The sequence below is a fragment of the Phocoena sinus genome, chromosome 17 (assembly GCF_008692025.1).
Source record: "Phocoena sinus isolate mPhoSin1 chromosome 17, mPhoSin1.pri, whole genome shotgun sequence".
NCBI lineage: Eukaryota > Metazoa > Chordata > Mammalia > Artiodactyla > Phocoenidae > Phocoena > Phocoena sinus.
In genome coordinates, this window is record NC_045779.1 from 1406087 (window position 1) to 1982802 (window position 576716).

Below are 576716 nucleotides of genomic sequence, written 5' to 3' on the forward strand. Positions count from 1 at the left end.
TTTTGAAAGGTGGCTCTTAAAAAGTTTAAGATGATCTACGTGGCTCGCGTCACATTCCTGTGGGCGAGTGGTCGAGGGCTTCTGTGTTGCGGGAAATGTGGGAACGGGAGATGTGTTACACATCACCCCTGGGGTTCAGGGAGCTGCGTCCACAAGGTGGAAAGTGTAGGACAAAGGGCCACCCTTTTTCAACAAATAGAAGAAGAAGTATAGGTAAAAGCGTTTATGAAAGATAGCAGGCAGATGCAGGGTTGACTTCGTCAGGCCTTGAGTTCCCGTTTCTCTTTAGGGCTGTTCAGGTCTGTGACCGCACTGTGTTCTCTCTACCCCCTTCTTGTACGACCTTCCCCTCAACTTCTGGGATCCTCGGTTTGTGAGACGTTTTTTACTCCTTCTGGATCCACAAACTGGGAATTCTGGGACAGTCTGACTGCCGCTCTACCTCTTTTTCACATCCTGTCAGTAATCAGTCTTAGACTCTGCACGTACTTATCTTTGAATCTGCTTCTCCCCTCCGAGGGTGTACGAGTAGTCTCCTAATTGGTCCCGTGACTCCTTCCAAGTCCACGCCACTCTCAGGTTCATTTTCTAAACCAGAAATCCCAGTCTTGCCACACCCTTGCCTACTGACTTCACTGGCCGCACACAGCTGACAGGGTGACTCCTCGGCCTGATTTGCAAACCTGTTCACAAGCTGTTGCCATCTGTCTCTGTAATCTCACGTGTGCCCATTCCCCAGGATACGATCCAAAGCAGCAGGATGAACACAGCGTGTGCTCGCCACTTCGCAGGCCGCTGCTGATGACTCTGTGTAGGAATCCTAGAAGGTAGACGACAGTTGTCACCTCCATTTTATAGATGAAGAAACAGGATGCGTGTTTATTAGATTGGATACGCAGGATGGAAACAGTGGCTCCATAGTCACGGTTCAAATGAAAGGCTGCACTGCCCTGCCAGGGCCTGACGTCTAGGGTGCTTCGTCCCTCTCTCCTCCAGCCCACCCTCACCTTTCTTCCCTTTCTTCCATTATTTTCTTGGACTTCCGGATAGGAGTCTAATTAATTATACTACTTACTATCAGTCAGTGACTCAGCAGGAAACTTTGATCACTGACAGTACGTAATTAGAAGGGAGTTTAATAAATGGGTTATTTACAAAGTGTGGGCAGGATATGGGGAAACAGGATGTGGGAGCACAGACCATCCTACTGGAGGAGCCTCAAGGGGCAAAGGACGGGGGCTGGCAGGCCTCACCTGATCCCAGAGAGCTGCGTGCCAGGACCTGTGTTCTCCTTAAATGGCACTTTGCCACCCCGAGGACTTGACGGTCCGGGGGCTTGAGAACAACACCCAAGCCCTCTTCCCCAGCCTTCCTGTTCCCTGCTGGTGCCTCTCACCCAAGGCTTGATCCAAGCAGAAGCCAGCGGAAGAAAGATGTAGTCTGACAGGTCAGTCTCCTGTGTCCAGAGGTGAGTGAAGAATGCAGATGAAAGAGGCTTTATTCATGGAAATATCCTTATAAAATAGGTGGCATTTTGTGTGTGTCTTACATTTATACAGATTATATTGTGCTATAACCTTGTTCTGTTTATCGCTTTTTTCCTCCGGTGTTTTTGAAGATACCGCTCTTTTGCTCATGTTCCTATAGTTCAATGCTCCTAAGTAAGTGCTGCATGGTATTCCTACTAGTGAACTACATTATACCCACCCGTCTCCTCGAGGTGGCCCCCAGATTGCTTCCAATGACCAGATACCGTGGTTAGTAGTGGAGCAAAGCCCTTGCATACGTCTCCCGTTGACTCATGGGCTTGCTGGATCAGAAGGTTTTCACATTTTTAATTTCGTTAAGTACCGCCAGACTATTTTTGTTTGAATATTTACTCTCCATTAGTAAATATTCTAATGGAGTATTATTAGAATACTAATAATACTACTAATAAAATGCTTTTGATTTTTTACTAAAAATAGTTTTGCTATTATGTTGGGTGAAAATTAATAAGTTGGTGTTTGAATTTGTATTTCTATTATTACTAGTAAATTCTAGAATCTCTTCCATTTTCTTCGACCATTAGGATCCCATCTGTAAACTGTTTATAGTCAGATGCCAATAAATGGTTTTTTTGAATGAAAATTACCATAACGTGGTCTTTTCACAGCGTTTTAAAAACCCTTGCCATTGACCACTTAGTAGAAACACAATAAATTCTCATTTAATAAAAACAATGGACCACACTTTAGTTTTTGTACATGTAATTTCTGCCATGTGTCTTTTGAGATGGCTCAGTAACTATAGGTAACAAGTCACGAAATGACTCTTTTAAGCTGTCAGTCAATAGACTTTTAAAATAACCAGACTGACAATTTGTTCTCTAGCTGTTTCCTATGTCCCATCCACCCCCAGTTCTCCTACTCTCCCAAGGAGCACTGGGTTTCAGAAGAAATTCTAAACACAGGGCTTGTTTGAGAAGACAGCAGCTGCTGTACTGAGAAGGTCTGGCATCCGGAAGGCTGAGAGCATCTCCCCTCTGCCTCTTATAAGAAAAAGAGCAACAACTATACATATATATATATTGAGGCTCTTTAAATGCCCAGTGTAATTGTGCTGGTGACAGAGGACACAGAATAGTTGTGGTCCTGCCCTCAGGGAACTTACGATCTGGTGGGGGAGAGAAATATTGGACATAAGATCATGCAAATGAAGTTACCATATAAACATGCTGCATGAGGACCATGCGGGAGAGATGCAGGCTGCTACCCGGTGGGCATCCTGATCTCAGGTGTCCGGAGTGACCATCCCGAGGAAATGACCTTTGAACTGATACTCGAAATATAATGAACTTAAATTGGTAAAACCGAGGGACCTTTGATGGACCAATATTTACTGCACTCTTGGGACCACTCTGGATGTCTAGAGACTAGAACATTAACTAGACAGAATTCAGAGTAAAATGCCCCTTTGCAGGTGTATCTGAGTGGACAACCATCTTTTCAAGACAAACTCTTCACCCCATGTTCCTCTGCATTCCAGCCATCAGAAAGAAAGGTAACTCGCTCTCAGGTAGCTTCACACGACACTTCCCCTTTGACCTTCACCCACCTTTCATCCAAGAGATACCAAAACATGGAAATACTGGCTCCCTGCTTTTTCTTTTGAGGTGACTTGATGTCACCCAGCAGGTCCCAGGACTGTCTTCTGCAGTGACGTCCCCTCCCCACGGAGCACGTGATCCCACAGCTCGGCCACCTCCTGGGAGCTCCTACACGGTCATCCGCCCGTAACCGGTGTTACCTTAACAGTCTGATGTCACTTCTTACCTTAATTCTGACTTCCCCACTGAAACTCATTCAACAGTCGTTGCTTATATTAAAACACTGAGCACATTTTTAATGAAAAGTAGCATTTAAAGTCAGTCATGGAGGTCTTTGCACATCTTCAAAATTGCTGGGGAGCACAGCTGACAGCCCAATTTGGCACCTTTGGGCTTGGGACGCCCAGCCCGGCCAAGTGCCCTGTTCTCTCCGTGAACCTGACAGGTGTTCTCAAGAGGAACCCTCTAGGGACTAACAGCCAATGAGCCACCGCAGACCAGTGGAGACCTCAGACCAGTGAGCGGGGACCTCTGGGTAAATGTCCTGCCCTCAAGCTTCTCCTTCCTCCTGTCTTCCTTGATGCTGCCTATTGGACAAATCACCCAGCAGCTAGAGGTTCAGAGCCTGTTGGTGTAATCTGGAGGGTCAGTGCCCCCGCAAGGGAGGAGGGAAGGGGGTGGTGAGGCATCCAAAGGAGCCACAGGAGCTGCCTGGCACAGAGAGCAGCGTGATTTAAATCAAGCTTACGGAGCTCACACGCTCTTTCCTTACTTACCTTTAATGGTATATAAGTGCAAAGGAAATGTAGAAGATGTCTATGTTGTTATCTCCCCAGGGTACGATGAGAATTAAATTACTTTAGACACTGGAAATCACCTTGAAAAATTTGAAGGCTTACGTAGTGATTAGCATTGTTGTTGCTGAGGCCAGGAGTCCCATTGAGTGAAGGAAAACACAGCTTGTGTCAGAAAAACAAATCTGATTTTGTGGAGGCTCAGTTCACTTACTGGAAAGTTAGGTCCCTGAACAAAAAGAGTATTACAGCACTGTGTAAGAACATTGTGAAATTATTTTAAGTAGTAACTACAACTTGTTACTTTTTTCTCCTCCTTTATTTTTCAGGCATTTCTATTATATTTCTAATAGAAATTTTCTGTGACTAAAAAATAAACTGGTAGAAATGCAAGTATCAGAATGTATTTTTACTCCATTTCTTCAGTGGAGAAAGTTAAGGATTGAAATCATCTGTTATGTTTTCTGTTCCAGTCAAAATATAGGGGTAGAAGATATGGTTAGAAATGTTATGAGAATGGTTTGTGTAGAAATGATGGTAATAATTTAGCATCTATTTCATTTGATTCTCATCTCCCTAATAATTGGTAATAGTTGGGTAATTTTAAAAGAAACCCAACTAGAGAGAGAATTCCAGGTGGCCAGAAAGTCAAGTTAAATGAGTGTAGTAATTAAATTAGCAGAGCATCTTCAGAGAGATGTCAGATGGTGGTTCACACATTTGATTAGTAACTATGTATCAAACAGAAGAATCACTAACACGCTCCTCAGCAAAGATGATTTCAGGCTGCAAAGTCTAGCGAGTATGGTGAGTTAGGCCCAATTTGTAAAGGCTGCTGTTTAGAGGGAGGAAAGGTGACCCAGTTTCTAGCTCCTTAATTCTCTGTTAAATTTTTACAGAGAAATTTGGGGCCAAAAGCAAAACTTGAAATAATTAGAATGTTTATTTTCTCTTTCCTTTCTTTTAATCTTTAATTTATGTTTCTAATAAGGTCTGCTATTTTCTTGAAATTTTACAGGATAGAACTCTTTAGTTAAATCAGTAACTCTCCCCCTTATGAGATATTGAGCCAGAGAATAAATGGCCAACCTTACTTTTATTATTATTATAAGTTCAGAGTATTTCCCAGAAAGACCAACGTGTTTCCACTAATAGTTTTTCCTGTTTCCTTAAAAGAAGACAAAAAGCCTATTGACTTATTAGTATGCAGTATCGTGTTAAGTATATACGTGTTACTGATTGCGTCAAAGAAATCAGAAAACTACAGTATTCTTAGTTCTTCAAGATCCATAGATTGTAAATATTTATCTACCATTTTTTTAAACAGAAATGTTTATTAACTGGCATCTCTGCAATTGGCAATGTCATACGACTCCAAAAATGTGAAAAAATTTTAAGTGTTTGCGTGAACATCGAAAGAATAATTTTTCTGGCATCATTTTAATATTAGGTATCTTCTGTATTCTTGTTTCTTAAAGGTTCTTAATCCACATATGTTATGAGTGAACACTTTCAGGCAGTGTTCAGCATCCTTCTTTCACTGCCTTCCAGATCATGTATTTCAATGTATATTCAGTTACCTAGTAAATCCGTTGTATGTAATGATTGGACAGATTGCCTTTTCTCTTTTAGCTAGTTAAAATACTTTTTAACTGAAGATGACCTCAGTAGAGTGAATTCAGCAGCAGTGAAGTTCTTTCAGAAGCGCCCTCACCCTCTGCTGGACCACGGCTGGCTCAGTGGCTGGCTGGGTTAATGTCCAGCTGATGAGGTGAGGGGAGGCTCCCACCTGCAGGGGCCTGACTGTTTCAGCCACTTTTGTGCGTTCAAGTGCCCAGGCAGGAGGAAAAGCGTTTACGGTTACAGATAACTGGCCGAGACCCACGGCCGCTTGTCGTCACTGACTTATCTTTCGTGGGAGATGGATTAACGTGATGTATCTTTACCATGTACTCAGTATTCCTCTGTTGTGGTGGATTTTCTGCTTTAAGATGTCATTAGCTCCCACTGGCACCACTCTCTGCTGTACAAGACCGAGACGAAGTCTTGAGGCCTTGCACGCACACGGCGGTCCCCACTCGCTCAGTAGGTCTCCACACCTGCATCTCGGTTTCACCGTGGAGATAAATGCCATTTACGGGCTTTTCCCAGGCTGGCCTCCTTGAAGGCGAGCAGGGCTCTGAGAGGTTCTTGGCCAGATTCCTAAGCCCTCGGCAGAATACTTCTAGGACCCATATATGTCATCCCATTTTCAGTACCGTTTTTCATCTGCTTTCTTTGGATTGACATCTGTCTCTTTTGGGTGCCACATTTTCCTTCTATCCAGCTGGATAGATTTTCTCATCAAAGAAATCTCCTGCGGTGTTACATGGATCAGTTGCTATTTATTCCACAAAGAACATACAGACTTAAGATTCTTATCTGGTTTATTTTGCAGGCAGACATTTTACTTATTCTTACGTGGACAGTTATAAAAACATGGCTTTGGAGTTTGAATGAAATGCAATGTACAGCTAGTGGGTGGAAGAACCCCACTGGGCCAGTTTGTGCAGTTGAGACAAAACCTAAAACAAACAACCCGAACTGTGTCCGGTGACTGAATCGTCTGGATTGCAGGACCTGCTCTTTCAAAATAACTGTGTATCTCCCAGTTGGCTTTGCTGCCTTGTAAAGAGGGTCCTAGCATAGCTCACCAACTTGATCTCTTCAAATAACTGTATCTCCCACTTTGCTTTGCTACCTTGTAAGTAGGGTCCCAACATAGCTCAGCAACCTGTATGAAAACAAATGCAGTGTGAAGGCTGGTGCAAAGTGTGATGGTCCACGTACAACCCCAGGCAGTGGGCACCACAGGTTGGCTCCGATGAGACCATTATGCAAGTTTATCTTCAGACACATACATGAAAGTGGGACCTCAGGAAATAAAGTAAATAAGAGCCTAACTTTTTAAAGGCAGCCCCTTCCAAAGCTTTAAAAAAACACAGTGCCGTCAGCTTCACATCCCAGGAGACTCCCCCAGTCGAGACAGCACTTCTGCAGCCCGGTGTGCCAAGAGCAGTCTCCCCTCTGCTGCACCTGGGATGGAACACGGTGGTAGAGAGCGAGGAAGGAGAGAAAAAGGAAAGAAATGTCCTTTCTGTGGTTTATTATTATTAAATGTCAGTGAGAAGTAGGAAATTGTTAACCTGGAACCCCTGATTCTTGCTGCCAGAAGGTGAAGGTTTTAGAGGATATGTGATACCATACATTCCTGGCATCACACTTCCGGATTGTTCTTCTGTGGAGATATCAGCACACATTTTTATAGCAGCTTTATTGAGAGAGAATTCACATATCCTAGTGCACACCTAAAGTGTGCAAGTTTTTGAATTTAGATTATATACAGGGTTGTACAACCATCACCATCATCTGATCTTAGAACATTTCCTCACCCCACACAGAAACCTGGTATCCTTCCCCCAACTCCCAGCCCTAAGCAACTGCTAATCCAAATACTTCCTGTCTCTACAGATTTGCTCGTTCTTGGCATTTCACATAAGTAGAATCATACAATATGTGCTTTTTTTTTTTGCAACTGGCATTTTCACTTAGTATAAAATTTTCAAGGCTCATCCATGTTGTAGCATGTATCAGTAATTCATCGCTTTTGACGGCCAAATATATTCCATTGTATGGGTATTTCACATTTTGTTTATCCATTTAGCAGTTAATGGATATTTTGTTTGTGTCTACTTTTCGGCTATTATGAATAATGCTGCTACGGACATTTGTGCCCTGATTTTGTGTGGAAGCGTGTTAAAATTTACACTTAGTTTCTAAAATACAGATCATAACTTTTCCTGATGTGCAGAGCACACATGCTGACCCATATATAGTACTAAATTCCATAAGGGTATTTTAAGACTAAAGTGGATAAGGATTTCTAGTTTAACCCCTTCACTTTGGGGATAAGAAAACTGGGGCCCATGATCTTAGTAAATTACCCACAACCTTGCAGCTATAAAGTGTCTGAGCTGGAACTCAAAGTCAGTCCAGTCTTCTTCATATTATGCGTTAGAGAACCAAACTGGGTACCCTTGAACTGAACTGGAGTCATGTGAGCTGACCTGGAAAACTCATTTTTTTTTTTTTTTTTTTTTTTTTGCGGTACGCGGGCCTCTCTCTGTTGCGGCCTCTCCCGTTGCGAAGCACAGGCTCCGGACGCGCAGGCTCAGCGGCCATGGCTCACGGGCCCAGCCGCTCTGCGGCATGTGGGATCCTCCCGGACCGGGGCACGAACCCGCGTCCCCTGCATCGGCAGGCGGACTCTCAACCACTGCACCACCAGGGAAGCCCGAAAACTCATTTTTATAAATTTTGCTTTTATACTCTTTTCTTTAGAGAATGTTTTACAGACAGCCCCTATTTATAATTGAACTTTTGTTAAGTACCATATTCGATGCTTCAAAGAGAATGCAGTGTTAACCGTGCATAATCGTATGCACATAACGTTTTAATGATGACATTCTTTACAAGTGTTGTCTAATGAAAAATTCAACTTATGTTGTTTTGAATTTGTTATAAGACACCATTCGTAAAGAATGGCATATACAGATTTTCCTTGACCTACAATGGGGTTACATCCTGATGAACCCTTGGTAAGTTGAAAATATCCTGAGTTGAAATGGCATTTAATAACGTGACCTAGTGAGCACCTTGGTTAGCCTTACCTACCTTAAATGTGCACAGAACACACACGTTAGTCTACGGTTGGGCAAAATCATCTAACGCGAGACCTATTTTATAATCAGACGTTGACTGTCTCATGAAATTTATTGAATACCGTATTGAAAGTGAAAACCAGAAGGGTTATTTGGTGCAGAGTGAGTTGTTGCCCCTCCTGATCACGGGGCCGACCGGGAGCTGCCAGCATCGTGACAGAGGATCAGACTGCCTGTCCCTGCCCAGGAAAAGGGCCAAGTTCAAAATTCAAAGTACGGTTTCTACAGAATTCCACATGGATAATGGGGGGAAATTGCATGTTCTAAGGACAATAACAATAAAATGCAGACTTGACTATTAAAATACAGATTTGATGACACCTTAGATACTAGTTAGAAATAAGATTTTGAAAAAAAAAGTTTACTCCTATGATCCAAGTTACCTTATCTTTGAGTGGATTGGACATGTTGATATCTAGAGCATTTGACAGCCGTCAGATGCGATGGGCGAACGGCACCCTGAGTCATTTCGAGGAGTGCACATGCAGACACACTCAGAGGCATGATGCAGAGAGGCTCACATGTGCTACACGGACGTGAATAGAAGGGATGGAGCTCCAGGGAGCGGGGCCCTATCCCAGCTCTGTTCTGTTGCTGAAGGCTGGTGTGGCTCTCTGGGTCTGTATTTCCCTGGTGTGCCCCCACCCTCTGTGGGATGCACTGAGGTGCTGGCCTTTCTATTCTCAGGTAGAATGGGGAAAGTCCCCCATGAACAGGGAGATGTGGAGGCATCCATGGCCTGGATGGGGCTCGGAGCCTTAACAGGACAGTGTTAGGAGGAGGAGAAGGAAAATCTACTTTATTAAAAGAGCATCATGGAAACTGTTCTTCTGTGTCGTCAGGACTGTCAGTTTCCAGAATGTTAGCTGCTGGCTTGGGTAAGAATAGGACACCTGGAGAAGTAGCTGACCTACCGTCTTAGCTAAAGCTTACCTCTCTGGGGTTGCTTGGGTCCTGTTCTCTGCAGACTCCACTTCAGAAACACAGCTGGCCTTCTTCTCCCCCTTTAGGGCTGTTTCCTTTTCGAAGGAAATTTCTATTCACCGTTGTTTGCTGGGCAAAGCCGTTTACAATACCACCAACAGTAAGTGCTGTATTTAAGACTTTCCAGCGTGACGGACAGTACGAGGAAAAGTCTTCCCCCCAGTAAGAAGTCCATATGCCACGGTCCTCCACAGGCGCAGACTGCCCCTTGGATGGAAAGCTGTGGTTGTGAGGACCATGCTGGTGTTTTCCAAGGGCAGAAACACCAATCGGCGATGGGGCCGCTTGTCATTCCTGCATCCTGACCCACTGTCTTCCTGAAACAGAATTTTCACTACTTTTTTTTTTTTGAGTCTGTGTTTGTTATCCTGGCAAATGAAAAGCCTGGGATAAAGGACACCTATGTCGGTGCTAATGATGTTACTTCAGTGGGTGACTGATTAGTGCGCCCGATCGGCTTGGAAGAGAGCCATCACGGCTCACGTTGATCACACTCGTGTGCTACACGGAGTCGTCACCCTCCCAGGACGTTTGCTGGGGTCGCGTGGCTCACACTTCCCTCCTGAGCCTGGGACGCCCGTCATCGCCTTGGATGGGTGAGGCAGAGACTCAGGAGGATGCAGTGACTTGCTGGAATCAAATACAGTTGAGTAGGACCAAGGTCACCTTGGATTTTCCATCAGGCTCTAGGAGGAAGGACATAGTCTCTGCTGGTTTCACAAAAATCCTTTGTAGTTGGCTTTGAGGGAGTCGGAGGGTGGCAGGCAGGTGCACACCAACCCCAGCTCCGCTTGCCTCCGCGCCCCTCCCTGAGGCTCTGGTCAGCAGGCTCCAGTCCAGGGGACACTCAGAAACAGACGTGAGCCTCTGAGGAGGTGTTGGTGGGGTCTGAGGTGCAGAGGGACAGGGACAGGGTAGGGGTGACACTGGTGACTGAGTCTGACTAGAGGATGTGCGGAGCTGGCCTCCATGGTCAGACGTTGAGCCATAACCCGCAGGTGAGCCGGATGGGGCGTGGGTCCACAAGAGTGAGGGGCACGGGGATGAGTCCCAGGGCTCTCACGTAGCTGGGGGCGCGGTTCCAAGGACAGGTTCGTTGGGCAGGCGGGCAGAGGCACCCCCGGGGCTCCCTGAACCCTGGTGCTCAGGCCAGAAGAGGGCGGCGGTCAAGGGTGCAGGTTCATCACAGCACCTCCCACAGTTGTGGGAGATTGAAGCTAAACAGGTCGGTAGGAAAGGTAGGTGAGTGGATCAGGGACTAAAGTACAGATGGATGAAGAAGTCATCCAGCGCCCGATTAGGAAGCCCTTCCACCTTACCCGTCTGTCCTTCCTCGGCCATCTCTGCCTCAGGAAGCAAAGAGACCCAAGGCAGGTGCCCGCAGCACACGCTGTTTGAATGTCTCTCTGGACTCTCCCAGGAACCAGATAGGAGACTGTAGATGAGTGTTTGAAAGTGCCATTGGCACACTGCCCGTTTTTATCTTGGCAGGTCTGATTTTGTTTCGGTTTGGGCTTGCAGTGTTCATTCATATACTATGATTTTACAATTCTATTATCTTTTTTTTTTTGAGTCATAGTTTGTAGGGACTTATATTACTATTTCAATGCAATTGGGTTTCTTTTTTAGTATTTACTATATTTTCTGAAAAATTAGGCGTCGTTTATCTTGCTTCTTTACCTTGCAGGCAGGCGTTCCTCCTCGCAATTCTGTAAGCCAGGTAGGATTCAGGTCTGGTACGTACAGGCCTGGGTTTCCTTTTCTGTAAACTACTGGTCTTTCTATTGTACTTTTGGTTGACTATTTGAGCTCAGATTCATGAAGCAGTGCTATGAATAGCTCCCAGTTTATTTCAGTGAGTGCTAAAACCTGTTAAAAATAGGACCTTGCTGAGACTTCATTTTCTCCTCTGTTTTTCGTAGCTGATCTGACAAAACATGTCTTTGCAAGTCTTTTCAATTTAGAAAGAATGTTGCATTGCCTCCCCACTAATGTCTGATTTTTAAAATTTATTTCTAAAGCTCAGCATGGGGAAAATGGTATGAGTCAAATCTGTTCAATATTCCTCACTTATTTTCAGCGTAAACAAATTAAATCGAATACGTATTCCACACATCACAGGGCTTATGCACAGCAGGACCTCAGTGTGATTGTTAATTTTGTATGTCGAGACCAAAGTACCCAGGTAATTGGTCAAACGTTATTCTTGATGTTTCTGCAAAGGCGTTTTTAGATGATATTGACATTTAAGTCAGTAGACTTTGAGGAAAGCAGATTGCCCTCCCTACTGTGGGTGTGTCTGACTGGTCAGTGGAAGGTCTTAGTAGAAGACGGGCCTCCCTGGCCTGTGGACTAAAACTGAATCATCATGTCTTCTCTGGGTCTCTGGCCTGCTGGTCTACCCTGCAGTTTGGAGACTTGCCAGCTTCCACAGTCACGTGATCCAATTCCTTAAGATAAATCTCTCTCTCTGTCTCTCTGTGTACACACACACACACACACACACACCATCTGTAGGTTCTGTTCTCTGGAGAACCCAGACTAATCCACTTAGTGACAGTAGCTTTACCCCTTCCTTCTTTCTCACAAGGTTGCAAACCTCTGGTCCAAGTGTGTCCTACTCACCTTTGCAATCTTCCATCCCTGCACAGGGAAGATGCACAGTCATGTTTGTTGAGAAAAACAAATTAGGTTGCTGTTTTTTTCATTTTTATTATATTCCTAGTTTCTTTTCCCTTTTTGACCAGAATTTTATATGTATCCAGCTCAATGACAATCAGTATTCATTAGTGATGTCCTTGATGCAATGACGTTTTAAAGATTATCTCATGAATCTACAAAATAGGTGGAATTATGCTCAGTGTAACTTTGAAGCTGTGTCTGTGGCTTTTCTTCTGTAATTGGTAGTCATCTCTGGTGCGTGAAGTATTGCCCAGCATTTCATGTAAATTAGAGTTTATTTGTAGAGTATTCAGAGAGGCAACCTGAAATTATTAATGGCATACAGAGCAGGAGAGGGCATGGAATTTCTGACCTTTGTTTTCAGTTAGAACAGGAAACGCTAAGCTGGCACTATTTTTGTGAAATGAAGTTCAGGGCCACACACCTGTTCTTGTTGAAGGTGTGTGTTTTTCACTGTCATCCTGGTAAACGAGAGACCTGAGCTGAGAATACCTGTCTCAGGTAAAGAGCACCGACTTCGGCCACTCTGCCTAATGGACTAAAGTGCCGTGAGTTAACTATCCTCGGCATTATTTGCCTGGATGGATGTGTGTTGAGTAAATGGTGACAGGCTGCTCACAGCTCTGAGAGTGCCGTTTTGCACTGCAGAGTGTAACATGTCTGGTCACAGAGAGCAAGACCTTTGATAGGTGACAGTGATGATGGTGGTGGTGGTGAATCCAAGGGCCCTTTTCCTACTCCTTTCTTCATGAGCAGCTGAATATGTGTTTGTATATAGTGAAGCTGAGTGTGTATGAATACGTATGTACATAGTGATGGAGGCCTGAATATATCTGCCAACGTAACTTGCTGTGCAATCAGTTTGTTCCCTTCCCAAAAACATCTTGCTCTGATTGGTTACCTAGATTTCAAATTTCTATAAGTAAATATGACAGACACTTGACTTGTATTTCCTTGAGGTGGATTTTGTCATGAATCTTAGTCAATGCTTCCTCCCTCCACCAGAAGAACGGAATTTTCAGATAACAGAATTTTTAATGAAAACAAAACAAATAGGCACCATTCTGGTTTTTGTAATCTCGAAGATATTTAAAACCAAGAATTGTATTACAGAGTTTTAGTTTATCTCCTCTCCTTTTATCTTTTTTCCCTACGTGTTATTTTCACTAATTCACTGAGTTTTTTTTCTAACTTTGTCCTGAGATCATTCATCTTTTATTTACCCTTTATTAGTTTGCGTGACTATTGAAGTCGTCAGTGTGTTGGTTGTTCTTTCAACTTTTTATGTCGTTTTATCTCATTTCTCCCCATCTACTCACCTAAATGTTGGTGCATTCCTGACCGTGTTTTTTTCTTTTCTTTGCCAGTATCTTCAGCATGTAATATTCATGCCAAAATATGTTTGGTTTCTATTTCTGATTGAATTTTTACTTTTTCAAGTTTCCAGGGTTCTCTCTATTTTTCTGACCTCTATTAGGAAAATGGTGGGGAAAAAATAGACTTTGGAGTCTGAGTATTTGGGTTTGAATCTTTGGTCAAGTTGCTTCTTTAATGCCCTAGTTTTTTGTGGGTCTTAGTGCATAGAGTTATTGTAAATTGTAGGTTTACACTTGACATATAGTCGGTAGTTTAGATGCATTACTTACCATTATTGTTTTTATTGTTTAAAACAGCTGATTGCTTGTTCCAGTTCTTTTTGATAAAACATGGTTTTTGCCTCTGAAAATGATTTAGTTTTATTTCACATTTTTCCAGCGGTAGTTAATTTGTGATAAACAAAGGGTATGATGACTTGTGAAATCATTTTCTTTATTTTATAGTCATATTTGTATGTACTGCTTTATGTATGCCCTGCACATAATTAATGCTCAACACGTTTTTAGGACTCTGTTGCAGTGCTAACAGCTGTATTATATTTTGTGTAAATTTAGCGTCATATCATTAATTTGCCAACAATATTTTTTCAATCTTTCTATAAACAACGTCATCAAGTATTTTTGCGCTCTGTTTATTTGGAGGGCATGATGCTAGACAATTCCGTGAATAATAATAAAAGCCAAGGCTTCCTTAACGCTCAGTACTCGCAAGCGTTGCTCTAAGTGCTTGGGCAGATCAGAGTTCTTATAATAACCTCGCAAAGCTGGACCTGTTCTGATTTGTATTTCGCAGATGAGTAAACTGACCACAGAAAGGTTCCTTGGCTTTGGCAAAAGTCCCATCGATATAGTGACCTAGCAGGGCTTCAAGCAATGCGTCTGGCTTTGGATTCTGTGCCTTTAACAATTATTCTCTATTTCTACCAAAGTGCAGAGGCCCTGTTCTCGGGGAGTTTCCCGTCCATCCTGCTACCGTGTTTTAATCTATTCCAGAATCTACTTTTGTAGAAATGAGCACATGCAGTTTCCTGACTTTTTTTGCTTTCTACTTTGGGACACAAATTTGTTCAGCGCGTATATGGTGATGAAAGTTTTTCATCTGATAAAATCTTCACTGTTCATCATTTTTTTTTGTTTTCAGTTTTTGTTAGTTTAGTATAATGTGTAGACTGTGTTTACATTCTAATGGGTTAATTTGGACAAGTTTTTTTTTTTAAGTTCGGTAAATGTAAGCTTATCCTTTTTCGCTCTACCTTTACTGTGACAGTGCTGGGTCTTCAGCGTTCAGCCCCTTCTCTGAAATATCTCTTTGATTTGTAGTGAGAATTGAGAGGTAATCATCACTGAAAGTGAGATTAAAGCAACAAAAATTCCACGAAGCAGAGTTCATTAGTAGGGTGGCATTTCACAGAAAGTTTTTAAGCAAATACGAAGCTGTCATGAGCATGTATGTCTCAGGATTGACATTTATAGTTCAAGATAATGATGATGAAAATAACCTGTCTTTCCAGCACCTCTGTCTCTGTCCCCTGGAGGTGTGGGTACCTGTCTGTGCAGGTACAGGAGTGAGGGTGTGCTCTCCGCCTCACGGTTCGTCCTGTCCTTATCCTACAGGACAGCAAATAATTACCCTCCTGAATGGAACAAAAGGCAGAGGGAGGGAGAAGTTGCCAAGCTGGGACATCCCACTCATCTCCTCTGCCCTTGGACTGGGAATTTATTTCACCACTGGGTCCCTGGTTCACGAGACTTTGGACTCAGACCGAATTGTGTCATTGGCCTTCCTGGGTCTCCAGTTTGCAGATGACAGATCTTTGGAGTTCTCAGCCTCCGTAATCATGCGAGCTGATTCCTCATAACAAATGTGTATGTCTTCTGATTATCTGGAGAATCCCACGAACACAACAGATTCTTTAACTCTTTCACCTTTGCTTGCTGTGACTTGAGAGGTTATCGTAAAAACACACCCCAAAATCCTTTCCTGCAGCAAGGTGACTCAGTCCCTGACTTTGAGTTCATCTTTTAGTCGCTGAATTTTCACAAGTATCTGAAATGGAAAGGTACTAAAAGGACATAAAACAAATCTGATATGATCCTTGTCTCGGAAGGACTTACAATAAAGTTCCCAGGTTACCGTGAGCAGAAGGTGTCTTCTCATTCAGAGGAGATCATGTAAGGTTGGGGGGTATCAGACGCAGCTTCATGGTGAAGGTGATGCTTAAACTTTGGGGGGCTGGGAGAGCACAGGTTTCCCTGCGTTCGGTCACACTTACTTGTGTACTCTGCTCCAGGTTCTAGAAAACTGGAAGGCAAGGCCATTCAGGATACATCTGGGGATATAATGGAGCATTCCATTGGTTTGGTGTTTACTCAAGGAAAAGCCAGTATCCAGGGGGAAGAGTAAAACCAGGCTGCATCTAAACTTGAGGGGCTTGAATGCCAGTAAAGGGGCCTTGGTAAAGTCTGGAGGAATTGGATGAGCGTGAACATTTCTGAGCTTTGGAAAATTTAAGAATAGTGTGTAAGATGGATTAGAGACAGGATGAGAGAAAAAGTAGGTGACGGCATATCGAGATCCAAGGTAACTAATACCTTGGTGGTTTGTGCAGCCACTGTTTAATTCAATTAAAGTCTTCTGTTCTGATTATTTTTTTTAATGAGGTGGTTGAACTAATTTCTTAGGAGGCTTAATCCACTTTTTAAATTTCCTCCTTTTGATTAATTATGAATTTGTAAGAACTCAGAGAGAGACATTAATACAATGAACCTTGGCTATATTTCACCACAGGGTTCGTAAATCACTTCATGGAGAATTGTAAAATTTAGGAAAATTCTTCGTAGCAAGTTTATTTTAGTTCACCTGATTTTTCAAACTCCATTTGTGACGTATGGCACTTGGTGTTGGGGCATGTTAAAGAAGAGAGACAACTGCATTTATCAAAACAATAATGACACAGTTGTGTAAGTTCCGATTTACAGAACATGAAAAGCTGTGTCTTCCCTCCTCAGCCAATACAGGCTGCTTTTTGATGATGGAATGAAGGACTACTTGTGTTTTTTCATCCTGGTGTACTACTGAATCCTGACAAGAACATCTCTTGCTCTTATTATTTATGTTAATCAAATTGCACGACGCACCCTGATTAAAAGGAACATTTAGACCAATCTTGGGATGATGAGCAGGGGTTGGTTGTAGAATGCAAGTTCTAGGCAGGTTGACATCTGACTATGAAAGGGTTTCAGTGATTTGAAACTTCAGTCATATGTCTGTACCTCACTTTCTCAAAAATATTTCTCTGCTTATGTGGTGAGTAAGAGGCTCTACAAGGATGTCACCAGGCAATTGTCAGCTCCAAGAAACAGTTTCAGTAACTATTTATGGCCCGCAGGTGGTGCTGCAAACAGACATGCACTGAAACATACCGCATTCTTTCTCTAGTGCATGCATGTCCTGTTGCACTGCATTATGTTTCTTCAACATCTGGCCCTTAGTGGCCTTGTCTGATCTGAGCAGTGACTTGCTTCTCAGGACACATGTACTTCTGTTAGGTGATTGTTTCTGTTCTGGAGTTTCCAAGATAATCAATAATAAAGTGTCTATTTCATTAGAGAAATAGGCATTTACTACCCGAATCCAAACTATAGTCAAATATTTTTCATTTTTCTTTTATGGAGAAAGGTATAACTTATGCAATTCTAACCACCGTGCTCTAGAGAAGCATCCTTTTGCTGTCCTAGATCCTATAGCTACTGAGCCCGGTCAACAGCGGTTTTCTCAATGCTGGAGACCCCTTTTCTCCTCGTTCGCAACTGTGGTGAGGGAGTGACCCATGTCTAAGCAAAGCTGACTTGAAGGTGCAGAGGTCGTGGAGGACCAGACTCACTGTGCAAGCGTGGGAGACGCCCTCCAAGATAGAGTCTGTCTGTGTTTCAGATGAGATGAAATTCACTGCTCCAGTTTGGTGAGTTCCAGTTTTCATAAAATATGCACCAAAGTGCTCTAAAAATTAAGAATAATTCAAGCAAGTCTTAAAGATGTGTAAAAAGAAGTATATGCTGGAAGAAAAGAATATTCTTTGAATGTATTTAGTATTCATTCAATATATTTCAGTATCTAGGTCAAATTGATTGGACTTGGGACGTCAGAATCAAATGAGAGATGCAGAGGTTGAGAAAGGAATGTTTGGAGGAAAAAATGATAACAACAATGATAACTCCGATTCTGTTTGGTAACATATATAACATTTCATTTCAAAAAAACAATATTTCTACTATTACTCTAGCCATTGCATTAGGTTCTGTGTTTTAATTCAGATGAAGTAAGAGAGGGTTCTTGGTGTTAAGCACATGACCGTCTTAGGGGAGAGAGAACACCCACGGGAAGTGTTTCTAGAACACTTCACTAGAAATCCCAATTTTCCCGTTGCTAGACTGTGAGGCTGCTTCCTCTTTGAACACATTAAGATCATCCATTAGTTCAAGTTTTTATATTGTTATACTGGGAAGTATGCTGTTTTCCAAAGTGAATGACTATAGCTTCCAAAATTTTAAATCATCCAGTTCTCTTTTTGTTCCTGTCTAGAAGCACTGGCCAGACTCCATTAGCAAAGCATAAAAACTAAACACTGATAATACAAATTACCAAGATCACCGTAGATCTCCAAACGGAGGTCAAGAAAGTAAGACAGCCACCAGAACAATGTTAATTAGTGAGCTTAGATCTCCATGTGCGTAGAGTTCTTTTCTATATTGTTAGCTTATTTGACCTCTCAACAATTCTATGAGATAGGCAGATAAATTAAAACAGCTTTTTTTCTAGAAGGGGAATCTATATTCCCAAGGAAGTCTGGTTAAAAAGTAGTAAAATTAGCCTCAGGCCTTTTGATTTCAGATGTCTTGCTCTTTCAGCCATTTCTCAGGATGAGTCATAAGGGATTTTTTATTTTTTATTTTGGTGCCAGTAGGAGAGCCTCAGCCTGGAATTGGAGAGCACAGCCCTCGCAGGCCAGGTCAGCGACTTCCTAGTGGTGTGGCCCTGTGGCTCCCTTCACCAACTGTAAAAGAGCTTAAACTAGATAATTTTCAGCTGTTAACACTTGGTGATTCTATTCAAAATAATTTAAGAGGTTTCAGAAAAAATTACACCTACAATAATATATTTTATTGATGAAAGTGTCCCAGGATGTATTCTGAAGACGTTAGTTTCACATATGTCAATATATATTAGGTCATAAAAGAGCTTTATGGGTGATTTGGTTTGGGATACGCAGGGTGGAACAAAATTAGACATACTTTTATTTGTGGTAGAATCCACAGTCACTGAAACAGAAGAATGCAGAGGGAGACTGGAAAAGAGCACATGGGACGAACACATGAGCACATCAGGAAGGCATCACGGGCACCTTCTGGGTGAGACGGTCCAGAGGGTGCATCCTGGGAAGACCCATCCCAGCCAGTATCTCCCCGTACCCTGTCTCTTCCAATATGGTTTTGAGGGGGCTAATGGCTAAAGACTGTGCATTTAAAGACATCTTTGGTGGAATAAGAGTTAAAGAAGATTCTTCCCAAATATAACTACAAGCATAAAATTTAGAATGTCTTCATTCATAATCTCCTCAGCTGTTGAGATTATTTTAGTTCTTTATTTATGACAGCGTTGGATGAAAGGATTTCTGACGTTTCCTGGAATTTCATCCTGAGAATCCCTGACTTAATTAGCTTAGCGTGCTTTCTGATGTTGACTTTATGATACAAACCCATTAAATTAAATCTCCCAGGGTAAAGATTTTAGTTAATCACCAGGAATTACACAACCGCCTTTGCCTTCCAGATCACTGGAGCTGTGATGGGTAGTTGCGTTGGTGCACAGTCTCCACAACTCCTGAGGGTGTTTTTCCTTGTTACCATTTTCACCATAAGAAATCTGTGAAGCTGGCCTGAGTGTGTCTGGCATTCCCAGGCCACCTGAGAGAGCTCACCAGTGACTAAGAGAAACGTTCTCCGTGCCCTAAATCACAGGCAGTCCCAGGAAGGGGGCACTTTCCTTCAGTGTGGTGCTGAGGTTAGGGTTATCCTGTTTAAAACGGTATCACTGTGTGTCTGCAATACCTCAGAGACAGATTTACACATGAAAAGCCTCAATTTGTTGATACATAATTTGAAAAAATTTTGTCCTCGTTTCTGACTAATGGAACTTGTCATGTTGCCTTCTTTCAGCATTTTTTCCTCTTTTTTGTATTTCTGTTCCTGTTGGTGGTGGGGTGCATGGCATTGCTTCATTTACTTTTCAATTAACAGCTTCTTTACAAAGTATACTTGCTTCTTGAGTTATTTCTTATTATTATTTCAAAAGTTGGGAAGGAGAGAGAATTGGAAAGATGATCTGGTACCATTTCTGTCAGCTATTATTAATCTCAAGATTCACAGCCCAGTTCACCATAGAGCAATGATTCATCCAGAGGTACCTTGCAATCAGTGCAAATTTAATTGGATTTTACATCTTTTTTAGGGGAAAGTAAGGCCTTCTTTGAAGCTCAGTGTGTGAATACTTATGTGGCACACAGAAAGGAATGGGAAGGGAAGCTCTCTTTTTGTAAAGTGAGGTGTAACATTATTCAGGTGCCTTTGATAAAGACTGGAAGAGTTGCAAGGCAAGCACTCACTTATTCCTATGTTTTTGCATTTTTATATTTATTTCCAAAATCTTACCTGATGTTTTCCAGGCCATGAGGCTGAATAGGGCAGACTGCTTACTATTTTCATGAACCTGACCTCCCAGGGGGTCCAAGAGGGACCGGGAACGTGAAATAAGCAAATGGAAAGATAAAAACATGACACTGATGAACGTGATGCAGAGAATTTTACAATATCAGGAAAAAAGGAAAGCGACAGACTCGTCCAGGAAGGCTTTTCCGGGAAGGGAAGACCTCAACCGAGACGTAACTGCAGAACAAAGCCAGCTCTGTGATGGGGAAGCTTCAGGGGCAGCAGGAGGGGCAGTGGCAACGCCAAGGACGGGGTCCCCACCCGATTCTAAGTACCACCGAAGCCACCAGCAGGGTCTCGGCAAGATTCAGTGGCACAATTCCATTCCTCTTGTCTGGGTCTCGTGGGCAAAGAGAAATGCAGCGACAGGAAGGCAGCTCGGAGTCCGGGATGTGGCTCTGGTCGCTGCCCCACTGGGCACGAGCTCAGGCTTTGCACGAGGATGTGCTGGTAGGAAACGCGAGCCTGACTTAGTCGTGAGGCGAGGTGTGGGGAAGCTCACCCAGGTCAGAGGAGGGGGACCAGAGTGAGAGAGGAGGTGGGCCGGGAGTGGAAGCTTAGGCTCCGGAGGGTGAAGGGAGGGAGGGCCTCGAGTCCTCTGCACCCAGCACTAACCACAGGCCCATGACTGCGAGACCTCTTCACCCCTTGAATGGCACCCGTGCGTGTTTTACACCATTTTCTTCCACCATAATAAATATCAGTCAGATGAAAGGAACAGTAAAGAAGATGCAGGGACTGTACTTTCCTTTGTTCTCACTCTGAATGCAGAACCCTGCAGTGGAGAAAGAGGGGTCCTGAGGCTGTTAATCCCACCCCTCCTCTGGGCCTGTGAGGATGCGCACCCCGGGAGGCTGTGCTGGGTCCTCCTGACGCCCCTGTTCAGTACTAATTGTATCTGTTTTTATACCAAGTTAATAATCTTTATTTATACCAAGTTAAATATCTTTATACCAAGTTAATAATAATCTGTATAGATTATACATCTACATAAGAACACTTACAAAAGAAAACTGAAGTAGGAGAAGACAACACAGGAGTGGCACGTGCCGACAGGCGCTGCTGAGGCCGAGGGGCTGGGAGGCCCTTCTGCTGGGGACCAGGAAGGGCCTGCCTCCGGGAGGAGCCGCCCCCGGGGATTCCAACGGGCCACTGACCTTGCCTGGGAGGGAGACGAACAACACACATGCGTCCTCCCCTCGCCTCTACCGTCTCCCGCGCCGTCAGAGCGCCCGCTGCCGCCCTTTCCTTTCCTGCCTCGACAGGGGCGTCTGATGCTCCAGCACCACCTCACAGAGCACCCCCCCCCCCCGCCCCGGGTGCCGAGGTCGGGCCTGCGTGTGGCCTGTGCGCCCTGCACCCTCGCTCTGTCTCCTGCTGGTGCTGAGGTGCTGGAACGCAGGTGCTGTCTGGATGGAGACCAGGCCCGGAGGAGCCGGTCCCTCTGCACGGACGCCTGGGAGTCTGCGTCCTGATCGCGTCACAGGCAGAAGGCAGAGAGGGAGGAAATCACAGCCAAGGTCAATACAAGAGAAGGTTGGAAAACGCAGTTAGAAGACAGGAAACAGCCGACCTCAGAGGCGGAGACACACCTTGGCCGGGACAGCAAGGGGGTTCAGGAGGCCCTACACGTGCTCCCTAAGAAGCGGCTTGCCGGCTGGGTGCCCCTGGGCAGGTGATCGCTAGTCCCCGCCTCTCTGTAACGGGAGGTGTAACCATCAGGTGACAAAGACGTTCGGAGCGTCGTCTGTGTCAAGAGTGGATGCGGCACACAGAGCAGCTCAGACACTGTGCGGCCCCACGTGGGCTGGTCCGTGGCCTCCACCCCTGGCTGTGGGCACTGCGCTCCTCTCCCTCCAGGGCAGCCTCCCGTGTCGCTGCTCCGGCCGGACCTTTTCTCGTTCCTCTGGCCCCGGACCCTGTCTTCATCTGTCTGCACGCGTAGCTCCTGGGGCCCGCTGTACTCGGGTCCCTGGCCGGGTCTGGCTTGTCCGGGCTCATGGACGGCACCTCACAGACCAAAGGGCGGACTGCCTGTCTCTCTACGTTGCAGGCTTGGTGTGGCAGGGCCTGTTCATCAGCGGCCTGGGCGGGGCTGGGGGGTGGCGAGGGGCCGCTCTGCGTACGGGCTGAACGTCCAGCAAGACAACCGTGCAGCATCCACACTCACAACCAGGCATCTGTCATGTATAGCTGTGGGCGCATGTGTGCATGTGCGTGAATGTGAGTGCATGTAACGCATGTTTGTGTATGTATGCATGCGTGTGTATGTGTGTGCGGACAACCTGGGGTACGTAATGGTTATTTTATATCTGCAGATTCTTTGGGGAAAACTCTATCCTCGTAAAAGACTTGCTGTTAAAAAAAGCACCACTGGGCCCATGTCGAAGGCATGCGATCCCTGAATACTGCTTGACAGACACACTGCTTTCTGTCCGGGCAGGAGGCGGCCGTAAGCCCTTGAAACGCAAGTGAACAGAGCAAGTGAACCAGGGTCCTTCCTGTCCTTTGATTCAGTCCTTTGAACAGATACATTTTGCACCTGCATTTTCTGGATAATCACCCTAAATTTTCACTTGCTTTGCTGTGGAACTCTGACCATCATGTCAGATTATAAATAATGCCTCTTTTAAGAAAAATTTTAACTGTGGTAGAAAACACATAAAAATTCACCACTGTTAGTGCAGCCGTGTCAGGAATAAATTGTTACGCAACCCGTGTCTGTGATCCAGAACTTTTTATCTTGAAAACGTGAGGCTCCTCACGCAGCAAACTCCCACTCCCGACCCGCGCCCGCAGCATCCTGTACTCTTTCTACTTTAATTACGGCCGCCTGACCCTGTGGGGACCCTGAGTACTGGACCAGTGACCATCCCCCTGACAGTCTGTCCCCCTGAGACCCTCTCGGTGGCCAGAGCTCCGAGCAGACGGACCTCTCCGCGTGGGCCATGTGGACCTTCGGGGCCGATGCTCCCACAGGCGCCCCGCCCCGCCCCCTGCCCAGGCCCCGCCCCTGCCACAGCCCCGCCCCCCACCCCGGCTCCACCCCCCGCCCCCGAGCTCCCGCCCGTGGCGCCACCCCGCCTGGCCTCACACCTGGCAGCACGAGCTACCGGACATTTTCCTATAAAAACGTGTTCTAGAATTACACTCGGGGGAGGCTAGAATAAACTTCATTTCAGGCACCGTTTGGTGAGTGGTGCCGGGGGGCGAAAAGTTCCCTGTGCACGTCCTTAAGGAAATGTGTCCCAACACTGAGGAAACACTGACTGACTTCGGCTGGCGCTCAGTCACAGGCTGGACACACTCATGGTTTCCATCATGGCTTTCTTGCTATTGCTTGGGGAAGAAGAGAAAACTTCCGAGAAGAAGGGTACTTCTGATGGAGTGGCTTCCTACCATTCGCCTCGTCTCTCCCCTGCTCTCGAGGCGCGGAGCGGGGCTGGAGGCGCCTCCCTCGGCTGCGGACCCGCGCGCTCCGGCTTCAGGCTCCGGTAGGTGGTCGCGTTCCGTCTCGCGGGTCCGGGCGTCGCGGGCGGCGGCGCCGGCTGTCCCGCCCGCGGAGACGCCCCGTCACTGACAGAAGCGCGCTCGGTGCGTGTGTGCGCGTCTCACGGGTCCTGTGACGTGTCCCTCGTCCTTCCAGCCGCCCGGCTCTCCTCTGCTTCCCGTGAAGAAACTACGTGCGTTTGTACAGAACCAACCCTTGTGCCCTCGGGCTTTGCGGGGATCAGCGTCCCTGAAGTTGTCCGCGGCGGCGCTGACGTCGGGAGACGCGGGGACCCGAGAGGCGGTGGGCCGGGCGGGGCGGGGCCGCGTCGACGGGTCGGGTTCGCGCTGCTGGCGCCGGCGCGGGGCTCCTGCTTCTCCGCAGCTGTGTGTCTGTGAAGGGCAGTAACCGGGAGAATGTCAGTGCTTCTTTAGAAAAGGCTGGTTTCACTAGGGAGGTCCTGGGGCGAGTTCCGGGTCCCAGCGGGTGGGGCCGCGATCCCAGGGCATCCAGTCCCCGGGAAGGGAGCCGCGCGGGAGATGCGAGGGCGGGAAGGACGCGGGGTTACAGCCGCGTAGACGCGCGCACACGCCGCGTGGGTGATACATGTGTACACGTAACGTATAATAACTGGCGTGCGTTTCTAGCCGTGCGGACGCGCGCACACGCTGCGTGGGTGATACGTGTGTACACGTAACGTATAATCAGCGTGCGTTGCTAGCCATGTGGAGGCACGCACGCCGCGTGGGTGATACGTGTGTACACGTATAATAACCAGTGTGCATTTATAACCGTGCGGACGCATGCACCCTGCATGTGATATATATTTATATGTAATATGTAATAAACAGCGTGTGTGTTCATACATATCAAATGACAGGCACGTGACAAAGGGCTAGAATTTTCCCTTCTCTCCTACTGACCTGGAGGAAACAGGTGACTCGGTCTGGTCTACATTATGTCCCGTCTGGTTTTATTTGAGAAACAGCATCAAATGGACGCATATTGGGTCACATTTATGTCCAGTGATTAACACCCCAGGGTCAGGATTAAACCACAAGAGGCAGGAGATGTGGTTCAGTCCGTGTAACTCCATTCAAATAAGTTGGGAAGGTATTAATTTCTAAGTAAAAGGCCCTTAATAGTGTGCTCTCCGCTTTAATGCGGTTTTTCAAAGGCTGAAAAGCTGTTTAGGTAAGACTTGAACCTCCATAAATACTGGCTCTTCTCACGCTTCCCCGAGGAGATGCCTCGGGGAGAGGAGCGTTTATACCCGCGGGTTCGGGGCCGTGAACCGTCCATTTCTCCACACTCCCGCAGTCACTTTGGTGCCTGGCAGCTTGTCCTTGACGGGTAATTATACTTTATGGAAACTTAACCCCAACTGACAAGGGAAAATTTTAACACAGAAGTTTTCTGATTAGTCTCTGTTAAGGAGATAGCTGTGGAAACATCAGGTGTAGAGGTCAGATAATTTGTAATTAAAAGTTCAAATAACCTTTTTGTAAAATCATGCATTTATTTTTTTGTTTTTCTGAAATCGTACATTTAATGTGACTCACGTGTACGGTATTGTTTATTCCTTTTAAAATATTTGTATTCACTGTTTATTTTTAGTGAAGTTTAGTTGATATACAGTGTTGTGTTAGTATCAGGTGTACAGCACAGTGACTCAGTTATACATATACATATATACATATTCTTTTTCAGATCCTTTTCCCTTATACAAGATATTGAGTAGAGTTCCCTGTGCTATACAGTAGGTCCTTGTTGTTTATCTATTTTATATATGTCAATCCCAAATTCCTAATTTATTGTTTATTCTGAGTTCAATAAAAAGACTAAATTCAGACATTTGATACAAGGAATATGCATGTTATATATTTAAGGAATCCTTTATTTTCTTTTTGAATCTCTAAATACTTTAATCTTATTGGCCTTGTATTATTGAGAAATGTATGAGGTACATGAACTTGAATAAGTAGGTGAAGTAGCATGTGTGAGATAAAGGGGGTCACGATGGTGCTAAGTGGCCAGTAACTTACTGTTTGTGCCTTTCTGACACAAACCCATCTGCTGAGGGAGACACAAACCTTCTCATTGTAGAAGAAACCACCGAGGCTCCAGCACAGGTTGTCTGTGTCCTGGTGCTTTTAGAAGGTTTGCAGGAGAGCAGTGTAGCAGGAAACCAGTTATCAGACTTGCAGTCCTTTACCCCCCTCCACAGTGTGCAGAGAACTCTGCTCCACTTGAGACTTGGAACTTTAGTGCAGTTTTTTTTTTAATTAATTAATTTTTATTTTGGGCTGCATTAGGTCTTCGTTGCTGCGCGTGGGCTTTCTCTAGTTGCAGTGAGTGGGGGCTACTCTCTGTTGTGTTGCGCAGCCTTCTTATTGCGGTGGCTTCTCGTTGTGGAGCACGGGCTCTAGGTGCACGAGCTTCAGTAGTTGCAGCACGCGGGCTCAGTAGTTGTGGCTCGCGGGCTGTAGAGCGCAGGCTCAGTAGTTGTGGCTCACGGGCTTCGTTGCTCCGCGGCATGTGGGGTCTTCCTGGACCAGGGCTTGAACCCGTGTCCCCTGCATTGGCAGGCAGATTCCTAACCACTGTGCCACCGGGGAAGTCCTCTACTTCAGTTTTATTCATGAGGAGATTTGACCACAGTGAGTTGAATGGGGTGGGCTGTTGCCCTGAGGCCCTGCTGGGACATGCTTTGGGCTTGTGCAGATTCCCTGTGTCACTGGGAGGGCAGTTCTGTCCTATTCCCTTCCAACCCACTTTTCTCTGACTCCACACCACTGGTTTCCTTTGGGGGCATTTTAGCTTCCAAGCCGTGGATTTTAAAACAAATTGATTTAGAATAAAGCACAGACATTTAAAAATATAACCCATGCTGTGACCAACTTTTGTTTTATTATTTCTAAACAGTGTAGTTTTCTTGGATTGGAGGGAGGTCAAATGTAAATTATTTCCTATAACATTCAATGAACGACTTGAGCAATAAACTTTTCCCTAATGTCTTAAACCTTAATGTGTAACTTATCTTGCTAAATTACTGTGTTTTGTTCCTTTTTTTTTTTTCTTCAAAACTGTCACTAAATTCCAAGGGAAGTAAATTGAAGAGCTGACACTTTGTAATAGGAAAAGGTTACCATGCTAACTGTTGTACAACTTTAAGAATTTCTGTGTAGCTGATTTCATTAATGGAATGGCAAATTTCCCACACAATAAATGCCATTAGAAATTTTGGCTGGGGGACTCTCAGGAAAGGTGAGTTGCTTTGATAATGTTACATTCTTAAGCAGTAAAACTTGGTAAAAGACTGAATGTTTGTAATTGAAGGAAACTGTGTAAACACTTAAACTATGGTATAAGTGGAGAAAATGCTGATGTTTTCCTAAATGACACTCCTCGCCTCCCACTTGTCTGTGAATGTTGTCAGGATCTAGACGTTGAATCAAAGAGGAAACAGTGGTGATTGTTTTGTTCCACTTTTTTTTCAAATGGATCAACCCTGATTTTAATGTTTCATTTATTCCTTCAAAGCATCTTTCCACTCCTGTTCTTGAAAACCTTTCTTCAGTTTCCTTTATCAGATAGAACGGGAATTTAGCTTTACGTGGACTGTAGTTCATTTACCTTTTTTTTCTTTTTAATTTAAAGATAAATCTCTACAAAAAGTACTTTTTGCATCTCTGTTAACTGGCCCAATAGTACAGTATTTTAAAATCTTGTGAAGTCTTGAAGTAGGCAGAGTTAGCTTGTTTCTTAAAACAAACGCAGCACAAAATTATTGTTGAAATATTAAAGAGCATTTCATAAAAGTTGCAGTTTCAACCTGTATAGAGTGATGGGGTCAAGGGTCATACACTGGGAGGCTTATAAACAATGGAAATTTGCTTCTCATAGTTCTGGAGGCTGGAAGTCCAAGACCAGGATGCCAGCATGATCAGAGTCTGGAGAAGACCCTCTTCACAGTTTCAGACAGCTAGCTTCTCACTGTGTCCTCACATGGCAGAATGGGCCAGGGATGTCTCAGGCCCCTTTTATAAGGGCACTAATCCCATTCATGGGGGCTCCTCCCTCATGATCTCATCACATCCTAATGCCATCACACTGGGCAGTAGGATTTCAACATATGAATTTTGAGGGGAAACAGACATTCAGAACATGGCAGATCCCCCCAAAATCTAAGTAAAATTCTGATCCTCGATTAAATCAGCTGTGGTTAAGCTGGATGCATTACATGGAGCAGATCATTGGCACTGTGCATAATTAATGACTTTTAACAATTTTCTGCATAGAAGCTTTCATCAGAACAGGGTTTTGGGTACGGTGTATACTCAAAACAGCCCAAATTAAATGATAAAAACACCTGCACATTAGAAATGGATAAGAAAAGACTTCTATAACACATTGGGGATTAAAATTCAAGGTTAGCCCCAAATTTCTACCTGAAATAATTCCATTTGGCCTTAGTTGATATTGGTAAATAAGGAATGTGGAAATTTTTTCTCCTACTATACCTGTCTAATATACCTCCTACCATGCCCCCTTACAGCATGCAATCCATAGCCGGAACAGGATGTGAACAGCCCTAAAACTTGTACATACAGTACCTGTACTCATGGAGTTACCTAGTATAGATTTCCAAATGTTTAAGGAGGAGAACTTTCTTTTTGTAATTTCTTTTTTTAAAGATTTATTATTTATTTATTTTTGGCTTCACTGGGTCTTAGTTGCAGCCCGTGGGATCTTTCACTGCGATGCACGGGCTTTTCATTGTGGTGCATGGGCTTCTCTCTAGTTGTGGCACACAGGCTCTAGAGCGTGTGGGCTCTGTAGTTGTGGTGCACGGGCTTAGTTGCCCCACAGCATGTGGGATCTTAGTTCCCTGACCAGGGATCATACCCACATCCCCTGCACTGTAAGGCAGATTCTTTACCGCTGGACCACCAGGGAAGTCCCTAAGGAGGAGAACTTTCAAATGCCATTATTGGAATGGTTTTCAAACTATGAATGTAAGAAAATAAGGAATTTTCAGAAATGGTGTCATGTTGTAGTATAGATCAGGGCATGTAGGTGGAAGAGGCAAGCGAGCTGAAAGGAGGAAGGACAACAATGACCCTACACTCAGCATCAGCAAACCCACCACAGCATCTTGACTTTTAGTGATTTTACCTGTTAGGATTTGACATACTCCAATTCTGAAACTAATTGCAGTGTGTTTTTTCCACACCACCAAGCAATTCTCCAGCTCTCAGTGGGCACTGACCGGGTATCCCACGAATTTACTTCAATTCTGACACTGTCTACCTGGAGAGTGACAGATCCCACAGGCAGAGGGCTCAGCTCCACAAGACGCCCCACTTCAGACGCTGATCGCAAGTGCAGGTTGTCACCTGTGCCTCTGACCAACCCCCTCCTTGGATTAAACTAATTTGCTAGAACTGCTCACAGGACTCAGGAAACCGGTTTACATACCAGGTTACCTGTTTATTGTGAAAGGGTGTAACTCAGGAACACCCAGATGGAAGAGATGCACAGGGCAAAGAAGTAGGTTGGGGCACGGAACTTCCATGCTGTCTGGGCATCACACTCTCCCAGAATCACCACCACCGGTTCATTGACCTGGTCCTCTGAACCTTGTCCTTCAGAATGTTTATGGAGGTTTAATTACATAAGCCTGATTGTTAAATAACTGGCCATTGGTGATTGACCTCCCGGGAGGTCAGTGGGGTGGGACTGGAAATTCCAACCATCTAGTCACATGGTCAATTCCCCTGGCAACCAGTCCCATCCTCAGGTGCTGTCCAAAAGTGATCCATTAACATAAACTCCGGTGTGGTTGAGGGGGTTTATTATGAATATCGAGACACCTTTATTGCTCTTATCACTTAAGAATTTACAAGGGTTTTAGGAGCTCTGAGCCAGAAAAGGGGGCAAAGATCAAATATATATTTCTTATTATAAATCATAATATCACAACATATTTTTTGGAGGGAGAGAGTTTTTACTTCAAATATAGCTTGAAAGCCAACATTTTATTACATGGGATTTTTTTTACACAGATTTCCACAATACTAGGTTTGAAGCATGTTAACTTTTAGCATTACTTGAGGTGCCTAATAGTAAAGGAAAACTTGATGGGTAAAAGTCCTAAGTGCACACAGAGAGCCTTAGAAAACTAGTTAACTGGAAACAAACTCCCACATGTTTGCACTGACCAATGGGAAGTGTTGGAAGAAACTTTAAATTGGGTTTCATGATACCGCCTGACATCAGAAGAAAGGTGGAATTCTAAATACTATCAGTCCTGATTAAAACACTTTACTGTCCCTGTAGGGTAAAAGTGGATTTCACCTTTAAATAGACCTCTTGAGAACAATTAGGTTTTATGTATTAACTTAACCATTAATTTACAGATGTAATTCAAAATGTAATGCTAGAAATTTATTCTTAGTAAATAAAAACCCCACAGAAATGCTAAAATCAGCCTTTTGTGAATGCCAGCAGTGGTATTTATGTTGTGATTTTTGCATTCGCTTTCTTGGCTAGACCTTAAATACATATAGACACTGGAAACTCGAAAGCAGAGTAATTTCTACAGGAATATGTTATCCATGTATACATTTTATATGCTCTAAGTCTCTTCCTTTGTGAAGAAAAAACTAGCCATTTTATGTATGCTTACATGTATGTATGTATGCATTTACAATTATTACATCTTTATGGATGAATGTGTGAAGGTCTTTTCATCCTAAGGTGAGGATAACACTTTTCTGTGGGCTCTGTGTTGAAGAAAGGGCGGTGTTGGTTGGCAGATGGGTAAAATGTCAGATGAACCATCATATTCCTATTGAAAACAGCTTTGGTTTCTTACACATGTAAGCGTGCAGGGAGGCTTCTCCTCCCGTACTCTTTTCTGCTCTCTCCCCGTAAAAACACAGGATTCTAGTTCCCCAGGATATTCATCATACCACCTGTAGTTTACTGAATTTTACTACATGCCCTTTTCAGTGCTTTAAATTGTTATGGATGTGTGGATAGAGATATAGAGGTATCTACATATATATGTAAGCATATGCATATACAAATAAAAATTATTTTTTCATGGTATACTGTATTTACATGGTATAAATGAGATGTGAAAAAATAAATTCTTTTCTACTGTCCATCTAATATTAGGTATAATTCTCAAGATCATTTTTCTTACTAAGGAACATTATAAAGAGCTGTGCATTGAATTAAGATAATCTAATGAAATAACATTATTTCAAAGTTGAAAAACTGTTAAAGCTTATCTAATATAATCCCCCCATTTTTTAATAGTAATACCCATTTTTTCCCTCTGAACCTAGAGAACACTTCATTGTAATGAGATGAAAGATGACAGGGTTTATGATAGAAAAGTCAGGAGTGCAAGACATTTGAGTGGGTTAGAGGAGAAGTCAAAGATAGTTTATTAGAGATAATAATGGACACTTCTTGATTTCCTTTAGAATCATCCCAGATCTTAAGAAGCGGTAAAGGATACTTTCTTATCTCAAAGCCTTGTAGATCTTTTAACTAGTAGATGTAAGTGCTGGAAAAAAATGTAGTAATTGCCTAGCAATGTCACCTCACCATTTAAATATGAATATTGAGGTCCAATAGTAAGATGGTTTGTACTTGGTTTTTGTTTTAAGATGAGAGAATCCAGAGATTGAGAAAGGGAGATATGAATGAAATAAGAGCAATGGAAATGATTGATTGATGAGATTTCAAAAATTCCAGAGTAGAAAAATGCAAAGCCTGATGAAGAGTTTGATTTTGAATTAAACAAGGCCACTCAATATAGTGTAAAACAGAAAATTTAAAAAGAAAAGATGGACGCAGCTCCCTACGTATTTGTTGGATTTGGGGTAAATAGTAAGGATATTATTTTTAGATGGCTTTTTTAAAGGAAAATGGGAAGTAAGGTTATTTTCTGAGAATAAATATGGCCACAGGGTTATAACTTTAAGAAGAATGGAGAAATCGGAAGATACCCCTGCTGAGGACTGGAGACAATATTGATGCAGAAGGATTGGTGGGCAGAGTTTGAGAACCCAGCTGAGTTTGGAAACCATAAAACAATGGTGGCGTCAGCGCGCAGCCCTGTGACTTTTCTCCAGTAGCTTTCAACAGTTCAGGGGTTTTGCACATTTATCTGTCCGAGTTTCCCCCTCACCCAACACAGACGCGCTGTCTGGTCAGTATAAAAGAATACTGTAGCAAAAATGTTTGGGATACCGACAAAAGAGATGCCATCGTCTGTGGTCTGTGCTGGATAAGGAACGTCTCTCGAACGGTCTCTGCTGCTGTGTCCTCAAAGCTCGCGGCTGGGCCTGTGGGCTCAGGCCTCACCTACTGCCTCATCCAGCAGCCCATCACTTTCCTCTGCTCCGTGAACGCCGTTATTCAGCGTCTTCGTAGTAGATGGTGAAGGCGCTCCTGCCCTAGAGTTTCAACGCTTTTCTAGACCTGAATGCCCATTCCTTTAAACTTAAACATTGTCTGAGTTCCGCTGAATCTACAAATTCACTCTGACAGTCAGAGTGTATAACTACAGGGAAAATGTGTCAACTCTAAATTTGAAGAGAAAAAAGGCTTTAGAAATTCAAAAGAGTAACCGAACCCTGGAAAAATATATATTATTCAGCTTAATGTTCAAATTTGCATTCTTTTGTTTTGCCAATTTAGAAAACAAGCCACTTAGCCCTTTTCATTTATTTCATCTTATTTCCCCAAATTTACTCATAAGACTAAATAAAATAGAAGGTTGTAGTTACTATTTACAACAGCTGCTTTATTTCCTCCAAGTGATAAGATTTTTCAAGGGAATAGGAACATGCCAAATTACCCGCAGTGTTAAAAATCTTGGAAATGAGGTTTTTGCTGCTCATTATTCTTGTATAAATGTATCAAGGTGAACTGGTAAAGAGAAGCTGTATGTGTTCTTTTCCCTCCCCGCTATTTGCCGAAACATCCTCAAAAGAAAGAGCTTCGTTCTCATGTCCTTGTCCTCTCCTGTTCCTTCTGTTCTAATTTTATCTACGAGCCTCACATTACACGTCGGAGGGAATGATTTTGTTACTCCAAAGCTTGGAAGTAAGGACACACTTAAAATACAGAATACACTTTCTAAAACAATAAAACCCCTATAAATAAATAGAACGCAGTATTTCTTAAAATACTAACCATCCAAAAAATACAATTATTTGAAGAAATGACCTAATGATAATCAAAATGTTTATTAGAATTTGCCCCCGGAAATGATCTTGATCTACTGTCAGTGCTTTCACTACTCAATACTATGAGTACGGGCATAGTTTGAATAACCATCATTTCTCATAACCCTCAAACTTTTAATATCTAGCACCTTGATATTTATAGGGGACTTAGGAAAGTTTCTTTCTTTCTGGTCTAAATTTGAAGATGGAAGTCAGTATTGCATACTTTTTAGACTGGCAATGCTAAAATAGTTTTATTTAATATACTTATTTTATCCACCGTATGTGTAACGAGTGGCACATCTAAAATATAATTAGCCTTTATAATAGTAATATTCTGTGAGCTACTTACTCAGTTTATCACTTGAGAATATAAAATTGAACTTGGATTTACTTGAACCAGGCAAATATGTGAGTCCGTGAAGCTGTTCTCTATATAAGCTAGCACTGTGGAATGAGAACTCTACATGTTTTAAACCTAATTCTATGTATAATATTACATAATGTAACTTATATCATCTCTCTGCCCTATTCAGGGGCATCACCCCAGCAATTCTTCCCTCTGTCCACGGCATCCTCATCTCCATGGTTTATCCTTTATCCCCATGAGCACATAGACAATTTTTTCCACCAAAAATTTTAACTTTCTTGATTTTCTTGAACGACCACTTTATTCCTCTGCTTCCTGTCTCCAATTCTTTCCCACTCCCGTGTCATTATGAACCCACTCGAGTCATGTGTCTCCCTCACCTCGTTACGGAAACATTCCAGTGTCAACACTGAGATTTGTGTTGTCAAAACCATCACCAGTTCTTAGTGCTCATCCTGGTGGGTGTCAGTGAGGCAAGTGTTAGCAGACTTGTTACAGTCGCTCGTATCCTCACCTGGAAATATTCTATCACTCGACTTCCAGAAAAAAGAGGAGTGTAGCTTTCCTCCAGTCTCACTAGTTACTCTTCCTTAGATTTTTGGAGGAGAGGAGTTCCTTCTTTGCTTTTTGATCTTGACATCTTGGAGAGTCCTGGGGGTCAATCCTTGGACATCTCTTATTTCATCCAGTTTCATGTCTTGAAAAACTACACTAACTGTGAAATTTGCATCTTCACTCAAGATATCGGCCCTAAATCCAGCTTCATATAGATACAGCTCAACCTAGCTCTTTGGATGCCCAAAAACCATACTAAAATTAAGATGTCCAAACCTTATTTATTTATTTATTTTTTTGTGGTACGCAGGCCTCTCACTGTTGCGGCCTCTCCCGTTGCAGAGCACAGGCTCCGGACGCGCAGGCTCAGCGGCCATGGCTCACGGGCCCAGCCGCTCCGCGGCATGTAGGATCTTCCCAGACCGGGGCACAAACCCATGTCCCCTGCATCGGCAGGCGGACTCACAACCACTGCGCCACCAGGGAAGCCCCAAACCTTATTCTTAATGGTTCCTTTCAAAACTTCTCTTTTGCATTTAAAAACATTGTGTCCAGCTTTCCACTTGTTGGAGCCAAAATCTTTCTTCTCTTCCATTTTTCATTTACTCCACTGAGAGAGCATCTCTTCTCTCAAAACATATCAGAATCCAACCATGTCACACTACCTCTGCTGTTACTATTTCATCTGCCTGGATTATAATTCTGGCTCCGGACGGGGTTTTTGTCTCTGTCTTTGGCCACCCCTTTCCACTCTGTTCTCAACACAATAACCAGAGTGAACTTATTAAAATAAACTCCAGTCACGGCTGATCAATATCTCTTGGTGACTTTCTACCCAACTCTCCCAATGGCCTGTGATGAGTCTGACTGCTCAGCCTACTGCCTTTGAGCAGAGCTGCAGCCCAGCCCATGACGCCTTCTCCAGAGCCACAGGGGCCTGCTCTTCAAACATGGCCTGTACTGCTGTTCTGTCCACCTGAACACCCTTTCCTCAGATGTTTGCATGGCCCCTCCAGGACTGGCTCCAATGTGCCCTCACAGCCAGGCCTTCCCTGCCTCTTCTCTGAGATGAGCACATGCCCCCAGTACCGTGCCCCTGCTTCCTAGTCCCATTTTCTGCTTTTTCTCCATAGCACTTGTCATCAGCTGGCGTACTACATACACTAAATCATTTTATTTGCCTCTCCCAGTAGGATATATGCTCCAAAAGAACTAGAGTGATTTTTTCCCCTGTTTTGTTCCCTGCTGTATCCCCAGTGCCCAGATTAGTTCCTGCCTTAAATACTGTTGAATTGATCAATTAATTGTAGGTGGTGTTAACATCTAATTATTCTTCACTGCAAGGCAAGTGAAACCGTAGCCTGTTATGGCCGGGAGAAAGTCTCCTCGCGCATTTAAACATATCAGAGTCCATTTACTGCTGGCCATAACCACTAGCACTGTGCCAAGCCGTCCAGACGCCCTGTTTTCACATTTCAAGCTCCGAGGTCTGCGTCTGTTCTTGCCTTTTGCCATTTGTGTTGAAGTGATTGATTGCTTAGACCTGGGCTTTTAATATCTACAGCAAAGAGTTTTCAGCCTTTTTCTCACTGCCATTATTCCCAGTTCAGATGTTAAGCCCAGGTGTCATCAACTATATTCCTAAAGCTCTATCAATTCCAATTCTTCCAAGTTTTTAAACAACAGAAATGCTGAAAGAGTTTGTGCGCGCTTGGAACACGCCTGCTTCTTCCTGTTATCCTGGAATGTTCTTCTGTTTCTCATATTGTGTTTTAGCTCTGCACGTCCTTCTTCATCCCTCCAAATGCCTGCTCATCTGTGACATCACGGGTAGCCTTACATTTTTGTGAAAAGAAAGAAGCTTCGGTGTTGAGCCTGACCTGAGCGATGCGAGCCCACAATGCAAATGTCACAGACTCTGTGCTGCTTCTTGTGAGCAGCATCACACATTCGCCTTGGCTCCAGTAAACCAAGCTTTTGCTCTTTCCTGCCCCTGGTGTCACATAAATGTACGAGAGACCAGAGGCTGTGCTTTATAAACATAGAAATAACTGCATCCTGCTAGTTATTTAATGTACTTCATTCCATTCCTGTTAGTCTGCTGTAGATTTGGAAAAGAGGTTATCCTTCGCGGTGGTGGCATACAAATTTGTTTATTTTAGCTGATCGAAGGAGAACTATTTCACCATGTCCGAACTTTTGGCCCTTTGAAAGCATCAGAGCATAGTTGCCAAGTAATACAGTTGTCAAAGTGGTTTTTTTTTTTTTTCCTTTCATTTTCTTTCCAGACACCTTATCATCTAATTTAGTTGATGCCTCTGGCTCACCATTACTGCTGGCACCAACAGCTCTCAGGCTCTGTGGGCACAAGACAGGCCTCCTTTGGCATGTTCAGAACAGAATGTAAGTGAGAGAGCTGTAAAACCAGGGGAAGGCTCTGGTCTAAATTGTGAACGGATTACAGCTTGTAGAAGGATGGGGACAGCCTCCCTGTCAATGTCGAGAAGCAGCGTCCTGTGCCAAAGCAGGTGGTTTGTTGAAGGTTCAACAGCTGTTTGCAACAGAAGTTACAGTTAACAAAGGCATTTCACAAGTATCAGTTTATTCGATTTATAAACCCCTATGTGAAGAAGGCGAGGACCTGAACCCTGCTGTGTGATAAGAACACTCAGCTCAGAGGGATTAAGTGCCTGCCAAAGGTGACACAGGCAGTGAAGCCACGCTTCAGGCCAAGAACTGAGGTTTGGCGCTCCTTCCAGCTGGCACCTCATTTCTTGTCATGCTTGTCATGTGTTTGGCACCTCCAGCTCTAGACATCTTATTATATTGAAAAATTCTGTTAACTGAATAACACTCTGGAAACTATGAAGAAACAGAGGTGCAAATTGAAGTGATGAGATTAAATCATTTAGAAAAGTGATGCATCAAAAAATAGATATTTTTTAAAAGATTTTTTTTTGATGTGGACCATTTTTAAAGTCTTTATTGAATTTGTTACAATATTGCTTCTGTTTTATGTTTTGGTTTTTTGGCCAAGGGGCATGTGGGATGTTAGCTCCCCAACCAGGGATCGAACCTGCACTCCCTGCATTGGAAGGTGAAGTCTTAACCACTGGACCACCAGCGAAGTCCCCCAAAATAGATATTTTTAAAAAGACCTAACTTCAGATGTTTTTGTCCTCCTCTGAATATAGGAACATAATATCATTACTATTTAGCCCTGAAGACAGTCTACTGCATTTCTTTTTTCCTTTCTTTTTTTCTTTGTATTGTCTCCTCAACTATTGATAAAATGTGACCTTCTGGAAGACATGGATGATATCCCTTATTTGTCTATATTCCTAATGTTTCATACTTGTGTACAGTGTGACTAAAGCTAAGTTATCGGTGAAATTTATTTTTATTTTTAAGGTTTTCTGTACCCCCTGCCACACATACACAGATCTATAAAAGTTTGTTAATTTGAAATATGATTCAGTGCGAAGATTCCTCTGTTGGTGGTTGGAGTAAAAATGGTCAAAATTTTAGTAAATGTGAAAAGAGTACATCCAACTAAAAACTCTTGGAATTGTTAAAGAAATAGAAAAAATGACTGAAAAGTTTAGTATTGACTCTTTCTCACTAAGGTGATTGGAGTATTTTCAACTAAAAACATACAATATTTTATAATATGAACAGTCATTTAAGTTCAATAAAAAATCGTGAACATAATTTTAATATCTTAGTACAATTTTTCCCTTTGTTTTGTAAATAAATGTAAGAGTATTGGGGGAATGGCTCAGTTTGCTGTGAGCCTTGTTCAGGTTTCAATTCTTAAACTTTTTTAAGAGATTATATATAATACCTCCTCCAAATTTGGTAGATTTGAGCATTATTTGTCATAATAACAAAATGAAAGTGATCCTATGACCCAGAAATTCCACAGCCGAGTGTATACCCAAGAGAAATAAAAACATATATTCAGACAAGAACTTGTACAAAACGTTTATAGCAGCATTATTTACAATGACCAAAAGGTGGGAACAAACCAAAAATCCATCAAGAGATTAATGGATAAGCAAACTGTTGATACTCACATAATGGAACACTGAAGAGCCGTAAAGAGGAATGGCGTTCTGATACCTGCTACAACACGACAAACCTGACGTTGTACTACACGGAAGAAGCTGTTACAAAAGATCGCATATTGTATGATTCCATTTGTATGAAATGCCAGGAATAGGCAAACCTAAAAGACAGAATGTAGATTAGTATTTGCCCCGGGTTAGTGGGATGGGGGGGTGGTGAGTGACTGCTTAATATAGGTACAAAGGTTTCTTTTGGGGTGATGATAATGTTCTAAAACTGGATTGTGGTGATGGTTGCACAAGTGTATGAATATACTAAAACCCACTGCATCGTACACTCTTCAAGGGTGAATTTAATGGTATATCAATTATATCAATAAGGCAGTTATATAAAAAGTGTAATTACACTTTATATTTGTTTATATAAAATAAGCAAAGGGCAAGGAAATAATTTTTTCTCATTACATAAAATATAAATGTTAACTACTGAAGTTTAAATATTAATGCTTTTCCCCCCAAATAATTGCAGTGGTCTCATGGGAAAAACAGACGCTTTAGGAAAATCTTCGTGGAATCTAGCAGCAATTACCATTTTTGCATTAAGTACCCGTACTAAACAATTTCTATTTTATCTAATTTAAAATATAAAATTTGAGTTCAAGGATAAAATAATGCATTTCAAAATTTTGATGTAATTACCTTGGAAAGATTTATTTGCTTTCCTTTAATTAAAAAGCAAGATTATTGTGTAAAATTTATTTTTTCCTTTTAAAAGAAAATTCAGTTTAGAAGATGGATGTTTTTATTGCCGAATTGCTTGATATTTTCCTTTTTTTCTGCAAGAGGATCTATCCTTGCATATATTAGAACATTGTGCTCATGCCTCCAGGGGGATAAAAAGGCTTTGGCCATTTTCTTTCTGGAAAATGCCCAAATGAAAATTGCTTGCTCACTGGGCACCATCATTGAGAATTAAGTCATGGGTCCAGGCGTCTCCATCCTATTCCCAGAGCCTGGTCCTGGTCCAGAACAGTCGGGGGAAGTGAATTTCATCGTGGTTGACACAGGGTTATTGCTCCACATACAAGATTTTGCCAAAGATTCAAAATTATTTAGAACTTTTATTCCTGTTTGATTTTCACGTTTGCAGAAGGGTACACATTACGGTAGTGGTTAGCAGCGTATATATTGGGATCATGTAGTCCTAGGGACATTATTTAAAGTCCTTTATCCTGAATTTCTGGTATTTTATTAGAGTAATATGCATCCGCCATTAATGATTTTGATAATCACCCAAAGCTTTAGCATTACAGTGGAAGTGGTTGTAACAGTGATAATACAGCTGCTTAAATTCTATCCTCCCTTCTGTCCCAAGGGTTTATCTCCATTAGATCAACAAACTTCACATGAATTGGGAATTACTAAGCTCCAAAGGATGTTTATTCTGGAATTCTTAGTAAATTTGGAAAACATAGTCACTTTAAATATTTGTAACAAAGGCTGGTGGTTTCCTAAAACTCAGCAGGATGACAATGGCAAGTCACGGTTACTGAGATCAGGTTAAGGTTTTCGTCGGGATGCAGAGGATCTGTACTGAGTGCAGATCTGCCGTGGATCCTGTGCGTTCCCATCTAACACCCCCGCCTCTTCCCCTTCCCTTGTTAAGCTCCCTTACTGCCCCACCCCGACACAGCCCGTTTCCTTTCAGTGAAGTGGACCCCATCTTGACTGTAGAAAGGAACCAGTGTCTCCGTCCCGCCGTCCCATCCACCGGTAGCACTTCCTGTTGTAGTGATTGGCATGTGACTCGACTCCACGTGGTCCAATACTGTCTGTGTAGGGATGTCAGGAGTCTTTAGAGAAACAAATAAAAAGCTTCCTTAGTCTCCTGAAATAACTTCCAAAAGAAATCCTCCATCCTTAGAAGTAGGTGATGTAAAAGCAAGTAGCCCTTTAGCTACTTGGAGCTAAAAGGGGAGCTGGCATTGGAATGAACTTGCTGTTACATGATGCAAAGCAGAGGAAATGAACAAAGACTGGAATCTTTGTGATGTTATTGCTCCACTGAATTAAACCACGCATGAAGACTCCCTGCGCATTTACTTGCTGTTTATTTGAGCTAATAAATCCCCTTTATTGCATGAACCAGATTGAATTATATTTAATTTGTTTGTTTTGTTTCTGGCAACAGAAAATATACTGAAATGCCAGGTAGAGTCATATATGTATTTTCTTTTGTTTCTTTTGGATATGAATAATTCAAAAGATATAGCCTAGTAAGTGTCTAAAATCTATTTTTTCATACTGTTAATCATAATTATTACACTTTAAAACAAAAAAGGAAAGTTTACACTCTCGACTAGGGAACAATGAAAATATAGTGTGTGGCTTACATGTTATCATGAGTGTTAAAGAAATAAAAATAAGTCATTCCAAGGGTGATAACAATTGACAATATTTAGTAAGAGATCATATATTTTGTCATGATAATTTGTATATATATTACTTTTAATTGAGTGTATTTAATTGAGAGTAAATGCTTTATTATCCTCATTGCCTGTTTGTTATGTGCATGCATATGGCCCACAACATCTTCTGCCCGAAGTAAGTCTTTGCATGTGATGGATTCAGGTGGTTGCATGTAAGAGCCACATTTAATGTATTTGTGGAAGAAGGGTAAGTGAAGTTGGCAAAAGATGGATTATTTCCACACACGTGTTAATTCTACCTAAAAAAGTTCTTTTTTTTTAACTTAACAGTTTTTACTGCTTAGACATCTTGAACACACTGGCCTTTTTCTATGGATGTTGCCTGCATGTCATTTTCTGTTTGCCTATCTTCTCGCAGGAAAGTGCTTGTCTTACTGTCTGTCTGTGTTTTAATGGCGTGTGGGAGTTGAGGATGGATTGTTTAATGATCTGTATCGAAATTTGGTCCTGAGGCACACATAAAAAATACTGTCGCTCTTCTGTCCATATCCAGAATCAACACTGGGCAAGGCCTGCAAAAAATGTGTGAACCACAAAAACGCTGGAAAGTGAAGGGTCCTGATAAATATTAATCACTCACATTTGTACAGACGTTAACATTTCAGACAGGTTATGTATCTGTTATTGTCTCATCTTGTTGCAGTGACTCTGAGGTTGGGAAGTCAGGTTATTAAACTTGCTGGGAGGTTAGGCCCTGTTTTACAGTGCAGGTTGTATTATTATTCAGGTATGGGGAGGCTGACAGGTCAGGAGACTATGCCGTGGAGAAGATGGCTTGTAACTCTCCATTCCCAAGAGCGGAGGACACGCCACTCCATGGGGGCCACACGAGGAGGCACCAGGCTCCACCAGGAAACAGCAGGAGAGGGGCAGCAGTGGGCAGGGGTCTCTCTTGGGCTTTCCTGGGAAGGAGGAGGGGAAGCAGGTAAGCAGGCTTAGGACTGGCTGGTTTGAATATTTCAGTGGGCTCTGGGGCAGAAGGGTTGTCCCTAGTTGTCTGGTACCTGGCTCTGGGGTTATTCGGGCAGATGGATGGTGACGTGGAGTGCAAAAGCCACAGAGGAGGTGGTTCGAGTGTGTGCTCAAGATTGGTTTGTTTCAATATGAAAGGTGCACTCACAGGTGAGGGGTGAGGTGTCTACTACATCTGGGACTTGGCTGGCCCTGGGAGGGACAGTCCTTCCAGGATAACAGGGCCCAGATAGCAAAGCATCTGAATAAAAAGACGTGCTTAATACAAGCCCAAGCACTTTGCCCACTAAATATTTTTTAATATTATAATTATAATCATGTATTATATGATTATAATCATATTATAATCTTATGAGCATTTAATCTTGGTGAAGAGAAACAGTACTGTTCTTTTTTTTCTTTTTTTTTTTTTTTGCGGTTCGCGGGCCTCTCACTGTTGTGGCCTCTCCTGTTGCGGAGCACAGGCTCCGGACGCGCAGGCTCAGTGGCCATGGCTCACAGGCCCAGCCACTCCGTGGCACGCGGGATCTTCCCGGACCAGGGCACAAACCCGTGTCCCCTGCATCAGCAGACAGACTCTCAACCACTGCGCCACCAGGGAAGCCCAGTACTGTTCTTTAATGGAGTGATTCACTGAATGTGTAGAAGACTACAAAGATTAAGAAGGCTTTTTTCTCAAAATAGGAACAAGCAAAATAGAACTATGTCATAGATTTCATTTGCTTCCACATTTCTCAAGTCATATTCTTTGTGGAAGGTTTGCCTGTAATCTTTAATTTATTGATTTCTTCTTTACTTTGTAAAATTTCTCTTTATTAAATCTATAACCTTCAGGATGCAGCTGAATATACCCATATTGTATCAGTAGGGCTTTCTGTGAAAGTAATTGTCTGGACAAAAATCAGGTAAAAGTGGTGTTTCTTTTTAATGGCACTTTCATATAATTCTATAAAACTTTAAACATATTTAACGTATCTTCCTGGGGAAGTTACAAAGAGAAAAAATAAACATGGGCCCAGGGTTTTATAGGCACTCATGCTGGGAGAGGTAGACTCGGAACCTGAGAAGTTTACTCTGGGGAACAAATTCCAGAACTGCAGAGTAAGGACCTCAATGAACTCAGTTTTCCTCTAAAGCGACACAAATATGACAAAATGAGGAAAATCAACCATTTCAGAACTTCGGCAGTTAACCAAGGCCACAGAATGAACTGAAGATCTTCTGTCCAAGAGAAAATATTGAACCACAGTATGACAGCAGGCTCTGAGCTGTCTTAACATAAGGCTATTCCCATTCTCCCTTCCACAGCACACACACACAGTAGCTCAGTGACACAGTAGCTGAAAGCCAAACTCATGGCAGACAATGGAGAGATGTGACCATTTGTAGAACTCCATTAAAGCGCTGTCTTCAGATCATAGTTGATATTTTGTCCAAATTTGCAGCTCCCTGGGAAATCTCAGAGTATTTGACTCAGAGCTCATCTTGGGGTGAGGGGCAAAATAAAAAGTCTACCCCTTATTATTACAGAAACAATAGAAAACGTCTGGTAATACTGTAGGTAATTAAGGCTGCAGTTTCTATTGGGGAAACATGATAGGGATCAAAAAAACTCTGACAATTCCTGTTTATCTAAAAGGATGAGTGAATGTGCAGAAAATATCTGAGAAAGGAGAAGGCACCCATCACTGACCTTGGGCTGACCTCAAGGCTCTGCACAAGCATGAAGTGAGAGGTACAGCTCTCTTGTAAACTGGCTAAAGTTGGAAAGTATGTCCTCACACACAGACCCCCTCACCCAGGAATGGAAGATCTATATTGGAAAGGCACTTAAGGAAATCTAACCAATCACTGGCTCACCAGTAAATTATAATGACCAAGGTGTGCCTCCTCGGAAACCAAACTTTAAAATAGTAACGAGAACTTAAAAGACAATGTTAGAAGACAGCTCAGTGGCCACAGACCTCAGGAAATACAAATTCTGTATTTTTTCAAGAGAGTTGTAAAATAACAACAGTGACAAGAGACTTGGTGTGGTGACACTAGAGAAGTTATAATACATAAACTGTCTAATTTTCAACAAAAAATACGAGGCAAAGGAACAGAATATTATGCCGTATGCACAAGGGAAGGAAAGGAGTCAACAAAAATGCCATGAAGGAGCCCAGATTTGAGACTTGGTAGAAAGAGACTTTAAGTCAATCGTAATAAATATGTTCAAAGGACAAGAGGAAATCATGTCTGAAGAATTACAGGAAAGTATAAGACAAGTCTCACTCAAAACTACCACTAAATAAATAGAAATAATTTTAAAAAGAACTGAACTGAAGTTCTGGCATAGCAAAGTAAAATAATTGAAATGCACAATTCACTGGAGGACTTTGACAACAGATTTGAGCAAGCAGAAGAAAGAATCAGGGACCTTAAGGATAGGTCAGTAGAGGTGATGCAGTTTGAGGAACAGAAAGAAAAAGCAATGAATAAAAATGAACAGAGCTTCAGTGATGTGTGGGACCCTGTGAAGCTTATGTGTGTGTGTATATATACACATACATACAGTGTGATCAAACACACACACACAGAAGGAAAAGAGAAAGGGAAAGGAACAGAAAACATATTTGAAGAAAACAATGGCTGATAATTTCCCAAATTGGATAAAAAAAATATTAGCTTCACCCTAAAGATACTCAACAATTTCCAGGTAGAATAAACTCAAATGGATCTACCCCTAGACACTTAAAAAATGACATGTACAAGGGATACCTAAGATTAATGGCTAACTTCTCATCAGGAATCACGGAAGCCAGAAGACATAAGATGACATTTTCAAAGTGCTGGAAGAAAAAGGCTATTGACTGAGAATTCTATATGCAGCTAAACTCATCTTCAATAACAAAGGGAAAATTAAAACATTTGCAGAAAAACCCAAAAATCGAGAGACTAGCAGACATGCCCTATATGAAATATTAAAGTGAACCCTTCAGGCTAAAATGAAAGGACAGTAGGTGATTTCTCAAATGCATACAAAGAAAAAGCACCAGTGCACTGTTGTAACGAAAAGCAGTATAAATGTACTTTTGGTTGTACTCTTCGTCATATCTGCTGTAAATATAACCGCATAAAGCAGTAATTATAAAACAGTTTGATGACCTTTAAAGTATAACAAGGTAATTTGTATGATAATACGAACGAGTGGGGAAGAAACAGAAGTATATTAGAGTGAAGATTTTATATGATATTTAAATTAAATTATTATTAGTGTGAACTACATTGTTTTAAGCTGAAATGTTAATTGTCATCTCCAGGGCACCCAATAATAATACAACTGAAAATAAAATACAGTAAAAGAAACAACAAGGAAATTTAAAATGTATGCCAGAATAGATCTACTTGAAAAGCAGAAAAAGGCAGGAATGGATGAGTAAAGAAAAGAGACAAAAGACATGTATTGATAGAAAGCAAGTAGCAAAATGACTATAAATACTACGTTAGTAATATATTAAATTTGAATGACTAAACAGCTCAATCCAAAGGCAGAGATTAGCAAAATGGATAAAAAATAAATATGATCCAACAATATGCTGTTTGTAGAAGAAACACTTTACATTTAAAGAGACAAGTTGAAAACTAAAAGGTTGGAAAAGTATACAATGCGAAGTTTAACTGATATGGGGCTGGGAGAGCAAGACTAAATCAGACAAAATTGATTTTAAGACAAAGTTGTTACTAGAGACAAAAAACAAACTTGATAATAATAAGGGTGTTAATTAATGAGAAATATATATGGTTATAAACATAGATGCACCTAAAACTAAGTCCTCAAAATAAATGAAGCAAAAATAGAAAGAATTAAAGAGAGAGATAAGTCAACAATTTAGTTGGTGATTCAATACAGATTTTCAGTAGTGGATAAAGCAACTAGACAGAATATGGATGATAAAATAGAAGACGAACAACACTGTAAAACAACTAGGCTTAGAAGACATATATAGGACACAACACTGAACAGAAAAAAAAGATATTTTTCTCATGTGCACATGAGATACTGAAAAAAACAAAAGTTTTTGAAAGAAATTAAAGTATTTTAAAATAAATGGACAACCAGTTTTCATGAATCACAAGACTGAACTTTACTAAGATTGCAGTACTCCCTGCATTAATCTGCAGATTCATTGTTACCTCATAAAAATGCTAGCGAGTTTTTTATAGAAACTGGCATGCTGCTCGTAAAATTCATATGAAAAGGCAATGACTCACAACAGTCAAAATAATTTTAAGAAAGAATATTGTTGGAGGATTCACCCTTCCTGATTTTAAAGCGTACTGCAAAGCTACGGTAATAAAGGTGTTGAAGTATTGGCATAAGGATAGACATGTAGATCGCTGGAATATAATCGAGAGTCCAGAAATAAATCTTCATGTTTATGCTGAATTGATTTATAACAACAGTGTCAAGATCACCCAATGGGGAGAGAAAAGTCTTGTTAATAAATGGTTCTGACACAACTGGATATCCACGTGCAAAGAATGAGTTTGGACCTCTGCCTCTTAACATACTCAAAAATCAACTCAAAATGGACTGTAGCTAAAATATAAGATACTAAAGCAATAAAACTCCCACAAGAAGACATAGGAGTAAACCTCCGTGACTACGGTTCCTTACATATGACATCAGAAGTAAAAACACTGAAAGAAAAAAGGGGGATAAACTGGACATCATCAAAATAAAAAACTTGTATATCTAAGGGCACCATCAAGAAAGTGATACTAATGTGTATGGGGTTTTTTTGGGTGCTGAAAAGTTCTAAAATTAGTTGTGGTGATGGTTGCAGAACCCCGTGAATACACTAAAAAGGCTGGAGTGAATACTGTACGTGAGTAAACTTTATGGCGTGTGAACTACGGCTCAATAAAGCTGGAGGAAACGTTGCCATTGTCTTTCTGATAGATTTGAGGACAGTTACGTAAGTTCTCTTGCTTGATAAGATATCCAGTCTTCAGAGACAGTGCTCGTGGGTCGCAAATGAGTGTGCAGAGGTAAGATGTATTAAGAGGGAGGAAGAACAGTCTCCTTGTTGAGTGACATCCAGAGAACTCTTTTTACACTTTCTACTTATTTTCAGCAAAATCTGTTTCACTCGCTTTCTATATCTGGGAAAGATTTATCTGTGCCGTTCATTCATCCCTTCGTCATCCATGTATGCATCCATTCATTCATCCTTCCATCCATGGGTCCATCCACTACACTTTATGAACTTCTTCGCTCAGAGAAGAGAGTCCTGATAATGTGACTCATACACTTAGTAAGAGCATAAACAAATGAACAAAATAACTCCCCAGATACTCAAGGATGCTTTCAGAGCAGAGAGCAACATCATAGTGAGGAAGTGACTGTAAGCCTGGGAGCTTGGATACAACTGTACAGACAGATACGTGGCTGGCTTTTATCCAGGCTGAGGTCCCACTGTGGGACCCACACAGGGGCGCCACGTATTACAGGAGAGAGAAAGGTGCCTCCAAACATGGATGCTATTTCGCCCCACCTGTCACATTGAGATGTTATGAAAACGATGTAAGTGAGAGAATAAACCAGATGGCAGCGTGGCAGCAGGATCCACTGTCTGCACAAAGGATCAGCAAGCAGTCCAGCCTCGGTGCCAGTGCACCCCTCACTCACGTGGGCTTCCTCGTCTTCTTGGTGTCAAAGAGCCCGAGGATGGTTCTGTCTTCCTGCTCTTGACCAATCTGAAATCCGGAAGGAAATATTTGCTCTGATGGACAGCTATTCTCCTCCTCCTCTGTCTTCTTCTCCTTGTTTTTCATTTCATTAGAAAAGGTGAAGTTCCTGCAATGCAGAGTGAATAGAAACATGTCTCTTTCTTAGGTGGCTTGTGACATATTTACACCAGCTCCTCTTATGCAGAAGCAAGCCTTCCTACACAGCTGCCAGCTTGCTCTTCCTTTCACTTTTAAATCCTCGGGTGGAATGCAAGCAAAGCTGTGTCGAGTTTATTAATTACTTTGGATAATAACTTTACTAAGTACAATGTGATCAACTTTCAAGTATATGCCCTTTGAAATATATTTTTCTGTAAAATATTTTTTCGGTAATTGTCACATTTATTTGGGCACACCGTGAATCTGTGTGGAGGTTTGGTTTTGTTTTTTGATGCACATATCTTCGTTTTTGGCTGTGTTGGGTCTTCGTTGCTGCGTGGGGCTTTCTCTAGTTGCGGTGAGCGGGGGCTACTCTTTGTTGTGGTGCGCGGGCTTCTCATTGCGGTGGCTTCTCTTGTTGCGGAGCACGGGCTCTAGGCACGTGGGCTTTAGTATTTGTGGCTCGTGGGCTCTAGAGCGTAGGCTCAGTAGTTGTGGCACACGGGCTGAGTAGCTCCGTGGCTTGTGAGATCTTCCCGGACCAGGGATTGAACCTGTATCCCTTGCATTGGCAGGCGGATTCTTAACCACTGTGCAACCAGGGAATCTCTGATGCACATATCTTTTTATGAAGGGATTTTTTTATTGGAATGCAGATGGTGAAAACATCTGTATCCCTGTATAGATTGATGATTTGTACTGTGATAAGCTGTGATTGGGAGGGGCTCCAAACTCTCTCCTTTCTCTGATTATAAATGGAATAGTCAAGGCCCTTGGGATTTTGACTTTCTTCTTTATGTAGAGCATGAAGAATTGACTTTTGTAAATTCTAAGAAATATTATGAGGAAAATCTCTATTTGGTAGGGATAAAATATTTTGTGGGGATAAACTCTATTATAAATGGATACAAATCTTAGATACAGCAAAATCCAAAGTTTCTCAAATGTGGCCTAAGTCCTGCTAACTCAGAATCACCCAGAATGCCTTTAGTGATGGATGTGATGAACGGCTACCCTTCCCCATAGAATGTCTCTGGTGGGGATGGAGGCGGCTGCATCTTCACTACAGATCCAGGTATTACCTGTGCCACAAAACCCTGAGAACTACAGAAGCTTGTATGAACCTCCATTAGAGCTAAACCTACTTGAAAAGCTGGCTCTGATAAATCCACATGATTCCAGAGTTGTTTTCCATGGGAAGGACTATAAATTCTGTCTAAAATCTTCCAATCTGATAATGCTTTTCCGACTGACTTCCTTGATTCTGTCTATGTTGCCACCATTTCTCACCACCTGTATTTGAATCCTGTCATCTCTATCCCCTTTTTTTTGCCACTCCTTTCTCAAAACAGGTGCAGTCTACTTATTCTTTCCAGATTCTAGACTTGTCTTAATCTCTTCCACTAATATCATGTATGTGGTCAATGACCCATTTTTTCAAGTCCTTCTTAGATGGGAACGTTTAATTGGATACATTTATTTTTCCCATGGAGTTAATGAAGATAAATGACATTTTATGTAGGTACATTAGTGTCGGGACTCCGGAAACTACACAGGCCTGGAGAGTCAATCCTTAGCCGTGGTGCTGGTGAGCCACATGGCTCCATGACCATCAGTAATCCTCAGCAAGCACCTTCTGTGTGCCGGACACTACATGTGTGCTGGGTTACGAGAAGAATAATAGCAGAGTTACTTTAAAGAAACTCCATTCTAACGAACAAAAGAGTAATGCAGAAATTCACAGGAAATGGCAGGGTGCATCTTACTATAAAGAACACAAGTGGGGTCAGACCAGGGACCAAGCACCATCACTTCCTTGTGTATCATGTTTAACAAGATTCAGAGTCTGTAGGGACTCACTAATGGGGAGTAAACCCAGTGACCGAGATCATAACAACCCCTGAGCTTGCTATGCAGATAGATTACATAACGATGCTGATAACACTAATAGAAATTTGTGGAATGTGCTTGCGTTTCAGGTGGTAAAACACCCAATTATGTCTTGAGTTGTGGTGGAGGAAGGCCCAGGACCAGCTTTCCCAGGACAGCTAGGCTGGAGTCCAGTACTGCCATAGGAAGTCACGCCAACAGTCTTGAAGTGTGGGACAAAGCGATTGTCATCAAATTCTGGGAAGCCACAGGGACTAAAACAAGGCAGATCATTAGACAAACCCATGAGAGCTGCAGGTCCACTCTGACACTGATGGGTCTCCTCTACGGAGGCCTGCAACTTGGCCAGTGTCTTATATATCAAATTAAATTGGATGGAACTGGCTTTAATTAGGTGGAATGGATTACCTCTAGCCTTCTAGCCTTCCTGGACGTGTGAGAGGAGAGGTGTTTTTCACTACTTACTGTCTGTGTGTTTGGGAAGAGCTATGATGCCAGAGAACACATAGAGTTCAGAAACAGTGTCCATGCCAGCCATGTTCCCATGGGGCAAAATCTGAAGTGCACCGTTCCTGGTGAAGTAGAGGGAGATGGTGGAGTGTGGGGGGGGTAGATCTTAACCTTTCAGTCATTCTCACACAACACACATGTTGATCTCCAGGTTAAGATTGTCTTGATGGTAGGTAAGTAGATAATCAATGGGATCAGTGCAGAAAAACAAAGACAAAAACTCAATTACTTAATGTTTTCTGAAAATATATGGTAGGAGTATCTCAACAGCAGTCTAAAAGGCCATTAATGGAAGGATCAATGTGGTTGAAATAGATGGATAGTGAAGCGACAGTCTTTTGTAGGCTTGGGAAGAGTTAAACTTGTTTGCCACCCATCAAGGAGCCTGTGGGGATGGACAGGTGGATGATATGGGACAGGGACAGTGAATCTCAGAGGTGACAGTGGTGGTGTTAACAGTTAGGACTGAGATGAGCCAGCATCCCACGACTTAGACTTCATCGCTCCCTCCAGGAGTCTACTACGGTTAGATGTTCTGAGTTTGGGGAAACATAGCTGTGCGTTAGAACAGGTAAGAGGGAAGGGAAGGAACAGTTTTTAAAATCCTCATCAAGAATAGCAGATTTAAAAATTTCAAAAGGTCAAGCCACACTTAAGATGGCACTGTTTTGCTGATGATCGTTTTCCAAATACGGACACCTTAGGCTACCAGTATGAGGCTCCGAGGGCAAAGAGCACAGTTCATTTTGTGTTTGTCACAAAACGCCATTCACGTGTGCAAATGTGGCTTTCAGAAAATTTGATTCCATGCATGGAATTTTAACGGGCTCTAGAGATCTCCCCAGTATTTTGACCACAGAACTTCTCTGGCAGCTTCCTTTTCAGCATAATGAGCATCTCCCAGCCCTTCCCAGCATCTCCCAGGTCTTTCTCAAAAGATTCCTGGGCCTCAGGGCAAAGGAAATGCAGTGTCACTCATGTCCAGTGTATTCAGTGAATCAGTCTTTCCTAAACTAAAAGAACGAGTGGCAAGAAAAATAGCAGTAGGATCTTTTTAACCATGAATTTCCATGAAACCCAAATAATCACTGAGATTAACAGGGGACTCCAGTGGTATCTAAGCCTGCTCTTTCCTAACCACCTGGGCCGGCCTCGTTTGAGACCACAGGCTCTCAGGCTCCAGGCCTCCTCCAGGCTCAACTAGGACATCTCTGAGTTATATTAAGTACTGGCATGTGTTTATGTGGCTGGCCAGGGAATGTACTTTAATTCTGAGCTGGTTCTATATTTAGGTTGTGTCTTTTGTCAGATTGGATATAGTTTATGCAGTGGATATTCTCGTGTTTTACCCCATATGTTCTCCATGTGTGATGCCTGGACCAACTCCATCAGCACCACCTGGGGACTTGCTAGAAATTCAAATTTTGCCTCCACCCTAGAGCTACTGAATCAGAATCTCTGACAGTACAGCCCAGCGATCTGCCTTTCCATGAACTCTCCAGGTGATTTTGTTGTACAGTAAGGTTTGAGAACTACTGTTCTAGACAAACCGAATCCAGATCTAGGAAAATGAGTATGTGATACCAAAGCAAGACAGCATTAAACACTTCCTAAAGGAGACATGCAGAAGCCTGAATCCTGGATGTCTTTTAGGGACGCTTACTGTTAAACACACAGAAGTAACTTACTCCTTTCAGTCATACTTCACTACCCTCCACCTTGTTTTCCCTCCAGAAGCTGACGCTGCTGTTACTTTAGTAACCCAGCTGTCTCTGTTGAGTGGTAATCTCTTACACATTAGGTCTCTGTAATATTGTTTTACAGCAACTGCTTTGGATGATATGGAAAACTGAGAAAAGACATGTTTTGGATGAGAGTTTTTAAATATAAAAGTACATTCACTCCAGGGCTTTTCTGGTTACAAAGTAGAATACTACTTCAAATTAAAAAAAGGTTTGTTCATTAATTTCAGTCATCTGTATTAGGCTATTTTATCAGTAATCTTAATCCTAATTTATCCAAGAGTCTAATTACTAGGCATCTTTTTTCTGTACTTGTCTTACTGTACATTCAACCGTGTATGTCAAACTATTTTTACAGTGATAAATTTGTCCTTCCAGAAATTAATGGAAGGTGAGATGTTTCATTCTATGAGATGATGTGATATCGAGTATACGAAATGCATTTCCTTTTTAATGATGATACTCTGAGACATATAATAAATCAAAGAGAATAACTGTTAAATGAAAACATTTAAGGAAGGTCGGTGGGAAAAGAGATGGCTGTGGTAACTTTTGCAATCAGAAAAAGCAATGTTGTTATTTTTTTTTTTAACATCTTCATTGGAGTATAATTGCGTTACAATGGTGTGTTAGTTGCTGCTGTATAACAAAGTGAATCAGCGATACATATACATATACCCCCGTGTCTTCTCCCTCTTGCGTCTCCCTCCCACCCTCCCTATCCCACCCCTCTAGGTGGTCACAAGGAACCGAGCTGACCTCCCTGTGCTATGCGGCTGCTTCTCACCAGCTATCTGTTTTACATTTGGTAGTGTATATATGTCCATGCCACTCTCTCACTTCGTCTCAGCTTACCCTTCCCCCTCCCTGTGTCCTCAAGGGTATTTTTTTTTAAAGCCTTTTGACACCACTTCATGATTTCAGACATTGAGGGAAATCCCATATTTCTATAAAAATTTTCGTTTTTGGAAAAATATGTGGAAATCTCATCATGCTGAAAACATTAGAACCACTCTGAACGTATTCTTTCACTTCGCTCTTGCTATAGGAAGTGACTTCCTAATCAGTACGCTGCAGCTCCCCCTTCCATTGTTCCATGTGGTGCAGAGAGCACCCCACTGGCGGCAGTGAGGCACACAACGTCGTCACATGGATAAGATGCTAGACCAGTGGTTAGGTAAATGAGCTTCATCCAGCCAGAAATCCTCCCAGAGCTCTGTATTTAGGTCTCTGGCCCAGATTTCCTCAACCTTTTGGGCTGCTGTATATATAGAGTAGAATATGAATGAGTTTCAGAAGAACATAAATTATCTAAAGTTGTTCCCTACTGCAATAAAAAAAAAGGTCAAATATTTATTTGTAAAAATTTTCTTTCGTCACTGGTATGCTATTTTCCATCTATATGCATTTTGCTTCTGATACAAAAATGGTATTGTATTGTTACCAAGTCCAGTTTTTAGACTATTTTTCAATCCATTTATATCATCAGTAATGATTTTGCTCTATTTGTAAGATTTTTTTAAAGATGTCTTTGGGCATGTACAGAGAGGGTAATGATTCTATATGTATGTTAGGCTTCTTGCTCTGGAAAATCTTGCTGTCTGAATTCTACATTGTCTTGGACTACTTGGTATGTATCTAATGGACTTTTTCTGCTCTAATTGTAATAGGCTTGTCTGGCTAGCTAGTCAGTCAGGTTAAAGGGAGTTGATAACTCCTGTCCTTTGCAGGCTGTAGTGAGAGACGCCACCAGGGTGGTGCCAGTGGAAAGTAAGTATGAACTGGCATGAGTAAGGGTGGGGCCACAGGTGGGTTGGTTGGTTTTTCTCCCTGGGGTGTTTGGCTAGAGTACAGTTGGCAAAGGTCGAAAGGTTTTCTGTCTTCTTAGGCTGCTTCTTGTGTGGTTCTGTGGCTAGAGAGAGCAAGTTTTTCTTGGAGATTTATTTGGTCTATACCCACAAGTAGTTCCAGGTGACGCATTCCTTTGGGACCAGGATTTCAGTTGTTCTCCAGTCTCCAGTAGGTCGACCTCCTTCACTCCAACTTGAAGTGTCTTCTCATGTTTATTTTTTATATAATGTCTAGTTTTCAATTGTGCCTTGCATTCAGGAAGCAGAAGTCGATATTTGATTAATCTTTTAATACTGCATTTTTCATATTATTCATCTGCTAGAAAGCCCAGATACCAACCACTGGTTAAAGGATGTGATCAGAATTTATTTGCCTGGTATTTGAGGCCTAATTTGTTACAGCAGCTTGCAGAACTAAGGAAACATTTTGCTTACTAGATTACTGGTTTATTATAAAAGGATGTAGCTCAGGAACAGCCAAAATGAAGAGGTGCACAGGCCAGGTATTGGGAAGGGGCAGGGAGGTTCCACACCCTCTCCAAGGGTGCCACTCTCCCAGCACTTCCGTGTGTTTCCAACCCCAAATTTCTCTGACCCTCCCATTTTGAGGTTTGTGGAGGCTTCGTTACAGACACACGGTTGCTTAAAGTCATTGGTCATCGGCGATTGAACACACCTTCAGCCCTTCTCCCCTCCCCAGAGGTCAGGGGTTGGGACTAAAAGTTCCCACCCTCTAGTCACTAGGTTGGCTCCTTTGGCATCCAGCCCCCATCCTTAGGTGCTGTCAAAAGTCACCTCATAAACATAACAAAATATATCTTTATCACTCTCAACACTTAGGAAACTCCAAGGGTTTCAGGAGCTTTGTGTCAGAAATGGGAAAGAAGACCAAACATGTATTTCTTAGAATATCACACTCTTGCATCTGCTTAAGTCACGGGTTTGTTTTAGACAACAAAATAAGATGTTTCAGATGAAATTTCTTTGCCAACTGTCTTGCACACTGCTAGGTAAAAGTAATTTATTTTTCTCAATACTCATAGTTGATATACACCCAATCTCCCTCACATTATTTGGAATAGAGAAGGTGCTCTATAATCTCTTGAATTGGTTTGTTAAGCGTCATAAAAGGGAAAGGGTGAACAGTAAGAGAGAAAAACAAACTTTCAGCAATCACTCTTCTGATTATGGTAAAAGATAATTAATTGCATTCTTTGGTGGTAGAAGTCATAGCTCAAGGAAAAAGAGAGTGGCAAGGATGAAAGATTTTCTTCTGACTGTTAAAAAAGCATAATAATCTTAGCAATGAGGCACAAGTTTCCCTAAGGATCTGGATTTTGGAAGAAATTCGAGTGTTTTTCCTTCTCAGTCCAGATAACTGCAGCAACTGGACCATCAAACTTGTTGCCAGAATGCTTACAAAGCTTTAGAAGGAAGCATCAAAACAGGCAACAGGATAAAATAAAACCCACGCTCCCTTGTCCACTTCCTTAGAAGAGGAAGAGATGAAGCAGTGTGGCTGCAGCTTGTCTTAGACTTGCTACCTAGTCTACTTGGAAAACAAATTAGGGTGTCTAAGCTCCTGGAAGTGCTCTTTTACTGTTTGAGAGATCAAGATACAAGGCTAATAATGCCAGCATTTTTAAAGCAAGGGCAACTCCTCTGTTTGAAATTGCTATAACAGGAAAAGCATGGGTTACTTCGATGGGGTAAACTTTGAGCAGAGGAATCTCAGCTCTCATGTGGGGTGAGCCTCCGCCCTCAGCCTGGGGTTTTATTCCACCCTGGAGAGTCTAATGTTTTAGAAATTAGTGTCATCTTCTGAAAGTCACCTTTGTAAGCCTTAGATGACCAAGATGTAGATTGAGATGGGGCTTCCTGGTGTAGAGCCACCTCCACTCCAGGTCTGCCTTCTGGCTCTGTGATGTCCACACAGAGTTGCTACTAGAAGTAATTCTTTTTTTCCCCCTACTTTGCCGATTTGGGATTTCCTCCTGGCCGGCTCCTTTCTTAGCGCTCAGCTCACCAAAAGTCTTACTGGGGCCTCTCTCGGGGAAGCCTTGTTGACCCTCTTAGGGGCACTGGGCTTTCTGCAGAGTTTCGTCTTGGAAATTCAGCTGCTTGAACAGAGTTGATGTTCTTGTTGAATAAATAAGCCAAATTTGCTCTTTCTCTGTCCTCTTGCCAGCCCAGGACCAGTTTTCCACCAACAGTCCTCCCCCATGGCCTCCGTTTATTCTCTTCTCAACCTTCTCTTTGAGATGTCATCTCATTTGTGAGATGAAGCCACTTACCTCTTCACTTTCCTGGTCTTTTCCTATTTTCAGGATATGTAGGTTTGGACCCACATAGTCTAGAGGTGGCACATGCATAAAAATGTGAAAATTTCAGAAAGATACAAGTCAAGTATTTTGGGAGTTGTCAAAATTCTCACCTCCTTGGTATAAAAATCAAAACTGCATCACCAGGAAAAATCCTAGTATGTCCTCTTGTGTTGAGCTCAATTAAACTTTGAGTCATTTGTCGGTTGGGACTACAAAAGTCAGGCAAAGAGGGCTTGGCTTCCCTGGTGGCGCAGTGGTTGAGAGTCCGCCTGCCGATGCAGGGGACACGGGTTCGTGCCCCGGTCTGGGAAGATCCCACATGCCGCGGAGCGGCTGGGCCCGTGAGCCATGGCCGCTGAGCCTGCACATCTGGAGCCTGTGCTCCGCAACGGGAGAGGCCGCAGCAGTGAGAAGCCCATGTAACGCAAAAAAAAAAAAAAAAAATTCAGGAAAAGGAAACCACTTGTGGCTTCCGCCAGTATCACAAGTCTTCATGGATCACTATCCCACATACACAGTCTAAATAGGTTCTAAGTAAACCCATTTAAGGCACAGTGAAATAAAAGGACATTTCTGTACTAGACTAGAAATGCTAACCCGACAGCAAGGAGGGCCACATTGAGCTCCTTAGAAAAAGATCTGGGTGAATCCTTAGGACAGATGTCCAAGCACAGCCTGCACCTGCCATGATCAAACTAAAGGACATGTTGGCAAAGACCAGTTCAGGGTTTATATCATATCTAGTGAGAAAAAGGCACGGGAAGAGGTAGGTCATAAAGAATTAACATCGCAACATTTATAAAATTTGGTCTCTTTGTGCTTACCTTTCTCCTCACAGCAAATCCATTCAGGATGGGGTAATGTGAATGAAAACAGTGTGAAATGTGTAGTGATATGAATTAAAAATAGTTACACTTGCTACATATGAAAGTGCAATAATATGAGTTAAATGTGTCATCTTTCATAGGCATGCTTTCACATAGGTAATCTCAGACATTCAAAAAAGGCTGCAGGGCAGATAAACACCATTGTATTGATGGGAAAAGGAACATTTCGCTTACTCTGTGTAGTTTTGCACAGTCTTTTTGGTTCATTTAGTGTGCTATGCTCAGTGCCGCTCTTGACTCTGGGCACCTTCTTTCCTTGGCTTGAAAAGTCTCCTTCCCACCCTGATTCTCGTTGGGTTCTTGCTTACTCATTCAATAAACTCTGTTCTAGATTGCATTTTCTCCAGGGCTCCTCCATAGTCTTGGATGAGTTATACTCAGAATTATCTCACCTGTCACCACACATACCCCACCAGCGTGTTTCCTCGTCCATCTTCCCACTAGCCTAGGAGTTCCCTTTAAACAAGGGGAACGTCTCCCCGTTAAGGAATCCCAGCTCCCAGAACTGAGCCTAGTCCGTCACCAGGTGATGACACCCGCAGGATGAATGGGTGGCATAGCTGATTATTTATTAAGTGAATTTAACACACTAAAAACCAAGCTCCTTTTCTTCAGTCATAGCAGACATTCTCTATAAGTTTAGAAGAACTTGTTTTCATTTCCTCAAATGTATTATATCATCTTATATTTTGCCTAAAATTGTGTTCTAACAATAGGTATTGTCCGCTAGCAGACGGACTCTTCTGGGACTACACACTTATGAAATATACAAGAAGTTATGTAAGAATAAAAGAGTTAAGATTATATAACCTGGAGTTTGAGAAGTGGATAGCTATGTAAATTTCAGTTATACAAGTTCATCTGTTTGCTGGTACTTACGGCTTCATTTAAACAGTAGACACACAACTGTTTCCTAACCGGCTTTTCAGCATTAGGTGGTCCTGGTTCCTCTTCTAATTAAGACTGTGTGTCGACGGGATTGCACAGCCAGCACATTTATTTTCTAAGTTTAAGAAATCATCGGTGCTGTGTGTATGTCCACATGTTACTCAGATAGTTTTGTTAAACTACAGATAGTTTCAAAGTTACTATTTTAACAAAGCGTGTGTATAAGGCTTTGATAAGTGAATAATAAACTGGTGCTTCCCAAACTTTACTTCCCATGAATCATCCTGGAACTTTGTTAAATGCAGATCCACATTCAGAAGGTCTGAGGCGAGGCCTGAGATCCTGCATTTTTTACCAGCTCTCTGGGATGGCCTGCCTGCCAGCTGCTGGACCAGGATCCTAGGATAGGAGTTCCTGTCTGTTTCCCTCAAGATTCATAACCCTCAGAATGGACTTAATAGTAAGTTTAGTAATGACAGTACAAGAGATGAATAGTTAGAATGTCAGTGCTTCTTATCGTTTCTGTTATTGTGAATTACATTTATTCTGTTGTTCTCAGTACCCACTGTATGTCTTAAAAGAGCCTATGGAGCATGAGTTTTAAAGCCAGATTTCTAGGATTTGTCTTCTGGATCACCCTTTACTGGCTGGTTGTCCTTGAAAAAGTTCTATAATTATTCTATCATGTTACTAATGTTGGGCCACCTGCTAAACCTAAGATCCCTTATCTGGGAGTTGTTTTGATGAGAATGGGTAAATCCACATGAAATGGCAGTAAGCATGGGATATAGTCATTGTGATAGTAATAATCTCCCTTTAGAACTGGTAAAAGAATGATCAGATTTAGGGATGAAAAGGATTCTGTGGTCACCCACCTCAAACCTTCCTCTGACATTTGAACCCCTGTGATATATGGTGCCCATCCCAACCTGACTAGCAGCTGAGAGCCCGCTGCACTTGTCTTTACTGTGACCCGGAACACGGGAGCTTCCCTTCCTGTCCTGAACCCCATCTGCCTCACTCTCTCCTGCGGATTCAGACAGAAGCGACCCCTCATCTTCCCATGTGCTGGACCTTCGGCGTTTGACAGTTCCCACCAGCTGGCCCCCTTACTTTCTCCTCTCCAGGTTGAAAACACAGACCCTCCTTTCCACCCCGTCCTCCTGCGTTTATCTGTAGTCTCTGCGCACCCCGCAAATAGACCATCCAGGGTGAGTGCCTCGCCTCTGGCCTGGAGGAACCCAGGTGTGTGCTGTTCAGGGGGTCCTTCCAAGTCTCCTGTTCTAGGCCAGTACTTGTCTTTGTGCAGCCCAGACTCACATTAGCCCTTGCGGCCACAGCACGGTGAGGACACAGTGAGGATGGCAGCCTGCCACCTCCCACTGACCAGTCTCTCATGTGGGACCCTGTCCCTCCTGCTCCCAGGCCTCCTGGGCTTTAGGGTTTAGGGACCCAGGGACCCACTTACTATTATCCCTAATAATAGGGATAAATGCTTCCCTAATATGTTCGCCTCATGCCAGTTCATGTGGATTTGGGTAATATTTCCATCAATGAATTTTCTGTTCCTCCAATTTTGTATCAAAGGTAAATATATGTATAAATATATATACATCAGCCTGACATCAAAGTCTTCCTCTAAGTCAGAGATAAATCGTACGAGGGAGAGTTCTAAAGACACAAACATAGTGACTGGTATTTCTTTAAGTAATGTCCTCAGATTAATTTTTATAAAGCTATAATTATCAAAAAAAAGGGTTGTGATACATGATTTTATTTATAGCTACTTTTTCCAGACCAGTATTTTAGTTTTACAAGGAAGCATTATTGCATTTTTAATTACTGGGGAATTAGTTGTAGGCTTACCAGTCTCTATTAATTTTTCTCATTTCCATCCTGCAGCCTGATTCTTGGTTATTTAAGCTCTCTTTCTCTCTCTCTTTTTTTTTACCTAAGTTTCTGAAGCAAACAGACACTAAACTTAAGAAAAAATCAGCAGATTTTGTTAGAGATCGAGCAGGAGACTTTGAAGTGACTGCACATTAATTCTAGTTACTTTCTGCGATTGTTTATATATTCCAATATTTATTTCCTTCCATTTCTCCTCCTAACATTTGGCTGTAATAACGAAAAAAATAATTGGCTTAAATGTGTCAACTTTATGAGTGTCCCCTGCAATTTTAATATCGCCTTCTGTTCAGCGTTCCGACGGTGCAGATGGTAGTTTGCTTCCCTTTGGCCGTCAGACTCCATTAAAAACTTTGCTCCTGACTGTCAAGACCTCGCTGCTAAGAAAAAGGCAAGGGTGAGACGGTGGGTGGTGAGGCTAGAATGCAAGTGAGTTTAGGTACAACCCCAGGGACGGGCGATGAGGACGGTACTGATGACTCAGGAGACACCCCGCTACGTCAGCAGATGACACCCCCAGACACTGCTCAGCCAGCACCCAGTTGGCAGGAGTGTCCTTCTGTAGACTCACTTTGGTTACTCAGTGTTTGTCTCCTGCCTGACCAATGGGCTGACCCTGACCCTTGAGCTGCACGGAGCCCTTCACTGTGATGCCCGGTGCTCCAGCAGGACCAGAGGACTCTGGGCTCCCACCTGCATGTCTCATTGCTCCTTGTCATTGGCTAAGCATGGCCACAGGAGTCCCTTGCCTTTATCCAAGTATCCACCTGGATGTGATTATTGCACCTGATAAATACCTCTTGAAATAAGAACTCAGTTTAATTACCAGGCCACGCCTTATCTAAAATGGGTATTAGTGCCGGTGGGGCCCTCAATTTGGGGGTACTCTCTGACACCTTCATCCTGATCTAATCTGAATGAGCACGTCACTATTTCTTTAATCTTTCCCCTGCATTTCTTTAATTAATTACTTACTTCTTTGTCTTTTGAGAACATTCCCTATTATCCATATTAACTCTTGTTATTGCATTCCCCTGAGTGAATGAATAGATGTGACTTCTGTAGTTTCTGTGCTTTTGTTTTATGGCAAATCATCATATTTGTATTATATCTTTTCTGGTATTATGGGTGACATAAATTTAAACCCTGGACCCATAAGTCACGATTCAAAAGACATCAACTTGCTTTTTGTTAACTGAAAGGTAAGTGGCGGGGGTGGAGGTGGCCTTTGCCTTCCGTGGCTTCTTGCAAAGCAAAGCCATCCCTGCGGCCGTGGATAGAGCTACAGTACACGTGAGGGCCAGATGTCCCTGTGTCCCCAAAGAAGACATCTATGGGGCAGCACACACTGAGTTTCTGAAATGAGAACGAAGATGAGTCATTTTGAGTCAAGGACTCATGCAGCCTATAAAACAGAAAAGGAAAGGCAAGTGAAGAGCAGGAGGTGTGCAGGCAGAGCGTGAACCAGCCCCGGGGGCCTGCCAGTGCTCTCCTCAGGTGGCTGGCTGTGGGCACACCTGTCTCAGCCTTACCTGGGACTGAGAGCAAAGGTAGAATAGACTTTTGCGACAAACGTGAAAGCCCACCAAATTTCACTCCACATCTTTGGTTTTGTTAGAATTACATTTGTCACATGTCATTAGAAATAAGGGAAGCAAGGGCTTCCCTGCTGGAGCAGTGGTTAAGAATCCGCCTGCCAATACAGGGGACGCGGGTTTGAGCCTGGTCGGGAAGATCCCACAATGCGTGGAGCAACTAAGCCTGTGCACCACAACTACTGAGCCTGCGCTCTAGAACCCGTGAGCCACAACTACTGAGCCCACGTGCCACAATACTGAGCCCACAAGCCATAAATACTGAAGCCCACTTCCTAGAGCTGTGCACCGCAACAAAGAGTAGTCCCCCCTTGCGGCAACTAGAAGAAGCCCGCGTTGCAGCAGCGAAGACTCAACGCAGCCAAAAATTAAAAAAAAAAAAAAAAAGAAGAAATAAGGGAAGCACACATTATTTTTGCTATGAAACTTTTAAAAATTGGAGTATAGTTCATTTACAATGTCGTGTTTAGCTTCAGGTGTACAGCACAGTGATTCAGTTATACATACGCATATATCTGGTCTTTTTGTCAGATTCTTTCTGTTTGTAGGTTATTACAAAATATTGAGTATAGTTCCCTGTGCTATACAGTACATCCTTGTTGTTTATCTATTTTATGTATAGTAGTGTTAATATGTTAATCCCAAACTCCTAATTTATCCCTCCCCCCCTTCCCCTTTGGTAATCATAAGTTTGTTTTCTATGTCGTGGAGTCTGTTTCTGTTTTATAAATAAGTTCATTTGTATCTTTTTGTAGATTCCACATATAAGTGATATATGATATTTGTCTTTCTCTGTCTGGTTTACTTCACTTAGTATGATAATCTCTAGGTCCATCCATGTTGCTGCAAATGGCTTTATTTCATTCTTTTTAATGGCTGAGTAGTATTCCATTGTATATATATATACCACATCTTCTTTATCCATTCATCTGTTTATGGACATTAAGGTTGCTTCCATGTCTTGGCTATTGTAAAGAGTGCTGTAGTGAACTTTGGGGTGCCTGTATCTTTTCAAATTATAGTTTTCTCAGGATATATACCCAGGAGTGGGATTGAAGGATCATGAAGGATCATATGGTAACTATTTTTAGTTTTTTAAGGAAACTCCATACTGTACTCCACAGTGGCTGTACCAAGTTACATTTCCACCAACAGTGTAGGAGGGTTCCCCTTTTCTCCACACCCTCTCCAGCATTTATTGTTTGTAGACTTTTTGATGCTGGCCATCCCCTTCAGGCTATGCTACTTATTGTACCATTTTTTTCTGTTCTGTTATTGGGCATTCGTTTTCTTATTAAGCATTTATGATTGGCATAGACTGATTACACTAGAGGTCTTAATCTGTTAATGGTCTCTTGGAATCATTTAACTTATACAGTTTTAAATTTATACAGGAAGAGGGGCTTGTGATTAAGCTAATCTAGGGATTAGCAAGCATCTCTAAGGAAGCAATCTGGCAAAATCAGATTGTGGAATAGTCTACAGGTCAAGCAATGGCAATTCTTGGACTGATAAATGGCATGGGAGGAAAAGAGGAAATGGTTACAGATAAAAGAGATTTAAGAGAAAAAGAAAATAAATCCAAATGTGGACCTTGTTTAGACGTTGATTTAAACAAGCAAACAAAAAAGATAAAAATACCTCTAAGACTTTTAGGGAAAACTTCAGGATGAATTGAGTATTAGATGGTATTTAGCAGTTGTTACCAATTTTATTAGGTGTTTTCATGACATTTTTGTTGTTTAAAATTTCCTTTTCTGTTAAGCATGCAGATATTCACAGTTGAAAGAAAGTGGTATCAAAGGATTGCTTTGCTTTAACATTCAGCAAAAAACTAAAGGGGGTGGTGGCTGACAAGACAGGTGGCCAGTTGTTGATGTTGTTGGAAGTGGATGGTGGGTGTGGGCGGGGTCGTTACATTATCCTCTCTAATGGTATACATTTTTGAAAATTTTCGTAATAAAAATACAATAAATTAACAAAAAGAATATTGCTAAAGGATTTAAACATTTTACATTATAAGATTAATGTGAAGCTGTGACCTTCAAAACTCAAGGTTTCTGGTGAAGGTAAATAAATCAGAAACTTGCTGTGAAGCTCAGAGACAAGAGGCAGGAAAGAGACCTGTATTCAGTGTAAAAACTAGACAGCTGGTTGGGTTTAGAGGGATGAGCTCAGGAGAAGCTTTAACGTCAAGATGTATTTTTCCCTTTTAAATCATCATCATTGCATTTTAAAACATTAATACTCCTGTTATAATTTATACCTCTTTTATTCTGGCCTCAGGAAACTTAAGAGGCTGTAGAGCCATATTTGTGTTCTAATTGAAAAGAAATAGCCCCCCATCTTGATTCTTGCCTGTCTGTTATGGAATTCCTTCCTGGATTTAGTATTTGATAATCTTTCTTTTCTGAAATATGCAAGCTGATTTTTCCTCCTAATGAGTTTGGCCAAGTACAAATATCAGTTACCATCCTTCCGTGCAGGAGGGGCTTCTGCTCCTCGAGGGGTGGCTGTCAGCCTCACAGCTGCAGCTGGACCCTGCCTCATCTACTCACACTTCTGAGTATCTCTGCTTTGTTCTGTATTTTCAATCTTTTCTTGTCTTCTGATTCTTTGTCATCAGCATTTATACATGAGATAATACCTCTGATCTTCGATTTTCTTTGCCTTCAGTATACAACAATTAAAGATAAATTTTCCACCTACCTCTCTGGAATCCGTTCCCATCTCTCTGTGCCCAGGTGACCCCTCTAGCACCCATCACAAAATGACAGGTACTAGACACACGCACGTACAGAGAGAGAGCAGCATGGAGACAGAGCGAGAAGGCGGCCACCTGAAGGCCAGTGGGAGGAAACCACCCCTGCCGATGCCTGATCTTGGACTTGTAGCCTCCAGAACCGTGAGACATAAATGTCTGTTGTTTATGTCATGCAGTCTGTGGTTCTTTGTTATGGCAAAGAACCTGGCACACAATACTTATGATCTTCCAAGTTTCGACCAATTACCTTTCCAGCTTCTCTTGCTGCTGTGCTGTCTACCTACTATGCTCCAGTTCGAATCCTGACAACACCTTCAGGCTGCCCTGTTCTTAGTCTCTATGCCTTTGCCCACACCCTTCGAAGTCATTCCCTCCCCTCCGTCACTTTGGTTATCCTTCAGGCTTTTGTTTAGATCACACTTCATCAGGACAGTCGTCCCCATCTCTAGACGAGTTTAGGTCCTTCCGGCTTTTATTACTACGGCCTGTTAAATCCCCTCTTTCATCATATCAGTCACACATTTCATCACATTATATGGTGATTTAATTAGTGGAAGTTTTGACTGGGTTAGATTAAAAGCTCAATGTCAGTTCTTAGATATTTTAGGATTTTAGAACTGAGATGAGTGTTGGAAGATGATATGGAAACACGTTAGTGTTTACCAAAATTACTAGAAGCTATTTGAAGCTTTCTTGGAAAAAAATTCCAAACCTTAATAAATGCTTGAACTAAATAGATGCATTTTATATTTTTAAAGAAAGCAGCAAAAATTCTAGAAGTTGATGATAGTTCTTATCTGAAAGAGGCCCTTTTTGGCATTAGTCTTTGGCTCCTTGTGATAAAATATAATTTCCCTATGTGACATTTTATCACTTAACTGAAGACCCATGTAATTTCAACTAATAACTGGGTTTTATAGAATAAAAATCACATTAAAGCTTCATTATTTATGGAATTGATAGCAATAAATTAAATTCTTAATCATTTTTCTGGGGGTCATGCTTTATATTCTAAAAGAACCAAGTATGTGAATATAGCAGAATTAAGAAATTGGAAAAATGAATTACCTCTGTTATTAGGAATGTGTCCATTTTCATTTCATATCCCAATTACAGCATTTCAGGGGTAAACTAAAATGTTTCATAGAAATGAAATTATGATAATTAATATATGCTTACTTTGAAAAAACAGATTATTGGCTTTTTCATTTATTTTCCTTTTTTTCTTCTCTTCCATTCTATTATTTTCCTCCCTCCTACTCTAAAAGAATGAAGATAGCACAATTTTTTGCACTTTTTCAAATATTAATATGCAAAATAATCATTTAGGAAGAGCTTGTTAAAATCTACATTTTGCATCATCAGCAGATGCTATATTAGCAAGTCTGGAGTAAAGCCAGGAACCTAAATTTTTATAAGCACTGAGAATGATCTTGATAGATAGTGTCCACTCACAGAAACTCCAGAGGCTTCTGAAATTATGGCTTATTTAGCAGGAAGTAAAATTAGATTTAAAGCATAAGTGTGTAATATATATGACACACCAACATGGCTAAGATAAAAATTTTAAAAAGAAATAACTGAAAACTATTCCTGATACCTTACTCACATTGATCGTATAAAAGCAGTCTGACTGATAAAATGATTTGTGCAGGGGATGTCTTTAGACAGAGCTACTGGAGTGAACTATGTGAGTCCTTTTTCCCTCAAGCTCGTGTGTGGTCTCAATAGAACCACTCATAAGCTGACCATGTGTCCTGGCAACTAGAGGAACATAGTGGACAAGTGTCTGACTCTTGCCCAGATAAGCTAGAAGATGAGACACTGGTGGTTCCTCTTTCAACAGTGGAATTAAAGTAGTTTGTGATCAAACTGTACTCTCGGTTTGTCAGGGAATGCTTCTCATAGGCTGATAAGACTGCAACATGGGTAGACACACACACACATACACACCCCCCAAAACAACAGCGTGGGCTGACGGGGCAAGCGGGCATCCTGAGAAAAATGCACCACCCACATCGTACTAAGGCTAGATAGATATTGTCAATGAGGACCCTTGGAGAACCACCAGAAAATTAATAAGCATTAAACATCTCCAGGTCCAGGGAAAAATAAATCATCTTATGATAACACCAGTTACATAAGAACTTCACTATCCTAATATCTGCCTGCGTACTGCTACCCCCATATAACACTGAAAAGGATTTAAAAAAATTATAATTTGCAACATAGGGGCAAGTGAAAGAAGAGAAGGACCTTGTCTCTTTCTGTCCCTACAGAGGCCAGCTCATGATTTAAATCAATTTCATTTAAATCAGTTTCATTGCTTGGGATATAACATGGAGTCAGACTTTTAATCACTAAGTTGAGAATGTGTTATGTGGTTACAAATAAATATTCCAATTGTTCAATGGATTAAATAAGATGATATTTGCAAAGCACTTAGAATAGTGTCTAAAATATAGGAGACACTACATTGATTAATATACACATATGATAGTTACATGGAAAGACAGACTGTAGGAGCAAGTTCATGTGTTGTAATGATCAAATTATTTAAGTAACTTACCTCACAAAGTGACTGTCATATAGTAGGATAAATATTGCGTAATTATCAAACTTCTAAATGCCCTGCAGGCACTAAATCCTATGGGTATGTGATTCTGTTAGGACAAAAGAGATGAACAGAGGACTGGTGCATGGTAGAAAGAGCCCACAGGCAGTCAGGGTATTTGGGCTCTGCTTCTAGTTTTGCTAGGAATAATTTTCAGGACCTTGGACAGGTAACCAAAGTTGTCAAAACTTCCTCTTCATGTAAAGAAAAATTCAGCTGCATCGGGGTTAGCAAACTTGTCTGTGAAGCACCAGAGAGTAAAGAATTCAGCTTTGAGGGACGGACTATGTAGGTCAATTGCAATGACTCATCTCTGTCCTTTCAGCAAGGAAGCAGGTACTGACAGATCACCAACATGTGATCCTGTGCCTGTGATCCAAGAAAACTGTGTTGATACGTTCCAAAATATGAATTTTATGTAATTTTCACTTTTCATAAAATATTATTAATTTTTAATTAAAAATTTCAAATATAACAATTATTCTTAGCTCCTGGACCATAAAAAATAGATGGCAGACTAGATTTGGTGCTGGGGCCAGAGTTTTCTGACCCCAAAATTAGATTATTTCCAAGAGCCATTATATTCTCAAGTTCTTGATTCTGTTAGTATGACTGCTGTTCTCTTTGATCTGCTTTCTTGTTCTCTACCCACATCCCTATTTCCTCCTATCTACCTGGTATTTTCCGAAAATTACCTATAGCTGCAGGCTCATGAGCCTTGAAGGGCAGTTGCAAACAAAGATATTACATTCTTTCTCTGATATTTAACTTCTCTTCATTTATCAGATTCTGAAGTTAATTCACCTCATTTCAATATATTCTTCTGAAATCTATAATCATAGCCAGCATAGTTCTAAAGTGAATGTAAATATTACCAAGACTCGGACCAAGAGTAATCATTCATTAAACTGAATTCAATTACATAAATCAAAAAATAAAACCTTATTCCCACATAGAGGGCAACGGTAAACAATCTCAAGATTTCCTTGATGGTTGTAAATGCTTGTTATTTAAACAAAATAAATGATAGTTCAAATTTTTCACTACTTCAACTTTTCCCACACACCTAATACCATTACACTTTATCTTGCTTCTACTTTTACCTAGTGAAATTTGCTGCTTCTTCATTTTCAAATTATTAGCTTATTATAATGACTTTTAGGATTACTCATCCATATTAATTTTGCTCTAGTCAGACTTTACTGTTCCCCCAAATTTAAAGTGTCATTATGTTATGAGGATAAGTGACTTTCTTTGAATGTCCTAAATTCCGGGTTTTTTACTCACATTCTAGTTCTAAAAATGTTAGATTTTGCTAGAATATATGATAAAAGGCTAAAAGAGACATAATTTTGAGTTCAGAATAGATCCTAAATATTATCATTTATCTATATGCAGCACCACTTTTTTGTGGCAAATTGATTGGAGAAATAATTTTTTTTAATGTATTACCCATTCATGGGTAAGGACATTACAGATGCATTCTTTTACTTATCAGATAGAATAATTTTCCCAAAACAAACAGCTAAGAATCTTCATGCAAATTTTTAACTTCTCTGAATTTTAGATTATTCTCCTCAAAACTGAAAGGTTAAAATAGATCCAAAAGTACTGGGGTTGAGAAAAATTTGAGACCTTGAAGACAATTACACCAAGAGAAAAAAACCCAAAAAGTGAAATCCCAGGATTCAGAGTGAAATAGCTGCAGGTATGATAGAACCCTGACCTCCTGCTCTTTGGTGACTCCTGCTGGCCATGTAGAGAAATGCAGAACAGGAGAAAAATGCAGGATCCTTCTGCGCAGCTTTGCCTGCACCTGCTTTACTTCTAAATATGCTCATTTGTTTTAGTATATTTTGTTTACTTTCTTTTCTCCTTTCCAAATAGTCATTAATTTAAATACTTAAAAATTTTAAGTTTATCCTATTTCTTTTTCAGTACTATATTTATCATAAAGTACAAGGGTGTTGACTCCTAATTTTAAAAGAATGAAAATGATGAAACAGATTTTTCAGTTAATTAATTCGTCCTATTTTTGTAGCATTTGACATATTCTTCAACATTAATTAGGTAAATACCAGCAATATAATAAGCCTGTTATTTTTGTATGTTTGACCTTAATAACTCATTTCTGAGTTAAGATTAGTTTAGCATTGTTATAAATGATGACAGTTGCTAACTAGGTTTTGCTTTAACAGCACTGGCTTGCTTCTTGTCATTTAAGCTTCTTGAAGATAAAAGCACTGTCACATGAATCAGCAGGGCTTCAGTACTTGTTAAGTGAATGAATGCATGAATGTTGCTCCTTAATCTGCGTATGTGTGTGTGTGTGGTGTGTAGATTTATTTTGTGTTTGTAATGTTTTAAATTTCATCGCCCCCAGCTACTTTCTAACTGGAATTTCCATTATTTATTATGTGCCTTATTGCCTCTACAAAAAATATAGTTTTCTTGAGTGTAAGAACTGTTTTCTGATTTATCTTCTTATCCCCCAAATTTGTCAAAGTCTCAAGAATCCTTAATCCTAGTCTTGTTTTTAAAAAAATACAGGAGTTGTAAATTTGGAAGATACACAAAACTATAATTTATTCTCCAGAAGACATTTCAGGGGTGGAAGTATTTTCCAAAGAGTAATCAATGTTAAATAAACATTTATTGCATATCTATTTATTTATTCCATTGTGTATGGCACAGTGAACAAAGAGAAAACAAATCTCTGTTCTCAAGGAATTTACAGTTTAGAGGGAGAAGATAACCCACACAGAAACATATGTAACACAAAATGATTCAGGCCCTGCAAAAGAAGTATTTATGTAACACAGTGGGACACAGAAGATGGAGTGATCATTTTTACCTGTGGATTTTGGGGAAGTTTTCTCAGAGATGTTACACAATTCCTCAGACTGGTAATTTTTGCACCTGTTTAATCTGTACAAGTAGTTAAATACGTAGTTATATGAGAGAGAAAATATATATGTATATCTATAAATAAAAAATATAAATATATATAGATTATATATGTGATTAATGTAAATATAAACAATAATATATGATTTATATCCTATTAAATATTAAATAATGAAATATAGTATAAATATATTAGACTTTTTATCAATTATAATTATGAATATATATAAAATATATAATCTATACATAAATCAAATATAATGATCAAGTTCTGTGCCCTTGACTTTTAAGGAGATCCTGTGTCTCTCCAGTTCTCTCCTTACCCACTCCTACCACCTTCTCATTTCTAGATCAGTGAACCAACTCAGAAGCTGTTTCCCACTTTGTTCCCGTAGAACCGTTTTCCATGCTGTTGCCAGATGTCCGTTCTCATCAGCGCCTTGCTCAGTTTTCCGTTTCTCAGGGAGTGTCCAAGCTTCTTAGCATGGTTCTGGAATAAGCTGCCCCCTGCCCACCTTTCCAGCCTCAGTTCTTTTGCCTCTTCTCAGCTCCCTGCGCCTGAACCACCGTCAGGGTAAGATCTCTCTTAAATTCTTCAAATGGGCTGCGGTCCTCCAGTCGCTCCAAATGCACCTGTGATTCAGACTCTGTCTCTTTCCCACCTTGACGTCAGCTGCCTCCGTGGCCCCGACAGGCTAATATCGACTGAATGGTCAGGAAGTGTAATTTCCCTGACCTCCCTCACCCTGGTGCCAGGTCCCTGCTAAAAATCCCCATTCATACTTTATTTGAGTTATGCGTTCCATCTTCCCCATCCTGTGTACAGTGTTATATCTGGAGAGTGGGAATCACTCCTGTTTCACGACAGCTTGCTTTGAAAAAGTCTCATGCTCAGTAGACCTTTTTGAGTGAATAAATGGAATGCCGTCTGAAAGATAAGCTCCCAGGCTTTCAGTAAATGTTGGAAAGCTTGTCAGTGCGCCTGTTTCTCCGTCCCTCCCCGTCGTGCAGTGGAGAGCCCATGTCAGGAGGCTCTGTCATGCTGGGCAGCATGGGGCCGGGGAGAGTACAGACCTATTTTCCTGTGTGGGTGAACTCGTTAATGCCTCTGAATCCGACGTTCCTTATCTGTAACAGGCACGATCACACCTCAGAGGATGGAGGAGGAAAGGAAGTGTGTGCCTATATCGTGCCAGTTCAGAAGCAGTTCTTCCCTGTCCCATCTTCGCTCAGAATACCTCTCTTCTCCCCAGTCAGTTTCGAGAAAGGACATCTCTGAGGTGCGGCATAATGTATAACCCATCCTTTTTTCTCCCACATAAGAAAATTTGCACTATTTCTAAACAAGAGTTAGAGAGATAAGCACATCGATGCATTTCGTAACGTTTTAAGAATTATATTTTTAAACTACTTGATTGTCCCCGTTTTCCTTAGAAAATATATTTTACCATCTTTTTATTGAAAACAATGGGTAATGTCAGGCAGTTCTATTTGGCCCCATTTTTCTATCCTTTCTGTTCTCAAGGGCTCTGGAAGCAGTTCAAAAGGGAGTGGTAAATGAATCATCACCTTGTACATGCAGTTGGGGTTGTCAAATAGCCTTTGAAAATAGCCTTATATTGTTTCACTTCACAGTAGATAAAGCCTGGACTTCTGTCAGCCGCATGACCTTTCTGGTTCCTCAGGTACTCCTGCTTTAATCTAAATATTCTCTGTCCTTAAGGGCCTTGTTAGAGCACGTCAGTGAAAGACCATGTGTCCTACTATGCTCTGTACGTAAGAAATTGAACTCAACACTGAAGGACAAAACTGAGATCTTAGACCTAGGACTAGCTTTAGGTGCTTTTGCCTGAAAGAGAAGAGCCAGCCCTTTAGTTGAGGCTACATCCACTTCGTCCTCCTATCTCTATGGAAACTTGCCTCTCATTTTGTTTTCAAACTTTCAGGCCACTCATGATGTAGCAGAAAAGCTGTGGAGAATAGTTAAGTCAGGAGGTGGGAACCATCTTTTAAAACAAATAGTCTAGTGGTTAAATGTGCAGGCCCTGGAGCCTCACACCCTGGGTTCAGATCTGCTTGCAAACCATGTAAGGCAGGCTTCTTAACCTCTCTGTGCAAGCAGTCAAAGACGGAAGATAATAACAGTACTTTCTTCCTAGGTTTTTGTGAACTCCTTCAGGACATTGTCTGGCACAAAATCACCATCAATGTTAGCAATTATTATTGGGTTTCACCTTCCAGCAATGCCAGGCAAGACAAGTGAGTGAATGGTCCCATGGAAGCAATAGGGGAGTTACCAAAACAGTAAGGCATTGGATCATGTCTATGTGTTAGGGTCAAGGACAGACATATTTTATTTCAAATAAGCAAGCAAGCAAACAAGCCCTCACTGGGCCTGCAGAGGCTCAAGCTCAAGAGAGGGGCCACGTCAGCTACTGTGCGTTTTGGGGTTTAACCTCATTAATACAATTTGTTATATCAAACCTAAGTGTATTGTCACAAGAGACGAGAAAGGTATATTTCATCATGCATTTCTGTAGTGATTCAGCAAAACATAATTTAGAGGAAAAATTTAGAATTGTGATGTTACCAGGAAATCGATTATGTGGATAGTTTCCCATCCCTTCCTCCCTCTCTTGTTTCCTTCCTCCCTCCCTCCCTCCCTCCCTTCCTTCCTTCCTTCCTTCCTTTCTTCCTTCCCTCCCCTCCCTCCTTCCTTCCTCTCTCCCCCCTCCCTCCCTCTCTTCCATCCGTCCTTCCTTCTTTTCTTTCTTTCCTTTCTTTTTCGGGGGAGGTAGTTGTTTACTTATGATGTGGTGCTCTCCTGGCCAGGGTTGTTTTGTCGTGTGCATTCACCCTTCGTTGTGTCGGTCAGAGAACTGTGCTGAGCACTGAGGTGACTGTCAACAGCAGGTGCAGCTCACAGACCGAAGCCAGGATGCGGGGCAGTGCGACGGGCTTAAGTGACGGCGTCTTGTTGCGACACGTGTCTTGACTGAGCCTGCACATGTTTTTTCCTTTTTACCCCCTTTTGAATTCTTAGTTCTTTTTTTAATCTTTCTAACTTCGTGCGAAATGCCACAGTGCAGCAGAAAGTATGTGGGCTCTAAAATTAGAATGAAGATCAAATGTAAGGTCTGGTACTTATCTGGGCAAATTATATAACCCCCTCAAGCGTCAGTGTCGGCATCTGTAAAGTGGAGAGAATGCCTCCCTGCAGGGTTGCTCTGGGATTAAATGTATACAGGATGCTAATGTCTATGGCATTATGTACACAGGATGAGATGTAAACACAAAGCCCCTCCTCCCTGTCTGCAGACCCTGAGCACCTGAGAGCTGAGGCTGTGCCCATCTGTTTGTGTTGCTCTACAGCTCTTGGCTAAGTCCCTTTCACGGCATGGACGGTACAGAAAAGTCCCATCTCAGGGTTGTGGCTCTTGTGTCATGATCACTTCAACGCAGAGAATAACATACACAGGAAATGTCTGACTGATGTGGATTTGTTTAGCTTTACTTTCAGCTCTACCAATTTGCTTCACGCATTTTGTGGTTCTGTTACTTGATGCATACACATTTAAGATCGTATGTCTTACTGCTGGATTGACACTTTTATCATAATGTTATGTCCCTTTTTTTCTCTAGTAAGTTCCTTTGTTCTGAAATTTATTTTATCTGATACTAATGTTGTGATTCCTCCTTTATTTTATTAATGTTTGCATGTTACACCTTTTTTCCATTCTTTTACTTTCAACCTACCTGTGTCTTTTAATTTGAAGTGAGCCTCTTAGAGTTGACAAACCCTGATTCATCTTAACTAGGATTTGTATTTTCCTGTTCAGTATTAAATTCTGAGAACTTTGAAAGGTGATTTGCCCACAAACACTGGTTTAATGCATAAATTTACATATCACAAATGTGAATGAAGTTTGCACATATTTTATATATTCTATATATTATATTGTTTGCATGTGTAATGTATGTGTATTTATCCCACATTGTATCAAATTGCATGGTGAATTCAATCCAGTGTAAGGGAACTGGAGATTAGATACATGAAAAAATTACTTAACCACAGACAAATTAACAATCTAATGGCTGCAGACTTAGATTTAATTGCCTTACCAAAGTAGGTAAATTTACAAGGTGCTTTAGATATATGCACTGGTATTTAGCCCCATGGTGACCTCAGAGAAAAGATTGTCGGACGGTCTTCAAGGCATCCAGGTGAAGCACCGTTACGGTTGTGCATATGTGTGGGGTCAGTCCCTCAGATGTGTAATCTCAGGTACCCAATTCTATCAGCAAAGTAGGAGTAGATATATTCTATGAAGTTTGTCCTACAATAAACTAATTTGGGAGGTGAATATACTAAAATACAAATGAAAATACTGAGGATTTCCAAAGTATCCCGAATACTCATGTGTGCATGGCCATGTATTTGTGTATGAAAAATAAGAACCTACTGTCATGTGTCTTATATCACCAGACACATAATAACAAGGAGAATTTATGAAGAAAGAAAAGAAAAAGAAACAAGGACCAGACTTAGATAACTGAAGTGTTAAAATGGCATCAGTCTATAAAATAAGAGCAGTGTTGACCATGCAATCCGGATGCTCTGACCATCCTGCCAGTGGCCAGTGAAACCAAAGGCAAGGGCTGTGTCCCTGGGAGAGCACTGCAGGGTTAACTGTCGTCTCCCCCTTTACCCTCCACGTCTATGACCAAACCCCTCCTGGGTGACACGTTCTTGGTATGTAGAAATAGTTTCTGTCAGGTCACATTATGGTTGTATAGCCCCTTACTTCTAGAAATCATTGCTTACCTTTCCTTGGATTTTGAATATTTAATGACTTAATAGTTTAACACTAACAAAGGTAATCTCATTTTTATGTCTTAGGGATGAACTTTATTGTAGATTCAAAATGCTAAAAACATAAGCCAGGGTGGTTAGGGTGCTGTGGCCCCCACACCTGCAGAGCAGGAGTCCGGTTCTCCTCACTCAGCCTGTTCTACAGCACGGGGGTTGGGAACACAGGCTTGAGGCAGACTCCTGGGGTTCACGTTCCATCTATACCAGTTTACTGATTGTACAGCTCTGGGCAGTTTAGGAAGCTTTCCATGGCTCTGTCTTCTCATGTGTAAAATGCGGCTAATGACGGTGACTTATCACAGGGTTATTATGAAGACATAATATGAAAACTTATGTACAGCAATTTAGATGGTGCCTGGCACACACTGAGCATTCAGTAAACGTTCGCTATTTGTAATAACTTCCCAGCATTACCAGTATGCAGGACCAGAGCAGACTGATTGGTTGATTCCCATGTTCATACTTAAAGTTCCTCTTCGTTTCCTGGAAATGGCACCAACCCGGTTTCTTAGGCCCCAAGCTTAGCCGTCGGCGTTGATGTGTCTCCCTCCTTCGCGCCTGCTCCCCTAAGCAGGGTCGGGAAGGCTCTGCCTCTGTGTCTGCAGACAGAAACTAAGCCCCTCAGCCCCTGGCTACTGCGGCACCACCCGCCCCCCCGGCTGTGGCTGCCCCCACTTCCCGCCCCGTCGCTCCTAGGGCATCAGAGTCCATCACCCACGAGCTGGAAAAGTGACTTCAGACCCAGAAGTGTGCTCTCGGCCTCGGCACCTTGTCCCTAGGGGCGAGGAGGCCGTGCCCGAGTGGGACCAGCCCCACCCCCAGCTGCTGCTCCCTGTGCCCGCCGTGGCCATTCACCTGTCGTCTGTGCTCTTCTGTCTGGCCCTTGAGCGCATCTAGCTCACGCCCAGAACTTTGCATGTTGGCTCCTTAGAATCATTCTGATTTCAGTTCCCTTATTACCACCTCAGGGTGCTAATTCTGACCACCACGTCTAAAATATCCCATCCCTGTGGACGTGGAGGGCATTGTGCTCAGTGAAGTACGTCAGACAAAGGCAAATGCTGTGTGATATCACTTATGTGTGGAATCTAAAAACTACAACCAGCTAGTGAAGATAACAAAAAGGAAGCAGACCCACAGATATAGAGAACAAACTCGTGGTCACCGGTGGGGGGCGGGCAGTATAGGGGCAGGGGAGTAAGAGGTACGAACTATGATGTAGAAAAATAAGCCACAAGGATATATTGTACAACATGGGGAATATAGCCAATATTTGGTAATAACTATAAATGGAGTATAACCTTTGAAAGTTGTGAACCACTATATTGTATATATACCTATACTTTTACCATTTCACAGCAACTATATTTCAATTTTTAAAAAAGTGAAGCTGCCTTCAAAAAAATTAAAATAAAATGCTCCATCCCTGGGCAGGCTTGTCCACACCACCATGTTTAGTTGTCTTCACAGCCATCGTAAATCTCATACAGTAGCTTATTATTTATTTCCCTCTTACTGTTGTGTTAGAATATGGTCCTCATTGTGATCTTAAGTGCCTAGGACAGTGCTGAGCACATAGTAATTCTTCAATATATGTTTGTAGAATAGACAAATTCAAGAAGAACTAGAAAGTAATAAACTAGAAAGTGATAAATTTGCAAAAATTCCATAAGCTTTCGGTTTCAGGTTACTAGCCTTCAAATATTTACCAAAATATCCATATTCAATAAGTAATTAACCCTGCATATGGGCAAGTGATTTTCAAGTAAAGGGATTGAACTGTGTTGCATATCTTATAAAATGTCATAAATTAAAATATTTTGAGATATTATATTTTCGATAATAAAAGAAGTCTTCTTCCACTAATCCCAGGAAGAAGTTGGTATTAAACATTGTGCTTTTAATTTTATTATTGTTTTAAACTGTTTTGAGAATAAAAGCAATTATAACTTTACATTAAAAAGAATCTAGAGGCAAACAAATGAACAAATCAGAAGATGAATAAACAAACTGAAGAAATAAAATGGCAATTTGAGTCCAGTTTGCTGAAACTGGTTTGCCAGGCATTTCTCTGGTTATGACGTATTAAAAAGAACAGGTTCTAATTACACACAGCCCTTAAGAAAAATGGGTGACTCAATCATGTTTTTCTTTTAGTGTTTATAGCATATTATAAAATCCCTTTTTGAAAGTTTGTCGTGGGAAATATAGACATATTCAGAATCATTGCAGAAGGTTTGACTGTTGGGTAAATAGACTTGTCCATTTTGTTTTATGTTCCCTTGTAGTTTAATTATACATGAGCTGAAATGCGTAAACACGCTGTTTAACCAATCTGGAAATACTTTCAGATGATGGAGTACATGAGAACAATACACACGCACACACACACACACACACACACACCATGAACCTACTGCCTCCTTAACATGTCCAAGGTGCAGATGTCTGTCCCAGGATACTTTAGCTAGAGGAATAGGTCTATGGAATCCAGTTCGTGCTATTACTTTCTCAGCTTAAAGTAATCCCCACATCATCCTGGCTCTTTATTTTCTTGGATTTTTTTTTTAACTTAGTAAAAGCTTTTTGAGAAGAAAAGGTAATAATAATACTTATAATAACAATATGACGACTTGAAAATCATTAATAGAATTCCTTTCCTTTTCTCCCCGCTGTGTTTTTTGTTTGTTTGTTGTTTATGCTATAGCAATAAAAATGTTTTCATACGCAAATGAGTGCAGACTTGAAGTAAAAATGTGAGTCTGTAATTCTATTTCCTTATGTTCTAAATCTGTAGTGAAGGATAAAGAGAAGTTGCTTTAGCTTCAGTGGTTAACATAATAAAAGATAAAATGGAAGTATTCTAATTGCAGGCCTATCTTGACAGACACTTCCCTTTACATATGGACTTTATACTGTTATACCTACCAAATTACCTAGTCACCAGTGGTCTCTAGCACCTGCTGACAATGTATTAGAAAATCCTTCAATGGAAAAAAACATGGTAAAGAAAATGTAGTACCCTTGTGTAGAAAATACCCTGGAAAAAACAGGACAATTACTTTGATCATAGCAATAAATGCCCACAGTAAATATCATCAACCATTATTTATTCTTTCATCAATTCTTTTTCCTTCTCTTTTTTAAAGACCTATAAAACCATTCCGCTGTCCACCACGTCCAACTTACTTTTGATTGTTTTAAATGTGCTCCCTCCCAAAACACAGCAAAGTTGTGCGTTACTCATGCTTAGTATGTATGGTTGCTTTCTCACTTTCATTAGTTTGTTTGCTATGGTTTGGTGCAAGCAATTTTAATAAAGTTTTACAAAGTAGAAAACATTCTTATTTTGCACATATATGGTTTTTCACCAGTTTATTTCAAAACCCAAACTAATGTCATTACTTTAAAAATTGAGCTATTAAGTTACACACCATTTGACTTCCAATTGCATTCTGAACCTAATTTAACTTTAAATTTACCTTTAAGCCATTAAGAAAATAAGATTAGTCGAAGTGCATTGAAGGCCACATGGCTGTCTCGGGTCTTTCCATTTCTTTCCTTTTTTTTTTTTTTTTTTTTTTTGATTTATTTATTTATTTTTGGCTACGTTGGGTCTTCATCGCTGCATGCGGGCTTTCTCTAGTTGCAATGAGCGGGGGCTACTGTTCGTTGCGGTGTGCGGACTTCTCATTGTGGTGGCTTCTCTTGTTGCAGAGCACAGGCTCTAGGCTCACGGGCTTCAGCAGTTGTGGCACTTGGGCTCAGTAGTTGTGGCTCGCGGGCTCTCGAGCGCAGGCTCAGTAGTTGTGTCGCACGGGCTTAGTTGCTCTGCGACCTGTGTGTGGGATCTTCCTGGACCAGGGCTCGAACCCGTGTCCCCTGCATTGGCAGGCGGATTCTTAACCACTATGCCACCAGGGAAGCCCAGGTCTTTCTATTTCTGATGTGGAATTTCATTTCAAATGGGCTTGTTTACTTAGCTCAGTGTGAAATTACTTTGTTCCTTGAACTGCCTTCCCGCTCTTGAAATTTGTTAAACCATTTTGGTCTTCCCTTTAACAATTTGTAATCGGCTTTCTTTTGACTTTCCAAAATGTATTCCCGTAATCTTAACTTATGTATTATCTTCATTGGATGAAAATGTGCCATTGGCCAATTTTCTCTTTCTGTGCAAGTTTGAGAATTCCCACCATGATTTTGATGTCTTTGGCCTGATGTCTTCAGAAAGCACAGGTGCTCTGCTTGCTTCCAGTCTTTTCCTGGAGACCTTGAACCACGGTATGTGTGTGGCCCGTCCTCTGTGTCCAGTACTTGGGCATTTGGCCTGAGAGGGCTTGTCACGGGGCAGGCTCTAATCAGTGGTCTCTGCATGAATGATTACAGGAGTGTTTTAGACAAATTAGATATTCCCCAAAGATCCCGCTAAGAGTTTCTAATCATCTTACTATGTACCATATCCAAGCACACTCAAACATGTGAGATACAGCAAAAGTCAGACAAAGTACATAGGGAAGCTCGCCAACAAATATGAAGGATCCATATGAAGAAAAGTACAGAACTTTCCTGAAGGGCATAAAAGATCGGAAGGAATGGAGACCATCAATCATGTTCCTTGATAAGCTCTACATAGCAATATTCCCATTCTTGGGAGAAAAAATTTGCAAACGAAAAAACTAACAAAGGATTAATCTCCAAAATATACAAGCAGCTCATGCCACTCAATATCAAAAAACACAAACAATCCAATCCAAAAATGGGCAGAAGACCTAAATAGACATTTCTCCAAAGAAGACATACAGACTGCCAACAAACACATGAAACGATGCTCAGTATCACTAATCATCAGGACAAATTTATGAACCTCTCTTCCTTGTAACGTGTGCCTGGTTATTTCTCTGCTCTGTTTTTCGTTGTTTTATTTTTAAGTCTGGATTACTACTGATAACTGCTCCTTGAATAGGTTAGGTTCATCTTAATCTTGGTAAAAGAGTATACTCAGACCTTTAGCCAGTAAAGTTTCTAGTCCCTGCTGTTGGATCAACTTTTGGCCTGGAGAACGTTTTTAAATCTCAGGCCATCTTAAAGCTTCCTTGCTGTTACTTGTAATGGACTCTTCCATATGCCATCTCTGTACACGCACACAGGCTTCTACCAGGGATGTTTGGATGTCTTAGCACCCCTTAGTTTCTGCTGCACATATGCACTGATTTATAATAGAGGGGCAGTAACACAAGTGGAAACTAGTGCTGACTTTATTACCAGTGTACAAATTCAAGTCTTAAATTTGTGGATTTTATATAAAGCAACATATTCTTTCACTGCCAGAATTCTATTCATCAGAAATAGTGTATGATGCATCTAAGCTACAAGATTATTTAAAAGCAACTACTTGAAGTATTCATTTGATTTGTGTGTTAATATTTCGTTGTTGTCCTAACATAGATATGTATCTATGTCATGATATGGTCTTGTTTCTTGGGAAAAAATTAACTGTCAAAATGATGGAGCTAGGGGGCTTCGCTGGTGGCTCGGTGGTTGAGAATCTGCCTGCCAATGCAGGGGACACGGGTTCGAGCCCTGGTCTGGGAAGATCCCAGATGCCACAGAGCAACTAGGCCAATGAGCCACAACTACTGAGCCTGCGCATCTGGAGCCTGTGCTCCGCAACAAGAGAGGCCGCGACAGTGAGAAGCCCGCGCACCAAGATGAAGAGTGGCCCCCGCTCACCGCAACTAGAGAAAGCCCTCGCACAGAAACGAAGACCCAACGCAGCCAAAAATAAATAAATAAATACATTAAAGAAAAATGATGGAACTATATTTGCCTATGCTTTTCATTTGCTCAATGCATCAGGCTTTCTACTACCCAGTCAGTAATTTTGCAATGTCTCATTATTATTCAAAATTGTGAATTTTTGGTTCTGCAAAAATATCACATGGTTTCTTAATCTAAAATTGCTAGAAAAAAAACGGTATATCACACCAATTTAATGCTTTCTTGACCATTCTCAGTATGTTGATGTAACTTTTATCTAGAACTTCTTTAAACTCGAAGTGTCTCATTCCTATAGCCTTAAACACACGAATTATTTTATGTGAATTCCATTTTAATTGAATATATTCTCATACACCCACCTCTTACAGACATGGTTCTGATACTACATGGTTGTTTTGGAGAAAATACTATGCAAAATAATCTGTAGTGTTACAAAATCTTTAAATGTACTATAATTTTTTTTCCAAATCTAGATGACCAAAATCTGCATAACTTTGGATAAGTCATTTATAGATCTCTACTTTAATTATTTTATGATTCAAGTGAGAGTAAACAATTGTGCTATAATGCTTAAAATGGCTAATTATGGACATATTTGTAATTATAGTTATTGTATGTTTGTAATTATAATTGATTATGAGCATGTTTATAATTTTTATATGTATCAGTAAAAGTACACTCTCAAGTTAGATGATGTAATATCAGGAAGCCATTATACATTTTCATGTATAAAGTAATTATGGAGCAAATTAGATAAAACGTCTTTTAGTCATTTTTTAAAATTACTTTTCTTTCATTATTAAAATTACACATGAAGATTGTAGAATATTAAGAAAATACAGAAAATGTATGCAAGTCAATGCAAATAATCGATAATCCCACAATCTAGAGCAATAATTCTTTAGAGAAAAATTAATTGGGCTGAAAAACTCCTTTATTTCTCAGTAGCTATATCTGCACTCTCTTTAACAATTCGTTGAACTAAGTTACTTCTCTCTTTTTTGTTCTTCTTTTCCTTCCACATTGTATATTGAGCTCCAGAAGGTTCCGAGCACTCCTGTAGGTGCTGGGGGGCTGTGCTGGCTAACTCAAGGACAGTCTTCTTCTTGCTTAGATTATGCTCTTCTGGGGAAGTCAAGGGCTAAAGCGTCCAAAGACCAGAGACACGGCTTTATGCCCAGTGTAATCAGCACCTCCATTACATCATCAAAGCCTCAGGTTCTTTCCATTTTTCTTCTCGACTCCTCTTGGTGTTTACTTCATTAGGTTGGTTTCACTGTCACAGTACAGTCTGTACTGGAGTCTGTACTAAGTATCTCCTATCCACATGCAGCAGGAGACAAAGCAAACCTGACCTCTGAGCCCAGAATAGAAACGATTCCTTTTCATTTGATTAGGCCATTAAGTCATGAATCAAACCGTGGAACAGCAAAAATCTTCGAGGGATTACCTATGTTTATCAACTTATAAAATTGTTCTCATTCATAGCTGTACTTAAAATTTTCGGAAAAGCTTATAAACCCACGGATGCCCAGGTCCCATGCTGGGCCAATTAAATCAGAATCTCTGATGCTGAGGATTTGGCAATTGTACTTTTAAAGGTTGTGCATTTTCAGCCAGACCTGGGAACCGCTGGCTTGAAGTGAGGAGGATTTACTTTTTTGCCTTATGATGGGTGGAAACTCCAATTAAATTGAGGACGTCTAAGAAAGGAGGGATTGATTTGGGGTAGCAACCAACCACGTCCCGACTTTTCACACTTTTCTGGAGGGTTAAGACAGAGGGCAGGTGCTGTGTGGGAGGGGGAGGCAGGGGGCATCCAGCCTGTGAGGGACACGGAAGGCTGACCTGATGTCTGCGCTGGGTCTCGAAGGACAGTGGGAACTCACCAGACAAGTGTCTGACAGAATCAAGTTCACAGGGTTCATTTTCACTCCGATGGCAGTGTGGGGACAGTATTGGGGACAGAGGAGGAAACTGAGGCAGGGACACATTTAGAAGCTATGAGACAAGCCTGGTGAAGACAGAGACTGTGTGGAATTAGGTCAGTGACAGAAGATGTGAAGGCAAGGCCCCAGATGCAAGGGGTGGACAAGGGTGAAGGTGCAGTGGTCAGCCAACGCTGCTGTCCTGAGGCTTGAGGAGAGCACTGTTGTAGGAGGAGCGCCCATTGAAGCAGACTGACCCCTGAGCCTGGAGTAGAAGTGATTCCCTGTGTCTGCATCCCTGGGGGTCCAGGAAAAGCAGGGAGAAGACAGGCTTGGAAGGTGGTGCCTGCGTCGTGTCGGAAGGGCCAGAGTCCCTACAGGGAGCTTTGCCAAGGACACAGGGCAGCAGTCCTGTGGGTCAGTGGAGTGCGGTTGTGAGTAGGGACAGGGATTTCTGGGTTGTTTCCAAAGGTCATTGATTATATGGGCTCGGTGACCACCATTGGAAGGGAAAAAAAGCCTGTTACATATTGTGTGAAGTAGTGAAGGATTAGAATACAAGTTTTAAAAGCAGTAATGGCAACGTTTTAGGTAACTAGCAGTGGAATGGAAACGGCAGTGTTGTAAAATACTCTTTGAAGGTATTTCTGTGGCCTTCCACAATTCTAAGGGAGGACATTGTTCTTTTATTGCCTCCACACAGTAAGGGCTTCAAGGTCTTGTCAGGATTAAGGTTACCTCTGGCTTGTGTTATTACACTGTTATGTTCCCGATAGTTTTTGTGAAATAAGTGAGAGATTGTCAAGTCTGTTTTTTTAACTGTTCTCTGTTATTGAATTTTTGTGAACAAGACATGTTTTAAAAAGTCTCGGGAATGCCTGACTCATTGTTGGGTTCTTCTTTTGTTGATATAATATTGCTCTCAGTTTCTGTGTTCTCCTGGGGATGCTGGCTTCCTCTGAAATGGCCAGATTTGCCTTTGATCATAACAAGACTGTTGTTCAAGTGTCCTGGAGCTCTGATTTCTCAAAAAGAGAGTCTGCACAGTTCTAGAGGGCCTGAGAATATTTGTAATGTAGTTCAGTATTTTACTATGTCATGTAGAAGTGTCTTTCAGGCATCTTTAAGTGATACCAAAATAATATTAAAAAATCCCATCTTGGGACTTTCCTGGTGGCACAGTGGTTAAGAATCTGCCTGCCAATGCAGGGGACACGGGTTCGAGCCCTGGTCCGGGAAGATCCCACATGCCACAGAGCAACTAAACCCATGCACCACAACTACCGAGCCTGTACTCTAGAGCCCGCGAGTCACAACTACTGAGCCCACGTGCCACAACTACTGAATCCCGTGAGCCTAGAGCCTGTGCTGCGCAACAAGGGAAGCCACCACAATGAGAAGCCTGTGCACTGCAACAGAGTAGCCCCCGCTCACCGCAACTAGAGAAAGCCCGTGTGCGTGCAGCGATGAAGACCCAGTGCAGCCAAAAATAAATAAATTAATTTAAAAAAATCGCATCTCTTGCTTACCTATCCCTCCATTTCCTTTTTGATTCTAAAATATTTTAGGTACTTTCATGTGAAATAATATCCTTACATAATCAAACCATACAGTAGTCTATGGATGTATTCTGCTTAGCTCAGTGAGTATTTTTGATCAAAGTATAAACTTGCTAATCTTCCTTATTGCAAAATATATGTGGATAATGTTCATTGTTAAACTTAAATCCAAATTACCCAACAGACAGCCATGGAAGGTCCTATTATACTTAAAAAATGTTTAGAAGGTATTTCAGGAGACAGAAATTCCATAGCATCATATGGATCGTATATCATAGTGTGGCAATGAAGTGTCTTCAGCTAATAAATAGAAGTTAAACACAGCAAACCAGTGCTAAAAACTTGGATAAATAGTGACTAATCCTTTGCCATTCCTCTGCTTCCTCCACATGACTGGTGAATGGTAATTGATAACAAGTCTGGAAATAGCCAGTGCATCACAGAAGGATCTTTAAATCATCACAACCACTCAGGATATCAGTTTCTTCCAACCTGTGAAATAAAAGGGTTGAAACAGTGGGTCATTTTTGCTCTAAATTTAGAACAGTATCTTCCCACATCCTAGAATGCCCTTGTTCACTTTTCTGCCTGATGATATTCTTACTCACACTTTAAAAGCCCATACAGATGCCACCTCCCTTGGGAGGTGTTCTCAGCTTGCCAGAATGTGTCTACTACTTGCCCCGCTGTGCTCCTGACCGGACAGCATAGATGTACCTCTGTTGCGGCACCTTTACCTAGCTTTGCCTGTAGTGTGAAGACTTAACTGTCGTAAGGTCTTGAGTCAGACTTTTACCTCATTCATTTTGTGTATTACTCAAGTGGTTTCAGTTGCAAATGATAAAAATCCAGCCCTAAAATGGCTCACCCAGAAGAGGAATCAATTGGTTCATAACTTATAGCTGAAGACGTAGAGGCAGGGCTGGTTCTAGGCTCACCTTCACTGAGGTCTCAGAAGATAGCACTGGGATCCTGATCCTCTTCACTCCTCACCTCTGCCTCTGGCTTGGTTCCTGTGTGAGACTGGCTCTCCCCTCACAGCAGTCAGGTGGCCTCAGCTTTACAGCTTCACAGCTCAGAGAGCAGTAGATTTGGAGAAGCTCAGTTTCAGAAATTCCTCTACAAAACCTGAGATTCACTCTGAGATCGCCACCTTGGGGGGAGCTCTACCTTTTAATTTGTTAGCAAAGGAGATGAAGCTAATGACCTGCCTGATCCCTGTGCCTCATCTTTGGAACCCACAGGGACTCGTGTCCAGGTTACACAGAATGAGAGTAACAAAGTGGGGTGAGCGCCAAGAAAAATCAAGGGCTCTTGACAAAGAAGGCGAGATGGATACGGGGCAGGTAACAGCTAAGAAGAGCCATTATACCTCTGTACACATTGCACAGAGGTACCGTGTACCCTCGAGTACAGTGACACAGAGTGCAGGAACAAATGAAGTGCACTGAGTGCAGGAAAAACAAATGAACAAGGAGAGCAAGATAGCTCTACCAGAGCCAAGGCCAAATGCAAGGCCCTCTCTAAAATTATGCTTCTCAAGGCTGCATTTTAAAAGGATTAGTGTATTAAAAATCCACAAAGTTAATAAAGAGATGAAAAGTGCTCTTAAGAATGACCATGGACCAAATAATATATTTCTTTCAAAATAAAATTTTAGTTCCTCGTGAGTATGAATGAGAACAGTGACATGGATAATCAAGAAAGTTGTTAATAAGGAATGTTTTCTTTCTTAATTTGAAGTTAGAGAAAAAGTAGATGACATACTTTTTCTTCTTAAGTATGTTTTACTTAAGGTGACATTTTTCTTTTCCTTGAATGTTCTTTGGCTGATGGGATCCGTGTAAAATGGTTGGGGGGAAGCGAAGCTGTAGGTAAACTATTAGGAGGGTAACAAACAGATAACTGGCTCTTCTTTAATTTTAAAATTTATCTCCTATTTAATGGTCTCTGGAAACTTCAGTATAATTTTAATTAAAACATAAAATTCAATTTGAGTAAAATGTATGGTATGGCAAGCGTTCAGCCAAGAGACCAACAGGAATGACAAGACATAAAATCTGTTACATAGGAACTCCCAGTCTAGACATAAAACTCCTCTGTCCTTTTCCTGCTCTAAGAAGAAGAGCACAAAGCGTGTATTCCTTGTTGTGGCAGTTTAACAAAATCATGACTAAGAAACTATTTGCGTAATTTCGTTGTTCATGCTCTTCAGCTTTCTGCTGGCAGAGACCTGTCCACCTGGTAAAGTGCTCTGTCCCTCACTCAAGGACACTTCATGAATAATGAGGAATTACTGTCAAATGAAGAGAAATGCAGACCTAAGCAAGAGGCTTATTGCAATCAGTGAACACGTTGTTAATAATCTAAAGAGTTAAAAAAGTGGTAGGTTTATGGAAAGCACTGTGGCAACAATGAACATGCCTCTCAGATCATGGCCTTTAGGGAGCATGACCGACACAGGGCCACATCTGCCCTGCTCTGAATTCTGCCTCTGTGTTCCCTCCCAAACTGTGTGTCCTGTGGCTGCTCTCAGCTGTCCATTGACCGTGGAGGGACGAGCGTTGGCAGGCCCATTTCTGGAAGACACGGGAATCATCTGATGGCAGACTTGGGCTTGAGGCTCCTAATAGCCTTCCAGACCTTTCTGTAGCCTGTGTGGCCCTTGAGGAAAAATCCACCCAGGCTTCCCTCTTCTTCACTCAGACTCAGCCTTGCATCATGGTTCTTTGAGCCAGACTTCCTGGGCCCCATCTCCTTTTCTTTCACAGATATTTCTTCCAGTGAAATTCTTGTACGTTTGACCCCCTCTTGGCATTCCCTTCTCAGAGGACCTGGACTAAACATAACGTGCTACACGGACGATTCACTTTATCGTTAGACAGCTGTGCGGCGGGTGATGTCCGTGCTAGACCCTAGGGAGGCAAAGGCAAGAAAGACAGCTAGCACTCCAGTGAGACCTTACCATGCTGAGAGAGAGGATGCAGCTCAGTAAGATCGTTCTGATTTATGTTGTACAGATGTGTCACAAAAGGAAAAGGATGTGAGTGGTGGAAATGCACCAGAGAGTACAGTCGTAGAATTCTGAGTATCAGAGAATATGACATTTATCTGTGTGGAGATAATTATGCAAAGCACAGATCCTGGTTGGGGAGCAAACATCCCTGATTATTAGGGCCTCCTGAGCATGGGCAGTTGTTTATCATTCTACCTGAGAGGTTGGAGAATCCCTACCACCCTGGAGGTCTTGTTAAAACTCAGCAGGTCTGGGATAAGGTCTGAGACCATTTAGATTTTCAATAATGGTTTTCCTGAGATACGTTTCCATACCATCCGTTTGCTCTTTGAAGTGTACTGTTTGGTGGTTTTCAGCATGTTCACAGAGTTGTACAGTCGTCGCTACGATATAACAAGTCCATAGTGCAGACCATGGGCCAAATAGCAAAGCGCTAAGAGTCTGGCCAGCTTACCATCCCACTCTTGAATAGTTTCTGTAAGGCCAGCTGAAGTGAAAACTAAACTCCCACATGGATCTGGCTTCATGGCAGGGCTAGTCCTCAGTCCTGCCTAAGGTCCATTCATTACAGTTTTCACTGAGACTTAGGGAAGTCCCATAAAGAGGGTTACATGGGAAGCTCAGGGAAGTTTGCTCAGAGGAGCAAATGGGTTGAGTTTGAAGATGGACACGGTGTCAGTTGGGTTTGATTATTAACCCCTGGAGAAGGCATTATGCACAGAGATGCTACGATGTGAAAGAATGTAGTCTCTTCAAGACCTACAAGATGTCCAGCACGACTGTGATGAGCAGCTGGGAGATGGTAGAATGAGACGACAGTAAACTATGACCAAATACGAAAAAGCCCATGTTCATGTAGGAGTTTGGGTTTTATCTAAAGATGATGAAGAGCCATGAAACAATGTTAAACCACAAAGAAACATGATTAATAGCCATTGTAGAAAGGCCATTCTGGCAAAAGGCTAGAAGATCAATTTGAAAAATTTGAATATGATTGTAAGCATCCCAACCAGACGGATTTACAAGCAACCAGAGCAATACTTGTTAAGGCCCCAATAACTCATTTGCAGTTAGATTGAGGGAAAACCAGGGTAGAAAGATGGCTAGAGCTTTGTGAGGGTGCAAATAAAAGATGTGGTACAAATAGGGAGCCTTGGATCAAACCCAGGACTGTAGCTTCTGCGACTTGAGAGGATGATACGAACATTACCTGAGCTATGATGAAGGAAAAGGAAAGGTTTTTGTTTGTGTATTTGATTTCCATTTATCTGTAGGGGTTTGGAGGTTAGGCAATACGTGGCTTGAAGATAAGGAGTTTTGAGTTTTGTCCAGCTGTTTGCTGAAATCATGGTTGTGTTTGAGATTGCTTGGCTGGGGAGTGGGACAGCATCATTTCAAGAGGGATCAGAGATAGAAAGTCCACTCAAGGAGACAAAAAAGGAAGATTGTAAGCAAGGAAGAAGGTCACGGAGCGCAGCTGTCAATCAGCAAGCTCCCTCACCACAGCGAGAACTCGGCTGTCTGGACCCAGAAAGGAGCCCTCACCAAACCTGACCACACTGGCAACCCGGTCTCAGACCTTCAGACTCCAGAGCTGTGAGAAATTATTTTGTATTAATCAGATGAACAAGTATATTTGAAATATGGTCAACATACATAACTGACCTAAAAACTTCAGTAGAAGGATAAGTTTGAAAACCAGCGAGAAGGCATCTCCACAAAGCAATTTCCCAGGACTGTAAACCGGATGTAACCTAGCCTGACACCATCTTCACTGGCAGAGGCTCAGTAAGCTGGAGCTGCCTGCCCTTCCCCTGCAGCAAGTTTAGTCTGGGGGTTATTTCAATGCAAACTCCACAAGGGAAGGAACTTTGATATTGTTTCCTGTTGCTCTCAATCTAGTTACGAGGCCACCACACCATTTATAGATCTCATACACCCAATTCTATATTTTGGCATGGATATTTCAACAATTTGCATATGTTTTCCAATATTATTTTAGGTAATCAGAGTAACAAGTTACAATGGAATGAATGGGTTTAGAGACAAACACAGCTGACTGACTAATGGAAGCAAAATAAAAGTTTTCTGACCAGCAGGAGGGAGGCGGGCTGGCTTCCTGTAGCCTATTGACAGCACGCACATGGAGCATCAAGGTCAGTCAGCACAATAAAGGACCCCGCGCTACATCAGGACAACTTCAGAGCTTAACTTTACTATCTGTGAAGACAGTGCTACCAGTGTCCATTAAAATAATCTTCCTTAAGTGCCCTTTAATATTTTCATCTTCTAAATATCTTTACCTCTTATGAAAGTCTCTGAAGACTGTCATAACTTGCCCCAAGAAGCAGTAACTTGACCAAACTGGAGGAGGGAAACCTGGACCCCTCCCTCCCTATTATATTAGGGTTCTAAACAGAACATCAGCAACATAGACGATGGATCGATAGATGATAGTTAGACGGATGGATGGAAAGATATTGATAATAGATAGATGATAGATACATAGACTGTAAATGGATGGATGGATGGATAGATGATAGATGGATCAATAGATGATATAGATGGATGGATAGATGGTTTATAGATGATAGGTATATTATAGATGGATGGATAGATAGACGATAGATGGATCAATAGATAATATAGATGGATGGATAGATGGATAGATAGGCTATAGATGATAGGTAGATTATAGATGGATGGATAGATAGATGAGAGATTTGTACACACAGTTGTTATTTAAAGGTCAGTATTTAAATGCAATTTGTTTTTAAATATTTCACCTTTATTAGTTTGTTATTTCTAATAACTCTACAATTAACGTACTCATTTAAGATTTAAGAGTAAATTACCTCAAAGCTTATTTTAAAGGCTAAAGTAACTTAAATGAGGAATCATGGTCTTAACAAGAAAATTTCACTTAGGAGTTGTAAGATTCAAATGAGGCTATGTTTAAAATATTTACTTTTAACATCTCATAAATAATTCCCCTTGATAAATGCTGACTACCTTGCCTTTGCCTTGGATGTTCCCAAAGCCATACTTTAAACGGCGAGTCAATGTCCAGCTCATTGCTCACATCCAAATGGCCTAAGGTGTTACACTAAATACTTGCACCAGACAGGATTCCAGACTCTGGCGAGGTAGCTTCCCATGGGTCACATAGACCCTGCCTTGCAGAGTTTCTTGTCCTCAAATGCTTGGGCCAATGACATGTACTCACTAAATAGAACTCTGTTAAGGTGTACTGAAGCAAAATAGAGCTTTTCTATTTTAAGAAATGTCAGGGCACTGTTATTGATTTGACGTGATATACTGGGTAAAGTCCCACTGCTTTCAGGGAAGTAGAAGGAAGAAATGTCACAAAATATAAGACAGGTGATACTCTGGTATTTCAGAGGACAGGTAAAGCCTGACGTAGTAAGGAGTAACATATTTGTAACACTTGGCAATGATTTTAATATGGAATTGGGATTGATTTGATTTTTTTAAAAAAAAATAGTAGGAAAGAAAGGTGGAAAAAAGGATTTTCAATATTAAAAAGATAACACTGTATATTAAGCAAAATTTATAAAGTTTAAAAAAGTTCTATGAAAGGGGAAGAAGCAAGCTAAGATCTATAAATAAAACAACAAAAATATGATTTGTTAGTATATTTTGTGACTTTTTTGAAGTTAAAGTACTTTATATATGTTTATTGAATCTTTGTTGAAAACCTACTATGTGCCAGGCTTTTTGCTGATTTATTCGTGGGGGATTCTGGCCTTATAGTGACCTGACCAAAACACTGCTCAGGGGAACTCACCACTAAGAGAACTATGGTCCACTTTTGGACTGAAGTAGGAGTCTAGGAGACTTCGGACGTATCGGAGACCTGAGGATTTTTGCACGTGTGAGATGACCTGTCAGCAGGCTTCTCAGCATCAATTCTGTGTATGTGTATGGCCAGAGGAAGGGCGTATAGTGGACTTAAGGGAATCGCAGTAAGAAAGGGAAAGGGACCCTCCTCAGGTTGCTGTGTGCAGCTGTGTGCGAGGTCAGCTGTTTCCATTGACACCAGAGATACTCCTTGCTCCTGGGCATGGGGTGCCCTATATTCCTCTTCTGAAAAGTCAGGGGATTCAACCCATGACACACTGTGGGAATTCAAGGGGAAAAAAAATCTACCCCTTGCGTTTCAACTGTCTTTCATTCCAGAAGACCCAAAAGTCTAACCTGCATGCCTGTTACGGAACCAAACTTTTGTCTGCTCTCCTGTGCGGCAAAGCCAATCGCTGACACCAGGTCGTGGTGAAGGGAAGTGCGGTATTCATTGCAGGGCGCCAGGCAAGGGGTACAGGCACTAATGCACAGAAGACCAGAACCCTGTGATGATTTTCAGGGAAGAGATTTTAAAGCCAATCGCTGACACCAGGTCGTGGTGAAGGGAAGTGCAGTGTTCATTGCAGGGCGCCAGGCAAGGGGCACAGGCACTAATGCACAGAAGACCGAACTCTGTGATGATTTTCAGGGAAGAGATTTTAAAGGTAAGGTGAGGGAGGGGAGTTGCAGAGTGCATGTTCAGCTTGTGTATAATTCTCTGATTGGCTGGTGGTTAGGTAACAGGGTGGTGTCACAGGGATTTACATGATCAATCCTCAGTCTCCAGCCAGTCTGGGGCCATGCAGTTAGCGTCTCCTATCTGATGGGGGTTTTAGTATCTGTAAAACAACTCAAGAATGTGTGCCAGACACTGTTATCTATCTCCTTCAGGGAGGAACTAAAGATCCTGTGACTCTGCTGTATGGCTGATCTATTGTTTAAATTGTTACCAGTTCTCCTGGTCCAACTGCTATCCTTTGTTTCTACATGTCTTCCGGTCATTAACACTTGAGCCAGCCTTCTGTGACTTAGGGAGCCTGGGAGACTAAAGCTTTTCTATGAGCAAGAGGCAGGTGGAGGAAATGGATGTGGTGGGTGCTGTCTGGGGAAGGCCCCACAGAGTCCTGCTCGGTTACATGCCCGCTGATGTCAATAGGCAAAGATTTAATTGTGCAAGCAGACCTGTAATATCAAACGTAATGAGAATTGCCAAGCAGATGCAGCTGACGTTCACATACAAGTTTCTGAAATCATAGATTCTGATGTTCTATAGAACACCACATTGCCATAACTAGCAGCAACTGTCAACAAACGTGAATTCAGGAGTCGAAATCAAGAGCCTCAGTGGAGAGCACAAAACATGGAGAAATGATACTAGGCACTGTTGGCTAATCTACAGTCACTAATTTTCCATTTAGGGCAGGAATTCTCAAATTATGTCTCGCAGTTTTAAAAGAATGTTCGTACGTGTATCAGTTAGGATTGTACTCAGACTTAATAAATAGAAAACCTACCACAACTGCTTAAATAAAGAATGGGGCTGCCGTATTCCACAGGAGTTCCAGGTTCAGGCAGCACCGCAGTCGACAACCGTCAGCAATCTTCCCACTTCGCCATCTCTGGACAGCACGTGCCACTGGTAGCGACACCTCTGACTTCACGCACAGCTGTGGGTGACAGTCCGTGGGAGCTCAGACAAGCTGTTCATCTCTCAGCCTCGTTCCTCTCCAACACCGAGCAGCTGTCGGCAACATCCCCGCCCCACCTCCACGGGCACACAGAGCCTGAAGGGCAGGATGACGAGGAGGGGGTTAAAGCTCGCGGAACCGACCCCTGCTCGTGGGAGACGGGCTGCTGCTTATTTAAACCCTGGGTCTGCAAACTTTCTCGGTTAACAGACGGTAAATATTTGCCGTCTGTGGATCCAGATTTTGCTTTTCCTGGAACTTGGTTTGAGGAATGAGGTTTCCTTGTGCCCGGGCACTTCGGGTGTTACGTAAGGGACTCCGGACGCTGTTTAAACTTGCATTTTAGCTTGTGGTCACCATGCTTGTGTTTAGCACATGAACATGTTTACTCCTAGCTCTACTCCCAATATCAGTTCAGTTTTCCCAGGCTCCACTGCTGTTTGGGTCTGTTTCATGACTGTCTTCCTCTGTGTCTCTGACTCAGTCCCTGCTGGTGTCCGCTGCAGAGGTGGAAGGTGCTTTGGGGGCCCCTGGCTGCTGCCGGGTAACCCTGTGAAGTTGAGGTGCGGCTGGAAGTGACTCGGCCAGGACCTCTCATGCCGCTCGGCCGAGTGCCACTCCCGCCAACAGTAGGTGAGGCATCTGCCGTGCCCATTTGTGGCTGGAGAGTCGGGGCTTCATGGCTGGGGAGCGGACTCCTGACCGTGTCCTGTGCTTCTGTGGTGCCTGTAGATCAGACAACCCGCTGGGCCAGCTGGGGCTTCCCTGCTCTGCCGCCCCAGGCATGCGGCCCTCGCTGGAGCCCCAGTGCTAGTGGGTTGAGGTTCCTACCACGTACGTCTCTCTTGGGCTTCCCTGTCCTGGCCCTTGGTCTTGAGAGGGGAGGCTGTCTCTTGCTTTTGGAAACTCCTACAGGTCTCTTTGACCCCCAGTTCAGCGCATGTGAGAGATAAAGGAAAACCCAGCAAATGCACCACATTCTTGTTCCTCAAGTCCCGAGTCCTCTAGCACAGCCAACTTCTCCCCCCTCCCCAGATTTCAGAGTCCTTTAACCCATTTCTGTTGAATAATTTCCAGGATATTTACTTTTGGTTAGAGAGAAGAAACAACAACAAAAAAAGTGAGCCTACACTATCTTGTTCTGGAATCAGAATGTGTGTAACTTTTGAAATGGCTTATTTCTAAAAAACATATTTATTTAGTATTTTTCAACAATTGAAATTTGCTCACGTACGTAAAATCATTCAGTGCTTGCATCACCGAGGGATTTTAGATGTTAGTGTGTCCGCGCTAGTGCTGAGAGCTGAGGCACTGATGAATGGTCTCGCCTCGTGCCCGGGTTGCCTTACACCTGAGCCGCCTTCCTTGCCACACTGGCTTAATGGGATTCTTTAGAAGTCTAAGCAGTGAGGATGCCAGTGGCCTTGTGCAAAGCCCGCGTTTGACCAGATCATCTTTAAATGTTCTTCACGATGTATTTATGCCATAGTCAATACGAGAAACAATTTAAAAACTCAGATTAACATCAGATGGTGTGAGCACTTGTCCCAACTGTAATAAGGAAGTGTGGCTCTGGGAACATCATCTATCTTCTGGGCTCCAGCTCCCTGTATGCTTCTGAAGCGTTCGGTCTATGATGTAATTGCCTATGGCCAAGTATGTTTGTTGCACAGAGTTCTAGTTCAGAAGGAGACAAGTGTCAATGAGCCTAGCCTAGTTCTGAGGTCATGTAAAAAAAGCCTTGCGCAGCATAAGAAAGGAGCATTAAGTATTTACTAGCTCGTGGCACTATTTTAAGTGTGCTCGTATGTCTTTTTTAAACCTTTATGAGATATGGTCCATTTTTACCCCTATTTTACAGTAAAATAATCTACAATATAGGTAGACATTAGTGACTCCCAGCTGCTACCAAATGCCAAATTTAGGATGCTGGATTCTCAGCCCCATGATCTGAACCCACGAATAACACAGTCTAGCGTTTCACACGTTACAAATGCCTTTTCCCATTTAATCGGTACCATGACTCTGTGAAGGAGGATTCACTCTGATATGCCTGGCTCTGTCTCCTCACCTGCAGATCAAGAAGACGGCACTCAGCGACACCTCCAAACATCAGTTTTACCGTAAAAGTGGGCCCCTCCCTCCTGACTTCTCACTGCTTCTGGCGTTTCCTTCACTCTCCTCTTGGGTCTTTCATTTCTGTGACTCTTAACTTGTCCTTTTGTTTACTTTGCTTGTAATCTTTTTAAGAGTCATTAGATTTGTGTTGGAAGGACTTTATCTGCATGGGATTAAATTCTTACCCACTTCTACATCCCCAGTCATTGCCCACCTCACTCTGAGTTTACAAATGTATAAGAAATTTGAATATACACTCCCTCAGTATGCGTGTGAAGTTTTATGCTCTAAGTGTCTATCCCTCCTGTTGGTTGTGTTAGTTTATTATGCCAAAAATGTTTTATTTTACACTCACTTTCTATGAGCGTTTAACTATGAGGTTTGTGGAGATTGGATTGTTGCCCTTATTTCTTTGCTAAAGCAGAAGTCATATTTCAGTAGCTTCTTGGGTTTTATTCTGTTCATTCTGAAAATTTACACGTGATTCTACTTGATCATGCCATTAGCAGAATAATTTTCAGAACTATGAAAGATAGAATCAGAAAATATTTCAGCACTTTAAGTAGAAAAATTTGTATTTCACTTACAGAAGACCAGAGATTCTGAACACTTAGAATTTTTTTTTTCTAGAACTCATTTTCTCAGTGGCTAGTGAAGTATACAATAGCATGAAAAAATATTATATTTCATCATTTTACTATTAAGGTTAATATTGTAAAACACTTTGTAATACTGGAACCAACATATTCTATTCTTTCTGCCTGACAAATTTCTAATCACTCAGGTGAATGAGAATCACTTTTTGTCATTGCTTCACATATGCATAAAAATATTCAAATACCTCTTAAAACATTATTTCCAGAGTGTGTGCAGATAATTAGGTCATGTTATAACATGAAAACAATTTAAATGAAAAGCAGATACAATTTATTATTACAACTTTAGGCTCACGTTTTATTCCAGCGTATCATAAAATACATAGCCCAAACTTACAGTACATGACCAAAATATGTGTGATTCTTCAGATTTTCAGAACATTTTGGAAAAATAAAGCAGGAAGGATTATTCCTTATCTAAGACTGATTCATAACATCGGTATGTGATATATTTTACCTTCTTTTCCTTACAGAGGACATAAAATGTCAGGTTTGACTCACAATAGTTACAGGGGAGAGTAAGGCACAGTGCCAGCACTCATGCCTCTTATCAAAGCCCTGTTCTGTCTGACTCCTATTTAAAAAATATTTTTTCCAAACACTGTAGCATCACAGGTATAACTCTCATTGCGTTTCAGTGAGCAACCTCAGTTGCACTCTGCAGGTCACTGAGTTTAGTTAATCCCTGTGCTGCCACTAGACTGTGGCAGGAATAGTTCCAATTCCAGGAAGTCTCAGGAAGGAGGAGGAAAGCCACACCCCCCTCAGTCATTTCTAGTTTCTCTGTACCGTCAGGCCTGCAGTCCGGTTACATTGTGGTGTCACCTCCCAGTCGGATAAGTACTGGCTGGGTCTGCAGTTAGGAAACTGTGGCAGGCCACGTGCTGCAGGGCAGGTGGGAGCTGGGAACGTTGCTGGCAGAGAGGGAAAGAGGACGCAGTGCACGTGTTCTTAGGTGGCATTTGCCGCGAGGCTCCTACTTGCCTCTCTGCTTTTCAAGGGTATGGTTTAAAAACAATCCCTTTGAGGATATGGCAAGGGTGCACAACTCCAAGTTGGAAATATGAGTCACTGGCAACTTGGAATTTCCTAGTGTTCAGGCATTTGAGGCTTTGAGTCACTGAGGGCCTATTATCAGTGGGCTCCCACCCAGAGGAGAAGCTGTGCTTCCCCAAGGAGCAACAGTTTACTTCCGCAGTTTTTATTCCATTTATCAGAGTTTCTAATATTTTATTTCAAATAAATACTTAGGAAAATGATAATAACTTGAATTAAGATTTATTAATTGTCAAGGGCTGTTCTCAGGGCTTTCTTTACATGCTTTGCAAATTTAGATTCATGTAATCCTTATAAAACCCCCTTGAGGAGGATACTGTTGTTATCTCTACTTTATGTATAAGAAAAGAGAAGCAAGCAGATTTTACTTATTCACTCAAGGCCACAGAGCAGGTAAATCTCTGAGCCGGATTCGTAAGGAAGCAGAAGAGAGCTCAGTTCACGGGCTCCCAAGGCCTCCAGAGACTCCTGAGAAGTCTGAAAGAAAAACCAAGAGCCTATTGTCTGAAAACAAACAGTTGTTTTCTTTTACTTTCCACTTAGAGTTTATAAAACTGAAATTTATTCTTAAGTTCCATAAAAGCTAGTTTTTCAAATTATTCTAAAGAGATAGATATCATACTATGCTCATTTTGAAGACAAAAGTTGACCTCTTTAATTTTAAAGAATTGGAAGCAGAATAATGAAATCTAGCACCCTGTGTTCTAGTCTTGAATTGAGATGCCCTGGGTTCTGGTTGAGTGAAAACTCTGCCTCTAAATTGCTCAGGAAAATATGGGGGCAGGGTATACGGGCTCAAGAAAACGAATGAAGAGTTAAACCCCCAAAGAGCTGGGCCTCAAACACCTGGAACCAAAAAAAAAAGAAAACCAAAAACTTCTACAAGTCAGTTTCTATTGATTATTCATGATTTTCTCTGTTAAGTTAACCTTTTTTCCGTCTCTTGCTAGCTTTCTCTGTGTGGTAGGAAAACATAGCCAGTGAACATGCCCAATTTCATATGTTATCACTGCAACCACTGGGAGAGGACTGCTTCTCTTCTTCAGTTGCAAATTGAAACATTTGAGGAAAGACTGACACAGCTGTGGCCTCCTCGGGGTAAGCACGTGTCTCAGAGGCATTGCTGGGCTCGCAGGAGCCGTGTGGTGAGACCGGTGCCCTAAATCAGTGCAGGTGAGCAGAGGGGATCCACAGCACAACGTAGGATGGGGTAGCGTCAGGAACACGGACAGAACTGTGAGAGAACACATTTCCGTTGTGTAAGCCACCCAGTCTGCAGTGCTTTGTTACAGTAGCCCTAATACCGTCTCAGTTTGTGAACAGCATCTCTGCTAAAGGAGAGGTATAACAACTAAATATTTAGAAATTTTTTATCAGCTGTGTGAAATAGTACTTGATGCTTCCAAATCATAAATTAAAACTGTATGTCAGTTAAACTGACTAATAAAAATAGACTCTGAAGAGCAGTATGGGCCTCCCACGAATGGAACAGACAAGGAAGCTTTATTTTGAACCATCTACTTATAAATTATTGATAGAGCTTCAAACCATTGGTAAATACTGCAGAAAATGATCCCATTTACATGCCAGCTTGCCTCTGAAGGGCTTGCCCTCCATCCGTCTGTGCCTTGCGGCGATGGAGAAGATACTTGCCAAATTCCTGAAGAAATTGCCCTCCCCATTTAAGCTTATTGCTAAAACTACAGTGTTCAGCTGAAGAAAGTAGGAGGGTGGGGCTTATTCTTAAAGACGGGATTCAATACTTCATAGAATTTTCCAGGTATTTTCTTCATCAAAGAGTTTGTCACTGGATAGCAAATTCTTCTTGCTGGTATGTAGCTGCTTGCCTTGAACACGTGTTATCTTATTTTCATAGTGTACAATCTCATAAATGACACTATGAAATAATTACTTATCTAGTGATCTATCTATAGCCACACCTGAAAGTGCTCAGACTGTCGCTGCCACTGTACATGAGTCCAACTGCTTATTCTTGAAAGGCTTAGAATTCTTAAAGGAGATCATGTGAGTAAGAAGTAACTTGCAGGGATCTTGTTAGCCTGGGAGGCGGATTGCTGAGCACGTGTGCTTTTAATGTCAGGAGCTCAGTAATCAATTTCTTCCTCTAACTGTGAAATTCAATCTCGACTAAGAATCTAAGCCCCCGTTTGAAGCAATTAATGGGAACTTCTAAATATAAGTATCACCATCTCTTGTTTTTCCACCCTCAAAACAGTCTCAGAATGGCTTAATCATTATTAGTAAAAAATGCGCTGAATAACTGAAGGAGAAGGTTAATTTGGTTCAGTATCGTCACCCTTTATTTTCTGTTTCCTTAAATAGGCATCAGGTTTCTTTGTGTATTTATGAATGTGTGTCATACAGCAATCACTCAAGTGTTTAATTAGTGTCTGGGAAATTTAAATATGTAGTACTAGAACATGTGTTTTTCAGTGACAAGCACATAAAATATAAAGGTTTTTTGAATTTTACTAAGGTAACTGTTGTACTCTACTATTGAATTCACTCTCCGTACTAAGTACTGTGCAAGGTCCTGTGGATAAAAGATGTAAACTCGCAGGGCTCATGTTTGGTGTAACAGAAGGATGCCACTGGATGGTGAGCTGTGTCCTTGGTGCCTGCGGGCCTAGGGCCAGGTATGCTAAGTGCCCTCATATGGCACACAAAATGCCCAGCGCACACCAGACCGGGAAGCCTTGTCTCATGTGCTCAGCGGCCACTGTATGGTGCTGAGTGCATCAGGGTGTGCGCTGAGTCAGCAAGCAGGTGCCACGTGACCACGTCAACGCTGAGGGCCGGTAGGAAGGCATGTAAGTGCTCATCGCGCAGCTTGCTCGCTGCCTTCGTGTGGAGTGCCGTGTGGGGTAGAGGCATACTGGTGTTGGGAGAATTAAGGAACGTTTCATAGAGGGAGTAACGTCCTAGCTGCCCCTAAGATGGTGAGCTAAAGGCACAGGCTTTAGAGCCAGACAAGCCCAAGCCGGGTCTCAGTTCTGCCTAGCGAGAGCTCTGATATTGGTCAAATTATTGAGTATCTCTGAATGCCCACTTCCTGCTCTGTGAAATGGGGCTAATACTGTCAAGCTCGTAGAGCTGTGAGAATGAGGTGGGCCACCTCCCATACAGCATTCAAAATCATGGCTCTGACATTAGACCAGGGTTTGGTTTTGAATCCACACCCTTCAGCTCCTAGTTAGTAACCTTGGACAGATTTTGTAAATTCTCAGTGCCCATGAGTGGCCCACATATAAATGGAAGACACCTGGGTTTATAGTAAAGGAACACATTTAAGTAAGTATGCTTAGCGACATTCTTCAGACATGATAGTAAATGTTAAATATTTGTTATTCCTGGTTTATAGTAAATGTTCATGGCTCAGTAATTATCAGCTCTCACCCCTTGGATATCCATCTAGAAGTGTTAGAAAACATGGGAGATTGGCCAAGCAGAGGAACAAAATATGCTAAGGGAAATGCATGTAATATTTTGACTCTGTTTTTAATGGTCATCTTGAGCGTATTAGAGAGGGCATAGGATAGGATTGGGAAATAAATCGAGAGGATAATCATTATCATCATAATGCTATTCAGCAATTATTAGTTTTAATAAGCCATTTTTTTATTACGTCAAGTTAGGAAGGCATGGTGAGTATGTACGGAAGTCATTCTTTAGCAGATACCTTCAATAGCCCAACAATTACCCTCACTCTGACTCAAATGCATGTCTTCCTTACCAACAGAAATCCTATCTGGTTCATGTGTCAATGAGTCTAACCCAGGGAATAAAAAAAGATCACTTCAAACCAAACAGAGTCACAGAATTCCCTATACTATTGATTAATCTGGAAAAGAGCATGTGACTCAATCCTGGCCAGCAAGACCTGTGTTAAAAGGAGAACTGTCTCTGGCTGTCCTGATGACCCTTTGCTGCCACCCTATTAACTCTGTCGTGTGAGTGCCTGATGGCTGGTGCCACAGCAGCCCTCTTGGGCCAATACACCTAAGGACAAATGGTCACGTGCTGGGGAAGGTGCAGGGATGGGCAATAAGAGAGGGCAGGAACCTTCAGGGATGTCATTATCTACACTGCTCAGTAGTAAAAATAGGTGATTTTAACTTCTGAAAGGACCATGTGACTAAATCTCTAAGACTCTCAGACAAAGGCCCTTGGACTCAGAATAACCAAATTAAATTGGCTACATCAGACTAGTTTTGTGAGGAGATTTATAATGATAACAGATAGAGGAGAAGAGATTAGTTTGAATGGGACAAAAATGAGGTTTTTTTTCATAATTGTTCATTAGAATGTACATAAATTTGAGTAAAAGAAGTTAATAATAAATAACTAACCAATAGTGAGAAATTAGATGAGTATATCCTTGCAAAAAGTTGAATATTGATGGAAGAGAAAAGGATGGGTATTAACTTCAGAAGACAGAGGCTTAAGATATGTTGTTTTTCTTTTCCTTGTATTATACAGACCCTAATGTTGATGATTCTCAAGAAGGAAGGAATGGGACTTGACACTGTCAGTGAAGAAACATTTGAAACAGTTGAAAATATTATCCAGGTTAGACAGGAAGGCGGGGAGCAAAATAGAACCCATGAGCTGCGAGGACCAGAAGAGGCCAAGTTAGATGCAAGCTTTGTCCTCAGGAGTGGAAAGTATGAAGGTGGCAAGCTTTTAAAATCATAACCATAGCAAAGAAGTTCAGGGGATTTAGAGCCTGTGCAGGCAGAGATAGAAATCTGGAAGTTCCAGTCGCCTGGTAGATAAGGATGGAGAAATTTGAGGTACCATATCAGAGAGAGCATAGTGTGTCCTGACTCAGTAGGTGATCGATTCTTTACAAGAGAAAGGAAGTAATTCCTGGGAGTCAGTGAAGCAGCGATTCTCTGGGTGCAGACGTGGAAACTGAGGCTGCTGCCCCCTCTTCAGACTGAGATGTGTGGTCTCCATGAGACAGGCGCTTTAGAAAGCAGTTCGCTGTTGCTTTTCGAATAATAAGGTGGCACTGAGGTCGTAATGAACTTACAGGGTCAGTGAGTAAAACTGAAAGTAAAGACCATCAGGCTTCCTCATCTTGAGTGACAGGCAAGGGGTTCAGTCACAACAAGTGGCCACTGCAGGCTGTCCCTTCTGGCCCCTGACGGGGCGTGAGGGTCTCCTCTGGCTGGAATCCTCTTACAGCTGACTGTCCCGGGGTCCGGCAGCTGCCCTGCAGTGTCTGCAGATGCTTCCTGCTCCAGACCCAGCTTTGACCTGATAGAAACATTCAAGATCTACAGTGAGCTTCCTATCACTTTCAGTGCTATTTTGATTAAGTTTTAATCTTCATATCAAAACGCCCAAACCTAATATCTTTATATTTCCAATGTTAACTCAATCTATGAACTCTCTGGCCAAAAAGCAAACCATTAAGACTCGTTCTCTCTAGTCAAGAAAATGATACCCCCATTTATTTTTCTTGGGTTCCCTTTCAGTATGTTTTGTCAGTCCGATTGCTTGGATTATCTGACTGTGATACATCTGTGTGGCCACCAGCCCCTGCATCTGAACACGGCTTCCAGTATCACTTCTGTATTCCTTAGGTGACTTGCAAATTTATGTGCGTCATTATCATGCTAAATTAGTCATTAGATTGGGGAGAAAGCCTAAAGAAATGTCTTTTAGTGCAAACAAATGTGAGGGATCAAATTTTAAATCACTTGAACTGAATAGCACTGCATGTTAAGTTTCTACTGTGGGACTCTAATTACCCTCTAATGAGGAATCACACCTGACAAAACCAACTAATATATTGCAGGGGAAAAAAAGATTTACATAGAGAAACTATTTGCTTATCTCAGTATCAGTACCGATATGTTCATTTTCTCCATCCATCACCCACAGTGAAGGGGAATGAGGTGGACACACACGGAGCACAAAGTGAGTGAATCCACGCCTGTGATTAAGGCATGAGCAAGGAGGTACCTCGTGCATTTGAACGTCTCACTCACAACAAGAGCTTCTGTCTTCAGAGAAGAGGTTGTAGAAATTTAAAAAGAGGTTACCTTACACAATTAAAAATGCTTTCGTAGGACGCATTCATCCAGACCTGTAGCAAAGTTGCTAAAATGTATGGGTCCAAAAGCAGCAATAATAACTATTGACATTCTTTCAAAAGGGCCTGCACAAATGAACATTGACATAAATGAATGAATATTGCTCCCCGTACTTAGGTTCCCAATCCAATACCATGACTGAATAGCGCTATGACATTGGGCAAGTTAGATTTTTCGTTTCTCCTCCTATAACGTGGAGAAAGTAACTGAACTTGCCTTATGCAGTGCTGAAAAGTAAACGAGGTAATGTGCTTATGTTTTTAGTACCATGCTCAGTTCACAGCCAGTGCTCAATTAAAACTACACAGCTTTCAAAGAGAGTTTTCTCCATTCTACCCATACGTTCATCCTATGAGTCACAGAACTCAGTTTTATCTCCGTGGCATTAGGTGGTCATAACTTGCAAATTCATGTTACGTTCACGTCTCAGTTTAGTAACTTGTGACTATACATCAGTTTAACTCTCGTGCATGTTTGTGCCAGGTCAGACAGATAATGAAGTTACTAAAACATCCAACAGCACTAAGAATTCACGTGATTAACGTTGAGTCAGAATAGCATTTCAGGAAGAGCTGAACATGGCAGACAACTATTCTCTGCATGCGCTCGTGTCTTAACTCACACCATTAAGCTTCTGTATTTGTGCAGCAGACACGTACTGAGGGCCGGCTGTGTAGCAGGCACTGCTGGGTGCTATCACGGGGCGGGGAGCATTGTTCTGGGGCCAGGAGTGCTGACTGCGTGGTTCTTGTGTTAAGGGTTTCCAGCAGAGCAGAAGAAAGTCCTGCTTTTCTGTCCATGCGGAAGATGGGGCAAGCGCGATAATCTGCTCAGGTGGCTAACAAAATACCAGAGTCTGGGGCTTAAACAACCGAAATGTATTTTTCTCAGTTCTAAAGATTTTGAAGTCCTAGATCAAGGTGCCACCAAAGTAGGTTTCATTCCATGCATCTTCTCTTGGCTTTAGGCAGCCTCCACCCTGCTCTATGCTCACAGGACCTCCTCTTCCTGCATTTGCAGACAGCAAGCTCTCCGGTATCTATTCTTTAAGGGCACTGATCCCATCATAAGGGCCCTACCTTCATGACCTCCCAGAGGCCTCATCTCAAAATGCCATCACATGGTGGGGGGATGCGTAGGGCTTCAACATATGAACTAGCGGGAGGGTTCAGCAAGGGCCTAAAAAATTTTGAACGGAAGCTTCAGTTTAACTCCAAGATGCTCAAAAATCCAGATGTATAGTACAGAAAAAATATCAGTCTGTCTGCAAAAAAAAAATGTTGAGAACATGGAGTGTGACTGTTGGCCTGGGTCTGAGTGGGGCCCGAGATGTTGCTCGTGGGAGTGTTACTCACACCTGGTCCTCCCAGGACCCTGGGGTTAAATGTACACTGTCCCAGGTGGAGAAATGTTTCAGACTTGAAAGTTCCCGCAGTTGTGTTATGGAAAAACCATGCTCAACTCACACATTACGGGTTTCTCAAGATTAAGAACGAGCAAAGACGATTTCACATTTTCACATAATCACCATTACCAATCACAGCAGAAAACAAACTTCTGTTATTAAGATCAGAAGAAAACCTAAACACAAAGCAGTAGTATTCACCCCACAAAAATTTCACCACACAGCCCCTGGCAACTCTCTGCTTCTGTGAGTTTGAATTTTTAGGTCCCACATGTAAGTGAGATCATAAAATATCTGTCCTTGTCTGGCTTATTTCACTTAGCTAATGTCCTCCAGGTTTACTGTAGTTGTTACAAATGGAAATCAAGATTTTGAACAATAACACAACATGATTTGTTTACACAAATTTGAAAAAGAAACAAATGAATATCTGGAAAAAAAGGTTCCATGTTAAAACTCTGAGGATAATCAGTAAAGTATCACAGCTAAAGGAATACCTAATACCCCATAAAATATAACTAGGTAAATTATTCTGAATATAGACTTGAAAATGGAAATTGAAATTGAGAGGTTAAGAAACAAAGAAGTAAAAATGAGATGCTCTCACATAGAAATTTTTTGCCAGTTTCAGAAAGAGACAATGATAATGAGAGAAACACTATTTGACATGTTTTCGAGTTAAGGAAAGAAAGATCTTCAGCTTTAGAAGCCACAAACATGAAGAAAGATCAATAAAAAGAAATATATAGAGAGAGACTATATTTAACAGTTTATATATGATTGCTCAAGCATCTGAAATTCTTCTTAAATAAACTGTTCTACACATGTATCTTTTCCCCCAGTTTTACTGAGTTATAATTGAATAAAAATTATATATATATATATATATATATATATTTCAAGGGTACAACATGGTGATGATTTTATACATATATGCTATGAAATGTTACCAGAATCAAGCTAATTAACACATTCATCACCAAACATAGTCACCATTTTGTGTGTGTGGTGAGAACAGTTATGATCTACTATTTAGTAAATTTCAAGTATACGATACGGTGTTATTAGCTATAGTCACCATGAGGTACCTTAGATCCATAAAACTTATTCCTCTTACAACTGAAAGTTTGTACCCTTTGACCAACATTTGCTGAATATATGGTCAACTAATCTTTGATAAGGAGACCAAGAATACACATGGGAAAGAATAGTCTTCTGCATAAGTGGTGATAGAAAAACTGGTGAAGAAAACAAGGAAGATCTAAGGTGCTGGACAACAGTATCGTCTAAGGCAGGGAGATTGATGGCTTCAATCAATATTTAAGGTCTTTGTAATGTTTGGGAAGATTATGAAGATATTCATTTGCTTTAAACTTAAATTTTTGCTCTTATTTACAAATTTAATGTAACCCCAGAAAGGTATAAAAGTAGGTCAGATCATTTGGGAACAAATTTAAATAAATCAATGTTTAATAAAAAAAGATGGCCAGAAAAACACATAGAAAAAATGAAACAAAATAAGATAATATAAAGCTTCCAATGGATATATTTAGTGAGTAACTTTAAAAAAATTAGAGCATACACTTCCTAAGCAAATGTCAGATATTTATGATATAGTTCTTAGGTATTCATGTGTGTAGGAAAGAAATCTATGGAAATTAGAAATCAACAAGTTTATGATGGCATTTGCCTCCGGGGTGAAGGCTAGCAATATGATCAGAGAGGCGTCTACGATAAACTCCATCTGTATCGGTGAGCTTTACATTTTGACCTAGAAAGTAAGCACTTTGGCTATTCCACTTTTTTTTTTTTTTTTTGCAGTACGCGGGCCTCTCACTGTTGTGGCCTCTCCCGTTGCGGAGCACAGGCTCCGGACGCGCAGGCTCAGCGGCCATGGCTCACGGGCCCAGCCGCTCCGCGGCATGTGGGATCTTCCCGGACCGGGGCATGAACCCATGTCCCCTGCATCGGCAGGCGGACTCCCAACCACTGCGCCACCAGGGAAGCCCTCCACATATTCTTTTAATCACCCCCATCACCATCATCATCAAAATCCATTCCATCATCCCACATCCTCAAAAGTTGTAACTGTTCCAGCCTTAACCCTAAATCCAAAATCCTATTCAAATGTCATCAACTCAAAAAGCCCCAAATCTTGTCCTCTGAGGCTCAGGGTGTGATTTATCGGGGCAAATCCTGTCCTTCTGGGGGCCTGTGAAACTAGAAAACAAGGTATCCACTTCCAAGGTATCCACTTCCACTTGTGGAAAACAAGGTATTCCCAATGGTGGGATGGGCGGAGGGTAGATATTCCCCTTTCAAAGGGAGAAATTAGAAGGAAAGAGGGAGACATGGGTCCCAGACAAGGCCAAAACCCAGCAGGGCAAATTCCATTAGGTTTCACAAAGTAATTCTCTGTGGCTTGATGCTCCACCCTCTGGGCCTCCTGTGGTAGCAGCTCTGCCCTCAGCCCTAGGTCCTGTGCGGCCAGGCCTCTGAATCTGTGGCTCTGCCCTTGGGGTCACTCTTCCTTCACTTTGTCTCGTTTCTCTCTCTCATCCATGCTGGCAGTGTTTCTACTGGTATAAAACTCTCAGAAACTTTGTTGGCCTTTTGTGCAACTCATGGCGTCCAAGCCATCGGAGGAGAGGGTCCTCCACAGATCACTCCTGTATAATGCGTCTCTACCCTGGCTTCTGTGGAGACGCTCGGTTGTGTCCGTGAGTCATACACCAAATCTCTTTGTCCACAGTCCTCTAGGCACATGCCTGCTGGTCTCTAGAGCACACCGTCTGAGGCTTTTCCAAGTTATCAAGTGCTAGCTCCTTTTTATTAACAATTACCCCCTCAATTTATCTCTTTTCTCTCACCGTTTACTGCAGACACCTAGGAGAAAACAGTATGCACCTTCCATGCTTTGCTTAGAGACCTCAGTGGAACGTCCAAGTTCATTGCTCCTAACCCCACTCCAGAGTAGAATTCAGCCACGTCCCCTGACTCTTGATAACCAGGATTGCCTTACCTCAACGCTCCAATAACACGGTCATCATTTCCTTCTAAAGTCTCAGCAGAAGCACCTTGAATGTCCATATTTCTAACAACAGCTCTTGGAAACTATTCAGGCTTTTTCTCTTAAGCAAAAGTCTCCCAGCCTCTACCCATTACACAGTTCCAAAACCATTTCCACATTTTAAGGTATTTGTTAAAGCAGCACCACACTTTCTAGTACCAACAGCTGTATTAGTTTCCTGGGGTTCCAATTGCAAAGTATCACAAATTGAGTAGCTTAGAACAACAGAAATTTATTCTCTCAAGGTTTTAGAGGCTAGAAGTCCAAGATCAAGATTTCAAGAGGGCCCAGCTCCCTCTGAGACTCTGGGTGTTAGAATCCATCCCTGCCCCTTCCCAGCTTCTGGTGGGAGCTGTGGATGCTTGGCACTGCTTAGCTGAAAGCTGCATCCCTCTGGTTTCTGCCTTCCTTGTCACATGGCCTTCTTCCTGTGAATTTCTTCTCTTCTTTCAAAGATCCCAGTCATGTTGGATTAAGGGCTGTCTCTACTCCAGTATGACTTTATCTTAACTAATGACATCTGCAATGACCCCGTTTCCAAATAAGGTCACAATCTGAGGCGCTGTTGTTAGGATTTGAACATATTTAGTTGGAGGACACAATTCAACCCCTGAAAAGAATCATCAATGTAATAAACAGAGGATGTTATAAGAGCAAAGAAAAGAGACCGCCATTCCGATCTGGGGTGCTTGGGAAGACTGTCCGTGAGGAGGTGGGGCTTAACTAGTCTACATTGTTGAGTAGGAGTTACTTAGGCCAATGTAAAGAAAACAGATGTTTTACCAAGGTTCAATCAGTTGCATAAAATGTGGGAAACGCAACCTGTGCTGATGGTAGTGGATAAATATCAGGACACCTTTCAGAGAAGGCGAGATCCTTGAATTGATGAGAATGCGTGATGTCTTTATGGCAGCTATTATGACACAGGTTATAGTTGAACCAGTGGAGCTGAATAAGTCACCCAGGTTAGTCAGATGTGCAGAGCTAATAAGAGAAGAGGAAGATGTTTCAGTGGAATTTGGGGGAAATGCAATCAGTGAGGGTAGAGAACAGTTTCAAGTATTCTTGCTGTGGTTGGGAAGGAGAGGTAGAATGATAGCCAGGGGGCCTGAGTGGGTGGAGTGCATTCTTTTTTTAATTTTAAAAATTGAGATACAGTACACTGAGGTAGGTGTACTTAAGGAGAAAAAACTGTTGAAAGGTTACATGAAAGATAACAAAGAGAGGGAATCCATGAATAACTTATGGGGTATGGTTTTTGAGAGAGTTGAGATTCAGAGCATAGATGGCAGGACTCACTTTGGACAGGAGACTAGAATTATGCAAAATCACTATAAAAAAAGGTCCAGCTTTGATGATATTCTCTCAGTGGTTGTCAGAGTAATTTCAGGCCTCTTTCATGTTCTTTGCAATGAAAAAAGATCCAAGAAACAGAAGCCATGGCATAGATCTGACCTCGAATTGGTCGTTTCCTGTGATCTCAATGAGAAACACCTCCTTGGGTCAAATTGTGTCAACCCGGGAGCCGGCCTGGAAATGAACTTTTCTCTGACTCTCAGGCTTGCTCCGCTGAGGGATGGGAAAAGCTAATCTCTTGCAAAGCGCAACCCCAGTCAACAAGAAACAGTCTCAAGGTGGCAATCTTATTCACGGTTATTCACTCCCCTTACCAAGACTCTGTTTTAGAGCTTTCTGAAAGAAGTCTGGTTTTATTTTATCCTGTGTGCATTAATAACTGAATTCTATTTTATATTAAAACCCTGGCAGTTCTTAAATAGCATTCTATCATATGGTAATAAATAAATCAAATATTTATTTATTAAATATCACATAAAAGAATACAGCTGAAGAACTCTAGTCTTCCTTGTTTTTTTTTTTGAGGTACGTGGGCCTCTCACTGTTGTGGCCTCTCCCGTTGCGGAGCACAGGCTCAGCGGCCATGGCTCATGGGCCCAGCCGCTCTGCGGCGTGTGGGATCTTCCCGGACCAGGACATGAACCCGTGTCCCCTGCATCGGCATGCGGACTTTCAACCACTGCGCCACCAGGGAAGCCCCTTCCTTGACTTTTATTTTCATTTTTGTAGGCATTTGTCATGATTTGAATTGATGTATTGGTTCTGTTTGTGTGTTTACCAATAGAGAAGTTTGTTCGTAGCTGCCATTATATGAAGCAGATATTCAAAAGATAAATGGGAGGAAAGAACAATTTATTGTTTTTCATGTGTCTGTTCATGCATTTATGATGTTTTCTCATTAGTTATACTTCACATAGTCTTTCAGAATTTTCTTTGGTTTTCTAAAATCACTAATCATCGTTAATTGTGAAAAGCAGTAACTAATTTCCAGATGTTTCAATTATAGGAATAGTTTTTTCTCTTTAAATCATTTGATAAAAAATGAAATCTTAAAATGTAGATGCCACCACTTTGCTCAGTCTTTCCTAAGGTTTTTTTTCGTTTGTTTATCACTACTTGACACCTCCTTCTTTACCTGCTCTTCCAAGCTCAGACTTGGGTTATTTTAACCTCCTTTGTAACCTCCATATTCTGTGAGGACGACTTCATAAACTTCACACAATTTCCACTCATCTCCCTCCGTCCTCTCGAATTTTCCTTCTCTTCTTCCTCATTACTCTCCACATCCACGTTTCCATTTGCTTACTGGAGCATTGGTTTGATATTAGTTAAATATTATTTTAGGTCTGGGCTGAGAGAGGCTCAGAGATGAATGGGATTTATCCCTGTGCTCAAATTGGTTATGATAAACAGCCAATAAACCAATAGACCCACGGTGACCAACAGAAGTGCATCAGGGTTTAGCTTTGGGAGCACAGAGGAAGTGGTGGCAGTGCACCTGAACGAGCAAGAGACCAGGAGCATCCTTAGAACCGACACATTTGAACCGTCTGTTGAATGAGAGCAGGTTTTCACAGAGCATTTAGGGCTTCGGAAAGGGATTTGTGAAGAGCAACCTCAAGTGCAACACGTTTAGGGAAAAAATAACCGCTTCGGAATGACGTCAGCACAGTAGTCAGCACGGAGGACCCTCCTATACAGTCTGAGTGTCCTGGGTTTAAAGTCCTGCCAGGCAGCGTGGAGGAGGAGGGGGTTATGGTGAGGCTGAAGGTGGGGAGATGAATTTGAGGACTGGTGTGTCAGTCAGTATAAGAGACTAGGAGGGGAGCACGGGCTAAGACACTGTTTTCACTCTGCCCGGTCACCTCCATCCCGGTGTAAATGACAAGATCTGCGCCCACCCCCGCCTCACAGCACTGACGTCTCAGCATCACAACCGCTGCCCCGCCCCCCAGTCCTGCCTACAGTGGATTCTCCTCATTCATTCAGCGGATGTTGGAGTTGTGGTTTCTATGTTCCATGCACCAGTGTAGGTGTGGAAACGTGGCAGTGAACAAAACAAAGACTGTCGTAGGGGTTTATCTTCTCGTGGAGAGGACAGTCACTAAGTAAGCAATCGTATACATAAATAGTGCACTAGATTGCAGTCAGCAGTATTGAGAATGAAGACAGCAGGGTGAAGGGTGGAGCTGTTGGTGCCGGTTCACCTGGGAGGATGCACTTGATGGGATGTCGCAGCTGCAGGGGCCTGGAGGAAGTGGCAGGGAGCAAACCATGAGATGCTGTGCGAAGAGGTCCTGGGAGAGGCCCGGCAGGGCCCTGCATCCTGCTTTGGGGCATCATTGACACCGGGAGGGCATTTGACACTCTGAGGCTGGACAGCATCACCTTGGAAGAGACCGTATGGAGAAAAGTGCTCTGAAGTCTGAGGCTCCGTGCCTTCCAAAATGTATGGACTGCAGGAGAAATCAGCTGGAACCAACAGAAGAACCAAAAAGTATCACTGGTGAGGAAAGAGACGAGAGAAGGGAGCGATCTGAAAGGCAGAGGAAGCCGTGTGCCCAGAGAGAGAGGAGATGGTCAGCGTCGTCTTAGTTTCTATTGCAGTCCCGTCTGGGATCACAGGCTCAAGGCGAAGTGCACCTGCTGCTCCCACTGTCCAGTGGTCAGGGATCCGGGCACAGCTTGTCTCAAATACGGTCACCTTGGGGTGGGATATTCCACATGTGAAGTTTGGGAGGACACGATTCAGTCCATAGCAGACATACAACATGGGGAAATTAGGTCATCAGAAAGCTTTTAAAGAGTTTTAAATGGCAACAAAATATTATCCTGAATGTACGTAACACATTTTTTTAACCAATGATTCGTATTTGGACATGTAATCTGTTTTTGTTTTTAATATAGCATTGTCGTACACATTCCTATGCATGGATATCTATTGATATGACTTATTTCCTTAAGCCCTACTTAGGCAAAAGGATGTGAATGATTTAGGCTTTAATACATACTGCTGAATGGCCCTCCCAGAAGGGCTGCAATATATGAAATGTTATTGACCTGGAAAACAGAATGCCTGTGTCATGTCTGCCAACATTTGACTCAGTTAAAATTCCCAAAGATATGCTGCAATTACTGCAAACAATTTTCTTGAGAGTCCATTAGTGAAAACCTAAAAAACAAGAGCAGGTTCATAAGATGTGTCATGATATGGTCTGCTCTTGGAGAGTTCAGCAAGGGAGAAAAGAAAGAGCCCTCTCCATTTATAGGACTGAGGGATGAATTTACTTTACAATGGTACTATTTGAAGAAATGGCTAATTATCTTTCAAGTGCCCACCGTGCACATCCCCCAGATACCTGCCAAGATCGCAAAGCACTAGAGCCAAGAGTGAGTCCCTGGAGTTTAAAGGAGATGAGACAGTTTGCAGGAAGATTCACAGTGATTCTTAGTGATGAGTAAACTCAAATAGTTTAGTAATTTCATTCAGTTGGATCCATATTTCCAAATTCAGTTAATGATGTCTGAAGATTTTCACATGTAACAGAAAACCTTGTGGCTTTGCTGTATATTATAATGAAAGCTATCATTTTTGGCACCAGAGTAAAATGTCACACAATTCGTTATGGCATTAAGGTAATATATTGTTCTATAAGGTCCCCCTTGAGATGGTTAGGGTCATGGGTCAATCAATAAGCATCTATGAGGCAAATCTTTGTTCTGTGCGATGCTAGAAATCAGGAAGTGTGAGAACCCCAACGCTGAAAGAGGCATCAGCTAACTCACTCAGCAGTTGTGGTGGTGGTGAAGAAGAAGGGTATTTGGAGGGGAACGGGACGCTCACATTGGGGATTGCCTGTCCCAGGTGTACCATGGTCACAGTTTCTTCTGAGGGTAAAGAAGTGCTATAGGTGACACACCCTCCATCAGCCAGACTCCCTGTGAGTGTTCATCTTGAGCATGTATGTGTATGTGTGTGTGTGTGTGTGTGTATGTGTGTGTGTGTGTAGATTTCTACCTCCTAAGCCAAAGCAGAATAGAATTTTATTTTATTTGTATTAAAATTCCACAAGACCACTTACGACATCTTTTAATAAGGGTCACTTGCCAACACATTTTTTAAAATTTTGCTGGTATAAAAAAATCTTGCTTGTTTTTGTCCTTGGTAAAAGCTATTTTCTTTCAGTGCTCTGATGGTTTAATTCCCTTTTTATGCCTTCCATACTTTACGTTGGGAATAAAGCTGTGATGTTGGTAATCTGGTTCTTCCCTGTGGCTAATTTAATATTTCTTTTTGTTTATACTATTATAAAGTTTCAATGTGATATTTTAGGGGTGGTTGTCTTCTTAATTATCTCTATTATTTTAATTTTCCTGAATCTGAAGGGTTAGTTATTTCAACAATTTTGGAAAATTATTAACCATTATGTCTTTAAATAGTGTCTCTCCACTGTTACATTTTTGAGATATGATGACCTTGAAACTGACTTAATCTTCCTCGTTGTTCTAGAAAATTTCGTTATTATCCTTTCAGAGATGGCTTCTGGCCAGGCTGTCTATTCTCACCTTTCAGAACTCAGAGTAGATGCATGTTAGTGTCTAACCTCTCATAACCTCCACATCTGGGTTGTTTTTATTCCACTTGCAGGGTATTTGCTTGAGAACTGCCTAATTCACTGGTTTCACTGTTCAACTCTTCATTAATCCTTGGTTATAACGTATACCATTTTTATAAGATCGTCTTTTTCAAAGCTATCTGATAAATTTTGATAGAGTCTATTCTTACAGCTTCTTTTTCTAATTCACCTTTCAGTTGTTTAAATATATTCTACCTAGTCATTTTGTGTTTCCTAGTTGCCAATGACAGTTTCAGTGGTTTACAGTTCTGACTCTGTACGTGTTCCAATGTTATTAGTATCTGCCGATTGCTTTGTTTATGCTAATACTTCTTCACAAATGATGTCCTTTACCATTTGTTTATGCTTTTGACTGTGTTCTCATTTTCCATTTATCTTTGTCTCTGGGATTCTTGGTGTCCGGTTTGGTCATAATTAGAGCTGTTTACTAATATTCCGTGTCTCTCACTTAGCATAATGTCCACAGGGTTCATCCATATTGTCACAAATGTCAGAATTTCCTTATCTTTTACGGTTGAATAATATTTCATTATATGTATATACAACGTTTTCTTTATCCATTTATCTGTCAACAGACTTAGGTTTTTTCCCTGGCTTAGCTGTTGTAAATAATGCTACAGTGAACATGGCAGTGCAGGTATCTCTTTGAGATAATGATTTTATTTCCTTTAGATACACATGCAGAAGTGGGATTGCTGGATCAAATGGTAGTTCTGTTTTTAACTTTTGGATGAAATTTCATACTGTTCTCCATAGTTACTGTACCAATTTACATCCAGCAGTGTGCAAGGGTGAGCACGTATTTATGTGACTGTTGGCCATTTGTATGTCCTCTTTGGAAATATATCTAGACAGGGCCTTTGGCTATTTTAAAATCAGATCATACGATTTTTTTTCTATTGAGTTGTATGAACTCCTTATATATTTTGGATGTTAACCCATTATCAGATAGAAGGTTTGCAAATATTTTCTTTCATTCTATAAGTTGCCATTTCATTTTTTAAATTATTTCTTTCACTGTGCATAAACTTTTTAGTTTGATGTAGCCCTGCTTGTTCACTTGTTTATTTTTGCTTTTGTTACCTGTGCTATTGGTGTCAAAAAATCCAAAAATCATTGCCATGACCAAGTTCAAGGAGCTTTTTTTCCCTGTATTTTCTTGTAGGAGTTTTACCATTTTAGGTCTTATGCTTCTCCAAATTTGTAAAACATTAGCTCGTCTAAGAATGTTTTCTTGGGATCCTACTAAAAGGAAAATACTTTCACCTGCCCCTGGATTCCCAGAGCACTTTGGACTTCCATGTCATTTATTACTTTCTGATGTGCAGCATATATAAGATTCTTCTCTTCTACTTAACTGTAAGCTCATTTCTGTCTGAATTCACTTCAGTGATATTTGTCAAAGTGGTGTCCACAGGACGTTGTGTGTGTGTTGGGGTCGGGGGAGTGAGACCCTCTTAGCAAGGCTGAGAGGTCAAAACTATATTCATGATAACACTAAGTTTTTATATCCCTGTTGGACTGTGTTTACATTTGCACCAGGTGCAAGAGCAATGGCGAGTAAAACTAGTGCCTTAGCATGAACCAAGGCAGTGGAACCAAACCATAGAGTAGTCACAATATTTTTCACTTCCACACACTCAGAGGTTAAAAAAGAACTACAATCACAGTGTCAGCCAGGCTGTGTTATCCTCCTGAGTTTGGGGTCTTTCTCCAAGTGCGTTTGAGTCATTGGCAGAATCCCTTTCCCTGTGTGTAGGACCAGTTTCTCCATTCCCTGTGTGTGTGTCAGCCACTGGTTGCTCTGAGCTTATAGGGGGTGTGGGCATCTCTCAGCCAGGCAGCTCCCTTCTGCAAAGCCGGAAGAAGAGTGTGAATCTCTGACCCTTTGTGAGAGTTCCTACCTGACCAAGACTGGCCGCCTAGGACAATCCTTCTCAGATTGCTTAACTCAAAATTAATTGACTTGGGACATTACAGCTGCAAAATCCCTTCACCTCTGTCATCTAATGGAACCTCATCGCATGAGTAAGATATCAATACATCAGGGCCACGAGCTCAGCCCACAGTCACAGGGAGGACGTCATCCACAGCGTGCACCAGGGCAGGAACTAGGAGCTATTCCAGAATTATTCCCGCCGCAGCCCGTGAGCTTATACTCTAGTGTAGGGTTCCCGACTTGGCCAAGGTTCAGCTTTCTCCGGGAAGTTTACTAGATAGCCATATTTATGGGTTTCTGTTTAAATCTGAATCAGATTCAGAATCTGAATGTATCTCGTGAATCAGATGTGTCTTTGTTGAACTATACCAGCAACTCCTGTGCAGCCAGCTGCATGTCCCTCCCTGGATCTTCCCCTGAGAATCACTGCTCTATTCAGTGCGACATCTCACCTGGCTATCACTTTACTAAAGTATTATTTTCCAAACTACAGTTGGGTTCCTGAGAGGACAGATAACATAAATGGGATCATTAAAAATTAAGAGGCCGAAGCAGCAACCTCATTCTAGCCTTGAGAATCGGCAGTCTGTTGCTGAGGCCTTGATTTATAGAGGCCAGCCCCTCTCCCGCATTATAAAACTGAGTTAATAGCTATGTCTCATCAAAAATAGTAATCACCTCTTGGCATCAAATCAATAGGCTTTTCCTCACAACGAATGCTCTTAAATATTATCAGTGATTTAAACCTGGAATCTAATTCTAAAGGCTGCAACATTGGCAGTTTAGATCTAAATGCCAACTACTGGCAGACACGATTTTGGGCAGATTACCAAATATACTTTTGTGCTTCTTTTATAGCCAATTTCCCTAAAATCTGTTCTACAGAAATTAATCTTATGACATTAGCTATTTGGGATATAGTTACTACCTTATTGCTTCTTTTTTTGGTTTTTGGATTATTTTCATTGACATATAATTGACTTAAAATATTATATTAGTTTCAGATGTACAACATAGTGATTCAGTATTTTTATACATTACCAATTGGCCACCACCATAAGTCTAGTTGTCACCTGTCACCGTACAAAGCCATTACAGTATTACTGACTATATTCCCTACACGGTACATTCATCCCTGTGACTCATTTGGTTTGTAACTGGAAGTTTGCACCTCTTAATCTCCCTCACCTTTTTCACTCATCCTCTAGCCTCTCTCTTCTGGCAATCACCTGTTTGTTCTTTGTATACGTAACTCTGTTTCTGTTTTGTTATCTTTGTTCGCTTGTTTTTTTTTTTTTTTAAGATTCTGCATATAAATGATATACATCATTTGTCTTTCTCTGTCGGACTAATTTCAATCAGCATAATACTGTCTAGGTGCATCCATATTGTAACTGCAAATGGCAAGATTCCAGGCTTTTCTGTGGCTGAGTAGTATTCCATTGTATATCTCTACCACAGCTTCTGTATCCATTCATCCATTGATGGGCACTTCACGTTGCTTTCATATATTGGCCATTATTAATAATGCTTCAGTGAACCTAGGAGTGAATATATCTTTTCTAATTAGTGTTTTTGTTTTCTTTGGAAAAATACCCAGAAGTCAATTTGCTGGATCTTCTGATACCTAGACTGAATATTTTTAATTTTTTGAGGACCCTCCATACTGTTTTCTATAGAGGCTGCACCAATTTACATTCCAACCAGTAGTATACTAGGGTTCCTTTTTTCCCACATCCTCACCAACACTTGTTATTTGTTGTCTTTTTGATTTGTTATTTCTTGTTTCTTTGATTTTTGTTATTTGTTGTCTATTTGTTAGTCATTCTGACAGGTGTGAGGTGACATCTCATTGAGGTTTTGATTTGCATTCCATGGTGATCAGTGTTGCTGAGCACCTTTTCATGTGCCTGTTGGCCATCTGTATGTCTTTGGAAAAATGTCTGTTCAGATTCTTTGCCCATTTTGTACACTGGTTGCTTTTTTACCCATATTAAGTTATATGAGTTCCTTGTATATTTTGGATATAAACCCATTATTGAATATATCGTTTGCAAATATCTTCTCCCATTCAGTAGGCAGCCTTTTTCTTTTGTTGTTAGTTTCTTTCATTGTGCAAAAGCTTTTCAGTCTGATATGGTCTGTTCTGTTTATTTTTGCTTTTATTTCCATTGCCTGAGGACACATATCCAAAAAATATTACCAAGACTAATGTCAGAGTAATGTTTGACTAATGTCAAGACTAATGTTTATAACTAATGTTATGAACATAATGCTTATGTTTTCTTCTGAATTTTTTTGGTTTCAGGTCTTACATTTAAGTTTTTAATCCATTTTGAGTTTACTTGTGTGTATGGAGTGGGAAAGTAGTCCAGTTTGATGCTTTCGCATGTAGCTGTCTGGTTTTCCCTATACCATCTATTGAAGAGGCTGTCTTTTCCCATTGCATATTTTGCCTCCTTTGTTGTATTCTTATCTCTCCTCTTGATGATTCACAAGGCTTTGAGAGAAACTGACAAGAAAATGTCGTAAAATTATATGTTATATATAAGTGTGAATGGGACGCATGTGTTCCTTATGGATAAAGTGAGTAAATTTCAGTGTATAGATTTCACTCTTTCTCTTTTGAATGCTCACAGGCTTTTATTTTTGCTTTCTGCATCTAGACTACCCTCCAGAATGTTGAGATTGCCAGAGAAGTGACCTCCGCAAAAGGAAAATATTACTCCACTGAAATTCAAGTAAGACCGTTACTTTTCAATAAGTCATTGTGAGTAAAGTTATTGCTCTGCCAGAGAATGTTATTTATTACCTACTTAGAATTTCCCAACATCAGGTATTGTATGTGTTCACTTCACATTATGCAAAGCCCATTCTACAGGATCTCAAAGCATCGTACCCTGCAAACCCCGACTGCGCCCATGACATATAAATGACGAGAGGGGCAAAGGCAGTTGTAAAGGGGGTGATGGAACTTCATTTAGGGTGGCTATTCCTAGCCTCGACACACCTGCAATCACAGGAGAGGATAAATGAGGAGGACAAACGGTACACTTGGTCTATAACACACACTCTACCCGCATCGCCTGCTGTCACACGGAGTACTTACAAACCACATGTCTCAGCATGCACTGTTGATGGATTTCTTACAGTCTCTGCCCTGACCTGTAGAATTTCACTTGTGCCTCCCACGTGTTTGTCCACATTTAGAGCTAGACTGGCTTTTCCCATCTGGATGGAAAACAGCCCCACGGACAAGAGCACACTGGGCAGCCGCTGTGTGAGCCGCCCTTGCAGCTGGCTCCCCTGCCCCTGGATGGCGTGTGCTGCCCTGCCCACCAGGCTAAGGAGGGCTCAGCCTTCCCGGGCATTTTCCTTCTAATTGACCAAACAAGGTTATTATAATACAAATACGTAATATCTGAACTGGTAAGTTTGAAGCTATTGCTGCTTTTCTGTGCTGTGAAGATGTTTGAGACCTTTGACCTTGTACTTTGATTCATCTGTCCCTGCTCTGCCCCGTCTTTGTGTTAAATGTCACATCTGCTCACAGGAGGTAGCTTCCGTTGGCCCATTTGCCTCCGGACTTGTTATTCAAATTCCCAGTCCTTTCGGCATATTTGTGATGTTAGAACCACTGGCTTCACTAGTAAAACATCTCTACTTCTAGTTGTGCCGACTGCATTGTCTATCATGGAAAAAATGACACAATTGTCAAATGCAAAGACGCTTAGTCTTGAGTCCAAGACTGACTTCATATTCAAGCAACTTTCTTCATGCTTTCTAACTCTGATCTGCACTCCACCAGCCTTGTTTACAAGGGGATCTGATGACTCTGCAGCCAGGGGGAGGTGTGGCTCCAGCCCTGGTGTCTGGGGACCCTGATCTCTGAGGTGGAAATGAGGAATGCTGACTTCCGTTACGGTTTTCGCTTATTGTTATTTCCATGAGAGTTTGAAGGAAAACACTCTAGTTTCTCTCTGTGACTCCAGCATCTACTATCATGCCAACATGTACAGGGTCCCAATAAATATTTCAGAAAAATTAGTAAGTTGATGACAGTGTTTCTGGAGTTGCATTCTGTGTATTTCAAAGACATCCTCCCATAGATAAAAGTCTGCTATGTTAGGGTAAATTCCTCTGATTACTCTCCTTTCCAGCTCCCAGTCAGTATGGGTGGATTTCTGGACGCTCATGGCATTGCTTTCCTAAATGGACAGATTTTAGTATAAGCTGCTTTAGTCTTGATAATCCCATCTCTCCCTTATCTGGAAAATTCAGTCAAGAGAAAGTTGGATAATTCTGGCTGCTGAAGACCTATTGGCAGCCTCTCAGGGCTTAAAACACAGTTGTTTATGCATCTGTGTCTGGCTGTGAAGAAGATTCACAGGAAAGTCTTAAGGTCACTGTGAGATACCTTTGGTGATAAAGGAAATAACGAAAAGTTCTAAAATAAAGTCTCATACATGTTATCACTTTAAATGCTGAGTGTGGTATCGTAGCTGCAGGACAGAACTGGAGGAACCCTGGAATGTGGCAGCTAAACTGATGAGGCTGTGATGCTCTCCTGTGAGTGTGGACCGAGTTCTCCTACTTCCCACCTCCACTCGGCCCTCCTACTTTCTGCACTGCAGCTGCCTTCCTTGCTTGCAGGCTGGAGTAGTCCTGGGGATGGCCACCCTGTGCCCAGGTGATAAAGCTTCTGCTGCAGTCGGTGCCTTGTCTCCTAACGTCCCTGAGGGCTCCCCTCCGCTGCGTACAAGGGCCCATCGGTAGCATGGCCCCTGCCGTTCCCACAGAGCAGGAGTCATCAAAGTCCAGCTGGTCCAGCCTCGTTGGTTTCCTGAGCAGACTCAGAGATGCTGGTACCAAGCCGAAGTGCAGGGCTCCAAGCTCACTGGGCAAACACTGACCTTGAAACAGGGGCAGGGCTGGCTTCATGGGAGGGGGAACCACCATGCACTCACAGGCACCAACAGCGCAGCCGCCACTGGTTTAATCTGCATTACAGTTCCCTCTGTGCTGCCAGGTTCCACAGGATTTGACAAATGCACCGTGTCAGGAAGTCACCACTATAGTATCAGAGAGAGGACTTTCACCACCTGCAAATACTCCCTGTGCTTCACCTACTCAGCTCTCCTCCTTCTAACCTTCTGGAAACCACTGATTTCTAATCATTTCTGCAGTCTTACCTTTTCCCAAATGTCCAGTGTTTAAGCCTTTTCACCTGGCTTCTTTCACTGAGCAATATGTATTTAAGATTCATCATGTCTTTTTGTGGCTTGATAGGTGATTTTTGTAAGCTGAGTCATATGCCACTCTATAGATGTACGTTTATTCCTTCGTCTGTTTGTTTATTCACTCACCTAAGAAAGAAATCATGAAGAAAGCTATTATAAACATTCAGGTGCAGGTTTAATACATTTTGAACCATTTGGTTGAATACCTGCTAGTGCAACAGCTGCATCCATGGTAAGAATAGAGACAGTTTTGTAAGAAGCTGTAAAGCTGTCGTCCAGTTCCTGCCAACAGTGAGGGGAGTGCCTGACGTTCTGTATCCTCGCCAGCAACTGGTGGCGTCAGCTGTGACATTTTTTGTTTAGTTTTAATATTAAACTTTTATAGTATCTTTGTAAAATTAGGAACCCAAACATTTACAAGACACTTTAAAATATCCTCTCGGAGTAAGTAGAGATGTTTTCTTCCAAAATAAGAGTTTATTAACACTCTCCCAGGCGAATACACATCATGAGCAATACTTGGTAGGGGACAGTGACATTAAAGAGTTAAGAACAGAAGGTTTAAGTGGCTGTAATTTATGCAGGTTCTATGAGGGAGAGTCTAAGAAGCCATGGGAGAAACTGCGTGAGATTTCTTGTTTCTTCTCCTTTTCCACCTGCCCCCTCCTTCCTCTGTCTCTTCACACACACACACACACACACACACACACACACACACACACACACGCTGAGAACCTTAAGGAAATTGTAGGTGGTTGCCTAACATGTAAGTTTTGGAGCTAATAAATTGGAAAATGCAATTTAAAACAAGACAAGTGAATGCACAAATGAACAGATACAGTACGGAGCCTCTTCAAGCCATAGTGTATACTTCGTCAACGTTTATTCCACGTTGTCCTCCGCTTCTCTGCCAAGTGCAGCCACACCACTGGACATTTCTGACTTCTTGAGATTCCAGTTGTTCATAAAGTCTGTAACCACCACTCTTTCTCTCGTTTCACCCATTTTCTGGTGTTTATCTTTATTGCTGCTGTCTGGATCTAGTTTTGTTTCATCCTAAATCTCATCTTTCCTCAATGCTGTGAACTCTGTGTGGTACTAATTATTCAAGGGAATCCTCTTCCCTCTGTTAAAAGCCTTCTTACCGTGCAAGACCCAGACACAAATCCCACCATCTTGCACAAAGTTTTCAGGTGTCCTAATCCTAATTAAGTATATTTTTCTATTCATTTGCATGATAACGCTTTAGATTAGGTTTGTCCGTTTTCCCTACCAGAGTGTGAAATCTTAGAGAGAAAGTCTTGCATTTTGCTTTATTTCTGATAGTCCTTGCTCAGCCCTAGTTATTTGATGTCTGAGCCCTGGGTCTCCAGGCTAACGCTGCTGGCGCTGACCAGCCTGGACCAGGTGTCCAGTGAACTTAACCTGCCTCAGACCTATGTCCCTATACCTTCTCCAGTCTCCACACCCATTTCTTTGCACCTCACAACCCTGAGACATTGCGCCCGGTTCTTTGAACCTGATCCTTGTGTTTGATTTTCCTAATGGACTTTAACATAAATGTGACCCCTGGTCCTTTTAGTTATCTCGATACAATTCTATCATCCGCCTTTGCACAAACTAAAGCTCCAAGAACCACCACCTGGATAGCATTTTCCTGTTCCACCTCCACAGATTGGCAGAGGGCGCTCAGCAGGTGCGTTAAGGCGCTATTTACGCGGTGTGCATGCTTATTATGTGTTTAATTGAATTGCGCTGAACTGGTATTTACATCACAGCTTCAACAAGTCACCATCTTGAGTATTTAAAGAAGAAAATAACGCTAGTACAGTGGACAATGGTTAATAGCTTTCTTATTCCTTTTTTACACTTTGTTTCTTTTTTACTGTGGTTGCTAATATGTGTATAAAAACGTTCAAGGTAAGGAAATGATGCGAAATTTCATCTGTAAGAGCGGCGCTGCACACAGCATCCCTGTCTGTGCCGGGGCTCCAAGCGCTGGCTGGTCTGTCCCATCACGCGGCACTGGTGGAGCAGCCAGCCTGACTGCCTGGAGCCGGTGCTGAGCTGCTCTGCTTCTGAGTCCAACTCAACACTAGCAGTTTTCTCCCCACATTAGGTACATGTTCATTCCAGAACCCAAAGACAGCCCAGCAGAAATAGTACGAGGGGCCAGAAACAGCAACCTGTCCTTTACTGTGAAAGGGACTGTTGACAGTCTCCACCCACCTGGGCCCTAGAAACTTGGGAGGAACATACTGAATCCAACACGGATAAGATGGATTTACGGGTGAAATTAATAGAGTGGAAATACTTGCTCACTGTTAGCCTATGGCTTTATTGTGTTTTCTAAAATACCCTTAGATGTCATAGATCAGTCGGTGTTTCTCAAAATAGAGCACACACTAGAATCACCCGGATGGCTGGTCACAGCTCAGGTTTCTGGGCCCCTGGCCCAGAGTTTCTGATTCAGTAAGTGTGAGCTGGAGCCTGAGAATTCGCATTTCTCAAAGTTCCCGGGTGCTGCTGAAGAAGGGAGCACGCTTTGAGAGCCACTAGAGACTGAGACGGGTGACTCACCTTGCAAAGCAAGGTATAAGTTGACCATGCTGCGATTTGTCAGCTGATACCTGTCTGCTTCTTCCTGAGTTTGTTCTGTGGGTAAGGGGAGCTGACAGCAGTCACACTCCAGGCTACGAGGTGCTCTAAGGCCCTGCCCAAACTCCTGCGTGTGACATTTACACAGCAGAACCGAACGCTCAGTACATTTCAGGAGAGATTCAATTTTAGTATGAATATTGAATATTCTACGCACAAAATATAGTATCTTTACAAAAAAGCATAAAAATAAAAAGAGAAAAGATTTCAAATTGATGTCAGTAGCAGACCTAAGAACTGAGGTTCTTTGACTCTTAATTCTAAATTCTTTCCTGAGATAAGTTCTAATGTAGGCTGATTCTCCTCTAGAGAACATTTGAGTGAGGATTACTTTGTGAACAATGGGCAGCATTTGGTTACGTTATGAGCATTTTCTGTTTTTAAGATTAAATTATCTGTAACAGTTGTTTGACAGCTTTCAAACATCCGTTCATCAACTCAACAAGCGTGTACTGAGTACCCGCTACACACCGTGGATATGGTTAAGATATAAATGTGCCTCTGTGCAGCCCGCAGTCCAGTGATTTGTAACTGGGTCTTTACGGGGGAAGGCCATGCTTTGCTTCTGATTCTTCCTAGAACAGTTTTATATTTCACTGCGTAAGATGGTGTGTGTAGCGCAAAATTCAGCTGTTAACCGTGCTTTATGACTGAGGAGGTCGGTCAGAACAAAACTAGTAAAACTCATGTTTCATGTTTTCTGCTCCTCAAATTACAATTCAGATTGATTTTTATTCAGTGCGTCATATTAAAAAATAAAGGGATATTTTGGATTCTCTCCAAAAGATATATTTCTGTGTCACAAACTCAGACGGCTGCTGAAGCAACCAACCTGCACTACTCAATTAAGGGACAGTTGTTGTGTGCCATGAAAATTAAGTACGTACTCATTTAAGTCGCTGTTGACGACGTTGGTAGCATCAGTCGGAGGGTGCCTGTTCCCAGTCTGTTGGCAATGCATAGCGCCAGTGGAACTGTTTCTCTTGAGGAAAGACATAAAGACTTGGCTATACCTAAGTAATCCGTCATATTTCAAATAGATGTCCTTTTCTGTTTGAAAACCTCAGAAAGGTACGGTCACAGCAGGTTCTCTTCTTATTTTTTCCCTAACATTTGCCAGTGTCTTTATTTTAAAGGTGTATTCATTCAATAAATCTTCTGCACCCTCTTGCAGATGTGTACGCATGTTAACACATCCTAGCGACACAGATGGCAGAGCCTGCCCATGTCACAGATCATCAGGCTGGTCCTCTGGGGCAAGAGCTGTCAGCAGGTCAGCATCCCGGGCCAAGTGAGGGGCTGCCACCTGTTCGCTTCTGCAGTAGAGGAAGCAAGGTGGCCAGAGTGTCTGTAGGAAAAAGGTGGAGTGACAAGATAATGAGAGTGAATTGGGCTGCGGTAGAATAGTGCAGTTACATTACAAATGGCCTTTCGTTGCCCACAAGCCATGCTGGGTTAGAGTACTTTCTAGAGAAGCAGTTTGTTATTTTTTTCTTTTACTGCTCTTTTTCCAGATTTTACCAGTTCAGAAGTTTTCTGTTTTCATCTGTCTTGCCATATGTCATAAATACTCATTCTTTTTTAAAGCTGGCAGGTTTATGGGACTTTTTGTCAAAAACATTAGGCTGTTTTTTTTAATATTAGGCTGTGATTTTCCAAGAAACAAAAGGCTCAGAGAGGTGTCAAACTGCCTGTAGCTGTTTGGTGATGGTAAGAAGGCCAAAATTCTACTCTAAAAATGGTATTTATTCTCAGTTTGTTTCATCAGAATCAACATTGTAAGACAAGGGAGAGCAACGCTTTGCAAATTTTTATTAATCTTGAAACCTCGAGTTCTTGGCCCTGGTTGTTCCCATGCTCCAGGTGAATGGGCCATTATTCAGTTCATTCCCCAGAGTGCAATTTGAAAGAGTTTGGCAAATCACTTACTTTGCTGTCTTTGGTTAATAACTGCAAATTGTTTTGAAAACCCCACGCGTTTAACACAGAACTATGAGGGGAACCCATTCTGGAGATGAGATCAGTGACAACAATTACTGTTAAATGTTTGTCCTCAATAAATTCGTATATAATGACAGGACAGTAAAGGGCGGGGTCTCCACATCCCGCTGCGCTCACTTACCTCCCAGTGCTTACCAGACCCCGCGGAGTCCGAGACCATGGACACGGCTACGTGTGGCCGGATAGCTGAGAGCGGGCGGCCCAGGCCGGCCATGGATGTCCTGGCGAGAGTGCCGGGCTGCTTGGCACTCACTCTGAGCAGAGCAGAAAATGGCAAGGAAAGGTTTGTGTGTCTGATTAGTTTTGTTTGTTTTTTTGAGAACAAAACCGGAAGCAGTTTGTTGTCCTCAGATTCTACTGGCCTGGGAGGTGGGGACCTCTGGCTCAGCTCTCCTGTTCTCTGACTGGGAAATGGACTTCTGTTCTTTAGGCCTCAGTTATTGCACCTGTACAATAAGGAGCTTAGCCCCAATCCACTGTGACATTCTAATCCCACTTTCCCTAAGGATTAAGGTGGCAGCCTGCAGGCATAGGCATAGGATTAGTTTTGAGAATACAAATAAATTTGACAAATACAAAGTTAATCATGCCTTTCTCTTACAGTGTGCTCATTTGCTTTATTTATCGTATTAACAAGAGCTAAATCTCTATGATATTTCAAATACCTATAAACAGGTAAAGTAAGCAATGATTGTAGTATTTGTCTACAGTCTATAGTATTAATTTTAAAGCAAAGCTTCATTTTTAACATTGGAAAAAATATTAAAATGTGATTCTACTTAGAAGACTTTCCTTGTGGCTTAGATTCACCTTTTGTCATTTGAAAGCTTAATTTCTTCTCAGATGCAACCAGGATGCTTACATTATTTTAGGTACCTTGTTAAAGCCTTTGAGTACTCTATCTTCCTATATTAATATAAAGATACAAATTCCTTGGTAGAAACATACATCAGTATAGTTTATTTAAAATAGCTATTCTGATTTCAGTGCTGTTTTCACAAAGGGGTAGTTATCCTCTTTATAAAGTACGTCACAAAACTCTAAGAGTTGAATCCATAAGATAAGGGTTTAGTGTTGTCCTTGGTAACAAGATATATGAATTATTACAATTTAATGAGTATCTTTTATGGAGGCCCTCTACTAATCGCTTTACACCTGATATTCATTTGACGATTTAAAGATGAACAAGGTGGCACGAATGAAAGGCTAAGAAAAGCTTATATGACATTATTGTGAACAGACCCCAGCCCTGCAAATGAACAAGATTTGCTTTCAAATGAAATTTTATGCATTCTTCATTTAATTAAATCTAGAAATGGCTTAAGAGAATTATAAAGCATAACAAAGTATGCTACTTTAGAATAACCACTAGAAACTTCATTTCCAGCCACTGCCCTAATTACGAACGGTTACAAGTATCCACTGTACATCAAGGAGTTAGAAGACATACCTATAGTTTATGTTGAGGTGGAAACATATTTCACTCCGTGAGCCAAAATGTGTTAGAATCTCTCAGCAAAGAAAGGGTACCAGTGACCAACTTGTTGTTTTAAATTCGGACAATATATTTAATTAAAGTCTATTTTTAGAGAATCACCTCATTATGTTCTACTTTCACTCTTGCCCTTAAAATGTTTCATTGCATACCTTTTAATTTTAAATTCGTTGCATGAATTGAAGTAATGAACCAAAAGCTGTGTTGTGACTATTATTTATGTGATTAAAAAGAAAATGTTATTTGTTTTCAACGGTGAAAAACTTGATGCTTTTGACTTTAAAATATTATTTATTTATAAAATGTGCATCAGATTCCAATGTGATAAGTTCTTCAAGATATGAAAGATGGTGTACCAAAGTGGATACATTTTAGTTTAGATTTTAGAAAAAATTGGATTCAGCATGCAAAGACAAAGAAATCTAAGTATATGTGTATCTTTGACTTGAGTTTCTTTATTAATTTATATAACCCTCTTATTAACAGAAAGTTTTGTCTGCTGTCATGGCAGCAAAATTCGTCTATAACTTTATTTTTGGACTTTGTTTTAGTTACCAATTGCCGTGCATTAAATTAGCACAAACTTAACGTCTTACAATAACTTTTATTTATTGTCTCCAGGTGTCTGTGGGTCAGGAATCTGAGCGCAGCCTGCTGGGCCTTCTGCAGGGTGTTCTCGAGGTGTCATCCTAGGTGTTGGCCAGGGCTGGCGTCTCATCTAAAGTTCTCAATGCTGCTTCTGATCCTATTTGTTTGAGTTATTCACTCTGGACCTCTCTCTTTGAGCCAATTAGATAAGAAGGAATCAATTAATTTAAACCACTTAAAACCACATAAGTAAGAAAGATAAAGAGAATTCATTACAGTGCAGGAGTCTGATATAGGAAGTATTCCGAGAGACCCTAGAGGTGCCCCCAGGATTACAGAGAGCTGCAGACACAGCAGCTGTTCAAGGAACATAGCAACATGCAGCAAAGTGTGAGTATAACACAGAGATGTTTATTTGTGGGGGCATCTCTTTCATTGCATAACTTTGAAAATGTTTTCAGCTCTAATAATTTTGGAGCTTAGACCAACAGATTTCAGACTAGTCAGAAGGTAAAGTTATTTTCGGGGTCTTCAGAAAGCACACAGTCTAAAGCCATCACCTAGCCTTGACATTGCCAACCCTCCTGGTCAAACAAGAGGACCCACTCCTAGAAAGTTAAGACTCTTGAAGGGTTTCTAATCATGACAGTCACCATTTTTGATGGTGTTAATGACAGTTCCCTCTACCAGGATCATGGCTGTGATCTCCTCAGCATCTTTGTGGGGGAGCCTGTCTTATCTCTACTTACTGCAGCTACTTATCCTCGGAGCCATTGTGTGTGTGCAGAATCTAAGATGCTTTTGTTGGCTCAGCGTTTTTGCCTTTGTAAATGCATGCCGCTGTAATTTTGAATCCAAGCAGTCCCTCTCTCTTCTCACTCTACCGCATTTAAAAGTAACAAGGGGTAACACTGGAAGCTGGAGGATGGAGAAAATTCAGTAGTGATGGCGAGATACTGAGGAACAATAAACTTAGTTATTTGAAAACAGGAAAAAGGGTTTAGAGTGATGGATGGTGACAGTGCAATACCCTGGTCTCCTATGGTCTGATGAATAATGTCATGGCCACCCAACACATTCACCAGTGCCAGAAGGTAGGGGAAAGTCACCATAGCACCCTGGAGACCCACGTCACACTGCTGGATTAACCTTCGGAATCACACTTGTGCATCCAGAATACATTGAATCTGGGTCAGGTATTTTTTAATCATATTCTTGAAAAATCTAAATTCCATAAGAACTTTATTTCAGAACAGGGTCAGATCCCACCTATTTCAGGGAAATGGTCTAATCATTTTCTAAGAGTATTTACAGATATTTAGTAAAACGTTATCTCCCTCCTAGTGTGTTAACATTGTTTACGATTTTCTTCAGAATTCTGTTTTCTCATTGATCTTTAGCAGCCCACAGTGTCATTTAAATGATTGCAGACAAACATCAAATTTAAGAATGTTTCTGTGTGGTACAAGGTCATGTCCTTGTTCAGATCTAGGATGGGTGTCGTCCAGCACGAAACCTGTAATACTGCGTGTGTGTGTGTGTGTGTGTGTGTGTGTGTGCGCGTGTGTGTCCATGCCAGTGTACTTAGAACTATTTACATGAGATTGAGGACAGGAGCAGGTGAGCTTACTAGTCGCATTGGGGAGTAACTTGGCAACTTCAAGGAGGGATATTCTATTTGCTACTCTGTTGAAAGACGAACCGAGGCATATTAAATATTGTGACAATTTATATGATCCAAAAATTGATTTCGTTCGGGCAGCACCAAACCTGAAGTGGTTAGGAGCCCTCCGCCCACAGGGGCTGGGAAAGAAGCAGCAAGAAGTGGAGTGAGGAAATGATGAGATCAGCTGTATAAGCCGTTGCCTTGCTTGGAAAAGCCTATGGCTGTTTCTGATTGGTTATCCTTAGGTTTTGATTTCTTAACCTTGACGCATTTCGGGCTGAGGTTTCGGTTTGCTTATGTAGGCTGCTAAGGCACTAAAGCCACCTCAGTCTGATGGCTCCCTTGTTGAATTAACTTTTCTCATTTTAGGGCTATAGCTTTTCCTGCTCATAACTCAGTAACTTCAGTGAGAGAGACTGCTGATCATTAATTATTTTGAGCACATTGAGCAGGGCAGACATGAAAAAATGTTTTATATTAAATAAGTGGTTTACTGAAAGGATCTTGAGCATTGGGAAGAGGAAGAAAAAAGAGAAAAGAAATATATAGATTCATACATTAATTATTGTAGAAAGTTTTGCCTTCAAATAAAATCTGTCTTAATGTTTTATGAAAAGGTCATGTTTAGTCATCCTTTTCTTCTATCTTATATTAAATTTTCATTATTATAATATTATTTCTACATCAGGAAGGAGAACAGATATAAAGAAGATAAATAAATAGACTGAGGGCAAAGAAATTAAAATAAATAATATTGTTTTATACAAACTGCAAGTGGGTATGAACTGCTCTAACAATTAACAGTTTAATAAATAGCAGAAGGATATAAATCAGAATTTTAAAAATAAATAAAATAAACTCAAAATGGATTAAAGACCTAAATGTAAGGCCAGACACTATCAAACTCTTAGAGGAAAACATAGGCAGAACACTCTATGACATAAATCACAGCAAGATCCTTTTTGACCCACCTCCTAGAGAAATGGAAATAAAAACAAAAATAAACAAATGGGACCTAATGAAACTTAAAAGCTTTTGCACAGCAAAGGGAAACATAAACAAGACAAAAAGACAACCCTCAGAATGGGAGAAAATATTTGCAAATGAAGCAACTGACAAAGGATTAATCTCCAAAATTTACAAGCAGCTCACGCAGCTCAATATCAAAAAAACAAACAACCCAATCTGAAAATGAGCAGAAGACCTAAATAGACATTTCTCCAAAGAAGATATACAGATTGCCAACAAACACATGAAAGAATGCTCAACATCATTAATCATTAGAGAAATGCAAATCAAAACTACAATGAGATATCATCTCACAGCAGTCAGAATGGCCATCACCAAAAAAATCTACAAACAATAAATGCTGGAGACGGGGTGGAGAAAAGGGAACCCTCTTGCACTGCTGGTGGGAAAGTAAATTGATACAGTTACTGTGGAGAACAGCATGGAGGTTCCTTAAAAAACTAAAAATAGAACTACAGCAATCCCACTACTGGGCATACACCTTGAGAAAACCATAATTCAAAAAGAGTCATGTACCGCAATGTTCACTGCAGCTCTATTTACAATAGCCAGGACATGGAAGCAACCTAAGGGTCCATCGACGGATGGATAAAGATGTGGCACATATATACAATGGAATATTAGCCATAAAAAGAAACAAAATTGAGTCATTTGTAGTGAGGTGGATGGACCGAGAGTCTGTCATACAGAGTGAAGTAAGTCAGAAAGAGAAAAATAAATACCGTATGCTAACATATATATATGGAATCTAAAAAACAAACAAACAAAATGGTCATGAAGAACCTAGGGGCAAGACAGGAATAAACTCGCAGACCTACTAGAGAATGGACTTGAGCAAATGGGGAGGGGGGAGGATAAGCTGGGACGAAGTGAGAGAGTAGCATGGACATATATACACTACCAAACGAAAAACAGATAGCTAGTGGGAAGCAGCCGCATAGCACAGGGAGATCAGCTCAGTGCTTTGTGACCACCTAGAGGGGTGGGATACGTAGGGTGGGAGGGAGGGAGATGCAAGAGGGAAGAGATGTGGGGACATATGTATATGTATAGCTGATTCACTTTGTTATAAAGCAGAAACTAACACACCATTGTAAAGCAATTATACTCCAATAAAGATGTTAAAAATAAATAAATAAATAAATAACTTAGCAGTTAAATGCTTTCTTCACCAGAGAACTTGCTACAATGCTTTTAAATTTCCCTGAGGCACTATGGTATGTTCCTGTATAGACCTTTAACTATTTGAACAAAGATAATAACATCTAGAAGGATCTAAAAATATAATTAAATATTAGATGTCAATTAATACAAATAAATTGCACTATTATTGATATTCTATAAATGCTCTCAGAAATGAGGAGAAAAATCCTCAGAAATGTGTCTGAAGAGGATCTTGGTTATATAAATATATGTGTAGAATTGGAATAATTGCTTCCCTCCAGAAATAATAGCTTTAGGTTCTAGAGAGAATTTAATTGCATATGTAAAAAGGCAATTTTTCCTAAACTCAGTGTCTATTCATGGCTTTGTTTTAAGATAGTGTTAATGTAGTTCTCAGGGAACGGAGACTCTCCAGAGGTTCTTGGTCCATATTTGCATTTGAATAAGCAGAGCCCCCTAAGAGAGAACAGGCACTTACACACCTGTGTTCTCCTTGCTTTAATCACAGCCTCAGTTGCCTGCTATGTAAGTTGCTCTGAGGTGAGGGGAGAAAATGCTTGCATCCTGAGGAGAGCATTATATCTCTTTTGTGTTTCTATCTTGTCTGCTTTTTTTTTTAAGAAAGCTCTGAAGAGTGAAAGATGTCTCAACTTGAATAGGTTTCTCTCTAGAATACCCATCCAGAGCTATCACCTTCGTATGAAGTGACATTTCTACAATTTACTCTTCTGGTTAATTTCTCTTTCTAGTGGAAAAATGTTTTTAATTGACATAACTTTGTGTAAGTTTAAGGTGAATAAGGTGATGATTTGATAGATTTGTATATGATCACCAAGGTAGGGTAAGCTCACATCCATCACGTCACTTAATTATTTCTTTCTTGTGGTGAGAACTTGTAAGATCTGCCCTCTTGCACCTTTGAAGTATATTGTACGGTGCTGCTGGCTGTAAGCACAGTAGTTGCATTAATTCGACCCCAAGAGTTTAGTCATCTTCTAAACTTTGATCAACACGTCCTCGATTCCTACAACCCCCAGCCCCTGGTAACCACCACTCTACTCTCTGTCTCGATGAGTTTGGCTTTTTCAGATTCCATGTATAAGTGAAAACATACAGCATTTCCTTCTCTGACTTACCTCACAGCATAATGACCTCATGGACCATCCATGTTGTTGCAAATGGCGGATTTCCCTATTTCTCGTGGCTTAATAATAGTTCATTGCATATCTAAAAAATCTTCTTTATTCATCCACTTATGGACACTTAGGACGGTTCCCTATCATGGCTATTGTCCATAATGCTTCAATAAATATGGGGTATCCTGTTTACATTTCATTTGGATACACACCTCAAAGTGGGATTGCTGGATCATATCGTAGTTACATTTTTATTTAAAAATTAAAAATTTTAATTTTTACCACTGAACGAATTTACATTCCCACCAACAATCAAGAAGGATTCCCCTGTCTCTGGACTCTCTCACACACTGGTTATCTCTTGTCTTTTTTATAATAGCAATTCCAACAGGTGTGAGGTGATATCTCATTGTGGTTGTGACTTGCATTTATCTGATCATTAGTGATGTAATTACTGTTGTGTAAGGACTTACTAATGCCATTTTATTAATTATTTTCAGAATATTTTGTAGTATAAATTGTTCCTTTTTTTCCTTCTTATGATGCCTCCCTTTGTGAGTTGGTGATTTTCCACAACGTAATTGCAATTAGCTGTAATTAAAAATGCGTTAACATATTGAGTAATAACTAGATGGAGATAGATGGATAGAAAGATAGATACAGAGATAGATAAATAGATATGATACAGAGGTAGATGATAGAGATAGATAAATAGATATAGATGAATAGATAGATAGCAAGAGGTAGATCTTGATATATGTAGAGATAGATAAGGCATATGTATGTATATGGTTATAGGTACATATGTGTTTACATATATGTACATGTGTGTATATATATGGTTGTATATATAGTGTGCATTATATATAGTTATATGTGAATAACAAGCTTTTTGCTAAAGTAGGCTTTCTGTCAATTTCTAATCTCTAAGAAAATAAACTTAGTAGCAAAGCAGAATCTCTGTCTCTGTCTGCCGCTTATATATGCAGCAAGCGTTTTCACATCTACCTGCCAGATATAACACCCCCAAAACGTCTCTCTTTCCTCTTTGTGCTCTTCTACATTGAATAAAAAAGCTGAAGACATTTTCGTCCAAATAATTGAAAACAGATAAATGTTACATTCTTCAGCCAGCCAGACTTGGATAAGGCAGCGAATAGAGACAGCTCAGATAAGAGGAAAAGATAGCTTGAAGGTTGCTTCTAGAAATGTTCTAAATTGGCCCGTTACCAATCATGACACGTTTGTTCTTTAACATCGTGCATTTCAGTTTTTATAAACTGTTCTGTAAAAAACTGTCATTCAGTTTTCATAAGAACCTCATACCCTCCGTAATTCTAGGAACGTTGTATAGATAAACAACTAGATGTCCAACAAATCAAGTTTCTATCCTGGCCTTCTGACTACGATCTCAGTACTTTTTCTTTGACACTTGGTCAAAGACTCTTGCGGATATTGGTCAAGTCAGGTGAGGTGTTCTGAGATTTTACAGAAGTAATTTACTAGTACAATCCCACCAACTACATCCCACCAACTACAGCATCAGAAATAATAAGGACATAAACAAGAGAATTTTTTGTATTGAGCTCATAGAACTCCTGAAATGAACTCCAGTTAATCACCTTCATATATTTTGGTGGATAAAGATCTGTAAGCAAATTACTGATTAATTAAACTTTTATCTCAAGATGTAAGTGAACTACACTTTTCGTTAAAATTGATGTTTTAATAACATGTTTTTTGTTGGTAAATTCTGAGCTTGAAGGAAGAATCTACTCACTTCCTCTACATATGCTTTTGGTTATCATTGGGTTTATTATCTGATTTACGTCTTTTCATTACACCTTTTCTAGTATGGATTTTTGAAATTTAATAATGTGATAATTTAAAATCTGCAGGAAGCATGTGGATGACAACTGTTTATTCAGTGGAACCATGAGAGGCGAATGGGTGACGCAGGGAACATTGTTTTCTAACTGTAATTTAACTTACTGAAATTCTCTTTCGAGGAATGCAAATCATCTTAACTGAATTACTTTTCTGACTCTTCCAATAACCGTGGAAAAAGTATGGAAGACATATAGTATTTAATTTACTTCAAATTGAATGTCAGTGTGTTTTTATCATTTAGAGAAACTTAGATATATACTTTCAATAAATTATACGTATTGTACCTGTAACATAAATCATATTAAGTGAAAAAGAAAAATCCCAGAATTTTTATCCCCTGTATGAGAATATCTTTAGAACTTTTACCTAGGATCCCATTTCCTTTATCCTAAGGTTTGCATATACATAATTAGATTTTGTATTGCCAGATAACTCTCCAGAATGGTGAACCAGACTATTATTGTGGAGAAAAAAAAATTCTACTTCATTATGTCCTATTATCTTTCTTGCTTTTTCTCCCGTATTAAGGTTTTCAGTACCTCTCATTTAAAACTTTGAATATGAAGTTATGTGGGGACACGGTGCTTTTTCCCATAGTTGTAGAACTTTTCCTAATATTATCTGCTCTACAATAAGTTTTTCTGATTGATTTTGGTGGCATCTTGATTTATATATTTAGTTGCAACTCATAAATTGGTCCATCTTAAATCTCCTCATTGCATTCCTTTGGTGTCCGGAGCCGTACCAGCACCGCTGTGTTTGTTTCTTTGGCTTTGCAGCGTTTCTACGCACTTGTTTTCTGTTCAGGTTGAGCCCCGCGTCAGATGGCAGCACAGCCCACACGGCACGGTGGTCAGCTCTCCTGTTTGCTGCCTCTGCACCAGGCAAGTCCTCGTGTCAGTAACTGACTTCAGACTATTAGAAAGAGCATCTCCAGGTTAAACCTGCGGGCTCTGCAGGTGGGGAGGGGAAATCATGCACTCGGGCAGCTTGTCCTAGCAGCAGTTGTCTTTCCGTGTCCTGAGCTGCTACTGATTATTTCTCTGGGAGTGGGATGGCCAGTACAGGACAAGTGGAGCTGAATTAGAGACCTTCTCGGTCCTCCGTGTAATCTTCAGGCAGCTACACAGCCCACTCGGGTTCTGCAAGCCCCTGCATCCTCCTTTGCTTCAGTGTTTCATAAGGTAAATCTGGTGCAGTCCCAGCCCTGCTAGTTTACTTTTGTGACAGACGATAGATATCAAGGAAGTGTTTATAATAGAAAAGGAGACAGAATTATCGCCATCAGCAAAGTATAGTAAAGCATCCATTTCTTCCTTTATGTCATATTTTCTTTTAACTAACAATGTGAAGCTTCCAGAACTTTTTATTGACTAGCTTGAGAAGACAGCCTAAACAGCTATTAATGCTGCAATTCAGAGAATCAAAGTGTTCTTCTATGATCCCTCACTTTCCCCACAGCCCAAGTTATTATGACCTTGGATTTTCTGGTATCATAGTCACGAGGAGGTTCAGATCTGTCAGCAGAAAGTAAACAATATAGTAGAAGAGTGAAGGGATTTCAAAGCTAAACTGCCTGAGTTAATGTCTGTCTCCAACACTCTGTCATTGGGACCCTGGGGGCAAATTATTTTCATTTTTGTTGAAAATTTCACATGAAATGCTTAGTAGAGAATTTGCTTGTAGATTATGGTTAGGGTCATCTTACGTGAGAAGTGACATCCAAGGAGACTTAGTCATGCTTAGGTGTGGAATGCACTTTCTTGGGGAGAGACTTTCTTCCACTCGTTAGGAGTATTTTTTTTTCCTTTGCGTGTTTAAAATTTTTATATTTACTTATTTAGTTAGCCAAAACTGTTGAAACAAAATGGATTAGGATCCAACTTCTAATGTGCTCCCAGAAGAGCAAGTCAACTAAATCAGAGTTAAGCCCACAATTCTGGTTGAGCAACCTTTGGGGGATTTGGGCCCAAGAGGACCAAACCCCATTTGTGGTTGCAGATCCTGAGAAACTACGACAATGATGAATGCAGCTCAGCAGCGGACCAGCTCGTGCATGGTCCTGTCTGGAGCCCGTGGTGAATGTAGAGGCTGGTCTACTCAAAGCGCATCTCACTCCTCTTCCAGGGTACCTGTGACAGTTACAGCAGGGATGCAAAGCTACACAGGGTTCCCGCACTCCTTGTATGGGATTTAAGTTTCATCAGTCACTTGATGACTTTGATCAGATGGGGAACTTTGATTCTGAACTGAATTACCTGGATAAAGAAACACGATTAGGGGAATCTGCTTTTCGGGTGTGGATTTTAGCAAGAGAGATTGGGTGAATAATAAGGTGAGAGACAATTAATTCCACTCTTTATTTTTGGCTTATGACTCCCCCAGTAATACGATCTTGCTTCTCAAGGTCTGAATGACGTAGGTCCCGACCTCACTCATCCATATGGTTGTTTTAGAAGGACAAATGGCAAGTAAGTCGGTATGGACTCCTGGACTTTACTAGACTTGCTGCATGACAGACACTGGACTATAGCACTTTAATACCCTGACTGACTGAGTCCTCAGGCCACCCTGTCAAACAAGTCCCATCAATAGCTCCAGTTTACAGTGAGAAATCCAGTTCACCACAAATGAAAGTAATTTGCCCGGGTCACAGTGACTGAGTGTTGGAAGTGGACATTAGCTCAGGCAGTTTAGCTTTGAAATCCCTTCACTTCTCTACTATATTGTTTACTTTCTGCTGACAGATCTGAACCTCCTCGTGACCATGACACCAGAAAATCCAGGGTCATAATAACCTGGGCTGTGGGGAAAGTGAGAGCTCATAGAAGAACACTTTGGTTCTTTAATTGGCAGCATTAATGCATGAGGCTCAGTCCCTAGACTTGGGCTAAAACTTGGGACATGTAGCAAGCAGAAACTTCCTGAATAGTAAGAGGAACAGTTGTGGTTCTCTGCTCTCTCTTGAAACCTGGCCTGTTGCGTTAGGCACTTTTGACCCATACGCCTCCTAAGCCAGGTGTTCCCTTACTCAAGTGTCAGAGTCCATTCGGAGTTTCAAAAACACGAGAGGCACGGGTATTGAAAGCACTGTGCAAGAAGACCTCAACTGTTGAAAGAGAGTGGCAAGATTGAGAGAAATGAAGACCAGATGGGTCTCTTAGGAAGAAAGAGGACGGATCCCTGAAGTGCTAAATATAGACTTTGTGTAGATGATATTTAAGGCAACTTGGGTGAAGGAAAACAAAACACACACAACCCCCAAATACTAGAGGGTCATCACACTTGTATAAGTAAATATGTCTACTGTGTTCTTCATGGGGCACCACTGTGAACACAGTAGGTAACACATTATCGTTTCCCCTGAAGCAGAGGACGGGTGCACATTTATAAGCAGCTTTCTCATTCATTATCTGTTTGACTTTTCATCTTAAGCCTTAGAACTTTCTCCAACACCATGGGGCTACAATGAGGTATACTGATTAGATACTTCCCGGAGAAAGGTAGCTGGAAACAACATATCAACTCCTTCTCCAGAGAGAAACGAGAGGTTTAAAACAGTTCCATCTATACCTTAAATGCATAAACTCAATGACAATAAATATTGGAGTATGAAGTTTTCTCCTTTCTGTATCATTCCCCAAAATTTATGTGATATTTTGCTATAATTAACTAGCTGAAATTTATCTTTTTCATTTCTTTTATCTTAAAAGAAACTTGAAAATAAATGGATTGTAGTAAATAGAATTTAGAATGATTGGTATGACTCTGAATTTGGGGGAAAGTTAAGTGTCACTCAGGTTATAGTTTTTTCTTTCTTTCTTGTACATTTTCTGATACTCGTATTGTGATTCACTGGGTTGAATGTTTCACTTCATCTTGAAGGGCTCTAAAGAATGGGTACAGTTTAACTGAGTTCATTTCCAACCACGCCCTTACAAAATGGACCACTGTTCACAAGGCAGCAGGAAAGTGGGGAGCTCACAGGGGGATCATCCATGACGTCCATTTATCCCATTTTTAATGTAGTCATGGACTTTTCTTCTTCGCCACACCCTGCGGCTTGCGGGATCTTAGTTTTCCAACCAGAGATCGAACCCGAGTGGATCCGGGTTGGCAATGGAAGTGCCAAGTCCTAACCACTGGACACCCAGGGAATGCCCAGTAAAGGACTTTTAAATAGCCTTTCATATTTAGAAAAGGTTTACATTTACAGAAAAGTTGAGAAGGTAGTACAGAGCTCCCATGTACCCCATATCCAATCTGTTCTTATTGTTAATATCGTATATGAGCATGATGCATGTGTTACAACTAATGTACCAGTAAAAAATACATGGTTTTCACTGAAGCCCCAGGTCCATGCAGATTTCGTTAGCTGTTACCTAGCGTCCTTTTTCTGTCCCAGGATCTCATCGAGTATGCCGTGTTATATTTAGTCCTCATGTCTCCTGAGACTTCTCTGGGCTGTGACTGTCCCAAGTTCCCTTGTTTTTGATGCCTTGGCAGTTTTGAAGAGTACTGGTGGGATATTTTATAGAATGTCTCTCAAATGGGGTTCCTCTGATGTTGTTCTCCTGATTAGACTGGCTTTCTGGAGCAAGATGACAAACGGAAGTGCCATTTTCACTGCATCATGCGAAGGGCATATACTGTCAACCTGCTCTATGCCTTGACCTGACCGTGATCTCCTGGCAGAAGTCGTCACCCCACCTCCACCCCCGCCTCCTTACTGTGCTTTTTGGAAGGAAGTTACTAGGGACAGGGGCAGCCCACAGCTTGGGAGTGGGGACTTACCCTCCTCCCTTTTATGTAGGGCAGAGCAGCTACAAAACTTATTTGGAATCTTTCTGCAAAAAGATGGTCTCTTCTTCTCCGTTTGTTAAGTTATCCGATCATTTCTTTATGTCAGTATGGACTCATGGATTTTTATTTTGTACTTTGGGTTTTAATCCAACACTACTTTATTTATTTGTAGCTCACCTTTTGTTGGTTCACCTTTGGCCCTGGGAGCTCGTTTCAGATAGATGGCTCCTGTGCTTCTGTAACACACCCCCATGATAGTGATCTTTTGATCTGTTTGTTTTGTTTTGGGAGCACATCCACGTTCTAGCTCCATAGAATGCTCCGGGATCAGCTTGTCTGTTTCCTCCCCAAATTCTGGACTCAGCCATTTCTCCAGAAGCCTTGGCTCCCTTTACTGGCAAATGGTACTAGAAACCAAGATCTGGGTGCTCTGTGTCCTCCCTGCTCCTCGGACGACCTTCTGTGTGGGCACACTCAGCCGACAGGCCGAAGAAATGTATGTGTGCACACACTTGCATACACCTATTTCTCATCGTGAATTATGATTAATTTCTCATCTCCTTTGAGTAAATACCAATGAGCACAATTGCTGGTCTTATGATAAGAGTGTGTTTACTTTGTAAGAAACCACCAGATCGTCTTCCAAAGTGGCGGCACCTTTAAAGCATTCCCACCAGCTGCAAATGAAGGCTCCCGTTGCTCCACATTCTCGCCAGCATTTGTAAGGTCAATGTTCTTGGTTTTGGCCAGTCTGATAGGTGTGTAGTAGCATTTCATTATTGTTTCAATTTGCATTCCCCTGATCTACCTCTGTTCATTTTTTAAACTGGAGCATTTAGATCATTCAAATATGCCAATGAAAGACTCCAGTTTTAGATGCAAAGTGATTATTGACATAATGGATTAATATCTACTGTGTGTTAACTGTTTACTACTCATTGACCTGTTCTTTTTTCTTCCCCCTTTTTCTGCTTCCCTGGTTTTCATTAAGCGTACACGTGCATTCTGGACCTGTAGTTTGGTGCATCATAGTTTTGGAAAGTCTTCGCTGTCATGACTTGCGGTACCTCTTCTTCTTCACCTCTCTTTTTCCCAGTATCTGCGCTGCACGTGTCATTGCTCTGGAATTTCCCCCAGGGCTCTGGCATACCGTTCTTCTCCTTGCTGTTGTTTGTTCTTACTATCTTTTTCCTTTGTGTTTCAGTTTGGGAAGTTTCTGTCGACATCATTTCAAGCTCACTTATTCTTTCCTTGGCCATGTCTAGGCTTCTGATGAGCCCGCCCAATGCACTCTTCATTTCTGTTTCAGGGCTTTGGTTCTAGCCTTTCCTCTTGAGTCTTTGTGAGAGTTTGTGTTTCTGTTCTTGCATGCTGCTGACTGTTTCCGGGGTAATCCAGGTGAAGGCTCCAGCAGCCAGCCTCTCCTCCAGGCAAGCCGGTCTGAGCTTTCTCTGTACACACCATCCCTCTAGATATCAGCGTGGCAACTTGTTATGAGACCTCAGTGCTCTGATCATTTGATGAAAGCGGTGCGGGTTCTTTTCTTGCTGCACATGTGGAATGGACAGCTTCTAAGCTCTCTGCTCATCAGAGCTGAAACCAGGAGCCTGTTTTTTAACTAGCAATGTTTAGGCTGTTTAATATATGCTTTGACTCTCTGTGCAGGGAGTCATGCAGTAAAGATTGAAATATATACTTTTGGCTTGGACATTCCTAATGGTTCTTAGGACCAGAGCGAGAGGGTCATTATAGGGTTAATGCAGAATTTCACTGTACGACTTTCTCATGCACTTTGTTGGATTTTAAAAAGCACATGTGTTTGTAATAAAATCTGCTTATATTTGTAGTGAAGAATGATATAATACTTCAAGTTTAAAAAATAAATTATAAAAGGAATATAGAATGACTAAACGTAGGTAGGCAATGCCAATGCAATTCTTGTAGCAAATATATAATATTTAAACCTAATAATTCTGTTCTTATTGATGAGTTCTGTAAAGGGCATCCCTGCCTTAGAGACCTTTCAGTTTTATAAGGTTATGAAAAATACGTAATGATTTTCCCGGAAAAAAATTGTAGTGGATACATTTTTGTACATAGACACAGAATTTAATCTAAACGTAACAATTTACTAATGTATTAGACCGAGAACAGGATGTTTAATTACCTCAAGTTTGGGTGGCTGATAGCCCAGCCATCTATGCTGTGAACCTCAAAGTATATCTGCAAGTAAGGTTTACTTTCTTCAAGTGAAGAGCTTTTAATTTCTTTCTATTTTAAATTATCCCCATTATACCTAGATCTGACTAGACATCTTTTTGTTGTCCAACAAATGTGGCACTGAAATGAATAAAGTCAATCCTGGATTACCTGGGCATAAATTGTGCTCACGGTGGATTATCCTGACAGTGTTTTTCTGCCTTTTCCCTGCCAGCCAGTTTTTTTCCGGCCTAGATATCTTACAAGTAAACTCCAAGTACATCCCTGTAAAGATTACCTTAGGAATGACATAAATGTGAAAATAAATCTGTTGAAAATCAGTCTAACCCGAAAACCAAATAAAAATAAGGTAACGATAGCCCCCTTCGTTGCTAAACAGAGTTGGCCATGATAAAATAAAAGGGTGATTGCCACCATTTGGTCTGTGACACTCAAGGATTTCTTCAGTGAGTCAAAGGAGCATTGTAATAATCCCAACAATTGCTTACAAAGGATTAGTTTCGCGGTACTTTAATTCTTGGAAGCAGCAGGATAAGATTGAGCCAGATTAGAAGCTACAGGCCTACTTGTACTACTCACTAATTAGCGTCCCTCTTAGCCAAGCCGTGGGCCTTTCCAGACGCTATGTGCCGTGTAAAGACCCCTGTGATGACTGAAATCCACGCATTGATGCTGTGTGATTGCTTCTTCCTGAAAGTCTAGTATTTTAGAATCAATGTTGCTTAACAGTGAGTGCGGAAATAGGATATGAAGAAAATCAGACCCCAAACATGAAATGTAATGCCATCAGGACAAAGTACTTTGTCTTAGGCTATGCACAGTGGATTTTTACAAATTATTATGACATGGTGATATTCAGATAAATTTCATATCTAAGGAGGATATAACACCAGGGGGGATATAAGAAACCTATTTGACTCAGTAAGAAAATGTTTAAATAATGCGTTTTTACTCTGTGCCATATGCATACTCCATAATGGTGGGAACTATTACTGCCCATATTTGAACTGATTTTGATAAGACCTTTATTATCCAAGAAATATTATATTTCATCTTCTCCTTTGTGCCATGCCTTGTGCTAACCCTTGATGTGTTTTCTCTTTTCATCCTGACAGCATCACTATGTAGCCAGAGGTCTTGTACTCCATTGCACCAGTTAGGTGACAAAGCCATCAGACTCAGAGCTAGAATTCCAAGCCAAGCAGGATTTTTTTTTTTTTTTGCTATACACGGGCCTCTCACTGTCGTGGCCTCTCCCGTTGCGGAGCACAGGCTCCGGACGCGCAGGCTCAGCGGCCATGGCTCATGGGCCCAGCCGCTCCACGGCATGTGGGATCTTCCCAGACCGGGGCACGAACCCGTGTCCCCTGCATCGGCAGGCGGACTCTCAACCACTGCGCCACCAGGGAAGCCCTGTTTTTGTTTTTTTAAAAAAATATTTAGTTAGGCTGCTCTGGGTCTTAGTTGCGGCATGTACGCTTCTTAGTTGCGGCATGCATGTGGGATCTAGTTCCCTGACCAGGGATTGAACCCGGGCCCCCTGCATTGGGAGTGCAGAGTCTTACCCACTGGACCACCAGGGAAGTCCCCAAGCCAAGCAGTTTGATTTCAGAACTGCTTTGTGTTAATACTTCTCAATTAAGACAATTCTAAGAAAAATGAAATAATTATCAACGAATGAGTGGTGAGATTCCACTTCCAATTCTTTTTAAAAGGGAGATAACAAATATTTTAAAAACAGTGTTTTAGTTTTATACAAAATGCTGCAGTTGCAAATATACAATTATTTTGTTTTAATGGGACAAAAAGATCTACATGCTACATAGTGTCAGACACCCAGTCTCAAAATTTACTTTCCTGTCATTCTGTCTCTTGAATTCCTATAATATGAGTTAACCTCTGTGAACGAGATCAACAAGGCTTCTCTCAAGATGCTCACGTTTCAAAGGGACACACAGAAAATTAACAAATAAAAATAAATGTCAGACTGGATATGTGTACTGTGATAGACTCCTGAATTTCTTCAGGGATTTCGATAATTTTTAATGAATATAAATGGATTATACAATCCAAACAACTATGAAAGAGTCCAGAAATGTTATCTTTCACTTACAAGTGGTAGTTTTTTTTCTCATTCTCTTCATCACCACACTTCTTTATACAAACTCAGTAATTTCTAGAACATTATATCTTTTAACTTCCATTGTGATAATAAAGAAAGCCTTCCAAACAAAGCAGCTCTGTTGCCTGGGCAACACTTCTCTTCCGGTATTCATCCGGTTCCAGATAAGGGACCATTTTAACCATCAGTAAAGGTATGCAGATTATATCCCCTAATGAATGATAGGGATTCTATTCAACCTGAGTAATGAAATTCACTTGTAGGAGAAATACGTCTCTATAGAATGATTAGAACTTAGTGTCGGGCTGCAGGATTACATGGAGGCTGTAACATAATCACTCCATACCTATTGGGCATTCATTGGCAAACATTCTCTGAGCACATAAGTGATGTGTGATATAGAAGTAAATATACATAGCCCTCCTCTCCAAGAATTCATGGGCAAGTGGGAGAGACAAATGAGGACAAAAAGCTAATACTTCATCGTAAGAAAAATGGCAAGTACTTTGTTTTTCCATTACAAGGTGCCACAGTGGTACGAGATGGTTAACTCACATCTCTGACGTGTTGTCACTGCATAGAGTGGCAGAGTAATTCAAATTCTGTTCACGCTGTGGAATGGAGCAGGTCAGGAATTCAAAAGCACCCTTGACTTCCTTTGAGCAGCTGTGTGTGTTTTAAGATCAAGCTGACCAATTTGAATAGAAATTTCAGTCGGAACGTTCTCTGAACTGTTCTGTCAGAGAACATGTCATGCGGCTCCAGCCCAGCCCGGACCAGGCTGCCTGCGCGACGGTGGACAACTTCCCTGTGGTGCCTCCCCCCATCACCGCCATCTGGAAACATCTCTCCTCTAAACTACTTGCAATTTATTGCCTGTGCTGGTTGTGTAGCCCTGCCACACATTCCATCGTGTCTTTGTTGTGTGCACGTGTGCCACCTTCCCTGTCGAGGTGCAGAACCTGAGCATCTTTATGTGTGCAGCGGGACCAAGGGTCTCCTCACGCAAAGGAGGCGCTCAGTAGACGTTTCTGGAAGGGAATAGACCATCCTGCGTGCACATGTGTGTGTGTGAACAGCTTAACAAACGAACAGGGATTTCTCAATGAAGAATTCTGTGTAAGCATTTCTTTCAAACGGGCCTGTTTTACAGAATTATTTTCTTATGATTGAGTATTGAGCAGCAAAACAAACCCAAAGGGAATGGAAGGAGTATGGATGAAATCACTTATAAATTATGTAGGCTATGGCACACCACATACCACTTTTGGGGGGGCATTCCAGGAATGATCTTTGGCATCAGTATAAATATTTATGAGTTGATCTGAAAATAAAGTGTTTTGCCATTGAACTTTTGGAAGAATGAAATATGATTTCATTTTCACTTACAGCATTAGAAAAGCCCAAATTTCGCCTTCTCTTTATTTTTACGTAGACCAGAAAAACTGAGATTGCTTTGTTTGTGTTTTTTTCACAATTTTGTAAAGATCATCATAGGGCACATTATACATTCCTCACGGAAACTACATTATAACTGGAAGTTAACTGAGCACCATGAACATACCATGAAAGCGAAGACGTATTCAATACTATAAAATAGTTCTCTAATTATTTACAAGAAAAATGTATGCAAAAATTGGCATAGGGCTTCCCTGGTGGTGCAGTGGTTGAGAGTCCGCCTGCTGATGCAGGGGACACGGGTTCATGCCCTGGTCCGGGAAGATCCCACGTGCCGCGGAGCGGCTGGGCCCATGAGCCATGGCTGCTGAGCCTGCGCATCCGGAGCCTGTGCTCCACAATGGGAGAGGCCACAACAGTGAGAGGCCCGCGTACCACAAAAAAAAATAAAGAATTGGCATAAATATATCATATATATGATATATACTGATTAAGAGAGGGATTCATGGTACACCCATAAACACATGAATGCACAACTCTACTGTAACTGAGATTGCTTTGAACTGGATTGTTTGGGAGTGGAGGGATGCGTGAGTTTTATATTTTGTAGGGACCAGGAAGATAGGGGTCAAGAGTGCATCTCCTGTGCCGCCTTCTACTGTTGTGTTTTGTGCTTCTGAGGATTTCCTCAGTGTTATTTGTGCAATGAAAGTGGCCTGATCTGATTCAATATTAATCTATATCTCTACTAACAGCTTGATTTGGGGCCAGAAAACCTTTTTCATTTGTCCACCCTAGTCTTTGGCACTTAGAACATAGAATGGGAAGTGCAAAGCAAATGGATAATAGCGACATAAACAAGTCAGGAGTCAGGTGGTTTCCTGACAAAGCTGAGGGACAGTAGGAAAGTGACATCGCAGGAGCGAGGGGAGATCACTGCCCGACTCACAGCTGCCTGTGCGTCTCAGGGAGACCCTGTCCAACTTCACCTGTAGTGCTTCCAGCGGCTGTGATGCTGGAGGGAAAACGGACAAACCAAACCAAACCTGTGTCTGTCTCCCATTCACGGCAGTTAGAGTGCGGTTGTTGGATCTGCTCTGTCTGTGCCCCGACCGCCAGACTTCTCTTTCTGCACCACCTGCTGCGGGGGCCCCTGTCTGGGGGGACCTGTGTTTCAAGGCAGGACCAACCAGGCTTGTCTCAACTAAAACACAACACGTGCACATCAAAAGAGAAAAACAATGAACAATGATCAGCCTAGAATTTTGGAGGATGGTATTCTTCAGGAGATTTGCAGGTATAATTTTTTATATAAAAATTAATATATTGTATTCACTTTTTTGCTTAACAACACTTAAAAATAATGTTAGATACAGAACTTGACAGATACATTGGGCTCTATTTAACTAAATACTTTTTTTATAATCGATCCTTTTATAGATGATCTTATTTGCGAAGCAGAAATAGAGACACAGATGTAGAGAACAAATGTATGGATACCAAGGGGGAAAGGGGTGGGGGAGGAGGGATAGGGAGACTGGGATGGACACATATACACTATTGATACTATGTATAAAATGGACAACTGATGGGAACATGCTGTATAGCGCAGGGAACTAACTCACCTAGTGCTCTGTGGTAACCTAAATGGGAGGGAAGTCCGAAAGGGAGGGGATATCTGTATGTGTATGGCTGATTCATTGTGTTGTGCAGTGGAGGCTAACACAACATTGTAAAGCAACCATACTCCAATAAAAATTAATTAAAAAAAAATAAAACTAAAACTGATACGTTTCTATAGCTCTCAAATATTACCGCATGTTACAGATGAATGGGCATTTTCATGTTTTATTATAATGAACAGGGCCATATTGCAAGATACTTTAATGTTTCTGTGAAAGATGAAGCTATGTTTGTGTGTATTTTACATACGTGTATCAATATAGGAAACATTTTAATATCGGATACCACTGGCTGAAGGATGGACAAGAGGCACAGAGAGAAATAATTTTTTCCTTTTCTCTATATGCTTTAATTTGCCACTATAATTAAATCAAAATAAGCCATATAAGGGGCATTGTATGACATATCACGGTCTGAACAGGGCTCATTATTTCTCATTTTTATCTGCATTGACATTTGAGAGCAAGATAATTAAATGTGTCATGTTATGAAACGGTCAGTAAGAAGAACAAAAACTTATACCTAAAGGTGGCAATTCATTATCATATTATATTATTTAACTAAGGATTAGGGTTGTTATGACTGTATTCCTGCTTGAATGTGTCATCGTCCATAACTGGCAAAGTTTAAGTGTTGACATCCTAAAATTTTATAGTTGATGTTCAAGGTGACAATGATGAGGATCGATGAGATTCATAAAATAGGAGATCAAGGAGAGGTTTGTTTTTAAAACCAATTTGAAAAGTGTTATCAATCCAGATAAAAAATTGTATTCCAAATAACTGATTGAGTCTAAGCCTTCTCATTCAAGAGAGTTGATAGGCAAAGACATATGTTCTTAGACTCAAAATCCAATAATGTTCAAACATTCTGGAGAATTTTTCGGAGGCGATGGTGAGTTTAATTGCATTTTCCTGGGTGGCTGTTCATGTAGTATTTGCCACAGAGTGATGAGAATCAGCACAGAAAAGTTCTCCTGAGTAATATCCAGTTTAGCTGCAAATTATATTAGTCACCATTTTTTCCCCTTTCTTTCTTTATTTTTAACATCTTTATTGGAGTATAATTGCTTTACAATGGTGCGTTAGTTTCTGCTTTATAACAAAGTGAATCAGCGATACCTATACATATATCCCCGTGTCCTCTCCCTCTTGCGTCTCCCTCCCTCCAACCCTCCCTATCCCACCCCTCTAGGTGGTCACAAGGAACCGAGCTGATCTCCCTGTGCTATGTGGCTGCTTCCCACTAGCTATCTATTTTACATGTGGTAGTGTATATATGTCCATGCCACCCTCTCACTTTGTCCCAGCTTACCCTTCCCCCTCCCTGTGTCCTGCAAGTCCATTCTCTACATCTGCGTCTTTATTCCTGTCCTGCCCCTAGGTTCTTCATAACCATTTTTTTTTTTTAGATTCCATATATATGTGTTAGCATACGGTATTTGTTTTTCTCTTTCTGACTTACTTCACTCTGTATGACAGACTCTCGGTCCATCCACCTCACTACAGATGACTCAATTTCATTTCTTTTTATGGCTGAGTAATATTCCATTGTATATATGTACCACATCTTCTTTATCCATTCGTCTGTCAATGGACACTTACGTTGCTTCTCTGTCCTGGCTATTGTAAATAGAGCTGCAGTGAACATTTTGGTACCTGACTCTTTTTGAATTATGGTTTTCTCAGGGTTTATGCCCAGTAGTGGGATCGCTGTAGTTCTATTTGTAGTTTTTTAAGGAATCTCCATACTGTTCTCCATAGTGGCTGTATCAATTTACATTCCCACCAACAGTGCAAGAGGGTTCCCTTTTCTTCACCCCCTCTCCAGCATTTATTGTTTATAGATTTTTTGATGGCTTTTTTTTTTTTTGTGGTACGTGGGCCTTTCACTGTTGTGGCCTCTCCCGTTGCAGAGCACAGGCTTCGGACGCACAGGCTCAGTGGCCATGGCTCACGGACCCAGCCCCTCCACAGCATATGGGTTCTTCCCGGACCGGGGCACGAACCTGCGTCCCCTGCATCGGCAGGCGGACTCTCAACCACTGCGCCACCAGGGAAGCCCTGATGATGGTTTTATATATCATTTTTTTTCAACTGCTTTTCAAATATGGAACTCATTTTTTCCAATAAGACAGTGCCTTACTGAAGGAGAGCTATGTCTTACTCTGTCAGTCATCATATATTAGGTTTTTATGAGAACCTGGTGAAAAGAAAATAAAGAAATTCAATAAATTTACACTTTAAAGAGTGGTGATGGACTTGGAGGAAAGAGATAGTAATCTATGACATGTTTATTGTAAATTACTTAGAAAAATTTGTTTAAGATTTTGTCGGAAATAGTGTATACTAGATGACGTGAATAAAGGAATTTTTTCCAGGCCTAGGATGCAATAATTACAACTTTTTTGGCAGTAAAAAAATGTATATGCATGAATCATATTTGAATGTAGAATGAGAAGATGAAATGCGTAGTGTCTTAGGATTATTTTAATAACTAGAGGAGAGTTGCTACAATTTTGTGTCAACAATTAACTGAAAAAGTAGGTTAGTGAATAATTTTTGAAAAATTAGATGTATTCACCCCAAAATACATGCCAGAATAACATTTTTCAATTTCAATTATTTTATTTATTTATTTTTATTGAAATATAGTTGATTTACACATATTAGTTTCAGGTATAGAACATAGTGATTCAATGTTTTTATAGATTATGCTCCATTGAAAGTTATTAAAAAATAATGGCTATATTTCTCTGTGCTGTGCAATAGATCCTTGATGCATATTTATTTTATATAGTAGCTTATGTCTCTTGATCACGTAACACTGTCTTCCCTCTTCCCCCTCCCCCTCCCCACTGGCAACCACTCGTGTGTTCTCTATATATCTGTGAGTCTGTTTCTGTTTTGTTATATATGTTCATTTCTTTTATTTTTTAGTTTCCACATATAAGTGATAACAGAGTATTTATCTTTCTCTGACCTATTTTACTAAACATAATACTCTCCAGGTCCATTCACATTGCTGCAAATGGCAGAATTTCATTTTTTAGGGCTGAGTAATATTCCATTATATATATATATATATATATATACACACACACACACACACACACACACACACACACACACACACACACACACACACCACATCTTCTCAATCCATTCATCTGTCAATGGGCACTTAGGTTACTTCCATATCTTGACTATTGTAAATAAGGCTGCTATGAATATCAGGGTGCATATATCTTTCCAAATTAGTGTTTTCATTTTCTTCAAATGTATAACTAGCAGTGGAATTGCTGGATCCTATGGTAGTTCTGTTTTTAGTTTTTTTAGGAAACTGCATACTATCTGCCATTGTGGCTTTGAAGGGAGAGCTGGATTTGAGATGAACAGAATTTATGTCTTTCCTCAAGGTGTGCTGGCAGCCATCGCCTTAGTAGGTGGGGCTGGAGAAGGAGGGGCAGGGCCAGAGCCAGGTGTGAGGCGGGGCTTCCCCTCTGCTCAGTTGCTGTCACTGCCCTATTGGACAAGGTGTGGTCCCAAGTTGCTGGAGCAGAAGCCCTGAGGTTCAGGTCCAAGCTGGGTCAGTTCCCTTTAAGTGAGTCCTCTTTCCCTCCCAGTACTGGCAGCCTCAGCCCCAGAGGGGACCTGTGCTGGAGCCAGAGGGGCCGGTGTACATATTCATGAGGGTCAGGGGATGGGGCTTAGTGGTCTGGCTGTCTTCGGAGATCTGCCTCTGATATGCCACCTTGGAACGGTCAGTAATGGCTGCTCCCTCCCAGTTCAGACGCTGCTTAGGGTTTGAGCTGCCACAGCTTCTCACGGCTGAGCTGCTTCTTCAGCTGTGGCCACCTATGCACCAGTGTGTAGCTGCAGCAAACGGCACTGGAGTGTTCACTTGTCTCCGGCCAGGGCATGTCATGGGAGGCGGGGCATTTTCAGGAAACAAGTCCGACACCAGTGTGTTGTCAGTCCACCCTCCCCAGCCAGCTTTGGGAGAAAGCCAGTGCTCATCACTCCTCACCAGCAGAGTCTGGCTTCCCTCAGCCCTCCAACCAGCCACAGGGCTCATCTTCCCTTTGGTGGACCCTACAGTGGGGCGCCCAAGATGTGGCTTGAAGTTCTCACCCCCCAGGGAGGGTGCTGACCTGTGTAATCTCCCTTTTCTTCTGGGCCCCGTGCCAAGAGCACAGGTTCCAACCCAACTGTTTCTTTCCTTCCTAGCCGACACCCTGGGGCAGCCTTGGCTGTGCAGGAGTCTTTCTGCTAGTCTTCAGTTCGTTTTCAGTGAGCGTTGTTGCAGATGTAGCTGTATTTTCTATGTGTTCCTGGTGGGGTGTGTCCCCTGGTGGGGAGCTGTATTTTCTATGTGTTCCTGGTTCCTCAGTCCTCCTCTTTGCCGTCTTGATCTGCAGACCCAGTATAGCATTTGGAATGCCGCTCCTGCAAGGTTTGTTGGGACAGAGGTTGGTCAACACACCAGATGTCTTCCTGTTAGTATTTAATAGAAATATGAGACTTATTTAGTAAGTTTTGGGGAAAAACAGGTCAAGGGTAAACAAATAAAGTATTTTTAAGGCTCGTTAATGTTAATGGAATAAATTTGCCAACACCTTTAATTCAACTTGGCCTAGATATATTAATTTAGTAAAAGCAAAACTTCGTCATGGTGTGAATGTTTACACATTTAAATGTTAACTAAACTAAGTAGTGCTAGTATATCGATACTGTAACTCATTTCATATTGCTGATGTATAATCGTATATAGGAAAGTCTAATAAAAGTCCCATTAGCCTGTGATGAGAGTTGCATTAGTAAAGTAGTAGACCTCCTTTCAGTTACTGGGAAGAGAGCCCAGAGGGCTAAGGAAGTTTACACCTACTGTATGTCAAAATCAGTGTTTAAAGTATTACTCCCCATCTTGGCAGTAAAATCCAGTTGCCCATTTATATTGCTATTCAGCACCTTTGTAAGAGGTGGTGATTATGTAGTAATGTTCTTATCTCATTCCATATAATGAAAAGGGGCCAACAGTAGATTTGATAGAAGCAAGTTGAGTGGAAGCACACAAAGCCAACTCTATTTATGATTTAACTCTAGTATCTAGGAAAGACTTAACGATATTACAACCTATTACATTAAGTATCCTTTTATATTCTACAAAGCATTGTCTTCACATTTAATAAAAATATTCCTATCATGACAACTCTACAAATTCTGAGACTGAGAAGGATTACCTGGCTTCCAAAAGACCCTGACGGTGACAGGGAAGCGATGCACACTTGTTCTGATTTCCAGCTCTGTGCTGTTACCACATCAACAAGCTGAGGGAGAGCAGGTGCATCTGAAGATGAGGAAAAGACTGGAGGCTGAATTCATTCTGGGCCTTGGAAAAAAGAGGGTGCATCAGCTCAGTTTGGGGACTTGGATTCCTTTCCTTAACTTTATTATTATTAATTCTCCTCCAGGAATAAAATCAAACACAACAAACATACCACATCACCTCACACTTTGAGATAGGAGAGCTTCACATGTGTTTCAACTTCTGAGGTATTATTTCATCATGAACTAATGACTTTTGGGTATTTGGATTTTCTCATTTTCTTATAATAAAACTCAGACTCCTAATACAAAAGCTGTTTTATAAAATGAGAACAATGTTTTCTGTTGAACCACGGGAACAGCCTACTTGCTAGCAATCCGTAGGGCATATAAAGAGTTTAAGGAAGGTTGTAGGAAATTACAGGATTAAAGGCATGAAAGAATGTATAGCATTGTTTGCTGTGCTTGGCTTCTAAACACCCTTCAACCAGCCTAAATGTTTAAGAAAAAAAAATGTTTTAAGTTCGCAGAAAAAAGAATTCATTCATATTTGACTGCATTAGATTCCAGTATATAAGAATACTCATTACTAGTTGTTATATATTCATACCTATTTAATGCTCACTACTACCTATGTTGCATATTATTAAGGGGGAAAAAAAGCTATTCACCTTCAGAGGTGTAAGAACATACGAAGTACATTGATTACTTAGTTCTATGCTTTCTTTCTGGTAGAGGGAATCACAGTAAGGTTTCAATTAAACAAATGCCATTGTGCTTAAAATAATACTTTACATCATAATAATGTGTTTTAGTTATGGGAATTTTAAAGATACTGGAGCACAGAGGATAAAATAGAACCACAATCAGAGTTCATATTCCAGCAATGGGGCAAACTAATTACCTAAATAAACTTTGCAATACATCGTATTAAAAAATTAATACAAATACGCTCTCTATGTGCAGGAGTTGAGTTGGCAAGAAAGTGGCAGAAATCCTTAGAGATGGAAACAACAAAATGCGAGCGTAATAAAGCACCAAAGCTGGGCTGCCCTGAGAGCATTCTTGATCCTGCATGACCTGAATCTCTCCATTTTAATGGGGTTCATGAGGAAGGAAGGAGACAGAGCTTCCATCCTGCACAAGGTGGAAAATCATGGGAATCCCTCAGTACAACAGGCTCCAAAAGGTTCTTTTCTCAAGGAAGGGGCTGGTAATGTGAAGCCCTCAAAGGGTATGGCAGAGGGTAGACCTTACTGCTTATGTGGAGGGGCAGCAGCTTTAGCAGGGAGTCTCCAATGACAGTCTGGTCCAGCCTATATTTTACCCCAGAATCAACTCCACTGCTGGGGACCCCCAAAGACATAAGGCTGGAATTTACTTTAAGAAGGTCCCAGTTGGTGACCCTCCCAGGTACCTGACAGAATGAATAATGGGACTCCTCCTTAAATCAGAGCCTCAAAAATCCTGTAGACTAAATGTCATTGATCATAATCTCACAATCCTTAAAATCACATGAAACCTGAGCTTCCAAGGCATAAGGAGCAAGTATAACAGAAGCAACGAACTCCAGGACCAATGTGGCACAGTTTCCAGATAAAATAATCAGAACATGAAAGGCAGGTGATACAAGGGAAGTGTGATTTTATTAACACAAGACAAAATAGAGCTTCTGAACAGAAGCCTTTCTAGAGATCAAACAGGAAATTTGATCCAAGTAGGAAAAATGAACAATTCTAAATTTTTATGAACCTAGTAGGATAAATTAAAAATATGTAAAGCCAAAAGTGAAAGAACTACGAGAAGAAACTGACATATCCACAGATCTTTGGGGAGATTTTAATACACTTGTCTTCAAAATTGATAGTAAGTGTATGAAAGATTTGAACCACACAAATTATAAAGTAAAACCAAACGACATAGAGATATGTCTTTTCTAAAACATTATATACATCTTGAACATCATTTTGTTCTGCAAAAATATGCAGAAAAAACAGCAAGTCTTCTGAGAAAAGGCGAGGTGGGGCGGGGGCAAAACCTATATCGCCTTGTAACAAGAGCAGCAAACAAAAAGGAGTAATTGGGACTCGAGGGAGTCTTTGGACTGCCCGTGCGGATGTATGAGTGTGAACAGATGCTGGCACAGGGGTGACTTAAAATGTGCCAAAACAATAGAACGGAAATGATGGCTCAGCTTTATCTGGACCATGGCTGGTGGGTACAGAGACAAGCCAGATGGAGTCCCTTAACTGTGCTGCTTTATGGACCTGGTTTGAAAGGGGGCTGTTTCCCCCAGTTGCCCAGTGTGCTCGGTCAGAGAGCCCGCGGGAGGTGAGCAGTGCAGCGAGTGCCCAGTGCAGCACGAGCGGGACGGCACCTCTCAGGGATGGAGCCCTGAGGGCTTGTTCCTCGGATGGAGCCTGGTTCCTAGCATCTCAAGGGGGATGCCGCAGTGCTTTTCCTGCCAGAGTAGCAGTAACGTTGGAGACTTCCATTTCCAAACAGAGGTCATAACTCTACCGTCATTCTGCCTACTCTTGCCTGGGATAGATTGTGGATGAACAAATACAATTTTTCTTCTATTCCAACATAATTACTCTATTAATGAATCATTTATGAGTGAATTTGCTTTACAGAAACACATGTTGTGCAGAATAGGTTGTATATAGAACTGGGCTGGGCTTGTGGAGAAAATATATTTCTTCCGAATCAAGTCCATAAAACAAGTATTGGTATTACATAGACTGTATCCTCTGGCTATAGCACAATTAAGTGAGCACAATTAACAATCAGCAATAAAATAAAATCATTAAAACCCCCATGAGTTTTGAAATTAAGACATTTAGAAATTAAAATTGTCTTCTAAGCACTTCATTGTTCAAAGAAGAAAACATAAATGTATACAAATACATACAATATTGTAATGTAGAAATTATTAAGTATAAAAATTTGTAGGACACAGAGAAATGTATAGCCTTTAACGCATTTACTGGGGAAAATGCAAGACTGAGGATTCATTTGAATGCTAAGAAAGATGCAATATAAAGAGAGAAATTATGAAAATGATAGTTAAAGTGGAAACCCAAGGCAATAGAGAGGGTCAACAACACTGAAGTGTTAAAAAGAAAAGATACAAAAACAAAAGATTAATACAAAACCATGAACAGTATGTAATACAAGGCCTTCTACTTCTGCTATTCCTCCCCACGACGTACACACACACACACACACACACACACACACATGGCTGACCAATTATAAGAACATACACTCAGAGGCAGCAAGGGAGAACTAATGATATAGGAAAGATCTGGGGAGGAGAGCAGAGCAGCAATGCATGCTAGGTGCTTGGCCCACTTTTCCTCTGCATTTTCCAGTTTGGGAGGAATTTGACAGCTCTGTGGCACTGTGGGGATAGCAATTTGAAGCTAGGGCTTGCCGAATGTTAGGACCTTGAAAAGCCACACGTTAACAGAATAACCCTGAAGTGGACAGTTCCTCACCAGGGAATGCGCTCGGCCTCAAGCAATCTCCAATGCCAAATTAGTCTGTTCCTGGAGTGCTAGTGTCTTCAGATGCAAACAAAAGCAAATGAGCATCCTCTCTGGAGGCAGATATCATCCTAGACTTTAAATTATTTCTGTAAACACCCTTTTCAAATACAGTGTTTTGCATGCAGTCAACATTGATGGCCAACAGGAGGAGGAGATAAGAAAATGTGAATGAAAATTGCAGAAACAATAAACAGTCAACAGGGGCTTCAGAAATTGTGTTATCAGAAGCAGACACTTAATACCAATAAATTTGAAAATTTATATAAAATTGAAAAAGTCCTAGAAATAATTTTAGGGCCAATTCCAAACAAGACAAAGAAGCTTAATATTAAGGAATTCAAAGAGATATTAATGGGGGTAGGGATGAAGAAGGACTGCTAATGGGTACAGGCTTTGTCTGAAGGGTAACAAATGTTTTCTGGAATCAGACACTGGTGATAGGTACATAAACTTATGACTACACTGAAAACCACTAAATTGTACACTTTAAAGGAAAAGAAACACTAAATGTCTCCCTGTGGCAGAATAGTTTAATTTGTAAGTTTCACTGATTATTCAGGAAACAAATCATTTCAGTCTTTTTTTTTCTAGCTTTATTGAGACATCTTTGAAATGTAATGTTGTGTAAGATTAAGATGTACAACGTGATGATTTTATATATATATATAATGAAATGATTACCACATAGGTTAGTTAATGCTTTCCTAACCTCACATAAGTACTATTGTTTTTTCTTTTCTTTCTTTCTTTCTTTCTTTTTGGCTGCGTTGGGTCTTCGTTTCTGTGCGAGGGCTTTCTCCAGTTGCGGCGAGCGGGGGCCACTCTTCATCGCGGTGCGCGAGCCTCTCACTATTGCGGCCTCTCTTGTGGAGCACAGGCTCCAGACGCGCAGGCTCAGTAGTTGTGGCTCACAGGCCCAGTTGCTCCGCGGCATGTGGGATCTTCCCAGACCAGGGCTCGAACCCGTGTCCCCTGCATTGGCAGGCAGACTCTCAACAACTGCGCCACCAGGGAAGCCCTAAGTACTATTTTTTTTGTAGTGAGAACATTTGCTATTTACCCTCCCAGCAACTCTCATGTACACGATACTGTCTTGCTAAGTATTGTTACCATGCTGTCCTTAAGCTCCCAGAACTCATGTATCTTGTACTGGATGATCGTTACCTCACTGGGTTTATTACAGGGGAGGAAAGTATGTTCAACATTAGAAAATCTATTTTTAATTAGAAAATTTTGAAGATATCAAATATATGCAGATGTAAAGTAGCATAACAACCCCACGTGTTGGTCTCCCGACCGTTTTAGCAGCTGACAAAGCAGGGCCAGTGTCCTTTCTTCTACATCCTCCATCCACTTCCCTCTACTTGCTTTGTCTATTTTGACGCAAATCCTAGACATCATAAAACTTCCTTTTTAAGTAATTTAGTAAGTGTATCTAAAAAATAAAAACACTTTTTCAGAATCACAAGTGCAATACATCATTATCACAAGTAATGCTTTAGTATAAACAAGTATTTAGTGCTTAAATTTTCCCCAGGTGTTTCATAACACTTTGTAATACTTTATTCAAATCAGGAGCCAAATAAAGATCATAAATTAAAGATCATACAGTTAAGACCCTTTAAAAAATTTTTTTCTTGCTATTTTCTCTTGAAATAACCAGGACCTCTATCTGATAGTGTTTCTTAGAGACTGATTGTTTTCAGTTGCATTACTGTGAAGTAATTTAATATATTTATGTTCCTATGCTCCCTATATATTTCCTGAAAAATCTCATCAAATGGGCTTGATGAGATTCAAGATCCATTAATTTGTCAAGAATACTTAATTGGTGATGTTATATACACCGATCAGAAGCTGCATGTTTGATTTTATCTCTTTTTATGAAGCCAGCCATCACCAGTGACCATTGACTAGATCTGTTATTCAATTAGAATTTTGGAAATGATCTTAATTTATTACCTAGAATACATTTGTAATGGAAAACTTCCATTTTTATCAGAGAAGCTTTTACATTGTATGTAAAAGACAATGACAAAGGACAAAGCTACATTACTTTTCTTTACTTACAAGTTTTCGAAATATCAATATTTCCCCCAAAGCATTCTTCAAGGAGACAAAAGGAGAGTTTTAGAGCAACTCTTTAAATTCATATTTTAAACACATTTATTTCATCACTAAATATTCTTATTGTTGCTAAAATCTCGACTTAAATTGTTTTCTGTGTCCGTATAAAGCATCTTCAGCAGTGTTTGATGTTGTTTTGCCTTCTACTATAACAAGATTCCTCAGGTTTATATATTACTTGCCCTGGAATTAGCTAAGCCTTTAAAAAAATATTTAGAGAACAAACTCTGGGCAGTGTGGGTACTCAGTGCTACTCACACACTCAGGCTTTCTAGGCCTCTTAGTAGAAAGATGAGTCACATCAGGGAATCATGCTTCTACTCCTATTAAAATCGTGGAGTTGTGGCTTAAACTATTTGGTTCCGCGTCTGCATCGTCTTGCTCCCACATGGAAAAATCCTGGTTCCGAACAGCACAGGAACTTATTGCTGTTCGTCGGGAAACTCTTCAACTACTTCTTTCTTCATTTCTTCCATGATACTTATTCTTTTTAGTTTCTGCATAGTACTCAATTCTATTACAATAGGATATGTTCTCTTTAGAAAAAAATTCACTCCATCTAGGTTTTAAAATGTATTTATGAAGAGTTTTGTAAAGCAGTGTCTTAGGCTTTTGAATTTTCCTCTCTATAGTTATTCCCCTTTTTAAATTTATTTATTTTATTTATTTTTGGCTGTGTTGTTGGGTCTTCGTCACTGCACGTGGGCTTTCTCTAGTTGCGGCAAGCGGGGGCTACTCTTCCTTGCGGTGCACGGGCTTCTCATTGCGGTGGCTTCTCTTGTTGTGGAGCATGGGCTCTAGGCGTGCGGGCTTCAGTAGTTGCGGCACGTGGGCTCAGTAATTGTGGCTCACGGGATCTAGAGCACAGGCTCAGAAGTTGTGGCGCCCGGGCTTAGTTGCTCCGCAGCACGTGGGATCTTCCCGGAAGAGGGCTTGAACCCGTGTTCCCTGCATTGGCAGGTGGATTCTTAACCACTGCACCATCAGGGAAGCCCTTATTCCCCGTTTCAGTCTCCAGTTTTATTTAGTTGTGCTTTGTCTCTCTCCATCTTTTTAATCCTTTAAGTTGGTTAGGAGTTTTGCTGTTTTATTGATTTCATTAATGAATCAATATTTGCATTTATATATTAGTTCCAATTCTGGAAGTGTTTGTTTTTTAACTCCTTTTTTGATTTATAATTACTAATTCCATTCTTCTGCTCTTTGTTTTCATCTTATTTTACTTGTTTTTAATTCAGTAGAATTTTTAATTCATTTCTTTGTTTTTATTTCCAAGGGCTTCAATTCCTTATGTCATAAATTTCTTTCTTAGAATTCTTTTAGCTGTTTTCCAGAGTCTGAAATGTTATGAAATCATATCACTGTTTTAAAGTAATTCTATCGTTTTCATTTTGAATTTTTATTTAATCTAAAGCTGTCCAGTAAAACTTTTTTTGTTTTGCATTTGTGCTAATTTTATCTAATTTATTGTACCTACATTCAGATTGTGTTGTTACATTCTTTGTATTTTGGGGAAATTATTGAGATGGTTTTTAAGACAAGAAACAGAAAATGTTTGCCAGTTGTTCCATGGCTACTTAAAATGAAGACATAGTCTGTGTCATCAGGGCTGAGTTATGAACCAGAGCTTGTAAAGCCCGTCTTTGGCTGCTGAGCTGCAATTAGCCTGCAAAGCTTTCCCACTGAGTGAGGATGCTAAGCTTTCAGGCGAGGACCACTTGGCAATTCAATTTCTCCTGCTCTCAGAGCCGTCAGAAGAGTTTCTGTTCCTCCGCTCCTGTCCGCCTGCAGAGCTGCTGGCACCACCCAGGACTGCTGCTGTGTGTGGTTAGACTCTCTTGCAACTATCTGGGGTTTGGGGGATACCTTGTCAATATTGTTCTAGATTTTGTCCATACTTTCGTTTTCTGTGTTATTTTTTCTTTTTCTCATTTCCTTGTTTGTCTTACCCGACTTGCTCTGTTCTATTTTATTTCAGGGGTAGGAAAAGGGTTGAAGATTGGGAAATCCATCAATATCTTGACCAGACTTTGATCTCAGTCATTTAATGTGATAGTATTTTGAATAGTTAAAACAGCATCCGGTAAAAACCTCCAATTCCCCCTTCTGATATAAGAACACCCTTTGACTTCCATTACATCTTGAAATGATAAAGTATTAGAATTTGGGAGTAATTATACTATTTTGGCTTCTGCTAATGGATGGAAAGTTGGGGGAATAGTTGGAGGAACAGTTAAAACTGAGAGAGCTGACCAGGGTTAATAGAAAAGCAAACTGAAGGACCTCTTAGGACTGGCAGAGACCATCACACATGTGCCTGGCCGACTTCTGCAGTAGATGGTGCCCAGATGTCCCAATGCTGAAGAAAGCAAGTGAACAACAGTCAGAGGGAATGGCGAATCCATGCTTTTGAAGTATAAACAAGCCTTTGCATATTGCTTATTTTAAGTCTTCCAGAGCATTTTAATTTTATCCTGCTGGTTTTGTGTTTTTATTTTCAGCGGAAGGTGATGACAGCCTGAACTGATTTTTTCAAATACCCAAAGTCACACTTCTCTTTTCAATAAAGTTTGCTGAATAAATGAGGTTTACTTAGTTAAAAGAATTAAAATCCCATTGAGGTTATATTTCATACCAAGAACAGTCTCATCTGTGGGGAGAAGACAAAGCTGGGGACAAGCAGTGCAGGTACTTCTGCTGCTGATGGAACAGAATCAGGTTTAGTATTCAAAGTTGTCTCAGCTGATGGCTGAGCAGTAGAGGTTCTTCTTTAGGTCTTTGATTCATTCCCTTACCCACAAGTAAAATAGTTCATAACACAATTTTAGGCATAAATAATTTTGATTATTTTTACGAATTTTTTCATAAAACTCTTTTTTACTTGTGAGAGATTCATACTCTGAATTCATATTTTTTTATCTCAAGGAAATGATGTGTGTGTATCTTTCTATCTTACTTTTTTTCTAACAATAAGGATAGTAAGCAGAAGCAAGGTCGCTTTAATGGAATTAAGACTTTGTAGAATCAAAAAGTGTCGACTCTAAAAGCCATCCAGAAATTCACGAGGGCATAGGATAAATTCCTCTATTATTGGGAAGTTAGGATAAACAAAAAGACCGTGTCACGTAGGTGTGGATGAGGGCTAGTAGTGGGGTAAAAATGTTACGATAAACTTAATGATTTAAAAGATAAAGTTGTGCATTTGTTCAGGGCTTTTATTTTACAAAATGTTTCGACAGACCTTAGGGATTTTTTTTTTTCTAATTTCTGGTTTTAGATTCATGTGAATCCTTGTGTTATATTAAGACCAAAAATATAGGAAGGAGGGCTGACAGTGTGAGAGGGAACAGCTGGGCACCAGAGTTACGATTTGGGAGACACCAGTTCAGACTGGATGGGGTTCAGTGAGGTGACAGCACGGTTTCAGGTGAATGGAGGAGAAACGATGCTCTTTGTGGGAGACAATTTTCCATGAATTTTAGCCTCTGGCCTACAGCAGTGACCAAGATGAGGCTCCGTGATATTCCTGTAAACATGTAGGGGCTGGAGACGGGACAGGGGATTTAGGTGGGGGGCACTCCCATGTCTGGGTGGGCAGGCACGCTGTGTCTGAGAAGTCCCTTCGTGGCCTTGAGTACTGCTCTGGGGTTAGGAGGACAAAGTTTAGCTCTTGGGAAGAGAAGTGTAAGGCAGTGCCACAACCCTCAAGGAAGTTTGCAGTAACAGCTGCCAAGGAGGACGCTGAGAAACAGGAGCTAATGTCAAAGCTTGCAGACCAGCAGGGGGGGTGGGGCTGGAGGGTGACCAAGACTCTCAATTATGCAACAAGCTTCATTATCAGAATGGAGGTACCGCAGGGTGTATAGCGGGAACTCAGCAAACAGCAGGGAACGCTGACACGGTCTCAAGTCATCTGAGCAAAGATTGTTCCCAGAGGGTCCTGAGGTCCAGGGGCAAATACTATTGAAAAATCTCACTGTGGTGATGGAGACACAGGCTCAGGATCCCACGCCCTTCCAGCATCACACCTGGACTGAGCTGAGACCCGTGTGTCTAAGAGTTGTTGAAAATAAAGGTGAACAGAGGTGGGTGAGCCTAGGTGTGAGGGCGAGGTGAGGGGAGCGTTCTTCTGATCGCTACTAGTTCATTAAACAAGGCGTTTACGATTACCTCAAATTGTATTTAAAAAGTAGCCTTGGAGAAGTTGAGGTGCTTATGCAACGTGAAATGGATGGCAGGTGATAGGGTCAGGCATCTTCTAACATGTTCCTTCTGTTACATCCCAGAGTCATTCTAATTACGCTCATTCATTTTAATGACTGATTTTATTGGTATTACTGCTTAGTATTAATTCTTGATAGTTTTTAAAAAGTGGATTTCTCTCTCTCTCTCTCTCCTTCCAATAAAGTTGTTTATGTCTTCCTGGCTGGATTAGAGCATCCATGACTCCCAAACTACCTAGGAGTGTTCCCAGGGCCTGCAGACCGAGCAGTGAACGGTTTTCATCTCGTGGGTTAACCAGACTGTTTCCCTTTCCCAAACACCCCACAGTAGTGAGGTGAGTTCAGAACCCTGCCTGAGACCTCACACTCCTGAGAGCAGCGATCGGGGTGTTCAGACCATAGACTCTGGTGTCTTTTGAGCTTGATGGTTAAACAAATGAAGGCAGTGTGGCAGCAGGGGTCCTGTAGTCACGGTACCCTTGGGTGCTCTGTGACCCACCTGAGCTCAGGTTCCTCACCTGTCAGAGCATGACCAGAGAGGAGCAGGAGCCTCCTCTCCTGGTTGACATGAAACAGGACAGAACACGTGTGAATGAACAGTGCAAACTGTGACAGATGTTCAAACTACTAAGTATTACATCAGTGGTCCAAGCCACTTATCCTGAAATTGGGAGAAATGTTATGTAATTGTAATCTCAAAAACCAGGGCCAGGGCTTCCCTGGTGGCGCAGTGGTTGAGAGTCCGTCTGCTGATGCAGGGGACGCGGGTTCGTGCCTCGGTCCGGGAAGATCCCACATGCCGCGGAGCGGCTGGGCCCGTGAGCCATGGCCGCTGAGCCTGCGCATCCAGAGCCTGTGCTCTGCAACGGGAGAGGCCACAACAGTGAGAGGCCCATGTACCGCAAAAAAAAAAACAAACAAACAAAAAAAAAAAAAACCAGGGCCAATGTAATAGCCTGCTGAAAGCATTAACAACTAAGTAATTAAAGAAAGACATCAAAAACCATGAACTATGCCTTACTAAAATATATTAAAATGGTTCATGCACAGAAATAATATACACCTGACATTGGGTGCATTAAACATGACGCTGTTAAGATTGGGTTAGTGGAGATTATGTGACCACTGAAGCAGAAAATGACCCCCTTATTCTCCACCCTCTGCGTTCCTTTGCTAGGGCTGCAGTAACAAAGCATCACCGCTGGGGGGCTCCAGGAACAGAAATCCATTGTCTCACAGTCTGGAGGCTAAAAGGGCTAAAAGGGCAAGATTAAGGGGTGGGCAGGGCTGGCCCCTTCTGAGGCTGTGAGGGAGGACCTGTCCAGGCCTCTCCTTGACCTGTAGATGACCTTCTTCTCCCTTTGTCTCCTTACTTCACAGCTTCCTTCTACCTCTTCAAGTCTGCCTCTGTATCCAAATTACGCCTTTTTATGACACCAGTCATGGTGGGTCAGGGCCCATCCTAATGGCCTCATTTAAACTTGACCACCTTTATGAAGACTGTCTCTCTAAAGAAGGTCACATTCTGAGGTACTGGTTTTTAGCACTTCAACATACGAATTTTGGGAGGGGACGTTAAGTCCACCTGTAACACAGTCTCTGCAGCCCTCCTGTAACACAGTCTCTGCAGCCCTCCTGTAACACAGTCTCTGCAGCCCTCCTGTAGCACAGTCTCTGCCTGTAACACAGTCTCTGCAGCCCTCCTGTAACAGTCTCTGCAGCCTTCCTGTAGCACAGTCTCTGCCTATAACACAGTCTCTGCAGCCCTCCTGTAACACAGTCTCTACAGCCCTCCTGTAGCACAGTCTCTGCCTGTAACACAGTCTCTGCAGCCCTCCTGTAACACAGTCTCTGCAGCCCTCCTGTAACACAGTCTCTACAGCCTTCCTGTAGCACAGTCTCTGCCTATAACACAGTCTCTGCAGCCCTCCTGTAACACAGTCTCTACAGCCCTCCTGTAGCACAGTCTCTGCCTATAACAGTCTCTGCAGCCCTCCTGTAGCACAGTCTCTGCAGCCCTCCTGTAACACACTCTCTACAGCCCTCCTGTAACACAGTCTCTGCAGCCCTCCTGTAACACAGTCTCTGCAGCCCTCCTGTAACACAGTCTCTGCAGCCCTCCTGTAACAGTCTCTGCAGCCCTCCTGTAACACAGTCTCTGCAGCCCTCCTGTAACACAGTCTCTGCAGCCCTCCTGTAGCACAGTCTCTGCCTGTAACACAGTCTCTGCAGCCCTCCTGTAACACAGTCTCTACAGCCCTCCTGTAGCACAGTCTCTGCCTGTAACACAGTCTCTGCAGCCCTCCTGTAACACAGTCTCTACAGCCCTCCTGTAGCACAGTCTCTGCCTGTAACACAGTCTCTGCAGCCCTCCTGTAACACAGTCTCTACAGCCCTCCTGTAGCACAGTCTCTGCCTGTAACACAGTCTCTGCAGCCCTCCTGTAACACAGTCTCTGCAGCCCTCCTGTAACACAGTCTCTACAGCCCCTCCTGACTTGCTGTCAGGTAAGACTGATGCGTCTTCCCCCAATGCCTCCGTTAAGAATCAACTTTCGACTTTTCTCCAGTCCCGCCGTCGTAAACCCAACTCCCTCAAGGGCGAATGTGCCCTTATATACCTCTGCATTTCCAAATGTTGATTTCCTTTTCCCCAGAAGCTTTTTCTCTGCGTGACACCTTCATAACTTCCCCCTGGTCCTGCTGGACTCTGTCAGACTGTCAATCCTTCTGTGACGCTTTATCCTAATTCCCACCCCAGCCTTGACAACAGTAAATTCTCCAGAATCTCTCTGGCTCGTCTGCTCCTTGTAATGAGTTTATACTCTCTGAAATGAATAATTTTTCCTATTTATTTAGAGCTAGGTATTTCCACAGCCCGGTGCAAAAATAGGGTACACAAAACACAGCAACCACTCAATTTGGGTTAAAAGAGCAAATAAAGAATAAAAAGGTGAATTTCTGGAAATGAAGATAGATAGTGGTGATGCTGGCATGATATTAGCAGTGGCTCTTTAATTTGGTACTTACCATGTGCCATATATGTGTTCATTGTTTTGCAAAGTCTATTCTTATTTTAAAAATAAAAATATGACACAGTGTAGTTAAATAAGCTGCCTGGGCTTATGAAGTCATTAAAAGTGGGTGCCGGGAGAAACATGACAATGAAACTCAAAGCCTGTATTCACAGCTAACACAAAGCATCTCCTAGCAAAGAAAACACTCCCTGGTAGGGGGCTCCGTGACAGGTGGTGCCGCTTATTTTGCAGAATCACCTTGCCGTAGGTGCCCTTCCTAGAAACTCAGAGATCACTGAAAGTCAAAACTCTTATCCTCAGGATTCCTTCTACAGCTTGGTTTGTAATTAGCACAGAAATCTCCAGGTAATTTCTCACTTATTCTCCAGCTTCAGACCTGGGTTTCCTCTTGGCGATGTCAAGACTAAGAAGAGCTGACTGGGAACGGAAGCCAAGGGCTAACTAACTACGCATTTCTATTCTGCAAGACTTCCACTGCTAGGGGTTGGGGATCTCTTTCATTCTCACTTATTTTGCTCCAAACATTTTTGTCATCTTCTAGTCATTTTCATTCAGTTCACTCCGATCTGCATTGTAGCCATTCTGATGTTATTCATCTGTGAGGCTTTATTTGCTCTAGCGTATTCAATGAACCTTCTGTCCTTTTTAATTGACCTTTTTAGATCTGAGCTCATCATAGAGCAGAGAGCTATCTCTGCATCCACAATTAGTTTTTAGAAATCTGTAGTTTTCTTTCTCATCAGGGTCATTCATAATTATAGTGTCAGACTTATTTTTAGAATGGAGCATAGGCATTTGTTACCTTTAGCTGTGATTATTATTCTTACCACTCAGCTGATTTCCTTACGTCTAAAAGCTTCTCTCTCTCTAATTCATTTTATAAATATGTCACCTTTCTATTGTTTTGAACTAACTTCTGAAGGATATTGTAGCACTTTCTAACCTTCACTGTCATCATGTGTATTGCCTAGGGCTGTCCTAACACGGTACCACAGACTGGGTAGCTTAATAGACATTTATAGTCTCCACAATTGTGAAGACTAGAAGTCCAAAGTCAAGGTGTCGGTAGAGTTGACTGGTTCCTTCTGAGGTCGTGAAGAAAAATCTTTTCCATGCCTCTTTCCTAGCCTCTCTCCTCAGCCAAAACCTACCTTAACATTTAAGACTAGAAATCATACAATGTCTCCTATGAGACCATAATAGAATTAGACTGGTGTCGAAAATGTACTTGATAAAGTCCAACACTCACTTATGAAAACACTCTCAATAATTTAGGAATAAATGGAAACTTAATTGGTAGAGAACATCTACAGAAAGATACAGCAACACTGTGACATAAATAGTAGTTACAGTGATAGAATGAATGCTTCCCCTAACATCATGAGCAAGGCAAGAACGTCCATTTTCATCACTCTTAGTCAACACGTACGAGGAGGTAAATGCCATACATGTTGGAAACGAAGAAATAAAGCTATGCCGATTTTCCAATGACATAATTGACTATGTAGAAAATCACAATAAATCTGCAGAAAACTCCTAGAAATAATATGTCGCCTTAGCAAGGTTACTGGATATAAGACCAATGTGAAAAATTCATATTCATTTTGTTATACTAACAATAAACATGAAAAAAAATTAGAAACACGATACCATTTAAAACCTCCCTGCAAAATGAAATACGTTGGTTAAAAATAAGAAAACATGTATAGGATCCGTATGCTGAAAATCACAAAATGTTGCTGAATGAAATCAAGGAGGATTTAAGTACACGGAGAGACGTACTGTGTTCAAGAAGCCATGGATTCTATGAGTCATGGTATTCTGAGTAACGAGGTCAGTTTTCACCCAGATTTCACCCAGAGGGACCTAGAGATTTAATGTGATATCTGTCAAAATCCCAGCAATTTTTTATTGAAAAGATGAGATCATTTAGAACATCCTGGTGGGCTAGAGTAGCCAAAAATAATCGTGAAAAAAAAGGGAGAATAACATGGGAAGAATCACTCTACCCCAAATCAAGCCTTACTATGTAGCCACAATAATCTAGACAGAGGGTGAGGTACACACACCAGTGGAACACAGTGCAGTATAAAACCCAGGAATAGATACATATGTATGCCCAACTAATTTTGAAAAACGTGTGAAAGCAATTATTTGGAGGTAGGATAAACTTTTCATCAACTAATATTTGAGCAATTAGATACAGATAAGGAAAAATGGGCTAAACCTCACACCTTATACAAAAATTAACTCAAACTCAATCACAGATTTAGACATAAAATATAAAGCTATAAAACTTAAAAGAAAAATAAAAAGAGAGTATCATTGAGATCTAGAACTGGGCCAAGAATTCTTAGTCCAAACAACAAAAGCATGATCCATAAAAGGAAGAATTCATAAAACTTCAAAACATTCAGTGTGCAAAATACCTAAGAGGATGAAAAGACAAACTGTAGGCTGGGGACAAATATCTGAAAAGGATAATGTAACATCTGGAATATATTAAAACTCTTATTAAACTTAACATTTATATGCAAAAAAATCCACATCTAAAATGGGTAAGAGGTTTGAAGAGACGCTTCGCTAGAGAGGATATACAGATGAAAGTAAGCACGTGCAGATATGTCCACTATCATCAGTCAGCAGGGATGCAGTTTAAAACCGCAGTGACATTTTACTACACACCTACCAGAATGGTTAAAATTAAAAAATGGTGACAACATCAAATGCTGGTGAAGATGCAGAAAAGCAGATCATGTATATGTCGATGATGGAGATGGAAATGGTACAGTCATTTGGGAAAACAATTTGTCAGTTTCTCATAAAACTAAATGTACAACTCATACACCCCCCAAATGGCATTTATCCCAGAGAAATGGAGAGTTATAGTCACATTAAAAAACTTAATGATTGTTCATAGCAGCTTTCTTTATTTGTAATAGTCAGATTGGACGCTACCTAGATGTCCTTTAGTGGATGAAGGGTTAAACAAACAAAGGTACTTCCATGCCATGGAGTAAGTTAGCAGTGAGAAGAAAAGAGATACTGAAACACAGTAAACAGGAGAATCCCAAGGGAATTATGCTGAGTGCATAAAGTCCATTTCAAAAGGTTACATACTATATGATTCTTTCTATGTACCATTTCTGAAGTGACAAAATTACAGAAACTGAGAACATCAGTGGCCTCCAGTTGTTATCAAGGAGGCGGAGCTGGGGGTGGGAGGGAAATTGGGGGAATGTGGAAGGGAATTGGGAGGCTCCTCGTGCCCTGGAACTCTTCCCTCTATTCTCTGTGGTTGTGGATACGTGGACCTACACATGAAATAACATTAATAACGATAATAATGCAATGAAATCCAACAGAAACACATTGGTGCATATAGAGCTGAGAAAATTTGAATTAAATTGGTAGATTGTACCAATGGCATAATTCTCGTTGGGATATTGTACTAGTTTTCCAAGGTGCTACCTTTGGGGGAAACTGTATAAAGGGTACACTGGATCTCTCTGAGCTAATTCTTACAACTGCATGCCAATCTAAAATTTACTCGAAATAAAGTTTTTTAAAAAACAAAAAAAATTATGTGCAGAAAAAATTACATTTGAGTATGCTCCATGGTGATCGTACGGTAGAGTAGTTACATTTATGTGCATAGCCCTGTGCTGTGAATCTGTATAATAAGTATGTGCAAACTTTCAGTATTTTACCATGTATAATAGCTTACATAAACATAATTTGAAGCAGGAAAAAGAAAAGAAAAATAACCATACATATATAGTTGTCGCCTTCAAGGATTCCTAAGTTAAGAAATGAGATGCACACAAATGATTTTGGTACAGGGCAGAATGTGTAAGTTTGTAAAAGACATACACATGTTTACTCTGTAAGCAGAAGAGGCTGATGACAGTGCTTTTTGTAAAAGCCCATGGAACACGGGCATTTTGGGGTCATCTTTAAAGACAGGAATATTTTTGTAAACGTAAGTTAGTAATAGGAGTAAATTCAGGGTGACAGAAACAAGATGGCAAAGCCCAATCAGCCCATTTCTTCCAAATCAAGAGTTCTGTGTGAAAACATTGTCAGAAAAAAAGTCAAAGCCAGACTTCAGAAGGGCTGGAATGCCAAGTTAGGAATTTTACATTTGCCCTGTAGCTTGTTGGGGTCAGTAGGTGTCTCAGTGGGGCCACACAGATATAATACACGCAATCTGATGAGAACATATATCGTCAAAGCTCTCAGTCCTATCCTAGACTAAAAATATTAAGAAGGATCAAGAAATATAAAAAGGAAAGTTACTTTAATAAGTAACAGTTACCTTGTGAATTAAACATCAAAAGCCTGTTAAGGTTGGGGTGCAGAGTGGTCCTGTAACTAGGCTGTTAAAAGCCCGAGGAACTGGGATTTGCATGGTCTGTGAAAGAAGTGAGTTGAGATGGATTCAAGAGTCCTCCATCCTGTAAGCTCAGTGAGGGAAGGAATCGCGTCCTCTGTTCTGGGCTTCACGCTCAGTACTTTGCACAGCGTTTGGGGCATGATAACAGGTCAGTGTGCATCTTCACTGAATCTTGAACGCACACATACACGAGCTAGAATCACTAGGCTTAGAGCATGTTGATTCTGCGAGTCAAAGAGAAGGGAGACGTAGAAAGGGAGAGCTGTTATGCCCTGGTGTCTGGTGAGGAGAGATTCTGTAAAGACAGGGAAATCGCAGCCTTGCCCTGTGAGTTATGAGACAATCACTGCTTGGCTGTTTTGCAGTGCCTTTGGGCATACTTGGAATACGGTGAAAGCTACTCTAAATATGCTCTTGCTGCCTCTGTTATTGACACTTAGAAACACTCAGAGTCAGAAAAACAGATGAACCTGCTTATTTTTTCTGTGGGGAAACATGAGACACTATGTACCAAATTCCCATCAATAGTGAGCGCTGGGTTTGGGTGATTAACTGAAATCACATCATCCCTGGCAAACACGATTAGGGGAAGAGATTACACAGGCATGTGAGAAATGGAAAGTATTATTAAAAATATGTCAGCTTTTGGTATTCCATCCCGAATCCTTTCTGAAGATCCGTTATTATGCCAACAAACTGTAAGAAAAATGATAGTGACATTTACCGAAGAACTACAAACAGTATAACTTTCCATTTTAATGTACCGTATTTCTCATGTTTACCCAGAGCTCAGAAAGTTTTTGTGCTTATATGAAATTCACAGTGGCTCTTTTTCCACTTCTTTTTAAAATCACTAACAAATATTTTCTTTCGACATCCACTTAAAATCTCAAAGTCTGAGAGGCTTTCTGATAATGAATAGCAGTGACATCATTTTAATCAGCTCTAAATTTTTGAGCTGTTTTTGTTACTTGATTATAGTTACAAGGGTTTATTTTATACCTACACAGATTGCTTTCCAAGAATTAAATTGCAGGCTAAAAAATGTAAGGTATAATTCAATTTTGTTTCATCAGAATGATTCAACCATGCTTAATCAGGGAGTATATTTGTACAAGAGTTTACTTCCTAAACATTTTGACCCTGAACATTCTATAACCAGGATTCTCTGTGTGAGCAGCTTGGTTTCAGTTAAGGTAGATAATGTGCGTACTTGGTTATAATGTTTTCCATTTGTCAGGGAGCTGCTCGTCGCAGTGTGTCTCTCAAACGTTCTGTGGGTGAGGCAAGGACGCGCTGCACTGCCCAGAACACTCCTTTCTTCGTGTTTCTGCTTGGGGCGTAGGGGCGGCCACAGGAGCCCTCCTGTGGGAGGTTGATGGATAGGGGTGAGGCAACAGCTGTTGTGCGGCTCCTACGTGTGACGGATGAGCTGTAACTGCGTCTTCCCCGGACCCTCCTTCAGCTTGGGTGTACTTAGCTCCATAACAGAGCCCCCGCTTCTGCAAGGCGCTCTTCCCACCAGGCTCACATGCGATAAGAACTGGCACATGTTTCAGTGCTTCCTGTGAGTCCAGCTCATGTGCAGGTGCCACTTGTTCCTGCTTCCTGTCCATCTTTCCATCTGCCCCTCCCACTGCCTACTCTGGGGACTGCAAGTGCCTGCCTCAGACTCCAAGGCAAGAGCCTTGAGGCTTGACTGGTGAAGTGATTATAGATACTACATGCCACTTAGACTATACAACTTGTAATTCTCCATATTTTAAAAATTAAAATGTTTATTCAAATTTTCCGTAATAAAAACTGATAAAGCATCTCAAATTTATCTTGGAATGCCATAGAATTTGCATCAACGTGGAAGATGATTAGCATGATGGAGTTGAGAATAGTTTAGCATGTTTTTAAGGAGTAATTCTTAGGGAGTCATGTTATGTTATAAGGGCTTTGAGGGAAATAAAAGCCACTTTCAGAATATATATTATATAGTTTCACAGTAAGAACCTCATGCAAACACTTAATTCGACATGGTTCAAATGGTTTCTGAAGGACACAAGTTCTGATAGAAGTTCTGCAAAAAACACCTGCCTGGTCAATGCTTCATCCAAGCATTTACATGGTACCTACTGTATGCCAGGCACTGTTCTAAGCGCTGATTCCTTTTTATTTTCATTTTGGTTGGTCTGTCCGTTGCTGAAAGTGGGGTGTTAAAGTCCCCTACTATGACTGTGTTACTGTCGATTTCCCCCTTTTATGGCTGTTAGCATTTGCCTTATGTATTGGGGTATTCCTGTGTTGGGTGCATAAATATTTACAATTGTTATATCTTCTTCTTGGATCGATCCCTTGATCATTACGTAGTGTCCTTCTTTGTCTCTTGTAATAGTCTTTATTTTAAAGTCTGTTTTGTCTGATATGAGAATTGCTACTCCAGCTTTCTTTTGGTTTCTATTTGCATGGAATATCTTTTTCCATCCCCTCACTTTCAGTCTGTATGTGTCCCTAGGTTTGAAGTGGGTCTCTCGTAGACAGCATATATAGGGGTGTTGTTTTTGTATCCATTCAGCCAGTCTGTCTTTTGGTTAGAGCATTTAATGCATTTACATTTAAGGTAATTATCGATATGCATGTTCCTATTACCATTTTCTTAATGCTTTGGGTTTGTTATTGTAGGCCTTTTCCTTCTCTTCTGTTTCCTGCCTAGAGAAGTTCCTTTAGCATTTGTTGTAAAGCTGGTTTGGTGGTGGTGAACTCTCTTAGCTTTTGCTTGTCTGTAAAGATTTTAATTTCTCTGTCTAATCTGAATGAAATCCTTGCTGGGTAGAGTAATCTCGGTTGTAGGTTTTTCCCTTTCATCACTTTAAATATGTCCTGCCACTCCCTTCCGGCCTGCAGCGTTTCTGCCGAAAGATCAGCTCTTAACTTATGGAGATTCCCTTGTATGTTATTTGTTGTTTTTCCCTTGCTGCTTATAATATTTTTTCTTTGTATTTAATTTTTGATAGTTTGATTAATATGTGTCTTGGCATGTTTCTCCTTAGATTTATCCTGTATGGGAGTCTCTGTGCTTCCTGGACGTGATTGACTATTTCCTTTCCCATATCAGGGAAGTTTTCAACTATAATCTCTTCAGATATTTTCTCAGTCCCTTTCTTTTTCTCTTCTTCTTCTGGGACCCATATAATTTGAATGTTGTTGCGTTTAATGTTGTCCCAGAGGTCTCTGAGACTGTCCTCCATTCTTTTCATTCTTTTGTCTTTATTCTGCCCTGCAGTAGTTATTTCCACTATTTTATCTTCCAGGTCACTTATCTGTTCTTCTGCCTCAGTTATTCTGCTATTGATTCCTTCTAGAGAATTTTTAATTTCATATATTGTGTTATCCATCATTGTTTGTTTGCACTTTAGTTGTTCTAGGTCTTCTAGTTCTTCTAGACCTAGGTCTAGGTGTTCTAGATTGTTAAATGTTTCTTGCATTTTCTCAATTCTATTTCCAAGATTTTGGATCATGCTTACTATCATTACTCTGAATTCTTTTTCAGGTAGACTGCCTATTTCCTCTTCATTTCCTTGGTGTGGTGGGTTTTTACCTTGCTCATTCATCTGCTGCATATTTCTCTGTCCTCTCATTTTGCTTAACTTACTGTGTTTGGGGTCTCCTTTTCCCAGGCTGCAGGTTCATAGTTCCCGTTGTTTTTGGTGTCTGCTCCCAGTGGGTAAGGTTGGTTCAGTGGGTTGTGTAGGCTTTCTGGTGGAGGGGACTGGTGCCTGTTTTCTGGTGGATGAGGTCGGATCTTGTCTTTCTGGTGGGCAGTACCTCATCTGGTGGTATGCTTTGGGGTGTCTGTGAACTCATTATGATTTTAGGGAGCCTCTCTGCTAATGGGTGGGGTTGTGTTCCTGTCTTGCTAGTTGTTTGGCATAGGGTGCTCAGCACTGTAGCTTGCTGGTCGTTGAGTGGAGCTGTGTCTTAGCGTTGAGATGGAGATTTCTGGGAGAATCTTTGCTCTTTGATATTACGTGGGGCCAGGAGGCCTCTGGTGGATCAATGTCCTAAACTTGGCTCTCCCACCTAAAAGGCTCAGGCCTGACACCTGACTTGAGCACCAAGATCCTGTCAGCACATGGCTCAGAAGAAAAGGGAGAAAAAGAAAGAAAGAAAGAAAGAAAGAAAATAAAAGTTATTAAAATAAAAAAATTATTAAAAATAAAAAAGTAATAAAAACTAAGAAAGAAAGAAGAGAGCACCCAAACCAATAATCAAATCCATGAATGATAACAAGTACTAAAAACTATACTAAAAAAACCCAAAAAATACCAAAAATTGGACAGAGAGAACCCTAGGACAAAAAGTAAAAGCAAAGGTATACAGAGAAAATCACACAAAGAAGCATACACATGCACACTCACAAAAAGTGAAAAAGGAAAAAAAAAAATATATATATATATATGTATCATTGCTCCCAAAGTCCACCTCCTCAATTTGGGATGATTCGTTGTCTATTCAGGTATTCCACAGATGCAGGTACATCAAGTTGATTGTGGAGATTTAATCCTCTTCTCCTGAGACTGCTGGGAGAGATTTCCCTTTCTCTTCTTTGTTCGCACAGCTCCCGGGGTTCAGCTTTGGGTTTGGACCCACCTCTGCATGTAGGTCGCCTGAGGGTGTATGTTCCCTCCCAGACAGGATGGGGTTAAAGGAGCAGCTGATTCGGGGGCTCTGGCTCACTCAGGCCGGGACGAGGGAGGGGTACGGATGCGCGATGAGCCTGAGGCAGCAGAAGCCAGCGTGACCTTGCAGCAGCCTGAGGGGCGCTGTGCATTCTCTCGGGGAAGTTGTCCCTGGATCACGGGACCCTGGCAGTGGAGGGCTGCACAGGCTCCCCGGAAGGGAGATGTGGAGAGTGACCTGTGCTCGCACACAGGCTTCTTGGTGGCGGCAGCAGAAGCCCTAGCGTCTCATGCCCGTCTCTGGTATCTGCACTGATAGCTGCAGCTCATGCCCGTCTCAGGAGCTCGTTTAGACAGTGCTCTGAATCTCCTCTCCTCGTGCACCCTGAAACAATGGTCTCTTGACTCTTAGGCAGGTCCAGACTCTTTCCCAGACTCCCTCCCGGCTAGTCGTGGTGCACTAGCCCCCTTCAGGCTGTGTTCACGCCGCCAACCTCAGTCCTCTCCCTGGGATCCGACCTCCGAAGCCCGAGCCTCAGCTCCCAGCCCCCACCCATCCCAGCGCGGGAGCAGACAAGCCTCTCGGGCTGGTGAGTGCCGGTCGGCACCAATCCTCCGTGCGGGAACCTCTCCGCTCTGCCCTCCACACCCCTGTGGCCGCGCTCTCCTCTGTGGCTCTGAAGCTCCGCCCCCCCCAACCCCCGTCTCCACCAGTGATGGGGTTTCCTAGTGTGTGGAAATTTTCCTCCTTCACAGCTCCCTCCTGGAGGGGCAGGTCCCGTCCCTATTCTTTTGTCTCTGTTTTTTCTTTTTTCTTTTGCCCTCCCCGGGTACGTGGGGAGTTTCTTGACTTTTGGGAGCTCTGAGGTCTTCTGCCAGCGTTCAGTAGGTGTTCTGTAGGAGTTGATCCATGTGTAGGTGTATTTCTGATGTATCTGTGGGGAAGAGGGTGATCTCCATGTCAAGATGGAAATAGATTATATTAATATAACGAATAAATCTAGTATGGGTTTAACATTCTTTTAACTCCATAAGTTGTTGTGGTTTCATTAGGTTATAGAAACTTTTTCAGACACGTGAGAAGTCATATGTATTTTTGAAAGATAAACCTAAAGGTGAAATGATTCTTTATCTAAAGTAAGGCAGACCCACATGATTTCGATCTATTTGAAATGAAGTTGAAAATGAGACTGACTGATGGATGTTACTAAATGGAGTTTAAAACACTGTTAATATGCTCCTATGTTCATGCAAATAGTCATTTATTTATTTATTTTTGTTAGGAGGTGTATCTATTCTGCAAACTTTTCCCAAGTCCCATTTCAGAATTATATAATTATTGCCTCAAGAAAATACTAACCATTTCTGTGAAACTATCCTGGTTTTAGTCTTATTGACTGTTATGGAAGACCTCATCAGGATCTAGATTAATTAACTTTTCATGAATTAATTTTATTTGTTTTATTATTTATTTTATTTAAAATGTTATCTTTTATTAATTATCCTGTTTTAGTCTTATTGATGCCTATGGAAGACACCTAATTGGGATCTACGTAGCTAACGAAAGTTAACTTTATGAATTATTCTTCGTCCAGAATTTAAAGGAAGATGTGATTTTATGTCATGATTGAGTGAAATATTTCCCAAAGACAAGGAGTCACTTTTCCTGATAACCTAGACAATTCTAGCTCTTCACTTGTGAAATCGCAAAGATTTCTTTTACTGCTTTTTCAGTCTCTTCCCTTGTGTTTGACCTTGCAATGTGCTTTCTGCCTGACCTGAAGTATAATAATAAGCCTGCCTAATTGAAATGGAAATCTCTCAGAATTCCCGGAGATTGAATTTATTGTGAATAATAAAGGTTCTTTAAGATATACAAAACTTTGCATGTAGATTCATAGCTAAATCTTAGGCTTGTTATGAGTTGCTTATTTGTCAAATAAACTCAATTATATAAACCTTCTGGGAAAACATTAATCGAACCTAAATCAATAATCTCAAACCTGAAGTAAAGGAGCCAGTGAGAAAAAATAAGAAAAAGTGAATAGGGAAAGATATAGAACAAATTGAATCAAAATAGTTACAAGTCTGGGAAAACAAAGAGTAAGCACCTCCCCATCAGCTGCAATATGTCAGATGAGGGGGTCATAATAATTATCCTTAGGGAAAAAATCCTTGCCTTTACTTACCTAAATCATTTCTGTTTTTCACCTGCATTCACTCTGATTTTTGCAAGTCCTTCCTATATATTAGATATGAAAGTTTTCAATGTTGTTTATGTTTCTTTTAATAGTATTAATTTGCTTTGTTTTTTGAACCTCAGTGTATTTCTTGAAATTTGCAAATTCTGTTTTCATTTCACTCTTTTTATTATCTCACTTTTGAGCTCTTATTATATTGAATTAAAGTGCTTATTAATGTGATGTGGAATAGTGATGACAGCATAAAATAAGTGTGAGAAACTTCTCTCAATACCTTGAGTTACGTTGTCTTCTCAGTTCACTAGTTTCATCAGTAGCATGTTCTTTATTCTTTTGTTTTTCTCCCTCAATTTTATGTTGGCATAATTGCTGTGTTTTTTAATACCTTGGGCCCTTCTTTTCAGTCCTTTCCTCTGTTCCAATGCAGTGAGACAGATCCACCTGCCCCTTCCTGCTACACACATGGCTTCCCGTCCCTCTACATGGCATGTGCTTTGAAGCCTGTGCTGTTCTCCTTCCTTTCTGCCCATTTTTACAAACGTTGAACAAAGGATTGGGGTGGACGTGGTGGCCTTAGAGACTGAGGAGTCTGAGTGGAAGTGGCCAAGTGAAAACACATTGTATTTGCCAGATCTTTCCTTTCCTCCTGATCTTGTGTTTTTAAGTGTTCTCTAGCAGTGTTTTTTCAAACTATTTGGGACTGTGTCTGTCCAAATGTGACAAAACTCTTGGGTTTTCATTGCTTTCTTTGCTGAACATCAGTCACTCTTGCCATTTCCTGTCCCCAGTTCACCCATCTCTCTCCACCGGTCACTTCCTTTATACTTTCACAAAATAGGAAAATGTAAGGATAACCACGAATTTTCCTCTCTTGAAATTTGAAGTCTTAGGGGAGTTCTCCAAATTGTTACCACGTACCCCTATTTTTTCAAGATTGTGGAGGAAGGGTTAAGACCTGAGCTGGACTGAGCTGTCTGTTTAGTCCCTATTTTTTTTTTCCATCTCTTATTGATGTCTAATATCAATTGTATCGTGTTAATTCTGATGTTTAGGTTAGGTTGGAGAAGTTGTTGCCGTTTGTTAACAATTTTTTCTCAATTTCATAATCAGTAAAAAGAAAGTTTGTAATTCCATTTTCCATTATTTTAATAAGGGAAAAAGCAGTTTATTTTTCAAGTCATACAATTAGGCTTCTGCCCCATGACTCAGCTGAACCTGCCCTGATTGAGGTCATTGATGATTTCCTCATTATGAAAGCCAGTAGCCTGTTTTCAGAACTAGTTTTACCTCATCCCACTCCAGGATTTAACATTATTAATTTATTTTCCTGTCTAAAAATTCTCTTCTCTTTTCTCACCTCTCCTTAACCGTTCTTCGGGTTGTATTTGTGTCTTTCTTGCTCTGACTGCTAACGCAACATCAGTTTCTTCTGTCCTGGTTCTCTTTCTCCTGAGTAATTACTGCCATTTGCATGTTTCCAACACCTACCTTTTTACTTACTGTCTCAAACATTTATCAGGTTAAGGTCTGTCTCTCAAAATCTAGGCCTACAGACCACTTCCAAATGAACGATATCATATCCAAACTTACAGTTCCTGCACTTTTCTCCTAACATTGTTCTTCTCCTGTTTCTCTGTTTTCGTGAATAAAACCACTCAGCCAAATAGTCTGAAAGTTAGCTCATTTCCACCTGCCCTCGGTGTCCCAGCTTCCATGTACAGCTGTGCAGTTGACAGACTGAAAAACAGCAGCGAGGTCAGAGCATTGGCCCAGGTCACTTGTCCTGAGAGAGGTGCCCTAGGGTCTAGCTGGAGCCCATCCCCCCATACAAAATGACCCCAAAATCCTGAACAGTGAGCCTGAGTACAATCCTGTGGTCAGGGGTCCCCTCCTGCCTCCTCAGTCCTACTTTAGAAGCTCTTCACTTTATACCTAACTTGTCTTCCTGCTTCCAGAATCCTCACCGTCTGTACCATCTTCCACACTGAGTGGCCTTTGTGATACATACCCCTGAGCATATTACTTTCCTGCCTAAATACTCAACTCACCTCCTCCCACTGTAACCTGAGTCCAGACCATCAGAGCTTTTAATGCTCCCTCTTCGCCCAGTTCACCCTTTCTATCTCATCTCCTGGTCTAGCCTTCAGAGACGACATTCCACACCAAATTCAAAAAATTATTTCATACTTTTCTTTGTTCTGTTTTATTTTTAAATTAAGGTATAATTGGCATATAGCATTACATTAGTTTCAGGTGTACAACATAGTGATTCTATGTACCCACTGCAAAATGGTCACCCCAGTAAGTCTAGTTGCCATCTGTTACCAGTTATAAAATAAATAAGTCCTCGGGATGTAATGCACAGCATGGGGACTGTAGTTAGTAACACTGTATTGCATATTTGAAAGTTGCTGACAAAGTAGATCTTAAAAGTTCTCATCACAAGAAGAAAATGTAACTATCATACAACTTTTTTTATGTTCACGGAAGTCCTGCTAACTACCATGTTCCTTCCATCCCTCTGTGTCCCCTGGCTTTCCACTTCCTATTTTGCTGGTCTCATTGCAAATGTCATGTCTGTGATGCCTTTTCTGACGCCTTGCCTATTCCCTGCTTTCTCCTTTGCCCCCTACAAATATGGCATTTATATTGTGGACCTTTAAGACCTGTAAACTTCTATAGGAAAAAAACAAGATGTGCCTGTTCATTCATATTTTTATTCGTAGTATCCAGAAGACTGCCATTTATACATTAGGACAGAATGGAATGATATTAATGAATGAAGGTAATGTTGGTTCTGAATAAACAGACTCTTTTTAAAAAAGGGTAACAATTTGGGTCGCTAAGAAGGACTAAGGTAGCGCGCACCTAGGTTTGTCATATTTTCTAAATACAAGCTGCCCTCCCATATTTTGAATTGGTTTAGAAAAAGAGAAAAATAACCTACTCAAGTAGCAAAAAATACCTCCTCCTATATTTCTAAATGGTATGCCATTGATTTACTGGTTTATTGGTTTAATTAGAGAATCAGTGATTCACACTATTTCCCAAAAGCTCAGGACATATTCACTATATTGGAAAACTTTGCTTTTTTTTTTTGTTCGTTTTTTGTTTTTGCGGTACGCGGGCCTCTCACTGTTGCGGCCTCTCCCATTGCGGAGCACAGGTTCCGGACGCGCAGGCTCAGCAGCCATGGCTCACGGGCCCAGCCGCTCTGCGGCATGTGCGATCCTCGCGGACCGGGGCACGAGCCCGCGTCCCCTGCGTCGGCAGGTGGACTCTCAACCACTGCACCACCAGGGAAGCCCCGAAGAACTTTACTTCTTTATACTGCCTTTGAGAGCAGGGAAAGTCCTTGATTATCTTTATTTATTTATTTGTTTTAACTGACAAACCAAACCCTCCCCTTTTGCACGCATTAGATGCACAGTGAGTTGAGCAGCTCATATCATAACAACTCAACCCTCTGGGGACTCAGAAGCTCAAAAACGCTGACGATTTCAAGCGATACGTTTTGTGTGCAGAGTTATAACATGTGCTGTTTAAAGTCGTCTGGAGAATTAAATGTAGGGTAAATAGAGTGATTTCTAGTTACACAATTAAATAACATTGAAACGTAAGGCTATGTTAGTCATTTCAGAAGTTAATGAACTTCACACTCTAGTCTTATTCCTAGTAATTTAACTTTTAATTACCACCCAAGTATTTCATGTTATCTGTTGCTAACATCAATTTATAGTGTCTCTTCTTTTTAAATTAAGCACAGCAATTTTACCCTTTTCTTGTTGAAGGAGCAGGGCTGTGTCCTAAGGTTCAATCTATTTACCGGGAAAATATGACATATAATTCCAAAATGTGACCAATTTGATCAGGAGAATTTGATTCTGGTGCTGTTTGATATTTGCTTCGCAAGGCTTCTGTTTAGAAGAGCAAAATGGTAAAGATCAACCTTTACACTTAAATAATCAGAATACAAGGAACTTAGCTGGATGATTCCTATATAAATATTGCAGCCTTTTGTTCTATGGGATGTGGAAAATAAAGTGACATAAAAGCCACTCACACGCTGTGATGTGTATAGGGATCCAGGTACAGCTGTGTCTTTAACAGGTAAGACGCCAGGTTTGCTGAGTCTTACAGCACCATTTACTGAGTAATCACTGAACAGGATGTGTAGACCTGGACGAAGCTTCAGTGCCTGTAACTCGCCTGCAGAGCAAGAAAGCACAAGAGCCTCAGAGGGGGCGGGCATGCTGTCAGTGTTGTGCTGATGTGTCCCCTCTTGCTGGTACCTCAGGTGTAGTGAGGTATTGTTGTGCCTCGTTAAATACTCCCCATACATCACTGTATCACTGATGTTCTGGAATAGTTAATTATTTGGACTTAAATACCAAACTAAAAAATAAACTATACTGCACAGGGAAGTTTGTCTGTTCTGCTCTTTGCTTTATTCCTGGTGCCTCGAACTGTAGAAGAATGAGTAGCTGTTGAATGAATATTGACTGAAATGAGAAACCAATATGTTTCCGGGGGTTACAATCAGGATTGGTACCAGGACAAACGGTGGAATTGGTTGAGTGTCCACCTTCCTTTGGGATATCCATCTTCTTCCGTTTCAGGAGATACATGATATAGACATCTAGGGAGTCTGGGTTTCCCAGAGTGTACTCACAGAATGCAGATGGCTGTGAACATTGATCCTGTAGAGCCTGTGTGTGAACAGGTGGTGTGATTAAGTTCGCTTCAAACATGTAGGATTTTTCAGTTCTTTCAGTGCTGGCAGGGCCCCTGGGCGCCCTGTACACACTCTGACCTCTCAGAAAGGCAGCTCTCTGACTCATAGAACGCTGAGACCTTTATCTGACACATTTCCTTGGCCTCACACCCTCAAACCTCTCCTATGCCCAGGTTCCTTCAAATCTTGTTTACTCTCCGTATCTGGAATTACTCTAATAAACCATTTGATGTGCCTTGTGAGTTATTACATCGTTTCTACTTTTTTTTTTATCACGACCTATAGGAAGTGCCCTAACTCAGATTTCGGAATGCCATTTGGAATGATACAAAGTCCTCGGAAGAGGACTGTTTCCTTCTTTTTACTCAAAATAATTGAGTAAAAATCCTCACTGCTGTGTTTTCTATACACTATAGCGCCACTGCAGGAAAACATCATTGTTTGGGTTACTGAGCAATAGGAAAGTTATTGGCTAACTGTGCCATCTTTGACACATATCCAAAACCTTTAGGGTTGCAGTTTCCAAAGATACGAAGAATTCTTTCAGTTCTAACATCCTGTGTCCCTAAATATAGACGTTAGTGTTGCACATATGTTACCTTAGAGCCCTTTTTGGTTTACTTGTTTGTCTATTCTTACTCATTCTTCTTGAGAACAGGGTCTAGTCAGTTACAGTGTTAATAATACCAGTCTTCATTCATTCATTCATTCATCTGTTCATTCCTGCACGAGTGCTTGTCATTCAAGTAATAAAATTGAGCATTTGTAATGCAAATCTCCAGACCCTGAGGTTTTTAACAGAGAACAAAAGGGCCAAGTCTGTTTCCTCAGGTGTCTTATATACTAGAGAGAGAGACAGATATATAAACACATAATAAAAGGCCAGGTAATGAGAAGAGCTATGAAGAAAAATAAACTAGAGTGGAGGCATAGAGTGTCAATGGTGCTATCTTTAATTGTACTCAGGGAAGTCCTCTCTGGGGAGTGTGATTTGGGCAGAGGCCTGAATCAAGCAGAGAAGCAAATCATGGCGGTATTCAGGTGGTGGGGAGAAGGCAGAAGGAGAAGCTTGTACGCATGCCGGGAAGGGAAGCCTGCGTGGGGTGTTTGAGGATCTACGGTGCCGCGAATGAGAGAGGGAGCAGTAGGACGCAGCCTTGGAGGAGATGCAGGGCCAGACTGACGACGCCTCCTGGGCCGCACTAAAGACTCGGGATTTTACTGTGTGTGCGTTGGAGAGCTGATGCCTGTTCTGAACACAATGGAATGGCTGTTTCAAAAGTCTTCCGGAGTGGAGATTAGGCTGTAGGAAAATAAGAATGGAATCAGAGAAACCGATTAGGAGAACAACGGAAAAGGCCAGGTGAGAGAGCTTGTGTGCTGGACCATGGCGTTTGGAACTGAGTTAAACAGAAGCTCGGTTAGGCTATGCTGTGAAGACAGAAAAGGTAGGCCTGTTGGTGGGTTTGATCTGAGATGTCAGAGAAAGGGGGGGCTTCACAATGATCCCTAGTGCTTCGGCCTGGCCAAGTGGAGACATTTACTGAAATGGAGAAATGTTCAGGGTAAGGGCCAGAATTGGGAAGTTTTACAGTTTTTGTTTTTTTTTTTTCCTGAATGCTCAGTTTGAAGTGCCTATTACATAACCATGTTTAATGGTGGAACGAATTAGGCAGTAGGCTAGAGTCTGGAGTTTGTGGGAGAGTTTGATCCTAGAGATACAAACACAGGAGCCATCCACATAGGTAGACAGATCTACAAGTGTGCACCTGGGTGACATCATTAACAGAAGACGAGCAGAGGGTCAGGGGAAGAGTGAGGGCAGGTGGTCACCAGGTTAGGAGAGTAGAAGGGAGAGTACCAGGCTGGCATAACACATAACAGTTGGAGCTGGGAGCATGACCCACTTGAAGACGGGACAAACCAGTTTGGGTGAAGCATTAAAGGAAGAGTTGACATAATAGGAAAGAAGAAAGTAGTGCTAAGTTGGGATGGAGCTGGCCAGCCACAGTAAGGGTACCGGGGAATGACTGAAGAACTTTCAACAGTGCCATGACTAACATATTCAGTGGTTTCTGTAAAATCTGTCCAGCTGAAGTGTGAAGACAAGTCCAGAGAGGTAAAGAGACTATTTAGCTATTCAGGTGACTTGCAGGAGTGCAGGTGAGGCTGCATCTTGGGCACAGATGGTGATGATGGAAAGAGAGAAGTGAAAGTATTTGAAAGAAATTAGAAGACTTTGGTCAGATGCCGGTTTGAGAGCTTGGAGGGAGTGTTAATACCAACTGAACCAGAAGCCACTGGTAGATGGAAGAGGCTTCGCGACTTTGATGGGGTCCTTGTCAAATGGGTGCTTGGATATTTGGGAACAGAACCGGGATGTGTATTTGGACCTTCAGTCATCTACAGCCTACTGGTGGCAGTAAAAGCCAAAGTAGTAAATGAGCTTTCTGTGTAAGTGCAGAGGGTGAGGGGGACAAGAACCCCTGGAAGAAAAGGGGGTTCCAGCCTTATTTATGAGGACCAGGGGGCAAAGGAGATGGAGAAGGTGCAGCCAGAGGTCTGAGACAAGCCCAGGGGATTCTGACCATGGAAGCAAAAAATGTTCAGGAGCCCCACCTTCAGGGCAACTCACGTAGGCAGTATCTGTGAGGTCCCAGAACTGTGCTTGTACCCATTTGTTCCTTGGAGTATCCTGTGTGTGCATCTAGTGTGTAGCCTTTAGAACTGAGTGTAGAATTGGGCATCCACGATGTTTTGTCAGTGTGTTAGTTTGTATTGCTGCTCTAAGCAGGTACCACAGATTGAGTGGCTTAAACAAAGGAGTTTATTTTCTCACAATTCTGGAGGCTGGACGTCCAAAATCAAGGTGTCAGCAGGGCTGGTTTCTTCTGGGACCTCTCCCCTTAGCTTCTAGATGGCCTTCTTCTCTCTGTGTTCTCACATGGCCTTCCCTCTGTCCACGTCTGTCCTAGTTTCCTCTTCTTATAAAGATACCAGTCATGTTGGATTAGAGCCCTCCCCAAGGACCTCCTTTTCACGTAAATGTCTCTTTAAAGACCCTGTCTCGAAATACAGTCACATTCTGAGATTCAGGGTTTTAGAGTTTCAACACATGAATTTTGGGAGAACATAATTCATCTTATAATAGACTACATAAGTACTACATTTATAAGAATTATTACTTGGAAAAGAACTTCTACAGAAACTTCAATATGTAGCATCATACAACTTTACTATTTCTAGAGGAAAATAACTTACACTGCCATATTACTGAAGAGAACACCTAATCAAGAAAAAATTATGACCTAACAATAATGACAAATTAACTTAAGATTATCAGGGTCATGTGGAAGACCGGATCAAGGTGTGAGTTGTCCACCCCCTTTTCTATCCGAAAATCTATGAAATAATGGGGAAAAGTAATGAAATGAATCCGTAGCTTAAAAAAGTTAAGAATATCTATCATTATTGTGTTAAAGATTAACTCCTAAAAGTGAAAAAGGTAAAAATGTTAAATTAGATGATTACACCTGTAATAATTACACCTGTAATAACATGTTCAGGATGAGATCGGTACAGAGTTCTAGGTAGCTCTAGTTCAGACTCAACAGATACAAGAAGCAGCAAGGGCTCCAGAACATTCAAACAACCCTCGAGGAGGAGCATTTAGTACAGTATGTTTAGCAACCACAGAAAAACAGAAGCGGTAGTATGTGTATAAACACACAGACAGATGTTTTGAGGAATGGGCTCATGTGATTATGAGGTTGGCAAGTCCGAAGTCTGCAGTTCAAGTCTGAAGGTCATCAGGCTGGAGCCCCAGGAAAGAGCCCAAGCTGAGTTCAAGTCCAAGGGCAGCCTCCTTCTTACTCACATGAGGTCATTATTTTGTTCTTGTCAGGCCTTCATCTGACTGGACAAGGCCCACCCATGTAACTGAGGGCAATATGCTTTACTGAAATATCCACAGACTTAACCGTTAATCTCATCCAAACCACCGTCACAGAGACGTCAAGAATGACGTCTCATCACGTATCTGAGCACCACAGCCAAGTTGACAGACAAAATTCACCATCACAACCATCTATTTCTTCTCCACCTCTGCTTGCCAGCAGCACAGGTAAACCAGGGAGGGGGCTGGGGGGCTGATGCATAGGTCCGTGTCTCAGATGGCCACTGTCTTGCCAGGAGGCCCCACAGCTGGGCCGTGGGCACTAAGCCCCTCCTCCCAGCAGCACCTCAAATCCCTTGTCTCAGGGGCACGTGCTGACTGGCCAAAGCAGCCAGACCAGTACGGTAGTTTTCACAGAAGTCCTTTGTTCCTATCATATGCTTATGGGTATACTAGAGTCAGAGCAAGAAGACACTCTAAGACAGCAGCTAACTCCAAGACGCTTTGAAAATGTAGACAAAAAGCAAAGGCGATCAAATCAAATCTAAGAAGGGAGTGCGTTTATAAGCTACAATTTAAATACTACATAAGAATACACATTTCCCACTAGAAAGAAGTACCAGTAATGTCAATACTGACAGCTGACTGACAGAGAAGACGATTCGTGTGCCAACCTTCATTTCAAGCACGCCTGAGATTCTTATACCTCTGCTTATTCCAAAAAATCCATGTACATTTTAAAGTATATGCATATACATATACTATATGTGTATGTCGTTTTTACAGTTTACCTTAAGAAGTTTTTTCCTCTTTTAATATGTGAATAACTTTTTTGAAATAAGAATTCTGATCTACACCAAACAGTGCGCCATTAACAGTCTTTGCAGTTTTAAGTGAGAAGTGGTTTCCCAGCTGCCGTCACAGATATATTGATCTGAGTCACCTGCATAGGTTCTTCTTTCCTGTGATAGATTAAAAGAAGAGCCATCGCTGCCAATGAGCATTGGTGTAAGCAGATAACTTTTCGGAAGGTTAATTTTTCTCATTGCTGCAGGTGCTCTTTATTTGCCATGTGTTTGCTTGGATATTCAAATGGCAGTTTAAAGAAAATTTAGAAACTGCAGGAATCCCCATATAGCCAACATAGAAAATAAAGCACTAAGGGCATCGGCGTCTTTATACAAATGCTCCCCTGTTGAGTCAGAAACCATTCTAGAGATGTTAATTCTTGATCGTTAATAAAGAAACTCTTGATAGAGAAATTGCATCTAATGCATTAAGGTTCCGTGACGGCATTTGAGCGTGTGTATATCTCAAAGCTCCAGGCTAGGAAAATTGGTTAAATTGGTTAATATTTTAAGATTTGAAATTATATATACAGGATTTAGTTTGTTCTCCGCCAGACCACACACTCTTCCCAAGCACAGAGCTATGCTCTGTATCCTAATTAAAGGGGAAATCTCTCATATGGAAAGGATGGGTTACAGGCTGCAATTAAAATAATCCAACTTCATTCTGTGGCCTTTACGTCATATTTGAGGAAATGAGCAAGCCCGCTTATTAAGCAGTGATCACAAGAAGTACACCCCAAATATGTATCCCGCACACCCCATAGATCCATCTCAAGATCATCAGAGATGATCAGCTTGACTCTGGAGCCCTAAGAGCAGAGGCCACCTCACGCTCCCCTAAGTCACTGGTGCTCAGGGCGGCTCAGCGCACGGGGGTATGCCCCGTACACACTGTGGTCTTCTATTCTGTGCATATATTTTGTTAAATTATCTACAGAGAATTTTTGAATGCCAGCTTTTGAACAACTATAGTGAGTGTGGGAATGGTGTAGTAGCAAGAGGGCAGGGCTAGTTAATAAGCTGGCTTTTTTTTTTTTTTTTTTAACATCTTTATTGGGGTATAATTGTTTTACAATGGTGTGTTAGTTTCTGCTTTATAACAAAGTGAATCAGCTATACATATACATATGTTCCCATATGTCTTCCCTCTTGCGTCTCCCTCCCTCCCACTCTCCCCATCCCACCCTTCCAGGCTGTCACAAAGCACCGAGCTAATATCCCTGTGCCTTGCGGCTGCTTCCCCCCAGCTATCTACCTTACTACGTTTGTTAGTGTGTATATGTCCATGACTCTCTCTCGCCCTGTCAAAACTCACCCTTCCCCCTCCCCATATCCTCAAGTCCGTTCTCCAGTAGGTCTGCGTCTTTATTCCTATCTTACCCCTAGGTTCTTCTAAGCTGGCTTTTTTGACAACAACCATTTAGCCAATAAACAGTGCCATGCCTGTTACGTGAGGACTCTCTTCTCAGCAATGAGAAGACAAATGTAAGTGAAATACTGCCTTTGTCATAGTGGAGCGGAGGTGCAGGACAGGAGAGAGGCCCTTTACCTCATCGTCCTGCTCCAAAACTCCTCTGGCCACCGCCCCGCTGCCCAGCTGCCCAGGCTTCCACCCCCTCGTGAAGGACGCGCCTGACACACTGGCCGTTTTTCAATTGCTTTTCATCTCAAAGTTTTCCCACAACATGGTCTTTCTGCCTCAAATGTCATTCACATCGACCTCTAACCCCTCCTCACAGGACACATCTTCTTCCAGCTTCTTTCCAACTGTTTGCTTCCTTTGTTCAGCCTCACCTAAAAAGCCATTTCCTCAGGGAATTAGATCCTGATTCTAACTGGGAATCAGCAGTTAAACATTGTGTCGCATGCCTCTTGGCCCCGTGTGCCCCTATCTGGTGGCTCTTCCTGAGTCTTACGTATTTGTTCAACCATAAGAAAGCAGAGATCAGCCTGGTCTCCTTACAGCCCTGCTCAACTTCACGTGTGATGCCGTAGAGGTGTTTGTCCACACAAGTGACTAGAGCATGTGATGAGCCGTGTAAAGGTGGGGATGAACAGAGGGGCCGAGGAAAGTCATCCCGTTGAATTAGGAGATCGGGAAAGGCTCTCCAAAAGGACAGGAAGGTTGGGCTGAGACTTGAGGAATTAATAGGTTTTGCCTGCTGAGACAGCAGTTAAAAGTATTGTCTCCAGAGTCAGATTTCCTGGGTTTGCCACTTAACTGGGTACATTTGCAAGTAGTCTTTCTAAGCTTCAGTTTCTCTATCTGTGAAATGGAGATCATAAATATATCTCATGCGTTGTGTTGCTGTACACCATATTTATGTGCAAATACAAATAATGAACTTATCTGAATCCTGGTATATTATAAAAGCTGGATAATAGAGTAGGAGGGTGATTAAGGGAAAGGAATCAGCATGAAACCCAATAACTTACAAGTTGCATGATTTTGGACAAGCTCTAAATGCAGTAATTCAATGAGAAAAGGAAATGTAGAGCCCCTAGAAACAGCTTGCCAGCTTTAACAATGTGAATCGTCTTATTTTTCCCTTGGGTTTTTATGTTTCACTTTGCATGCAGTCACATTCAGCAATAGCTTTTTGGGGATTGTCTAGTTAGTAATTCTCAGGTTGTACAAATATAAAAGTTTGCGTCAGTGTGGGTTTCTGTGGCTGGCAAAGAGTAAACAAAGCTGTGGATGAGGTCAAGAGCTGTTTGAGAGGGCTGTTAGCACTCTTCCTTGCTGAATCCGTCTCGACTGCTCGCCTGAAGTGTTCTAGATCAGAGGCAAATGTCTTACTACTTCAGAGTAAATAATTGGTTAGTTGCCCCCTGCCACATGCTTTAACCCTTATTCCAAGTCATGAGAGGCCAAGGGAATTTTTCCTGCATTCTCTGCTCATGAAGAGGCAGCTGTCCCCCTCCCCTCTCAGAAGAGTCTCCTGGGAAACACATCTGTCCTGAGTCCTACCTCCAGCCCTTTGGAATGTAATCAGGTTACGCCAGGAGTCATATAGCCCTATGTATGCAGATGTTTACAATTTAGAGGTGTTTCCAAATTCCAAGTATCATGTCTCTTTAAAATGTAAATACGTAGGAAGGGACCTTCACTAGTCTTCCTGATATTTGGGGGTGTAACCTAAGAGCTAGTGTGGGCTGTGACCAGTTGTCCATCTCGGGGAGATGAAGGAAGTTGTATCACCCTTTTGGAGCAGAGAAATAAACTTGACAAGTGACTACAGATCTAATCCTCATATCATGCAAACAGTAAAATGTTTTCAGGGGAAGTGAGGCAGATGTCTCCCAGTTTTACGTTGTATATATTTTCAGGTCTCCAAAGACTGAGGCTTCTTGCAGGAGCTCTGAGAACTCCAGGGAAGATTTATTTCCCCACAAAGCCTTTTGTCAACTTTAATAATGAAACAGCTGGTTATCTCACCAGCAAAATGAGCTTATTCTGGAAGAGTCAGAAGGATTGCAGTTTGGAAAACACAAGCTATGGCTCCAGAGAGCAAAGGACAGGGCTTGCGTTTCTAGAGAAAAGGGGGTTTGGGGAGGGGCTGCTCTAAATGAAAGTTTATTGGAGGAAAGTAAGAGTTCAGGGTGGTGGTGTGTTCTCATTGGCTGAGCTGCAGCGTTTTCCATTGGCCGGGCTTGTTGTTAGGCCAGAAAAGATCTTCGTCCTGCAGCTGGGGTATTAAAGTAGCAGCCTTCTTCCTGTTGGGGAGTCATGGTAGGTCTCTTCCTGTTTGGGGAAATTGACAAGTGGTAGGGATGAAAGTTCCCTTCCCAACTTTCATTTCGGTTGAGGTTTCCTTTATTAGTTGATTAGCATTTTCATATTCTTTAAACGTCTATCTCATAGCAACAGTGCCAATATATATGAGCTGATAGGAAAATTTTATTGCTTATAAGGTATTGAAATCCAGGTTGTCCTAAATGCATTTGTTTGAGAGTGAAAGAGCATATACTTTGAACACGAATGCTCAGAACTCTTAGGTGAAACAAATCAAATAACATAATTCCAAAATCATGGCTATTATTTTAAGTCCCATCAAAACTAAGTTGTCTCTTCCAGGACCAGTTCACACACTGATGCTTTTAATGCCAAATGTAGAGATTTAAAGATTATACAACACAGAGAAATAGTAAAAGGTTTTTCAAATTCTTTATTTGCAAATAGAAAGCCCAAATGTTATTTGAATATTAATCTCCTTGTTCTCAGACAGGATTAAGTACTTTACTAAGATTTCATCCTGGTCCCTAGAAACGGCTGGCATTAGCTCCTCTGTGTTGAGAGCATGTGTTCCAGACAGTAGAAACCTGCATAAAAACCACGTAGCTGTGCTTGTTCATGTGCAGAATGTTCCCTTTTACTTCAACATCTGCTAGTGTTTCAAGGCCCATTTTTCTCCTCCTCCTCCTTTTTGTGCTCAAACATAATATTTGTTTGATGGTTTATATCTTAACAATTTATACTCATTAATGCAGCATGAGATAAAGTTGAAGTTACAGAGTTTCCTATATGACATCTAAGTATGGTACCTTGCCTAAATTATTTTTTCTTCTTACGATGCAAAGGACATATCTGAAACTTCATCAAATCTTAAGATTCATTTGGACAGCTAATTCAAGAATCAGAGTTGAGGAGGTCAAACAAATATGCACAATTAACATTCTGTAAAACCTTTCTCAATATCTGAAAACAAACAAAATGAGAGTCATGAATATTTTTTATTGAAACATATTATTTCTATAAACTTAGGCAAGTTAATAACCTCTTTACTTCTTGGTTTCTTCATCTATAAAATGTGGATAATAATTGGAACACCCTCAATTTGGCTATAAAGCTTAAATGAGATGGTTACATGTAAACCTCTTAGACTAGTGCCCAGCTCATAGAAGGTTCTCAATAAAAATTAGCTAATTATTTATTAACATTATTACCCTGATACCATATCAGGCCATAGTTAATGAACTCTATCAAAATGCTCATAGTTAATTAACTCATCTATTCACTGAACAAAAGTTTCCTGAATGCCAACTATGAGTGCTCTGCTAGAATCACAGGTACAAGTATAAACAAGATACACAGCATCTTAGGTCATGTGGTGTCCTTCATTTCCCCTGTCCCCACTGTGCCAGATGCAGACATACAAGTATAAACAAGAAACACAGCATCATAGGACCCATACTATTCCTCACTCTCACAGCCGGCATTGGAGGCTTAAGGAATGTTCATTTACATCTTTCATACCTATTTATAAATCTTGCTGAGGAAGCATAGGAAAAATGTAGCCAGAAAACTAGACAACATAAAAAACAAATTATTATGGCAGACTATCTTATGAACTAAGATTAATATGAGCACATCATTGTAAGAATTCCTAAAGTGTATCGTTCAAATTATATCTTATACAATATATTCTAAATGGTACATGTTATGTTATGTAACAAATGACCTCAAGGCTTAGTAGCTCACAACAATAATAATTATGTGATTCTCTCTCCAGGTTTCTGAGAAGGTTGAGAGTTAGGGAAAGGCTTAGCTCAGGAAGTCTGCCTCGGTCCTCTCACCTACGTTTAGAAACTGGCAAACTGAAACACGGGTGGGGATCTCTCTCTTTTCATGCAGGCTGAGGGCCTAGTCACGTGATCCCTCCACATGGACTGGTCGGGTTCCTTGTGGTGGTGGCCAAGTGGACATCTCATGGTCACTGGACTCTTCAGAAGTGTGTGTTCCAGCAAACAAAGCAGAGGCTGCATTGCCTTTCATGACCTAGTCTCAGAAATCACATAGCGTTCAGCTCCACCACACCCCATTGGTCAAAAATGTCACAAAACCCTACCCAGTTACAAGGGGAAAGGCCATAGGTCCCACCTCTCCGTGGGAGGTGGGTCAATGCTGCGTTATAAGAAGAGCATGTGATATGGGAGATATCGTTGTGGATGTATTTGAAAATGCATCCTGCCATACTAGGATTTCAGTGATTCTTGGAAGGTCGTCCTGTTCTAAGCTCTCTCTTTGCCTGATAGGGTATATACATTCCTAGTGTTCGCCATTAATTTATTTCTCTGACTTGGCAGATATATCTCTCCAGAAGTTGTTCCCTTTATTTTCATTAGTGTCTACCTTTGTTTAGAAACTCAGAAAATGTGAATGAAAGAATTGCTGAATATGACAGAGTTTACTAATAAAGAAAATAATTCCACTTTCTGTCTTCTTTAACTCAATTCATGAATATATTCCTTTCTCTCATTTATTTTTGATGAAGGTGTAACTAATGTCTCTGAATGTAAGAAGTACAATTCAAAAAACAAATGAGTGATTTCAGACATAATTTTCGTGAATTAACTCAGATGTTCCTGGTGAATCTTATTATGCAATCAGAAGTATATGGAGTTGAAGGAGAACATTGGATGAGAAGATTCATGAACATATATTCCTGAAAGCATGTATATACACACATATCTACAATATACATATTTACATACTTATACCTCCTTAAGATTGCAACTTGAAATTGATTTAAACAAAAATTGATATTCTAATAAGTATCAATAATTGGAAACTTCCTCTTCTGTTTATAGATTAAGAAATTCAGATAAGTCTTCCCATGAAAGAAAAGTAGAAAAATAAAGGACTGATGGAAGAAAACATAGAGCTAAAAAATAAACAATTACCAGAAAGACCCGAGAGGCAGCGAATAGTTATATATGCCTATGTAATATTCTTCATCAGTAATTCTTATTTCTTTGTATTGATTTCTTTTAGCTTGAAGGAATTATTTCAGCATTTCTTGTAAGGCAGGCACTAGCAACAAATTCTATCTGTCCCTTTTTGTTGTGGAATATCTTTACTGTATCTTTATTTTAGAAAGATAGTTTTTCCTGATATATAATTTTTGGTTGACACTTTAATTCAATGGTTTGAATATGTCTTTCCGCTGCTTTCTGCCCTCCATTGACTCTAATGAGTAGTAAGATGTTCATCATATGTGGCTCCCTTTATGCGATGATGGGCCATTTTTCTCTTGCTGTGTTCAAGATTTCCTCTTTGTCTTTCAACAGTTTGACCATGATATAGCTAGGGGTGGATTTCTTTGTGTCTATCTTAGTTGGAGTTTATTGAGCTACTTGGATTAATATTTCATTAAGTGTGGGAAGTTTTGAGACACTTTTTCAAATACTTTTTCTGCCTTTTTACTCTCTTACCTCTACTTTTAGGACTTTTACTATACATATGTCGTTATGCTTAATGGGCTATGGGTCTTTTTATTTTTTCTTTATTCTTCTTAGTTTTTGTTTTTTGAAATTGGGGACTCTCTACTGATCTGTCTTCAGGTTTATTAATTATTTATTCAACCAATTCAAATTTACTGTAACTCTGTACTGAGATTTTCATTTCAATTATTGTATTTTGGTTTCTTTTACTTTTTTCTGACATGTATAATACCTGATTTGAAGCCTTTGTCTAGTAAGTCCAATAGCTATTTGTTCTCAGGGACAGTGTCTACTGACTGCTCTTATTTTCCTTTCTTTGGGTCACACATTCCTGTTTTTAATGGCTTTCTTTTTTCCAGAAACTGTAAATTTTATATTGTATTTTGTAAACTGTACTGCTGCAACTGTAGCTTCTCATGTTTCTTCGATACTGTGATATTTGCCATGTGTTTGTTTTAGTCATTTATTTATTTATTATTATTATTATTATTTTTGCGGTACGCGGGCCTCTCACTGCTGTGGCCTCTCCCGTTGTGGAGCACAGGCTCCGGACGCACAGGCTCAGCGGCCATGGCTCACGGGCCCAGCCGCTCCGCGGCATGTGGGATCTCCCCGGACCGGGGCACGAACCCGTGTCCCCTGCATCGGCAGGCAGACTCCCAACCACTGCGCCACCAGGGAAGCCCTAGTCATTTATTTTTAAGTGACTTGTTTGAATTATTTCTGTAAAATTTGTCTCCCCTGCAGTATGCATCCATGGAAATCCCTGGTTTTATTTTATATTATTTTAGCTTAGCTCCTAAGTGTTACCTATGGATCAGCTTTGTTTGGGAATTCAACGGATGCTGTGCTTAAAAATATTTTGAGTGACCCTTTGCAGATGCGTCAGGTCAGTGCAGGGGTTGGGACACACACTCAGTTCTGAGGCGCTCCACAGGCATGTCCTAGCTTCGTTTCCCATAGATGCAAGGCCTCCTGCTCAGCCAAAGAAGCTCAGCTGTTCCAGACCTTCAGCTGTCTCTTCTGAGATGCACAGCTTCTCAGACAATCAAGGATGTTGGGGGTTTATTAAAGTCCACTATGGTTGTTTCATTCCTCAGATTACCCAGTCTTCTTAATAACAAGCTTGTTGCTTGGCTTTCCCTGTTGTTTGCTGGTGGGATCATGATAGTTTTTGACAGCACCTCTGGTCATGGGTTTTCATATTTCACTAAGAATCAGGACATCCACCTCCCGAAGTGAGGCTGCTGGTGTTTATGACCTGTCTTACGCTGGTAGAAGGAGCCCATCATGGAGCTAGGTGGGGAGTTAAGAGAAACTTCAGACAAGACACCACAGACTTGAAATGTTCTTATGGAGGCTAAGTAGGTTTTCTTAAATAAGTTGTCAATTTCTAGACTAAGAACAAATTGTTAACAGTTTTGTCCAGTTTTATCATTGCTTTCTTGGATATTTGCTGAGATCCTCACTTAGAACACATCAGAATAATTTAAATATATTTGATGAATAAAATAATCAGTGAATGTGTTAATTCTTCACCTTGGCAAACATGTTTTGAAATGGCTTATTTCATTAACACATTTAAAATAACTTAGTGTTGGACACTTAAGCACATATTTATGTTGCAATTTTGAAAGCCTATAAATATTTTAGTAGTATTCTATGGTCTTCATGGTAAGAACTTACTACTTTTATCACAGTGGGCTCTCAGATGCTTTAGTTAATTAATTAGATACTCACCTCCTTATTCCACTGTCTCTGAGTCTATAAAAGTTCTGACTTCCTCAAGTAATTATTTTTATATACAATATTAAATAATTTTTGAGGGTGTTGGAATTACAATGTTAACACAGTCCTAGTACACACAGAAACATTAATCTAATTAATACTAAAAATTTCTTAACTTATTAGTATTTGTTTCAATGTTATATATCAAATACATATAGGAAAAATGTTTTGTATTACATGAATACTTAGTACGCTTATGATGGCATATAATTAAAATAATATCGAATTTAAAGTAAAGCCTCAGATTATTTTGGAATAAGATGCATATAGATATAAAAGAACCCAACCTATATGAAATGTATAATTTCATAGAACATCTTGAAATATAGCAAAAAATATTTTACTAGAAACTAGAAATGCATTTTGTAGCATTTTCAAATAGTAAGTAAATTGAGAATGTTTCTGTTTCGGTCTAAAAAGTTTTTCTGTTCGTTTGTTTGTTTTTGTTCTTAAATATATAAAGCAATTCGAATGTTTTAATTTGTTACCTTGTATTGCGTCTGATTACAGTATCTAGAACACACTCCTCTATTAACTGGACGTGGCAGTTGGAGTAATTTCAAAGTCGAGATTTACAATTTCAAAAGTAAAAACTCCATTTGATGTTTTTATCCTAATTTGCTACTTTAAAAAGAAATCAGTGATTATCCAAGCTGCTTTCCTATCATTCTGTTAAGTGCAGTTGGATATTGTGAGTCACACCATAGTTACACCAAAACAGACGTGTTTGTACTTTGCTTTGACAGCCAGCTTGGCCCTGTCTCCGTCATGACATCACAGCCTGTTTTGAGTGAAATAATAATTTGGATAAACTGTAATGTAGCACATTATATCAGTTGATTTTCTCTGCAGTGAAATAGACCAACGTTGACCAAACATCCCCTTCCCCCACATGTCACAGAGGAAAACCTTAGGGAACCCTGGAGGATCAAGGAGTTTGAACAAATTGTTTTCTGTTCTATTAAAAATTTTAAAAAACCTTTTTTTTAACCTTCACTTATTTCTTCTCTGATGCTCTTCCTTACTTTATGTAGATTCACATTTCTTACTTATATCTTTTTCCTTCTCTCTGAAGAACTTCTTTTAACATTTCTTGCAACACAGGTCTACTGGCAACAAATTCCTTCAAATTGTGTTTTATCTGAGAAAAATCTTTATTTTTCCTTCACTTTTGAAAGTTATTTTGCAAAGTACAGAATTCTAGATTGATTTATTTTGTCTCAACACTTTAAATATTTCACTCCATTCTCTTCCTGTACATGATTTCTGAGAAGTCAGATGTAATTCTTATCTTTGTATCTTTGTTCCTCTTTAGGTAAGTTGTTTTTTCTTTTTCTTTCAGTTTCTTTCAGGATTCTTTTTCTTTATTTCTGGTTTTCCATAGTTTGAAAATAACATGCCTACATATAGTTTTTTTTTGCTGGAGGTTGGGGGCAGGGGTGGAATCAGTTCATCCTGCTTGGTGTCCTCTGAGCTTCCCGGATCTGTGGTTTGGTATCTTATCTTAATTTGGGGAAATTCTCAGTCATATTATTTCAAATAATTCTTCTGTCCATTTTCTCTTTCTTCTTTTTCTGGTATTTCCATTACAAATATTCCATCTTTTGTAGTTAATCTGAAAACTTTTCTATATTTTTCCTTTTTTTTATTTGTTTGTTTCTATTTCTTTACTCTTCATTTTTGGAGGTTTCTATTGATACATCCTTGAGCTTAGAGAGTCTTTGCTCAGCCATGTCCTGTCTACTAATAAGCCCATCAGAGGCCTTATTTCTGGTACATTGTATGTGGTCTCTAGCATTTCCTTTGGCTTCTTGCTTAGGATTTCTGTCTCTGCTTACGTTGCTCATCTCTTCTTCCCTGCTCTCTACCTTCAGAGTCTTTAGCGTGTGTGTTAGAGTTGGTTTAAATTCCCAGTCTGCACTTTCAGAGTCTTTAGCTTGTGTGTTAGAGTTGGTTTAAATTCCCAGTCTGCACTTTCAGAGTCTTTAGCGTGTGTGTTAGAGTTGGTTTAAATTCCCAGTCTGCACCTTCAGAGTCTTTAGCGTGTGTGTTAGAGTTGGTTTAAATTCCCAGTCTGCTCACTCCAACACTCCTGCCATAGCTGAGTCTGGTTCTGATGCTTACTCTGTCTCTTAAAACTATGGGTTTTTTCCTGTTAGTATATCTTTATTTTTTTCCTTCTAGCCAGAGGTTTCTCCTCAGATCAGGGTCTTGTCCTAGAAGGGAGCTTTGGCTGGTGAATTTGACGCACTGACAGGATTTACTGTCCCAGCACCTTCAGACCTTAGGAGACCCCTCCCACTCACCTATTAATTTTCAAGTACAAACAGTCCTGCCGAGCCTCAGCTGTGATGCTCATTTAAGCTTGCTGTGCTTTCCAGAGAGTTTGCTTAGCTATGAGTTTTCCTTCTGTTGGTTCATCTCCATCAGAGGTTTTGTTGTGTGTCTCTGCTTCCTTCTACCAGATATTAACACCATACCAGACTTGCAACTGTTCTTGTGTTTTTTCTCCCCTACCCAACACAACGCGGGGTGCCTGAGGCTACCTCATCGCCTTTTGTGTTGTCATTGTTGTAGATGTTATTAATTTATAAATATGATATATAGAGAGAGATTATATAATGTGTGTGTGTGTGAGTGTGTCTCTTTGTATCAGTCACTCTAGGGTTGTTTCTTTTGGGGTGGGCAGTAATTTAAGAAGATAAAAACCTGTACTGGCACCACCTTCACCTTTCTTCTATATTCTTTTATGATTTGTAATATTCCAAGTTCTATATCTTAAGATGGATAGAGTATGCTACAGTTAATTTCATTTTTCTTTAATGTCTCATATGTTATACCTATTCGTTTATTCGTATTAAATGCCTAGTAAAATAAGAGTGTCTATCATTTCATAACTGTCCATAGGTACTGTTGTATTTTAACAACTGGCTGTTAAGGTTATAAATGCTATTTAGACTTTTTTTCTTCCTGGTAATGTCCTGCCCTCATTTTCCTAGAAAATGCTTTCCAGAGCTACAGAATTGCATAAATAGTGATTTGTTTTCTAAAAGAGGCTCCTATTCATGAACCAGTTTATGTCTGTTTTAACTAGGAAGCAATACTTGTGATCTTCATATCAAAGACGACGTTGAACAGCTTTCACAAAAGGAAGCAAATGTATCTTCATGAATTCTTGGCGTTTATAGTCATCTGGAAAGAACTAATAACAATAGTTTTCTAAAGCTGTCTGATGGTGTTAACGGCCCTTTACTGAGCTTAATCCAGCTTAGAGTTCAGGAGATGAAGGACACACATGCTTTTTGCTCTGTTCCATATCTGAAAGGGCACCGAGGCTTCAGTTTCTTTTGAAACATGCCCATCACTCCCAAGACAAAAGTGACAGCACTCCATGATGAGACGCTAACAGTGGATTTACTCTCTTCTTTAAGCTTCGAAATACTAAATAGGCTAGGCCACGTTCTCCTTTGGGGAAAAAAGAAAGTATGATGATCCCAAGGAAAGAAAGTCTAGTAGTTTTGATTTTTTCCCCGCATCATCTGATGCAAAACTACTGCTGGGCAAAAGCAATGTATTTGGCCGTGAACCTTATTGCACTGTATGCAGATTTTAAGCTTGACGTGCAGCCTACGCTCATTCGTTTAGGACGGATCAACTGTGTCTGCCTTTGGTGAAAAGATGTAAAAATCTGCAGAAGCGAAAGATGACACTTAAGGCCGAACCGGGTACACTACGTCTTACTCCTTGGCCTAAGTGTGCAGCTATTTCAAAGCTGGCTGACAGAAGCACCCAAAGAAGAGATGGAGATGCCAGGCAGGTGTGTGCCTAATTCAGCTCTCATCACTTCTCTTCCAAAACGTTTTCAGTCCTTAGAAGAAAAACATTTTAATACTTGGTATGATAGTAAAACGTTTTACATTTCAGTACCCTGCACATATAAATCCACTGTCCATAGACACCATTGGTCAGGAAAGAAGACATATTGAATTGAGACAATTAAAGGAAAATATAAATTTGTTGTAACTCTGTCTTATTGATATTGAACGTTAAAGCTCAGTGTCTACATATGTGAAAATAGTTAAACTGCCCATTTTATTTAGCAGATATTAAGTAAGCCTCAGTCTCAATATGTGCATATCCACTGGCCAATGCGTTAATCTCCACAATGTACCTAAACTTGTAGTTTCAAATGAATATTATCCTTCAAACTGGAAAGGAGTTTGCTTACTGCAGTGATGCCACCATTGCTTAAGGTACCTGGTTTGTTTTATTTCAAACTTGTTACCCAGTTTGTTCTCTAGTTTTATTAAATAGTTTGTGGGTTCCTTGGAGTGTCATAAAATTTCAGTTTCAAAGGTGATGATTTTACATTGGTACGGAGAGTTGCAGAAATGCATTCTAAAAACTGTTCTAAGGGTAGAATTTCAAGAGCCTTAAAGAATGGCCGTTGTTTTTATCTTGAAAGTGTGAAAGTTTGATTAAGTAATAAAGCCAAAGTTATCATTGAGAATATAATCTATGATTTAAGTGATACTGTTCAAATCCCCTCTCATCCTGTTTTCAAAAAGATGGATGTTCAGTTATAATCTTAAAATAATGCAAATAGGTGCCCTAGTCTAAATAAATTATTCTTTTTTAATTAAAAAACATAAGGCAAATTAAATTATCTGAAAAAGAATTTTGGTACAAAATTTCTAAAATTTACAGATAAAATATAATTTAAGTGTAAAACAGAATTCAAAAATAAGGTTTAGTACCAGTGTAAAATTGAAAAGCAGAGCTGTAACCAGAAGCTGGTCCTGCCTCACGGAGGACGAGTGTGAGGGGCAGAAGGGCTCTTGCAAGTACTAACCACGGTTGGGTTAAAAAGTACTGTGATTAAAAAAAAAAAAAAAAAGTACTGTGATTGTGGGCAACTTTAGGCATGTGCAAAAATACAGGAAGTAGTACTCGAAACAACTACACACCCATCACCGAACTTCTCTATGACAAAATACAGTTCACCTTTACCTCTTCTCAGTTCCCAACACTCTTTTTTGGGTTATTTTGAAACAAAAAAACAAACATATATTATGTTCATCTGTAAAGTTTTTACCAGGTTTGTATAAAATGGGCTTTCTAAACAAATATAACCAAATACAATATCATACTGAAAAATTAACAATATCAAGTCAGGTTTCAAATCTGAAGAGTTTAAATTTTAATAACCATGTGCAGTCAGGAGAACGGGGGCTTATTGGTTCAGGGAAGGGAAGTGAAAGCTTCTACGAAGAAGGAGGCTTCAAGGTATTGTAGTGCAGGAGTAGATTCAAAACGTCCAAGCTGAGGAGGAAAGGCATCGAGGCAGTTTTTCTATTGCACCCCATCTCTGGGTGAAAATAAAGTCTTCTCTGGATATTTGTAACCATGCATCAAATTTACAAATTCTGTGTGGTCTGGGAACATGCAGTAAAAGACATGAACATTTAAAATCAGTTGCAAACTGAAAATACTGCCAGAAAGATACATCCCTGGCTCAGGACACACAAGACTCTTATAGATAAGACCACCTGAACATGAGTTCACAATCCAAATTCCAGAACACACAAGGAAGCTTCCACTATTAGTGCAAGTTATATGACACAGCAAGCAAAAATGTGACCACAAAGTTTTACATGATAGGGTTACATAATATGGATGCAGAATCTAAAATCAATATATGTTAGTGAATTTCCTGGCGGTCCAGTGGTTAGGACTTGGGGCTTTCACTGCACGGCTGGGTTCAGTCCCTGGTCAAGGAACTAAGATCCTGCAACCCATGCAGTGTGGCCAAAAAAAAATAAAAATAAAAAGTAAATAAAATCAATATATTTTAAATAGTCAATTATACGAGTGATTAAAATATAACAAGCTACTATCAAACAATATACCAGACAGATCTGCAAAAGAAATAATTAGAAATTCTACCATGGAAATTAAAACCTCAATATATGCGTTAAATACCATAAAACATAGCTGTTAAAATATGAAGTAATTAGAAAATTGGAGTATAGAGCTGAACAAATCACACTCTGTTTTAAAAGATGGAAAAAGCAGAAGAGTTAAGAGAGATAAGTATGGAAAAAGATACCCAACATAGATCATATAAGAATTCCAAAGAAGAGAATACGGCGAAAACAGAAAGGACATTTATTTTAAGGTATTGGTATTGTTGGGAGTTTTGAGGGATTCCTTATTAAAAGGCAATGTTCTTTTCCATCTGGCCCAGAACAACTTTACAAAATAATTATGGAAGTAAAATGTCACTTTTATTAATGATAGAGAATATTTTGAATAATGTACCTTAGTGTGAGAGACAAATTTATGAATGAAATTTTAGAAATACCAGCCATCAATAATCAGTATCTTACTGGGTAATACTGTGAGGTGAAACATGTGGAAAGCAGGAACAGAGAGAGAGAAACAAAAGGAACAAGGTCGATAATGATCACGTCATGGCCAAGTTTCCTTCCCAGATTTACTTGTAAGGCATTCCACATCCTCTGAGTGTAAGTGAATTAGAGATACACAAAGTCTTCTGGGCTAAGATTATTTCACGTAAAAATCAGGTGATAAAAGGGTTTCCTCCTACAGATATACTTGCAAATAATGTTACAGAATAGATGAAAGACACGAGGAAACTCCTGGGCAGGATAAATAGGTACAAACCCACACCAGCGTATGCTGGACTGAAATCACAAAGTGTTAAAAGCAAAAAGATTATCCGAAAAGCACACAGAGAGAACACGCAAATTACCTAAACAAAAGACAAATGTTTCAATAATAATAGACTTCTCAGTAGTAGAGATGGAAGCCAGAATCCAATGGCATAGTAACCTCAAATATCTGAGAGAAAATAACTGTTAACCTGTAATTTTATACTTATCCTAACGAATCCAAACAAGTGTACAGTAAAGTTTTTTCAGGCAATATACTTGAGAGTGTTTATCTTTTACATAGTTTGATTATAGAATTTTCTAAAGATTGTTCTTAATGTGGAGGAAAACCGGGCCTAGAAGGAAGGACAGAGGTGCAAGAACGGATTAGGTGTGTGACTATGAAGACATTTGTGATACATGTGACAGTGGTTGTGTAATTTAGATCATATTAAATTAATATGCAACTAAAATGTCACAGAACAGTAGGAAATGGTTATCAGGGAGATAGGCCTACTTGTCTAATATGTGTGTAAAATGTTAGCAAAATTTTTTTTTTTTTTTTTACTTATTTTTGGCTGCGTTGAATCTTCGTTGCTGCATGTGGGCTTTCTCTAGTTGTGGCGAGCGGGGGCTGCTCTTTGTTGCGGTGCATGGACTTCTCATTGTGGTGGCTTCTCTTGTTGTGGAGCACGGGCTCTAGGCACACGGGCTTCAGTAGTTGTGGCATGTGGGCTCAGTAGTTATGGCTCACGGGCTCTAGAGCGCAGGCTCAGTAGTTGTGGCCCACGGGCTTCGTTGCTCTGTGGCATGTGGGATTTTCCCAGACCAGAGCTTGAACCCGTGTCCCCTGCATTGGCAGGCAGATTCTTAATCACTGTGCCACCAGGGAAGCCCCGTGAAATTTAAAGAATTAACTAAATTGTAAGTTGTGAAACAATAGACAGAAAAATTCAATTAACAAGAAAGGAAAAGAAAACCTTGAATAAACCAAAAAGAAAGCAAGAAAGGAACAAAACAACAACAAAACAGGCTAAATCGAAAGCTGAACGTGAGCTGTAACCGAGTACTGTGGTAATTGGTGCTATCGTGAACGGGATGAATGTGCCAGAGAGAAGAGCCCCATCTCACGTCGGGTCACACTGTCACTCAGGGCATTGCTTTTAAAGCCCCTTTACTGCGTTTAGTTGGGTAACTAGAAATTTAAAAAATGGACAATCAACATTTATGTAATTAAGTAGAAAATCATTGACATTGAAAAGATTCTGTCATATTTTTTCACAAATAATTTCCTACAGATACTTTAATGTTAAATAAATATACTATTTTTCTCATCAAAATATGCTTATAGATTTTTTCAAGTCTTCCATTATTAAAAAATAATCTTTGGAGCAAATTTTTTTCCTGGAAATATCTATGCAAAATCTAGTAGGACATAGGGAAAAATAAAAGTATTTTAAATTCTTATTTGTTGCATTTAGTTATTTATTTTTAGTATATTTCATTTATATTTGACATTACATTCATTTCTGTGTTTTATTTCATCTGTATTGATCCAGTGATAGTTAATTTACAGTCATTATATGACTACATTAAAACCATTTATAGAACTGCACATATATGCCATCCCTCCTGTATTTTCCACATAAATGATATCCAATGGAAATCTCTTATCTTTCTTATTCTTTCCACTGATTTCTCCTGGAGTACCAGTCATCTTCTTCACTTACTTTCTGGGCCTCAGATTTATTCAGAATATGTTTTACCTTTCTTTAGTATAATCCATACATTCAGTTATTTATTCTATCCTGTATTCATGATATTTCTTCTTTTTTTTAATCCTATGTACAGCCTAGTTAGATTTTTTTTTAAAAATAAATTTATTTATTTATTTTTGGCTGTGTTGGGTCTTCGTTTCTGTGCAAGGGCTTTCTCCAGTTGCAGTGAGCGGGGGCCACTCTTCATCGCGGTGCGCGGGCGTCTCACTGTCGCGGCCTCTCTTGTTGCAGAGCACAGGCTCCAGACGCACAGGCTCAGTAGTTGTGGCTCGCGGGCCTAGTTGCTCCGCGGCATGTGGGATCCTCCCAGACCAGGGCTCGAACCCGTGTCCCCTGCATTGGCAGACAGATTCCAAACCACTGTGCCACCAGGGAAGCCCCCTTCTGTATTTTTAAAAGCATTTATTCCCTTTCTTCAACATAAAATGAAAAAAATGAAATTTATTATGTGACATTTATTACTTCTATTTATTTCCTCTCCTTAATTTGTTCTCTCATTCCATTAACTGTATTATCTTCTTTCTTTATTCCTTTCCACTATGCATTTGCATTATTTTACTGACCTTTTCTATTATTGCCTTTCAAATTAAAAAAATATCAGTTCTGTACTTCTGTGAATGTGTGTGTGGTATGTGTGTGTGTGTGTGTGTGTGTGTGTGTGTGTGTGTGTACATTTTAGGCTGCTGCCTCTTGATTAGTGGGGTTAAATATTAAACAAAAGTTTTAGGGATCTTCTGGATATCACTATATAAACAGCTAATCATAGACTAATAAAAATAAGAAAAACATTTCGACCAAATGATTTTGAATTACATTCAATTTCGGATCCACACAGATTCAGCCTCTATAATGCAGTTTGGCTATGCATCATTGCTTCCAACTGTTGAGGCATTAATGGTGTAGTGATTACACATTTATTTTCATATAGACTGAAATCTAAGCTGCGTTACGATGGCAGAAATGATGCTCTCAATTTTCAGAATTGTTCTCTAAACTGAAATGATATATTCAGCTTTTTTTTATGTTTATCAATATGGATTCCAACAGCTACATTAGCAGGAAGCCACTGTTGGAGCCTTTTTAGCTAGAACACGATGGAGAGGCCACTTACGAAAAGCTTTATTCTACTCTCCACCTGGATAGGTAAATGTGGCAAAGATCAATTTTATTTAGCTGCTTTGGTTTTAGGTATTTCATTTGAAAGGTTTCTTAATTGATAAATGCCCTTAGAAGATAGCCTTGAGTACATTCTGGTTTTGATTATGAGCAAACCCATTTCTTTTACTATTTGGTCTTAAATAAATAGCATTTTCAAGATAAACAGTACAAGACATAAAAAAAATTAAAATCTGCCTTTTAGCTTCAGCTGCAATTTCCTAGTTTGAATCTATACATTCACTGATAGTTGCTGTATATGAAGTTTTCATTAATAGGATATTTTTATTGTTGTTGTTCACTAGCTTTTTCCTTATGTGGAAATACAGGACAATAGTGGCTATCTACGACAATAGAATAAAATTGTTAATTTGTACATTCTCAATGTATTTTTTGTTGTCAAAATTATGTAGGCATACTTAGAATAAAATGGTGTTTGAAAAACACATCTTTATAGCTTCTTTAAAACCCCTTTTATAATAGAAAGCAAACACAAAAAGAATAGTATAATGAACCATGATCAATGTCTTCGTTTCTCTTCAACATCATTTTTTTCAGCAATATTTAAAAGTAAATTTGGATTCCCTCTCATTTCCAACTTAAACACTCCACAGTGCATACCTAAGATACAAGGGCTTTCTTTTTCTACAAAACTAGCTTTTCATTAGCACAATTTTCAAAATATTTATAAAACTTCCATTAATACTTAGTAAGTTATCAATTTTCAGGTTTTTGCTTGTCTCCGTGCTATCTTTTCAACTTTGGTTTCTTCAGTTTAAGACCCGAAGACGCTCTTACGTTGTTAGGGATGCTTGCTGCCCCTAGGCTGTCCTCACCTTTAGGATTCTTCCATGGCCAGTGTTATTTAATCTTAAGGAAAACGCTCGATCTGAGTTTGACTAGTATTTTTAGTTTATACTTGTCTCTTTATTCCTTCATAATGAAAATCTTGGTTCTTTTTCTCTTTGGCTCATTGAAAATTTTCTTCTTTATCACTCGTTTTGAGCAATTTGATCACAGTGTGCTTTATAATATTCTTATATATATATAAGAATATTATATGTATAATATTCTTCGTGTTTCTTGTGTCTGGCTTTGTTGAGGAAGTTGGGTCTGTGTGTTCCAAGCATTTTGCTTCTTCACGTATATTTCTGTTCCCTCTTCTAATCCAGACATTCTAATTACATGTATAGTTGGCCACTTGTGATGACCTATTTATTTGTTTTAATGCTTATTCTCTCTATTTCATAAGTTCAAATTTACTGTTTTATTTTTCTTTGTAATGTCTAATGCTGGCAATACTATTCAATGTGTTTCTTTTTTAATCTCAGATATTGTACTTTTCACATCTAGAAGTTGGATTTGGGACTTCTTTTTCTTCTATATCTTTATTAACTACTTGGAATATATGGGATCTAGTTATAATTATTGTTTTACTGTCCTTGTCTGTTAGTGCTAACATCTGTGCCCATTCTAAGTCAGCTCTGATTGACTTCTGTTAATGCTAACATGTGTCCGTTCTAAGTCAGCTCTGGTTGACTTCTGTTAGTGCTAACATCTGTGCCCGTTCTAAGTCAGCTCTGATTGACTTCTGTTAGTGCTAACATCTGTGCCCGTTCTAAGTCAGCTCTGATTGACTTCTGTTAGCGCTAACATCTGTGTCTGTTCTAAGTCAGCTCTGATTGACTTCTTATCACCTTGTGATGGGTTGAATTGTCCTGCTACTTTGCATGCCTGGTAACTTTTTATTGGATGTCAGATGTGAGTTTTACTTTACTGTGTGGTAGATATTTTTCAGATTCTTGTAAATGTTACTAAGCTCTGTTGTGGGATGTCGTTATTTAGAAAGAGTTTGATCCTTTTGTATTTTGCATTAAGGTTTCTTAGGCTGGACTAAAGTTTTTTAGGTTGGACAGTGTTGGTTTAGGGCTAATTATACCTCCTTACTGAGGCATGGGACTTCCAAGTAATTTACCCAGTGCCCCATGTACTCTGGATGAGGGAAGGGCACTCTTCTTGGCCTGTGTGAGGATGGGGTAAAATTGCATCTAATGTTTGTAGGTGTTTCTTTCCCTGGCCTTGAGTAATTTCCTCCTATGCCTATGCCCTTCCTGGGGATTCTATCCAGGCAGTCAGCAGGGGTGTTGCTAGGGCCCACCTCAATTTTTCTCATTTCTATGGATCGCTGACTTTACTGCCTGATGTTCATATTTTGAATACCATTGTTTCATATATTAAGTTTTTATTGTTTTATGGAGGAGATTAAAGCCTATCTCTGTTACTCTATCTTGGCCAATAGCCTAAGTCATAAAAGCCAATTTTTATTTTGTATTATAGTTAGTTCAACGAATTTATGTCTCTAGTGTAAATCAGTCATATTTATAACACAAAAGCATAATTTAAGGCACTGTAATTGTTATGCAAAAAAAGAATTAATGCAAGGATCACTGGGCAATAAAATCGATATGACTTGATCAGCTTTGATTTTGGAGGATGACATAAAGAGGAGAGTCAAAACCTGGATGTCAAGAAGGGAGCAACAGAAGGAGGTGGTTTTCGGTGGAAGACGTTAGAGCCATATTAGGCCTGTGTCTCATAGCAGGCGAGAAGCACTTGTCCATTTGAAGAAAACATATTCAGAGCTGTAAATGGAGATCTGAATCTCAGGGAAGGGTGGTACATCTTGCTCTTTCCTGAAAGTGCCTCATAATTTTTAAAAATCATGCTTTTGCTTATGCTGTTCCAACAATCTGGAATGACCTATGCCATCTGTTCCTATATTTCATATCAAAATCTAAATGTAATTATGGGACAATTTCAAATGTCGCTTGTTTTGTAAAGAATTCTGTCATCTCTTTAATTAAATATGATTACTTCCAACTCTGCATTTGGCTTATACCTCTCGAGTAGTTTTCATTTACCTTGTTTTATAGGTACTGGTGAACTTCACTGTCTACTAGATGCCATTAGCTTGAGAGATAGCCTGCATTACATTTTTGTATCCCTTATGGTAGTGGTTTTAACTATAGTACTTTGATAAATTGATCCATTTGAATTCATCAATCGTGCAGTGTTTATTAAGTGATTCATTAGTAAAAATGTGACCACGCAGTGTTTATTAAGTGATTCATTAGTAAAAATGTAACCATTAAAGCTGTGAAAGACTTCCTCATTCAAAATGAGTTTTAAAAGATTCAGATTTCTTTATTATAACGTTCTTCCATGTACATTATATTTGATTTCTGTAATGTGAGATCAGTGGGTGGGGCTGCATTGATCACTACGGGGTTAGTGCAGTGCAATTCAACTTCATTTCCCATGTGTGACCGACAGGGAAAAAATAGCATTGCTTTTCAGGAGCTAATAGAAGATAAATTATAAGTTGAAATGAATAATTATATTTTTATTTACTTCATAAATAGCTTAATATCATTGAAACTCTGCATGCATTTTACTGACATGCCCCATAAATTAGACAGCAAATAGCAAAACAAATGAAAAAACAGCAACTGGTTTTACAGTGCGACACTGGTAAGCAGATTGTTCAAGGGTAAAAAAATAGCAGGTAAATAATAAACTAGTATTGTAGGTAGTGAACACAATGCTGGATGGAAAAGGAAATGTACATTACTTCAGAAAACCTGCAATATTGGACTAAAATGCAAAATAGATGAAATTGTGAAATACAGTCATTACAAGAATTTTTTTTTTCTTCTTAGACACTCACAGTAAAAACAGGTATACTGGATAGCTAACTTCATTAAAAAACATCAAAGAAATGAACAATAATACGAAGGATGAAAAATCATCAAAGTTCTGCTCTGTTCTTCACCGTGAACATCTACTTTGCAGTTAAGATCAACAATTTCCAGGTGTAAGCTGAAAGTATACTGATGACAAGCTAGTTCTACCTTTTGAATTTTAATTGAATAAATACTACCTGAAAATTCAGAAAAGTGAAAATTGAATGTGAGAAGACATAATTCAAAGGGAACAATATTACTCAAATGTTTTCCGTTTTTTTTTTTTTTTTTTTTTTTTTTTGCGGTACGCGGACCTCCCACTGTTGTCGCCTCTCTCGTTGTGGAGCACAGGCTCCGGACGCGCAGGCTCAGCGGCCATGGCTCACGGGCCCAGCTGCTCCGCGGCACGTGGGATCTTCCCAGACCGGGGCAAGAACCTGCGTCCCCTGCATCGGCAGGCGGAGTCTCAACCACTGCACCACCAGGGAAACCCCGTATTTTTAAAATTTAAATCACAATTAAGTTGGCTTTCAAGAAAGATTTTAAGATACTTTTTCCTTCAGATTTTGGGTGTCACTGTTTACCTTACCTTATCTCATTATTGTCCTATAGACTATATTTAATCTTCTTCCCTCTTAGACTTATATTTGCACGTGAATACTTATCATGGTCCAGTAGAATAGTACTTAAATCCATGTTCTGGTTCTATAATTACCACCTAATACATGTAGAGCCATTAAGCACACTTTGAATACTCTCTGAACCTTACTCTCTTCATCTCTTAGATGATGGAGTTAAGTCAGGTGATCTTTAAAACCCACTAGGGTAGAACTTCGATGTAATTTCTTTAAACCAATGTATTACTTTTGGGAATTTTCACCTGTAATATGCCACTGATCTGTAAGTAAAGCATAAAAAACATGTACACACTCTCCTAGCTTATAGAATTTGGTAAACATGGCAGAATCCATGATGATTCCAGAACATGTTTATTAAGAACCGAAAATGGAAGTCTGGGCACTGAAAGTAGTACATACCTCATCTTCTGTAATGACTCACCAAGTGACCGTGGTCATGTATATGTAACTAATTTTGGACCCATTTTGCATGTTTCTTTTACTGAAAAGTAAAGCTTGATTGTCAGAGGAATAGGTGCCTTCACTCATGTTACTCTGAAAAAAGTAACAAAACCTAATTAAGAGCAGTGTGAGGTATTGAAATTTACTTCATGTCACATAATGGTTGGTTACTAACTTACATAGCAAATCTGTCCAAGAAACTGGAATTTACAAAGGGATCATAAACAATGTGGCCTCTTTTCTCTCTGTGTCCTCCCAGCATCCGTACCTACGCAGAGCATGTCTCTTACCAACTGAGTTGTAATTGCTACAGGCTTGTTTATCTTCCTCACTGGACTCGAGGGCAGGGCTGTTTCTTTCCTGTTTGTACTTGGAGCTGTTCTCAGCAGGGGCTGTACAATCTACAAACATGTGGAAAAGAATGCTCTAAGGTAATTATGTAATCATGCCAGGGTGGGACCCGCTGGGTGCAGTGCTTCACCATGTACAGAGCATCAGCCTTCCTTTAACTTGAGAACACACCGGGGTACACTCCTGGTGGTCTAGATCTCCTTTACCTCCCTGGAGCTCCACCTGTTCAGTGTTCTTACTCATTCTCCCTAGAGAAAGGGAGATATCGTTTGATTCATTCCCTCCAGCACTTCTCAGCAATCACCCTTGATACAAACAGCGCTCTGTGACTCCCGTGATGCACTCTGTAGTAGTTGTCTTGGAAGGACCTCGTGGGGGACCAAGAGCTCTGCATCCAGAACTGCTGGGTCCATTTCCTCCCGTAGATTTAGGACGCTGCCAGCCCCTCTTGTCAGTACCTGAGTTATGTCACCTGTGATAATTCAGATACACAGAGCCACACGTATCAGCTTTAAAATCCCGTAATATGTGTTCTCTGTATGTGTGTGAACCATAACGATGTATTATGTGAAAAATTATACGTGCACATGCATCCGACTATCGACCTCATATTTTAATGCACTTCTTCTTTTATGGACTTTTCAAAATGTTATTACATATATTTTCTATTCTAATTCAATCATTCCACCTTTGTTTATCAACTGGAATATGCTTAGAAATGTCCCTCTTCTACTGTTTGGTTATCTAGTGTTACAGCTATTGCATTGTTTAGGAAAGGCAGGACAGATCAATGCTCGATTCTTTTCATCTATTTAACAGTTTTCAAAACATAATTTGATATTCTTAGTAGACATACATGCTTATGCCCACTAAAATTTATACAAAAATTGTCAGATTTATTCACAATAGCCAAGAACTTGAAACAAGTCAAATGCCCATCAGTATAATGGTTCACTGAATAGTGCTGTATTCGTTCAGTGGGCTATGATATAGTAATTCCAGTGAATTAATTAATAATTCACATAATTGCATGGATAAATCTCAGAGATGTAATGTTGAGTTAAGGAAATCAATAAAAAAAATACATCCTGTAGACCTAGAGTCTGTCATACAGAGTGAAGTACGTCAGAAAGAGAGACAAATACCGTATGCTAACACATATATATGGAATCTAAGGAAAAAAATGTCATGAAGAACCTGGGTGTAAGACAGGAATAAAGACACAGACCTACTAGAGAATGGACTTGAGGATACGGGGAGGGGGAAGGGTAAGCTGGGACAAAGTGAGAGAGAGGCATGGACATATATACATTACCAAACGTAAGGTAGATAGCTAGTGGGAAGCAGCCGCATAGCACAGGGAGATCAGCTTGGTGCTTTGTGACCACCTAGAGGGGTGGGATAGGGAGGGTGGGAGGGAGGGAGACGCAAGAGGGTGGAGATACGGGAACACATGTATATGTATAACTGATTCACTTTGTTATAAAGCAGAAACTAACACACCATTGTAAAGCAGTTATACGCCAATAAAGATGTAAAAAAAAAAAACATCCTATATGATTCCCTTTATGTACAGTCAAAAGCAGCTCAAAGTAATCTCTGGTGACAGAAGTTAGATGAGCAGTTACCTGTGGGGCAGACAGTGCTGAGAGTGGTCCAGGGAATCTTCTGGAGTGTTGGAAGCTATTTCCTCATCTGAATATGTCCTCATCAAGCCTTTCACTGAAAATTTCTGTGCTATAAAGTGTGTAAAGTATAGTGTAATTTTTAAGTGGTTTAGTTCATATAATGGTGGTTAATAACATAAACAAACAGGCACACACACCATAGTGAGTGCAGTGAACTCACTCCCTGTGAGAAGTGTAAAGTCTCCATCTAAATTATTATTTTTTGCATATATGTGTCCAATTGTTCTAGCACTATCTGTTGAAAGATGATATTTTCTCCATTGTATTACTTTTGCTCCTTTGTAAAAGATTAGTTGATTATATTTATGTGTGTCTGTTTCTAGGCTCTCTGTTCTGTTCCTCGGGTCTATTTGCCTATTCTTTTGCCAACACCACTGTTTCTATTACTGTAGCTTTACAGTAAGTCTTGAAATTGGCTAGTGTTTGCCCTCCAGCTTTGTTCTTCAATATTGTGTTGGCTATTCTGGGTCTTTTGCCTCTTCATAAAACTTGGGAATCAATTTGTCAATATCCACAAAATAACTTGTTTGGGATTTTGATTGGGATTATGTTAAATCTATAAATCAAGTTGGGAAGATGTAACATCTTGAAAATATTGAGTCTTCCTGGCTGTAAATGTGGACTATATTTCTCCACTTACTTAGTTCTTTTATAATTTCTTTCATCAGAGTTTTGTAGTTTTCCTAATATAGATTTTATACATATTTCATTAGATTTATACTAAGGTATTTCACTTTGGGGGGTACTGATATTAATGATATTTTGCTTTTAATTTCAAATTCCATTTGTTGATTGCTGGTATATAGGAAAGCAATTGACTTTTATCTGTTAACTTTGTATCCTGCAAACTTGCTATATAGCTTATTAGTTACAAGAATTTTTTAATCAATTATTTTGGATTTTATACATAGACAATCAAGTCATCTGTGAACAGTTTTATTTCTTCCTTTCCAATATGTATACCTTTCTTTTCTTTTTCTTGTCCTATTGCATTAACTAGGACTCCCAACACAATATTAAGAAGGAGTGGTGAGAAAGGACATTCTTGCTTTGTTTCTGATCTTAGCAATAAAACTTCTAGTTTCTCACCATTAGTGTCATGTTAAATGTAGTTTTATTTTTTTGTTCTTTGTCAAGTTCAGGAAGTAGTATTCCAAGTTTACTGAGAGTTGTTTTTTTTTTTGCGGTACACGGGCCTCTCACTGTTGGGGCCTCTCCCGTTGCAGGGCACAGGCTCCAGACGCACAGGCTCAGCGGCCGTGGCTCACGGGCCTAGCCACTCCGTGGCATGTGGGATCCTCCCGGACCGGGACACAGACCCGTGTCCCCTGCATCAGCAGGCGGACTCTCAACCACTGTACCACCAGGGAAGCCCTACTGAGAGTTTTTATCATAAATAGCTGTTTGATTTTACCAAATGTTTTATTTTTCAAGGAATTGGTCCATTTCATCTCGGTTATCAAAACTGTGAGCACAGAGTTGTTCATAATATTAATTTATCATCCTTTTAGTGTCCATGGGATCTGTAGTGATGGTCCAACTTTTATTTCTGATTTTAGTAAATCGTGTCCTTTTTCTTAGTTGGCCTGGCTAAAAGTTTATCAATTGTATTGATCTTTTCAAAGAACCAGTTTGGGTTTCATTGACTTTCCCTGTTGATTTTTCTATTTTATTGACTTCTGCTCTAATTTTTGTTATTTCTTTTCTTGCTTACTTGAATTTATTCTGGTCTTCCTTTTCTAGTTTTATAAGATGGAAGCTTAGATTATTGATTTAGATCTTTCTTTTTTAATGTATGTTTAGTGTTACAAATTTCTCACTATGCACTGATTTTACTGTCTCCCACAAAATTTGATAAATTATATTTTTGTTTTAATTTACTTCAAAATATTTTTCACATTACTTGAGATTTCTTCTTTGATCCATGTGTTCTTTGAAAGTGTGTTGTTTAATCTGTACGTATTTGGGGCTTTTCCAGGTATATTTCTGTTATTGACTTCTCATTTACTTCCTTTGTATTCATAGAGAGCATACACCGTATGATTTCTCTTCTTTAAAAATTTTAAGTTGTGTTTTATGATCCAAAACATTGTCTTGGTGAGTACTCCCTGTGACCTTGAAAATAATTTGTATTCTGCTATTGTTGGCTGAAATTGTCTTCCGATGTTAATTTTATCCAGTTGATTGATTGGGCTTTTGAGCTCAACTATATTCTGACTGCTTTACTGCCCCCTGGACGTGTCCATTTCTCATAGAGAGATGTTGAAGTCTCCAACTACAACGCCTTCAACTATTTCTCCTTGTATTTCTATCAATTTGTTTCCTCACGTATTTTGATGCTGAGTTGTTAGGTGCATACACATTAGGTATCGTATGTCTTCTTGGAGAATTTACCCATTTATCATTATGTAATGCCTTTCTTTATCCTTGATCATTTTTCTTGTTTTGAAGCCTGTTCTGTTAGTATAGCTACTCCAGCTTTGATTGGTGTTCACATGGTCTACCTGTTTTCCATCCCTTTTCTTTTAATCTATATGTGTCTTTATATTTAAATTGGGTTTCTTTTAGACAACATATAGTTTGGTTTTCTTTTTTGTTCACTCTGACAATCTCCATCGTCTAATTGCTATATTTAGGTGATTGACATTATAATGATTATTGATATAGTTGAATTAATATGTAACGTATTTGATTGGTTCTATTAATTCCTGTTGTTCTTTGTTCCTATTTTGTTTTCCACTCTTTTTCTGCCTTTTGTGGTTTTAATTAAGCATGTATATGATTACAGTTTCTCTTAGTTCTTATAGTATTAATTATACTTCTTTTAAACTTCTATTAATGGTTGTCTAGAGTTCGCAATATACATTTACAACTAATCCAAATCCACTTCACATAACTCTATTCCATTTCTCTGGTGGTGCAAGTAAGTTATAAATTATTCCTAATTTTTCCATCCATTTCTTGTAGTATTTCTGTCATTCATTTCAATTATACATGTGCTATAGTGATCAAATACATTTTGTTATTATTTACAAAAAAACTGTTGTCTTTTAGATCAATTAAGGATAAGAAAAATATTTTATTTTATCTTAACTTACTCCTTTTCTAATCTTCTTCATGTATAGCTGAGTTTCTCACCTGTATCATTTTCCTTCTCTCTCAAGAACTTCTTTAATGTTTCTATAAGACAGGACTACCTGAAACAAAGTACCTCAGTTTTTGTTTGCCTGAGGAAGTCTTTATTTATATTTCACCTTTGAAGAATAATTTTGCAGATAAAGAATCCTTGGTGTTTTTGTTTGCTTGCTTGCTTTTGTCAACACTTTAAATATTTAATTCCATTCTCTTCTTGCTTCCTTGATTTTTGAGAGGAAGGTGGATGCAGTTCTTGTCTTTGCTCCCATGTAGATAAGGCTCTTTCCTCTCTCCGGTTTCCTTCAAGACTTATTCTTTATCTTTGATTCTCTACAGTTTTACTATGATATACTAGATGTGGTTTTTTGGCAATTATCCAGCTTGGTGTTCTCTGAGCCTCCTGGATCTGTGGTTTGAAGTCTGACATTAATTTAGGGAAATTCTTAGTCATTATTGTTTCAAATGTTTCTTCAGATCCTTTTTCTCTTTCTTCTTCTTCTGGTTCTATCCTTATCCACACATTATACTTTTTGTAGTTGTCCCACAGTTCTTGTATATTCTGTCAATATTTTCAGTTTTTTTTTTTTTTTTGCTTTTCAGTTTTGGAAGTTTCTGTTGACATACCCTCAAGCTCAGAGATTCTTTCCTTAGCTGTATTCAATCTACTAATGAACTCATCAGAAGCATTCTTTATTTCTGTTAGTGTTTTTTGCTCTATAGCATTTCTATTTCATTCCTTCTTAGAATGTTGGCTCCCTTCTTATATTACCCATATATTTTTGCTTTTTGTCTACTTTTTCCATTAAAGCCCTTAGCATATTAATTATAATTGTTTTAAATCCCTGGCCTGATAATTCCAACATCCCTACTGTGTCTGTTTCTAATGTTTTCTCTATCTCTTAAAACTGTGTTCTTTTTGCTTTTTAGAATGTCTTGCTATGTTTTGTTGAAATTCACACATGATGTACTGGGTGAAAGTAACTGCAGTAAATAAGCCTTCAGTAATGTGGTGGTGAGGTTTGCAGGGAGGGGAAGGTTCTGCAGTCTTGCAGTCTGAGCTGTTTGTGAACCTGGGCCCCTGGGCTGTGGCCTTCACCGGTGCCTCTCAGCAAGCCCCTCCCTTTGGTGGGGTAGGACGGCTGGAGGGACCTGGAGCTGGATATTTCCCTTCTCCTACATAAAAAGGTAGAGGGAGCTGGAGTTGGGAACTCCCCTTCTCTAATAGGAGTCTACAGTGGGCTGGAGCTGGGTATTTACCTTCGCACAGTTTGGTTAGGGTTTGAAAAAAACAAAAACAAAAACAGTAGGTTAGGTTCTGGTAAAATAGTTTCACTTGAAGCTAGGGCTTCTTAAGAACAGAATCCTTTCATAGTATATGTATAACTAAATCACTTTGCTGTACATCTGAAACTAACACAACATTGTAAATCAACTCTACACCAATATAAAATAAAATAAAATTTAAAAAGGACAGAATGCTCTAGTGTATTTCAAAATAGCTACTTTTCCCCTTTCTCCTGCCAGAAGCCTGAGGGGATTTTTCTCCAGTTTTCACTGTGAGAAACTGGTAGATTCCCTGGAGATAAACTCACAGAAGTGTGGAGGCCTCACCTATAACTGCCCCCACCGCCAGAGTTGTTACCTCTCAGAGGTGTCCACACTGAACCTCCAGCAACTTGTTAATTCCAGTTCAGGTTTTCCTGCCTAGTCCTGGCTCCCACAGAGGTTTCTGCTCCCAGGTAAACTGTTGTGAGGCTCTGTATGTGCCTGACGATTCTGGGGGCAACCATTTGTCCAGCAATTTTCCGATGGAACTGAGCAGACTTGTCGACTTCTTCGGTTTGTTCAGCTTTTTGTTGTTGTCGGTATAGAGTAATACAGGAGAAAACTGTCTTTAGGGAAGTAAAATACAACGGATGCTTTGAAGCCGTGGCAACTGACAGTGGCCCCAACTGAGTAAAGAAAAGGTGTGCGATACAGGAGCTAACACTGAGTGGACACATAACTGGTCCCTGTCCCCATCATAGCAGATGGAGTGTTCCAAAGAATTTCATAAGTTTATATATTGATTTATTAACAGTGCAAACCATTTCCTATAAGATTTTCTTTTATAACAATAAGATGGGTCTTACATAAATGGGGATTATTTGTAAACAATTGTGTAGCAGGATTCCAAGAAAAAAGATATGTTAAACCGTTACTTGGCCCGTATTTTTCTAGGTTTAAGAGAAAGGCCAGAGGCTTATGTTGCAGAAAGATACTGTGAAAAGCCAACAAGAAAATAGAATCAGAAATAATGAAATGAGAAATCTTTTAAAGTAATTAAATGCCTATTATTTTTTTTCTACTCTTTTTTAAGGAAAGTGGTTAAATCAAAGGTGGAAGCCATAGAAGAAAACAAATTTAAAGTTTAAAAAATCTGAAAGAAAGTTTGGAACTGTATAGGGACCAAGATATACAGATATATGTGGATTCAAGAGTCTGGCTAAGATAAGAATTCATTCATAATGGTCATCTATCTTTCTGATTTAGGAACTGAATTTTACTTTAAGATCAAATACACAACTAAAATTTCAAAATGCTCTTTCTGTAGTTTTAAAGCTGAAATGTTAAAATCATAAATCATGAATATATTTTCCAACATTAACTTAAATCCTTATCATCAGTATCCACACTGAGATATTATCTAAGCAAAATGGTGAATCGGAAAGCTGTGTCTTAAGAAAAAAGTTTTAGATGTACAGTATTATAAAACTATCATATTATAAGAATTCATTTAGCTAATGAAAAAAGTTTTTCATCAATTCCTTAAGAACTTGTAAATGCGTACATATATTTGTTTTAGTATATTTATATTTTGTATATTAGGTATATTATTATATCATATTAAATATACCTGTCTATATATTTATGTATATTAATATAAATATACCATGTATTAAATATACCTATACATTTAGGTACATTAATATAAATACATTTATATATCTTTTGGATGCTTTTACAAAAGATAATGAAAAGGGACTTGAATTTACCAGATACACAAAATATTTCAACCTTTTTTTCCAGTCTTTGCTGGAACTGAATAGGTTTGGTGAGAAATTCTAGGCAGGAATCCTGAATGCAATAGGTGGTGTATGCTAGATTCTTTTTGAAGAAATTTACATATATTATCTCTTTAATCCTTAAACTATCAATATTTTGGCAAGCAGGTAATATTTGCCTCATTTTGCACAGAGAAAGACCACGGCCTTGAGAAATTAATACCTTTCTCAAGTTCATCCATTTCTATTCATCATTTTTCTGTACATCTTTATTGGAGTGTAATTGCTTCACAGTGCTGTGTACCCCAATGTTCATTGCAGCACTCTTTACAGTAGCCAGGTCATGGAAGCAACCTAAGTGTCCATCGACAGATGAATGGATAAAGGAGATGTGGCACATATATACAATGGAATCTTACTCAGCCATAAAAAGAAATGAAATTGAGTTATTTGTAGTGAGGTGGATGGACCTGGAGTCTGTCATACAGAGTGAAGTAAGTCAGAAAGAGAAAGACAATTATTCATCATTTTTTAAAAGCAGCTGCTGAGACCCAGGCTAAGTGTCTTGTCACAGCAGCAAATCCTGTGGAGTCGCTGCAGCCTCTTAAGGCCACATGAAGGTGACGGGGGGGTCTGACTTTGATAGGAGTCAGAGTGGAATCTCTGATAGCATCACATTGACTTGAGATCGAGGGACACTTGATTAGTGGAAGAAATAACCCTGAGGGGGAAAAGAGCTTGGCATTTTTAGACACTGAAGGAAGGCCAGCGAGGCTGGAACAAGCAAACAAGGAGGGAGAGTCCACTGTGGGGACTCAGCTGCCTCCGAGTCCTTGGAAAGAACGTTTGCATTTTCTCCTAAGTTTACAGGGAAGCCACTGGTGGCGTTTAAGCACGGTTGGGGCGTGGCAGGCGAGTGCGTTAGCAGAACCCAGGAGCTTGTGCGTGATGAGCTGGAGGGTGTAGTTATGAAGGGGCAGACTAGGTGAGGGACCGCAGGGGCTTGAACGGCGTGGCGCTGGATGGTGGAGAAGGGGACCGTCAAGACATTGTTGGGAGGCAGAGCTGACAGGCCTCGGTGATGGATCCCACGTGGTGGGTGAGAGAGGAGGAGATTCCTCCCCTTTTCTTCACTGCTCGGCCGAACCAGGTAGCTGGGGGCGCCATGATTCCACGTGAACAGCAGAAGGAGGGTTCACTTAAGATTGTCAGGTAACTAAATTATGTCTGAAGCCAAGAGGAAGGAAACAGAAGGCAACTGAAAAGGAAAAGGACCATCAACAAATGGACTCATGAGGTGGGCAAGGAATTCCAAGGCGATGCAGCCAGTTACTGCAGATCCGTGATTTGATTCTGGACTTCTGGGACTCCCGATCAGCTGCTCCTAACCGTGGAGCCTGGAGCTGAGAAGCGCGCAATTGTGTGAAAGCTGAAAAACTCCCTGCATCACCGCGTCCTTTCTAATGAGCCACACTGATGTGAGCACCGTGTAATCTGTCACATGCATGTTATTTCTAACTCTTCATCAACCCCTGCGGGTGGTGGTTATTATCTTCATCTCAGGAGAAAACTGAGGTGTAGAGAGTTAAGAGCTCAGTGTAGGCATTGTTTCTATAGCCTTTTTCTACAGCCTTCCCTCTGCTGCTCCCATGACCCTCACCAGCTTAGAAAGAACAGAGTCCTTACGAGAAAATGACTACTTAAGCCTTGCGGGGAGGGGCGTATATATTCTTTTCACTATTAAGTTGATAGTAAACTGAATGTTATTGAGGGATATTCAAGTTTGTTTTGGAAATAAAACGGTAAAATATATAGAAACATGTGTAAAATGTTTAACAATTTTTGATTAATTGTGGGATTCTCCTGAAGGGATCAGCCGTTATGTCAGATCCCATGTCATCTCCTGTTGATAATGTGTGTCACAGGTATGCATGACTGGTTCACTAATGCAATCTCTGTCCCTAAAGTTAGATCGAGAGCTTTGCCAGCATCTCAGACCCTGCATCATCAGAACAGATTATACACCCATCCCGGGCAAGGGGGGCATTGAAGGCACTCAGGCTAAATGGTGACAGTGTCCCAGGAGGAGCTCAGTTACAGGACAGCAGGTCAGGCAGCTTTCTTCTGAAGGACAATTACTGTGTTCCCAGGACCACTGTAATCATTTTTTCTGTGGACTCAAGTTGTAAATGTGTATCAGTGTGTAACCTAATACAAATGTGGCAAAATAATGTATTATATTTGTAGTCAACTGACAGTAATCTGATGTGGCTTCAGATATAAAGATATTGACCCTAAAATAAACTAAAATGTTGGTAGCAAACAGCGTAAGCCTACAGAAATGAACAATGATGTGAACAAAAACGATTAAAAAAGGAAAATAAAGAGCAAGCATTTTCCAAGTCACTGCTGACTTTGTACAAACTTAATATTTTAATGCTCCCGGGGGTTTTCCAGACGTTTTCCTCGTGCGGGACCTGCAGAGTGGCTGAACTCACCTCCCCCGTGAGTTTATGCTTAATTATGCTGTTTAGGTATCTCCCCAGGATATATTTTAAGTGATGGCTAATGTTTACTTCCAGGCACATGTTATGGCCTGGAGCCAGAGGTGGAGGGACTGCAGGGCTCAACTCCTGGCCCCTGGCTGTGGGCCCTTGACCATGGCAGTCCCTCCAGCCTGTGCCTATGCTTCCCAGTCTGCAGAGCAGGGAGACTAAAAGCGCCTGCCTCGCGGGGCTGATGTTGAGATTAAATGCAGTGATGTTTCTCACCCCTGTGTAGTGCTGCCTGTCACATACTGGAGGCTATTTGTTTTGTATTTTCTGAAATTTTCTAAATATAAGTGTTTTATATTTTCCCTGAACTTTTGCACGCCTGCTTACCTCATTTATTATTCAGAATTTTATAGTCTGTTCCTCGCCGAGTAACTGTTAACATCGCAGAGTTTAGCCCTTTCACTTCAGAGCCAGCTCCTGTGCTTTTTCATGGAGAAACAGTTACAGTCTCCCATTATTGTCGGGACAGTATCTTCGGGCTGCACACTGAGATTTATTCGGAGGTTTCCCTCAATGTGTTCTCCCATCCCCCGTGATTCTGTGCATTCGTTCTGTTTCCTCTTCCTGGAATGTCCCATCTCCATTTACCTGCCTGGGAAGATGCCACTCATTCATCAGTGATAGTCCTTTTGTGGCATTGGTGGAGGCTTTGGGAGGTTCTCCTACATTATCTGAGCCAGCTAGTCATTTTCCTTCCCGTCTTTGCAGAGTAACTTGTTTACCGACTACGTATCCCGTGAGCCACGGTTATGGTCTGTCTCCTCAGAACATAGGTGTTTTCTCAGCACACAGACCGTGTGTGCACACCCGACCTCGGCAAAGCCCCCTGCGTGCAGTAAACCCACAGGATGTTGGAATGAGGAGATGGTGTGTAAGCGAATGTCCTAATAAACGTCAGATGAATTTACTGAATTCAGGTTTCCTAATACTAATAGCTCATGCCTATGTTGGCCTTATTCTGTGCCAGGCACGCATCTTCTCTGGTGAGGAAACGGAGACCCTGAGCAGGTCAGTAACTGCATGAGGTCATCACCAAGGAGAGGGAGGATGCCTTGAACCCGAGCATTCTGCGCGTTGAGTGTGGACTCTTCCCTACCACGTGCTCTTACGTCGACATCACCAGAGAAAGTAACTGCGTTTACTTTGCGTGTTTGTTATGTGCCAGACAGTAAAAATGTTGCTTTGGGAATATTAACTCTTCACAGCCTCCCTGTGGAAGAGGTATTGGCAGACCCTTTCTGTCCTTCAGTTTCATCAGATTAGAAAATCGAGGACTCAGACTGTGGCTTCTGCTCTGATGTGGAGAATTTAGATGTCATCACTTCCTTCCTCACAGCAAGAAAAAGCTGAGCAGCTCTCCTTAGATCCGTGAGAACACTGCCACCCCCGCAGCTGGAGAGACAGGCCATGCGGGGAATCAGAGCTTCCCAGGAGCTTAAAACACCACTAGAGCCAGCAAATGGGAGGAGGCTTTGGACTAACGGACAGATTGCTGGAGGTCCACTGGACTAGCCTGAGAGTTAAATGTTCCTGGGGGTCCAGGCTTGAGGGACGGCTGAACATTCTAAGTTTTATCTCCAAGGACTCCACCAGGTTCCCACAGTAATAATCAGAGAAAACTATCCACCTGTCTTCTGCAGAAAAGGGGAAAAGTATCAATAAGTCTTTTGAACTAGACCAAGAACATTCTTTTCTAATTAACAGAGACTTCTCTTAGGAAAAGCTACTTTATCAGAGCCAAACCAACATGGGGAAAGGAATATACTCACCTACAGACCCCTCAAGCCTTCCTGGGGGAAGGGGAGAGAAGCTGAGAAACACACATGAAGGTCACAGTGCAGGGGTACAGTCTCCCTAAAAGACTGAGACATAATCAGAGGACTGTGGAACGTTCCTCCTTTTCTCCAATGGTATCAGCAAGCCTCCAGAAAAATACCAGTGGATTTCAGGTGAGAGAATGCCAAGAAACAGACTCGATTTCAGAAGGAGACTGGAGAGAAACTCAAAAATAACACAGGAGACAAAAACAGGGGCCCAAGAGGAAATCGAAATCTTGGCGCCAGTGGCTACAGTGAACAGTAAACACCAGATAAACACAAAAACTCACACTAAAGTTCCTTTTTACCTGTATATCATGTCCAGCTTTGAACAGCACTTTCAAAGCACACTAAAAGACAAAACAACGAAACACAAAACACAGCTTGAAAAGACAAAGCCAGCAAAAGACCCAGACTCAGATGTGGCAGAGATTTTGGAATCTTCAGACTTGGAGTTTAAAAATAACCATAATATGCTACTAACTCTAATGGGGAAAATGGGCAAATATCAGATGGGAATGTAAGCAAAAAGATGAAAGCTGTAATAAGAATCAAAAGTCAATGCTAGAAACGGAAAACAGTGTAACGGAGATGAAGAATGCCTTTGATGGGCTCATCAGTGACTGGACACAGCCAAAGAAAGAACTAGGAAGCTTAAAGATGCAACATTAGAAATCCTCAAACTGAAAAATCAAAGGGAAAAAGACTGAAAAGGAACAGAGGATCCAAGAATTCTGGAACAATTGCAGAAGATGTAACATGTACATAATGGGAATTCCAGAGGAAGAAACAGAGAAAAGAGCAGAAGAAAGAGGGAAGTAATAATGGCTGAGGATTTTCCAAAGCTAATGATGGATATAAGACCACCAGCCCAGGAAGTTCAGAGAACATCAAGCAGAATAAATACTAACAAGACTAAAAGAAAAAAATCTACAACTAGGCCCATCACATACAAACCGCAGAAAACCAAAGATAAAGAGAAAAACTTGAAAGAAACCATAGAGAAAAACAAAACAAAGAAACAAACTAAACAACTTACCTATATAGGAACAAGGATAAAAATTGCTTTGAACTTCTCATCAGAAAATATGCAAGAAGAGAGTAGAATGAAATATTTAGTGTTGAGAGGGAGGTAACAAAACCACCGCACTGAAATTCTTTATGCAGTGAAATTTTCCTTCAGAAGTGAGGAGGGATTAAAGAGCTTAATAAACCAAAATGTGAGAGAACTGGTTGCCAGGAAAGCTCCTATGCAAGAATAGTTGTTTGAAAAGTTCTTCATAATGAAGGAAAGTGATGTAGATCAGAAATGTGTACCCACATAAAGAAAGGAAAATTCTAAAGACGTGATAAGTGTAGGTGGGATAAAATCATTTATTCTTCTTATACTTCATTGAAGTGAAAGCTAGCTCTCCATTCAGCATATTAATGACAATGATATGCTTTGTGATTTCAGCTTATGGGACAGTGAAATGAATGACAACAATGCTGTAGGGGTCAGGAGGGAGGAATTGTAACTATTCTGTTATAAGTTACCAGCCCATGAATACGACCCATGAGTGGGTATAGTGTATATGAAAGCAGACTTAGATTAGCTGTAAATGTATATTGCAAACATTAGGGCAAACACTGAAATAACTGAAAAAAATAAATATTTATATGCTAAGAGGAGAAAATGAAAACATATAAAATGCTCAATTAAAACCAAAGAAGAATGAAAGAGGAAGGCATAAAGAAACAAACAAAAAAGGCAACAAATAGAAAACAGTTACAAATACAGGCACACCTCGGGGGTGTTGCCACTTGGGTTCCAGACCACAGCAAGAACGCGAATATCGAATAGCACAATAAAGAGAGTCACGCGATATTTTGGGGGGGCGTTCCCAGTGCATATGAAAAGTATTGTTTATACTTGAGTCTATTAAGTATCTAATAGCATTATGGCTAAAAAAAAATGTACATACCTTAGTTAAATAATACTTTATTGCCCAAAAATGCTAGCTGTAATCTGAGCCTTCAGCGAGTTGTAGCAGTAATATCAAAGATCAACAACCACAGATCACCATAGCAAATGTAATAATGAAAAAGTTTGAAATATTGGAAGAATTACCAAAATGTGGCACAGAGACGTGAAGTGAGCAAATGCTGCTGGGAAAATGGTGAGGACGGACTTTCTTGACACAGGGTTGCCACAGACCTTCAGTTTGTAGAAGGACAGTATTATTTGAAGAGCAGTAAAGTGAAGCACAGCGTGGTGAGCTGTGCTTGTCTGGTAGCTCTGAACCCCACTGTATCCCCCGTGACTTTCACTGTGGCTGGATGGAATACACCAGTGAGAGGCAGAGTCAAAGTGGATAAAAATCAAGAAGACCAAAGACATTTTGACAATTTCTTATAAGACTAGCCATCCTGTTACCATAGGATCCAGCATTAATACTCCTCATATGCACCCAAGTAAGTGGAAAACGTGCTTCCACAAAAAAATCTGCACACTAGTGTTTATGGCAGCTTTACTCGTAATTGCCAGAAACTGTAAGCTACCAAAACGTCTTTCAGTAGAAGAATGAATAAACAAACTGTGGTACGTTCGTAAAATGGAATAGTATTCAGTGATGAGAAGAAATGGGCTATCATGCCACAAAACAACAGGGAGGAATTTTAAATGCCTGTTGTTAAGAGCAAAAATGCAGCCTGAGGACTTCCCTGGTGGCGCAGTGGTTGAGAGTCCGCCTGCCGATGCAGCGGACACGGGTCCGTGCCCCGGTCCGGGAGGATCCCACATGCCGCGGAGCGGCTGGGCCCGTGAGTCATGGCCGCTGAGCCTGCGCGTCCGGGGCCCGTGCTCCGCAACAGGAGAGGCCACAACAGTGAGAGGCCAGTGTACCGCCAAAAAAAAAAATGCAGCCTGAAATGGGAACGTATCGTATGATTCCAACTATACAGACACTACAAAGCTCTGTATTTTCCAGGGGCTTGAGGAGTGGGAGGGAGGGATGACCAGGGGAGCACAGGGTCTGTAGTCACTGAAGATACTCTGTATGATACTGTAGTGGTAGGTGCGTGACATTACACATTTGTCAAAACCCACAGAATGTACAACACAAAGAGAAAACCTTAACCTTGATATAAACTAAGGACTTTATTTAATCATGTATCATCATCAACTGCAACAAACATGCCACCCCATGCAAGGTGTTAATTACAGGGGAGACTACGGTGAGGAGGGATATTGGTTCTGTGCTTTCTGCTCGGCTTTTCTCTAAACCTAGCACTGCTCCCCTAAACAAAGCCTATTAACTTAAAAAGGAGATTGGCAGGTTAACTTATGTGTCCAGAGCAGCAGAGTCAGGATTCCAGCCCAGTTCTTTCTCCCCAAATCCTTTACTTTCAAAAAGTCTGCCTGTCTTGTAGAAGGACATCAAGCCACTTGGAGGGATGGTGACTGATGGGTTATTAGCCAGCACACAAGGAAAGTACTGACAACATATTTATTGAGAGTTATTAAAAAACAGTGTCGTTCTCAATATATTGACTGATTAATAAAGTATTTTTGAGCAGCATTTACCTTTGTTGTTCCCTGCTTTTGAATCTCGTATGTTACCCTCAGAACCTTTCAGTTTCTGATTCCACAATTAAAATATTTATGCATGAAAGCCTTCCAACGATTTTACGTGTTTGTAATAAACTTACAGCATGTGACTTGTAATCATACCATCATCTCCGTTTTGTTTTCTTAACTGAGAACAGACTTCTGCAAGAGTTTCAACCAGTGTTTGCGTTGGTCTGTCTCACTGGTCCATCGACCGTAAGTAGATTAAAAATAACACACTATGTAAGTCAGAGATGTTGATTTTGTCTCTGCAGTGTCGCTGAAATATAAAACGCTTCCTACTTAAAGTAGGTGCTCAATTTGTTGAATGAGTTTGATTACAGAGTAGACAGGATTCAATTTAGAGCAGAAATTACTTCACTTGTTCACAAAAGAATGATATTTTACTCTTGAGCTGAGGCTTGATTCACCTCATTCAAACCTGCAAATGTGGGACAGTCATGGATGAAAGCAAAGAGGTTGAAGTTATTTGAGTTTTTTATTGCTGCAACTGTTTGTTGTTGTCTTTTGTTTGTTTGTGGCTAAATAACAGTTTGCCAGCTCAGTGCAAGGCAGCATAAATAGAGATGGGTCTATCCCAAGCTTCCTTGGAGAGATTGGTCTCTCTTTCTCTCTCTTTTTTTAACTATAGAAATATAAAACTGAGTACTCCTCCTGGCACATTGAGAAGTGATCAGTATTATATAAAAAGGCAGTAAATGTGTTGGAGTTCAAACAGGGACAAATAAGAATTAGAAGAACAATCTCTAATATTTTTTTCTCTGTTCCATAAATGGGACTTTTTCCTTCCCCATCTGTATAATCAGGCTTGAAGTTTAATGAATATTTGCTATATTCCTTTCTATGCAAAACATTAGGCCAATCTAACATATTATTTATTCAACGAACATTTATATTAATTTATTCAACAAGTGTTTATTAGAGTATCTACTGCTTGCTACCCCATTGAATAGTGAAAGCTGATCGATGCAGAAAATGAATTTAGGTGAGGATTGCCACAAAGAACAAGACGCACAGCAGAGACTAAAATGTGACTGGAGGGGAGGAAGAAAGCACACAGTTGGAGAGCAGACGTGATAGTAGAGCAGCTTAATCATTTAACTCTGTCCCCACATGAATGGGATTTACTGTATTACAGGAAAATGAATGTCAGTAGGGTTGGGCTCAAGTATTAGTGGTACCAGTTTGGAGGTGACAATTGTCATTTTTGCCTCGTAATGGTAATTGATATTGAGAGTCTGAATAACCCTCGATACATAACAAGATAATTGTCGTTGTAGAATTAATAGGCTAATAATAGGCTAAATATAAATAAAGTTACCTTTTCATTCATTCTTAGCTATGCTAGAAAATAGTAAAATAACTGACCATTTTCCAAAAAATAAGTTTTGCATGAGTACCATTTCTGTATTCTCAGATTAAACGTACTCTCCCAAATACTGTGATTTTCAACTTCCCTTCATCCAAACTACCCTTACAGTCTGGACCCCAAAATGGCATAATCACTATTTGTACAGTAGCGATCTTGTCATTACATGCAGGACGACAATAAATACACAACTCGTTTTTGTTCCACAGAATAAATAGGCTGCTGTAAAAGGCATTTGTTTTTCTTCTGCTCATTTCAGTTCTACATGAAGTAATTTCAAAGCGTCCGGAATAATACCATGTACCCTTTTAACATCACAGACTGCCACCTACTGGAAGATAAACTAAACGTCTAAAGACAACTGTGAAAACACGCAGGATTTATCTTGTTGATCTCACACAGACACACACGCACACACACACACGTTCAATAGAAGAAAACATCAGTATGCTTTACGTGAACAATAATTGTCCTGCTTGTTTCTATACTATGTTGTAAAGACAAGACATTTTCATAGTTGACCAGAAACTAATTTACTCTGTGCATTGCAAAAAAATAGTTCTTAACGTGTAAATCAATAGGTAGAAAGGACTGTTTTGCTAAGGTAGACAAACCAGAAATATGTTTAGAAAGAGGTGTTTTGGCTCCAAAACTTTCAGTACGTCCATTGGCTCCATCACGTCACCTTCTAGGTTGCCTGAAATCTGTCATCTATGTTCCACAAACAAAACTGAAGCCACACAAGTTGGAAGAGAAACCAAGGAAACACATGTTACTAGAGAAGAACGTCAGTCCAAATGAGTTAAAAATAACTTTGAAAAAACAAATGCTCATTCATGGTGATGTTTGTGTAAACTTATCTTACTTGTTTTGGCTAGATAGACCTAAACCTGGTAGTAATCAATTATAGCAAGAGAAGTCTTATGTTGCTTGTTACTGATGCAAAAACAAATGTTTTTCCCCATCTTCTCACTACTGATCTGCTCTTACAAAACTGGAAATGAACTCTGAGCTCTCACAGACTTTCCATACAAGTGGGGAAAACAAATTTCCATGGAAATCAAACATGAAACATAAAACAGGTATTTTGCACTATATTTCTCTATCCTTATTTCTTTCTGTTTCTCCATAAAAGTCATTAAAAACTAGTGAAAGTGGTGATACACAGGGGCAAGATGAGAGTCACGTTCAGCTGGTGTGTCATCCAGCTGTAGACACACTGCACTTTGACCATACTTCCCGGGACAACCTTCAATGTCCTAATTCATTTACCTTCTGAAACCCATGCTCTGCACTGCTTTCCAGATGTGTTTAGAGATGTTAGCATCGATCGTGTGTGTTGTACTTTTTCCCTGTGGGCTCATTCAAAATATTTGAGAAGTACCTATGAGAATTAAAACTAGTCACATAATTTCCCATTGTCTTAACTTCGGGCAGAACTCTTCAGTGTGTGTATGTCTTATGTAGAAACACAGTAGAATTGGAGTTACTTTCTCGATGTGTACGTAATGGATCCGTATTTTGGCCTAGCCCACATCATTAGAACTTAGAAAACACGGGTTTTAAGCACTTAACAAGCTATAGCTGGATAGTTTGCATATTTTTCTCTGTATTTGTGTGTGTGTGTGTGTTTTAAATAAAGCTAAACACTATTAATTAGAGCGCCATTTTATAAGGTCGAAACACGCAAAATTGCCATTTTTCTCAGCCCCAAATTTTTCAGTATCGGCAACTGTATATGGATTAACTCAATACTTATAAACAAAATTGACTCAGTTGTCATTTAATGATACGTTTATATTCTCATTTTTAAGTCGTTTTGTTACAAGACAGTGCATGGATAGTACCTCCTGTGGTGATGAGCCCATTCTGTTTACTAAGTCCCAGACTTTCTGTGCCTTCAAGATATAGTATATGTTAATTTGTGACTCCACGACAATTTGTAACAAGTATAAACATATCAGTAGAAGAGAGGACATAATTTTTATTCACGTGTATACATATTGTCTTACAGACATAGTTATATGAAGGCGTCTAGGCAAAATCATCTTTTCATATTTGCTCAACCTGTAAAAGGAAAGGAATCAGTCTTTTATCTGATGCTCTAATGCTCCATCTGTACATTCTCGCTAGACTATGTTTAAGACTTCCACTTTGCCATAAAATATGCTACTTTAATCTCTATTTTCTCTTTTCATATTTATAATTGAGCCCTTTATATTATATTTCCTCTCCTCAGGGACTATTAACATCTTATGTGTCTGAACAAAATATTTTCCAATATATCATATCCTGTGATTTCATTGCAATCATTTGTAACAAGAAACAGGCACAGCAGACCTTGTTACCCCACATGAGACATGGGAATGAAGGTAAAGAGGTTGAACTCTCCCCATGGAAGGAAGGGTGGAAACTGAGACTGGAATCCTGCCTCACATCCAAACAGGCTCACAGGCTGGGTGGCTGGGAGTTGGGGAGCCCTAGTAGTTCAGTGCTGGAAAAGGACCGGCATATCCTCTGGTCTAATCCATGCTTCAGAGCTGAAGCCAGCGGGTCCCAGAGACGCCGAGTGGTCTGCCTGGAGCCTCTGACCGATCCATCAGCATGATGGCTTTGGATTAAGCCCAAGTCCTTCTTCAGGCAAAACTGCCTGGGATTTTATTTCCAGGAAACAAGATTGAGATCAAAACCAGAAAAGCCAAGAAACACACAAATCACACAAAATTTTGTCACTGAAACTTTCCTGCCTTGCTGTTGAATCCAAAGTAATTTCTAATGGCTTTATGCCAGTCAGAGGGATCGCACTCAGTTAGACTTGAAGGAGCTTAACCTCCCAGTGAGTGAAGATTTTTCAATCCTACACTAGAAGATGGGAAAGATAGACAAGGATGCCATCAGCACTGAGTAACGAGGTTACATGGCATTAATTAGAAAGTCGTTTATGAGCCAGCTGCTACATGGAAAACTTAGTGTCAGAACCATGATTTCTATGTCAAAAAGTTTATGAAACTACATCTTAAGGATAGAATAGTGAATTGAGATATTTCCGAAAGAATAGCCAGTGACATGAATATTAGAATGGTTGAAAGCAATTAACGATTGATTTACTTTAACCATAAAAACAAAATTTCAAAGGATTGCAAAATCCAAAGAAGGTAAACCCAAGAAAATTGTTTTAAACAGGATACTAATGCTGCATTGGATTTTTTTAATGAATAAGTGTAAATAGGAAACAAATAGCAAAGTATATCAGATTTAGGAAATATTTTCTTTTACTATGTTTTATCTGTAGGTTTATAAAAATTACTTTAATCATGGGTTAAATTATATTTATGACTCTTACGTGATCACCATATCCAGTTAATATAGTGAGTTTATCAGATAATGAAAAGCAAAGCAATGATCCTATGGATTTTTGAAATAAAAAAATAGTGATTACTCAGTATATATGAGATGCACATTTTTTATCAGGTTATGTTCTAGGCTTAATAGAGTTGAAGCCCTGGGCCTTAACACCCTCACAGTAGTCATGAACGCACACGCTTCTCAGGCTAGCAAAGTCAGGAATAAGACATCAATAAGTAGAGTGGAGAGATCGGGGTGGCTGGCGTTCAAGCCCTGAGGAAGTGATAAGAGTTGAGCAGCTGGCTTGTCTTCTTTCTGACAGAATGGCCTGGTCTCCAATGACAATCTTCCAAAAGACAGTACATAAACGACAATGGCAAAGGCAGTTCACCTTCTGTCTGAGAAGGTTTAGGTTGGGGGTTTACTGCTTTACTCTAAGTCTGTTGGTTGAGTGTGCTATACTCTGAATTTGATATTTTTCTATGAATTTTGATATATGGTCATTTTTGAAAACACACAAAAATTCTCAGTGTTTAAAAATTCCACACAGCTTAGTGGCTTAAAACAACACAGCAAGGTTGATTTTGCTCAAAGATCTTCAGTTCGAGCAGAGGTCAGTGAGGTGGGCAAGTTGAAGGCTGACCCCGTCCCCCTCTGGAGGTTCACTCATTCACTCCTCAGTCTGACACGCCAGCTTGTGGCCGGAGCATCCTCACAACGTGGGGACTGGGCTCCAAGGGCAAAGTGACCAGAGAGAGAGAGAGAGAGAGAGAGCCAGGATGAAGCCACCCGCCTGTCAGGTGTCACCAAGGAAACACACAGCGTCCCTCTGTCCCTTCTATCTGAGCTGTCCCCACACGCACACCCAGTTTCAAGGGGAGTGGAAATGGATTCCACCCCTGGATGTTGGTGGCAGGGTTCTAGAAGAGCATGTGGGAACAGAACTGTTGCCGTGGCCAATTTTTGGATGATATAATCTATCACATTCTGCCCTCTGGCTAGCACAATTCACAACATCCTTCCTACAAGCAAAATCCACTTACCTCTCCCCCAAACTCTCCAAAGTTTCATCCCATTATTGCCCCAGGTCAAGACGTAATCACCCAGCTCACATCTAGGTCTATATAAGGCTCCTCATGTCTGATTCCTTGTCTGGTTCAGAAGGATGTTGTTATGAGCTGAATGACACCGGCTCAAAATTCAACTCCCAGGACCTCCGAATATGACTGCTTTGAAGATGGGCTTTAAAGAGGTGATTAAGTTTAAATGAGGCCATTAGGGTGAGCCCTTACGCAGTCCGACTGTTGTCCTTACAAGGAGAGGAAACTTGGACACACAGACACACGCAGAGGGAAGACCACGTGAGGACACAGGGAGAAGGCGGCCACCTGCAAGTCAAGCAGAGAGGCCTCAGGAGAAACCAAACCTGCCGATGCCTTGCTCTCAGACTTCCAGCCTCCAGAGCTGTGAGAAAATCGATCTCTGATGGTCAGTGGCCCAGCCTGGAATTTTGTCACGGCAGCCCCAGCAAACTAACACTTTCTGCACCAGAGAGAGCCGTCACCTTCGCCTCCTCCATGACCATTACCTGGTGGCGGGGGCACGTGAAGAGTGCGGCAGACCCTCCCGTTCCAGGGCAGGGGACGCCGGGGCCCACAGCTTTCACTGCCCAGAGCAATTCCGAAAGCCAGCGGGACGCGCCTCATTGGTGCCTTGATTAGGTTCAGGTACAGGGCCTGGGATGAACCAAGGGGCTCTTGACTCTGCTCCCTGTGGTCCTGTGTTTCTCTTCTGGGACCTTGGTTCCTCCTTCTGACCTTCTGGCCGCCCTGTGGGATCTTGGACTTGCCCTCTGGGATCCTGGCTCTGCACTCTGAATCGTACTTCCCGTGTGCCACACCTGACAATTTAAAGTATACATTCTTGATTTATAAGGAACTGAGCATACTGGGTACATATTATATCAGCTAGAAATTGACTTCCATTAGATATTCATTTTGACTTTAGGCTTATTTTCTAATTGTTTTTCAAATTCAGACAAAAGTCAAAGTGTGCTATGACCATGATTTCTTATATTCATACGAGTTTCCTTTTTAGTATTTCACTGTTATATTGTGGTACACTTTATTTATATTGATATGCCAGGAATTTCTTTACACAAAATAATGTCTTTTCAAGTAGATGTTTTGGTTGATATTTTTAACCCTTCTTTTATTTTATCTGTATTTGCCTGGCAGCTCTTTCCACTGAGTTAATTCTTACCATCTTTTTTTTTAGTTTAACAGTTGCATTACCAAATCACATTGTGTTTAATTATTCTGAACACCTGCTCTGTACAGGGCACATGCTATGTACAAAACTGAAAAAACAAGACCCTAAACTGTGGGATCCTTGAGAGTGAGAGCACACATTGTTCATCTTTGTGTCTCCTGAATCTTTCTAGAGCAAATATGCATTCCTTCCTTCATTCATTACACAGAAGTCTGACATTATGGGCCCTTCAGAGAGCTTTCAATTCAATTACATGGATAAGTTATGGAAACGCAAATATTCATATATACATACATACTTTTTTTTTTTTTAACTTTTTTTTTTGCGGTACGCGGGCCTCTCACTGCTGTGGCCTCTCCCGTTGCAGAGCACAGGCTCCGGACGTGCAGGCTCGGCGGCCATGGCTCACGGGCCCAGCCGCTCCGCGGCATATACATACATACTTTTAAATAGGATTGTGGGGAAATAAATCATGCCTGCATTTTCCCATGAGCCTGTGAAAAGCCCTGGCCTCATGAGCCATGGAAATATCTGATATAAAGTTAGGGGATATTTACTTTCACTTCTCAAGAAACATTCTCACCTACCATATGGATGAGATCTGTAGCCAGTTGTTTCTGTAATAATGGAGTTAAGTGCTCTGATGTAAAAGAAAAAAAAAGGTTTCTCTCATTTCTCTCCCCCAAAGCCAACTGGATACATCCTCAAGTAGACATCATCCTAGGTGAGCTCCCAAGCCTTGTCTTTCTGTGTGTTTTCACATTAGGGAGGAATGAGGCCAGGGAACCGGGAGGCATCGCCAGGTCTTGAGAGCCAGAGACAAGGGGTTTACCTGGTCCTTGGAAAGCATATTTGCATCCTACGATGGTAAGGTAAGAACGCAGATTCCTTCCCTCCAAGTCTCAGTGGAGCAAAAGGGTTTTGTGTTTCCTCCGTCTCTCCTCTTGCGGCCTTGCCAGGTTGCTTTGGGCCCGGCCTTCCTGCTGCCGGGATTCCTCCACTGCTGTTTTCTGTCTCACGGTTCTGGAATCGCGCGGGCTGCCACCGTCTGGGGGCTTATTTCTTCCACTCACGTCTGTGAGGGAGCCTGGGGGTGTGGGGGGAGCTGAGGTCAAATGCCCGCTCGGTCCCCACCTCGAGGGGACAGATTCGGGTCATTTTGAGCCAGACTTCCAGACTCGTCTGCCCTTCATACCAAAGAAGGAGCAGGGGTCCAGGGCGCACCACAGTGCTGTCTGGACAGACCAGGGATTTAGAGTCCAAAGGAAGGGTTCAGTTTTACCATAAACATAAATGTGGTGTTATATTGGGCAATTGCTCTACCCTTGAGAGAGAGCCCGTTTCCTCATCTTCACAAGTAGAAAGTAACTCTCACGAGGCTCCATTCAGGTGGTGTTTGCACAGGGCCTGACCCACGCCTGGTTCAAACCTTCAGGGGCCGCGGCAGGACGAGCCAGCCCGGGTCAGCTTCCCAGCCTCGGTGGGCCAAGCATCACCGTCTGAGCTCTGTGCTCCCGTCCCATCCACAGTCGGATACGCACGTGTGTGTGCGCTTAGCACACGCACCTCTTCTCCCCAGCAGCCCTCCACCCAGAGCCAGCCTGGAAGCCGCTCTGCTTCAGGATGGGCTTCACCTCCTTGCGGGGATTCCCTCCTGCCCGGGGCTGCCAGCCGCTGGGCAGCCAGGCATGTCCCTTCCCTCGGCAACAGGGCTCAGGGCCCCATCACGCACAGCCTGCACGGATGGGAGCTGCGTTTCTCCCTCGGGTCTTCTCAGCCAGGACCCCCAGGGGCAGGACTCTGCCCCCCACCTGCTGCCCCCCTGCCCCCCCATGCTACCCGGGCAGGTAGGAGCCAATCAGTGTGCTAAGTGCAGCTGCCTCGAAATGGCAGACGAAGTCTACGTTGCTTCTGAGACATGTTTTCTTACTGCTCGGAAGTGATACGCATTCCCAGAGCATCAGACACATCCGTGCTCTCAGGTCGGTTCAGAATTGCCTTCCAGAACCAATGTAAATGTTCCTTGCGTTTGGCGATGATCGCTACTCTTCCCATTCCCAAGATGAATAGATTTTATATTCGCGTATTAGCATCGCTTTCTGTGCAGTAGGCCGACCTCGGGGAAATTGACGAGCCCTGACTCTGGAACAGGCTCCCTGCCCTCATCTCTCGATCATGTCCCGTCAGCACAGTCATGTTTTTCTGCATTTCCAGAGTGATTTTCTCTTGGCACCTACGATATTTTCCAGTACGTTAATAAGTGCTGAGTGACGTGATTTTAAGGAACATCAAGCAGTTTAATCTTGTATTCCTTAAAAACTGACGAACTAGGCTTAATAAGAGAAAACCATACAATGAACTCGAAAGCCAACCATCAGTAATTGCTGGGCTACAGGAGCTGCCACTTCCCTTCGGTTGCCTGGAGCCCTGGTATTTGTGTGTGGTTAGAAGCCGTACTTGCTTCCTCTTTTTTTGTTGTCTCAAGCACTTGCCTGGTCCTTTAAAATCCAAAGCCCGGCCTATGCATACCAGCCTTTTCCGGCTGCCCTGACGTAAAGTGAGGCCTCTTTCAAGTGTTCGTTGTGTGCCCGCCACGCGGCAGGCTCCGCCTGTGCTGGGGGCGGGGCTGCTATACTGGCCAGCAGTGGGGGACCCGCCTCCTCAAGGGGCTGTGGGCTGGTTTCAAGAGCACCTTGAACTTGATAGGAACAGAAGTTAGAGAAACCTTAGAGTTGCCGCACAAGCTGTGCTGCTGGTCACTTGCAGTGTTTCAGGGATGCTCATATACTCCTGCGTCTGCTTCCTGTTCAGCAGAGCAAGTTTTGTTCTGTTTTGTTTTAACCTCACTCACCTAATGAGGATAAAAGCAAAAGCCAAGACCATTTACCTCCACGTGTCCTCAGGAAACCCTCAAACACAGTAGAAGGGAACCAGTCCCATGTTTGCCTTTGACACACTGAGAGAGAGAAAGGCCATGAAGCCAGGTGGGCGATTCCGGAGACAATTAGCCCAGGACCCCAGTTCACTTTTCAAGATTTCTGATGAGCTTTGCAATGATTTAGGGCTTAGGAAATGCTGACGCAATAATACTACGTTCAACTTTCCTAACCACTTCATTCTTTTAAGAATTCTCCCTGTAATGGTTATGTGGATAATTGAAATCACTGTAATTATGAAATGACACTGCTGGAGGTGTAGAAAGGATGGTTTACTTCAGCAGTGCTGGGCTAATGCCATGTTATTTTTCACAGATTTCAAATTCAGTCAGTAAATTATAAAAATTACCAACTTCTATGCAGATACAGAAATGTTTTTTAAGCCTCGATTAACTTTTTCAAGTTCAAACCATCAGGTGCGACAATAGAACATTTTCCTGCCAGACATTGGTATTTCCTGTCATTGCACGTGAAGTTGCACACAGTCGGACACCCTTTGTCTCTCAGTACTTAAGAGCTTCGTGTGCTGGCATTACGTGACCTCAGAAGTGCCTTCCTGCCACCCTCCTCGGCCACCATCCACAGACACATCACCCCACGGAGCTGCCACGTCATGAACTTGATCTGTTCTGCCTTCTTTCCCACTGCAGAAATGTTTCCCTTTCGCCTCTGCTGTCGTAACTGAAGCTGTCAGCTAGTTCCTTCCCTGGGTACGTGAATGTCGAGATTTCCCCCAATAGTCACGCCTTTCACCCTACTCTGCGCTCAGTCTTCATCTGAGTTCACTGCCTTGATCCATGGAGTCGCCCCTGCTGGACGGTGGCTCTGGGTTTCCCACTTTTCTACTCTATTCATACACTCCGTTCCGGGGCCTGCTCTGCACCTGCTGGACTGGCCAGCATGCAGTTGACACCTGGACAGGGCTGGACCTTACACTGCTCTATGCATCCCGCTTTCTGCGTCTGCATGCTGTAACCTGCTGGCATTTCTGGGGTCCCCAGTCCGCTTGCTTTGCATGTTATCACATGATAAAACCCTGGCTTAGCTCCAGTTTTTGCATCTCTGTTTCTCTTGTTGCTCCCAGTGTCATAATTTTTTCAGGAAAGTTTGCTTTGAGCTAATCTTACATCCGTGATAGTAATGTTTTCCAATCTCAGAGTGATTCTGTGAATCAGTCTAAAATACGACACAAATGTCTAAATGAAATATGAAAACAAATGTGTTCTAAATTAAATGTGTGAAAAAAAAGCCCAGAGTGGTCTGTCAACTTCTCCCATCCTAAGCGCTTTTTAAAATATCTTTCAGCATCAAGGGAGTAAATTTTAAGGTAAAAGGCTTCAATATTAAAGATTAAAAATCTTATTTCAAAGTAGTTTTCTAGTTCTTCCCGTTGGCTTCTTTCAGTCCTTGGTCCCAGTTTAAACCTCTGGGCTTTCATTTTCTTACTTCCTCCTCTTCCGCTGTGATGCTTTTTTCTCTCTTTGTACATGAATGTGTTACACATTTTTCTGACTATATTGTACTCATTTAATTCACTGAATGGTCATGGTAAAAAAAATAAAACCAGACAACTTTCCTAGAAATATAAGTCTTTGTGTAGAAGAGATGTTAGGATAAATTAATGATGATTCTAAATCTCAATGAATGTGATAATCAACAGCTATTACTGACTAGTGTTACTATTCACGCAGAAACACTCAACACACCCCACACAGACATACCATCAGCACTCCAAACCTTTCAGGGTTTCTTCCCATCACACTAAATAGGGCAGCAAACGTGACAGTGATTAATATATACCAGGCAACCCATCATCATTTCCAAAATATCTACTACACAACCATATATAAATGTATATTAATATAATTATATATATATATATACACACATATTATATATAATTACATATATTTAATCCCAAACACTTGGATTGCTTAGTATCTACTTGGTAATCCAGTTTTCTATCAATGTCTGGCAGATCACATTTTTTTTTCTTTTTTTCTCTTGGAGAAAAGTACTTATCAGTTTTATTATTACTATGGTACGTTGGTGATATCCTGGAAAGCACCTCTCTTAGGGGCGAGGTGACCTGGGTAAAGGGAAACTTCCTCTGACCCTCTCCAATGTCTTGCATTTTTTTTTCACTCCAGCGATTTGCTGGGAACTTCTCCATTGGACCCCCAGACTTCCACAGAGGAACTGTCATCCATGGGTGTTTCTCAAACTTGGTGTTCTTTGGGGGAAAGATGCTAGAAAACTCCTATTCTGCCATCTTTACGATGTGGCTCAGCCTGCAAGCTCTTGAGTCAGGCTCTGCTTTCTGAGGTGAGAACCAGGAGCTCGGGGCTAAGGTTCTTTATTACTCAGTGCTCAGGCACTGCACTTTGTTCATGGATCTTCTCAGGTCACTCAGTGGACAGTGACACGTTCCTGTTTATGGCATTTGGAGTTGGTCTAAGCAGAAGTGTGCCATATTCTGATTTGTATTTGTTACTGTGTAAGACATATGTCATTCTCATCAACACTGTTGGACATCCACTGTGTGTGGGCACCCTAATTACCTCTTATATATTCTGACTAAACTCCCCCATTCTCCCGGGTGGGGTGGGGGGTGGAGATCATCAACCTGAGATTATAGTGGATGAACAAACCTTAGGGAACTTAAATAATTTGACAGTTACTTAGACAGCAAGTGAGTGGCCTGAATTCAAACCTAGACCCCCTTTACTACAAAGTTAACAGTTCCTTTCAAATATTACGTTCATACTTTGTCTTTCCAGTTATGAATGTGACATGTGTCTCCTATTTCACACAAACCTAACACTGTGGCTTTAAGCCACGATAGGAGAAAGAGCTCATGTAGGTTTAATAATATTGAGTTCTATTTCAAATCTGGACACAAAATTGAGGAATTTTAGAGAATGTATACCACTTTTCTGCACCTCCCTTTCCTCAGTAGTATTCGAGGAGGTTAGATGAAAATGATGGTCAAGGCTATGCTTGTTTTTAACATTTTATTATCTGTTAATCTGATTAGATACTTGATGGTTTCATAAATTGAGATAATCTTTAAAGGTCTGATCACGAACCGGTTTGTGACATGTACACACTGCTATATTTAAAATGAATAACCGGGCTTCCCTGGTGGCGCAGTGGTTGAGAGTCCGCCTGCCGATGCAGGGGACACGGGTTTGTGCCCTGGTCTTGGAAGATCCCGCATGCCGCGGAGCGGCTGGGCCCGTGAGCCATGGCCGCTGAGCCTGCGCACTCAACGGGAGAGGTCACAGCAGTGAGAGGCCCGCATACCACACACACACACACACACACACACACACAAATAAAATAAAATGAATAACCAACAAGGACCTGCTGTATAGCACAGCGAACTCTGCTCAATATTATGTGAGAGATTTATTTTCATTATTACCATCATGCAATTATTGTTCCATGTTTTGAACATTGTATCTTGCACCTTTTAATAGTATTAATAAATACTAATATTCTTTCTTATAAAATGGAGCTGAATGCACGTGTTCCCTGGTGTGAGCCATGATTTTACATATTAGTGTTAAAATACATAGCTTGTCAGGAGAAGAGCTATTTTGATGGTGAAGGACTCTGTGAAAGGGAAGTTGCCAGCGCTATTCTACCATATTTTGACCACCTTTTAGATGCTCTAGACCTCTCTCTTTGATGCTAAAGCCATACATCTCCTTGCGCCAGATTCCTCCTCTGTAGCCTCGCTAATAAGTGTGGTCCAAGAACCAAAGGGCCTTGACTGTCTCTCGGGAGCTTCACCTCCCCCCAGGGATGCGCTAACAGGATCCCAAGGCCATTCCTTTGCACAGTAAATTCTGAGCTGCCTCTCTCTGAAGTACAACTCAACTGCTCTCTTAGGCCTCTTAATGAGTGAAGATTTCTTTTCTGTAAGTTTTGCCATTTTCGAAAAATAATAGAACATTTTTTCCAATTTATGTCAGCCCCTGAATTTTCAATGGCAGCCATTAATATTGTTCCATTTCCCTCTTTAAATTCACAACAGGATTTATGTCAATAGTTGAAAAGGGAAAAGATAAATCACATGGCTGTTAAAATTTGTCATTATTGTTCAAACCAAGGGCTGGATATTAAAACCACGATGATGAAAGTATTGTTCTTACTATAGAAAAATATGGTAATTGTTTTGGAATAACATGGTGGTCAAACATTTTCCCCTCAGTATCTAAACATTCAGTTAGTCAGAATATCAGAGTTGTTATTTTTGGAGTGATAGAAAAAGATCTTAATAAGTAACTATGTCTAACAACATTATGTCAGCACTTTCAAATTTATTTAATTGTATTACTAGACTTCGGTGTATTGTTAGCATTTTGTGTGGTCAGTGGCTTATCTTTTGTTCCGATTGCAAAGCCTCTGTGGATGGACAGTGTCGCTGCAATAAGGCGCACAAGGGGTTTGATTTTCTGGCCCCGATGTGAGGGCCTCTGCCTGGAACACTTCAGGCCCGGAGGGCCACGGGGACCAGAGCAGTTACCTAGGACAGTGGCCTTTAAACGCGGCCTTGCAGAGCTCTGGGCTTGGAGGACTCTTGAGCCAGCTGCATAGGATGTGTCCACGTGGAATGGACCCGGCGCTTGCGGAATTCAGGACTGAGGGTGCAGAGAGGGTGGATGAGCTAGAGGTTTGATATAAAGGCGCGTGGCTGAAGTGTTGGAGTGGTAAAATCTAGGCGCTGTGAAGCCAGCATCTTCATTAATCAAAACTTTGGGGAAAAATGGAAGAAAAAAAATTGAGTGTGTAGCAGCATGAATATTGACACCCACTTATATATCCCTTCCTGGTTTATTTCTGTGCACAGTGAGAAGGCTTTACAGCTTTGTACATAATTTCACGTGTTTTTTCCATTTTCTAGATTTGGAGGAGGAGATAAGTTTTGCACAATAGGCATTCCAGAAATTCTTGGAGGGCTCCCTTTGGCACATATATCTCTTTCAACATCCTGTTTGTTTCATTTCTGATTTGGTAGGCTTGCAGTGGTATTCATAAATTTCCAGAATTCCTTCTTTTTTTTCTAGGTATTAAGTGTTGAAACATACTTTCTTCTCTTTTTCGTGGAGTATTATCAAAACTCTATAATTAAAAACAAATATTCACTCAGAAATATAAATATCTAGCTAAATAGATTGGGTGAAAATGAGTTAGCATCAAAAAGAAATGACTTAAGGACCTGACGTAATTGCCTAAATACACATTTAAGTGCTGTGAAATCAGAGTAGACATTCAGAGTCCCCGTAAGTTATCAAAACATCAATAAGAGATTGGAGTTGTTTCATTTAAAAAAAAATCTCAGAGAGACAGAAAATCCCAAAACTTCTTGACAACTTTGCACACAAGCAGAGTAAGCATAGCTGACCAAAACTGATAGAACATTTAGGGAAAAAAAAATTATACATATATATATATATATATATATATATATATATATATACGCTAAAAAGTGCAAAAAATGCCTTCCATAATCTCAAGACCTGCAAAAAACGGCCTTAAAAGGAGGTCTCTTTCTAAGGGGACCGAGCAAGTGGGGACAGGGGAGTTCTCAGCTGGGGGCTGGGGGCTAGCTGCCGGCCCCTCCCCTGGGACACCCACGCCAGCTCCGCACAGGCTGCCCCTGAAGGGCTGCTTTCCTTGTCCTTGTGTTGCTGCGTGTGGCACTGTGATGAGAAGGATGAAATGTGGTGGACGTGCTGTGTTCAATTCCCATTCTCTGCCCTACCAGGAATTTGGACGTGCGGGCAGAGGCTGACCTCTCTCAGACCACAGGAGCTGAGGGCGGCCAGGTGGGTTTCAGACGCTGTGAAATCACCTCTTAGCTGCTTGGCTTGGCCCTTACAGGAGGCAGAAGCAAATTGCCATCCTGTTTAAGCCACTATTTTGTTGGCATTTTTAAAATAACCAAGCACTCTCTTAACCAATATAGAAAGGGGAACGATGCATACAGACTCGCCCCCAAGGTACCCAGCACAGAACGTACAAAGGCATCACGAGAAGATGTGAAAGCGTGTAGAGAGGTTATAGGCTGGGTTTGACTTTGGGATACCCCAAAATATGAAAGATAAATTTTGCATATTTTATAATTTAGCCTAGGGCGAGTTCTATAAATAGACAACATTTTTCCATTCAGTAAACTGAGCTGTCATAGTAAGCAGAGTGTGACAGAGACTTTTTTACACTCACTAAAGCATCCTGGAAAGTAACTAAATAATTTAAATTCACGTGTATTTGCACTGATGCTTTCTGTGCTGTCTTACGTAACTACCTGCTCAGGTCTCAGATCCCCACGTGTTGTGGCTTTGGAAAGAAGTTCTCTTTATCTCATCAACCTCATACCAAATGAAGCATTTTGAGAGAAGTAGTATTTCCACATGCATGAGTCTGACTGTTTGTCTAATTCCGCTTTCCCGGTTTTGGTTATAAAGATGAGGTTTAATCAACAGGATCTGGTGCTATTCTCAGCGTGATTGACAACAACAGTTGCAGTTAACTTCTTAGTCTTAGGTTTAATCATAGGAGGCGAGACCTTCGCACAGAGGCCAGGTCTGAAGATCCGTGACATGTAAGTGGTACTCTGAGCGTACTCGGGAATATCCAGCTCCGCTCTCACTATTCAGGGACCAGGCTGGCACTGTTCCTTGGGTCACAGGTGTCATCATGGTAGAAACAGGTTTCCTTAGGCTTGGACTTTTCCATGCTGTGCGGCTTCTCCCTGCTGGTCAAGGGGATTCTACATTGATCAGGAACGTAATAGGTCACATTTATATGTTGTGATTCTGTAAACATTAAAGTGAATTTTATCCTTATCCGCCCAAGCTCCTTATGCATTACTTTTCTCATCTCCATATTTTAAGTGATGAAGTTTTCTAAGAATCATTTTAAGAAATTCATTTTCATAAAAGTTTTATTTTTTCCCTGATAAGACTTATACTAAATACTAATAAGTCAGTAAGCTATTTTTCCTTATCCTTGGATATAGAGATGAAAGCTTTTGGAATTGTATATTTGTTATTGCTTTACATTTTACTACAGATTAATTATTTAAAAACAATCATATAGAGAAAGCCCTAAAAATCTGTTTTTTTAATTTCTAAGTTACGCAATAAGAGCTATGAGAAAAGGACTTCATTCTTTGCAGTGAATGTGCCTCTAGGAAAAACAAAAGACATTTTTTGTTTTGTGAGGAAAAAGAAATTCTTTGTAACTTTCCGTGAAGGTATTAGTTAATTTATCTTGTTAATAAACCAATTGCAAAAAATCAAGTTCTTTTCTCATAGTCCTCATTGCATAACTTAGAAATACCTAGTATATATTCTGGAGCTTATGTCGTTGGGCTTGCTGGCACTGATTAGCTGTACTTAATGTATTTTCAGAAATACATAGAAACATGCTGTTTCATTCAGTTATTGTCACACTAATACTGCCTAATGAAACCGTAGAATCTCAGTGGCATACAAAACGGTATCAATTGGGATTCTCCAGATGAACATAACCAGTAGGATACCCATATATCTACATACAAGTATTAAGAGATTCATTTCAATGAGTTGGCTGCCACCATCGCGGGACCTGGAAGTCCAGAGTCTGTAGGATGGGAGGGACTTGGTGCTGCCATCTTGAAGCAGAATTCCATCATCAGAGACATGTCCCAGTTTGCTTTTAAGGCCTTTCAGCTGATGGCATGAGCCCACCGCTCCCCACATTATGTAGAATAATCTCATTTACTTAAAGTCAGCTGTTTGTAGATGTTAGCCATAGCTACAGAATACCTCACCGAAGTACCTACATTAGTGTTTGATTCGATTACTTGGTACCGGGTTGAATAACTGGCCTAATCAGGTCAGCACATGAAAACTATCCATCATAGTTCACCCTTGTCAACTTGACATTCACACTCTTCTCCTTAACCTCCCAATAAGGACGGTAAAGTCTTACTTCCAACCGAGATGAAACAAGTATCCTGCATGCAACCCAGAATAACACGAATCTTTTCCTCGGAAGGGAACACTAAGTCCTGAAGTGACGTTCACTCCTCTCCTTGATGTACTGTGACTTGAATGCTGCGATGTAAAAGCCTACATTATTAATAAAACTTATGTTAGATCATAAGAGGATACAAGAAGGAGAAAACAAAGACTTTCATCATCGTATTTATAATAAAATAAGGAAGAAATCCTCACACAATTACAGTTCTCATTTCTACAGCCGGACACATGGTTGTAACTAGTATTGAAAACTACCTTCTACTACCTTTGCCCTCAGCAAGCACCTCAGCTAGTCATGGTTCTGTTTAAGGTGGAGGGTTAGCGTAATTTTGACTGGATAAGTGTAATTGTGGTGCTTCCTAACAATGGAATTTTATCCCGATGAAAATAAATGACCTATTGAGCCATGAAATTACATGGACACACCTTAAATGCATATTTCTAAAATTTAAAAGACAGTCTGAAAAGACTCTGTCCTGTGTGATGCCAATTATATGACATTCTGGAAAAATCACAACTGTAGAGACAGTAAAAAGATCACTGGTTGACCAGGGGTTCACAGGGAGGGAATCTTCAGATCTGTGAAGTGATCTGTGTGATTCTGTAGTGGTGGATGCATGACAATGCATGACATTGTCAAATCCCATGGAAATTTAAAGCGCGGAGTCAACTTGATGTATGAAAAATTTTAAAAACTTCTCAGGGGATCAGGAGACCCTATAATGGCAAAGAATCTAACTGTAATGCAAGGTCTGAAATAATCTCACTGAAATGGGGGAGGAGAAAAGGGGTTCACACTCATCATTTTGGAAATGAGTGCAGCTTGTAGTATTAAAGGCAAAATAAACTGTGCTCTAGTGGATAAAATTGTTTCCCACAGGGATATGTGTTAACAGTTCCTGTGTGGCTGTCCCTGTACGCTGGGGCTGAACAACTAGGTAAGTGAACGGTGGGTCCCTGCGGGAGTGGGAATCTACAGACAGACAAGGGGAGAAATTAGGAAGGTCCATGTAGTCATGTGTTAGAGACGCAACATCACTAAGAGCTCATGGTTAGCTTAACAAAGATACAGATGCTTCTGCATGGAAACCTTTATAAATGCGTGCGTTCCAACCCGGGTTATCATATGCACATATATTCCTTGCTCTGTGGGCTGAGAGGTCCTAAGTAAATGATTGGATAAATAAATAAATGGGGAAGAATAGATGTATCTCCTGTCTAGAGCAATTCCAGATAATCCCTGTAGATACTCAACCCTCAAGGAGGAGAAGCACAACTCCCCACCCTTTAAGCGTGGGCTGTTTATAGTGACTTGTCTCTAGAGAGTGCAGTGTGGAGAGTGGGACCGAGAGGAACTTATGATAAACGTCATCTCAGCCAGACCATCAAGGTCAGCCTCAGCAGCAGGGATAAGGCGCGCTGACTGTGATTCTCTGACGTGAGGTGGTAAAGTGGCATTTATCTCTGGTCTTCCTCTCCAGAACCCATGACCCCACTACAGTCATGAGAAAAATGTCAGAATAATCCCAATGGAAAAACATTCTACCAATTACCAATAATCCTCAAAACTGCCAAGGTCATTAAAAAAAAGGAAAGTCTGAGAAATGGTCATAGCTAAGAGGAGCGTGATGAGACACGGTGATTAAATGTAATGTGGCATCTGGGATGGGACCCTGGAAACTACAGAGGACACTGGGCGGTGAAAACAAGGACATTTCAAAGAAGTAGGGCCTTAACAATAAGATCACAGTACCGGTTCATTAGCTGTAACAGTGTCACACACCATGTGCCATACTAAGGCGTGGTGTGCATAAAAAGATGTGAATAATAGAGGGGAAGGCATGTGGGGTACGTGGGAACCCTCTGTGCTATTTTCACAATATTTCTGTAAATCTAAAACCACTCTAACATAAAACTTTGTACAGAAAAGGTCTCAGAAATTTTTAAATGTATAAAATACAACTTTTATTCCAGTTTTTAAATTTATAATCACTGAAAACAGTTTTATGATAGCTATGAAATTTATGTTGCTTAATAATTAAATTGCTTTGCATATGACATTAATTCTTTTTCTGAATAAATACCTGATATTATTACCAGATATTTTCATGAAAGCCAATGGAAAATTAAGAAAACAAGGAAGATGTGTTAAAAATGGTAGAAGGCATGGATACACCCCCTACTCAAATAGAGATTGAGTTTAGATGGTGGTTAAATACCTTCAGGTCTATTTTCTCTGGTTGCACTTAGTAGCAGGGAATTGATTCTAGAGACACCGTGTTTTTATGTAATCAATAAATACTGAAATTCTCCTACTTTTATAGAAAAGGAATAGCTTCATGTCAGAGTTGGCGATAAGTAGATATTTGCAGTTCTTTCAAATACAATCTTAAGAGCAATTTTGAAAAGTAATAGTTAAACTAATGGCAAATTTCTCACGGACACTAAATAAATAGTTCATATCATCAGGTTATAATTTCAACATCAAATTGCCCTTTTATTTGCTAATGATTTGTTCTTACTTAACTTTACTAAAATCGGCCTCCTTATGCTTTCCAGTCACACCAAAGCAGGCTCACAGCCCACAGACTTATTTATGGAAAATAGCGTATTATGTGGCTTGTTCAGTTACTACTGAAAATGGTCAATCTCTTTTCTTTCAAAAGCAACAGTGATAATCCAGTGACAGCGTACTCCATTCCACTCACACTTGATCAAGTGTTCATCAGTCTCACACAACAGAAAATGACAAAGAGGACAAGATAGTTTACTGTCCCCAAAGCTGAGAGGAGCAGTTGTTTGAGGTGTATAAAGTCTTCTATTTCGGAATTCACCATTCATTTTACTTGGGAGTCTTATTTACCTAAACTGTTAGATTTTGGCTCCGCATTTTTTATACTGACAGGATGTCAATTTTCTATGAGAACCCTTAGTTTTATTAAGTTCATCACATAATTAAAACAAAACTCTCCAAAAGCATTTAAAATCAAACAAGACATACGCATTTATGTGCATTTAAGTCTATGCCTATCATTTAGAAATTACAGTGACCACTAAATGAATCTGTATTAGGCATTTCATACGTTGATTTATCTTTATATTATTCACCCTGATAAATAGCTTGCTTTCTTAGATCACTCTGTTTGTGAATTACATTTTAAGTTCCGGAGAGAATTACTCATGCATGTAGCTTTTTAATTAGAAGGAGGAAGATTAGTCAACCTTTTATCAAGAGATAACCACATGAAAGGCAACTTTTAATTACTCCTTTTGAAGTTTCTTGCCCAGTTGCCAAGTGGGGTTTCACAGTGGATGCAGGGATGAGCCAGCCCCTGAGCGGCAGGCTGATCCCGCCCTGGATCCCATCCGGATGCTGAGTGGAGGGAGAGGGGCCTGGAAATGCACATCCTCGGCCCGCGGAACCATGGCCGTAGGGTTATTCTTCACAGAAGCTGGAGCTGAAGACGTTTCATCTCCTCCTGCCGTCTCTTCATTGTCCCCTGGGAGCTCTTGTCCTTACAGGTGGCTGTAAACAGTTTGCCTGCCGGCTCCGCTGCCTCATTTATTGTACTTCGTTACGGCCTCCTCTCTGCCCCTCGATGCTGTGCTTGATGGCCTTTCTCTGTCTTTTCAGACGACATCCTCTGCTGTGCCGCAGCACATGGATTTCAGGACTACCTGTGAGGAGGTAGGTCGCATGCCTTCCGCTTTTGATGAGGGGAAACAGGTGATAGACAGGGAACGCCGGGCCCTCCCTTACGTATTTACGTGGAAAATGGCTTTCCACAGAGGGACGGGTGATGGGCCCACGGTGTTTCCAGAGCACGAGCTGTCTCTGCAAGAGGCCTCACAGGCCTGGGGAAGCCCCGGGATTTCAGTCTTCCTTCAAGAAGACTGGCGCATGTTTCATTGGACTGAATTGTCTCTCCCCACAAACTATGCGCTGAAGGCTTCAGCTAGTGAAAGAGCTGGAACTAATTCTTTTCTGGTTATACATTAGAAGACATCTAAGGTCTCTTTCAGCACTAAAAGCCTTTGATTTTATGATTCCCGTACTCTTTAAGTATTTCAGTATTAAGTATTGATGTATGGCGACTCTCTGTAGAGCTGTCATCACATTCGGTGTGAGCGGAAGTGATGCATTCATTGCTCTTGAAGGATGTTAAAGGCCATCCATTCAAGTGTGCAGTCAGCAGTGCATGGACTTGGGGCTCCAGGAATGCAGCTCTTCTATTGTAGGAAGGAAGATTATCTTTCCAGGCAACACTCAAAGCATTGTCTTTTCACTCTTCAGGCAAAATGCAAATATTCATATGTTAAGATATTTCATATTTGCTTAAAAGGTTTAAAATATTTTAGTATGTATAAATAACTCAAGAAAGAAACAGCCATAACTAGATTACCTATAATAAAGTTTAAAAAATCTTCAGTATTAACATTTGTCAAAATTGTTCTTTTAATGAAATGTCATGTATTATATTTCTTGAAAAAATATCTTTTTAAAAAAAATATTTGTCACAGTAGGTTCAATTTTAGGTTGTTCAGAAGAAATAATAAATTACTTTCATTCCTTCAATACTTATGCTTATTTTTTATTTTTTTATTTTCAAAGTTTAAGTATGGTAATACTTTTAAAAATCCTTTATACATGCTAGCACTTTTCAAATTATATTATATTATAGCTATTTGTTTACAAACCTCTCTCACATGCTACCCTGAATATTATGAGGTCAGAATGTGTAACTTATTCATCTTTTAATTCAGCCCCTTTCAAAGGTTCATACTTAAAAAAAAAAAATTACTGTTTTCCGAGCTTACACTTAGAAGCATAAATTTTAAGTGTGTCATTTCTGGTTGTAAATACAGTACGTGTTATCATACTGTTAATTTTGTATGAATGTAGTAAACCTACAGTTTCTTGTAAAGTTTTATCTTACGTTTTGGGTGGTAAAGCACCCATCAATCTGAATGGATATTTGTGTGAATGAGACAACGTGACGCACATTGGAGACGCATGTGGTAGAGACTGGACAGTGACCAGTGTTTCTAACACATGGTTCACCTTGGACGTGAGAGGCTGTATAAGATTGATTTCCCGGACCGTTTCTTACACGAAATGTTTTGATTCATTGATTTGAAACATACATCAAATTCTGTCCAAGGTTCAGCTGTTTTTTATAATGGTGATGCCGTTGAGGTCCTCTTACCCTTACTTCTGTAATAGATGTTCTTTGCTGTCCGGCAATGACCCCTTGAGGATCTCACCATTTCAACGCTGCCAGCGTGGAGCAGACCTTCTCAGAACTGTCAGGGCAGTTCCCGCGTGTCTGCCACATGCTGGCTGCACCGGAAGTGATGCAGGACTCTATGGTGCCCTGAGGATGGTCGAATCGCCCTGAAGATGGACCGGAATCAAAGAGTTTGCCAGAAATTCACAGTCTTAGAACGTTTAAGTGGACCTGCACCTTAAAGACAATTCAGCTTAACTCTGCCACTTTGCAGCTGAGCAAATGGAGAGGTTTTACGAGAATGCTGAGTGACATTTAATGAATTAGGTAAAAGCAGAACCATAATGTATAGCTTGGAATGCCTGAGTCTAATTTTGGGCCTCTTTCTTAAGTACTACATTGCTGAAAATCATATCAAAGATACATTAAATGAAACTTGTTTTCTCTTGACTTTCTCTTGACTGATAATAAACTACTAAGGATGAAAATTTGATATCCATGTCCATCAGACAGATCCAGATAGAATATTACCACGCAGATGCCAAGAAGTCTCTTCTTTGTGAAGGAATAGAAGTGTGGCTAGATAAGTTTCATTTAAACATCTTAATTATCTAATACAGACTTTTTTTCTAAAGGAGGGTTATTTATTGTCTAAAAAATTCTTCTCTTAAAAAGAAAATGTTGTAATTATCTTAAAGTAATTGGGATTCAAAAGTATGACAAGAAACAAAACTGAAGAGAGAGAATACAATCAGGACAAATGCAAAACCCACATTATAGAAGAAAAAGTATGTGCGTACCCAGGCAAAAGTACTGACTTCTCCACGTTTAAAAGTGTCGTCAAGGGCTTCCCTGGTGGCGCAGTGGTCGAGAGTCCGCCTGCCGAGGCAGGGGACGCGGGTTCGCGCCCCGGTCCGGGAGGATCCCGCGTGCCGCGGAGCGGCCGGGCCCGTGAGCCACGGCCGCTGAGCCTGCGCGTCCGGAGCCTGTGCTCCGCAACGGGAGAGGCCGCGGCAGTGAGAGGCCCGCGTACCGCAAAAAAAAAGACCTGTGTGTTCCAGCAAACCAATATTCTATCTTTAGTGTGGGTTTTCCTCATTGCTCACTTTCATATCCACATTCTTTGAAATAGGATCACATCTAGGTGTTGAGTATGAAAATACATATTTCTCTATAACATATTTAATAGTCGAATAATGCATGCACACTTATAATTTAGTCTCATATAATAACATATAATCTGGGACTATGATTCAATCAACAGATATTGAAAATCCCAGTATGAATAAAAGACTGTACTAGGTCCTATAGATTAATAATCCTTAAAAATGAAGAGTGATAACTTATTAAGATTTTCTTTAGATAACAGCATATAAGGTGAAGTCAGATGATGTGACATGGAACTAAATGTCATGGAAGTCACTACATGTCATGCCTAAATACACGATTAACTGTTAGGTGAATGTATTTATTCAGTGAAAGCCCTGCGTTCCAAATGTTAAGGACTCATCTTTGGATGGAACGGTCTCTGAAGATTGCAAGGAGATACGAGTTTTGTACAAGTGTTTGAAAAGTGGCTGGAATTTAGCTAAGGAGGAGGCCAGGTAAGACTCCATCCCAGCAGGCAAAGGAAAGGGTAAAACGCGGTTTGAAACATCTTGGGTGAAACAGCATTTAGTGCACTGCTACTACAAGATGGTACAGTAACAGTTCCTTACAACTAGAGGCTCACAGGACAAGTTAAATTAGATTTGGCAACCAAAATACAGAAATATGAGGATTCCTACAAGACTATCGTGCATAGAATGGTCTCTGCCTAGTTTCTTGCAGTTTATTATATCTGATATTGCAAATTCCACACTTCAGGGTTAAAGGAACACAGATATTAAAGTTCCACGAAAACACAATTTGTGTTCTTTCAAGGACTAGAACCTAAATTAAAGAGGTCTCAGCTTTCAAGTAGAAAGTGGGTGGCAGTCTGCTTTTCAAACTTCCAAAGGTACTTGGTTTATGCAAAGCATACATTCTTAATAAGTTTACATGTGAGGTTTGTTTTTAAAACAAAGAGTAAATCCATGGAAATTCTTGAACACACTTCATTGATTCACAGAAAACAAGTCAATGACTAGATGTTTAAACATATTGCCTTTTAAGTAATTAAGAGGTATTGCCTTTTAATATTCCTCTGAGCAAATAGTCTTCAGTGTGGGTTTTGCAGAATCCAGCTGCAATGTAGGATCATCCATCAGGGACAGGAAAACAACCTTTGAACGTATTTATCACTTTTCAAGTTTTACGTACGTTTTATAATTACGTAATATATTTGTATGTTATATGTAGCACATGCATTTCCTCACTCATGCGTGATGCATCCCCAGTTAAAAAAGTCTGAAGACAAATGACTGTTATGTTAGTAAAGAAAAAGAGGCGGAGTGCAGGTCTTAAGTTTATACTAAAATGTGGGACTGATCATTATTTGAACGATTTTTTAATTTTTTGCACAATCTGGGTCCACAGATCTGTAAAGACTTTGCAGCCCTCAGTGTTTTAGTTTGTGCCGCACCGGTGGCCACACTCAGTGTCCTGTTGCCCGTTCTCACCCCTGTAGCAGTCCATGGGGGATGAGCCCATGTGGGTCAAGCCTCTCCCGGTATCCGCTAGTGTCCTGTGCTCCCTCAGCAGCCTAGCTTTGGCAGGAAAAGCATCCGTCAGGCCCACAGTGGTTTCTGTCTCATTTTTCCCTCACTGGCCATCGCTCTGATCCATGAAGAATGGCTGGTTCAAGATGGTGTCCTTCTCAGAACTCTCTGCACTCCCATAAGGAGATGCTTGGTAACCAAAATGCTACCTGGTGAGAGACACGGATATAGCCTTGTCCTCGTGTGTGGGAAGACTGGGGGAGGCATCCCCTCAAAGACCTCTGCATGAGGGGACCAGGGCCAGGGGATAAGAGCCTGGAGCCTGGAGCCGGGCAGCCCGTGTTCAAATCCTGACTCACCCATCTCCGCACCTCTGCTGCCCTGGGTTATCAGAGCCAAGGGGATTAATACTTCAGGGCGCACAGCCCGCCTTCACAGTGGTGATGCCAGTCCAGCGGTGCTGCTCTGAGCTGGGGGGCGCCCCAAATGGACTTTACCCCTCTTCTTCCAGCTACTGTAGCAGCTCCGGGTCTGAGCCAGTTGCTTCCCGTGCCCAGAGTTTCCTGCGCAAGGTTTATGTTTCTGCAACAGTAACTATGTTCTCACTTCCCCAACCCCCATCCATCTTCTTCTCTGCTGTAAGAAATACATTCGTAAGACCTAACTCTAAACGTTTACGTTATTTCACGGCTCTCAGGTTCCTCCATGGCACCTCCCGCCTGTTCACACGCTGGGCACACCATACAGGGGCCTGAGCGCCCCGCCCCCTGCCCTTCTGCCGCGGCCCCTCCCACATACCACGGGCTGGGCCTCGGGGCTGCGTTCTCCATCATCCAGGGAGCATGTGTCCTCATGCTTCTGTCTGTTCGCTCAAGTTTTTCCCTTTTGGATGAAATTACTTTTGCCTTCTCTAATTATTGTTTTCTTGATTTCTTTTTTCAAGACAAGCCACACATTTTCCTATCTACAGAGCCTCCTCTAATGCCCCTTCTCTCATGAATAGTTAAGTCCCTTCTCTATGTTGCTGCTGTATCAAGTGCTCCAGTATCATACTGCATGTTATTGATACATGTACATTTTTAGAAGTAGGAATACTCTGAGGCCAGAGATGATTGTCTAATTCACGTCTGACTCACCGTTAATGTTACACAGTATTGGCAAAGCGGATGTGTGTGTCGGATTTTTAATGTATTTTCGTGTCCATAGGCTGAATTTTCGTAATAGAAAAAAATGTAACATCTGTAATGCCTGGAAAATGTATTTTAATGTGAATGTGTTGTTAGCTTCATTATCTCTCAGTTTGTTATTTTCTCCAAACAGCTATGTATTGGTGTATACATATATATATGTATATATATATATAATTCTAACAAAAAGTTGCCTCATTCTTTATTTTCCTTCAGTCTTGTCCTCTGAAGAGTCAAGCATGGGCTCCAAGTCTGTGTTCTGTTTTCCAGACAACCATCTCATAGTTAGGGGACATTTCACACATTATTTGAGTGAATGGAGCTTTGACCATATCAGAAATGTGATGCGAGAAACCTCATAGCTGTGTTTTAGTTCCTCAGACTTTCCCTGGCGATCTTTGCGATCTCTTTGATGTGTAACAATAATGTATTTATGGGATCTCAGGGAAAAGCCCCTCTTTCATCCACAAGTTGAGACAGGGCTTTATTTGTGATTGCCAGCTATTCCATTACACTTCTGGGGAAAAAATGGCTTGGAATGTACTGTACATCTAAAAATCAGCAAATGTGCCCAATTTTGTTCCCTTAGCTTTGATATTATCTCCTGCCTCTCTCTCCCCTGCATCTCAGAAGTCCCGATGTTGGCCCCTGGCCAAGATCACCTTGTAAGCATGAGAGACTTTTCCATGTGAAAAATGTACAAAAATTGTGTCTGTATTAAGGAAAATATAATTTGCTTTTGCTGACATTCTTTTGTCTTTTAGACATACGCACTTGAGTTAAGCTCTGTGGTAGATTAATGGATGCGATTTAGGGGCCCCAGCTATGCATAGCCTCAGAGGAGGGACTGATGCCATCATGGCTCCTGGAGAAGCTTGTTTTTCCTTAAAAGATATTATAACACTTACAAAATAATTACAGACCAATTTAACATTGTATATAATAGAGGGTATAATGGTATGTATTTTCACATGGGAAAAAGCAATTTACAGAAAGAGTTATCTCTGGAAGTTGCGATATCTAAGTACATTCTCATCAACATTATGGAACATTCTTTTAAAGAAACAAACCCCTAGCAATCCACGTCTAATTTATATTCCAACGGAAAGAAAGTCTCATATTATTTGTCTGGAATTTTGTGCTCATTACATAGTAAGGGTAAAAACGTATTTCTATGTACTTCTCCCTTTATCCAAATTAAGAATGGCTCAATGGTTATTAAATGAAAATGTAATTTCCAAGGTAGTCATTGGTTTTGTTGACTTTTTAGTTCAGAGTAACAGCCAGCGAGTATATTCTGTTTCAAAAGAATTTCCATTTGCATCTCTGATAAATGAGACCATAAAGTGCCCTTGCTAAGGAGAATATTTCCATTTATCTGGCAAATATTATAACCCTGACCTGCTTCAGGAGGGACGAGATGTGTGGACTCCCTCTGTGATCACTAAGCTGATGGTTTAAAGCCATGCAGTACAAGTTTGGAAATATTCACAGGCTGTTTCCACAATTCCCGGAAATGTGTGAAGCAAAAACAGCGGAAAGGGAATCAAAAATCTTGGGTCTCAAGCCAGGCTGTGTCTTAATTAGCTGTGTTAATTCAAGCAGTTCTTCACCTCTTTATCCTGGTTCCCTCCTCTGTACAAGGTGCATGTGTGCTGGTGAATGGGTTGATCAAATAGTGGAGGGTAGAGAAGATAAGAAGGTATGTTTTTACAGGTTTAAAATTCTGTGAGAAAGACAGTAAGTAGATGAGTGGTTGCCTAGGACTGGGTGTGGGAGGATGGAGAGATGGGAATATTAGGTTTCTTTACAGAGTGATCAGAATGGTCAAAAATTGGTTATAGCAATGGCTGCATATTGCTATACTAAAAACATTGAACACTTTAAAGGGTTGAATTGTATACAGTGTGAATAGCATCTCAATAAAACCGTTATGAAATTTATATTGATTGTAAGTATTAAACAAAACTTTCACTATTTTTAAAATATACTGTAAAACTGTAATCCTTACTTTCCAAATCTTTGTGGGGATTTTCTCACATAATCTCTATTATCCGAGGTCTACTTTATGTGAAAAGGTTATACTTTTCTGTGTACCTGTATTAAGTTTCAGACTCATCAGAGTGCATTTTCCCTAGCTTTCAGATGTTATTCATCATGTTTGGCTATAAATAAGCCATAAAATTATAATCTATAAACTAAGTATAATTCTTTTCTCTGTTTTGCTTTCTTTTTTTTTTTTCTGTCTGAAGACAAAGACAGGGATTTGTTTGCTGCAGGATGGTAATCCGGAGCCTTTCAAAGTGCGGCTACACCTGGCCAAAGATATTCTGATGATCCAGGAACAGGATGTGATATGTGTGTCTGGTGAGCCTTTCTATTCTGGTGTAAGTAGCTCTTCCTTCCCTTGAAGTTTTCTGGGTTTTTTTTTTATTGTTGCTGTTAATGAAAATGTCTATTCACAGAACATACTTAATATTCTTTCTCTTACTTGCAGAGCCAGTAATTTTTGTTTTCAGTATTAGTAAGCAGTGTCCTTGTATAAGGACTTGTACTTGGGTCCAAAGGCGTACAGTGGGCCCGTCTCCAGCTCGGTGTCTCATTGACTCTGAGTTGTCTTTATGTGACTAGAGTGACACTTGTATTTGTAATCACGAGAGAGTGGGTTCCACACTTCAACACCGAGGACTAAATGAGAACAGTGAGTGGCAGGTTCCCTGCCCTGATGGCATCTTGCATCACAGTGAACCTTCAGAGGTGGTGCAAAGGTGGAGCCCACCTCTTGGCATCGGAGAAGCAGGAGGCTTTAGGTAGTGGTCCCGGAACTCAGTGGCAAGGCTTCTCCCCAGGGGATTGTGCATGAGTTATTCTGTGGGCCTCCTCGGTAGAATCAAGCTAGGTGCCGTAGCAAGCTCTGTCTGTGCTCTAAACAGTTAACGTATGACCCTGATGCTAATCCAGTCTCTGAAGGAGCCGTAAGTTGTCTCAGAACCCATCGGTCTGCTCCCTGGTGCTGAAGTGCAGCTCTGGAGGACATCCTCAGGTGTGTTAAATAACAAAATTTTAACTGAGCAGATTTAAAGATCTAATTAGCTTTGTGCAGTGATCCATGAATCGGGCAGCATCCCATCTGCCAAGCTGTTTAAAAGAAGAGGTTTTCAAAGGGAGAAAGGGAGCAGAAAAAGGAAATTTTTCCCAAAGAATGTCTTGTTTCAGTGGAGGTTGTCCTCCTAAGGGGAAAAGATGGGGTCTGTGAGGGCAGGAGGTTTACTCACTAGCATTGACCAGGGAATTCCAAGTTGACTGGTTAAAGGTGACGGTCCTGGGAGAGGCTGAAACTTCAGTTAGGTTAAGTATTAAGATTCAGTCTGGTGACGTGGTCCTAGCACAAGTGATTCCATCTTGGGCCTATTGTCTCTTTTTTAACAATTTTCCCCTTTTGCTCAGACTCTCAGCTTCTCTGAGAGATGTGATCAAAATGTAAGGCATGAGCGCCACTCTCAGCTACTGCTCTGAAGCTCTCGTGGTTTTATCTGATCCTCTGTGTGGTATCGACAGGGCATGCTGTTTGGTTTAATCCCTGGACATTCACGGCTTCGGGTTCACAATATCTAAGTTGGTCATTCTCGTTGTTCCTTTTCTGGAGTTCTTGTATTAGGGACATCATTTACTTGGTGGTTAGTGGCTGAGAACTTGGATTTAAAGCTCTCGGGAGAACACAATTCACCAGGGAAACTACTATGATTGTTATAAGCAAGATAATCCCCAGTATTTGGAGTGCACTTTGGAGTCATGGTCAAGACCCAAACCAATTGAAGTCAAATAAGTCATAGAAAGACCCCACTGATGGAGTCACCTTTTTAAGCCAAGTTGCTTGATCTTGTGTATGTGAGTGTCAGCTTCTCCAGAAGTGTTAACCCAGGTGTAGCAGGAGGTATTGGCCACAGCACAGACACCTCCTGGCTCAAGCTAAAAGCTAATCAAGGGCTGTCCTCTTATCAAAAACAACTTTGGCCAGAGAGTCAAAGGATCTTTGTTGGGCAGCTGTTGTTTTAATAGTGGATTCTGCAATACTTTCGAGAGTTAATGAGAGGTTCCTGATCGTAGCCTCATTTACATTTACTCCTAACCAGGGCGGGACAGCCCTACCAAAGGAAGCAAACCCTGAATCATGGATGCTTCCTGGTAATTCCCATCCGAACCTGTGGCTCAGGACTGGAAAGGTGCCAGCCGTGGAGGCAAGTAAAGTCTTAAGGGTGAATAGACCACGCAACAGTGTTTCTCTTGCCTTGGGTGTTTTCTTTTCCTAGGCGGAGCTTAGATGCAAATTTCCCCAGGTTTGGGATTATTAACCAGAGAGAGGGGTTAACAGACCAGGGGGTCTCTAGCATTCTGACAAGTACAGAAACCTGTACTTGTCAAAAGTCCTTTCCTGGAATCTCCTTGAAGATGAAGTACTTTTGCACGTACACTTCTGAAAAAACATTAGAGTAAAACAATAACTGTAAATGACAAAGGATTCAAAACTGCTCATTAGTAAAAATCTGATGAGAGTTCATTGTAATGGAATTGGCAAGGGAATGTGGTTATATTTTGTAACATACAACATTTTAAGATAATAAATAGAATTATGACTGATAACATTATACCAGGACATATCAGATTTCTAGGAATTTTATACAATTCAGGAACACTTGTAACATATACCCATACAAGTACAGCATAAAGAAAGCTCAGTATTACTTTTTTTTAAAAAATAAATTTATTTATTTATTTTTGGCTGTGTTGGGTCTTCGTTTCTGTGAGAGGGCTTTCTCTAGTTGCGGCAATTGGGAGCCACTCTTCATCGCGGTGCGCGGGCCTCTCACTGTCGTGGCCTCTCTTGTTGCAGAACACAAGCTCCAGACTCGCAGGCTCAGTAGTTGTGGCTCACAGGCCTAGTTGCTCCACGACATGTGGGATCTTCCCACACCGGGGCTCGAACCCGTGTCCCCTGCATTGGCAGGCAGATTCTCAACCACTGCGCCACCAGGGAAGCCCCTCAGTATTACTTTTTATTTGGCAGTATTTCCCATATAGCCTGTCTGATGAGCCTAACGTCCCCCCTTTCATGAGGAGAGAGAACAAATCTTTTGAGATGTTTCAGGGGCCCTCTGGAACATCCCAAAGTTATGTCCATGTCAAAAAGACATTATTTAGAATCTTAATTTTGGGAAGTTTGTCAAAAATATCAAATGGTTTGGACACTTGACTAAATAGAATCACAGATAAGTATGAAACAATATTTAATGATACATTTAATTAAGTGACAAAAGATTTCAGAGGCATATATAGAAGGTTACATTGTTCTGAGCAAAACAACTCTTTTAATATTGAGAAGACTTGGTTTACTTAAGTAATCAAAGACCAGATGATAAAGATAACATGAAACACAGGAAATCAGTTTGATAAAATACAAAAGTTTTGCTTTCTAAGTGGATTACTTAAATGGTAAAGAAAAAACTTTCAGAATATCTTATCAAGAACAGATCAACTGTCCAAGGAAAATTTGTCATTTTAGCATATAAAAGAAAGCTGTTTTAGTGTTACATAAGTACACTATTGGTATTAAAGCTTAATTTAAAAACATTTATAAAGATAATTCAATTTTTAGCTAACTTGACCATAAAAAGTACTCTCCCTCCCTCTTGTCTCTCTCTCTCTGTTTTCAAATTTCTATGTCCATTGTTTGTCCTTTTTCTCTTTTGCATTTTGAAACAGCCAGCTTTATCTTAGGAGAAATTTATTTTCTTTTTCCGTAACAAAAATGAATCTCCATATCCATACCTTCTTTTACCCCAAAACACATCTATTTTCCTTGCATCCAGAGTTGTTTCTCTTATAATTTCTAGTAGTTTTAACTCCATATATTAGAAATTTTAACCCTAAAAAGCTTTACTTTTTAGTGAAAACAAATAAGTAAACAACTGTGAACTATCTTTTACATTAGCATTCTGTGGCTTGTAAATATTTTTATCTGTAAATCTGTAACTATTTTTTATAATTTCTAGAAATGCGTGTTTTCTCATAGTAAACTTCTCAGCATGGCACGGGACTTGTTTATTAATAAACCCAAATATCTTTAGTTTTTCTGTAAAAGGAAGTGGAAGTGGATAAACCTGTCTTCAATAATTAGTGTTTCAGTATTTTAGCTTGTTTGGAAATGATCTGGTTATTCAAAGAATTTAACTTAACTCATCATTTAACTTAGCAAAACTTAAAGGTTTCAGGTTATCAAAAACACTTAGGGAAATTAAAAAGTTTTCCTAAAAAGTTTTTATCCTACGTACATCTATTTATTTAAATTATTCTTACAAGGACTACCCAGAAACACTTCATTAGACATTGGACAATGTCAGTCATTATTCTGAGTTATTTTTCTGGCTGACAATTTTTGTAATAGAGATAACATGAATTAATTTGGTTAGTAAATTCAGGTAGGATAAAAGTTTTATTTAACGCTGATAACTCTAAAGACGTGCCTATTTCAATTAAACCAACAACCTTAAACTAGCTTTTATATTTTCCCATATCACATGAATCTGAAATTCATTTGGGTTAGTTTCTGTTATATTTCTGAGAATTTCATTTATATAAGAACTTTGTTTTATTTAAGCCAATTAAAAAGAGCCTTTTTACTAATTATTTTTTGTGGTACCATCAGTGGTAGGAAAATATCACACAAGATACATACACATATACCCACATAAACATATAGACAGACATAAACTGAGACCTCATAGATTCTGTTTTACTAGTTACAAAAGAAGTTGGATCTAAGTTGCTTTTCTGGAAGATGGAATAAGTAAAGGCTACCTGCACAGATGTCTAAAACTAAGTTTCAAATGACCTTTCCCTCTTTTGATTTTTTTTCGGTTAAGCATTACCTCTCTGAAGTTTGTACTTTAACATTTACAGCTTAGAGGCACAGAGAAAGAATGCAAGTTACAAGCCTTTTAAGATAAATAGGGGAAGTTTGGGAATTGGTAAAAAGGAATAGGTAAATTTTGAATTGCCTCTTTAGTGGCAGTTTTAGATTTGCAAAGATTTGTAAGATGAGGACAGTTGCCTTTAATTCCTCAAGGAATTTGATTGCAACTTAAATGACATCATAGGTTGATCGACCCCATAAATCCTTTACAAGGTTTTAGGTTTTCTTTTTAAATTTTAATTTCTGCTTTTCATAGTTGTTTCAGGAAATAATGCAGCAGTCTCCCAGAAAGCCCTCAGAGTCCTGTCAGCTTTGGGAGGGGCCCAAATTGGGGTCCCCCTTTGAGGGTGGATACGGTGTTGTTTGTAAGGCCACTGACTTGGCAATGCTTATGGTCGAGTCTTCTCTTCAGAGGGAAAAGACAGTTCAGACAGGTTAGTAGAGCAAGTACTGCATTCCAGCAAAGGAGGAGAGGGGTCACCAGGGTTAGGTCAGCCTCACAGTCTTTCTCTTTTTTTTTTGAGGGGGAGGGTACCTCTCATGTCCTTAAAATTTTATTAGTGTTTTGCAATGACTTTTTTTTTAAATGAAGCTACACGTATACCTCACTTTGCTGCACTTTGCTTTATTGTACTTCGCAGGTATTGTATTTTTTACAAATTGAAGTTTTATGGCAACCCTTTGTCAAGCAAGTCTGTTAGGACCTTTTTTTGAACAGCATTTGCTCACTTTGTGTCTCTGTGTCACATTTTGGTAGTACCTGCAATATTTCAAATGTTTGGGCTATTACTGTATTTTACGGTAGTCTGTGATCAGTGATTTTGGATGTGACTGTTGTCACTGTTTTGTGGCACCATGAGTTGTGCCCATGCAAGACTGTGAGTTTAATTGGTAAATGTTGTGTCTTCTGACTGCTCCACTGGCAAACTGTTCCCCCATCTCTCTCCCTCTCCTCCAGACTTCCTGTTCCTAACACACAACAATATTTGAATTAGGCCAAATAATAATCCTACAATGGTCTCTAAGTGTTTGGATTTTAAGGTTCCCATCTTTATTATTTATTTATTTGTTGTTTGGTTTATTTTATCTTTTTTAAGCTAAGCCTTCAGTTCTCTTGGAGCCAAACCAATACGTGAAAGGGATGTGCTGCTGGGCTGGAGATTGTGTGATGGTTTACTGTGTACTTCAGCACACAGAAATTTTCTTGAGGTTGGCGGGTGACCTAGCGTCAGTCTAACCTGTTCTGACCCATTATTCTAACAGATGAGTCTTGTCCTAACACAGGAGGGTTTGGTGGCAAGCGTCTCACAGCTCTTAAATTCTTGACTCGTACCCACCAATTTTTGTGGCTTTTTTTGGCTTCCAAGATCCCCATTAGCAATAGCCTTTATCTACACAAAACAAGACAAACAAGCTCATGTACCTTAACACGCCACCAGCAATTCCCAGCAGTGAACCATCAGAGCCCAGTAAGCGGGGACTGGGGAGGGGACCTGGAGATGGGGTCCCAGACAACTGGGAAATGCAGGCTGAACCCAGGGCCAGGGACTGGGGTTCTGGATGGAGCCCTCTGCCTCTGCTCAAGCTGACCTGCTGAGCCCTGGATGGGAAAGCAGATCAGATACCTAGTTCGGAACCGAGAGCTCTCAGAAACGGTGCTGAAGACAGTGGGCTCAAAGGCTTCTCCGGAGCCACATCTGTGTTTCTCATCGTCCCCAAAGCCTTCAAAGGTCTCCTCTGGTCCTACCGCGGGCACCAGATCTGATAAATAATGAAAATCAACGGAGTAAATTTAAAGAGCTAATTGGCTTTATTCAAAATTTCACGAATTGGGCGGCACCCCATCTGGCAAATAGAAAGGCGGCGCTCCACTGAGCTGCAGAAGGGGAAAGGTTTTTAAAGGTGGAATGGGGGAAGAAAAAGGAACTTATTAACAAAGAATGCTCTGTTTCAGGGAAGTTCACCCTCCTGAGGGGAGTTTTAGGGGTCTGTGGGAGAGGATTACTCTCTAGCACTGAGCAGCGAATTCCAGGTTGAGTGGTTAAACCATGCGATAGTCCTGCGAGAGACTGAAACCGCACTTAGGTTAAGCGTTAAGTGTCTGGTGACGTGGGCTTAGCACAAGGAACTCCATTTGGGCCTGTTGTCCCCTTTTCAATAGGTGATGCTAAATTGAATTTGACAGAACAATTTTACCATAAAACAGGAAGTTTTAACGTTTATCATTGCGTAATAACATTGAAGACATCATCTTAACAGTGTTGTCGTGTGTGATTTCAGAAGAAAACTACAGCAAGTGTCATACGGGCAGCTCCCTGGATTCCCTAGACATCAGCAGTGGCTTAGCAGGTAGATTTGATTTGTAGCTTATTAACAGACTTATCTCAGTGTTTTGCTGGGGTGAATAATGCTGAACTTGAGCTTCTACCACACTTCTCACTAACATCCCGTGGAGTCACGCTGGGTCCTTCAGGCTCCTGCTAGCGAAAGAAAATGGACGTTCTGCAGACTGTCAACTGTTCTTGTGTCACAGACCATTTACAGTATCCTGAATCACGGTTCTGGCTGTCAAGGCTGATTAAACTGTGCCCGCGGGGTTGCCCTTTCTTTCTTTTAGTTAATAAAAGAGTAGTGGTCAATTTCTTTCTTCCTTCCTTTCTTTCTTTCTCTCCCTTTCTTTCCTTCCCTTCCTTCCTTCCTTCTTTCTCCTTTTTTTTTGGAAAAGATTATATATTACATATATATATACACATATGTTACATATATCAGAATGATACAGAGCAATTGTCCATCAGGTAGAAATGTGAAAGCTTCAGTTACTGTAAGAGGAAGAAATCACCTTCCCTTGTGCTCAGAAATTGAATGTTCGGTCCCTGTCAGTCTCCTGAGTGGCCCGCCCCCTAAGTCAGAGGAAGCTGTGTCTGTCCCCGGGATGTTATCTCTTTCAGTACTGCCCTGAAGGAACATCAGATTTAGCCAAGGCTGGTTTTAAATGTTGGTAGAATCTTTTTAAAAGGCCAATGAGACTGAAATCAATATGAGACGGCCGCGTATTTCATCACAGACACACCAGTTTCAAAGGTGTTGCCCGTAAACAATAAGAAAATCTTGGAGACTGAAGTCTAAATATGGCAGAACGACCAGATATATAGCGTCACTATAATCAGAGTTCTAATGAGCGTCGTTAGGATTTAGAATCAACAAAGTGAAGCAACTTCCTTTAGCTTTCCTTGTGGGAGAAAACACGCAGTTAGTAATCCCACGTGTGAAACCATAATTTCCTGAAGGCAGCGTTAAGAGAAGCTAATATCTGCCTTTTGCAATAAGAGTCAGTGTTCACGCCACATGTGGTGGGATGGGATGGGATGCAGAGAAGTCGGGGGTGAGGTTCCTTATCTGTGGAAAATTTGGTCAGGAGAGAGATCGCGGCTACAGTAGGCTGTGTGCTCACTGGGGTGGATTCTCACCAGGTCATCTAAGATGGATGGTATGTGTATCCTCAGATTTTTTTTCTCTTTTTTCCCGTCAAAGAGCCATTTAACACAGAAATCAGAATCTGTGAACACACACACGCACACGCACGCACACACACGCACAGTATACACATTATATATTTTTTTCAAATTTAAAAAAGAAATCTCGATGCCAACAAGTACCTATTAGAACATGCAATAACATTTGATCTATTCTGAGTAAATATATGTGATTTTTCCCCAATCGGTTTTAGAGGTAAAAGGGGTCATTAGTAAAGTAAAATCAGAACAGAAGGTATCGGCTTAATCCTGATCTTTTTACATTTGATTTTATATTTATGAATGAAGCAGTGAAGGGTATTGTATGTGTCTGCTTCTCCTTTTAACCTGTTCTTTTTTGGAGACAGCCATTCCAAAAATGCTGCTAGTAAGATTAGGAAAGGAGAGGGTATGGTTACTTCTAAAAATTAAAAAAAAAAAAGTTATAGGTAGGTCACTGTGGTCTAGCTCACTGTGATTTTATAAAAGAAGGATGAACAGAGGATGATCTTGAACCAGGGCGCTTTCTCTGTTGTTGTCAGAGAAGTTGCTAACTTCACAAGACAGTGCCGGAACCCTTCTCTCCTGTTCCTCGTGTGCTGTTTGTTTTTTGCAACAGTCAGCAGTCACCACTGGGGCCACTGATGTTCCTAAATTTCCCAGGGCTTAAGCTGCAGTAGATGAGGAGGTCCTGGAAGGAAGACTAGTTCCAGTAAAGATGTTGTCTCCAGACCCCTGGTGTTGGCCACGCGGGGATGGTCCCTCAGTGGCAGCAGTTGTGATAGGTCACCGGCAACAGCAGTGGTGCCCCGGCAACAACGAGGTCATGATGCTGGCAGCTCCTGGGATGGTGACACACAGACCAGATGCAGGAGACAGTCTGGTGTTATTAGTTGAAGAATCTCCCAGATGAAAAAGAAAATGAGTGATGATATTTACCCCAAGAACAATAATGGTAAAGAAATGGGAGAAGTACGCTTTATAAACTGAGCTAATTTTTCTCACGAGATCGTCGTTAGGTCTACGATGTATATAAGCATAATGTTAAGGACATTATGCTTAACGTGATGTGTAAAATGCAGACTTTTAAAGGCGTTTATCTATCCTGCACCGTAAGTTTTATTTTACCCTCAAAACAACTTTAACAAAAGATTTGCTTCTTACGTATAAAGCAAATTTATTGACAAGTCTTAAATCTTTCATGTGTAGAACAAAATATCATTTCTTTATTATATTACTTTTGAAGTTTATTGCCACTGAGTCTTTGTAAGAAACATCCAATTGTATGCCTGAATATATTATAATGCTTACATGCACAATTACTGAAATAAAAGTAGGTAAGAATAATAACAAGCTTACATGCACAATTACTGAAATAAAAGTATGTAAGAATAATAACAAGCTTACATGCACAATTACTGAAATAAAAGTAGGTAAGAATAATAACAAGCTTGCATGCACAATTACTGAAATAAAAGTAGGTAAGGATAATAACAAACACTTTTTCTGAAATAGTGAATGAAATGCTTGAATGGACAGAATAACAAGTCATCACCAGAATACATACTGAATTAGTCTTCTAATTTATAAATCCTATTATGGTTGTCATACGTTGGACATACACATAATAGATTTTGCTGCCTTAGCAACCATGGCTTCTCAATCCAGATTGCTAATTTATTTGGTTTGAAATGTAGTTTATCTGCCAACTTGAATCAGCCTACAGTCACCGATCTGGGTGTGTCCCTTATTAATAGTATATTTTAAAATCCCTATTATTTTATGTTTAGCATTTTCAGACAACTCATGCAATAAAATCATTTTTCCTTTATTAATCTCAACACTTACAATTTACATGCACAGAGGTGGTCTTCTGGATTGTTGCTCACTATTTGGTAATCTCTCTACTACCAAGTTATCCAAGAAAGGAATGCATTCTCGTAGGAAAGGTGATGTGCGTTGTCACAGGTGCACCAGGTGAGGGTTAAGGACTGACGTACATGAGAGCAGCCCCGCCTGCCAAGTGAGTGTGCTTCCACATCAACAGACAGAGCACGGGTGTTGGCATTAGACCAGCTCTAGGCCAGATTGCTCCACTTACATATTCATAGAAATGAATTTTTATAACATATAATTTGAACTCACAGAGCAAGAAGGATATGGTCACCCATGTGCCCGTCACCAGTTTAAGAAGGAAAATGTTACCCTTCACTCTGAAGCCGCCCCTGCCCTCACTGATGCCCTTTCTTCTTTCCATAAAAAAAAAAAACCAACAAAAAACTGTTTGGCATTTTGTGTTTCTAATCTTCTTAATTTTAAGTTTGTTTACTACATATAAATAATATAAATCTTTCCCTAAGCTCACTCTATCTATCATGTATCTATCTATCTCACATTGTGTGTGTGTTTGTGTATATGTATATGTATAGAATATTGTCTATCTATTTATCTACCTGCCCATGTTCAATATATGTATGTAGATAATTGGTAGATAGATATTTAAAATGTTTTGTTTGGTGGCTTTTCTTTATCTTGTAAGAAGATGGACATTTTGCTTTACTTTACTATACATTTTTCCCCCAACTGTCAGGTTGAGGTGGAGTTTTGGAAAGTCTACCATCTATTGCTTACGTTTTCTTTGTAGGGAGCCTGACCCTTCTTTCAAGAGCATTGGATATTTAGGAATCCCCACCTGTGGTGACCTGCAGTTTCACTGTGATGCAACTATGAAGATTTATTTTTATGTACTTTGCACAGGAGTCAGGAATTCTTGAATACGAGGATTTATGCATTTCTGCAATTCGGAACACTCATAATGATTTAAAAAGCTTTTGCTTATCGCCCGCTCTCTGTTCTTGCCTGTGGTCCTGACCTGTAGGTGGGCGTTACGTCAGCCCCCGAGTCCTCACTCTCTTCTGTTGCTCCACACTCTGCGGCAGATGGTCTGGCCTTGGAGGCCAAACGGCAACTCCCTCTGCTCTCCTTTCAGTTCAGGAACTCTCTCTCTGGTTAGATTTAGTCTGTTGCTTAAACTATGTATTGAAATTCTGATTCTGGAAACTTTTTTTCTTCTAGAAGTTCTAGTCTGTCCCATTTTATATTTGATGCATAATATTTGATATCACTATCGTACGTTTGATATCTCCTCCTGTTCTAGTCATCATTCTAAAAATCCTACTTACGTGGTGCGTCTGGAATTCTAGGATCTGCAGTCTCTACAGAGCCTAACCCGCCACTTGTTCCTTGTTTGCCTGTTTGCTGTTCTGCCGACTCACTCGTTGTGCTCTGCGAATTTTCACCCTGAGTTCATGTCCTTTGGTGCTCTATGGGAATTTCTTGGGTTTGGCTCTACAATGTGTTACAAAGACAGAATTTTCATTTTCATTTGCTTTTTCAAGGTGCCTGAGGCTACTGGCGACCCAGGTATTCTTTAAGCTAAATTCTCCACTGGGGATTCGAGACCACACAGGTAGACTGGATATCATCTCAAACGCACATGTAGGCCAATTCATGTTGACAAGTTCTCAGGAGAATTAGCTTTTAAATCTTTCATCCAGAGCCAGATTCAAAATGGGCAAGTAGTGGAAGAAATGTTCATTCTTACACACACCACGAGCCACTTTTCTCCCTCCCTGGTCCTTCCAGTCCTGGGCCCGCAGTGGATGCGATCAGGGTCAGAGTTTGGGTGGAACCTTCTTACCTATCAGGAGACAATTAGTCTTCCTTTCTGACAACCATGAAATTTTTGTCTTCTTATTGCCCTGGTTACACTTTGACATTATTTTTTGTTTGTGTGCCTTATTTTATTCATCATTTTGTTGTGTGTTATCCTAGAGAAAGAATAGTATATCTGACTCAAAAGAGTGTCAGAACCAAGGTTACTTGTGTGTGTGTGTGTGTGTGTGTGTGTGTGTTACGGTGAAAAATCTATTGGCTCTAAAATCCGACAGATCTGGCTTGTCATCTCAGCCTGGCCATTTGCTAGCTTTGTGACCCTGTGTGAGTTAACCTCCTTCTCTGAATCTCGGTTCCTGTGAGTGAGAAGGAGAGAACATCTAATTTACAGAATAGGCTGTGACAGCATTGAATGTGACCACATTACCGTAGAAGATTGTAGAAGTGAAAAATAAAGCCTGGGTCCCTTCTTCCCACTTTCTGCTTTCTAACCACTTCTAACTTGTATTCCTCTCAGTTCTATAACCTAACGTGGGGTCGTAGTTGTTTCCTAAAATAACTGACGGACCCCTGCTCTGGATACTTGTCCCTATCTCTAGTTCACTTTGCCTCCAATGATTATCCTGGATGAGCAATTTAAACTGGATAAGTAATCTTTCTGTATAATATTAGGAAACAAAACTTCTCACCTCAAAAGAATCATTCTGTGAGTCAGTCCTTTTTAGATGCAAAGCAGTTTCATTATTATTGCTTCAAACAAAAGTGCTTTTTTTTTTGGCGGTACACGGGCCTCTCACTGTTGCGGCCTCTCCCGTTGCGGAGCACAGGCTCCAGACGCGCAGGCTCAGCAGCCATGGCTCACGGGCCTAGCTCTTCCGCGGCATGTGGGATCTTCCCGGACCGGGGCACAAACCCGTGTCCCTTGCATCGGCAGGCGGACTCTCAACCACTGCGCCACCAGCAAAGCCCCTCCAAAGTGCTCTTGATACGGTATTAGTGAAAAGGAGCCTAAGGATATTCTAAAGTTTATAGGTTTATGAAGGTTATATTGCTTCATATAAATTATTTTAATTAAATTTGTAATACTTCAATGAAATTAAACGTAGATTGATAGACTAAAATTTGCATTGTTCTGGAAATGGAGACTCATACGAACTAGGCGAAATGAAATAGATAATAATGTGAAAATAAGGCCTATATTATTTATGTAAATACTATCCTACTTGTTTAACATAATAGATTAAATAGTGAAAGTTTTGGTCAAAACTTTCATTTTTGTCATTGGTATATTTATTATTTTTCTCCCTTGGAACTGACTTCATCAGTTGTTTTGTACCACAGATAGAGAAATCTGCTGTTTAAAAATATATTGTTTCCTCCACCCTGCCCTGGAGAAGTACCGGAGGAGGCCTCGTGGAAAGTCAGGATTTACTGTAGCACGTTGATGATGAGACCGCGGTGGAGGCCTCTGAGGGAACAGTGACCAGGCAGCCCTGCACTTCCCACCCAGGCTCTTGTCAGCGGAGGCCTGGAGCAGCTGGAACTTTCCCACCTATGACCAGGAGTAACAAGGAAATTCTCACCTCGAATAAGAAAAGACGATCAACAGATGCCCACCTTGCAATGTCACAGATGTTACAATTATCTAACAAGGATTGGGAAGTAGCTGTCATAAAATGGTTTCAGGTCTGTTACAAACAGGATTGAAACAAATGAGAAAAGAGAAAGTCTCAGCAAAAAGCAACTGGAAATTGTAGAACTGAAAATTCAACTGAAATAAAAACTCAGTGGATGGGCTCAAGAGCAGCATGGAGAGGACAGAGGAAAGAACCAATGAACTTGAAGACAGAACAATAAAAATTACCCTTTCTGAACTAAAGAGAAAAACTGGTCTGAAAAAGATCAGGGACGCATGAGACTATAATGAAAGATCCAGCGTTTATATCATCAGAGTCCCAGGAAAAGAGAAGGAGGTCAGAGCTCAAGCAGTGCTTGAAGAAATAATGCCTGAAAACTCCCCAAAGTTTGCAGATGACATAAACCTAAAGAAGGGGGGCAGATCTCAAAAGGATAAACCCAAGAAACCTGTGTTAAGACACATCATAGTCAAATCCTGAAAACTAAAGACAAAGAGAAAACTTAAAAGCAGCAAGACACAATAATACTTTAGGAATAGGGGAAAAACCATTCAAATGATAGTAGAGTTTTCCCCAGAAACAATGGGAACTGGAAGGAAGTGGCATGGGATTTTTTCAACTGCTGAAGAGAAAGAACTATCAACCCAGATTTCTATATATGCCAAAAATATCTTTCAAGAATCAGTCGGAAACTTATGACTCATTAATAAAATGGGCAATAAAAAATGAGCAAAGGATTTGAATAGACGTTTTTATTACAAAGAAGATGCATAATTGGCCAATAAGGAAATGAAGAAATGCTCAACATCATTAGCCATCAAGGAAATGTATATCAAGACCACAATGAGGTACACTTTATAGCCACTAGGATGTTTATAATCAAAAAGACAGATAAGAACAAGTGGTCCTGAAGATGTGGAGAAGCTGGGGTCCTCGGACAATGCTGGTGAGAAGGTAGAATGTCCAGCTTCACTGGAACAGCCTGGCAGTCCCAGTTTTCACTCTTTGATATACACTCGGGAAAAACGATCACGCATGTCCACGCAAAAACTTGTCCACAGATGTTCATAGCAGCCAAATCCTATAAACACCCTAAATGTGGAGGGAGGGATAAACTGTGGTATACCCATACAGTGGAATGTTATCTGACAATTTAAGAAATGAAGTATTGATACATGCTACAACATGGGTGAACCTTAAAAACATCGTCGTTAGAAGACAGACACAAAGGACTACGTACTGTATAATTTCATTTATGTGAAATGTCCATAATAGGCAAATCCATAGAGATAGAACATAGATTAAATGCCTAAGGTTAGAATGGGGGGGGGGAGTCAGGAGTGAGGGGTTCTAGGTACGTTTTGGAATATTGAATACAAATGTTCTAAAGTTGATTGTGATGATGGATGCATAACTGTGAAACTACTAAAAGCATCTAAATTGTACACTTTAAGTAGCTGGTGTTAAGGTACGTGAATTATAGCCCCGAAGAGCCATCTTTAAAAAGACAGACAATAACCTTTGTAGATTCACTTATCTATGAGTATTTCTATATGTAACCACCTCTGTCTGTATTAAGCTAAACATGGGTTCATACTGATACATCCCCGCTGTCTTCCTTGCCCATGGACTGTTCTAGCTGTCCCCCTGCTTGTGTCTGTAAATTCCCACCCCACAGTGAGAAGCTGTCCCCCGCCAGGTGCTTGTTTAATTTCAGTGTGCGTGCATAGCAGTGTCAGGATTGTAACTACACCCTCGTGTGGGACAGCTTCATCAAGGAGGGTCTCAGCCCGTAGCCTGTGTCTCTCAGACGCCACTCGTTTCCAAAGTCGCTCAGGCAGCGCGTTTGCCCACCCGTCTCGGTACGGGGCTGACGCACACCCGTAATGCAGTTAGATTACTTGTCACACTTCGCTTTGGGCCCCCTAGCTTCCTAACGCGCATATGTGAAGGTGGACTGCTTTTTCTCCCAAGTTCTATGGGGTTTGACAAACGCACAGTGTCACGTGTCCATTATTACTGTATCATACAGAATGGTCTCCTCGCCCTATAAATCCCTGTGCTTCATCCATTCAACCTCTTCCCTCTGCCCGAACTCCTGGCAGCCACTAGTCATTTCACTGTCCTTTAGTTTTGCCTTTTCAGAACGTCTTACAGATGGGATCAGAGTATATATCCTTTTCAGACTGGCTTCTTTTGCTTAGTGATACCCATTTGAGTTTTCTCCATGTCTTTGTGGAGCTGGATAGATCATTTCTATTTATTTGTTCGTTTGTTTATTTATTGTTCATTCTATGAATAAACAGCATCTTGGTCACTTCAGTTTTTGGCAGTTATGAATAAAGCTGCTATAAACATTTGCGTGCAGCTTTTGCGTAAACATAAATTTTTAAATTAGTTGAGTAATTACCTAGGAGTGCAATTCCTGCACTGTGTTAGCTTTGTAAGAGACCCCCAAACTCTCTTTTTGAATTCCCACCAGTAAGGAATGAGAATTCTTAGTGATGAGAATCCTCCCCAGCATCTGATATTGTCAACGTTTTGGGTTTTAGCCATTTTAAAAGGTGTGTAATATTATCTCATTTTTTAACCTGCAATCCACTAATAAATTTTGTTGAGTACCTTTTCGAGAGCTTTCTTGCTATCTGTATATTCTTTGATGAGGTGTTTGCTCAAATATTTTGGCATTTTTAAAATTAGGTTGGTTGTTTTCTTGCTGAGTGTTGGGTTCTTTGCATATTTTGGAAACAAGTCCCTATCAGATAGATATTTTGCAAATATTTTCTTCCAATCTGTGACTTTTTTTTCATCCTCCCAACAGTATCTTCTGCAAAGCAGAAGCTTTCAATTTTAATATTTCCTAACATCAAATTTTTTCTTTTATGGACCATGCTTTTGGTGTTCCTTTTAAAAGCTCATTGCCAAACCCAAAGTCATACAGGTTTTCTCCTAGAATCTTTATATAAGACTGTGATTATGTTTAGGTCTGTGATTCAGTCTGTGTTAACTTTTGTGAAAGGATAACATTCATATTTGGATTCCTTTCTTTCTTTTTTTTGGGGGGGGGGGTTATTGAAAGACTATCCTTTTCTCCATTGAATTGCCTTTGTTCCTTTGTCAAGATCAGATTGACTCTGTCTTTTTTCTTGGCTCTATTTTTGGGCTTGCTGTTCTGTTCCAGGGATCTGTATGTTTAGTCTTCAAAAAAATTGCACTGTCTTGATTCCTGTAGCTTTATAGCAAGTCCTGAATCAGGGACCCCACGTCCTCGGGTTTGGTCCTTCTGCTTCAGCTTCGTGTTGGCCGTTATGGGTTCTCTCCATAGAAGTCTGAGACGCAGCCTCTTGATACCCACAGAGAGCTTGCTGGGATTTTTATTGGGATTGTACTGATTCCATAGATCAAGTTAGGAGGAATCGATATCTTGAAAATATTGAGTCTTCTAATCCATGAATATAAAATCTCTCTCCTTGTTTATCTTGATCATCTTTGATTTCTTTCCTCAGCACTTTATAGTTTTCCACATAGAAAACGTTACTTGTTAGAATTATACCAAAGTATTCCCTTTTTAATGGGCTATTGTAAATGGTACTGTGATTTTAATTTCAAGTTCCAATTCTCATGGCTGATATTCAGGGAAGCAGTTGACTTTTGTATATTAACTGTGTCTCCTACGACCTTGCTGTAATTGCGTATTAGTTCCATGGGATTTTTGTTGGTTCTTTGGGATTTTTCTACATAGACAAAGAACAAAGGCAGTTTCCCGTTCTCCCTCTCTAGCCCGCAGGGCTTTCATCCCCTATCGCTGCTCTGCTGTGCTGTAACTGTAACTTCAAGCACAAGCTGAAGGTCGGTAATGCTAGGCGGGGGTTGTGCTTGCCTCATTCCCAGTCTCAGGAAGAGCGTTGTTTCTGACGACGCCTTCCCTTTCTGCTCCCTAGTTTTCAGCATCTTTGCTTCTTCCCTCTATTTCTCCATCTTGTATTGGGCCTGTGTGATGGAAAAGGTGGTGGGAATCAGAGACACTTTCATGTCGATCATGATTTGGATCTTGGCCAAGTGACTGTAATTCATTTGCATTTTAGTTTTTTCACTCTTAACTGGGAAAATATTGCCTACGCAGGTGGGATGTTGTGATGATTACGTGTTTGAAATGAAAATGTTTGGAGAAAAAAACCTCTTTATTCATTTAGCAGATGATTATCTAACTTTGATTTAGGCCTGATGCTAAATTCTAAGGACAGCTGTGAACAAGACATAGGTTCAGAACTCAGAAAACTAGAGGGAAGAAACAGTCGAGGTCACGGTGTATTTTAATAAACAATCACGAGTGCTCTGAGACCCGTGAGGGCACGTAGTATTTATTTATTTATTTTAATAGATCTTTATTGGAGCATAATTGCTTCACAATACTGTGTTAGTTTCTATCGCACAACAAAGCGAATCCGCCATACGCATACACATGACCCCGTATCCCCTCCCTCTTGCGTCTCCCTCCCACCCTCCCTATCCCACCCCTCTAGGTGGTCACAAAGCACATAGCTGGTCTCCCTGTGCTATGTGGATGCTTCCACCAGCCGATTATTTTACCTTCGTTAGTGTATATATGTCGGTGCTACTCTCACTTCAACCCAGCTTCCCCCTCTTACCCTGTGTCCTCAAGTCCATTCTCTATAACCACATCTTTATTCCTGCCCTGCAACTAGGTTCCTCAGTATGGTTTTTTTTTTTAGATTCCATATATATGTGTTAGCACACGGTATTCGTGTTTCTCTTTCTGACTAGCTTCACTCTGTATGACAGACTCTAGGTCCATCCACCTCACTACAAATAACTCCATTTCGTTTCATTCTATGGCTGAGTAATATTCCACTGTGTATATAAGGGCACAGAGTTTTGGTAATTAGAAGCTACCGTTTTATTCTTAGTCCTTTCTGAGGTTTAGTTACTCTTCCTGAATTGTCGAGAGAGCTCGTGACTTTTCCTCTCTCTTTCCTGTGCATCTTCTTTGTTCCCAGCGCACAGTCAGTACGGTTCTTCATCGCGATCTCTCTAGTTTCTGCCTTATTCTCACCACTCCCTCCCGTTTTTCACTGTGTGTCTCAAAAACGTCCATTCCTGGGATATATAAGAGCAACGTGTTCTGTCTGGTAACGTGTATGTTGGTTCCCATGTAGTTCAGACAGTAAACACAGAGAGTATGTCAAATATAATACTCCAGAGGGCAGGGGTGATAAGTATGTTTTTGTATAACGCAAGTTAAGCACTTCAACGTGTTGTCCATAACATGAATGAATTTAGGTGTGTGGCACAGCTTCGTACAGGCTGATACCACTCTTGGGCTCCATCCTTTCATGTTGTAAGGAATAGGAAGAATAAATGAAGGCTTGTCGTATATATGAGTGTGTGGGAGCACGTCTCAGTTGTGTTTTAAGAAATAAAATAGGGCTTCCCTGGTGGCGCAGTGGTTGGGAGTCCGCCTGCCGATGCAGGGGACACGGGTTCGTGCCCCGGTCCGGGAAGATCCCACGTGCCGCGGAGCGGCTGGGCCCGCGAGCCATGGCGGCTGAGGCTGCGCGTCCGGAGCCTGTGCTCCGCAACGGGAGAGGCCGCAATGGTGAGAGGCCTGCGTACCACAAAAAGAAAGAAAGAAAGAAAGAAAGAAAGAAAATAACCAATTATACTTGGTTTCCCAAAGGATGGGGCCCTGTTGCTAGGCAACGTCTTTATGAAACTCACACTGGGTTAACTAAATACAGCTCCCGAGCAGCTCCCAGATACCCTCTGATTTATGAGGTGAGCAGCTGAAACAATTCATTAACATCCCTTTCTTTCCTCTGATTTTTGGGGCAGGTGGGGAGGGGCTGGAGGGCACAGCTGACACGACATACAGATGAGCAGGAGGGAGTCAGCAGGTACCGTCTGAACAGGGGTGTGCCTTTCCATGCCTCCTGCTACCTGCAGGCACCAATTTTAAATTTTGGCTTTAAAACGCGAAGTAATTCGTCCTGCCCGTGTCTCCCCACTTCCTTATGAGTCAGCTAATGAAGCAGTAGCGTCTAGAGGTGCTGTCTGCGTTTGCAAGAGTGTGCGTTTGCGAGAGCGTGCGTGTGTACCCGTGTGTTTAAGAAACATTAAAATAAGTGCTGCTTCTGAGCTTTTCCACAGGTTCTGCTGACTCTTTAGTCAAACTCTTCTCTGCATCAGCAATTTTGCATCCCATGTGGAACATGTGCTAAATATTCTCCACCAAAGATGGAAGGCAGTCTTGTACAGAATGAATAAAGGCACTGCATACACCTTTAATAACCTGCATGCTTGCCGTTCCTTCAGAAAAAAGCAGGGCTTCAGCACGCACTCTGCTGCTCAGGAGAGTTTACTCACCAAACTGCCCTTGCGGCTAATGATTGCTATGGAAGATGTTCTAGAAACTTGAGGTGATACCATTTGCTATCAAAAATGCATTTGCTTTGACAGATTGAAATCTTTATTTTGAGACGGTTGATGTGGGTTTTCTGAGCTAACTGTACCCTTGGTTTTGATACTATTTTAAGGAATCAAGTATTTATTCCTTACAGAAAAGAATTAAGAAAATAGCTGTGCCGTCTAAGAGCTTTAGTTTAGTTTGATAGGCAGTGGGAAAGCAGCTCGCCTGTCTGTTTGGTAAGACTGAAGACGACCATGTGATCAACTTATCCCTCTGAGTCTCCCAGTATTTGAGCTCCTCTGTGATATAGCTGTTGGAATATGATGTGGATAAATATTAATTAGATATCTAAATGTGCGGAGTAACTTTTCTTTCTTCAGAAAGAATTCTATATAAAGATATATAAGAAATAATTTTATTAAATGTATTTTTCCATTGTACTTAAAATTTGTTTAGAATGTAGTTTTTAAGCTACCACAGGTGGAATACCTCAGGTGACTATTAAGTAGGGGAGTAGATAATGTAGCCAGATAAACTGAGCCTTTGTGGAGACACAAGGACCAGAAAACAAATATCTGTTCCAGGTACCAGGGAAGAAGGGTGGAGTCTAAACCTTTCTAAGTAGGGGAAGGTTCAAGAAAATGAGAAGGTCATAAATAAATGGAGAAGGTTCTAAATAAAAGCTCTCAGCCCTTCAGCATGCCAGGAGATATGCATTATGTAGAGATGATCACCATAAAAAAGTAATCTTGATTTTTTTTATTGGAAACTAAAGGATTTGTCCAAATGTGGCTCTTTGCGATTTTTAAATTTCATATGCCAGTGGTTGAATGATTGGTTCCATTGTGGAAGGCAAAAGAGAACTGCTTTTGGAAACTGATAATTTTATTATAATTATCAGTTAACTGTAAAATGCATTCTTCTTTCAAACAAGCAATCATTGTGAACCTGGTATATTTAGAGTTCCAACCACAGACATACACATGGACCATTTATGTGCTGAAACATGGCAGTCTTCCAGCCCAGCACTCAAGTCTCCACAAACCACATGACCGGTAGTAATGGAGATATGACCTTGGTTGGCAAAGATAATATTTACCATGTGATGCTGAATTATTTTTCAACAACAAGAATACATAATGTGAGGATGAGAAGAGGTTTTAAAGTTCAGATTCCAAACTATGTCCAAAAAATCATTGAAAGAAGTTAACTTGAGAATTTAGCAGTTTAATAAACTGCAGTCCCTTTTATCTTGACAAATAGCCTTCGATTTAAAAATTCCAAAATACTCCATTTATTGCAAAGTTTGGGGCCTTTATGCTGTCACAAAATGTCCTTTTTTTGAAGAGCAAGCACAAAACCGAGAGGAGGAAAATGGTGTGTAGGTACAGTAGCAGGCAACACTAACCACTTTTAAAATCTGTCTTTCAGGAAAGAACGGTGACCATTAGAAGACAAACTGTGGGAGGATTTGGATTAAGCATAAAGGTAGCCCGTCTCTCCTGTCTATCCTTACAAAGTCTGTGCCGTAACGCCCGCGTTTCTGTGAACTTTAACTTTCTGCAGATTGATAAGTAGACGAGAATGGCTATAGCAAACTCCTCAATATTTGGACCGAGAGGAAATTAAGCAGGCTGTCAAAATCTTGGCCACCTTTTGATTAAGAGATTTTAGAAAAGTATTTGGGAAATTTACCTTACCTGGAATTGAATATAACCCATTACTTTTCTTTATCTTGTTTCATCTAAAATATCAAATATGGCCTTGCGGTGTGCATATCTTTTAACCAGCCAGAGCGGGAAATACTGGTCTGTCAGTGAAAGGAGCCGAACACGTTTTAGGTTCATATAAGGTCTGATAGTAAGTTAAGTATTAGCTCTGCTCTAGTCATCTTTTTCTTTTGTGCAGTTTTCTTTTTTTATTTAAGAAATCAGTAAAATCTCATGTTCCAATGCCAAGTATATAGGATAGATTTAAAGTTTCAGCACCTCAATTCTTCTAAAAACAGACCATATCTGTTCTTTTCTAGTTATTATTACATTTCAAAGGGCTTTTCTTTCTGTATATCACTGACTATTAAAGATGTACCACACCTCCAATGTATCATCAATGAAACAAAATATAAATTTTAAAAAAGGACAGAAAGTTATATAAATATTGAGAAAATTAACTCAATGATTTTAAATGCCCTTTAGAAACCTGTATCTCTGCAGAGATCAATGAAATTTAACTTTATCTTGGTTGTCGGGTTAGGCATTTTGCCCGTGTAGGGTGAAAATCATACATCTCAGGGGTACATTTCATGAAATTTTAACACAGCTTGAGGTACATACACTTGGAAAGTGGAACTCTAAATTTGGTGACTGTCATCTCTAGTTGACATTACGAAAATGATTCAGAAAACTGACCAGTGTTGACTGGCATGGTCTTCGTCAAGTGATGAGAGTATTTACTATATAAAATGTTAGTTTTAAGGTTTATTTTTTCTTTCACTCTGTCTGTCATCAGCTAAGGCCAAGGAGATATGTAGGACAAATTACAGGATGTGGAAATGATGTTGTGGTTTTCTTGTTTTTGTTTTTTTCCATATTTATTGAGATTGCCACGAAGGATTTAAAGGTACCCCTGAAGATAGTAAATGTCCATGAAGAGAGAACAGGAGCTGAGTGTGAATAAGATCCATTCACGAGAGCTGCTTTCATTTGACATAAGCACCGACTCTCTTTCTGGGAGTGGAGCCGTATGAATTTCGTGCAGGATGGAAATGTTCTTTTCTTTCTGTTCTATTTCCATTTAGAGTGAAACTCAATAATACGATATTACTTATTTTTACTGAAATGCCACATTTTAACCTAGACAGTTTTTAAACATTAAGAATTTTGCTAAATAAATCATTTTTGTTTAATATTTACATTATTTCAACCCAAACAAAACTCATATACATGTAATAAATAGAGTTATTTTTTAAATCAAATAAGTATATATTTTCCATTCAAAATACTGGCCACAGAAGTAATATTTGAATTGTGATGGGGGCCATATATTAAGAGATTTGACAAAAAAAGAAATTATTTTATAATTCTTATGACACACAAACCAAAGAGAAATAAAAACATCAATATTTTTATTTAGAATATTATCCATTCAGCCTGAAGACTTTCCTTTTAGGGTTTTCCATTTTAGGTTTCTCACTACTTACCTCTGACCTTTGCTTTTCTATTTTTAAACTATCTTTCATTCCGTTAACATATTTCAACATGTGATTATTTGTTTATCATTCATTTATTTATTTTAAATAGCAATATTTTATACCAATCCTTTTTCCCTTTACCCTGTCATATGTAAATTGGAAGAACTGTGTTTATCCATTTGCACTATTTTCTTTAGATCTGAGAATTAAAATACACATAAGCAACAGTTTAAGAAAGTATTCTAGCCTAAATGCAAAATTCATGTTTTGATGCTGACCATTTATTTATCTATCGATTTAGCAAATCTAGTGACTGGCCCTGGGGTGCAATGAGGTGGGATCTAGAGGCATGGCATGCACACATGTCCACCTGGTCCCGCCTGTGTCTCTGAGTCACAGTGCATCCCCAGCCCCGTCCATGACCAGCCCTGTCCAGGACCCAGCCCCATCCATGACCTCAGAAAAGAGCAGAGAGGAACTCCGGCCCTGCCTGCTGACCTGACACTCGGCCATGAGTGGCTTCTGGGGTTTGTGCAGCGTGCTCACTTCTTTCTAGTCTTCCAGGAATCCTTCCCTTTTACACCATTTTTAGTCTCGTGCTGCTTTTTAGAGCCATTCCCGTATCTGCTGTAACCTTGGATCTTTTCTGACAATTGTTTGGGATGCTTTGTGGCTGTTACCATTACTCAGTCTTCCTTGATTCAAACATCCCTCAGAAATCACAAACTTGGGTGTTTTCCCCCTTGTATTAGTTTTTGTTTTTGTTTGCATCTCATTAAAACGCCAAGCTCTTCTAATTACATTTTTAGATTTCAAAAAAAAACATTCTCCAAAAGCTGGACAAAAGAATCACTAAACTTTCCACTTATGATCAACTATTTTTCTGTGTCCTCAGACTGAAGCTGCTCCTAGAAGCGCTCAGGCTCCTGCATCCACCTGGTTTATATCCTCCTGCATCCACCTGCAGGAGTGCCCTCTTCACCTTGACCTGCACGTGGCCTCTGGCTCTGCTCTACGTGCATCAGTATTCCTGTTGCATTTTCTGGTCCGCTTGTCTGAGCCATCCAGATACTTACCATTTCTAAATATAAATTAATGGTCTCCACACTACACCCCCAGTAATCACCGAAGTTTCTCATCAAGGGATCTAATAGTCTTGCATTTTTGCCCCATTCTTCTTGTAAGAATTACCATGTAATCACCTTAAAGTAAGCTGCCATCTTGACTCCGTGAGACTTTCATTTTTCTTCTGTGTCTCTTAAAACGCAATACCATCCATTCGCATATTATTAAATCATACCTCCGGTCATTGTCATTAAAAGAATTACCTTTTAGAGAAAGAGTGTTTTGAATATTATTACTAGAAAAATGTTTTGTGGAGTATTTTTCGAAAGACTCAGCTTTTCTTCCCTAAACAATAAGTTATCCACATCCATCAGGGAAATGTTTGTGATCAAAGGTGATTTCCATCTGGAATCTTTAACTTCGCAGCAATCAAAGTGAAATTATAAGTATTATTACCATTAAAATCTTATCATTTATAAACAATAATTGCTAATATTTATTAACTGCTCTTGAAGTGCCAGATTCTGAGCTAAATACTTTCTATTGTTTCCTTTGGTCTTTAGTATCCAGAAAGTGGATAACTGTTGCTAGACCTCTACAGACAATGATTAAGCATTAAGAGGTTAAGTAATTTACCTGTTTGTTGTAACCGGCAGAGCTGGGCCGCAACCCCCATCAAAGCTGATGACGTAGTCCTTATTCCCAATAAATATGCCCTATAGCTGTAAAACCTGCACTAAATTATCTCTACGCTCTCTATTTGGAAACACAAATAATGTTTCCTCTCTAAGTTATTCACATTCTGGTTTATTTAAAACTGAAATAAATGGATTGAAATGTCCAGCGTCAAGCAAACAATTTCTTAATATCAAGGGTTGGGTATTAATTATATCATATTTACCAAACAAACATATACATCTTCATAGCAGTTGTCATAAATGTCTGTATTTTCATTTATTAGTGATTTCAGGGCAAAAGTCTTTAAATATCAAGCGTTGCTACAAGCACAGGCACATTTGCATTCATTTCCTCATTCTGCCCTGTTCTCATTATTTGAGTCTGATTCTTCTGTTTCCCCCAAAGGTATGTACAGGGTACATACCTTTGCACCACAGAAATAGGAGGGTAATAAGCAGGTAATAAAGCTTAGCTAGAAGAGTGTGCATTAGTTCCAAGAATCAGGTAAAACCACTGATGAATTATCATTTGAAGGATGATTTTTTAACTTAAATAGCTTATTGAGATGTAATTCACATACCATACAATCTACCCACTTAGAGTGTACAATTCAATGATTTTCATTATATTCACAGATGTGTGCACCCATCACTACAGTCAGTTTTAGAACATTTTCATCCACTGAGGAGAAAACCCATACCGTCAGCATCTGCCTTCTATACCCCATCCCCGGCTCAGGTCTGAGCAACCAGCAGTCTACTTTCCGCCTCTATAGAATTCCCTACTTTGGATTTCCATTTGAAGGCAATCATAACTTACGTGGGAAAGCCAGTAATTTTGCCAGAGCTAGACTAAGTGATTTTGGCAGATAAGCATGGCATGCAAATGTATAAGGGTATTTGTCCATGTTCTTTCAAATGATATTCCTTTAGGTGCCTCTCCCACACCTGTTGACTGGGCTCTAAACCTTAATTACTGTCTGTCATTATCTGTTTGTAAGTATTTTCCATTCTCTAAATGGATATGTAATGTTGGGGTCTGTGTATCCTTTTCTTTCCAAAGCCCAGAATATGATTGATTGATTGTAATGAAAATATTGAATTGAAAGGATTTATTTGGCAAGGTTCCCAGCATTATAAAAACATTCTGGGTTTGATTTAGTGGAATTTCAGAGTTGTACTGGCAAAATCATTGGATAGAGTCCTGCACAAAATGCTTTAGATGGGACTTTATATCCTTGTTCCTATCTAGCTATAAAATTAATTATGCTTTGTAGAAAGGCTATCTCAAAACTGAATGGTGTGTCTTTTAATATTTTCTGGGATGCACTCTAGAATGTCACCTCACTTTTTCTAATCTCATTTTACCCTGGATCAACAGAGCTCAAGTAATTCATTTATTCTCTAAACCGTGGCCTCAAGCCATACACCCTGGCGGGCCTCAGGATAGGTCAAGGAGAAGATGGTAAAGGAAACCTGCCCTGACGTCAGGCCCTTCACATTCTAGAGGGAAAGCAGACATTGACCAGAGTGTCATGTAGAGAAACGTAAACCCCAGCCATGATCCAGTGCTATAGAAGTAATCACTGCAGGTAAGGAGAAACTGAGGAAGGAGCCCTTTGGCTGAACTCCTGGATGTGGCTAGAGTGTATACGAGGTTAAAAGTAAAGGTAAACAGCTCTCCAGGCAGAGGGGACCGTATATGTAGATGTCCTTGTCAGAATGAGAAGGGTCCAGGATAAAGCTTCAGGGGATGCTGAGGCACATAACAGGGGATGCTAAGGACCTTGGCTTTTATTCTGCGTGTAACATGAAGCCTATCACCTATCTTGAACAGGGTGAGTCACATTATTTGATTTCTGTCTGGAAAACTTGGAATATCCCCAATTAGGTTCAGAGCTAAATCTAATTTACTTTAATAGAGCTGGACTGCTCTCACATTTTATTCAATAAATGAAGGCACTGTGGTTTTATGTTCCAATTTTATCCCCTGAGTTTTGTCTTAAAATTAGCTCTCTTAATCAATTAATGAAGTGATCTCCTTAAACTAGCTTAAAAATTCTCTCAGAGCTCCAAATGTCTGATTGAAGAAATAAAGTTAAAAAAAAAAACCTTTGGACTCAAACCATTCAAATTTCAGGAGAAATTTTACATATAAAAGGAAAATGTTGATAAAATAGGGGCTAGTTGTATCTTATTATTAAAAAATATTTATAAGTCTCAGTTGCTGAGGGAAGAATGGGATTGCTGAGCTAACTCTCAGAAAATCGATATCTCTAGACCAACCCTGAGGAGAGGTTTCCCACCGTCCCACCATGGTAACCTGCATTAAAAATCTGAGCACTGAGAAAATCTTTAAATTCAGTAGTGCAAGGACAGAAAACTGTGAGAAGCAAAATCAGTTAAAGGAAAATGCTCTTGTAACAACCACCAACCTGGAGTGACATAAACAGCGTTCTTCTCTGCCCCCAAATATCTGAACCATAATATCTGGATGAGTTTGTTTTCTCTTTCTATCACGTAAAACTTCATCAGTGCTTGATTTATATTAGCTAACCAGCATCTTATTCTAAGAAATGGAGATGTATTCTTAACTTTTTTCCCAGTTTCCAAGGATCTCTAGAAACTATCTGCAGCCGTGCACGTTTGATTTCATTGTTCACCGTCTCAGTTTCTCCTTAAGATCATGAGCCTTTTAATGTGCTGTTGGATTCTGTTTGCTAGTATTTTGCTGAGGATTTTTGCATCTATGTTCCTCAGTGATATTGGCCTGTAGTTTTCTTTCTTTGTGACATCTTTGTCTGGTTTTGGTATCAGGGTGTTGGTGGCCTCATAGAATGAGTTTAGGAGTGTTCCTCCCTCTGCTATTTTTTGGAAGAGTTTGAGAAGGATAGGTGTGAGCTCTTCTCTAAATGTTTGGTAGAATTTGCCTGTGAAGCCATCTGGTCCTGGGCTTTTGTTTGTTGGAAGATTTTTAATCATAGTCTCAATTTCAGTGCCTGTGATTGGTCAGTTTAAATTTTCTATTTCTTCCTGGTTCAGTCTCGGAAGGTTGTGCTTTTCTAAGAATTTTTCCATTTCTTCCAGGTTGTCCATTTTATTGGCATATAGTTGCTTGTAGTGAGTCTGGCTAATAGTTTATCAATTTTGTTTATCTTCTCAAAGAACCAGCTTTTAGTTTTATTGATCTTTGCTATTGTTTCCTTCATTTCTTTTTCATTTATTTCTGATCTGATCTTTATGATTCCTTTCCTTCTCCTAACTTTGGGGGGTTTTTTGTTATTCTTTCTCTTATTGCTTTAGGTGTAAGGTTAGGTTGTTTATCTGAGGTGTTTCTTGTTTCTTGAGGTAGGATTGTGTTGCTATAAACTTCCCTCTTAGAACTGCTTTTGCTGCATCCCATAGGTTTTGGGTCATCGTGTTTTCATTGTCATTTGTTTCTAGGTATTTTTTGATTTTGTCTTTGATTTCAACAGTGATCTCTTGGTTATTTAGTAGTATATTGTTTAGCCTCCATGTGTTGTTTGTATTTTTTACTGTAATTGATATCTGGTCTCATAGTGTTGTGGTCTGAAAATATACTTGATATGATTTCAGTTGTCTTAAATTTACCAAGGCTTGATTTGTGACCTGAGATATGATCTGTCCTGGAGAATGTTCCAGGAGGACTTGAGAAGAAAGTGTATTCTGTTTTTTTTTGGATAGGATGTCCTATAAATATCAATTAAGTCCATCTTGTTTAATGTATCATTTAAATCTTGTGTTTCCTTATTAATTTTCATTATGGATGATCTGTCCATTGGTGAAAGTGGGGTGTTAAAGTCCCCTACTATGACTGTGTTACTGTCTATTTCCCCTTTTATGGCTGTTAGCATTTGCCTTATGTATTGAGGTGCTCCTATGTTGGGTGCATAAATATTTACAATTGTTATATCTTCTTCTTGAATTGATCCCTTGATCATTATGTAGTGTCTTTCTTTGTCTCTTGTAATAGTCTTTATTTTAAAGTCTATTTTGTCTGATATGAGAATTCCTACTCCAGCTTTCTTTTGATTTCCATTTGCATGGAATATCTTTTTCCATCCCCTCAGTTTCACTCTGTATGTGTCCCTAGGTCTGAAGTTGGTCTCTTGTAGACAGCATATATATGGTTCTTGTTTTTGTATCCATTCAGCAAATCTATGTCTTTTGATGGGAGCATTTAATCAATTTACATTTAAGGTAACTATCGATATGTATGTTCCTATTACCATCTTCTTCATTGTTATGGGTTTGTTATTGTAGGTCTTTTCTTTCTCTTGTGTTTCCTGCTAGAGAAGTTCCTATAGCATTTGTCGTAAAGCTGGTTTGGTGGTGCTGAATTCTCTTAGCTTTTGCTTGTCTGTAAAGGTTTTAATTTCTCCATCTAATCTGAATGAGATCCTTGCTGGGTAGAGTAATCTTGGTTGTAGGTATTTTCCCTTTCATCACTTTAAATATGTCTTGCCACTCCCTTCTGGCTTGCAGAGTTTCTGCTGAAAGATCAGCTGTTAACCTTATGTGGATTCCCTTGTATGTTATTTTTCCCTTGCTGCTTTTAATATTTTTTGTTTGTATTTAATTTTTGATAGTTTGATTAATATGTGTCTTGGTGTGTTTCTCCTTGGATTTATCCTGGATGGGATTCTCTGTGCTTCCTGGACTTGACTATTTCCTTTCCCATATTAGGGAAGTTTTCAACTATAATCTCTTCAAATATTTTCTCAGTCCCTTTCTTTTTCTCTTCTTCTTCTGGGAACGCTATAATTCGAATGTTGGTGGATTTAATGTTGTCCCAGGGGTCTCTAAGACTGTCCTCAATTCTTTTCATTCTTTTTTCTTTATTCTTCTCTATGGTAGTTATTCCCACTATTTTATCTTCCAGGTCACTTATCCGTTTTTCTGCCTCAGTTATTCTGCTATTGATTCCTTCTAGAGAATTTTTAATTTCATTTATTGTGTAGTTCATCATTGTTTGTTTGCTTTTTTGTTCTTCTAGGTCCTTGTTAAATGTTTTTTGTATTTTCTCCATTCTGTTTCCAAGGTTCTGGATTATCTTCACTATCATTACTCTGAATTCTTTTTCAGGTAGACTGCCTATTTCCTCTTCATTTGTTTGGTCTGGTGGGTGTTTACCTTGCTCTTTCATCTGCTGTGTGTTTCTCTGTCTTTTTATTTTGCTGAATTTACTGAGTTTGGGGTTTCCTTTTCACAGGCTGCAGGTCCGTAGTTCCCTTTGTTTTTGGTGTCTGCCTCCAGTGGCTAAGATTGGTTCAGTGGGTTGTGTAGGCTCCTGGTGGAGGGGATTCATGCCTGTGTTCTGGTGGATGAGGCTGGATCTTGTCTTTCTGGTGGGCAGGACCACATCTGGTGGTGTGTTTTGGGGTGTCTGTGACCTTATTATGATTTTAAGCAGCCTCTCTGCTAATGGGACGGGTTGTGTTCCTGGTTTGTCAGTTGTTTGGCACAGGGTGTCCAGCACTGTAGCTTGCTGGTTGTTGAATGGAACTGCGTCTTAGCATGGGGATGGAGATCTCTAGGAGAGCTTTCGCCATTTGATATTTTGTGGAGCTGGGAAGTCTCTGGTGGACCAATGTCCTGAACTCGACTCTCCCACCTCAGAGGCACAGGCCTGAGACCCGGCCGTAGCACCAAGACCCTGTCAGCCACGTGGCTCAGAAGAAAAGGGAGAAAAAAAAGAAAGATAGAGAGAGAGAGAGAGAGAGAGAGAGAGAGAGAGAGAGAGAGGAAGGAAGAGAGAGAGAAAGGAAAAAATAAAATAAAAAGAAATAAAGTTATTAAACTAATTTTTTTAATTATTAAAAATTAAAAAGTAATAAAAGAAAGAAAGAAAGAAAGAAGAGAGCAACCAAACCAAAAAACAAATCCACCAATGATAACAAGCGCTAAAAACTATATTAAAAAAAATCAAACAGAACCCTAGGACAAAGGTAAAAGCAAAGCTATACAGACAAAGTCACAGAAAGAAGCATACACACAGACACACTCACAAAAAGTGAAAACTGAAAAAAAAATATATATATATATAAAAGGAAGAGAGCAGCCAAATCAATAAAGAAATCTACCAATGATAAGAAGCTCTAAATACTAAACTAAGATAAACATAAACCCAGAAACAAATTAGATGCAAAAAGAAAACCCCAAGTCTACAGTTGCTCCCAAAGTCCACCTCCTCAATTTGGGATGATTCGCTGTCTATTCAGGTATTCCACAGATGCAGGTACAACAGGTTGACTGTCGAGATTTAATCCGCTGCTCCTGAGGCTGCTGGGAGAGATTTCCCTTTCTCTTCTTTGTTCGCACAACTCCTGGGGTTCAGCTTTGGATTTGGACCCGCCTCTGCGTGTAGGTCCCCGGAGGGCGTCTGTTCTTCGCTCAGACAGGACCGGGTTAAAGAAGCCGCTGATTCGGGGGCTCTGGCTCACTCAGGCCGGGGCGAGGGAGGGGCATGGAGTGCGGGGCGGGCCTGCGGCGGTAGAGGCCAGCGTGACGTTGCCCCAGCCTGAGGTGTGCCGTGCATTCTCCCGGGGAAGTTGTCCCTGGATCCCGGAACCCTGGCGGTGGTGGGCTGCACAGGCTCCCGGAAGGGCGGTGTGGAGAGTGACCTGTGCTCGCACACAGGCTTCTTGGTGGCGGCGGCAGCAGCCTTAGCGTCTCATGCCCGTCTCTGGTGTTTGCCCTGATAGCGGCGGCTCGCGCCCGTCTCTGGAGCTCGTTTAGGCGGTGCTCTGAATCCCCTCTCCCTGCGCACCCCAAAACAATGGTCTCTTGCCTCTTCGGCAAGTCCAGGCTTTTCCCCAGGGTGCCTCCTGGCTAGCTGTGGCACACTAGCCCCCTTCAGGCTGTGTTCACACCGCCAACCCCAGTCCTCTCCCTGGGATCCGACCAAAGCCCGAGCCTCAGCTCCCAGCCCCACCCGCCCCGGCGGGTGAGCAGACAGGCCTCTCGGGCTGGTGAGTGCCGGTCGGCACCGATCCTCTGTGCGGACATCTCTCCACTTTGCCCTCCGCGCCCCTGTTGCTATGCTCTCCTCCGCAGCTCTGAAGGGTCCTCCCTCCGCCACCCGCAGTCTCCGCCCACGAAGGGACTTCTAGTGTGTGGAAACCTTTCCTCCTTCACGGCACCCTCCCAGAGGTGCAGGTCCTGTCCCTATTCTTTTGTCTCTGTTTTTCCTTTTTTCTTTTGCCCTCCCCAGGTATGTGGGGAGTTTCTTGCCTTTTGGGAAGTCTGAGGTCTTCTGCCAGCATTCAGTAGGTGTTCTGTAGGAGTTGTTCCACATGTAGATATATTTCTGATGCATTTGTGGGGAAGAAGGTGATCTCCATGTCTTACTCCTCTGTGGTCTTGAAGGTCTCCCTCTGCAAAGTACTTTAAAGAATGAACAATTTTACAGGACTTCCCTGGTGGTCCAGTGGTTAAGATTTGCCTTCCAATGCAGGGGGTGTGGGTTCAATCCCTAGTCGGGGAGCTAAGATCCCACATGCCTTGGGGCCCAAAGCACAAAACACAAAACAGAAGCAGTATTGTAACAAATTCAATAAAGACTTTAAAAATGATCCACATCAAAAAAAATCTTTAAAAAATTGTTTTAAAAAAAAAGAATGAACAATTTTAGGTCTGGAAAAGTTTTAGACTTCATTTATTCATTCACTCATTCACTCAACAAACATTTCAAAGCTTAAAAAAGAATCATTATTCCAGGCACTGACATTACATCAATGCAGGAAACAAATAACCAAAATAAATAAATAAATAAATCTGTTGTGCTTGTGGAACTTGCTTTGTGGTTAGGAGAAAGAAAACAAATAATGTATGTAGGAAAGGTGTAAGATTGTAGTAGGTAAGAAGCTAATAAGTATAAGGGGGAAAGATAAAACAGAATGCAGGGATTGGGAACTTGGAACCCTAACTGGTAAACATGAAGGGCCTTGGATTCTGTTCCAGGTTTACTGTGCCAACAAAGCACTCCTTTTGTACTGCACCCTCAGTCCCAATCCTGTGTTCTGATCAGATGAGAGATTGTCTTGGACAGGGTCAGGGCTTGTTATGGACACAAACACAGAATGCAAGAGCAGAATCAGAAGCCAAGGAAGCTTATGCCAGAGACCTTCTGCACAGACTTAGTGAGGGTGGGTGGGTGAATGTCAGGTTAGTGGGAAATGGTGAGAACAGGAGATTCAGGGGTGGGTTTGAATTTCACCCTGGGTAAGACAGTTTTCAGTATTTTATTTATCACGTGTCTTCTTAATATCCCAGAAGTAGAAAGGACTACTTGCCAAGAAAAGCTTGAAAGCCACTACTGTTTTCTACAACTACTGCCTATCTTGTATTTAAATATATTGACAACTGAGTGCTAAAAATGGACATTCATGGGAAAAAATGTCTGTTCTAAAATAATTTTTGTCCTTGAAGGAAAAAAGGCTTAGGAGGTTTACTAATTCTGAAGCTACAGAAACCCCATGGAAATTTAGATTATCTTTTCAACTACCCATGTTAAAAGTGCTGTACTTGTTTTCTACATGAAATCTTATTCTTTGATGCACTTACTTGAGTTTTCAACTATTGCTTTCAACCTTCTCAAATCTGTTATATAAAAACCATAAGTTTATGCAGTTACTTCAGGGATTTATTTTATTTCCGTCCACATAAGTTTAGCTTACTTATTTTTCTTTATTTTTTCTATCTTATTTGGTCAATTAGACAAAGCACTGTTGCAATATTCTTGTCAGTTTACTGTATTCTGTTAATTGTTTACTATGCACTTTCACACAAAGAGGAATATAATGACCCCTTCCCCATCAGGCATATACACAGTCTGTTTTTTTGTACCAATTTGTGTATGTAGTCTCTCCAGCCATGCAGCATCCAAAGGGGCCCTTGCTTGGTCCCCAGCATAGAACAACTTAGCCAGATAATGGAAATACATAATTATCTACTGTTTGGAACCCTAAGTATGAATTTCTACAATGGGCAGCACTGCTACACATTGGAGGAAATGCCTTCTTAAGGAATCACCAATCTTAATTTAAAAAATTGACATTTTCAAAGTCAACTGCTATTAATTATTGCATGTCACAGAGAAATTCTAAACAGATAAGTTTCTTGGGAGGACAATCTATTTGGCAGAAAAATTCCAGGGGTCTGTTTTAATTCTATTTGGTGTCTATTCACATGCTGTTCGTAACTTGTATAGTTTCCTAACTAAAGGCTGTGTATTTAATTTTTGAGATTAAAAAGCACGATATATGATTTTCTCTTTTCAGGGGGGAGCGGAACATAACATTCCAGTTGTCATTTCAAAAATCTCCAAGGAGCAAAGAGGTAAAGTGTTAAGAGAGCTGTTCTGTGAGTCCCTGTCACTGAGGAAAAAGACGATAGTTAGAATCATAGATTCGTATGGGACTGACCAGCCGGGGTCCCATGACCAGGCAGCAGGTGACAGTTCTGACTCCCGAGTCCAAGTCCTTTACCCGCCCGGCGGGCAGGGAGGGAAGACAGTAGAGCAGGTGGCTGTGTGTGAGCCAGAGACTGCATGACTGCACAGTGTCTCATTAACAAGTAAGCGTAGAAACGGCCCTGATGCTTACAAGTCTCATCAGTTACAGGCAACTCCAGTTATATATATATATTTTTTCAGTTTTCATATGCAATTTAACTCAGCCCTTCATATGAAATTTCATCCAGGAAAAACTCCGAGGATGTAAACCAACTGTTACAATGACCGAAATCACTGAGACAGCCTAGTGTTTAAAAAGAAACGGGGAGCTGATTCCATTGCTGATGGAGTGAACGTCTAGCTCTAAACGTTTTCATAGATGCCTTAGTGCTCTCATAAGAACATGAGAACATTTAGTCCTCCACCCAGAAGTGTGGCCAATTTCTGGCAACTAAGATCTAAAATGATAGAATGAAACGGAACTGTCACAGCACGTGTTTCAGTTCGGCTCATGTTTCAATCATAGGAGTTGAATCATGTGATTGTTTTTGCATTTCTATGACCTGTGGATCTTCTAAGATGCTACCCATATAAAACATTTCATTTTTTCCCTTTTATCAGTTTTGACTTTATTTAATTAAAAACTCTTTCATCTGTGTGAAGAAAGTAGACGATGCATAATCAATTGTCCTTCTCCATTCACAGCTGAGCTCTCAGGACTGCTCTTTATTGGGGACGCAATTCTGCAGGTATACACCTTACCATTATTTTCCACATGCAACCAAAACATGAGGTCAATTCACAATATACCACATGAAGCTGTGTCTCTCTTTCCATTGCAGATAAACGGGATTAATGTGAGGAAATGCAGACATGAAGAAGTGGTGAGTTTTCTTTACTTTTTCCTAATATCATAATTTTCCCCATGTGCAAATGAGGATTTAGGGCATTGCTAAAAACTTTTCATTGTATTCATTAGGAAATATGACGCTGGTCCAGTGCGCTGTCAGACTTTCGGATAATCTCTTACTTGGTGTTTGGGGTTTTTTTTTGTATATTAGAAACAGATCAGTGAGTATCACTAAGAAAAAAATGTAATTCAAAGAAATACAGCTGTTTGCTATGTTTTCCAGCTTTCAGTTAATTCCTACTAGTCCGTGCCCACTAAGTGCATCTCTAGGTGAAATATATCTCTAAATCTTTGCAAATGTTTAGAAGCTTATAAACAATAAAATTTATGTTTGTAAAATTTCATCTAGTAGCTGGGGCAATGGGAAGAGCATGTAAAGACTGTGTGTGTGTGTGTGAGAGAGAGAGACAGAGAGACAGAGAGAGAGACAGAGAGACAGACAGAGACAGAGACGACATTTAGAGACACTTCATCTCAAGGTTCACAGGTTCGGCTCACTAGACAGCTACACAGAAAGATCAGCAGTGTTTACTGTGGTATTTTCTTGGATGTTGGTAATGTGCAGATTTGAAGCCCGGCTTCAGATCCTTTAATTCACTCAGCTTATGTGACCCAGGAATTTGTATTTTTAACAACGGGCCCAGCAGTTTCACTGTCAGTGGCCTCTAATCTACACCTTGGGAGAAGCTGGAAGGTTGAGCAGCTTCTGTGGAGCTGAGGGAGGACATAAAAAATGATGCAGAAAAGTGATGCAGGCCGGTGTCGGGCGTTTGGGAAATGTTTTTCACAGCTAATTCAATAACATTCGTAGAACCTTCACTGAATCTCCGTATCAGCTCACAGGGGAAAGGAGAGAGGAGAAAATATGCCTAAAGGTTTGTACTCAAGGGTCAAACAAAATGAAAATACCGTAAACCTTTGGCTTCTCGCGGCTCCGGTTCACTTGGTTTGTGAAGACGTTGCCCTGCTACAATTTGGAGAAAACTCTTCTGACATGTTTACATATTTCAGGCCTCAAAGAGGCAACTCCGAGCATCTGAAAAGCCCCAGCTCCACAAGCAGAGCTGTTGGAGAGCGTTCTCTGTGGGACAGGCAAGGTGTGTCCATATTCATGGCTCGGTTTTTCTCTCAAAAATCCTACTTGATTTTTGAAAAATCACCCCGTGGTGAACCTCGCATAAAATATACGTACTTCAAATCTCAGGCTTATGTCAAATAGGTACAGGGAAAAGCAATATTTGAGAACAGAGTTTTAGACAAATGAGAAGAAGCACATCACAGACTACTCGGTTCTGAATATACACAGATTTCAAATACAGCCCTGTAAGCAAAGATATTTTAACTTTAGTCTTTTTTCAAGAGTACAACGTGACTTTAAATTCATTGTCCAGGGAGCAAAAACAAGTGCATTCTCTTCCAAAACCGCACGCTGTTCCATGGAGTCCTGTTTGCAATTTGCCCTTCAGAGGCAAGCAGCAAGCTTACACTTACTGTGATGAGGCTTTGATTAAACAGATCCACGTGGCATGAAAGATTAGAATGCGCTAATCACGCCACTTCCGAATGGTGTTCATTCTGTTTCAAAGAAGAGGGATTTAAGATTGTATTGCAAATTGCACGTGGCCCTTCACAACAAACTTTTACTCTTTTGAGAGGTTTAACCGCATCAGCTTTGAAGTGTAGGTGGTGATACTCTTATTTGCTTCCAATCTTTCACTTTGCAACAGTGATTAGGTGCTTTTGTCTTCACTGCTAATTATCTAAGCAAACAGACTGACTTACACCTCAGTGGGACCGAGATATTAATTAAATGTTTAAGAAGGGACTTACATGGGCAGAAAAGGTCACCGCAAGCTCAGAGGTGTAGATGGTTTTAAGTACCATGCTGACGGACCGCATTCCTCATTCCAAGTCAGGGCCCCCAGAGGCCCAAATTCAGAAAGCAGCCTCGGAAGGTATGACAGTAGGTTGTTTGTGCCTGTGACTTTCTTTCATTCACCTACACTATTCACTGCCATTGTTAGAAGTCTGCATCATTCGTAGATGCCGTCAAGGATGTATAGCCGTAGCTTCTGTGGTGGAGCTAGCTACAGCCTTGATCTGTGTGGCCGGGGATCCCTGCTCTCCGCTTGGGCGCTCAGTGGACTGTTGTTAACGGATTCTTTAGCTAAATAACTAGAATTAGGTCATCAGGGCATCTGCGTCTGTATGTTTCTCATGTCTGGGTGTGCGGTCATCAATTCTGGGCTTCACCCACACCACCCCGGGCATTCTTCTTGCTAGAAGATTGCGAAGGAAGAAAAGCTACCAGTTTCCTGACCACGAAAGATTAGAGCAGGTGCCAGATTTGAGACCGAAAAAGAGTTTTTTTGTTTTTACGGTCTTATTGATAGAAAACATTAGATAATTAGAACTGCAAATAACCATCACCCTGATTCTGAGTTTGCGACTTTGAACCAAACTCTAAAATTGTGTAATTTTTACAGGAGCAGAATGAATAGCTCAGATTATGTAAGTTAAAATGATATATTCATGCAATGAAAACAAATTTTGATAAAAGAAATACAAAATGTTGTTTAATAACATTTTAATTGTTATGATATATGCTTAACTTAATTCAAAATTTCCATTGGAATTTTCTTTTTTAGCTTAGATGAATCAGAAAGTAAAATTACAAGAGTTACATTATATCATCTGAAAATGAGGCATTATTTTATATATTGGAACCATTTAGGAGATTTTATGAGTTATCAAGGAACATATTTAGGATGTGATTTGGGAACATAAAGCATTTGAGATCTTGGCAAAACGCTTAAATTGTCATTGAGTAACATATCATGTTTCACCTAACTGCTAACAATTCTCAGTTTGTTTTCAGTTTGGAAATAGGTTTTGAGGTCTAATGGATTAAGATTGTCCTCCAGAATTCTGACTGCAGTGGACTCTTTTTCTTTGAATTAACTACCACAGAGGAAAGCCATACATGAAATCACTTGACTTTTAATATTTCCCACCGGTTTGGGAGGGGTGTTAAATATTGTTTATTGTATCTCTGATTTTAAAAAGTAATAAAATATCTAGAACTTGACTAATTTACATCCTTAGATTCTCATTAACACCCTTAGGAGTTCCTTCTCTGCTGGACCCACAGGTCTGTCCCCTAATTAGGCTATGAATAGAGACAGCGCAGGTGACAAGTTCCTTAACTGCATGGTCTTTACTCCTGGCTACCGATTCCCATCACATCCCTATTTGTTGTCTTACACACACTAAAGACCCGCTTCGCAGCGCCCTCGATAATGAGACAAAGCCAGGCCAGATAAAGCCTTCCTTAGTGGAGCACGAGCCAGTTCCCACCCAGAGGAACTTGCAGGGAGGACACACAGCAGAAGGCCCAGGTGGACCCTGTGTACAGAGAAGAGGAAGTGACCGGCGGGTAGAGACAGGCGTGTGGACATCACCACACCCCAACAAAGACGCTGCCCAGTCACTCTGCTGCACCACAGATCAGAGTGAGAAGGGGAGGTGTGTGTCACCCAGATTCTACAATTCTCACGTAGCTGACATTGTACTTTCAGAATGATCAGACGGAAAGGCAAGGAGAAGAAAGTGTCTGAGGATGGAAATGTGAACACCTAAGTTAGAATTTGTGTTATAGGTATTTTCCAGCTGTCTGATGATCATAAAGGGCCTACATTTCTCTGACCCTCATTTTTTATCTGAAAGATGAAGCGTTTGAAATAGATCACTCTTGATGTATTTTGCAGCTCACTCATGAGAAAGTGCCTGGGAATGTGTGTGTTTTTTCTCTTTTTCAATTTTAATAGACTTTATCTTTTAGAAGCCTTTTAGGTTTACGAAATAATTGTGCAGGGAGTTTTCTCCCCATCTGGTCTCACACAGAGTGTCCCCTCTTACTAAGACCACAGGCTGCTGTCGACATACCTTACAGTTGGTGAACCCCTACTGATGCATCACTTTTTTTTTTAACATCTTTATTGGAGTATAATTGCTTTACAATGGTGTCTTAGTTTCTGTTGTGTAACAAAGTGAACCAGCTATACATATACATATATCCCCGTATCCCTTCCCTCTTGCGTCTCCCTCCCTCCCACCCTCCCTATCCCACCCCTCTAGGTGGTCACAAAGCACCGAGCTGATCTCCCTGTGCTATGTGGCTGCTTCCCACTAGCTATCAATTTTACATTTGGTAGTGTATATATGTCCATACCACTCTCTCACTTCGTCCCAGCTTACCCTTCCCCCTCCCCCTGTCCTTAGGTCCATTCTCTACATCTACGTCTTTATTCCCGTCTTGTCCCTAGCTTCTTCAGAACCATTTTTTTTTTTTAGATACCATATATATGTGTTAGCATACAGTATTTGTTTTTCTCTTTCTGACTTACTTCACTCTGTATAACAGACTCTAGGTCCATCCACCTCACTACAAATAACTCGATTTCGTTTCTTTTTATGGCTGAGTAATATTCCATTGTATATATGTGCCACATCTTCTTTATCCATTCATCTGTTGATGGACACTTAGGTTGCTTCCATGTCCTGGCTATTGTAAATAGAGCTGCAGTGAACATTTTGGTACCTGACTCTTTTTGAATTATGGTTTTCTCAGGGTATATGCCCAGTAGTGGGATTGCTGGGTCGTATGGTAGTTCTATTTTTAGTTTCCACACCCAGTTTTCCCCATTATTAACATCCCACATTGTTACATTACATTTCTTACAAGGAATAAACCAGTACTGATAGGTTATTATTAACAAAAGTCTATACTTTATTCAAATTTCTTTAGTTTTTACCTAATACTTCTTTTCCTGTCCCAGGATCGCATCCGGATTACACATCACATGTAATGATGTCTCCTTTGGCTCCTCTGGGCTGTAATAGTTTCTAGGACTTCTTTTTTGATAACTGTTACACTTTTGAGGGGGACTGGACAGGTATTTTGCGGGCTGAATCTCGATTTGGAATTTTCCGATTTCTTTTGTGCTTAGACTGGGCTTATGTGTGTTGGGAGGAAGATGACAGAGGCACAATGCCCGTCTTATCATGTCTTATCACGTGTACCTGCCGTCATGACTGCATCACCAGCACCTGGATGAGGAAGGGTATGCCAGGTTTCTTTCTTTTTTTTTTTTTTTTTTTTGCGGTACGCGGGCCTCTCCCGTTGCGGAGCACAGGCTCCAACGCGCAGGCTCCGCACGGGCCCAGCCGCTCCGCGGCACGTGGGATCTTCCCGGACCGGGGCATGAACCCGTGTCCCCTGCATCGGCAGGCAGACTCTGAACCACTGTGCCACCAGGGAAGCCTGTCTGCCAAGTTTCTTACTCTGTGGTTCTTGTTCCCTTTCCATGCCGTGCTCCTCGGAAGGAGCTCCTACATTTAGTGGGGGATATGCTCTACCTCCACAGGGGTGGACTCTCTGCCTACGTTCCCTGGAATTCTGCTACGTAGGAGATTCGTCTGTACACCTCAATTTTTCAGACAGATCAGTGTGGATTGTGGATACTTCTTTTATACTCTGGGCTGTAAGCTCTTTCACTTGATTTTAATGTTGCTTTGAAAAGTCCTTGGGATTTTTTTTTTTTTTTGGCGGGGGGAGCACTTTCTCAGTCTCTGGCACTGAAAGGTGTTTCAGGCTCATCTTGTACATTTCCTGCCACTCCAAGAATCAGCACTTCCTCCCAGAGGCCCTGCTTTGCTTTGTTAGAGAATGTTTGAGAAACCACATTCTGGGAGCTGGTGTGCTCATTGCTTGTGGAGTAGCTGTGTCTTCTAGGCCCCTCAGCTCACAGAACAGGAGGCGTGTGTGTGTGTGTGTGTGTGTGTGTGTGTGTGTGTGTGTGTGTGTGTGTACAGAATTGCTCACATACCTACTCTGCACCTACATTAAGCTAAACGTGAGTTTACGTGGCTGCCGCTAAGGGAACCCGTCATCACACAGTCCTAGCCTCCTCCCCTTGCTTATGTGTAGCCTCCCACCAACAGATGCTACACCATCTGCCATCTGCTTGTTTAATTGTTCTAATCCAGTACATATGTACAGCAGGATCAGGACAGTTAATCCACTCCCTAGTGGGAAGACTTGACTAGGTAGAGGATTGACGTACTGTTCTTTTTTGCCTTTAGTCTTGCAGATTTCATAAACTTCCAGATTCACTCAGGTCAGTTCCACTCTCCTGAGCCCTTCAGTGAGGTTGTTTCAGACGTTCGTAATACATTCAGACTCTCTTGTCATATCCTGCATTCAATTGTGATATCCCTTAACCTCCAAAATGATTTTTTTTAAAGATTTGCACACATTAAGGCTCACTCACCTTTTAGCTGCAAATTCTACAGGTTTTGACAAATGCATAATACCATGTATCCACCATTATGGTGTCCTACAGAAGAGTTTCACTGCCCTAAGAAAATCCTCTTCAGCTATTTCCTCCCCACATCGTGGTCCTCTAGAAATGACCATTTCACTGTCTGTGTAGTTTTGCCTTTATCAGAATGTCATATAATTGAAATCACAGAGAATGTAGCCTTTTCAGAATGGCTTCTTTCACTTAGCAACGTGCGTTTAAGAATGATTCATGTCTTTTAGCTCTTGATAATCTATTTCTTTTTGAGCACTGAATAATATTTCATGGTCCAGACAATGGAATATTAAGCAACTTCACTACAGTTTTATAAAAAATCTATTTACCTATTGAAGGACATTGTGCTTACTTCCAGTTCGTGGTGATTATGAATAAAGCTGTTATAAATATTTGCAGGCAGGTTTTTGCATGGACATACGTTTTAAATAAATTGAGTATAACTTAGGAGGTGTAGTGCTGAATTATATGGTAAGATTATAGTTAGTTTACAAGAAGCTGCCAACCTGTCTCCCAAAACGGCAGTACCATTTTGCACATCCACTAGCAATAAAGGAGAGCTCCCGTTGCTCTGTGTCCTTACCAGCAATTGGTACTTTCCGTTTTGTGGATTTGAACCATGTGTACAGTGGTATCTCATTGCTATTTTAATTTACAATTCCTTAATGACAGATGATGCTGGGCATATGTTCATATGCTTATTTTCCCTCTTTGTATTTTCTTTGGTGATGTCTAGTCACATACCTTGCCCATTTTTAAATTCAGTTGTTTGTTTTCATATTGTTGAACTTAACAAAGTTCTTTATATATATATGTTGGAGATAGCTCCTCATTTGTATTGGCTACCACATCAAATATATGTTTTAAAAATATTTTCTCCCTCTCTGTGGATGGGTTGCCTTTTAATTTTCTTTAAAAGTAGACTTTGCAGAACAGAACTTTTTTTTTCTCTTTATTAATTTTATTTATTTATTTATTTTGACTGTGTTGGGTCTTCTTTGCTGTGTGCGGGCTTTCTCTAGCTGCGGTGAGTGGGGGCTACTCTTCGTTGCGGTGCACGGGCCTCTCATTGAGGTGGCTTCTCTTGTTGTGGAGCACGGGCTCCAATAGTTGCAGCACACGGGCTCATTAGTTGTGGCGCATGGACCTAGTTTCTCCACGGCATGTGGGATCTTCCTGGACCAGGGCTTGAACCCGTGTCCCCTGCACTGGCAGGCAGATTCTTAACCACTGCGCTACCAGGGAAGCCCAGAACAGAACTTTTTAATTGTAATAAAGTCCAACGCATGAATTATTTCATGGCCATTAAGATGGCTTTATTTCCTTCTTTAAGTCAATGTAACTTTATTTTTTCATTATTGTCATATTGCAGTAGCCTGGACTTCCAGCATAACTTGAATATTCATTGTGAGAAAATACGTCCTTTCCTTGTTCCTGGTCTCAGTGGGAACGGGTCTGGTTTCTCATCATTAAGTGTGATATGAGCTCTGGGTGTTTTGTAGACGTTCTTTATCAAGTTGAAGAAGTTCCCCTATATTCCTACTTTGCAGGCAGTTTTAATCATGGATGTATGTTGAGTTCTTTCAAGTGCTTTTTCTGCATCATTTGATATGACCATACTTGTTTTGTTCTTTAAACATTTGATGCATAGATTACATTGATTGAATTTACAATATTGAATCATCCTTGCTTACCTGGAATAAGCCCACCTGGTTGTGATATATAATTCCTTTTATACATTACTGGGTTTGATGTGCTAGTAACTTTTTGAAGGTCATTGCATAAATTCTGATAAGATATATTGGTCTTAATTTTGTTTTTCTGTAATGTTTTTAAAATCGCTTTTGGTATTAGGATAATGCTGGCATCAAAGAATGACTTAGAAAGTGTTGCCTCTGCCTCTATATTCTAGACAAGACTGTGGAGGATTGGTTCCGTTCCTTCATTAAATATGTGACAGAACACACCAGGAAAACTTTCTAGTTTAGGTGGTTTTTTGGGTTCAATTTATTTAATACATATAGGCCATTTCAGAATATCGATTTCTCCTTGTGTGAGTTTTAGTAGCTGTGTCTTTCAAAGAATTGATCCATGTCACCGAGGTTACCAAAGCTGTGGGCATAGAGCTGTTGATAGTATTCTACTATGAGCCTTTTCTTAATGTCCATGGAATCAATCGTGATGACCCCTCTTTCATTTCCAATATTGGTAATTTGTATCTTCTCTATTTCTTGATTAATCCGGTTAGAGGCTTATCAGTTTTTATTTATCACTTCAAAGGACAGGTGTTTAGTGTCATTGACTTTTCTCTGTTGTTTTTGTTTGTGTGTTTTCCATTTCACTAATTTCCTGTGTGACTTTATTATTTGTTTTCTTCTTTGTGCTTGGGGCTTTGACTGCTCCACGTTTTCTGTTTCCTATAGTAGAAGCTTAGATCATTGACTTTAATCATCTTTTTGAATACATGCATTTAATGGCATAAATTTTTCTCTAAGCACAGCTTCCCACAAATTTTGAAGAGTTCTATTTCATTTTTATTTAGTTCAAAGTATTTTTAAATTTCTCTCCAAATTTCTTCTTTGACTCCTGTGTTATGTAGAAAGGTATTCTCCAAATATCTGGGGGACTTTCAAGCTATCTTTCTGGTACTGACTGCTAGTTTAAATTCCTTGTTGTCTGGGGGCCTAGTTTATATGATTTGTATTCTTTTTGATTTGTTAAATTTTGTGTCTGGCCTAGAATCTGGTCTATCTTTGTGAATTTTCCATACAAGCGTGGGAGGAATGTGCATTTTGCTGTTTTTGGACAGAGTGTTCTTCAAAAGATAGGAGTCCCTCCTTATCTGCGGTTTCACTTTACTTGGCATCAGTGACCCAAGGTCAACCACAGTCCAAAAATATTAACTAAAAGATTCCAGAAATAAGCAATTCCTAGGTTTTCAACCACGCATCATTCTGAGGACGGTGATGAAATCTCGCTATGTCAGCTCCGTCCTCATAGGACGGGAATCATCCCTCCATCCGTGTTCCACTTCAGTCACTCTGCAGTCGCGGGGGTAGCAGGCCGACTCCCGGGGTCACAGCGCTTGGGGTCAGGCGACCTTTCTCCTACGTAATAATGGCCCAAAGGGCACGAAGAATGATGCTGGCAGTTCGGATACGCCAAAGAGAAGCTGTGAAGTGCTTCCTTTAGGTGAAAAGGTGAAAGTTCTCAACCTCATAGAGGGCGGTAAGGACTCTCCCACCCGTGAACCTGTGAAGAGGGAAAAGGAAATGTGTGCTACCTGTGCTGCTGCGTCTGGAGCTGCACAAGTTACAGTCAGTGTGTGATGAGTGCCTAGTTAAGATGGAAAAGGCTTTTCATTTGCACAGGAAGGTATTTTGAAAGAGAGAGGCCACGGTCGCCTAACTTTTATGGCAGGGTATTATTCTAGTTGTTCTATTTTATTATTAGTTACTGTGCCTCCTTTATAAATTCAGCTTTATCACAGGTATGTGGAAAAGACATCGTATATACAGGGTTCGGTACCACCCAGGGTGTCGAGCATCCCCTGGGAATAAGGGAGGGCTGCTGTGAGCCAGTTTGAAGGATAGCGCTGTTTACTTCAACTGTGTCCTCACCGAATCACTGCCCGTCTGAACTCACAATTCTTGAAAGAGGGCTGTTGAGGTCCACACCTCCAGTAGTGGAGATGTCCGTTTCTCCTTTCAGTTCTATCAGTTTTGGCCTCACGTGTTTTGATATTTTGTTGTTAGGTGTTTAGCATGACTACATACCATTGGAGATTCTACCATTTTATTACTATTTATTTCCTCACTTTAACCTGGATAATTTTTCTTGTTCTCAAGTCTGTGTGTAGTTGATATGTCTCCTCCAGCTATGTTGGTCAGCGTTAGCAAAATACATTTTTCTATATGCCTTTACCTTAAACCTATCAGTCTTCATATTAAAATGTTGCGTGTTTTTTGTAGAACCTAGAGTTGGGTCTTTTATATCCCATTGACAATTTCTGTTTTATAATTGAGATATTTAGACCATTCAAATATAAAGTAATTACTGATAAACCGAATTAATATCCACCATGTTTAAAACACTTTTCTATTTGTTGCATATTTGTTCTTTGTTTCTCCCATCACCACCCTACTTCTTTTTTGACTTCCTTGGTTTAAATTAAGCTTTTTGTGTAAAAGAGTCCATTATATCTCTTATCTTATTGTATCAATTATACTTTAAAAAACAATTAGTGTTTGACTTAGAGTTTCCAATATACATTTTAAATGAATCCACATGCACTTTCAAAGAGCCCTGTACTGCTTCTTGCATAACTCAGGTACCTAATAGCAGAATATTCCTGATTTATCTTTCTCATATATTACGGACATTGCTGTCATTCATATAGCACTTACCTGTGTTCTTCAATAAAACCAGACATTGTTACTATTATTATTTTAAACTAAAACTTGTTTCCAATCAAGCAAGAATAAGAAAAATAAAATATTTTACTTTCATTTATTCCTTCAGCTCTTGCTTTCCTTATGTTGATCTGAGTGTTGACATATTTTCCTAAACCCTAAAGAAATTCTTATAACACTTCTTGCAGTACAGGGCGTCTGGTAAGGCACTCTCCGTAGCTGTGTATCTGATACATTTTTTATTTCTCCACTTTAGAAGAATAATTTCACAAGATATAGAATTCTGAGTGTATGCTTTTCTATTTCAACACGTTGACTATTTCACTTCACTCTCTTCTCGATTTCAAGATTTCTGATAAGTCAGCTGTAATCCTAATCCATGTTCCACTATAGGTAAATTTTCCCCCAACTCAATGGCTTATTTCAGCATTTTTTCTTTGTCTCTGATTTTCTGCAGTTTGAGTTTCTGTAGTAAGTACCCAAGAGAAATAGCCTATAGCCACACAAAAACCTGTACACAAATGTTCGGGGCAGCACAATTCATAGTAGCCAAAAAGCAGAAACAACACATTAACTGATGATGGATGAACAAAATGTGGTGTATCCACATAATGGAATGTTATTTGATAGTAAAAAGAATAAGTACTGTTACAGGGTAAAACATGGATGAACCTTGGAAAACACACTAAGTAAAAGAAGCTGTTCACAAAAGACCACATATTGAGTGACTTCATTTGCATGAAATATTCAGGTAGGCAGATCCATAGAGACAGAAAGTACATTAGTGGTTGCCTAGGGCTGGGGCAAGGGGGTCATGGGAAGTGAGTGTGGATGGGTTCAGGGTCTCTTTCGGGTTGGCAGAAAATGTTCTAAAATAAGATCGTGGTGATGGTTACATAGCTCTGTGTATATACTGAAAACCACTGAGCTGTCTATTTTAAATTGGTGAAATTCATGATGTGTGAATAATTTATCAATAAAAATGTCAGATTAAAAAATACATTTTTCAAAAAAAATACATTTTTCAGAAGTCATTGAGTATGGTTTAAATGTGGTTTTAACACTTTACTTAATTTCATTTCATTTAACTTTTTGTGGTAAAATAAAAGGCAAATAAAGAAAACCACATACAACAAGTGTATAGCTTGGTGAAAATTTTTGAGGCAAATAAGCTTTTAATCATTTCTACGCCAAGAGGTAGAATTTCGTCCACCTCCCAGAAGGCCACTGTGTACTTTAATCATAGCCTCAATTTCATACTCATCAGTTACTTGAATGACTTTTCTTATATCTCCACACAGTATTGTTTCATTTTGCCTGTTTCTAAAACACTTGCTACATAGTTTAGTTTCTTAATCTCCAGACTTCCTCTGGAATCTCATCTGGAATTTTGAATTTTACTGTTCATTGATAATGGGATACTTTACACAAGGAATGTTAAATACCATCTCTTTACCTTATGTCCTAGAAATACAGCACAACTGTAGTCCTAATTATATCACATGTTAATTAAGCTTTTTGTTCTTATTTAAGTGTAGACTCACATGCAGTTGTGAGAAATGATACAGAGAGATCCTACGTGCACATTACCCAGTTTCCCCCCAAGAATAACATCTCACACAACAGAACAACATCACAACAGGATACTGACACTGATACAGTCAAGACAAAGCACCTCCATCACCAAGAGGACCCTCCTTTTACCCTTTACGGCCACACCTACTTCCCCCCTGCCCTCACCTGCTGCTAAACCCCTGGCAACCACTAATCTGCTCTCCATTTCTATAATTTTGTGATTTCAAGAATGTTATATAGTGGGATCATAAAGTCTAACCTTTTGGAAGTTGTTTTTTTCACTTAGATTTCTCTGGAGATTCATTCAGGGCGTGAAGACTTAGGTTCACATCAAACCCACACATAGATGTTTATAGGGCTGTATTCGTAAGAGCCCAAAACAGGAAACATCTCAGATATCTTTTAATGGTTAAATAAACTGTGTTATATCCATACCATAGACTGCTACTCAGAAAATAACGAGTGAACTGTTGATGCAGCGTGAATGGTTATAGGCCTTTAACATCTATTCAGAATTCCTAGTAGTGCTCGCTTCAGTGTAGAACCATGAACATGCAGACGTTTCTCAGTCCTAGTTAGTGAACGTCAGTGTACAACTTTTCTTCAGTTTTACTGAATTTAGGAAAACAACTGAATATGTAGCACAAGCAGGTTTTATGAACTCAAACCAAAAAAATGTAAGAAAAATGCTGCAAGTAAATTCTTCTGTTGACTTATTGAGTATTCGTTGGCAATACTGATTTTTGGAATTGGGCCAGCATGATTGTTTAATTGTTGACAGAGATTTAAAAGGTAAACCTTAGGGAAGTGGCTCATTCTAAACAAATGTTTCTATTACTTGTTTTACAATTATTCAGCATTCTGAAAATAGGTAGTAATAATAATGTGAGAAATTACAATGAAAACAAGTTGAGAAGTTTTTCTATGTAAGATATATAGATAGACAGATAGATCCAGGGTATGTGTGTATATATTTAAATAATCTCTATTTATGCTACAAGTTTATTTCCCAATATAATGTTACTTTATCTGTAGTATAAGTAGTATAAGTCTCCTTGCTGGGTCTGAACCTAAGCCTGGCAAATAAAATGAGATTTATTAAATTTTTTGATATTTACTTTTTAAAAATGTTTACTGGGAGGAACAGAAAACAGAATTTCAGACAATCATTGTTTTGTTCATTCGAGAATCTTTTGGAGATATTGTAGTGATAGGATAAATCATATATGTGATTGAATTGTATATTTATGGGCTTTTATTTTTCTTGGGTGTGTATTACTATTTCCTTCTTTTTCAAGGTTAACTGGAGTCTATTTGCAAATGGATTCCTTAACATGAAGATATTTATAATATATAACAATATTTAGTTGAGTTTTTGAAAGTAACTTGCATAAGAATATACATATCTTGTCTAAATTACAGTTTAAAAATAAAAATATTGAATATAAAGGCTTAAAAGAGGTTAACTCAAGTGATCATAATTTGGATATGGTATCACAGATGGTATTTATATTCTACTTGTGAACTTTTATAATTTCTAGATTTTCAACAAAAAATGTATAGAAATAATTTTAAGAATTATTTATTTTATAATGACGAGTTACTTAGTCATTTAGTAACAGTATGAACCAAGCAGTGCATCAGGCAATGTCATTACCTCAATTATATAGAAGTCATTACTATTCCACTTCTATCTGTGGGGAAAGTAAGGCCAAAAAACATGGGAGAAATTGGTCCTAATTTGAGTAAAAATTGAGTTTTGGTAGAATTAAGTCAAATCCAGTTCTGACTCCAAAGTTTACGGCCAATGCTCTACAAACATTATTGTCCATATACCTTAATAAATACATGTTTTGAAAAAACGTGATTACCCTAAATTAGAGACAAAACAAAATAAGCATATTTGTTAACAGAAGATTCTCTTCAGAGTGATTTCAATACAAAACTGCCATAGTTTGGAGAGTCGTTAGAAAATACTTCCCCTTAATTATCAATATTTCCGTCACAGATACTTCACATTAACACTTCGAAAAAAGGATTTAAAATGACGTTCAAACTGAAGTTAACTTCAGTTACAATTTAGGTGGAGATGGGATTTTAAGGCCCTAGACATTCTCGTGTTTCCGGTGATATGTCTCTCCCATGCTCACTACGATTTTGAGGTCTAAGGTGTTCCATTGTGAATGTCAGAGACCTATTTACTCATCTCACGAAGGGAAGTATACAAATGGAAGGGATAAACATTTTATATTGAAGAGATAGAGATACAGATAATTACTTTGCATTATGGAAGAACACTTCCTTTGTCATTCAAGGTAATTAAGTACAGACGTGAATTTTTAAAAATTAAATTATAAACAAATGATTATTAGTTTGTACATTTAAGTACAGAAATTTACACCAATTAATACTCTTCTCTCAATTCCAGCTTGGTCCCTCCATGTGGTCCTTCCATGTGGACATTTCATACTTAACACAGCAACAAAAGTCTGAGTTAACCAAAACCCAGATGAGGGGAAGGAACCCTCCCTTTTGCTCTCCTCATCTCTGTAGATGACACAACTTAGTAATTAGTCTAAAAGGCAAGACACACAGCTTTGATTCTTTTCTTTCCTTTCCCACTCCTCAGCCAGTGGACTCTTCCTCTCAAGTAAATCAAAGCTGCGTTCACCTCTCTCCTGGGTAACCACCTCCTCATGTGTGATGCCGTCATGTTTGTCTGGACTTCCACAGTGGTCTCCTAACTGCCCTCACTACTCCTCTGTGTGCCCACCCTCACCATGAACAACCTGCCGTGCCGGTGGTTCCCCAGCATGCAGGGAAGGAGTGCAAGCCCTTCATCTGGGCTTACGTGAGCTACAGGCTCACCTCTCCAAAACTCATCCGGTACCCCGGTCCCTTTATCCCTCCAAGTGTCAGCCCCACCCCACCCATACTTCCACTGGGCCCTCCCACCCCAGGCTCACAGGCACCCTAGCACCTTTGCCCTGGTCGTGTCTCTGATCGCCTCATGGTTGGGGCATCCTCCTCATTCAGCCCTCAGACTAAAGTTCTGGTCAGAGGCCTACCCTGAGAAGTCACTCACCTATTTGACCCTCTCCACTTGCCATCTGGGGCTGTCCAGCATCACACCAACGTTCCTAGAGGGGGATTTTCCAAGATAATTGGGAACTAGAGCCCTGCTTTCGATAACAAAAGCACAATGGAAGGAATACATATTCCCTCACTCAGTTCCATGGAGAGTAGAATGTAAACCAGTAGACTAATTTTGGCCAAATTGGTGTTCTCACTAAGAAATTTTAATCCCAAGAGCATGCAAGAGAAGTAAAGGTTAGTATGAGATTCTGTTCTGTGACTGAACCATGGTCAAGACTTCAGTGCAATATGTGAATCTCCTCATGTCACCCCTGGTACAAACAGCTTAAACAGTCCATCATCTTAAAATCACATTTTTTGTGTGAAGGCAACTTTGCTCCTTCCTACCTGAGCATGTTTCTCTACCCATCGCTTCAACTTTGTGAGCCGATACCTTCCAACATGCTCATTTCCTGTATGTTTAAAAAATTGTCGTCTATCATGCACAACAAACAAAACTGAATAGAAAACAACAAGATATCACCATAAACCTATTAGAATAACACGACCCAAAAAACCAACAGTACAAAATGCCGGTGAGGATGTGGAACAACAGGAATATTCACTCATTGCTGCTGGGGGTGCAGAATGGTGCAGCCACCGTGACACACTGCTCGATGGTTTGTTACAAAACAAAGCATTCTCATACAACCAAGCATGCACATTCACAAGCGTTTACCCAAGAAAAATGAAAAGATATGTTCACACAAAAATATGTACAGGAAGTTTTAGTGAAGCTTTTATTCTTCATCACCAAAAACCAGAGCCAGTCAACAAGTCCTTCAACATGTGAATGGATAAACAAACTGTCCTACTACCACAAGTGGAATACCCTTCAGTAAGAAAAAGGAATGATTGTCTCAACCAATGCATAAAAAACAATTGACAAGATTCAACACCTTTTCCTGATAAGAATAACAAACTGGGAATAGAAGTAAACTACCTCAACATAATAAATGCTTTATATGAAAAGCCCAGTGTTAACATCATACTCAGTAGAAAAAGACAAAAAGGCTTTTTCTCTAAGATCAGGATAAGAAAAGGATGCCTACTTCTACCACTTCTACTCAGCATAGTACTAAAAGTTTGAGCCATGCAATTAGGCAAGAAAAAGAAAGAAAAGACATTCAAATTAGAAAATAAGAAAAAAGATTATATCTGCTCACAAATGACATGATTTTATTTTTAAATTATTTTTGGAGAGTTTAAATTTTATTAAAAGGAAAAAGATAATAAACAAACCATCAGGTAAAATATAGAATTACACTGTGCTATGAAACCACTCTTTGTGTAAGCAATTGTTCAGGATTCTGCTACTTCTGAGATTTAGTTGGAAACTTAGGAGTAGAGGGATTGGTAGAGACACTTTTCTTCTGGGCTCCAGCAATACTTTGTCAACTGTGAGTCTTATGGCTCTGGATTATCTACTTAATACAGATGACATAATTTTATATGTAGAAAATGCTAAAGAATTCATTAAAAACTATCGGAACTAATAAAAAATCTCATAAAAGTTATTGGATGCAAAATCAACTCACAAAACTCAGTTGCATTTTTATACACTAAAACGAACAATCTAAAAAGGAAATTAAGAAAATAATTCCATGTATAATAACATCAAAAAGAATAAAATATTTAGGAAAAAAGGGAATCAAGGAGTCAAAAGACTTGTATACTGAAGACTACAAAATGTTGCTGAAAGAAATAAAGAAGAAAGAAATGGAAAGACCTCCCATATTCATGAGTTGGAAGATGTAATTTTGTTAATATGTCAACACAACTCAAATCAGTCTACAGATTCAATACAGTCTCTAACAAAATCCCAATGAGTTTTTTTTTTTTTTTTTGGCAGAAATAGAGAAATCCATCAAAGGACCACAAAGATCAAACCATAAAGGGCAATGAATAGCCAAAACAAAATTGTGGGTCTCACACTTTCAAAACTTATTATAAATCTGCAGTAACAAAATTATGTGGTACTGGCATAAAAGCAGATATAAACTGATGGGATAGAACAGAGAGCCCAGAAATAAACCCTCATATGTATGGTCAAATGATTTTGACACAGTGGCCAAGACCAGTCAATGGGAAAAGGACAGTCTTTTCAACAAATGCTGTTGGACCCTTCCCTTTCACGGTATAAAATATTAACTCAAAGTAGACCAAAGATCTCAATGTAAGACCTAAAACTATAAAACTCTTAGAAGAAAACAGTGGAAAAGCTTCAAGGCATTGGATTTGGTAGTGATTTGTTGACTATGACACCAAAAGCACAAGCAACAAAAGGAAAAATAGAGACATACGATGTCATAGAGAGAAAGCTAATCCTGTCAAATGGGGCACCTGAATGAACCTTGAGGACATTATGCAAGTGATGGAAGCCAGACACAAAAGGTTAAATTCTGTAGAACTCCACTCATATGAGGTCTCTAGTGAAGTCAAACTCATAGGAACGGAAAGTAGGATGGTGTTTGCCAGGGGAGGGGCGGGGGAGAGGCAATGGGGAGTTTTTTAGAGAAGACAAAGTTTCACTTTTGCAAGAAGAAAATTTTCTGGAGATCAAAACAATGTGAGCATATGCTTAACACTACTGAACTGTACACTTAAAGGTGGTTAAAATGATAAACTTTAGGTTATGTGTATTTTATCATAATTAAAAATGTAGGGCTTCCCTGGTGGCGCAGTGGTTGAGAGTCCGCCTGCCGATGCGGGGGACACGAGTTCGTGCCCCGGTCCGGGAGGATCCCACATGCCGCGGAGCGGCTGGGCCCGTGAGCCATGGCCGCTGAGCCTGCGCGTCCGGAGCCTGTGCTTCGCAACGGGAGAGGCCGCAACAGAGAGAGGCCCGCGTACCGCAAAAAAAATAAATAAAAGTAAAAGAATGAAGAGGTCACATAAAAATTCAGACTTGAGGCTTTTGCTGAAAAAGTTAGATGCTCTGGCGGCTCTAGGCCTACACATCTTCCCTGTTTTCCACAGTCTCCATCCTTCCTTGCCCGTCCGTTTGCCTGTTCCTTAAATTCGATGGTTATTATCAGCCATTTCATTCTTCTCACCACTGAAGCGGCTTTCTAATCACCAGTTTTGGTGTTTTCTGTTTTGTCTTGCTTTTAAGACTTCTGGGATAATGCCCTTCTCTTTCTCCAAAATGTATATCGTATCCATTCAGAGTATACAGTTGACCCTCGAATGAGGCAGGCAGTTGGGGGCACCTACCTCTCCACTGCCCAGCCCACCCGACCCCCAGCCCGGTGTAGTTGAAATCTGTACTCTGCTCTCTCGGCCTCAGAAACAAAGGAATTGATCAATGACTCGCCCAAGGGCAGGAAGCTGAAACAGTCTGGACAGAATCAGGACTCCAACCCTAGTTCTTTTGTTTCCACACATTGGGATCTCTAGTCAAACACAAACTTTTCCCCACACTTAGTGAATTCAAAGATTGTGAAATGAAAATACAGGTACTATATTTATTGGGAAAAATTTGCATATGTGTGGAGTCGTGCAGTTCCGGTATTGTTCAAGGGTCACCTGTATTTTCAAATCTCTCCTCCTTTTTCTCTGAGTTTCGTCATGTGTTTGTATGGCTGAAGCTTTGGGGATTCATCCTGTGTCAAACAGCCATGTTATTTAAATGTTGGGAGTCCTCCTTCCTTGTCCTGTGGCTCTGAATGTATGTCTGGTCAGATACCTCTATTTCACGGATGTTCCAGATATTTATTGAATAAATCTATTGATAGAGTATTTCTATTATAGAAATATATAGAAGTTCTATCATAAAGTATTTATATGAAATTCTTAATGCTTCAATTAATCGAATTATTTTTTCTGTTAGCTAACATTTATTAAGTAAATACAAGGTTCCCAGCTCTTCTCTAAGCATTTTACTGAAACTAAAACACTTAATCTTCATAAACTTGTTAGGTAGAAATGACTATTACTGTCATTTCACGGAGGAGAAAGACGTGTGGTAGAGAAATTAAATCAATTGCCCGGGGTTATACAGCTGGTAGATTATGGCAACAGAATTCAAAGGAATGGAACCTACCTCCAGGGTTCAAATTTTAACAAGTGCATGCCATTTAGAGTAAATAGCTTGGGAGTGACTCTCTTATAGTAATCTTTCTTCTGAAGACGATATAAAAATTAAAGTTCTTGGCTGGTTGTTTTCCTTTTCCTTCCGGAATGTGACAGTTTGGGTGCTGAGGGACTCTCCTAATTATTCAGGGCTCTGATCTGAATGTGAATCTCATCTGATGCTCCACATCTGCCGTGTGTGTCCTGTGCTTTCTCCCCTGCAGCCTCTGGAATGGTTTTCTCGGTGCCTCTCCTCCGCCTGTGTCCCCCGGGGGAACATTCTTGGCTGTTTGCTTTACCCCATCCAGCTCTCCTCCGCCTTCCCAACGTCCCTGATGGTTCACTTACCCTCATCTGCAGAGGCGTGGGATTTGTACACGCTGCTTCTTTGTGACTCACTGCAGGGCCCCTCCCCCTGCTTCCCCAGCAGCCCGATCCTGAGCGCAGCCCCACTGTGGCTCCTGCGCCCGCAGCATCTCCGCCGCCGTGGTCCTCTGTCTCCGCCGCCGTGGTCCTCTGTCTCCGCCGCCGTGGTCCTCTGTGGCAGGGTGGCCGTGGAGCTCTGCTGCTGCTGGTCTCCCTACTGCCTCGTTCCTCTGCTGAAAATTTCCCCAAGTCCCTAATTAAATCCCCGTGTCGGAAATACCTAGTTTCTATTGACCAGATCTTGACAATTACAGATATTTATATTTCAGATTTTCCTGGGCTCTTAATAAATGTGGCTCTATTTTTCTTTGGAGAAGTTCAGTAAATGTTTGTTGATTAGGATAATAAATTGCATGAGGAAAAGTTATAAAAATAGATGGATTCCTAACAATGGAGGCTATAAAATAGTAAGACCTTAATCTAACTGAGGAAAGAACACATGTCAAACATCTGGAAATAGAACATTACACCTTGTTTTAACTCACCAGACTCAACTTCACAAACCCTTGCATCGAACATTCTTAAAGTCACTCTGCACCAACCCCCTGCAGCCTGCCTTCACCCCACACACATTTATACTCACTCTGACTGTGGAGTCCAAGTTAGTTTGGCAAATATTATCATATTTTCCTTCCTTGAGGTCTTTTCCCACATGGACAAATGTAACTTTGGGCCACCGCATGGTCAGGTGTGTGCAGCCACCTTTGGGATGGATACAGCCGCTTTCCGTTAACTGACCTGAGATATCTTGAAAATATACAGGAGAGAAATACGTCTACATCCATTGCAGCAGTCGGAGCTGTAGTGCCTGGTTTACTTAAAGTTATTTACTGTTTACCTGGAGAGGCTCCCAGGCGAATGGACAAGTGCCAGACATTACAGCATCATAAAAAAACCAAGCAGTAAATGGAAATGACCTCTTAGTTATTAGCATGAAAATGACTGGATGAAGTGTACTCTTGGCATGAAAATGTTAACATAAAGTTACGAGAAAACATCTACAATATCTAAAGTGTTTCTTTGACGCTGGCTTGATGTTGAAGTTCCGGTCGAAGACGTTTTATATTCTTCATGGAAGTGTGTTTTGATGATCAGATACAGAATATTTTGCGCAGTCTAAGAAAGATTAGGATTTTTTTTACTTTCACAACAGAAATCAGCCTGTATTTAACAATAAAAAAAAATATTTCGTTGAGGAAATTACAGGTTGTGAAAATGAGGGAACACACAGTTGTTTTTAAAGTGATGTAGCTCAAATACTGTGTGAGGGACACAAAACCATGATTAGCATTATTTTTACTAACAAGTATTGGGTATCCAGTATACATATCACATCTCTTGGATAAAACAATCATACTAGAAACTCTGTTTCTCCCTGTAAAGAGTTTATCCTTTAAAATGACAACTCCCACAAAACAGAGCCCTAGTAGTTTGAAGGCATACGATATAAGCTACCATACACAGCATACAGTATAAGGCGCTATCAGATGCTACTGAGAGACAATATGTAACATTTGCTTTATTTTGAGATTTTTGTACTTTCTCCCTATAATTACTTATGCTCCATCACTTCAAGGAATGTAAAGTTTATGCTTATTGGGTAGCAAATAACTTTGACCACATCAAATGAAATTCAAAACCTATACTCTTTCCCTTCATTAAACCCACTGAGGTGACACATGAAGGACAAGAGGCTGCACCAGGTCCTCCACTTTGTTACTCTGGACGTAACGTGATGAATCTTAGCAACCCTCCGAGATGTTTCCTCCTCAACGATATGTATCTCCCAGTTGCTTCAAAAAGAGCTGGACGATTTGTTTGGGAGTTTCTTTGGCCAAGCAACGTCAAAGAGAAGGCATGCCTGATTATTCTTAACGGGGCCCTTGACAAGGCACAGCTGCTGTCAGCCAGCGCCATGGTTTCTGCCCAGCGATGAAATGACACGGTATTTCCGTGAACAGAAACCGTGCTGGGCCTAGAGTTCCAGCCCCACGCGGCACAGGCACACTGACCGAGTCTCCCGTTCATGAAGCCCGGGTGGGAACGGTCTACAGCATTGTTGGAGCGACGTCCCCGTCTGGTGATCTGATAGCTGCTGCCCCATCGGTCTCTTCTCCCTACCCGACCTGTGCTGGGCAGGTGCTCTGTCTGGGGACCTGGCTGCCCAGGTTGCTATGACGACAGAGAAATAATAGATGCGGAAGTGAGAGCAGCTTTTCTCCTCCTCTCATTACTGACAAACGTGAACTATTATTCTGCTCGGGACTTCAAGTATAACTAAGGCGGGTGGAGTGAGGAAAACGGGTTTCGACGACACGGGTCTCGGGCAGGGAGCCCGGCATTCCTCACCACCTGCCTTTCAAAGGAAATGCTGGGGAGAATTACAGTCAGTGGTTTTCTCCAACACTGCTTCATTTGAAAGTACGCTTTGCGAGCTCACATGCCCTCAGTGAACCCTCATTCTTCTAAAATCTCTAGCTGAACATAAACCATTTCAATTTTATGACTCAAGATTTCTGAAATTGGCATTCACTTACTTGAGTTTATTTAAAGAGGTAGAGCTTAAAGTCCCTGTTAACTCAACCGTTGTTCTGGGGTCACACAAGATACGCAAGATTCCGGACGGCCTCTGACACGATGCAGTTTTAAGACAAGACAGGCACCAAGCTATGTTTAACATCTTGTCGTGATCAGCTTACCCTTTCCCTGAAGTGTCTTTAGGTTGAGACAATGCTGCATGTGGGCTGGAGAGGAACGGGGTGAGCATGAGGTCTGAGCCTGAAGCTAAGTGACTGACACAGAGACTCCCAGACAGTCTCCTTCGTTTTCTGTTTCTGTCATTCAGGTAGCAGGTGGCAGGAGTGTCCTCTGGGACTCCTTTGAAAAGAAATAGGGTTCAAAGTAGAAGAGGAGACTTGAGAGAAGTTCGAGGTGACAAAATAAAAAGGCAATAAGTTTATACTTTGCCAAGGGCCATCCTTACATATTCTCAGTAATTTCCATATGAGTAAGATGGGGACATACACAACTTCCAGACAAGGTGCATGCATGTCATAAAGTGATAAATATCTTAATGGCTCTTATAATTGTCCTGTCTCCACCGTTTTTACGCGTGATAGATTTCTCTGAAGACTGAAATTTGAAGTAATTATGAAGTAATAAAATGTATCTATTTTTTCGTCGTGTATTTAGCAACATATAAGGCAGATTATTTTCTCCCTACTCATTTAACACATTATATTTGAGACACACATCTATTTTCAAGTATTTGAAATTACCAGACTCTCAGAGAAACCACTGTTTTCCTGTGGCAGGACAGCTGTGTTTCTCCCCCTGCAAACGTCAGTTGCCAAGGAAATGCTGGCAGAGCCAGCCTGGTGGCCCTGCAATGCTGCAAACGATATCCAAGTATTTATGCATCGCGGGGGGAGTGGCATCTAAAATTCAAAGTTACGTATTTAAATGACTCACGCAGTAGAATGAGATGAAAGACTATGGGAGGAAACAGCACCACGAGCAGTTCTACAGTATTTACTCCTTAGTCCTGTGTTGTGCAAACACGTTGTGATAACGTGTCTAAACAAATACTTAGCAACCGTGTGTGCTGCAGCTACAGATCCAATGTGGGTGATACCGCGTCTCGCTTTGGTTTTCACATCTTGACAATTCATTTTGTACGAGATGATCTTATACAGAATTCTATAAAAATAAGGAAAAGTGTTATGATTTCTCTCCTTTCCTTCAAGAATTCCACTTAAATCTGGTGCACGGTTTGCAAACTAGACATCCATGTAGCTGTGGTTAAGCTTATGGATTTAGAATAAATATGTGCATTGCTTGAGTCTAATGTGATTATAGGAAATGTTATCATCTGTATGGGACATTATTTTTAAACATTCTGGTTTTTCTTGGACGACTATGAAGATGTTCTGTACTTCACTTGTCTGCCTCAAGTATATCATAACCACGTCCTATAAGAAATATGCTCCGTATTTTTACCCTGGAATGGATGTCTTTTCTCCCCATTCCTCCAAGATTCGAACTGAACGTATGTTAATATGCAGTGACTGCATTTTATAAACTTAACTTTCTATCGTCTAAGGAAGACGGGGGCCATTCAAACAAAGGTCTGACTTAATTAAACATTTTAAGGCCTCAGTAAACGTTTGATTACACTCGGTGTGGTAAGTGGACCTTTGCTCTTCTGAAAAGTCGCTGATGCCCTCCACGGTGTGACCAGCGAGAGAAGTGTGGGCGCAGTGGCACAGCCGCTGAGACCTCCACGTTGCGGGCAGGTTCGGCCCACGCGTGCGTTTGTTCTTATCCTGCTGAGCAGTGGGGGCGGGTGCGGAGCGTCGGTGGCAACAGCGTTGCTAGCAGACTGTGACGCCTGCTGTTGCTGAGCAGATTTGGGTCTGAGTGATTTCCACACCTCTCCACTTTTTAACACCTTCCTCATCTCTTTCTGCTCCTTTTAATCTATTGTAAGCATCTGTCTTCTCACTGATGATTGTCTGTAGAACTGAAGGGCTTTATCATCCTCCTGTCAACACTGCACCTGCTATATCACACGTGTGGTGTTTGAACACGTTAGATGCTCGATGTACGTTTGTGCATTACCCGAAATTCTGTACTCATCTGTCCCGATGCTCAAGAAAGTACTTTAAGCAAATGCAGTCTCCACAATCTAGAAGGAAGCCACTGATGCCTGGGAGACTCTCTCCCAGCACCTTCTCAGGCCCGGGCGGCATGGCGGTGGGCAGAGCTGGAGTCCACAGGTAAAGGGACAGGTGGGCTCTGACACATGGTGAACAGCTGCTCCAGGTCTCTGTGAGAGTCAGAAATGCTTCCTGAGGAATTGTTTAAGCTTTACCATTAACCTTTTTGGGCAGTGGCCCAGTGGGAAGAAGGGGGAACTCACTTACTCATGTAGTTTTACTTCTCAGTCTGTCATATATCGGATGTTATGTTTGAGCAGGTCACTTGACTTTTGAATATTTTCAAATTCTCATTCGTAAATTAAAAGCTAATAACTTTTGCCTTGTTCTCGTCACAGGCTTTATTTTATAAACTGAAGGCGGCACTATAGCTGGCACACGTGGTAACACGTTATTCATTTATATCAACGTGTATCATACAACTGAATGTAAGACTTTTAGCAAAAGCTAATTAACGAATCAAAATAATTTCTTAGACAACATGGCCCAATATTCGGGAGAGAGAATATTGTCAAAATGAATTATTGTTGGGATATTTTAACAATGTTGTGTCACGTGTCATTGTCATGTCTGACGGTGTGGTGTTTAAAGAGCCATTGAGTGTGTCCATTGGCTGAGAGTGATGGAGAAGGTCAGGACAGGATGGGGGACCCCTGCTCTGTTCAGCCAGCTGTTAGGCTGTTGGTCTGGTTTTGTTCCTGTGGTTCAAAGAATAATCTACATTCAGTGAGATGCAAGATCCAAGCTTATTATTCTTCCTGTTTTTGTCCAGTAAAGAGTACACAGAGTCCTCTATACACTTTCTTACAACATTATTCTGGTAGTATTATTGACACTTAGCTATTCAATCCATTCGGATTTATCGTTAGTGTATCCCCAGCTGTGCTTGCACCATTTATGGTACCAGTCCTTTTAACACTAGGTTTAAAAAAAAAAGACACTGTATCATGTATTACAAGTTCAAAAACATTAAGATCTATTTTGGAGGTTCTATCCATTTCTACTGATGAATTTGCCCATTTGAATATTAATACATTGATTTGATTATAGGATTTAACAGCATATTCAGGGATTGATAACTTCTCCCAATTCCTACTACTCTTCTTTTTTTTTTTTTTTTTTTTTTTGCGGTACGCGGGCCTCTCACTGTTGTGGCCTCTCCGGTTGCGGAGCACAGGCTCCGGACGCGCAGGCTCAGCGGCCATGGCTCACGGGCCCAGCCGCTCCGCGGCGTGTGGGGTCTTCCCGGACCGGGGCACGAACCCGTGTCCCCTGCATCGGCAGGCGGACTCTCAACCACTGTGCCACCAGGGAAGCCCCCTTACTACTCTTCTTTTTAAAGTATTTCTCAGATGTTCTGGGGGACATTTTAAAACTTTCTGTTGACTTAGTTTGTTTTTATTGAAAACTTCACCAAGTATATGGCATATCGTTGTTAAGAGCTTAGATTTTATTTTCTGTCCTTCAATAAGAATTTACAATTTCTTTAAAGCAATCTATGACAATTAGTTAAATTTCTAAAGATTTTATAGGATTCTCCCCCAGATTTTTAATAATTTTCCTGGTGTTTATTGCTATCATAGGAAAAAGGGTATTTTTGTGTTACAGTAATCTTATGTGAAGCTACATTATCTTTTAAATTCCAATTAGCATTTTAGGGGAGTATACTTGGAGTCTGCAATTATATTTTTAATAAAAAAATAATTGCATTTTCTTAATAGTTATAAAATTAATTCCATTTTCTTATTTTACTTTATAAGTAAAACTCATCAATATTTTTGAAAACTAATGGGCATCTTTATCCAGTACCTGATTTTGATTAACATGGTTTCCTTGTTTTAACATTTAGGATAATTTTTACTGCTTTTTAAAATTGACTTTATTAATTTTATTCTTTCAAAAATATTTAATGAAGGCTTTTTGTGAGCCAGGTGCCATCTTAGGCTCTTTGACTACGTCTGAGAACAAGATACAGCTTGCTGCCCTGGTGTGGAACCCAGCTTCATGGGGCAGAGACAAGTGACAGCATATTAGACACAGTGTGTCAGCATTAGACACAGTGTGTCAGCACAGTGCATGTGGGTAGGAAGGTGCTGACAGGCTATGAAATGACAGGTAGTGCAGGTGAACAAAGACAGAGGTATGTGGAGATCTATCATTTGTAAAAGGTTGATGAATGTAGGACTCATTGGGGTAACTTTTGATCAAAGAGTAGAAAGAGGTGAGGGTGTAAGCCACACAAGTGTTTAGGGAACGACCGTGCTGGGCTCAGGGAACAGCCAGGCATATACAAGAAGCATCGTAAGGTATTCTTCTATTCCTATTTTCCTTAGAGTTTTTATTAGGAATTGCAGCTCAGTTTGACCAAATGTCCTCTCAGAATCTCTAAGGGAGGGGAAAAATCTCTCTCTCTCTCTCTCTCTCTCTCTCTATCATCTCTATATATCTCAATAGATCTATGTATCAGTAGATAATGTATGTATATTTAACTTGATGAAAGTAATTACTTTGATAATAACATCTGATATTTATCCAGGTTTGCTGTTTTGAAATAAAACCTACTCAGTCATAGTTCAATTTCTTTTGTCACTTGTTGGAGTCTATATGCTAATAGTGTGTTTAGAATGATAACATCTGTATTTATATTAATAATGGTCACGTTTTCTCTTCATAAAATTTCTTATTAATTTTCATTTTAGTTTGATTTAATAACATGAATTAAAGCAACTTCAATAATTTTATGCTGGAATAATTACTTCTTAAAGAATTAGGTAAAACTTAGTTTTGAACCCATCTGGTCCTGATGTCTTTTTAAAAGTAAACTTTTTACCTATTTAAAAATTTAATTTAACCTGACTAATAGCACATAAAACGAGTCAGTTGGCACCCAGCAATAAGAAAATACAGTAAAATATTACTTGTGTCATTGAAGAAATCATCTTGGAATTAAAGCAAATGCTGAAACAGTGTTACTGTGGTGTGTGCACTATAGCTAGCAATGCATTCTGCTTGTTGAGTTAAAGTTCACCTTATCCAGAAGGTGACATTTCACCCACTGTTACTACATAGAATCTTAATTTAGTGAGGTCTTTGAAAGTGATGGGCTCTTTAGTCATAGCTTTAAGTATTACAGTAAAAATGGATCACATGTTCTACATAATCTTGCCTCACTAAAGTAAATGGTTCTCTTCCGTGTTGAAATTCATTGATATATTATCATTACTATATCCTGATTATTAGAGCTGACATTTGTTATTCAGTCAACCTTCATTCTTATTTGTAATATTTACCAAAGCTGAAAAATTACTGCATACTTGAATACTACTTTAAGCTGAAACTATAGGAATTCAGGAGTATTAAATATTTGGTAGTTCTTTTTGAAACATACACCTATGTATACATTTTTGCTGTGACTTTTTATTTTACAACATAACATTCAGACTTGAAGTGCCTATGTAAAGGATCCTACTGCACTTTTCTATGTACATGGAATGTTTTTCACAAATTAAAATGCAGGAAGGGTGGTGAAATGAATGAATGTGTGAAATGGGAGTGTCACGTTGCCCTTTTCTCCAGCTGTTATGTCCCCAACAATCCTAACCCTCATCCCTTATTCCATCTATTTTTAGCTTTTCCAGCACAGTTCTGTGTCACTTGGTGGTAGCAATTCAAGGTGAGAATGTCTAAATTATCCCCAATTCCTTTCTTATTTTGCATCGATTCCTCCAAATTCTACATGATACTTGATTTCTCACAGTTGATTCACCCACCACTTCCAACGGTGATGTGATTTTCCTAGGTGCAGTTCTATACCTTATTTTCCAGCTGGATAATTTCTGCTGTTACACTTGATTCACTATCCAACCAACAGCACCAGGGCTTGTGGACATTACAGACCCTGTGCTTGATTGGACGTCTGTCTCTTATGAAGGCCCTGTCTCCTGCCCTGAAAACTGGCACCACGCTGCCCCACCTGCCATCTGTAGGTGTGAAAGTGTACCCCTGTCCTCACACCACAGAGGGGGTCGTGTGCCCCTGCCTCCAACGCTCCACAGATTCCTCTGAAAACCTAACCATGGATGTAGAGTGACAGGGGCCAGAGGACCCAACCCCATTCAGGAAGGCCTTACAATTACAGTTTCACCTCAAACTCTTATGCTGTAATAATATATGGAATAATAATTCTTTCTTCCCCACAATTAATATGAATGAAAATGATTACACAATGAAATGCTTTGTTTACTCAGTGTTCACAGGTGATCACCATCTCAACATGAATAGTAAAGCTTGATATATTATCTAGTGTTAGTGTAGTTGTTTTGTCTGAAAAACAGTTTGTTTAAAATCATTCCTCAAAGTCACGTTCAGTTTCCTTTCCTGCCAGAGGTCAAGACTTTAAGGAAATTATTTACTGCAGGTAACATGTCAAGAGGGACGAGTCCAAAGTCAAAGTGAGATTCTAGGTAACCGCTTTGCAACGCGGCCGTCAGTGAGTTGCAATGCTGATCTTCCCCTCTGGAGATCTGAATCTTGTCTGGCTGTTCTGACATCAAGCTGGGCTAAGAGCTGAGGTCTTCACAAGCTGTCTCAGTGCTCGTTTGCCAGTGAAGATGTGTGTGTGTGTGTGTTTCCTAATGTGTGCTTCAGGCAGGTCCAGGCAACTCAGAAGTCTCTATTTTCATCAGTTAAAAACAATAGCTAAGGTTGGAGCGGAAGAGGGATGAGTAGGCAGAGCGTAGAGGATTTTAGCATTTAGCGAAAACATTCTGTGACTCGCTGATGGTGGATACATGTTCAAACGCACAGAACGCTCAGTACCAAGAGTGAAGCCTAACACAGGCCGCGCATGCTGGGTGATGTTGCCGTGTCGACGGAGGTTCGTAAGTTGTAACAAAGGTCCCGCTCAGCGGGGCCACGTTGATCATCGGGGAGACTGTGCATCTGTGGGACGGGGGTCTAGGGGAAATCTCTGTACTTTCCCCTCAATTTTGCTATGAACCTAAGACTACCCTACAAAAATAAATTCTTTAAAAATGAAAATATAAAATAACCCCCAGCTATGAGCACTTTTGACTTCACAGCAAAGCAGTGGCAGACAGCTACATTCCCCTTTAGAGTCTCGTAGAAGACAGGGTGGCCCCAACAGTGAGTGTGGAGGAAGGACGGAGACCACAAAAGGATTTTATGAAGTTTCCCTTCTAACAGACGAATGGAGCTTAAGAATATTCAGTTCACGGACTGAGCTGTTAGCTCGTTCTGGTTTAACAGAGTCAGCCCATAAATATCCCCTTTAATGCCACTTCCCTTTTCTGTTTTCACTGATTGCCCTTTTTTACCAATCTCTGTCCCTTTGCTCACGTACTCACCCAAGGCAATGTGAGAGCATAACTGTGCTGATACCTTATCTGATGAAAATGCACACTTGATCTGCACTATAAAATGTGAATGAACATGAAGAAGACGATTGGATTGGTGCTGATTTCTGATTTTTCAGGAAGATGACATTCATCATTATTCATGATGTGGAACCTACATTTTCCAACCTGACAGTATCAGGCCAATGAAATATGCATCCAAGGCATAGTAGGAAGCCTGAAAAAAATTAAAAACACATTGTGTCAATCCTGGTCACTGAAAAGATGGATATTTCTGCATTAAGAAATGTGTATGTGTCAAGGACTTGAAGTTATGCTTATCCAGAAAGATACCCATAATTAGCCATTTATTAAAAACAAAGTAAAATAAAGTTCTCTCTCTAGGGTAAGATTTTATAATTTTTAAAAAGTTTTTATTTTTCTCAGTTACACTTGACCAAAACTTCAAGATTGAAGTATACAAATGTAAAGCTTTAAAAGAAAACAGTTGCCCGTTGCCCATTTCGGAGGTAACTGTATTGAACTTATACATTTCTACTTTATTCTCTTATTTACACTTGAGGTGCTTGTAATGTTATTTTTTATTTAACGCTAGACGTTATCTGTTGCACGCTTAAGATGGAATGTGAGTATTTAGCCATTGCATTCCACTGTCCCATGTATTTCACTAACACACTCCCAGTGCACTTACATAATAATGCTTATATAAATATTAAATGTCACTTGGAAACAAGCCAAGTTCATAAATGCATACTAAGCTAAAAACTGAAGAAAAAAAATGGGGACTTTGCATGGGATTGCCTTGAATATGGAAAAGCAGGAGAGAAATGATTTCCTCACAGTGTTATGTCTGGGGATCCATGACATAGCATCTCCCTCATTTATTTAACAATGCTGTATTTGTTTGTTGAAATTAAATCGAAACCAGTTGATCTTTGTATATTACTTTGTATATATGCTATTCCATACTAAACTCACTTAATAACTCACCTGGTTATGTCTCATGTAATAGTGCCCATAGGCTCTTAAGGATTTTCTGTGTTCAAAATCACGTTACCTCTGAATAATGTCAGTTTCATTTCTTCTTTCAATTTTTATGGTTTTTATTAGCTCTTTTCTTGCCTTATTTCAGTAAGATCCGAAGAAAAATTAAGTAGAAATGAAATTGGACGCTCTTGCCTCATTTCTGGTCTCAAGAACGGTTTCAGTAATTCATAGTTAATGCCATGACGCTTCTCATACATTTTTGTGTGTCCTCTTTACAATATCAAGGATACTCCTTTGTATACTCAGTTTTCTATGAGCTTTTATCAAATGAATGTAATCAAATGCTTCTTTGTATCTATTGAAATGATTATATAATTTTCTTCATTTTTAAAATTTTCTCCTTTCATGTGTGTGTCTGTATCTTCTCTGTTGCTCAGATTGGGCTATTGAAATGATTATATCATTTTCTTCATTTAAAAATTTTCTCCTTTCATGTGTGTGTCTGTTGCTCAGATTGGGCTACTTTTATTGTTCTGCCCTCAAGTTTACTGATTCTATCTTCTGTCAGTCTATCACCGGGCTCATCCAGCAAGGTTATTTATGTTATTGTATTTTTTAGTTCTATAATTTCATTTCCTTTTTATAATTTGTATTTCTTTCCTGAGATGTTGTAATTTTTCATTTGGTTCAAGATCATTTTTCATTTCTTGCTGAAATATTTTTAAGGTGGTTTTAAAACCCTTGTCAGATGATTCCGGTGTGTAATTCATCTAGTTTGTGTTACTTGATTATCTTTCTTCATTCAAATTAGGATTTTCCTGGGTCTTAGTGTGACATATGATTTTAATCCTGGCCATTTTGCTTATTTGTTAAGAGTCTCTGGTTCTTATTTACTTATTTTTCTTTTTAGCAAGACGTCACTGTTTAGCACACAGGTCCTCGCCTAATTCTGTGGGCCGTGGCTCCACTGACAATACGACATTTAGAACCATTTTGGTGCTAGTTGGGTCTGATTGATCCATCTGCGTCATCAGGCTCCCCCCACCCTGCCCGCCACCCCGTTCCCTGATGGTGCTAGAGGAGGGGAAGGGGCTTCCCCAGGTCGGGTCCCTGCTGCCACTAAGTGGATAAAGGGATGCTTCACCTAGCAGTGGGTGGACCACCCCTCTGTTGGGAAAGATCTGTGCTCTTCCTCCAGGCCTGGGAGCCCTAATCGGTTTCTTTTCTCTCCACCTTTCAGAGTTCTACTTGATTGTGTCTGGCACTTTTTTCAGTGTTTTAGTTGTACTTGATTGGGAGAGAGAACTTTATGCCATCTTGTAGGGACCAGAAATCATTCTAAACCATTTTGATAGTCAATTCTTTAATGACTTTATGGTGAGCATTTTTCTATGTGTTTAATAAATTATGTCCCCATGTTTACTAATTGCTTCTTCACTAATTATTCTTAATTCTTCTTAGTTTATGTGAGTTTTTAAATTATATATATATATATATATATATATATACTTCTATATTTTCCAGGTATGTTTGCTATAAATAATCCTCAGCTTTCTGAACTTCTTTTAATATTGCTTACATTTGTTGTGGTACAATATTTTGAGAAATTATCCATTATTTAACTGGTAGAAATAGACCTAGTAATTCTATAATTTAGGGAGTTGGGAGTTATTGATAATAGCTGTCTCCATCATTATTCTAAATTTTCAGGGAAAGGAAAAGAAAATATACAATGATATAGTGGGAAAATAATAACCATTTCGTTTTTGTAAAAGTGTTTGAGTGAATTGGAACAACTTTAATTAGAATTAGCACGCTGGTCAAATCTGCAGGGTAATTTATTCATAGATCCCCAAATAGTGCATCATGGATGCTCAATAAATATTTAGTAAATTAATAAATATAGTGGTTCGAGCACTACATCTTTCTGTAGACCTAACATAGACCATAAACTCACGAGAGCCTTGATAAATGTGGATGGAAGATGATGACGTCATGAGTGAACAGGGCCCACAGGATGATGGGAAGAGGAAGGATGTGGATGGCCGCATTCCTTCAGTGTTAGATCTTTCATCCCCTCCATCTGCCATAAAATGTTTCTGACCACTAGAGAAAACGTGAGACGTGGAAAAGACAACCCATTATTTCAAGGGTTTTCAATCGTACAAAAGTGTTTGCCAGCGTACTGATAATGGTATCATTTTTATTATGTTCTATGTTAGGTTCAGGTTCTTCGGAATGCCGGAGAAGAAGTGACCCTGACGGTCTCATTTTTTAAAAGAGCACCTGCTTTCCTCAAACTCCCACTGAACGAAGATTGTGCATGTAAGCATTTATGAAGATTAGGTAAAGTGCTCCCGTCACATTTACTTTCTAAGCCATTGTTTCCTGGCAGTAATTTATTTTTAAAGTTGGGATTCCTGCCTGAATGCAAACAGTTTTCTTTAATATCACAAAGCATTCAATTAACCCTTCTCCAAAGGGAATAGCTGTTGTTTGTGTTTCAGAATGTATTCACGTTTAGTTATTTTCCAACCTATAACTGGGGAAATATTATTTACTTTAAAAATAAATGTCATATCAAACATATACCTTTTGTATCTCTATTAAAATTTCATTCGTATTGTTTGATGAATATATATTCTCTAAGTAGAAAATAATATTCTCTTATTTGGCTACTGAACTTACTAAATAAGCATTTACACTTCATTTGTCCTGATGAGAATAGGGAGATTGCAGGAAGCCCCCGTCTCTGTGGAAATGTAATAATTTTCATAAGAGCTACTTAAAACTTTCTATATCTATTTTCATATTATGAAATGAAATGCATATTATAGTTTTTGCTAGAAGCAAAGAAGAATTATTTTTAACTGAGGCATAGTTTACATGAACTGAAATGCAAAGATCCTCAATGCTCAGTGGGATCAGCTCTGACAAACACTCACATTTGCTTAAGCCACATCCCTTTAGATCACAGAATGGTTCTGCTGTGCCTCTTCCAGTAAATAACATTCCCAGAAACAGCTACTGACTTAATTTCTTGTCATCAAGTATTAATGTAATCAAACTGTATTTATTCTTTTATGTCTGCTTCTTTCATTATGAACCGTCTCATGTTAACATATTTCAGGAGTTTATTTATTTACATTGCTGTATAGTATTCTACCGTATGAGTGTAGTAAAGTTTGGTAATGCATTCTTCTGCTGAGAGACAGCAGAACTGTTTCTGGTATTTTGCTATTGTAAATAAAGCTGCTATAAACATTCTCGTACAAGCCTTCTGGAAGTCATAGTATTTTGTGTCACTACTATAAGTACCTAGGAGTGGAGTTGCTGAGTCACAAGATGGATGTGTAATCAACTTGCTAACAAACTGCCAAATACATTTCTAAGGTGGGCGTGTATTTACAAACCCCCCACTGTCCACTCCAGTGGTGGATGAGAGAGGTCTGGCTTCTCTCCATTAATTCCAATATTTGATGGTCAAAAATTTCTTTAGCTATTCTCTTGAGTGTGTAGTGGTACCGAATTGTAGTTTTAATTTGCATTTCCCTGAAGACTAATGATGATTAGCTCCTGTGCTATTTGCATATTTTATTATCTATTTGCATATTTTATTTTGTAATGTGTCTGCTCACATCTTTTCCCCATTTTTCTGTTGGTATGCCTTTATATTATCACACTGAAGGAGTCGATAAGCCTGTTTATAGTAAGCTTTTTGTTAGCTATATGTGTTACAAACATTCTGTGCACGACTGTCTTTTTTACCTAAACGTGTGTCAAGTTTGCACAACTTTTTGATTTTGATAAGGTCTAATTTACCATTTTGTTGTTGTTGTTTTCGTTGTATATGCTTTTGGTTTTCTGCATCTTTTCTAAGAAATATTTGCCTATCCCAAGGTTGCAAGGATATCTGCCTACACCTTTGCAAGCAGCTTTATAGCGTTGACTTTTATGTTTAAGTTTATAATCTATCTTATATTAGTAACATTTTGGTTCCGAGGTAGGAATCAAGAATGAAGGAATCACTATCTTATTTCCACTAATGTATACGTCTATTCTTTCACCAAAACCACACTGTTGATTATTGCAGCTTTATAGTACTTTAAAAAGTCACCTAGGATAGGTTCTTCAACTTTGTGATACTTCAAGATCATTTGGCTATTCTAGATTCTTGGCATTACTGCATCCATTTTAAAATAGCACATCAATTTCTATTTAAAAAACTAGTATGATCTGGAATGTGACTGAGTTTATAGACAATTAATATAATTAACACCTTAACAATTTTAAACCTTTCATTCCACAAACATATCTTTCCATTTATTTATATTTTAATTTTTCTCGTCAATATTTTAATGTTTCCAGTGGGAAAATATTGCATATCTTACATTACATTTATTTTAAGCATTTTATGTTTTTGTTTTATTGTAAATAATATTTTAAAGATTTAATTTTCGAATTATCTGTTGCTAACACATAGAAACAATAACACATCACATTTTTATATATCAACATTCTGCAGCATAGTTTAATTTTCTTATTAACCAGTAAGATTTTTGTACTTTCTCTAAATTTTTCTACATATAAAGTTATGTCATCTGCAAATAATGTTTTGCTTGTTTCTTTCCAAGCTGTATTTCTTTTAATTCCTTTCTTTGCAGGGGAGGGGCGGGTCATCTATTGCAACAGCTCCGGCCTCTTGTAAAATGCTGAGTGAAGTGCTGAGTGCAGACGTCCTTCTCCTGCTCAGGATATTAGTGGGAAATCTTCCGGTTTTTTACCATTAAGTGTGGCATCAGCTGTGGGTGTTCATAGATGCCCTTTATTAGAATAGAATAGAGGTGCCTTTATATTACTGGGTTCCTGAGGATTTTTCTTTTCCTTTCTTTTTTTTTAATAGAAGTTAATGTTGAGTTGTGTCAAATATTTTTCCATCCATTGAGATATATTACATTTTTTCTTTTTTTTTATTCTGTTGATAGGGTGACTTTTTAAAAATTGATTTTGAATGCCAAATAAAGCTTGCTGCATTCCTAGGATAAACATCATGGTCATGGCCTATTTTTTTATGTATATTACACGTTTTAATTTGCTAATGTATTGCTATTTTTTAAAAAAATCTATGTGCATTAAAGATTTCCAGATGTACTTTTCTTTTCCTGTAGTGTTTTAGTGGGATTTTGGTACCAGGGTTATTATGTCTTTGTATAAGTTGTGAAGTAGTAACTCCTATTTCCAGAGAGAAATTGTTTAACAGAGATCATATCTCTTTCTTAAATGATGGAATAAATTCACCAGAGAAGCAATCTGATCCTAGAATTATCATTTTTGTTTTGTATGAATTAATTTCTTAAATGGATATAGGACTTTTTTGATATTCTCTTTTCTTCTTTTGTAAATTTGGGTTAGATTTTTTTCAATATTTTTGTTCATTTCAACTAAGTTGTCAATCTTTGCATGAAGTTATTCATCATATCTTTTCATTATCCTTTTAATATCTGTTGATTTGCAGTAATGCCTCCTCCTTCAGTCCTGATACTTATAATTTATATTTTCTCTCTTTTACTAGATCGTTTTTGCTATGGGTTTTATTAATCGTTCCAAAGAACTCATTTTTGTTTTGGTTAGTTCTGTGTTATTTTCAGTGTGCTGTTTCATTGCTTTTCACTTTTATTTTTATTATTTTCTGTCTTCTGTTTACTTTGTTTGCTCTTCCACTTCTAAAATCTTAAGACACAAGCATAGATCACTGAGTTTACATCTGCCTTCTTTTTGTGCTATAGTTAAGTCTTTAAATTGCAAAGGACTGCTGTCGATGCATTACAGAATTTGATATGCTATGTTTTCATTTTATTCAGTTCAAAATGCATATGAGTTTTAAAGTAATATGTGTGTCCATTAAAAATATTGTCTCATAAGAGAGAAATGCAGAGAAAACATCAAAAGAAAAAATACAAAGTATGAACTTCTTAAGATTTAAAGAGTGTGAAAACTATATCTAGGCTAGTATAGCAAAAAAGCCTGTTTCCCTTCTTAGCACCAGGAAAACTATAGAATTTCAGGGTCATAAAAGAGGAGAGCAGTGTCATTTTGGGGGTTTTTTTGAGCACGTCGGTTAATACATTAGGAGCGTAACCTGTGATGATGTTTGCATTTAAGCGTTGTATGTCAAATAAAAACTGGGAATCAATTACATTAATAGATCATATTTATCTACATTAACAACTCCAAAAATATAATGTTTACAGAAAAAGCAATGAATAGAAATCAAGAAACATGTATTTTAATCCTGACTGAAACAATTACTAAATTTTAAAATCTTAGAAAAATCACAAATCTTTAAGACATATATTACCATCTTTATTTTTTTTTATACAGCAGGTTTTTATTAGTTATTTTATACATATTAAACACTCATCTTTAAAAAACAGACATTGGTAGGTTTCTCATGAGGATCTAATACGAAGTGTTTTAGTTGCAAATTCACAAAATTAAATAGTGTCAATGGGGGTGCTTCCAATTACAGTATATACCAAGAACAGTTGTAAAGACAGAGCACTTACAAACTTTTTTTGCATCATAGAGTGTTATGGTAAATAAACATGGGATTTGCTAGTAGATAAGACATGATATTAAATAGAATTGTGTAGCCAAACAAAATCTTGCACCATTCTAAGTATGATTCATAAAATAGGACACTTTGGATAATAAAATGAAATAGTATTTTTTATATGGTTGCATATTTCCCTTAATAAAACCTTAATATTTATGAAATCAAAGATAAATATTTAGACGTAGAGAATGGACTTGAGGACACGGGGTGGGGGAGGGATAAGCTGGGACGAAGTGAGAGAATGGCATGGACATAGATACACTACCAAACGAAAAACAGATAGCTAGTGGGAAGCAGCCGCATAGCACAGGGAGATCAGCTCACTGCTTTGTGACCACCTAGAGGGGTGGGATAGGGAGGGTGGGAGGGAGACGCAAGAGGGAAGGGATATGGGGCTATATGTGTACGTATAGCTGATTCACTTTGTTATAAAGCGGAAACTAACACACACATTGTAAAGCAATTATACTCCAATAAAGTTGTTAAAAATAAATAAAAAGAAAAGAAAAGAAAAATATTTGCAGGTCTCTTTTGGGGCCACTTTAGGTTTTAATTTTTATTTTTGTTTACTTGCAAAACTCTGGCTTTGATATAAGCGAAATACAGTTTTATTTTACTACCTGGCTTACCTGATACCACTGAGCATACTGAAGTACGCAGTGTAGAAGGTGTCCATGTAGAACAAGTGGGCTTCTAACCAACGATGCTGTGACTCTTCCCGCAGGTGCACCGAGTGACCAGAGCAGTGGCACCTCCTCTCCCCTCTGCGACAGTGGCTTACACCTCAACTATCATCCCAACAACACAGTAAGAGGCCCAGGGCACAGTCCCCATTAATGAGGAGGGCACCCAAGAAAAATATATGTAGTTAGAGTTTGCACAAGCTGGTCCAGGACCCGGTTTCTCTGATATAATTGAAATCCTCGGCTGCTTTATTTTTTGAGAATTAGGATAATTCAGGGAGGAGAAAAATAAGTAGGTTTGTTATATTTTCCCCTCTCAGGTCTGTATTAAGCCCTTTGTAAGCTCTAGAGACGACTTGGAGAGGTCACGTGTAAAATCATACAATCATTTTATAACATTGCATATTATATGTAATTTCATGTTCTAAATAATTTGACATAATTTTTATCATTTTTCTTTTGAAACTATTTAGCTAAAAGTAGCCATATATCAGGGTTGCTTAGCAGTCTTCATGCACACCAGGGAATCAGTACAAAGGGAGAAAATCTGACCTCTACATTGTATAAAATGTGAGGAATATTAAACTATACATGTATTTAATAATCGATAAACTTGGCATGTTTGTTTTATAAAGTGTCCATTATTATTTTCCACCTGTACTTTGGAGTAAACAGGTTTTTTTTTCTTTTATAAATATTTTGAAACTCCTTGTATTTCACCCTTCAAAACATGTACACATTCTAAAGACAGAACGATTCCCTCTGGTTAAATGTGAGACTAACAATTTCCCCTGTGCTCACAAACGTGAAGAGAAGCGGAGCTCACTTTGTGTAGAATTTTATCTTTCTGTTCCATGTATTAGGATGTATGTGACGTGGAGCTTCCTCTGACTTGTGTGGTTCACTGTCCATTGGAAATTCTTGAGCTCACTGTGGCATTTTACTCCAGAGTCCTCCTGTGGACATCTGCAGGTCTCCGTGGCCCTCACCGTGCAGCACTGCTCAGCAGTAATCTCAGCTGAGTCCCACAGGCCTCCACGTCGTTTTCATTTGTTTGTTTTTTTGCTCTGAAAGAGGAACCCTTGGCAACATCAAAGGTTACCTCTACAGGTATAAACCAGCCCCGTCTGGGTGTACCTCACTGCCCTTCTCTTTTACTTTTGTTACCAGAGAAATAACTGTCACACAATAGTTAATACTTAAAATGCGGGATCTTCAGAAGATGGCAAGATCTGAGTGCCTTAATTTCCTGATGAGAGAACGCATATACACAACATCCGCTGAAAAACTCAAATGTTATTCAAAGATGTGTCTTTTGTATACATAAGGAAAAAACAAGCTTTTTATGAAACTTAAAATATATGTAATTTTAAACCGGCAGTAGTTGTCTTAACATTAAAACAATATAAGAAAATACAGACATTTTATTGACATAAACATGAAATGAAAACAATGGACAAAGATTTCCTGAGTGTCTGAGGGCTGTTTCATGGGAATATTCACTCTGCTCACAAATGCTTTGAAGTGCGCGATGAATCGCAAGCCCTCGTAACAACGTTTAATGCTTAGCAGATAGAAAGTATTTGCTAATTGAACTGCCTGGATTTTTGTCACCTACTAGTTCACTGTAAGCACAGTTCTGCCCCATCTTTCTCATTCTTGAATGAGCTCAGTCGTCGCTACTTTATTTCTTCTTTTTCTCCTCTGCCCATTTTTCGTGTTTTCACTACAATTCTTAATCTCAGTGATTCCCTCCTCCCTTTCTTATAGAATTCCATTAACAGCGAAATTAACCAATATACCTCTATTGCCAGCGAACAGGGATTTCCTGTGGTTTTCTATAAATGTCTTCTGATTATCTAAGGGTAAAATACCCCTCAGATGACAAGGGTGTGACATCAACACTGAAAGCACAGAAACACAACAGCACTGCTGAACGTTTGTTGTCTTTTCAGGACACGCTGTCCTGCTCTTCGTGGCCCGCGTCCCCGGGCCTGAGGTGGGAAAAGCGGTGGTGTGACCTCAGGCTGATCCCTCTGCTGCATTCCCGGTTCTCCCAGTACGTGCCCGGGACAGACCTGAGTCGGTGAGTTCATGTCAGCGGCCTCCGCTCGTCTGTTGATTGCATTTGAGACCTGGAGTGAGACTTGTAACCTGACATGCCTTACGGGTCTTACCATCAGGTTTCTAAAAGTAGGAAGACCCGCAGAAGAATAGCGTAATGTAGTAAAACGCACCTCACTGCAGGTGCTCGAGGCTTAGGTTTGGCTCAGTTCTCAGCCCTGCTGACCGAGCCCTGGTGACGGTCAGGTACCAGCTCCATCACCCCGTTGCCTCTGAGTCGGGGGTCAGCTCAGTGGTTGGCTCGGCTCTGCTGCCCCCAGGGAGGGTGGGCGGCAGGGACCAGCGGCCACCGCTTCACCGCTGCCGGGCAGCGCTGAAGGCTCAGCTGTCCACGGAGCTCGGCTGACGGAGGGCGGCGGAGGGAGCGGGGGCTGAGGGCAGTCGGCCGGCTCCCACCACCTCACCCCACCACCTCACCCCACCACCTCACCCCACCACCTCACCCCACCACCTCACCCCACCACCTCACCCCACCACCTCACCCCACCTGGGGGATGACGGGTGGGTTGGAGCCTGAGGTCCTGCTGGGCCAGAGCGGTCAGCATGGGAAGGGGGCAGAGGGCTGAGCAGCTCCATCTCGGGTCGCCTCACTCAGTCTAATGGCTGCAGGCGGGTAGGGAGCCTCAGCTCCCCGCTGGACCTCACGCTACCGGGACGGGGCGGGGGCTCAGAGCGCTGCTTGGTTCACGCGGGTGGGAATGGGCAGGGCAGCTTGCCGCTCGACGCCTTGAACACCAGCAGGCAGGGACGGGAGGACAGGGGCAAGACCAGCTGCTGCTCTGCCTGCTGGAACCCTGGGGGGAAGGGTGGAGGTGCCACTGACGTTGGGCCAGATTAGGGCAGGCCGCCAAAAAGGTGGAATGCTTCTAGCCCGCTGCTTTGCCAGCCTTTGCACTACCAGTACAGACGCTCCTGGAAGCACTTTCTTGTCTTGCTCTTGGTCATCCTGGATGGAGACCCCGGAGCACCCTGCCTAGGATACACAGGAGGCGACAGGGAAGTTCAGGAGACTGACCCCCAGTCACCTCTCAGCCCCACGGCCCCCGGCAGTCGCCTTACCCTTCTACCTTTCAGGAGCTGCCTGTGCTGGCCCTCGGGTCACGGTCAAGGTCCTTTAGTTGTATTAGGGAGCCCTTGGGAGGGGTAGGCTGCTCTCCCTTGCCCGGAATTGGAGGCTCACCGGTACTGATAGTCAGATATTTTTGTTACGTATTTAATAGTGTTCCCTAATTTTTGTTACAATTACTTCTTTGACCCATGGGCTATTTACAAGTGTATTGCAAAATTTCAAAATAGTTTGAGATTTTTTTAATTCTCTTTTGTTATTGCTTTCTCGTATGATTTCATGCTGAATGGTTTCAGCCCTTTGATATCTGTTTAGACTTGATTTCACCTAGTATATAAATAATTTTGACAGGTGTGCCATATGCACTTCAAAGAATGTGCAATGTCGGGCTTCCCTGGTGGCACAGTGGTTGAGAGTCCGCCTGCCGATGCAGGGGACACGGGTTCGTGCCCCGGTCCGGGAAGATCCCACATGCCGCGGAGCGGCTCGGCCCGTGAGCCATGGCCGCTGAGCCTGCGCGTCCGGAGCCTGTGCTCCGCAACGGGAGAGGCCGCAACAGAGAGAGGCCCGCGAACCACAAAAAAAAAAAAAAAAAAAAGAATGTGCAGTGTCATTTTCCTTAGTTCGGTGTCTATGTATTTCAACTAGGTTGTATTTGTTCATTAGGGATTCTGATCCTCTGTATCATTAATGATGTTCTTGTCTGTTTATTGTCTCAGATATTGAGAGAAATGCATTCGTCTCCCAGTATGATGGGGGCTTTGTGTATTTCTCCTTTTAAGTGTGCCATTATTTGCTTTATATATTTAATTCTATATTATCGGATACAAACAGATTTAGATTTTTTACAATTTCCTGATGATGACCCTTTTATCATTATGAAATGTCCTATATCTCTGGAATTTTTCCTTACCTTCAAGAATTACATCAGGTATCTACACTGTATATTCTTTTATCTATTTCTTTCAACTCTTTTTAGCCCTGTGCTGTAATATGTGTCTCTTCTGTGTCGCATATACATTTTTCTTTTTTTTTTAATTTAAAGTAATGATCTTAGTCCTTTAATTGGATTACTTAGTCTAGTTGCTTTTTTTTTTTTTTTTTTGCAGTACGTGGGCCTCTCACTGTCGTGGCCTTTCCCGTTGCGGAGCACAGGCTCCGGACGTGCAGGCTCAGTGGCCATGGCTCACGGGCCCAGCCGCTCCGTGGCATGTGGGATTTTCCCGGACCGGGGCACGAACCCGTGTCCCCTGCATCGGCAGGCGGACTCTCAACCACTGCGCCACCAGGGAAGCCCTAGTCTAGTTGCTTTTAACATAATCACTGGTATATCAGAGATTATATCCGCCATCTTAGTATTTGCTTTCTATTCAACACTCTAGTTCTTGTTTTTTATAATTAAAATGTTTGTTTTGAGATAATTATAGATTCATATGCAGTCGTAGAAATAATAGAGAGAGATTACATTTTTTTTGCCCATTTTCCCAAATAGTAACATCTTGCAAAATTATAGTACAACACCCCATTTAGGAAACTGACATCGACAAAATCCACCACTCATTCATGCAGATTTCACATGCCTGAGTGTGTAAGAGTGTGTGTATGTGTGTGTGTATGTGTGTGTCTGTATGTTTAGTTCTGTAGAATTATATCACATGCTCATGTTCTCATATCCACCTACCCAAGCACAAGGTGGAAGAGTTCCGTCACCACAAGAACCCTCCTGTTGCCTGTCTGTAACCATGCCAGCATCCTTCTTCCCCATCACACAACAACTCACTACTCTGTTCTTCACCTCTAATTATCTTGCCATTTTAAGAACATTATATAAATGGAATCCTACATTATGTAACTGTATTGGATTGAATTTTCTCACTCAGCATAATTCTTTGGTAATTCTTCCTAGTAGTTGCATTTTTCAGTTGTTTATCCCTTTTTATTTCTGATAGTATTCTGATAGTATGGCTGTATCACATTTTACAAATTCATCCCTTAAAGGACATCTGGGTTGTTCCAGTTAACTCTAAATAAAGATGCAATGAACGTTTTGTATAGATTTTTGTGGGAATGTGCGTTTTCATTACTTCAGGTAAATGTTCAAGAACTCGAGTACTTGGTTGTGTGACAACAGCATGTTTAGTTTATTGAGAAACAGACACATTGTTTTGTAGGTAGCTGTACGGTTTTGCATTCCCACCAGCAGGATATGAGCCACCCAGTTTCTCTACATCTTTGCCAGAATTGGGAGTTGTTGCTGTCTTTTACTTTACCATTCTTACAGGTATAAGGTATAGGTGTGCTATATCACTGTGACCTGCATTTGCATATCCTAGTGATGGTCAGCATCTTTTCATGTGCTCGTTTATCACATGAAATCCTATTTGGTGAAATGTCTCTTTGTCTTTTGACCATTTTGTAATCGGCTTTGCTTATATATTTATATTTATTTTTTTACTGTTGAGATTTGAGAGTTTTATGTATATTCAAGAAAAAAGTCCTTTGTCTCAAGGTACTAGTTTCTGTATTCTGTTTTCTTTAACTTTTTTCTTACTTTCTGAAATAATTAAACATTTTTATTTTTTAATATTCCCTCTATTATAGTGTTATATATGCATTCTTTTACTTTGTTTTAGTTATTGCCTAAACGTTATACCATATGTCTTTGTCCTTCCAGGCTGCTATAACAAAATACAGCAGATAATAACAGCAACAAACAACAGAAATTTGTCTCTCACAGTTCTGGATGCGGAAGTCCTAGATTAAGGCACCTAGATCATGTTCTAGTCCTTTGATGAAGCCCCCCCCAACCCTTCTTTGTTCATATCTGGTGTCTTCTCACTCTGTCCTCACTTGGTGGAAGGGTCAGGGATCTCTCTGGAAGCTCTTTTATAAATCACTAACCCCAGTTCACGAGGACTTGCCCCCGCCATGGCTCTAGCATCTCCCCAAAGCCCCACCTCTCAATACCATCTCGTTGCTCACTAGGATTTTGAAACATGAATAGGAGGTGGGGCACCAACACTCAGACCATAGCACCATCTATACATGATTTATTAGTGTTTAGTGCAATTTATTAATTTTGCCTCTTTCAGAAAATTCTAGAAACCTAGAACACTTTAGCTAATTCCTTTATTTCTTTCTTGTCTTTGGGCATATATATATATATATATATATATAGATAGATAGATAGATAGATTTGAATTATATATGTATCTTAAAATTTTATTATCTTCAGCTATTATTCGTATCCTAACTTTAATCTTTCTGTTTCTCTTTGTTTTTTTTCTTTTGTTTCTATTTTTCTTCTACTTTAAGAACTTTTGAAATATTTCTGTTAATGGTATTTTTAATGTGTATACTTGTTTTCTTTTGTTTTGTTTTTACTTTAAAAATTTATGTAGTTACGTGATTTAAAAATGGTTAGCTAAAGCAATTTATGAGAAAAAGGAAATTGTGTGAATCCAGATGACTTCTTACATTTTTACTTTTATGGCACCTCAACACATCAACAGCTTTTAGCAATTGAATTAACTTCACTCAGTAAATACGACAGTAATAAGCAGTTATAAACACAGCACTGTTCTGAGTGGATTGTACAGCACTCCAGCTTGTTCCCGCATTCGCTCAGTAAGTACTGATTTAATGTCTACGTAGGAGGTGTTGTGTTTGCTTCTTTCTGTGAAGGAGCTCACAGTCCAGTGGCAGCTGAAGCAGGGGATGAAAAAGAAAACATAAATTATTGGCCCAAGATGGCAGATATACAAAATTGTGGAGCTTAGTTCGAAACCTAGGATATTACGTGCTGGTTGGTTTGGCCAAGGCCCATAATTTTAACTCTGATGATGTGATGCGTCTCGTATTTAATGGCAACAAAGTTGTGTTACTGTCATGTACTATTATGTAGCCTGAATTAGAACATCACACTATTTTATCAGTGGTGAGACAGTTTATGTTCGTCGTATAGTAATGATTTAGAAGTATATGTCTCATTTCAGTTTTGAAGTATCAAAATACGACAGAACATTGCAGTGTCAGGGAATCAGAGTGGGAAGGTTATTAAGGAGAAGAAAGTGGTCGATGGTATTAACTACAGAATAGAAATACTGGATAGACTGAGAAACAGATTAAGCTGAAGGTGACTTTGGCTAGAGTAATTATTGGAGTGAATTGGATAGAAAAAAATGTTTGGTATGAGAAGGATAGTGACGGTAAAGTAAGGGAAACAGTATGTAAGGATACGTCACCCGTAGCGTGATGGGGGAAGGGATGATACGTCACCCGTAGCGTGATGGGGGAAGGGATAGAAAACTTAAGGCGTCTCCTGCTCGTGCCTAGTGGCCAAGGGGAAGGAGGAGACACAGCGGCCCCGTTGGGTGCACCATTGCCTTTGCTCTTCCATCGCTCTGTCACAGGTGGTGCTGTGCAGATGTACTGGGAGTCGCTGAACGGATGGACTTTCCTCCATCTTCACAGACAGGCCAGCAGGTCCACCGGGACTTCGCTCTATGTGGAGCCGGAACAATTGATGATTTAACAAATATATTCAACTAAATAACATTAAGATTCTAGTTGATTTCACCTACTCTATGAGCCATGCAGTGTCCCCTTGTATACGTTTGGAAGTAAGATGTCCTTCAGTAGGGGGATGGATAAATAAACTATGTACACCCAGATAGTAGAATATTATTCAGCCCTAAAAATAAATGAACTACTGAGCCATGAAAAGACATGGGAGAACCACAGATGCATGTCACTAAGTGAAAGAAGCCAATCTGAAAATCCTACACACTGCTTCCAACTATATGACCTTCTGGAAAAGGTGAGACTATGGAGACAGTAAAAACATCAGTGGTTGCCAGTGGTTGGGAGGTGGAGAGAGACGAAGAGGCAGAGCAGATATACTTGGGGGAGTGAAAATACTCTGGATTATGTTATAATAATAGATATATGTCATTACATATTTGCCCAAACCCATAAAATGTGGGACACCATGAGTAAACCCTAATCTAAACTATGGACCTTGGGCGATATGACGTGTCGATGTAGGCTCATTAATTATAACAAAAGTGCAACTCTCTTGTGGGAGATGTTGATAACAGAGAGGGTGTGTGTGTGTGTGTGTGTGTGTGTGTGTGTGTGTGGCAGGAAGTCTATGGGAAATCTCTATACTTTGCCCTCAATGTTGCTATAAACCTAAAACTTCTCATTGCAAAAGTCTTTAAAATGTGAGGTACGCAGGACCAATGCTGCCATCTTCATTTTACACAGAGAGAAATCAGAGGTCGGAGAGTTGCATAAAATCAAGGTACTTGCAATACCTGACAGATTTTAACTGAAGCGGGACAGAAGGGCATTTCAGACAAAGAGAACAGTGGGGAAAAGCCTCTGTTTAAAAGTTCAGGGCTTGTGTCGGATTGGTGAACTTCAGTTTTGGAAAAGAGGTAACAACGTGGTTTGGAAGAGCTTCTGTACAACCTCACCAAACAATTCAGGTTTCGAGCCTGAACCATAAAAGCTGTGATGAGATGGTGCCCCAAGGTAACATCGCGAGCAGAAACGACCTGAACTCAGTGAGAAGCAGAGCACTTTGCTGGAGTCATTAACCCGAGCTGGTCTTTTTGTTTGTTTGTTTGCTTGTTTGCTTGGTTGTTTTCGTTTTTCCTTTCCTTAATCATCTCCCCAAATTGTTAATAACCAGATCAAGAATAATGGCCCGTTTTTTAAATACTGCTTGAGTCAGTGCTGCCCTACACACAGAGAACCACTCTCACGGGGCAATCTTTCTTATGTTCCTCCTGAGTACTGGGACGCCCTCCTTGCTTCTCTCCTGCCTTCATTCACATTTTTCCACGTTCTTATCCAGCACAGAGAGAACATATTTGTATCATAAAATACAGTATGATCCTTTCACTCCAAAGAGCCAGTGTTCCCACAGCCCTGCCTGACTCGGGATTAGTTGGAAATGCTGCCACGTGGTTTGCAAAGCTCTCGTCGATCAAGCTGTGCTTTACTGCCACCTTCATGACTCACCGCTGCCCCAGACGCACATGGCAACGAGCCAAACAGCCCCTGTTTCTCACAACCTCTCACGCCTTCACGCTGCTATTTGGTCCCGGAGTAGCTACCTCCCATCCAAAATGTGCACTTGCTCTCCTCTGCCGCATCTAAGCCATTCATCCAGTTGGATCCAAAACCCAGGAGCAATGTGGAGTCTAGCTGCTCCCTCATACTCTGTGAAAGGAAGCAATCACTGCCCCGCAGACTTTCTAACGCCTTTATAAATCCCATGAGCTCACTGTTTTAGTTTCACTCTCACTAACACATGTGTATTTTAGTCCCACGTCATCGCGTAGCTGCCAGGTACCCTACGTGGTGTGACAGGACCGCCCACTCCACGCAAATCTGATCATGGGAGGCCTCCAGGGAGGCTCAGCCGTGGCTCCCGTGGGCTCTCAGCTCCTTCCGGGGTGTTCACACCCTCCTCCGAGCCTGCCTGCTTCCCCGTGATGTCCCCACTCCCTTTCCGGACAAGGCCATCTAGCCGCTCCAAACCTGTGTAGTTGAGTCTCTACAGCTCTCACTTCTCCCACTTGAGATGCCTTCTCCGACTCCTCACAAACTCAGCATCTCCGACACGTGCCTTCATGTGGCATACGATGCACAGTGAATCAAACATGAATAACTCAGTTGTAGTCATAAGACATGTATGTGTTTTCATGTAAACGCATACTTTGAAAATTATTTATGACTATTTTTAGTGAGCAGTCTATTTTTCATACAAAGAACGACTAAGTGTGTATTTTAAATGAATAAAACTACTCTGAAATTCAGAAACATTTGAGAATAACTTTTGCTGCCAGAGTTGTGATCAAGAATCCTTAGAAAAATAGAAAAAATGATTCTGAGCAGAAGGTGGACAGTCTGCTCTCAGAAGTTCAGATTTTCCAACTGTGATCATGTCACTGCTTTTTTCAGCCCGTGTGTGTGTGTTTGTATCTGTGTGTGTGTGTGCAAAGAATCATAATTGAGTCTAAGAATCCTCAAGACTACTGCAAATATTGTTAAAGTTTAATGTTTCCCAGTTACTACAAGACTAACTTAATGGCTAATGTAGTTTATTGATTTCAGAGACTATATGATCAAATAAGATAAAACAGATAATTTTTTTTTTTTACGATTACTGATCATCTTGACTCAAAGCATTACATTTTCTAAAAGCTGCAAATACGGCCACAGCACTGCAGTTCTTGCTAAGTGCTGGGTGACACATTCTTGCAAAACTCTCTCAAATATTGCATCAAGACCACACATTAACGTCTCATTCAGGGAGCTCCAGTGATTAGTGAAAGTATTGGGGTCCCACCGGTTAATCCGTGAAGTATATTTTTCTCATTTTCTGTTAGGGGAAATTGAGATGCAACTAAGTGGACTAATTTGCCAATATTCTTATTTGTTCAATAGCAGAGGCAGAAATAGGAGCCAGGCTATAATCTTTACGACCAGTTTATTTTGTAAGAGGCTGTATGTAAGCAAATAAACTGTTCAAATACTTCACTTACATTCATGAAAGGGTTTCCAACAAATCAACCTGAAAAGTGGAAACAGAATGTAAAAATTGATACGTATTAGTGTATAAGCCCAGGTTTATATAAGGTTAGTCCTTTAGAATTATTCCATGTGGAGACTGTGTAGCACGTGTGGTTACATAGACTGCAGATTTCCTCTAAGTGCGTTAACCCTAATCAGCTAAAAATATCCAGCTGCCACGATTCATTTAAAGCAGAGAGTACAGATGTGTTCAAGACATGCTGTAGTTTGTGGTGCATGAGGCAATGGTTATGACAGGGAGCAGCGAGAAATGTACGTTACTAACTCAGCTTAGTTCTCCTCTTCCACGGGTAGTTGAGTTTCTCTCTGCATATTTAAAATGTCTTACTCACTCTTGAATATCAAAATTAAAGTTAAGAAAGTCACGTGAAGTTGCAGTATTCTTTTTGTGCTGTGCGTATTTTTTCATGTCACAAATTCAAAAAAACATTAGTTCAAAGAGACAGACAACAGTTGTCCCCTCTCAGGCTTTTCATGTACTTTTAAGAGCAAACAAAAAAGAATATTTGAACACTTCCCTGTAATCATTTGAAAGTGCTGGTCAAGGCTCTCGGAACAAGTTTCTCTGAAAACATTAATAATGTGGATGCAGAGAGCCGTAGGTGTGAAAGTCTCTGCCACGTGTCCGGTTCTGAAATCCGGACCAGTCTTATGGGACAGGAGAGTGACACAGGCCTCCTGATGAAGCTGGGCCAGAGAAATGCCGCTTGGGGTGTCTTTGTTTGCAGAAATGAAATCATGTGTAATATCCGCAAACTCCTACTTACAAAATTCAGAAGAGACAAAAAAGCAATTTAATTGGAGAAAAATATATAAATGTACAGTATTTACCTAGCATTTTGAATACTGAACTACACAACTTTTCTATTGCTTCAGAAACGGCTGGGATTTAAAGATAGTTTGTGCATTTGGGGATTTTTATCCATTCCTCTCCATTAAGCTTGTATTGAAACATGCAAGAACTTGAAACAGGAAGGTAAAAGTAAATAATGAAAGCTGTAGGAAGCTGCTTTAAACTCAACGGCACTTTTGTAGACCATTTAGGACGGCATCACTGAATGTTCTCTAACGACAACAGAAACTCAGTAGAAGACCATAGAGATATTTAGGGTGGCCGTGGCGTTTTAAGGAGAGTCTAGTTGTTATTGAAATGCGAACATCCACATAAATTTCAAGCATGAGTATTTAGACGTGGAGAAGAACTGCGAACCTCTCATCCGAAACCAACTTAGAGAAGATGAGGAACAACTGGCTTAACAGCTGACAGAGCGCATCAGCTTATGACAGCAAAAGATTGTACATGAGGCTCGGTATCTGTGCGTGCGGTTTCTGTGTGATCTTTCCACTGTACGTCAGGAATGCATTGAAAAATGTCAAGAGGAGTTGATGGTGCCCAAAATCATGGATAAACATCGATGTATAAGTTTATGGCACACTGGAGAAAGAATCCCGCTTAAAGGTCTTAGATATGCATCTCAAAGATTCTCCAAACGTACCTGAATCTCAAGATGCCTTGTAGTCATTCAAAGTTGTGTGTTGTCTGGGTTCCTCTGTAGTGTTCCATTTAAAAACAGATTTTTTTTTTAAAGGGAAGTAAGCAAATATGAATTTGAAGCTGCATTTATGTTGTTTGAAAGAAGAGCTTTTGAAGACATAACTGTTTCAAGTCGCAAACAGACAAATGAGACGATGTTCTGATCTAATTTGCTCTGACACCTCCACAGGCAGAACGCTTTTCAAGTCATCGCCGTGGACGGGGTCTGCAGCGGGATCATCCAGTGCCTCTCTGCTGAGGACTGTGGCGAGTGGCTGCACGCCGTAGCGACCAATATTTCCAGCCTCACGAAGCACAACGTAAGTCGTGATTCGCAGAGCTCCTGGCCGGTTCCTCGGCCTCAGTGAATTTCTGCCGTGCATGCATAACCTTGCATCAGCCGCTTGGTGTTCTAAGAATGGGCCACTGCACACCCACCATAAACACTGCTGTGCAGTGTTTAGAGAAAATCACTGTCCTGAGAGTTTTAGTCCAATGTACCGGCTCAACAATATTGACACCTAAGTTCCATTCACAAACATCGAAGCATCTACATTAGTTAAATAACTGAAAATAGATATTTAGCACTAAAATATCTATTATCTGTATCTACATATATCATCCATCTATCTATGTCTGTATATCTATCTATATATGCATCTATCTAGATATCTTTACATCACTTCTCCCTCTGGTTCCTCTGGAGATCCCCAAAATTTAGAGTATTAACTTGAAGCAAGTACTGTTTGCTACAACCCGTGAATCTTAACCTTCACAAATCTCTTCAAGTACGGGAGCTGGTTTAGGCTTTAGCTGGGACCCAGCCCCCTAACCCATGGCTCCTGCCACCTCTCTCCTTCCACGGGGTAAGGGAGTAGTAGAAGTAAAGTGAGTGGGCTTCTGTGTAAGCACGGCTCTAAGGCGAGTCTCTCTGAAGCGTCATCTTCCATTGTTTAGTTTGGTGCCACCTTGGATAATGGTAAAACAAAATCAAAAGAGTTTCGTCAGAATATTTTTAAACTTTATATTCAATGATCTAGAAAAAAGTTTTCAGACAGCAAATATAATTGCGTTGTTTTTTTGCCTTGGGTTTTGTGGGGTTTTTTGTCAGTCTGAAACCTCTTGTCCTTTTCGGCGATTCCAATATGATGACACCACCAGATCAGCAGAGACTGAATCTTGGGTGGGCACTCCTGCCCAAACCAGATTGCCCCGGAGATATCAGCCTGGATTATCCGGGAGGGTCCAGTGTAATCACTAGAGTCTTTAGAAGTGGAAGAAGTAGGAAAAAGAGAGGACTAGGGAGACGGCAGCATGGGGAGGGGAGGGCTGACACTGCTGGCTCTGAGGATGGGGAGGGACCAGGACCCCAAGAGGGCAGGAGGCCAGGAGAAGCTGCCCACGACGAGGGGACACTGCCGCCCCGGGCAGAGACCATCCTGCCCTCACCCTGATCTCATCCCAGAGAGGCCCACTGAGGCTGCTGACCTACGGAACTGCAGGATCACGGATTAGTGTTTCTTTTAAAGCACGGTTTGTGGAAATTTATTATTTCAATAATAGAAAACGAATATAGCACCTATTTATCTTCAAAATAAATCCATTGAATTTTTTTCACTTAATCTAAATCTCATGGTTTAATCTGAAAATCATACTTTTACTCTTTCACATTTAACTTTTTCGGAATAACCATGAAATGCACTTGCATATAAGAGAAAACAACCTAATATTTGTATTATTAGGTTGTCCATGTGCAAAGCAGCCTACAATATTATTTGAATCCCTAGACCCTTTCAAAATGACTCATTTGTAATAATATCACAAGAAAAGTCATCGTAATTGCTGAGCTAAAGCCACCTGAACAGGGACTGTCTTTGGAGTGGGAAGGGTCTGTGTGTCTCAGTGCCTCGGTGGGCTGGGCAGGGCTGGGAGCCTTCACATACCACAGAAAGGGGGAGGGATAAAGGGCAAGAAGAAAGTGAAGGAAGATGGAAGCATAGCTCCGAACACGCTCCTGTTTGATCAAAGGGAATCTAAGATGATGCTTTTGCGGAGGCATGGCTGCCATGGGGAAAGCATGGCTGCAGTGTCAGGGACTCGGTGTGGAGCCTTGGTCTCTACTCACCAGCTCTGGGACTGGGCTTCGTGGTCCCCTTCGTCAGCGGGCACCGTTAGCTCCAGCCACCGTGAGGGTTAAATGAAAAAGTGCTTTAGACATCCTGGCCCTTGAATGATGCTGAAACGTTTGCACTTTTTCTTCTCTCCAGCTGCACTCTAAGTTAAATGATTTAATCCATAAACCACCAATAAATGGCCGTATCGATGTGCTTATTGTATGCGAGGTGGCACATCTTTGTTTTGTCCAGTTGTCATTTGAGATTCTCCATCTTCTGAAAGATGGTTGTTTGGATAACAATGCTGATAAAACGGGACAAGATGAGTTAAATGTCTAGTAGTGACTAGACGATTGAGCAGCTATATTTCTGGCAGCCACAGATCTACCCCTCAGTTCCCTCATCTTTAAAAGAGACAGAGGGAAGACGATAGAAGACAAAGCTCTCTTTCAGCCAGCATTTCATGAATCTAACCTTTCCAGCCACTCTTTACCGCTCCAGCACTAAAATCAATCCTGAATGATAAGCAGAGAGAATCTCATGCAACATTTCTACTAAGGTTCCCTGCTAACATAAAGGGATCTCTTCCAGTCTAAATTCTTCCATATATATCCTATGTATGCATTTCCTTTATTGGAATGGAGTATGCTGCTTGAAATGTATCACGTGTGTGTGTGTGTGTGTGTGTGTGTGTGTGTGTGTGTGTGCGCGCGCGCGCAGACAGATATATATGTATATGTAATATGCCTCTATTCTTTTTTAAAAGATTTATTTATTGTTTATTTATTTTATTTATTTTTGGCTGTGTGGGGTCTTAGTTGCGGCATGCAGGATACTTGCGGCACGCGGGATCTTCATTGTGCTGCGCGGGCACCTCTCTAGTTGCGGCACGCGGGATCTTCATTGTGCTGCGCGGGCATCTCTCTAGTTGCGGCACGCGGGATCTTCATTGTGCTGCGCGGGCATCTCTCTAGTTGCGGCACGCGGGATCTTCATTGTGCTGCGCGGGCATCTCTCTAGTTGCGGCACGCGGGATCTTCATTGTGCTGCGCGGGCATCTCTCTAGTTGCGGCACGCGGGATCTTCATTGTGCTGCGCGGGCATCTCTCTAGTTGCGGCACGCGGGATCTTCATTGTGCTGCGCGGGCATCTCTCTAGTTGTGGTGCACAGGCTCCAGGGTGCGTGGGCTCTGTAGTTTGTGGCACGCGGGATCTTCATTGTGCTGCGCGGGCATCTCTCTAGTTGCGGCACGCGGGTTTTCTCTCTCTAGTTGTGGTGCACAGGCTCCAGGGTGCGTGGGCTCTGTAGTTTGTGGCACGCGGGCTCTAGTTGAGGCGAATGAGCTCAGTAATTGTGGCGCGTGCACGCGGGCTTAGTTGCCCTAAGGCACTTGGGATCTTAGTTCCCCGACCAGGGATCGAACCCATGTCACCTGCATTGCAAGCTGATTCTTTACCACTGGACCACCAGGGAAGTCCCAATGCTTCTATTCTTAGTGGTTCAATGAAAATTACTGTGATCTTAAATAAGAATGATTGCATATATGAGATTTTCAAAATACATAATTCATATTTTATTATGTGAAAGAGAATAGACTCTTTTCCCCAAATGTTTGTATCAATTGAGAATGCTTTCAATGACAAACTAGAGAAACCCTAAATACTGATAGAGTAAAGAGTTGGGTTTTTCCCCAAATGAAAAGAATTGTGGATGGTGGCATCTGCTGGAAACCACCATCCACCCAGAACCCATCCTCTGCCTACACACATAAGGGCTGCAACAGTTCCAAACATCACTTCAGTGTTCAGAACAGGAAAGAAAGGGAAGAAGGATAAGCAGCGTCAGCTACATCTCTCCTCTTTCATCAAGATAAGAGAAAATTTCCCAGAAACCCTTTAGTGGACTAATAATGCTCACTTCTCCTCCCGAACTCAGCCCCATGACGATTCTGAGGGGTGGGTGGCTGGAGAGTGGGGGGGCTAGTCTCTGCCTTTTCTAGTGTTTGTAGTGGGAGAACCAAGAAAAGAAGATTGTGAATGGCTTCTGAGTCAGATAACCAACAATATCTACTACACTGCTTAATACTAAACATATTAATTCTAAAAATAATGCATGAACAACCAACACCCCTGTGCTTTTTGTGGATTGATCACAGTCCTTCAGGATTCACACACACACACACACACACACACACACACACACACACACACACACATTTCATCAGTCATTTGAGTTCCTGTAGGATGTATTTCAGCCATCTTCCTATATTTTACCCATTTACCTGCAGGAGCAAAACCCATTACTTGGGAGTCACATTTAATCCACAGAGTTCTGCTATTTTAGATGGCAAATACTTGCAAGTTGAGAAAAGGGAATTTTTTCCCATAATGCCGTTGGTTATGGAAAGCTAAAGAAGAAACTTCTATCGTGTCTGCCACATTAAAAAGACTCGACAAAGCTTGTAGGTGAATTGAAAGTCATGACAAAATAAAGCCTAGCAGAAAGGAGATTTACCGAAAAGGAACTGAAGTCTGTGATCAGAGGTTGCAGCGTGTGGGCTGACAGGCATGGGTGTCACTTAAGGAGACGTTTTCTTCCTTTTTGTAGCCACGGATTTTTCTGAGTCCTCAGATGCACTTTAGTGTAGGGTGTTGCTTTCTGCATTGCTTCTCCTCGCACACCAAAGTGCAAACTTCACACATGCAGATGTCACCCAGAAATGGGTTACAGAGGGTGGAATCAGACAACGGCAGAGTCAGTAGATCAAGTCAGAAGAAAGGCCGGGCAAGCTGGGCATTCTGTTGTGTGCATATGTGAACTAGCCAGCCTACTTTGTCTCTTAGAAAACTACTCACCAACAGTTAAAGTTCTTGTAGAATTCTTGATACTGGAGAACATTAGCTGATGTTTACTTGCTCAATCCAGAACTGCCTTGATGTTAACTGTAAAGCACGGTCGTAAGCAAACAGGCAGTTTTACTGGCAGCTTCCCTGCCAGCCCTGGTCCGGTTGGGCTCTACCCGCCTGGCCCCGCCCCTGCCTCCTCTTTGGAGCATTCCCAGCCCCTAATGTTCCAGGGGCCTCAAAGCCACAGGCACCGCACAGGGGCCCTTGCCCCGACACACCCACCCCTCTGCCACCCGTGCCCAGGCCTGGATTTCAGCGTGGCCTTGGTCGTAATCATAGTGACAGGAGCTGACCGTCCTGGGCCCACAGCTGCTCCCAGGCTGACGGAAGCTCCACGGGAACGTGGGGTAATTCCTCCCCCGGGCATACCTTGTCCAGTGCAAGTCGGGCGGCAGAAGGAAGCAGGCTAACAGAGGACTCGCCCTTGCTCACCGGATGAACCATCTGGAAACGCAGTGACTGCACGAGGCTCTGAAGGCGGGTCACGCCTGGTGAACGACTGACGGCGTTTGATGAGAAGCCCTGGGCAGCTCGGGCGCACGGACCGCTCGCCAGCCGAGGCCTGCTTTCTGCTGCCGGCCTCCCTTCCCTTCACCTGTGACTCTGGCCTCCTGAGGACTGTACACCCTCTTCGGGCTTTGTTTCTCGGGAGGTGAGACCAAGGGCACCGAGCGGTGCACGTTCCGCCCAGGAGCGGACGTCGTGTGGAAGAGAAGGGCACTAAGTACGCAGGTGAAAGGCCCCAGGATGTCACGCGAGAAATCACTGGGAGTTTGCAGTGGCTCCACGGAACGTTTCTTAGAACTGCCGTCTTCGGAAACTGAGCTTAAGAGCCAGACCCGAGGGGCAGAGGCAGCTGCAGGCCTCTCGCAAGGACCCAGGCTGGATTCTTACTGTGAACACTGCACGTTCCCCTCCTTAGGAAGCCTGACTATTTAATAATTTGGCAACGATGGACCTATTCTCTCCACCTGTGACCAATACTGGCAGATAAAACACATCCCATCACTGCCTGCAACCCAGGGTCCCTGCTGCCTGCACACCCCACGTCCGGCCAGGGTCCCCGCTGCCTGCACACCCTGCCTCCAGCCAGGGTCCCCGCTGCCTGCACACCCCACGTCCGGCCAGGGTCCCCGCTGCTCACATGTGCACAGGCATTGTGCGACCTGCTCTAACACTCATGCCAAAGACGTGCTTGTTTTGCCAACTCTACCAGAGGGTTCCTGAGGACAGGGATCTGGTACCCTTGGCATCCCTTCACGTCTGACATACAGTCATTTCTGGAGTTCAGTGAATTCGTGGAAGAATAAGTTAGCTCTGAGCAAAGAACTAGACATTTATAAATGGCTGCAACCTGCTTTTAGCTTTTAGGCTTCTAATTCACAGTAAGATTGTGTGTGTGTGTGTGTGTGTGTGTGTGTGTGTGTGTGTGTGTGTGTGTGTATGTGTGTATTATATATACTATGTATGATATATACCATATACATGCTAATCGTAAGGATGGCGACAGGTAAAATTGAAAAGTTCTTGTACTAGAAAAAATAAGAAAGTTCACTTGGGTATAACACTGGGTGGTCATCCTGATGGATTCTTAATAGACAGGTTTTTAAAAGCAACAAGGCAGGCAATTACATTGTACCCATGGGCCTGGGGAATAACCAAGGTGGCCAGGGCGTAGAATCCATAGTCTGAGAAAAATGGATGAAAAACTTGAGCTGAAACGTGGGCTCCTGAGGCAGAAATCATTTTTGATTCTTCCCTTTCCTGGTGAAGGCAGTTTTACCAACAGCTGCAGAACGGATATATCGCCGTGATGCACCCACACTAACATCGTGTGTCATCGGGAGGACTTACATCTACGGAATAAGATCTCTCCGGGTCCTTACACATCTGCTAACTGACATTGGCCACAAATCTCTAAGGAAATTGGGGGGCCATTTCTTGTTTCCGTAAGAATTATTTCCTTGGATAAATCTTCAAAATTAATTTTCATGGGAAAATATACCTTGTGAGCAGGGTCCTACAGCACCCATCCTGAGAGCACATCACTCATCAAAACTGACGTGTACGTGAGGTTGAAAAAGTGAAAGAGTAATAGAATTAGGATACAATCTTTTAGATGTAAGCTCGTCACTTATCTTTTTTTGTTTTGTTTTGTTTTGGTTTGGTTTGGTTTGTTTTTTTTTGCGGTACGCAGGCCTCTCACTGCTGTGGCCTCTCCCGTTGCGGAGCACAGGCTCCGGACGCGCAGGCTCAGCGGCCATGGCTCACGGGCCCAGCCGCTCCGCGGCATGTGGGATCTTCCCGGACCGGGGCACGAACCCTTGTCCCCCGCATCGGCAGGTGGACTCTCAACCACTGCGCCACCAGGGAAGCCCCTCGTCACTTATCTTTAAACATTTAATTGGAAAATAATCCCTAAAGACGTTTAATGTAGGAAGAGGAAAACATTTTAAAAGAATATTTGAATATCCTATGTATTTTTCTTTTTGTCTAAAGAGAATGTCAAAAGACAACATTACCGCTTTGGTTTCTGGATACAACTGGTGATGCTAAAATTGAATATACAAAATTAAGGAATTAAAAAATAAGAGTGATATTTAAAACAAATGGATGCTCCTATTACTCCAAGTTTTATTTTTAATAAATTAAGTCAAAACAGATCTTTATTAAAACCAGTTGTGTAATTATTCTCAGTTTAACAGACCTGCAATAACTAGACTTCCTTTAAGGGGTTTCCATCATTAACATTCAATTAAAGGTTTTCAAAGAAAAAGAGGGACACATATTATCATTCCCCCCAGCATTCAAAGTGAATATTATTCATTAAAATACAGTTCATAGGGCTTCCCTGGTGGCTCAGTGGTTGAGAGTCCGCCTGCCGATGCAGGGGACACGGGTTCGTGCCCCAGTCTGGGAAGATCCCACATGCCGTGGAGCGGCTGGGCCCGTGAGCCATGGCCGCTGAGCCTGCGCGTCCGGAGCCTGTGCTCCGCAACGGGAGAGGCCACAACGGTGAGAGGCCCGCGTACCGCAAAAAAAAAAAAAAAAAAAAAAAATACAGTTCATAATATTTAAGCAGATGTTCACTTTTGATGTTGGATAAATTATAAAGTAATAGAATTATCATTTTATTTTCAGTTTGAGTGTAAGAAGTATAATCTGAAAAACACTTGTAATGAGTATTCAATGCCTTTATACGTGTCTTTCAAGTTTTTTAAGGGGAGTTGCAAATTTTAAATTTAATTTTAAATTTAAGTTCTAATGAAGATTCTCTAATGAAAAAGCTACTGGATTTAAATTAACCTTTCAATAATATAAGAATATACTATTGCATATAATAGAGTTTTAAAATATTTGTTTCTTTAAATAAGACTTCATTAATACCAAAGATTCCCATAAGAAAAAAAAATCACTAATGTAATAGAATAAAGTAGGAAGGCAAAATAAATGGTGAAAATGTTTGATAAAACAACATACATCTTTTTCTTAATATTATTTAACATCTACAAAAGTACGTAGATGGTATGCCAAAAGTACTCTTCTCAGTAATAAATTGTAAGAGCTTGAAAAAGAACTGTCTTTTCTATTCCATTTCATCCAAATGTGAAGATTCTTCTCACGTTGGGTTTTTAATGTGTTCTTTCCCTTAAAAAATTATTCAAACTTCTCTTCCTGCAAGAGTATATCTATATTACTTGATTTTTATATCTACTGGGCATGTTGTTTCCTAGAAAATCAAACACTAAACCCTATTTGCCATTTGACGTAACAGAGTTGGTAAAAATATATCTTAAAATATGTGCTTTCATATAATTTTAGACTTTAGGTATTTATTAAAGTTCAGAAGAGACTAAAAATGAAAATTTATTACAATAATAATGGTATATTTATTGCTAGTGTCCTTATTAGTGTATATGTTACATGTACATTAAAATGTGTACTTTTGTTGACATATATAAAATAAAATTACCATCCTCTTGTGTAGATGGCATATTATCCTTTGTTGAGTTAACATTTAATCATGGGCATTTTCCTAGCTACATTGAATGGACTAATAGGTATTTTGCTATTTGTTTAAATCATAAATAATGAATGGATTATTATTTGACATACACATCATTTAAAATATATCATTAATGTAATAGTGCCCTATGAATTTTCTGGCATATTAATTTGTAAAAGATTGCTTATTATATCTTAATATAGGTGTCTAGGAAAAGAATCAAAGATTCTACACATTCTTTAGTCTCATAAACTAAGATTGATGTCTTAATCCAGCTAAATCAGGCGGGGCTGAACTTTCTGTAAGGCTCTGCTTCTGTTTCTTCTGCCCCAAAGGTGCAGCCCACCCTCCCTGCCCGCTCCAAGCCTGGGGGCTGAGAGCACGTCTATTCCCGAACACATCTACCCCCGGGCTCTGACTTCTCCTGGCTTCTTTCTCAGCACAAATTTACAAAACTCTGGTCTGTTTTCAGAGGTTCTCAGATTAATTTTTTTAGCCTTTTGTCCTGTTCAGATTCAGACTCCAGCAACTGTCTTGAGGTGAAAAGCAGTGTTGCATTTGAAGCCTCACAGATCTCACGTGTTGCCCCTGTAAACCCAGGAGAAAATACGTGCTCTGCTCCTCTGTCTGTCCACATGCTCTCCGTCTGGGCGTCTGTCCCCAAGCCTGCCTAGTGGCCCTGAGCTGTCAGCTCGTCATCTCATCTCCGGAATCTAAGCCATGCTCACCCTAGTTACAGCGGGAGCTCTCAGAAGTCTTTAAACAAAGTGCTTCACTAGGTTTCTCTTTCCGTTTCTGTGGCCCTCAGTAGGATGGTTGATGTGCCTCAGGCCACCCCATCCCGTCTTAAATACGTGTGCATTAAGTATGAGTTGCACTGGGAGTTTGTGGGTGATACATCGTTTTCAAGTAATTAACCACATTTTCCAGCTTTGTTCTCTATTCGAATTTAAAATACAATCTTTATCATTAACTCAGTAATATATATTTTAGATTCAGTGTTTAAGTTTCTATCAGAAGTCATTGTCACGATTAGTTTGGCAGGGTAAAACCCTGTTTTAATGATTGTAATTCTGTAATGCATTCAGATAGACCCCTGAGATTAACCTTAAACACCTTTGGGTGTATTTGACCTTTTATTCTTGATGGGCCCATAAAGGTCTAAAAATAGTTACACTTAGAATAGCACCACCAAATAATATTTTAATTTGGAAGAAAGTTGACATTCAGCAGTGGATCTATAATTTCATATTAGGTTGATTGTTAATGAATTTTATTTTTATTAGGTTGATTAAAAAGCATTTTGTTTTATTTCTCTATTTTTTTTTCACATTTAGGAAGATTGTTGATTTGGATAAACATATTTCATATTCAGACACCTTGAAATCACTAAGTCATTTTTAATCTAATTGTCTTGGGTATTTATAAAGTAGACTATCTTCCATTAATGCCATGCAAAGCTGTTCTTTCTAATACTTTTACATTCTATTTTTACATATTATCTTGGCTATAATTTTTAATATCACTGTTACACATTAATGATAAGGGTAATTCTCATAGTCTCTTGTTAAATGGATTTTATATGTTTAATTTTTAACCATGGTATTTGTTAATTTGATATAAATGCTGATTCTATATGATGTAAAAAAGCATTATTTTTTCTTTTACTTATTACATTTACTTTACCATTATTTTTATTACTTTGGGATTAAATTTTTAGAAAAGGTTTTGCATATCTTTGTAAGGTTAAATTATTTTTCTTCTTAGCATAGCCATCCCATAGATGTGTTTCTATAAATCATGTCTGGTTCACAAATATGTCTTTGTGTTTAGTTCTCACTGTCTCTGAAAGTTAAAGTAAATGTCAAATTTACATACTGAGATTTGTCATAACAATTAAATTTCCAGAATTGAATTTCTGATAAAAGTAGAACACTGTGTTATATTTTGGCATAGCAAGAATATGTCAGGTCTTAGTACCAACTGTTCCCTTTAGTCCAAAATATGTATTAATCTAATGATTGCCATTATTTTTGCATTTCTGTTGATTTTACTCACGTGGAAATCATTAGCAAAGTGGATAAATGGGGTTCTTTCAATCAATTACAAAGCTCTGAGATGATACTAAGAAAGAGGATTAAATCAGATGCTAGTTAAGAAGAATCAGGATCTCTGAGCCAGTTGTAGATTTCCGGGTCAGAAAGGCGGGCATCCCAGGGGCCCCAGGCAAGGGTGGCAGCAGAAGGAACAGAGGCCCCCCTCCCCTCTCCGCGCCCCGCCCCCCGCCCGCTGTGATTCAGGGCGGGGCTTCGGAGGAGGGGGGGCCAGCACAGGACACACCCCACGGGACAGCCGGCTGTGACTGACAGTGCTGGTCGGTCACGTGGGCACAGAGGGGAGATGAGGTGGAAAAGACCTTCTGCAGTCAAGGGTCCTGCAGCAAGGGCAGGGCAAACACAGCTGGACCCACACACAGGGCCCAAGAGAAGGTCACCAGCCACTTCTGCTTGGGTTTTCATGGCAGACCTGGTTCTTGGTTATGCAGGCCTCTGTGCACCTCAGGTAAACATACAAAAAAAGAAAGAAGACTCTTGCCAGGTGAAAAAGTGCGAGGGAGACAGAGGGAGCGAGGGAGGGTGGGAGAGAGGGAGCCAGCAGGTGGGCAGGGGGTGGGGGGTTGGTGAGAGCCAAGCCAGAGCCAGGCTATACCCCGAGTTCTGTACAGAGGGGACCCCGCCGCCCCTCACCCTGCGGAGACCACATCCCCGTAAACTCCCTGCGGAGACGTTCCTCCCGGGTGGCCAAGCGTCACCGTGGTCTCTGATGCTCTGACGTGTGTGGTCCCACTGGCGTCTCCAGCTCACAGCTCAGGAAGCTGCGTCTAGTCCTCCAGCGTTGCTAGGATTTTCTCACCAGCCTCGCAGGCAGGAGACATCTCGGAGCCTCTCCTGCAGATGGAAACACATCCTCTGCCTTCAGCTCTCCCGTCGTTTGGAAACCACCCTTGACATGGGGATTCCATGAGCACCGGGGGAAGAGTCCAGAGCTCTCTCCACTGGGACCCCCAGACTGTGTTTTTCTGTGTCCAGTCCCTCAAGACTTGACCTAAGGCGACAAGTTGCAGGAGCCCAGATCCCTCGCCCCCCCTCCCCCTCTGTATTTTTGTGTCCACCGAGGAGCTAGTCTTCCTCTGAGGTGAGAACTTGCTTTTAAATCATCAGCATTCTTTTCCTTCCCATTATGGTATAAACTCTAGGTATCGAAGCCATTGCAATTACTATAGACATTCAAAGCTAGGAATTTAGATTTTTTTTTTTTAGAAGTAACTTGCATTCAAGACTAAGCTAGAGGTCAAATACAATAGTTTGACTCTGTTCTGAGATATTCTGTCTCTTCACTTGTTCAACAAATACTGATTTTGCCCCTATTAAGACCCAGGCCGACGTCTAGGTGCTAGAAGTGATGTATTTAATGAAACAGAAATCTATGACCTCGTGCTCTTGTTTTCTGGGGAATCATAACACAAAAATAAGTTAAAATAAAATAAACAGTATTAGATAATGCTAAGTGATAGAAGGGAAAAATCAGAAAAAGACCATTTATCGCGGTGCACCGCTTGACATCTCTACCTTGCTACCTCTAAGCAAGGGTTGTGAAGAAACCTCAACTTCCTTTCTTTCTTGTTCACACTATGATAACTTAAAAGAATTCATTTGTTTTCTTTTGATCCTTTCACCCATTTTAATGAAGAATTTTGTTCAGGTTACCGTTTTTAATCCCAGTTTTAAATTGTTCAACATATCCTCTGGTTGGACTCTATGAACCCAGACTAGCTACATTGTTCCCACCCAAAAAGCCTAGAGCTGTATGTTACCAATGTGGTATGTGCGCGTGTGTTTGTGCTATAAATCAGAAAATATCTGTCTAGTTCATTTAGGTACTGTGATTTTCTATTTAGAAGGAGATGTTCCAGTATGATTCAGAAAAAAATAGAGATCGCAGCACTATATATTATTTTCTTGAACTAACCTGGAGGATCCCACTTAAGCAAATTTGATGGCAGAGGCTTGATCTTGAAAAACAGTTTTCATTGAATGCCATTTTAAGTAAATACAGTGCAAAGAAGTGTCATTTTTTTTTTTTTTGTTTGTTTGTTTTTTTTTGTTTTGCGGTACGCGGGCCTCTCACTGTTGCGGAGCACAGGCTCCGGACGCGCCGGCTCAGCCGCTCCGCGGCATGTGGGATCTTCCCAGACCGGGGCACGAACCCGTGTCCCCTGCATTGGCAGGCAGGCTCTCAACCACTGCGCCACCAGGGAAGCCCCGAAGTGTCATTTATTTAACTTCAGTCATACATTTTATGTCATTCATAGAACTAAAATTACATGTTAGGGGAGCTAAAAAATACAAAGCTAGATAGTACTCACTCTAAGACAGTGGTCCACATAAAATGCTGGTAGGATTTTATAGCAATCCTTAAAAACTAGTAAAAAGCATAGTTCCACAAAGTATTCAATATGAATTTTTTGACTGGTGGTGAAACATGCTTAGGGGTCTGCTCTTCTCTACCCATCTCCAGACTATCCTGATTTTAGCTGAAGGCACCGATAGTTCTAGAGATTTCCTGCACTGATTCCTCACCAGAGCGAAAACTACTTGGAAATGATTGTAGCAATGTTAGAAGGATATGATATTTGTGCATGACCCTGCAGAGATCACACACCTATGCTCAAATTTTATTTTCTCTCACATTTTAAGTGACATATATCCTGCCAGTAAGTCTGTTCTCGTACATGAGCCATTTGTGCCTCCAACTTTGTGCCTCACGTTCATCAAATTCCCTCTTAATTCACGTTTATCAGTAAGACAAAGGGAAATAAAACTAAAAAAGGAAAACCAAAATAATTCAACAAAACATATTCTAAGTGAAAACAGTCTGTGTTTAGTCTGATGTAAGAGTATATCACACAGGGAGCATCATTTAAGCTTCTCTAGAAAACCAATGAAAGATAGTAATTGGTTTTAATTAGTAAAAATTCTGTTGAACAAAGATTTTTTGTATTACAAGGTCATTTGTCTAAATCTGATACTCATTTTCATTCGGCGTTTAAAGTTTGTTTACATGACTTAATACAGAGGAAACTCTTTCTCTGAAGACTTACTTTAAATTCTTATGACATGCCAATAAATTGTCTTAAAGTAAATGTTTATTTTATTTGAGGCCCTGACTAAAGCTATTTCGGTACGTGTACATTATCCTTTAGTGTTTGAATATTCCATTTCTTCTGTTCTCTTAAGTGTTAAAACAGATAGAGTATAATATGATTTCAAAGTGAAAAAATAAATTATAAAAAGTTACTCTAGGGACTTCCCTGGCGGTCCAGTGGTTGAGACTCTGTGCTTCCACTGCAGGGGGTACAGGTTCTATCCCTGGTTGGGGAACAAAGATCCCACGTGCCGCACGGCAACGGTACTTCTTATTCTCAGCAGATTCTCACTTAACATTTTATGGAAACATAGGCTTTTCATTTCTCATAAAGAGAAAATTATTAGATGGAAATCTTTCCAAAATGTTTCTATATGAAATCTGGGATAATTTTGAGAGTCAAAATATTTAAAAAGTTCGTAATTTGTGTTAGATATGCAATGATTCTAGTAAGTCAACATAAGTATCAGTTTACATAAACTCACTAGAAATAGATTCTCATAAAATTTGGGGGATCTTGTGTTCTCACTTTCATTGTTTATTTATTATTACAGATTAGAAAAATCAACAGAAACTTCCCTGTAAACCAGCAGGTAAGATGGAGAAACACTCGCAAAGCCGAGTCGTAGGTTTCTTTCATTTTATCTATTACGTTAATAGAAGATAATCTTGATTGCATTTACTTTTATGTGGAAATAATTGGTACTGTCATTTGCCATCTTCAGGAAAATACATAATTTATTAGACTTCTTTCATATTATATAATATACCTGGTTTTTCTAATCGTACTAATAAGAAAAGCTTTTGAGCTAAGTGAATTAAGTCAAAACTATTTTGACAAAACAATTATATTTATCTGAACGCAGTGCTGAAGAACTTTGACAGCTGTTTACTTAAGACAGTTTTACTGTATCTTAAACATTTGGGAGACCTATGTTTAATGGACCTAAAAGTTAAAGGGAATTTTCAAAATTGGCTGGTAGTGTTGAAAATGAGGCTAAATTAATGTGTGGAATGAAAATAATGTCCAATTAATCAAGCTAAGAATTTAGTTGACTTATTGGACTAATAATTGATGTTAGAATAAAATAATTGATTATAAAAATAACTGATTCCACTTATAATTTTATTGGACTAAACTTAACTTTTATTGCTTCCGTAAACATAATATAAACATTAATCAGAATAAGAAAAGGAAGCGCAGGTTCAGCTTGTGGACTCAGAGTCACCCTGTCTGGCATGTGTGACGGTGGCAGGGAACCTATGGCTGGACACAGACGTCTGACACTTGATATCAACCTCAGTTTGCAACCGCTGATCAAAATCTAAACACCTGCGATATTGATTCATAGATGGTACACCCAGCGCAAGTTAATTTCCATGGTAAAATTTTAAAAGTAATCTTCAGCTTGTCAAAACTAGGTTGCTTTTCTTATCTAAGCCTCAGCTCCCTCATCTGTAGCATTTGTGTTAGTCTAACTATCGCACATGTTTATTTTTGAAAAGTAAATGATAACAAATGTAAATTTCTTAATCTATGACATTATTTGCATTAGTGTATTAAGTGTTTAAGTGTGTTCTTTGCAGTAGAGAATTTATGTTCTGGTATAAGTTGTATCATTAACGATGCCCAGGCTGCCCGCAGAGCCACGTGTGACCGAGCTAGGAGTGATCAGAGCCTTGGAGAGCGCGCTGCGCCTACAGCTCTGACCTGTCTTCCCCTTGGTGTGGCCCCGGGTACCCGGCACGCCTCCTCGGGCCCCGCGCCTGAGCCAGCCGGTGCTCTGGGTAGACACACAGCAGTACGGGTGTGTTTGGGGCCTTGTTCACAGCGCAGAGACCAGGCTCCAGCCCAGAGGATCTGATGCACTAGCTCCGGGATGATGCCTGGGAAACTGGCTTTGTTGCTCCCATCCCATCCCAGGTGATTCTGAGGCTGGGAGTGCACAGGTGACATCTGGGAAAAACAGTTTTAACAGTTTCACAGGGCTAAAGCAGAGGGAAAAAGTCATTAAGGATAAATTATTCAAATAGAAGCCTCAGCCGTGAGGGAAGAGTGCCAGGCCCAGGACTAGACAGGGTCGTTTCATAGTCACAGATATATGAAAATGTAGACCTACTCATTTGGGGAATCCTTGCCAAAAATATGAATGAAGAATATTTCCTTAAAAATGACTCTAATATTTGTGTTATCACTTCCCTTGCCCTTTAGACCCTAAACATGTGAAGTTTGTTTTGTTTTGTTTTGTTTTTTGCGGTTCGCGGGCCTCTCACTGTCGCGGCCTCTCCCATTGCGGAGCACAGGCTCCGGATGCGCAGGCTCAGCGGCCATGGCTCATGGCCCCAGACGCTCCGCGGCACGTGGGATCTTCCCGGACCAGGGCACGAACCTGCGTCCCCTGCATCGGCAGGCGGACTCTCAACCACTGCGCCACCAGGGAAGCCCTGAAGTATTAATATTTAGTGTAATTTAATTACTGTGAATATTTCATAACCCTGACTACGCCAGAGCTATGCTTTATTTATGATGGCAACGACATGGAACACTTCCTACACACACCCTTCAGTGACTTGGGACAGTCCTCGCCACCTCTGCATGTATCTAGGTTTTGAATAACACGGAGCGAAGTCATAAGAATCTGAAAAAGCTTGCATATAGAACAAATCATAATAAAACCTGTTTAATATTCTAACTCATACATAATAAACACAGATAAGCATAAGCATTTATGGTTTTATTTGCTAGCCTTTTAATGTTTTTATTATTATAGTGAAATTTTATTTCACATATCTTCGTATCTCACAATTATGAAATTATAGTGAATTCTTCTTGGCACTTTAATAACTGAAAGCGGGAGTTAATAGATTTTTCCCTCACTACTTCCCACCACGTTAATGAAGTCTTTCAGGAAATAGGATTAGTTTACGGTTCGACATTCATGTATACGCATAACAGGAAAGACTCCCCTGCATAGTGCGATGCATTAGGAGATCAAGCTACATCCTCTACTTAAAATCTGAGCCACGTTAAGGAATAAAAATTGAAAATCATACATAATCTCATTTCTCATCCAGATTTAGCACTCAGACAGGACTCCTACCTTGGACTAGTTGCTTTCATCTCAAATTTCTTCCTAACTTAATTTTCATGTAGTGTTCTCTGAAGCTCAGATTTGATATAAATATGTATGTTTATACATATGCTTTTTATTAAATAACTCAGACATAATGTTAAAATATTTAAGTCCCCTCATATCTGTGATACTCTAGGTCTCAAACAAAACCAAAAAGACATCATCCGAGATACATTAGAACAGAACTCTTCTGCTTCCTATGGGATTTGGTTTTGATTTTGTGCCGCTCGCGTGATACATGTACCCCAACCAGAGAAATTAAAATAAAAGCAAAACACAAAGGGATCTGGAACTGGAAAAAGTCACTGTGCACAGCAGGGGCCAGTGCTGGGGACCAGCTCTTCAGGGACACCCTCACATTCCAGGGGGCATGAGACTCTCAGTAAGACCACCTCACGGAAGAAGAGATTTTAATCAGACGTATAAACCATATGAGCAAATAAACCATTAGAAGGGAAAGCATAGTGTGGACATTAAAGAACAGTCCACAACTATTTTTACTTATCATGTGTTGTGTTTTTTTAAAAAATAAGGGAGTGGAAACTGTAAGTCAAGAACAGGAGATGGTGTCCAAAAATGTGGATTTGCAAAAGAACCCCACAGAAGTTCAAAAATGAACAAAATATGAGTATATTTGAAATTGTAATCAATTAACCAATTGAATAATAGCATAGATACAAATGAAGATAAAATATGTAGTTGGAAATACAGCACGTACAGAAAGGGGTGAAACTACGAAAGATAATGTAAGAGTTGAAGTTTAGAATGAGAAGCTCCAAAAAAGGGACATTCTGCAGAAAGACTGGAAACAACGTGTGAGAGGCAGCGTGTGAAGAGAGACGATGGCTAAGCGTTTCCATACGTCTTGAGATAAGGAACCACGCCAGCCCCGGAGCCTGATGAGGACAACCAGAGCCACGCCCCCGAGCGACGCGAAGCAGCCTGCACATCCGGTCAGTGCGATAGTGACCCGCCATCAAGAGGATGAGCTACCTCACCTGGCACCTGTCTAGAAGACTCTCCACGAAAGTTCATTAGGTGCCAATGGCAAAGTGAAGAGCAGGGAATAAGTAGCCACTATTTTTAATAAAGGGTGAAATATACACGTTATTGTACAGGAATACAGCACCTCAAGAAGATGCGCAAGAACCTGGTAAAGTGTCTGTCTGTTGGACACACGGTGACACTGCCCACCACACCGTCTGTGAGGATGTCTGTGACATTGAATGGGATCTGTTGTCTGCGCCTCGTTGTATGACTAGGACTCGTCCTCTGTGTTAACTGAGTACGAAGCCAAGACTCCTAACCTTCTCCAGAAGGGTGTCCAGGAGGGCAGAGCTCCCAGGGCATCAGAGCAGTGAGTCATGGTCAGTGACTCCAGGCCCCCATGAGGGTCTCAGTTGTACACGGAGATGCAGGTACCTTGGATCAGATGTGGCTCATAAATGCAAGTGACGTAGGCTCAGAACTCACTTTCTGGAGAGGTTAAAACAACAGTCAGCGTGATGTCAGAAAGCCTGGTGCAGAGGAAGAAAACACTGGCAAGATTGCTAAGGCTTCCGAGGCTGCTCTTAAGCATTTAATACAGGGAAGGGGCCTGTTTCGAAACTGGGGAAATGGGAGCAATGTCTTCATCAAAATTCAAGTGCAAGATGAGTCTAGGGTGGGTGCTTGGTGGTAATGAGAGAACCATTGCAAGGTCTCAGGCCACTCTCAAAGTGTTAGTCTAGCGTGATTCAAATGTGTGCTTTCTGAGTATGGAAGCGTTGAGAAAGGCTTGGCTGAAGCTAAGCCTGTTGTGGTGAGGGCAGAACTGCAGGGCAGTGTGGACGGCTCACAATGTCCTGAGTTTATGTTGCCTTGATTTTGAGATTTAGAACAGACGAAAGGAGTCTCTTGCAACAAAAGAAAAGAATAACTTCCCTGAGCTCTTGTATTCATTATCGAGAATGTATCCCTTGTAGAGGACATTGATAAATTGCAATATGTATTTGAAAACCCAAGTGAAATAGTGTGAATTCAATTGCTTATGATTTCATTATGGTCAGGCAAAATACATAAGAAGACAGAAAATGTACAAAGCTAAATTTTAGCTATATTCTCCATATCTTAATGAATTGGTGAATACAGATATTTTGTGAAGCACAGATATCATCAATTAGATTTAATTGGTGTATTAATGTTTATAAAAACCTTTAATACATTTAAATCTTCAGACATTCTCATATAATACTCTTGGTGAGAGTATGAATGGTTACAAAATTTTTGGAGGGCAGTTTTATATTAAGGACCAAAATTTAAACTGCACGTTTCGTTGGGCTCAGCAGTTCTTTTTTAAAGGGTGTTAGCAGAAAAAAGTTTACATGTAATAGAAAGATAAAGACAATTGTCCCACCAATATAGAAATGATTACATAAATTTACAGTCACTCTGTAGATTATAATACCACTATACTCAAATAGGTCTACATGTACAGAAATTAAGGTTTCAAAAAAAAAACACTCACCCACACAATGAATCCATCTGTTGGGGCTTTTTTAGGCCTACGTGCAAACATTTCTTTTAAAGGTTTAGGATGATTTCTACGAGATGGTTACCCCCGAATGTCTCCAGAGAAGGGTGAAGATCTAGAGGAGAGTGAAGATCCAATTTTCATGTTTTATTTTACATATTCTGTATGTTTGACTTATTTTTAATGAACATTTGTATAGATATTATTTATTAACTTAAAAGTAGATATTATTTATTAACATTAAAAACTTGAAGGACTTCCCTGGTGGCACAGTGGTTAAGAAACCGCCTGCCAATGCAGGGGACACGGGTTCGAGCCCTGTTCTAGGAAGATCCCACATGCCACAGAGCAACTAAGCCTGTGCGCCACAACTACTGAGCCTGCACTCTAGAGCTCACAAGCCACAATTACTGAGCCCACGTGCCACAACTACTGAGCCCACGTGCCACAACTACTGAAGCCCATGTGCCTAGAGCCCGTGCTCCTCAACAAGAGAAGCCACCACAATGAGAAGCCCACGCACTGCAACAAAGAGTAGCCCCCGCTCACCACAACTAGAGAAAGCCCACACACAGCAATGAAGACCCAATGCAGCCAAAAATAAAATTAAAAAATTTTTTTAAGTTCTAAAAATAATTTTTAAAATAAGACAAAAATAATCACATATAACTTATTACACAAAAATAAGAAAATCTAGATGATTTTTTGTGACATAGCAATTCTTACAGTTTTAAGTAAATTTTGTCTTAATTATGTTTTGAAAAAATGCCAATATATTTCTGAAATACTACAGAAAAGCAGCACTTGATATTATTGAATTTGAAGGAGATTCATTCTTTCTAGATTAGAATGCCTACAATTCTCATAGCAGGAGACTCATGCCATTTACATAGCAAGGAATCAAGAAAATTTTTTTCACCAAATGTGGAAACTTTTCTGGTTCATTAACTTTGATTTCATCCTCAAAAATGAGTTATAAATCTAGAGGGAGAATTAGTTTGTCAAGCCAGCCTCCAAGTATATTCTAACAAATTGACATATAGTAGAATGTCATGACAACACATGTAGTTATTTTTCACTATGCAATGAGCAATGACCTATACTGAAATTTGCATTTTAATTACATGATCCTACCTACTGAGGCATGGGTTAATTTTAATCACAGTTTAAACAACAGGCAGATTTAGGAGAATAAATAAAATGGACATGCTTAATATGGATTTGTTGTAATGACAGAAACTAAGGTTTTTTAAATGAAAATGATTTGTATTTCTTACACTCTGTATAATAGTATATTTTGTCCCATGAGCAAAACAATAAATGCAGTACATGTTTCAAAGCATATGCAAAATATAACAAAAAGTTAGTACTTAATAAAAAGCTTAAAGAATTATGGTGATGTAATGTTTAAAGATAAATAGAGATGTTGGGGAGAAGTTTTCCTCTAGATAAAATGATGTAGTATATTTATAAGTTAATAAATATTCAATATTCTGTGATAATACATTAGAAGGAAAGGGGATCTGGAACAGATGCAGCTGTGGCTGGAAGAAGGAAAACAGAAATAAACCCTTGTTAGCTTTTTTTTTTTTTTTTTGATGATTTAAGGCAGTTCAATTAAAACCTCTTCGGGTTTCCATGTGGAGAAGCTCTTCTGCTAAACCTTTTATAGGGACTTGAAAAGTGGTTTCTGATGTATGTCAGATCACTCACTGGGGGTAGAGAGATGAGAAATCCTCCTTTCACAAGAACTCGCCAATAGCTTCCATTCACTCTGAATAACAGCAAAGTCTTTACAAGAAAGCATCATGTAGAGTTCAATCAAGAGGCAGAAGCCACTCCAGTTATTTGAACAGAGAGGATTTAATGTACAGAATTTTAACTAGATATCAAGTGTTAAACATGTGAGTGAAAAGGTGGAAAAAAATCACTACGGTTTTCACGGAGGTAGCAGGAAGCAGCCTCATAGGTAGGTCTGATGCGATGCTGAATTCTGTTTGCTAGTAGTTTGTTGAGGATTTTTACATCTGTAATTCATCAAAGTATCAGTATTTAGTTTTCTTTTTTTTATAGGTTCTTTATCTGGCTTTCATATCAGAGTAATGCTATCGTCATAGAATGGAGGTATTCCCTCCTCTGCAAATTTTTGGAAGAATTTGAGAGAGATTGGTGCTCATGTTTTTAAATCTTACGTAGGATTCACCAGTGAAGCCATCTTGTCTTGAACTTGTCTCTTTGGGGAGGTTTTGATTACCGATTCAGTCTCCTTACTATTTACAGGTCTCTTCAGATTTTCTGTTTCTTCACGATCCAGTGTTGGCAGTTTGTGTGTTTCTAGGGATTATCCCATTTGACCTACGTTATCCAATGTACCCGCCTACAATTATTTATGGCACTCTGTTATAACACTTCTTATTTCTGTCAAATCGGTAGTAACAGCCCCGTTTCATTTCTGATTAACTTATTTGAATCTTCTCTCTTTTTGCTTCATCACTATAGCACGTACTTGTCAATTATGTCGATCTTTTGGAAGAACCAACTGTAGGCTTTGTTGGTTTTCTCTGTTGTTTTTCTGTTCTCTATTTTGTTTGTCTCTGCTCGAAACTTTATTATTCCTTCCTTCTGCTTATTTGTGATTTAGTGTGTTCTTTAAAATGTAAGGTTAGGTTGTTTTCACTGGAATTGAAAAAAGTATAAATTTTAATATTTGTTAGAGAATGCATTTCATAACCTATAATCATAATTTTAAGAGCAACTTCAGTGTAATTTACATCTCTTTGGTGCCATAAAATAAGACAGTGAGGTTCTAGTCAGTGAGTTAGTTTTAACAAGACAATAAATGGCAAGCTTCACATACAACTTTAAGTAAACACATACTGTTCCTACAATATATTTTAAATCCCCAAAAATATAGTTTCCTATAACAACATTTATAATCCAAGGTTTACAATTCAATAATCCTTAGAATTATTAAATCAAACATTTCAAGGTTTTTGTTGTTAGTTGTAAATAGAACTAATAGAGAATAAGTACAAATTTAAGTCAAAATTTTTGATAACTTATATGTAAGTATTCACTTTCATCTCATTGTTAAAAGTTATTTGTTAACCCAATGCTCTGCATTCCCCAAAATGCTTTCGAATCCTCAAACTTGTAGCATCGAATCCTATCTGAACTTTAATAAAAATTAAATTACAATTATTTTAGGCTTACAATAACTTATTTCCTCTTTAGATGTAATTTAATTGTATTAAAACATCTGAGTATCTCATAAGCATGAAGTTACACAATATAAAAGAAAATATTCAATATAGTAATCAAGAAATGCAGTTTCCTTTGTATGTGTCCTGGGTTTGCCCCCTTCTGCTCCACGCAAACTCTTTCAGAATATTCACAAACTGCCCTTCTTCACATCATTTTTTTTTTTTTTTTTTTTGCGGTACGCGGGCCGCTCATTGTCGTGGCCTCTCCCGTTGCGGAGCACAGGCTCCGGACGCGCAGGCTCAGCGGCCATCGCTCACGGGCCTAGCCGCTCCACGGCATGTGGGATCCTCCCGGACCGGGGCACGAACCCGTGTCCCCTGCATCGGCGGGCGGACTCCCAACCACTGCGCCACCAGGGAAGCCCCACATCATTTTAACATAAAAATATATACCAGCTTTTCACAATTTTTCTCTCTATGAAAAGAAATACTTAAAATAATTTTTATGTAATTATTTTAAAATAAATGTTTTCACTATGAGAAATTTAAAAATACTTCAAAAGAGAAAGAAGAAATATGGGTCTCATAATCTCAACATACAGATCTTATCATGTTTAAAAAATTAATATGCATTTTGTGTATATATCGTACATTATGTAATATTTACTTGAGATTTTATTTTTCTCATAACTTTAAAAATTATAGTCAGTTGCCTTATTGTGAGCTTTTCCTATATTCTTTCAAAAATCTCATTTTCAGTGGTTCTATCAAAGTATGTAGGTGCAATCTTCTATTAATATAAATTAATTTTTCTATTTCACCCTCCCAAACATTGATTCAATAAATAGCCTTGTGTATGCTTGTTCATATGAATTTCTGATAATTTCCTTAGAAAATTGCTAACAGTAGAAATACTGAGTCAGCGATGATGTTCATGGTTATGAGTATATATATATATATGGTTATATCTCACTGAACTGTCCTCAACATTTGTTATAAAAGTATCTCCCTGCAGCCACGTTAGCGTGGAAGCTGTTGCCATTTGAATTTCAGTGCCTCACACTAGAATCGATGTATTTTCTCTCCTTTTGTGTGATGATCGAGTTCTTCACCTCTGGCAGGAAACCACTTCTCTTCGCCAATAATAGCAAGTAGCCTTGATAACTCTGTTTTGCAGCTCTAAAGGAATGTATCATCTGCTCATGTATCAAGAATTTCTGTTTCTTCTCAGGGTCACTCTGGCTACATATCAACTGGTCAGCTTCTCTAGGATGAGCGAAATGGCCCTGGAGGTCATTTTAAGTCTGGGAGAGGGAATGTGATACTTGAAATTCTCTCAGAGAATGAGGTGAAGGCCGGTTAGGAGGGTTATCATGGTAGTACTTATTCTTAGAAAGTTTAATCATTTTTTGTTTTTTTTTAAGAAGATGTTGGGGGTAGGAGTTTATTATTTATTTATTTTATTTTTGCTGTGTTGGGTCTTCGTTTCTGTGCGAGGGCTCTCTCTAGTTGTGGCAAGCGGGGGCCACTCTTCATCGTGGTGTGCGGGCCTCTTGCTATCGCGGCCTCTCTTGTTGCGGAACACAGGCTCCAGACGCACAGGCTCAGTAGTTGTGGCTCACGGGCCTAGTTGCTCCGCGGCATGTGGGATCCTCCCGGACCAGGGCTCGAACCCGTGTCCCCTGCATTAGCAGGCAGATTCTCAACCACTGCGCCACCAGGAAAGCCCAGTTTAATAGTTTTGAGCTTAAGTCGTCCGAAGCAGCATTGATGCCACTTTATTGAGCTATCGGATTCTAGTCCTGAGGGAGACCTTCCGTGTTGTGTAACCTGATCCTCTATTTCTAGCTAACGAGACTTATTTCACATCTAACTCCCTTTATTTGTAAGTTAGCCCTTTCTATTCACAAAGTGCATTATTTAAAAGTTTCCTTAAAATGACAGGAAGTCATGTTCCAGGCACTGTCTACTCAGTGACACCATGGTGTCCTCTGGAGGACACGAAGGTTTCTCTCTCTTCCATGTGGAGACTTTCATATAATCAAAGACATATTTCTTCCTCTAGGTCTTTTCTTCTATGACCTAAACATACTCGGTTTCTTTAGCTGTTTAATTTGCCACTTGCTTTCCAGAATCTTCAACATTTGTGTTGAACTTTTCGGAGCATACTTTAATTGATCCATTTCCCTATTAAACTATGATTCCAGAATAATGACAATAACCATGGTCTATTCCTAAGCTCTTAACTTATCCTATTTAATCCCACGTCACACGTAAGTGTTAAGTTCTCTGACCCCACCTTGCAGATGGGGGTGGGACCCCCGACGTCATGGAGGTAAAGGATTTTGAGCGGAATTACAGTTACTGACATGACTAAGTACTGGACCCCAGAAATGTGAATCCATCTAAATTACTCGGCATTCATTGTTTCAAATATAGCAGACCACATAGATCGCAAGAGGTCTGTTACTCCCCTTGTTGTAAGCATTATATTTAATGAATATGGTGGAGAATAAAGTCAACACTTCTGACACTTACATCAAATCATCCTCTTATATTAATCTTTCAGGCAACTACTTACTTTTTTCAAAACTGTTGCCATCATAGATTACCCCACCCTTACTCACGTAGTGAACATTTTAAGAGTGAGTGAATACTTTCACATTTAATTGTCTTAAATTCCATCGGTTTGTTTCCGTCTGACAGAAAGCACTTGTATCTGCTTCTCCACTCCAGTGTATTGGCTGATATTCCCAACTTTCCGCCACTGCATTTTGATTAGACTATTTTCTGCTTTCATCCAGATTAGCCATAAAATTGTTAAAAGTGACCACAGTGTTCTTATGTGTTTAGATATGATTCTTATAGCTAGGATGGGGATAGGAGTACGTGTGTTATTTTTTAAACCTTCTTTTAGAAAACAGACGCCTCCTATCTTCCCTCTCCCGAGTGTCACCGTGGCAGTGGAGTCCAGACACTCCCTTTAGCCGGTACTCATTTTCAGACGGTCACCTCGTTGTTCAATGTCTCTTCTGATACCAGAATTCAAACCCAGGCTTGCCTGTGTGAGCACACACTGTTCCAGGTTATTCTTCTAGATTCAGGAACTTCCTAGAGATACATCCGAGCATTCCCACACTCACAAGAGTTCTGTGTGTCGGATTTCCTTTGCACAGCAACCTCCTTTTACTATATATACATTCTGTGTCAATTTGTCGAAGTATTTCACAAGTTCGCTGAGAGTATTAGTTATGGGCTGTTATTGGCTGCATGTCGAAGTAGGTGACAGGCAGCAATGCAAGTGAAGATTACACAACAGAAATCTAGTAAAACGTGTTCCTGGAGTGGAAGAAAGGACACAATCTCCTATGTTGTTACTGGGGTTTTATCCACTCGATCTGCCATGGAAAGAAAATGTAAATCAAAGCGTCAGTTTATTTCTTCTCATCGTTCCCGTTATTTCCCATTATTGATGTTGATGTTTTCTTATTTGTTATTTGTGATAGATTACACATTTTATTATTCTGAAGTGCCTGTCAGCCTCACATGATACTTTTTCCCCTTTTCCACTTTTCTCTGATATAAGCAGGTATTTTATATTTCGTTTCTGATATCTCATTCCTTCTGGCTGGCATGTCTGCCTTTGCCCATCTTTTTATTTACAACTTTCCTAAATCACTTTTTTACATATTTTTTGTACATATTACATAGTGTTGTTTTGCTTAGTGAACTAATATGGCAGACATCTTCTTTTAATAGATAAATTTACTTCATTTATAGTAATTAAAATAAGAGATGTGAGATTTAATTCTACAGTCATATTTTTATTGGTTTTAATAAATAAATTGTATTATTTAATACTCCCTGCATGTTCCTACTTTTAGCTGAGAAAGGTCTACCATACTATAATCCTCTAATTTACAGTCCCTCTCACTAGATATGAGCTATATAACCCCTAATTTGAAAAATAAGAGAATGCATACACATGTCTTACTTTTCCTTTTCTTCATGACCCTTCTTCAGTAAATTACTTTATATTTTTAGTATACTTATTTAGTAAGTACTTGATTTTTAGCACTAAATGACATGTGTTGATAACTGGTTATAGCAGATGATGAAATGAGCGTAATTACACTACTTTACTGGTGGTCCCCTTTCCCCGACCACTGCCAACTATTCTTATTCATTTTCATTTCATTTTTTTCATTTTCAACACTTAAATCCTCTTTTGTAACAATAACTGCCAATTCCATTTTAGTCTGGTTTTCTACAGACTGTATGGTTTCTACTACCCAGCACCACCTATGTTTGCTTTTTCTATTCATCTCATTTCTCTGGCAGGCAGAAAGTTACCTTCTTGTATTTTCTATAGGAAACTCTCTGGGGAATAATTTTTCCATTTGTTTGTACATGTTCAGAATTTTTAAACTGCGCCCTTTTTCCTTGAATAGCATGTTGGTAGTGGCAGAAAGTTCACATTTTTTGTTTCTGTCAGAGCACTACTCCACTGTCTTCTTGGGTTAAATTTTTCAGTCGAGATGACTGAGGCTAAATTGATTTTTCTCTCCCCAAGGAGACTTCTTCACTGACCTGGCCAAGTGGACTGAAAGATCCTCTCGTTTTCTTTGAAGTTTAGTAGCTTATCAACTTAGGCCTCAGGATGGACTCTTCCAGTGCAATTATTCCTGGAGCACAGTGTGTCTATTTAACTGGTAGATTCAAATAATTGTACATTTTGCAAACTTTTCTTTAAATATATCTTTGTATTTTTTCCTCTTGCTTGTGCTTCTCTTATTCAGGGTCACTAATGGTGTCCATATTGAGCGCCCTTTACTTCTTCTCCATACTTGCCATTTTCTACTGAATCTTTTATGTTCTTCATCCATTTCTACTTTATTTCTCTCATTTTCTCAGTCCTGTCCTCCACTCCTAGTTGAGTTGTTGGCAGTGTCTATTTTGACAGTATGTTTCAATTCCATCTTCATTTCTGTGAAGTAATATCTTTTCCATTTCTCTTCTGAGATAAACCAGCTGTTTCTTTCTCCCTCTTGCTTTACTATCTTCCCTGTGGTCTTTAGATTTACCTACTTTTCTTGTTATACAGGGGAGATGGTTTTTTTTTTAATTTCTCTAATTCATGCAAATTTTCATCACAATTTAAATTTTGATCGCAATCAAATTACATATTCTTTATCTTGAAATGAGAGTGTCTGTTCATCATCTCCCTTATCTTTTATTAAGTTTAAAGAGATACTATGGGTGTTCCTTTAAATGAAGTGAATTTTTCCTGGTCCAGCCTGTAGCAGAGGAAACAGCTCTAGCAGACATACAGAAACTTTCCTGAAACAGTGGTAACACAACAAATCCTTACTGACCATACCCAGAGAGTTAAGGCAACATTCTGGTTAGGGAAAGAAAAACATTGCAAAATTCTGTGCGTGTGTGTGTGTGTGTGTGTGTGTGTGTGTGTGTGTGTGTGTGTGTGATACCATGTTTGCTAATATAATCCTGTGTGCCTCTTATGATGGGAAGTTATTTAACTGTGTCATCAATGCTATGCATCATCTCTGTATGCTGAGAGAATGACTGAAGGCTTAACGAATTCCCTGCTCACAGAAGCCTCGTCTCAGCCCTGGTCTGCTCTCCCCACCTTGTAAGAGCCACACCAAGCACTTCATTTTTGCCTTCAGAGCCGCGTTGATTGGCCATCACCTGTGCTCATAGGAACTGCAGCTTCCTTACTCTCTCTGCTTTTTAGCATGCTATACTGTAATGGGCACATTTCATCATCCAAAAATGCCAGGGAGCGATACTGTCTGATGGACCTTGCTGCCGTGTCAAAGGAAACAACTATCTGAGCTCTTCTGATATTATTATTCCATGTGACCTCACCACCCAGTCCAGGGCCCAAGCATGGGAAGTAGCTGATTGTTTTTTCAATCGATAAATCAGTTGATTTTCTCTAATATCTGAATAACTTTGTAATTATTTTCAAGATTCAGTTTCCCTTAGGCTTGTTGTCGGTGAGAAATCAGAAATGATAAAAGCTAACTAGGAATTTGTGAAAGGTTTAGATTATTTACATAGTTTCAGATAAATAAATATATGCAAGACTGTAAATATAAGATGAGGCTTGAGATCTTAATTTATGTCTATATCTGTATCTTTGGGTGATAAAGGAAGAATATCAAAGGTTAAATCTCCTTGAAAGGGAGAGAAAGGTGGAGTTAACTTAGTTTAAGGTTTCAAGAGGACACCGGAAGACAGAAGTTGTCAGCCTTGAGCCTCCGAATCCTGGCCATTACCATGTGTGATATAGTAAGGGCCGCATGGTATCTAACCAAGGGCTTGGGGTTCTGTGACCAGACTTCTTATCTCCACACTTCCTACTGGGTGAGTGTCCTTGGTGGTTGTCCTAAGCCCTGTCTTCTAGTTGCCTTATCTGTAAACCAGTTGTTTTAAAGTATAATGTGATGTAATAGGTGTAAAGAGCTCAGCTTTATGTCTGGCACATAGTAAATATACCAGCTTTGGCTATGTGCTTTATATATACAGAATATTGCAGAAACATGAGGCACCTGGGTCACGGGAAAAAGTTCTTCATTGATTCTCACAACCAGCTCTTCAGCCAAAGGAACGTCAGTGTCAGTGACCGCACCCAGACTGTGGGGGATGCGATGAGAACACCTGGTGGCAGCTACGCCCCGGAAGACAGATGGGGAAGAACGTGCTTCTCTGCTTACACAGGGCCGTGAAACTACTGCCCCCAACTGCTAGAAGGAGACAGAGACAACCTTTCCTTTTGAGGCAGGATGGAAAGAGCCCTGGGTCTCCACCTAACCTTTCAAAATGTAAATGTCACTCCAAGGGCCAGATAAACCCAGGTGTCTCTGAATTTCATGACTCAGAGTCTCCAAGCTCTGGGCCCCCTTCTCTTTGAAATGAATGTGTCCAGGGAGAGAGCCACCCAGTCTCCCTGGCACCCGGGGCCTTAGCCGGCAACTGTCTGGCCGTAACCATTCAGCCTCTCAGGGAGATAAAGCAAGTTTTATTATCCTTTCAGTTCTGATGAGAACAAGTAACTAGACAAAAGGCTCCGGTTCTAATTCTCAAGGTATATGAAAAGAAAAATGTCTCTAGTAAAAGTAAAGACAGGCATTCTAACATTCTTGACTTTTTCTGGAGACGTTTCCTTGTCTCGGGAGCTAGGGCTTTTTCACAGGAGCACTGAGAAATCCAGAGAGTTTTATTTCCTTGTAGTAAAGTGACTGGACACAGACACTTTGCAAGTTAATACATCTCCTTTAACGTCATTTTCTTCATAATCACCCATCGTGGTGCCCACTGTATTGTGAGTCTCGTTTAACTAGAGCACGCTTTGTACGGTTGCCCAAGCAGTAGTCTTTCCATATTGTGGAACAGTTTCTAACATTTTGTAGATGGCATCAAATTATAACAATGAGTGACTCTGAATCCCATAACCAAAAAGTGTACTCAAGGGGGTATTACGTGTTAAAAGGGGAAGTTAACAAAGGATACGTAAAGACAAGCCCAGTAGGTGCAAATGTTTTTGTTTTTAAATATACGTGGACAGAACAACTGCTATATTTTGCTTCCTTTATCACTTCCTTAAGGGTGACTTAATTGACCAAACAGTATAATCCTTTTCCCCTGATACGTGAAAGAAGATTTAAGTGATTAGTGCCGCAGAAAAGCACAGCAAGAATGTTCCCGTAAGAGAATCATTCATCCCATTTGGGGTTTAATGGATTGACTCTATGCTCCATAGTGCACGCACTGCAGAAACCTGCTTTATTGCCAGAATTCCCTTCCTACCGGTTTTTATGGTATAGGCACTAGCCCAATGCTCCCGTCCACTGTGTTCTACTGGACTCGCTTCTAGTGCCTTTGAAGCCTTAGAGTATAACCCAGATGATGTGGCTAATATGTTAAATGATTCGTCATTAAGAAATACTTCGAAACAAGCTCACTTCAAACAGAAATACTGCGCTGTTTAGCTGTGTACTTTTGCAGTATTTTTCATTACAGTATTTTTCACCTGAAGAACAAAACAGCTCAAAATGCAAAACTGTCCATTAAATTATATTTATAGTTACCTTCTAGCTGCAAAAAGTAGATGTAGGCTTGGGAAATGGGGGAATATGTTATAAAATGATAAATATCGTGTCTTATACTTTATTATCTTTTATTAGCTTAAGAGAAATATATTTGGTGTGCTCTTCCTATCATGAATAACTCAGGGCCAAATATTGTAAAACCAGTAAAATATATACAAACCCAAAGCTAAAAGTAGGAAGAAGACTGTCATATTCAAAAAGAAATCGTGGTTTTACAGCAAACGGAGGCTGATGCCATTTGTGTTCAGTTGCAGGCCCCAAATGAGGTGGGTGGCAGCTGTCCTCCCGAGCTGGGTCCCAGGTGGGAGGACTGCAAGCATCTGAGTCAGACAGGCGCTACTGAGACACCAGAGCTGGGGAAGAGAAGAGCTGTCAGTGAGAACTGGGCTAAAACATAAACACAGAGGGTGAGCTAAGGATTCTAAAGTTAAGTATGAGAAGCAAGGTCTTAGTGGAGTGAAGCAGGTAGGCGATTGTCAAAGAGGAGAGTATAAAGTCAAGTTGTCTGTGACGTGTGTGTGCTGGGGCTTTGCGTCAACGGAGGTCAAGGTAGGACAGCTTCCAAGGTAAAAAGAACCGTGTGTGGCTGGACAAATCGACAAGGGAAGGAATCATTTTATACTAATGAAGGCTAGGAAGACGTGATTTTCAAGTGAAAAGTGATCATTGTGTCAGGCATCAGAGGGACCCAGTGACATGTGAAGGAAATGCATCTTCAAAGTAAGGGCTGCACTGGGGTCCCTTTCCCCTTGCCTGATCGCTTGTCTCCAAAGCACCCTGGCAGAGCCCCAAGCTGCTAAATCTCCATGTCTCGCAAGAAGCCCCCATAGCCAGCGCTTTGCGGTGACAAATCCGAGCGCCGGCCGTGGTCCCCGTGTGAGGGGCCCGGCGCTGCCCCAGAATCGCTGGCTCAGCAGAGGTTTTTGGGGAAGCGGCTGCAGGCAGGAGAGGAGCCGGGTTTTTGCAGCTGATGTAAACGTGACAAAAGTTCACCTGTAAACTCGCGGTCAAGCAGGTTCCCTTCCCCATGGTGAGCAGTATTTCTTTCCGCTTCTGCCTGACCACTCAGGGGACATTTAGCTCATTTTGCAACTTTATTTTTTTTCCATTTAAAGCTCTCCTTGAAATTCATTTTTGTAAATTTCTCCTAAAGGAACATTAACACAGCAAACGTTTTGTAAGAGCCTCCACAAACATAAGATCACCTGCTGGGATGTTCCTCAGACGGCAGGCGCCTGACGTAGCAGCGCGGCCGGGGAGAGTGGTCTTCCCGGGGAGAAGTGCCCGAGGGCCTGGCTGTTGCCCTGCGGGAGGGCGGGCCTGCCTGGCTCCCAGGGCGATGGTGGCCTTGAGGCCACATAACGTCAAGGCTGTGACGGGACATAGTCTGGTACGTTTCTTAAGCAAAATGGCCTCAGGTGCTGGGAGGGTGTCGCTGACCAGGTGAACAAGGGGCGGAGGAGACAGGAGGCACCCATAGTAGAAGGCGGGGGGCCCAGTCCAGGCTCCACCCCAGAAGATGCTGAGGGAAAACTCCAGTGAGGTGCGCCGTGGTTGCCATGGCCACATAGCATCATCAGTGCAGACTCGCTTGTGTCACAGTCTCTTGGAAACAAGATCAGAAGCAGACGTGGTTCTTAGGTGCCCTGGATGCTGCAGTCTGCAGTGAAGGCCTGTGGATCGTAGAGGTGGTTGTGATTTGGGAGACACGCATCTCTGCTCCTTTGATTCAGGGATTTTTTAAAAATAAATTTATCTATTTTATTTATTTATATTTGGCTGCGTTGGGTCTTCGTTGCTGCGCGCGGGCTTTCTCTAGTTGCGGCGAGCGAGGGCTACTCTTCGTTACGGTGCACAGGCTTCTCATTGCGGTGGCTTCTTTTGTTGTGGAGCACGGGCTCTAGGAGCGTGGGTTTCAGTAGTTGCAGCACGCAGGCTCAGTAGTTGTGGCTTGCGGGCTCTAGAGCGCAGGCTCAGTAGTTGTGGCTCACGAGCTCAGTTGCTCTGTGGCATGTGGGGTCTTCCCGGACTGGGGCTCGAACCCGTGTCCCCTGCATTGGCAGGTGGATTATTAACCACTGTGCCACCAGGGAAGCCCTGATTCAGGGATTTGAGATGAATTCTGAAGGTCTGCAGGGGGAGGAGTACCGCAAGGATTCTTATTCTCTGGCCTCTGTATCCATCTTTGATCACTGTGACCTCGGGAAACATCTGTTACTCCACCTGCTCTTAGTTGTAACATTTAAACTTCTGCTAATCAGCTGTGTACACCCACGTACACACACTCAAGGGGTCGAAAACTGGTCTCTACCCCTTGAGCACAGAAATGCAACTGATTGTTATGCTGACTCGTATGCAGTGTTACATTCACTTTATTCTGTGTTCCTCTCTTCAGCTCTATGTAAACTTCTACACGTCTTGATACTGAGCTGAAGTGTCAGCTATTCTATTTTTATCTCTAGGTATGTGTCTTATTATTTTGTAATTTCCAGTTATCTGATACAAGTTTTGAACTAGTCATCTAAATTTTGAGGATACTGAGTATAGAAGTTTTTAACTCTGAACCTGGTACACCCAGAATCTGAACCTTCTATGCATGTGTGCTTCCCCTATTGTCTTTTCTCTCCTGGTTTTCTGAATTCTATTTAATTTTGCCTCCTTGTATGGTTTCTCAGTATTGCATAAAGAGTAGACGTTGCATGTAAAAATCATATATGTGACTTGAGGCTCCAGAGGATATCTTCCTTCAGAGAGTGTTACTTTTATTTCTGGCAAAATAAAATCAGAAGTACGATTTAACCCCAATCAGGATTGAGTGCTTGTGAACTAGGCTCCCGTCCTTATGAGGCCTGGCCTGTTACTCATTTATGTTTACTCTTATGTTGTATCCTGCGGAGTTTTTTCTTGGAAGGAACTGAAATCCAACATGTGTGACTTGAACCTTGAATCTACTGAGACCCACCATTTCAGCCCCCAGGAGCCAGCTCACAAGGGACGGACCCTGAAGCTGGGAAGTGACCCCAAAAGGGTCCTCACCCATCTGAGCTTTTTCCTTCCACTAGGATCTGGGCTGCTTACGTCTTTGTGCCTTGATAACACTGAAATATCTTCTAAAATGGTTTTATCCTCATTTTAGGTTTTTTGCATCTTTTATTCCAGCTGTTCCTGGGAGTGGGATGGGTCTTCAACAAGCTTGTCCACCACTGTTGTGTTTGGAAACACCGTGTTCACCAAGAACCCTGCATTTCTTTTTCTCTTTCAAGTACAGTTGACCTTGAACAACATGGGATTAGGGGTGCCAACCCCCTCTCCGTGGAAAATCTGCATATGGCTCTACAGTCGGCCCTCTGTAGCCAAGTTGCCTCCATCTACGCGGATCCACAAGTGCGGATTCAAGCAACCAGAATTGTGTAGTTTTGTAATATTTACCATTGAAAAAAATCCACATGTAAGTGGACCTTCACAGTTCAATGCATGTTGTTCAAGGGTCAGCAGTACTAGAAGTCTTTTCAACAAATGGTGCTGGAACAACTGGACATCCATGTGCAAAAAAAAGTGGACCTAGACACAGACCTTACATCCTTCACAAAAATTAACTCAAAATGGATCACAAACCCAAATGTAAAATGCAAAACCGGAAAACCTCTAGAAGACAACATAGGAGAAAATCAAGATGACCTTGGATATGGTGATGACATTTTAGAGGCAGCACCAAAGGCAGGATCTGTGAAATAAATCATTGCTAAACTGAACTTCATAAAAAGAAAAACCTTTGCTCTGCAAAAGACACTATCAATAGGATGAGAAGACATGCCACAGTTTGGGGGAAAATATTTGCAGAACATGTATCTGATATAGGACTGCTATCCAAAATATACAAAGAACTTTTGAAATTCAACAATAAGAAAACAAACAATTTGCCTTAAAAGTGGGCTAAAGACATTAATAGATACCTTACCAAAGAAGATATACAGATGGCAAGTAAACATGAAAATATGGCCCCCATCAGATGTCATCAGGAAAATGCAAACTAAAACAACGAGATACCACTACACACCCATTACAATGGCCAAATCCAGAGCACCGACAGCACCGAATGCTGGTGAGGATGTGAAGCCACAGGAACTCTAATCCACTGCTGGTGGGAATGCAAATGGTGCAGCCACTTCGGAAGACAGTTTGGTTGTGTCTTACAAAACTAAGTATACTTTTACCATACATTTCAGCAATCACACTTCTTGGTATTTACCTAAATTAGTTGAAAACCTATGTCCACACAAAAAGCTGTACATTGCTGTGTACAGCACTTTTATCATGATGGCCCAAACTTGAAAGCAACCAAGTTGGTCTTCTGTGGGTGAAAGGGTAAGTAACCTGTGCTACCTCCAGACAGCGGGCTGCTATTCAGTGATAAACTGCAATTAGCCGTCCAGCCATGAAAGACATGGATGAAACTTAGGTGTGTATCACCAAGTGAAGGAAGTCAATCTGAAAAAGCTACATACTGTTTGATTCTAACTATATGCCATTCTGGAAAAAGCAAAATTATGGAGAGGGTAGAAAGATCATCGGTTTCTAGGGGTTGAGTAGGGAAGGATGAATAGTCTGAGCACAAGAGCTTTAGGGCAGTGAAATGATTCTGTATGACACCATAGTGGTAGATACATGTCCCTACACATTGTTAAAACCTACAGACTCTACAACACCAAGAGCAAACCTTAATGTAAACCGTGGACTTCGGACGATAACGTGGGTCTACGTAGGATCAGCAGTTGTAACAAATGTGCCGTCCAATAGTGGGCGGAGGCACAGAGGCTGTAGGTATCAGGGCAGGAGGTCTGCAGGAAGTCTCTGTCCTGTCCACTCAATAATGCTGTGAACCTAAAACTGCTCTAAAAATTAAAGTCGATTTCAAACGAGAAAAAATAATGTACAATAAAACGATCAAATTTAAAGAATAAAAGTTTGCTGTGCAGCACAGGCTTTGTGTACTGGGTGTGTTTTCACAAGTAGCTTAAAAAAGTTTATGCAAATCAAAACGTGCAGTGAGATATCACCTCGCACTTGTTATAATGGCTAGAATCAAAAGATAAGAGGTAAGTATTGATGAGGGTGTGGAGAAGAGGGAGCCCTCCTACACTGTTGGTGGGAATGTAAACGGGTGCAGCCACTCTGGTAGACAGTATGGAGGTTCCTCAAAAAAACTAAAAATAGAGCTACCATGTGATCCAGCAATGCCACATCTGGGTATATTTTCAAAGGAAATGAAAACAGGATCTTGAAGAGATCTCTTCCCGCCCATATCATTGTGGTGTTATTTACAATAGCCAAGGTATTGAAACAAACTGTTAATAGATGAATGGATAAAGGAGATGTGAGTTTATATATATATATATATACACACACACACACATATACATATGTACACACATATATATGGAATATTATTTAGCCATGAAAATGAAGGAAATCCTGCCATGGATGAAGCTTGAGGGCATTATTGCTAAAAGAGAAAGATAAATAATGCACCGTATCACTTATATGTGGAATAAAAAAAAATAAAGTCAAGCTCCTAGAAATATAGGGTAGAAAATGATTTCCAGCAGCTGGGGGGGTGAAGGAAACGGGGGGAGATTGGTATGAGGGTGCAAACTTTCATGTGTATATACATACATATATAAGTAAATATGGGAGTTGATGGATATGTTGATTAACTAGATGGGAAGCATTCTTTGACAATACATGTGTATATTAAATCACTTTAACAGTTTACCTTTTTTTATATCCCTTCCTAGCAGGGGTACAGGGCTTTGGGGAACATAGAGGAAGGAATGGGTAAGGGTATGTTTGTTCAATTTGTATTCTGATGACTCTGTGAATGCTCATTCTTAGGCCTTCCCTGCTACCCCCATTACTTTACAGCTCTTGTGACTGGGTGTGCCTGATCTCGTGTTCATTACTGAACAAGTGGCATCAGTGTTGACTAAGAACTCTACAGGCTTCCCACCATGTCCATCAGCCAGGGCTCCTTGAGGGTCAGTCAGAGCGCCCGCTTAGGAGCCCCTGGGCTCCATAATTCAACACCTGTTCAAACCATGTGCCTTGGAGGGTAGTGGCCAGGATCTGCCGTTTCCGTCCCCCTGCGGGGTCTGTGAGGGATTCTCCCTTCCAGTGCCCCTTTTGTTTGGGGGTAGACCGTTAGGGTGCATTCTGCAGAATTGGAAGTTTTCTGGGTGTCATCCGCAACCCGAAAACATTTAACCTTCCTGCGTAGTACACCCTGGCCCCAACACCGGCTGCGAGGTGGAGAAAGTTGGCCCGTCAATGGGTCTCTAAATTATAACACCATTATTTTATTACCCAGATTCTATTTTTATTTCCTGGGAATTGTTAATGGGCTTTGCTGGTGACACTTTGCAGTTTGAATTTTTAAAATATTACTTATCTTGGTTACGGAGTGTTTTTGGTGCATTCAAGTAGAATGTCTCATTTGCCTTGCCCTGGTTCTTATTTTACATTTTTATTTGTCAACTTATACCTCAAGAAAGCTGAAAAAATAGGCAAGTCTTCGAAATATTTATCTGAAAAGTGTGTGATACATGGTTGGCAGTTCGCTTGTCATTTCACAGGTATAGGAAACGATTTTCTTTTAATTCTACTTGTTTCTAAAATATTCTGTTTGAAATATCCTTGTGCCTAGATTGCTCATTTGTTTCCTTTTTTAAAATAAGATTAAGCGATACCGTTTTTCTTTCGAGTTATTATTTGCTGTGGCAAGTGTAGGGTGAATTTTCTGAAAATGCATTACGTCTCCTCAAGCATATAATCATTTCACAGGAGTCAAGGTTATGATGAGAAAAGCAAGTGCCTTCTGGTCTTTCTGCAGAACTGAGAACACCCCTCTTCCTTGGCATAGAAAGTGATTAGGTCGACCTTTGGCCTGGAGAGCAAGCATGAAGAAATATCCCCTGCAGATCCGATAATCCCATTTTTATTAGTTACATCCTCAGCTCCTTCCTCCAAGCTACACTAATAAAATTGTATTTAATGATAATTCCTGAAGCGTATCAATATATCATCCTTAGTATTTCAGCTTCCAGCAAATTATAGATGTGGGAAGAGACAGCAAACTCAAATTTCAGTCTTAGGAAGCTCAGATATTTCCTTCTCATGATTATGTACACCACTTTAATCTCTTTTTTCCTCTTGCCAATGCAGAGAAGTCATAAACACAGAGAAACTGTAAGTTTTATCAAATTGAATTAAAATGAAAGACTGACTTAATTGAGAAATAATATAATGATTAAGTTGATATAATTCATAACTAAAATTTTATATCATTGCAATGGCCCCAGAATGACAGGGCGATTTAACCCTGTCGTTCGTTGGAAGACTTTCTTCCTATAAAACTCACAAAACTCTATTATTTTTAATATGAGTTTGTTATAAAACCGTTATTAATAATACACAGTGTGTGCTTTTTTAAAAAATGGGATTTTATAAACTATAATACATGTATAGAAATTTCATAAAACATAGATGTACAGCTTGATTATTCAAAAGCCAAACCCCTGTGTAACCACAATCTGGGTCAAGAAAAGTGGCTTGTTCCAGCTTAGATTCTGTCTCCCCCTCTGTATTCTCCCCCATGCACAACTGGCTTGCAGGCTTCTAGAGTAACTACTATTCTGACCGTTGGTCATCTTTGCTGAAGTACTTTTTATTCCAACCAAGAATGCATTCCAAAACACGACTATAGTTTGTCTTAATCAAATTTTATATATATATATATATATATATATATATATATATATGATTATATATCTCCTTTTATTCAGCTGTGTTCTGTGAGGTTCACTTCCGTTGTTCCATGTAACTATAACGTACTCATTTTCCTTGCTGTATACTGTTCCTTTATGCTATCACAATTTGTTACTACATTCATCTACAGAATGTATCGTAGGGTACATGGCTTATTTTAAGCCATTTGTACATGGCTGGGACTAAGAATAATGTTACAAGGAACATCCTTGCCATGTGCCCTGGGGCACAGGTATACACACTGGGTTGAGTTTATATTAGAAGTGAAGGATCAAAGCCTCACCAGCTGTCAGAAATGCATAATGGTTTAAAACTGTGATGGTTTTAGGTCTTCCATTTAAGCATCTAATTCATTTTGAACTGATTTTTTATACTGTGTAAGATAAAAGTCCAATTTCATTCTTCTGCAGGTGGATATTAAGTTTTCCCAACACCATTTACTGAAGAGACTATCCATCCCCCATTGTGTGTTCTTGGCACCTTTGTCAAAGATTTGTGGACCATATATGTATGCATGGGTTTATTTCTGTATTTTCTACTCTTTCCATTGGTCTACATCTGCTTTTAGGCCAGTATCTTACTCCTTTGATGATTGCTATTCTGTAATACATTTTAAAGTCAGCACATGAAATACCTCCAGGTTGTTCTTCTTACTCAGTATTGATCTCAGGGTCTTTTGTGGTACCCTGTGAATTTTAGGATGACCTTCCTACTTCTGTAAAGAAAACCCTATGGATTTTGATAGGGATTGCATTGCATTGGTAGGTCACTTTGGATATTATGGATATCTTAAAATACTAATTCTTCCAGTTCATGAACACAGATGTCTTTCTATTTATCTGTATCTTTAGTTCCCTTCATTAATGCTTTATAATTTTCAGTGTACAAGTCTTTCACCTCTTTGGTTAAGTTTATTCCTAAGTGTTTTATCCCCTTGTTATTGTGAATGAGATTGTTTTCTTAATTTCCTTCAAAGACTTGTGAATGAACTCCTTCAAATAAAGTTAAAAATAGCTAAAGGGAACAGAATTAAGGACCAACGTGCAAACCTAGGTAGTAATGGAATAACTAAATTTAAAAAGAAATGAGGGCTTCCCTGGTGGCGCAGTGGTTGGGAGTCCACCTGCCGATGCAGGGGACACGGGTTCGTGCCCTGGTCCGGGAGGATCCCTCGTGCCACGGAGCGGCTGGGCCCGTGAGCCATGGCCGCTGAGCCTGCGCGTCCGGAGCCTGTGCTCCGCAACAGGAGAGGCCACAACAGAGAGAGGCCCACATGCCGCAAAAAAATAAAAAAACAAAACAAACAAGGGGTTAATAACCTCATCCATTTAGAAAAAAGAAAAAGAAATGAAAGCAAGGAAAAACTTTGAATCACATTTTAAAGCAGGTAAAATGTTTCCAAAGTTTAAAAATAGCATTTCTATGTTTTTTTCCATTTCATTACCTAGTGTGTTCCATATATTTGTCATAAAAGATCTTAGCAAATGTTTTGAATAATCTGCTCAGTATTGTGTTTCTTTGAGGATTAAATCTGCTTTTGAAGGAAAAAGAAAAAAAGCAACTGTTTCTCTACAATACGATAGCAAGATAGACCATGTCTACTGGGTCTAGTGTTAATAGTCATTAATACCCACAAAGCTGTCTTTATGTTGCAAACAGGGACCAGTACAACATGTTTATTTAACATTTTTGCTTCTTCCTGTCTAACTGCTATGTTTATTATCCAGATTATACAGCTGTCCCTTGGTACCTGCAGAGGACTGTTTCCAAAACCAAAACCGGCAGATGCTCAAGTGCCACAAACCCCTCTCCCGTATCCGCAGGTTCCGATTTGCAAATTCAAACGACCGCGGATTGTGTACTGTGTTTACAATCTGCAGTTGGTTGAATCCGTCAGTGCGGAACGCTTAAATACTCAGGGCCGAATGTAATATATTAATTGTCACCGTAAAATAAGACATTCACACTTTCTAAAGCAAAAGAATCTCAACCTAATTGCTGCACAGCACAATAGATATGTACAGTCTGCTTCCGAATAATTTTATATGTGATTCTGAACTAACGGTAACACAACATTTAACTGCATTAACCTCCCTGTAATATTTCTCAGGTTGAGGACGACTTACGTGTAAATAGGAAGGTGTTTTGTTGGGGGTTTTTTTCCCCATGGAAAGCAAACACAAAGTTAGACTAGTGCTATACTACAAGTCAAAATATTTCTCTTCTCTGAATATATTTGTCAGTTGAAACAAGGCAGTGCCCAGTTGCTGTGACTTTCACACTTAATCCATCAGTATAAATATAGATACATAACATTATCCTAAATTTGGGTTCGCCCTATTAATTCATGAAAAAAATAATAATTTTGCTGCATATGAAATTCTAGGCTGCTTGTTGTTCTCATTTTATACATTGAAGCTTATGTTCCATGATATTCTGGCTTTCATTCTTTCTCTTGAGAAATCATTTATCAACGTAATTGTCGGTTCCGTGAAGGTAACGTTTGTTTCTTGATAAACATTGATGGAAACATAAAATCTTATGAGTGGTTCACACTCATTTATTGAAGGTAAATCTGGTTAATATAATTTTTGCATCAATTAAACTGATAATTTTATGAGAAAATTAAAATACCACAAAAGATACCAAAAAAACACATAAGCCACCTGAAATGAGGCTTTTTTGACCGGTAGTCATGTTCCGTTTCCTTGCAGATTGTCTACATGGGCTGGTGTGAAACACGGGAACAAGGTCCCCTGCAGGACAGCGCGTACTCGCCGGCGTTCCTAGCCCTGAGGGGATCGTGCCTTTATAAGTTTCTGGCACCTCCAGTAAGTGTTTCTGTTCAACATTCCTTATTTTTCCCATATTATCACAACAGAGTGACATCAGCTTAACAATAACAAATGATATATTACCAATATATTTCGAAAATAAGATACAGAAAAAGATAGAAAACAGTCCAAATGCTTCTGAGAATTTCTTGCTAAAGATATAAGTTCTGGCATTAAACACTGGCTTTATAATCCTTGAAAAACCTAGAAGACATTTCTGTGTCGACATTTATGACAGGCTGAATATGTTTATCTATATGGCACAGGTCTGTCTAAATCAAATCAATGGTGTTTGTGATAATCTGTTACATCCCATATCTCGTCATCAGGCTTCGTGTTAAATATGTATGGCGATCTACTGCACCTAAGGCCTTGCTTTTGGAAACGTGTACTTTACACAACAGTAGATTCTCAATGAATATTTATTGACTATAAATATTAAAGCCAGACCACTCACTTGCAGGTCTAATACTACATAGGGTCTTGGCGGGATCAGGTTAGACTTGCTGTAATTTTGAATATCTGTGTCTACACAAAGTTCAAATCACCTGGAAGACAGGGGAAAAAAACATAAATATTTATACCTTTTACATTATTCCTACTCTGAATAATTTCTTATGACTGGACAGACTAATACATGTTTCAGACACAAACAAGTGAAACAGCTTCACTGTGGTATCTGGTGTTTCACGACGTTCAGAACACGGTGTGACTCCCTGATGTAAACTATATCTTTCTTAAAGATCAAAGCCAGCGTGGATCTGGTATCTAGTGTTCTTTGCATGTAACAGGTGGTAAATGGAGAAAAAACTATGAAATGTGTGAAATATGAACACTTAGTATTTTCCATTTACAGTTACCCAAAATATTGGCTATATTCCCCATATGAAAAAATGAATCCCACCCCCAAAAAACAACACTTAGTATTTATGTAGAGAGAATGCACACACTACTTAAAACACATCAAGACACTGAGCAAAGGTAAATTGTTGCTTATAATATAAAACATCTGCTGAAAGAGGGAGGGAAATGGTGTGAAACTTAGGAGAAAGGATACAAACATTGTTGAAGGTCAAGGACGTCTAGGAGGAGAACCTCACAACTTAGAGATGGCCTAGAGCACGTGTGAAGCTCCATGTGTCCACCATAGTGTATAATAAAGAGAAAAGCAGGGGCCATCTTTCTAAAACAAATGATGTATTAGTTTCTCATCTTTTCAAGGTGACCACGTGGGACTGGACCCGAGCAGAGAAAACGTTTTCAGTTTATGAGATTATGTGCAAGGTTCTCAAGGTAGGACCAGCAAGCACTGATGATCATAATGGCTTTTCCTCGGCCAGGAGGGGTTCTGGGCTAATAGGTAGTTCATGAAAACAAGTGATGCATGGATATGAAGGAAAATACAAGGTAAAGACAAAGAAAAGAAAAACACGTATGAGAAAAGGTAGAGTGAAGAGAAATGCTCGGCTTCGATAATTCTGAAGCAGATTCCGAGGTTCCTCCATGTGGGAGGGGGCAGTGGAAACAGAAGGAAGCTTGTCAAGGGTCCTTTGAGGATGAAGTAGAAAGTCAACTGGAAATAGTCTGAGTTTAAACCACAATTACTACCATAGTCCCATTTGCTGTGTAAAGTACAGGAGAGAAAGATTTGGATAAGACTTGGAATTAGAAAATACAGAAAATATAAAGGTATATGCAAAGAAAGGTATGTTTAAAATATGTTTAAATCCCATGGTTAGGTTGTCTCTCTGGGTGTGGAAATGAATATATAATTGTCATAAATCAATTAAATTTCTGTGCTGTACACGGGATTGTTGCAATGGAAAGTCATTGAGAATTCTGTAAAATTCCAAACAGTTTTTGTGGCCATTTTTAAGAATCAAAATGGGAATGATTTATAAAACCTAAATAATAATCTCGTCCCTTTCCAATCTGGGGTCTGTAGGGTTGGAAGTACTACAGATTAATATTAAATCCGAGTTAAGGTTGACCTTGTTTGTGTAACCAAGGAGAACTAAGTTCCTTGTGTTTTACGTCAGTTACTTCTCTTCCAGTTAAAGAATCAGCGGAGTAGAAAACGCTGGAACATTTACAGCATAATGAATAGAATCAAAAGTGTCTGAAGGCAGGGAGACAAAGAAAATATGATTACCTCCAAAGTGTTCATAATTTTTTCTTCCGTCCAGAAGAATCCTAGATTAAAGCTGACATTCACAAGAGCACAAGAGCTAAATAAAAACAGGTCATCGCTTGCACCTCGTTGTGGATGGTTTTGGTTCTATCGTGGGACTATCGGTGGTGGAAAAACTCTAATACCCTTGAGTTTATTGTCAGCAAAGCAGTTCTGGCAACTCCTAAAAGATGTGCCAGTATCTGAAGAAAAGGAGATCGTACCCAGCTCCAAAGTAACTACCAAAATAGCTAATTAGATAGCTTTCTAATGGAATTTTATTTTTTTACCAAAAAAAGAACTAGTGAAATTAAAAAGAAAGAATGAAAGAGATAAAGGAAGGAAGGAGGGAAGGAAGGAAGGAAAGAAGGGAGGGAGAGAAAGAAAAGATAAAGAAACCCAGAACTTACCCTAACAGTTTATTTCTCCACACCCTATCCATACATTAACTTTTTCATAATACTAATCCAGCCTGCATTTCTATATTGTTGTTTAATCTTAAATTATTTCCAAGTAGCTACCTGGTCTTTATTTTGAACTTTCAAAAAGAATGCAGTCTATAAGGACAAGTTTAAAGGAGAGACTAAGAATTATGCCCGGCTCCATATAAACACTCATTATTTTATTTCTCTTTTTAAAAATTATTTGTGCAAAGTTAGAATTTGGTTTGGATCTGCTTTTTCATATAATATGACTTGAGATTTTTATGTCAGTTATTATTCTTCAAAGAAATATGACTTATTGTTTTATCTTATCTATCTGATCATTTAGCCATACTTTTTGGCCAGTACCTGAGTTTTGCCATTTAGATACCTCCGCATTTGTTCTGTCACACATATCACAACTGTCATTCTTTGATTTATTTAACAGATAATTGTTGAGTGTTGCTACTTACCAGGTTATCGGCTAAGCACTGAATAGCTGGAGACAAACGCAGAATAACAGTTTTTCTTAGAAGGTTTATTGATTGTTTTACATTTTATACCTCATTTTTAAATGATTCCAGTTCTTGGTTTGTTAATGTATTGCTTTAAAATGTGTAATCACTTCCTAAAATCCAAGCTTCTTAAAATATGTTTTAATTTGTTTCCTCCAATAATAGAACTAAATGTCCCTGATTCTTTTAGTCTCTTCACCGACTGCAAACTCAAGGAGCCCTGCTGCTCTCGGTGAGGACCTAGGCTCCCCTGACTGAGCTCGGGCTGTTGGAGCCCCAGCGGCAGATCAAAGCCAAGAGTGACTTTGTCCGGAACACCCAGCCCCCTGTTCACAGCCTGCTTCCTTTCTTAATGAAAGACAATGATCATCATTGATAAAAATGTGATTTTATCTTTTATTTTTGTTATCTTAATAACATGTTCCTGGATTTATTAATATGCTAGCACGTACCCACTCTTCTGTTAGGGCTCCACAAATGCACAGCTGTTACATAAAGTACTTATTTCTGTTTTTCCGAAACAGCTTTCAAGTCCCAGAGTGCTAATTACTTATATCTCATTTTTAAAGATTTGTTTTATTGACCTATTTATACTCTTGAAAGCTCAAAGGCATCATTTCTTTTCATTTTGGAAGTTCTCACCATTTCCCTTTGTCCTTATATAGTGACACACACATCCATGTCATTCTTACATTATTATTTTTTCCTTAAGTTATACCATTTGCATTACATTTTCTATGTCAGGTGTGAACAAAACACTGATGTGTCAAATGTTTTAAATAATTGTACATGATTTCTGTGACTGATCTGATGATTCCTCAAATGTTTGTTTGTCCTTTTAGTTATAAAAAGTACAGCCTTACAGTGTTTTCATGAAGCTTCCAAAGCAATTCAAGGTCCTTTTCTCAAACAAACAAATATCTCTTAGGAAAAGGATGTGTTAATAAAAGGATTCAGTAGCTTCTTCTCATGAAGGACTTAATGCACAAAAGATATTTAATCTTGCTTTCCAAATAAACCAAAAACCTCTCTCTGTCTTTCTCGATATCTAATTGTATAGGGGGTGTTCCTTACCCATGTAAGTGGGTCTAAGAGCAAGATATTTATGGATTATTACAACTTCATGTTGCAGAATTTCCTTCCCCTTCATTCTGAGTTAGAAGCACAGCCTGACTATCATTCTGAAAATAAGCACTGGGGAGCAATGCTTTTTAAAATCTCAATATTTTAGACTTCCCTGGTGGCGCAGTGGTTGGGAGTCCGCCTGCCGATGCAGGGGACACGGGTTCGTGCCCCAGTCCAGGAAGATCCCACATGCCGCGAAGCGGCTGGGCCCGTGAGCCATGGCCGCTGAGCCTGCGTGTCCAGAGCCTGTGCTCCACAACAGGAGAGGCCACAGCGGTGAGAGGCCCACATACCGCCAAAAAAACCCCACAATATTTTAATATACTCCACTAATTTTAATAAAATATGACAGTATAACTGTGTTAGGAAAACCTTCCTAGAATATTCTAAATAAAAAGTTATATAACATATAAAATATGAATAAATTGAATATTTTTGAAGCATTTAAAATAAGTGACAACTTATCTCTATATGAATTGTCTGGTTAGTAAAATTTTGCATGGGCAGTTAGTAGAACATAGACTTTGTGTAGGAGAAACCTAGAAAATTAGTTTTGTTGCCCAAATCAATTTGGTGCCAATCTCAAGGATTCATCCCTTAAGAAGAGGAGTACTTGTAATCCTCTACTCAGTTTAAATTCCTTCCTTCAGGTCTATTTTAAGATTTTCCATAATCTTTTCAGACTTAATATCTTTGGATTTCTGTTTACAGAAAGTTTCTGCCTTGCAAATTTCCAATTGTATGAAATCTTAAAACTGTTTGACCTTCCAAAAGCTTATGTTACTGTTTTTAAAAGTGAAAATACAGTTTTAATACAGAAGATACGGTACACGTATCAATGGTATATTACTCAGCCATACAAAGGAACGAAATTAGGTCATTTGTAGAGACGTGGATGGACCTAGAGACTGTGATACAGAGTGAAGTAAGTCAGAAAGAGAAAAACACATATCATATATTAACTCATATATGTGAAACCTAGAAAAATGGTACAGATAAACTGGTTTGCAGGGCAGAAATAGAGACACAGATGTAGAGAACAAGCGTATGGACACCAAGGGGGGAAAGTGGTTGGGGGGTGGTGGTGGAATGAACTGGGAGACTGGGATTGACATGTGTACACTGATGTGTATAAAGTGGATGACTAATAAGAGCCTGCTGTATAAAAAAACAAATAAAATTAAAAAAAAACTGAAGGAAACCAGATGTCAGACCCTTGAAGAAAAGTGTTGAAATCTTCAAACTGGTCTAGAATACCTTAATTAATTAATTATTTATTTATTTTATTTTACTTTTTGGCTGCATTGGGTCTTTGTTGCAGTGAGTGGCTTCTCATTGCGGTGGCCTCTCGTTGCAGAGCATGGGCTCCAGGCTCACAGGCTTCAGTAGTTGTGGCGAGCAGGCTCAGTAGTTGTGGCTTGCAGGCTCGGTAGTTGTGGCACACGGGCTTAGTTGCTCCGCGGCATGTGAGATCTTCCCGGACCAGGGCTCAAACCCATGTCCCTGGCATTGGCAGGCAGATTCTTAACGACCATGCCACCAGTGAAGTCCGTTTTTTTTTTTTAATGATGCAGTGGCATAGAGTTTGCAGTACCAGTTTTCAATCACATCACTTCGTTTTCATTAATAATAACTATACTTCTACTGTTACACATTACTTTATCAAGAAAAATATTGTTCTTGTTATTTTGCTAGTTGTTTCTTTAGAATGCCGTCAGTTTCTGTGGTTGATAGTGTTTCTTACAGAAGCTCAGCAGCACACACTGTGCACTGCCCACCTCGTCTTACTCATCCTTTGCATATTTTAAAGAGTTGAATAGATCAGGCCCATTGCTCACCATCCCAAAAAGTGAAGATTAGAGGAACTCTAGGTGACAACTACTCGAGTGCTGTGTAGAAGTTGCACATAAGGATCCTACTTCCTGGAACCTTGCTGCTCCGTCCTGCCAGCCTGTCATGGTTGCACTGAGTGTGTCAAGACACACTGTTAGAGATGGACTTTGGAGCGGGTTAGGTTTTCTCGTTGTTTAATACATGCACGAACCTGATTGATTAAATTTAACTTATGTGATTAGATTTCATTATTTGCTTTTTCCGCTTTTTGTTTGGAGCTTTAAAATTGTTATATGTCATCTGTAAGGAAAAGAATCTCTCTGGCTCTGAAATATCCAAAATATTTTCAATTAACATATTTTTCTAAATAACAAAATTAGAACAGTTGAATTTTACATTTGGGATTACATCTATCAATCGGTTGGATCTTGTCAAAATCAACTGTGTTCCTAATTTAAAAAAAAACTATTTATTGAGAAAAATCTTCATCGAGTTTCAATTTGTCGTGGCCAACAAAATAGCACTGAGAGGAAAATAATGCACTCCTGTGAGATGTTTTCTTTTCCGAGGATATACGTAGCTATAGTTACAGAGGTGTGTGTGTGTGTGTGTGTGTGTGTGTGTGTGTGTGTGTGTGTAGTTTTGTGATTTGGAAATATTCGTTATGATGTTTTGGAAGTAATAGCTAGCCTTTTGATATATTTTTGCTTTATCAAAACATGGAATAAAGTTCAGTTTTGCTTTAGAGTTACTGTAGTTATTCTCTTCCTGTATCATTGTTCGTTTGGAAGAGCAAATGTACTTAATAGGAACTAAGACAATTCTTAGCAATAGATTTATGGTTACTCTTATCCCATTAGATAATTTTACTACTTTCATCTTTGTTTCCCTACAGTGTGTTTGTACTTCAGCCATCCGTCACGTACCGCATGTTTCTGTTCAGTTTCTAAACACCATACTAACGTGATTAACAGGTTAGCTGGTTGAGGGAAGGAGCAGGCGTGTGTACAGCAAGAATCAGCAGCAGGTTGGCTGGGCTTGACTTCTAGTCCCAATAATTCTCAGCAAGAAATCTCTGATAAATTACTTAGCTATCTTTATTTCAGAATTCTCACCATTATGTCAGGAATTATAATTATAGCTACCTTCGGGGCTGTTGGTTTGAAGAAGTAAGCTAAGAAAGGGTACTTCATAAACGCTGGATAAATGTTAGGGATTTCTGTCTCTGAATTGCTCTTGAAATGTGTGTCACCCTAAAGTGGCATCGGTCATGTCCTCCAAGGTGGTTCCTCTACTTTTATCCCATTTCGTGAATGATACGACCTTCTGGCAAATGTAAAGGGCTAGATGTGTTTTTCCTTAGTCCAAATAAGTATTGAATGATGTGTCCCTTCCGTCCCTGGAATCAGAGGACAGTCTTTTGAGCAAGTGCTGGAAATGAAGTGACTGGACTCACGTCTCTGGGATGAGATCACTGTGACTCTTCAAGGTCACCTTTCCCTGGTGTGGTATCAGCTCTGTGACAAGCATACACATCACAGAAGGAGAACTCAGGACCCAGAGACCAGAGACAAGGCTATCATTCAATGGCAAATCTTTCTGGTACCACGTCCCAAGTGGAAGCCATGCACAGACGCCTCCGTCCCAGCGGTGGGAGCCTCTGAGGCATCACTCCCAGCACCTCTTGTTGCACAGCCAGCAGCAGAGGTGGGAACGCAGCCTGGCTGGTTGACCCCTGTGCTTCTCTTTCTCCACTGCCCTCCATTAGGGGACTTCCTTTGAGCATATAATCGTCTCCATCATTGAAATTCCTACAACTCACCCATCCACCTGCTTAGCTGTGCGCCAGAGGGAGGAGGGGGCAGGCGTGCATGCTGCTTCTGCAGAAGGGGTGCTTGTGTAACAGGCAATTTCATCTTAAACACTTGCTTATTCTGGGGCTTCCCTGGTGGCGCAGTGGTTAAGAATCCGCCTGCCAATGCAGGGGACACGGGTTCGAGCCCTGGTCCAGGAAGATCCCACACGCCACCGAGCCACTAAGCCCGTGCGCCACAACTACTGAGCCTGCGCTCTAGAGCCCACAAGCCACAACTACTGAGCCCGCGAGCCACAACTACTGAAGCCCACGTGCCTAGAGCCCGTGCTCTGCAACAAGAGAAGCCACCGCAGTGAGAAGCCCGCACACCACAATGAAGAGTAGCCCCCGCTCGCCGCAAGTAGAGAAAGCCTGCGCGCAGCAACGAAGACCCAACACAGCCAAAAATAGATAAATAAATAAAATAAATTAAATTTAAAAAAAAAAGACTTGCTTAATCTACCGATTCAAGCACTATGAACCCAACAGTCTTCTCCTGATGTGCTCACGTAGAATTTGCACATCATGTCAGGGATCCTGGTATAACCAGATCTTAATGGGCTTGGGCTTCTTGACTTGGGGACGAAAAGCTGGTGAACGAAGGTTGGTGAACACACGGTGTAAAATTACGTGATTGTGTTCCAAGCACTGCAAAGAGACTCAGTTTCCTCACCGGACTGTGAGGTGTTGCCCTTATGAGGCTCCAGAGCCAGCCCCTCTCTGCTGGGCGAGGCTTGAGGCCCACGCACACTGGAAGGTGAGGGAGAGCAGGCAGAGGGGGACACGGGCAGAGGACGGCAGTCGCTCTGTCCACCACTTCCGCCCACGCCCCCCAGCCCGCCTCTCGGGCCTGTCTCCTTTTGTTCATCAGCCTCCCATTTGACCTCTGGTCCTCGCGGGCAGCACCCCGGGCCCTGGTCACACGGAAGCAAAGGCTGCAACACAGCAGGGAGACTGAAGGCGCGTGCTTACAGCTCCGCCCGGCTCGGTCCCCCTGACAGTAGATGCCCTGCAGTAGAGAGACCTCCCATCTGCACTGGGTTTCCGTCCGAAGGACCCTAAGGACAGGACGTGCACACACAGTATGATAAAATTCAACACATATTTAAGCGTCATTCTGTTTGGTTTATCTTCTCCCCTATACTGCTGTTTTTCCGGGCAAGTGCTTTCAAATACACAGAAGTCATAGCTAGCCATCTAAACAAAAGAGAAATTGACACAGAATGTATTTATTAATTGATCTGATAATTTGGGAGCTAATACAATACATGCTGTATAATAGATCACTTGTAACACGTAAACTAAGATTTCATCAAATTTGATTGCAGAAATTAAACTTATTTTGGACAGAAGAGTACCTGTATGCTTTGTATTTATGTAAAATCAGAGTTATAAACGTCCTGTGATTGTATTTTATTTGTGTAGGAACATAAAGTGAGTCAATGAACATTATAAAGCATATAGGTTTTTAAAAGTCAGTCATGGAAAAGAATTACATACAAAAGGAGAGAAGGGTGTTTTCATTCCAGCTATAAGTGATGGCTCTGAGTTGTACCGTGCTCCATTATTTTTATAATGTCTATTTTCCAACAATGTTATGTATATTAAAGCATATTCATTAGTGTATATATGTGTGTATGTATGCAGCATTTTATATAGTTTTAAATTATTCATTGTCATATATACTTATGTATACCACATAACCTATTTTCTATTCAACAGAAATGTGTAAAAATGACAATACTCTTATTTTTGTATGCATGAAAGGAAACTTATTCTTGAAATATGTTGGTTTTTTTGTGGGTTTTTTTTTTTTGTTTTTCTGTTTTTTTGCGGTATGCAGGCCTCTCACTGTTGTGGCCTCTCCCGTTGCAGAGCACAGTCTCCGGACGCGCAGGCTCAGTGGCCATGGCTCACGGGCCCAGCCGCTCCGCGGCATGTGGGATCCTCCCGGACCGGGGCACGAACCCGTGTCCCCTGCATCGGCAGGCGGACTCTCAACCACTGTGCCACCAGGGAAGCCCTTGAAATATGTTTTGATGGTTGTACTACTAGGTAGAAAAATGGGCGAGGACCCAAAGTGACTCAGAAGGATCCAGTACAGCTAACGGTCCTTCATGGAACCTCACTTTCTTCCCAATCAATTGCCAATCGCATTGCTTTCGATGCCATTTGTACACTAATAATTATGAATCTATTCAGAGCTCTGCCCTGCATCCCACCTCATGTCTTTATTGCCAGCTGGACGCTCCATGTGGGCGTCTGACCCACATCTCCCAGGGGACGTGCCCCCGCTCCAGACACCCCCTCGCCGGCGGCCTGACTCACCCGCCATTCACGTCCAAGAACTCAGGCACCGACCTCCAGTCTGTCTGTCACACCTGGCACCTCAGCAGATGCATCCCACCCGTCTCCACGACGCCATCACCATCGCGCCTCCCCGCGTTAGTCTTACCGTTTCTCACGCATCTTCCTGCCTTAAAACTTGCCCCCATTAGCGTTCAGTTCGAAGCAAAGCAAGATCCAGAGTTTTCAGGCACCTGCAGGGGGCCGTTGCCCGGACCACCACCCTCTGCACAGCCACCCGCCGCCCGCCCCACTTCCTCCGTCCTGCGCTGGCTCACGGCAGCCCTCCCAGATATCCCAAATACTAGTTTACTCTCTCCCTTCATGCCTGCCCTCAAATGTCACCTCCTTGAAGAGCCCTTTCTTATCATTCTGTATAAATGGCACGGCCCCTGGGGCTGGCGCCCCCCAAAGCGCTAACAGGCTTTCCCGACATATGACTTGTTAGGAATAAACATTTCCTTGTTTGCGCTCTGATTTGTCTCATCCCCGCTCAAAACAAGTCTCCGTGAGACAGAGATGCTCAGTGCTTGGCACACAGCAGGCGTGCAGAACTTTCCTGGGTGAACATCAACTGAGTACCCACCATGGGCACTGGACTGGGCCAAGATAAAATACTTTCTGAGGCTGCAGGGGGTATGTGCAATCTTGAACATGGCCCGAAAATGTTTCCACAGTTGAAAGTTATTATTATTGGTTTAAAAAGAAGTATCACTAGAAAAAAGAGAGAGAGAAGAAAAGACAGCATCTAATGGTCCTGGATGTAAACAGCATTCAGTTTTATCCTGAGTTGTTCTTTAGAAAATGGCCCAGGAGCCAGGCTGGAGATGATACCATCTGTATCATGAGTACTAATTGGGCAGTTTGGCCCCCAGACCTCCCCTTCATCTGACAAAATGTGCAGGATTAATTGAACACATTTTATGAGAGGCTTGCTGGCCAGATACCGCTGCTCACAATTATCTTCACTTTTTAAATCTCCACAGACACGGTTCTCAAACAGGATCCTGGGGTACATAAACAGAGGTGTGGTTTCAGGTGACACAAGGAACTCCCTTTATGTCTCATGCTAGTTAGATCCAGACGAGTCCATCCTGGCTAGCTGGCATCTTTTACTACTCGAGGGATTAGGAAAAAGTTGATAAGTTTCGGTGGAGAGATATTAAGATCATTAAATAGCTAAGGCACGGTACCCCTGCGGAAAGGTAAAATAATTTGCCTCACTTGGTCTCATAAAGAGAAAGCCGAAAGGTGGCTTGATAATTGTCCTCAAGGATACAAAAGGTTACTTTTTAAGAAGTGGTGACCACTTGTTTTCAATCGCATCTGAAGAGAGATTAAGAATAAATTAGTGTACACTGCAGTGTGAGGGATCCTGTTTTCAGGAAAGACTATTAGGAGATTGAAGAACAGTCTTCACATACCAAGTATTAAAGGCTGAGAATTAACGTTTCATTCTTTGGAAATACTTACAGGTGGGACTGTTTGGATTATTTCTTAAAGGCAGGACCAAATGACCAGCCACAATTCCTACTGACCCTTAATGTCTACATCTGTAGGAACAGCTAGTACATTTCTCAGACGCCCCGCACTGGACAGCCTGTTCTCCTAAAAGCCATCTGGTTTTTGGATTTCAAAGCATGGATTTGAGGATTTTTTTTTTTTTTTTAGTATGATGTAATTATCCTCAGAACTAGAATATTGGGATTGAAATCTGAAAGATGAATCTCGTAACTATTAACAAAAACCATTAATCTCAATAGGCGATATTGAAAGTCAACCCTGAATACTATTGTAAGAAATTAATGTTATTGTTTTACGTGTCTCTGGTTTGTTTGTTTTCTGGTGCTAGTTGTGCTAATTTATCGTAGTGACGCTTCTATTTGTTTCAATAATAATGTCTTTGGGAAAATGCTGATATCAATCAATAATGAAAACTGATTAAAGGCTATTAAATAAGAAATCAAAAATGCAAAGCGGATACAAGGGTAAAAGTTTCTTTTAATAATTATATTTTGTTTATATGCCGTATACTTTTTAAACACATTCATATAAGAAAACACTTTTCCCTTTGAAGGTACACAGCATTTTTCCACATGGCCTGGTTGGCTTTACTGAAACTCTTCTTTTTCTTAAGTAGGGTTTTCCTTTCTGTTTCCTGTCAAAAGCTAAATCTAGCACATATTAAGCTAGTGAAGGAGCGTAAGCCAGGCTGTGTGGATAGACTGAAACACAGGGATCCTTATCAAGGCTGTGACAGTGGGTGGGTTAGAGGACAGGGCCTCAGCTGGGTCAGTATATCCCACAGCCCTCGCCTAGAGCCCTGGACAAACAGCCTTGGCTTTGCTCAGAGATTAATGTAGTTGCGTGTGAATCAGGTAAATTCCATGCCAGATGGGACACTGCTTGGGAGAAAGTTATTCTCTTAAACTATCACTCTCTTAGGGTCCTGGTCTGGCGGAATGCATTCCAAACTCACTTTTCTAAGCCACTCCCCCCATAGATTTCGGAAACTAAGAATTCTAATCTTAGAACATGTGTTCTAATGCCAACAGTAAAAAAAAATTGTGAATGGCAGGTATATATTTTTTAACATCTTTATTGGAGTATATTGCTTTATAATGGTGTGTTAGTTTCTGCTTTATAACAAAGTGAATCAGCTATACGTATACATATATCCCCATATCCCCTCCCTCTTGTGTCTCCCTCCCACCCCTCTATGTGGTCACAAAGCACGGAGCTGATCTCCCTGTGCTATGTGGCTGCTTCCCACTAGCGATCGACTTTACATTTGGTAGTGTATATATGTCCATGCCACTCTCTCACTTCATCCCAGCTTACCCTTCCCCCTCCCTGTGTCCTCAAGTCCGTTCTCTACATCTGTGTATTTATTCCTGTCCTGCCCCTAGGTTCGTCAGAACTTTTTTCTTTTTTTTTTTTTGATTCCATATATATGTGTTAGCATACAGTATTTGTTTTTCTCTTTCTGACTTACTTCACTCTGTATGACAGACTCTCACTCCATCCACCTCACTACAAATAACTCAATTTCGTTTCTTTTTATGGCTTAGTAATATTCCACTGTATATATGTGCCACATCTTCTTTATCCATTCAGCTGTTGATGGACACTTAGGTTGCATCCAGGTCCTGGCTTTTGTAAAGAGAGCTGCAGTGAACATTGTGGTACATGACTCTTTTTGAATTGTGGTTTTCTCAGGGTATATGCCCAGTAGTGGGATTGCTGGGTCATATGGTAGTTCTATTTTTAGATTTTTAAGGAACCTCCATACTGTTCTGCATAGTGGCTGTATCAATTTACATTCCCACCAACAGTGCAAGAGGGTTCCCTTTTCCCGACACCCTCTCCAGCATTTATTGTTTGTAGATTTTTTGATGATGGCCATTCTGACTGGTGTGAGGTGATATCTCATTGTAGTTTTGATTTGCATTTCCCTAGGTTAGTGATGCTGAGCATCCTTTCATGTGTTTGTTGGAAATCTGTATATCTTCTTTGGAGAAATGTCTATTTAGGTCTTCTGCCCATTTTTGGACTGGGTTGTTTGTTTTTTTGATATTGAGCTGAATGAGCTGCTTGTAAATTTTGGAGATTAATCCTTTGTCAGTTGCTTCACTTGCAAGTGTTTCTCCCATTCTGAGTGCTGTCTTTTCGTCTTGTTTATGGTTTCCTTTGCTGTGCAAAAGCTTTTAAGTTTCATTAGGTCTCATTTGTTTATTTTTGTTTTTATTTCCATTTCTCTAGAAGGTGGGAGGTGGTTCAAAAAGGATCTTGCTGTGATTTATGTCATAGAGTGTTCTGCCTATGTTTTCCTCTAAGAGTTTGATAGTGTCTGGCCTTACATTTAGGTCTTTCATCCACTTTGAGTTTATTTTTGTGTATGGTGTTGGGGGTGTTCTAAGTTCATTCTTTTCCATGTAGCTGTCCAGTTTTCCCAGCGCCACATATTGAAGATGCTGTCTTTTCTCCAGTGTATATTCTTGCCTCCTTTGTCATAGACTAGTTGACCCTAGGGGCGTGGATTTATCTCTTGGCTTTCTATCCTATTCCATTGATCTATATTTCTGTTTTTGTGCCAGTACCATACTGTCTTGATTACTGTAGCTTTGTAGTATTGTCTGAAGTCAGGGAGCCTGATTCCTCCATCTCCGTTTTTCTTTCTCAAGATTACATTGGCTATTCAGGGTCTTTTGTGCTTCCATACAAATTGTGAGATGTTTTGTTCTAGTTCTGTGAAAAATGCCATTGATAGTTTGATAGGGATTGCATTGAATCAGTAGATTGCTTTGGGTAGTATAGTCATTTTCACAATGTTGATTCTTCCAATTCAAGAATATGGTATATCTCTCCATCTGTTGGTATCATCTTTAATTTCTTTCATCAGTGTCTTATAGTTTTCTGCATACAGGTCTTTTGTCTCCTTAGGTAGGTTTATTCCTAGATATTTTATTCTTTTTGTTGTAGTGGTAGATGAGAGTGTTTCCTTAATTTCTCTTTCAGATTTTTCATCATTAGTGTATAGGAATGCAAGAGATTTCTGTGTGTTAATTTTGTATCTTGGTACTTTACCAAATTCATTGATTAGTTCTAGTAGTTTTCTGGTAGCATATTTAGGATCCTTTATGTATAGTATCATGTCATCTTCAAACAGTGACAGTTTTACTTCTTGCTTTCTGATTTGGATTCCTTCTATTTCTTTTTCTTCTCTGATTGCTATGGCTAAAACTTCCAAAACTATGTTGAATAATAGTGGTGAGAGTGGGCAGCCTTGTCTTGTCCCTGATCTTCATGGAAATGGTTTCAGTTTTTCACCATTGAGAACAATGTTGCCTGTGGGTTTGTTATATAGGGTCTTTATTATGTTGAGGTAACTTCCCTCTATGCCTACCTTCTGGAGGGGTTTTATCATAAATGGGTGTTGAATTTTGTAAAAAGCTTTTTCTGCATCTATTGAGTTGATCATGTTTTTTATTCTTCAATTTGTTAATATGGTGTATCACATTGATTGATTTGCATATATTGAAGAATCCTTGCATTCCTGGGATAAACCCCACTTGATCATGATATATGATCCTTTTAATGTGCTGTTGGATTCTGTTTGCTAGTATTTTGTTGAGGATTTTTGCATCTATGTTCATCAGTGATATTGGCCTGTAGGTTTCTTCTTTCTGACATCTCTGTCTGGTTTTGGTATCAGGGGATGTTAGCCTTGTAGAATGAGTTTTGGAGTGTTCCTCCCTCTGCTATTTTTTGGAAGAGTTTGAGAAAGATGGGTGCTAGCTCTTCGCTAAATGTTTGATAGAATTTGCCTATGAAGCCATCTGGTACTGGGCTTTTGTTTGTTGGAAGATTTTTAATCACAGTCTCAATTTCAGTGCTTGTGATTGGTCTGTATATATTTTCTATTTCTTCCTGGTTCAGTCTTAGAAGGTTGTGCATTTCTAAGAATTTTTCCATTTCTTCCAGGTTGTCCATTTTATTGGCATATAGTTGCTTGTAGTAATCTCTCATGATCCTTTTATTTCTGCAGTATCAGTTGTTACTTCTCCTTTTTCATCTCTAATTCTATTGATTTGAGTCTTATCTCTTTTTTCCTTGATGAGTCTAGCTAATAGTTTATCGATTTCGTTTATCTTATTAAAGAACCACCTTTTAGTTTTATTGATCTTTGCTATCATTTCCTTCATTTCTTTTTCATTTATTTCTGATCTGTTCTTTATGATTTCTTTCCTTCTGCTAACTTTGGGGTTTTTCGTTCTTCTTTCTCTAATTGCTTTAGGTGTAAGGTTAGGTTGTTTATTTGAAATGTTTGTCATTTCTTGAGGTGGGATTGTATTGCTATAAACTTCCTTCTTAGAACTGCTTTTGCTGTATCCCGTAGGTTTTGGGTTTTTGTGTTTTCATTGTCATTTGTCTCTAGGTAGTTTTTGATTTCCTCTTTGATTTCTTTAGTGATCTCTTGGTTATTTAGTAGGGTATTGTTTAGCCTCCATGTGTTTGTATTTTTGACAGATATTTTCCTGTAATTGATATCTAGTCTCATAGTGGTGGGGTCAGAAAAAATACTTGATATGATTTCAATTTTCTTAAATTTACCAAGGCTTGATTTGTGACCCAAGATATGATCTATCCTGGAAAATGTTCCATGAGCACTTGAGAAGAAAGTGTATTCTGCTGTTTTTGGATGGAATGTCCTATAACTATTCATTAAATCCATCTTGTTTAATGTGTCATTTAAAGCTCGTGTTTCCTTATTTATTTTCATTTTGGATGATCTGTCCATTGGTGAAAGTGTGGTGTTAAAGTCCCCTACAATTATTGTGTTACTGTCAATTTTCCCTTTTATGGCTGTTAGCATTTGCTTTAGGTATTGAGGTACTCCTACGTTGGGTGCATAAATATTTATAATTGTTATATGCTTTTCTTGGATTGATCCCTTGATCGTTATGTAGAGTTCTTCTTCGTCTCTTGTAATAGTCTTTATTTTAAAGTCAATTTTGTCTGTTATGATAATTGCTACTCCAGCTTTCTTTTGATTTCCATTTGCATGGAATATCTTTCTCCACCCTCACTTTCAGTCTGTATGTGTCCCTAGGTCTTAAGTGGTCTCTTGTAGACAGCATATATACAGGTCTTGCTTTTGTATCCATTCAGCCAATCTATGTCTTTTGGTTGGAGCATTTAATCCACTTACATTTAAGGTAATTATCGATATGTATGTTCCTATTACCATTTTCTTAATTGTTTTGGGTTTGTTACTGTAGGTCTTTTTCTTCTCAGGTGTTTCCTGCCTAGTAAAGTTCCTATAGCATTTGTTGTAAAGCTGGTTTGGTGGTGCTGAATTCTCTTAGCTTTTGCTTGTCTGTAAAGGTTTTAATTTCTCCATCTAATCTGAATGAGATCCTTGCTGGGTAGAGTTATCTTGGTTGTAGGTTTTTTCCCTTTGATCACTTTAAATATGTCCTGCCACTCCCTTCTGGCTTGCAGAGTTTCTGCTGAAAGATCAGCTGTTAACCTTATGTGGATTCCCTTATATGTTATTTGTTGCTTTTCCCTTAGGTATATATATTTTTTTAACACATTTTACCTTTAATTCTAGGATCTCTGAATTTTTAGAATATGTTTTTGTTTAAGTCACTTGATCTTTGTCAGCCTTAATTTTCTCAGAAATAAAATTCATAATGGCTAATGTCTGTAAGAGCATTTTGTAGTATATGTGATGTGCTGGGACAGGATTCACACACCCGTCTGGGCACACACATATGCACACACACACACAATGCCTAAAGAAGGGCACAAAAGTCAAACTTGCCTGCATAATAAACATTCAGACAAGCATGTTTCTTTTTCAATGTGAATACTGTTAGTTAATTTTATTAGAAAAGGAGCCTTCCTGACTCTCCTGCTACAGCCTGCATTCCACCATAAGTGGTATCACAGGTTTGTGTGTGTTTGTGTGTGTGTGTGTGTGTGTGTGTGTGTGTGTGTGTGTGTGTACTGGAACGTAATTTGGACCTGGAGTCTGATCCAATCCAATTTTTTAGTAATAGTCAATATTAGTGATGGTGATATTGTGATTAATAATGATACTGTGTGAAAAAAAATAATGATACTGTGTGATATTAGTGCTTAATGGAGCACTTAATATACATGTCACTTTTCTAAGCAATATATAAATATATCAATTAATTTCATCTTTATAAGAAATTCAGGCAGGTATATCATCCTCTTTTAAGAAATACCTGCACTGATTCTAGGAGAAGCAGAAATAAGAGGTAGAACTGACATCTGAACTTGGGCTGAGTGACTCCCAAATGATCTGATCTGAGTCACTAGGGCCAAGCAGCTTCTAAAATGGGACCAACACATCCAAGACCTATTTCCCTCTTCAGGGAAAGGAAGATTATAGCCTATTTTCATGGATTATTGTAAAGATTAATTTAGAGACTGTATCTGAGGAATATGCTTCATGTTTTCTCTGAAATTTGCCATTATGTCCATTTATATCAGGGATTCCAGTTTCCCAGGGAAAAGGAGCAAATTTAAACTTTTATTCCTTCTTTTCCCAGATGAGGCAACTAAAATCCTCCAAAATGAATTGACTTACATTATACAGCGTGTTCACTTGGATTGATTGTAATTGATTTTTTAATATCTAAAATGCCTTGAGTTTTCTTTTAAATTAATTTAAAAATAATAGTTGTAAGTATTTATTTCAGTTACTTTTTGCAGAAGTTGAAATTTTTACTTTTCAGATCATGAGATTTACCTGTGAACATATGAGTAATAATTTAAAGGCCAGATGAGTTTGAAAATAGTTACTCTGGCAGGTATTCAGTGACATTTTACTAGAAAAGTAATTTTAATATCTTGATATCTGCCATAGCTATAAAAATGGAAATACTAACATTCATGTATATATATTACCTTCGCCTACTTTTCCTGTATTTCTATATAGCACAAAAAAGTCAAAGTTATGTAATTATTGAGTTAATATAATTTAAAATGCAAGCTATTTTTCCACATTGGTCATATTGGCTGAATAAGACATGAATATCCTTTTCATTCTGTGACGTATGGAATCAGGTTTCTAGTATTCTGAGTCATTTCCCCAACTTTCTCTTTTACAATTTACAACTTTCTCAATTCCTAGCTGCATTCTCTTTACCTTTTAACATCTCTGAAGTTGCTACACATACAGATGTGTGAACACATTAGTTGAAAACTTCTAGTAAGACCAAAAAATTGCCATGTCAGAGTCTTTTTGACTTAGTGAAATACAGTTACATAAGTAAGGTAAATGTGTATTTTTTTAAAAGCAATAAAATTTCTGAAACATGTTAGACACAGTTTTTTCATCTCTCATGTAGAAGAATATTCCTATGATAGTTTAAGGGTTATAGAAATCAACTCAATATAAGAGACCATGCTTATGAAGCTCTTTAAATTTGCAAATACATTAATAAGTATTGCTTAATTTCATCATCTTCACAGCTCTGTAAGGAAAAAGAGAAATTGTGTGTTATCCATCTGTACAGTAAGGAATTGAATCTCAAGCATTCAATGCTTTGGTAGTTACCTTGCTAGTAAGAGATGAAACCAGAAATCCTAATTTCTATCTTATGGACATGCCTCAGTGTCAATTCAAAGAAGAAGTGTTTCCGTTATAGACTTTGAGGCCTGGAAATTGTCTGCTGTGACCATTTGAATGAAGAATTAGTGCTGTCATAGAGTGTAATCTTTGTCACTGCAGCATCCCCGCCACCCCCTGGTCAGCACTGATCCAGGTGTGGCCCTATCAGAGTAGAACTGGTGTGTGCCAGCCTGTGTAACTCCAGATTTTCATCAGGACAGCGACCTGCTGGACCGGCGGAAACACTGCTTCACCGTGCAGTCTGAGTCTGGGGAGGACCTCTACTTCTCCGTGGAATTAGACTCTGACCTCGCCCAGTGGGAAAGAGCCTTCCAAACAGCAACCTTTCTGGAGGTGGAACGGATACAGGTGAGAGTCTGTGGAATTGTAGGACCTGTGACCCCCAAAGATGCATGCCCACTCCCCTAGAATTCTAATATAAATTCAAAGGAGCATAAAAATGCCGTTCTGTGAGTCCTGACCTTCTCAAATGTTCAATAATTAGCCATTGCTATTAAATGAAGTGCAACACGGCTCTGAAAAACGTTTTAATTTTCCTACAATTTGATCTTTCTAGGCTATTTCCTACCACTCATCAAAAACATATTTCTAACTTTAATTAGAATCTGCTCTACCTTAAATCTAAAGTAGAAAACGCTCTTATTTTAATTAATCGTTTACAAAGCCATTTCCTGGTCTCCAATCACAGCCGCCTAATTTCCAGCCTGAACGACTTCATTCACTCATAAGGCTCTTTCTTGCTAGAAAGCCTCCTCTTCATCTCTACCCTTCAAAACGACAGGGAATTTGAAGCTTTTCTCAGAGGTCCCATCATCCAGGACAATTTTGCTAATACCCAGTCAGCCCTGCCCTTTGCCCCCATTGCCCCTTCCACATGAGTCCTGTTCAAACTCGCCCCTGCCGAACAGTCTCCTAATCCGTTTCCTTAGGTGTCCCCATGCTGTGCTTGTGCTGGAGTGATGAGTGCTTGTCATCCCCGCACTGAGTTGTGGGTTTCCAGGGATTGTTTTTTTCCTCTACCGACTGAAGTGCGTTTTGTACATCGTGAGTAATCGGCAGAAGTTTGTTAAACTTTATCTCTTAACTGTGCAGTTATATCTAGACCAAATGTCATAAACCTGTAGCCTGTACAATTCACAGGACCGTGGACGGGAACAGGCTCTGCAGCTGACCCCTAACTGACCCTTAACAGAGACCAAGGGCAAAACTGGACAGTTGTGATGCACTTGAGTCACAGAGCCGGGACCTAAACAGACACACGGACACAATTTTGAAAACAAATGTATGATGACAGTACAGCACTATTATCCCGGGATTCCTGCCTGCGACAGGGGACTTGGAGGCATAGTTGTTCAGTTAGGTTGAACTGATATGTGACATGTATTAATTTCTTTCTTCTGACTACCAATTTCCATATTCAACCCATCAGGTCACACCAGTATGACATAACCATCAGGGGAGGGGAACAGGAGAAGACTTATTTTCACTTTTTTCATTGCTTAATTGACATTTTCTCATATTCTGCTGATCTGCATTACCTAAAAATGTTAAAGTAACTGAGAAATGTTGTTTCAATAATTTAGCTGTATAGAACCTCAATTCAATAAATAGATATTTTAATATCAAAGTAGAAAGATGAAAAATACCTTAAATGTTATTTTATTCCAAGTATCAACACTTAAGACCATTTTAAAGCATTGTATAAAGTTGTACAGGAGTTGACGTTTTTGTTATTTATTTTGATAGTTTGGGGTTTTCCTAATTATCATTTCCCTAGAATATCACACTTCACTTGGAAACAAATACATGGTGATTTCTACCTGCTGGTTTCAAGTTAAAATTTCATTTTAAGTCTCTTGATGTTTAGAAGTGAGATAGAGATAAAATCATATTGTTTCACTGTATTTTACTATTTTTTAAAATCTGGACCTCACATTCTCTAAACTGATGTCCTGAGCAATGCATTTCTTTGTACTAGCACCTTACGTATTCACAATACAAATTTGAGATGCATATGGTAAGTGAAAAGAAAAATATTTAATGTCTTTTTAGCTTTTGGTTGTTTTATAGATTTTATAATTTCCCCTTGTTTACTCTACCAGAAATCAGTAATCAACGACTGAACACTGTGGTTCTGTTATTTTCAAAATTCAAAGGTGTGAATATATTTACATGAAGAAGTTTGTGGTTTACTTCTATGTTCCTAATATTTCCACTTCCACTAAAGTTGGTAAAAAAATAAAGAGAGGACATACTCCTATTGTGAAACAGGCATAAAAGTAGGAAATTAATAAACTAATACAATAAAAATTAATAAATTAATCTATTTTTATTTTGAAATTAGTTTTCATTAACAGGACTGCACCCTAACATTTTCTAGCTTCTAATCTATTCCTTTATCTATTTAAATATTTTCTGATCTCTAATGTACTTAATATTGATATAAATATATATTTATTTAAAGGATAATTCACTGAAAGCAGGTATTTCTAAACATCCTACATTGTCATTTCAATTAACACCTTAAAATCTAGCCATACTTCCCAGGGTGACAGTAGAAAATGTAATGAACATTGAAACAGAAATATGACAATTTGCATGAATTACATCTTACATTCACCTAGTATTCAAAGTACCAGAGTTAAGCGTAATTAATTTACTGTATTTTTAGTACCTTTATTTGTCCAATTTCTGAACAATTTTCCCAGAGTAAGTGAATAATACTGGTAAGGGACATATAATTGTTTTTTTACACTAATTCAATATGAATTAATACAACCCTTTTAAAATAAGACTTTCTGTGAATAAGTGTGTCCCATTCAAAACTTGATTTCTTTTAATGTTATTATTTCAGACTCTTTCATTGTGCTTTATCCAGCTATAGACAGTTAGCTGTCATCCAAAAGGGCATGTAAAAAATCATTTTATGTGTGATCTTCAAATATTGTGTAATAATATATAAAATTGTGCAAAATAATATATAATAATTATATATAATAATTATATTTAATTGTGCAAAAGTCTTTCAAAGTGTTTCTAGCTTGAAATTCCCTAAAAAGGATAATTTTTTTGCTTTTCTCTAACTATAATTCAACTTTATTATAAAATAAATATAGAAATTAAACAATAAACATTTCAATGTTAAAACATACAAATATACTCATTACATATGTTTATGAAGACTATAAATCATAGAATAAAACTTCAGCGGATCTCAAGTTATATCGTATCTGTTTCGATTTAATGATTATCGAAACAATGTAATTTAATTCATAATTCTGTTCTTAATGAGATAAATTGTAGTGTTCCATACTGAAGGTGTTTCCACCAGACATGTATTGTTTAAATAATGTCATTTGAAAATAGCAAGCAATTATGTCTAAATTGGAGAAAATGAGATGGCCTTGGGTATTCCTTAAGTTGATAGTAGTTTTAATAAAGTGGTAATGGGTGGGTACAAGCATGGAAGGTAAGGTGTTCATGTATTAAATAAAATTACACCCACAAATAAACTTACAAGGCCCATTAAGTTTGCTTTCTAATCTGCTTTTTTGAAAAACTTAACTCCAAGTGAATAATTTGGCCTGGTTATAACTTTCCAGTGCAGATTGGGCTTAAACACATGAATATAGCTTTTTGGTGGCGTCAACGTGATGCATTTAGCCATCGTTAGTCAGAATGAGATTCACTTAATGTACATTTATACACAGTATTATAAACACAAATATGACGTAAGGATTGGTATCGAACATTTGCGTGAGATAGGTTTCTCTCTTTCTCCCTCTCCCTCCCTCTCTCTCCCCTTTGTGAATTACAAATGTTTTCCTTGGGACTTCCCTGGTGGTCCAGTGGTTAAGACTTCACCATCCAATGCAGGGAGTGTGGGTTCGACCTCTTGTTGGGGAGCTAAGATCCCACATGCCTCTCGGCCAAAAAAACAGAACATAAAACAGAAGCAATATTGTAACAAATTCAATAAAGACTTTAAAAATGGTCCACATCAAAAACGGCTTTAAAAAAAGGTGTTTCTCTTGATTTGAATATCCCACTCCAGTTTGCAATTAAATGCAAATAAAACTGGCCTGTGGACATAAAAATGCATTGTTTCATATAAGCCCCAAGTGTGTATTTCTCATCTGTTATTCTTGTATTCCAGCATCTATATTTTACTAGTTTTCCCAAACTATTTATATAAGTAAAATTGTAATTTAATCTGATCTCAGTGTGAACGATCATTAATTATTGATTTCGAAGAATCAATATGGGCTTACACAAATAATAGAAGGGTAAATGTCTTTAGGACATAACTTGTACCACACTGATGAACATGTAGAGACTCTTAAGGTCAAGACGTTTCTTGTATTTCTTGCTCTGATGATTAAATCTGTTTGTGTGCCTGAGAGCTCTCTTTTTAAGAATATCAATGAAATTGATATGCCAAGAATTTAAGTAATACCTTAATATTTAATAATTCACTTTTAGCTTAATAAAAATGCAGTGATATTTAGCTACAGAATATGACAACTTAACATAATCTTGCCTACACCTAAAAATGTGTATACAGTTTTATTGCCAAGATAGGGAAAGGCATCAGTGTGACACAGGTAAAGACAAGGTCACCAGGGCAGGGTTGGAAACTCAGCCCTGCAGCCCCCGGGCAGGTCAACAACCACTCGGCCTGTGTTTTGTTGACGTTAGGATGTTGACAACACCAGGTTCCTTATACAGTTATTGCTGAAATAAAGTTAGCTGTTGTATGAAGAACTTATCACAGCGGATGTGACACAGTCCGATATATGTGGACTATTAACCCTGACATTGGGTCAGTCACATGAAAGTAACAGTGTTTTGTTCTGCCCAGTGCAAGACCTATGCGTGCGTGCTGGAAAGCCACCTGATGGGGCTCACGATCGACTTCAGCATGGGCTTCATCTGCTTTGACGCTGCGACCAAGGTACTGTGCGTGGTCAGCGCGAGGGTGCGCGGCCTGGGTCCTAATCAAGGACGACTGGAATTGCTTCCAGCTCCTGTCAGCACTCTGACTGGTTATCAGGTGTTGGATTTAAGGTCCTCGTTTTTATTAATAGGAGATAAATTATGCCTTAATATGTTTATAGAAAAACAAGAGATTGAATTTTAATAAAACAAATGTGTTGCCAGAAAACATTATAACTATAAAAAGTGTATATATATGTACTATATAGACATATATGTCTATATATTATATATATATATATTCTCTCTTACTAAAAGTATGGCCTCATAATGAAGGGAAATTTTCTTCTCTCAAAACAACTTTTTAAAAGTGTTCCTTTATTATTTTTCTGTGTCAACATCTCCAATATCAAAATGATATTTTTTTAGTTGTATAGGTAATATGTTAGAATTATAGGATGGGGGAATTTCAGGGTTTGGAGGCCCCAAGCCAGGGAGTGTCACCTTGTGAACACTTGACTGTACTGTCTGATTGGGCACTTAATCTTCATAATGCATTCACATCTTTAAGTGGACGTTAATTTTTACAGTGTTTCAAGGTAAAATTTGAAAGGAAATTAATATGGCGTATATTCACACTTTTCATTTTTGAGAGTCTCTTCTGTGGCTTGGATAAGTTGAAGGGCACTAATTTTGAGGATCTTCGATCTACTGTTTTTGCCAAGGACATATGACCTTCATGTACACACACAGTTCACAATATGTTTAATTTGACTTCTTCTAAAATGCATTTATATAGTTACAACATAATCATAATATAAATTCCATGGGTTAAACTTCTAAAAATAGAATTAGACCTTCCTTTTTGATTTATGTTTTTTATTCAATAATATTTCAACTCTTTCCTATCAAAGATAGTTGTTAAAAATCCAGAAGGAAAATTCGAGAATCTAAGAATGAACATTTTCTTGATGCATCTCCTACAAAAGTAGCACTCAGCACACGTGTCTTTCCCTCCAGTCCTCCTGTGTCTCTGCTTCATAGAGGTCCCTGTTCTCACGGCGCCTGGTGGAGAGGATGGACTCAAAAGGGCTCATCTGAGGTTTGCTGGTTCTTAGCAAAGGGAGTTGTTCGGGCTGGAAGCGTGTAACGAGGGGAAGAGCGCCGGGCGGTACTCAGAGGAAGCTGCCTTCTCCTCGGAGTCCACAGTCACGGCCCGCTGACCAGGCAGGGGCTGACAGCGCTGGCAGGACCCGCGGGGCCACGTTCAGAGTGAAGCAGGCAGCACCGGATAGCAGGGGCCTTGGCCTTCATGGCCGATGTGGCCCCCACGCTGCTGGGTGGTGCAGTGACAGCGCCTCCCTGCCTTAGAGCAGTAAGTGCTTACTCCTCACATGGCTGGTTCCCTCAAGCATCCCCCACCTGGCTCTGCTACCCTTACTCCTGATTCCTGTGGAGCCAGGAGGTCAGCCCAGCACGTCCTTTTCTTGCCGGTGACACAGGCAGGACAGAGCAAGCCTTACCTGCAGTCCTTCTTCATGTGCCCCTGCTGCTAGGACATCTACAGGCTCCCACTGGTCACAGCAGGTCACATGGCTGAGGCCACACCAAGTCAGAGGGCAGGGTGCCCGGCCCACGGTGGCAGAGCACAGATCTGGGGTGATGAACCCAGGGCTGACACGCCACAGTGCCGAGGGCCACCAAAGCCACCAGAACCTGATGGCAGAAGCAGGATGCCGTCTGTGATGGCCTTGGTGCCTTGGGGAGGATGCTTTGGAGGGGAGAAGAGTGGAGGGGGGGCGGGGAGGTTATTGGGCGTGTGGCTTAGACCTGGGAGCTTGCAGAGCTGTAGGGACCTGAGTAACAAGGAGGACGAGGTGCCCTTAGCAGGGCTTGGAGAGAAGGGCGGAGCCTCTGACCCGGGCAGCTCTGGGGAATTATTCTCCCGAAAGTAGCCACAGAGGCGTCATTGGGTAGTTACTCTGTTTAAGGATCGGGCTCACTTTTCTAATACTGTGTGTCTCACAGTAGTTCAGTGACTTTTCTAAGTTTCTTGGAAAACCCGTTCCAGTGGCGTGTGCTCTAGCACAGGACCCAGATACTATAAACAGACAACGCATGTCGTGGCCTTCAATGCCCGGGTGCATTCCTGGCAGCTGGTCCCCGCACCGCGCAGCCTCAGGACGGCCTCTCCCCCGGGACACTTCTTGGTCTGGAACACAAACAGATTTCTGGCAGGCAGGTGTCAGCAGGTAACCGAGATAGAAAATTATTCCACGTTCACTGGGTGAACAGAATTTAGGCTCCACTGGGACCCCCGACATGGGACCCGTCCTCTGCAGACCACTCAGGCCCTGGACATACAGGGGCCCTCACCCACCTTGAGTGACTCAGACTTTCCTCTTTAACCGCTTTTTAACCAAATCAGGATGATTCGACACAGAAAGACCATGCATCCCAAGGTAATTTGTTATATGTCGCTAATTTAATGAACATAATAGTTTTCAAGTGATGCCTTTTACATGTGAATCAATTTCTAGAAAAATAGATTTCTTTGAATTGGGGAGTTTTTTCTTATACTTAGGGGGAAAAGGAAAATGATTGACTCACAGTAATAAAGTTCGTAATTAAATGTTAGAGATCAAATAGTCAAAGTGAAGAATTGGCACTGCCTCAAAAATAAAATGTGCAGAGGAACTTATGTGTTAATTTAGCAGTTATTTCATAAACTGCTTGATCTCTGTAGTGGAGCAGCCTTCAGACAACCTGGAGGAGAATAAAGCAGTGATGGCTTATTATGTTGTACAGGTATATTGACTTAGATGGAGCTATCCCAGTAAACTCATTTCCTTTTCTCTCTAGAGCTGTTACTCTCCACTGAGCTGGCAAAGATGTGTGCATATGTTAAAAAGAAATCACTAGAAAAGAGCTGATTTCTACAGAGAATCGATAATATGAGTTATCAGTGTGGCTGAATTTTATCACGTTGCCAGAAAGAAGCAACAACAATAAACAAAACAAAAACAAAACCCTAAGGATCCAAGAAATTTATACGAGAAAACCCACATTTTCTGCCAGTCTTTATTACACAGACAGCGTGTAAAGTTTCTCAAAATAAAATTAGTATGTTACAAATGACAAATAGCACACCACATCCAGCAGTGTGTGGAAACATGTTAGTACCTCTTTTTCCACGTGTATTTTGGTTATTCTATATCTTTACATAGATATGATTACAAGAAGTACTCTGTACAATCAACCCACCAGGTTGATGGGTTTAAGCTATTACAAAATAACGCACAAGGTCTGCATTTTAGAAACACTTTTCTTCTGTTTTCTTTTTCTTTCCTGTTTGAGAGATTCCAAATAAATTGTCAAAGTGAACATCTGTATACCCCTCTGTGAATGTTCCATATATTTGATGAAAATATTTATACATATAGACATATCATATAGGGATAGTGTAGAGTCCATTTGGGGGGAATAAATTTAAATGATATACGTTTGATCAGGATGAAATATGTTTGATCAGGAAGTTTCATCCAGTCTTTAGGCCCCTGGCCTGAGGATGGTAAGCTTTGGTTCTGTTAACTGGAGCTCAGACGCACGCCTGGATCCCTCAGGCTGCGTCCCGAACACGTCTCAGCACAGGGCCCGCCCCGGAGCTGGTCGTCTTCCTGATTCTGACTTCTCTGCGTTCCTCTCTCCGTTATCAGAAGGAATCTGAATAGTGTTCTATACCCGGGCCTCTTCCTCAACAGCTGCCCTTGCGTAAATCTGGAAGGTTCACTCTGACGGAAGTAGGGCAACCCCTTCTCATCTGGTTACGGCAGCCCAACCTGCCTTCTCGATGTACATATGTATTGAACACACGCCTATGTATCGTCTCTGTGCAGACACGAGGAACACAGAGAAGGGTACACTCCCTTCTCTCAAGATGTCCACAGTCTAGTGAAAGAGACACACCTGGAACTGGGGGCTTTCAGGAAGTCTGGGAGAAGCCAAAGCATTGCAAAGACATAGATACCTGCCCTTCTGTCCCTGTTCCCAGCCACTGCCAGATTAATGACGCTTCTAAAATGTAAATTCGGCCATGTCATCAGTCTCCCTTGTTACATTACTTTAGTGGCTTCCTACTGCCTTTATGACATCTGTCAACACAGGATAGAAGCCTCTCAGGGTTCTGGTCTCTGTCTGGATTTGGCATCATCTCCTGTGTCTTCCAGCTTTTGAGGATCCAGCCGTACCCCATGCTTTTCCACATGACACTTCCACAGCTTACGTTCACCTTGAGAGCAGATCTGCCTCCAGAAAGCCTTCCCTCACAGACTCAGGGGAGGCCTAGACACCCCCTGGTGCAGCACTGATCATCACACATCACAGCTGAGATCGGTGGAGACATTGCCCTAGTCCAGACTCAAGCACCGTCCAAGGACACAGAGTCAATCTAAGGACGGGTGAGGCGTGTGCTCATGAAATGATGTTGCCAAGGAAACACGTGGGAGCCATGAGCTCTCATCTAATTCTGCTTTCTTTTCATATTGCTATTTTTCTCCCTTTATTCATCATTTCCATTCACATTTATAAGATTTACAAAGTTACTGTACAGTTGATGTACTAGTTTTAGTAAAAATGTAATTTATAAAGTTCAAAAACATGATCAATTAGGATACATTTGACATGAATGAAGAGCAAATGAGAAGGATAAAGATGTGTAAAGAAAAATATTCTTAAAGAAAAGGTTTGTCATGGTTTTCTACTAAATAGGACTCCTAACCCACCCACAGAAAAAAAAGGAAGGAAGAGGACGCGCTTACGGGACACTGGCATTCTAACATGTGTTGTTAATTCATCTCAGTGGGGAGGGGAGGATGGAAGGCAGCAGAGGGGGTGTGTACCTGGGCTGCTTGCAAAGTCGAAGGGGGAGGCAAAGCAGAAAGAGGGTTTTGAGGGAAGATTTGATTTTCTGGTTAACAAGAGACCCATCAAGACACCCTGCAGCAGAAAAAGCAAAAGCATGTTTGTGGTTATTGCTGGGCAAACACTAGTTAACCGCCAAATACCAGGCGACTGGTGTTACAGGGAGATAAAAACAGATTCTGCCTCCAAAGCAATTTTGTTGTAATTTTTAACGTCTTCTGTGTAATAAGTTGTAATCCATATAGATTGTGCTTTCTGGTGTGTTTGCCCCCTATGTTGCAAAATAGGCTTAGATTCCTCAGAAGATAGATGACACAGAGCTTAAATTACCTTCATATGTAGACGTTATTTCATTTTTTGGAAGAGGAATTTTTCTGTGGGCCGAGAGAAATTAGGCTCTGCCCACAGTGAACCGATAAAGAGACGGATAAATGTATTAGAGGTTTTTTGGGTTTTTTATTATTATTATTCTACTCTAGAGTTTTTCGTGTTTTATTTTATTTTATTTATTTTATTTTATTTTATTTTTGGCTGTGTTGGGTCTTCGTGGCTGCGCGCGGGCTTTCTCTAGTTGCGGCGAGCGGGGGCTATTCTTCGTTGCGGTGCGCGGGCTTCTCATTGCGGTGGCTTCTCTTGTTGCAGAGCACGGGCTCTAGGCACACAGGCTCAGTAGTTGTGGCGCACGGGCTTAGTTGCTCCACGGCATGTGGGATCTTCCTGGACCAGGGCTCGAACCCATGTCCCCTGCATTGGCAGGCGGATTCTTAACCACTGCACCACCAGGGAAGCCCTAGAGATTGGTTTGCCTATTTTGTTCAGCATGTAAGTTTTTCATCTCATTTGTGCAGCTTCCCTTTCCATTTATAGACATACAATTGATGAATTATATTTTTGAATAGTCTGCAACTAAGGAACACAATATCATACAAACACTTGATTCATTTGCTAACCTGAGTCCCTCAGTTGCAGCCCGCTCTGCCACCCGTCTCTGGGGGATTACAGCCGGCTTGGAAAATCTCTGTGGTAAATGTCGAAAATATGGAGGAAGGGAAAGCTTTTTCTTTTCCCTTCCCACTGAAGTTCTTTAGATCACTGGCATTTCTAAACTTTAAGCCAATTCTAACCATGAATCTTAAACAAATGGGTAGCTTATGGGACACTTTTTACTTGGAGAGAGAGAGTGAAAGAAGCTTATAATAGCAACAGCATTGTAAAGAAGAAGCAATGATGACTCAGAACAGACCATGCTTGAGAAGATCAGCAAATTACTTTCCTGAGTTTCGTGTCTTGTACCAAATGGGGCTCTGAGTCTGTCCTCTATTCTAAGGATCTTTCAGACTATTTGCAATGGAAGTTCAGTTATAATCGTGCTCAATCAACGGGTCTTTGATGTTTGGTCAGGCAAATAATTGTAGAAAACCAAAGAAGCAGGTTGGGCTAAAAGAAAAGTAGGAACCATGGAGCATGGCCGACTTGGGTTTGATTCCCGCTTAATAGTTGTGAAATACTATGAATGTACGTGATGTTTCCTTAATTGCATCCTCTGGAAAATGGCAGTACCCTAGCTATTGCAGGGATTAGTGGGAGGATGTGAAAGGGTCTAGACCAGCGTCACACTCACTGTAAGAAAGATGACATTCCATTGAAGGACAGCAGTGGACACATGGAACGCTTCACGGGCCCTGAGTGAAGTCCATGTGGCCGCCCATAAATGACTCAAGGTCAGGAACGAGGGATGGGTTCCATGCTATGTGCCTTATGATTTTCACATGAATATTCTGCTTGATAATATTTGAGCATTTCATCTTCAATCATAAGTGGATTAATCACTGTTTGTAAGCATAGTTTATAAAGATTTCTCACTGGTTTAAGAATGATGACCTTAAATTATAAAACCCAATTGGCATTGAATCCAAAGGTTTCAGCGTTATCTGTTTGCCTGCATTATTTCCTTTTATTTTTTCCAAAATTGTTAGAGCCTGCCGTAATTTAAAGACGGCGCACGCATTATGAAGAGTGGTTCAGAGGCAAATGCTTCTTTTGCAGAATTTTCTTTTGTAATCTTTAATTGTGAGGGCGCTTTGGGTGATAACCTTTTACTGTATATTTTCCTATTACCCACCATGTTTCTTAGCCATCTTCAGTGACTTTTTTACAACTATTGAAAATGCTGGGACTTATTGTGTTCTCCACACGTACGGCATCTTTGCTTGCATGTTTCAGTCACTTAAAAATATTTAAAGACATCTTCAAAATGCCAGGTACATTTTAAATTTATCATTTCATATAGTCATTCCGACAGGATGTTGAGTTGAACACTGTTTCTGACTGTTAAAAATAAAAAAAAAAGTTTTAATAAATACCACTAGTAAGGTATTTTGGCTCCATTATTACTAAAATCCATTAAATAGTATATTTTATAGGGAAAATTTTTTTTTATAGTTTCTTGAAATCTATTCCATGGGATAAAGCTAGCTGAACAAAGTTAAATGAGTTTCTTTTTCTGAGGAAATGAGAATCTGGCCTGTGACCATTTATTCTGAAGACTTTGGGTGGAATTCTAGATTTCAAAAATCCTCAGAAATGTTTTCATACATTTGCTATCAGTTTTTTGTTTGTTTTCTTTCTTTCCCTCCTTTTGGACTTGCTGTCCATCAAGTTCAACAAATTAAGATTACCACCGGTTGCAGGAATTTTCCAATCCAAAACCAACGCCCCTTGGTTAAAGTTATGTAGAGAGGGCAGAGACCCCTGGGCTTGCAGAGTTCAGGAGATACTATGTACTATTTGCTTACATCATATCCCTTCTACTGTTGGAAAGTTCACAGCACTTTATAAGTTCTCACGTTAGTATATGTTTTCTGGCGTATTCACCAAAATCAATGCAAGTACACTTTAGCTGCATACGTTTCTTAATTTAAGAAAATACTGATATTACCATAACACTGTGCTCTACCAACAGTACAAATTCATATTATTGTTGCAATAACAAATAACATATCCAACGCTGAAGTTTTTAACTGAATTTATGGTAACATTCAGAGTAAGAGATATTTCAATTTTGACATAATGAAATTTCTGAAGTTTTACTTTGATTCCAAAAATTGAATGGAAAAGAAGTTAAAGCTAACTGATCTTCTAATTGAAAGATTGTTAGACAAATGACATCATTTAATCGTGAAGTTCTTCTGCTAATAGAGACAAATCAATATCAATAGCTTCATTTTGATACATGAACAAGAAAACTTGAAGTCCAAAATTTGATTTAGAAAGGGAGTCATCTGATCTACATAAAAATTTATGCTTAAAGGATATTTTAAATGTACTTATCTAAATATATTACAACAACGTTATGGCAACAGAAATAGAATGGTCTAAGAACAGTGGTGTCCACTCATCTTTTTCAGCATTGATATTCATAACATAGTTGCCATAATGTTTATCAGAATCTTAAAAACAAAATACAGGTATAAAGACTAGGATTTCCAAAGATTCTTGAATTAAGCCAATTTTTATACCTGTGTAACGTTTACTGATTATATTTTCAGATTCCTCCAAATTGGTGTTAATGATTTCATGGCATGTTAAGTCGCACAGTTTACCTAGAAGGTTCTAGGTCTTACTAGTTTACTGAGTTACCTCTGAACTGACCAATCTTTCAGCCCATCATTAGATTCATTAACTACTTTATTCATTTTTGGCGCGATCTACTCACAGCCGAGGATCCATGCTCCATATTCCGAAAAGTCTCCAGGCTTCCCTCCCGTATCTGCCTCATCCGCATTCTTAATTTTGTTACTCTTTAAAATAATGAGCTTTAACAGCTGTTAAAGTCTGGCCTTTGGAAAGGTCGGCTAGTTGAAATAGCAAATTCCTGGTTTACTTTTATGACTACATATGAAATATTATTTCAAGTTATAATTATAATTTGAGAATTTGCAACCTTTACTTTTACAGTTAAGCCAAGCTAGACATAGTTTCTTGTGCAAAACCACATGGTAGGTTAATGTCAGGACCTGAGCCGTGTATGATAATGTTTCTGGCAGACGTTCCCCCGCAGCCTTCTACAAGCTCCCTTGTTTTAACACACGTACCTGCTTTCCTGTTCTTATGTACCCCTTAAAGTCATATTATTGCATTTTCCATGTAAATACATGACTCTTATGAGCATTATTTTAATGCAAATTGTTCAGTTTTCATTTTTTTATATTTATTAATAATAAGGTGTTTAACACTTTCCTTTATTTTTCATATATTGTATTTCCTTACAGTTAATTTTTTGAAAGGGAATGTCTGGATCACATAACATCCACATTTTTATGGCTTTAGTATATATTATAATTATTGCCCCAAAGAATTTCACACAGTTCCCAGGAATTTTATACAAATATTTCAAGATAAACTTGCTAGCTTTAGTTATTTTAATTTTCAGTGATCTTTGCTAATTTAACGTTTGGAAAAAGCGAAGTCATTGTAATATTACCACACTCCTCTTTTTTTCTAGTGAGATTGAACATGCTCTCGTATTTATTAGAAATAGTAATGGTTTTTCCATTTTCTTCAATGACTTTTCTCTGTAGTACTGTCTTTTTACTTATTATGTTGTTAGGATTTTCCTTATACTTTACCATATTTCCTGCTATATTGCCACTGTTTGTTGTTTTTCTTTCACCCTAACCCTAATTGTACAAATGAATATATAATTTCTTACTGGTCCTAAATCTAGAACTCCCTCTTTTCAAAAGTTACTAAATACTCACTTACCTACTACCGCGTAGTTCTCCTGGATTGTTTAAATTATTTCACTTTTTAAAACATAAAGGATTTTATTTAGAGGAAGTTGTGAGATAAAGGATATAACTCTTCTATTTTTCTTCCAGAAAGTTAATTTCCCCAGATAATTTTATTGTTAAAAGATGCTTTATAGTGATAGACTTAAGGCAAACATTTAAGAGGATTTGTAATGACTGGATATTGCTTCTGTATAGATTGTGTAGCCTCATAGTAAGAACAAAAGCAAAGCCATCTTCTTTATACAGAGACTAATATCTTCAGAAAACTGACGGTGTCTTTTTAAATATATAATAAAATGCTTAATATATAAGAGCATAAATGTTTGGTGAATAAATAAACGAGCAGTATTCTGTGTAACTTAATTTTGCCTCATTATTATATGTTACTGAGAATTTCCTCGTCCTTATTTTTAAGGACTTTATGATGTTGCTATTTTATTATCCTTTTAAAAGTGTAAACTTTTTAAATTAGCATGTAGATCTCATACTGTCTAAACCTGCTGCTGCCACATGGGAAGATGGCGTTTAGCCACGTGATCTTCTAGACCGAGGCCCCGCGGATGGGTGGGGCTGGTCCCATGAGATGTTCGTGCTGGTTTGTCTCATGAGGGCACCATGGAAGTTTCCGTTGTGATCGGTTACTCAGGCTGACCTTTCATCTTGACAAAGACACGGGTTATTAGTTTGAGCTTCAAGAGAGAGTTCTACAGAATTATCGGTTGAAAATCACCTTATCGCTTCTATGGATGAAAAAAAAAGAAATGGAAAATAGGTGCTTTTGCTGATTCACTGGCATGGACTTAGGCTTTAAGTGAGTTTGTTTCTATTTCATGATAATGTAAAACCAGATACGCAAATTGATTTATTCTTATATATGTTTAAAATGACAATTTCATGGGAACCAAAGTTATTTCAGGAAATTAAAGGATATATTGAATACTAAGCCTTTGATAAGTATATTTTCATTTACTTTTTAATACTGGGATATAGGACTAAATCAATATGATTACCTTTAACCCGTTAAAGAACAATTTCTTGGTTTGAATATAGCTATGAGTTGCATTGACTCGCCTATGTTTGTTTTTTTTTTTCCCTTTAGGCAGTACTTTGGAGGTACAAGTTTTCTCAGCTTAAAGGTTCTTCGGATGACGGCAAGAGCAAAATCAAATTTTTGTTTCAGAATCCAGATACTAAACAGATTGAAGCAAAGGTAAACTGAAACTCATCACAAAGACCACCTCTAGCTACATTAATGCCATTAAGAAAGAAAGGGGAGAAACTTTAGGAAACCCAAAAGTGCGAAAACACACGTTCTCTGTTTTTACCTTGGAATATACTGCATGGCCAAAAGAATAAATTCACTTAAAGATTTTAATGGCAAGTTTTCACTGAAACGCATACCTTAAAATAAATTACACACAACAAGTTGCATTCCTTAGTTTTAATTCCCTACGAACTGTATTTGTGTCACACTAAAATAATATTCCGGGAGCTAAAACAGTCACCTTCTTGATGGTTTCACACTCTAAATAATAATTTAAAATATTCTGACTCTAGTTTATCATTTTTGATTCCCTCTTCAGATATGAACACAAATCCCCAAAGAAAAATATTTTTTTAATCAATTTATGTTTTCCCCATGTTATTCTATGTTAAATAAAATGAATAAATGAATGATTTTTTTGCTTTGCTCCATGCAAATTTTCAGTATTCTGAAACTTATTAACTATGCTGTTTTAACTCATCAGAAAGATTCACTACTTTTGTGCTTATGAATGTATATTTGTAAATATTCAAAATCTGAGTGATTTCCTTTACCCTTCCGTGAAATTCACAGCCACAGTCTTTGGGTTAGAATGAGTTATAAATATATTATTTCAGTGGGGAAGAAAGAATAAATAATGAATACCAAAGTGAAAAATCAATTCTATGGAAATGAAAACTGAGACATAAATTTTCAACTCTGGATTAAAATCACCGTAATTCTGTTACATTCCTGTATGTATTAAATCCAGGGGGAGTCTTGGCCTGCCATTCAGAGCCTTCCAGGGACCGAGCCCACCTGACTCTCGCGTCCACGTCTCTTGCGGCCCTGCTCTGTGTCCAGACCAGAGGCCCTCATTCTCCCTTTAACAAGACGATGCCTTTCTGGCCTTATACATCAGCTCATGCTTTTGTCTGGATTTTTCTCCTTAGTCCCCTCAGCTCTTGATCTGAATCTCTCTACGAATACCCACCCCTGCCTTATGTTTGCCTCGGACTCCTCCTGGGCTGCAGGCTGTTGAAGGGGGGCTGTGCAGGCAGCTCCTTTCTGCTGACTCCTGTCCTCCTGCGTTTCTTTAAAGCTTCCCTGTTCCAAGTGGTCTTGCCTTATATTTGTCTCGCATCAGTGTGGACAGAGGCCTGGGTAACTTCACCCGCTCCGTCCATTTGCTTGTCTCCTAATTCTCACATCTACACCCCATCACAGCCCATCCCTAAGCGCAGACCTTTCTATGGGGCTGCAGCACCTCTGCTTTCCCCTCCGGCTGCCGTGGGTGGATCGTTACTCTGTGTCACTTACACCGCTCTTCAAACCGGTTCTTAGTGCCACTATGAACAGTGCATTACTGTTGTCCAAAAGTATGTATCTTTAGCTTTTGGTGGATTTCCCAATCTTTCACACACAGGACACATCCTAATACGGGTGAATGGTGTTAATGTTGTCAGTTCTATACTCTTCTGGCGAACGTGGCATGTCAGCCACTAGTTGATAAGTTTGATTTGATAAGTTCCTTCTCTTCTGATACTTTCGGAGTGCTAACAAATCCTTAGTTGACAACATGAAGCAAAAAAGATAAATGCAGTGAAATGACTACTAACTGTAGTATTTAGGCTTCAGTTTAACGTGGTGCCTATTATACATGCACCTAATTATACTTCCTTAACTTTTCTAGTCATTAGTTGTCTGCCAGCTTCTAAATACTACTTTTTCTGTTTATAATGTTTTAAGCAATATTTCATAAATTCATTTAATAAGAAATAGTTTCAGAAGATATTTATTGAATGTTTTTCTTGAATTTAGAGGCAGTGATTTTTTTTTAACATCTTTATTGGTGTATAGTTGCTTTACAATGTTGTGTTAGTTTCTGCCGTATAACAAAGTGAATCAGCTATATGTATACATATATCAAGGCAGTGATTTTTAAATAGTGAAAAGAGCAGTCTTAAAACCAGTGGGAGAATCTGACCATTGGTGAGTTGCCAAACTTCTTTAAAGTCGCCATCTCCTTCTATAAAATGAGAGAGAGTAACACCTCCACGGGCAACACTGAAAGCACCAAATTAAATATGGAGACCGTTTAACAAGTGACACTCGCCAGTCAGAACAGTGGCCAGCTCTATAGAATTGTTTAGCCGTACTGGTGTGTATCACCTGGGCAAATATCATAGAAATTATATTAGATTAAAACTAGTACAATTGCTAACTATGCTATAACCTTATAACCGCAATTTGTGAGCAGTAGTCAAAAGGACCGTCACAGGAAGAAAGCAAGGAGAATGCCAGCTTTGTGTATCACATCACAGGACTCATGCGACCATCTGTCGTAAGCATGGCTTATGGTTGGAACTGATGTCATTTGAGAATTCAACGTTTTCTCTGTTTAGGGCGGCCCTTTTTTTTTTAATGAGAGAGTAGGCAACATGATATAGTGGAAAGAAAATTAGGATCAGGTAACCTTGAGTAAAAAAAAAATCTCATCTTTACCATTTCCTGGCTGTATTCCCAGGGGCAATTCATCACCAAATTATGACTGCTACCTTGCAGGGAAAGTGTAAGGAATAAATACCCCTGGTACCTGGCGTATGGAAGACACTCGGTAAATCACTGATGAATGATTTCATCTTTAAAGAATGTAGCATAACAACTAAGGAAGTATTACAAAAAATAGCAGTATTATTATTAGGAGAGAAGTTAGTAAAGGTGATTACTTAACATATATAGACTGTTTGTCCTTCCCACATTTAAGAAATTCAAGTTTATAACCATACCCCAAATTTGTGTCATTTTTCACATGCTTTGGACAGTTTCTGTGTTTTGTTCATTTCTATTAATTTTTATAATTTTAATGTGGGAAGTTTGGCCTGTGTCCCCGTCTCCAAGTCAGGGACAGGAGCTTCTCCTGTATATTTATAATATAACTCCTCTTAATTTATGTATGTTGTAACACTGGTGTCCACTCTGTGTGGTCATTTTTCACTAGCGTGCCTCCTTCACTAGACCAAGAACTTTTAAGCACAAGGAGTGTGTCTTACAACATACAATCGTCAGGCTTAACCTGATGCTTGCCTGGGATCAGGCAAGTAATAACTGTCTGCGTTTCACTTCATTTAATATTTCCTGGTACGTTGTTGAGTCACTCTCCACAGTCTCTTTTTCATTTAGGCAAACAAAATTAGGTAGTCATACTCTGAATGGATGGAGGTTGGAAGATAGGAAGAAGTATTAGGTAGTCATACTCTGAATGGATGGAGGTTGGAAGATAGGAAGAAGTATTAGGTAGTCATACTCTGAATGGATGGAGGTTGGAAGATAGGAAGAAGTATTAGGTAGTCATACTCTGAATGGATGGAGGTTGGAAGATAGGAAGAAGTATTAGGTAGTCATACTCTGAATGGATGGAGGTTGGAAGATAGGAAGAAGTATCTGGAATTTACTTTGTGTAGCGGTGTGCTGAATCGTTTATTCTGATTATTATTTCCTTTCGTTCATTTTTTAAAGTCTTGGTTTTATTTATACTTTCCTGCAACATAAATAAAATGCTGCAGAAATATTTATTTTAAAACATGTTAGAAAAATGTCTTCTGGGAAAAGTAAACACAGTTACCAAGGCCAAAGCTAAAGGCCATATGGATGTAAAAGTGTTTGTGAACTCTTCCAACTCACAGGAAGTTATAAAACTAGAAGATGTTCTCTGTACCCTTCATCCAGTTTCCCCGAGTGGGTAAACCTTATGTAACTATAGTATAATATAAAAAGCAGGAATTTTAACATTGACACAATACGTGTATATTTCACATCAGTTATAGCATGTGTAAATTTGTGCGCCCATATCCACAATCAAATACACAACCATCTTCCTCATGCTGCCCTTTATACACACCCCTGACTCCCACCGTTCTTAGTTCCTAGAAGCCACTGATCTGTTTTTCACTTCTGTAATTTTGTCATTTTGAGAATATTGTATAGATTAAACGTACACTGTGTGAAATCCCGAGATGACGTTTTTCGCTGAGCATAATGCCCTCTGTCTGCATATTGATCGTTTGTTCCTTTTTACTGCTGAGTAGTATTCCGTGATATGGACCCCATTTTGTTTAACCATTTATCTGCTGAGGGACATTTGACTGCAGTGTTTAGTTATTGCTGCTATGAATAATAGTGTACACGCTTCTAGGTAGACATGACATTTCATTTCTCTGGGATAAATGCCCAGGAGGGCAGTTGCTCAGTCATATGGAAAATGTTTATTTCGTTTTAAGGAAAATGCCAAATTGCTTTTCAAAGTAGTGGTGACATTTTACATTCCCACCAGCAATGTATGAGAAACTCAGTCTCTCTACATCCTCACCAGCATTTGAAATGGTCACTACTTTTTATTTTAGCAGTTCTCATCATAGTCTTAATTTGCGTTTTCCTAAAGGCTAGCAATGATGAATAACATTTTACATGACTATTTTCTCTCTCTATATGTTCCCTTTGATGAAATGTCTTTTCCCGTTTTTTGCCTATTTTCGAATTGTATTTTGTGATTTGTTTTACTTAGAGTTTTATGGGTTATTATGTATTTTGTATATGAGGATTTGTTAGATGTGTTGTTTGCAAATATTTTCTTTCATTTTTTAATTTATCTTTCATCTTTTTAACAGGGTATCTTGCAGAAAAATTTTTAAAAACTTTACAAACCCTGTTTATCAGCTCTTTCTCTTAAAAATTATAATTTTGGTGTCATGTCAAAAATTCTTCAGCACGTCACAGGTGCCAAAGGTTTTCTCCTATGCTATTTTCAAAATGTCTTATAAGCTTTCCATTTACAGTTAAATATATGACACATCTGAGTTCATTTTTCTTCTGTAAGTTGTGGGGCTTAGCTGACCTTCTCTGCTTTGCCTGTGGTTATCCAGTTACAACAGCATCATTTGTTGTAAAGACCATTCTTCTTCTATTGAATTATTTTAGCAGCTTCATTGAAAATTACTTGGTCCTACCTCTGTGGTGCTGTTTCTTGCATCTATCTCTTTGCCAGTATTATACATTCTTGGATAGAGTAGCTATATAATAATCCTTGAAATGGATGATTCTGTTCACTATACTGTTATTTTTCAGAATGCGTTAGCTGTTCTAGTTGCTTTGTATTTCCACAGACATTTTACAATTACCTTCTCTGTATTTATGAATAATGTCACTGCCCCTTCGGTAGGGATGGCATAATCTATATATCAATTTCAGGAGAACTGATGTCTTTACTATGTTGATTTCTTAAAGCAATGAAAACAGAATATTTTTCTATTTTTTGACCTTCTGATTTATTTCTTCAGTATTGTGTAGTTTTCATCATATAAATCCTATGCATGTTTTGTTAGATTGGCATTTAGGTAAATCATTTCTTCTTTTTTGGGGGGGAATGTAAATGATACTTTGAAAATTTTATTTTTCAACTATTAATGCTACTATGTAGCAATATAATTAATGTTTATATATTTACATTGCATCCTGAATCCTGTATATATATATATACACACACACACACACACATATATATATATATATATATATGCACTTAGTTCTAGGTCTTTTGTTTCTATTTTCGATTTTTTAAATTCTTTGCATTTATTTACACAGATTATTAAGCCATGTGCAAATCAGGAGAGATATGTTCCTTTTTTCAGATCCGTATCACATTACGATCTTTTTCTTGCCTATTTTGCTGCCTACAAATTTAAATACCATATTGAATACCAGTGATGAGTGCAGACATTCTTCATTTCTTCCTTATTTTAGGGGAAAGTCATTTAGCTTTCCACCATTAAGTATGATGTTAAATTTAGTGGTCTAATAGAAACTTTTTTCTCAGGTTGAGTTAGGTCCCCTCTATCTCCATTTTTCTGAAAGTTTTTACCATGAATGGGTATCAGTTAATACGACAATGTCAATTTTCTTGCTTAGCTTGTTAATGTAGTGGTTTATGTTCATTGATTTTCAAATACTGACCCTGTCTTACATTTCAGGAATAAACCGTACTTAGTGATGTGGAATTTTTATATATACTGCTGAATTTTATTTCTCAAAATTTTAAGGATTTTTGCTTTTACATCTATGAGAGATTTGGTCTGTAGGTTCTTTTGTTGTTGTTTTTTGCTTATTTTATTTTGCTTTGTTTGGTACTGTCTTTGCCTGGTTTTGGTATTGGGACAAACTGTATTTATAAAATGAGTTGAAAATATTCCTCCTCTTTTACTTTCTGGAAGATATTGTGTACTATTTTTGTTGATTCTTTCTTTTTTTAACATCTTTATTGGAGTATAATTGCTTTACAATGATGTGTTAGTTTCTGCTTTATAACAAAGTGAATCAGTTATACATATACATATGTTCCCATATCTCTTCCCTCCTGCGTCCCCCTCACTCCCACCCTCTCTATCCCACCCCTCTAGGTGGTCACAAAACACCGAGCTGATCTCCCTCTGCTATGCAGCTGCTTCCCACTAGCTATCTATTTCACATTTTGTAGTGTATATATGTCCATGCCACTCTCCCACTTCCTCCCAGCTTACCCTTCCCCCTCCCTGTGTCCTCAAGTCCATTCTCTAGTAGGTCTGCGTCTTTATTCCCATCTTGCCCCTAGGTTCTTCATGACCTTTTTTTTCTTTTCTTAGATTCCATATACATGTGTTAGCATATGGTATTTGTTTTTCTCTTTCTGACTTACTTCACTCTGCATGATAGACTTTAGGTCCATCCACCTCACTACAAATAACTCAATTTCGTTTCTTTTTATGGCTGAGTAATATTCTATTGTATATATGTGCCACATCTTCTTTATCCATTCCTCTGTTGATGGACACTTAGGTTGCTTCCAGGTCCTGGCTATTGTAAATAGAGCTGCAATGAACATTTTGGTACATGACTCTTTTTGAATTATGGTTTTCTCAAGGTATATGCCCAGTAGTGGGATTGCTGGGTCATATGGTAGTTCTATTTTTAGTTTCTTAAAGAACCTCCATACAGTTCTCCATAGTGGCTGTATCAATTTACATTCCCACCAACAGTGCAAGAGTGTTCCCTTTTCTCGACACCCTCTCCAGCATTTATTGTTTCTAGATTTTTTGATGATGGCCGTTCTGACCAGTGTGAGATATCTCTTTGTAGTTTTGATTTGCATTTCTCTAATGATTAATGATGTTGAGCATTCTTTCATGTGTTTTTTGGCAATCCGTATATCTTCTTTGGAGAAATGTCTAACTCAGAATGGATTAAAGACTTAAATGTAAGGCCAGACACTATCAAACTCTTAGAGGAAAACATAGGCAGAACACTCTATGACATAAATCACAGCAAGATCCTTTTTGAACCACCTCCCACCTCCTAGAGAAATGGAAATAAAAACAAAAATAAACAAATGGGACCTAATGAAACTTAAAAGCTTTTGCACAGCAAAGGAAACCATAAACAAGACCAAAAGACAACCCTCAGAATGGGAGAAAATATTTGCGAATGAAGCAACTGACAAAGGATTAATCTCCAAAATTTACAAGCAGCTCATGCAGCTCAATATCAAAAAAACAAACAACCCAATCCAAAAATGGGCAGAAGACCTAAATAGACATTTCTCCAAAGAAGATATACAGATTGTTGATTCTTTCCTTAAGGTTTAGTAGAGCTCTCTAGTGGAACCATCTGGGCCAGGAGATTTCATTTTGGGGATTTTTAAAAATTAAGAATTTAACTTACTTAGTAAATAGCTATTCAAATTATCTATCCTTATCAGATGATTTGTGGTAATTTTTACTTTCCAAGGTCTTCATTAATTTTATCTAAGTTGTCAAATTTGTGTGTGTAGACTTTTCCATAGTATTCCCTTATTGTCACTTTGAAGTCTGCAGATTCTGTTATGACACCCCTGAGTCATTCCTGATACTAGTCATTGATGCCTTCTCTCTTTTTTTCTGTCAGTCTTGCTAGAGACTATTCAAAGAACCAGGATTACTTTCTCATTTATTTTCTCCATTGAGTTCTGTGATCAGTTTAATGAATTCTGCTCTTATCTTTCTTATTTACTTCTTTCTGGTTGCTTTGGATTTATATTGCTCTTCTGTTTCTGATTTCACATGGTGGAATTTTTAAATTGTTAACTTGAAACTTCCTTGTTTCTAACATAAAAGTTTAATTCAATAATTTCCTTCTTAGAACTGCATTCACTGCATTCCACAAATTTTGATATATTGTATTTCTGTTTTCATTCAATTCAATGTGTTTTTAATTTCCCTCAAGGCTTCGTCTTTGACAGGTGGATTTTCTTTTTAGAAGTGTGATGTCTATGTTCTAAGTATCTGGGGATTTTTGTTATATTTATAGAATCGATTACTAGTCTTATACAGTTAGTCAGAGAACATACTCCATATGATTTCACTTTTTTTTTCTTTTTCTTATAGTCCAAGATATGACCTTATCTCAAATACTATACTTGTATAAGACAAAATAGACTTTAAAACAAAAATTTTCCAAAGATAGAGAAGGGCATTAGGGTCAATTCAACAAAAAGTTACAATGATTGTAAATATATATGCATCCAACATCAGAGCACCTAATATATAAAAATATTGGCAGATCTGAAGGGAAAAATTGACAGAAACACAACAATAGTAGGAGACTTCAATATCCCACTTTCAGTAAATCTAAGAGTTGTAGTTTTTTAAAAGAAAAACAAAATTTAAAAACTCTTAGATAAAGAAAAAAGAGATATACTCCAATAAATAAATTCAGTAATGAAAGAGGAGACACTACAATGGATAACACAGAAATAAAAAAGGATACACCAACAAATTGGATAACCAGGAAGAAACTGATAAATTCCTAGAGACATAAAAACTAAATACTGAATCAAGAAGAAATAGAAAGTCTGAACAGAATAATAACAAACAAGGATTACAAATAGTAAGCAAAACTTTCCAAAAAGAAAAGCCCAGGACCAAAAGGCTGCATAGGTCAACTCTAAAAAACATTCAAATAAGAGTTAATACCAAACTTTCTTAAACCCTTCTAAAATATATAAAACACTCCTAAAATGAAGTTATGAAACCAGCATCACCCTGATTCCAAATCCAGACAAGGACAGCATTAGAAAAGAAAACTACAGGCCAGTATCCCTGATTAACACTGATAGAAAAATCCTTGATGAAATATTAAGTCAAGTTTGAAAGCATATTAAAAGAATTATGTAACATATCCAACTGGAATTTATGCCCAGGAAATAAGTACGGTTCAACATATAAAAATCAATCAATGTGATGCACCACATTAACAGAATAAAAGGTTAAAAAATATATTTCAATAAATGCAGAAAAGCATTTGATAAAATTCAATATCCTTTCATGATAAGAAGTCTTAACAAAATAGGTACAGAAGAAACATCCCTCAGCACAATAAGGCTATATTTGAAAAACCCACAACTAACATCATAATCAATAGGAAAAAACTGAAACTCTTTCTTCTAAGATCTGGAACAAGGCAAGGATGCCCACTCATGTCACTACTATTCAACATAGTATTGAAAGTGCTAGCCAGAGCAATTTGGCAAGAAAAGGAAATAAAAGGCATCCAAATTGGAAAGAAAGAAGTAAAATTATTTCTGTTTGCAGATGACATTATCATATATATATATTTAAAAAAACCTAAAGACACCATAAAAATTGTTATAACTAATAAACAAATTTTACAAAGTCATAGGATACAAAATTGACATATAAAAGTCAGTGGCATCACTATGCACTAACAAGGAACTATCTGAAAGGGAAGTTAAGAAAACGATCCCATGCACAATAGCAACAAAAAAGAATAAATTACTTAGGAATTAACTTGAAAAGGTGAAAGACTTGTACAATGAAGTTTATAAAACATTGAGGAAGGAAATTTTAAAAGACACAAAAAAAAGGAAAGACAGCCCATGTTCATGAAATGGAAGAATTAATATTGCTAAAATATCCACATTACCCAAGGTGATCTATAGATTCAGTGAAATACCTATCATAATGATAATTTTTCCAGAAATAGAAAATACACTAAATTCATATGGAATTGCAAAAGACCCCAAATAGCTAAAGCAATCTTGAGCAAGAAGAACAAAGCTGGAGGCATCACACTTCCTAACTTAAAATTGTATTACAAAGCTATAGTAATCAAAACAGTATGGTACAGGTATAAATATAGACATATAGACCAATGGAACAGAATAGAGATTCCAGAAATAAACCCACACATTTATGGTCAACTGATCATTGACAAAGGTTCCAAGAACACACAATGAGAGGACAGTCTCTAAAAAATGATGCTGGAAAAACTGGACAGCTACATGCAAAAGAAGGAAATTGGACCACTATCTCACACCATACATAAAAATCAACTTAAAATGGATTAAAGACTTAAATATAATACCTGATACCATAACACTCCTAGGAGAAAACATAGGGAAAAAACTTCTTGACATTGGTCTTGTCAATAATATTTTGGATATGACTCCAAAAGAATAGGCAACAAAAGCCAAAGTGGGCAAGTGGTACTATATTAAATTAAAAAGCTTTGCACAGCAAAGAAAATAATTTTTTAAAAAAATAAAAAAGGGGCTTCCCTGGTGGCGCAGTGGTTGAGAGTCCGCCTGCCGATGCAGGGGACACGGGTTCGTGCCCCGGTCCGGGAAGATCCCACGTGCCGCGGAGCGGCTGGGCCCGTGAGCCATGGCCGCTGAGCCTGCACGTCCGGGGCCTGTGCTCCGCAACGGGAGAGGCCACGACAGTGAGAGGCCCACGTACCACAAAAAAAAAAATAAATAAATAAATAAAAAGGCACTCTACAGAATGGGAAAAATTATTTGCAAGCCATATATCCAATAAAGAGTTAATTTCAAAAATATATAAGGAACTCATACATCTGAATACCAAAATTACAAATAACTCAGTTAAAAAGGAGCAAAGGGTCTAAGAGACACTTCTCAAAAAAAGAAACTTAAATAACTAACAAATATACGAGAAGTTGCTCAATGTTTCTAGTTCTCAGGGAAATGCAAATCAAAACCACAATGAGATATCACCTTACACCAATTAGGGCGACTATTATCAAAAGGACAAAGGATAACAATGTTGGCAAGGATGTGAAGAAGGGAACCCTGTGTACTGCTGGCGGGAATGTAAATTGGTACAACTCTTATGGAAAACAGTATGAATATTCCTCAAAATAATTAAATAGGATTGCCACATTACCCAGCAATTCTACTTCTGGGTATATTTCCAAATAAAATGAAATCTGTATCTTGAAAATATATCTGCACCCCCATGTTCATTACAGCACTATTCACAATAGTCAAGACATGGCAAAAACCCTAAATGTCCTTTAATAGATGAATGGATAAAGAAAATAGATCAGGTAGATGGATAGATACATAGGGATAGAGGTATATTATTCAACCTTACAGAAAGAGGACATCTTGTTATTTGTGACATGGATGGAGCTGGAGTATATTATGCTAAGCAAAATAAGCAAGACACAGAAAGAGAAATGCAGCATGATCTCACTTACGTGTAGCATCTGAAATAGTCACGTTCAGAAGCAGAGAGTAGAATGGTGGTTGCCAGGGGCTCAGGGGGAGGGGGAGGGAAATGGAGTGATGTTCGTCCAAGGGAACAAAGCTTCAGTTAGATAAGATTAATAGAGAGCTAACGTTTAATGTGATGATTGTACGTAACAATACTGAATACTTGAAACTTGCAGCGAGGATAGATGGTAAATAAACCACCCCCAACACACACTATAGTAGTTATAGAGGTGATGGTATGTAAATTAGCCTGACTGTGGTACACTTTTTACAACGTATACATGTATCAGAACATCAAGTCATGTACCTTAAATACATACAGTGGTATATGTCTAAAATATCAAAATAAAGCTTTACAAAAGAAAACTTGAGCCAATGTTTTAAATATGGACACTGTTGCAGCGTTTCTTTTCTTTTAAAAATGATTTTTAAAGTGATAAAGTGATTTAGCAAATGAACTCAGATCTTGCTGTATGTGCTAAGTAGACAACTTTAAATAAAACACGCTCTAATAGTACATTAATACATTCCCGGTTACAAGGCAAATACATTACAACCAGAGTTTATTTAACAAGAGATATTGTTTGTTTGGGGAATATGAGTGTTTGAGTTGCCATATGTATTACAAGATTAAAAGTTCTAAGTAGCGTTTAAATTTTTGGTTGTGAAAAGTCTCAGAAATACTGAAAAAAGACGGGAGTTGGGGGAACAGACTTTTTTGTTTTTGTTGTTGCTTTTGTTGTTTTATGGCTATAGAAGGACAATGTTATAATACAAAAGCCTGTTACATTTTTTTTCTCTGAAAGTAGAAATTCATAAATTCTCACTTCGTTACTCAGAAAGCTTAATACATTTCCCATCTGTTTTCCAAAGCCTCATTAAACTTCCCAGAACTTTCCTAGTAGAACAGAGGAATAGTTCCCAATTGAAATCATGGGTAATATTGTAGTTATTTGACAATTTATTAAAAAGCTCATTTTACTGTATTGGGTACTTTTTAAAAAGTGCTTAATTGATATTGTGAGTATAGGTACTAGTACATCAAGGATTACTACCATATACTCATAGTTGTGTCCATAGCTAAATTTTCCAGGTAAAAAATACAGTTTTTGTTTGTTAGTTTTAACATTTATTATCTTTAGGTATACCCATTTTAAAATTGTAATTTGATAATATGGCTAGACAATCCCCTGACTTCAAAACAGGCTGCCTTCTGAAAGCATTGTTGTTGCTGTATTCATTGAAATTCATGACCACTCCCCCCATGAAAACACTGTTATAATACTTCCTAAACGAGTGTGTACAGCATATTAATCCTAAATTACTGGATTTGAGGTCTGGCAGCCAAGGCAGTGCTTTTTGTACAATAAGAGAAAGAAAAAGAAAATTGCTTTTTTATTTAGTGGAACCATACAGAGTTTGGAAACATTTCTAAATAGACTTCTTCCCCAAAACCCTTTCCTGCCCCCAATCTCCATGGCCTCAGAGACTTCAAGCTGCCATAAGAGACCTTCTCGCACAATATAAGGTTTAGTAAGACTTAAATCAGAAATTGAGGATTGAGTTCCAGTAAGGCTACTTTCCAGCTATTCTCTATAAAGCTTCATTTTCTCATTATAAATTGTGTCTGCCTAAAAGGGTTGCCCTTGGGACAGTATGTTCCCTGGTTTGAAGGTAAAAACTGAATATATAACACTGTGAATGGAACATTTTGTATGCTCAGTAAGCATCTGTCAAAGATCTCACTGAAGAACTCATGATGTGCTGAAATTTGCCTTTTGGAAGAAAATAACCAGTCATCTAAGCAAATTCCTATTTGGCAATTGAGGTCTCATAAATTAGGACGTTTAATATTCACAAAACTGGGCAGGTATTGAGGATGAAGGATCTCCCTCGGCATAAAAGATGAAGGATCGGCTTCCTACTTATCCTGCTTTTCACAATTTCTGACTCTTTTTGGCATCTGGAACCAAAGGTTTTCTGAAACGCCAAGACCTTTTTGCTTTCACTGCAAACTCTCCAGAGCCCCAGCTGTTTAGATTATGGGGAAGAAAAGTGAGGACAGGGCACGCTCCTGTTTGGTAATGCAGGTCCTTCATCAATCCTGTTTGGTGATGCCTCATAGTATAGAAGAAACTGGAGCAGCTGGAAATAAATCGGGGAAATTAGTAATTGTGTGTGTGTGTCTGTGTGTGTGTCTGTGTGAGTTATATACCACTTATTTCATCTAAAATTTTATTTCAAACGATTGGGTTAGGAAAAGTAATATGTGATAAAGGAGAACTCTGGACAAGATATTCCTCTACCTTTAAAAGAGCTCCTAAACCCCTGGGAATCATGAGGGTTCTGAATCGTGTTTATTTCTCACTGAGAAGGTTTTTTCTCCTTATACATAATTTATTTTTCAAGCCTCTTATATTCTCCATAAGGATATTGACTTTTATTTACCCATGTGTGTTAAGAATCCAAATTATTCTCTAACTTGGTAAAAACTAGAAAACTTAAACTGGCATTTTTTAGGTAAAACAAATATATTAACCACCTCCAAAACAAGTAGCTGTTAAAGGGAACATGTCCATGGTATGATGCGTTTTTCTTCCTTTTTGCCAAAGTCACCATTTATCTATAGAAGAAATGTAATTGTATTTTTATTTAATATAAGTAAAAACAGTTTGAAAATCAGAATTTTAAGAATAAAGATACACTTGAAAGCATTTTCCAAGGAGGTAAAGTAACTCAAAATAACCAGGTCTGGTGTTATCATCTCATAATAAAAAAAAAAAAGGAAAATTACAGAAGTCATGAAAGCATTTGAAAATGGAAAAAAATAAACTGAATTTTGACCTGAAAAATTAACTATTTGATTATGAAAACAGTAATTATTGGATCTATCTGGAAGCTCCCTGGGGAAGCCCATATTTACAGTGCTTGTCATTACTTGACGTGACTCAGAACTTGTTCATTGGGAAAACCCATCCCAAGGTATGTACTAAAAACAGTTAGCAGCAATTTCTGTAAGACTACAGCAAACTGCGCTGGTGATTCCTGCTGTAACAGGTGTGAGGTGCTGTGTCACGGTGGGCTTGACTTTCATCTCTCTGATCATGACTGATGCTAATCATCTTTCCATGTACGTGCTGGCCATCTATCTACATGTCTTCTCTGAAAAAATGTCTATTCATATCTTCTGCTCATTCTTTCGTCAGATTGTTCGTTTTTTTGCTGTTGAGTTATATGAATTCTTTATACGTTTTGGATAGTAAGCCCTTATCAGATATATGATTTGAAAATCCTCCTTTCAGATGCTCAACCAAAGATCTTGGAATCATCCTTGACTCAATTTTACTGTCAATCCCACACATTTTTTAACTGGAAACTTTACAACTTCCCTTCTTTCAATCTTATTCCCAGAGAGTTTATTATCAACAGTGTGGCCAGAGTTATCATTTTAATACCAATTCTTGCCACTCTGTGCTGAAAAGTCTCCAGTGGTTTCCATGGCAGTCAGAGTAAAGCTCATAAAGGGCTCGTCTGCACTACATTTTCTGGCCGGAGTTATATCTTTGACCTCATTTCCTATTAATTACTCCATAATTCACTCCATCCCAGCACTGATGGTCCCTGGCTTTCCTCAAGCTCTCCTAGAATGTCTCTATCGCAGGGCCTTTGAAATTGACTTCTGCCGGGAATGTTTCTCTCACAAATATCCAGGTGGTTTACTCCTTTGTCCCGTTAGGTTTCACCTCCAGGACAATATGGATTTCCCTGTCCTGCATGCCCTCCCACACTCTGCTCTCTTCCATGCCTTATTTTCTGGAGTATACTTATTATTATATTCAGAAATATTATATTTAACTTGTTTATGCCCTTATATGTTGTCTCCTGCCACAAGAATGTAACTCCCATTAGACCATTTTTTCTGTCTGTTCTGCTCACTACTTTATCTTTTCACCAAAAAAAAGACTAGATGCATAGTAAACACTCAATAAATATTCACTGAATTAATGAATGATTAAATTTTGAGGAGAATTATGTTTAGTGAGATTCCTGGGGTTCAGAAGAGCTTTATTACAAGGAGATGGTAAATAGCTTGGTGGCGTCACCTGTGGATGCTCCGTAGATAGGTAAATTCTGCAGGTCAGAATTTACATTAGAAATGAGGGAAAGAGTGTTACTAGTGTATACAGAAATGCAAATCGAAGCCTTAGGAGTGGATGTGATGACCAGAGGTGACTACTGAGCCCGAGGGAAGATGAGTTGACTCTGGAATCAAGGACCAAACTTGAACACATCTCTGCCTCTTGTTTTATCTTCTAATTACCTGTCATTTCCTGCCTACCCACATCCAAAAAAAGGCGTAAAAATTTGAAAGTGCCAGTCTGCATCAAATAACTGACATATACTTGACAAGGTATGAATCACTGAAAATATTAATCATCCCCCAAATATCTATATATTTAGACTATTTGTTTTTTGACAACCAAGATGTAATCTCCAATCTAATAAAGTATGGCAAAATTATTTTTGAGAAAAAGTTGTTATATTTTTGCCTAGTTGCAACTCTCAACAGTATTCTCCCCTTCACCAAGTGTAAATTGTATGTTTTTTATTGTTTTGTTTTTTAATAATATACAAGCATATCTCACGCTTTCCAGAACTTTCCCATCCTTTTTACAGCTGGTGGATTTTTAGGGGTTGACGCTGAACGTATTCAAAGTCTGCACCTGAAATAAAGCAGCTGCATAAAGAACGAAGGGGCGAATTTGGGGTTGAATTAAGGCCAGAGGAAACCTGCTAGGTGACCAATAACACATCGCGGTGACATGAAGCAGATTGCTAAAAATACGACTCCTGAAATCATAATGACTGAGTAAAATCATTTTGAGTTGCAATCATTTTAGGAATTTAAAATAGTTAAACCAGATCTTTGCTGTTTTAACATTTGCCATGGGAAACCGACTAAGATATTCTGAAGTTTTGGAGGGAATCACTCTGACAGCATAGCTACGTTGTACCGAACTATGAATCTATATTATGGCCTATTGTCGTCCTATTACATATCTGAGAAAGTACTAATGAAGTGAACTATTTTATTGAAATAGTTCCTTGGTACACGACAGATATTACAATATGTCCTAAGTGAATGAATACTTTATATTATTTTCCATTGCCACATACCATGAATTGAAAACACCATCAGCAATGTGCCTATTACTTGCAATTCTGCATCCTTTATTACTATGTATTGATATAGCGTCAGTTTCGTCAGCAATTCCACATGGCTTCTTATGCTCTAGTTATCCTCTCTGTGACAAGTTTATCAAATAGACCTCATCAAGCACATATTTTTATTCTTCTTCTCTCAATCCTTTTGGAATTAGATCATTTTTATGGGACTATTGATGGTTTTTCATAAAAATACTTGTGACATCAGCTTTCGAAACCTATCCTGAGCACCAACTCATGATTTTACAGCTAATCTGATATCATTTGTGGTTTGAAGTAACTTCTTTCTATTTTCATTTCAATATATATATCATTTGGTGCTACTGGTTGGTGCTACATTTCCTTAAGTACCCAAATGGGAAATATATTTCCAAAACTCCAAACAGTTAGTGGGCCCTGGCTAACATTTTTTTAACAACCAAGTATGTTAATCAGAATTAATTAAATTTAAAATGAATGCATTCATTATATTTTGGAAGTGAACCATTTGGCTTCTGGTGCCTTGAACATTCATATCCCCTTGCTCTCAGTATTTCATATTCATTGTCCTATGACAAACAGCAACTTATTCTAGATAGTAGTGAAGAATACTTAATTATTCCAATCCAAATTTTTCATTTGAATTGTGTGTAAAGAGATAAAAGTGCTTTTAAAGCTGCTGTTTCTCTTTACTTACACTATGTCAAAAGTAGAATTTTAATCTGGCCAAATATATGCAGCATTTATCAATATTGAAAAGACGCTCATGGGTGATAAGAATGCTTAGTTCTTCTGACTCTCGGGCCACCGTATTTTGAAGTAAATTGGCAATGCATTTGAAAGTAACGTATTGAACAATAATGCCTACAGTTTCCATAAGTTAGATGTCATTGATTCTAGTTAAGTTTATTGCACTTGAAAGAAAAGCTCTGGCTATTATCTAGTGGTGTAGTTATTCTCCATTTATTTTCAGGACGCTGGTTTCTATTTCACGTGACCACCTCTCTCTCCCTTTCAGGAGCTGGAATTTTCGAACCTATTTGCTGTTCTTCACTGCATTCACTCGTTCTTTGCCGCCAAGGTGGCTTGTTTGGACCCTCTCTTTTTAGGCAATCAGGCTACTGCCTCTGCTGCTCCCAGCTCCGGCATGATGAGCAAAGCCAAGTACATGACTTGACGGCCTGAGCTTGGCATCCCTCTTACCTTGACTTATAAAAACAATCATACTCGTCGCTATAGACCCTGGAGAAGCAATCACGTGATAGTCAACAGTGAAGCCGAGTTGAAATTTCAGCAGAAAAGAAGGTCATACGTATCTCAGAATCACTTCTGTTTTGAAGGCCTCTGGGAATCATCCTGAGTGAACAGGATAGCTTGCTCTCTATCGGTGGGTCGGTGCCAGCATGTTGCTTTCATCAGAAGAGAAGACGAAAGAATGAATGACTCGAGTATGTAAATAATATAAAAAAACTGTAAGCTACCTATAAATAAAAATACCCATTAAATGGTCATTTCAGCATTTTAGATTATTTGGTATGACAGTTACATGATGGGCCTGGTCAGGAACGAATGCCCCATCATTGCATCAGGAACAACAGAAAGGAGTCAGTTGCACAGAGACCAGCAGGCAAAAACCCTCGTCAAAGAAGAAAGCACTTTAACTCACTGGTGTGGACTTCTCCTTGTACCCTCATCCCATGATTTGACACTGGCACTCCAATTTTGGTTATCTTATTGTAGAATATTGCTGAGAATTGCAAAAGGATCATTACATTTTACCCACGGTAGACACAATGTGAAACAGACTATTTCTTCCTTGGGTCACTGACACTGAGTGTTTTATTTGCAGCCAGTGTCGTTCAAAGATGCCAAAATGTGTCACTTTAATGATGAATGAAGGGAACATCCATGAACCTCTTGTTCTTTCCTTCATTTAAGGAGATTTATATTTTACCTGGGGTTTATTATTAAATTAAAATTTCATGAATTTTCAGTGACCCCCAAAAACTTGTAGAGAAAATAATATCAACCCATGCGGTGTCAGAAACAATTCTGTGTAATCCTGACCCTACGTGTTAATGCTGAACCACAATGTCCCTAGGAAGCATTCTCAAAGCTATGACTTATGTTGGGTGAATGACATCTTTCCATTTTAGTTAGAGTTTATGAGAGAATAAGGTGAGATACGAAAATAAAATTTTAAATTTCTGACTTGTCATGAAAAGTGATTATGTAATGCCAAACTGTTTGAGTTATTTTAGGCGTCTTGTCTTAGGAATGTAAGTGTGAAGAGATTGGGAATTTGAAAGCCCTGATGTTGTGTGCACACAACTCGGATCCCAGGTGTTACATAACTATTTGAATAACATTTTCTTTCCTTCAGATCAGCTGTACTGAAATATGCTTTTAAACACCACCTTCCCATTAAGAAAAAAATTGCTTTTTTTAATACATGTTCCCAACTAAATCAAACATTGGATCCTTCCTTGTGAAAATGACCAATTATCTAATAAGGTGGATTGATTTTTTTTAATAAGAAAGAAGTAAGTCACTCAAGAAGGAAACAACATTATTTGTAAAAAGGACACATGAAAATTATAATTAAAAAATAAACATCAAACTATTTCCATAATCATTATAAATTATTAATTCACTTTTCATCTGATTAACTCTTAAGTGCATTAAATTGAAAAGGAAAAGTGAAGGTTCACAGTTGTACCTGGCAAGTGTTAAGTTCTATCCAGGATGACTTTTAAAAAGAACTGGGGCAGGACTTCCCTGGTGCAATGGTTAAGAATCCGCCTGCCAACGTAGGGGACACAGGTTAGAGCCCTGGTCCAGGAAGATCCCACATGCTGTGGAGCAACTAAGCCCGCGAGCCACAACTACTGAGCCTGTGAGCCACAACTACTGAGCCCACACGCCACAACTACTGAAACCCATAAGCCTAGAGCCCGTGCTCCGCAGCAAGAGAAGCCCACGCACCGCAACGAAGAGTAGCCCCCGCTTGCCACAACTAGAGAAAGCCCTTGCACAGCAAAGAAGACCCAACACAGCCAAAAAATAAAAAAAATAAAAAGAACTGGGGCAAACTGGACAATATACAGTTTAATGTAATTTATACTGAACATCAAACTAAATACATATCCATAATTGGGATAACACTATGGAATTATTGCTCACTGTGTTTTGATCAAACAGAGCAGTCCGTCTATTGGTTTGGCCAAAAAATTCGTTCGGACTTGTCCGTAAGATCTTTTTGGCCGACCCAGTAAAATCAGAAGCCCACCAAAAAGAGGCTTCAGGAGGCCACCAGCTCAGGGGATGGAGTGGAGGGAGGGGGCAGCTGCCTTAGGATCCGCAGCCGCAGTGGCCAGCTCATCACAGACCCTCTGTTACCAGCTCGAGTTTCGTGTCAGCCCGCCCCGCGTTAAGGTGACGTCTGTGTGTCCGTGGTGTGAGAATCAGTGGATCTACAGGCAATATGAAATGGGCTGCTTAGCCTAAAGAAAGAAAAAGGGTTTTAAAACTTTCTACAAGTGTAATGTAATCATTAAAAAAACAATGTCAGGTTTTGTAAAACTCCATTTAAAAAATACAAAAAGGTGATTTAATTAAATATCCTTTTTGTGTGTCATAAAAATCTTCTAGGCTGTACTTATGTGTATAATAAAGGAAAAGGTGCACAATGAGATATGTGTGGGTATATATCTCCTTGTACAACACACACACACACACACACACACACACACTCGTATATATATAATAAAATGCTAATCCCATATTATATAGAAGAATATATTTCAAATAAATATATTAATATACTTTAAATTTACACTGTAGATTGTAGCCTGAATTAAAATTTATGATAATGCCATATTGTGTTTATTTTTGATACTCTTGAAAAAAAAGCCATGGGCCCAAATAGCTACTTCACATGATGAGTGGAGAAGCCACCTACTAAAAAATATTTTGATTTTCCTCAGTTAGCAAATAGCGTTGAATGTTTCCTTTCACAGTGCAATGAGTAGACACTGTCATTTGCTATAACTTGGACTACTTGAATGAGAAAGTTTAGAAATGAACAAAAATACTCAGATAAGTCTCTATTTCTCATGTAATTTAGGTTTAGATGCATGAGATTTATTCATCATAACCTAGTTTGTATTAGGGCACATTTTAACAGCAGAATGCTTAATTATGTGCTAACCTCTCCAGTGCCTTGGTATATGTGTGTGTGTGTGTGTGTGTGTGTGTGTGTGTGTGTGTGCGCATACACTTTATACATATATATACATATATGTATACATATGTATGTATATATATACACTAAGGGTTATATAATGATAGTGTACATAGTACAAGCTTGAAGGGAACATTGCATTATACGTACTTGGGTCAGAGAAGGGAAATCTTTGCTAACTACTATAATCATGTATTTTGCCTGATAAAGAATAACAATTCATTTAAGCTGAAGTATATTAAAGCAGGGGCATTTTTAATTTGTTATATTGCCACAAGTATTTATTTCAAATACTTTAGTAGATAATGTAAGTATAATGTGTACCCCAACATGTACCACCCAACACTGTTTTTAAGGGAAAATAATCAGCGTATCATTTCCTGCCCATTTTTCAGGCAGGTACCAACTAAGCGTTTTAAAGCCTTTGATCACAAAGCTCATTCGGCAGAAGAAACATAATTCCCTGAAAATAAATGTCAATCCCATATTCATTAGGTCAACAGAGAGACTTTCTTTTTGTACATTAGTTTAAAGTTAGAGATTTCCCCCATTTTCTAAAGCAAAGCTTGTCATCAACTTTGTTTACATGGCATGCTGGATTTGAGAAATGCTTGATTTATTACTGTGGAAAAATAATCATCCTAACAATGATTCAGAATTATCACTACAAAGCAGCAATGTGGGGAAGCTTTGAAAGCACAAGGACGATCTTGGGCTTAACTTTTTAAGGTAAGTGTCGATTTCTGATAATATTAACACACATGTTGCTACCCTTAATGCTGAAGTCCTGATGACTGTCTACAAGGAAATGCTGTATTCATTCCTCTAAAACTCTTGTTTATGATTTATTCTTGTTCCTGAATACTTTAAAATCATAATTCACTTCTTTGCACATTTGATGTTGCTTTTAAAGATAAATAAAATATTATAAATGTTATATATTTATACATATTAAAATGCAATGAAAATGCCAGAAATATGAAATGTATTTATTTCATTTTTAATTGTTTTGGTCGATGTTTGTAAAAACATTACCTGTGTTTTTAATTAATATCTGTGACAAAAGCTCGTCACTTTGTTCTTTAAGTTCATTAATGTACTACTAGTAAAACTGTACCTTTTTTAATGATGCATACTGGAAAATAAAAACAGGTACTTTCTTCTACATCTGTATTTTCACTTCTTGGGTTTGATTTGTAAGTTTTACAGATATTTAGAGCATGACCTTGGAAGACTTAGCTGCCATGAACAGGGCCAGTGGTAAGCAGCCTGCCTTGGGTGCATACCTCTTAAGACATGATTTCTTCTGGTCCATCAATATTTATGAAGATTACCTACCTGACCCCTAAAAGGCCTTAAAGACTGAACAAAGATGATATTTGCCAAATTACTTAAGCAATCAGAGTTACAACATTTGAAAGCAAGACAACTTTGATAGCCTCACAATGGTCCGTTATGAGCTGAATCTATACTGAGAGGACTGGTCTGACTGGGCATCATTTGCTGGTCATTTGTACCTGAGAAGAAGCTCATCACTTAATGTCACAAAAGACCACAGTTTTCTTTCAGGTAATTACAGTGCCATAAGCATGAGTGATCACAGAAATAATTTTAAAGCAACTCTGATATCTACATTATTCTAGTCGTTGAATGCACATCTTTACCTTCTCTCATTTTTTAGTTTCAGAAAAAAACACTGCTGAAAAATTAACACATGTTCATCATAAGTAATTAAAGCAATTAAAAAGAGTACAAAAAATTCAAATAGATATCATATTAAGTCTCACCACCACAAAAAAATAAGCACAATTCATTTTTGATGAACTTTATTCTATACATATATCTATGTTTACATAAAGGTAAAAAGAAATATAATTAGTCGATATACAACTACGTAGATTTAAATGCTTAAGTAAATATATTCCAGCAAAAAATACAACATAAAATAAATAGATTACTATGTCTTGGAGGAATATATGAACAAGAATAGCAAAATGTGAATTCTTGAAAGTTACCTACATATTAGCAAAAAGTGAAATTATGAATATATTTTAAGGGGATCATGACCTCAAGAATATTCTCTTTAAAAATATTTTAAGATAAATCGAGGCAAATTTTGGACATTACAAGAAAAAATCAAACTTTTCAGTGTGTAGTTTTGTAAGTTCCGAATAATGAGTATGATTGGGAACCACCATCAAGTTCAAAATACAGAACAGTTCACTCTCACCTGTAAGTCCCCAGTGTCATTTTCTAGGCAACCCCTCTGCTACTCCTGAACCTTGTCAACTGTTGATCTGCTGTATGTCCCATAGGTTTCCCTTTGCAAATTGAAATGTATGGGATATTGTCTTTTGAGATTATTCTCTTTTTGGGGATCACTTTTCTCAAGAAAGTCTTTCTGGGAATGTTCTCTTAAGAGGATACCTGAACTAAATACTAGCAAACAGAATCCAACAGCACTTTAAAAGGATCATACACCATGATCAAGTGGGGTTTATCCCAGGAATGCAAGGATTCTTCAATATACGCAAATCAATCTATGTGATACACCATATTAACGAATTAAAGGAGAAAAACCATATGATCATCTCAATAGATGCAGAGAAAGCTTTTGACAAAATTTGACACCCATTTATGATTAAAAAAAAACCCTCCAGAAAGTAGACATAGAGGGAACATACCTCAACATAATAAAGGCCATATATGAAAAACCCATAGCTAACATTGTTCTCAATAGTGAAAAGCTGAAACCATTTCCTCTAAGATGAGGAACAAGACAAGGTTGCCCACTCTCACCACTATTATTCAACATAGGTTTGGAAGTTTATCCACAGCAATCAGAGAAGAAAAAAGAAATAAAAGGAATCCAAATTGGAAAAGAGAAGTAAAACTGTCACTGTTTGCAGATGACATGATACCATACATAGAGAATCCTAAAGATGCTACCAGAAAACTACTAGAGCTAATCAATGAATTTGTTAAAGTAGCAGGATACAAAATTAATACACAGAAATCTCTTCCATTCCTATACACTAATGATGAAAAATCTGAAAGAGAAATTAAGGAAACACCCCATTTACCATTGCAAAAAAAGGATAAAATACCTAGGAATAAACCCACCTAAGGAGACAAAAGACCTTATGCAGAAAACTATAAGACACTGAGGAAAGAAATTAAAGATGATACAAACAGATGGAGAGATATACCATGTTCTTGGATTGGAAGAATCAACATTGTGAAAATGACTATACTACCCAAAGCAATCTACTGATTCAATGCAATCCCTATCAAACTACCAATGGCATTTTTCACAGAACTAGAACAAAACACTTCAAAATTTGTATGGAAACACAAAAGACCCCAAATAGCCAAAGCAATCTTGAGAAAGAAAAACGGAGCTGGAGAAATCAAGCTCCCAGACTTCAGACTATACTACAAAGCTACAGTAATCAAGACAGTATGGTACTGGCACAAAAACAGAAATATAGATCAATGGAACAGGATAGAAAGCCCAGAGATAAACCCACGCACATATGGTCACCTTATCTTTGATAAAGGAGGCAAGACTATATAATGGAGAAAAGACAGCCTCTTCAATACATGGTGCTGGGAAAGCTGGACAGCTACATGTAAAAGAATGAAATTAGAACACTCCCTAATACCATACACAAAAATAAACTCAAAATGGATGAAAGACCTAAATGTAAGGCCAGACACTATCAAACTCTTAGAGGAAAACATAGGCAGAACACTCTATGACATAAATCACAGCAAGATCCTTTTTGAACCACCTCCCACCTCCTAGAGAAATGGAAATAAAAACAAAAATAAACAAATGGGACCTAATGAAACTTAAAAGCTTTTTCACAGCAAAGGAAACCATAAACAAGATGAAAAGACAACACTCAGAATGGGAGAAACATTTGCAAGTGAAGCAACTGACAAAGGATTAATCTCCAAAATTTACAAGCAGCTCATGTAGCTCAATATCAAAAAAACAAACAACCCAATCCAAAGATGGGCAGAAGACCTAAATAGACATTTCTCCAAAGAAGCTATACAGATTGTCAACAAACACATGAAAGGATGCTCAGCATCACTAATCATTAGAGAAATGCAAACCAAAACTACAATGAGGTATCACCTCACACCGGTCAGAATGGCCATCATCAAAAAAATCTAAAAACAATAAATGCTGGAGAGGGTGTGGAGAAAAGGGAACCCTCTTGCACTGTTGGTGGGAAAGTAAATTGATACAGCTACTGTGGAGAACAGTATGGAGGCTCCTTAAAAAACGTAAAATAGAACTACCATACGACCCAGCAATCCCACTACTGGGCATATGGTTTTTGAAACCATAATTCAAAAAGAGTCATGTACCACAATGTTCATTGCAGCACTATTTACGATAGCCAGGACATGGAAGCAACATAAGTGTCCATCGACAGATGAATGGAAAAAGAAGATGTGGCATATATATACAATGGAATATTACTCAGCCATAAAAAGAAACGAAATTGAGTTATTTGTAGTGAGGTGGATGGACCTAGAGTCTGTCATACACGGTGAAGTAAGTCAGAAAGAGAAAAACAAATACCGTATGCTAACACATATATATGGAATTTAAAAAAGAAAAAAGAAAAAAAATGGTTCTGAAGAACTTAGTGGTGGGACAGGAATAAAGACGCAGACGTAGAGAATGGATTTGAGGACACGGGGAGGGGGAAGGGTAAGCTGGGATGAAGTTAGAGAGTGGCATGGACATATATACACTACCAAACGTAAAACAGATAGCTAGTGGGAAGCAGCCGCATAGCACAGGGAGATCAGCTCGGTGCTTTGTGACCACCTGGAGGGGTGGGATAGGGAGGGTGGGAGGGAGACGCAAGAGGGAGGGGATATGGGGATATATGTACACGTATAATTGGTTCACTTTGTTATACAGCAGAAACTAAGACACCATTGTAAAGCAATTATACTCCAATAAAGATGTTTTTAAAAAAAGAACATAAAAGGGAATAAATGAAATATACAAACAAAAAAATTAAAAAATAAACATAAACAAAAGAGGATACCAATCCTGACCCCTTTCATTGTGTCCATAAATATTCTACAAACACCTTTGCCCTTTGTCCACAGGAGCCCAGCTGTCTTCTGTCAGAGACACCCCAACCAGCTTTAGGGTTTTCGAGGCATCAGTCAGGAGCTGCTCCCCTCATGAGCAAATACAGAGGGAAGCAGAGAAACACATTCTTGCAGAGTGAGCTCCATTGTGGAAAATCCACAATCCAAATATTTGAATTTAAGGGGGGATGCACGAGTTCACTTTTATGTAGACACAAGTTTTCCACTTATTTGAGGAAATGCCAAGGAGGATGACTGCCAGATCACAGGCAGGAATATGTTGGGTTTTTCGAGAAGCTGCCAAAGTGTCTTCTAAGTGGCAGCGCCGTTGCGCTCTCCTGCCAATCACGCGTGAGTTCCCGCTCTCCACCACCTCCCCGGCGCCTGGTGGTGTCAGCGTTCTGATTTTGGTTCTTCTCATAGGTGTGTCGTGTCTGCGTTTAACCACGAGTAGAGTAAGATTCTCAATTCTCAGTCTGGCAGCTTCTGTTCTTCCCAACTGTTTCAAATGGAAACCCCTCTTAGTCTTTGTTTGCTAGGCTGCTGTCCCAAAGTACTGCAACCTGAATGGCTTAAACAACCGAGATGGCTTAGCTCACAGTTTGGGAGGCGGGAAGTCCAGGATCAAGGTGTCCTGGGGCCGCGCTCCTCTGAGGGCTCTAAGGAAGGACCTCCTCCCGGACAGTCCCAGCGCCCGGTGGTCCTGGGCTCGCGTCCATGTAATGGCACTCTTCACATGGCGTTCTCCTTGGGTGCGTGTCCTTTTCTGTAAGGACACCAGTCAAACTGGATTAGGGGTCTGCCATTCTCCAATATGACCTCATCTTAACTCACTGTACTGTCAACAACCTTATTTCAAATAAGGTTGCATCTGATGTCCCGGGGTTAGAACTTTATCCTATCAATTCTGGGGTGGGGGGGCACGTTTCAACCCATAACAGTCCTTTAGGTTTCAGCTTCAATGTCCCCTATAATGGAAAGCTTTTTTCCTCTTCTCTTCCACCAAAAAAGCTGAATTTTTTCTGACATGTATTCATGTCTCTTGGCCACCTTCATTGCTCTGGCTGAATTCACCATCTCTCTCTCTCAAGCCTTAGTTTCTACAAAGGCAGTGACTGTGGCTACTTTGCTTACCTTTGCACCTTCACCACTGAGCTCCACGCCTAGAACACAGAAGGTGCTTAGTGAAAGGTGTTACTGCTAAATGATTTTAATAAAAATAATAATTAAAAGGGACGTTTTGTTCCGAATTAAAGGGAATGACTTTACAAATTTATCCTGACATAATTGCTTACTTTTCCAAGAAAACACTTAGTTGGAGAGTTTGCTCTCATATGGAACTGCTAATCGTATAAACAATACCTGACAAATAGGAAAACAAGAATTGTTACTGCTTCATACTTTTCTTCTTTCTTTTTTTAGGTCTGCTGTTTCTTGTCTTGCAGTATCCTTTTGTTCAAAGCATCATCCAGTAACATATATCATGTGTGTTAACAAATGTTCAACATTGTCAAATTTTAGTTGTTCCCTACAGAACAACTAAGTTCTTTATTTAAAGTGAATTTTTCCAAAAGCAAATGTAAAAGAAAACTCTGCAAAATTAAGGCATTGCAAAGTAAACAATGAAAAATATATACGGATATGGAATTGTACAGAGGAACTCAATTTACTACCTTTGTGAATTGCACTCTGAAATATGGAACTATAGAATCCCTCCCATGGAGGTTTAGGTTCCTCTTCCCTACCCAGCAGGAAACAGCTAGCTTTCTGAAGAATATTCAGGGTAAAATAAACTACGTCCACTCTTCTTTTCTTGATTTTATTAGCGATTTTATTCAATAAATAAGTGAAACCAAGGAATCAGAGTCAAATAACCCTGGGTATGGTATGCGGACATTCCTAATTGACTTTGAGCATGCAATAATAGGAATTGCAGATCGGCTTTGCAGCACTTCCCACAAATGATTACGTGGAACAAGATTATATCATTCCTGAAAAATGATTGCGTTGGCATGGTCACCTCTATCAGGAACACTAGATCTGATTTCTTATTTCAAGTTGGTTTTCCTTTTATACAGAGCACTTTCAGCTCCATGATCCAGTTAAGTTCTAAACGGTATTGTACGGTAATTATTCATGACTCTGTAGATGGGAATCCATAGAAAATGTAAAGGACCACCGACTACTCTGTTAAGTACATATTGAGGTGAAAGACACACGACATAAAATTAACTATTTTAAAGTAAATAAGTCAGTGACATTGAGGGTCCTCACAATGTGGGCTATGCCACCAGCCCCACCACCACTGTGTCTAATTCAAGTCATTTCTATCATTCCACAGTAAACTCCCTGATCCAGCGCCGTTTCTCCCTCCCCCTCCCCCAGCCCTTGACAGCCATCAGTCTGCATCCTGTCCCCATGGGTTAATCTCCTCTGGGATGTCCTATAAGTGAAATGATACAGTCTGCGGCTTTTGTGGCTCCTGTCACTCAGCTGGGTGTGCTCCAGGCTCATCTAGGCTGTTGTGTGAATCACTTCTTCATTCCTCCTCGTGGCTGAATAGCCAACCACCCAGAAAACACCCAGAAGGCAGGTAATAATTCTGCTCACCTGAGCTCCGAGTCCCCGTGGCAGGGTAGACACGAGTGCTGGGGGCAGAGGATACAGCGGAGCACCCTAAGTCCATGGCTGGATCCGGAATGGCCACTGGAAAACAAACAAATGGACGCAATTTGTCTTTGAAATCGGGCCAGTTTTCCCCCCCTTCTCCTTGCACGTTCTGCATGAGGTGTTTGTGCTCGAGCCTTCTCAAGCCTCCTTGTCTTACTGTTGCCTAGCAGGCTCCAAAATTATGATATTTCCATCTCTAGTTTATCAAACTTCTTATTCCCTAAGTGCCAAAAAGCTGAAAGAAATATTGGGGGGAAATCTGAGTGAGTTCAAATGAATGGGTATGAATGACAACAGGTGACACTTTGATGACACTTACTACGCGTCCAGCACGATTCTAAGTTCTTTACGTGCATTAACTCAGGTAATCCTCACCACAACCTTTGTAGTGGGTACTATTATTATTATTATCACAAGAATAGAGTTAAGATAGATTTCCGCAAATCCTCCAGCAAGCTACAAAAGCAAGAAGAATGAGTAAAGCAGTGTTCACGTTATTTTTGGATAGCACTTGAGTGTGACTTTAGTTCCAGTAATTAACTGAAAGAAGAAGGACCACCAAACACATGGGTAAAAGCTTTTTTACTGGTTTGCTTTTCGCTTGGGATCAGACCGGGCAGCAGAGGTCAATGACACCGCCAGTGATTGGAGGTTTGGCCCGTGGACCCCCCTGAGGGGTTCACGTCTCAACATGTTTTCTGCGGGATGCTTGGTGCCTCAAATACATTGAATTCCAACCGGCGCATTCGGGGAGGAATCTCTGGCCACGTTAGCGGGTGGCAGGAACATCCCTCCGGCAAAGACCATCTCTGTGAGTTGGGAGTAGATTACACGGAGACTCCCTGCTGTGAGTTGTTTAATAACCGCATATGACACTCAGGAGGCCCCGAGACGGGCAGGCGCTACCACAGCAGGACCTACCTGGCCCCGGCCCCGTCGCTGGCTCACCTGTGTGTCCCCTGGGCCTCCCCGGGCTCCTCTGAGCCAGGTCCACTTGACCCACACTCTCCGGAATTTTTCTAAGTCTCTGATGCCCTGTGGTCCCCCCCCCGCCTCCGCCGGGGACTGTCGATTGAAACACAATGCCCACCGTGAGAGTTGTGAGTTGTCTTGTTTAGGGCAAAATGAGGAGTAGAGCCCAGGAGACAGCACCTCAGGTAGCTCTGAGGAACTGATGCAGAGTGGTCGGGGGGAGTCGGTATAGACGACGGGATTTTAGTGGAGGGCGGCCGTGTGGCTGCTCGTCACGTGGAGCGGATGCCACCGTTCATGATGTTAGTGCTTTTCTAGATACGAGGAGATGCGAGAATTGGGCTCATAAAATCTTCTCCTGAAAACATCTAACTATCTGAAGACGTGTTCTGCTAGTTTTTCCCAGAGCACAGAGCGCCTCGTTCCTGATCTCCACCCTGAGCTCCCTTCAGGGGGTGCTGAAGGTCGGCGGCTGCAGCGACACCTGATTTAATCCTCGCAGAGGCAGGTGGTGAGTGGCAGTTCCCAGTTGGCAGGACTCATCCACCGACACACATGGCTCACTTCTACTCACCGCAGCTTCACTTCGTTTGAAATGTCACTTTCAACACACCTTTCCCTGGTGCCACTCCTTCCCACGACCATCACCGAGACCTGTGAGCCACATTTTGTGACCTCCTTTTTGTACATAAGGAAACTGAGAAAGGCTGCCTGTTCGTTTGTACAAGGCTAAGCAGAGGGTGAACGAGACAGGCCGGAGGTGACAGGAAGCATGGACAGCAGACGGCACCCTGGAAAGTCAGGACCCGAGCGAGGGAAAGGCAGGGGATCCCAGGGCTTCCTGTTGTCTCCTGGGTCCCAGATGGGCTTCTGGAGGAATCACAGCCCAGAGCACCAGGGAGCACGGAAGAAAAACGGCTCCACGGAAAGCATGTTCTCTGCAACCCGGGGGGCTGGTAACAGATGAACCAGCCAGCCGGGAAACACGTGGACAACAGAAGTCCTCAACAGGTGTGAAGACAGGATGGTGGACGCTATGAAAACTGGACAAGAGAGAGAAAATGGACTGAAAAGAGACAAGCAGAGCCCCAGGGATCTGTGGGCTTACAGCCAAAAAATCTAACAGTTTTGTCAGGGGGATTCCAAAAGGAGAGGAAAAAGAAGGCGGGGTTAAAACAACATTGAAGAACTAATGGCTGAAAACTGCCCAGATGTTCAATATACACACATAAATCCAAGAATCTGAGTGAACTGATAAAGAAATCCATGACAAAAATATGTCACAGTCAAACTGTATCAAAGTCAAGACACTTCTGTTGTCAAACTAAAGGCAAAGAAACTGAAAGCAACAAGAGAGAAAGGACGCCTTCCCCACAGGAGGAAAAAAACAGTTATAGTGATAATTGATTCACTTCAGAAGCCTTTGTGGCCAGAAGGGAGTAGCACAGTACTTTGCAAGCCCTGAAAGAAATGCATTAACAGCCTACAGTCCTGCGTCCAGTGGAAATGCCTTTCAAGAGTAAGGGAGAAATGCAAACCTTCTTGGATTAGGTAAAACCAAGAAAATGTATGGGTGGCACACTTACCCCAAAAGAATGGCTGAAGGATATTTTCTAAACAGAAAAGAAATTGCTGTTAGGAAAGAAAGAACAGTAGAAAGTCAGCGTACGATTAACGACAGTAGACTTAGCCTCTCATTTGAGTTTTCTAAATTATGACTAATGGTCAAAGCAAAAATATTAACACTGGTTGATGAAGTTCTCAAGACACTTATAAATGGAGAAGGATAGACAGATGGAAAGGAAAGTAAGAGGGCTATGCTCCACTGTAACTGGGAAATGACAACAGAAATAGACATGTTATGAAGATACAACGTTTCACCTACCACACTCAAGGAAAATAAGCTATGCAGACACACACTTAAGAACACCAAAGATAAATCCAAATAGAATTCCAAACGAATTGTTCAAGAAAACTATAGTGTGGGGCTTCCCTGGTGGCGCAGTGGTTGAGAGTCCACCTGCCGATGCAGGGGACACGGGTTCGTGCCCCGGTCCGGGAAGATCCCACATGCCGCAGAGCGGCTGGGCCCGTGAGCCATGGCCACTGAGCCTGCGCGTCCGGAGCCTGTGCTCCGCAACGGGAGAGGCCGCAACAGTGAGAGGCCCGCGTACCGCAAAAAAAAAAAAAAAAAAAAAAAAGAAAAAAGAAAACTATAGTGAGGCAGAAAAAAAAGGATGAGAAAACACACACACACACACACGGGAAAAAGAAACAGAGAGAACAAATAGAAGTCATGCAAACATTAGCAAAAGGAAGCAAGAGTGGATATAGCAATTGAAAGATATTCTGTGTTAATGGATTGGAAGACTCAATATTGTTAAATTGTCAATTTTACTAAACTGATCTATAGATTCAAAGCAGTCCTCAACTGAAACTCCAGCTCGCTATTTTATGGATAACCAAAAACTGATTTACGGTTTATTTCAAAAAGAAAAGGCCCAGAAAAGCCAACACAATACTGCAGAAGAAGGACAAAGTTGAATGCCTCACGTTATCCAAGTTCAAGATTTAATCTGAGGTTATAATAACCAGTGCAGCTAGTTATTACCAGTGATACTGGTAAAATAAGAGACATAGAGATCAACGATGTTGAATGTAATGCCCAGAAATAGACCCATACAAATATTACCCACCAGCCTTTGACACAGTAACCAAGACGGCTAAATGGAAAAGGGACAGACTTTTCAACAAATGGTGCAGGATCAGTTGTACACCTGCATGCATGGAAAAATCAGGAAAGCAGGACAGGTCAAGAGAAAAAGACAAACAAACACCGATTACAGTCAAATCCCAGCTTTAGATCGAGTCCACAGGGTACTGATTTGTCCAGGAGTCAAGGGAGGTGGACTTTCATACTTCCAAACTGGTGAGTGCGCAACTAGTGCACACGGCTCGGTTGGCACAGAATTATTTTAGGGGTGAGCTTTAGGAACAGAAGAACGCAGAAGCGAGGAGATGGGCCCCTAGAAACGTTCAAAGGAGCGTGATGGGATCTGAGAGAAGCATCGCCTGTCATTATTCCTACACGTCACACGTTGAGGCCACCATCATCTCCTGCTGACGAGACTCACCTCCTTCCTGTTTGTTCGGTCTCTGGGCTCAAAGTTTGGACCCGTCCTAGAAGCCCACCATGATACAGCCACAGGGACCTTTCAGAAACAAAGATCTGACTGTGTCACCCCCTATTCGATACTTTTCGGGAACTTCCCACACCTTTATTGTAAATTTCAATAAGTTAACGTGACACAGAGAAAAATGGATGACCTGGCTCCTGTCTGCCTTCTCACCGCTTCCCCTTTACAGTGTGTATTTTAATCATACGAAACTATAGGGGACAACTGGCCATGTCATATCTGTTTTCCACGGGGTTTTCACATGCATCTTCTTTACCTGGACGCCCTCCCCTGTACCTGTATTACTCTAGCTTGTCCTTTAGAATTACTTCTTCTATTTCATATAGTGAAGAGGCTCTTCTGACTTTTGTCTACCTTGACAAAAGTACCTTAACTCCAGCCAAAAAGCTCCTTTACATGCCCTGCTTTTGTATTTCCAGGATAACTTCTGTAACGTCTCAGAAGCTTGTAGAATATACTTATAACTGTCTATTTATCAGTATCCACAGAGACTATGAGTGCAAGACTGCTGGAGCTGTTTTGCATCCGTCAGTGTATCCTCTGTATAAGAACAATGCTTGAGGTCTAATAGTAATTTAATACATACTATATGCAAATTAAAAATTAATAATGAAATGTCAGAATAAGGATGTGGGATCCTTCATATCACTTTGTCCAGTATAAGTCCTTTCACATGAATAGTTTCCCCTACATACATTTTATAAAAGTTGCATTATAAAATGTCCATAAGTGTGAGAGCAAGAAGAAATAATTTCTTCACCTCATTGAGAACAGATGGTATCAAAACATCACTCAAGTATGGTTCAATTATAAATATAAAAGCTACAAAGATGGAATTCTCAGCAACACGTTTTTTTAATATATCAAGTTTAATAAATGCCTTTTATCAAGGGAAACAAATATTTAAAGAAATGATAGCACCTCAGACAAGCGTGTACATTCTCTGAGATTGCTTTGATTGAATGACACACCCAGATATTCTTCAAACTCATGGACTCAACCTCATCAACCCGTGTCTCAGAAGCAGCTAAAAGTAACAGACATGAACAAGCTTTGCTAAATGTTTCATATTTACCAGAGTATATGCAAGAGCTAAAAGGTTTATAAGGAAATAGAACGTCTTAAAAGTCTACAGAATCAAGAAGTTGGCTCTGCCTCACTAATGTTACAGACGTTACTTGTTTCCGTGGAGAGCGATATTTAGATGAAGTATGTCTCCATGCAGCTTCTGGGCAGACTGCTGTGGACTTCAAGATTCTTGGGAAAATAGCCAGAGAAAGCAGTTCTGAGGTGGTATCTGCAACCTGCATGTGTGGATTCAGGCGTTTTTCAGCCATCCCCTTCTCTAAGGAAAGGGCATCCACACCAGAGAACATTTGTATGAAGTAAATATGTTAGCTTTTATTTTTAAAAGGGTTACATTTTTTAAGCATGCTTCGTTTGAATGACTGTGTAGCTAATTGAGCTCACAGCTGTACTTGTTCAGACATTAATATTTTCAGCAGATGGTATGTTCAAATCTAAATTTTTGGAATTCCTAATGTTCTTATGGCAACATTTAAGTGAAAGATTTGGAGAATCACTGTTTAATTCTGTGGGTGTGAGTCATTATGTGTATGTGTGAAATTATTGCTTCTTTTAGTTTAATTTCTATAATTTAGATTCAGTTCATGTCTTTTCTAATGAAGAAAGTTTAATAATTAATATCTTCTAATTTTCTACCTCTCTGAGATACTAATATGTAAGACCTCCAAATTGTAGGACACATTTTCTTCAGCCTGACCTATTTTGATTCCTAAATGTATGCATAATGAAAGTAGAAAGCTATTTTTTATATTTTGATGACACAAAGAGTTGAGATGATTTTTAATGTTATTTTTAGTGTTATTATAAGAAAACATGTATCTGTCACATGTAAATAAAAAGCTTAATTCTCTATACTGCTTCTTTCCCAACACTGAAGTTTTAAAATTTTTTCTAAAAACTGTGTCTATATTCTACTTATTTTTATTATTGTATTATGCATTTCTAATCATAAGCCTAGTCAATTATGTTATACTGTCAAAGACCCCAAAGATTTTTTTCCTTTCTTTGTGTAAGTGTATATACTCATTTTCCCATTCCACTGATTTTGCTATGAGCTTTCCAGTTATTAATAGGAGGAGCTATTATTGATTGACAGAGTCTACAAGATCATTTTTTCAATTGCTCATAAACTTCTCAACTATTTTCAGTAATTAGGTCAGGAAAAAATCCTGTTCTATTCCTTCTGTAAAAGACACTGATAAACAAACAAGCAGGGACTTCCCTGGCAGTCCGGTGGTTAAGACTTCGCTTTTCAATTCTGGCCGTACAGGTTTGATCCCTGGTCAGGGAGCTAAGATCCCACAGGCCTCACAGCCAGAAAACCAAAAACATAAAACAGATTGTAACAAATTCAATAAAGCGCTTAAAACTGGTTCACGTCAAAAAAGCTTTAAAAAAAAAACCAAGCAAATAAAAATACTGCTAGAAATAGCCCTTTTATTAAATACAGAGATGAATTCATTCAAAATGGATAAAACAAATATATTGAAGATGGCAAAAAAGGGCGATAAGAAGCCAGAAGTTACTGTTTTAAACTATTTTTCCTTCACTCACAAGAAACTCGCAAAAAGCAAAATTATGAAAAATACCTAACATGTACCTAAAATCTTGTTGTTTTTACAGATACGTACATACATACATCTGAACATACATACAGATACATAAAATAAAATTTTAAAGTTTCCTATAACTTAACTTGGCAGTGTAAATGGAATATGTTGTCTAAATTTATGTTTAAAGAAATCAATGAATTTTAACAAAAATAAATCTAAGTAACAGGAAGTTCTATTTAGTATTATCAGAGATAATTTTAATATAAGACCTAGAAAAGGTTTTGACATAAACTTTCAATATTACATCTTTAATTCCAAACATACATCAAATTTTGGAAGCAATCAGTTCTGTTGTCATAGACTTTAGTCTTTGATGAGCATTTCTTTCATGTGTGAATCCAGCATAAAAAGACCACTCAAAGACAGATACAAGAGTATACGGAGCTTATTTTATGAGCTTTGTGATAAATTTAACAGCTATATCCAGCGGTATTACTTACTTTTATTTTGCTGTAAACTGTACAGAACATTTTTATAACTTTTTCATTGTCTCTGTTTATTATAAATACAGCAATCTAACTCGTAACTTGCTACCACATAAATGTTAGTGTGCAAACATTCTAGTGGCAAGCAATAAACAGTATTACTAATAAAATAGGTGACATTTTAAGAATTATGTAAATTTATATTAGTTGAGCAATTTTTAGCTTGATTTCACACATGTATTTGCTTTTAAGTATTATGAAGGTCTTTTTTTAAACAACAGGTTTATTGGGTATAATTCAAATAATACAAAATTCACCCTCCTGAAATGTCCAATACAGTGGTTTTTTAGTCTTCTCAGAGTAGTGTAACCATCACCACTGCCTAATTCCAAAATATTTTCATCACCACAGGAAGAAACTCCAGACCCATTAACACTCCCTACTAAGTGACCCATTTCCCCAGTCTCCGACAACTACTAAGCAACTTATAAACAGACCATATGTGCTCCTTTCTGGTTGTCTTCTTTCAGTTGTAATTCTGTTTCTAAGGTTCACCCACGCTGTGACATGGATCAGTACTTCACTTCTTTTTATTGTCAAATAATATTCTGTTACCTGGATAACATATTTGGTTTATCTAGTCATCAACTGATGGACATTTGGGTGGTTGTTTACTTTCTGGTCTTCTTTACTTTCTTGCAGCAACGTTTTGCTGTTTCCTGTATGCAAATCTTGCAACTCTTTCTTAAAAATATATTCCTGAATATTTTATTGCTCTGATTTAACTAAAATTGTTTTCTTGATCTCACTTTTGATTTTTCATTACTAGTGTTTACAAATAAATTTGATTTTTTATGTTGGCCTTGTATCCTGAAACCTTTTTGAACTTGTTTATTAGTTCTAAGAGTTTGGGGGTTCTGTTGTGGGTTCCTCAGGAATTTCTTGTGTTCTATAAGATCACAACATCTGTGAGTAAGGATAACTTTATTCTTTTTTCTTTCAAATCTGGATGACTTTTTTTTCCTTTTCTATTTGTCCTTGCTAAATCCTCCACAAAAATTTTGAACAGAAGTGCAGATATCCCTGTCTTTTTCCTGATCTTAGAGGGAAATCATTCAATTTTTCAGCATTAACAATGATGTTAGCTGTGGGTGTTTTTAAATGTCTATTGTCAGATTAAGAAACTCCCTTCTCTTTTTTAGTTTGTTGAGTGTTCTTTTTTTTTTTTTTTGCGGTACGCGGGCCTCTCACTGCTGTGGCCTCTCCCATTGCGGAGCACAGGCTCCGGATGCGCAGGCTCAGCGGCCATGGCTCACGGGCCCAGCCGCTCCGCGGCACATGGGATCTTCCCGGACCGGGGCACGAACCCGCGTCCCCTGCATCGGCAGGCGGACTCTCACCCACTGCGCCACCAGGGAGGCCCTGAGTGTTCTTATTTTGAAAGATGTTTCGATTTGGCCAGTTCTGCATCTGATTGATACGATTGTGATTTTTTGGTTCTTTATTCTACTGATATGGTGTATTACCTTAATTTTTTTTAACGTTAAAGCAACCTTATCTTCTAGGATAAATCCATATTTATGCACTAAAGATGCTCCTTCATTCTTGATTTTAGTAATTTGATTCTTCTCTCTTATTTTTGGTCAATCTAGCTAAAGCTTTTTCAATTTTGTTGATCTTTCCAAGGAACCAAGTTTGGGATTTGTCAATTTTCTATATTGTTTTTCTTTTATCTGTTGTATTTATTTCTGCTCTAACCTTTATTTATATTCTTCTTAGACCTTTCTGGTTTTAATATAGGTATTTATTGCTATAAATTTTTGAACTCTGTCTTAATTGCATCAGTAGGTTTTGGTTTGTTGTGTTTTTGTTTTCAGTCATATCACAGTGCTGTCTTACCTCTTTTCTGTGTCTTTATGCCATTTTTTATTTAGAAGTGGGTTTAATTTTCAAATAATAATACAGTTTCCAGCTTTTCTTCCATTATCGACTTTCAATTTCATTCCACTGGGTTCAGAAATTATACTTTACATGATTTCATTCCTCCATTTAAAATTTATTTTAAACTCCCTGTTGTTTTTCTTATTATGTGTTTATCATTTTCTTAGTAGGTACTCTTGGGATTAAATTAGTGTCTTAACTTGAAACAATACAGCTTGGATTAGTACTAAATTAATTTCAATAGTATACAAAAAAATATGCTCCAATATAGCCCCTTTCTTTCTCCCCTCCTTTGTGCCGGTACTGTCATATTTATTCCAGCTTAGTACATTAAAAGATCAATGCAGTTTTGCAATTGCTTTTATGCAGCAGCCTTTTAAACCAGTTAGTAGAAGAAAAGAGTTGCAAACAAAAATTTGTACACACTGTTTTTAACTTCCCCTGTGTACCACCTTATCAGAGCTCTTGATTTCCTTGTGTGGATGGAAGTTACCACCCTAGAGCCCTTTCTTTTCAGCCTGAATGATTCCTTTAGTTCTTCTTACAGGGTAGATCTGCTAGCAATACATTTACTGTTTTTGATTATCTGGGAAAGCTTAAGTTTTTCTTAATTTTTGAAGAATAGTTTTGCTGAATAAAGACCTCTTTGTTGACAGTCTTTTGCTTTCTTCATTTGGCAAATGTTATCTCACTGATTTCTGGAACTCTAAGGTTTTCTGATGTGAATTGAGCTTTTTTTTTTTTTTGCGGTACGCGGGCCTCTCACTGTTGTGGCCTCTCCCGTTGCGGAGCACAGGCTCCAGACGCGCAGGCTCAGCGGCCATGGCTCACGGGCCCAGCCGCTCCGCGGCACGTGGGAATCTTCCCGGACCGGGGCACGAACCCGCGTCCCCTGCATCGGCAGGCGGACTCTCAACCACTGCGCCACCAGGGAAGCCCCAATTGAGCTTTTTATCTTATTTAGAATCTCTTGTACATGAAGAATCACCTCTCTCTTGCCTTTGACTTTTGATTGTTTGACAATACTGTCTGAGTGTGGATCTCTTCTCGATTAAGCTTCTTAAATCTATAGATTAATGTTTTAATTAAAATTTTTAATGAAATTTTGGATGTTTGGGACCATTATTTCTGCAAGTGTATTTCCTATCTTTTTCTCTCTACCCATTCCTCAGTTCTCCTGTTATGTTATCCTTGATATTGTCGTACATGTGGCTGAGTTTCTGTTCCTTTTTTCTTTCCCCTTTCCCCGTTCTGGTGCTCAAACTGGAAAATCTCAATTGTCCTGTTTTCAAGTTCACTGATTCTTTCTTCTGCAAGTAAAATCACTCTAGGAAAATTTTTATTTTAAATCTGAAATACCTATTTGCTCTTTATTATAATTCCTCTTTGTTGATATTCTCTGTTTAATAAAACACTACCATCATACTTTTAAAAATTCTTTAGGGGCTTCCCTGGTGGCGCAGTGGTTGAGAGTCCGCCTGCCGATGCGGGGGACACGGGTTCATGCCCCGGTCTGGGAAGATCCCGCATGCTGCGGAGCGGCTGGGCCCCTGAGCCATGGCCGCTGAGCCTGCGCGTCCGGAGCCTGTGCCCCGCAGCAGGAGGGGCCACAACGGTGAGAGGCCCGCGTACCGCAAAAAAAAAAAAAAAATTCTTTAGACAGGGTTTTATTTAAATCTTTGTACATTTTAGGAAGGGTTGACCTTTGCCTCCTCACCCCAACGGCCAGGCCTACTTCAGCAATTTTGCCTGTTTTTATTGCTGTGTATTGGACATACTTTCCTGTGTTTTTGCGTGTCTTAATTTTCTTGTTGTTGACAATTGTACATTTTAAATTGTATAATGTGGCAACTGTGGAGGTTGGATGCTCCCTTCCGAGTGTTTGTTGTTGCCATTGGCTGTACTGTTGTTGCATTCGTTTGCTTAGTCGTTTCTCCGCACAGTTCGGTGAAGCCTGGGTTTTGTGTTAGGAGCAGCCTCTGGAGTCCAGCTTGCTTAGCTTACTGACCAGCTAATGGCTGGACAGAGGTTTCCTTAAAGGCTTTGGGCCGAGGGGTCTGTGTGTGTCGTGGTACGCCTGTGTCCTTCTGGAGGTTACAGCCTTCGCGCGCTATTTTTGCACAGAGCCTGAGGGTCAGCGACCTGACACCTTAGTGCTCAGCCCTTTCAAGTCCTGTGCATGGCCCGTGCATGCCCCCAGGTTCCAAGCGCTATTTTGGAGCTTTCAAAGCCCTCTATGGATATGTCATTTCCCAGATTCTCCTCTTAAGTTTTGGGGAGTCTTTTGCTAGTGCCCGTTGGGGCTAACATCACTTCAGGTGGCTGCAGTGTTAAAACATCGCCATAGGGCTTCCCTGATGGCGCAGTGGTTAAGAATCCGCCTGCCAACGCAGGGGACACGGGTTCAAGCCCTGGTCCAGGAAGATCCCACGTGTCGCAGAGCAACTAAGGCCACGCGCCACAACTGCTGAGCCTGTGCTCCGGAGCCCGCGAGCCACAACTGCTGGAGCCCATGCTGCACAACAAGAGAAGCCACCACAATGAGAAGTCCACGCACCGCAACGAAGGGTGGCCCCCGCTCGCCGCAACTAGAGAGAGCCTGAGCACAGCAATGAAGACCCAACGCAGCCCAAAATGAATAAATAAATTAAAAAAAAAAAAAAAAAAAAATCGCCATAGATTTTATGTGATAAATGCCGTGGGAATAGGGCTGCAACAAAGGAACAAGCTCTGGTAAGTCTAACAAAGGGAATCCCTGAAGATGGAGCTTTTCAGGGAGCTGCCAGGCAGCTCAAACTATTAAAATTCTCTGGCGATGGGAGATCTCCTGGAGGAGCTCTAAGCCACTTGCCCTCTCAGGTGTCTGCCAGACTGTTTTCACACCTACCATAGTTAAAAGGCCGTTGATATTCACGCCTGCCTTGGCGTTGGGCATATAGGGCAAGGTTAAACCCCACAAACCTTGCTGGCTCTACCATGAGGCATCCATTCTTTCGTGATAAACACTTTTGGGTTTTTATAAGCTGTGGGTTAATTTCCTGTGCTCTGAATAAGTGTATTGTGACAATTTTTTCTAGTATTCTCTTTTCTTTATGGAGGACTGGATTGTCAGAGGTCTTTGCCCTGACGTTCTAGATGTGCTTCCTTCTGTCATGAAGTTTTATCTTTCCAGGGAAAGCGAAGAGAAGCAGAAAGAACGGTAGGCACAGAGTTTAGAAAGAGGAAGGAGTATTTTCTCTTTCAGAAAAATAAAACTAAACAAGCAAGGAAGAAGCAGAGAGTTGTTAATGGGGTTTTCGTCCTGTAAGGTTTGTCTTTTTTTTTTTTTTTTTTTTTTTTTGGCGGTACGCAGGCCTCTCACTGCTGTGGCCTCTCCCGTTGCAGAGCACAGGCTCCGGACGCGCAGGCTCAGCGGCCATGGCTCAGGGGCCCAGCCGCCCCGCGGCATGTGGGATCTTCCCAGACCGGGGCACGAACCCATGTCCCCTGCATAGGCAGGTGGACTCTCAACCACTGCGCCACCAGGGAAGCCCATCTAGTCTCTTGACGTGTCCTTTGTCTTCTTCTTCCTAAGCTCCTGCTATATCCTGTCTTGACCCACACACCTTTTTTTCTCTAATACTCTATAGTTTGTCTCCTTTGCATATTTTTTGTATATAGGTAAATATTGTCTCTCCAAATACTGTTTACTTTTTCGAAAGTGCACTAACCTCCCCTCTTTCCTTCTGATTATTTATTCTTTTGGTTGGTGAATATATTATGATCACTTATTACGTGTGTGCTGAGCACTAGAGAATTTCCACAGTGCAGATTTAGCACAGTGCACTATAAATAGTCAATAAACAGTCATTCCTGAACATATGCTAAATATTCTAAGATACAGAAGCACTTGCCTATTCAATCACAATTCATCATTTTCTGGCACCTATAATAGACACACTTAATATAAACGGACATAAAATTTATCCTCAAATGACTTAGCAATTCATTGTGGCAGGTAAAAAGAAAAATTTTAAACTCAACTAGCAGGGCAAATGGTTTAATTTTGATGACCTCCAATTTATCATTTTTTGTTTTGTTTTATGCCTCATGCTTTTGGTGTCATGTCAAAGAACGTCTCACCAAGCCCTAGGTCCTCAAGATTTTCTCCTGCGTTTTACACTTAAGCCTATAAACCATTTAGATTTAATTTTTGTGTAAGGTATAAGGTGTAAGGATTAGGCTGCATTTGATTTTTTGCATATATATACTATATATATTGGAGAACCAAGCCTCACCCATCAGCAGACAAGCAGATTAAAGTTTTACTGAGCTCTGCCTACCAGAGCAACAGCCAGCTCTACCCACCACCAGTCCCTCCCATCAGGAAGCTTGCACAAACCTCTTAGATAACCTCCATCCACCAGAGGGCAGACAGCAGAAGCAAGAAGAACTACAATCCTGCAGCCTGTGGAACGAACACCACATTCACAGAAAGACAAAATTAAAAGGCAGAGAACTATGTACCAGATGAAGAAGCAAGATAAAACCCCAGAAAAACAACTAAATGAAGTGAAGATAGGCAACCTTCCAGAAAAAGAATTCAGAATAACGATAGTGAAGATGATCCTGGACCTCGGGAAAGGAATGCAGACAAAGATCGAGAAGATGCAAGACATGTTTAACAAATACCTAGAAGAATTAAAGAACAAACAGAGATGAACAACACAATAACTGAAATGAAAAATACACTAGAAGGAATCAATAGCAGAATAACTGAGACAGAAGAACGGATAAGTGACCTGGAAGACAGAATGGTGGAATTTACTGCCACAGAACAGAATAAAGACAAAAGAATGAAAAGAAATGAAGACAGCCTAAAAGACCTCTGGGACAACATTAAATGCACCAACATTCACATTATAGGGGCCCAGAAGGAGAAGAGAGAGAGGAAGGACCTAAGAAAATATTTGAAGAGATTATGGTCGAAAATTTCCCTAACATGGGAAAAGAGATAGCCACGTAAGTACAGGAAAAGCAAAGAGTCCCAGGCAGGATAAACCCAAGGGGAAACATGCTGAGACACATAGTAATCAAATTGACAAAAATTAAAGGCAAAGAAAAATTATTAAAAGCAACAAGGGAAAAACAACAAATAACATCAAGGGAATCCACATAAGGTTAACAGCTGATTTCTCAGCAGAAATTCTACAAGCCAGAAGGGGCTGGCAGGACATATTTAAAGTGATGAAAGGGAAGAACCTACAACCAAGATTACTCTACCCAGCAAGGATCTCATTCAGATTTGATGGAGAAATCAAAAGCTTTACAGACAAGCAAAAGGTAAGAGAATTCTGCACCACCAAACCACCTCTAACAAATGCTAAAGGAACTTCTCTAAGTGGGAAACACAAGAGAAGAAAAAGATCTACAAAAATAAACCCAAAACAATTAAGAAAATGGTAATAGGAACATACAGATCAATAATTACCTTAGGTGTTACTGGATTAAATGCTCCAACCAAAAGACACAGGCTCACTGAATAGATACAAAAACAAGACCCATATATATGCTGTCTACAAGAGACCCACTTCAGACCTAGGGACACATACACACTGAAGGTGAGGGGATGGAAAACGATATTCCATGCAAATGGAAATCAAGAGAAAGCTGGAGTAGCTATACTCATTTCAGTTAAAATGGACTTTAAAATAAAGAATGTTACAAGAGACAAGGAAGGACACTACATAATGATCAAGGGATCAATCCAAGAAGAAGATATAACAATTATATATAAACCCAACATAGGAGCACCTCAATACATAAGGCAAACGTTAAAAGCTATAAAAGAGAAAATCAACAGTAACACAGTAATAGTGGGGGACTTTAACACCTCACTCACACCAATGGACAGATCATCCAGACAGAAAATTAATAAGGAAACACAAGCTTTAAATGACACAACAGACCAGATAGATTTAATTGATATTTATAGGACATTCCATCTGAAAACAGCAGATTACACTTTCTTCCCAAGTGCACACGGAACATTCTCCAGAATAGTTCGCATCTTGGGTCACAAATCAAACCTCGGTAAGTTTAAAAAAATTGAAATCATATTAAGCATCTTTTCCGACCACAATGCTATGAGATTAGAAATCAATTACAGGGGGAAAAGCATAAAAAACAAACAAACACATGCAGGCTAAACAATACATTATTAAATAACCAAGAGATCACTTAAGAAATCATAGAGGAAGTCAAAAAATACCTAGAGACAAATGACACTGAAAACATGATGATCCAAAACCTATGGGATGCAGCAAAAGCAGTTCTAAGAGGGAAATTTATAGCAATACAAGCCTACCTCAAGAAATAAGAAAAAACTCAAAAACAATCTAACATTACATCTTAAGGAACTAGAGAAAGAAGAGCAAATAAGACCCAAAGTTAGTAGAAGGAAAGAAACCATAAAGATCAGAGCAGACATAAATGAAATAGAAACAAAGAAAACAATAGCAAAGATCAATAAAACTAAAAGCTGATTCTTTGAGAAGATAAACAAAATTGATAAACCTTTAGCCAGACTCATCAAGAAAATGAGGGAGAGGACTCAAATCAATAAAATTAGGAATGAAAAAGGAGAAGTTACAAAGGACACCACAGAAATACAAAGCATCATAAGAGACTACTAAAGCAACTTTATGCCAATAAACTAGACACCTTGGAAGAAATGGACAAATTCATAGAAAGGTATAACCTTCCAAGGCTGAACCAGGAAGAAATAGAAAATATAAACAGTCCAATCACAAATAATGAAATTGAAACTGTGATTAAAAATCTTCCAACAAACAAAAGTCCAGGACCAGATGGCTTCACAGGTGAATTCTATCAAACATTAGATAAGAGCTAACACCCACCCTTCTCAAACTCTTCCAAAAGTTTTCAGAGGAAGGAACACTCCCAAACTCATTCTACGAGGCCACCATCACCCTGACACGAAAACCAGACAAAGATACTACAGAAAAAAAAATTACTGACCAATATCCCTGATGAATATAGGTACAAAAATCCTCAACAAAATACTAGCAAACAGAATCCAACAGCACATTAAAAGGATCATACACCATGATCAAGTAGGATTTATCCCATCCCAGGGAAGCCAGGATTCTTCCATATATGGAAATTAATCAATGTGATACACCATATTAACAAACTGAAGAATAAAAACCATATGATCATCTCAATAGATGCATAAAAAGCTTTTGACAAAATTCAATACCCATTTATGATAAAAACTCTACAGAAAGTGGGCATAGAGGGAACCTACCTCAACATAATTAAGGCCATATATGACAAACCCACAGCAAACAGCTTTCTCAATGGTGAAAAACTGAAAGCACTTCCTCTAAGATCAGGAACAAGACAAGGATGTCCACTCTCACCACTATTATTCAACGTAGTTTTGGAAGTCCTAGCCGCAGCAATCAGAAAAGAAAAAGAAATACAAATAACACATTGGAAAAGAAGAAATAAAACTGTCAGTTTGCAGATGACACGATGCTGTACATAGATAATGCTAAAGAGTCCACCAGAAAACTATTAGAGCTAATCAATGAATTTGGTAAAGTAACAAGATACAAAGTTAATGCACAGAAATCTCTTGCACTCCTCTATGCTAATGATGAAAGATCTGTAAGAGAATTTAAGGAAACACTCCCATTTACCATTGCAACAAAAAGAATAAAATACCTAGGAATAAACCTACTTAGGGAGACAAAAGACCTGTATGCAGAAAACTATAAGACAATGATGAAAAAAATTAAAGATGATACAAACAGATGGAGAGATATACCATGTTTTTGGACTGGAAAAATCAATATTGTGAAAAGGACTATACTACCCAAGCAATCTACAGATTCAATGCAATCCCTATCAAATTACCAATGGCATTTTTTACAGAACTAGAACAAAAAAATCTTAAAATATGTATGGAGACACAAAAGACCCCGAATAGTCAAAGCAGTCTTGAGGGAAAAAAATGGAGCTGGGGGAATCAGACTCCCTGACTTCAGACTATACTATAAAGCTACAGTAATCAAGACAGTATGGTACGGGCACAGAAACAGAAATATAGATCAATGGAAGAGGATAGAAAGCCCAGAGATAAACCCACACACCTGTGGTCAACTAATCTATACAAAGGAGGCAAGGATATATAATGAAGAAAAGACAGTCTCTTCAATAAGTGGTGCTGGGAAAACTGGACAGCTACATGTAAAAGAATGAAATTAGGACACTACCTAATACCATACACAAAAATAAACTCAAAATGGATTAAAGACCTAAATGTAAGACCAGACATTATAAAACTCTTAGAGGAAAACATAGGAAGAACACTCTTTGACATAAATCATGGCAAGATTTTTTTGACCCACCTCCTAGAGTAATGGAAATAAAAACAAAAATAAACAAAATGGGACCTAATGAAACTTAAAGGATTTTGCACAGCAAAAGAAACTATAAACAGTACAAAAAGACAACCCTCAGAATGGGAGAAAATACTTGCCAATGAAGCAACTGACAAAGGATTAATCTCCAAAATATATAAAGAGCTCATGCAGCTCTATATTAAAAAAGCTAAAAACCCAATCAAAAAATGGGCAGAAGATCTAAGTAGACATTTCTCTACAGAAGACATACAGATGGCCAAGAAGCACATGAAAAGCTGCTTAACATCACTAATCATTAGAGAAATGCAAATCAAAACTACAATGAGGTATCACCTCATGCCGGTCAGAATGGCCATCATCAAAAAATCTACAAACAATAAATGCTGGAGAGGGTGTGGAAAAAAGGGGACCCTCTTGCACTGTTGGTGGGAATGTAAATTGATATAGCCACTATGGAGAACAGTATGGACATTCCTTAAAATACTAAAAATAGAACTACCATATGACCCAGCAATCCCACTACTGGGCATATACCCAGAGAAAACCATAACTCAAAAAGACACAAGCACCCCAATGTTCATTGCAGCACTATTTACAATAGCCAGGTCATGAAAGCAACCTAAATGCCCATTGACAGATGAATGGATAAAGAAGATGTGGTACATATACACAATGGAATATTACTCAGCCATAAAAAGGAACGAAACTGGGTCATTTGTACAGACGTTGATGGACCTAGAGACTGTCATACAGAGGAGAAAAACAAATATTGTATGTTAATGCACATATGTGGAATCTAGAAAAATGGTACAGATGAACCGGTTTATAAGGCAGAGACAGAGACACAGATGTAGAGAACAAATGTATGGACACCAAGGGGGGAAAGCTGTGGGGGGTTGGGGGTGGGGGTGGGATGAATTGGGCGATTGGGATTGACATGTATACACTGATGTGGATAAAATAGATAGCTAATAAGAATCTGCTATATAAAAAAGTAAATTTGAAAAAAGAAAATATACTGAGGATATTTTTTCTTCTCATTTATTTCTTATATAAATATCTTTTGATGGCTGAGGTATCCTTCTATCTGTCTATTATTTTAAAACAATTATATTATTTCCCACCTGGATTGATACCAATTGAAATACCAACCTCTTTAAATTCACTTATTATGGATCCACATATAAAAAGATTTCTTATAACAGAGCTGGACAAATTCCTGAAAGTAGAATCATAAGATCAAAGGTATAAATAATTTGAGCAGCTCTATTTACAATAGCCAGGTTACGGAAGCAACTTAAGTGTCCATTTACAGATGAATGGATAAAGAAGATGTGGCACATATATACAATGGAATACTACTCAGCCATAAAAAGAAATGGAGTTATTTGTAGTGAGGTGGATGGACCTAGAGTCTGTCATACGGAGTGAAGTAAGTCATAAAGAGAAAAATAAATACCGTATGCTAACACATATATATGGAATCTTAAAAAAAAAAAAAAAAAGGTCCTGACGAACCTACGGGCAGGACAGGAATAAAGACACAGACGTAGAGAATGGACTTGAGGACACGGGGAGGGGGAAGGGGAAGCTGGGACGAAGTGAGAGAGTGGCATGGACATATATACACTACCAAATGTGAAATAGATAGCTAGTGGGAAGCAGCCGCATAGCACAGGGAGATCAGCTCGGTGCTTTGTGACCACCTAGAGGGGTGGGATAGGGAGGGTGGGAGGGAGATAGATGCAAGAGGGAGGAGATATGGAGATATATGTATACGTATAGCTGATTCACTTTGTTATAATGCAGAAACTAACACACCATTGTAAAGCAATTATACTCTAATAAAGATGTTAAAAAATTTTTTTAATAAAAAATAAATTAAAAAACAAAGGTATAAATAATTTGAAATGCTTCATACATATTTAATGAATGTCCCACAGAAATATTCTATCAATTTTCATGACTTTTAGCCATATATATCCATAGGATGAGAACTGAGTTGTGGTATTATTGGCTTATTGATTTAATAACTAAAAGGGTTGAAGTTTCTTTTCAAATACTCACTGATTATTTTTTAAAGTATCCATTTATGCCTATAGCATTTTTTGCAATTTGTCCATTGATTTATTACATATGGTCTTGCATGTACATTAATATACAATATTAAAATTTCTTTTATAGTGTTTATAATTATTTTATATTGTTTTCCAATTTAACATTTGCCTATAATTTGAGATGCCATTTGCCTGTTGTTTGACATGTGTATGTCTCAGATTATTACCCAGTTACACCCACCGACTTTGTCTTGTTGACTTCTTTTATTTTTAGATATAAAATGCTTCCCTCTTGCTCAGATCATTTTTTGGAGAAAATTTTCCTCTATGTCTCCCATGATTCACACGTCTTGCCAGTGAGGTACTGGCTGCCTCTTTTTCTGAATTATATTAGAAAGGATGCTTTTCTAGCCAAGTGCCTTGGACAGTAGAACTAGTGGCTCCCTAAATAGCAAATAATGTTTTTGCTTTCAGCCTTGGGAAATAGAGATAATGGCTCCCCCCAGAGCAGAGGGCAGGCATGCTTACTACTCAGTATAATAAGATAACAGCGCCCACTGAAGCCCTGTTCAGGAACGCTTACTGTCCTTCCAGCTCTGGGCTTCTCTGTGGTGAGGCAGCCCTGGTCATGTATCACCTGGCTCCATGGGAACTGAAAGTCAGGAATCCAGTACCAAACTAATGGAGCTCTGCCTGTTGCCATCACTGAGAGTAATAAACTAACCATCAGCACACGCCTGGGAGTCTTCTGTCAACAGCCATGAGATTGAGAGCTGACATTCAGGTAAACTTCAGAGCCTTCACAGTTCTTGACAATCATTATAATACCTTGCAATATTTTTCTGTTTCATTTTCTATTTCATTCAGTTATTTCTTTATTTAACATTTAAATAGTTTAGGCATTTCTAGGTTGCATATTTGAGACAGTAAAATTCTTAAGAGCAAAAACTGTAGGGCCAGACTACTTGGCTGAAGCTTACATGGGATCGATATGTACATATTTTAAAAATTCTGATTGGGTCTTCCCTGGTGGCGCAGTGGTTGAGAGTCCGCCTGCCGATGCAGGTGACGCGGGTTCGTGACCCGGTCCGGGAGGATCCCACATGCCGCGGAGCGGCTGGGCCCGTGAGCCATGGCTGCTGAGCCTGCACGTCCGGAGCCTGTGCTCCGCAACGGGAGAGGCCACAGCAGGGAGAGGTCCGCATACCGCAAAAAAAAAAAAATTCTGATTAATCTATGATTATTCCAAAACAAAAAGTTAAAGAAACTTGGTATTTAGCCAAAGGAGTTGAAAACTTACATCCATAGAAAAACATGCACCCATATGTTTATAAGCTTTATTCATAATGGCCAAAATTTGGAAGCAACTATGATGTCCCTCGGTAGGCAAATGAATAAATAAACTGTGGTACGGACCATGTCATATTATTCAACCCTAAAAGAATAAACTATGAAACCATGAAAAGACGCCTTCCACATATGTTTTTTCTTATTTAATTGGTTAATACGTGAATTACGCTAATGGATTGTCAAATTTTGAACTAGCTTTGCATTTCTCAGCTAATCTCCACTTGACAGTAGCACATATGTTTAAGACTGTCAGTTTCATCTCAGTGAAAATTTAGCTACATCCCTTTCTCTATCTTTTTTTTTATTCTAGTAAAAGATAACCAGAGCTTCCACATTAGCTAATACACTGAAGTTCTGGGAGGAGGTGCACCTAGAGAGGGCAGGGAAGCTCCATGCTTCCGCCTTGCCATATACATCTCTTCCAAAGTCAGTGTGTCTGAAGCTTAGAAACAGAGTGTGGTGAAAATTTTAGGGAAAAAAAAGTGTAGAAGTTAACTTCACAGAAACCCTTCTGTGTATGGCAGCTGATGTAGAAAAGGATATGACTGAACTACCAGTGCTAGAATTCCAGGACCTACATGAAAAGGCACAAACAAATTATCTAAGACTGAAGCTGAGAGCAATGACAGAGAGATGTTTCTGCAGACAAGCATATGAAAAGTGCAAGAAAAGAACTTCTTGATACAGTGAATGTCTTCAAGAAATATCCATACCAGAGACACAGAGTACTGGATCATCAAAAAAAAAAAAAAAAAAGAAAAGAAAAGAAAAGAAAAGAAAGAAAGAAAGAAAAAAGAAATCATTATAAAACTAAAAAATTTCAGTGATACTCTGAAAATATATTTTAAAGGTGGCAAGGCAATAAAACTGTTCATAAGTGCCCACTAACTTAATCCATCAAACAAACTTGATGCTTCAGACTTTCAAAACTGTGGACTGAAAGTCATACATGTTAAGAGATGCACTTCTCACTGGCCATATTCAACTGCCTTTATCTGTAAATGTTTGACTCTAAAAATGATCAGTTCTTTCTGAAAAGATCTAACTGAGGATGTGAATGGGATTTTTACCCTTTTATGCCATATCTTTGTAAAATGTAGCTTAATCATAATCTCACACTGAGAACTTTGCATCACTTTTGCTATTATCATTCTTTTAAGAATTATAAGCCAACAGAATTTATACCTTAATGCGTCACTGTATAACATTCTTTAGAACAGTTGTAAATATTGGCTTTCATTTCTGACATTTTAAAAAATTTATTTATTTTTGGCTGCATTGGGTCTTTGCTGCTGCACGCCGGCTTTCTCTAGTTATGGTGAGGGGGGGCTACTCTTTGCTGCAGTGGGCTTCTCCTTGTGGTGGCTTCTCTTGTTGCAGAGCATGGGCTCTATATGCACGGGCTTCAGTAGTTGTGGCTCACGGGCTCTAGAGCGCAGGTTCAGTAGTTGTGGCGCACGGGCTTAGTTGCTCCGCGGCACGTTGGATCTTCCCGGACCAAGGCTCGAACCCGTGTCCCCTGCATCAGCAGGTGGATTCTTAACCACTGCGCCACCAGGGAAGCCCTGTTTCTGATGTTTTAACTCGAACATGATATGTGGTGAGATAATGTATTTAACAATATTTGGTGATATTTAATAAATAATTTACATGTCTTTAAGAAAGATAATCAGTCAAAACTGGAAAAGAATAATAAGAAAATCTATTACTCTATCTATTAAAGAGTTTTAAAATGCTATAATAAGGTACCTTGGAGTTCACCAACCACAACCTAATTTAGGAGGGAGGAATAAATGCCTGGGGAAGTTATATCCATATCCTGAAGCCTGAGGATAACAGATTTAATCTGTTGAAAGTGTAAAATGAGATAAGAAAAATATTCCTACAGACAGGAAGATTCACTGACAAGGTTATAGACTATGTTGCTAAAATAAAGAGATCCCAAGAGTGTCTTTAAAAAGATGAATGTTTATTTCTCTCTGTAATGAGAGTTTGGAGTTAGGATATGCCCCAGAGCAGAAAGGCAGCTCGAATACATGGATCACGCTTGGTCAGATTCTTTCCACTTTTCCTTTCATTATTTTTTGGGTGATTTCCTTGCTGAGATCCAAGATGCTTGGATTCACATCCAGATTTAACTCCCAAAGGATGGAGGAAAAAGAGAGAATTTTCAAGAGAACTGGCCTGACTTTAAAAGTGGAGAGAAAATAGATGCTATACAAATACCTCTGCTCACATCTCATTACCAAAAACAGGTTGCCATGGTCACATCTTACTTGTCCAAGATAAATTGCATGGGAGAAACTCTGGAGTCATGGTGAATAAAAGAAAACAAAACTGGAAGCATTGGTCAAGAGAGTATACAAACTGCCCATATCTGAGTTGGTTTTTTGTTTTTTGTTTTTTTTTTGCGGTACGCGGGCCTCTCACTGTTGTGGCCTCTCCCGTTGCAGAGCACAGGCTCCGGCCGCGCAGGCTCGGTGGCCATGGCTCACGGGCCCAGCTGCTCTGCGGCATGTGGGATCTTCTCGGACCAGGGCTCGAACCCGTGTCCCCTGCATTGGCAGGCGGACTCTCAACCACTGTACCACCAGGGAAGCCCCAATATCTGAGATTAAAGTAAGAGTATGGTAGCATTTTTTATAACACTTTGTGATTTAATTTTTATTTTAAGACATTGTAGAAAATAAGTTCACACAAATTTAGGTTCTAGAAGCAAGTAAATTAAAAATATATATTTCGTTTGTGTACACACATGCTTAATACTCCTTAGATATGTGTGTATAGCTGTTAATTAAATGTAAGCATATGCATTGAAAATTATATGAAGAACCTGATTCGTTGATATTTTAAAAAAACGGAAATCAGTATATATTGTAAAGTGCTTGTCAAGTGGTGTTTAATTTTAAATAATATGAGCACAAACGTGTGTTTAGAAGAAATATCAACCCTTTCATTCATTACTTCTGGGTCCTTATGAACTTTGTGTGTATCCTTATGAGTTTAACCCTTTAAAGGAATAGCTATCCGTTACTTGGGTCACATGTGAGGATACTGGTCATTGCATTCTGGGAAGTGAAGGACCACCTCCCTTCCCTGTCCTATGCAGTCACTGTGTCCATCTATCAGAACTACCATTTCCCGTGATAATCTTCACTCACATTTTTATGATCATTTTCCAATATGTTTGTTGAGCTCCTCTATGAAGCTCTTGGTGTCTAAATACTATTCTGTGAATATCCTTCTCCCAGAGACTGCCCAAGAGAGCCTCTTGCACAAATTAGACACTCAAAGTTTCCTGAGAGGCACTGTAAGAGTTGTCTTATTTTTCTTAGTTTTATCCATCCAAAGTGCCCTTGTCTTTACTGTAATCCATGCTGTCGAAAACACATGTATCTTTAATTGCCTGGTGTCAGCAGCTGGAACTAAAATTAAATGATATAGAATGAGCTGAGCGGCCACTTTATTATTTGCCCTTGATTTTAAGTGTCTTAATAGTTATGGACTGCCCCATTTATACTGAGATATTTTCCCTTCTGGATTTGCCAACCCCAGGAATAAGATAGGAGATGTTCAGGCATGGGCATTAGGGAAGCTGGTGAAATGGTAGAGAGCCTGATGACTTTACCTGTTTGCATTTTACAAGCATTTAGTCTCCTTGTAGAGCTAAGTGCACATAATAATTTCATAAATAAAGAATTTGATTTCAGAAAGTAAATACAGCAAATAAATTGTTTAATTTCAATTGGGCAAATACTTATTGAACCTATAGTACCACAGACCTATGTATTAAATTACCTCTTCTGTAACACTCAAAGAGAATGCTGGCAACTAGCTAGATTCCAACATGGTCATTTATTCTAAACGTGCACTTTGCCTTCAGGGAATCTGTTAATTTTGCAATTTTTAATTTATAGTGTTACAAAATTTTAATACTTCAGTATAGATCATCTTTGTAAACTATGCCTATTTCCTGGATTATAGTCAAAAATATGAAAGAATAAAAGGTTAATAATGAAAAAAAGCAAGCGTCCTTCTAGAGAGACTTTTCTCCCAGGACATCTAGATTTTGTTTTCCAAGGACTGAAAGTTAAATTTTAAAATGTTAACTCAACTGCTAATAAAGAAGCTTTAAAGTATGCTCGTTTAGAACAAAGTTTTTACACACATAAGTTTTAGTAACATCACATAGTGTATGAGTTTATCTGAATCTTTGTCATTGTTTTTTCAAACTTTCTTGAGCTCGACAGAAATTGTAAGGCAAACACTCTGTAGCTTTGAGAGGCTACTCAGCATCTTGGGAGCTTGGCGTACGAGACTGTGATCAGAGGCTGATGATTTGGGTTTCCAGTCATGTAAAAGACATATGCCCTTGACTTATTCCAGGGAATAATGGAGCAGATTTTAGAGAGTCTGAGACTGTGATTGATGCATCGAAGTAGCAGAGCAGAATGAGGAGACCAGGCCTGGCTTTAACTGCTGCAGAGAAGCAGCTGTTCACAGTTATGGGGCACGAGCATCCCCGGTTTCATCTCCATCCTCCCCTCACAGGTACGGACGTGATGTCTCCAGGTGACGGAGCACAGCTGTTCCATGGGCTGTGCACTCTGAAGAAGCCAGTAGCTGCCGGATGCTGTGGAACGACCGCGTCTAACAGGGCACCCTCCGGCATGCTCACGTCTCACAGGGGGACAGTGGCTTTCGCTTTATGGCAAGCATCTCTGCACGCCTCTCCCACAAGTCCTGGAGCTGAAGAACGGATGCCTTTCCAGAGCCATCGCTCTCTGCTCGGCTCTACCCAGGTCATAAATGATCCTATTTATACAGTTCTTTATGCAGAACTTGTTTTCCTGAGGTTGTAAATGATCAAATACAGACCAAAAAAGCTTCTAAAAACAATAAAATCATTAGAAAAATCATAGAAAATAGTTTTGTTATGATATTGGGACAGGAGGAGTCTTCCCTGAGAAATATATGTAACCGCAAAGGAAAAATAAGACAAATACAGCTACTAATAATTACAAATGCTTGTAACATGAAAGTTACCGTAAGTCGAGTTTAAAACAAGGGGAAAAGAGAAAATATTTGCAAGTCATACGATAGATGAAGAATACAGTTTTCCTTACATGCAAAGACTATTCATACGAATGTGACAAAAAATCTGATTAAAAAATGGGCAGAGGACCTAAATCGACAATTTTCCAAAGAAGACATAGAAATGTCCAACAAGCACGTGAAAAGATGTTCAACATCAGTAAGTATTAGGGAGAATGTAAATCAAAACTATAATGAGGTGTCACCTCACAGCTGTTAGGACGGCTATTATCGAAAAGACAAGAAACAACTGTTGGAGAGGAAGTGAAGAAAAGGGAGCCCTCGTGCACTGTTGGTAGAATTATACATTGGTGCAGCCACTAGGGAACATAGGTATGGAGATTCCTCAAAAAGTTAAGAACAGAACTAACTAACATATGGCCCAGCTATTCCACTTCTGGGTATTTATCCAAAGAACATGAAAACGCTAATTCGAAATGACACAGGCACCCCTACGTTCATTGCAGCATTACTTATAGCCAAGCTATAGGAACAACTTAAGTGTCTATCAGTGGATGAACTGATAAAGAAGACGTGGTGTATATATTCAATAAATATTACTCAGCCATAAAAAAAAGAATGGGATCCTGCCGTTTGCAGCAACATGGATGGACGTTGAAGGATCGTGCCAAGTGAAAGACAAATACCATGTGACTTCACCCATAGGTAGAAGTTTAAAAAACAAAACAAAGTAAAACGAAAACAAACATATATAAGCAATCTGAGGGGAAGGAGATTGGAGGGCGGGCAAAATGGGCGATGGAGACCCACTGTGTGGTGACGGATGGTAGTTAGTCTCATGGTGACGGTCACGCTGTGGTGTATGCAGATATCATATTATAACGCAGTACACCTGAAACTTATATAACTTTTTTGTGTGTGTGTGGTATTCGGGCCCCCCGCTGCGGACCACAGGCTCCAGACGCGCAGTCTCAGCGACCATGGCTCACGGGCCCAGCCGCTCCGCGGCACGTGGGATCCTCCCAGACCAGGGCACGAACCCGTGTCCCCTGCATCGGCAGGTGGACTCCCAACCACTGCGCCACCAGGGAAGCCCGAAACTTATATAATTTTAAAAAAAGAACTTCTTTTTCTCATCTGATTGCATTTCCCCTTTCTCTGTTTTTTCAAACATTTCCAGAAGTTGCCTTTTCCTTTTGAAATTCCTTTCTCTACCTCCAGGCTTAAGATGAAAAAAACAAACAAAAACAAAAAACACAAAAAAACACCAATTTTAATCATTTGAAGACTTTCGTTTTCTTTCTCCTCTTAGAAACTCCTTTGAAGTTTACTATCCTGTCTGTTATATAGAAGCAATCTAGGCAGCAATAATTGAACCCGATTTGTACAGGAGTTTGAAAGTCTGGAGGTTGGGATAAAGGACAGGAAGCTATTCCAGCAGCAAAGCTGAGAAACCGAGAACTTCTCCAGCTACCCGGACAACCAATATTCTCCTAGGGTAAGAATTTTTATTAATTGCTCAACTCACTAATTTTTTAATGTTGTGGCACAGTGGCATGTGTGTGTATGAGTGCACAGAGAAAGTGAAAGACAATTCATTTAGCTTTCAAAAACATAAATGTCAGTAGCAATCACCTTAAAAATTGTAATTTTAGTACACTCTGTGTAAAGTACTGTATTCCCAATATATTTTCTTTAAAAGGGATTCTTCATTAACTATTACCTGCCCCGTCTCTCTAGAAATGTTTACCTTACGTGAATAGATTATTCACATCCTGTCCGTTTCCTGACTTAGAAGTTTTTACCGAGTTTCATTTTGTTTCAGAGTTTTGTAAATTATTCTTTTTGTGAACCTGAGATCGATTTAAAAACAGAATTTCTGAAATATGGAAAAGATTTGCCTGTGATAGAAAGTTCAAAGGAAGTTTTTGTTCAATTTTGAACACCAAGTACAAAAGAGTCAAAGTATTCCTTTAGGAGTCCATGGCTTGATAAGAAGCAAACAGAAGCAGGCCTAGAGCGAGAGCCTGATCGTGTGAGATTCACCTCTGCCTTTTCCACGACATTTGATGTATTCAGAAGAGTGGACAAACATTCAGCGCTTCCTTTCTGATTCACTGGATTATTGACTCAATTCAGTCTGTCGGCTTCTCTCAAATAATGCTCCTGTAACCAGAAAATAGAAAAGGGTGCACCAGAGAATTCAAAGCTGACTCTGAGCCTCAGAAAAGTATATTTTTAAAAGGAATCATGTAAATATCATCTGAGATACATTGGCTGTGTGTATTCACAGCTCCCAGTTAGGCAGTAGGTCTCGTGAACTAAGTTGAGGCCGATCCCTAGATTTCTGGCTGCTGAAGGTAATCAACCTCAGGAAGAAAAGAGAAACAGAGGGAGAGGGAAACATGTGGCCGGAAACATGACTATTTCCTGTGTTTCCAAGTAAGAAGACTGCAGTGCACCAGAGCCCACGTGTCCCGGGTTAGGGAGAGCACACTGGGGAGAGGGGGTGGATTTGTAAACGGGAAGGGAAGAAAGAAAGAGTCTTTACAGCTGTGGGCCTGTGAAAGAGCCAGAGGGAGAGTCCAAAAGGGAACATTTTAGAGATCACGTATGTATTTCCTAGCCTTTTAACAATCACTGGAAGGGAGACTGTCAGAACGCGTGAACTCACTTAGCTAAGCGAATAAACGGCCTACTGAATGAGCTTCGAAGGTCACTGAATCCTCCTTGATCCGCTCATTCTGTTGACGAGACCCTCAGAGGCATTTTTTATCTCACGGTGGTGGCTTTTTTTCCCAAGCATTTTCCTTTGATTCTTTCTTAGAGTTTTCACCTCTCTGCGTACATTACACACTTATTCCTGTATATAGTTTGCTTTTCTCCCTTAGAGATCTGACTGTATTAATCAGAGTTTTTTTTTAATTTCCTGTAACTCCAAACCCTGTATCCTATCGGAGTCCTGTTTTGCCTGTTGCTCTGTCTCTTCTGACTGCGTTTTCTTTTGCCTTTTAGCATGGCTGATAATTTTTGTTTAAAGCCGAACGTGATTTGGGGGCGATAGTAACTGGGTAAATAGGCCCTTAGTGTGAGGATTTGTTCTGTGCTATGTTTCATGTTTGTTTACCTGTAGATGTGGGAGCTTCAAATTCCCCAAGTGTCCTTGGTTTTGTCTTGCTGTCTGGGGCTTCTCTGAGAAGTCCTTCCCAAATAGAGCTTTTACAGCCGTAATTCACCATTATTTCACTGCGGCCTTCTTTGTGTGGTGTTAAGGTGTAGCGGGCAAGCACCGTATAATTTTACTCTTAAATCTGAATCTTTAGAGGTGTGTGTCCTGCTGTGTGACTTTCTCAAGTGCTTCTTACACTCACCCACTCTTTTTTTTTTGCGGTACGCGGGCCTCTCACCGTTGTGGACTCTCCCGTTGCGGAGCACAGGCTCCGGACGCGCAGGCTCAGCGGCCATGGCTCACGGGCCCAGCCGCTCCACAGCATGTGGGATCTTCCCGGACCGGGGCACGAACCCGCGTCCCCTGAATCGGCAGGTGGACTCTCAACCACTGCTCCACCAGGGAAGCCCCCCCCCCCCACCCATTCTTAAGTGAGACAGAAACACTGGAAGGGGCTGTGCCTTTTATTTATTTATTTATTTTTTTGCCTCTCCATATGAACTTTAGAATCAGTTTGTCAACATCCATAAAATATCTTGCTAGGATTTTGATTGGGATTGCACTGAATCTATAGATAAATTTGGGAAGAACTGGCATATTAATATTGAGTCACGAATATGGAACATCTCTCCATTTATTTAGCTCTTCTTTATCTCTGATAATTTTCCTATCTTTGAAGTCTGCTCTGTCTGAAATTAATATATCTAGCCCTGCTTTCTTTTGATTAGTGTTAGCATTTACTTTTAAAATTGTGGTATAACTGATATACAAAATTATTAGTTTCAGGTGTACAACATAATGATTTGATATTTGTATATATTAGAAAATGATTACTTACTTCTAGTTAACATCTGTCACCATACATAGTCACAGAATTTTGTTCTTGTAATGAGAAATTTAAAGATCTACTCTCTTAAGGGGCTGTGCCTTTTAGGTTACACTTGTTCAAAACGCTCAAACATATTGATGTAAAATATATTCTACATCAATGCTTAGTACTTTCAGATTGCCTTAAGCATTTTTAAAATGAAAGATTACTTCTAAAATCTCTTTATTCAAATTATTTTTTAACATACAATGCTTTAGGTATCCACTAAATTATACATAACAGGTCAAGAATAGATGTTGAAAGAAATATGTTCATTTACAAATTTTTTTCTGAGTTCTGAGTTCTTGATTAAAATGTAGCCTGTGATTCAAGAGTTATAGAAATCTCCCAAACATACATATAACCCTGATAACCGATAGCCTCAGAGCAAATAGTCTGGCTTCAAATTACTAATCCTGATTCCAAAGACAACGCTAGACAGAATTTGCTAATTATATTTCACGAGTATGAACATGATTTACTATTCATTCCTGTTAGATACACCGTCCACTCTAGATTTCATATGTTAATGAGTAGCGGGAGAGATGCTGACATATATACATTCAAAAGATGATGATACCAATAATATTCATATTTAAATATGGAATGTCAAATGCACAGTAAATCTCCATTTATGATGTAGGAATAGTGCAAATATACACATAAACATTGCAGGCTGATTATTTGAGTTTTAAATCATTTTTACTCCATTTAAAGTGTTAGTAACTAATCAGAATCACCAGTTTTTGCTCTCTTGTACTGTGTGTAGATATATTTTATTCACTTGGTATTAGTTTTCCAGTGGCATATTACTGAGCTAATACTTCCACTTTTTTGAGTGGTGCTTTATTAAAAAATAAAGATGAGTATTTTGTAATAAGTCTACCTTTATAAAATACTAAAGAAGTAGTATCTGTCTTAGAAAAGTCTGTTGAGTAACCCAAACTCTTAGCTTGAGGATGACGAGATCATTTAAAGTTGTTCGTGTATATTCTTTATTCCTATTGATTGTTTCTACCAAATTGCATTGTTGAAGCTGTAGGCTGTTTTCCTCAAACCCAAGTCCCTTACGTCAGGTTCTTAGGGATGCGTCACTGCATCTGTCATCTTAGCAGTAGCTGCAGTGCTGTCTACAATGAGACCTTGACACTCCTCTTAGGGGGACTTGGGGGATACTTCAGGCTAGCTACCCTTTTTTCATTCCCTCAAGTGTCACCAGGCTCTAAAGCATAAAAAGCTTGTGTTCCATCTCACTTAATATTTCCCTGACGGGCGAAGGTGACAATGTCGATTTTATCCCTGTAAAATTGAACTTGCCTTTGACTAGGGACCTAGAAGGCTTTGGTCTTCTTTCCCTACCTGGATGGAGTCCACCCCACCCCCTTAACCTCAGGGTAATAATCATCCTTGATGTCAATCACTATTTTACTTTAAAAAAAAAAAAAAACTTGACTATTTAAAGTCTGTGAACATTTTAGAACATAAGTTCATCCTTCGCTGGCATTAATCATTTTCAGGCTACGATCAAATCTCTCAGCCTTTACCACAGTTTTCGTCTTTTAATCTTGCCTCAAAAAAATCTTTCCAGGGGCTTCCCTGGTGGCGCAGTGGTTGGGAGTCCACCTGCCGTATGCGGGGGACACGGGTTCGTGCCCTGGTCCGGGAAGATCCCGCATGCCGCGGAACGGCTGGGCCCGTGAGCCATGGCCGCTGAGCCTGCGCGTCCGGAGCCTGTGCTCTGCAACGGGAGAGGCCACAACGGTGAGAGGCCCGCATAACCGCAAAACAAAACAAAACAAAACAAAAAACAACTTTCCATTTTTCTTGCTCATTTTAGCTCTCTATCTTTGACTTGCTAGAGATATGTATAAAGATTATTCGAATCTCAGACATCCTAGGTTTCATATACAAAATAAAAGCTCTCCCTTGCCTGCAATACTGTCTTAATTGATCTCCCTGGGTGTTTTGCTCCGGCTGGTTGCACTAGCACAATGGGTTAATATATTAAGACTTTGGAAAAAAGTCATTTTATGACATTTATCATATTCAATTATCATTTAAAATTAGAAGTCTTTCATTGTTATATCCACAGTTCCAGATATAAAGTAGACTCTCCTTCAAATGTTTTTATTATATAATGGCTTATTTCTTAATTATAGATATAGCTTAAATGTAAGATTCTTCTTTTTAAATTGAATACACAACTGAGAAGTAACGTGTTTCTAGGAATAATAACCTACATGTTATATAATTATCTCTGTTTATCCAAAAAATATTACGTCTCTCCTACTCTTCAAGCTTCGTAAAGAACTACAAAGTAGGTAGAGTAGATGTGTGAATTTTACATTTATCCGCATAAGTAGTTCTTCACTCATCCATTTTGACTGGATAATGAAAATCTTCATACCTTCCACAAGAAAGGAGGAGGAGTGATTACTACCATTGCAGATTTCACAGAACTTTGGTAAAAACATCATTTTTTCTATTCCTTTTTGCAGGGCGGGGCACGTGCTGCCACACTCAGAGTTTTAACTCCTTCTTTTGGTACTCAGAGACAGAACACGGAAAGTGGAACAAAACGAACCCTCGAGTCTTCTTTGTTCCCTGTTGAAATCAGACACACACCCCCAGCTCGCTCCCCGCTTCCCTGTGCAGAACGATTCTTCCCAGCTCCATATATTATACCCTCCAATTTTTATTCTCCAAGATATCAAGATATTCTGTCTACACAATTCTCTCCCTTAGAAGACAACAGGATTTTACATAACAAGGAAAACAGCCAAAGTCTTATACCAGGTAACATAGAGAAGCAGACACCAATCTGTTTTCACCTATGTCCTTCAGAAAGCCACTTCCAGGGTTGGGATTAGCAAGGAAGGCTTTTCACTAGAGTGGCCGAGTTTCAGGTCATGTTCAGGAAAAGACATCTGAGGAACGTCACGCCCCCTGTTCCACCAAGGCCTCCGCGTCCTTTTGTGCCTGCTGCTTAGTTATATAGCTGATTCAACGGACTTTTAAAATTTCATACACTCTAAAACAAGGTGCACATGCTACTGTGCTAAGCCTTTCAAGGAGTTCTTACACATTTAAAAATCTTCATATCGAAAACCTCTGTGTATCTAGCGAACTCAATATCCCTGCTTCTGGAAATAAACAGATTTGTCCTTGTTCTGTCCTTATTACGGGTGGGGAACAGCTGAGCAGTCTCCTCGGTGCTGATACTTTCTACCTAGAGATAGTTAATAGGACAACGTTCAATCTTTCTTTGACTCACTGAAGTAATCCTAATTGTTTTACTTTTCCCTTGGGTTTTACAAAAGTCATACACGCCTATCTCATTTCCCTAATTCATAAATCACTTTTATTCTCTTCTTTTAGATCACTTCTTCCAATTTTATTTTTAAAAGGTGTAACAATGTAGCCAATAAAAGTGGATTAGGATGGTAATAAAAACTGGAAAGGGTAGGCTGAAGGAATCTAGGACATCAAACCCTACGCCTCCATGAGTAATCTCACTGCCATCAAGTTTTTCATTAGCCAAGTGGTTAACTTATTGTTTTCAAGTGTTTTGGAGGAAGGCATGTCACAAAACAGCAAAAGTGGGGAGATAAGTAGAGGGTTATACTGGTCAAACGGTATAACACTCAGGTTCATTTGGTCAGTTACAGTGAATAACGTGAAGTTATTGTATAACATATATACACCCGAGAGTTTCCACTTAAGTTCTTTAACAAGCAAAAGTATAGTTATATGATCTTTACAGATTCATCTAGCAGTAAAATGTACCTGTATTGTTTTCAGGTTGTCACACTAATTCAACTACATGGCACTTGGCTGAGCATAAGAAACGTGTCTGTGTGCCTATTGGACTGTTTACAATATCTTTCACAGTTTTGTATGTGAATAAGATAACTTTGGAATGAGTGTGAATAAAATGAAGTATGCTTACTGCAACCAAATACCTTTTTATTTCATCCACATCTTTGTCCTCTATAAACATTCACACCCACACATTTATATTTATATAAAAATGTGCATAAATATTTATAAATAAATTAATGTTCATATGTACACTACATGTGTCCACATGTATACATGCATCTGTGTGTTTATCATTCATATATATATAAACATTTATATATATATGCCTTAAAAGTTAAATAACTTCATGACCTTACAGTTGGGATAATCATTTTATAAATGTAGATTAATATATTCTAAAGGGAAACATTTTTGTCCTATGACCAAACATAATCATTACTTTGCTTTTCACAGACAAATGTAATTAATACTCGGTTTTGGATGATTTACACAGGAAAAGAACAAAAGGTGTTCCGTGTGAGAATACTTCTCAGCGATTTTAACATCTCTTAAAAATTATTGGGGGACTAATTGTGCTTTTTTCTAATGTGGGTTATGTATATATCACTATTTCTCATAGAAGTTAAAATTTTTTAAAAAATTTTAAATGTTATATGTTAATTCAGTGAAAAGAGCAATATTGAACTTCTTACGTAATGTAAGTAATTCAAATATTTGAAATACTTTAATATAAAGTATTTCAAGAATAAAATATATAAACAAAATACCTGCAAAGAATAATAACCATTTTCAAAACACAGTGAACACATAAATCCTTAGCATACAGCGTAAAGAATGCAGCTGGGTTCTGCATGCAAACTCTGTGCTAAGTTGGGTTGGTTGAAGTCTGTGAAGACAATCTCACGTCACACAGATGTATGTTACTTTGAAGAGGGAGGCATATTTTCATAGTCTTTTTGGACAATTGTGGCCCTTCTTCTTTAATACTACCCTGAACGCAACGAGTGGTAGTTCCTTCATAGCAACATGGAATCTGAAGCCACTTCAGTGAACTTTTTGCTGGTTAGGACGCAGCATGCATTATTCTAAGGCTGTTTGAATCTACCTTTAACTCATGCGTGGCTTTGCAAGTACGTGCATTGATCTTTCAACAACTGTCCTTTCACTCGGTTAAGTAGATGTTCCAAATAATGGCACATTTCATTATATCACAGTAAACAAAGTCACTTTCGTAATACCATTCCCAATCTCATCCAGAAGTCTTTGCACATCAGGAAGCTACCTGGCTGCTGGCAGATACAAGTTTTCCAAAATTTTAACTCTTACTTAAATGCTTGAATTTAGCAAAAACAAACAAAACCTCAGACAAACCTATTGGTGAATTTTCTGGATGGGATAGGCTCGCTTTTTCCATTTTTGTGAAAATATCCATCAAGAATCCAAATTTGCCTCAAACTAGTTTGCGTGTCCATCATTCTTTCCAGTGAAACAGCGTGTTTGTTCCATGAAAAAAGCAGTTAATTCAGCTCTGAACCCAGATGAGCCCGGACAGTCCTGGACCACTTCTCCTGGAGAAAAGGGTGGTATTTCGGGTTGTGTCAGAGATGCTCTGTGCGTGTTTTCACACTAAATACTAAAACTCAGTGTACGCAAGCATTGAGGTTTAATAAAATAGACCACTTTTGCTGAATCCTCAAGAATATTTCACCGTGAACCTGACTTTCCCTTCCTTTCCGTAGCGTGTGGCAGTTAGGCTACTGTGACTAGTAACATAGTTTGGTGCCAGTGACTTAACTCACGCTAACCAGCAAGCAGGTTAGTCAGCAGCGTGTATGTCACATGTTAACACAGTGCAAACGGCAATCTCCATTCTATCATTATTATGAAAATAGGTTTTCCACTTACAGACCCTCCGAACAAACAGGTCTCAGAGGCCCTGGGGACCACGCAGCACACTTGGATTATCACTGCCTTGGAGGAGGGGAAGGAACTTTGAAACCCAGAAGAGAATGAGCTAGAAAAGAGGTGGAAACTTCTGTGTCCAAACTCACAGGAGGGGAAAACCTATAGACAAGGTCTCAGGGCCAGCGTGGGGCTGCGCGGAAGGGAACCTCCAAGGTGTGTGTCCTTGAGGGAATCTGACTGCACACAGGTCCCCAGATCAACAGCACCGCTGCCTCTGTGAGGGTCACACCCCATCATAGAGGATAAAATGCTACTGGGGTGTTATGCGGCAACTAAGTGTTTCCCAAAGATATTAACAATCTTTAAAAATTAAAAAAAGGGGGCTTCCCTGGTGGCGCAGTGGTTGAGAGGCTGCCTGCCGATGCAGGGGACGCGGGTTCGTGCCCCGGTCCGGGAAGATCCCACATGCTGCGGAGCGGCTGGGCCCGTGAGCCCTGGCCGCTGAGCCTGCGCGTCCGGAGTCTGTGCTCTGCAACGGGAGAGGCCACGACAGTGAGAGGCCCGAGTACCGCAAAAAAAAAAAAAAAAAAAAAAAGACTGAAAAAGAAATCATTCAACCCACATTTTATAGGAGCATCTTATAGGATTAGAAACTCCTAGAGTTTCTGAGCAAGGAGGGGTTTTAGGTATCAGACACCTTGTATTTCAGCACCACGTGTTTTACTAATGGTGAGTTTACAGGTGGTGAAATAGGTTAGGTGATGTTCTCACCCTGGAGTCTGTCAAAGGCAGAGTCACGTCTTACACTCACTTGAGGTTTTGGATTTCACAGCTCTTTCTGTGTTTACTGAAGTGAAAATGTTTGTTTTCCCACCATATGCTTTAGGTCTACTTTTACCCGTCATAATAGACAACCCAATTACACTGACCTGAGCAGTTTTATTTTTCTCACGCAAGGAAGAATCTGACGGCAGCAGTGGAGCTGTCTCGGGGGCCCAGTGATACCAGTGGGCATCTCTGCGATGCTCCTGGCTTTTCCCTGTTGATCACAGGACAGTGCTGTGGGCAGCTGTCACACATGCTTTACAGTAGGATTAATGAGGAAAACAGGGTTATGTCTCTCACAGAACTGGGCCTGGGAGGGAACACACACAAAACGGTGGGAACTGCAAGGCCCTGGGAACAGTTGGAAAAGAAGGGGCGGATGTGGTGTGCTGGAGAGCAACCTAGGTGCTCCCTCAGCACCCCTGTTCTTTTCCCTGCAGACCCACTGCCTCAAGGAAGCTGACCCTTCTCCTAACGCTTAGGTATGCCTGATGGTCTAAGGGTATTTCTCCCTGGTCCAGGTTCTGTGACCCAGGAAAGTCACGCACTACGTGGCGATCCATTTGCAGTAGGGCTTAGAATCAGCATAAGCATTTTACCCAGTTTCAGTCAATAAATTCCAAGGAAGTTTGCATCCTAGAAATTCCCTCTGCTTTGAGGAATAATCTACCACAAGAGGCCATCTCTATTCCTCTGTGTAAATCCAGACACATGCACCAATCTAGGACCTGTCACAGCCTGAGACTAAAACTGTATTTGGAGCAGGGCAGAGACAGGGCATCACCTGAGAAATAGGGCAAAAGGACATTGTAAATCCCAGCCTCTTCATCGTCCTACACTTAGGCTTTATCAGTTTCAGGAGCCAATGCCTCATTTTTATGTCTTAAGTCATTTTGGATTTTCTATTGCTTGTAGCTTAACACAACCATATGATAAATTGACTGGTGCAACTAAGAACTAAAATGGGTATGAATGATTCAGGTTTCCGTTCAATCTAAAAATATTTGCTGAGAACCTATCACATAAAGCACTGTCCAGGTGGTAGAAGGATCACAGGAACCCAATATTTCTTTGAAGATTTTATTTTAGTATGTACATAAAAGTATGACAACTATTAAATAAGAAAAATATATATGCTGGATGAGCTGTCTTAGGGTCAAATTTTTTTATGATGAGGCAGAATTTGTAATATGGGTCTAACGTCCGGGTAGAATTTTGTCAGATACAGTGGGATGTAATAACATGAGCAAAGGCACGAGCTCATAATGTAAGGGAGCACATATGTGGAGTAGCCACAAGAGAGGTAAGCTTAGAATTGACAACGAAGCGTAAAGCTCCAATCATATTTCGAATGCTGGTCTGAGGAATACAGAATATTCAGTAGGTCATGGGGAGGCCTCGGAAGTTTTTGAATAAGTGGGTGACATTAGCAGTCTTGACTTTGAAATGTCCCTCTGACAATAAGGTACAGGGTAGGCAGGGGAGGACAAATCAGGACATTATTGTAGTATTTAAGGTAATCCATAATAAATGCCTGGGCCTGTATGGTCATTGTTGAAATGAAATTAAGGTGATTACGGGGAAACTAGCTTGATTTCTGACCCAAGATGCTTTCTACTATTCCACACAGTCACAAAGATGACCCTCAAAGAAGGGGCCCGCCGAGATGCGTGGATACCACTGTCCCAGCATTTTATAGTAGCATTGTTATTTTAGCTGCAAGTAACTTAATGGGCTCTGATTATGCAAGCAGGGTTGATTGGATGGACATTTGAGTATCTCGGAGAATCGAATAAACATACTTTAGCAACGACAGGGACCAGACAGCTCTGGAACGGTGAGCAAAGGCTAGTGTCCAGCCATCACAGGAGACATCGCCTCTCTCTTTTATTTCTAATCATCCTCTTCTCAACATTCAGATTCTTTGTAGAGCAAATCTGACCTACCTCACTTGGTTCCACAGCCCTGTTAGAAAATCGGCAGCAGGTTACCGCGGATGAGTGAATTCCTCAAACGGGCTCTTATCTAAACAGCAGAGTGGGGAGAAACTGAAAACAGTCAAATGAAACAGCGTGTTCCTCGCTGAAGAAAACAAGCCAGATGCACTGTGGCCTCAACACAAAGTAACGCACGAGACAACAGACAACATTCAAATGTTCTTTTGTAAGAAAGGTGCAAAGCAGATTAATCAAAGATATGATATAACATAGCTTGTCCAAGGACAAAGATGTAGTTCTTCCAAAAGAAAACATAATTCTTCTTTTGACTTCTCTCCTCGTGCTTAAAATAGGATGCTTGAAACATAAGCTTACATACGAACATAAATCACCATGTCACGCCCCAAGTTTCAAAAATGGCATCACTTCGCAGGAGCTTTAGAATAATGTAGATTTAGTCATTTCTGAAATAACCAGAGACCAAGAAGAATCATGAATTTATGTATCGCAACTTAGAGAATTTTGTTAGTACATCCACGGAATTTTAAAGACGTGAGCTTGGAAGTCACTTCAGAGTGTCGATTTCATTTCAGTAAAATATGTGTCGTGCATCACGTTGGTACTGAATCTTCACGTCTGGGCAGGAAGTATTTATAAAAAATTAAAGGAGCTCTTGACCAGGGTGGTCATCAGGGAATTCCATGAGGACCCTGAAATGCAATGTAAATGTACTTATGCATTTTGAGGGTCTACAGCACAAAGGATATTTATAATTATAGTCGGTGAACTCATGCTTTTCTATTAAAACAGTTAATGGGGTCAATCCACATAACAGTTTTTAAGGGTTGGATTGGGTTTCCTGCAAAAGACCATGTTCGTTAGTCACCTTTGCTGGAACAACAAACAATCCCAGAATATCAGTGTCTTAAAATACATTATTTCTCATTTTTCTCATTCCAAGACACAAAGAAGTAGAAGCTTTCTGGGGCATGGTCTTCTTATAGCACATGTGAGAGAGATGGGAAGAAACACCCACTGCCTTTTAGAGCCTCTGTTCAGAACTGGACCTTCTACCTGCATTAAGTTGAGTGGAAAATCTCAGCATCCTCCAGGGCAACGTGCTCACTGCTTCCAGAGGCACTGCGAAGGCCTGGCTGTATAATCCTGACCTATAATCTTTTTTTTTTTTAATTTTTGCCCATGTCACAGCTTGCAGGATCTTAGTCCCCCAACCAGGGATCGAACCCTGGCCCCCGGCACTGAAAGCACCAAGTCCTAGCCACTGGACCACGAGGGAATTCCCAATCCTGCCATATAGACAGACGCAGATTATTAGGAACAATGTCTGAGTCCATCCAATTGGCCAGGAGTTTCTATTTCTTTCAGTCACACAAAATACACTCAATCCTCCTTCAAAATACACTCAATCCTCCTTCAAAATACACTCAATCCTCCTTCAAAATACACTCAATCATCCTCCGTCCGCAAATCACTCAAGGCATTTTGGGCATCACATACAAAATTCAAAATCCCATGATCTACATCACGTCCAAGTCCGGCTCCTACAGATCCAAACAAGCAGAATGGCTATCCACCTCCCACAACCCAGTGTAACAGCAGGGGATAAACTCAATCAGTCCCGTTCCGTATGGGAAGGGGCGGAATCCCAGAGCTGCCCTTCATCCCTCGCCATTCTGAAAGGTCACTTGGAGACCTGGTACTTTGTGGACAGAGAACGTACTTTTATCAAGTGCTGATTTGACTCCTAGGGCCTAATGACTCCTGATTCATTGTGTCCCCAAGTCTTGGTTCTGCCCCTGTAAGGTCCTGTCTTTTTCATTTCCTTCTCGTCTACATCTAAAGAAAGTGATGGGGAAAGTACCGTGTGTTATTGTGAGAAAACTTCTCAGCTAACTTGAGGGCCCGTAGAAATTTGGGACCGGAGGTGGTTATATATATCAGTTACCAGCAGCCATCATCTCTTAGCCCAGGTGGGGCTAGGTTCATGTGTGTGTTTGTGTGTATATGTACGCACACGTGCACATGTGTATATGTGTGTCCGTATTACTGTAGCTTCATAGCAAATTTTGAAATTGATGTAAAAATACCTTTGGGGCATTGATCTTAATTCATCAGTCTTACTAAATTTGTTTTTTATTTTAAATAATTTATATATAGATTTAAACAAATACAATGAATCTATCTGCAAATGATAATTAAGTGGTATTTATTGCTGGTCTTTTAGTGGATGTCCTTTTCAGATACAAGGCATTATATTTTATTCCTATTTTGCTAAGGAGCTTAATCTTCTAATGAATAGACATTGAATATAATAAAGTGTTCTGTATTATTTATTGCAGTGAAATATATAATTTTTCTCCTTTTCTCGTTTAATATAGAACTTATACTGACTAATTTAAATGTTGACATAAACATGCGTTCTTGCACAATCACACCTTGGTTGTGATACACAACACTGTTTATATGCTGGTAGCTTCCAATTTGGTAATATTTTGTTTATAACTGTTGCATTCCTGTTTATGAGTGAAACTGGCGTCTACTTTGCCTTTCTTGCAATGCCCTTGCTGTGTTTTGGTATGAACGTTACACTGCTCTCACACAAACAGTGGGCATGCTCTTCTCTTTTCTAATCCATGGCAAATTCTGCAAAATATTAGGCTCACTTCTCTCCTGATGGCCGTAAATATGAATAGTCAGAGCATCTACTTTCAAGAAATGGGATTGTCTACGTTTTCAAGATATCACTCTTGTTTCTGAGAATTAATGTTCTGAAATCCGGTTATTAAATATTTTCTCAGATTTTACGTATAGAAAGTAAGGGAGCATAAGGCGACAGTCATGACCATTTAACAGACGGAAATGACCGGGGTCCTGACGTGCAGCTGCTCGTGAAAGAAGTCGGCGTTTACTGGCTGCGGCGGATGCAAGGAGGCCGATGCGGCGCGGTGGTGGGGGGGGCGCCCCTCCCAGGCTAAGAGAACCGAGTGGGCAGAGAGGAGGCCGGAGAGGCAGGGGCTGGAGCCCGGTGAGGACCAGCGTCCTGGAGACCGCACGTCCCTCGGAGGAGGTGCCCTCCTGAAGGGTGGCCGAGCCCGCCGGGCCTCTGCGAGGCTCCTCCAGGGACGAAGCCCTCAGAACAGACTCCACGTTCCCTGACCATGTGGTCAAGCTCCTGCATGGTCAGGGACGGACCTGTATTCTCAGACATTTCTCCCCGTCCTCTGCTGTGTGTCTCTTACTCAGAACAGGTGTGGGCACGTGTCCTGTGCTGCAAACACTACCCCACAGAGTGTCCTTTTCCACAACGGGTTCACACCATTTCCTCTTGCTGAAATGCCCTCCCATCTCTCTTGCCCTTCTGCCTCTGGCACAGACCGACCCATAGATTGTGACCGAATTCTAAAGCCACCACCTCCAAGAGGCCTCCCCCAATCCTTCCACATGTATAGGGTCTCCCAAGGCTTTGAACTCAGTACATTTATCAGGTGCTGCCTCGTGTTGTAGCTATCTGGACATTCTACTTCTCGCCTGTACTTGATGGAAGGAAGGAAGGAAGAAAGGAAGAAAGGGAGAAAGAAAGAAGGAAGGAAAAAAGAAAGAAAGAAAGGGAGAGAGAGAGAGAAAGAAAGAAAGAGAGACAGAGGGAGGGAGGAAGGGAGGAAGGAAGGAAGTAGAAAGAAAGAAAGAAAGAAGAAAGGGAGAGAGAGACAAAGAAAGAAAGAGAGAGAGAGAGGGAGGGAGGAAGGGAGGAAGGAAGGAAGTAGAAAGGAAGAGAGAGAGGGAGGGAGGGAGGAAGGAAGGAAAGAAAAAGAAAGAAAGAGAAAGAAAGAGAGAAGGAAGGAAAGGGAGAAAGAAAGAAAAAAGGAAGGAAAGAAAGGAAAAGAAAAGAAAGGAAGGAGGGATGAAGAATAAACCAGCACTAATGCCCATTTAACAGACTGATGCTGACCAAGGTAGTGATTATTCAGAATCATGCATCTTGTTTCTAACAGTTTTCATAACAAGTCACTGCCAGGTGACAGCTGGACAGCAGCATACTGATAAATATTTTATTAAAAAAGGAGCGTATGGTCTGTCTTACCTTTGCCTACATGGGAAGGAGGGATGTGTCTGCAAGTGAAGTGGTAGAGATCAAGCTGGACCTCTCAGTACACTGAATACATTTGACTTTTTTTTGTAAGCAACATTAAAGGGTTTTACGTACCTCTTTCTCATATAGATGCACAGTCACATATAGGCAGTTCTAACTTGATTGCCTGCAATCTGCCCGGGATGTTATTAACACAGCAAGTCTCATCTCGGAGTAATAAATAATTACCATGGCAACACGGTCCTCTCACAATGGCCGCAATGAAAATGAAAGGCAGGAAGTGAGAGACTATCAGACGTTTTTTGGCGTTATACATATAATCATTGAAGGGAGGGATGTTTTTAGAAAATCAAATTACTTTTTCTCATCGAAAGGACCTTATTGTTATTGCAGCCATCTGTCACTCAGGCATGTGTGAACATTTAGAACACACTCACACACACACACGCACGTTTCATTGGTGAGGAGTAGCTTCCAAACCGTAAATTTTCTTGCTTGATAGTTAAGGAAACTAACATACTACTTGAAATTTTCATAAATAATAGGAAATGGCTTTGTGAATCCACATGGAAAATTGTAAAGACAAATATGAACTTTGAAAACATTAAGGAATCTTAATGTATCTAATCAGTAAAGCTGCTTGCAAATGGGAATTAGGGAGCAGAATGAGGGTCAAACATCTAGGCTAAAATTGGCAGGTCATCACTATCAAGTTTCACGATGATTTTATAATGTTTTACAATTTAAAATAAGCTCCCCCCAAATTTTTAGATTGGTGTGTTTATGAAAAACTGTTTAATACTTTGGTAAAAATGAGAAAGAGAGACTAGAAACAATTACTTTTTTAAAGTAGAGAGAATAGAAGTAACTTATGATCCAGCAATTCCACTCCTGGGTATCTATCACAAAGAAACAAAACCACTAATTTGAAAAGACACATGCACCCCAATGTTCATAGCAGCACTATTTACAATAGCCAGGATATGGAAGCACCCCAAGTGTCCCACAAAAGATGAATGAATAAAGAAGGTGTGGTACATACACACAATGGAATATTACTCAGCCGTCAAAATGAATGAACTTCTGCCATTTGCAACAACATGGATGGGCCTAAAGAATCTTATGTTTAGTGGAATGTCAGGCAGAGAAATACAAGTACTCTATGATATCACTTATATATGGAATCTTAAAATTAAAACAAATGAATATATATATACACACATATATACATATAGCAAAAACAGAAAAAGACTCACAGATATAAAAAACTAGCGGTTACCAGTGGGAAGGGGGAGGGGCAAAATAGGGGCAGGGGATTAAGAGATACAAACTACTACGTATGAATAGATAAGCAGCAAAGATGTAATGTACAACACAGGGAATTATAACCATCACCTTGTAATGACTTTTTTTTTTTTTTTTTCCTGCTGTACGGGCCTCTCACGGTTGTGGCCTATCCCATTGCGGAGCACAGGCTCCAGACGCACAGGCTCATCGGCCATGGCTCACGGGCCCAGCCGCTCCGCGGCATGTGGGATCTTCCCGGACCGGGGCACGAACCCGCGTCCCCTGCATCGGCAGGCGGACTCTCAACCACTGCGCCACCAGGGAAGCCCTGTAATGACTTTTAATGGAGTATAATCTGTAAAAATAATGAATCTGTATGCTGCACACCTGAAACAAATATAATATTGTAAATAAACTGTAGTTCAATTAAAAAAAAAAGTAACTTGTTCTTTCAGAGTTTCAAAACACTGTTGAGTATAAGAGTTTAGTGTCTACCTATTTTTAATTCTATATCCATTCAACATATTAATTTTGCTCCTAATTTGTGCAGGGTATTATTCCTGTTGTCTTAAAAATAAGACCATACACAAACACACACACACACACACACACACACACACACACACACCAACAAGAAAAATAGAATCTTTTATTTAGTATTCTTTTTTGAATAATTATATGAAATACAAAAACAGTGCTAACATATCTGCTACAGGTATTATAACTGTCATGGGTGATACCTTCTAAGGAACTAATGTGTTATAGCATTAAAAATAATCTATATCTACATCAAGTTTTTAACAGATGAGTGATCTTCCGGGAGAATACACAATTTAAGAGAGTATACCCATTTTTACATGCTAAGAAACTATTTCTTTTCAATAAACATCCTCAAGAAATATCTTGAAGAAAAACGCTCTGAGATAGAAGGATTAATGAATAGTAATTAGTAACGTACTTGAGTATCATGAGAAGTGACTCTATTAGTTTATACAAATTTCCATCAAAAAGTGGCAATAAATGAATTTAATATTCAAATGAGAATATTTTATAATAGAAAAAGTAATTTTAACTGTGCAATCTACTAAAATTTTAAGCATATTCAGGCAGTAAATCTCTGAACCCAGGGAGAAAAACACTCTGTTTAGACATTTTTCTTCTGAAGAAGCAAATTAAACAAATGTGCCTTTGTAATTGTATAAAAATATTAAAATTAATAAATTTTTAAAAGGACATTTATAGTCAAAATTCTTAAGCTCCTTCTCTTCCAGGAATAGAATTATATTAATCATTATGCACATTAAAGTAAAAAATGTCTCCTTTTGTGAAGAGAGCATGGCGACTATTTTGAGAGGTGCCCCCTATCTAATTCTACTGAGAAAAAGACATTTTAGTGATAATTTTATGAAACAACTTTAAAAAGACTGAAATCGGTTGTATCCTAGCAACAATAGTGCATTTAGTCAGAGAGAGGAAAATAATTTTTTTCTATGTAATCTTCTAGGAATGGCAGATACAGGGCAGAGAAAATTATTACAAGTGTCGTATAATGTTCTTTTGAGAAATGTTAAAGTAGATTGAATTTATTTTAACATAAAATGTGAGACTATATATTTAGCAGAGCTATTTTAATTACATCTTATTATTCTTATCTTTTCTCATCTTTTAATCCGCAATTATTAGCAGTTCACACAGCAGCAGGACATATTTTAGCAATTTTAGTCCAACTGACTACTTCAGTGGCCCTCATCTGAGTCAAGTGAAATTTAAGTAGTCACACATCATTCACCTTCTTAACTTACCACAGTCTTAACCATAACTATGGGAATAAGAGGAAGCTAAATTCATTCCGGAATACATTACATATTAAAGCATAAGGAAGAGTAAAATGTTAAAATAGGCTATGTTAAAATATGGTATTTGGGGGCTTCCCTGGTGGCGCAGTGGTTGAGAGTCCGCCTGCCGATGCAGGGGACGCGGGTTCGTGCCGCGGTCCGGGAAGATCCCACCTGCCGCGGAGCGGCTGGGCCCGTGAGCCATGGCCGCTGAGCCTGCGCGTCCGGAGCCTGTGCTCCGCAACGGGAGAGGCCGCAACGGTGAGAGGCCCACGTACCGCAAAAAAAAAAAAAAAAAAAAAAAAAAAAAAAAAAAATATATATATATATATATATATGGTATTTTTATATGTTACACATAGAGAATGTAAGAACTGCATAGAAGCATAAAGACCACTTCACCCAATATTCTTAGTTCATGGATCAGAAATATAAGCTACACAGATGGTAAATCAAGTTGCTTGGGAAGTTAAGTTGAAATATTCTACACTGAATAAAAGGTTCAAGTCTAGTGGTTTATTATGCATAGTACACTCTGTGTCTGTCACCTGTCTTTACCGTATGTAGAACATTTATCATCAGCGTGAAGGTAGAAATAGTACATGAGATACACAAGTCAGCTGCTCTCACACGAGGCTACCATCACAGGCTCTTATACAGCACCAGACTGCAACTTAAGGAAATATATTCTTTTAAAAACTATGCTCAGAAACAGATGTGTCAAACGCGATTAACATAAGGAGGTGGTTCTTCATTTAATAGAATAATTCACCACGACCTAAAAGTTCTTAAGTGGATTTGTTTTTGTAATAGTCGTTAGTATCCACTCCATAGAAGACACAGCTAAGGAGAATTTAAAGACAAAATTATGACAAAGTTAATTCAACTTCTGCTTTCATCCGTGAGAGTATCTGGTACCAGACTTGACATATTTCCTTAAATAGCTATAAAACTGCACAAAAAAATGAGGTAACATTTTTCAGGTATTAGTCATTAGAGAGTTATCATCCCCAGGAGAAGGTCCCTGGCTCGGCCTGGGGACAAGGTCACCCTGCAGCGGGGGAGGGGAAGCAGAGGTCAGCGGTGCAGCGTCCAAGGCTGCAGGAACTCGGGCAGAGCCAGCTTCACGGCCTGTGACCTGGACGACTGTACAGGCCCCGTGCCAGGAAGGGCCCCGCTCTTGGTTTAACCCTCTGCTGGTGTCATGTTGAAATTCTCAGTACTTTGGTCCTTGGGCTGGTGTTTCGTACTTGAGGCCCCGGGTGATAAAGTATTCTGCACGGGAGAAGAGGAGACACAGTGTACGTGTCTGCTGCTGCCGGCTGTCTCCTTCCCGAGAGCATCTGTGATGCCCCCGGGCACAGCACTGCTGGGCGCAGCAGGTGGGGCCTCGGTGAGCGCCAGGTGAGCCCATCGCCTCTGTGACTGACGACGGTGGGATGCTCCGTTCAAACTAAAACCTTCTTCAAACACAAAAAGAAGGAACGTTCTAAGGAGCCCCGTCACGTCCTTTCTTCTTCGTGTTATTTCCATGTACTAACCAAACACTGATGCTGAAAATGATGACAGAGAAAGAAAGGGAAAGACTGGTCAATCCAGTTACTACTTTCCTTTCAGTCCTTTCTAACTAATCAGAGAGCAAGCCAAATTCTGTGTAATCTTTGGATTTGATAATAAAGATAGCACTGTTGAAAAAAGTTTTGATGAATTTCATCTTAAAATTCCCTGAGGAATCAGTGGATTAAGGAGACAGTGATGTTAGAATAATGCACCATAACGGACAGGTTTCCCCCCACCCCGTACTCACCAGCAGGTCTTTAAATCTTCATTCTGTTACTGATAACATTGCCATTGATGATACCTATTAAGCATCACTGCTAAATCAGGAGAAATGAAATAAAGGAAACGCTAATGAAGACAGATTGTTCAGATAGATGATACATAGACCAAAACAAATAATAAAAAGAAAATAGCAAATAGATGATAGACAGAAAGATAAAGAGACATCCCCAAATAGACTGCTCCAAGGAAAATAATACAATCATGATATGAATTCCCAAAACTCTGATTAAGCTGGCATTCCTGAACAAGATATCTGCGTGTTATGCTTTATAATGCTCTTATCACTTGCAGAAATCCAGTGAACGAATACTGTTTGAATCTGAGAAATTATGCATTCCATATGAAAACATATGTATTATTATCTTGGTAAAAAACCAGAAAAATAGCCAAAAAACAAATGAACTGATTTTGTAAAATCCTGAAATGTAGCAATTTAAAGAGACTTCTAAAAAGAAAATGAAAGTGTAGTTCAGATAGTATTTTTTTCTATTTTGAGTGCAAAATATGAGTTTTATCTTCCTTTATACACGAGACAAAACCTGAGACAATAAAGGTACTGGTACATGCTTATGATTCGGTTTTTAGTCAGTAAAGTCATACCAAACAATTACCAGTGGCATAATTTAAAAGAACTCTGTTGCAAACCATCCGGAAGGAAACGTTTTCCTCTAATGGGAATATTTGCAAATATAGCTTTTTGGTATATATGTATGTGCGTATTTTCTGTATGCCAAAAATAAATGAACCTTAGTTGCAAATAACGGTGAAAGATACATAAAATACTTTTCTGTATGCTTTTATTTTCCTGGCACTTTATATGATATGGATTTCTTTTTATGTGAGCACTATATTGAAAGAAAGTAATTTTAGCTTTGCGTAGTTAATATTTTGCTGAAAATCTTGTTTTTACTTGTTTTTTTTTTTGTTTTACTTGTTTTACTTGTGTTTTACTTACTTTACTTGTATTACAATTTCATTTCATGAAAGCAAAGGTAAATGATCTGAGCCCCATTGTTACCAGCCCTCCAAGTCAGGCCCCAACAAGAGTCCTTCTGCCTAGTGTCTCTCCCACCGACAGAAGGAGACCGAGTCTGGCTCAGAAGCAGAGGGAGTGTTAACTCTCTGATCCGAGGATGGAGCGCTGTGAGCGCCTTCCCTGCTTGGAGCGCTGTGAGCTCATTCCCTGCGGGAAAGGCTGAGGGCGCGGCTGCCTTACAGGGAGGGGAGGCCCAGAATGTGGGCAGAGGAGCGCTGCTGTGCTGCTTGCAGCGCCAGATCTCAGTGCTGGGCGCAGCATCTCTGCCTGCGGCCCGCAGCTGAGGTATCGCCGGGGCCATTTCCTCACCAGGAATTCGCGTCCCAAGGGCCCAGGTGAGGCCTCTGCACGCGGTGCCCTGTGAGCTGGGAAACTAGACTCAGCACAGAGAAAAACACATAAAAAAGGTTAGACTTTATTTTAGTGCCCAGATTCTATTTTTCTTCCCCAGGAATCTTTGGTGGGCTTGGCCGGTGACACAACGGCTACCATTTTGTCTCTTAAAAAACAGTGTCACTCGAATTGAAATGTGCTTCATTTGTTCACTCTTTCTCTCATATTCACACCCTAGAAACTTAATTTTTAAAGAATATTTTTGGGCGTACCTAACGGTCTCAAATGATTGCTTTTACTGCTCTCAAATTCACTTATATAAACACTTAAGACACTAGAAAGTTATCCATGCTCTAGGCCCTGAAAAGTCATGCCAAAGAGTAAGCTTTTTTTTTAACTTAACCCATTTAAACAAATATTTGTAATTACATTCTGTTAAATGTAGGTAGTATTGTATTATTAGTAATATGCCATTATTATTATTACTATTATTACTGTTTTAGCCCAAAGAGGATTTCCGTTTTAATCTCTACTAAATAAAAACATTTTAATCTTGAATTTATGTATAACTAGTTGATTCTTTGTAGCTGCCAAGTAATAAGTATTCAGAGTTAAAAGATTGTGAGAACAACATATAAAAACACAAAAACACAATAAAATGAAACCATGTGATGAAATGTTGAGAAAATAAATACGAGTGGACATTTGTTAGATGATTTATAGTTCGTCATTTTTAACCCAATAGAGTGGAATGCACATTAAACTTCAAAACTCTATGGCATTTGCTGATTGATCCCAGTGTTTCTAGGACCTAAATAGATGGGGAGTCTACTAAAGCCTAAGTGAACTGACAACAGAAAATCTCCAGGTCTGGTGAAAGGAAGTCTCACTTGAATGTTGCAGGAGAGTCGCGGTCCCTTAACCAATTCTCAGACTTCAGCCAATTCAGAAACCCAGAGATCCTCAAAAGAGAGAGGCCAAGACTTCAAGGAAGGACCCTGTACATCTCCAAAAGTATATACTGTAAATCAAAGGCCAGCAAACTTGTTCCCTGCAAGGTAGGAAGGTGAATATTTGAGGCTTTGTGGCAAGTACTCAGGGCTGCAGCTGCAGAGCAGGCGAGAAGCTACGGACTGTGGATGTGGATGGGCATGGCTGTGTTCAAGCAGAACTTTATTTACAAAAAGTCAGCTGCTGGGCCTGATTTGGTCCGTGAGCCGTAGTTTGCCAATCCACGCTGCAAATCGCACTACTGACCTTCATCCACAGAACCTGAAGCCATTGACCATGCAGCTGTGCACCGAGGAAGAGGAAATAGCCACATTTCGATACTCCTGGACCCTGACTCTGAGCTGTCACTAATTCCTTAAGGTGCAAAACAATACCGTGACCTAGCTGCACAGTGATTCCTAGAGACAGATGATGAATGGAAATTTGTCCCCATTCAGTCCCCAGGTGGTATATATGCTGGGACCCACCCAGTGGGTTTAGCCCCACTTCTGAAATGCAGAATTGGGATGGACGCATTCAGTAACCAGCAGAACCCAACCCACCCACTGGTTCCCTGACATGTGGAGCAGAGGCTCTCACGACGGTGAGATCTAAGTGCATCCACCAGGCAGACTTCTACCCACCTCAAAGGCAAGCCAGGAGCGAAATGGAACTTCAGAGCAGTGTCACCAGCACCCAGAAAGATGCAGGGGCGGTGATTTCTAGCACATCACTATTCAGCTTGTCTGTTTGGCCAGGACACAAGACAGAGCACCTCAGAGGATAACGATAGAGTCACTTAAACGAGTGGTCTCCGGGAGCTATTCCAGACGCGTTTTGTGGAGGGAGCCCTCACGTGCCCGGCACCAGTGTGGCCCCTGAACTGACAGACTCTCTCCCTAGTGAACATTGGAAGCGGTTAGGTTGAAGCAGCAGAGGTACATTACCCTTCTTCTGCTGTCCTGTGGCAGGCCTGTCACCCCCTCTTCAGCCCTCTGCCAGGCTCCAGGGCTCAGGAACCGTGATTTCCAATCCGTCCACTGGACCTCATTCGAATCCACTACATTGACGCCCTCGGGGGATGGGAGCAGCAGCTTCCCTGAGGCATTTTGGTGAGACACACGTGTGCCAATGGTCAGGGGGAAATCCCACTGAAATTCAGGGACACGCTGCCTTGGGAATCTTACAGCGCCGCGTTATAAGACGTGTCAAGATGTATTTGCAAGAAGGACAATTGTTGCACCTGCTCCCTCTTTCCATAGAGGAAAGGTTGCAACCCTTAGTGGCCTCCTGGGATTTTGGAAACAACACGTACCTCATCTGGGAATGCTGTTCCAATCCGCTTAGTGGAAAAGGCTGCGTGTTTGCACTTGGCTCGGGAAGAGAAGGCGCCAGGGAGGTGCCCATCGCCACGCATGCTGCTTTGCGACCCGGGTGTTTGAAGGATCCATGGATGGATGGGACGCTGTGCGGAACCCTTCACAGGCCTCAAGGGTGACACACTGCAGACCTTTATGACCCTGGAGCACAGCTATGCTAGCGACCACAGATCATTACTTTTCTTTCGAGAAAAAGGTTTAGCCTGTGTCCGTGGCGCCTAGAAAGGGGCCCAAAGCGTAGTGCGGAGGTAATACAAGTCTGCTGAAAGCAAAGCATGAACTAAAGAGCGAAAGGAAGTGAGTTTTGCTTCTATAACATAATAGGGTTAGTAAATAGCTCAGATATAAATTTAATTAAAAATATTTTTAAGCTAAATAAAATATGGAGTTTATGCTTCTGAGGTCTTCATTCAGCCTTTGTATAGGTTTTCCATAATACAATTTCCAGTAGCGTCTTCAAGCCCACACTGATTCTAACACACGTGTCACATCAAAGGCATTGGGCAGCGTCTACTTCCGTTTCTTTCTCATAATTCCCCAAAGGTATGCTGACGTGGTACAAAGCACATACGCTGCTGCAGAAAAGGTAGCATTATCAATTAGAAATTAATCGTTTCTATTATTGTTGATGTTTAATGCACAGTAAGGAATTTATCGAAAAGACAAGGTTTGGTTCTTAAAATTATGACCACTAATTTTCAAATTATTATGTTTTTTGATGACGGCTCCATATCGTCTTTTTATTTCACCATTGTTCTCAGTTACCTTTTACTTATCTCAGTATCTTTATATAATTACTCACACATATGAACTATTATTATCTCTCATGTATTGATCATGGATTATGTGATAGTTCTTTTTAATTCTTCTGATTAAAAATCTCCATAAAATACAGTATATGTCAATAGCCTTTCAGGATGAGTTTGTGTTATTCAAGAGTTTCTGAGCTGGAACTTTAAGGGGAAACCAAGTCTGTAATGACCTGACGATACCATTCATTCTCTTGGGTTATTCTTTTTTCTTTCCAGTTACCACTAACTTTTATACACTTCAATGCCTGGTCAAGAAACATTTTTTTCATGTTTTGCCTTGTGATTTAAGTCAGTTAAGATGTTTTCCTTTTAATAACCCCTTTTTAAAAATTTTATTATTTTAAATTGAAAGTATAATAGGAGAGTCTAGGGAACATTTCCATTCTTGGTCTGTTTGTGTGGCAAACTGCTTCTCACATTAGAGTGCCCTATACGGTTTTGACATTTTTAATCCCTTATACTTCAGTTACTATAAATATAAGGCAAATATTAAGTCCACTTTTAAAAGACACTGTGTATTATTTCTATTGTAAAAACTTTCAGTATCTAACGCACAGCTGAGTTCCATACATTCTAGGCACCAAATAAATTCCCATTCACTGATTTTAAGTTCTTTTGAGCAAACAGAAATAATGATATCCTTGGTAATGGTGAAATAATAAAGGAATCTTCACACACTTTTGAAATAAGGACCAAGAAAATCACTGCAATTGAATTTAAAATACATTTATGCCTTTTTATACCATAGTTCTCTATGTCATGGATTCAGAGATTCTGAACTCTCAAAATTATGTAAAGTTTAAGTGATGTCTTATCATAAGCTATGCATGTAGCCTCCTAATGTCAGCGTTCTACTGAGGGTCCTCACACTAGGCCTAGTATCCTAGTGGGTACATTAAAATGCAAATTTTAATCGGAATTGCTGCTAGAAAAGAGATAAAAGATGAAAGATGTTTGAAACAGTAAGTTTCTACGGCACCTTAAAGAGATTCTCCTGCAATCGTTCAATGAATGGGATGTATCAAAACCTACGTGATAGAGCATCTGCCATCATCGACAAGGAACAGATTGTCACGTAGGAGAGCTTGCTGAGCACCTGAAAAGAGTCAACGAAAGAGTGAAACCAGACTCACTGTATAGTTAACAGTTAGGAAAACCAAAGTGGTTCCGTGATTTGTTCCGTACACATACATATGTATTTAAGTGTTACTTATATTTCAAGCTCTAGAGATGAAAGTATGACTAAATTTTGTTCTCATGGAGTTCACAGTCTAGTTGGGACACAGAATGGTAAACAAGTAGCAGAGACTGCAGAGGGCTATACGCAAGATATTTATAAGGTACAGTGATAGAAAACTTGGCCATTCTTGCCTGGGGATTAAAAAGTCATAGGAAGCATTTAAAATACTGTGTCAAATGGGAAGCATGCTATGATCATATTTGACATAAGAATTTGGAATGATATTTATGTGTGGTAACCTCTAATCTTATTATTATTGCTTCTCACCAAATACTTTTCCTGAAACAAAAAATTCCAAATAAGTAAAAATATTGGCATTTATATTTTGCTATGAATAGATAAATGTACTTATAAAAAACATTTTCTGCCTTTACTAAAGAAATATTAAGAATTAAGACAAATGAAACATGCTCAACAAAGTGCCAAATTCCTTTTGGGCTGAAAGATAAGATTTGAACAAGGAAAGGAAAAGAAAAGATCTTAATACTGTAGAATGAAGGCAGCTCTGTAAAATAGTATATCCTGCCAAACACACAGGGAACGTTCTCCAGAATTTTTCAGAAGAGCTGTTCCTGATCTTTCACTCTGATCTAGTTTATACTGCAACCTTGGGTTTCAATCCCAAGACCCTTCTTAAATCCCTTATCTTCCTTGGCTAATAACGTGGGTATAGAATTCTTGGTAGACAGGTTGACCCTCACCCCTGCCCAGCACTTTAGATACGTCTTCTCACTGCCTTCTGGTTTCCATGGTTTCAGAAATAGGCTGTTAACCTTTTTGAGAATCCCTCATATGTGACAAGTCATTTCTGTTTTGCTTCTTTCAAGATTCTCTCTTTTTCTTTTGACATTTTCACAGTGATGGGTCTAGCTGTGGTTCTTCTTGTGTTTATACTCCTTGGAGTTTGTTCAGTTTCTTTGATGTATAAATTAATGTTGCTCCTCAAACTTGAACATTTTTAGTCATTATTTCCTTCAGGCATTATATATGCTTTCTGCCCTTTCTCTCTCTTCTCCTCCTGGGACTATAATGGCATGTGTTAGAATTTTTGATGGTCCCTGCAGGTCTCTGAAGCACTGTTCATTTATCTTAATTCTTTTTTTCTTTCTGTTTCTCAGACTGTTCCTATACTGACCTATCCTCAAGATCACTGGTTTTTCTTCCAGCTCAGATCTGCTCTTGATCTTTTTTTAGTGGATCTTTTAAATGTCAGTAATTGTAATTTTCAGTTCCAGGACTTCTAATTGTTTCTTTTATATTAGGTTGTACTCTTCATAGATATTCTCTGTTTGGTAATATATGATAGTCATACCTTCCTTTGTATATTGTTACATGGTTTCTTTAGCTTTTTGAATTTTTTAAAATAACAGCTGAGTCTAAATCTTTTTTGTCATAAATTCAGCATCTGAACCTCCTCAGGTTTCGTCCCTATTGACGGCTGTTTTCTTGTTTATTTCCTATACTTTATTGTTTCGTTGTGAGTCTCATAATTTTTTTTGTTGAAAACTGAACAGTTTGGGTAATATATTGAGACAACTCTGGGAATCAAGTCACCTTTCTTGAAAAGGAGCTCTTTTCATCTTGAAAAGAGCAAAGCTGGCCTGAAAGTAACTAGACTTCCTGGTCCTCAAGTGCTAGCACTCCTCAAGGAAAGACACACAATGTAAACTCACCACCACGGGAAAATGACAGCCCATGGCACTCAGTCAAAATACTAAACGTTAGAAAGGAAGAAAATCTACTCACAAATAGGATATAAAAATAAAAATGGTCACAGAAACATAAGAAATTATCAAGAAGGTGGGTTAGTAGAGAAAAATTTTCAAACATCTATTATTAATACGTTCGTCGTTTAAAGATTCAGAGAACAACTAGAAAATAAAAGAGAAACGTGGATGACCAATAAACAAAGGGTACTTCTCAAGCTTAAACATTTATTGTCTGAGTGGAAGAAAATTAGGTAGGCCTTCACTACATAATAGACACATGAAAGTACAGTGAATGAAAAGAGATAGTGATAGAAACAAGCCAATGTGAATCATATTTTAAATAAATATAACTAATTGAAATTATACAAAGTACATTTCTCATAAAACAAAGGTTTTAAAGTACAAAACATTAACCAAAAGATGGCTGGGAAACTACCAAGTATTTGCAAATTTAACAAAATGCCCCTAATACAGTATATGAGTAAAAATAAATCACAAAGTTTGAAAACATTTTGAATCAAATGGAAATGAAAATTAAAACATATCATATTTTGTGTGATTCAGTAAAAAGTAGAGCCTTCAAGGAAATTTGAGTTAAGTGCTTATATTACAAAAGAGAAATGGCCCAAAATCAATGCTCTAAGTTTCTACTTGAAAGGCTCTGACAAGAAGAGCAAATTACACAAAGTGTAGGGAGAAAATAATTACGATACGATCAGAAAACATTTTTTAAAAGAGAAGATAAGCAAAAAAAATAGAAACAGAAAATGATACTTAAGCTTGTTTTTTTAAAGAAACAAAATATATATACTTCTAACTACACTATAGAAATTACCAATATCAGGAATTAAGGAGAGAATATAGCAGTTATATAAAAATCAAAAGATTAATAAGGGAACGTTTTAATTTTAAGCAATGAAAATTCAGATTGTCCCTTAAATTCAAAATATTCCTTCTGAATACAGTTGTGAAAATTTATTACCAAACTTCAGCAACTTGAATCTAGTTATGTATTAAAAGAATAATGCACCATGAGCATTTGAGGTTTCTTTTACGAATGCAAATCTGGTTTAACGAACAGCGTACGCTGAGACTCTGAAAAACAGAAAAGTGCAAGAATATGTGTTATTCAGTATTGTCAACTTTTCCCATTTTTTAAAAGATAAGCCACAGGCCACATTTTACGTGAACACTTTGTATTCTTCAGCGACTGACAAGTAGATGCATTTGTGTCATGTTTTTGGTCATTATTTTAGCCTGAAATGTCCTGACCATTGCTATTCTTTGCAGTGTAACCTCAGTTTCTCTATGACACTCCTACTGGGTCGTTTTTCTCCACTTATTCTATTGCCTATCCATTCATTCTGACTGTAAAACTTTTCGCTTGCTTTTTCTGTTTCCTGAAATCCCTGATCCACATCTTCACAGGGCTGGTTCCTTCACGTTTCTCAGGTGTCTGTTCAAATACTTCTTCCTCAGGAAGACTGTTCCAAATGCCTAGAGGTGTGCATTCACAGTTGACTGCTGTGTCTCAGCTCCAGCATAACTTAGAGGCAGATGCAGAGACTCAAAGCACACACCTCGTGCAGGAACCAGTGCTGGGCAGACAAAAACTGGAGCAGACAAATCGTAGAGGTTCAATGTGGACAAGCTTGAGAGTTAACGACTCCAAGGGTCAGTACTTTGTGAGTTTACCTCCAATAAGCTTCTCGGGTTCTCACAGTGACGCTTCGAGAAAAACCCTGTTCCGCTTCTCGCAGGGAGAAGGGAAAGTAGCCATTCTGAAATAAGCCCAGTGCTTTTTCTTGTCCTTAATGAGGCTCTCTTTCTAGAGAAATTATTTTCTCAGAGTCCAACTGACCAAGGGAAGGGAAATACCCAACTCCAGCCGATTCTAGCCTTCTAAGTAGGGCAAGGAAAATACCCAATTCTACTCCCTCTAGCCTTCCTGTTCAACCTAAGGGGGAAAAAATACCCTGAGAAGCACTTATGAAGGTCACAGCCCAAGGACACAGGCTCATTACAGGGCTGAGGCCTAATCATAGGACTAGAAAACTTCCCCACAACCAACCTCCACATTTTAACACCACATCGATAGGGCTCCAATATAATAACAGAAATACAACTGAAGAAATAGTACATCTCAGATCTTATTTAAGAAGAAGGCTCTAAGGAAACCCAAAGACAATGAAGGAGAGAAAAACAAGATAATCAGAATAAATGTTAGCCTCTGGCACCTACAGTTGTAGCAAACATTAAGCACAGCTTTAATTCTTGGCCGGATAAACATAAAACCTCACACTAGAGGCCTATTTATCTCATTTCCTTTTTACTAACAACACTATGTATGGCTTTCAACAAAAAATTATAAGACATAGTAAAAGGAAAAAAACCCCAACAAGCTGAAGAGACAGGGCACGCATCAGAAGTAGACTCAGATATGATAGGGAAGGTGGAATTATCAGACTGGGAGTTTAAAACAGCGATGGTCAATGTGCTAAAAGCTCTAATGGAAAAAGTGGGCAAAATGCAAGAACAGATGGGTAATGTAAGCGGAGAGATGGTAATTCTAAGAACAGGAATAAAATGAATAAAATTGAATTTTTTGAATTCCACAATGATCAAATTTTTGCTTCTGTAATAAAATATATCCTGAATCAAGTACTTACGTTATGCATACCTTACAATCTCAAAGTCATGAGGAAATGGATTATTTGTGAACTAGCAAACAATTCATAAATTGATAAATGGTGTGAGTTTACAAGTGTTATAACAGAGAGCTCTTCCACGTACAAGTGCAAAGCTGAGGAGCCAAAAGCTAATATTTGTTATTCGTTTTCCATGTTCATCTCCAGAAGATCTTTACATATTTTAGAAGGAGGTTATTCAGACAAGTCTAATGACATTTGAGACATAGATTAGGAACAACTTTATATATAATATTTTGAATACTTAGTTCAATTTAGCTAATGAAATATGATATGTATTCATTTCAGGCAATGCTTTTTCTTTAAAAGTATAATGAAGAAACTTGAAAAAATATATCTATGAAATCAGCCATAGACCGTTACAGCCCTAATCTTATCTTTTCCTTTTGATATATATACTCTGATTCTTATAACGTGATATCATATTTAATTCGTAGTTGTGTTGGAAGCTGAGCTCGGGGCCTAAAATAAAAATTGTGTAATTAAGCGGGGTACAGTTAAACTACAACTTAAAATAAGTTAAGTGAATAAACATCTGAACATTTACAAGTTTCAATAACTAAAAGTGTCCTGTTAGTTTTTAAACCAGATTTAATCACAAAGCTGATCCATTTTAAATGACTTAGTGACTTATACCACCCCATACATGTCCATGCTTAGCTCTGCACATTGGGATTTGGAACAAGAGCTAAAATAAGCCATCAGGGTAAGTAGACAGATATTACTTTGCGACACCACTCACTTTCAAACAACCTGTATATTGTTCCTTTTAATAAAGATATATTGTCATATTTTTCCAATAAAGGTTGTATTGACCTTACCTCCAATCAAACAAAACTTAAAAATCAATTCATCTTATAATTTAAGGATTTAAGGCAGAATAGATTTTTTAAAATTTTCAATCTGTACCATAATTCTGTATGTACATCCAGGTAGCAAAAATCTGGCCTTGTCAGTAGAAATTTATGTTTACATTTTATGATTCAAATCAAAATACAGTAAAAGAGCCTTCTTAGCCTCCACGTGTACAGGACAGACAGCCTTGAATTCTAGAGAGTAAAATTTCATTGTCCTAAATAGTTAATTAAATGCCTATAAATGTAGGCCATGCCTATACTTACAGCAGGCATATTGGTGGGCGTTGTCTGGTTTTCCCTAGAGAGTTCTTCTTAGCTAAGGTCTGAGATGTGCAGCTATTTCGGTTTTATTCCCCTTTCATCACACAGGAGACCTGTTGATGTGTGCTGAGGTGTGGAGGGCGGGAAGCCCCCCATGGTCCAGGCCTGGGGCTCAGGGGTCCGAGCCGACCTGCGACAAGCCCTTCAGATCATGGCTTTTCTCTCACCTGCAGGTCCAAAGAAAGTCTAGTGTGTTTGCTTTGTTCATACATGAAAACACACTCAGCCTGGTTTTATTAATGAAATACTGTTGAAGAAGCTTCATGGTAAAAGCCCTTCCATTGTCCTTACATGTGTAATGCATTACCCATTTTGAAGCACTTGCACACCTTTCATGAACACGGACAGTTCTTCAGAACAAAACCAAGCTGCAATAAATGAAACATCGTGCCAGGTTCCTTAAAGAACCCTGCAGTGCAGGACCAATCTGTACTGAACTCACTTTGTAGAAAAGGACGCGGAAACTCAGGGGCAGAGAACTCTAAGCGGTAGTCAGCTGGTCAGCACAGCGTGGTCCCAGCGCTCAGGGCAGGGCTCCTGTCCACTCGCTGCACCAGGACCCCGATGCTGTGTGAAATGCAGGCTACGCTTTCCTCACACCCCAGCAGCAGGCTTTGTTGCCATTTTTCTGATGGTGTGGTAGAGAACTAGAATGGAAAACTCTTGATTCTGATAGTCAGTTCCCTATTGACACCAAATAAATGCAGTGATTTATTTAGCCCACAAATATGTGTCGTCTTGGAAGCAAAGGAAGGATGGAGTTGTCTCCAACCTCCAGGAGGGTTTTCTGCCTCGTTGGTGAAAAACAGTGTGGTGACAAGCATGGCATTTCCATTCAACGTAAGACAAGAGCACGGAGGAGGGACTGATTTTGCTGACTATTAAATGTGGCTGATAGTTTAAATCTTAGAATACCTGAGTGTATTTCTTCAGCCAAATAGGACCTTAATAGCTGCTTCTAAAGAGTACAGAACATGTGTTTCTGGGATTTTTTTAAAAATTTATATTTTGTTTTACTATAGGTGACAACTTGAACGCAGAACTTCTAACATCCGTGGACCATTGTAGTGCAAGTTAGTTTTGGGAATTTCTTCCAATGTGAAAACTCTACATGACCATTTTCCCTCTTGTCTGCACAGGGTTTTTACGAGCCTTAATGCACTGCAAATGGACAAAACTCAAGGGCAGCCGGAGTAGTTATCAGTAAAGGACTGCACAAGATTTTTCTTAATTTGGGATTGAGAGAGGATACTTTGACAGAGTGCGTATGTGTATGCCTCTTGATTCAGAGTTATAGAAAAGTTAGGTGTAAACCTCACCAAACAAACACAGAAAGAAACATCTTATTTTCTTTTCAAAAACCAGTAAACTCAAAAGTGAAACAATATCCGTTACCGGCTATTTTTAAATCCTCGACAAATCCAATATTATCAGTTTGTCAGTGACATCTGAGCAATTACAGCAAAACCAAGGAAAATGACAAAATCTGAAACAGAATGGGCACTGAAACCGCATTTTTCTAAAGTTCAGGGATCCTGCTGTGAACCATTTGCAAGCACTCCTGGTGTGTTGGATGAATATCTGGATGTTTGCAGCTCACTAAGAAGGGCTGCTTGGCATGGAGGAACGAGCGTGAAATCAGGAGATGTGGGCTTGCTTCTGCACCCCGACAAAAACTTGCTTTGAGAATTTACACGTCAGTTTCTCTAGGATTCAATCTGTACCATGTAAAGTGAGCCATAGACTTCATGACTTCCAAAAACCACTCAACTAGATTAAAAAGTAAGCAGCCACAGGGGAGCTACAGACTTGGAGTCAGAAGGCCTGGGCGGAAATTCTGCATCAGCTGATTTACTAGCTCATCATCGGTGAGGATTCCAAGTAGCTAAGCTTCAGTTTTCAAGCGTTCAGTTGTGAATAATAATATGTTGTCTAACACAAGGACAGCAAGTATTTTTTAAAGATCTTTTAAAAATTAATTAGGGGCTCCATATAAGTATATAGACTGTCTGCCAATTCATTTATTGTGTGATGTCACCAACCTCTTGCACCGTGGTCTCCATCAGATGAATCAGCTTTGACTGGCTCATATATCCTGGTGATATGACTCATAAGGTCGGGGGGCTGGGAGTAGGCATGCCTTAATAAGGTATCAAGGCCCATTCACATCCCTTTACAAAAGGAATATTGAAAAAGCGAGACCAATATTTTCCCTCTAGTCAGAAAGATATCATAACTAAGTCTATCACAACTACATCAAGACTGAATAATAATCATGTGAGTAAAGACTTCTTTATGTGGAATTTAAACCAAATTGAACACAAAAGTTTGAATTTGAAATTAACTAAATGGTGGCAAACATTGGACTATAGTGATGGGACTTGCTTTCAAATTACCTTACCATTAATAAAATAGCTTCCTTTGAATGTGAGATTTGAACATGGGTTTAATTTTGTATGAAGGCTAAAAACTAAATTAGATTATTTCCTAAGACTTTTGTTAATGGTATGGAATTAAAAAGAAGATACAGATATTTCTGTGTTGTAGTAGTAGACACAAGGTTTCCTGCAGTAGAATAAACTATAAATGACATTACTCACCTTTGTCATACTTTCATGTGTTTTTCTCACCTCATTAAATGTATCTTATATACAATAAATATAGCGTCTCCCTGATCTCGATCACATTACTTGCACACAAAGCCCATGAGGCAAATGTGAACAGAAAGCCTTATTAACTGTTAGAAAATGACTCAGCTAACACGGTCAGGGAAGTAGCGAAACCCAGAAAATATATGCTTTTAGTTGAAAAATTCTAGGTACTTCATAATTGACCTTTTGATACAAAATGAATTCATAAATTTAGCAATGCCTATTTACCAACTCACCTTTCTGTTTAGAAATGTATGCTTACCTGCTCTATGAAAGCAGTGATTCAGAAGACCTAAGAGGAGATTGATAGCACCTGCTGTGCCTATTTGGGGTGTGGGGGGTGCTCTGCTCTAACTGGACAACCGCCTTCGCTCCTTTGAGCACTTTTTATACTAAGTTTACTGTTTGCAAGCTCTGTAATAGACACGAGGTGTACTGCTATGGAAGGAAGGAAGGAATTTCCAGTTTACAAGAGGAGATAGATAACGTAAAATAGAGAGAAATACAAGTCATGAGTAACGAAGAGTGAGTAGGCGTTAGTTAGGTTAGGTGGAGAAAGAAGATGGAGAGAGAAAAAGAGCAGTGATATTTCAGCGGCTAGAAAAGCAGCAGCTATGATTTAGCGCTTAAAGGAAACGCGCTATCGAGCCACGGAGCAAACTGGAAACGCATATTCCTAAGTGCAAGAAGCCAGTCTGAGAAGGCTACACGCTCTACGCACTCTACGATTCCAACCGTACGACCTTCTGGAAAAGGCAAAACTATGGAGACAGTAGAAAGGTCAGAGGTTGCAGGGCGGAGTGACAGCAGAGAGATGAGTGGAAGACAGGATTTTAGGGCCGTGCAGATACTCTCTATGATATCATACATTTGTCCAAACCCATAGGATGTACAGCACAAGAGTGAACCATAGCGGACTTTGCGGAATAATGATGTGTCAGCGTAGGTCCATCCTTGGTAAAAAATGTACCATTCTGGGCAGTGATGTTGATGACGGCGGAGTCTGTGGATGCATAGGGACAGGGGTTATGTGGGAAATCCCTGTAGCTTCCTTTCAATTTTATGGTAAACCTAAAACTGTTCATAAAAAACAAAGGCTTGAAAGAAAAGCAGCTCCGGAACCAGAACTAGAAGTAGGTTGGGATCTACAGTGGACTGAAAACAGATGTAGTTATTAGTATAACCAGCCAAGGACAGCCAGCCAGCAAGGTCAAAGTCATCCCAAGGAAAGCTGAGACCATTTTTTCAGAACCGAATTGTTGTCAAAAGTAATGAGTATTTTTTTCTTACAGCCATATATATGCGAATTAAATGTGCTCGTTTAAAAAGTGCAAATCAGTTATGTAAACATCGGTTTATTTCATACTCATATATTTCTCAATGACAAGCGATGCTTCCTGTGTCATACATAATAAAAAATAATAAATCTGGGATCCATTTATTCTGTTCCATTTTGTTTGTTTTTACGTTCATGGCACACCGCACTGATCTCTTCATTTAACAAACTGATATTCATGTGACAGTGACTGTAGTACCATTTTCTTGGCCCAGTAATGTTTTCATCACATAAATGCTGATTATTCAGTCATTTTCCTTGGTAGATATATTTTTAAACCCACAATATGACAGGCATTATGTGAGGCAAAAATTCTTTGTTTCCTTCCCTCCTGGGATCTGCAGTCGGTAGGCTAGAATGACATTAGTAAAAGAGCCACTCAGATAAATACACAGTTACATTCTTTAAAGTAAGTCTCAAGTAGGAATACAAAGTGATGTAATTTTATATTATAAAGGGAACATCCCAAGGAGGAAAGTACAGGATTCCCCCACGAGGGCATGGTGATGAGCTCACGTAGGAAGGGAGAGTGGCATGACCTGGAGAACGAGAGGGAAGAGATAACATCACAGCAGGCACAGAAGTGGTCCAAAGGTATGGCTGATGGAAGGGAGCACGTGAGGGCTGGGAGGCAATGCCCAGCACACCCACACTGGCTGGGTGTTATCCTGAGAGCATCTCAGTTAGCAAACATTCTGAGAAGGTGGAGTGGAGGTAACTGTGATATAGGGGAATGAGTGACATAATTAGATACGTATTTGAAAAACAAAATCCTTCTACTTACAGCGAGTCAGGGTCAGGAGTTGAGAGCTGGTATAAGGAGGCCAGTTTGGAAGATATTGTAGAATCCAGAGGAGAGCTGATGGCCACCCGGGAGAGGCTATGGTGGTACCATGGAGGAGAAGAGATGCACTTGAGGACTTCCCCGGCGGTCCAGCGGTTAAGACTCCGTGCTCCCACTGCAGGGGGCACGGGTTCGATCCCTGGGCGGGGAACTAAGATCCCACATGCGGCGCAACCAGAAGAAAAAGAAAAGAGATGCGTTTGAGACAGAAGAATTTAGGATGAAAAATCAACGAAACTTGGTGACTATTATTTTATTATTTTTGCGCTTTTGTGATGTGACCTTTTATAAGCATTTTATATTTTTATATAATAAATATAACACCTAAAATACTTGGGGATCTAAAGTTGTAGGGACAATATTTCTATTCCGTTTCTACTGTCCTTCATCCACTGTGGCTAATTTCCTACACTGGATTTTGCTTGTGTGTTTATTTGGGCTCCATCTTCATTTGCATGTGCTTTGAGGGCTTAAATTAGCCAAGCTTTCTTCAGAGAGAAAGTGTATGCCTTCTTATGGAAAGCAAGGGTCACTACCAAAATTGGATCACTTTAGTATCACTCAAGATTCCTAGGCTTAACATTCCAGATTCCTTTTGTCATAATGTACCTTAGATTTATAAAAAGGTCCATTTTTCTCACCTGGCTACTGCTGCAAATTTAATTGCTGCACTGCAGAGCTGCTATGGGTGCACACCTCCAGATAATCCTTTTCATCCTCTGTGGTTAACTGTCACTGATACTTGTTATCAGGTAACAATTTTGGAGGAGAAATTCAGATGAGAGAGTCCATTTTCTCACCTCAGTTCAGCACCTTCCTTTATCTCCAGATAAAAAGTCTACCAGCATCCACTGAACTTTTAGTTTGAGCTTTCTGTGCTGTTAAAAGAATTTGCAAGAATTGCTATTTCGTTATTTTATTCTTATTTAGATATCACTCAGAAACCAAAAATAAAATTTACTATTGCTGCACAGAAATTATTCCCAAAGAGTCTAAAATACACTGAAATAATGAGGAAACAAAAGAATTACGGCATCCTTAAGCAGGTCTGGCATACTGCAGCTGTGTGTCAAATCCAACCTTCCTCCTGATTGTGTAAATAAAGATTTATGAGCTCACCTCCAAGTGCATGCATTATATATTGTTTACCTCTGCTTTCACGCTGCAAAGACAGAGATAAGACAGGATGACACAGACTATATAGCCCTCAAAGCTAAAATATTTACTGTTTGGTTCTTTTCAGCAACAATTTGCCTACCCCTGTTTTAAAGGATGATATAAAAGTACAATAAACTATCGCTATTGCATTATCATTCAATTTTCTTATTGCATTGCCCAGAGTTCTGCATTTTCAAAAATGTATAGAAGACTGGAGACACCATCTTCAGAGACTGTTTTTTATATTTTATTGAAAGCAGCTGAGAGTGAATCTTGTATCCTTCACTAAAAATGGCAGAGACAAAAAAATTGGCAGTGAAAGACATGTCACAATTATTTTAAAAATGCAGAAAGGAGAGCAAACAGATAGCAACACTTGAGACTGTAATGATGGTGATGAATTTGATTATATAAATGAGATATCAGAGAAATACTCAGATGACAACATCCTAGACAAATCTTCTCAAACTTAGGAATAATGGATAGAAAACGTATGCCTACGTTAAAAAGGCAATATGATACTCATATTAGTTTAGCCATTCAACAGGAAGGATTCCATCAGGCAGTATTTTGTGACAAGATCCTGGCCCATCTCAATTTACATTTTCATTCTTCATTATGTTTATGTGCCAAACGTTACTTGATGCTTTCTGGAAGTTGACAAATGATGAAGCACGTGAATCAACAAAGGTCATTGGAAGGAAATAAATGGTGTAGATATTTTAAAAGTATTGGATAGATCATTCTGAGTGATCCTTACAAATAGAAATTAAAGACATTCAGTAATATAGCAAGAAGATGGTCATCTTCTCTTCAAGATAATTATGAGCGATCAGAGATTTCAAAAATTATTCAAGTATTGTACTTTGATGCTGGAAATGCAGGAGGAAGCACTAGCAATGATAAGCTGGAATTGACGTATTTGGAAGCTAGTATCAGCATTTACGGGATGGACATTTTCCAGATCCATGATGACGATTATGAACAGTTATTTGCATCCAGAAGACACTGCCCATTTTGGGTACATATAAATTGAAAACCAGGGAAATGAGGAATAAATTTGGGGTTTGCTATGGTTACATTTTATCACAATTTCTGATAAGTTGCTTTTCATTATTCCTTTATTCTTACTCATATAAAATGAATAAAATGACTTAAAATATAAAGAATTTTAAAGGGTTCATTGGACCCAAAAGGTAAATGATGATGACTTTATTTATTTCTAAGTAATTGACTCCTTGTAATCATTAACTTTTTTACATGTCTATAATTTTTTTTTTTTTTTTGCGGTATCCGGGCCTCTCACTGTCGTGGCCGCTCCCGTTGCGGAGCACAGGCTCCGGATGCGCAGGCTCAGCGGCCATGGCTCACGGGCCCAGCCGCTCTGCGGCACGTGGGATCCTCCCGGACCGGGGCACGAACCCGCGTCCCCTGCATCGGCAGGCGGGTTCTCAACCACTGCGCCACCAGGGAAGCCCCCTATGAACATTTTTGAAACAATTTTTCTCGTGAACTATCTCACAAACTTTTATGATCATCAGTAATTGGGAGATAGTGATGAAATCCTTCTCTATTCTTATGGACTTAATATCTCCTTGTAGGTCTGTTAATATGCAAATTATGTATATTAAGGCTATGGTATTCATTGGCTATGAGTAGCAAAGTATGTCTTCTTGATTAATTATTTTCTTGTCCTTATGTAGCAGTCACATTTATCTTTGGTAATGCTTTCTTTTTTATTTAAGGTTTACTTTTTCTGATATTAATACGGCTTTACAGCTTTATTTAGTGTGGTTTATTATATTCCCACATTTCATTTTCTGCTTCATAGCTGTGTTGTGCTATGTGCAAATTAGCTTTTAAAAAGCAAATTTGACAATCTATAATTTTTCAATGGATGGTTAATCCCTGCATTCATAATGCTTAGTCATACATATGGATTTATTTCTATCTTCTTATTTAGGGAATTTCTGTCTAGGTTTCTCCTTCTCTGCTTTCCGGCATTTCTCTTGATTTATCTCCCAGTCTGAGACTGCCATGACTCAAAGCCTTGCAGCTGTGACTCTGATGTCTGGTGTTCCTTCTGGCTTTCATGGTATTTGTTTTTGTCTTGTTTTTTGTGTGTTTGCTTTGGGTTCTGTTTTGTTTTGCTTACTTTGAACTCATATATTCGGGCTCACAAATTTCAAATATTATGAGTCCTGGGCTGAAGGTCTGTTCCTGGGAAGAAAATTAGCATTTGTTTCTGCCAGGTGCCCAGTGGCACTATAGACCAGAGTCTACTTCTAAGTAAGTTGTCTGAGGTTTTCAGAAACACAGGGAGTTGGAACTCAAGCTCCAAACTTATGTGAAGCCTGGATTTTGGTTACAAATTCTCAGGGGAATATTTTTCTATTGCTTCTATCAGCGCCGAGTGACAGCCATAAACATTCCTTGGCAGTCCTCTCACAGCAGAGCAGGCCTCTTTAAATGTATTCAACAGGTATTTATTGAGCATTTGTTCTCAGTCTCTTTGACCCTGTGAAGCCCTGTTCTAAGTTCTTTGATGCATCAGTAAGAAAACAGAGAAACTTCCCCTCTTCTGTGGAATTTTACATCCTATATGAAATGAAGTATAAAATAATAAGCAACAAAGTCAATTGCATGGCACCATAGAAGGTGAGAAGTGCTGCTGAAGAAAGAAAGTAGAGAAGCTGAGAGGGGTGTCGAGGCAGTGTTTGTCTTTCTCTTCACCTTCCCACTTCTTTTCTCTACCAGCGTGAACCCTGAGCAGAGTCTCGTTTACACGATATGGTTTTATAACTGCACGTGTCTATTAAGTGCTTATCTCGTGCACGCACAATGTCTTTTAATCCTCAAACTACTTAAGAAATAGTTGCTATTGTTGGTAGTGAAGCAAATTTTTCACGGTCAGAAAAAGCTGGGAAGTGATAAAGTTGAGACACAAACAGACATGACCCCAGCATGCTTTAACTTAATTAAGCCGACAGTAAAATGCACTGGCCCTTATAACTGGGGAATCTTGGAATAAGTCCTCTTCAGAGAATTCAGAGATTTGAAGGATATCAACTAACTCTCACCTCATTTGAGTTTTTGGTTCAAAATCGTCCCTTGGCTGAGCCTGTGCGTCTGGAGCCTGTGCTCCGCAATGGGTGAGGCCACAACAGTGAGAGGCCCGCGTACCGCAAAAAAAAAAAAAAAAAAAAAAAAATTGTCCCTTTTTTGTCAGCCCCATGTTCCCCTACTACATGCATACTTCCTCCAAGTGTGGGTGGGAGGTGTAGAGGGAGGGCAAGGCTACAGACCCCCTCAGGGTTATGTCATCATTGATCAGTGATCCCTGATCAAAAATGGTTTTATTCTCTCGTACACCCATGGATAAATAACTAAACAAGCTAATGAGATGTGATTATTGGAAGCCCTATCAGAATCAGATAATGCAAGAAAGGAGGATTTCCCCCAAAAAAACATTTAGAAAGTACTGACACATAGAGCTGTGCAATGCCCACGTTATACACCCATCTTGGTGATGAGTGCAATCTTTAAAGAACTAGAAGAGAATAAAAATACAAAACCAAAACAACACACAAACCATGTGCCTGAAGAAAATACAAGCACCCACCTACAGGACAAAGCATCATAAATGACTTTTTAAAACAGTTCATGTAATTTTCCTTCTTTAACATTATTTTAAGAACTGCAGTGACTCACTAAGGTACGCCACGGCCTCACAAATACGGTGATTGTCATGTGTGAATAGAGGAAGTCTAGAGAGGAATCTTGTTATGCAAAGTCTGGTTCTTGGATTGGAGGAGCAGCTCAGCACGACTGGGGGCTCAGCAGAGATGCAGGATCTCAGGCTCCACCTCAGACGCACCGAATCGGTAATTCGTGTGCACGTCGGTGTCGGGTAAAGGTTAGAGACACAGTCTCTGCAGTAGCTCAGCTTTATCCAGACTTAAACACTGACAAGCTGGGTGATGTTGGGCAAATTTCTTATGCTTTGAGTTCTATCACCTTTTAAGTGGGGTGAGTCTAATACAGCAAACACTTCGACATTGAAAAGCTGAAATGTGTATTACACACTTATCACAGTGCATGACACATTTAAACAGTCAATAAAAATGGCATATATTTTTATTGAATCTTTAAATATAAGCCAGTTTATTCATAACCTCTTCTAGTGGAACATTCATGTGAAAACCACGGTAGGAAGAAAACATGTGATTCAGTACGCTCTTTGGTATTCCAGGTACGGTGACAATTAATATTCTCTTTGACTAATTTAGTTTTTGACTTTTAATGACTAGCTCCAGTGCTAATTATTACAATTTTCTTTATATAAAGACTCAACAGATATAGAAAATTGCGTACCTTAGTATTTATGAAATACTATTTTCTATAAATATTTAAAACTTATAATAAGGTCATTTATACATTAAAAATATAAATGTTACACTTCCCTTTGTATTATTATAAAAACTGTAAATAACTATGAAGCAGAAATTTATTTTTATATTGAATAATATATTGAGTCCTAGAAGAAGCAGAAATATGACCTGGTGATGTACTTTCTGCTGGATCTGTTACAGCACCTCACTGAGTTGCATGTCCGCTTCCCTCCGCTTCCCTTGTACATGGATCTTTCCTTCTCTCAGTGGCTCTCTCACCAACCTCACCCCACGCAAACCATAACAACTGCAGCAGTCACTATCTATTTATACCTCCTAGTAGAACTAACCTTGCTCATAAGTACAGAAATCTAGCACAAATCAAACTGAAACAAATAAACAGCAAAACTAGAACATGCCTCACCCGTCGTTTTCCTTCCAGATACATCCCTTGCTTGGGTTTTATCTGCTGCCTTGGTGTGAGGAATAGACCATTAACCTCTAAAATTCCTCAACTTCACTCAAAATTCTAAAACGCATTCCAGGCAGAAAAGGCGTCCACTAAAGGCCTCCAAATCCAATAAGCCCAGTAAGGTCCAGGATATCTCAGAGGTTCAAACACAGCTGTTGGAGGGAAAACACTGTGGTGTGATGGGGGTTGGTGACAGGGTCACAGAAGTGAAAATGCAGGTAATGCACCAACCTTTGGCTTTCTGTGTCCAGCCTACCCCATTTGCGATTGTAGACCACGTGTTTCTTTGCTTCCTTCCTCCTTGACCCAGTAGAGTACGTTGCCCCTACTAAGGAAGGATCACCTGCAATGATCCAGAGCACGTGACCAGAGCTGTAACGGACTCCCCCTGGCACCTGGGCAGTTACACCTGGATGCTGGGAGGATCGGGGTCCAAAGAGCAGACAGCACATTGCTGCAACAACACTTGCTGGGGGTCACTTCCCCCAATCTGTGCACCTGACTACTGCTGACCCAGACCTGTTGAAGACGGGGGATGGCATCAGGGCTCAGAGCTGTCGTATGAGGTTTATCTGCGCTACTTTGTGTGACACACCCTTATCCCCACCCAACAGGACTTCCCTACCTTGGATCAGCTGGAATGGCTCTACCAAATCCTTATGCGGTTTACAGGACCCACAAGGTATCCGCCTGCATTGTCGAACCTACAGGACTCAGGTCCCTGAGCTCTAACGTTTGATATCTGCCCAGCTGGCACCTCAAGCCCTCCTGGTATTAATCTGCTTGCCTTTGCATCACCTCCTTTTTGGACTCAGTTATACAGCCCACTGTCTGGTATTTGGTAGGAAACCTGCCCAGCCTAGGATTTCATCTTTGCGCCTCTCTGGTTTCAGGAAAACAACCCCAGCAAAACTGCAGTTTCTGATGGGTTTTTCACAGTCTGTTAATAGTTAGATGTTCTTTTCTGAGGAAGACTCCGTCCCTACATCACCTCTCCACCCCTATTCAACACGCTTCTCTCTTTAAGAGTTAACCTTTTCCTACCTTGCTCACAGTTGATCAAATAACATAAAAAATAAAGAGAATAATGGTTGTCACAAAAGACAGGATATATATCAGGCTGTAGGGCAGGGAATGTTACTCTAAGTAATTACCTTTTAATGGAAAATTGAAAGGACCGGCAGTAATTAAGAAACGAGTAACCAAATTCACCTATTCAGTGAAGAATTAAACACATTGACCAAGTAAAGAAAAGGAACACTAGGGTAGTTGTAGGATTTTATGGATGGAGAACAGTGAAAAAGAATAGAGGTGAGGAGAGACTACGCCATCTCCATCATCAGTGGAGAAAGATGGGCACCTCAGCTTTCATAGTCCTTCAGCATCATGAATCTTTTTCTAACAATTTAGACACCGGCTGTTATTCTCCCAGCTCTTTACTTGTAGATGTGGCTGTATTGACTTTGGATTGCTAATCTTTGTAGCTATTCTTTTCTTTAGTGACCCTATTTACCACACCTATGCACCGACTTCTCACACCTCTGTGTTCAGATACTATTTGCATTCTAATAAGACTTCCTATAGTATCCAGTGGCAGTTTAATTTTAAAATGTAAATCAGGCAAGGAGTTTTAGGTCCTGACAATAGTGCCTCGACTTCTTCTTTTCTGTTAGTTGTGAAGAAAAGCTGATAAAGGATTCTGAACACACCGCCTGGACTGCTGAAGTAGCATTAGGAATATTCTTTTATATCAGTAAAATCTACTTTTATTTTATAAAAAGTCCAATTGTAGATTCAATTTAATTTCTTGCTTTTGCATCTGCTTTTAAGTGCTTTGGTAACAGCTTCACGTATCACACCTCATTAGATGATTTTAATTACAATTCTTAATATATATGAATGGCAAATTCATTCTGTCTTGCACGGATAGAACTTCAAATAATACTATTTTTATTAGGTGAAGCAGGCATAATATTTGAATGTTATTCATATCTTCTTTAAAGTTGAAAGCGTTTTTCCCCTTGGCTTTCTCTGCTTTCATACTTTTCGGGTCTAAAGTATATAGCAAATTATTACTCTTATAGAAAACTAAATTTCAAAAGAAACACTGACATTGATGCATTGAAATTGATTTCAGCCTCGGGCTCAAATCACCCTGTCCCTCAGGAGGTGTTAGCAAGCATCAGTGTCTCAGTAACGTCTGTCAGCTAAATATGCTTTAAGCACCCAAGAACTGGTTAGGCATCAAATGCATTCCTAGCTTAAGAATCTAATTTAATACTGTCTTCCCAATATCCCTAATGCTAGCAATATATTCTTAAAAACTACTTAGAATTCTCTGGGTTTCTTAACTTCATTTTTTCTATTTTCTAATTCTAATAAAAAACAATTTACCGTGAACAATTCAGTGGCACTCAGTACATTCACAGTGTTGTGCGATCACTAGCTCCATCTTGTTCCGAAATAGTTCTATCGATCCAAAGTAAAACCCCTACCTATTAAGCAATTTTTCCCATTCCTTACTGCCCTCCCCAACGTCTGCCCTTGGTAAACAACCATCAGCTTTCTGTCTCTTTGAGTTTGTTTATTCTCGCTATTTCACATAAATGGAATCAGTGCAATGTGAAATTTTGTATCAGGCATCCTAAAAATGTTACCACATACATCCATGTTGTAGCATATTCAAGCCCTTCATTCCTCTTTATGGCTGAATAATATTCCATTGTATTCCCATGCCATGTTTTGTTTATCCATCCATCAATAAAACATTCTCGGTAAAAGGAGATAATTTTGCAAGGATATGAATACATTACTAGCTTCTGACTTTTCCTAAAAAAGGAAGTTTGTTTCTTTATGAAGTACATAAAATTCAGTCATTCAAAGAATATGTGTCCATCATTATCTGGAAGAAAATTTTGGTGGAAAAATTAAATAATTTAAATGTTTGGTCCTGTTAAAATGACAATTTGATTCTATGTGATATTCTTTCTTTAAAAAGTGGGTATACCATTTTCCTCTTCAAATATTTTTGCCTTACTTTTATAAATAATTCATAATTTATACATACCTTTTCTTCCACTGAAAAAATATTAAAAATTTATCCTTTAAATGTACCCACTCCCAAATTATGTGTATTTTCAGCCCACTGTCTCCTTAAATATGAGTTGCAAACACAGTATTTTCCCTAATAATTTGCTTACTGCCTAGAAGACTGCCTCAGAAATTCTAGCCTACAAAGTTTTGATAAAAGCAGCTGAAGAAGTGTGAAATATTTAATTAACAGTTTTATTGAAGATAAATGAAAGATTAACATTTATGTTCACAACTTTAAATGGAAGGGAACTTTTATTCAGATGATGAAATTGTGCACCTGATGTATTTAGTCTGTTTTCACCCTGAAAGAGGAAGGAGAGGTAATATTATCTATTTCTCCATTTAAAAATGTCAGGGAGCATCACAGGCTAAGATGAGGGTAGGTCCAAGTAGTGTTAGTAATAATCTTAACTTTTACTTTGGAAGATGACTAATCCTTCTTTAACACTAAAATACTGAATAATGTGTTTGATGCAGTCTGCTTCATTTTATTGCAGTGGCCTGAAAAATTAAACCTCAAAAGAAATACTCTTTAACATCTCAAACTAAGTCTACCAGTCCCCATAATATTAAGTTTCGTAGTGTTTTAAAACACTGGCATACATCACATGATGCTAGGGCTATTTAAATTGTCCCAGAGCATAGAAAAGAAAGGAAAAATTCCAACTTCTTTCTAAGAAACAGAAATATAACTACATCATAAACATTGCATACAATAGACAACTCTAAGCCTGTCTCACTTCGAATATTCATACACAAATCACAAATAAAATAGAAACAAACAATTAAATTGTACTTTAAGACAGGAATACATAACAACCAAATGGGATTGATTCTGGGAGTGAAAGGTTCATCGTAATTAAGATATACTATACATTCAAACATTTATGTTTATAAATCTTAATTTAAAAAGAATGTGATAATCTATATACTTGCACAGAAAACATTAGGCAAAACGCCGCCCTGAAAAAATAACTAAACAGTATATAAAATAGGAATTCGTGTATCTTTTTTAATATGTAAAAGATATAGTCTCAGCCTAAAATCCAGCATCATACTTATTGACTTATTTAATGTTCAGCTAAAGTCAGGAACTAGGCAAGAATGGTCATTTCAGTTAAAATGGCATAATAGGGAGCTCCAAGGGCCTGGCCCTCGACAGAAACGTTGAGGGAAAAACAAGCCAAATCTGTCTGAATCAAATTTGTCAGAACTCCAGAAAATAATCAGATTTATAGAAACACAGTGAACACTTCATCAGAAAAAAGCTGACAAACATAGGAAGGCTTCGTGGCCTTTTAACTTAGCTGTTTCGCTTCCCCTGTCTGACTCGGTGGTGCTGAGGATGGTAGCCCATGTTCCCAGGGTGGCAGTCTGGTTATGGAGGGAGCAGAGTGGGCTCTGTTTTCTAGGAATTGTGTTGTCTGTTAAGCCTTTCTGATGGCTCCCTGATTGATGCAAAACATTTGCATCTGTTTGGCCTAATTTGAATTCTCTTAGGGAGTGAAAATCCCTAAGTGAACAGCATTGCTTGACAACATTGAAATTAACAAGCTGCTGATGCCTGGGATGAAAGATTACAGTTGGGACATAAATATACATGCCAAAAAGCCGTGGAGGGAAAGCCAGGGAGAGAGTTAATTTAGGGCATAAGGACTTCAAAATTCTCCGGCATATAACGGGGTATCTAGAAAGCCAGCCACATGTTCAGGAAGAAACGGAGAAGACCCTAGGCTTTCACCTCCAGCTGATCTTTAGACTCAGTATAAGCAGAGCGGAGGCTAAGGAAGACAACTAAACAGTCTGGCTAAGCACAAAAGGAGTGCCACAACACAGAGCCAATCAGCAAACCCCAGGGACTAGAGCCTTCTTCTTTTCTTTCTGTGTCTCTAGACATGTAAGGAATTCTGTGTCAAGCCAATAGCTTACCATAGGCTAAAGGAACAGAGACTTCAGGAACCACACATGACAAAGAATACAATCTTTAAAAAATAGTATAGCAAATGTATTAAACAACAAGTGACCACTATGTGTAGTAAAGAATAACAACAGAACTGAATTTGATTTCCAGATTGATCACATCATAATATTCAAAATGTTTAGGCTTCACCATGAAATTATGAGATATTTGAAGAAATGTAAAAGTACCTCCCACTCATAAGAAATAAAAGAATTGACAAAAATGATCGCTTAAGAGGACAAACTTGGACTTACTCAACCAAGACTTTAAATCAACTGCTTTATATATGATCAAAAGCTATAGGAACCATGCACAAAGAACCAAAAGAAACCAAGATAATGGTGTCTTGACAAATTGAGATTATGAATAGAGCTAGAATTCATAAAAAGGAACAAAACACAAATTCTACAGTTCAAAAGTACAATAACTGAAATGAAAATTTCACTAGAGGAGTTCTAAAGTAGGAGAAAGAATGGTCAGTCTTCAGAAAAAAATTGAAATTACCCAGCCTGAGGAGCAGAAAGACAACAGAATGAAGAAACGTGTAAATATTCTAAGAGACTTGTATGACACCATTGAGTATACCAACACACACAGAATGAGCATTCCAGAAGATGAGAGAAATAAAGGAGTAGAGGTGTATTTGAAGAAATAATGGCCAAAAGTTTCCCTATATATGAATCTACAAATGGGAAACATAATCAAATAGTTGAAAGTCAAAAACAAAGAGGGAACCTTGAAAGCAGCAAGAGAAATGATGCATAACTTAAAAGGACACCTCAGGAAAATTAACGGCCAGTTTCCCATCGGAAAATACAGAAGACAGAAGGCAGTCAGACGAAACATTTAAAACGCTGAGAGAGAAAAATGTTAACCAAGAATTTTATATCCAGCAAAATAGTCTCTAAAAATGAGGGATAAATTAAGACATTTCTAGGTACACAAAAGATGAGAGAGTGTATTACGAGTAGACCTGCCCTAAGAGAAATGCTAAAAGGAGTCTGCCACGGTGGAATCAAAGCTGTATGAAGAAATAAAGAATCCTGCTAAAGGCAACCACATTAGTGAATAAAGACTGTTATTACTGTGCTTTTGATCTGTAAGCCCTCTTTTTTCCCTGTGTGACTTAAAAGACAAATGTATAAAAACAATTTTAAATCTATGTTAGTATGTACAACATGTGTAAAAAGTAATTTGTGAAAACAACATAAAGGAGGAAGACGGAGCTGTCTAGCAGATGAGTTTTAGCATAAAATTGAAGCGAGGTAGATAATGTAAATGTTTTGTTATAAGCGCAGATGTTAACTGTCATCCCAAGGGTAACCAGCAAGAATATAACTTTAAGAATATATGGAAAACAAGTAAAAATGGAACCAGGTGAAGAGATGCATGGGGGAGAGGTTCCAAACAAGGGGCTTCCATCCTCCTGGAGCTTGGGGCCCCATCCATGTGGCAGCAGAAGTGTTCTGGATCCCTGATGTAGAAGCTCTCCAACAAGGGTGAAAAAGCTCCCCTTTGAGGTTTTTTTTGGTTTGTTTTGTTTTTGTTTTCCAGTTTGATTGCCATATAGTTGACATACAGCACTCCGGAAGTTGAGGTGTACAGCATAATGATGGGACTTACATGCATCAAGAAATGATGACCAGGCTTCCCTGGTGGCGCAGTGGTTGAGAGTCCGCCTGCCGATGCAGGGGACACGGGTTTGTGCCCCGGTCTGGGAAGATCCCACATGCTGCGGAGCGGCTGGGCCCGTGAGCCATGGCCCCTGAGCCTGCGCGTCCGGAGCCTGTGCTCCACAACGGGAGAAGCCACAACAGTGAGAGGCCCGCGTACCACAAAAAAAAAAAAAAAGAAGAAAAGAAATGATGGCCACAGTAAGTTTAGTGAACATCCATAATCTCATATAAATAAAAAGATAAAAGGAAAAAAATTTTTTATTTGTGATGAGAAATCTTAGGATTTACTCTCTTAACTTTCATATATAACATACAGCAATGTTAATTATATTTATCATGTTGTACATTACATTCCTAGTACTTATTTACCCTATAACTGGAAGTTTCCTTTGGGGTTTTTAATGGAAGCTTCATTACATAGTCATGATGGACTAAATCATTGGCCAATGATGACTGATTCAACTTCAAGCCCCTCTCTCCTCCCTGGAGGTCTGGGGGTGGGACTGAAAGTTCCCATCCTCTAATCACGTGGCTGGTTCTCCTGACAAACCAGCTCCACCCTGGGGTAAGATCCAAAAATCACCTTCAAAAACATAAACCCCGTAATGATGGAAAGGGACTTGTTGTGAATAACAAAACACCCATTTCACCTTTATGGTTCTGAAGCATTTTCAGGAACTGAGGACAAGAGACCAAATGTTATAACAAACGACGTGCCCATTGCTCTTATCAATCAGAAAATTCTGATTTGGACAGCTGTGAGCCAGGAACCATGAAAGAAGACTAAATACATCTGAGAAATATATTTTGGACACCTGAATGACCAAATATATATAGTTCACATAAATCGCAATATCTCAGAAGCCCGTTGTCAAAAGAGGATTTTTAGCGATGGGAAGAGATTGGCCTCAAGTACATGCTGAGGGAATGAGAATAAGAGAGTACACAGCAGTGGCTCTCACTATTTCTCTGTCTCCTCCAAGTACACACCATGAAGTGTAATCTCATAGATATTTTGCAATACATCATTCACACAACAATTCCGGGGCTAAGAAGGGTGATTAATTGAAAGGAGAGCAGGTGAACCTAGAGTTTAGCAGTGGTGAGTTCTGTGTGGCTTGAGCCCACTGCCAGGCTCTTTCACACTCTCCAAGCCCATCCCCAACTCAGTCACCTCTGAAGAAAGCTGTGTGCTGTCACCACCTATATGCCACACAACTGCCCACATAAGAGAAATGATGTTTAACTTATTTAAAATTTAAAATTGGGGACTTCCCTGGTGGTCCAGTGGTTAAAACTCCACACTCCCTATGCAGGGGGGTACGGGTTCAATCCCTAGTCAGGGAACTAGAATCTCCCACATGTCACATGGCCAAAAAAATTTTTTAAAACTTAAAATCGATCGCTCTGAAATATTTGTGGAAAAATGGGAAACCATATACAGGAAGATAAAAGAACCAACCAATAGATGTGCCCATTCACTTTTTGAATAAACACTAGAAACTGATGCTTAGAAAAATAAATAAAATTATCTTTAGAGTTGAAAAGAAGCTTTGCATACTTTCAAGATTAAAAACAATATGACAAAATGTAGTTTGGGGGTAATTCTTGCTATTTGTTATTAAAATAAAATATAACAGCCTGAAAGTGATAATAACCACACACACTGACTCGGCACATTTCCTTCTTTTCCAGCACCTCTCTGGCTTTCTTTTCATTTGAGACGAATGCTCGTGTATCTAAACGAACAGAAGATGAAAGGAATGAACAGAACAGGGAACTGCTGTTTCTCTATTACTTCCCTGTACTTTAGGGAAAAGTTATATCCCAGTAATGCTCTCAAGTTATTATCTGTTTACCCTTTCCTTTAAAACATACATATTTGAGAAGGTGAAATGTCAAGGACTCCCATGGTAATACTTTCTTTTGCAACCCTCATGCTGAAAGAAGTTTCTTGGTAATGTCTCAGCTAAATTGCTTCTATTACAGTTGAAGCCAATTTTCTTCAGCTCCATCCTTGGTGAAAATAAAGGGCAATTCCCCCCAAATACAATGCTTTTGAATACAACTTAATTTACCTTCAGTCTCTCGTATCCCACATAAACTGTTTCATTAACCTTTTTCCAAAGAGGCTGCTTAAGTCTCCTCGTCACCTTATGAATCTGGGAATGAAGTTTCCCCAACCGCAAGTAGTAGATGTCACAAATCCTAATTAGAAAAAAGCACAACTTCAAATTATTTTTATTCTATGTTGCTGCGCTACATATATCTGTATGTAACTCTACTGCATCCAAATGTATTATCACACCTGCGTTTTAAAAATGAGCGCTCATTACTTTCTCATGTTTAGTTTATCGAGCACTGAAATCTCTGTGCACTTTCCCCAAAAACAGTACCGAAATAGACTAATCGTGTAACTCTCATCTCAAAGTGTAGAGGAAAGAGAGAAGAGGCTTCACCTCAGGGGAGACAGCTGTGGGCAGAAAAGCAGAAGAGACCTTTAGGAAAAAAGAGTAACAATGAATCTAAACTATTTGTAAAATCAACAACTAAACATACACCAATAAAACAATGCTGTTCTTCACATGGGCTACAATAATAAGGCCAAGAAAGAAAGGCATGAACCAAAGATAAAATAGTAAGTTTTCCCCAGCTCTCCTCTGGAGCGCTGCAGGCCTCTTCAGGAGCCGCCTCCTCTCTGAGTGGTGGAAAACTCCACTGTCTGGGGAGAGGCGGTGGAGATGTCCTACAGGGGAGCCGTTAGCCGGCTGGAGCTACTGGACAGTTAAAATGAAGCTTGTCTGAATTGAGATGTGCTGTGATGCAAATTAGACACTGGAATTTGACTGTTTTAGAATGAGACCAAGGTTGTAAAGTATCATTAATAATGCTTTGTGTCCATTATATGCTAAAATGATAAAATTTGTACATTTAGATCGAATAAAATATATTGAAATTAATGTCACTTTTAAAACTTAGGTGGCAGGTAGGAGGTTTAAGAGTACATATACATGTTGCGTTTATGGCTGATGTGCCATCATTACAAAGTGAGCTTCTTTTATCCATTTTAATATTCATTTCCCTGAAGGCTGCTTTTCCCTGTGGTTAGTTAAATTAGATTTCTTTCTGACAGCACGGAGTTGAGGCTTTATTCTATCCAATCCAGCAACCTCTGCCTTCTAAGTTGCCCACTTAGGTCTATAACTATTGTGAATATTGACATTAAGCTTAAATCTACCATCTCAATATTCTTTCCCTATTTCTCATATATGTACTTCGTTCCTTTTCTTCTCTACCTCTCTCATCTCTTGGATTAACTAAGGTTTTTTTTTTTTACTGTTTCTAGTTTATCTCTATGATCATCTTATCACTTCCTCTCTCTCTTTTACTGGTTGCTTTACATTTTTAACTTGATATAAGCTATTTTAATTAATATTATATTTCACTTATTATATAAGAAACTTTACTTCTACATATTCCATAAGCCCCAAGCTACACTGAGTGTCTTTTTATGTTTGTTTTTGTTTTTGTTTTTGCGGTACGCGGGCCTCTCACTGTTGTGGCCTCTCCCATTGCAGAACACAGGCTCTGGACGTGCAGGCTCAGAGGCCATGGCTCACGGGCCCAGCCGCTCCGTGGCATGTGGGATCTTCCCGGACCGGGGCACGAACCCGCGTCCCCTGCATCAGCAGGCGGACTCCCAACCACTGCGCCACCAGGGAAGCCCGTGAGTATTTTTTTAACTTAAAAATTTAATAATTTTTGAAAGAGATTAATAAATGAGAAAAGTCTTTAAACTTGCTTATACTTTTACTAATTTCCCTTGTGTATAATTTTTCTTCTGCCTGAAAGACTTCCTCAATATCCCTTTTAGTGTATGTCTCCTGACAATGAAATCTCTCAGCCTTTGTATGTCTAAAGAAGTCTTTATTTTTCCTTTAACTTTGAAAGACATCTTTGGTGGGTAAAGAATTCTGTTTATGTATATTTTTTCTTTCAGTTCATTCAAAATATTTCTTCATTTTGTTCTGACCTACACTCTTTCTTAACAGAAATCGGCTACTATCCTTCTTCTATATTTAATGAGTGTCTTTTCCTCTGGTTTCCTTTATGATTGCCTCTCATAAGTTTCCAGAAATTTCACCATGCTTTTGTATAGTTTTGTTTATGTTTATTCTACTTTTGTTCATTGAGTTTCTTGGATATATGTCCTCTCCCTTTTTGGAATCCCACTATGCCCACATGCGACTGTTTAATACTGTCTCACAGATCAGTAACTCTCTGTTCAATTTTTACATTCTTTTTTGGGGGAGGGAAAATTTTTAGATAATTTCTATTGCTATGAATTCAAGTATGCTGCTCTTTAGTTTTGCATCAACTAATTGTCTGTTAGTTTTACCCGAGAGGAATTTTTCTTTCATTTCAGATACTATATTTTTCATCTTTAGAAGTTTAATTTGTCTTTATATCTTCTATTTTCACCTTATAATAGTTATGGTTTCTTCAACATTTTAAGCATACGTAGCGCACTTATAATTCACCTTTTGATGTCTTTCGTAGTTCCATCTTTATTATTTCTGTAAATGTTTTTACTGCTTTTTCTTCTGCTCATGTGTCTTATTTGCATGCTTTTCTGAATGGCTGCACATTTCTGATTGTATGCCCTACATTAAATGTTTTGCTGGTGGTGGTTCCATTTTGTTGTATTTCTTTCAATAAACTTTAACTTTGGGCAAATAATTAAGCTTCTTTGAATTAGTTGGATCTCTCTGAGGTTTGTTTTCAAGATTTGGTAATGTTCATCCAGGTAATGTAACCTTAGAAGTTTTATCCACTCTGCCTTGTGTGCACACAGACTCTTCCCAGCCCTGTTAGGACACTAGACATTGTCTGTCCACCCATTGAGGGTGGTTCTTTCCCTAGCCTCAAACACTTTTATGCAAACACACATCAGTTCTCAGCTAAAGAACCATGGGAAGGGCTTCCCTGGTGGCGCAGTGGTTGAGAGTCCGCCTGCCGATGCAGGGGACACAGGTTCGTGCCCCGATCCGGGAAGATCCCACATGCCGCGGAGCGGGTAGGCCCGTGAGCCATGGCCGCTGAGCCTGCGTGTCCGGAGCCTGTGCTCCACAACGGGAGAGGCCACAGCAGTGAGAGGCCCGTGTACCGCAAAAAAAAAAAAAAAAAATAGAACCACGGGGAGCCCTCGGCAGATCTCTGCGGTTCTGTCTCCCTGTGAAGCTCCGTCCTCTGTTCGAGGTGGCCTGTCCTCCCTGAAATCAGGGCTGTGCCTCTCAACTCAGCGAGGTCAGCAGACTCCCTTGGGCCTCCTCCCGTCTGAGCTGCAGACAGAACATTGTTTCTGGCACAAACTGGGAGCTACAGTTGAACTGACCTTGTTTCTTCCCCTTCTCTGGGGATATAGTGTGTGCTGTCTTTTGGCTAATGCCTGACCACCAGTATTTCATATATTCTGTCGTTGCTGATTGTTTAATGCATTATTCTGTATTATTCAGAACTGGAAGTCCCTTAATCTCTTTCTTAAAGAAGTTTTACCGTTGCCCTTCTCTTTTATCTTCCCTTTTAGCCATTTTCTATGAGGTTTATTTGCTTTTGTGTTCCTTTTAATTTTTTTCTTCACCTTGAAATGTTTTTCACTTCCAGTTCTGACATTTTATTTTATTCCCGAGTTTTTCTAATTTGACTGTGCTTTATCTCTTCTATCATTTTCTAAGCGTGTTCTATCACATTTGGAAGCAGTAGGTGACATTGAATCTGTCTTATGGGGATGTCTTCCTGGCACTCTTTCACTGTCAGTGGGGTGCTGTGCTGCTCCTTTGTCATGGTTAATGACTCTGGGTGGAATCAGAAGTTGACACTTTTCTGCGCCGCACAGTTTATATTAAATTAGTTTTCCTGACGTCAACGTGAGGCCAGATTTAGCATAGCTTTTTAACTTCTTAGAGCCCTCTCTGCTGTTGTTCCTTGTTTGTAGGTTTTCAAGCTTCCCTAGATCTGTTTCTTCCATTAGTTTTAGCTGAGATTTTGCTTTCCTTTGTTTTACTATCCTGGGCCTACTCAACTTTGTTTCCACCTTGAGTCCTCTCCCCTGAGTGTGGGACTTAAAGCTGAGCAGCCCTGACCGGTCAGTTTCCAGAGACCACAGAAGTTCAGGAGTTCAGGCCCTTCAATCCGTGCTGCACTGGACCAGTGATCTCAGCTTTAAGATGGAGCAAAAGTCATCCCAGTTTCAGCTGCTATACCTGCCCCACTTTATTTGATTACCGGTGGGCTCTAGGTTTATCATCCACCTTATTTATTCCTTGTGATTATTTCAACACAGATGCCGACTGCATGCAGGGGTTAAGGATAGTCTCCATCCACTGTACTCTGGGGTTTGTGAGGATATTTTGTTTTTATTTTACTAAATTAGAGATTCAGGGAAGTGAAACAAAAACATACCACCGCTACTGCTGTCCTCAAACGCTAAGACCCTTCATGCTCATCATCTCTCCTGTTCGCCTTTGCTCTATTTTTAAAATCAGAGGATTAGTTTGGACCATGGATAACCTTCATCCTAAATCAGTTTCTAAACTGTTGCCTCAATCTCCATGTGCCTCTACTTCTTCTGTAGTTGCAACTGTGTTTTATATTATTTTGTTGTTGTTATTCAAATGTATTTATACCCAATTTTTAAAAGATAAATTTATTTATTTACGGCTACATTGGGTCTTTGTTCCTGCACATGGGCTTTCTCTAGTTGCAGTGAGTGGGGATTACTTTTCTTTGGCGTGTGCGGGCTTCTCATTGCGGTGTCTTCTCTTGTTGCAGAGCCCGGCCTCTAAGCACACAGACTTCAGTAGTTGTGGCGTGTGGGCTCAGGAGTTGTGGCTCATGGGCTCCAGAGCGCAGGCTCAGTAGTTGTGGCGCACGGGCTTAGTTGCTCCACGGCATGTGGGATCTTCCCGGACCAGGGCTCGAACCCGTGTCCCCTGTATTGGCAGGCGGATTCTTAACCACTGCGCTACCAGGGAAGCCCTATACCCAGTATTTTTACTTTCATGAGAGCTCCACTAAGGCTTCCCCAGCCAGTGTGGTTCTAAGATGTGAAGTCTGTGAGTAGAGCATCCGTCATCTAAGTGGAAGTCGTCGCCAAAATCTAGAGAGTATGTGGAGCAGCAAGTCAGTGTAAAAAAGCTCATGAAAGGAAACAATGAGTTTAGCAAAATACAGAAGGTAATCTAAAAAAATCCCGAAAATACCATTGTTCTGTGTGGTGGAAAAGGAAGCATTAGGATTCAGATTTCTCTAGGGAACCCTTTTTGGCTGCCAAGTTCGAGGTGATTTGAAGTCTTTTTTAAATCGGCTTATGTTACTTAGACACCCTCAAGGTGACGGTTACCCCATAAACTTCCCACTGACATTGTACAGTTAAATAAGCAGGGTTTTTTTTTTTTTAATATTCTCAAGGTTATTTTTTAAAACTATATCTGTGTAAAGTTTAAAAGTGATGAAGTGTACATATTAAAGCTTACACATCCTTGGGGCTTTTGTAGAACCTTAGCTATCTTTGTCACAAAATCTGCAACACTCTGTTAAAATCATCTGTGTTTATGTCTGTCTCCCTCCTACTGGCAGGGACCATGTCTTTTCCACGATTTTATATCTAGTACCCAGAAAAATAAGATATCATATAAAAATCCCAGACCAATGCACCAGACCAGTCTGTAAATTTAATTTGTCTGACAGTATGAAAATGGAAGAGCTCACTAAAAAACCTGGGAGCTATAATCCAGTTGGTGGTTAGACTGTGATTACCTGCTTGAAGCCTTACTTTGCTTGAGGGAAACTTTTCATCGATTTCTACAAGAGCATGATAGAAAGGATCAATGAACCTGGGACGGCTGCAGAATTTCGACAAATGGTTAGTAGGTGTCAGGTAGATGTGATAGGAAGAAAAACTCACAAATTTGTGCTAATTATATATCATTTGTCTGGACTACTCCCAACTTTGGTCAACTTTACAAACCATGGCTAATATTAGTCACAGCAGTTAAAGATATTAAATGATATCTTTAATTCTCTTTGTCCTTTTGTATTTTCATCTTCTTATATTGACTATTTTAAAACCATTAAGTCCATTTTCTAAAAGAAATTCAATGTCTGCAAGATACCTGAAGCTAACCTATTTAATTAATTTATATTATCAATGATTGATTTCCTTTTAAAGTATTAAATGACCTCTTGGATTCCCACATAAACATTTCTGAGAAATGAAAAAAGAAATTCTCTTATGAGAATAAGAATGAAAACCAAGATTTCCTAAACAATTATTAGAACACAGGGCGAAGCTTATGCAAATTGAAAGGCATATGGGAATAAAATGGGAAATATAATTGTTATTTTGCTATGTCAAAAAATACACAAATGACTGAAAGTTTTATGAGAAGACATTTCATCCTTTAAACCCTCTTTTCTCTGGTCAAAGATCCAGGGTTTATTTCTAACAGAGAGCTATAGGCATCTCTGTCCCTACAGATGGCATACAGTCCTACATCTCCTCGATCTACACCCTCCCAGCACCATTTTAATTCTACACATCCCCTGAAAATAACAAACAGAGACTGGAAAAAAAACATTGTGTTCTAAACTTTCTCAATTCCATTGGACCCAAAAAAGCTATGCTGAGTTTTTTTTTTTTTTGGATTACTAATTGTGTATTGAAAGCAGTAAGAGGTTCCACAACACCAAATAAACCAGTTCTGAGATTTTCCCCAAGATAACGTTTAACAGCTCCAGCTTCTTCATTGTTTATCAAAATACAAAAGAAAAAAAGTAGAGGTTATCATTTTTCAAGGGCAAATCTGACCCTTGCAGGCTGAGGGAGTAAAAGCACACGTAGACAGGGGCTCCAAGGGGCTGGGGCTCAAGGATGACCCCCCGCACTCCTGCTGGTGAGACCCCAGAGATCCCGGAGCAGGCAAGCAAGGGGACTGCAGGGCTCCCACTCAAACCAGAGCGTTCCAACCAAAGTGCTCGTGCTGACCCAAGAAAGGCTGGGGTTCCTCCAGGGGGTCTGAGCGCGGTGGCTGCAGCCCCCAGCCCATCCCCTGGGTGGCCACGTAAGCACAGATACAAGCACAAACGCTACGGGGTGTGGGATGACCCAAGACAGAGCAAATCACAGGGACCCTACTGTGACCGTGCAGAATGGATCATAGCTGGTTCTGCCTCGTTTCACGTTCCCAACGGGAAACAGACCACTGGTGGACTGGACTCAGGCCATTACTGCAGAACCTACACTAGGCACATTTCTCCCTTCTGTGTGTTCAAGTGTTCTCCTTATCTTGTATTTGTAACTATTTTTAAAAATGCACTGAGTTTGGGTTAAAAACCAACCACCAAAATGGATCTCAACACAGATGTAAAGCCCAGAAGAGGAAAGTCGGGCTTGTCTGACACAGCGACCCCTGGATGACCCGTTGCCTAAAATCCCTTCTCGGTACTAAACCGTGGGTTGATTTTCTTTTTACAATAAAAAAAAAGCTGAGTAATATTGCATAGGAGTACCAGAAACTGCCTCATCGGAATCAGAAACTAGTTACATTAAATAAAAAGCCAGCGGCAAGGCTGCGTCTGCACATTTACACCACGGTGAAGCGCACCGTGACCCACCACGGAGACAGCTTCTGGCGCTCACACCACAGGGGCACGTTTGCCACGTGAGAGTAAAGCGAGGGTAGAAGGAGGGAGTGACAGGGGAGGGCTGCCATTTGTCATGGGCTCCATTAGGCTTTATAACGAGGTGAGGTCTTATTTCCATTCTTTGGGCGGATTCCAGATGAATGGCTACGCGGCTCATCTACCAGCTGTAGAAGTTTTAATTACCACCCAATACTATGTCAGTCACGTGCTTGCTCTTGCTTGGAAAATTGGGTGCTTGTGGTTTCTCTATGGGAAATAAGAATAAGGTCTAAAGTTCCTGATCAGGTTGCCCGTTGAGGATGAGAAGATGAGTCAGAACGCCCAGTATTTTTCTCAGATCTAAGAGGTTTACAGCAAGAGTCAGCAGACATTGTCTGTAATGAGCACTTAGTAAACGTTACAGGCTTTGCGGGCTGTTTCTGTTACAACTCATAACTCTGTTGCTGTAGGACACTGACAGTATGAAAATGAATGAGCCTGGTCGTGTTCTCATAAAACTTTATTTGTGGTCCCTGAAATTTGGATTTCATATAACTTTCACGTGTCATGAAATATGTTCTTTTGATTTTTTTCCATGAATTTTAAATGTACAAAACCTTCTCAGCCGGTGGGCCGTAGCAAAATAAAAACCTGTCAAGTGCCATTATAGATATATATTTACAAAGTCTTACTACATGAATATTTTTACATCACAACTTAAGAATGCAATCTTAAATTAGTCTTAATTTTAGTTTTAGTTAATGAAAATATATTCAGAAAAAATCTTGGAAACATATGTGAAAACATTGGCATTTTAATCTCTAAAAGCAGGAATTTTGCATTCTTTCCACTTAGTCTTGTATGCATTTTAAGTATTTTTCCAAACTATCTGATCTGAATTATAATTTTAATTCCAAAACAAAGTAGTCTCAGTCACTCCAATGTGAAAGATTGAAAGGATTCATAATCCCTATTGTATAATACCATGTGCTCTCACACATGCTTAGTTTTTGCATAGTAAACACATATTCACTTTCTAATGATAAAAATGTTAACATTTACTAGCACTGATAGTGGTTTGTTTTACTACCTTCTAAAATTTTGTTTTCTTAGGGCTCTATTGTTTTTAATTAGCAAATGGGTAGGCCTGGGGGTAGCGGGCCCTCACCGTGGGAGCAGAGCTGGACCAGGAGACAGGGCACCCCATCAGGTAGCGTCTAATTCCATCGGGCCAGCTAAAGGAACTGAGGCAGAGGTCAGAACTGCTTATGTGAGGACTGGCTCTGCTGTCATCGCCAGTGGTCAGGTTCTCTAGCAGACAAGTAAACAAAACCACAAACAAAGTATCAGTTAGCCGGAGTCGACCAAACCTCACTTAAAAATTCCCACACCGTTGACGCGTCTCACCTCAAGGCCAGTGGCTCCCCGGTCCTCCCCAGGGTGCTCCTGCCTGATGTGGCAGGTGGAGGTGGCTTGGATGGAGCCCTTGGGAAAATGCAGGGGAAGCTCTTTGGTGTAACACATATGAGAAAATAAATGTGATTTGTAAGGAGAGGTACTTGGGGGCTTTTCAGCTGTCGAAAATGTACGTTCAAACGCAGACTCTCTGGAAGCGTTTACGTTGATAACATCTTTGTGTTAGCTCTCGGGGCCGTTGCTTCCAGGGTGTTCTTTATCTGGGTCTAGTTCATCTATTGTCTGGATCTCTGGAGTATCGTTCTAGCTCTGCTACCAGCATTTTACTGGGACCCAGTCTGGAAATCCTCAGGGTCCAAAGCCTTGCAGATGCAGACTCACGGATCCTGCGAGCCTTTGGGCCTCAGCACCTCAGGCACTCAGCAGCCTCTCTTCCACATCTTCCTCGGCAGCGTTTCACGTCAGCACCCCTCTAGCTGGCTTGTGTTCCGTGTTGCAGCTGGAAGAGGTCCTGTCTCCCTCTGTTGGAGGCGCCTTCCCGCTCTCCTCTCAGTTTCTGAGGATTTCCTGTGCACCCCCCTCCATCTTACAACAGAGGCACTGACGCTGGGGGCGGGAGTGGCTGGAGCCTCTCAGCTCAGCTCCTGGGTTTTTTTTATCTTTCTGAATCGCTCCCTTTCTCTCCTCAAAGCTTCTCTGCCACTTCTGCAGACATGTGGGCTTTCCTGTTTTCAGATCCTGACTTCTCTGTGATCACACCCTACAGAAAATACTGACTTAGCAGATGTCCAGACGTCGGATTGTTACATTAGGCAAGGATTTTCTGTAATCAAATACATTCTCAGCAAGAGGTCAGCTTTTCTAGAAGATAAGCTTTGAGGGCAAAAGGGCTCGACTTCTTCCTTTGCTCTAATGGAATCCACCTCCTGCCAAATGAATGAGAATCCCTGGGCCGTGTGGTCTGAGCCCTCAAAGCAACAGCCTCTAAGCAGCCTGGCAAAGCATCTGTCTGCACGTGCATCTTTCCTGCATCATAATTTTGTAGCTTCAGGCCTGTGAAACTTGGATGAATCCTACCGTCTCTTCTGCATTACGCGGGGACCGTCCTGAGTATTTCAGGAGACAGTGGCCTGGGTACCAGCAGAAGCCACGATCGCAGCGGTGGTGATGGAGGAACCTGGGACCCTGGGGGTTCAGGCTTGGCCCGTGGAGCCTGCCCCCTGCTCTGAGACAGGACTTGGGGCCACGTAAAGGCCACTCTGGGTCCCCTGTGCTCGTGCTCTCTGCTGCCTTTCCCTCCGTCACGACTCACCTGTTCAAACCCATGACCACCTCTGGACATCCTCTCAGTAAATGTAACCAAGTGCCTCGGACAAGATGCTGGCTCCTTCTGCCACGTCCGCCTGGGTCTGACCTCTAACTGGTTTTCAGAATTTCTTTGCAGAAACCATTCTTCGTGACTCATTTCTCCCTGAATTTTGCCACCAGAGGACAAATAGTAGCAATTCAGAGTTTTCTTTTCAATGTGTTTGCTGTACTAAAATTCTAGCTTTCTATCTGTGCCTGGGGAACATCTGTCTTCTCTTCATATTCAGAGGTAAAATGAGGTCATGTAACTTACAGTGACATGATCCCAGGTGGCACAAGTTCAGAGCCGAGAACAGTCTCTCCGCCAGAGGACACGTGACCTATGCCTCTCCTTTGCAGGACCTTCAAGGCCCATCTTCAAAAACTGTGACATAAGCTTCATGCAGGTCAACTGTGGAGCCTGTAACTTTAGCAAGAGACTGCTTGGCCAAATTTGTGTGAAGCCAGAGAAACTTATTATTTGTGAGGCAGGAGAAGTTGGGGTGATGGGAGAGAAGAGATAACAAAGTGAGCAAATTATAATCACACTTTTATTTAAAACTTACCCCCCAAGAAAAGAAGTGTACTTGTAGGAAACTGGACCATGGGAACCCGTAGTAGGACAAGAATGCGTGCATGTATGGAAGCAGGTGAGTGTCGACGCCAGTTACCTGGGCGCGATGATCCCACACCACCCACCCTGCAGCGGACGGGACCCGAAAGAGCCCCAGCTTACAGACGCGTGTACGATGCACAGTGAAGTGAAGAACGTGATTTGTGCTTTTATGAAGTGCCGTCGAGGAGCGTTCTGTGTTACTGCACTGAAAGAAGCCAGATGTACCCAGAGATAATATACTGTCCTTTTGCATTCCATTTAGAGAAAAGCCAGCCTAGAAGACTGCCCCCATGTTTAAAAGCTAACAAAAGAGGCTGTTAGCCTTAACCTTGGAATAACCTTGATTCTGGGCCCAAATTCAAAATGTTCACCAAAAATCCTACTTAGCCGTTAATTATTACATTTTAAAAAAAACCTTCAAGAGAATAATGTTTTTTATCAAATGTATTAGTTTAAATACATTGAGGGGAAGGGTACATTTACTTTTGATCATAAAAACACGTCAAAGGCAAAGATACCAGATAGTGTGCGTACATAAAAATTTACAAATGCTGAACCAAAAGTTAGCACATCTTTGAAAAGATATTTCTTGTCCACAGTAAAATGAAAAATAAAATAAAATTTAATTTGAAAAGGTCAGAGCAAATTTGTAACAAATTTAAGTATCTCTAAAATGTGACTTTCATTCTGAGATTTTGTCATTGCAACATTTTTCACAGTGCCTACCTGGAGAAAGTTGCTTGTGTAAACTATCATTACACAGTGATAAAGAGAGTGGGATCCCCTGTGAACTGACACGGGGTGATTTCTAGCACATATGTGACAAGTCACTAAATTCAAATGTGAGCTGTAACTTAGATAACAGCATTTTGTCAATGTTCAATTTTATTTCATTAATTGTGCAGCGGTTATATAAGGTGAATATTCAGGACTTTGGAATTACATGTTAATGTAAAACGTGTGTGATTGTCAAATCTGAATTCCATTTTCCTTTATCTTAAAATTGGAAAAAAATAAAATATATTAAAAATTAGTATAAACTTATAATCTAATGATACTTGAAAACTAATAATTCCAGTATGAGGAATTTATGCTAGAGAGACGACTTTAATTGGAAAAAGAATTCATAAAGCTGAATCATAATTGTAAAAAACTAGAACCTTTTTCCATGTCTGAACATTGGGAAAGGTTAAATAAATTTAACTTTATCCAGGTATTAGTTATTTATCAGGAGTCTGTGAAACATGATAAAGACGTTTGACTCAGTTTATGGAAAAAGAAAGATACAACTTGCTTTAAACGCTTTAAGAAGCAAATCCTAGTAATAGACAAGAAATGATCACAGCATAGCAAATACAAATAGCAGTTGACATTTTCATATTTTTAAAGATTTCTCTTAATGGAATTAGCAGCCCTGTGTTTTCTGGGTCTCTGGGAAGCTACAGGCAAAGATTTGAGCAGGAACTCTGCTTCCTCCTTCTCTGTGACCAATTTCCCCCTTAGAGGAGCTGAATTTGATGTACAAATGTGTGCAACTGATATCTGAAAATACCTAAAGAGGTGAGGCTACATTTCCCTGAGATGATGAGGTCCCCTAATAAGACCTGACGAGACCCTCCTGCCCTCAGAACTCAGGGCTCAAACAAGGGACATGCGTGGACAGGCAGAGCCCCCCAGAAAGCTCACATGTCCAGGAACCAACACTTTCACAGCGTTGTAACCATAGGAGACATCTCTGCAGACCACTCGGGTACCCAAACCATACTGCTTTATATCTTGATTTATCAATTATCTCCCAAAATAGTTCAAACAGAGATAATTCTCCCCATGCTAAACTTTCTCTCTTTCTTGTTCAGACATCTCAATTATCTCTGATGAAAAGTCAAAACCAAAGAAATAAGGAATAAATAGCTCCACATCAAAAATCCAAGACCATTCATTGAAATAAAGTAGCATGCCTGCAAGAGAAACCAAAACGACTTGTTGGAATAAATGTAGTGGAAGGAACAACGTGAGAAACAAAATAAAACGAGGTTTCTTTCTTTCTCACCCCACTTGCCTAACTCCAACTCTGTCGCTCTTTCTACCTCTCTCTGTCGTGTGTCTGCGTGTCTCTGTGTCTGTGCGTGCACAGGCGTTAGATGGGCTTTGCCGTGGTCGGGGTCCAGCAGGTCATCTGAATCTTTGAAGCCACCTGCGGTGCCACACAAAACAATCCACGAATGGAAAGACACCACCGTGCCCTGAAAACATTTAAAAGCCAACTTGGCTAACAGGCCCCTGGGAAAATAACAAAGCATCTGCTCATTTGAGATCTTGCAGGAGAGGAGAAAGGAAGAAGGACACAGCCACTATATCAGATGCAGAGGTGACAAAAGAAATTTCCCAGCTCTGCAGGATGCAATACGGTTAGTGCCTTATGTGATGCATCTCGGCTGAAAGCTGCTGTACTTGACAATTACAGAAGCGATTATTTATCGTGGTACCAATGGGGTAAAGCTCGGGACGGCGGGGAACAAGAAATGATTTCTGTTCATTTGCTCTCGATGATTTCGGTTTCGATTATGGCAGAAAATGGTACCATTTATCTTACTCACTACTTTTAAGAAAGAGCCTGGGGTATGGTTCATAGAAACTAGAAAAGATAACAGTAATTTACTAGGGAATAAGAGAATAGCAAGTTCAAAGACGAATTCAAAGGAGGTTCAGGATGTGTGCGATATTTATGCGAGTATATAGAACGCCATATTCCACTTCTCCAGGTGTACACTTCATGTGGCAACTGTAACACCAATCAGAGTATCTTAACGCAAATTCGTGAACGGTCAAACCTAATATTTAATATATAAGTGTTTTACAGTTAAAATGTTACATGTTAACCAACTTTATTAGCAATCACAAGCAGTTTTTCTTTTATGTGAAATGTTGATTTTATTATAAACACTTCCTGGCTATCAGGAACATTACTCTTGAATTATATAGATAGTGGGATTTCTAAACAGAAACACACCGGTTAGTGAATATTTTCCTAGGAGGGTTCTCTCGCTGACTGAGGCTTTCTTCCATTATCTTTCCCATGGAATTTTTTTCTCCCAGAAACTGCTACTATAAAGAGGACCATAAAAAATGAATTGTCTTGTTTGATACCAATTTTTTATCAGTACTTTAACTTTTGGAAATCTAATTGCACACGTTGGTGATGTATGAAGGCGGCTGCTCTCTTTGGACAGTATTTCAACACAAAATCAATTCTGTTCGTATGTTAAAGGAGCAAATGGAAAGCAGCTATAAAAGACAACATTCACTCGACAGAATTAGATTCTGCATCTACCTGCAGCCCAAGGCCAGCACTCTTGTGCCCTGATTCATTAAGTCTAGTTCGCGAATCAATGCCGAGCCGCGGCCAAGAGGCTCTGCTGTGGGCCAGGAGCTGTGTGTGTGCGTCCCACCTGCCTGACCCCTACCTCCGTCACCAAGCTCTCCCCCACTAGCATCCTCCCGGAAGCCTGTAATCTAGTCTCTCCACCCCGAGACAAACAGAAGAACTCGGCTCGGTCCTTGAGCTTGAAGTTCCTCACCCACTGCCCCTCTCCAGGTGGATTTCTCCTCGAAGCCCAGTCTGCGTCCACCGCCTTCACACCTTCTCCCCTCAGCCACCCCACTGTCCCATCCAACCTTCAGGTCTGTCCCTCACACTGTCCTCAAACCTGTTTGCAAAATTCATCAGTGATGTTGTGAACATCAATGTAATATTCTGTCACATTACTGTTTTTATTATCCACAGGGTTTACTATGTCTATCTTGGACTCTGCCATGTGCTAAATGCATTATGTTCATTACAGGATTTCTATTAACCATAAAATGCTTAGCTGAAATATTGCTGTCTCTGTTAAGTCTTCCTTAAGTTCCTTAAGGCAAATCAGTTCCTCACTCCTGTCCATTTTCTTAACGCTATTTCTCTCATATGGCATGATTCATATTGGTTTAATAAATAAATACTAAGTTACACAACATTTGACATACGGATAACTAAAATTTAAATTTATTTATATATTTTCTTCTGAAACAGAAAAGGTCTCTGGGGTGGGCGGGTGGAATACCTGTATCCCGCAATGACTGTATAGTACGGTGTACATCGTACAAGAGGTAAGTGTTTATTAAACATTATTGGAAAAGTTGAATAATTAAATTCGACTCAGACAACATTATCAAAAATAGTTAATACTTATGGCATTAATATATTTAATATAGTCGTAGCACTTATGCCAAAGCCATCATTGAGTTTAACTGCCTTGCCCTTTTTTAGTTCTTTGACCAGTTTACAAACTTTCTATTTGCCTTCACAGACCCCTTGTAAAAGATTCAAGCTACTTGAATTTAAGGATTACCGTGTTGAATAAAATACAGTGATCCTATTCAAAGTAGAAAAGAATGATTTGTTTCACGATTAAAAACAAACATATCGGGCTTCCCTGGTGGCGCAGTGGTTGAGAGTCCGCCTGCCGATGCAGGGGACACAGGTTCGTGCCCCGGTCCGGGAGGATCCCACATGCCGCGGAGCGGCTGGGCCCGTGAGCCATGGCCGCTGGGCTTGTGCGTCCGGAGCCTGTGCTCCACAACGGGAGAGGCCACAGCAGTGAGAGGCCCGCGCACAGCAAAAAAACAAACAAACAAACAAACAAACAAACATATCTCATTCTTTCTTTGTAGTATATAGAAAATTGTATTTTCTTATTAAAGGATCGTGTTTCATGAAAAAATGTATATTTTTTCAACTGAGCCCCTTATAAGGTTTTCTCAGTGCTTTTGTCAAATAGTGTCAGCATGTAAAAGTCCCCCATCTAGAAACTCCTAAATCAGCAAACATTTCCAATCAGAGGTCTGCAGTGGCCTCAGCACCGGATGACAGAGGGAACTTGCAGACCTGGGGCAGGACTGCCTGCTACGGGCGTGCCCGTGTGTAGGTGTGGGTGTGTGTACGTGTGTGTGCTGGGGCAGCAGTGAGCACTGTGCTGGAGTGAACTGTTCTATTGTTCTTCATTTTCATAGGAATGTATTTTCTGCCTCAATTTGCTCTTGGGTCCTCATTGCACAGTGACAGAAATAAAGCCATTGAGTGCTGAGTCCACAGTTAGCCACTGGGGCGTTCAAGCCCTTTCCAAGAAACACAGGCGATAAAACGTATCGCGTTGATTGCTAATCACATTGTAATAACTTTAATTCTGTGTTTTCACTGTCATCTCTTAAGAGGCCGTCAGATAGTGCACGGTAAGGACCGGGTGGGGTCGGAGATGATGAAGATTTACTGAGCGTTTAGTCTCATTAAACAGGTGACAGGTCATAACCATCATAATTTTTAGTGTCTAATAAAACTGTTTTCTACTGCTTTGGTTTATTAGCCAAGTCATAGGGTCCAAGCATTAAAGTCAAATAAAAGTTATATCTTTTAAACAAAGGTACATTGCCAGCATTTTTAACTAGAGTATAATAAAACTGCCCAGCACATAACTGGCTGGAGGAGTCTTTTAGTATCATATTTACAGTGGCCTATAATCAAAGCTAATAAAAAAATCATCTGAGGAAGCCAAACAAGAAGCTAGCAGTACTGTGAACAGTTTTATCACATATTTAACAATTAGCGTGAAAACAAGTTTAACACCTAACGTATGTCTTTCAGTGCTCTCATTAGAAATAATCTTCATTCCCTCATAAATTTAAACATTAGCTCTGAGTACATTCAATTGACTTTAAAGCTGTTGTATGTGATTCTCCTTTTCATCCTTATAGATTTCTTTCTCGTTAGTGTACAATGATATTATGAGGCTGTACTTTTTTTTATAATATATTCCTTTTATTCCACTGCCAAAATAATTTAGAGATATTGTAGTTTTCTATGAAACTTTCATCAAAACAATGACACTTTCTTAGAATTCTTATGATGAGTCTTTTTTTCCCCTACACTTGACAGAAAAATAATGCAAGTTTCTGATCCCCAGCCATCCTGAAGTCTATCGCATTGACTAAGCCTTCATAATGCAGAATTCATTGTACACAGGACAGACCTCAGCGAACAGTCAGAGACAGGCAGGAGCTGTACGAACTGAGAACTGGAACTTTTGTTATGGAAAATATAAAGGTCAGAGCTCTGTTCTTTGGTTATGAGTGTGCTTGGGAAATAACGCTGGGCCTCAGTCCTCCCCAGCATCTTACGAACTCCCTGACAATAAGTCAATAGGTGCCAGAAGTCTATTAACTCTTTCAGGATTTGGGGAGCTAGTTACTATTGTATAATATTTTCTATTACATTTCACTAAAGTAATGTGATACCATTAATATGTGTCCTCCAGAAGCTGACATACCATCACAAGATGAAATGAACTAGTTGGTGAGATCGTTGCACACAAAATTCATACCTCAGTAATGTCTCCTGGTTTGCTGAGAAGTCTGCCTTGGCAATTCGATATCTCTAAAACCACTGCTACATTTCCCTTTTTCATTAAAGGAGTCCCAGCAATTTGGCAAGAATAAAGATTTGAATATAAACATTGAAAACTTGCAAAGCTGTGAGTTTAGGCATTTACCTTCCATAGTGACCTCAAATATGTATATTAAAGATGCACACACATATACAAACCTTATGTTAAAGTTAAAAATTAGAAATAGTTTTTGCAAACCACAATCTACCACAGGCTATCAGGTTATCAGGAGTCTCTCTTTCTTACAATTTTTTTGTAATTTCAGCCAAAAAATAGTACAATAAATATACAACTAGTACTTTCAGTTCCCAGTACAACTACAGCTATCTGAAAAAATATAATGCTTTTACAAAGTAGATAGGATCCGAACCACCTAATTTTTACCCAAAGACAGCATGCCAGTTCTGTGCTTTGCCCAGATTAGTTAACCTCTCTGAGCCACTGATTTTCATATAAAAATAGAATAAATCCACCATTCTCACAGAATTGTAAAGATGAAATAGAATGATGTATGTGAAATCCTAGCAAAATCCTAGTTACACAGAAGAAGTCAATAAAAGTTGTCTCACATGTGTTATATGGATGATATGAATCCCTGTGTATCTGCAAATATTTCTCTTTAATCCCAATGGGGGAAGACATCTTGCTTGTATATATCATTTGATTAATTTCAGTCTTTTAGTCTCAGTATTCTGATGATGTCATTTCAACTTTTCAGATGAGAACAGCTGATACCAGTCTAGTTTATTTCCTTCATAGATAGTATGTTCTTTCTAAGATTATCTGTAGAATTTTATCCTTATCTTTGAAATCTAGAAATTTGAGAACATTTAGAAATTGTCCATGGTAGGCCACAGCGCATTTCTCTTCTAATCCATCTACCCTAGAGCCTGGACTCTTTGAATCTAAAATTGTGTATCTTTCTTTAGCTCAGGAAAATTGTATTTTATTGATTTAATTATTTCCCTCCTCTGTCAATCCATTTTACCTCTCTGGATATCTAATTATGCATATATCAGATATTCTGAATTTATGGTCTTATCACCATTGTGAGTTTTTTCTTGTATTTTTGCCCTGGGCTTAGAAATATGTCTTCCTCTTGATCTTCCAGGACATTAATTTGCATGTAAATAGTAACCATTGAATAAACCGTATCTACTGAACTTTGCATGTTAAATTTTAAGATTCTGTTATAATTAAAAAAAAAAAAACTGTGCTTAGATCGCAGGTACTTTCATTATATTGTTAAGTTTTAAATTTACATCCCTTCAAGAAACTCTGTTTCCTTTTTTGGACATCTATGCTGTTTGATCTTCTGGCTGGTTTCTAGGTGTCCTTAGGTATGCAAGTAGTTACTTTGTTTTTTATTTTGCCCACTAGCAATTGGAGTATTTTATCGGGGCACCACATCAGCAGCCTAAAGCCCCGTAAAGTGTGTGAAGATAAAGAATCTCGTGCTGGGCTTCCCTGGTGGCGCAGTGGTTGAGAGTCCGCCTGCCGATGCAGGGGACACGGGTTCGTGCCCCGGTCCGGGAAGATCCCACATGCCGCGGAGCGGCTGGGCCCATGAGCCATGGCCGCTGAGCCTGCGCGTCCGGAGCCTGTGCTCCGCAACGGGAGAGGCCACGACAGTGAGAGGCCCGCGTACAGCAAAAAAAAAAAAAAAAAAAGTAAAAAAAAAAAAAAAAGAATCTCGTGCTAATCCAGGTGCCTGAGAAACAGAGAGCAAGGTGAGATGCTGAATGTGCAAAGAGACTGATCGTGGGAGATGCCTGTGGGGGAAATGGTGAGCCAGCCAGAGGAGGGCGCCTAGCTGACCGACAGTGATGCCCACCTGGACAGGTGAAGTACAGACTATGGCGCACGTTTAAGGAGGTTTGGTAGGGCTGATGAGAGCTCCTTAGGCCAGAGCTCCCCGCTAAATGAGACTCTGTCTCCCGGGAAACAGCGTGCCTTAGCATCCCTACTGCAATTGGTCTTTGGCTGGGAGCAGCCCCTGAGGGTTAGTTGGCCCCTGCAAGGAACATGGTGATGAATGTCAGAGCACTGGAGCCTTGGTCAGTTGTGCTCCCCAAAGTACAGGTTCTGAGAAGTGCAGTCTCATTACTTCCACAAATCATCTTCCTACCAAATTATATTGGCAGTTAGGTTTGCTGAGCCCATTCTCTCCGGTCTCCTTGAACTCGGGCACCTGTTCATCTTCACCTAGACTTCTGGGAGCCAGGAAGCCCCATCACGCTGTCCGGTGTCCACGCTGGTCCTACCTCTGGAGGACCGTGGGGTCACCCGGGGCCCTCCGGGGCCTCAGCCTCACTCACACACATTCCCTGCAGCCACGGCGTGTCCTTGCAGCGGGAGCAGCAGAGACTGGAGTTACGATTAGTGAAAGTAGAGATGTGTTCATGTTATCACCGGCTTTGAATCTTTAATGACAGGGTTCACTGCATGTCTCTCTCTGCCTTTTTAGAATATGAAATTCTTGGAGGTGAGGCCTGTGTGTTACCGCTCGTTAAACTACTTACATTTATCACAATGCTTCTATGTCAAGACACTTGAAGGCATAATTAGCTACCTGTGGGATGTCACTAGAGTTTGGATTTACTTTACTGAACATCTATCCTGGTAGTTTATTTTGATGCTTCCATGTTTTTCCCTACGGTTCAATCAGTTGACTATATTATAATCCCAAATGCTCAGTAATTTATAGTAAAAAAACCACTGTTCCCAAACTGCAAACTACATTAGGATTTAAGAAAGCTTCAAACAATTTTTATATTTTCCTTGAACTACAAAACAATAATTCTGTGCTCTCCTCATAGAAAAGACTTGCTATTGCTTTAAAAAAACAAAACATACTTAAAATTATACGATTTCACTTTCTGAGTAAACTTTCCACAAGCACACCACCTTATTATCTAACAGTTGTCCTTGTCAGCCGTGGGAAAGTTCACTCGTATAAAAATCAATTATTCACCTCAGAGTTCAGCTATGACAGAGCAGAACAATGCCTTGAATTACTTTCTGTCATGTAAAAGGAGCAAATTGATGATTCTGGGCAAATTTTTCACAACGTTCTGGTAATAGAAGTATGCAAATAACTCAAAATAACTGAACGTGCTAGAATCACTCTGCAAATTCCTTGATTGTGTTCGTCTCGATTTTTCCACTGAAAACGGGAGCATCCACACTCCATGTGGGAACAGGAGTGAGGGCCGCCCTCCTCTGTGTTGGGAGGTGCTCTGGAGAAAGGAACCTTTCACTCTGACCTCAGGTGACCTCGGCTGCCAAGTTTTCTCCCCCTGCCTCTTGCCAAACCCAAATTCCCCGACCACCACTGCTAAACCATGAGAGCAACGCCTACTTCCTTTGAAGAGCCACACCTGGACAGCTGTTCCTGAAAGTAGCCTGAACTTGTGCTGACCGCCTTGCTGAAGCTCCAGGGAGGCCCTGCCTTGCCTTCCCAAGACTGTACCCGACAGAGAGGTTCCCACACTGAAGCCTGCCTGCGGGCGATCTGGTTGATTTCTCTGACAGTTGCTAGTGACAGGACTCAGATGACCTCGTGTTTCTCCACCACATCGTCCACCTTAAGGAGGGCAGAATACTCTGGGGACTCTTCTCAGAGTCCTAGTGAGTGGACAGCCAAGTCATGCTGTAACAAATTCTCTGCGCCCCTGCACTGAATGCCACAGAACTTAAAAATTTTTCCTCCTGTCTTTGGAGAAAATGTTTAATTTGGTTTGTTTTCTTTACTCAGGAATCTGACCAGTGAAGTGAAATTGTAGTGCTGAGATTTTCAAGCCCTGATCATGTGTACTGATTGCTCCCAACGTTCCACCAAAATAATGAAGATGACAGAGCAATTCCATTATAAGCATCCCTGTTATAATAGCAACACCAGTCTTTGCCAAGCCTTCTCAGCTGCTGGGTCCTGGCAAACACCAATCTGCTCTCCATTTCTAAAATATTGCCTTTTCAGAAATGCTGTACAAATGGAATTACAAAGTGTGTAACCTTTTTAGATTGGCCTTTTACGTCCAACGTATATCCATGGAGATTCGTCCAAGTTGTTCTGAGTTCCTTTTTAACTGCTGAGTAGGAACCCACGATATGGCTATACCACAGGTTGTTAATTCAACAATGTTGGGAACATCAGGGCTGGTTCCACTTTTGGTTTATGATGAAAAAACCTAATATGAATATTCATGTCTAGGGTTATTGTGAAGAAAACTTTTCATTTCTCTGGGATAAGTGCTCCGAGATTGGAATTGCTGTGTTGTATTGTAGTTGTACAAGAATATTTTTAATGAAGGAGTCAAACTTTTTCTCAGACTGGCTACACCATTTTACTGCGTTTACCCTCTACTCATACATTTCCACTGCCAACGTGTGGGTAAACCAGCTTCTCCACAATCTTGCCAGCATTTGATGCTGCCACCACTTTTTAAAAATAAATTTATTTATTTACTTATTTATTTTTGGCTGTGTTGGATCTTTGTTGCTGCACATGGTCTTTCTCTAATTGCGGCGAGCAGGGGCTACTCTTCATTGTGGTGCACTGGCTTCTCATTGTGGTGGATTCTCTTGTTGCAGAGCACGGGCTCTAGGCACACGGGCTTCAGTAGTTGTGGCATGTGGGCTCAGTAGTTGTGGCTCGCAGGCTCAGTAGTCGTGGCACAGGAGCTTAGTGGCTCCGCAGCGTGGGGGATCTTCCTGGACCAGGGCTCGAACCCATGTCCCCTGCATTGGCAGGCAGATTCTTAACCACTCACCACGGGGGAAGCCCATCATGTCGCCACTATTTTTTTAAATTTTGTTTTAGCCATCTGATGGTGCATAATGATTTCTTTTGCATTAAGTGAAAATTAATGTAACATTTTTTTCACTGCATTGTACTATTTTTTTCTTTAGTAGTTACTCTAGGGCTTGCCATATACACTTTAACTTAGCAAAATCTATTTCATATTTATAATATATATTAATTCTAATGAGATATAAATATGTTATTCTATGTAGCTCAATTTCCCTTTCCCTATTTTTCACTTTACGGATCTTGTTTATTGGTGTAAAATATAAGAATTCTTTGCCTAAACCTAGATCCCAGTAAAAGAGGAATAGAGAAACAAATAACACATGACACTTTTAGGAAACAAAAGCAAAATGGCACCACCTATATTCATAATAACGTTAAATGTGAATGCGTTAAATAATCCAATAAAATAGAGATTGTCAGACTGGAAAGAAGATCCAGCTAAAAGGATGAAGAGAAATATATATTATGCAAACAGCAACCATAGAGAGCTGGAGTGGTTACACCAACGTCAGACAAAATGGACTTTAAAACGAACAAAAGTAACTGTAGATATAGAGGGGCAAATATAAGAGCCAAAACTATAAAAATCTTAGCAGTAAACATAAGAGTAAATCTTCATGACCTTGTATTTGTCAACTGATTCTTAGACATGACATCAAGATCACAACGAACACAAGAAAAATATATAAACTGGACTTCGTCAAAACTGAACTACTATGCTTAAGGGATACTATGAAGAAAGTGAAAAGACAACCTACATAGTGAAAGAAAATATTTGCAAATCATATATTTGATAAAGAACATGTGTCCGGAATACATAAGGAACCCTTACAACTCAATAATAAAAAGACAAAGAAAATTTAAAGTGGGCAAATGATTTGAATAAACCCTTCTCTAAAGAAGATCTGTGCATATAACCAATAAACACATGAAAAGACATGCAACATCACTGGTTAGGGAAGCGCAAATTAAAAATCACAGTGATTCAGTAGGGTGGATGGAATCATAAAAACCAGGTAATCAAAAAATAAATAAATATAAAGATCCATCCTGAAAAAAAAACAAACAGATAAGTGGATGGAAGTGTGGTGAAATCGGAACCCTTATAAACTGTAATTTATGTAATGTAAAATGGTACAGTCACTTAGGGTTACAATCTGTAAGTTTCCCAGAAAATTACCAAAATGTGACAAAGAGACATAAATAAGCCAATGCTGTTGGAAAATGGCACCGATAGACTCGTTCGTTCTACACAGGGTTTCCACAACCCTCCGGTGTGTAAATGTGTGAAATGCAATAATTCGAGGTGTGCCTGTGCTCTAAAAATCCGCTCTACATGAAAACGTCATTTATTTTCACACAAAAGGGATCTTTTCGGGTTCATTGGCCAAGACTGTCAGGACAGTCACTTAGAGCAGGGCAAACAGACCGTGATGTGAATGGTGCCCAGTGACATGCAGGGCACACCCTCAAAAGTTGTGCTGAGGTGGCCCTGAGCGGAGAAAATGGAGTATCGTCAGAATACCGAGCATCCCCTTCTCCTTAAACTAAAAGAATGTAGGACGGTGAGTCGGAAGGGTGTGGGTTGTAGGCTGCATCTGAATGCAGTAACAGGCTTCAGAAGGTTGGGCTTTCCTGGACAGTAGAGTGACGAGCTTACTGGACCCTCTTCTCAGCAGATCAACCATTTTACTAGAGAACATTATAAAGATAACTCCAGTCTCTGGGAATTATCCCGAGGGCATACAGCAAATGGAGATATAATCATTCAGCTAAAACTGCTCACTGTAAGAATGGGGCCAGTCTCTGGCCACTGAGAAGAACCCAGTACCTTAACCCGCCCCGCCCCCCCTCCCCCTCCCGAGCTCTGTGCCAGAAACTCTGCTCTAGAACCTGCCGCCCCAGGAGGGCGGCCACTGGCATTTCTCATCCTCTCAGCCCCAGGTTGTGGAAGCTCCCTACTGGTTGGTGCAGCCAGAAGGACTGAGACCCTGCTTGTGGGAGGGAGCTCCCCCCGGGGGCTGCCTGCCGCGGTCCGCTCACCCCAGGGGGGTCCATGTCCCCACGCCCGCTCATGTGAAGCTGGCACGAGGGGCTGACCTGCAACCTTGACCAACACCAGCTCAGCAGCAAGCAATTCAGACTCAGGTACCAAAAAGGACACGAACGCATAAGACCTTGCGAAAGTCTGTGTAAAATATTTATAGCGACATCATTCCTAATAGACAAAAAGCGGAAGCAGCCGAAATGTCTACTGAATGATGAAAAGATAAACAAAATATGGCATCATCTACACCAGAGAAGATTATTTGGCAATAAAAATAAATGAGGTACTGATGGGTGTTACTACACGGATGAACTCTGAGACCATGCCGAGTGAGAGAAGCTGGTCACAAAGGGACACGTCCCGTATGATTCCATTTATTTCAAATGCCCACAATAAGCAAATCTTCAGAGATACAAGGTAGATTACTGGCTGCCTAGGCCTGAGATCTAGGGGTTATTTCATCAATTAATTAAAAGTTGTCAAATTTTCTAATTCACAATCATGACTGTAGGGTTGAGGCTTTATTTCTCCATATTCTTATTTTCCCCTCCTCTGTATTTTCTTTTGCAATAATAAAAGTTCAAGACTGGGTTTGCAGTATATCTTTATAATCCCTAAATCCCCTTGCAATAACATGATTTATCCAGTCTAATGTAGACTCTTAAATAAGCTCTACTTTAAAGACGTTTATTTAAATCTAGTTACAGTAAACTTTAATAGATGCTCAAGTTTTTTTTTCCATTCAATTAAAATGGTGTTGTATTGAATACAAATAAATGGCCTCAATAAATGTCAGGGCCCATAAATCCTATTACATAGAGATTTGCATTGTAATCTTTAGAAAAAATAATATCTAGTCATTGATAAGGATTTTCTTCTCCTTTTTAAGTCCAAGCTCACTTCTGATAAATCTGGATATCAGAAACCTCTAGATAAGCTGTTGACTTCCATCTCACACAAAACTGCTTTCTTCCTGCTAACCTACTTGTAAATTTCCTACTGTGAGCATCCCATAACCCAAGAAGATTTTGCCAAACTTTAATTTCACTGGTTTCTATCACAAACACAATATTTTTGTTTGGTTTTCAAAATATGAAATATTATAATTTTGAATACACTTCCCCCAAATAACAATGATCTCTAAGAATATCACCCAATCCACCTGCCCAGTGATGGCCACCGTTGTCATGTATAAGTGCATACATATATACACTTCATACGAATATACACTTCATACATATATACAAACAGATATATATACCTTATTTTTAACAGCAGTACTGTAAATCCTCTTCTGGACTTTTTTTTTAACCTAAGTATATTTTAAAAGCTATTACATCATGCCAACATCCCCCATTTGTAGATATATCACACATTAGGGACGTAGTTCTCTATCGATAACGTTTATATTGTTTCCAATGTTTTCCTATTCCAAACGATAATGTGGAAAAATCCTTGGAGTTATGTTTTTTTAATACAATGCTTATAATTATTTTCAGGGAAAAAAAACAGGAAAAAGGCTTTTTACTAGACTAGAATGAACTTCCAGTCAAGTGAAATAAAGACAGCTTTGCACCTGAGGTCTTCCAGATAAGAGGATTAGAGTCACCTGAGAAGAGGCTTTGAAGGGGCTCCAGCCAAATCCTGTCCTCTTGGGTGGCTGCCAGGCTTCTGGTTTTCACCCTGGACCTTTGGGGTGGAGAAATGTTCCCTTCTACCCTTTTAGGTTGTGTGGCTGGTCTAAGTATTAAATTGACATAAGACAGATTAAAAGAAGAAAATATAATTTTAATTACTTACATATGCATGGAAGCCGCACAGAGATGTGAGGCTCAAAAGGTGGCCGGAGACGGAGGCTTTTACGCCATCCTGAGCTTGGGGGCTTGAGGACTGCGGGGCTTGGGGGTGGGGAGAGGAGGAAATGATGATGGACAAAAGTTGCCCTTGGGCTGACATATCTCCCGGGTGAAATGTCACCTCCGGTGTAGGCCCCCTTTGTAATGGAAATCTCTTTTATAAATGCAGATTCCCCTTAACAAAAGGGCAACTTCTACTCCTCTGCAGTTTCTCAAAGTAATTAACTCAGAATAATCCCATGCCAACGAGGCACGTGCTGGGATGACACAGTCTGCCACCCTTCACTGGGCTGTTGGTTTTCAAAGCTGGGGGCAGGGGATGGAAATTGACCAGGACCAAAAGCGCAAAAATTACTGTTCTCACCAAGATTCAGCTGTCTTTCTTCAATAATGCTCAACAACCTGGGGTTAATTTCCAGAGTCTGAAAATGTTGATTCTGAGACAATTTTGGCCAGTTTTTTTGTTCTTGTTGCTTTTATGGAGAAGATTTTCGAAGTTGTTACCATGGCATTTTCACTGACACCTGAGAACAAATTGATTTTTATATTGACTTTGTATCCTGGGTTCTCACTAAATGTCACTGTTACTTTTATTTTGTTTTCTTAGTATTTTCTACATCGATTATTTCATCTGCAGCTACAGTAATGACTCTTTTAACCTTTTCTTTCTAATCTGTAATCCTTGGTTTCCCTTTTTTGCTTTGCACTGATTCAGACTTCCAAGACATCTGGATGGAGGTGATCAGAGAACATCATTGCTCATTCCCCAAAGAAAGAAGAAAACATTAAGCCATTCACCATTAGGTATGTTGTTAACTGTAGTTTTTCATAGTTGCTTTTTATCACGTCAATAAAGTTTCTTTTGTTAAATTATTAAACAGGAGGCCATCAGACAGGTCTTAGCAGCCTATGTAAGCAAACCAGAACCTCAGCCTGAAATGCTAATTGAGTTGCTATGAAATGATCCTGTAACATATTGTTAAGCTAAACTCTATTCTAATTATGATAAATACCTAATCTTGAAGGAATAGAATATATAGAATAACTACTCTCATTGATGCTGTCGACTGAAAAAAAATGCACAACCTGAAAGTTGAGAGTTATGTTTTATTCAACGGACATTCTGAGGACTTCAAGCCCAGGACACAGCATCTCAGATAACGCTGAGAAACTGTTCTGAAGAGGCAAGGGTGGGAGCCAGGATATATAGGAGTTTTTGCAGCAAAGCCCAGATAGTTGGAACATCGAAAGATTACTGTTAATAAAAGAAAACCAGATATCTCAAGTTAATGAGTCTAGCATTTTTCTTTGTATGGGAAGATGCAAGCATCTGGGCTCATTGAAATCATTCCTTTGATATGCACCTCAGCTGTCTGGGGCCAGTATCGTGTGTTTTCTTGTCCTGAGTTTCCTCAGGGTGCACCGTTGCAGGGGGAGGGTGGGTGGCTGCAGAGCCTGATCATTCCCTGGCGGGGGATTATGTTTCCATCCTGAGTTCCCTCAGGGCTCGCAGTCGGGAGGCTGTAATGTGATGGCTTGATGGCTGTGACATCCTCCGTTTACTGACGTGGATGGCAGGTGGCATTTTCAGTTCACAATACGTTAGGTAGTTTTCTTCCCATAGGTGACATCTTACCATCATATAATACAATAAGGGGATTTAATTTACCCAATAAGCCTACCCTCCCAGGACACATGTTCGCAGGTATTTGTCACAGATAAACAACAGTATATATCCTATACTTTTACCTTAGTTGGGGAGCTAATCTTGACTTTGAGATTTACTCTTTTCAAGAATTAATTTCATTAAAGAATGAAATATTGGTATAGTCAAGGCAATTCTTGTTTTTGGCTTTATTAGACACTTCAGAAAGTTATCTATTTTTCCTTATGAAGTTTTGATGACCATTCTTTAAAAAACTTCTCTGTGGGTCCAATGTCATCTTGTCTCAGGGCAGACAAAGACATCACAGGTTTTTGCCTCAGGTACATAAACATAGTACACAAAAGGGCTTCACACATTATTTTAGTGGATATTTTCCAGTGATAATATCTTACCTCTATGAATTTCCTATTTAATATTTTGGAGTGGGTAGAAAATTTTTGAGTCAACAAAGCCATGCCCACTGTTCCAACATTATATTAAACTGTTATACCTTTAAAAGTCCTAGGTTGGGGCTTCCCTGGTGGCGCAGTGGTTGAGAGTCCGCCTGCCGATGCAGGGGACACGGGTTCGTGCCCCGCTCCGGGAGGATCCCACATGCCGCAGAGCGGCTGGGCCCGTGAGTCATAGCTGCTGAGCCTGCGCGTCTGGAGCCTGTTCTCCGCAACGAGAGAGGCCACAACAGTGGGAGGCCCGCGTACGGCAAAAAAAAAAAAAAAAAAAAAACGTCCTAGGTTGCATGTCGTAAAATCCATTTTCTCACATATAGTCATAATACATTCACGATCTGTTTCTGAGCCAGGAGTAAATCACCACTGAGGTCTTTCACCAACTAGGAATAGAGAATAGACCACTTTAACCTTAAAACACCTTAAGTCTTACAAAAGTTCGTATTCTATCTATTGTATGATGTCAATTTCCACATTTTAACATCTCTGCAATTGAATATATCTTTCCATCCATGTGTCTGAAAATCATGGTCAGTGGCTATAAAAAGTATCTCTCAAGGCTTGTATGTGTGCAAATTTGGACAGAGATGTCCATGTTGTCATTTACTTTGAGAAAATGCATATTATTAGTTGAACATGTGTTCAGCTTAACTGGTGATTAATATGTCTTTAAAATTATGCTACATTCCAACATTGAAGTAAAAAAATATGGAAATAAAGCAGAATCTAAACAAAACTTATAATCAATAAATTTGATAAATATTCATCATTTGAGGAATGAGCATAATTGAATATTGGCTCGTGACTCAAAAACCAAGCTTTAAAGGATCTAAGAAGATACTTTGAGGTAACTTTGCTGTGTTCTGTTAGAAATATACCGCAAAAAGACTGTCTATTATACGGCATCCGATGTGAATTAAGGTAAGAAAACGTTGCCCAGTTCTTCAGAATGGATATATAAAAAATCCACAGCAAAGAAAGTCCAATTCATGTGCAATCTGGTACTATTTTAAAGGCATCGGACATTAATGTGTTAGAAAGTTCCTGTCTACTTTAGTAGAGCAGAAGCTACTTAATTTTCATTGTGACTTAAATCAGGAAAAAATAGAAAACTATATAGAAAGTGCTGGTTTATCCAGTTTTGTTTTTTTTTTTCCTGCGGTACGCAGGCACTGTTGTGGTTTCTCCTGTTGCGGAGCACAGGTTCTGGACGCGACCATGGCTCACGTGCCCAGGCGGTCCGCGGCACATGGGACTTTCCCGAGCTGGGGCACAAACCCACGTTCTCTACATTGGCAGGCAGACTCTCAACCACTGCGCCACCAGGGAATCCCTGCTTTTTCTCCTTTTTGACATGCCTTAAAGTTGCAGTGTCGGTGCATTGAAGACCAAGGTGATGAATGCAGGTCGTGTAGAGCAGCACGTCACTGGAAGCTGTGAATCACTGCTGGTCACTAAACATTCTTCCGTATTTAAGTCTAACCTGTACCCCAGTTCCTAGGAAGGAGATCCTCCCCAGTGATTTGCTGTGTAGGCACAGAACCTGGAAGGGTGGTCAGGTGGGCAGGGAGAACCAGCTAAAATTTGCACAGCACGGAGGTCCTGGAGCCCTAGACGGAGCCCTCACGTGTCTTGGTTCTTAATGCAGTTCACAGGCGTGTATTTGAAAAGGTGACAAATGAGATGAAAGGTGTGGTGACTCGGTTCTATTCCTGGCGACTTGTGTGGTCAACTGCAGCCCCTCAGCATGGCAAACAACATGGCTCTGAGGAAATAATATAATTGCAGTTTACTGTCGGAAAACATTCCAGTAACACCTTTGATATCGCCAAAGAAGCACCAGCCTCAAACCTTGCAGAGTGGATGGCAGTGATGTGGAAGGAAACATCGGAGGGGAGCCTTCTTTTAAGAAAATCTCCATCACTTCAGATCTTTGTAGCAGAGAGAGGAAAATAATTTGTAGGAAAGCATGGACATAATGACTTTGAATTAAAAAGTTATAGAATTCAGTTGGACTCAGAGTGAGGTTTTGGTAGGAATACCATAATCAATACATTGATCTTATTTTTTTTACTAATGCGCATGACATGAAAAAAGTCCATGTTTAAATAAGTATAGAAATTTTAAATTCTTGAGTAAAAGATAAAAATACAAATGACAAAATATTATGATGTAATTTATTTTATAGTGCTTTTTTCTTAGTAGTCCCCTAAATAATGACAAATCTTATCATCTATGGCGCCATATATTAAATGGCATTGTGGTAATATTTTCATCCTTTTGTCTTGCGGGATTTTTAAAAAACAGATAATTAAGAAAAAATGATTTTGCCTTATACCTTGAGGATCGAGGAGATGGCTCTAAATATTTTTTAGTATGCCTCTTGAGTATAATTAATCGAAGAGTATAAAAACAGAAATATGACATTATATAATAATATAAAATTATATGTTATTATAATGTATATGCTTCCAAAAGCTATTAGACTCCCTACAGGTAGAATACTGCTCTCCTTAATTAATTCTTCTTTTATTAATTATCACTATTGTTTACCAGAACACAAGGAAAGTACCCCTGCCATCAAGATGTCATTTTACCAAACACAATGAATTAAAATGTGAATAAAACTCAGTATCTTCCCTAAAGATGCTGTGTCCTAGGGTGATGCTGTTGAGTAGAACTCAATTTTGCAATGAAAAACAAATCTATCAGCTTCTGGGAAATTACTTCCCATTTGTGAATTCACTCAACATTTACAAAAAGCCTACAACGTACTGAGTACACTACTAGCTACAGCAGACAAAGATAATGAAGCACGGTTGCTGCACCCAAGGGAACTGTGACTTGTTCACAACATAAACATCCTCAATACTGTTGACCCTGGAACAACATGGGGGTTAGGGGCACCGAACCCCTGCCCAGTCGAAAATCCACATGTAACTTTCGGCTCCCCCAAAACTCAACTACTAATAGCCTACCGTTGACCAGAAGCTTTATTGATAACATAAACGGTTGATTAACATGTGTCTTGCACGTTACATGTATCACATACTGTATTCTTACAGTAAAGCCGCTAAAGAAGATAAAATATTGTTAAGAAAATCACAAGGAAGAGAAAAGACAGTATTGCACTCTATTTATCAGTACCATAACTTTACAAGATGAATTGTCAGAACCTACAGCATGAGTTTTACGTGATATAAAAGATTGTAGATGTTGTGTGTATTACTAACACTAGACATCAAAAAATAAAAGATAAAAAAAGATAAAAAAAAACAAAAAATAAGAGATAATGTGAAAAAGAAATTCATATTTATTCACAGGTATAGCTACCTGTGCGTTGGTAACAATAAGGCAGCAGTATGATTGTTTCGTGGTAGCTTAGAGTCATTGATACAACTGCTTCATAGCCCAGCTTAGACACTAATGAACAATAGTTCTAACCTTTTTCTGGCATGCAGTAGTATCACGGTCATACTCAGAATACAGCATTGGAAACACTGTTACGTTAAACAAAACAGCACAACTGTGCTGATAGGCAGTTTCTCCAATTAGGAGAGAGAGAGGCATACTGTCCAGTAATATAATTCTTTAAGTTAGAAGACAATAAGAAAGCTAACACGTTATCATATCACTCCCCTTATGCCCATGTAAGGCTAGGCTATCCCCTTCAACACAAACCTTGCACACGACGTTGTACACGATGAATACTTAGGTGGTGACGATGACACAGAAATGTCTCATACAGTTCTTGCCTTTCAGTTACTAGATTTTCACACGAAGACACACACACACATAACATGCAGATCTCCTGAGTTGCATTGGGAATGTTTGATCAGTATGCATGAGATGGATCAGACGCTTTCGATAAAACGTTGCAGAGGCACATTCTCTGATCATTTTTTTCCTTTCAAGGTTTTATGGTTTTTATATATTCACAACACTTTGAGCTTAAGTCTACTAAGAACAAAATTGAAGAAAGGAAGCATGACATTTCCAGAATCAGGTCTAGACTGTGAACATATTGGAAGAACGGACCCATTAGAACAGAGAGGCGGTAAGTATGACTTCACATACTCCTGATACTAACTGATAATGACCACCGAGGCTCCTGCAGTTAGAATTCAGACAGGATGCTCGCTTAGGCTTAGTGAGACCAAGCGCTGGACAATGGGAGCCAACAGCACACACCTGTGTGCAGGTCGCCCTGACCCTAAACTCATCCTCTATGTTCCGAAACACAAGATGATTTTCAACCAATTTTCTTCATTTTATGGGAAAAAATCCATATGTAGGACTTTTTTTTCTAGGGCAGGGATTTAAAGTGGGCAACCTGGATCTATAAGAAAACAACAGCCACCATGTTGTTAGGTATTTCGTATCAGCATGTCATAAACAGAAGACGAACAGCTTGTTTTGTATATTTGCATTTAAAATAAAACAGCTGTTGTACATCTAAACTTGTTTTAAGAGAGGTATTTTAATATATCCTATATAACTTTTACAATACCGCTCTATCCGACAATTCAGGGTTTGAGTGATGAAAATGATTGAAAGTTTATACATTTGCATTTACATTGTTTTGAAAGTGGATTTGGCAGTGTGGCAATTTTATCTGTAACTAGAGGCAACATCCCAACTTCTGCCTTTCTCTCAGCCCAGTTGGTAAAATCTGGGGACTTTGGCGCCGATAGTGGAGGGATAACTGGGAAGTCAGGGTGTGAGTAATAAACACGCTGACTATATATTGACTATTTATTCACATGGACTCTATAGGAAATAAAATATTTAGAGGAAATACAAAGTATATTTGCAAGAGCCTTTAAAAATCAAGGCATAATGCTTGAAAATAATAGAAAATCTATAAAACTGAATAAGAATAATTTAAGTATAATTTGAAGGTCAGTGCACCCACAAGGAAATGAAAAGTGTCAACCAAGAACACTTACCATGTTTTGTTTTGTTTTTCCTCTTTGCAAGCAGACGACAAAATTTGTATTAGGCTATTTTTTTGCCCTAACCTGGGTGTCAATACTATCATTAAGGTTGTTCATAATTCTGAAGCTGGATTTAATACCAGGAGAATAAGGGCTAATATCTACATTATAGGAATTAATGGGAAATGATGTTCTAATAATCAGAAAATTTGAATGATCCAAAAGATTAAATATTTATAGAAAAAGCTGTTATTTTTTTGTTCAGAAAATAATTCTAAAGATACTGTGACAGCAGCAGTAAGATTGTAATTATAACCCTCCGATGGCGTCTATAACTCAGACCCTGACACATCACCCCACTCTGTCCTCTTCAGCTGCCAATGTGGCAGCAACGATGCTTAGAGATTGTAGACGTGGATGTGGCCTCCACCAGTGCAGATAAAAAGCATCACTACTGAGTCAGAATAAGTCACTTGTACTACATTATGAATGGATTTGTTTAAAAACTCATTTGTTTTTATACATTGACATAGATATTTTATAATTTATGCATTCAAACTCTGAATTGTTGGGAAGAATGTCATAAAAGTTACATAAATAGCTGGTGAGATTCCATTTGTGTCAACAGGAGGGCAAACACGGAATAACCTATTTTTTTTAATTCACAGAAAAAGGAATAATGATGATATAAAATTTCCCCAAACATCTTCCCATTAGGGGGATGAACACAGCTGAAAATATAACTCCTTTCGAATCCCTCTGAAACATTTGCAGAATTTACATAAATTCCGCAGGGGACAATATTAACTGTGCTTCATCAGGAGGAGTGTTCCGTATTTTATGGCTTTCTCTTATGCAGATATACTCTTCAGGAGATATATTTTAAGTTACAAGAATTAAAAAAAAAAAAATCGTGAGTGCCATGCACCTGTTAGAGGTACATGTAGGACTCTACCTGTAGGTTGCACTCTTTGATTTTTTTGCACATCTTGTATTTTATATATTGAGAAATAAGTCCTATCTCTGAAAAATAATCCCTTAACAAAGCCATTTAATATTTTTTCAAACAATTAAAAATTTCACAATGGTTAGCTGCAATAAAATATTTAATATCTCAGGTGGGATGCCCTTGACTATAAGGAAAATAAACCCTCATTTCATTTTGGCTTAAAAAATGAGGTCATTAATTATCTCCCAAACAGGACGTCTGGAAATAGGACCGCTCTGACGATGGTGTAGCAGCGGTCAAAACACACTTCTCTGCACACGTTTGTCTCTGTCCTCCTGATGAGCTGGCTTCATACTAAGTCTCCAATCATCAAATCCATCGGAGGTGCAAGGAACAAGGCAACTAGGAAGTATTCATTTCCCAACACCTTCCACCAAGAATTCCCTTCATAGTGTTGAGTCCCCTGGTCATTCCTAAACCAATCACCCTGGAGGAGAGAGAGATTATGAAGAAGGGCTTAATTTGAGGATCCAATGGGTGTTGAGGAGACAACCTCCAGAGGTCCCACATCTTAATCCTCGGATGGGATACCAGGACCGGAGCTTTCCTGGGGAGAACCCAGGGGCTCTGAGAATAGCGCAGATTAATAAACATGAAGTTTTAGCTTCAAATCTTTATTATTCAGCTATCAGTTACTAAAACAAACATTCTCTCCAGACAAATGAAAACAGTTGACTGACAATAGTCTCTGACGATTGACAAGCAACAGCGTCTGGAAGACAACGAGGACACCCAACTCTATTAAAATCTTGTTCTGGGCTGTTTTTGCAAACTCCAGCCTTCCAGATGGTGAACGCACAGCGCCGCACTAGTATTTAATGTCGCTGTCACAGTCAATGTAAGAAGCTGCTATCTAATACACACACTGCGTCTCGTTCCACATCGCACACGCTGTTCTCTGTAGCCCATGGACACTCGGGTTTGCATACAATGAACACAGAAGCTTTGGCAGGTGAATAATATACACTAACGGGCTTCCTCTCTGTAAAATTGTTTGGGACAAAACAGCATGATTCAATAGTAGTCAAGGTGCATAGTCTTCAGTCAACCAGGTAGATTCCACCTCTGTCAACAGAGGAGCAGATACAGAATAACCTTTTTCTTAATTCACAGAACAAAAGAATAATGATGGCCTGACTTTTCCCCAACTCCCCTCCCTAAGCAGTGAACATGGCTGAAAATATAATTGTCCTCCCTCCCCTTTGAAAGATTTGCAGGATTTGCAGAAATTCAGCAGGGGATCATATTAAGTGTGTTTCAATCAGCAGGAGAACTTTGTATTTTATGGTTTTCTTCTATGCAAAAATGCCCCTAGGATGACATATTTTAAGTGAGGTGAATATTTTAAAAATACAAGTGCATGTACATATTAGAGCTGAAGGTGAATGCATGAAAATTGCTCATAATGTTAAAGGAAACCTTGCATTGATGGCCGCACTCCTCCCTTTTGTGGGAAGTAACGAGCTTTGATTATAACTTGGGTTTTGATTTAAACATCCTCCTTGACTCTTAATCTTGAAGCTGTATTTCTAATATGTCACCTGAGGAGCAAAACAGGAAAAAAATTAATGAGGGAATGAAAATAAGGAAGTCTTCTATACCTTGTTGCTGATGTAGAAGAAGAAATTTGTGTGGTAAAATAGAGTGGCAACAGCAGGTGGCAGTGATGAAAAAACACAAATGTTCCTGGTATAATATATCGTATCCAGCAATCCTGATGTTGGGGGTAGCTCTTAGAGCTGAAAAGAAAGATATAAAAGATAAAAATCCTCTAAACTTTGGTGCTTAAACCTTGAAAATGTCAGAATATGATTTTATGATCTCAAATTAAATAATAGCAATGCTGGATCCCTATTAATTTACTAGCTGGGTACCGAGGTCCAGCCTCAGCAGAACAGGATTGCCTGAGGGGAGACGGAGTCGGCGAGGACAGAAGACACAACACCTCTTAGGATGCAGGAATTCTGACAAACTTTATTGCACACACTATACCTTTTTGTACTTTCAAGACAATAAACTGATTTTAGTTTATTACTTTATCAATCATCACCATCATTTTCTCAGACCAAAAAGAACCTTTTACATAAGCATTTCACACACGCAGTTTACATAATTTTCTTATTATATCTGTAATTGTCCCTTGTGATTGAGAGCATTTGTCCCTTGTGGCTAAAAAACGTCCTTTGTGGTTTCCTCAAAATTCTCAAAAGTCGTCATGTCCTTTTCCTTGGTTCGCTTTGCTTCAGTGCTTTACTCCCACATACTCTGCGTCAGCGCCCTTTTCTTTGTACGTTTCGCCTCAGTGGTGCAGGTAAAAAGCCTTGTCACGTCTCACTCTTGGCTTAACCTAAAGACTCTTAAAGCTTTTTAATGTTTAATCATCATTAAATCAAAAGCATTTCATCAAAGCATTCTTAAAACTTCTTAATTTTATTTATATACATTTTCATAAAACACGAAAATATATACTAACAGGTGGACACAATTTATGTGGCCACTCACTACACATACGGGGAAGCCAAAGCAGTGGGTTTGGGGGCCATGGTGGTGAACATTGAATCTTTAATCTAGACTTTAGATCTTCCTGAAAATATTTACAATAGATCTTTTGTCCCTTATACTTATTAATATAAAACCCAGGTTTACAATTTAACTTTAACGTTGCAGCTGTATGTTCCATTAAAAAGTGTTTCATCATAACTTTATTTCTTATTAAACTTCCCTTGTGCCAATACCAATGTACTCCAAATATATCTTGCACTCCCCATTTTGGTCATATATCATCTAACTTTTCCATTAACGTAGACTGTTGCAATATAAACATTCCTATAGCATTACTTTTAATCCAATATGCAGGTCAATAAGTAGGAACAGCTGGTGTAGTTGGAGGGGGATTTTTAGGTTTTTCCCACTTTACTCTATATAGAAGCCTTTCTTAAAATCCCCCATGAGTAATGGGAATATTAGTACTAATACAAGCAAATACTCAGAGCTTTTATTATATACATGGGAAATTGAGAGAATCCACGCTGTGGGAAGCTTTGCTTTCCCATGACGTACATACCCGTGCCTGCCATGCAGGCACTATTGTTCTCAGCCTTGCTGAGGCACAGCAGCACTTTTCAGGGTCTCAGCCTTGCTGAGGCCCAGCAGTACTTTTCAGGGGTCTCAGCTTTGCTGAGACCCAGCAATACTCTTCAGGTGGCTCTCCACAGCTGGGGTTACTGTTCAGCTCCCAGGCTGGCTTTCAAGTCACAGCCAACCTGTAGTACCCCTGGGACTTGCAAATGGTGTATAGCAGATCTGTGTTTTGGAGAAGGAGATACAGAAGAGAACTGTTCCAGTTTCTCTGAGGATTTTCCCTCTGTTGGTATAATGAATGGCCCTGGGAAATCCAAATGTCTTCCAAGATCTCCCTTGCTAAAACGACACAACCTGAAGTGTGCAGTTAGTACTTACTGTTTGCTTAGAGTGTAATCCAAAAACCTCCATTCCAAATAAGGTGAAAAATATTAAAATGTTTTTGTGACTTACCAATTTTTTTTCCAAACACAAAGTGCAGGGATAATTGCATCTCCAATAAGTTAATTTTCATTACTGAATTTGGGAGGTGATAGATTTGGAGCCTATATCACTGATTTAAAAGGGCTTCCTTCAAACATGTGAGTTAACACTGTAAAGTCCCTATGACAAAACACATGAGAAAAACTTTTTGAACTTAACACAGGTAGAGATTTCTTAGAGAGAACAAACACACACAAAAAACTATATAAAATCAAATAAGTAATAAACCAGACCTCATTCGAATTAGAATCTTCTGAGCATCAAAAGATACTGTTCAGAAAATAAAAAGGTAAGCCCCAGTCTGGGAAGAAAATATTTATAATACATATATATGACAGAAACTTATATTCAAAAAGTAAAATCAAATCTTAAGAAATGATAATAAAAATACAAAATAAGGCCAATGAAAAAGCAAATAACCAGAGCAGACACTTTACCAACAAAGCTTTATAACGGCCGGAAAAGCACATGCTCAGTGTGGGAAAGCACAAATCAAAACCATGACGCAGCACCTTGGAATGGCTGAAATTAAGTAAGAGGACAATAGTAAATATTGGCAAGATTGTAGAGCAATGGGAACTTGTGCACTGCTGGTGGGAATGGTTTGGTAGATCCTTACAAAGTTACACATATAAAAACAAAACAATTTAAAGGGCTGATCCCCATGGGTGTGAGGGGTACATTACAAAAGTGGTCCCCAGCACAGAGGGTGCAGCAGAAAGCACCCAGGCACTAAGGCAAATGCCGTAATGCCACCGTTTGCCTTGACAAGCCCTACTCTACTCTGTGGAGTCTGTCTCTGTTCAAGATCCCTTGTCTTAAAAACACATTGCTTCCATTTATAGCACACAATGTTCATTTTTAATAACTGTTAAATAATGTCAATAAACAGAAAACTCAGATTGTGCAGGAAAAAATGGATTCTAAATTACTATACAAACTGTTTTATAAAAGTAATTATCTAAATACAATAACTTTTTGTCCAACATATACCTAGATAATTCCTTAGAAATTACAGAAACCTGTTAACACTTATAAGGTAGAGTGAGTATTAAGTTACCTATTTCCCCTAGATATAAGCTTATATCTGCAACTACCTGCTGAACTTCTCAATTTTGAATGCCAAGTAGAAGCACATATTCCAAAGAGTTACGTATTTGAGTTTAGCACATATAGACTCATCCCTGTTCCTGAATCCTGTTGTCCTGTTAGACGTGTTTCCTAGGTTTTTATTCCTGGTTCCCTCACCTGCTATTGAGTTGTCCTTGGGCATTTGCTTTAACCACTCCTTTCCTGAATTTTCCTACTTGTAAAATGAGATTAATAACAGTTTCTACCTCACACCTTTTTAATGAGGCTTAAGTGCATGCTTATATGACACGTCTATAGAAAATATTACACAATTGTTAGCTTTTGGTATTCTTAGACTTATTTCACCACTTCATCTCACATACACAGACTCAAACATGGAAATAAAGAGGTACCATAAAGAATGGAGAACACCAGAAAATGCTTATTGAATATCAATTATATCTCAATATTGCTATTAAAACAAAGAGATAAGAGAAAAAACTCATCCCATAAAAGACAATTAATATACCCTACAAGAGAGAAAAACAGAATCAATCGAGCTATCTAAAAGAATGCTATAACTAGTATGTTCAAAATCATCCCAAGGATAAGGGAAAAATAAATTCCATGAAATAAGATCAGAAATTTGTGATGAAAAAAATAAGATGAGAAAATTAGTTATGTAAACTAGCCAGGTGGACTATAAAAAATAGACAATAGAGTCTAAATTGCTTAAGAACAATTAGTTAACAGGACTTTGCTCCCCAAATTAGAAAACTGGCAAGTAGAACTTTAGACATTATAGAAAATAAGAAACTATGGAAGAGGAAATAAGAAAATGGAGCATAGATTGAGAAGGTCTAACATATATCTAATAAGCTTTCTGGGAAACAAAAATTGGAGAACACAGTGAAGAGGAAATACTTAATGGACGTTGCCAGCAGTGTTTCGAGAAATTAAGAAAAACACGAATCCTAAAATTGAAAGATGTCCCCAAATAATAATCAATCGGAATAAATCGTAAAGAAACACAAAATACATACTTAAGCATGCGGAAGGCAACTCTACTGAAAACAATATTGAGTTAGAATGGATTTCCTGAAAGACTCAATGTAGACGGTAACTCATAAAGCAAACTGAATTTATTTCTCTCCAATAAATGGAAGGAAGCCTGCATAGTCAAGGGTTAATGTTTGAAAGTTCAGAAAAATTGTCCTGGAGAGACAGAAGTAGAAGCTTCCAGACCCTGAAAGGTTTACAAGGTATGTATAGAGTTTTGAGTGAAAGCAGCTGCTGAGCGAGAGGCTTATCAAAAAGGTCAATTCTGCCTCCGGGGCCTCAGCCATATTTGCACACACGCACACACACATGCACACACACAGACCCACACACATGCACGCACACACACACACAGACAGGCAGTCAATTAGCTTGAGCATTTCTGTAGGGAGGCGAGTCTGGTTATGTGTTAGGGATAGCTCCAGTGGCTTCATTAACCTTGAAGATATACAACATAAAATACAGCCATAGCAGGCACTGATGATGTTTACAGACATATGCAGAGTCCCCAGGTATTAATTCAAAGCTGTAGAATGAGGAAAAGAGTCTGATACCCAAGGTCTCTGTGAGTCAGGCCAACGGCCCCCTGCAAAATAATAGAGGGAACAGCAGAATTTTAAAAATAAAATAACAACGTTAAAAACTATAAAGGGACAACATTCAGAATAAACACTTGTTTCCAAGTTGATAAAATGCTATAAGACAATGTACTAACATCCCCAAAATGTGAAGGAAAATTGCTATTTAAAATTCTATGTCAAGGTACAACCCAAAGTGAGAATAAAATAGACTTTTGTCAGATGCAGTAGAACAAAGAAGACTTTATATGTATAGACCACCTTCAAATGAGTTACTAGCTAGAGGATGTAATAAAGCAAAAATAAAAATAAAAATGAACCCAAAAAGAAATGGTGAGTAAACTACAAGTAAGGCTTATGCACCACATCTACAGACCATTGCTTAAAATGATCACCATGCTGCTAGCAACTGTGTGTATGTATGTGTTTATTTAAAGCAAATTAGAATACCAGAAAATAATATCACAAGGCTTGAAAGAAAGAAGTATAAAAAGGTCTCTTATTCTCAAAGGAAGTAATCCAAAGGGTTAATATAGTACCCCAAGAAAATTATATATCTAGATATGTATATTAAATATTTATGGGTAACTACCCCCAATATGCAAAGGATAATGTTCAAACCAGCAGTGAAAAACTGGACAGAAATACTCTAAAGAGAGAAAGAGGTAGGCAGCTTGTATCAAAAAATCACATCTTAGGGCCCGACTCTTCATTTGTCATTATATATATTTTTTAAAATTCCAGAAAGTCGACAACAAAAAAGCAAACCCAATTCAAAATGGGAAAAGTATCAATATTTGAATGCACATTTCTCCAAAGAAGGTGCACAAAAGGCCAAGGAGCACAGGAAAATATGCTCAATATCATTAGCCCATAGGAAAATTCAAATAAAATCACATACCACTTCACACCTACGTGAATGGATATATTTTTAAAATAAATAAACTGGGGAAGAGGATGTGGAGAAATTGGGGATGCTTGTGCACTGCTGGTGAGAATGTACAACAGTTCGGCGTCTGGGGAGCATAGTTTGGTGTTTCCCTCGAAAATGAAACATAGAACGACTCTATGACTCAGCAATTCCACACCTAGGTATATATCAAAAAAAAAAAAAAAAGAAAGCAGGGGCTTGAACAGATATTGGTACACCAGTATTCATAGAGCACAGTGGCCAAAGAGAGAAACAGCTCACGTGTCCATCAACAGATGAACGGATACACAGACTATGGTATTTTATACAGTGGAGTGTTAATCAGTGATCAAAAGGAATGGAATTCTGATACATCAACAGGAATGGATCTTGATAACAATATGCTAAGTGAAATAAGGCAGACACGAAGGACAAATATTATATAATTCCACTTAGATGAGGTACCTAGAATAGTTAAATTCAAAGAGACAGAAAGTAGAATGGAAGTAGCCAGGGACCGTGGGGAGGCATGAATGGGGAGTTATTGTTTAGTGGGTACAGAGCTTTTGTTGGAGATGATGAAAACGTTTTGAGAATAGACAGCTGTGATGATCACACATTGTGAAGGTATTTAATGCCCTTGATTATATAGTTATAAACGGTCAAAATGATAAATAGTATGTTACGTACATTTTGGCACAATAAAAAATTTAGCAAACCATATACAGCAACATATAAAGAGGATTATACATCATGATAAAGTGAGATTTTTCTCAGGAATGCAAGGTTTTGGGGGTTTTTTACCCTGAAAATCAATCAATGTAATACAAATACTAATAAGATAAAGGACAAAATCACATAATCATCTCAATAGACACAGAACTAGTTGGACAAACATCCAACAGCCTTTCAGGATAGAAACACTCAACGAACTAGGAACGCACAGTAACTTCTTCCACCTTATAACGGACACATAGCAGAACCACACATGAACGTCATACATAATGGTGAAAGATCAGGAACAGAAGAAGCACGTCAGCTCTGGCCACTTGTATTCAACATTTTGCTGGAGGATCCAGCCAGGGAAATTAGGCAGGGAAAAAAAGAAATTTGGATTAGAAGAAAAAAGACACCTCCAATAGCAGGTGTCATGACCTTAAATACAGAAAATCCTAAATTATCCACTAAACCAATAATCAAGCTTAACAAGGTTGCAGGCTAAAAGATCACTATAAAAATCATAAAGTAGCAATGAACAATGAAATTAAGAAAGACTTCTATTTATAATACCATCAAAAAACATACTTAGGAATAAATTGAACGTAAGTGCAAATTGAAGTGCAAGCTGAAAACTACAAGACATTGTTGAAAAAATTAAAGGCGCTCCTTAGAAATGGGAAGGCATCAGTTGTATGGAAATCACATGGGAAATATAGTTAACTTATCTTCCTGACTTTCGAAATTAGCACAATACCATGCTTTTTTCAAATGTGAATAAATATAAGTAAGTATGCATTGCAAAAGCCCCTCAGAAGGACCAGAAAGAAATATCATCTATGTAAATCAAATAAAGATACAGAGGAAAGTCAATGCTTCAGCAGGGAGGCCACTATATCTTCTGGGAGACAGGACGGCACACAGGAATGAACAGATTCAGATGATAAAGTCTGAATGGGTAAGAGTCACATCAGATCTTCGGAAAGCTCCACTGGCCCCTAAAATCCATCCTGTCACGTATCTGGCTGGAAAAGTTATGTACTTAGTCTAATTCGGATATGATTTGCTAGTTCTTATCTGAACCAGGAAGAATTTTATGAACTTAATCTTACAAATTTAGAACGTGACTACAGAGGGACAGACAACACAGAACATTCAGACACCAATACACAAATACTCCCTTATCAACCGCCCCACATGAACACAGTCTAGGCTGAAGTGCTTTCCTCAACCTGGAGCTGCTGAGCTAAAACAACGGTCATTAAAAAAAAAAAGAAAAGAAAAGAAATGGGAAGACCTCTATGTTTATGGATTGGAAGATTTAATATTAAGATGGCGATACTCCACAAATCGTTTTACAGATTCAAAACAATCCTTCTCAAAATCGCAGTCTGCTTTTCACAGAGACTGACAAGCTATGCTAAAATTCATGCGGAAATTCAAACGACCAGAACAGCCAAAACAATCTTAAAAAGAAGAACAACCTTGGGTGGATTCATATTTCCCAGTTTCAAAAACCTGCTATGGTAAACAAGACCAGGGTGGAAAAAGCGTAAAGGTAGACATGTGGTCCATTGATTTTGAAGAGGACGCCAAGACAATTCAAGGCATAGAAATAGTGCCTTCCACAAATGGTGCTGGGACATGGGGAATCTGTCCACAGTAGGATGGAGTTGGCCCCTTTACCTCCTACCATGTCAAAAAACTACCCAAAGTAGACGCAGAACCTAAGTGGAAGTGCTAAAACTGAAGCTCTTGGTAGAAAACAAAGGAGTAAACCTTCATGACCTTGGCTTAAGCCAAAAGACATGAAAACAGCAAATCAATGCCTGTGACTATACGGAACAAAATGTACCCACGTGTTGAAATCATTAACTTTGTGTGGTGAGATTATGAGCACACATTTTATGTCTTCTACTTGTATGTTTCCAAATTTACTGAGTAAAGATGGATTTTTATGGGGAAATATCCACTCTATTTTTAAAGTGTTGGGAAGGTTCTTCTCCAATCATTTTCATTTGTCTCTCTTCCTATTTCGCTCTCTCCCAAATATGTATATGTACATTTGAAAGTTTAAAATATTCAGAAGATAGATACTAGATGAGTAAGAAGTATTATTTAAAGATGGAGATTTCTCAGATTTTGAACTGCATTTTTTTGCCCCCCAAATGATTTGAAGAGCAACTAATAAAAATTCTCTCAAAAACTTTTTTATGCCTAAACCTAAAGAAATTTCTACAAGTCCAGTCAGATTGCGATTCTAACCACATTTATGTTAAAGTAACATTCAGCAGCTATTTGTTTAAAACGGCATTTGTACATTATTAATTAGTAGGTTCTCTAAGAGTGATACATATTTTTAGCTACACATCAGATGTTTCTTCAATATTTCCTGCATCTTCTTTGCACCTATCAAGCAATAATAATAATAACAACAACATGAACAGCAAAAGCCTTCCTATGTGCCAAGCGCTTTCAAAATTGTTTTGCATTCATTAACTCATTTAATCATGAAAACGACCCTTTGAAATATTACTAATCCCTCTCTATGGGTTGAAGGGACAGGGCACAGAAAGGTTGGGTAACTTCCCGTGGTCACACAGCACGTACATGGTGGAGCTGGAAATCCAGGAAGCATGATTTCAAGGTAAACTTCTCACCAGTGTGCTCTACTTTGGATCTTCCTGTAATGCACACGCACACACTCGCCCACACACACTTAAATGACTTCCTTTCAATTTTGTTTAAATCGCAACCTTCCCCAAACCGACAACTCAGTCTTTTCCTTTGTTTCATGAAATATCCCACAGAGCCCCCAGTGGACCGTTACCCTCATGGTGATGAGTCAATAAAGTCAAACTTGACTTTCTTGTCTGCAGATCTGTCCTTGGGTGTCTTAGGCTGATTACATAGAATAATTTCCACAAATACTCTAGGAGGTACCTTATTATATGCCTTCTTTATCGAGGTCAATTAATGTTCTCAAGTTTACACAAATAGTAATTACCAAGGACAAGACTCACATCCCAGCCTGATGTCTCTAGAATCCTTGCTCTTGGTGACGGTGGTGTCAGGACCACAGTCAAAACTGTGGATAAGAATTCTTGAGGATTCCTTGTATCCTTGTCACCAACATTTTGACAGCTATAACCAAAAGAAAAGTACAAAGTTGCCCAAGGAAATCGGAAATTAAGAAGAACTATGGGCTGGGTTTGTAATATATAAGCATTAAAGATAGAGGCCAAAAAGGATGAAGACAATGTGAAAGGTGGGAAAACACCAGCTTTGGGGAGGTGGCACACAGACCCCAGAAGACAGCCTGGACAGAAAGAAGGTGAGGTGTTGTCACATCTGTGAGCCTCAGTAAAGTTAAAAAAGTTTGTGCATTTGAGTAGAAATTCCATAATTCCACAGCGGTTTTAGCAGTGATGGGGTTGAAACCCTACATTTCAGGGGTAGAAGTTTGGGGAGGGAATTGGATGTAATAAAAATAGACATAGCAGATGTAAAGCCTTTTTTTTTTTTTTTTTTTTTAAGAAACTGGCCTTAGCAAAGAAAAGGGGCTATTTTCAAGTGTGATACAAGGTCATTTGTTTTTACATTTGGTTTACAGAAAAGTAAGAACGTTTATAGCTGGAGGAAAAAGTTCTAGTTCAGAGAAATAGGTTAAAATTAGAGGCGAGAGAAAAAGGGGGAACACTTGCTAGAGGAAATTATGGGAGGAGATAACAAAAAATAAAATCAAGATTATAGTTTTGGAAGCTGACACTCTTGGTTATTGGTAGAGAACCTGAAAACAGATAAATGCTCCCACTGAGATCAATTAGAAAAGTTAAATAAAATACCAAAAATAGTTGGAAGGAATTAGAGGGTTTCTAGCATACCCAGGACTTAAGTGGCCAGAGCCTGGGGGAAAGGGGAGCGTGTGTGGGAGAGTTTAAGTTTACGCAACTGCGGTCCCGAGGAGACATTGCCCACATTTGTCTCCATGACGGACAGCATGCCAATCATCCACTAACGCAGAAGAGTAAGGAGCAAAGCACAAAGGGTTGCAAGCAGAATGGAGCTACTGGGACACGAAACGGACTGTGGGATTCAAGCAGAAGGTGAGTCCTCAGAATCAGTTCTGTCCCTGGGGTCCTACCCTCCAGGAACGTAGATGAACCAAACGGAGACTATGATTTGCAAAGACAATACACTCTAGGCTATAAACCACCAATCAGCACCTAAGAGATGTGAGGTTATCTGCCTTTCCGTTTCCTCCGTAACTGCCAGAATACAGGATAAATGTCCTCTGAAGGTAGAGAACATCGCCTGTAACCTCTTCAGTTTTTCATATAAAATTCCCCGCAGTCATTCAACGAAGTAAAAAGCATGCTAGGACAAATAAAGGAGGAAAACAGACAACAGAAACAAAGCTATAAGTGACCAACATCAGAGTGGGTAGGAACAACTAACTACAGGTATAATATTTATATTTCAATGAAAAATATAACCATCATACCAGTGGAAAATGGGCAAAAATTTGAGTAGACGCCTTACAAGCAGAGATTTCCAAAAGGTCAATAAGCATCTGAAACTGTGTTCAACTTCGTTAGTCATCTGGGAAATGTAAATTAGGATCTCAGTTAGATTCTATAGAACACAGTTTCAGAGAATGAAAATGGCTAATTTGGGGGGTGGGTGCATACAATTACGCATCAAAAGACACGCACAAAACTGCTCATATCAGCACTATTTGTAAGAGCTATGGCATGGAAACAGCCCAAATACCCATCAACAATACAAGGATAAGTTGTACTATAATCACATAAATTTACACTAAATAATGAGAATGAATGAAATAATGATAAGCAGACAGCATAGTTGAATGTCAAAAATACAACACTGAAAAAACTCTAATCACAAGCAGTTTGTATTATATAATTCCACTTATGTTAAGTTTAAAAACTGGGAAACATAACCTAAGCTGTTAGAGTCAGAATAACAGCAATCTTTGGGGTGGGTGGTGACCAGATGGGGCCACAGGAAGGACCATCTCTCTGCCCCAAATCACGCTGTCTTACCTATCTTTTTGCTTTAGCCATCGCTGTAGCCTTGAGCTCTGAATGCAGGTGTTCTCTGGCCACGTTTACATAACTTGCCCCTGTGTCTCTCATCTTGCGCCCGGAGCATCTCTGCAGCTGCGCTCGGGATAACTGTGGGAATCCCCTCAGACACACTGGAACCGTAAACTTTCCCATTTGTAGAACTCATTGTAATTATGACTAGCTATTCGATATTTACATACCTTGGGAAAGTAGGAAATGTCTGCTTTGTTCGGTATTTGCCTTCTTCAATGTTTGTTGAATGAATACAAAACCCACATCCTCTCCAAGTGACCCCCCCCACCCCCTCTTCCTCCCTGGTCTTGGTCTCCTTCCCCAGTCTGCTGAGTTGGATTGGAATTGTTCAAGAAAACCTCAACAACTCCAAGCTTTATGTAAAAGGTACAGATGTTTTAAATCCATCAGTAAATGCTATGAATAAGGTATCATGGGGATACACGAACGAACACTGTGATTATGCCAGGCGGGGTAGACAAGCAGCGCTCCAGAGAGGATTGAGGTCTTGAGATAAATTTTGCCGAAAGAGAGCAACTTGATTTGACAGGAAGAATTAGTATAAGAAAACCCCCCAAAGGGAAAACATGTGGATTCATCCACTCAGCGCACACAGTTCCGGGGTGCACAGAGATAAACACCCATCAGCTGCTCCATCAGATGCTGAACCAACACAGGAGAAAGTGACCGGCCAATGACAGCAGTGACATGTGCGCACGGCTCCCAGCTCTCTGCAGCTCTGTGGTGTGTGAAACCGCTTTGGCTGAACACCCGAATAAAGACGCCAGCACGGTACGGGTTTATTTCTTCCATATACAGAAAAGTCCGGGCTAGGCAATTCCAGGCATGCTCAGAGACTCGGTGTGAGAACCCGGGGTGTGCACCCTGCGATCCCACAGGCTGGGACCGGGACTGCTGTGGTGCCGGCGCCTCATTCTGATGTGATGCTGCCCCAGGAGGTCTCCTCTCCTGCCTGCTCGGAGCAGGCAGCAGAGAAGGTAACAGGGAGGGGGCAGACCTTTCCCTGAGCCCGGCACTCACCTGGTTGCACTGCCAGGCCTTCCCCGGAGCCCGGCTGGGAAGGGGAGTCACTACACCCCCTGCCCCGGGAGCAAGAAAGGGAATGGCAGCAAGTGTGGGTGCTGGGACCCAGCCCCGCTGTGCGCACATGTGGAAATAGCACGGATATTCACCCCGAGCTCCGACTGCAGAGGAGGGTTTTCAAAGAGGGCACAGTGAGTTAGTCCGTCGACGCACGTGGCCTGAGCACCGACACCGCTCCTGGAAAGCAGGCGGCACCGAGGAAGAACTTGGGGGCGCAAACAGGCCCTGACCCTGCTGGAGCATCTTCTTCAAGACACACACGCGGCTGCCTGCGTCCGGTCCCTGGACACCTGCTCGCGAATCACACCGTCTGTACCCCTGCAGACGTCTTCGTTACCAGGGCAACCTCCTTTCGTCTGAGTTTTATTCCTTCAACCTACATTTCTTTCCTTCGATGCACGTAGCATTTTTCAAAAACATTTGATTTGTTTTTTCTTCGTTTTCTCCAAGAGAATTAAATTCTAAGCAGACAGGAAACTATTCGCTGGTGAACTAGTACATGGTTATAATGTGCTGTTTAAATTATAAAGCCCTTCAAGTTAGTGCCTGTAATGTTGGTGGTGAGACCTGCGGGAACAGACTACTAAAACTTGAAGAAAGACAAAAATGAATGTCCAGATAAATGATAGAAATAGACGGATAAGTATGGACACACACGCATATTCTCCAGTTTTAATGATCACTTATATATTTCTAACCTTAAACCTTTGGCTTCCTAGTTGTTTTTTTCCTACCCTCTTTTACTTTCAAGATTAGAATAAAACTACAAGGATACAGTTTGAATTTTAATAACGACAAAATGAATGAACAATGATTAGAAACAAAATGGCTTGATGCTTTCTACTTCCAATGGCTGGAAATCACACAAATGTTTGGACTTAATAAACTTAGTGATTCAACTTTTTAAAACTATTCCAAGTTCTGTTTCTTACAGAACAAGCCAGCCATAAAACGTCTTCTCATGCTTTGAGGCTCTCTAAAAATTGAACTGGAAAATATTCCACTTTCATTATTTTGCAATGAAAAAATGTGGTACCCTTAAATGTGGTCATTTTATTTCACACATGTTATCTATTTGAAATCTGAGCTACTCTATGCCCTATCAACCTATGTAACTCTCTTCTACCCTGACAAAAACTTGCCTTTTATGAGGTCATGGTTAATAGTCCCCAATTCCAATGCCATGCTGACAATCAAAACAAAAATAAATCACAAACTACTACACATTTATATACAGACAAAAATGGTAAGTAAAATATAAACAAATAGAATGACTTTTTGTGAAAATAATAATAGACCCTGACAGAGTGGCTTTGTTCTCAGAAAGGAAAAATCAATTGCAAAGACAAGATTCATTAATGTAATACATACAAAAAATGGCCAAGGAGAAAACACATTATTTACTTGATTGTACTTGAAATCCCATGGGAAATAATGCAACATTTGTTCTTAATAAAATCTCATCGTGAACCAAAAAAAGGAAAATTGAATTAACATGGCTTCTTCAGTCATCAGCACCACGCCTAACCGGGAAGTCGTCACGGGGATTATCTTACGATAACGTGAAAGCCAGCTCGAATAAACATCAAGAGTCAGCTACGGCCACCGCAGTAACTACAGTGACGACAAAATCACTAGTGCTCACGGGGATCAAATCTTAGAATTCTCTCAGGGATGAGCCAGTGTCTCTCTCTGCATCTCCTGGGAAGGGGCCCCCTGGTGGGGCGGGGTGGGCGAGCAGGAGACAGATGGGAGAGAGGCCCCCATTAGACAGGAAGATGAGAGGCCCTGAACCTTCTACCTGGGAGGACGTGAAGCGGAAGGTAGTTAGGGGAGGGACGGTCAAGGTAAGGTTGGAGTCTTGGGTTCTGACCCTCGTCCCACCTGTGAGGAGGAAGGAGAGAATAACACGGTGAAGAGAAAGCCAAAGGGGGAGGAGAATTCCTATTTGGATTTCTAGGAAGAGATTACTCCACTCCACTCTTTTTCCACTCCATGGATTTGAAGACATGCCTCCCACAGACACACACACACTCAAGGTGAAACGTGGAAGGAACAAACGAAAGTGCTACCCTATTTCCCCGGGACTGTTCTGCACACCTGCCCTCTCCCTACCGGGAAGGATCCTGGCTCTCAGAAACACAGGCGTTAGAAATCTGAGGCTCACGCACGTGTGGGGAAGGGGGACCCCAAGGTGAAAGCAGCCTCTGCATAGATGGCCAGTGCATCCTGGATGAGCCTGTGCACCAGGACTGCAGGGGGCGCGGACTTGCACGGCAGGAGGGGGAAGCCAAGTCCCATCTCACTGCAATCACTGCCAGGTCTTCCATGTCACTGAAAACATTCAAATCCTCCGTTTAGCTGCATCTTAAGACCATCTGGAGGATGTTTTCCAAAAATTCTTTTCAAATAGGATACGCATTTTCAGAGTCTTTCCATATCCAAGAATATTTTTCTGCTGACTTCGGTCATGACATACAAATTCCCAAAACTGAATGTCTCCAGTGAAAATCTCTTCTCACTCAGCACTCTCTGAGCCCATTTCGATTTTCTTAGATTTAAGTCCTTTTCGGGCTGACTTCCCTGATACATCAGTTAGCTCTTGTGTTCAGAATATTGCCAAGGCAGAAATGTTTTTTGTAACATGCTGTGTTATTGCTTTAGCTTCATTTATCAGAAGATCGTCCTGGGGTCCACCCCTCGTTTTCATTCTGGTTCTGTTCAACATTCCCCATAACTCCTGCGCCGGCTCCTGGTTTGGGTGAGGATCGGCTCGGGTGTGCTGTTCTGTGCGGAGGGGTATTTTCCCATCACTCCCCCCGGCTCCCCGGCACAACCAGGGATGGAGCTAAAACACCAGGTCACGCTCCCTGGGCATTCGGTGCTGCGTGCCGCCTTCTCCACAGCTGAACGATAGGACTCAGCCACACTCTTGTTTCTTCCTGCGCTTTGTTTCTCTTCCGTCAGATTAGTGGATGCCCACAGCCTCCGTTTCTTGCAATGAGGTCACTGAATACCTACCTATTCCAACCACAAACGCATGGACATAGCAAGGAGATTCTTCTATTTTTTTTTACAGATCTTATTATTAAACCATTCTCAACAATGAATCAAGAGATGAAGTTAGTCTTTTGGAAGATTTTTCTGGAAGTACTCTCTCTGAAACCGAACCACTGTCAGCACTTGTTTACAGTGGCGCTTTAGATGTTTATTAAATTCGCTTAATTATAAAGTCTTTTTCAATTTTTATTTTATTTAGTTATCTTTGGCTGCGTTGGGTCTTCGTTGCTGTGCACGGGCTTTCTCTAGTTGTGGCGAGCAGAGGCTACTCTTCGTTGCGGTGCGCAGGCTTCTCACTGCGGTGGCTTCTCTTGTTGCAGAGCACAGGCTCTAGACACGTGGGCTTCAGTAGTTGTGGCATGTGGGCTCGGTAGTTGTGGTTTGTGGGCTCTAGAGCACAGGCTCAGTAGTTGTGGCTCACGGGCTTAGCTGCCTCGCCGCATGTGGGATCTTCCCGGACCAGGGCTCGAACCTGTGTCCCCTGCGTTGGCAGGTGGATTCTTAACCACTGCGCCACCAGGGAAGCCCTGATTATAAAGTCTTGATACTGCTTAGTAAGATAATGTGATTTCAGTCTGAAATATTCATGTTCTATGTATCAGATTCGTCATCTGGCTTTATATCTTCAATTGAATAAATGTAATATTTTATGAGAATTTATTCATTTTCTCAATAGTCAATGATTCATATTCTTGTCATTAAAATGTCTTTCTTTGCACTGCATCAAATTGTCATTGATAAAGTTTGGGGGGTTATTAGGGCAGGTATCTTTTGTTCTGGTTTTGGGAATAGTGTTTTAAAACGTGAGTTCAATAATTCATGAATAAGTGAATTTTCAGATAGTAGTCAGGAAATGTCATGAACATTTTTCAGGTTGTTTAAATTTATCCTCGACAGTTAATGAATTAAGTCTTGTCCTTGAAATGCCTCATTTTATGTTCATATCCACCAGGGCTTCACCGGGGGACATCACTTTATATCAGAAATAGAAGACGATAACAGTGACATTCGACAACTACT

General features: G+C 40.1%; 1 protein-coding gene and 1 long non-coding RNA gene across 2 annotated transcripts; one reads left to right on the forward strand and one right to left on the reverse strand.

Moving 5' to 3' along the window:
* The first annotated feature begins 117137 nt into the window (after positions 1-117137).
* Positions 117138-434660, forward strand: SNTG1 (syntrophin gamma 1). Its single transcript, XM_032610174.1, has 18 exons — positions 117138-117208; positions 245806-245859; positions 253478-253612; positions 274878-274934; positions 287681-287738; positions 288559-288602; positions 288696-288737; positions 322065-322167; positions 327183-327265; positions 329097-329227; positions 339664-339793; positions 354260-354298; positions 381228-381344; positions 382569-382640; positions 400981-401133; positions 405647-405739; positions 416533-416643; positions 434502-434660. Exons 2-18 carry the CDS (start codon positions 245833-245835, stop codon positions 434658-434660), a joined length of 1554 nt encoding a protein of 517 aa, XP_032466065.1. The 5' UTR covers positions 117138-117208; positions 245806-245832.
* Positions 434661-561612: 126952 nt separating this feature from the next.
* Positions 561613-575962, reverse strand: LOC116742697. The gene is made up of 3 exons (XR_004346539.1): positions 575933-575962; positions 565866-565867; positions 561613-561746 (listed from the first exon to the last, which is right to left on the reverse strand). It is a non-coding gene; the product is annotated as an uncharacterized LOC116742697 (long non-coding RNA).
* Positions 575963-576716: the final 754 nt, after the last annotated feature.

Coding starts and splice junctions, on each gene's coding strand:
- SNTG1 (XM_032610174.1), top strand. CDS start 245,833: ATGGATTTCAGGACTACCTGTGAGGAG. Junction 245,860..253,477: donor TCAGGACTACCTGTGAGGAG/GTAGGTCGCATG, acceptor TTCTGTCTGAAG/ACAAAGACAGGGATTTGTTT. Junction 339,794..354,259: donor CCAGCCTCACGAAGCACAAC/GTAAGTCGTGAT, acceptor TTATTATTACAG/ATTAGAAAAATCAACAGAAA.